Source organism: Mobula birostris, chromosome 2, assembly GCF_030028105.1.
Source record: "Mobula birostris isolate sMobBir1 chromosome 2, sMobBir1.hap1, whole genome shotgun sequence".
Classification (NCBI taxonomy): Eukaryota; Metazoa; Chordata; class Chondrichthyes; order Myliobatiformes; family Myliobatidae; genus Mobula; species Mobula birostris.
The window spans coordinates 118,415,574-118,992,289 of NC_092371.1; the positions used below are offsets into that span (position 1 = coordinate 118,415,574).

Here is a 576,716-nt window from a genome sequence, read left to right on the forward strand (position 1 = left end):
ATTTGTGGAGGCAAAGGAATGGTTGATATTTTCAACCGCATCCCTCTGCCAGAAAAAGTGGGATCTCCCAGTGGCCACCCATTTTAATTCTACTTCCCATTCTGACATGTCAATCCATGGCCTCCTCTACTGCCTCAATGAGGCCACACTCAGGTGGGAGAGCAACACCTTATATTCCATCTGAGTAGCCTCCAACCTGATGGCATGAACATTGATTTTTGAGGCATTGATTGTGTGGATAGCCAGAGACTTTTTCTCCCCATGGCTGGCATGAGGAAGCATAATTTTAAGGTGCTTGGAAGTAGGTACAAGGGGGATGTCAGAGTTAAGTTTTTCACACAGAGCGGTGGGTGCATGGTGTGCACTGCCGGTGGCAGTGGTAGAGGGTCTTTTATAATACAATAGGGTCTTTTAAGAGACTCTTAGATACATGGAGCTTAGCAAGAGGGCTAGGTGGTAGGGAAATTCTAGGCAGTTTCTAGAGTAGGTTACATGGTCGGCACAACATTGTGGGCCAAAGAGCCTGTAGTGTGCTGTAGGTTTCTATGTTCTATATTCTCATTCTACTGGTAATGCCCCCCCTTCACCATTCCCCATTCCCATTTCCCTCTCTCACCTTATCTCCTTACCTGTCCATCACCTCCCACAGATGCTCTTCCCCTTCCCTTTCTTCCATGGCCTTCCATCCTCTCCTTTCAGATTCCACCACCCCCTTCCATAGCCCTTTATCTCTTTCACCAGTCAACCTCCCAGCCCTTTATATCACCTCTCCCCCTCCCAGATTCACCTATCACGTACTAATTTGTATTTCTTCCTCCCCTCCACCCACCTTTTACTCTGATTTCTCATCTTTTTTTTCCCAGTCCTGATGAAGGGTCTCAGCCCAAAACATTGGCTGTTCACCCTGTTGCATAGATGCTGCCTGGCCTGCTGAGTTGCTCCACCACTCTGTGTGTGTTGGTTGATATTTTTGGTCAAGACTCAGCATTGTGACTGAGAGTATTAAGGGAGGACAACCAGTATAAATGGGGGGAGGGGGAGATAGAAGCTGGGAGGTAATAGGTGCAACCATGAAATGGGGAGATGAAGCTCGGTGGGAAAGGGAAGGGTTTAGGGACAGCTGCTGGGTGATAGGTAGAAACATTATTTTATAAAGAAGGAGTTGAAATGATAATGTTGGTGAGACTTGGTGACTGTTTTACAGAGCTTTGTGCACTCTGTTCACAAAGGCCATATTAAGTTTATGGTTGTTTGGTATTTCAACTCCTTCCCAATCTGTTTGTCCTTGGCCTCCACCACTGCCATGTTGAGGCCAAATACAAACTGGAACAGCACCTAATATTAAGCTTCAAAAGCCTACAGCCCAATGGTATGAACTTTGAATTTTCCAATTTCATACCTATCTACCTGGATTTCTTCATCTTTGGTTAGCCTTTGCTATCCACTCCTCACCTGACTTGATCTTCCCATCATCCTTGCCCTATCTGGTTCCAACTGTCACCTACCAGTCGCTATCTCAAAATTTCCCCTCCCTCCTATTCCAACCTGGCTCCAAATTTGGATGTTGCTAGAGGTGATGAATTTAGTCAAGAAGGAAAAGGAAAAGTATGTAAAGCTTAGAAAGCTCGAATCAAACAGAGCCCTTGAGGATTATAAAGAAGCCGGAAAAGAACTCAAGAAGGATATTAGGAAAGCTAGAAGTGGTCGTGAAAAGTCCCTGGCAGTAGGATTAAAACAAATCCAAAGGCATTCTATACATACATTAAGAGCTAGAGGAGGGGTGAGTGGGGAGGGGGGTCTTTGTGGTTTTAACACTTTCGCAGTTACTCATTCTTTGGGGCACTCTTCTATCTTCATGGATGTCTGCGAAGATAAAGAATTTCAGGTTGTATATTGTATGTATTTCTCCGAACTATAACTAGGGAGAGGGTGAGACCACTCAAGGATAAAGGGGGGAACATTTACTTGGATGATGGGGTAAGGCATTTAGTGAGTACTTTACATCAGTGTTTACCAGGGAGAAGGATGTGGAGGAAAAGAGATCAGTGTTGAGCATATTAATATGCTAGGGTATTTCAAAGTCAAGGAGGAAGTGGTGTTGGGTCTCTTAAAGAACAGTAAGGTGGATAAGTCCCCAGGGCCTGTTGGGATATGCCCTAGTTTATTGACAGAGGCAAGACAAGAGATTGCTGGGATCTTGATCAATATCTTTGTATCCTCTCTAGTCACAGGTAAAGTACTGGGGCTCTGGGCAACAGCTAATGTTGTTCCATTGTTTAAGAAGGGAACCAGGGGATAATCCTGGAAATGCTAGACCAGTGAGTCTCATGTCAGTGGTAGGAAAGTTACTGGAGAGAATTCTTAGGAATAGGATTTGGGAGCATTTGGAAAATGGTGGCCTAATTAGGAGAACCAGTGTGGTTTTGTTAGGAGTAAGTCATGTCTTACTAACTTGATTGAGTTTTTTGATGAGGTGACAAGGGTGATTGATGAAGCTAGAGCTGTGGATGTTGTCTACATGGAGTTTAGTAAGGTGTTTGACATGGTCCCTTATGGGAAGCTCACCCAGAAGCTTGAGATGCATGGGAATTAGCCATTTGGATTCAGAACTGGCTTGCACATAGAAGACAGAGGGTAGTGGTCAAAGGGATTTAGTCTAGTTGGAGGTCTGTGATCAGTGGTGTTCCGCAGTGATCTGTACTGGGACATCTGCTGTTTGTAATGTTTATGAATGACCTAGATGAAAATGTAGATGGGTGGGTTAGTAAGTTTGTAGATGATTTGTGGTGTCATGGATAGGGTAGAAGAATAGCAAAAAATACAACAGCATATAGATCAGTTGCCTATGTGGTTGGAGAAATGGCAGATGGAGTTTAACCCAGCCAAATGTGAAGTGTTGCACCGCGGTATAAGAACATAAGAAATAGGAGCAGGAGCGGGCCATCCGGCCCATCGAGCCTACCCCGCCATTCAATAAGATCATGGCTGATCTGTCTGTAAACTCAGCTCCATCTACTTGCCTTATGGCCATAACCCTAAATTCCCTTACTATGTAAAAACCTATCTAACTGTTTCTTCAATATATTTAGTGAGGAAGCCTCAACTGCTTCCCTGGGCAGAGAATTCCACAGTTTCACCTCTCTCTGGGAAAAACAGTTTCTCCTCATCTCTGTCCTAAATCTTTTCCCCTGAATCTTCAGGCAATGTCCCCTAGTTGTTCCAATGGAAACAACTTTCCTACTTCTATCTTTTCTATCCCTTTCAAAATTTTGTATATTTCTATAAGATCCGCTCTCATTCTTCTGAACTCCAGAGAGTATAGTCCCAGGCGATTCAATCTCTCAATTAATTAGTGAATTAATGGATGATATCAGAACTGATGAGTGGTAAAAGTGAGGGCTGTCTATGGTTACAATGGGATGAAGACCAGCTGAGGAAGTGGACCAAGGAATGGCAGGTGTAACGCACTGTAAGGATTCACTGCTAATGTAATGGCTTTTCTGTAATATTTCACTGCTAAGGCTAATGAAATGGCTTCTCTGTAGTGTTCACTGCTGAGGTAACGGTTTCTCTATAGCAGTAATGTTTGGGTTATGGCTGGAGATAACAGGACTATGGTTATGCATGTTAGCCAATCAGGATTTTACTTCTCTGTCTTGTGAATCTGGTAGATTTTTCACGGGCTTTTGGCGGGGAGAGATGAGGAGAGAAGACGTGAATGGAGAGAGTTGGTAGACCGCCGGACAGGGTGGACGGAGCAAGGATCTGAAGGGCAGCGACAATCAGAAGAAGTCGATGGTGGACAATCGACTTATCAGTGAGCTCCAACTTTGTGCAACAGACTGTTTAATAAGATTGGGCCCTTTTTTTATTTACTTTTTTTTTGGTTTCTTTACTGACCATATAGTCAAAGTAAGAATTATAAAGCTTACAACAGGAATTCTGCAGATGCTGGAAATTCAAGCAACACACATCAAAGTTGCTGGTGAACGCAGCAGGCCAGGCAGCATCTCTAGGAAGAGGTGCAGTCGACGTTTCAGGCCGAGACCCTTCGTCAGGACTAACTGAAGGAAGAGTGAGTAAGGGATTTGAAAGTCGGAGGGGGAGGGGGAGATCCAAAATGATAGGAGAAGACAGGAGGGGGAGGGATGGAGCCAAGAGCTGGACAGGTGATTGGCAAAAGGGATGTGAGAGGATCAAGGGACAGGAGGTCCGGGAAGAAAGATGGGGGGGGGGGACCCAGAGGATGGGCAAGGGGTATATTCAGAGGGACAGAGGGAGAAAAAGGAGAGTGAGAGAAAGAATGTGTGCATAAAAATGAGTAACAGATGGGGTACGAGGGGGAGGTGGGGCATTAGCGGAAGTTAGAGAAGTCGATGTTCATGCCATCAGGTTGGAGGCTACCCAGACGGAATATAAGGTGTTGTTCCTCCAACCTGAGTGTGGCCTCATCTTTACAGTAGAGGAGGCCGTGGATAGACATGTCAGAATGGGAATGGGATGTGGAATTAAAATGTGTGGCCACTGGGAGATCCTGCTTTCTCTGGCGGACAGAGCGTAGATGTTCAGCAAAGCAGTCTCCCAGTCTGCGTCGGGTCTCGCCAATATATAAAAGCCCACATCGGGAGCACCGGACGCAGTATATCACCCCAGCCGACTCACAGGTGTAGTGTTGCCTCACTTGGAAGGACTGTTTGGGGCCCTGAATGGTGGTAAGGGAGGAAGTGTAAGGGCATGTGTAGCACTTGTTCCGCTTACACGGATAAGTGCCAGGAGGGAGATCAGTGGGGAGGGATGGGGGGGATGAATGGACAAGGGAGTTGCGTAGGGAGCGATCCCTGCGGAATGCAGAGAGAGGGGGGGAGGGAAAGATGTGCTTAATGGTGGGATCCCGTTGGATGTGGCGGAAGTTACGGAGAATAATATGTTGGACCCGGAGGCTGGTGGGGTTGTAGGTGAGGACCAGGGGAACCCTATTCCTAGTGGGGTGGCGGGAGGATGGAGTGAGAGCAGATGTACGTGAAATGGGGGAGATGTGTTTAAGAGCAGAGTTGATAGTGGAGGAAGGGAAGGTTTCATTATAAAGCTTAATTGTTTAATTGCACATTGTGTACTATCTGTTATTTCGGGGTACTGATTTGTAACAGGGGACACATCATGCAGCATCCACCCAAACGAGATTTCTTAAGTTTGGCTGGGCCGGGGGTTATCACCTCCTATTGTCAAGTCGGATTTCTTTTTGTTCTTTGAACATGTGCAGCTTCCCCACTTGAAAGGGATTGAATGCATCTACCCAAAGGTTTTTTAATTGGATTCCACTCAATGATCAAACAACTTTTCCTTTTTCCTCCTTTTATTTTTTGCAAGTGCGGCAGTTTGATAGTTCCGTTAGTTCCATCAACCATTTGCCATTAGACAAGTTAGCTCTTTTTTTCATGAAACAGTCCCTCAAGTTATTTAAAGTTCAGCATCTTACCGCAGATTCCAAAGCTGCTCCCAGACTGCCGCCGTGATGCTGCCGGGTCCTCCCGATGTTCCGGGCAGAAGCAGCACTCAGGCAGTGGGTTCCATCCGGTCTATCAATGGATTCTTGCTATTACTTTTAAATTTTATTTTCTTTTGCCTCTAGGTCCCAATACTTTCTAGAAACTCTAGTTTGACTTGACACCTCCCACTCGATCTTCCCATGGAAACACTGGGGAGATCGCCAGCTTCAAAGGCAAACTTGGTGGTCCCAGTTTGGTGTTCTTACGATGTATTGTTGACTTGACTTTCCCTCTGTTCCTCAGCAGGTAGTAAGACAACCAGCCGCCTGACATCCCTGTGAAGGATGGTGGCTTGGATCCTGTCTTTTTTCCCATCGGAGATTGGATGCCTTGTTGTTACTTTCAGAGCTTTTGTCACAGAAACGCTGTAGCTTGGGAAGATCTTGACGTTGACGTCCCTCACGATGCCTTTGCTGTCTGGATTAGTAATTGACGACTCTGCCAAGCTTGAAATGTCCTCTCAGTGCATTTTGGTCGCTTAACCAGACGATGTCCCCAACAGTGACGTTCCTCTGTGAAGTACGCCACTTGCTCCTGACGAACAAATTAGGACCAGCGAGTTGGTTCCAGCACCTCCAGAACTTGGTCACCTCTGACTGCATTGCTTGGAGTCTTTTGTAGGTGTAGCTGGAAAAGTCAAAGGTTTTGAAATCCCCGCTTTGAGATGCTCGACCGAGTAAAAGAGTGTTGGGTGTGACATACTGAATACAGTCTTCCCAGCTCTGTACCCTGGCGTCAATTGGGCGCTCATTAGCAAGGTTGGCTGCTATGTGAAGAGTTGTCTGGAACTCGCTGTAACTGAGCCCAGACTCCTTCTCAAGACTCTGGAGTGCTCTCTTTACAATGCCTATGGTAGATCAAATGCAAAGAGACAGTACCCTTAAAGGCAAGATCCTGAACAGTGTTGATGAGCAGAGAGATCTCGGAGTCCAAGTTCATAGCTCCCTAAAAGTGGCTGCACAGGTTGATAGGGTGGTTAAGAAAGCATATGACATGCTTCCCCATATTGGTCAAGGCAGTGAGTTCAAAAGTTAGGAAGTTATTCTGCAGCTTTATAAAACTCTACTTAGGCTGCATCTGGAGTATTGCATACATCTCTGCCATTGTATGTCGAGTCTTTGGAGAAGGTGTAGAACAGGTTTACCAGGATGTTGCCTGGATTAGAGAGCATGTACTACGAGAGGTTGGACAAACTTGAGTTGTTTTCTCTGAAGCAGCAGAGGCTGAGGGGAGATCTGACAGAGGTTCAGAATCAGAATTACGTTTATTATTGCCGGCATGGGATGTGAAATTTGTTAACTTAGCAGCAGCAGTTCAATGCAATACATAACCTAGCAGAGAAAAATAATAATAATAATAATAAATAAAATAATAAATAATCAAGTAAATCAATTACGTATTTTGAATAGGTTTAAAAAATACGTGCAAAAATAAAAATACTGTATATTTTTTAAAAAGTGAGGTAGTGTCCAAAGATTCAATGTCCATTTAGGAATCAGATGGCAGAGGGGAAGAAGCTGTTCTTGAATCGCTGAGTGTGTGCCTTCAGGCTTCTGTATCTCCCACCTGATGGTAACAGTGAGAAAAGGGCATGCCCTGGGTGCTGGAGATCCTTAATAATGGACGCTGCCTTTCTGAGACACTGTTCCCTGAAGATGTCCTGGGTACTTTGTAGGCCAGTACCCAAAATGGAGCTGATTAGATTTACAATCTTCTGCAGTAGCCCCTCCATACCAGACAGTGATGCAGCCTGTCAGAATGCTGGCCACGGTACAACTATAGAAGTTTTTGAGAGTGTATTTGTTGACACACCAAATCTATTCAAACTCCTAATCAAGTATAGCCGCTGTCTTGCCTTCTTTATAACTATATCAATATGTGGGGACCGGGTTAGATCCTCAGGGATCTTGACACCCAGGAACTTGAAGCTGTTCACTCTCTCCACTTCTGATCCCTCTATGAAGATTGGTATGTGTTCCTTCATCTTACCCTTCCCGAAATTCACAATCAGCTCTTTCGTCTTACTGACGTTGAGTGCCAGGTTGTTGCTGTGGCACCACTCCACTAGTCGGCATGTCTCACTCCTGTATGCCCTCTCGTCACCACCTGAGATTCTACTGACAATGGTTGTATCATCAGCAAATTTACATATTTAAGCTACGCCTAGCCACAGTCATGTCTATATAGAGAGTAGAGCAGTGGACTAAGCACACACCCCTGAGGTGCGCCAGAGGTTTATAAGATTATGAGAGGTGTAGATAAATTAGACAGACAATTATCTTTTTGCCAAGGGCTGAGATGCCTAATACCAGAGGGCATGCATTTAAGGTGAGAGGGGGTAATTTTTTTACACAGTGAGTGGTGGTAGAGGCAAAAACGTTTGGGATTTTTAAGAGATATTTAAATAGACACATGAATATGAGGAAAGTAGAAGGATATGGACATTGTGTAGGCAGGAGAGCTTAGTTAGCCATTTGATGACTAATTTAATTGGTTTAACACAATATTGTGGGCCAAAGGCCTGTTTGCTGCACTGTTCTGTGTCCTATCTGTCCATCATCCCCACCTCATCTGGTTCCATCTATCAGCTACTGACCCCTCCCTCTCATCTCTTTAAACTGGCTTACACTCCCTTCCACTCTGAGTTCTGATGCAAGGTTTCATTCTGAAATGTTGACTATCCCTTTGACTCCCACAGATGTTGCCTGACATCCTAAGTTCTTCCAGCAATTGTTTTCTTTTTGCACTGGGTCTGCAGTCACTTCCACATTTGTACTTCTATGCAACTCACATTGCCTTCCAAAGATGATACCAGACCCACTGAATATTTGTAGTATTTTTGTTTTATTTCAGATTTCCAGCATCTGCAAATTTTTTTTTTACTTCTACTGGTGGTGTCTATCAAGTAGCCCACAGCATACATAGAAATCACCGAATCACAATTATCACAGAAAGATTTGGTTTGTCACATCCATGTAAGATTTAGTCCCACAACCCACCACCTTCCCCAATGATCCTAGAAAGTACTCACTCAAAAGCAAAATACTACAGTTACTAGATGCCCAAAAGAGAAAATGTTGGATATACTCAGGCAGTATTTGTGGGGAAAGACAGCCAGAGGCAGAGATAGTGTTTTAAGCCAATGCCCTGTCATTAGTAACTAAGATATCATTTCAAAAATTTCAGGTTAATCTCCTTCATTGTTCTTTCTCCTTGTGCATTACAGATCACTTTCTCTATAATTTGTCATTCGTAGAGTCATAGGAAGATGCAGCACTGAAATAGGCTCTCTATCTCATCCATGAGTGAATGTTCGCAATCAATTTGTCCACTAATCTTCCTCGAACCAATTTTATTCTCTCCAAGTCCTGTCAACTCCTTCCAGATTCAACATCTACACAGCAGAGTAATTACTTCCCCTCGAGTTCTGCAAATTACTTTAACCCTATAAGCTATTTCTGACCTGCTTGCCAGAGGAAACAGTTTATTCCCTCTTGCTTTATTAAACATTTTACAATCTTCAATCTTGTCTATTTTTGTTCTGAGAGGAACAACTGTGGTGAACCTTCTATGACCCCTTCCCTTGACAACCATTAGAGAACTGTGCCTTCATTCTAGAAATGCATTCTAGCCAAGGCCTATACATGACCAGACACTGACCCTAATTACAAAGCAAAGGAACTCATACAATTTCTTGATGCTTTATCATTTTGCCATGTTAAGGTCTGTATATAGTTGTAGGTCTTCCTGCCCTTTTAACCACTATACTCTCTCAGCTGTGTTCTTCACTTTCACTTGAACTATTGAATCATACAGAACTGAAATTACACACACAAAATGCTGGAAAAACTTAGGAGGTCAGGCAGCATGTGTGGAAGAGAGTAAACAGTCAAGATTTTGGGCCGAGACCCTTCATCAGGACTGGAAAGGGAGAGAAGGTCAGAGTAAGAAGGTGGGGGGGGGAGGGGAGGAAGAAGTACAAGGTGGCAGGTGACAGGTGAAACCGGGAGTGGGGGAAGGGTGAAGTAAAGAGCAGGGAGGTTGATTGGTGAAAGAGATAAAGGGCTGGAGAAAGGTGACTCTGGTAGTTCAGGATAGAAGACCGTGGAAGAAAGGGAAGGAGGAGGAGCACCAGAGTGAGGTGATAGGCAGGTAAGGAAATAAGGTGAGAGAGGGAAACAGGAATGGGGAGTGGTGAAGGAGAAGGGAGGGCAATTACTGGAAGTTCAAGAAGTCGATGTTCATGACATCAGGTTGGAGATCAGAAGTTGGTCATTTGGATCGGGACAGCAGAGCGGCGTGGGAGCTGAATTCTGAAGGAAGGCAGTTTTTTTAAAAAAAGTTCTTCGAGTGCAAGAAGGACGAGACTGTGCAGGCGCGTGACATAACAGGACAGCGCGGAGTGTTTAAAAAGGAGACCACCCTATACAGCGAGCAGTGGAGTGAGTGGTAGCAGAGTGTAGGGCTTTGGCTTCAACGGGCTTTGGCGGTAAACGGGAAGAGGCGAGAGTGAGGCACCAACTCTTCCCCTCCCCCCTTTGGCGAATCGGCCCGGACAGATAGGGACAGCAGGGCTCACACAGCTAACGGTACGAGCTAACAGTTAAAAGTTCGTCTGTTTGGCGAGGTAAGTGGGTGAGTAGACTTATTTTTCCTGTTTCATTCCTGTAGAATTAGATAGCATGCCTGCAGGGTTAGTGCTTTGTTCAGGGTGTCAGATGTGGAAATCCTGGGAGACCTCCAGCCTCCCTGATGGCCACATCTGCGCCAGGTGCACCGAGATGCAGCTCCTCAGAGACCGTGTTAGGGATCTGCAGCTGCAGCTTGATGACCTACTGCTTATCAGGGAAAGTGAAGAGGTGATAGACAGGAGCTACAGGGAGGTAGTCATCCTAGGCTACAGGGGTCAGAAAATTGAGTGACTGTCAGGAGAGGGAAGGAAAATGCCCGGATAGTGGAGAGCACACCTGTGGCTGTCCCCCTCAGCAACAAATATCTTGTTCTGAATGCTGTTGAGGGGAATGACCTGACAGGGGACGCCCACGGTGACCGGGCCTCTGGCACTGAGCCTGGTGCTGTTGTGCAGGAGGGGAGGAGGGAGAAGAGGAATGCGGTAATCATAGGGGATTCCATAGTCAGGGGAACGGACAGGAGATTCTGTGAGCCTGATAGAGACACCCGCATGGTGTGTTGCCTCCCAGGTGCCAGGGTACGGGATGTCTCGGATCGGGTCCAGAATATTCTGAAGGGGGAGGGCGAGCAGCCAGTTGTCTTGGTACATGTTGGTACCAATGACATAGATAGGACAAGGGCGGGGTCCTGAAGAGAGATTTCTGGGAGTTAGGAAGGAAGCTGAGAAGCAGGACCTCCAGGGTAGTAATCTCGGCAGTGCTACCTATGCCACGTGCTAGCGAGGGCAAGAATAGTCGGATCAGGCAGATGAATGTGTGGCTGAGAGACTGGTGCAGGGGGCACGGCTTCAGATTCTTGGATAATTGGGATCTCTTCTGGGGGAAGTATGACCTGTTCAAAATGGACAGGTTACACCTGAACCCGAAGGGGACCAATATCCTGGCAGGAAAATTTAATAGAGCTGTTAGGGAGGGTTTACACTAATTTGGCGGGGGGATGGGAACCAGAATGATGGAGCGGAGGAAGGGGAAAACAGAAATAAATCTAAGATAGTGAGCAGCAAAGATGTCAGGAAAAACAGGCAGGTGATGGGGAAAATGTGTAGCCGTTGGGATGAGTTGTAGTGCAATAAAGTTGCAGTGCAATCGAAGCAAAGAGTACCAAATACTGGTCTTAAGGTGTTGTACTTAACTGCACGCAGCTTAAGGAATAAGGTGGATGATCTTGTCGTACAGCTACAGATTGGCAGGTATGATATTGTGGCCATCACTGAGACGTGGCTAAAGGATGCATGTCTCTGGGAGCTGAACGTCCAAGGATACACAGTGTATCGGAAGGATAGGAAGGTAGGCAGAGGGGGAGGCGTGGCTTTATTGATAAGAAATGATATTAAATCATTAGAAAGAGGTGATATAGGATCGGAAGGTACTGAATCTTTATGGGTTGAGCTAAGAAATCGCAGGGGTAAAAGGACCCTGATGGCAGTTAGTTGTAGGCCTCCAGACAGCTGCAGTGATGTGGACTACAAATTACAACAGGAAATAGAAAAGGTTTGTCAGAAGGGCAGTGTTATGATAATTGTGGGGGATTTTAACATGCGAATGGACTGGGAAAATCAGGTTGGCACTGGATCTCAGAGAGAGAATTTGTAGAATGTCTGCAAGATGGCTTTTTAGAACAGCTTGTTGTTGAGCTCACTAGGGGATCGGCTGTACTGGATTGGGTATTGTGTAATGAACCGGAGGTGATTAGAGAGATTGAGGTGAAGGAACTCTTAGGAGACAGTGATCATAACATGATTGAGTTCACTGTGAAATTTGAAGAAGAGAAGCCAAAATCTGATGTGTCAGTATTTCAGTGGAATAAAGGAAATTATAGTGGCATGAGAGAGGAACTAGCCAAAGTTGACAGGAAAGGGACATTGACGGGAAGGACGGCAGAGCAGCAGTGGCTGGAGTTTATGCGAGAAGTGAGAAAGGTGCAAGACAGGTATATTCCAAAAAAGAAGAAATTTTTTAATGGAAAAAGGATGCAACAGTGGCTGACAAGAGAAGTCAAAGCCAAAGATAAAGCAAAGGAGAGGGCATACAAGGAAGCAAAAATTAGTGGGAAGACAGAGGATTGGGAAGTTTTTAAAAGCTTACAGAAGGAAACTAAGAAGGTCATTAAGAGGGAAAAGATGGACTATGAAAGGAATCTAGCAAATAATATCAAAGAAGTTACTAAAAGCTTTTTCAAGTATAGAAAGAGTAAAAGACAAGCGAGAGTAGATATAGGATTGATAGAAAATGATGCTGGAGAAATTGTAATGGGAGATAAGGAGATGGCGGAGGAACTGAACGAGTATTTTGCATCAGTCTTCACTGAGGAAGACATCAGCAGTATACTGGACACTCAAGGGTGGCAGGGAAGAGAAGTGTGCGCAGTCACAATTACGACAGAGAAAGTACTCAGGAAGCTGAATAGTCTAAAGGTAGTTAAATCTCCCGGACCAGATGGAATGCACCCTCGTGTTCTGAAGGAAGTAGCTGTGGAGATTGCGGAGGCATTAGCGATTATCTTTCAAAAGTCGATAGATTCTGGCATGGTTCCGGAGGAATGGAAGATTGCAAATGTCACTCCGCTATTTAAGAAGGGGGCAAGGAAGCAAAAAGGAAGTTATAGACCTGTTAGCTTGACATCCGTGGTTGAGAAGTTGTTAGAGTTGATTGTCAAGGATGAGGTTACGGAGTACCTGGAGGCATATGACAAGATAGGCAGAACTCAGCATGGATTCCTTAAAGGAAAATCCTGCCTGACAAACTTATTACAATTTTTTGAGGAAATTACAAGTAGGCTAGACAAGGGAGACGCAGTGGATGTTGTATATTTGGATTTTCAGAAGGCCATTGACAAGGTGCCATACATGAGGCTACTTAACAAGATAAGGGCCCATGGAATTTCAGGAAAGTTACATACGTGGATAGAGTGTTGGCTGATTGGCAGGAAACAGAGAGTGGGAATAAAGGGATCCTATTCTGGTTGGCTGCCGGTTACCAGTGGTGTTCCACAGGGGTCCGTGTTGGGGCCGCTTCTTTTTACGTTGTACATCAACGATTTGGATTATGGAATAGATGGCTTTGTGGCTAAGTTTGCTGACGATACGAAGATAGGTGGAGGGGCCGGTAGTGCTGAGGAAACAGAGAGTCTGCAGAGAGACTTGGATATATTGGAAGAATGGGCAACGAAGTGGCAAATGAAATACATTGTTGGAAAGTGTATAGTTATGCACTTTGGCAGAAGAAATAGATGGGCAGATTATTATTTAAATGGGGAGAGAATTCAAAGTTCTGAGATGCAACGGGACTTGGGAATCCTCGTACAGGATACCCTTAAGGTTAACCTCCAGGTTGAGTCGGTGGTGAAGAAGGCGAATGCAATGTTGGCATTCATTTCTAGAGGAATGAGTATAGGAGCAGGGATGTGATGTTGAGGTTCTATAAGGCGCTGGTGAGACCTCACTTGGAGTACTGTGGGCAGTTTTGGTCTCCTTATTTAAGAAAGGATGTGCTGACGTTGGAGAGGGTACAGAGAAGATTCACTAGAATGATTCTGGGAATGAGAGGGTTAACATATGAGGAACATTTATCCGCTCTTGGACTGTGTTCCTTGGAGTTTAGAAGAATGAGGGGAGACCTTATAGAAACATTTTGAATGTTGAAAGGCATGGACAGAGTGGATGTGGCAAAGTTGTTTCCCATACAACAGGAATTCTGCAGATGCTGGAAATTCAAGCAACACACATCAAAGTTGCTGGTGAACACAGCAGGCCAGGCAGCATCTGTAGGAAGAGGTCAGTCCTGATGAAGGGTCTCGGCCTGAAACGTTGACTGCACCTCTTCCTACAGATGCTGCCTGGCCTGCTGCGTTCACCAGCAACTTTGATGTGTGTTGCGTAAGTTGTTTCCCATGATGGGCGAGTCTAGTACGAGAGGGCATGACTTAAGGATTGAAGGGCGCCCATTTAGAACAGAAATGGGAAGAAATTTTTTTAGCCAGAAGGTGGCAGATCTATGGAATTTGTTGCCACGGGCGGCAGTGGCGGCCAAGTCATTGGGTGTATTTAAGGCAGAGATTGATAGGTATCTGAGTAGCCAGGGCATCAAAGGTTATGGTGAGAAGGCAGGGGAGTGGGACTAAATGGGAGAATGGATCAACTCATGATGGAATGGTGGAGCGGACTTGATGGGCCGAATGGCCGACTTCTGCCCCTTTGCCTTATGGTCTTATTTGGCCCACCAATTCCGTGCATATGATCAAACACCCATTTTATTTATTTCCACATTAATCTTTTATTCTCCCCAAAATCCTCATCTTTTTCATGTATGTCCCGCTGCCACATTCTGCTACTCCCCTGTACACCAGTGTCAATTAACTTGTGAAAGTGTACATCTTTGGGATGTGGGAGGAAATTGGTGTTCTTTAGGAAACCTACACAGCACCTGGCACCCAGTTGACATTTCACTGAAGGTTTTCTGAAGAGCTAAAATCTTAAATGAGGGTTTTTATAGATTTTTTTAAAAGAAGTATTTAAAGTGACCGTTGGTTCGAGAGCAGGGGTCCCCAACCTTTTTCACACCATGGACCCCACCATTAACCGAGGGGTCTGAGGACACCGGGTTGGAAATCTCTGTTCTAGATTATGCTCAGCATTTGGAGTACCCAGGAGGCTGTGGAGCCAAGTTTTACTTGTGCCTGCTGCTGTGGCTGTCATGCGCTTCTGACAGCCAGATGACATGACATGCTGTTCCCTACAAGGAGCTGTGGCTGTCATAGGGTCACAGAGCATGGAAGTAGAGGTGTATGCCCAACTCATCCATGTTGATGTGTTGCCTAGCACGCTAGTCCCATCTGGTTATTTTTGATCCTTAGCCCCCTTACCTGTGTATTTACCTTAAAGGCTTTTAAATGTTGATAATGTGCCCACCTCAACCACCTCTTTCGGCAGAACATTCCAAATATGCACCACTCTTTGTGCAAAGAAGTTTCCCTGGAACAACCAGATGTCTTGGAGATTCCCACTGTTATGTTATGGAAAATAGGCATTCTGAGTCACTGTGCTGTGTGATGGCCAGTTTTCCTACCCCTTTCCTCTCACATAACTGGGAGCTCCTTCAGCGATGCCACGTTTTCCCAGGTGGCACATGCTCCCCGGAACCATGCATTCAACTGATTCTTTGCAGGTTTCTGACCAAATTGCACATCATTCTGGCTTGAACGTTGATTGCGGCACATTCATTCTATCCCTCAGAGCACCTCCACCAGAGGGACAGCAGATCAGGAAAATGACTCGCCACCAGTTCCTTAAGGCCAATTAGAAATTGACAATGAATTCATATACAGTACTGAAAAAAATGAATATAAATTTTAAAAATTGCAGTGCAAGTGTTTTAAAAAAACACCAATAACGTGAGGAAATAAGTCCTTCTTGGTTATGTAAGCCCCTCAGAATTTAAAGCATCTCAATTGTCTTTCCCCTCAGCTTTCTCTATTCCAAACTAAAGAACCTCAGGCCATCCACCGATCTTCCACCTGGGCATGTTGCTGACTCAATATCAAATTCAACAACTTTAAGTTTCTAAAGCCTCTTTTTACATCGGAACTGGCCAATTCTGATGTTAGTAACCCACCTGTGATATTAGCTCGGTTTTATTCTCTCTACTACCAAGGCCTGATCTACTGGGCATTTCCTAATGTTATACATTTTTCAGATTCTACATATTGATTTGTTTGATCTCTCTTTTTAAGCGTCCTTGTTAACATGATAGCTTCATCAATAGCTGTTCACCATGACAATCCTGACTTCAACCTTTATTTTATATCTCCATCCTCTACCTTTGTGCAACTTGAAAACCAATTTGGTTTCTCTCATTCCTGGCTCTTATGAAAGATCTTCAACTTCAAATGTTAACCTCATTTCACTTTCTACATATGCAGCCTGACCTTTAAGCATTTTTATTTTTATTTCAAATTTATAACATTTGCAGTTTAAAATTTTTTTTCAGTCTATCTTACCTTTCAATTTTGGCAACATCCTTGTAAATCTAATCAGCATCCTTTACAATGCAATTGCATCTTTCCTGTAATGTGGTGATTGGAGCTGTGCAAGTACTCAATCTACTGCCTTGACCAGACTTTGTTTTGAGCCCACCTGTACTAAATTTCCCTTACATCACTGTAATCATGTGCTTGGTTATTTTTACTTTATATTTTTTTCATCATGTCCATTTTCTCATCTACTTTAACATGAAAAAGTTAATGTATAATGATTACTTTTACTCCTGTCTTTTCTCAATGAAACATTCTTGACTTCCTTACCTTATCCTTTAGAACTAGATCCAGCAGTGCAAACCAGTTCATTGGACTGAAAACCTACCAAATGATAAAAAAAAAATCCTGGTTGCATTTTACAAATTTCTCATCCTCTTTGGCCTTTACATGCTTTCTGCTCAATCTATATTCATATAATTGGAATGTCTTAAAATGATTCAGCTACAAAGAAGGTATGACAGTGGCTATATTTCATTTGGAGTTTGAGGAGATTTGGTATGTCACCGAAGACACTCACAAATTTCTACAGATGTACCCTAGAAAGTATTCTAACTGGCTGCATCACCGTCTGTTTTTCTTGGGGTGGGAGGTGGGGAGTGGAGGTTATGGCACAGGATTGAAATAAGCTGTAGAGAGTTGTAAACTTAGTCAGCTTCATCATGTAGTATCCAGGACACCTTCAAGGAGCGATGCCTTATAAAGGTGGCATCATTAAGAATGCCCATCACCCAGGTCATGCCTTGTTCTCATTGCTACCATCAAGAAGGAGGTACAGGAACCTGAAGGCATGCACTCAACAATTCAGGAACAGCTTCTTCCTGATTTCTGAATGGACATTTAACCCATGAACATGACCTCACTACTTTTTTTTTATATTTGCAGTACTTAATTAATGTGACTATTTAATATACTGTACATATACTTACTGTAATTCACAGATCTTTTTCTCTATTATTATGTATTGCATTGTACTGCTGCCACAAAGACAACAAATTTCATGTCATGTGCTGGTGATGTTAAACTTGATTCTGATACTGATACTGCTCCGATTTATTCACATTCACTCTTGGATTTTCTACATGGTTGTTCCACTATATTCTCATGTTTTGCTGGAGTCTATTGCAAATACATATCTAGAAATTTAATAATTTTTTTCAGTTCCTAATCAGATATACTCAATCTTTCTTCCCTTTGGCAAACTGATATGTTGTACATGTTTGGGACCCAACTATTAGACTATGGAAATCAGAGAGAGATGGATTATCAAAGTTTGGAAAAAAGGAAGAATTTTAATTACCTGAAACATAAAGTTATGATACTTTGAAAATATAGTGTTTGAAATATAGTAAGTGGTGTCTTTGACTTCCCAAAACACTCACAGCCATGAGTCAATGCTGATGGAAGAAAAAATCCTATTTGTATTTTACAAGGTTCCCACAATAGCAATTAAATAAATAATTAGAACATCAATTCTGTGTGTTTTCGAGGAGTAAATTATAGCTCAGATGCTGAGAGTATTCCCCTATGCTATTTGTAATCCTACCTGAGATGGAGCATTTGAATAATGTCACCTTAGACAATGCAGAACTCTTTCAATAGTGTTTAATTGTCAGCTTGGGATGGTATTTAACAGGAAATTAGAAGCCTGAACAAGAAAGGTACAATTGTAATCATGCATAACAGTTGAAGAAAGACAAGATGTTTGAAAGCTTGAGGATTTGAGGACTCAAAGGGACCTGATTTGAAAGAGAAACTGAGGCCAGCATAGACCATTCATGATCATACTGATTGGTGGGAAAGGTTGAGGGTCCTGGCCGCCCACTCCTGCTCCTAATTTCTCATGTATTCTTGCATAATCATTACTTTGATATAGACCTAGTTTTTGGCTAATGAAATCAGTAACAAAACGGTGAATAAGGAACTACCGAGTGTATACAGGACGGCTTGCTAGACCATTCAATTGAAGAACCGACTAAATGATGCAGACCTTTCTAGACTGGATATTGTGTAAAAAGAGATAAATAATTTTGTTGTGAAAGTCTCCTTGGAGAGGAGAGAATGCCCATGGAGTCAATGCTGTATTGCAGTCAAGGAAAATTATAACCTTATAGTCTTCTTCCAGTTTCCTTTTGAGAGTGCTGATTAATTCTGGTTAACCAACCATAAAAGTTGCAAATTCCAGATCTGAACAGTATTATGTAAGCAATCCTTGGTGACATAAGGATTACTTAATCATAACTGCACCCCCTAGTTTCCTGACAGACATTCTGTGAAGAGTTCCACTTTAATGGCATCTGGAGGAGACAAAAGAATAGACAGTCATAGTAATGAGGGCAAAATGATACACAAGGACAGAGTGTGAGGGGCAAGATTTAAAGGGAACCAGAGAGGCAAGCTTTTCACACAGAGGGTATATGGAAGGAGCTGCCAGGGGAATGAATGGTAGAGGTGGGTATGATTACAACATTTTAAAGATATTTGGTCAGATGGTGCCTGAGGGAGGAAAGGAATTGGTGACCTTTCTGGTCAAAATCCCACACTGATGCGGGGTGTTGAACTGAAACTTTGACAATTCCTTTCCTCACACAAATGCTGCTTGACCCCCGAGTTTCTCCAGCAGATTGGTAGTTGTTCCAGATTTAGAGGGATATGAGCCAAATGCGGGAAAGTGGGATGAGCACAGAAAGGCACATTGATAAGTGTGGACAAGGGTCTGTTTCCATGATGTATTAACTCTATGGCACGTGACAAACTTAGAGGAGAATATATTTGCTTGTTGCCAAAAGCCTTGTGGAGTTCTGATCAAAGCAAGCATTCTCAGCACTATTGGGGCAGCAGTTTTAAGTTCCTGAGAGTTAGCGTATGGGATGACCTGTTCTCAGTCCGGAACATTGTCGTAATCACATGAAAGGCACACCAGTGTCTTCTCTGTCTTAAAAGTTTAGGGAGGTTCGGCACGTCACTAATACCCAACAAACTTACACAGATGTGCCGATGAAAGTACCCTGAGTGGTTACATTATGGTCAGGTACGGCAATCTGAATGCGAAAGAATTTCGCAAGCTGCAGAGAGGAGAGAACTCAGCCCAATATATCACAGGCACATATCTCCCCGCATTAAACATCTACAGGAGGCGCTGCCTCTCTAAGTCTACACCTATCATGAAAGGTCCCCCACCATCCGGCCCACGCCACCGTCTCGCAGCTACCCTCTGGCAGCCGGTACAGAAGTCCAAAATCCCACACCACCAGGTTCAATAGCACCTGCTTACCTTGAATCATTTGATTCTTGAACCAACCTGCACAACCCTAATCACTACCTCAGTATAGCAACGCCATGACTACAATGGACGTTTTTTTTTGTTCTCGTCTTCTTTCTGGTACAAAATCGGGTATAATTTATATTTAATTTCTTGTTAACGTATATGATGCTATGAGCCTGTGATGCTGCTGCAAAGTTTTCATTGCACCTGCGTATACATGTATTGAATTGACTTTATTTCTTACATCCTTCAAGGTGTAATCTTTACGTTACGTCTGTCTGAATGTGCAAATTATAGTAATTTGTGATAAGTAGTACGTACAGTAAGATATACAACAGAACAGTCAATATAGCTTAGAAATACAATTGTGTCAGCATGGATTATTAGTCTGATGGCCTGGTGGAAGAAGCTATCCGGAGCCTGTTGATCCTGGCTTTTATGCTGCGGTACCGTTTCCCGGATGGTAGCAGCTGGAACGGTTTGTGGCTGGGGTGACTCGGTTCCCCATTGATCCTTCGGGCCCTTTTTACGCACCTGCCTTTGTCAATGTCCTGAACAGAAGGAAGTGGCAAGTTCACATCCCTGTATCGTGCATATGACAATCAACCCGACTTTGACAATTTTTGTTTAAAGAAAACGCTGTTTTCTCGTGCTGTGGCACATGGCATCTGCTGTTTTCCTTGCCAGGGAAAATTTTAGCCGTAGTTGGGCAGCCCATAGCAGGTACCGCAGCCGGAGTTGGGCTTCCACACGCTGCCCCGCCCCCCGCATGCGTGCTGACGCGCCGGGAGCCGCGCGAACCCCGGGTGCGGGAAATGTTACACAGAGTGGGGGAGAAAAGATACATTTTACCCGGAAACGAGGCAGAGAAGTAAAGGGAGTTGGGGGGTAAAACAAGTACGAAATATGCGGGGAGATCATTCTCAGCACCAGCTTCAGGAAGAGGAAGAGGAAGATAATATAATAGAAGAGAGATTGGGCATTAGAGACACTTCGCTGGCCAGGTACCTGGACGGGCAGCATTGGAAGCTGAAGAATCAGCTCCGGCGGCAGACCGCACAGAGCCAACTGTTCCGCCAGCACAGGTAAGCCGGTACTCGGGGTACACAATCCCATATACACCCTGCTATACCCCAAGCCTTTCAAGCCGGCCGCGTCAGCCAGTGGGATCCTTCCTCTTTCCGGGTTACAGTTTATTTAAAATGTTACCTTGAGTGGCGTGTGATGCGGGCTCTCGTCTTCACAGTTTACTGTGTTAATCTGTCTATCCCTCTGGGCGGTCTTGTTTGAATCATTTCTTGATCTGTTATACAGTTACAGTTAGACTTGAAGAAGAGTCTCGGCCCGAAACGTCGACTGTTTATTCATTTCCATAGAGACTGCCTGACCTGCTGAATTCCCCCAGCATTGTGTGTGTGTGTATTGCTTGACATGTATACTGTTTGTTTAATGCTTTTTTTTGAAATATTAAAGCAATTGGCCCCGTGTTGCCCTGCATCTGAACCCTGTAAATGATTTAATACTATTGTAAGCAAATGTATTGACTGACCTTTAAACATAGAATGTCAAGAGTGAAAGATTAAGATTACCTCTGGTAAATGACTCACCATAATACTTCATTCAAATTACATCTGTCAAATAATTTTATTTTAAAAATGATAAACCAGGCAAAATGTGTGGGAGGTTATTCAATTGTAGCATTGATGGCCTGGGAGGGAAACAGTAAATATCTCTGAAGGCATAGAGGATGGACAAGAGTATGAAGGCAAGGAATCTGCAAATTCACTTGGTGCCCCTATCAGCATTGTTTGGATTTCATCAGATACTGCTAGCTAACTGGAATTGTATAGAATCTGTTGTCCAACTCTTAGTGGAAGGCCCCTTTAGCTAACAGATTGTGAAACTCCCATTGTAAACTCCATAATCACTCTACCTTAGACCTCTTTACTTCTTACTAATGTGGTTGGATTTGAATTGTGTCTTTTCTTCGCTGCACCAGTAATGCCTGTAGTTCAGAAAACATGTCCCAGCACACCTCGCAAGAGTGTCAAGCAAAGTTTGACACTGAGTTGCACAATTTATTTCGGCAGGTAATCAGGAATTTGTCCCAAGTGATACGTTTCAAAGAGCAGCTTAACAGTGAATAATTCCCAGCCCTGATGAAGGGTCTCGGCCCAAAATGTTGACTGTTCACTCTTTACCATAGATGCTACCTGACCTGCTGAGTTTCTCCAGCATTTTGTGTGTGTAGTGAAGATGAGGGAGAGTGAAACCCAGAGTAAAGGGTGCGAGGCACATTTCTAAGACTTCGAGTGAAGCCAGAGGAGGAAGATGTGGGGACTGTAAAGGAAGGGACTGGAGGAGAGATCAAGGATAGGTAGCGGTGAAGTCACTTGAAAACAGCTGCAGGAATTTTTACATCAAGACGTTGGTTAACTCAGAGCTAATGCAAATTAGCATCCTGGTTGACTGGGCCAGAGTGTGTTACAACACATCTTGCAGATGTTTGGATCTACCAGACAAGGACAAAGGAAAGGATGCCAGGAGCATCATTGGAATAGTCAAATCTAGAGTTAACAGTGACACAGAGGAAACATTCTGCTGCATATGAGGTGAGTCATTGCAGGGTTAGATGCAAATGCGTTAACTCAGTGGGCCAAAGGGACAATTTCTGTGATCTATAGGTCTGCACTATTCTCTGAAAACACCTTTTCATCATCACCTGACTGGTTTGGACAATTAACCCAGTTTCATTTTCAACATTCCACTCACAGTCACAATAATATGTAGTGCCTTCTCTTTCTGACTCTTCTGACTCCTCACAAGAAATGTAACCATGACAACCATGCTGCCCGTTCGTAAAATCACTCAAACTGACACCATCAATTTCCAAAGCAGCACGCACAAAATTTCGGAGGAACTCAGCAGGCCATGCGGCATCTATGGAAAAGAGTAAACAGTTGACGTTTTGGGCTGAGACCCTGCACTAGCGTGCTGCAGGTTACCCTCACCAGCACTTTCCCTAGATTGAAACGCTGCTTGCCTGACATCCAACAGAGAACAAACAGAAATTTCCTCCAACAGGACAAAACAGCACTATACTTCGAGCCTATCAGAGACTCCATTTCCCCATCAATGGCTTCTTCATTCAGGCCAGAACCAAACCAGATTACTCATTTATTAGAGACACAGAGCGTAATAGGCCCTTCCACCCCTTTGAGCCTCGCCGTCCTGCAACCCCCGATTTAACCCTAGCCTAATCACGGGGCGATTTACAGTGACAATTAAGCTAGGAACCGGAACGTCTTTGGACTGCGGGATCGTTGGCACTTCAGTGTCGCATTTGTTTCCGGAATGACCTTCACAGCAGAAAAATGTAGGTAATTAGAAATGAAGCCAGGTTATTTGCCCTGACCAGCTGGGTAATGATAAAGAGGCATCAGAGGTAGTGTGGTCAACTGTAGAGCCATTGCTTATAGAGATATACAGGATGGAAATGTTCACTTTGGTCCACTGAATACTTGCTGGCCATTAACCATTTATTTACACTCAATCCTACATTAATTCTCTTTTATTCTTCCCACATTCTCACCAACTACTCCTGCATTCTCTTACACATCAAGGACAATTCACAATGGTAGTTACAATACCCCTGCGATGATATATTTCTGAGATGTAGAAAGAATCTAGAGTGCCTGGAGCAACACACATGGTCACAGAGTAAACCTGCAAACTCCATGCAGACAGTATCCAGGATCAGAATTGAGCCTGAGCCTCTGGTGCTGTGAGGCAGCAGCTCTACTAGTTACACAACCTTACTGTCCTCCTCCTCCTCCAGGAAGATAAGGACAAGGGCTGATCTTTGCGTCAATCGCGATTCCCGTCATTGGGATGAATATTTTTCTAATTCACCAGCTTCATAGCACTATTTGTCTTGACCTTCTGCTCAGGCCACCTCTCTGATTTCTAATAATAATGAATGGATTTTGTTTTCTTTTGTAATAAAACCTTCCTTTTCCTTGGCTGTTCTATGAGGTTGAACAAGAGAATACTTTGATTAATCCTGAACCACAGGAATTAGATATAGACCAGACCAAGTAAGGATGGGAATTACTTTCCCTGAAGAATATTTGGGAGGCAGAAGAATTTTTGATCAGAGTCCAGTGTTTTTTTTATTATTACTGCAGATTAATATTTTATTTATTGAAATACAGTGTGGAATAGGTCCTTCTGGCCCTTTGAGCCACGCTGCCCAGCAATCCTACAATTTAATCCTAGCCTCACCACAAGGCAATTTACAATGACCAGTCAACCTACCAACCGGTACATCTTTGGACTGTGGGAGGAAGCTAGAACACCCAGAGGAAAACCACGTGGTTACAGGGAGAACGTACAAACTCCTTACAGGCAGCAGTGGGAATTGAACCCGTGTCTCCTGTACTGTAAAGTGTTGTGCTGATCACTGCACTACTGTGCCACTCCAATAGAATTTATTCTATTTTCAAAGTATTCCAAATTCAAAATTTCCTGTCTGCTACTATGGAAATTGAATTTGTCTGTGAAGCCATAGTTCAGGCCTCTAGTTGTTTGTCCAATAACTTAACTTCCATGTATTTCTGAAGTCCTGTGTATCCCTAATTTTTCTTTGTTGGGTGACTGACTGAGCTTTGGACTGCTGACCACCATTCCTTCCCTTCTCAAATGCTATTAAATGAATGTAAAAAACACAGTCTGGATCTTGTGCTTGTTTCTGCCCATGTTCCTCCTTGTGGCTCAATTTTACCTTGCTGATTCTCTTGCTTGATGCCTTGGAGCATTCTGGTGCATTAAATGCTTGTGTAATTGCAAGTTGTATCATGCAATTTCAGATTGTTGTCAGTTGGAATTTGAGAATAATTGATATTACTGTTGACAATATTGTGTGGCACGTGGCCAAGTGGTTAGGGTGTTGGACTAGCAATCTGAAGGTCGTGGGTTCGAGCCTTAGCCGAGGCAGCGTGTGTGTCCTTGAGCAAGGCACTTAACCACACAATGCTCTAGTCTACCCAGCTGAGAATGCATACCGAATGCTGGGGGTTAATCTCGCGATAGACTGGCGTCCTATCTGGGGGGGGGGGGGGTGGTTGTCTCAGTCTCAGTCACTTCACACCATGGAAACCGGCATAAGCACCGGCCTGATGAGCCACAAGGCCCGTCACAGACTTTAAACTGTTGACAATAATCTGAAGTATTTTACATCCCTAAAGTATGCAAATGCAGAGATACCGAGTTTCTGTTTAATTCTACTTTACCATTTAAATTTCAGTTTTGTAAGGTGATAAATAATTTAACTGAGTGTGTTTTGCGTTGATGAAAGTAGGAGTTGATATAATTGTATTAACAGAAATCTGTTCTTTATAGGTATGACTTGAATCTAGATGAAATGCGTGACCTGTCTTCTGAACGAGTCAAGTATGTTATAAAGTTACCAATGGTTCAACAACAATTGGAAGAACAGGTATTCTTGCAGAATAATTTTCTTGCAAAGAACCAATCCTAATAGTGTCATATATATGTCAATAGAATATATATCAATAGAATTGGGACTTGAGAACATGATCCTGAGTTGACACTTTAAGACAATTCTGAGTTATGTGTACCGTGCCCTGACAAAGTATTTAGCTCCTACAATTATTTTCACATTTTACTGTCTCATTTTCTAAATTTAAAATACATTGAGGTTGGTGTTTTTTAAGCTAATCTATAAAACATTGTGCATAATGTCAAGTCAAAAGAAAAATTTTGAAACTTGTCAACTATTTACTAAAAATTAAAAATCAAAATTGTGAGGCTGAAAAAGTAGTCATTCCCTTTGTAACTGACATTAGCATATTGAATGACCTGTCTTGGGCCCAGCACATAAACTGAGTGGCCACTTTATTAGGTACCTCTAGTACCTAATAAAGTAGTCACTGAGTGTATGTTCCTGGTCTTCTGATGCTGTAGGATTGATGTGCTGTACGTTCGGAGATGCTCTTCTGCACACCACTGTTGCAACGCGTGGTTATTTGAGTTACTGTTGCCTACCTGTCAGCTCGAACCAGTCTGGTTGCTCTCCTCTGACCTCTCTCATTAACAAGGTGTTTTTGCCCAGAGAACCGCTGCTCTCTGGATGTTTTTTTGTTTCTCGCACCATTCTCTGTGAACTCTAGACACTTTCGTGCATGATAATCCCAGAAGGTCAGCAGTTTCTGAGATACTCTGAAGATACTGAGATAACCACACCAGCAGGCACCAACAATCATTCCAAAGTCATCACATTTCTTCCCCATTCTGATGTTTGGACTGAACAACAACTGAACCTTTTGACCATGTCTACATGCTTTTATGCATTGAGTTGCCGCCACATGATTGGCTGATTAGATATTTGCATTAATGAGCAGGTGTACAGGTTACCTAATAAAGTGGCTGTGTGTTGATATAAACATAAGGAAGGCATTGGAGGGTTGGTTTATCACTAAACACTCTACAGATGTACTATTGAATGCGTCCTGACTGGTTGCATCATGGTCTGGTGTTGCAAATTTAACGTGCAGGAATGTAAGAGGCTGTAGGGAGTAGTGAACTCTGTTCAGTAAATCATAGGCACTTCCCTCCCCGTCATTAGTATCTGAAGATGCCGCCTCATGAAGGTAATATCCATCGCCCGGAACATCGTCTCCACACCCCACTGCCCACGGGAGGACTGCAGTGAGGAGGAGTCTGTAACCCACCTCTTCGCACACTGTCAGTTCGCAAAGGGGGTGTGGAGGAGGATGGATGGGCTGGGGTCACGTTTCATCCCCAGCAGCTGCGTAACAGAGGACTCTCTGATCTACGGGCTGTTCCCGGGGACGCACACAGACCAGCATCCGGTGCTGCTGGCAGATCATCAACTTGGTGAAAGACGCTCTTTGGTCGGCCCGAAACTCGATGATCTACCAGCACATGGAGGTGTCCGTGGGAGAATGCTGCCGACTGGCACATTCTCGGCTGCGGGAGTACGTGCTGAGGGACGCACTGAAACTTGGTGCAGCCACCGCAGGGGCCTGGTGGGGAAGGACCACAGTATAGGTTTCTCCACCCGTGGGAGTGGGAGGGGTCGGGTGGCGGGGAGTATACCCCTCAACAATGGTGTGGGAAGGTGAAACAACAGAGTGCCACGTGGGTGGCCAAAAGTGTGGAAATGTATAGACTGTAACGGAAACATCTGTAAAGGATTGACAGTCATTGAATGGTTTATTGTACATAATTTTATTTTTGAATGAAGTATATTTTGAAATTTAAAAAGACATCCATAATCAAAGATCCCCACCATCTGAGCCGTGGAGGAAGAGAAGCCTGAAGTCCCATTGCACCAGGTTCAAGACAGCAACTTCCCTTTAACCACTCAGTTCTTGAACCAGCCTAATCCCTCCACTTCAGCAACACTATGGGCACTTTGGTAACTTTGCACTAAAATAGACTTTTGTTTTAGTTGTGTTCTTTCTTGTAAAATTGTGTATAATTTATGTTTTTCTTATGAATGCTGCTTACATGATGTTATGTGGCTGTGATGCTGCTGCAAGTAAGTTCTTCATTATATCTGCATATACAAATGTAGTTGTGCATATGACTATAAATTTGACTTTGACTTTCACCTTGGGGTGGTATATATTGTGATGGTTAGATAGTCGGAGACTTTTATACAGGATAGGGGGTCTAAAGCAAGAGGGCAGGGGTTCCCAGCATGGGGTCCACAGACCTTCTGCTCAATGGTATTGGTCCATGGCATAATAAAGGTCGGGAACTCCTGGTTTAAGGGGGTGGGGAGAAACCTAACAGAGATCTGAGGAGCAGATTTTTCCAAACACGGGGTGGTCCTTGTATGGAACAAGCTGCTAGGTGAGGCAAAGAGTCAGATATAATGACATTGTTCAAAAGACATTTGGAGAGGTACTAATAGTCCGTGAACCAGGACCCCAAGTTTGGGCCACCGGTACCATCTGGGGGGAATAATTCTTATTAGTGATTTTTGGCAAGGTATACATCCCTAGTGCTAGAAACTATGTGATAGCATTGCTGTGATGGTAGCTTTCTGTGAGGGGGCTGGGAGTTGCACCTCCATGCTGTAAGAACCATGATCCCATGGTGCTTTGCCTATGATAAGATGAATGATGCCAGGTACCCGTCCCCTTACTTTGCTCAGATGATGAACCTCCCAGAGGAGAATCCTTCTGTGTATGAGGCCTTCAAGACAGGCCAATTCTCAGTGCAGCTGTCAAGTAATAACCCCTTTGGGCAGATCCCTGTGGACCAGGCTATTGAAGCCACAGTGAACAAAGACACACAGACTCCTGGAAGCACATCACGGTTCAGCCTGAATGCTGGAGCTATCAAGCATTACTACATAACAGCTGAGCACCGCAGTGCATTCCTGGGACAGATAAGGGAGATGGTCCAAGGCAACAAATCAGAGCTTTGTCGTGCAGAGCTACAGCAGCCAAGAATCCAGAAAGATGAGGAAGCAGTTTCAGCGGTGATTAGCCTCATACATGAATGGGTCAACCCATTTGCAGAGAAGCGGGACCTCATTAGCATTTCTACGGCAAAGGCAGCCCCCACGGACGTTGCCTCCATCCTGATGAAGGCATATGAGATTGATGAGCGATACTATGCAACCTTCAAGGATGAGAGACTAGAGAAAGACCCACCAGCAAAGAAATCCCATGACCCAATGAAAACCAACAAGCTGAAAACATTCAGTGATATGTGTAAGAAGAGAGAAGTGAAATCAAATGGGAGGGCGATCATCTTGAAAGCAGACAGGTCTTTGTTTGGACACATCGTAGTGATGGCACAAGGGCACAGTCTACATGTGGAGGATATCCTTTCTCATCCCCTTGGACCATTGCCCTGGGCCCTGTCCACACCAGAAGGATTGCTGAGAAAAACAAATAAAACTACTTTAGCCACAACCTTGCAGAAAAATGTAGCAGTCGAAGAGCAACTCCCAGGAAACTCTGCTACAGTGGTTGATGGAATGAACTTGGTCCAAAGAGTGAAAGGTGATCAAGTTACTTTCAGAGATGTTGCCACAACAATTCTGGGTATGGCTCTGAGGGAAGGCAGTCAGAGTAGCAGAATAGATGTTGTGTACAGAACAAAACTACAGGAGAAGATTCTGTATGCAACTGTGAATGACAAATGTTACAGAATCACATCTCAAGACGGTGAGGAGGTGTCAGCTCTTCAGTGTCAACAAGAAGAATCAGATGGCTGCCTACTTCTCCATGCTGCCCATCCCACAAGAGAGGGATACCAATCTGTACTGATCTGCTCAGAAGACACAGATGTCGTATCATGTCTTTAGCATTTTGTGACAAGATTGAGGCCCCATTGTTCCAGAAGTGTGACACTAGTACCCGTACAAGGCTTGCAGACATCAGGAAGGTTGCTACCACTGTTGGCATAGAGGTTTGTAGGGCTCTCATCGGGTTGCACGCATATACAGGATGTGTCACTATAAGCGCTTTTGCAGGCAAAGGGAAGACAAGTGCCCTAAAACTTCTGACCAGCAACAGGGAAACTCAGGACACATTCTTAGAGTTGGGTCAGGAATGGGACCTCTCCCCAGAACTGATAGACAAACTGGAGGCATTTACATGTCTCCTGTATGCCCCAAGAGCATCGACCGCCAAGGTCAATGAGCTCAGGTATCACAAAGGTGAAATCGAAAGTCATCAACTTCCACCATGCAAGGATGGCTTAACAAAACATGCACAGCGAGCCAACTACCAGGCTGGTATATGGAGAAGATGTTTGGAGAAGGACCCACAAGTGCCAAGCCCTGTTGGCAGAGGATGGAAGATGGAGAGAGAAGAGGAAGCTGAACAGTTGGTGGTGCACTGGATGGAAGGCCAGCCAGCACCCGATGCTATCCTGGATCTACTGGCCTGTAACTGTCCAAAAAAATGTTCACTCCCAAGATGTATGTGTGTTGCAAATGGCCTCAGATGTACTGACATGTGTAGACTGGCAGACTGTGAGAACCAGGCATCCACCTCCGAGAGTGTGGAAAGTTTAGATGAAGATGTGGAAGACTTGGAAAATTATTATGATTATTAATAGGTTATGAAAGTATGGTATGGAAAGCAGTCTTTGATTAAATATATTCATTTTACAACCAAATGGGGCCTAGGTTATGGCGTGTGGAACCCCACATTTGAATTATTGTACTATATGCTATGACAAAAGCTTAAGATTGTTTTGATTTGATACAACAATATGGAAAATATCATGATATTGATAAAACTCCAGAAATCTCTCCAAATGAGGGTTTTTTTTACCTTTTGGGGTGTGGGGTAACATTTTCTGCTGTACTAATGTTAATATGGAATATATACAAAAAGTGATTACTTATTTGAAGTAATAAAGCTGCCACTGGTGCAATGCTATCACATATTTTCTAACTCTAGAGATGTATACCTTGCCAAAAATCACTATGAGCATTATTCCCGTTAGATGGTACCAACCAACCCTACTGGCTCACGGACTATAAGAAGGCAGTAGAGGGGCTTGGGCTTGATGACGGCAGATGGGGTTAATGTAGAGAGGCATCGTGGTTGGTGTTGATGTGGTGGACCAAAAGGACTGTACTGTTGTACTTCTCTTTGACGCTATGAGTTGTCCCTCAGTGTTGCCTCACAAGAAATAGTTTGGTTGATCAACATCTTGTTTCTGCCTGAGGGGTTTCGCTGCAGTGGTTTGTTTTCTGTGGTTCAGCTGTGTTCAGTTTGGTGCGTGGCTGCTAACGCTGGAGTGAGCCCCTGGGATGAAAAGGGAGAGAGACTGAAAAGTGGCGTTTCAAGAATGGAAAATTGTAAAGAAGGAGATTTTTTTTTTTTAAAAGCGCCTTAAGTGTTATTTGATGGGGTTAGAGATTCAAATGGTAAAAGTTTTACTGATGATTTTCTGTGGGGATGTGTGGATATCATCATCTAATCCTAATCCTAGATGTAAATATATGGGTTGCATTTGGATGAAATCGCTAAGGAAGGCAGTGTTATTGAGTCATACAGTATGGAAATTGGCTCAACCCGTCCACGTCGACTGTCCTCCAGTGTTCTGCTCCCATCTGCCCTTGTTTGGCCCACAGTCCTCTAACCTTTCCCATCCGGTGCAGACTCAGCAACTTCTTCAGGTCAATGGGCAACATGTGGGGATCAACCAAGTGCAGCGTCTGCACCAAGATAAAGCTGTACCAGAGCTGTGTTCTGTGCACACTGTTGTATGAGTCGGAATGATGGCACATTACAGAGAATGACCTTGTCAAACCGCCATCATTCCACTCCATGAGCCTCTGGAAGATCCACCATATTTTCCAGCCAAGAAAAATCTCCAACCACGCCCTACTCCTTCAGTGCCATCAAGAGGACATGGCCACGATCATCACGAGGAAACATTAGAGATGGATTGGGCAAATGATGTGAAGAGAGTCCAACTCCATTATCAAGACAGCACTTCACTGGGTCCCTGAAGGGCGGAGGAAACGTGGGAGTCCAAAGACAACTTGGTGCCTTATCATAGAGGCAGAAATGAGGACCCAGAAGCACCCCAGGGGCACAATAGAGAAGATGGCCAAAGACAGACACAGATGGAGGACCTTCATTGCTGCCCTAAACGCCAGCGCGTAACAGACAGTAACTATTCATGCACCTAATTTAATGACTTTTAAATGTCGCCAATATTCCTGCCTCAACCTCTGTTTCTGGCATTTCATTCCAAATGCGCACCACCCTTTGCGTGAAAAGCTGTATCTAAATATCCTTTCTAAACCTCTTGCCTCTGATCTTAAACCTATGCCCTCTTGTTTTTAGCTCTTCCTCCCAGCGAAAAAGACTGTGTACCTTCAATCTGTCTATGCCACTCTTGATTTTGTATACCTCTGTCAGGTCACCTCAATCTCCCATGTTCCACGGAATAAAACTCTATTCTAACTGTAATTGAGAACCCAATTGTTAGCCTCGGTTACAAGCACAAGTCAAAGTTAAAGTAAAATTCATTATCAGAGTACATACATGTCATCACATACAGCCCTAAGATTCTTTTTCTGCGAGGATACTTAGCAAACCTATAGAACGGTAACTGTAAACAGGATCAATGGACAACAAACTGCGCAAATGCAGATATAAATAAATAGCAATCATTAACATACATGAAATAGTAAGATAAGAGCCCTTAAATGAGTGCAGTTATCCCCTTTTCTAAGAGAGCACTACTATTAAACCAAGCCAACCATTTAAGACCAAAAGACCATAAGATATAGGAGCAGAATAGGTCCATTTGGCCCATCTAGTCCACGCCATTTCTTCATGGCTGATTCATCTTTCTTCTCAGCCCCAATTTCCTGCTTTGGCTAAAAAAACTTCCTCTTCATCTCCTTTCTAAAATAACACCCCTCCAATCCAAGGCAGTTTCCTCTGGTCTTGGACTCTCTCGCGATAGGAAACATCCTCCCCACATTCACTCTGTCAAGGCCCTTCATCATTGGATAGGTTTCAATGAGGTCACCACTCATTCTTCTGAACTCTAATGAATACAGGCCCAGGGCCATCAAATGGTCTTCATGACAATCTATTCAATCCTGGAATCATTTTCGTGAACCTCCTTTGAACCCCCTCTGGTGTCAGCACATCCTTTCTAAGATAAGGGGCCCAAAACTGCTCATAATACTCTAAGTGAGGCCTCACCAGTGCCTTACAAAGTCTTAACATTACATCTTTGCTTTTATATTCTAATCCTCTTGAAATGAATGCTACATCACATTTGCCTTCCTCACTGTAGACTCAATCTGCAAAGTAACCTTTTAGGGAATCCTGCACAAGGACTCCCAAGTCCCCTTGCACCTCAGATTTTTGAATTTTCTTTCCATTTAGAAAATAGCCTTTTATTTCTTCTACCGAAATGTATGACCTTGTACTTCCCAACACTGTATTCCATCTGCTCTTCCTTTGCCCATTCTCCTAATTTGTCTAAAATTCTTCTGTAGCCTCTCTACTTCAAAACTACCTGCCTCTCCACTTACCTTCGTACTGTCTGCAAACTTTGCAACAAAGCCATCAATTCCATCATCAAAATCATTGATAAATAACGCAAAAAGAGTTTCAGTATGTCATTGGAAGAAAGATAGAGGAGGTCCACTGGTGACAATGAAAAGAATGGACCCCTTGGTTAGTGGTAGCGCTCCACAGCCCAAAAAAGGCTGGGAGCCCCTGATCAGAACTGATGCTTCTCCCATGGTCACGACACTAAAAACACATTTTTCCTTCTTGATGGAACATTGCTGTGCATTGGTTGACCAATAGAAAGAAAAGTTGTTACAGGAGCCTTGGACTGTGGTGTTGGACTAGCAGATTTTCCCAACTATTGGACACCACTCCCATTAATAGCCAAACTCACTTGTGTCGCCTTTTACACAATAGTATAATACATTTTTTAGTGAACACGGTTAGCTTAAAGAGAAAGGAAAGTAGAACCCTGAGAGAGGGTGGAAAATAGAGCCTGGTGAGTTCTGTCTTGTAAGTTTCAACTTGCGTGCCTCAGTTTGTCAGCACAAACTGAACTCATAATGGACTCCAGGCCTTGATTTTGGCTGCACATCCAGCATATGCACTGAACCCCTGATTCTCAACTCTGGGCTGATAAGTGAGTCAGAAGCCAAACTGTCAGGGTTTCTGAAGAGTTGGACAGTGGATTATTGAAGTCTTACTGTACTTGTACTGGGGGCATTGGGGAAATATGAAAGGACTTGCATGAGTCCAAATGAGTATTATGGACTATTGTTGGCAGTGACTCCGTAGCATTGTAACCTATCAGGTGCTCTGCTCAAGTACACCTTAAGCTGGGGGACACTTGCCTGCTCAGAGTCCAGATGACGTCTGGTCATCTCCTTATGCCCAGACATCATCCCTTGAATGCTTTGTTAATTAGGTGAACTTAGTCAGTGGCCCAAGTGCTACACCTGCCCATACACTTCCTCCCTCCTCACCTCCACTCAGGGCCCCAGGCAATCCTTCCAGGTGAGGCAGCACATCACCTACGAATCTGCTGCGGTCATCTGTTGTGTCCGGTACTCCCGATGTGGCCTCCTCTACATTGGTGAGACCCGTCGTAAATTTGAGGTCTGCTTCAGCGAACACCTCCACACTATCTGCCACAAGTGGGACTTACTGGTGGTCAAACGTTTTAAGTCTGATTCTCATTCCTGTTTTGACACGTCGGTCTGTGGCCGCCTCCGGTGCCTCAGGGCGGAGGAACAAAATTATATTCTGTCTGGGTAGCCTCCAACCTGATGGCATGAATATCGATTTTACCTTCTAGTAAACAAATCCCTCCCCCCATCCCTTCCCCTGTTCCTGACTCTAACCTTTTACCTCTTCTCACCTGCCTATTACTTCCCCCGCATCCCCTCCTCCTTCCCTTTCTCCTATTAACTACTCTCCTCTCCTCTCAGATTCCTTCCTCTCCAACCCTTGACCTTACCCACCCGCCTAGCTTCATCTATCACCGTCCAGCTAACCTCCTTCCCCTCCTCCAACCTCTTTATTCTGACATATTCCCTCTCCCTCATAGTCCTGAAGAAGGGTGTTGGCCCGAAACGCCGACTGTTCATTCATTTCCATAGAATCTGCCTGACCTGCTGAGTTCCTCCAGCATTTCGTGTTTGTTGCTGATTTGGTGGTTGTTCTTTCTAACAAGGTAAATATGATGTCTCATATTGGCTGTTCTTTTAGATAGAAAAGAAAAAGAACTGCATCAATAAAAGTTTGGCTATTGGAGAAGTACTTTCCACAGCTGACCTTACAACTGGAGTTAAGGTAAGACAAAAGTTGTGTTACCCAGACTTGAGGGGTTGTTTCTGCAATGTAACAGGAACATAGAGTACAATGTGGATTACCTCAGGCAAATTGCATAGTTATACTCAAGGGAAAGCTGGATAAATACCCGAGAGAAATAAATTTAAGGTTATGCTGATAGGGTGAGAAGAGGGGAAATGGAAGGAGGTCCATGATGTGGGCATGGTCGATTTGGGCCAAAGTCCTGTTCCCCTGCTGAATACTCTATGTAATTCCATTCCCTAATCCACAGGCCGCACGATAGTGTAGTGGTGAGCACAACCCTTTACAGTGCCAACGACCCGGGTTCAATTCCCGCTGCTGCCTGTAAGGAGTTTGTAGGTTCTCCCCATGACCGCATGGGATTCCTCCAGGTGCTCTGGTTTCGTCCCACAGTCCAAGTTGGTAGGGTAATTGGTCATTGTAAATTGCCTTGTGATTAGGATAGGGTTAAATCGGGGGTTGCTGGGCAGCGCGGCTCGAAGGGCCAAAAGGGCTTATTCCACACTGCACCCCAATAAATAAACAAATAAACAAGCAGACAAACTGTATTTTGCTGTGGTTGCAGTTCAGCCAGTGATTAGTCTAGCTGTTTCTCTACCTCTCCCTAATCAAGGACTGTATTTTGTTTTGGTAAGATGGGAGGAAAATGTAGGACTAAATACATTTACATCTGCTCACCTTGGAGTCTAAGCTCCTGAAGTCTTTATTAGCCAGATTATAGTTCAGGTGTGGAACATGGTGCCTTTGGCAATACTTCAAATAAATTATGTGCATACAAGAAATAGACATTTCTGCTGATAAGCGAAGGACCATGTGGAACATAGTCACCAGCATGACCAAATAGCTTTTCAATGTGATAAAATTCTATGTTTTGGTATATTTCAAATTGTGCTTGGAAAATTCTACCTCAGTAGAGATGTCTTTGAGCTTTAAAGCCAGTGTGTGGAAATTACAATAAGGGCCGCAGTGTTTCTATTCTTGGGGATGACAGAAGGGGATTAATAGTAATAGCGACAAGGGATGCAGGATGGTTCAGGGGTGCCAGGGAGCAATCTTCAAGTGTAATGAGCAAATGTAAAAATATAATCAGGGTTTTATTTGTCAGTCCTGAGGTGGCTGTGATGAACAGTCCCATAAAGTTGGGAAGAAGTTTGCTATCAAAAGGGAAGGATACTACAGGGACGGAAATCTGGTTCCCCAGGATGGGTGGCCTACTGGAAATCTTAGTGACCAAATGCTTGAATTTTACATAAACCTTGTTATCCAAACTGCGTACTCTTTGTGGTTTAGAGTGACAGTTCTAATGTCAGTTTAAGACTGTTGCTTGCTTAGGTGAGTTTGTTTTATGTTGTATTTTTAAAACGAAGATGCTTGTGTTGTGGTGTATATGTTTCCATTTAGATATTTTTTTAAAAATTAACACTATTTTGACAGATTCATGACTAACCTGTAGACAAACCTCATTGGTTTGCCCTTAATACTAGAGCTAACTGATCTCAGCCCAATGGGAACTAACTCAACTAGGTCCAGTTGGAGCTAGTTATGTTGTGTGTAAACATTCAGGTCTGGCACATGTTGGGTTCAATACCTCAGTCCATCAGATTTAGTGTTAGCGGGTGGGAGCAGGGCAGTGAGTTTTGCATGTTGTTTTCAAATTCTGCTAGCTGTCAGTGGGGGTATGATATCCACCCTAACAGCGGTTGGGGAGGTTTGCCCGCAATCAGAAAGCATTGTTCCAGGCGTTGGCACTAAGTTTGCCGCCTGTACCATGTTGGCTGATGATAGATGTTTATAATGGTGTGGACAAGAATTCAAGGGCGGACAGCTAGAAGCTGGTGGGGTGGGGGGGGGAATCACTGTTGCTAACTGAGCACAGAGCAATCACCTAATGTGTGTTTGGTTTCTCCAGTGTGGAGGAGACCACGATGCAGTGAACACTGAATGCAGGACATGCGACGGGATGGTTGTTCTGCAGAGCACCTGCTTTCAATTTGCAGGAGTGACTCTGAGCTTCTAGTTGCCTGACATTTTAATTAGTCATCCTGTATCTATGGAAGTCATTGCAGACTTGTTATCCATTTCATGTGCACTGCCAAATTAATTGTAGAGCCTTATGCTGAGAATGTATTGAGTTTATTTCTCTTGCTCTCTTAACCTGTAGATGGGTGTGGTCTGCTGGTTGTTTGGTGGGGCAGTTATCAATCTTGGCAGCCAGATACACATTGAAAAGTGGCTTCTGCCTTTAAAGGTATGTATCACCATAATCTAGCCTTGTATACTATACAATTATATATTAATTTCACACAAAAATAGTTATACCTGGATTCTTACTATTATATCAAGTCTTCTTACAAGACTGACGTAGTTCCGTCTTTAAAGATTTTGTTGATCCTGTGTATTTGAAGTGATTTGTTTGACTTGTGGCCTTGCATTTCTAATGTGTGTTGTCCATTGCCGTTCTCAAATTGTGTGACAGTTTTTAAAATACATTTAATCAAAGGGAAGGGCCACTTTATGTTGTTGTAATTTTGACTGATTTTCCTGTTTAGTAATGTTGTGCTGAGCTTTTTGTTCTCCTGCTCCTGATCTGGACGGAGCTTGATTATATTGTGGCAGCTGCTTCCTAAAGTTGCACTACTTTTAAGGTCATTTGCTTCAGCTCAGAAACTAGTCAGATGTGCATTCCTTTTATGGGAGTAGGCTGAGAAAACAAATACAAACACACCACAATCGCTCATCGTGCAGTGGTGTGACACTCACTTTTGCCAGTTCAGTCCAAGGGAGTCTGTTCCTCTTTATTCTGTACCCCTTTCATATTAACATGACAACAGATGATCATTTTTGATCATTATCATCAGATTAACGTTAAATCTGATTATAAACACGAGAAAGTCTGGAGATGCTGGAAAAACAAAGCAAAATGCTGGAGGAACTCAGCAGCTCAAGCAGCATGTATGGAAATGGATAAATAGTTGTTGTTTCGGGCAGAGTCCCTCCTTCCGGACTGGAAAGGAAATGAAGATGCCAGGAGGGGGTGGGGAAGGAGGATAGCAGGAAGCTGATAGGTGAAGCCTGGTTGTTTGGAAAGATAAAAGACTGGAGAGGAAGGAATCTGATAGAGGAGAAAACTGATGATCATTTTTAATAATTATCATCATAATTTTGCCGTTTGCTGTTTTGTGTATCTAACCGTGATGTTCGGATATCAGCTTACTCTAGAGGGAGACAGTGCCCCAGGCCCAGGCCCAGCCCCGGCCCCAGCCCCAACCTCAGCCCTGGCCCTGGCCCCAGCCCGAACCCGAACCCCGACCCCGGCCCCAGCCCGAATCAGAACCAGAACCGTCTTGTTTGGGTGGATGCTGCGTAATGTGTCCCCTGTTACAAATCAGTACCACCAAATAACAAACAGTGCACAATATACGATTAAACGATTGAGCTTTATAATTCTTAATTTTACCATAGGCTTAGTAAAGAAACAGAAAAGAAAAAGGGCCCATTCTCATGAAACAGTCTAATGCGCAATGTTGGAGCTTGTGGTTTTCCCATCCGTTTGTTCTCCATTGATTTTTTTTCCCTCGGGCGTTGATTCCCAATCCCATTCCAAGTCCACTCTGTCCTGCAGACTACGACTTCCCTGTTCTGGCATTTTCTCTCTCCATCTTCCACCAAACAAAAAAACCCCGAAACCTTCTCTCGGGGCCCACAAGAAAGAAACAACATCTCCCCTCATTGGCCAGCTCATATTCCAAAGCCCCTGTTATCGCTAGTCATAACCCAAACACTGCACTACCGAGGAACCATTACATTAGCAGGGGAACCTTTCCCAGGTTGTTACATGTACAAATTGGCTACAGTGTTTGGTACCAAAGTAACTGCCCTTCAAAAGCAGTCCATTGCCTGTAAAGTGTTTGGGACATTCCGCGGTGTTATGGGAGTATGGTGCTTTTGAAATGAAAACTTCCTTTCTTTGTTTCACAAAAGGGATGGAGGACAGATCTGCATTTCAGTGAGTTTTGAGATCCTGATTATTTATTTCTAATCCTTGCCCAATATGCACTGCCAGTGATGGTGGTAGAGGTGGACACAATAGGGTCTTTTAGAGACTCTTGGATAGGCACATGAAGTTTAGAAAAACAGAGGGCTCTGCAGTAGGGAAACTCTCGGCAGTTTCTAGAGTAGGTTACATGGTCAGCACAACATTGTGGGCCGAAGGGCCTGTAATGTGCTGTAGATTTCTATGCTCTATGTTGAGTTTTTTTTCTATTGTATCAAATTTTTAAAGATATTTATTTAATCAATGCATCATGTTCAGAAATAAGCGATGCATTGCTCTGTCTTGCAGCAGCTGTTGGCCAGGAATACTGCAATTCCCAGTTACTCTACTGTCATCCTTGTGGATTACACTGGAGGAAGTGGAGTGTGGAAGATGGAGAGAGGAAACAGATCGGGAATAGAAAAGAGGCTTGGGAGAGGCATTTCTGCGAGAATTGGGGTCATTTTGGAGGCAGGTTGTTACCTGAGGTAGATGTTTGAGGGGTGGGAAGGTGTTGGTGATGGTGTGGTCAGATTAGCGAGAGGTTCTAGACCTGGAAAGGTGGGGAGGACGTGGGGGGGGGGTCTAACAGTTGGGGAGGAGTTTGGTGCTGGTGGTCAGAACTGAACGTGGATCGAGTCCTGGAATAGACAGAAGGGTTGATGACGAAGATGGTGACGATACCCGAAATGGAGAGGGTGGGCGAGCACAGCAGCACTGCCTGTTGCACCAAACAATCTGCTGAAGGGACTCAGCAGGTCGAGCAGCATTTGTGGAGAGCCTGTGTGAAACATCAACAATTTCTTCCCCCCCCCACCACCCACAGATACCTCTCAACCAAGTTTCTCCAGTAGATGGTTTGTTTTTCCAAATTTCCCAGCATCTTGTAAATAATGGAAGAAATGAGCAGATCTCCAGAGAGCAAGGTGCCACACTCTGGTGCCATCTGCAGTTTCTTCAAAGTTCAAAGTAGATTCATTATCAAAGAACGTATGAGTCACCGTATACAACCCTGAGATTGGCTTTCCTGTCTCTCCTCTGACATGAGTCACTGCTTTATAACTTCTTGAGTTTTCTTCATTGCTCTTTTAGTACACATGAGCAAGGAGAAAAATGCTTAAATAAAGGAGAAGTCCTCCCCTGTGGTGAACTTGTCCTTGTAATCTTGACTCCCTCTGCTGCCAGGAGGTGAAGATAAGCCAGTTTGGCATTCCAGTGACGAAGTGGCTGAAGCACCCAGAGCAAACTGCTTAAAATAGGCAGTGTTTACTCAGTGACTCCGCAGCAAAATGTTTAAGTTATTCCCATTCCTGAGGGTTAAAGTATGAGTACCCAGCAGCCGAGTTGTTGCTGCTGGTTCTGCGGTAGGGATGATCTGTGGTAAATGGTAGTGTTTGCTGGGGAGGGGGAGGTACCCAGAAATCTGGAGGGGCGAAGTTCAGAAGGAGTGAAAATTTTAAATCTGCCATTGCAACAGACTGGAAACCCCTGCCACAATGTTATTCCTCTGACAGACTGTGGGTTACATAACCAGGCAAGAAAAGGTTTGGAGGGAAGTCAGCTGCCTTTTATTCATGACTGTTCCCCTCAATCACCTCAGGACTTAAAGTTTACTGGGATGTTTGCGATGACTGAACGTGGACATGGCAGTAATGTGAGAGGCATCCAGACTCGAGCAACGTACGACTCTGTATCCCAGGTAAACAACTGAATGACCTGCGGACCTTTCTTTTTGTAGGAAACTAGCGTATCTGCAATTCTCTCTCAGAGATGCACACTGATGAACAGTACTTATAAATCGGTGAAGGAGTTGCATTGCAGTGATGAAGGATTGAATGAGATTAGCCCATGATTTTGAATGGCTGAGCACACTCAATGGGCTGAATGGCCTACTTCTGCTCCTATATCTTAAGGAGTGTATAAAAGCTAGCTGATTTGTTGGGCAGGATGTGTGAGTGTGGGCGTGTATGTGCCAGCAAGGGCAAGGGAGAGTATCCCTAAAGTCTATGCAACTTGCTGGTCTCCGTCCAAGTCCCAGCCAGGCCTGAGCATGCTTAGCTTCTGAGATTTGGCAGTTTTGATGCCACGTTTATCCACTTGACAGTCCAGTGGTTCCAGTTTTTTATTCACTGTAACTTGCTGCCAGCCACCTTTGCCCCGATACTAAGTCCATCTGTGCCAAGCCCAGGGTTTCTCCACCACCCCTCCCACGATCTCAAGCCCTTGCCCCTGTTGTTCTCAGCTCTGCACCTTGACTGTGTGGACGAAAGGATAGCAGGGGTAAAAAGTGGACTCGCTTTCTACAAAGGTGTTTGCAAACCCCTTCCTGCAGCCGGTCGGTGGAGTTGTGCTCGCGCGAGAGCAGCTGTCGGCTGAAGGGAACGCGTGGACAGTATGGAGGTCGAACCCACGACCTTGGCATTATTAGCAGCATGTTCTGACCAACTGAGCTAACTGTCCTACAAAGGATGCAGCCCCTGGCATTACCAGTCAGTGTCTCACCTAGTAACTAATTACATTGAACTTCCACCATCTGACCATTCAGTTATCTTGATGGATCGGCATCTGGCCCACCGGGTAATGTTTCCAATCACTGGAGCTCCAGTGCTCTTGCCTCCCTTCATTCAGTGCACTCCCTTTTCAATTACCTGACTCACTGGAAATAAATCTAAAAAGGCAATTAAAGTTATGTTAGTGCAACATCCAATGATCTGAGAAATATATTTAATTTTTATAATTTAATATTTCAAGATAAAGTGCAGAATAGGCCCTTCGAACTGCGCTGCCCACAAGCCCCGATTTAACCCTAACTTAATCATGGGACAATTTACAATGATCAATTAACCTACTAACCAGTGCGTCTTTGGACTTGTGGGGTGGGGGGGAACTAGAGCACTTGGAAAAAAGCCCATGCCTTCCACAGGGAGGATATACAGACGCCTTACCGAGGACGCCAAGATCGGGCTCCGAACTCCGACACGGCTAGCAAAGTGATCACCGCTATGCTGCCTTGCATGATCGCATAACAGGGTTTGACTGTACTTAACTGCTTTGAAACATTAACCGGTGCATCAGCAGTCGTGCAAAATCATCCGGAAGGATTAAAGTTTCTTAAAGGAATGACCAAAACCACTTGGCTCTGTAATTTGTCACTATTGTCTGAACCAAGTCGTACCCTCAGAACTGATCACCTCTCTGGGTTGAATTAATGTCTAGATCACTTCGGGAAGAGGAACAAGACATTAGTTTGTAATAGCGGCAGAATAGTGGTTTCGTCCCGAGTACCCATGGTTGCAGATTTACTGAAGTCACTGGCTGTCATTTCAAGAAAATTACAGGCTTATGGAAAATACTGTATTCAGAAGTTCGAAGTTAATTTATTGACAAACTACATGTATGTCACCATATACGACTCTTGAGATTCGTTTCCCTGCGGGCATACTCAGTAAATCTAAGAAACACAATTGAATCAATGAAAGACCGCTCCCAACAGGACAAACAGCCAGTGTGCAGAAGACAACAAACTCTGCAAATACAAAAGAAAAAAATAGAAATAATAACAAATAAATAAGCAATAAATATCAGAACATGAGATGAAGCGTCTATGAAAGTGAGTCCATGGGTTTTGGGAACATTTCAGAGATGAGGCAAGTAAAGTTGAGTGAAGTTGTCCCCTCTGGTTGAAGAGCCTGATAGCTGAGGGGTAATAGCTGTTCCTGAACCTGGTGGTGCGAGTCCTGAGGCTCCTGTACCACCTTCCCGATGGCAGTAGCGAGAAGGGAGCATGACCCTAGGTGGCCTTGCTCTCTGCTTACTGAGGAGAAAATTTACTTGTCTCAATAACTTTATTTTGTGGCCAAAATGCATACTGTGAGGGATATAGACTATCGAACAATGCAGGACAGAAAAAGGCACTTCGGCCCAGCTGGCCCATGGTGACCAAGATTCCTCTCTATGCTAGTCTTATTTGCCCACATTTGGCCCAAATCCCTCCAAAGTTTAGAAGGTTTAAACTTTAAGCCTTTCCTATCCATGTACCTGCCCAAGTACCTTTTATGCCTATGGTGGACGTGATCTCTTTGGCTCACCACGCAGCCTTGGATCACCTGGACAATACAAATACCTTGTGACAGGTTGCTGTTTATTGACTACAGCTCTGCTTTTAACACAATTGTTCCTTCAGTTCTGATTGAAAAGCTCCAGAACCTGGGCCCTTGTACCTCCCTCTGCAACTGGATCCTCGACTTCCGAACAGGAAGACCATAATCTGTACGGATCGGAAATACCATCTCCACCTCGCTGACAATCAACAATGGCGCACCTTAGGGGTGTGTGCTTAGCCCACTGTTCTACCCTCTCTACACCCGTGACTGTGTGGCTAGGCACTGGCTCAAATGCCATCTATAAATTTGCTGACAACCATTGTTGACAGAATTTCAGTTGGTGACGAGAGGGCGTAGAGGAGCAGAATAGATCAGCTGGTTGAGAGGTGTTACAGCAACAACCTTGCACTCAACATCAGTCGGACCAAAGAACTGATTGTGGCCTTCAGAAAGGGTAAGATGAGGGAACACACACCGGTCCTCATAGAGGGATCAGAAGTGGGAAGAGTGAGCAACTTCAAGTTCCTGGGGGTTAATAACTCTCGGGGTCTAACCTGGACCCATCACGTCGATGCTGCTACAAAGAAGGCTTAACTGCGGCTATATTTCATTAGGAGCTTGAGGAAATTGGGTATGTCACCAAGAACACTCGCTGATTTCTACAGCATTCTAACTGGCTGCATCATATCTGTTATGGGGAGGGCAGGGGTGAGCAGTGCTGCCTACTGCACAAGATCAAAATAAGCTGTAGAGAATTATAAACATCATGGGCCTAGCCTCTGTAGTGTCCAGGACATCTTCATGGAATGATGCCTCAAAAAGATGGCATCCATCATTAAGGCCCCCATCACCCAGGATGTACCCTTTTCTCATTGCCACCATCAGGGAGGAGATACAGAAGCCTGAAGACACACACTCAATGATTCAGGAACAGCTTCTTCCCATCTGCTGTCCAATTCCTGAATGGACATTGAACCCATGAACACTTATTTCTATTTACTTCTTTTATTTCTATTTTTGCACTATTAATTTAACTAAAAATATATATTATTACTGTAATTCAGTTCTTTTCCTTATTATAATGTATTTCATTGTACTGCTGTCACAAAGCCAACAAATCTCACGACATATGCTGGTGATATTAAACCTGATTCCGATTTTAAATGTTGTTTGAGTGCCTGTCTCAACCACTTTCCCAGGCAGCTTATTTGACAGGCTGACCAGCCTCTGGGTGAAAATGTTGCCACTCGAGGTTCTTATTAAATCTCTGCCCGCTCATCTTAAAATGACACCCTGTAGTTCAGTAAGTTTGGGATGGAGATGAAGTGGAACTGCGTTTTCCCAACGAGTGGTGAATCTGTGGAATTCACTGCCCAATGAGGCAGTGGAGGCTTCCTGGTAAATATATTTAAGACCAGTTTGGGGAATAGTAGGGGAATTAAGGGTTATGGGGAAAAGGCAGGTAGGTGGAGATGGTCAGGTCAGCCATGATCTTATTGAAGCTCGGCAGGCCAGATTACCCACTCCTGCTCCTGTTTCTTATGTCCTTGGGTGGGGGGGGGGGAAGCTCTGCACATTCACTCTATCTATGTCTCATACACTGTACTTCTGTGCACCTTTAAAGGACAAATGGTGAAATGACCTGTAGGGATGGAATGCAAAAGAAAGCTTTTCTCTGTGCTTTGGTACATATGACTAATAATAAACCATTTATCAATTACACTCCAGTGGGGGGAAAAAGTCCCATGTACAGGCAGATGTGCAATTTAATTTGGTATTATGGTCAGCAGAGACATTATGGGCAGAAGGGCCTGTTCCTGTGCTGTTCTATGTTCTAATATGCAACAGCAATTTTCACGTTGTTGTGAAGTGCTCAATGTACCCCAGTGAATTAATTCCTGAAAGACTGAGCAAGTGCTCCCTGCCGTCTTGAGCTTGGGCAGGAATGGGAGTGATGGTGTTACACTTGGTATCAGCTTTGGCCGGTACTCCCACCCTTGATCCCTGTCCAGTGATTCCTGAAGGATGTCGGTGTATGTGTCTATGGTTAGAGTGTCTTTTGGATGATGCCAATATGTAAATGGTAGCCAGATTAATAAGATGGCGGAGTGTAACCACACTCTTTTTTTAAAAAAAGAGAAAACTGTGAAATTGGCAAAAGAGATGGAAAATAGTAATCAGATAAAAATTTCTTGCACCTTCCAGGAATTTATTATCCACACACCATGTGAAGATGCAGAAAAGATGTACATTGGGAATGCAATGAAGGGGAACTACGCTGCTGTGTTCGCACAGCTGATTGTCAATGAAGAATTGCTAGGTTTGTGAAAATCTTGTTTCTGTATCACATCTACTTTGTAATGGTGGGAAAAAAACAAACTGAGGACCAATTAGATTTTCGTGTTCCGTACGTAGAGCTTATTTCACCTTCAGTTGTCAGTGCATGTGGTGGGAAAGTGACGAGGTTGCAAATCAGTTCCTGCTGTCTGGCCTTTCGTTAATAGGGCCAGAAACCTACGAGGAAACCTATGATGGATGACTAGAAACAGCTCTACGACTGCGTCATCTTTATACTATGTCCAGTGGGACTGCATGCTTGCTCCTAATGTTTTTGTAGTTTTGGATTCAGCACAGGATTCTGGCGGCCTATTTTTAATCCCATCTTAAACTGTTCAAAATTATTATCATGGGAGCTGATGTTATTTGACTTTTCTGAGTACTTTCCACTTCCTTATCCTGTGGTCTCTGCCACATTGCCAAGCAAGTTTTGATTGGTGATATCTGTCCATGATTGATTACTATCAAACGGACAAAATCATATGTCCTGCTATCAAAGCTACTCTAAATATAATGAACAATTTGAATTAAGTACTTACATACTAGGAGTTCATTTTAATTCCCCTTTCTTGGTCAAGTAGCTTTTCTCTAAAACAGCTTTTCATTACTGCATCCTTCAGGAAAGCAGATTGCAGGTCCTTGGCAGGTCTGGGCAACGGTACTGAATAGGCCTTTTGTCCCTGGTGCCTGCTCTGCCATTCAGATAACTGGTGATGTGCCACTGATTGCATTGGATCAATCAAACTGAAAACCCAGACACTTACTTACTGGCACATGATGCTGGAAATCCTTTCCCCCTTCATTGGTGCTGCCTGACTTGCTGAGTTCCTCCAGCATTTTGTCTGAGTTACTTGTATATTAGCACTTGTGAAATACATCCCCCTTTACTGAGCAATAAAGGGGCATTTTAACTTTTAATCGTATTTAAAACTGTTTATCCAACTTTGTATTTTGGAGCCAAGATAACATCACCTGATTATTAGGAGTCTGTTACAAAATATTTTTAAAGCAGGGCCTTATAAGGATGACTGTGAACAATCTTCAGTTTCTGACTTAGAAATTGCAATTGTTCGTTTTATTCAATGACTGCAACTTCCTTCCTCTAGTTAAAGGCAACCCCCAGGCAGAAAGGTTATACTGCAATCCAGTTTAAATCTCGTACTAACCTTCCATTAGGACTTTTTAATGCATCTTTTGAGTGAGTGCTTGAATCCCACGTGCAAGTGTGTGTGTGTGTAATGTGTGACCTCAAAGCAAAGGATATGTTTGGCTGAGGCTTCTATTTATTCTGTGATAGAAACCACATTATCACCTTCTCCCTATTGCAGCTGAACGTTATCTATGAATTTTACTGACATAGATTCACAGAGACATCCAGCATAGAAACAGACCCTTCGGCCTACTATGTGTTAGCTGACCTTTGAACCTATCTATGTTAATCTTGCTTACATGCATCTGGTCCAACGATTTTTATGTCTTGGTATTTTAAGTGCATGCCTAGCTGCTTCTGAATGTTCTGATTGTGATTTTTTTTTTACACTAATATCTTGTTTTGCACAGTTTTTCTCTCCCCTGTTTCCCTGTCCTGTATAATTTATATTGTGTATGTTGTCTGATTGGGTTGCAGGGTGGAGATGTGTCTCTACCAAAGGAGGTGCGAGGCATTCCGTGCCTCCGCTAGCTTGCAGGTCACCCTTGGGCAAGGTGTAGTACCTGTTTACCGCTCCCTCCCCCCCCCACCCCACCCCACCCCCTGGATCAGGGTCGCGTGAAGCCATGGGAGCAGGTGGGGGATGGTCGTATGAGCAGCTGGTGCATGTCACAAGTCCTGGTTCTGCAACTACTGACGCCAAGCAGACGACTGTCTGAAGAGTATTGATAATGGGTGGGGTTACCTGTCTTGTAAAGACACTGCCCAGAAGAAGGCAATGGCAAACCACTTAACCACTTCTGTAGAAAACTTTGCCAAGAACAGTAATGGTCCTGGAAAGACCATGATCGCCCGTGTCGCACGACACAGCACAGAACGATGACGTGTTGTCTGTGATGTTGCTGCAGCAAGGTTTTCATTCTACTTGTCCCTCACTGTGCTAATGCACATTTTGACTCATCTGCTCCCACCACTTCCTCAGGCACCCCGTTCCAGATTCCAGCCACTCTCTGTGTAAAAGATTTCCCTCTTAGAACCCTTAAACCTTCCAGCTCTCGCCTCTTCTAAAAAAAAATCTTTCTATTTTCCCCTCTGTATACCTTTATCACGACATCACTTGCTTCCTCTGTTTTGAGTGATCTGTCCCAGAAATGATTCCAGGCTTCAGTCACTCTTTCAGAAGTGCCTCCTATCACTTGAGACTTCCAACCAGTTGAATTCTTTTCCTTGTTTGCAGCTGTGATTAGTCAGAAAATATTGCTCCCCAAATGCCATTTCTATTCCGTTAGCATTTGATGTAGTTGCCACACATATAAAGGATTATTACAATCGTAAATATCAACATAGATGAGTATTATATAGATATGTATGATTTTAAAATATTTCTATTGTGCACAAATATTTTTCATTCTTAATGAGGATAAATACTTACTTCTAGTTAACACACATACAATGCTGGAGGAACTCAGCAGGTCAGGCCGCATGGAAAAGAGTACAGTTAACCTATCAGGCCGAGACCCTTCATCAGGACTCTTCTGTACTCTTTTTCCATAGATGGTGCCTGGCCTGCTTAGTTCCTCTGGCATTGTGTGTGTGTGTGTGTGTGTGTGTGTGTGTTGCTTGGATTTCCAGCATCTGCAGATCTTCTCTTATGACTTGCTTCTAGTTGTAAAGCTGGTTTGCAGCGCCCTCCGCTGCTCAATAAATGCAATTACCGTGTACCTACGGGAGTTTGGGTGACAAGGAAAGTTGATTTGGAACTGTAAAATACATTTCTCAAGGAAAAACAGTTGTAGTTAGTGAAGGAATAATATTGGTGTTTTGATTATTTTTACTGTGTTCTTAAATTAAAATTCTGTAAAAATAAACAAGGGTTTACTTCATAAGATGTCTGATTGATATATATTTTTGTTTATCAGGGCCTCACTGTTTCATTGTACCTATTCGAGATCATGCAGGCAATATGTATCCGGGAGTCACTGTTATTGACATGATGCACAAGGAAGGTGAGTTGGCTGAAGGTTGTTTCTTACTTTTGTTTTTGCAGCAGGTCTTGGCTCAATACAATGACAATTAACTTTCTGTTAGTGGCTAATGGCACCTTCTGTATTTTAAAATGCTAGAAATACTCAGGTCAGGCAGCATCTGTGCTGAGAATTATGACAGTCATTATGAGAAAATTTAAAAACATTTTCCATTGTTCATTTTATCTGTCATAATCTAGTCATCCTCTTTCTCCTGGAGACACTAGAGCAGGGGTTCCCAACCTTTCTTTTGCCATGGACCAATAGCAAGGGCTCCACGGACCCCAGTTGGGAACTCCTGGTCTAGAGACTGCAGATGCTGGAATCTGGAGCAGCAAGCAATTGGCGAGAGGAACTCAGGAGGTCAGACAGCATCCGTGAAAGAAATTGTCGATGATTCAGGTCAAAGACTTGTATTAACACTACTCCTGATGCAGGGTTTTGACCCGAAACATTGACAATTTCTTTCCTTCCCCGAGTTCCTCCAGCACATTATTTCAGTATTCTTTCTCATACGTTACTTGAATTGTCTTACTGGTGGCAAACAAATCTACTAACTACCCTATTAATCACACTTTTTCTGGACAACGATCACCGCAATCAGTCGCCTCTCAGAGTTGTGCTTTTGAACCGCCTGTATGACCTGGCATTTTTGTGGTGTGAACTAAAGTCTCAGAAGTGCAATATGGTGTGGCGGATATGGGCCGAGTGAAGGTGGCAGGCCCGGGCCCGAGTGCGAGGCGTGAACCAGCGTTCGGCTGATTTAAGTGCCGGGCCAGAGTGCAGAGGTCAAGTAGGGGCCGAATCCAGGTGACGGGGCCTGGGCCTGGGCCTGAGAGCGAGGAACGGACGGATGTAAGTGCCAGTCTGATTGAAAAGGTCAGGGTATCAGGGCCAGAGGCAAGGGATGGGCTAGCTCACTGCTCTGCGAGGCTTACTTGACTCTGTGCTGAACTGAGGCTGTGGCCTGCAACTTACGAGCTCCTGGACCGGCTGCAGTGATGAATGGGCCTTGTGGCTGTGGACTCACTTTCATGAACTTTAGTCCTGAGTGTTATTTGTTTGTACAATTTGTTCTTTTTTTTGTGCTCATTGGGTGTTTGACTGTCTTTACTTTTAATGGGTTCTATTGGGTTTCTGTTTATCCATCCCCCCTCCTTATGTTGTGTACGTACACCTACTGATGCTTCTGGACACATCTTCAGTGATGTTCCTGGAATCATCGGGTGTTTCGGGTCTTTCAACACCATACAGCCTCCTCCAGGTGACCCAGCCGGGGCTGATCAGACCCCAGCTTGTGTCCAGATGGCTAGCTACTTATGACTCCATGGCTCCCCTCTCCTGAGCCACAGCCATCTTGAGGCCCTCTGTGCCGCATCGGTGGTACTGTGGATGGCTCTCCTCTTCCTCTCTCCCTCGATGCCCAAAATGCTGAAGGCTCTAACTAAGGAACGGGCTGCAAATCCCCCACAACCGATAGCTTAAATGGAATACTGGAGATAATTCCCTCAAAATGAGGTCTTTGGGCTTCTACAGCCACAGATCCGCTGAGAGTGGAGAGCACGTCATATCTATCAGAGGCATAAATCTAAAATGTAGTGAGTTAACTTGGAATAACAATATACTCCTTCATAGTGCATTGAACAAGATGGTGGAGGAACTCAACAGGTCAAGCAACATCTGTGGAGGTGAGTGGGCAGTTGATGTTTTGGATAAATGACTTCAACCCAAAATGTCCACTGTCCTGCTGATTTCCTACAGCATTTTGTTTTTTGCTCCATATTCTAGCATCTAGGGAGGAGAAGATGGCGGTGCAACGGCAGCACGCGCGGCCTCTCCGGTGGTGATATCTGTAATCTGTCAAGTAGGGGACCGTGCACAATTCTGATTTGATGGAGACGGACGTGAGAGTACGGAGGAACATCTGGAAAACTTCTGAAATGCCTGCTTCGCTGCCGCTGTTACTGTGTGGTAACAGGAATCTCCGGAGCAGAAGGCCCCAAAATCCTCGGCTTTGCTTGTTTCAGCGGCCAGGGCTAGGTCGAAGGCGCTCGGCAGAGGATGGTGTTCAGGAGGCTGTAACGGAGGCTTGAAGTTTTCGGACGGATAGACTCAGTGTCGGCTGTGGTCGGCTGCTTCCAAGGCATCGGCAAATTCACGGTGCCTGGAGGTTTATGGCAGGGAGTTTCTCCCTTTTGCCGCCTGCTATCGGGGACTCGGGAGTCGATCGACTCGGGGACTCTTGAGACTTTACTTACCGTGCCCATGCTTTGTTCTTCATCAAATTATGGTATTGCTTTGCACGTCTGTAACTATATGTTATAATTATGTGGTTCTGTCAGTGTTAGTCTTTGGTTTGTCCTGTTTTCTGTGATATCACTCCGGAGAAACATTGTATCATTTCTTAATGCATGTATGCATTTCTAAATGACAATAAAAGAGGACTGAGTGTTCTCATAATCTAATCTACAGTTTCTTCATTCTTGCTGAAACTTTAGTCCAGGAGGTCCCAACCTTTTTTATGTCTTGGACCCCTCCCATTAACCAAGTGGTCCCTGGACTCTGGGTTGGAAACCCCTGCTTTAACCCTTGATTTAATTTGTTTGCTAAGTTCACAGCCCACTGTGCAATTGATCAACTGTTAGGATTGCTAAATTACAATTTTTTTTCAATCTATTCCCTTCTCATGCCAGGTCTGAATGGAGTTGATAATGGAATTCTCAGATTTAATAACGTTCGAATTCCAAAAGAAAATCTCCTGGACAGGTTCGTATTTTCCTTATCTCTCCTTTCTCTCTGAGTGAATATTATTTGGTAGCAATATTGTTCAATAGGAAAAGAAAATCCTTTCACAAAACAAACTTCTTAAGGGAAAACCTAAGGTGGTTAACAAGTATGTTAGGATGGGGCGGAAGGTGCTCTTGGCGTAGACATTCAAATGCACCAATATTCTGGCATTAAAACAGCATAGCAATCTCATGAATGCCATTTAAAAAAATATATGCCCTCATTCACTCAAAGTCAGTGTGTTATACAGAATAGAAACAGGCCCTTCGGCCCAACCACACCCTGCTGACCAAGATGCCTATCTAAGCTAGGCTTACTTGGCTGCATTTGAATTGAATTGCCTTGGTTTATTATTGTTAAATGCACCAAAATACAATGGGATAAAAAAAACTAGTGTGGCATTTGTGCAGATCATTTCATTACAACAGTGCATCGGGTAGTACAGAGGAAAATAATAGCTCAGTGCAGAGTCACAGAAAATTTCAGTGCTGGTAGACAATAAATTTCAAGGATACGATGAGATAGATCATGAGGTCATCTTATCGTTCTAGGGGGCTGTTCAATAATTTTATAACAGCGGGATAGAAGCTGACGTGAACATGGTGGTGCCTAGTCTAAGTCCTTCCATGTACCTATTTTAACTGTCATGATTATACGTCTCTGTCAGCTCCCCTGGCAGCATTGTTTATACTCGCCACCCTCGGTAATGCTGCTCTGGTTTCTGTAGCAACGGGTGAATTCTTGGTGTTATGAAAGTGTCCTTGCAGGTTTGAAGTTGGAAAGTACAACTTCAAAGGTTGCACCCCAAACAAGCAGCCACACTAAAAGGGTTTACTGCTAAGAAGTGAGCACATGCTACAGTAACAGGAAAGAATTGGCACGTTTATATTTTAATATATTTTCATAAGACATGAAATCAGACCATTTGGCCCATTGCTGGTTCTCACAGTTGCCCCACTCCCTTTGTAATGTCCAATGTTAGATATGTGGGTTGTGATAAGTTGCTTAGCACTTGAGTGCAAGGGTGCTTATTAGGTGCTTCAACAATCAAACTTAAATAAATTAGTGAAGACAGCGAAAAGAAAACTGCCAATATTTACAACAAGGTATCTACCAAACACCTCAGTAATACACTGGATGAGAATAGTACAGAGCTAAACTCCTGGCAGCCTCTATCTATCTATCTATCTATCTATCTATCTATCTATCTATCTATCTATCTATCTATCTGTCTCTGTCTCTCTCTGTCTCTCTCTGTCTCTCTCTGTCTCTCTCTCTCTCTCTCTCTCTCTCTCTCTCTCTCTCTCTCTCTCCCCCCTCTCCCCCCTCCCCCCTCCCCCCTCCCCCCTCCCCCCTCCCCCTTCCCCCCTCCCCCTTCCCCCCTCCCCCTTCCCCCTTCCCCCCTCCCCCTTCCCCCCTCCCCCTTCCCCCTTCCCCCCTCCCCCTTCCCCCTCCCCCCTCCCCCTCCCCCTCCCCCTCCCCCTCCCCCTCCCCCTCCCCCCTCCCCCCTCCCCCCTCCCCCTCCCCCTCCCCCTCCCCCTCCCCCTCCCCCTCCCCCTCCCCCTCCCCCTCCCCTCCCCCTCCCCTCCCCCTCCCCTCCCCTCCCCCCTTCCCCCCTCTCCCCCCCTCTCCCCCCCTCTCCCCCTCTCCCCCTCTCCCCCTCTCCCCCTCTCCCCCTCTCCCCCTCTCCCCCTCTCCCCCCTCTCCCCCTCTCCCCCTCTCCCCCCTCTCCCCCCTCTCCCCCCTCTCCCCCTCCCCCTCCCTCCCCTCCCTCTCCCTCCTCTCCTCCTCTCCCCTCCTCCTCTCTCCTCTCCCGCCTTCTCTCCCCCTTCTCTCCCCTCTCCTCCCCTTCTCTCCCCTCTCCTCCCCTTCTCTCCCCTCTCTCTCCCCTTCTCTCCTCCCTCTCTCTCATTAAGATATCGTTGAGAACTGAGTTTTCACCCAGCTGAAGATGCCCGCAGCAGCCGTCAAATCCATCCCACAGGTCTCCCAAATGCTCATTGCATGCCTGAGCTCTTCTTAACTTCGGTATTTGTAACTGTAGGTACCTGTACATAAAATTGGTTGCAGAAAATTTTTGTAAAGTTAATGACTTTGCTCCTATTGCACTTACCTTTCAATTTTGGTATGGCAGTCACGGTTGATGTAATTTGAGAAGGGGAGCCCTGGTGTGGGAAGAAGCTGTGACTTTGTGTTCGCCGTTGACTGTTAAACGGGTTCAGCGATGACACCATCAGCAATGTAATATTGATGTTCAGTGGCACAAGGAGAAGGGATGTTGGGCAACCTTTGTCCAAATACTGAACGTGTGATTCCTGAATTCTTTCTGCAGATTTGGTTCGGTATCTCAGGATGGAGTTTATCAGTCACCCATTGAAGACAGAAGTGCTCGGTTTAATGTGATGCTGGCTGCCCTGACACCAACAAGGATTGCCTTAATATTTCAAGCCCTGGGAGCCATGAAGGTAAGTACCAAACACACCAGAAGAGAGGAACTATTAAGCATTGTGCCATGTCCATTGTTCCCCTTATCATTACCCAGTTCCACCATGCCCCCATCCACACACTACAGAGTGCTGTTTCTCCCTCCCCTTCCCCCCACACTGTGGTGTGCTGTAACCCTTCCAACTTACTGCTGGTTTGCCATGATATCCCCCACCCTTCTGCTTGTCAAGCTCATTCTGCTCCCCACCCCCCCAACATGCTCATGCCAAGCTACGTCCTTACCATAAGACCTAGGAGCAGAATTAGGCCATTCAGCCCATCGAGTCTGCTCCACCATTCCATCATGGGTGACCCCGGATCCCATTCAACCCTGTACATCTGCCTTCTCGCCATATCCTTTGATGCCCTGACCGATCAGGAAACGATCAACTTCTGCCTTAAGTATACCCACGGAATTGAACTCCACCACTGTCTGTGGCAGAGCATTCTACAGATTTGCGACTCTTTGGCTAAAAAAAAATTCCTCCTTACCTCTGTTCTAAAAGGTCGGCCCTCAATTTTGAGGCTATGCCCTCTAGTTCTGGATATCCCCACCATAGGAAACGTCCTCTCCACATCCACCCTATCTAGTCTTTTCAACATTCGGTAGGTTTCAATGAGATCCTCATGCATTCATCTAAATTCCAGTGAGTACAGGCCCAAAGCTGCCAATCACTCCTCAAACGCCCTTCATTCCCAGAATCATCTTCGTGAACCTCCTCTGGACTCTTTCCAATGACAACATATCCTTTCTGAGATATGGGGTCCAAAACTGCTCACAATACTCTAAGCGCAGCCTGACTAGCGGCTTATAAAGGCTCAACATTATCTCCTGTTCTATTTCCCTTAAAATAAATGCCAACATTGCATTTTCTTTCTTTATCACAGACTCCACCTGAAAATTAACCTTCTGAGAGTCTTCTTGCAGAAGGACTCCTAAGTCCCTCTGATATTTGAACCTTCGCCCCATTTAGATAATAGTCTGCACTATTGTTCCTTTTACCAAATGCATTATCATACATTTCCCAACACTGTATTCCATCTGCTACTTTTTTGCCCATTCCTCCACTTTGTCTAAGTCCAGCTGCAATCGCATTGATTCCTCAGCATTACCTACCCCTCCACCTATCTTCGTATCATCTGCAAACTTTGCCACAAGGCCATCAATTCCATCTTCACTATGTTCCCACTTACTGATGGTATGTCAGTAAGACCATAAGATGTAGCAGCAGAATTAGGCCATTCAGTCCATTGAGTCTGCTCTGCTATTCAATCATGGCTGATTTATTATCCCTTTCAAACCCATTTCTTCGGCCTTCTCTGCATAGCCTTTGACGCCCTTACCAGTCAAAAACCTATCAACCTCCGTCCCAAATATAGCCTGTGACTTGACATGCACAGCAACAAATTCCACAGATCCACCACGCCCTGGTTAAAGAAATCCCCCCCCCCCATTTCTGATCTAAAGGGACGGCCCACCATTCTGAGGGTCTACTCGCCGATCCCACACTTCCCCACCACAGGAAACATCCTCTCCACACCCACTATAGATTTCAGTGAGGTTGTCCCTCATTCTTTTAAACTCCAGTGAGTACAGGCCCAGAGCCATCAAACACTCCTCGTGTGTTAACCCTTTCATTCCCGAGATAATTTTCGTGAGCCTCTTCTGGTCCCTCTCCAATGCCAGCACATCCTTTCTTCGATGAGGAGCCCAAAACTTCTCACAATACTTCAAGTGCGATCAGTGGGGGAAAAAAAGAGAGCAAGAATAGTGAGGTATTGTTCATGGTTTCATTAACCTCTCAGAAGTCTGATGGAGGAGAAGAACCTGTTTCTAAAATGTTGACTGTGTGTCTTCAGGAATGAACAAAAGCGCGAGTTCCACAACGGTGATCTCAATGAGTCATCAAGATCTGCCATGCCAGAGAGAAAGCAAAATATTTTAACAAATAAGCCCAAGTGGAGTTGTTCCTTAAGCAAAGCTTTCAATGAGTGGAGACACAAATGACTCTAGATGCCGGGATTTGGAACGTGATTTTCAAGTACAAAGTTCAAATTGTAGATTCCAAAATTGACCTGCACTTGATCCCATCCCCTCCAGTGCCCCTTTTACCAGCATCTCTCCCCTTTCCAGTTCCACTCACCACCTTTCTCAGCCAGATTTCACCTTCAGTCCTCCTCCTCCACTCCTTCCTCCCTCACTCTGCTCCATCTGCCCATCAACTCTGCCTCACCCAGACCTGTCTGACCCTGTCTTGCCTCTCTATCTCCCCTTTACACACTGTCCTGTTGCAGGGTCTGGACCACAACTTGGCCTCCACAGATTCTGCCTGACACGACGAGTTCCTCAAGCAGTTTGTTTTTCCTCTGGTTCCCAGCATCAGCAGACGCATCCTTCCTCCCCCAATCTCCCTTACGGATCCCAACTCCTCCCCTACTTGTGCAGTGAAATCTTCCCACGTCCATTACCAGTAATAGGATGTCTCTCTGTCCTTGGTGCTCACCGCACCAGCTCAGTTGTCCATCCAGTAGTTCGAACTGCGCCATGGGCTCGCAGTTCACACTGAAGTGTTTAAACATATTTCCTTGACTTTCTTGTTAACCTGTTGTACAATATCTCTGTGGTTGGCCAGGCCAATTGTTATTGGCATTCCAAGTTGGCTTCGAGAAGCTGGAGTTAAGCCTCCTCCCTGAGTTGCTGTAGTATTGTCTTGAGTACAGAGAATACAGAGCAGTACCGTGTAGCCCTTTCAGCCTACAGTGTTATGCCAATCTAAATAAGCTAAAGTCACCTCATCCATTCTCCCTGCACATGGTCCATCCCTCCATTCTCTGCATATCCCTGCGCCTATTTAAGAGCTTCTTGAATGCCTCTAGTGCATCTACCTTCACCACCGCCCCGTCAGGACATTCCAAGCATTCCCCACTCTGTAAAATTAACTTTCCCGCTTTGCCCATGTCTGGTTATGTATGGACCTTTCACACGGCTCTGGCTAGCTTAGGCCATAAGATGGAGCAGAATTAGGCCATTCTGATCGCCATGGCTGATTCATTATCCCCCTCGACCCCATTTTCCTTCCTTCCTTCCTGTAACCTTTGACTGATTCATCTCTAATTTACGTATACTCAATGACTTGGCCTCTACAGCTTCACAGGGTTTCACAGATCCACCAGAAATTCCTCCATCTCTGTTCTAAATGGACGTCCCTCTAATATGAGGCTTTTCCACTGACCCACTATAGGAAATCTACTCACCACATCCACCTTTCAATATTTGACAGGTATCAGTCGGATCCCCATGCCCCCCACCTCATGCTTCTAAACTGCAGCAAGTACAAGCCCGGAGCCATCAAATGTTCTTCATTAACTCTTCCTTTCCCAAACCCGAAACTGTTCTCTGAAACCTCCTCTAGACACTCTCCAATGCCAGAACATTTTTTTCTTCAGTAAGGGACCAAAAACCACTCCGAATGCTCGAAGAGCGGCTGACCAATGTCTTATGAGGCCTCAGCATTACATCCTTGCACTTATATTCTAGTCCTGTTGAAATGAATGCCAGCATTGAATTGCCTTCTGACCACTGACTCAACCTGTAAGTAAACCCTCAGGGAATCCTGCACAAGGACTCCCAAGTCCCTTTCCACCTCTGATTTTTGAAATTTCTTCACGTTCAGAAAAGAGTCTACGCCTTTATTCCTTCTACCAAAGTACATGACCATACACTTCCTGACACTATATTCCACCTGCCACTTCTTTACCCATTCTCCTAATCTAAGTCCTTCTGCAGACTCCCTGCTTCCTCAACACTACTTTTCCCTTCACCTATCTTTATATCGTCTGCAAACTTGGCTACAAAGCCATCAAATTCATCATTCAAATCATTGACATATAACCTGAAAAGAAGTGGTCCCAATACCGATCCTTAGAGAGCACCACTAGAGCACCAGCCAACCGGGATAGGCCCCTTTGATTCCCACTCTTTGCCTCCTGCCAGTCAGCTCATCTTCTATCCATGCTAATATCTTTCCTCTTGTCTTGTTAGGTAGTCTCATGTGCAGTACCTTGTCAAAAGCCTTCTGAAAATCCAAGTAAACAACATCCACTGACTCTCCTTTGTCTATCCTGTCTGTCATTTCCTCAAAGAATTCTAACAGGTTTGTCAGGCAATATTTCCCCTTAGGGAAACCATGCTGATTTCAGCCTACTTTATCATGTGCCTCCAGGTACTCCAAAACCTCATGCTTAATAATAGTCTCCAACCCTTTACTCCACTATAATACTGATACATCTGTCTTCAGCTTCTCCCTCTCAAACTGCAGGATGAATTCTATCATATTATGGTTGCTGCCTCCTAAGGGTTCCTTTACCTTAAGCTCCCTAATCAAATCTGGTTCAGGCACAGCACCCAATCCAGAATTGCCTTTCCCCTAATGGGTTCAACCATGTGCTGCTCCAAAATGCCATTTCATAGGCATTCTACAAATTCCTTGTCTTGGTAGTCACACCTAGGCTGTCGGAAGCAGGTCGTTGGGTGACAGTCAGAGGGGGGAAAGCGAAGGTGAGCAGACAGGTAGTGCAGGTCACCCCTGTAGCCATTCCCCTGAATAATAAGTTTACCGTCCTGGATACTGTTGGTGGGGACGACTGACCAGATGTGAGCCACGGTGGCAGGGCCTCCGGCACTGAGTCTGACCCCGTGGTGCAGAAGGGTGGGACGGAGAAGAGGAGAGCTGTCGTTATTGGAGACTCCATAGTCAGGAGAGCAGACAGGAGATTTTGTGGACGTGAGAAGGACACCCGCATAGTTTGTTGCCTCTCAGGTGCCAGGGTCCGGGATGTCTCTGACCAGGTGCACAACATCCTGGTACGAGAGGGAAAGCAGCCAGAAGTTGAGATACATGTTGGTACCAATGACATAGGCAGGAAGAGGGATGAGATCCTGACGTATGAGTTTCAGGAACTAGGCAGAAGGCAGAAGAACAGGACCTCAAGGGTGACGTACTCAAGATTGCTGCCAGTGCTACGTGACAGTGATGGTAAGAATTGGAGGAGATGGCAGTTGAATGCGTGGCTGAGGAGTTGGTGCAGGGAGCAGAGTTTTAGATTTTTAGATCATTGGGATCTCTTCTGGGGAAGGTGGGACCTGTACAGATTGGATGGGTTGCACCTGAACTCGAGGGGGAGCAATATCCTTGCAGGTAGGTTTGCTAGCATGATTTGGGACGGTTTAAACTAATTTGCAAGGGGGATGGGACCCAGAGCGATAGAGCAGTGAAAGAAGTGCATGGAGTAAAGCCAGATCTAACATATAGAGAGGCTTTGAGGAAAGAGAAGCAGAATAAACGGTGTAAAGACAGTAAGGTAGAAGGGCTGAAGTGTGTCTACCTCAATGCAAGAAACATCAGGAACAAAGGTGATGAACTGAGAGCTTGGATACATACATGGAATTATGATGTAGTGGCCATTACAGAGACTTGGCTGGCACCAGGGGAGGAATGGATTCTCAATATTCCTGGATTTCAGTGCTTTAAGAGGGATAGAGGGAGTGGAAAAAAGGGGAGGACGGGTGGTATTACTGGTCAGGGATACTATTACAACTACAGAAAGGGTGGGTAATAACCATATAACCATTACAGCACGGAAACAGGCCATCTCGGCCCTTCTAGTCTGTGCCGAACGCTTATTCTCACATAGTCCCATCCACCTGCACTCAGCCCATAACCCTCCACTCCTTTCCTGTGCATATACCTATCCAATTTAACTTTAAATGACAAAATCGAACCTGCCTCTACCACTTCTAATTCTACCCTTGGATGTGACTGTGGATTTCATATGCAGTGGTCCTAAATGGAAATATCTGATCATTCCCTTTAGAGCTGCACACAAAATATTGTTGCTGCTTGACGGCATCATCTTACCTTTAGTTAAGACACAGAGCTAAATAATTTGGACCGATCCTTTGACCCACTATGTCCATTCCAACCAACAAATATCCATCCATTCAAATCCGATTCACCAGCACTTAGTGCATTGCTTTCAATGCCTTGGTGATTCATGTGCCTGTCTATACACACCTCTAAAAGGTTGCGGGAGGACTATCCACACTGGCTGTGTTGCATGTTCCAACCACCCTCAGGGAGAATGTTGTTTCTGATATCTCTTTCTTTCACCCCCAAGCCCTTTACCCTAAACCTATGCCCTATCAGTAGAAGTTTCCCAATATTAATCTGTACTGCCATCTTCAGGGAACATTGAACTTGTACTCTGTTCCCTTTGTTCCCCATACTCTATAGGGTCCTACCATTGTAGCAGAATCCTCTTTTGAATCAGTATGGGTGGAAGTCAGGAACAGGAAGGGAGCAGTTACTCTATTGGGGGTATTCTATAGGTCCCCTGGTAGCAGCAGAGATACAGAGGAGCAGATTGGGAGGCAGATTTTGGAAAGGTGCAAAAATAACAGGGTTGTTATCATGGATGATTTTAACTTCCCTAATATTGATTGGCACCTGATTAGTTCCAAGGGTTTAGATGGGGCAGAGTTCATTACGTGTGTCCAGGACGGATTCCTGTCACAGTATGTGGACAGGCCGACCGGGGGAATGCCATACTAGATCTAGTACTAGGTAATGCACTGGGTCAGGTCGCAGATCTCTCAGTGGGTGAGCATCTGGGGGACAGTGACCACAGCTCCCTGGCCTTTAGCATTATCATGGAAAAGGATAGAATCAGAGAGGACGGGAACATTTTTAATTGGGGAAGGGCAAATTATGAGGCTATCAGGCTAGAACTTGCAGGTGTGAATTGGGATAATGTTTTTGCAGGGAAATGTACTATGGACATGTGGTCGATGTTTAGAGATCTCTTGCAAGATATTAGGGATAAATTTGTCCCGGTGAGGAAGATAAAGAATGGTAGGGTGAAGGAACCATGGGTGACAAATGAGGTGGAAAATCTAGTCAGGTGGAAGAAGGCAGCATACATGAGGTTCAGGAAGCAAGGATCAGATGGGTCTATTGAGGAATATAGGGAAGCAAGAAAGAAGCTTAAGAAGGGGCTGAGAAGAGCAAGAAGGGAGCATGAGAAGGCCTTGGCGAGTAGGGTAAAGGAAAACCCCAAGGCATTCTTCAATTATGTGAAGAACAAAAGGATGACAGGAGTGAAGGTAGGACTGATTAGAGATAAAGGTGGGAAGATGTGCCTGGAGGCTGTGGAAGTGAGCAAGGTCCTCAATTAATACTTCTCTTCGGTATTCACCAATGAGAGGGAACTTGATGATGGTGAGGACAATATGAGTGAGGTTGTTGTTCTGGAGCATGTTGATATTAAGGGAGAGGAGGTGTTGGAGTTGTTAAAATACATTAGGACGGATAAGTCCCCGGGGCCTGACGGAATATTCCCCAGGCTGCTCCATGAGGCGAGGGAAGAGATTGCTGAGCCTCTGGCTAGGATCTTTATGTCCTCGTTGTCCACGGGAATGGTACTGGAGGATTAGGGGGAGGCAAATGTTGTCCCCTTGTTCAAAAAAGGTGGTAGGGATAGTCTGGGTAATTATAGACCAGTGAGCCTTACGTCTGTGGTGGGAAAGCTGTTGGAAAAGATTCTTAGAGATAGGATCTCTGGGCATTTAGAGAATCATGGTCTGATCAGGGACAGTCAGCATGGCTTTGTGAAGGGCAGATCGTGTCTAACAAGCCTGATAGAGTCCTTTGAGGAGGTGACCAGGCATATAGATGAGGGTAGTGCAGTGGATGTGATCTATATGGATTTTAGTAAGGCATTTGACAAGGTTCCACACAGTAGGCTTATTCAGAAAGTTAGAAGGCATGGGATCCAGGGAAGTTTGGCCAGGTGGATTCAGAATTGGCTTGCCTGCAGAAGGCAGAGGGTCGTGGTGAAGGGAGTACATTCAGACTGGAGGATTGTGACTAGTGGTGTCCCACAAGGATCTGTTCTGGGACGTCTACTTTTTGTGATTTTTATTAACGACCTGGATGTGGGGTTAGAAGGGTGGGTTGGCAAGTTTGCAGACGACTCAAACATTGATGGTGTTGTGGATAGTGTAGAGGATTGTCAAAGATTGCAGAGGGACATTGATAGGATGCAGAAATGGGCTGAGAAGTGACAGATGGAGTTCAACCTGGAGAAATGTGAGGTGGTACACTTTGGAAGGACAAACTCCAAGGCAAAGTACAAAGTAAATGGCAGGATACTTGGTAGTGTGGAGGAGCAGAGGGATCTGCAGGTACATGTCCACGGATCCCTGAAAGTTGCCTTACAGGTAGGTAGGGTAGTTAAGAAAGCTTATGGGGTGTTAGCTTTCATAAGTCAAGGGATAGAGTTTAAGAGTAGTGATGTAATGATGCAGCTCTATAAAACTCTGGTTAGGCCACAATTGGAGTACTGTGTCCAGTTCTGGTCACCTCACTATAGGAAGGATGTGGAAGCATTGGAAAGGGTACAGAGGAGATTTACCAAAATGCTGCCTGGTTTAGAGAGTATGCATTATGATCAGAGATTAAGGGAGCTAGGGCTTTACTCTTTGGAGAGAAGGAGGATGAGAGGAGACATGATAGAGGTTTTACAAGATAATAAGAGGAATAGATAGAGTGGATAGCCAGCGCCTCTTCCCCAGGGCACCACTGCTCAATACAAGAGGACATGGCTTTAAGGTAAGGAGTGGGAAGTTCAAGGGGGATATTAGAGGAGGGTTTTTTTACTCAGAGAGTGGTTGGTGTGTGGAATGCACTGCCTGAGTCAGTGGTGGAGGCAGATACACTCTTGAAGTTTAAGAGACTACTAGACAGGTATATGGAGGAATTTAAGTTGGGGTTCTATGGGAGACAGGGTTTGAGGGTCGGCACAACATTGTGGGCCGAAGGGCCTGTAGTGTGCTGTACTATTCTATGTTCTATGTATCCAGCATCAACCTGATTTTCCCAATTTACCTATGTATGGAAATTGCCCATGATTATCGTAACATTGCCATTTTTACATGCCTTTTATATCTGTCATTGTAATTTATAAATTGCATCCTGTCTGCTGTTTGGAGGTCTCTATACAACTCCCATTTTTATACTCTCGCAGTTTCTCAACTCTACCCCTAAGAATCTACATCTTATGGTCTTATGTCACTTCTCTCAAAGGATTTGATTTCATTTTTGTACCAACAGAGCCACCCCACCCCCTCAGCCTACCTGCCTGTCCTTAAAATACAAGGAGTATCCTTGGATGTTAAGAGCCCAATTATGATCTTCTTTCAGGCAGGACTCAGAGATGGTCACGTCATAATTGCCAAACTAACTGAGCTACAAGATCATCTACCTTATTCCATATACTGCATGCATTCAAATTTAAAAACCTTCGGTACTGTATTCATCACCCTTTGCGATTTTGCCCCCCCCCATTACATTTCAATTCGTCCCACTGACTGCAATTTTGCCCCATCTTCCTCACAGTCCCAATACACACTGCATTGACTTGTATACCAACTGCCCCATCCTCAGCCCTTCCCAATGCCCCTGCCAAATTAGTTTAAACGCATCCCCCCCACCAACAACTGCTCATAAGGATATTGGCCCCCTTGGGTTCAGGTGTAACCCGTTCATTTTTCACAGGTCATACTTACCCCAGAGGAGATCTCGAAGATACCCTGCCCCCTGCACAACTTCCTCAGCCAATCATTCATCTGTACTATCATCCTATTCCTGCCCTGCCTAGCACGTGGCACCTTGCGTAACCTAGAGACCTGCCTTGGAGACTCTGTTCTTCACCCTCTATCCTAGCTCCCTTTACTCACTGTGCTACGACATTGGTGCCAATGTGCACCACGACTTCTCACTGCTCACTCTCCCACTTGAGGATATTCTGCAGCTGCTCTGAGGCATCCTTGACCCTAGCACCTGGGGGGCAACACACCGCTCTGGCGTCTTTTTCGCGGCCACAAAATCTCCTGTCTGTCCTCCTAACTATTGAGTCTCCTATCACTATTGCTGTGCTTGACTTTACCCTTCCCTGCTGAGCCTTGGAGCCAGCCACAGTGCCACAGTGCCTGGCTGCTGCTGCCGCCGTGCCCTGATAGGTCATCCCTCCCAGCAGTATCCAGAGGTACTTCTGTAACCAGTACTCCTTCTGATAGAACAGAGAAACTCCATGTGTGCAAAATTAACCCTTGCTTTGCCCACCAGAGTCCACCCATGTGGCCATTCTCTTGTTCAGTTACTGCTTTCCCTCCATACCAAATGAATTAAAGTAGTCAGGGTGCCTTGAGCTGGAGTTTGAATTTTTTCAATCTGTGCAAGTGTTGTCCTAGTGTTATCTACCCCATGGTAACACCTGGCTGCTTTGTAGGATTAGGAACAGGACACTGCAGGATGAGAACTTACCATTGCCTTTGGCAGCTCCACCATTTTAATGAACAGTCCTTCGCTTCAGATGTTTCTAAAGAGGAAGCCAGATTTTTCATTGCATTCATTGAGGCCTTAAACCTAACCTTCAGAAGCATGCAGAGGAAAATGTGAGAACCCTTTGTAATCCCTGGTCAAATCCATTTAGATCAGGAGTTCCTAACCTAGGGTCCATGGGCACCTCAGATAATAGTAGGGGTCCATGGCATAGAAAAAGGTTGGGAACTCGTGGTTTAGATGTAATTCATTTTTCTTAGTCTAACTCCTCTGTAACACAATGTGTTCTCACTACATGCTTATCAACACGTTCTTTAGATTCTTTTGCCATTCATCTGGGTAAAGGAATAATTTATGGTAGCCAATTAATCCACCAGCCCTCCCTTGGGATGTGGGTGGAGGAATTTTGATCCATTCATTCCTGGAGAGGACATACAACCCTGCATTTGAATCGAACCCAGGTCAATGGAGCATTGACATGGTGCTGCCTGTTAGACTAGTTTATTTGCGATATAACTGAAGTAACGCAACCAAGAGATTCTATCCATCAGAAAAGCTTGAACAGGATGGACACTTTTTAGTAAAGAAAACATGTTTAGTCTTTTCAGTTAGGAAAGATGTTTTAGTATCACGTTTCTTTATTTCTCTTCTGGAGAAGACCAAAGCAGGAGGCCATAACCATAAATAGGGAATTTGGGAGAACCCTCATGACTGCAGATAGCTGGAGCATGGAGCTCATTCTTCTAGGTAATGGGTGCATTGAACGAGCACCTGGGAAGAATTGGAGACAAAAGATGAAAACTTTGCATTGAGAAAGTTAGACGTGATAATGTTGGAGAAGGCTCATGTGAAGCAAACTCATTTGGCTCGGACACCATTTATTTATCTTTCCCAACACCAGGCTTTTTTACTTTGCAATAGAGCTTAGATTTATATTAATGGCCCAGGCTGATTTGATTCGCTTGCCCGGAATAGATTAGGTTTGCATGTTAGAGCTTGCAAAACATTAGCTTCAGCTGATTTTATGCCCATTTTCTGGCAATGGAAATATGAACTCTTGGAGCCATTTGCTATTCCTGTTTGGAACAATTGACCAAAGCAAGTTGTTACTCCTGAGCCTGGTCTGTATTGTTCAATTTGTCTATTTCTCTGAAACCATCAAGACATAGGAGCTCATCACAGAAAGATCAACATCCAGTGTTATTTTTAATTAATATAATGGGCAAGTTTAATTGCCATAACCATCCACAAGAGGGCAGTCCTTCCTTTCTACTTCCCCGTACATGGGCTGGTAGCGCACTCTTAGTCTGGCTTCTACCTTTTGACCTATTTGGCATGGGCGACCCCACCATGAGCCAAAGCATAAAGCCCTGACTCCAGCCAAATTGCTGTCTGGGTCATTGACCTGGTCAGAAAAGCCTGATTGAATTCCTCCACTGGGATTCCAAACATTTGATCACAAATGATTTAAAAAGAAAATGCTGGTCAGAGCATTGTAATAAAAAGAAACAGGGTTAATGTTTCATGTTGAAGACACTTCATAGAACTCAGAAGAGGAGGAAAAAAAGCATGTAAAGGTGGTGGAGGGTAAAATCAGGGTGACCCTTGGGATAAACTGTAGTAGTAGTGAGGTCGGAGATGGTATTAAGCAGGAAATTAGAAATGTGTGCAATAAAGGAACAGCAGTTATAATGGGTGACTTCAATCTACATGTAGATTGGGTGAACCAAATTGGTAAAGGTGCTGAGGAAGAGGATTTCTTGGAATGTATGCGGGATGGTTTTTTGAACCAACATGTCGAGGAACCAACTAGAGAGCAGGCTATTCTGGACTGGGTTTTGAGCAATGAGGAAGGGTTAATTAGCAATCTTGTCGTGAGAGGCCCTTTGGGTAAGAGTGCCCATAATATGGTGGAATTCTTCATTAAGATGGAGAGTGGCATAGTTAATTCAGAAACAAAGGTTCTGAACTTAAAGAGGGGTAACTTTGAAGGTATGAGACGTGAATTAGCTAAGATAGACTGGCAAATGACACTTAAAGGATTGACGGTGGATATGCAATGGCAAGCATTTAAAGGTTGCATGGATGAACTACAACAATTGTTCATCCCAGTTTGGCAAAAGAATAAATCAAGGAAGGTAGTGCACCCATGGCTGACAAGAGAAATTAGGGATAGTATCAATTCCAAAGAAGCAGCATACAAATTAGCCAGAGAAAGTGGCTCACCTGAGGACTGGGAGAAATTCAGAGTTCAGCAGAAGAGGACAAAGGGCTTAATTAGGAAGGGGAAAAAAGATTATGAGAGAAAACTGGCAGGGAACATAAAACCTGACTGTAAAAGCTTTTATAGGTATGTAAAAAGGAAAAGACTGGTAAAGACAAATGTAGGTCCCCTACAGACAGAAACAGGTGAATTGATTATGGGGAGCAAGGACATGGCAGACCAATTGAATAATTACTTTGGTTCAGTCTTCACTAAGGAGGACATAAATAATCTTCCAGAAATAGTAGGGGACAGAGGGTCCAGTGAGATGGAGGAACTGAGCGAAATACTTGTTAGTAGGGAAGTGGTGTTAGGTAAATTGAAGGGATTGAAGGCAAGTAAATCCCCAGGGCCAGATGGTCTGCATCCTAGAGTGCTTAAGGAAGTAGCCCAAGAAATAGTGGATGCATTAGTGATAATTTTTCAAAACTCGTTAGATTCTGGACTAGTTCCTGAGGATTGGAGGGTGGCTAATGTAACCCCACTTTTTAAAAAAGGAGGGAGAGAGAAACCGGGGAATTATAGACCGGTTAGCCTAACGTCGGTGGTGGGGAAACTGCTGGAGTCAGTTATCAAAGATGTGATAACAGCACATTTGGAAAGCGGTGAAATCATCGGACAAAGTCAACATGGATTTGTGAAGGGAAAATCATGTCTGACGAATCTCATTGAATTTTTTGAGGATGTAACTAGTAGAGTGGATAGGGGAGAACCAGTGGATGTGGTATATTTGGATTTTCAAAAGGCTTTTGACAAGGTCCCACACAGGAGATTAGTGTGCAAACTTAAAGCACATGGTATTGGGGGTAAGGTATTGATGTGGATGGAGAATTGGTTAGCAGACAGGAAGCAAAGAGTGGGAATAAACGGGACCTTTTCAGAATGGCAGGCAGTGACTAGTGGGGTACCGCAAGGCTCAGTGCTGGGACCCCAGTTGTTTACAATATATATTAATGTCTTGGATGAGGGAATTAAATGCAGCATCTCCAAGTTTGCGGATGACACGAAGCTGGGTGGCAGTGTTAGCTGTGAGGAGGATGCTAAGAGGATGCAGAGTGACTTGGATAGGTTGGGTGAGTGGGCAAATTCATGGCAGATGCAATTTAATGTGGATAAATGTGAAGTTATCCACTTTGGTAGCAAAAATAGGAAAACAGATTATTATCTGAATGGTGGCCGATTAGGAAAAGGGGAGATGCAACGAGACCTGGGTGTCATTATACACCAGTCATTGAAATTGGGCATGCAGGTACAGCAGGCGGTGAAAAAGGCGAATGGTATGCTGGCATTTATAGCGAGAGGATTTGAGTACAGGAGCAGGGAGGTACTACTGCAGTTGTACAAGGCCTTGGTGAGACCACACCTGGGGTATTGTGTGCAGTTTTGGTCCCCTAATCTGAGGAAAGGCATCCTTGCCATAGAGGGAGTACAAAGAAGGTTCACCAGATTGATTCCTGGGATGGCAGGACTTTCATATGAAGAAAGACTGGATGAACTGGGCTTGTACTCGTTGGAATTTAGAAGATTGAGGGGGGATCTGATTGAAACGTATAAAATCCTAAAGGGATTGGACAGTCTAGATGCAGGAAGATTGTTCCCGATGTTGGGGAAGTCCAGAACAAGGGGTCACAGTTTGAGGATAAAGGGGAAGGCTTTTAGGACCGAGATTAGGAAAAACTTCTTCACTCAGAGAGTGGTGAATCTGTGGAATTCTCTGCCACAGGAAGCAGTTGAGGCCAGTACATTGGCTATATTTAAGAGGGAGTTAGATATGGCCCTTGTGGCTATGGGGATCAGGGGGTATGGAGGGAAGGCTGGGGCGGGGTTCTGAGTTGGATGATCAGCCATGATCATAATAAATGGCGGTGCAGGCTCGAAGGGCCGAATGGCCTACTCCTGCACGTATTTTCCATGTTTCTATGTTTCTATGTTTCTAAACTGTAAACAAAGTTCTCTGGTCACTCTGAATGGGAGCAATTAGAATGAAGGCAGGAACGTATGAACAAAATCTTTAGCAAGTTACAGAGCAGCCGGATACACCAGGCCATTCAGGATGGGAATATCTTTCACTTCCCAAAAGAAAAGAAAAGGGGGTGAATAAAAACCAAAAGCTGAGTCAATGTCCCAGGCGGACAGCTGAATCAGACTGTGAATCAAGCTACCTGAAGCTGTGGAATTCAGTATTGAGTCCAGAGGGCTTCATTGTGCCCAGACAGAAGATGAGCTTCTGTTCCTCAAGTTTGCATTGGTCTTCAGTGTGACTGTACAGACTGATGTCAAAGTGAGATTGAGATAAGGAGTTAAAGTGGCTGGTAATGGAAAACTCAGGGTCTCCCCTGTGGACTAAACACAAATAATCTGCAAATCAATCACCTGATTTACGTTTGGTTTCTCCAGTGCTGGGGAGACCACATTAGATTGGAAGAAATGCAGATAAATCGTTGCTGCACCTGGAAGGAATGTTTGGGTCCCTGGGATGGTGGGAAGGGAAGAGGTGAAAGGACAAGTGTTGCATTGCCTGTACGTGCAAGAAAAAGTGCTATAAGCATGGGGGAAGGGGGGGGTATTGGTGGGAATGCGTGAGTAGACCTAGGAATCTTGAATAGACTGGTTCCTGCAGAATGCTGAAAGGGAAGGAGGGAGCGGGATATCTCTGGTGGTGGAATCTCTTTGAAGGTAGTGAAAGTTGCAGAGAATGATCTGCTGAATGACAAGGCTGGTGGCGTGGGAGTGATGATCCAACTTCGTTTTGTCCCACCGGAGAGGGGGTGAGAGCAAAGGCACAGGGAGTGGCTGGAATGAGGGTCAAGGGCTTTGCTAACAATGATAGATGGCATGTCATGGTTCGGAAAGAAAGAAGACATTTTAGAGCAGGGGTTCCCAACCTTTTTTACGCCTTGGACCACTGCCATTAACTGAGAGGTCTGTGGGCCCCAGGTTGGAAACCCCTGTTTTAGAGACACTTGTATGGAAAGTCTCAAAATGGAGCAAAGCAGAGCCCATGGCACTGGGAAAATGGAATTCGGCCCTTCTAGGAGGCCAGGTGGGATGAAAGGTACTCGATAGCTGTGGCAGTCGGTAGGCTCGCACTGGAAAATGGTAATTAGCCCATCTGCTAAGAGACACGGAAAAGAAAGGAAGGAGGAAGAGATCAACCATGTGAAGTTGAGTGCAGGGTAGAAATCCCCAGGGAGAGTGATGAAATTGCCGAGTTCTATGTGCATAGAGGAAGCAGCACAAAGACAGTCATTGATGTACCAGAAAAGAAGTTGTCCTTTTTTTTTAAAAAAACAAACCTTACTCGCAATAAAAATTATTTACAACAATAAACCATTCCATACCTTCCTATTCTTTACACACCGGGTCAGTGCTTTCCATACTGTTCTACCACTACTGCTACTTGTCTGGCATTCGGGGGTTTTATGTTAAGTACTACAGTTGAGGGGCTTCCTCTCCCACCCCCTCCCCAGCCGGCCCCTCCCTGTTCAGTAGCAGAAGAAGCCTACAGCGTGGTCCTTCCCCACCAAGCGCGTGCCTCATCACGTACTCCTGCAGCATGGAATATACCAGAAGGGAAGTTGAGAGAATGAGGCAGGGAAGTTGATGAAGTTTTTTAAAAATATTCAAATTTGATTTAAATATACCTGTCAGTATTTGCGATTGGGAGTCACATTTCACTCTGAGTAGATGAGTATTGTTTGTCACTGTTCTTCTGAGCAAATGCAAGGAATTGTTCATTCTAGTTGATCGTTTGCCAAAATTACCTCTTTGACTCACTGGGCTGGTTCTGTCTGATGCTCTCTCCCTCTCCCCGCCTTTCTCCCGTGCATGTGTGGGTGGGTACTTCCACAGTATAACCAGCCAGCAGCTAAATATCATACTGCAGTGGTACGTATTGGTTGCCGAGGAGCTATCCAAATCATTCACATTCTGGAGTGTTTGACCACGGTTAAATCATGGGAAGCTCACTGGTGTTTAGGTTTGCTTGAGCCCATAGCTGAGTTTCAGACTTCCATGGAGGAATTTTTCCTTGGATGGGTGAGGTGCTCCAGAGCGGTTTATTTCTGTGATCGACAGACTTGCAAAATAAAAAAGCTAATAAACTCTCCTGGAATAGTTCAGTTTCAGTTAAAGGACTTAGAAACACAATTCCTTTTTCTGTAAGTAGGGTAACAGTCATACAATCCTGCTGCCTATCTCTTCCTTGCTGATCTATTTGTCCACCTACAGTAATCCCATTAATCCCACCAGGTCCATATGCCTGTAGCCTTGGCCTGTTCCTGTGCCTGTCTTAGTTCCCTTTAAACAAATTAATTGTTTCTAATTCCACCTTCTCTGGCAGCACGTTCTAGATTTCTAGCAGAAAAAAATACGTAGATCCCTTTTAAACCCTTCCCCCTTGCTTCAAATCTATCCGATTTCTAAATGGCAATTGAACCTTTGAACACTACCTCACTACTTTTTAAATTTCTGTTTATCCTTTGTACTGCTTATTTAAATTTATCAATTTAATAGATATATATGTACTTTTCTTTTCAAATCTTTATTATTATCCAAAATTAACAGTACAATGAAGTAAGCAACACTTACAATGTCTCAAGAAAAAAATTATTACATTAGTACATATATGTACTTACTATAATTCAGTTTATTTCTCTATTCATTTATCACGTATTCCATTGTACTGCTGCCATAAAGTTAATGAATTTCACGACATATGCTAGTGATATTAAACCAGATTCTGATTCAGATTATTTCTCATTCTAAACTGTAATGCGCGGCGGGCTTAGTCTGCTTAATCTCACCTCACTGATAAAACCCTGATTTAGTAAGCCCTCATCGCACTCTCTCCATAACGGTAACTGCTCTGCCAAGACTGCTGGAAGGTGTACAGTGTTGTCATTGCAGCCAGTCCACCATGCAAGCCAGCCTCTCCTCTACGCACTCTGTCTGCACACCTTGCCACCTTGGGAAAGCAGCCAATGTAATCCAAGACCCCTCTGACCCTGGGCACTCTCTCACCTTTCTCCCCCTCTCATGGGGCAGAAGATGCAAGGGCTTGAGAATGTGTACTGTCAGTGTTGATGCGCCTGTCATTCCCACTCCTGAGTGCGCCTCGTAAAAGATAAAAAATGAACTTTTAATCTCTCGATCTACCTCACCTTGGCCCTTGCACTATATTTATTTATTGAGATACAGTGTGGAATAGGCCCTTCAGGCCGTGGCGCCCAATCACAGGACAATTTATAATGACCAATTAACCTACCAACTGGTACATCTTTGGACTGTGGGAGGAAACCGGAGCACCCGGATGAAGTCCACGTGGTCACGGGGAGAATGTACAAACTCTGTACAGGTAGTGGCGGGAATTGAACCCGGGTCGCCCGTACTGTAAAGCGTTGTGCTAACCACTACACTAGCATATCGCCCCTTCGTACCTGCATTGCACTTTCTCTGTAACTGTAACACTATCAGCATTCTGGTTATTTCCTCCTTTTGTACCACCTCAAAGCACCTACTTATGGACTTACCTGTCTGGTTGGCTTGTGCACAGAATATTTTCATTATATCTCAAACAAAAATAAATCAATTACCAAATTATTAGCAATATTGACTCCCCTACCCAGTTTATAACTACAGCAGAAAGAAAGGGTATGTACAAGGAGGAAAGAAAACGGGCTTGCAGATCTGCTGTGCTAAAGGACCGGTTTGTGAGCTGTGTGTTATGAGGAACTGTCATCTGACGTGTGTGGATAAGCATGGGAAACTCGCTGGTGCTTAATGAGAAGCAAGCATACACCCATGCAGTCACACAGTGCTGTACTTGGCTGTTATACAGATGCAACTGTCTAAATTACTAACCATTTCCTATTCCGTGCATTAGCCTGCCCACAACGTTCACTGTGGTTTTTTTATTTGTCTGCACATTAAATTTTTTTTTAAATTGTGATTTTTTTTTTCTATTCCCCCCCTCCCCTTCCCACCCCCTCACTCCCAGTTTGTTTATATATTTATGGGATTTGGATGTCACACCATTTGTTCTCCATCCTGAATTGCCCCTCAGATGGTTGTTGAGGGGCAACCGCACTGTGTGGTCTGGAGAAGGTAATGGGATAATGGTGAAGAGGCTGACAACCATCCCTGAAGCACCCTAGTGAACCAGAGGAAATCCTACCACAACCGTTACTGAGATGAGCTTTTGATTCCATAATTTTGTTTTGTTGCAAGTATTTAAATTTAAATTGCCCAGCTGTTAAGTTGGAATTTAAACACAAATGATCCAGAATTCTAGTTGTTAGTTCAGTAAGTTAACCACCACACTGCCCTTGGAAGGGAGGCATGTGATCCTGAATGTGATAAGGGTGAGCTGTGGCTTATTTCTCTGTCCCTTCAGTATGATGTTATTTATTGTTCATTTCTTGCCTTACTTACTCTTCCCAAGTCTGTTCCCTCTCTTTTCCCCAAACTAAATTCCATCTGCTACTCTCTGTACTTAGCTGAACAGTTTATTCCTTACACACTTCTTGACACCTCCAAAGTTTTTCCACCATCTGAGACCAAGGAAGGAGCATTACGGAATACTATTCACTTCCCTGTATGAGCGTAGCATGAATGATCTCAAGAAACTGGCACTGTCCCAATCAAAGCAACACGCTTCATGACCTCCCATCCACCACCATAAATATTACTTCCCCCTGTCCAATGCGCAGTAACTGCAGTGGGCACGATCTACAAAATGCATTGTAGATGTTCACCCAGACAACTCCAACAGCGTCTCCCAAATCTGAGACCTCTATACCATGAAGGACAAGGACAGCAGGTTCATGGAAACACCCACCACCTGTAGGTACCTCCTCCAAATTACACACCGTTTTGATTTGGAAATGTATCACCATTCCTTCGATGTCTCTGTGTCTCATCTGTGAACTCCACAGCACAATAGTAACAGTTTCACCCAGTTTACAAGGGCAGGCTCCCCACAATAGCCCCAATGTAGTTAGGGATGAAAAATAAATGGAGGCCTTCCCAGTAGCTCCAAGATCCTGAAAAATGCCACCATATGTATTGAAAGAATTCCTGGAGTCGGCAGTTTTCTAATTACCCATCAACTGTATTATCTCTTTCCATTTTGTCTGGCTGTATCATTTAATCCCAGATCTATTTATGCTATGACCAATTCCCCTGTACTGCCCAGATGATTGCACTTCAGTGGAGCTGGGACCAGTGTCTTTGGAGGAACGTGCAGTGGGGTGAGGTTCAAACTAACAGCGGGGGTTTGGACATTGGAGTGCAAGACTGAAATGTTCAAAAGTGCAAAGTGCATTAGCAGAGATAAGTAACCAATGTACGTGGAGATGCAAGATAAGTTAACAGTTCATCCAAATAAATGCAAGAAATGTATTAAACTAGCTATATGCAATCATCTAGAATCTAGATGTGATTATGATATCAGAAATATAAAAAAGTACAGGGGTACAAGATACTAAAGAAAGAAAGGAACAAAAGGTCAGAGCGATGGGACAGCAGTGACATAAAGCCTTGGTGAAACTGCACCTGGAGTATATTGCACAGTTCGAATCTCCTTACCAATGTGATATACTTGTCAAAAAGGGTTTGCACTGAAGACTCCCCAGACTGGTTCCTGGGATGGCAAGTCTGCTTCATTGAGGGGAGATAAAATAAATTTGGCATCCAGTCTCTAGAGCTTGGAAGGATGAGACGTGATCTCATTGAAATTTAGTAAATCCCTACAGAACTTGACAAGCTAGATGCAGTGGGTATGTTTCCTTGTGCTGAGCCAGGGCTTGAAGGTTAGGTCAGGAGTTCCCAACCTGGCGTCCATGGACCCCCTCGGTTAATGGTAGGGCTCCATGGCATAAAAAAATTTGGGACCCCTGGACTAGGCCATTTAAGATGTGATGAGAAGAATCTTCTTCACTGAGGGGGTGCGAAGTTTAGAATCCTCCTCCTTGGAAGTCTGACAGCATTCAAAGTAGAAATGAGTTTAGGTGACATTGAGGCAGGCAGTGAACTGAGGGACGTAGACCGTGTGCAGGCAGATGTGTAATTTGCACTGGCATTACAGTTGGCATGGAGATTGTGACCCAAAAGGCCTGTTCCCGTACTGCATTGCACTGTTTGTGTTTTAGTGATGTTTGAAACCTAGTGAATCTTGGAAATGGGGTAGGGGAGAGAAATGATGTTGAGATAAAAGGTCAGAGGTGATCTAATGCAAGGGTTCGCGACCTTTTTTATGCCATGGACCCCTACTGTTAACCAAGGGGTCTGTGGACCCCAGATTGGGAGCTCCTGATCAAATGAATACTGATGCTAGATCGGTAGGCCAAATGGCCTGCTTTTGCTCCTTGCTTTTATGTTCTTTATGATTAAAGTAAAAATTGCGGTGCTGGAGAGAGAGAGAATGTCTTAGAACATCGAGGACAGCACCTGTTTGGTTGGCATGGTTGTGCAGCATTTAACAGTGCCGTCTCATACAGAGTCTTAATCCTAACCTTGGATGTCATCACTTCGAATTTGTTCAGTCTCCCTGCAACCACGCGAGTTCCCTGTTTTCCCTCACACCTTCCCAAAGGCATGCTGGTAGGTTAAGAAGCTACAGTAAGTTAACACTTAGTTGACGCAGGTAGCAAAAAGAATCAAAGAGGAGTAAGAGATAGGCATGTGAGAGGCAACAAGTCTCCAGGTTGCAGTGAAGCAAGGGATAGGGATGTGACTGGTAAAGCTGTTGGGTCGTGGGCTGGTATGAACCTGATGGGCTGAATGGGGCCTTTCTGTATCATCATAAGTAAGAATTAAAACCAGAAAACGGAACGCACAACACAGAAAAGTACAGCACAAGAGCACGCCCTTTGGCCTATGGTATTGCACCAAACTAATCAAATGATTTGTCAGATGCCCAACCTAACCAACCCCTTCCACCAGCACAATGTCCAAATCCTTCCATTTCCTACACATGTACATACCTAAGAGCCTCTTGAATGCCTGTGTCTTATTTTGCTCCCCATCACTCTTGGCAGCACGTTCTAGACATCCACCATTCTCCATGTAAAAACTCTTGCCCCAAAGATCTGTAGAGTTGGACCCCAAGGTCCCTCTACACATCTGCTTTGTTAGGGTTTTATTTATTTAGAAACATGGCCCTTCTGGCCCAACGAGCAGAGCTGCCCAGCAGTCCATCTTTTAACCCTAGCCTAATCGCAGGACAACTTACAATGAGTAATTAACCTATGGTACTAACCTTTGGAGTGTGGGAGGAAACCCTTGCGGGCATGGAGAAAATGTGCAAACTCCTTAGAGACCAAACGCAAAGTTATCCTAAATCAGAGAAATTGTTTGCCTTTGTTGAAAGTCCCAGTCCGCTACGGACTTAAAACCTTGTTCTGTTAAAACTGAATTTATTGTCATTTGCACAAGCACGTGTAAGCACAGATCCAGTGAGTGGCAGCATTACAGGCCCGTAGGCAGAAGAGCAAAACACTATTAGGGAAAAGTTCTTGGTTAAGCTGTCTCAATGTCTTTTTACATATCCAATTACCAGATTTGTTTTGCTATGATAAAGATGCTGTATAACAGCAAGTTATTGCTACTGAATTGATTTTCCTGATTGCTTTAATCAGTAGATGTGACTTTTCAATGGCCTTTCATTCTGGTAAATCTTCGGTTCACATAATCTTTAGATTTACTTGTAGTACATACTGGATAATTAACTTCAAAGCTGTTCAGCAGCAGGCTGATAGAGTGGATAGGATTCCTACCTTTCCCTCGGAAAGTTGTGAGTTCAATACACACTATACTTGAACACGTAATTTTGATTAACACATTGCATTGCTAAAGCAACAGTGTAAATTGAAAATGCATTCTCTGAATGTGTATTAAATGAAGACCCTGTCAAATGGATGTAATATGTTCCATGGCATTCTTTGGAGAAATGGCTGTTCTTAAAAATATTAATCTCAACCTTTCCTGTCTGATTAATGAAAAAGTTAAAAGCAGCATCTAGATATTCACCTTATTTGCTTCTTGCAGATAGGGTAGAACTTGAGTATCAAAGTAATTTATTGAATCTGTATCAGTTTTAGACGATGTAGATAAGTTCCAGTTCTCTTTTATAATACATTTCCATTTGCATTTCCAGCTTGGATTGACAATCGCCATCCATTACAGTCACAGGTAAATGAAATAAGTTATTTTGAGTCACTGTTCACAAAGTGAAAACTAGATTTCTTAAAGTTGTGGTTGGTGTTCTGGAGATGAAAAGGGAAGTATAAGCTGAGCTCTGCTGACTCACTTCTTCCATGAATTCAGCTTGAGCAGTTACTTGGTATAATGGTCTTCGTTTTTACTGCTAGCAATAAATTTCCATGACAAGGCAAAGTATGTGCCTGCATCTAAAGTTTCTGAAACCACTGAGGCTAATTTCCTGGCATCCCCAGAATCCCCTGACTGAGAGACCGTAGCTCCCCTTACACCTCCACCGTTAACACCTACACAAGAAATGATCCACTTCCTTGTGGGCGTTTTTCTAACTCCACAGAACTGAACTTTGCAGATATTGTGATTGTGTTGCATGTACAGAAAGTACATCATGGCTGCAGCTGAAGCACAAGAAAACGTGTTTTTCTCTAAATATAGATGAAAGGGGATCGTTTAAATCATATGGGATGCAAAGGGTCGATTACTGGTGTTTTCTAAATGTCTTGCTATCTTTTGTTCGTCAAACAGCAAGGTGCAGATGCCAGAAGTAGGCGGTTCATTTTGAGAAATTCACTAACCAGATTCTGCCCATATCTGATATCCATTGTCATAAGAGGGTGAGTGTAGAATGATCAGGAGTAATAATGCTGGCTAGTGTGACATTCTCTCATTAGCAATTTCCTGGCTGAGATTAAACATGGAGCTTTGTCCTCAGAGCCTGGTATTTTGGGCTGCAAGTTTTGTTTTAGCAACATTGTGACTCTGATTAGTAGTTATGTGACTTGGAGGGGAAAAAAAAGTTCAGATTGATGAAGACAGCAATGATAACATCCTGATTGTAGTACTAAGGAGCTGTGTACGAGAACTAGAGCTGTGTGCAGCTTCAGTGGAATCTACCTGATAATGTACAGAATTGTCCAAGTATTATTTCCAAGAAAAAAAAACAAAGGATAAATCTAATCTGACCAGTTGGTAATTCTGCCAGGGCTTCATTGGTACCAGAGACAACAGATAATTACTGTTAAGGGTTGGGAGACAAACCGCTGGTGTCACCCAAAAATAGTGTAAGCAGCCTGTGGATATTTCATTACAAGAAAAGGGACAATATAAATATAAATTATCTTTTGCTTTCTCGCTTCTGCTTTGTAAAGATCAATTATTTCCAACTCCTGCAGCCCTGATATTGCTTCAAAAGCCTTACCGTATTCAGATCCTGAAGCTCAAGTGCCCTGGAAACTGAATTGGACTAGCCACATCCGCCCAGAGCAGCCCTGCTGAGTTTAATTCACCTTCCAACTCTGCAAAACCTCGGTGCCAGCTCCAAGGCTCATCTCAGGAGTATCATACGATAGTCTTCGTTGCCCATATGAGTTCAGCTTTAACAATACTCAAGAAACTTGACTCCCTACCGGGCTTAATAGCCCCCCCCAACCCACAACCGCTTATCACTCCACCCCCAAAGCTCAGTCGCCGCAGATCGTACCATCTACAGGATGCATTGCTGTGACTTGCTGGGATTTCATTAGACATCAGCCCCTTCCAGAACCATGACTTACACCAGCTGGAAGTACAAGGAGGACAGAACATGGGGACATCACCCAGGAAGCTGCCCTACAGCCGCCACACGGTTCTGACTTGGAACTATATTGCCCTTCCTTCCCTGTCGCTGGTTCCATTTCTGGAGCTTTGTCCCTTATAGCATTATGGGGATACCCATACCCGAAGGACTGCGGTGGTTCAAGAAGGTAGCTCACCATCACCTCCTCAAGGGCAATTGGAGATGAGCAATTAAGCGCAGGCTGAGCTTTCAGAGCCCACGTCCCCTCGAATGACTAGGAAAAATAAGCATTCCTAGTTCTGGCATCGCACTTCCGTCTCTATAGCCAGCGCAACATAGTAGCACAGCTACTTGTAGCTCACGACATAGGTTCAGTGCTGACCTCCGAGTCTGTCTGTGTGGAGTTTGCACGACCTTCCTGCGTCCGTGTGTGTTTCCTTCGAGTGCTTGTGTCTCTGGCCATATCCTAGAGATGTGGGTTGGTAGATTAAACACCACTGTAAATTGCCCCTAGGGTGTAGGTAAATGGTGGAATTGGGGAAGGGGGGGCAGAGGTGCATTTGGGTAGCTCAAGGATATATGGGAATGTGGAAAGAACAAAATGGAATTAGTGTAGGATTGGTAAAGTGGGCATTTGGATTTGGTGTGGACTGAAGAGCCTATGTCAGTCTCTATGATTGCATCTCTCTGAATAATTTATCTTTAGATCATACTGGACCATGACTATAATCATAAACTTCCTCAATCTCTCAATCCAATGCTCGGTAAGAAAATATTGGAGTTAAACTCGATTTTGGTAGCTCAGGTCTGCACTCCTTTTCCTTCCCTTTCTTAACCCAAGGGCACCCATTATTTCAGTTCTGTTTCTGCTTTTACCATGAGCAGGGTCATTTTCCTGAGACCCGTCCCTTCTTCCTTGACACCCCGCCTCCTTCCCCAGCAACTTGTGCAGTTGTTGACTACACAATTGTCACTTTCTGCTGACATTGTAAAGAGTTCCCTGTCCACAAGTACAATTTTTCATCTCTTTCGACGTTTCTGTCAACATAGGTCAGCCTTGACCTACCATCTGTTCCTTGTGGCTTCTTATTTATTGTATCCTGGTTACCCACTTTCTGGTCATTATTTGCAAAACTCTCTCAAAGCAGAACCATTAAGTCCATGGAAACCAAGGAAAAGAGTGAAGTTGGATTTGACTAACATGACATTTTGTGGGATCCTGTTGGAGGGGGCGGAAGTTGGATTTGAGCTGGGTTCTCTAGGGGAACAAAAAGGATAATGGTTGGTGGGAGACTTATTGACAGGAAACTATATGGAGTAGAGTTCCTCAGGGCTCTGTAATAGGCACCTTTGCTTTTATGATGAAGACTATGCAGATGATATGAAAAGTGATGGTCTAATTGACAGTGTAGAAGTTGAGAGAAACAACTTTCTTACTCCTTCTGAACAGACAAGAAAGAGGCTAGCCCTGCCACACATCAGGAATATTTCCAAGATGACGGAATGATTCCTCCAACTGCACAGAATAATGATAGCTCACAAAGCCAGCATAACTATCAGAATGCTCGTCATGTGACGCTAAGATCCAGCAGCCCACATGGAGAGAACAAATGTAATATGCCAAATCCAGTGTGGAGACTGCCCTGAACACTATGTAGGACAGATGGGGAGGAAACTACCTATGAAACTACATGGATATCAGCTTGCCAGAAGAAAACACAATTGTCTATCACTCATCTCAGTACATGAAGACCAAGAAGGAAGCATGTTTGCATGTTTGCCGGATAATCCTGGCAGAGGCGCAAAACAAGAAATCAAGAGAATTCTTAGAACCTTGGCTCTCAACAGAAGACTGTTAATAAGCATATTGAATTCGACGGAATTTATGAACCAATGCATCTGTGGGTTCAGGGCTGAGGGGTGACCCACGGACCCTCGAAGAACTAACACTCACAATGATCGATAGCTAGCGGCCATCACTCAGCTATCCGGTTGCCCGGGACCCTGCAGAGACTAGCGGCCAGCACAACAGCCAGCCAATCGGAACAACGAGTTGGACTAATATAACTGCAAGCACTCGGCAGAAACAAAACACAATTGCGCGCTGATGATGTCACTGGTGAGGAAATGTTTGCGACCTAACTTCCAGGCTCAGCGAACAGCCCTACAAGCAAGCAGCCAACTTGAGCTACTAATCTCCTCTTTCACTTCAAAGTGTAGAAGTAAGTTACAAAGTTGGGTATCCATGTCTAAAAGGTGGCAAAGGACAGGCACTCCTGAGGAACATGCAAATAAAAACAAGGAGATAGCCAATAAATGATGAAATACCCAATAATGTAAATGACCAGAAACACTTGGAATGCAGATGGTGCAGTTGAGATGCACGAGATCTGCCACTTGCTGCCTCAAAAGGTTGTGGAAATAAGTCATATTTTATTAGGAGATTGGTTGGGCACTTGGAGGAAACAAGTTTTCAGACTTAAAGAGTACCGAGACTGAGCAGACTGCCCTACAGAATCAGAATGGACTTTGTGACCTTCTCCGTGCCATAAGGATTCTCTGGAAGTGTGACTGAAAAGCTGTGGCTACGAGGCTGCAGAGCCAGAGCTCAGAAGTGGAATGAACTGAAATGGATTTTATTTGGCCCCATGAACACAATGGGCTGAGCTGAGTGGCCTGCTCCCTGCACTGTAAATTTCATGCACCCTTATTTGAATTCATCCCACAACTCCTGAGTTAACTGTTGCATGTACGCTTGGCAACAGTGGCTCTTCTGCGTTCAGTCCGTCAGGCCTCTTTGGCAGTGTTGTGTAACCAGGACCTCTGTCACCTGCTCCAGCTTAGATTCAGCGACTACCCCTCCCTACTCCTTGCATCATCTGTCAAGTGACTCAGGGTAACTTGCTGAGTTGAATAGCTGTTAAGTACAGTTTCTTGGTGCTGGTTTATTTTCATTGCATTTGGATGTAAAAGCAAGATGACAGAAACTCCCTGGCTAAAGCTCCTTTACCAAGTAAAACTGAAGTTTGAATTTCCACTTCATGATAGCAATGTTTTCTCAGTACTTCAAAAGGATGTACCTCAAGAGTGTACTAAAGACTTCTTATTGTGGAAAATATTTTGTGTGGTAATAGGCGGTATAATCCACCTACAGCTTTGTTGCTGGTGTGTTTAAGGTAATTCCCTTAAGAATTATTTTCCGTGCTCAACAAGCTATTTACTAATTCGCAGGTGCATCATGATGAAAAATATCTTGATGTATTGCACCCTGTTCAAAATCTACATTTTTTTCCCCAAGAAAGGTGATCAATTTCAATGACTTAATAAAATGTCAAAATGTCCACATATGCTAGTGTTATCTTACAGTTTTTATGAATTTATACAAGCACTTGTTGTGAATGATGCTACTGTTCCTAATCTGATAAGTTGAATGTTTGCAATTGCCTTTAACACATTTTTAGCAATAACAGAATGACCCCACAGATTCTATTCATAGGTTAAACTTTACCGGGGTGAGAGACTTGTTTATCAAGAGATGCCACAGATAAAGTTAGTTTCAGTAACCTTGGTTCATAATAACTGCTTTGGCTTTCTGGGTTCCAGATGTGTATCTGTCTAGTTCTTTTTGGGAGGATGATCTTTGGACTGGTACATGATCATGTTCTAAAGACTGATTTTTCTTTTAGTCATCTGTCGACATTCAAGCAAGTCTCAAAACAGTTAACTTTCATATCTGAGATTTCCTTGAGGTCTAGATAGGGCACCACAAAGTCACAGTGCACCTTTGGCTGTTCCATCAATAAACATGTGTAAATGAAGGAGAGGAGGCAGAAAAGAAGCATTATTGGGGGCGGACCATACGAGCACAACCAGTTTTGGGAGTGGACTGTCTGCTTCGGGAGTGGACAATGAGTATCGGAAGTGGACCATATAATCACTCTGCCCATCAGTAAGATCTCAGCCAAGGATCAAAGATCAACTTTATTTGCCACATACATTTGCACGTGTTAGGAATTTGCTGAGGTGTGTTGGTCAGGTCATGACATGCAACAAAAAATGTTCAATAATTATAACGAATAAGGTATCTGATATGTTATAAAGCTAGAGGTTGAAGTACGGATTAGAAATAAATACCAGCATGTAGTTGAAATGTAAACAGCATCATGTCCTTCCAATCCAAACATCTTTTCCAGCCTTTGACCATTTGGCAAATTGGTGATGCAACTAGCAGAGCTGCTGATTCAAGCTTTAGCAGTCCAGGTTGGATCCTGACCTCTGCTGCTGTCAATGTGGACTTTACATATTCTCCCTGTAGCTACGTACAGCTTATCCCAAAGATATGTGGATTGGTCACATTGAACTGGTCCAGTTGAGTAGATGATTGTGGGGGGGGGGGAATGGTTGAGGAAACATGTGAAGAACGAAGTGGGTCAAAGTCATAAATACAAGAGAATGGGAAGTGGAATTGAAATGGGTAGCTACCAGGAAATCCTGCATCAGTTTCATTGACGTAGATGAGACCGTACCAGGATCACCATAAACAATAGATGACCTTGACAGACTTGGAAGGTGAAATGTGACCTCAACTGAAAGGACTGTTTGCGGACCTGAAAGGTAGTGAGTGAGGAAGTGTAAGGGCAGGAGTAGCACTTGTCTCGCTTGCAGGGATAAATGCCAGGGGGGAGATCAGTGGGGAGGGACGAATGGACCAAGGAGTTACATAGAGAGTCTTCCTGAAGGAAAGTGGATAGGAGGAGGAGGAGCGAATTAATTGTAGGATTCTGTTGAAGATGTTGGAAGTTACGGAGGATGACGTGCTGGATACAGTGTTTGTGGGGTGGTAGGTAAGACCAAGGGAAAGCCTATCCCTATTATGATGGTGGGAGGATTGGGTAAAGCCTGTAAAGGAGCAAAATAGCCTGAGTGGCCATAGTATTGCTAAACTGAGATAGTGAATAGGGTTGTGCAGGTTGGTTCAATAAATGAATGTTTGAAAAGAAGTAATGTTCTTGAACCTAGTAGTGTAGGACTTAACGCTTCTGTACCTTCTGTCTTATGGTAGCTGTGATAAAATGGCTTGGCCTGGATTGGAGATCCTTGCTGATATACATTGCCTTCTTGAGGCAGTGCCTCGTATTTACAACTGACAGTGGGAAGTGCTTTGCCATGACGAATTAGGAAAATCCACTCCTTTGCAGTTTTTTGTGTTCCTAAGCATTCTTATTGCTGAACCAGACCATGATGTAATTAGTCAGATATTTTCAAGAGCATATCAGTAGAATGAATAAACTCTTCTAGATAGAAGAGTTCTTCTAATTTCCAGCTAGATACAGGTATCAATTTTAACCGATGTTTATATGACAAACTCTGCCATCTTCGTCAGGGATGATTCCTAGGCATGTCTAGTCCAGTGGTATACAGTGGTGTTAAAAAGCTTATGAACCCTGTAGAGTTTTCTCTATTTCTGTATAAATATGACCTAAAATGTGATCAGATCTTCACATAGCCTTAAAACTAGATAAAGAATAGTCTAGTTTTTAACACAAAAAAAATTATACTTGTTTATTTATTTATTGAGAAAAATGATCCAGTATTACAAGTATTTGTTGGAAGAAGTATGTGAACCTCTGGGGTAATGTCTTCTACAAAAGCCATTTGGAGTCAGGTATTCCAATCAATGAGATCAGATCGGAGGTGTAGGTTGTAGAGGGGCCCTGCCCTATTAAAAAGAAAAGACACACAAAGTCAGGTTACTGACAGAGCCTGCTCTTCTCATGAAAGATCTGTTTATGTGCACCATGCCTTGATCAAAACAACTTTCAGGGGACCTTAGAAGAAGAATCGTAGAGATGCATGACTCTGGAAAAGGCTACAAAAGCACTCTGAAGATCTGCGTGTTCATCAGTCCACAGTAAGAGAAATCATCTACAAATGGAGGAAACTCAGTACTGTTGCTACTCTCTCTTGGTGTGGTCATCCTGCAAAGATCACACCAAGAGCACAACCTGGAAGGAGATGAAAAAGAACCCAAGGGTGGCAACAAAAGATATGCAAAAATCTCTGGAACTTGCTAAAGTCTCTGTTCTTGTGTCCACTGTAAGAAAAACACTGAACAGGAATGGTGTTTGTAGAAGGACATCACAGAGAAAACCACTGCTTTCCAAAAAAAAAAACTTTGCTGCACATCTCAAATTTGCAAAAGACTGCTTGGATATTCTACAATGATTCTGGGACAATGTTCTGTTGCCAGATGAGACAAAAGTTGAACTTTAGGACAGAAATGCACATTGCTGTGTTTGGAGGAAAAAGAGTATTGCACACCAACACCGAAACCTCATCCCAACTGTGAAACATGGTGGAAGGAGCATGACGAAGTCCTGACGAAGGGTCTCGGCCTGAAACGTCGACTGCACCTCTTCCTACAGATGCTGCCTGGCCTGCTGCGTTCACCAGCAACTTTGATGTGTGTTGCTTGAATTTCCAGCATCTGCAGAATTCCTGAAGTTTGGAAGGAGCATCATGGTTTGAGGCTGTTTTACTGCATCAGGGCCTGGACAGCTTGCAATCATTGAGGGAACAATGAATTCAAAATTGTATCAAGACATTTTACAGGAGAATGTCAGGGAGCAGTCCGTCACCTAAAGCTTAATAGAAGTTGGAAAATGCAACATGACAGTGATCTGAAAGACCAGAGTAAATCAACAACAGAATGGTTTAAAAAGAAGAAAATTCTTGTTTTGGAGTGGTGGAGTCAAAGTCCTGACTTTAATCCTATAGAAATGTCATGGAGAGACCTGAAGCAAGCAGTTCGTGCAAGGAAGCCTGCCAACATCCCAGAGTTGAAGCAGTTTTGTAAGGAGGAATGGCCTAAAATTCCACTAAGCTGATGTGCAGGACTGATCAACAGTTACTGGAAACATTTGATTTATGTTATTGCCGTACACAGGGGTCACATCAGTTACTTCTCCCAACAAACACGTGTAATATTGGATAATATTTCTCAATAAATAAAGGAACAGGTATAATGTTTGTTGTGTTATTTATTTAATTGCGTCCTGGTTATCTAGTTTTAGGACTGGGGTGAAGATCTGATCACATTTTAAGTCATATTTATGCAGAAATATGACCTCATTGCCCATCCCTCCTGATTGGTTAGTCCTCATCTTTTTCTCTAGGTTTATTTCAATGGCTTCCTTTACCAGGCGGTCCCAAAAGCCACTGGCATGGCACCGTAGTTTTGTGCCGTTGAAGTCAATCCTGTGGCCGTTGCGAATGCAATGTTCTGCTACCGCCAATTTCTCTGGGTAACTCAAACGGATTCAACCTCCTGTGCTCCTTGATGTGGGCCTGACTGGATGCGGACTAACCAATTAGGAGCGAGAGACGACGGGAGTATAAATACCACTGGACTAGGCATGCCTCGGTATCATCCCTGATGAAGATGGCAGAGTTTGTCATCGAAACATCTGTTAAAATCGATATCTGTACCCAGTTAGGAATCCACACAACATTGGGAAATTGAAACCCTGCACAGGTAGCATCCAGGGTCAGGATCATACTCAGGGTCTAGGAATCTCAAGGCAACAGCAGTAACTGCTGTGCCATTATGCAACCCCTCAATAGAAACATAGAAACATAGAAAACCTACAGCACAATACAGGCCCTTCGGCCCACAAAGTTGTGCCGAACATGTCCCTACCTTGGAAATTACTAGGCTTACCTATAGCCCTCTATTTTTCTAAGCTCCATGTACCTATCCAAAAGTCTCTTAAAAGACCCTATCGTATCCGCCTCCACCACCGTTGCCGGCAGCCCATTCCATGCACTCACCACTCTCTGAGTCAAAAACTTACCCCTGACATCTCCTCTATACCTACTCCCCAGCACCTTAAACCTGTGTCCTCGTGTGGCAACCATTTCAGCCCCAGGAAAAAGCCTCTGACTATCCACATGATCAATGCCTCTCATCATCTTATACACCTCTATCAGGTCACCTCTCATCCTCTGTCATTCCAAGCAGAAAAGGCTGAGTTCACTCAACCTATTCTCATAAGGCATGCTCCCCAATGCTGGCAACATCCTTGTAAATCTCCTCTGCACCCTTTCTATGCTTTCCACGTCCTTCCTATAGTGCGGCGACCAGAATCAGTGACAAGATGATGAAGGGGAAGGGTAATTGGGTTTGGGGTATGGAATGTACTCCATTTGTTATTGGGGTTGATCCCATCAAAGTTGATTGTATCCTTTGAAGGTAACACCAGTCTTTACTAAGCCTGGAACTTGTCATCTGGGAGATCAATATTAATGGGCAAAAGTGGGCAATCTCCTCTGCAATCGTGGTCCCGCTCTCTGGACACATTTGGGTGGTAAATTTTGTGATTTCTCTGCTGTAAAAGCAAGAGCTGACCAGTTGATTCACAACATACTTTTCTTGGCTTCTCCAGGATTTTTGGGAACACATACTTCCACTAGATGACCTTTTATTGTAAGCACCTTTGATCATTGGCTTTGCTTGCTCCATTCAAAGGAATACCCACCAGAAAATTTGCTCACCTATTTCATGTGTGTAGAAATTCAGTTGCAAAATGAACTAGCTTTTAGTTGGTAAGGATGTTATATTTTGGGGAAATACTGCGTTTGCCAGTTGTAGCAATGGATGATTTCTCCCACGTTTTTCTCATGCTTGGGTGCAATAGTGCTTTCTACCTTTGTCATATTATAGTTAATTGTGTGACCAAATAAATTAGTTGGTATCCTCAGACTGTCAATCACTTTGCTTCGGAAAGGGCCTCTTTGTGTAGTTGCTTCAACACCTCAAGAAGGCAGGACTTTGAATGCAAGTGGAAGTTGTTGCACCTGAATCAGTGAAATGTTCTCAAGTAAATTTTACTATCATCCAACCGTCCTGAAGATGAGTCTTGGCCTGAAACATGGACTGTTCAATCTTTTCCATAGATGCTGCCTGACCTGCTGAGCTCCTCCAGCATATTATGTATGTTGTTTCTCATCTAACTAAATTTTAACTGGAAAAGCACTTTCGTTCTTCTTCCCCACTCCTTTCTGCTTAGTCAGCGCATTTATCCAGTAAGGAACTGAGCCAATCAAAGAAGAACTATGTCAAAATCAATGACCATCTTTACCTTGGGGCATTAGAGATGTTCACCTCTGCCCAAGCTCCACTGAGTGAAGATGAGAAAGCTTTAACCTTTTAAGTACTCCTTCATGACTACCTCTCCCACCCATGTGGGCAGGTATGAAAATATTGGGTGAGTTTGTGTTACTTAAATAAAACCCAATGCCAATATAGGAACCAGGTTTATTATCACTTTCTTATATGATGCAACGTTTATTGTTTTGTGCCAGCAATACAGTGCATAAATAAGAAAAACTATAAATTACAAAAAAATCATGCAAAATAATGAGTTGGTGTTCATGGACCATTCGAAATCTGTTAGTGAAGGAGAAGAAGGTGCTTCTAAATTATTGAGTGTGTGTTTTCCTTTATGATGGTAGTAATGTGAAGAGGGCATGTACTGAATGACAAGGGTCCTTGGTGATGGATCTGCCTTCTTGAGGCACCGCCCCTTGAAGACGTCCTTGATGGTGGAGATTGTTGTCCCCAAGATGGAGCTGGCCAAGCCTACAACACTCTGCAGCCTTTTCTAATTCTCTGCATTGGCGTCTCCACTCCAGGCTCTGATGCAACCAGTCAAAATGCGCTCCACCGTACATCCATAGAAAACTACATGAGTCTTGGCTGACATGCCAAATCTCCCCAGACTCCTAATGAAATAGAGCCACTGCTGTGCCTTCTTCATGATTGTATCAATGTGTTGGTCTAGGAAAGATCCTCTGAGATATTGGCATCCCGTCATGGTTTAATTTATCCCAATACCCAATAGGAGCGGAAAGATTGGGAAAACTAACTGTATCTAGGTGACACACACAAAATGCTCAAGGAACTCAGCAGGCCTGGCAGCATCCATGGAAAAGAGTACAGTTGAAGCTTTGGGCCAAGACCCTTCAGCAGGACTGCTGAAGAGTCTTGGCCCGAAATGTCACCTGTACACTTTTTCATGGATACTGCCAGGCCTGCTGAGTTCCTCCAACATTTTGTGTGTTTTGCTTGGATTTCCAGCATCTGCAGATTTTCTCTTGTTTATGCCTAGGGATAGGAACTATGTGTGGGAATTTCACAGAAGAGCTAGATATTCTCTTAATGGTCATGAACATTGTAACACCCTGTTTATTTAATTAAAATATATCTAAAGGGTGTGCACTCCTAACTGAAAACCCCCCATAAGTTCAGAACATTTAGTTTCCATGTGGGTACTGTGTGGGTGTTGTGACAAACAAAAGCTGATACAACCTTTGATGTAGATGGTAGGCTTTTGCACCTTCCTTCTATTGCTGGGGAATTTTTTTTTCTTCCATTGATCAACTAATTTTCCCCTCCTTTCTATATTTTCCATAATTATATCTAGTGATTCTCCAAAGTCACTGTTAACTAATCATTTTTAAACAAAATTTGCTCATGCATGTTTTCTTGTTGCACTCCTATAAACTTAAACTTCCAGAAATTTGTTTTAACTATCTTATTATATCATTCTGCTTTAAGCTTCATCATTTTTTGAAGAACTTTTAAAAAGTGGATGATATTTTTATAAAATTTCAAACATTTACTTTGATTTTGTGGCAAAGAGTCTTGCTGTATGTTTACTGGAGTGACTAAGTATGTCTTAGTGCATCTTAAAAAAAAAATGAATCAAGACTTACATTTCTGCTATGCTGAAAAATCTGCATGGAATAGTACCTTTTATGAAGACCTTATGAGCAGCCACTGGTAAACAGTGACTAAAAAAATGGAATTTCAATTTAATTGCATGTCATTCTCTGTTACCATGATTTGATCTAATCAATTTTACTGGTGTGAGCTTACTTTCAGGGACTTGCTATGTGTAGAAGTTCACAGGTCAGAAATTACTGGAAATACTGATGTGTTCCGATGAAGGGTTTCAGCCCGAAACGTCAAACATTTACTCTTTTCTATAGATGCTGCCTGGCCTGCTGAGTTCCTCCAGCATTTTTTGTGTGTATTACTGGAAGTACTAGGCAGATCAGGTAGCATCTATGGAAAGAAAATAACAAAATCCTTTAGATAACCTTTGTCAGAACTTGGAAAGAGACATTAAAAAAATGGTAATTCTCACTTCAACTTAAATTACTTCCTTCCCAGCTTTGCCCCACTCAAGATATAAACTAATTCTTAGTGAATTTTGACTGAAATCCCCGACCCTTCACCATTTGCACTCACCCTTTATATCTTTTCATGACAAATATCCAGATAATAATCATGCTTCTCGGTGCCCTGTGCGGGTCCATCAAACACACCAAAGGTAATTCTAGAGCTGGCCATAACTAACAAGACTCAGCTCGAACATTTCTGCAAAGGACGATTCTCAAGTCAGGAAATCCCAGATCTCTGCCTACCTTATACAATTCCTTCACCATATGGACTACAACAGTTTAAAAAAAAAAAGTGGCTCACGTAGAATCTAGAGGCTATTTGAGCCCACGTAGAGTTCGGTGGATTTGCATGTTCCGACATATCCGTAAAATTAACTTCAAGGGACTATACTGTAAAGTCCTTGATGTTATCTTCATTTATTCCTGCAACTCCTGAGTAATTCAGCCACGCTGCCCTGTAGTGTTTCTGATATTTAGAAACATCCTGAGAAACCTTTTGCTTGCAATCAACCACTTTCCTCCAGTCAGTCTGCATTGGGGCCTGTTCTTCCTTCCACCTCTTAATAGCATCCCAACCGCCTCGTATATTTTGTTTATCGTCTCCCATGTTGCCGTCAACTCTCCAAGTCAATTGACTGATTTGCCGAGAAGACAATATAGTTGCCAAAATTTGGATGCCATCATATGGGTGCAATTTATATATGTTTTTAATGTGTTGAAGTTCAGCCCAGTTCCTTAAACTTTCTTTTTTAGGATGTGAAATTTCTTTGGACTGCTTATCAATCTTTTCAGATCCTATTCAGATCGTTGATGAAAAGCCATCAATCTCCATTTATAGGTTTCATCTTCAGTTCTGTGGGTTTTCACTTCCTTGGTCTTTATTGTAGCAGGCAATGACATTGCTATTGTTTCATCACTGTCATCCTCACTTGAGTTACTTGAGGTCTTTGTAGAGCCCTGGTGACAATTCCTCGGTGTTTGGATGGTGGCGCTGTCCTGGAGGACTGTCCAACTTAGGGGATGTTTCTCAAGGAGCAGCACCACTTGAGGTCCTTACTGGGCTTTCTGATACTACTTCAGTTCACTGCAAAGCTCTGTACAATGCACTTCATTTCCATTACACTTATCAAGTTTTTTCACTCATTCCATTAAAGCAAAGATTTTGTACTGTCTCTGTCATATTGTTCTTGTAATTAATCATAGTTCTCCCTTTTCCACTTGTACAGTTAACTTTTTCACTCATTCCAGCAAGTCATAAATGTTTTCCAACCGACCACGTGTTCACTTAAACACACAGATCCATTTTTAACCCAGCGCACTTCATTAACTGTGGTAAGACTGTTAATAGCCAGCCTGTCTTTTCCCTTCCCAAAGACATCCTCTGGATCTTCTCCCATGCCTCTACAAGATTGTATTGGAGCCACATTTCATTAGATTCAACATTGATGGTATATTTTTATCAGGATTTTTTCTCAAATTGAAATGTTTTATTCAGGTAAGAACTCATCTCTCGGTTATCTATTCGCACATAACAACTGGAAATTCAGCTCACCTTTTTTCTGTAGGTTTCACAACTTTGGCCATTGTCTTAATTTAATCTTGTTTAGCGCATCATTTTATCATGAACTGAAATCGAAATACCATTGAATTGCGTTGTAATATTATTTATTGCAATTGGAATTTTGTAGGATTGCAATCAGAATTAATTTAGGATTGCAACTGGAATTTTCCAGGATAGCACTTGGAATATTGTTTTATAATTGCAATCGGAATATCACTGCTTTGCAAACAACAGATATTTTCTGATTAGATTGCAATCTCAATGTTTATTTTTAACCACTAGGTTACAATTGGAAGGTTTCTTAGGTACTCCTAGGCATGAATGTGATCATAATTGCAAGAATTAAATTATGAGAGCAGATTCCATCGACATGATTTATGTTCATAGGATTTATTTTGTATTTATGCATTTCTTGTGATGTGGGATTTAGTGACAAGACTATATTTATTTCCTTCCCCTAATTGCCCTTCCAGAGGTGGTGAAGAGCTGCCTTCTTGACCATTTGCTCAAGCTGCTGTCTCGGTATTAATGGAAAGGGAGTTCTAGTAACAATAAAGGGCCAGTGTATTCAGGATGGTCAACAACTTAGAGGGGATTCCTGAAGGAGGTGATTGAATTTGAAAGTTAAAGGGCTCTTTTAGCTATATTTATAGAATTTTGAAAGGAATTGGTGGGATAAATTGAAGGAGAATTTTCCCCCGTGCTGCCCTAAATACTAATGGCATAATGGGCAGTAAGTAATTTTTCCACTGGCTGGTCTAGCAAAGGGTCATAGACCAGACTATGCAAAAAGAAATATGTATAGGCAACGCACACAAAATGCTGGGGGAACTCCGCAGGCCTGACAGCATCAGTGATAAAGAGTATAGTCGATGTTTTGGGTCAAGGCCCTTCAGCAGGATTCAAGATGCCAAAGGAACCCAGTCCTGCTGAAGGTCTCGGCCCAAAACGTTGACTGTTTACTCTTTCCTAGATGTTGCCTGGCTTGCCGAGTTCTTCCAGCATTTTGTGTGTGTTGCTTGGATTTCCAGCATCCGCAGATTTTCTCTTGTGAGAAGTATGTGTACAGTGGGTTCCGGTTAATTGGACCATTGGTTAATTGGGTAGCCACATATTTGGGACAACGCTGAAAGAACAAAATCTAATCAAGGAAGTAACCAGGATTCCCTTCATTTATTTGGGACACTATGCCACTTAATTGGGGCAGGAGACTGTTGCTCAACAGTTTCTAACTAGTATCAGTCATGTATGCTTGCATGGTCATTAGACATAACAGCCTGCTTCGAGTGACCATTATAGGAGCAGAATTAGGCCATTTGGTCCATCGAGTATTCTCTGTCATTTTATCAGGGCTGATCCAAATTTCCTCTCAGCCCCAATCTCCTGCCTTCTCCCTGTATCCCTTTATGCCCTGACCAATCAAGAATCTATCAACCTCTGCTTCAAATATACATAACAACTTGGCCTCCACAGCTGCCTGTGGCAACGAATTCCACAGATTCACCACTCTCTGGCTAAAGAAGTGCCTTCTCAGCTCCGTTATAAAAGGACACCCTTCTATTCTAAGGCTGTGTCCTCCGACCTTGGATTCTCCCACCACAGAGAAGGGAGAGGGGTGGGAGTGGGAAACATCTTCTCCACATCCACTCTATCAAGGCCTTTCACTATTCGATATAATGAGGTCATCCCTCAGTCTTCTGAATTCTAGTGAATACAGGCCCACAGCCATCAAACGCTCTTCACATGACAAGCCATTGAATCCTGGAATCATTTTCGTGAACCTCCTTTGAACCCGCTACGGTTTTTAAAGAGCTTCAGTTGTGTATGCTTGTGTTCAGAAAACAGTGATATTTATCACTGACAGTGGCAGGAAATAAACAGACAATTCAGAACTGTTTTGCTCGATGCCATTTCCAAATATTCAGGCTTGGAGATGCCAGAAATGGCTGGGAGTTAAAATGAGGTGAATTCACTACTTCAACAAGTTAGAATATGAAGATATCAACAGTCATCTTGAATGAAAATGAAGATTTGGAGGATACAAATGTCGACAGCATTCTATGAAGGCAGTCCACTGTTTGTACTGGTATCTGCATTGATTTTATTCATTTATAGTCAAAAGAATGTGATGTGGATGAATTCCCCTGTTGATAACTATTAGGAACTAATAGACAGTTTTATTGTACTGCAGTAGTATTGGTTGTGTCCTAATTTGTTTTGTATTTCATTTAAATACATAATTTGTTAGTTTGTCTTTTTATAGCTTTTAAACTATTTCCATGAAACTTTGGCTAATGGGGGCAGCCACTTAATTTGGTCAAAATGACCTGGTCCCAATGTTTCCCAATTAATTGGAATCCACTGTATATTTAATTGTTTCATGTCATTAATAAATTCACTGATGATACCACTGTTGTTGGCAGAATTTGGAGTACTGTGCTCAGTTCTGGTTGCCTCACTACAGGAAGGATGTGGAAACCATAGAAAGGGTACAGGGGAGATTTACAAGGATGTTGCCTGGATTGGGGAGCATGCCTTATGAGAATAGGTTGAGTGAACTCGGCCTTTTCTCCTTGGAGCGACGGAGGATGAGAGGTGACCTGATAGAGGTGTACAAAATGTTGAGGGGCATTGATCGTGTGGATAGTAAGAGGCTTTTTTCCAGGGCTAAAATGGCTAGCACGAGAGGGCGTAGTTTTAAGAGAAGTAGGTACAGAGGAGATGTCAGGGATAAGTTTTTTACGCAGAGAGTGGTGAGTGCGTGGAATGGGCTGCCGGCGGCAGTGGTGGAGGCGGAAATGATAGGGTCTTTTAAGAGACTCCTGGATAAGTACATAGAACTTAGAAAAATAGAGGGCTGTGGGTAAAGCCTGGGTGGTTCTAAGGTAGAGACATGTTCGGCACAGCTTTATGGGCCGAAGGGCCTGTATTGTGCTGTAGGTTTTCTGTGTTTCTAATTTCAGAGGGCAACGAGGAGGTGTATGGTATTGCGATACACCAGCGGGTTAATATATATGTAGTTGTGGGCTGAGTGTGGTAAGGGGGCAGGGAAAGTGAAATTATGTTTGGGAAAATGGGAAGGGAGAGGGGAGGGAGTGGGAAACACCAGAGAGACATTCCTAGTATTCAATAAACCAACTGTTTGGAATCAAGTGACCTTGTCTGGTGTCTCAGAGCTAGCTGGGTGTGTCAACTCCCGTGCCATACCCTACCGCTGGCTCATCTCCTCTGCCACCTGCCCCACACCCCTCCCACAGCACTCCACTCTCCCCAACACCTTTTGCTCCTGCCAGATTTACAAATTAGCCCTCCGCTCCACGCTGTGCGACAGTGGCCGCAGTCATACTGAACGATGAAGCAGTCGTCAGTGGTTGAGTCGTCAGCTTCTGCCATTTATTTATTTTTCTTGTGCAGGACCCGGAAATGAGAAGTAAGATCTGTGTGCATAGCTATTTTGGTGATTGTTGTGCATTGTGCACTTTTTCAGTTGGCTAAATATCCTCTTTGTGATAAATTTCTAATTTCTGTTCACTGTGTATTTTTGTTGTGGAAGGTTAAAATAAAAGTCTGAGTTTGCAGAAGGGGATTTTGCTTGAGAGTAAATATTCATAATTTGAACACCCCTCCTTACCACCCAAGAAGGGTTATACCAGTTGTATAATTATCCAGTTCTTTCACAATTTTGCAATGGTAATAACCAAATACTGAACTCTTGTCACAGGACAACTACCTCAGAGTCCTTAACATTAACAAATTGAAATATATTCGGCTAGGATTTGCTGTCCAGAAATTGCTGTTAAGGTAACAAATACACTGTGGGTAGATACTGTGGTGCCTTCGGATAAACATATCTGAAGTTACTCAATTAAAATTTCTACAAGACTCCCAAAGGTTATAAACATTTATAGTCTGAGTCCGAGGCCTCTGTCGGTCAGAGTTGACCATGGATATTGAGTCCTAGCTGTCTAGATACGCAAGCCGGAGCAGTACGATATGGAGAGCAAGCTGTTGCCCATGTAGCAAGCTCCCCATCTCCACGCATTTGATGAACCCAAAGGAACGGCAGAGACTGATACATTTGGTACCTGCAGCAATGTCGCAGGAGTTGCCAGTCAGCATTGAACTCAATGTAGGACTGCCTTGGGGACTCTGGCTCTGGATTTTTCCTCAGGGTTTACTCCAGAAGCCTTCCCCAATGAGTGGGTATAGCTGTAAGGCAGCAGAGGTTTGAGATTAGAGTCTTCCTTCTCCTAGATGGGCTGCCAACCACGGCTGACAAGCCCCATCTGCCCAAACTGGTTTTAAGGCGCCAGTAACCCGTCTTTGCCCCTTCTCCTGTCAGTAGAAATGGTTCCACTAGGCTTAGTAGCTAAGCCACATGTGAAGGCCAAGAGCTGGACTTGGTATATAGGCACCCCTACATATAAATAAAGATCGATAATATTAAATTCAAAAGTCCAATGTAGTGCATATGTTTGTTTCTATGAAGGGCAGAACTTATTCCACCTCTCACTCAACTATTAGCAATTGTTCTTTAAGCATGGAACAGGAATAAGCCCATTGGCCTACAATGTTGTGTTGAACTAATGTAAATTAGTAATCAAATGTGCAGCTAAACTAGTCCCACCTGCTACATAATGTCCGTATCCTTCCACACCATGCACATTCACATGTTGATCTGGGTGCCTGTTGAACGTCTCTGTCGTATTTGCAGCGTTTTCCAGGCACCCATCATTGTCTGTGCAAATTGACCTGCTCCACACATCTCCTTTGAACCTACCCTCTCTCACCTTCAATGCATGTCCTCTGGTATTAGATAGTTCAACCCTGGGAAAAAGATACTGCCTGTCTACTTTATCTATGCCTCTCATAATCTTATAAACCTCGGTCAGATCAGCTTCCACCCCTCCAGAGAAAACAACCCAGGTTTGTCCACCCTCTCCTTATAGCACATGCCCTCTAATCCAGGCAACATCTCTGCACCCTCTCCAAAGCCTCACCATCCTTCTGAAAATGGGATAAACAGAACTGAAGACAATGCTCCAGTTGTGTCCTAGCCAGAGTTTTATAAAGTTCCAATATAATTTCTCGACTCTTGAAACTCAATTTTTTGACAAATAAAGGTAAGCATGCCTTGTGATGGTATTGGGTTCACTGTCCACAAAACCCTAAACTAAAAACAGCACTGTCTGATAGAGGTATCTACGGGTACCCTCACTATCGGGTGGTTATACTGCATCAAAGACTGGCTTACTTCCCTGTCTAGTCTCTGCGGTGAGGTCTAGCTACCAATACTCGCTATCTGAGTCATGGTCACCCCCCTCAACCAAGTGGGAGGCACTTCCTGCTAACAAAGTAGTTAAACACAAGTTTATTTTATTTTTAATGATAGTTTAAATTTAGACATGGTTCTTAACACATATTTCACGCAGAGGATTTCTGATTTATAAAAGACTTCTGAATTACAAAATATTTATAATCTACAAATGATTTCCAAATGCAGATACAATTCTTATGAACTAAACATACCAAAGTGTTGCAGATGTCATGACTTTGAGTTCTTCTTTCTGTCGGCCCCGTCTTTCTGTCATTCTCCTTGTCACCCCTAGCAATCCCAATGTTTTCCAATACTTACACTGTTTTGCTACTTGTTGACATAATCTGCATGTGATGTTTTTCGGATACCTTTGCATGGACAAAGTAATTTACATAGATGGTCTAAAAACTTCTGGGGACAGGGACCCTAGACACAGAAAAATTAATGCTGTAAGGGCTGACTCTCAGAGTACACAAATATCCCAACTATTGATTGATTAACTATACCCACGACCATGTTTGATGTGCTAAGTGACAAAATCAGTCTGGTCTGCAAGCTTCCTTGAACTCAGTCACAATGATGTAAATAACTTAGCCAGTGTTGTCTATTTTGATGCAGGCCAATTACCATAACCCCATTGTCTTTCATTGGGCTTACAAGACCTCATTTCTTAGAACAAGAAGCTGGCAGGGAATATTGGTTAGAAATTTAACTTTGTCACAAAAAACTCTTGCTTCTTTGGAAAGATGATGCTGCTATGCTAGAAGACTGAGGTTGGCAATAAGCCTCTTGGGCTCTGGAAAGTGAGTATCCGTCACAGGCTTATGATTTCTTTACCATCCAGTCAACCTGTGTCACCAGTTTCAGAGAGTTAAGGACTTAGATCCCAAGATCATTCTGTACATCAACACTGGTACTATCTCTTTACATTTGATGTCCTAAAGTGCAACACTATACACTTGTCCAGGTTAAACTCAATCTGCCATTTCAATAGGTTTCAATGGGTACATTTAATGTCGAGAAATGTATACAATATACGTTTGTACATCCTGAAATTCTTTTTCTTCGCAAACATCCACAAAAACAGAGGAGTGCCCTAAAGAATGAATGACAGTTAAATGTTAGAACCACAAAGCCCCCCCCAGCTCCCCCCTCCCACGCATAAGCAGCAGCAAAGCAATGACCCCCGCTCCCCCACCAGCAAAAAAAGCATCGGCGCCCTCCACTGAGCACTCAGGTGTGCAACAAAGCATCAATAAAGACACAGACTTGCAGTACCCCAAAGACTACTCGACATACCACAGGCTCTGTCTCTCCCCAATATGGGAAAAAGAGGTATCTCCGTTTCACAGTGACAAAACAACTCGCTGATTTATGGTGTTGAAAGTCTGTTGCTTTGCTTTCTGTGAGCTCTGTGCCCAAAGAACTCGGGTCTCTGGGCACACAGCCACCAGCCAGCTCGCCACTGTCGATCTTCCATGTACTCCCGCAACTCACCAAGTGGCGGCGGCACCGGTCTTGTATCCGCCCGCCTCCAGAGCCACAAAAATCTGGCACCCCGAAGGCGTGCTGGTCTTCCAGGCTGCGTCCTTGGCATATCGAAAAGCGGCCGGTCGTGAGACCCTGAGAGCGGGTCCCATTTCCACAACAAACTGAAGTCAGCGTGTAACTCCAGGTCAGGGTCTTCAAAAGAACTCTAAAAAGGAAAAAAAAAAGAGATATTAAAAATAGAAGTAGGGCTGTTTCCGAGGTGCAGGCAAAGGAGTCTCCTCCCATATCTGCAGTTGATCTACAATACTGTGCAAAAGTCCTAGGCACATGTAAAAACATTCTGTAAAGCTTTCAAAAGTAATGAAAGTTTCTAAATATGAGAAGTTTTACTATAAAGTGCAGTAAACAGTAAAAAACGGTAAAATTGAATCAATATTTGGTGTGATCATCCTTTGTCTTTAAAGCTGCATCAGTTCTCTTAGGTACACACACTGTTGTGCAGTTTTATAAGAAAATCGGCTGGTAGATTGTTCCAATCATATTAGAGAATGTACCACAGTTCTGCAGACTTCAGCTGTCTCACTTGCTTCTGTCTCCCCAGATAATCCCAGACAGCCTCAATGATGTTGAGGTCAGGACTCTGTGGGGTCTATATAAACCTCAAGGGCACTGTTTGATTTTAACTAGCTAAACCTTACATAGGTGTCCTTTTTCTTCTTGATTGAATTCACTATCTCTTTTGATATCCAAGGTTCTCTTACCTTGCCATCATTGTCCTTCCTTTTTCCTGGAACATACCTGTCCTGTATTCAGTGCATTTGGTCTTTAAACACGCTCCTTATGTCAGATGTGGACTTTCCCAAAAGACACCTGTTCCCAACTAACTCTTCCTAGTTCCTGCTGGCCTGCCTTGTTGACATATAGAATGTCTGCAAAAATGGAACCCATTCATTATTGAGGTGTGACCTGTATCTACTTTGCTCCCCACTGTTAAGCTTGTGAGCACGACATCTGAAGAGAGAAGCCCCGAATGGTGGGCAATTGCTGTCTTTGTACAGCAGATGTGTTTTATCCTGGCACACATGTTCAGGGATAGTGATTAGTAATATTTGGTATTAATGATGTGATGATTGCTAATTGCTTCCTGTTGATTGCTTGCATTTAAAATTTGCATGCAAGGAGAAGTGTCTCATTACATCTTGACTTTGGTGTTTTGGAGGCAGTTTGGAATTTTGATGAATTTTTGAGGGAATTGCTTTCTCTTATTGAATCTTCTTTTTCTTTCATTGCAGTCTTTGGCTTTCCTTCATTCTTCGGCTTTCCAGTGCTGATTTCATAGTTCTTCATTCTACACTTTTAAGGAGAAGTCCTGTTGTTTGCCCAGTTCCCAGGTGGCGGCTGCTGTCTTTTATCAGTAACTTTGTGGCCTAACATCTGTTGAGTTGAAGGATGCGAGGCTGAGTTCAGCCATTTACAGATGCACTTCATCATCATCATCATTATGTGCCATGTCGTATGACGTGGGCGATCATGGTCTATGACCATGATTGTTCTTGGCAATTTTTTCTGCAGAAGTGGTTTGCCATTGCCACCTTCTAGGCAGTGTCTTTACAAGATGGATGACGTCAGCCATTATCAATACTCTTCAGAGACTGTTTGTCTGGCATCAGTGGTCACATAACCAGGACTTGTGACGTGCACCAGCCGCTCATACGACCATCCACCGCTCGCGCCCGTGGCTTCACATGGCCCTGACTGGGGGCTAAGCAGGTGCTACACCTTGCCCAACGGTGACCTGCAGGCTAGTGGAGGGAAGGAGTGCTTGACACCTCCTTTGGTAGAGAAGTATCTCCACTCCACCACCACCCAACTTGCTGCACTTAACTGTTTAGATAAAATTGCAAAATCGTTTAATTTATTTTACAATTAGATTGTGTCAGCTTTTCTAAGTACAGTAGGCTACTTAGCCACATCTGCATTGAGAGTAAAGCATTGCAACTGTGTGGTACAAGGGTAAATTAGGTTTCCAATGATTGAGGAGTTAACAGTTTCTTCTGCTTAAATCTGAAAGAGAAGTGTTGCTGTCTGTGCTATCGTACAGGTGGAGATCTAGCTTCTCAAACCACAGCATTTTAAATGTTGTATTGTTATGATTAGTTCTACAGTTATTTTCCCTAGTTTGGCTGAAAGTTGGTGCCTCCTTTCTGTAAGAGCTCCTACGTCAACAAGCACCTCGAAACAATAAACAGATTAAATGCAAAGTGGTGTGTCTCCATCACTTCTCTCTCTTTTGCCCGTTATGCTGCTGGTGTTTAGGGTAGCAATGAAGGTCCACCATCTCACGATTTCCTTCATCATGTCAGTATCTTCCTCCATCACTTCAATCACATCCAATCCCCTTTCCCTGATATCCATAGTGAAAATAAGGTAGTCCAGAATCTATATACTTCCATCCTCCATCAGGAAGGCCTTAAGCTCTCTACTTCTTTCTAGACAGCCGACCCAACCAGTTCCCCTCCACCTCCACTACCACCACCCTTCTCCATGTGACAGAACTGGTCCTCACCCTCAGCAGTTTCTCCCTCGGCTCTTCCCACTTTCTCCAAGTCAAAGGTGTAGCCATGGGCATCCACATTGGCCCTATCTATGCCTGCCTTTTCATTGGTTACAAGAACAATCCACGTTCCAGGCCTACACTCCCCCAGATCTCCATACTGTCACAGTATGTTGACAGGCCGACTAGGGGGAATGCCATACTCGATCTAGTACTAGGTAACGAATCAGGTCAGATCACAGATCTCAGTGGGTGAGCATCTGGGGGACAGTGACCACTGCTCCCTAGCCTTTAGCATTATCATGGAAAAGGATAGAATCAGCGAGGACAGGAAAATTTTTAATTGAGGAAAGGCGAATTATGAGGCTATAAGGCTAGAACTTGCAGGTGTGAATTGGGATGATGTCTTTGCAGGCAAATGTACTATGAACATGTGGTCGATGTTTAGGGATCTCTTGCAGGATAAATTTGTCCTGGTGAGGAAGATAAAGAATGGTAGAATGAACGAACCATGGGTGACAAATGAGGTGGAAAATCTAGTCAGGTGGAAGAAGGCAGCATACATGAGGTTTAGGAAGCAAGGATCAGATGGGTCTATTGAGGAATATAGGGTAGCAAGAAAAGAGCTTAAGGGGTTGAGGAGACCAAGAAGGGGGCATGAGAAGGCCTTGGTGAGTAGGGTAAAGGAAAACCCCAAGGCATTCTTCAATTATGTGAAGAACAAAAGGATGACAGGAGTGAAGGTAGGACCGATTAGAGATAAAGGTGGGAAGATGTGCCTGGAGGCTGTGGAAGTGAGCAGGGTCCTCAATGAATACTTCTGTTCAGTATTCACCAATGAGAGGGAACTTGGTGACGGTGAGGACAATATGAGTGAGGTTGATGTTCTGGAGCATGTTGATATTAAGAGAGAGGAGGTGTTGGAGTTGTTAAAATACATTAGGACAGATAAGTCCCTGGCGCCTGACGGAATATTCCCCAGGCTGCTCCATGAGGTGATGGAAGAGATTGCTGAGCCTCTGGCTAGGATCTTTATGTCCTCGTTGTCCACGGGAATGGTACCGGAGGATTGGAGAGAGGCAAATGTTGTCCCCTTGTTCAAAAAAGGTGGTAGGGATAGTCCGGATAACTATAGACCAGTGAGCCTTACGTCTGTGGTGGGAAAGCTGTTGGAAAAGATTCTTAGTGATAGGATCTCTGGGCATTTAGAGAATCATGGTCTGATCAGGGACAGTCAGCATGGGTTTATGAAGGGCAGATCGTGTCTAACAAGCCTGATAGAGTTCTTTGAGGAGGTAACCAGGCATATAGATGAGGATAGTGCAGTGGAGGTGATCAACAAGGATTTTAGTAAGGCATTTGACAAGGTTCCACATGGTAGGCTTATTCTGAAAGTCATCTTCCCCAGGGCACCACTGCTGGATACAAGAGGACATGGCTTTAAGGTAAGAGGTGGGAAGTTCAAGGGGGATATTAGAGGAAGGTTTTTTACTCAGAGAGTGGTTGGTGTGTGGAATGCACTGCCTGAGTCGGTGGTGGAGGCAGATACACTAGTGAAGTTTAAGAGACTACTAGACAGGTATATGGAGGAATTTAAGGTGGGAGTTATATGGGAGGCAGAGTTTAAAGGTCAGCACAACATTGTGGGCTGAAGGGCCTGTACTATGCTGTACTATTCTATGTTCTATGTTCGCCACAACATTGATGACTGCATTGGTGCTGCATTCTGTACCAACTCAATCATTTTTAATCAAATTTAATCAATTTTACCTGCAACTTCCATCTTGCCCTCAAATTTGCTTGGTTCATCTCTCATACCTCTCTTCCCTTTATTGTTCTCTCTAAATTCATCTCCGGAGGCAGACAATCCACCGACCTCTTTTAAGAGCTTTCTGACTTGCACAGTTATCTTGACTATACCTTTTCCAATCTCTCACTGGTAGAAATGCTATTCCTTTCTCTCAGTTCAGCAGTCTTTGCCACATCTGTTCGCAGGATGAGGCTTTCCATTCTAGAGCATCTGAGACATCCTCACTTTTCACAGAATGAGGTTTCCCTTCCACTTCCCTCACCCCATCCTCCCCTTGTCATAACAGGGATAATATTACCCTTGTCAACCCTGCCCGCCCCTCCACCCATCTTTGCATCCTGGCCACAAAGCCGTCAACTTGGCCATCCAAATCATTGAAATATAGCGTGAAAAGAAGCGGTCCCAACAGCGAGGCACCCCTGCAGAACACCCCTGGTCATGGACTGATTAAGAGGGGAGGGCAGTGGACCTTATAAAGCCTCTGCATCCAGCACATTATTCTCTGCAATTTCCGCCATCTCCAACAGAAGCCATCCATTAAGCTCATCCTTTCCTCCTGCCCCCCCCCAACCATTTTCCGCAGGGTTTGCTCTCAATGTGACTCACTTCTCCACTTCTTTTCACTGATCTTTCTCCTGCCACCCATCACTGCAAGTGTTACTAGTGCTACACCTGCCCCTGCTCCTCCTCCCTCATTCAAGGCCCTAAACAATCCTTCCAGGTGAGGCAACACTTCATCTGCAAGTCTGTTGGGGTCATCTATTGTATCTGGTGGTCCTGGAGTGGCCTGCTCTACATCTGGGAGACCGGACGTGGATCAGGGGACAGCTTCATTGAGCACCTTCACTGCGTGCGCCACATCAGGCAGGATCTCTTGGTGGCTACCTGTTTCACTTTCACTTCCCATTCACTTTGTGAAGTGTCTGTCCATGGCTTCCTTTACTGCCACAATGAGACCAAACTCTGTCATTTTCTGTCTGGTTAGCCTCCAATCTGATGGCGTAAACGTCAATTTTTCTAACTTCTGGTAATTTTATCCCCTCACCACCCCTTCTCTCTTTTTCCATTCCCTATACTGATTAACCTCTTGTCCCTTCCCTTCTCCTCACCTGCCCATCCTCCCCTCTGGCTAGCCTTTTCCTTCTCCTGCTTGCATGATCCACTGCCCTCTCCTGTTAATCATCCATGACTGATGGTGTTCTGCAGAGTGTCTCACTATTGGGAACTCTTCTTTTTGCATTATATTTTAATGATTTGGATGACAAAATTGATGGCTTTACGACCCAAGTTTGTGGATGATGTAAAGATGGGTAGAGGGACAGGCAGTGTTGAGGAAACAGGGAGTCTGCACAAGGACTTGGACAGATTAGGAGAATGGGCAAAGAAGTGGCAGATGGATCATAGTGTAGGGAAGTGTATGGCCATGAATTTTGGTAGAAGGAATAAACTTGTAGACTATTTTCTAAATGGAGAGAAAATTCAAATATCAGAGGTACAAAGGGACTTGGGAGTCCTTGATCAAGATTCCCTGAAAGTTATCTCGCAGATTGAGTTGGTAGTAAGGAAGGTAAATACAATGTTAGCATTCATTTCAAGAGGACTAGAATATCAAAGCAAGGACGTAATGCTGAGGCTTTATAGGGCATTAGTCAGACTGCACTCGCAGTTTTGAGCTCCTCATCCAAGAAAAGGTATGCTGGCATTAGAGAGGGTCCAGAGAAGGTTCACAAGAATGATCTTGGTAATAAAAGGGTTAACATATGAGGAATCTCTGGCCTTTACTCACTGGAGTTGAGAGGAATGACAGGGGATCTCAGTGATACCAATCTAAGACTGCAAATTCTAGAGAGATTGGACGTAGAGATGTTTCCTGTAATGGTAGAGTCTTGGACCAGAGGGATGTTCCTTTAGAACAGAGATGAGGAAAAACGTCTTTAGTCTCAGTGTAGTGAATCTGTGGCATTCATTGCCACAGACAGCTGTGGAGGCCAGGTCATTGGGTATATTTAAAGCAGGGGATGATAGATTCTTGAGTAGTAAAGGCTTCAAAGGTTAGGGGAGACGGCAGGAGAATGGGGTTGAGACAGATAACAAATTAGCTATGAAAGAATGGTGGAGCAGACCCAATGGGCTTGATGACCGAGTTCTCCTCCTCCTCCTCCTATGTTTTATGGTTGCATGGTCTTAGATTCATTTTCCTTCAGCCCTTTACCTTTATCCTCTATCACCACCCAGCTTCCACTCCTTCCCCCTCCTCCAACTGCTTATTCTGGCTTTGTCCTTTTCCAGCCCTGAACATCAGTCGTTCATTTCCCTCCATAGATGCTGCCTGACCTGCTGAATTCTTTGACACTTTATGTGTATTGCAATTGATTGGCTGGGTGTGCTTTTGTCATGTGTTACGAGCAAAATGCTGCATTTGCCTATGCAGTGTCAGGCTTTGAACCTGACAGTAACCTATTTTTTATTAATTCATCGATGAAACTAAGATTAGAGAGTACTGTGTTCATATTCTAGGGCATGATTATATTGAGAAGGAGGAAGTGTGTGTCTTGAAAAATACTGAGAGTCCAAGGCCTGGTGGATTCATAGAGCATAGACTGCTTCAGCACAGGAGCATGCCCTTCAACTCCCAGTGTTGTGCTGAATTAATCAAATACACAATTAAAATAATCTCTTCCACCTCCACTTTCCTTCTATCCCAGAATACTGAGGTAGGCAGGGAAGGAGACATCTGGGGTCTGGAGAGTGATCTTTTGAGCTACAACCAAGATCACAGAAGACTAGAGAATTCCCAGTGTTGTCTATTTGTTTAAGAAATGCAGCAGGGGAAAACCAGGAATTCTTAGACAAGTGAGCCATACATCAGTGGTGGGGAAATAAGTGGAGAAAGTTCTTCGGGACTAAACTTACTTGTACTTGAAAAAGCCTGGACACATAGGGGCATGGCCTTTTGCAGGGGAGGTCCTAGTACTATAAATTTGGTAAGAGTTTTTTGAGGAAATAACAAAGATGATTGGTGAGAATAGGGCAATGGAAGTTGTCAAAAGTCCTTTGTGGTTAGATGGTCCAGATGATTAAGGCAATAGTGAGTCGGTAAATTGGATCCACAGTTGGTTTGGTCATAGAAGATGTGGGTGGCCGAGTGTGTGGTGTTGAAGGGGTTTTTCACTGAATGTAAGTCTAGGACCACTGCTAGAAAATAATCCATCAGAGTAGGGATTGGTTAGAAATTTGAATGGGGAAATGGCAGATCCAGACAATTCAGATGTTTTGGTAGGTCAAATGCAAGGGGAAAGCATACAATAAATGTCAAGACTCGTAGGAACAATGATGTATCGCAGGTTCTAGGAATAAAAAGTCCATAGTTGCATGAAAGAGGGAACACAAATATTTAGGATGGTAAAGAAGTCGTACAGTGTATTTGCTGGGACGTTTAGTACACAAATTCGGGAAGTTACGTTGCAGCTGTATAAAACTTTGTTCGTGCTATTTTTGGATTATTGTGTGCAATTTTGGTCTCCGTATCTTAGGACGGATGTGTTTGTTTTTGCCAAGGATGCATCAGTCAGGAGTTCCCAATCTGGGGTCCACGGACCCCTTGATTAATGGTAGGGGCCCATGGCATAAAAAAGGTTGGGGATCCCTGCAGTAGAGGTTTTCCAAGATTTTGCATGGAATGGATAGGAGGTATTAGTTATGAGGCGAGGTTAGACACAATTGGATTATTTTCTCTGGAATAATTCTCGAAAAATAAGGTGGATGGGTGACCTTAAAGATGCATATAAAATTGTGAGAAGTATACTCAGGTAAATAGTCAGAGTCTAGGGAGGAAAGATAAAATATAGAGGACGCATGCCCAAAGTAAGAGGTGGAAAGTTTAAAGGAGATTTGTGAGACAGGGTTTTTTATGTTGTAGGTTCCTGGAGATGCTAACCTTTAAAAGGGATTTAAGTAGACACATGAATGGGCAGTGAATGGAGCTACTGTACGCAGGCCGTGTGAAGGAAGATGGGTTTAGATCAGATTGGCATCATGGTAAGTGCAGACATTGTGTGTGAAGGGCTTGTTCCCGTGGGCTTTGCCAGCCAGGTTGGCATTTGTAACTCACTCCCAGAGCCCTTGAACTGAATGGCTGTTTCAAAAGTCAGTGAAGAATCAACCACATTGCTCGACCTGGAGTTATATATGGGCCAGACCGTTTAAGGACAGCAGATTTTCTTCACCAAAGGGCATCGGTGAGCCAGATCCTTCTCACTCAGTGTCACAAACTGCATTACTGGTTAGCAATTTTTGCCATTTTCTTCTTGCAGGTACTGGAGAGTAGTTGTGCATGTCAAAGTCTAACCAGACACAAATATTCTTTTCAAAATTATGATAGTTACAGTTTAAGGCTTTTATTCCAGTGTAATCAACAAGTATGCCGGGCCACTGATTATTACTCCGCACTGTGGTGACTCGTTCGAAGTAAGTGAAATAAAATTGAGATTGCTGGCACTTTGAACGATGCTTTACTGTGAAATCACTTGTGTACTTGGGCTTTCAAAGAACTTTATCCTTTGTCAAGAAAGGTAAAGTTGTAGCGGAAGTTGCAGGTGCTAGAATCTCGTGGTGTCGAGCTACATTTGTCATTTACCTTACAACTTGCTGACAGCCGCATGTCTTTTTAGTTTTAAGAGCCCTATAAGCAATACAGTAAATAGGAGAGGATGTTTATAACCAAATTTAAGAGTTCAAAGTCATCGCCTGGTTCTTTAGGGATAGATCATGTCATGTAATTTTCCACTGACTTTTATATAATCTCCTACCCCCCAAAAAAATCATTTTAAGATTAAATTTATCATCATGTATAAACTCAGCGGAAGTTGTACAGATTTGCTATATCGAAATGACCGTATTGAAAAGCTGGAAGTACTTTATGCTTTGTTATCACATGTAGGTTTTTAAAATATTTTGATTAATTTAAAGCAGGGGTCCCCAACCTTTTAGTGCAATGGACTCCTACCATTAATCGAGGGGTCTGTGGACCCCAGCTTGGGAACCCCTGATTTAAACGAATATTGCTGAATTACTGTGTGAAAACACAGCAAGGCCCTGGAATGGTTTACTAGAATAGTTCCAGGGAAGAAGGGGTGTTCCCGCTGTAAGGTTAGAGTGGGGAAGCTGAGCTTGTTCTGCTTGGAGCAAAAATGATTGAGAAGAAATTTGACAAGATATACCTGATCGTGACTGGTTTGGAATTGGGTATATAGATAAAAGCTGTTCCCACAGGTTCAAATGCAAGGGCGTAGTTTTAAATATTTGGGTGTAGGATACCATGATTTTTTGAGGGAAACTGCTTTCACTTGGGGAGTAACTATGGTGTGGAATACTTTGCTTGTAGTGAATTCCTCTCTGAATAAAAGAGGCCTCAGGTTGAAAGGTTCATTTTATTGTCAGAGTATATATGTACAATACAACTCTGATATTAGTCTTCTCCAGACAGCCATGAAATACAGAAAAAAAAATCCATGGGAGTCATTGTCTATGAGGGTGAATGATTTCTAGGACTATAAAGAGAAAGTGTGTAGGGATGGGGCTTCTGTCCTAAGAAATGGAGTAGAACTGATGGACTGTAACAAGTCTGAGCGTAAAGGGCCACCCTCACAAATAATTTGCCATCCTGTACTGTAATCCTGTGTTGCTCTATTTTGTGACTTTAGCTGGGTGTATCACAGGACTCTGTGACTGGGCTTGATGTCTCTACAGAGGCTGGGAGGGTGTTGCTGGATGTGTCCCACAGCTTGATGTAGACAATGAAGGGTGCCTGGCCAGACAGAAATGACTACAACCTACTCCCCCCCACAAAAAAGAAAATAAAACTGCTTCTAATGATCTGCAGTGCCGGGTGAATGAGATCTCCACTGTTGCTTCTGGCGTTTAGCAAAGCCACAGTCCCTTGGATTGGGGTTTACTAGGCTTGTTGTAGAGTGAAGACCTTGTCAAGTTGATGTTTTCTGGCTGGCTGTGTTAGGCTGATGAGTCACTGTTGTGAACAGGGCCATATGTGCTGGATGAGGTCCCTGCACACAGGAAAGAAAAGGCCAGATGTTGTTTGAATTGGAGTCCTTTCGTTAGAGGCAGAGATTGGATAGGTTGAAGAGTGTGAATAGTGGTGGGTGACCTGATAGAAGCGTATACGTTAAGCGAGGCACAGATAGACAACATGGTGAAAGTCTTTTTCACACGGTAGGGATATCAAAACCAAGAAAGCATAGATTAAGTATGAGAAGAGAGCAGTTTTAAAGGAGTTCTGAGATGTAATTTATTTTTCACAGGGCGTGGTTAATATCTAGAATTTGCTGCCAGAGCAGGTAGTGCAATCGGGCACAGTTACCACTTTTAAATTCCGGTTAGACAGACCTCAATAGCTGAGGCATAGAATATGAGTTTCAAAGCATAGTGTAGATGTGCTGAACTGTGAGAACTATAAGACTGCCCCGGCTGCTATGCTTTGCGGCGATTTGCCCCGCTAGTGTGATGAACTGTGACCCAGGCTTTGGGCCTGCACCGGCTGCTCCTGTGATTTGAATCTATTGACTCAAATTGGTTCGAAATGCTGTTGCTTGCATGATTTGTGTTTTTTTTCCCCTCTTCCTCGGCGCTTTGGGTGTTGGTCTTTCTTTTTTTCCATTGGGTTCTTTCGAGATTCTTGCTTTGTGGCTGCCTGTAAGCAGATAAATCTCAAGGTTGCATAATTTATGCATGCTTTAATAATAAATGCACTTTGAATCCTTGAAAGGGTGGCATGGAAGTGTTGGGCTGAAGGGGCCATTTCCATGTTGTACAGCTCTTAAGATTGTTATCAGAGATGTTGGGAGAAAGGGTGCTGATTGGTGTTGGGATGAGGTTTTCAGAATGAGTACTGGGTGCCTATGGAGTGGGGAAATGTGGGGATCAGTTATTGTGTTGATTATCCAACTTCCTTTTGAATACTGCAACTGAATGTGCTCCCGCCACACTTCCACCACACTGGACAAGAATAAGTACAGAGCTATTACTGTGTTTTCTTGCAGGTATCTCTTTGTAAATATTGGCATTTTGCATTGATTCCTAATGGCAGAACACAAACCCGTGGCCAGCTTCATTACAACCTGGCAATTAAAGCATCAAGCACGATTAAAATTGAGGAGGGAGGGAGTGGAAAATGAACGGGTGTTGAGTGCCGCCTGCCTGCGTTTGACCAGTCTCCCTCTCGCTCCTGCGGAGGTCAGATGCAGGAGTCTTGGGTCCAATCCTGCAAGGTGCGATCGCCTTGATGGCTCACGGTCGTGGACTCGCTTTCAGCTGCATTTTGATGTTTAATGCCCTCAGCGCTGATCGCAATTACCAGTCGCGTGATTTTATCGAGGCATTTCAGCGCGGAGCTGGATCTGAGGCTGTAGCCTGTCGCTGTCGACGGACGCAGTGTTGAACTGACTGACTCGATGGCTGTGGCCAGGCCGTCGGCTCCCGGACCAGCTTCGCTTCCCTTGACAGCTCATGGCTGTGGACTCACTTTTGGTGACTCTGTGATTTAACGTTTAATGTTCTCTGTGTTAGTTATTTGCTTCTCGTTCTTTGCGTGATTTGTTCTTTTTTTTTGCATGTGTGATGGTTTTGTGTGACATTTTTCTTTAATCAGGTTCTATAGTGTTTCCTTGCTTTGTGGCTGCCCTCAAGCAGGTGAATATCAAGGATGTATACTGTATGCGTATTTGATTAAAAAAATGTACTTTGAACTGAGGCCTACTGAGCTCCTGCAGCATTTTGTGTTTGTTAATATGGAATTTTTTTTTTTACCAAACTTATGGATGGTGTTTAGAATGTACATCTGTTAAAAATGTGGGTTATGACCTTTAATTTTACCAAGGAAAAAAATGGCTGGAGTCACTAAGCAATTTAGTGCAAGGGTGTTTATTAGGTGTGTCGAAAATCAAACAGTGAAAATAATGGCAATACCTACTAAAAGATATCTACGAGAAGTAGAGAAATAACTCTGTAATTATTGTCTATTGTAGTAGGAGCACATAACTTGCAGTATTCAGAAGAAAGCTGGTTAAAGAAAGAATTTTTCATGGTGTGAAGTGAGGACAAGGAGTGGGACTAGCTGGGTTGTTCTTACATAGAGATGTGTGGACTTCATTATTCAAATGGTTTCCTGCCATGATGTAAGCAGTCTGTGATTTTCATTTCTCTCTCTCTCTCCCTCTCTCTCTGCCGATGTTGTCTGACTTGTTCTATTTCTAGCCACTGAAAAGAACATAAGGCATTTCCTCCCAACTTCAAACAGCTTTCACTGTCTGGGAGAATCCAGCCCTCCCTCCTTAAGAAAGAAGCTTGCACTAGTCAGACGGGTTGAGCTGACATGGCTGTTGGCCTTTATTTTTGTGGGATAGCGGAACTGCAAGGTGGATCCTGATGACAGGAAACTGTTTGGCAAGTAAACTTTCTTTTGGTTGCAGAACTCCTCCCTGACATGAAATTTGAAATTCTAAGTTTTAAACTGTGCTGTTTGTGCAGTATGCACAGCAACAGCCTGAGAGATTGAAATATTTCTTCAAAAAATTGAAATAGATTTTCTGGCTTACTTTATCTGCACAAATCTTCTGTCTTGTACATTTCATTTGGGTCCTCTCTCAAGTCGATGACTATGGATCAAAACTGAGAATTCAGAGAAGATAGAGATTTTTTGAAAAGGTTTGCCTTCTGCAATTTATACCTGACCCAGAAATGCCTTTTATTATTCATTAGCTTTTGCCATCCACCTTTCAAGACTGAATCAGCAATTTCCCTGCTCCTGTAAATTATTACTGGAACTCAGAAGTACATTTTTGTGCCAACGATCATTGAGTAATTTGGACTTCCCTGGATATGTTCTATGGACTGAGCTTTCATTGCTGTCGGGTCATTTTTATTCGATAGGTACCTATCCTTTCTTCCTTCACTAGATTTCAGTGAGCGCTGTTTACCATTTGCACTTAACATAGAAACATAGAACATAGAAAATAGGTGCAGGAGTAGGCCATTCGGCCCTTCAAGCCTGCCATTCAGTATGATCATGGCTGATCATCCAACTCAGAACCCTGTACCAGCCTTCCCTCCATACCCCCTGATCCCTTTAGCCACAAGGGTCGTATCTAACTCCCTCTTAAATATAGCCAAGGAACTGGCCTCAACTGTTTCCTGTGGCAGAGAATTCCACAGATTCACCACTCTCTGTGTGAAGAAGTTTTTCCTAATCTCGGTCCTAAAAGGCTTCCCCTTTATCCTCAAACTGTGACCCCTCGTTCTGGACTTCCCTAACATCGGGAACAATCTTCCTGCATCTAGCCTGTTCAATCCCTTTAGAATTTTATACGTTTCAATAAGATCCCCCCTCAATCTTCTAAATTCCAACGAGTGTAAGCCTAGTTCATTCAGTCTTTCATCATATGAAAGTTCTGCCAACCCAGGAATCAATCTGGTGAACCTTCTTTGTACTCCCTCTATGGCAAGGATGTCTTTCCTCAGATTAGGGGACCAAAACTGCACACAATACTCCAGGTGTGGTCTCACCAAGGCCTTGTACAACTGCAGTAGTACCTCCCTGCTCCTGTACTCGAATCCTCTTGCTATGAATGCCAGCATACCATTCGCCTTTTTCACCGCCTGCTGTACCTGCATGCCCACTTTCAATGACTGGTGTATAATGACACCCAGGTCTCGTTGCATCTCCCCTTTTCCTAATCGGCCACCATTCAGATAATAATCTGTTTTCCTATTTTTGCCACCAAAGTGGATAACCTCACATTTATCCACATTAAATTGCATCTGCCATGAATTTGCCCACTCACCTCACCTATCCAAGTCACCCTGCATCTTCTTAGCATCCTCCTCACAGCTAACACTGCTGCCCAGCTTCGTGTTATCCGCAAACTTGGAGATGCTGCATTTAATTCCCTCATCCAAGTCATTAATATATATTGTAAACAACTGGGGTCCCAGCACTGAGCCTTGCGGTACCCCACTAGTCACTGCCTGCCGTTCTGAAAAGGTCCAGTTTATTCCCACTCTTTGCTTCCAGTCTGCCAACCAATTCTCTATCCACATCAATACCTTACCCCCAGTACCGTGTGCTTTAAGTTTGCACACTAATTTCCTGTGTGGGACCTTGTCAAAAGCCTTTTGAAAATCCAAATATACCACATCCACTGGTTCTCCCCTATCCACTCTACTAGTTACATCCTCAAAAAATTCTATGAGATTCGTCAGACATGATTTTCCTTTCACAAATCCATGCTGACTTTGTCCGATGATTTCACCGCTTTCCAAATGTGCTGTTATCACATTTTTGATAACTGACTCTAGCATTTTCCCCACCACCGATGTTAGGCTAACCGGTCTATAATTCCCCGGGTTCTCTCTTCCTCCTTTTTTAAAAAGTGGGGTTACATTAGCCACCCTCCAATCCTCAGGAACTAGTCCAGAATCTAAAGAGTTTTGAAAAATTATCACTAATGCATCCACTATTTCTTGGGCTACTTCCTTAAGCACTCTGGGATGCAGACCATCTGGCCCTGGGGATTTATCTGCCTTTAATCCCTTCAATTTACCTAACACCACTTCCCTACTAACATGTATTTCCCTCAGTTCCTCCATCTCACTGGACCCTCTGTCCCCTACTATTTCCGGAAGATTATTTATGTCCTCCTTAGTGAAGACAGAACCAAAGTAGTTATTCAATTGGTCTGCCATGTCCTTGCTCCCCATAATCAATTCACCTGTTTCTGTCTGTAGGGGACCTACATTTGTCTTTACCGGTCTTTTCCTTTTTACATACCTATAAAAGCTTTTACAGTCAGTTTTTATGTTCCCTGCCAGTCTTCTCTCATAATCTTTTTTCCCTTTCCTAATTAAGCCCTTTGTCCTCCTCTGCTGAACTCTGAATTTCTCCCAGTCCTCAGGTGAGCCACTTTCTCTGGCTAATTTGTATGCTTCTTCTTTGGAATTGATACTATCCCTAATTTCCCTTGTCAGCAACGGGTGCACTACCTTCCTTGATTTATTCTTTTGCCAAACTGGGATGAACAATTGTTGTAGTTCATCCATGCGATCTTTAAATGCTTGCCATTGCATATCCACTGTCAATCCTTTAAGTGTCATTTGCCAGTCTATCTTAGCTAATTCACGTCTCATACCTTGCTTCCTCTTCATCTTGACTGTCTTATCTCCACTCGACTTTGAAAAAAAACCCTTGAGACAAAGTAACCCCTTTTCTTGGAAGCAATGATTCATCATGGGTGCAGTCTGTGGGTGTTTGTAGTCTTCCAGTGCCTTCCCCGGATGGCTGTCCTTCACATTTGAGTGGGCTGTTCCAACAGTGGAGAGTAAGCTGTTCCGAACTTAACCCTGTCTATATTTGATGACCCAGCATGAATTCCCACGCCCCCACCTCATTTCCATTCCTTTATTATTCCCACTTCCTGTCCTTTCATTGGCTTGTTAGTTGAGTGATTAATATTTCTGCATTTGCCTTCGACCTTGTGGCTGATGATTAGACTTTATATAAAGTAGTTAGCCTATGGTGTCATGGTTAAGTTAAAACTAAAAACAGAAAGTGCTCGAAAAAATACAACAGGTCAGGCAGCATCTGTGGAGAGAGAATGAGAGTTTATATTTCAGATCGAATACCCTTTGTCAGGACTGGCAAAAAAAAATGGAATGGTTAACTTACTTTAACAGTAATACAGAGGCCTGAATTAACCATCTAACTCAGTTCCCAGCAGTATGGAGTTTGAATTCAGTTAATTAGCCTAAGTTGGACGTTTGAGAAATCCCAGTCTCAGTTGTGATTATCATGAAGCTGCAAGATTGTTATAAAAATCCTTTTAGGTCGCAAGTGTTCTTAAAAGAAAGTCTTCTTCTCTTACCTGGTCTAATGCATTCGAAGTTCAAAGGTTCATTTTATTATCGAAGTGTGTATGGAGAATACAACTCTGAGATTTGTCTTCTCCAGATAGCCTGAAAATACAGAAAACCATAACAGTAGTTGAAAGAAAAACATCAATCACCCTCCTGCACTCTATTTGTAATCCCCTCACATGAAAAGAGAAAGAAACAAAAGCCCGCAATCTCCAATCCCCCCCAATCCCTCCCTTGCATGAAAACGAACAAGTCACCCACATGAAGAAACAACAGCAAGAACATCAAACCTCAAACCCCCAGCTCACCAATCGGCAACAAGAAAGAATGGGCGAGAATGCGAAGAAAAAATAGAACTGAATAGAGACCAATATGAACTACAGTTAGTTTGAACTATAGTCCAATCTGTAAATCTCAGAATTTCAATAACATCTCCGAAATCATCAGGACCCAGCAGCCCCTCCAGGGGTAATGTTCAAAGTTCAAAGTGCATTTATTATCAAAGTATGTATACATTATACAGCCTTGAGATTTGTCTCCTTGTAGGCAGCCACAAAACAAAAAAAAACCTCAAAAGAACCTGTTAAAAACAGAAGACTGCCAAACACACAATGTGCAGAGACAAAAAAAATTGTGCAAACAATACCAGTAAGCAAATAGCATTCAGAACTGAAGTTTTACGAGAGACACAAAGCCAGGCATCACTGCAGCTGGAGCTGGCCACACCCTCAGTTCATCGCAGAGTCGAGTGCACGTTGCAGAACCGCAGATATGTGACTCCTGGCTTTAACTGTCCTCTGAAGCACAAGCTTTCCCAAACAAGGATCCAGTTTCATCATAACCATTAGGCTGAAACAGCAAGACTGCAGCAGTTCAAGAAAAGTGGTACACTATCCCTTCCCCAGTACAGTTCAGGAAGAGTGAGAAATTCTGGCCTTGCCAGTGACACTCAGAACACGAGGGCTGGGGGGGGGGGGCGGGTGGGCGCGGGTGGAAGAAAGAACACTTGGAAACATTCTGCACTTGGCTGCACCAAAATCTTGTGCTGACGATTTCAGCAGGCGTCATAGGGATCAGGGATGTGGTGGGTGTGGTTCAGTGAAGCTCCAGTAATCTACTGTCCTGAATATTTTGATATCCTGATGGTTCAACATCTGTGGACTTCAGCTTGTATCCTTGTGAAATGCACAGGGGGCCCCGGTTCCCATGGTGTCTCTCACACACTCTGCTCTGGTTCCCAAGTTCCCCTTGAACTCAACTGGCTCCCTTTCCTAAGTTCCTTTTACTGTTTCTGTTTATGTATCTGATGTACCTATTTATAAGTGATCAACTGGGGGAATTGCCATATACAATGTTTATAGCCAATCAGATACTTACGGTGAAGATGGCGCCTGTGTACAACTCTACTTCGGTCAACGTCTTCTGGATAGATCATGAAACCATATATTTCACTTGAATGTGAATCTGGAACTGTTAGGGCCTGTGATTTGCAGTTTGGAGATTGTTTGGGTGTTCCAGTGCTCTGCAGTCTCCCGAGGGGATTCCAGGAGGCAGAGGCAGTGCATGGGAACCTCATGACGAGAAGGCTGTGAGCCGATGTTCAACGCCATTTCACTGATTAAAGTGACCAGGGAGATTGAAACACCAGTTAGGCGGAATCGCTCTGCTGCCAGAGAGGGGAGGTTGCCTTTTTATTGCTGTTGAGGTCGCTTTACTATGGAGAGGGAGAGTGCTGCCCAGTTTTTCTGTGTTTTGGATGTGGACTTGGACTGTGGACTTTTTACAGTCTCATGGTTTTCTTTTGTATTCTGTGCTTTCCTCCTGATCTTTCTCTTTTTTTGTGTGTGGGGAAGGGGGGAACTGGGGGTCAATGTGCCTGTTCAGCTTTTGTTCATTTTTTTGTGTGTGGGGAAGAGGGATTTGGGGGCTGATGATCATGCTGCCATTCTTTTCTTTCTTGGTTTTGTGGCTATCTGGAGAAGAAAAATTTCAGAGTTGTATGCTTGGAACCTCTCAACCTTCTTGAACCTTTTACTAGAGGCCAAAGCTTTAAGATGAAAAGCAGGATGGCATAACTTAAAGATGATATGGGGAAAGTAGAAGAGAGATTTATGAGGCAAGTTTTTAATGAAGAGAGTGGTAGGTATCAGGAATGCACTGCCGGGGAAATGGTGGCAGATATGAGAGCAACGTTTGAGAGGCATTTAGGCAGGTACATGAACAGGCAGGGAATGGATGGATATAGACCATATGCAGGAAGGTGGGTTTAGTTTAAACTGGCCTCATGGTCGCCACTGACATTGTGGACCGAGAGGCCCATTCCTGTGCTGTACTGTTCTGTTTTTAAATAAAATGCAGTATGATTAGAAGCACAAATGCTGGAATTCTGGAGTAAATTATTAGAAATAAAAGTAGATCGAGCAATCACTTGATAGTCATTACCTTTAAAGGTGAACTGTACCTCAGCTCTCCACAAATACTGTCTCACTGGTTTTTATTACAGTAGATTAATCAAGCGGACAAATGAATTAATGTGGTAGCTGTGGATCCCTCCTCTCCATCTCAGTAGCATAACGGTTGGCGCAATGTTTTACAGTAACAGCAACCTGGGTTCAGTTCCCGCCGCTGCTTGTAAGGAGTTTGTATGTTCTGCCCGTGACTGAGTGTTCCGGTTTCCCCCCCACAGTCCAAAGGTGTACCGTTATGGTTAATTAGTCATTGTGAATTGTCCCATGAGTAGGCTAGGGTTAAATCGCGGGTTGCTGGGCAGCGCAGCTCAAAGGGGCAGAAGGGTGTACTCTGTTCTGTATCTCAATAAGTAAATAAAATTCGTGACTGATCTGAAGTAATGAGGAAAGCAGCTGTTACTTATTCGGTGTTCAGACCGCGTTTGGTGGGACCAGACTTTACCAGATTATTACAAACATCTGGCGAGCCTAAAAAGAGACCACTGCTCAGGAACGTTCCCGCCTGACTGATGTAATTTCGACCAAAGAACCACAAAAACTATTGGGAAAGCAATGTCATTTTTCTGGAATTCTTGGGATGCCTCATCCGTCTTTATGCCAGATGAGAGAGATTTCCTGTTCACTTGATTTACAGTTCAGCCTATTATAACTGTTAGGTAAAGAAATTGATTAGTCTTTCAAATTTCCTATCGCCCATCCTTCCTCAGTGAAGGAGACTGCCTTGTCGTGCCATTTATCAGTCACATCTCATCAACTTTACTCAGAACTTACAGCATTATGTTTGAGTATTGGATGGGTGATCTGAAGCTGTTGAAGCTACGATACAATTCTTTGCTTTCTGGCATTGATCTACAACAGTGTTGTAGTTTCAGAGTGGGAGACACAAAGGAAACTCTTCATTAACCTTCAGTTGGAAATCTAAATAACTGATGAAATATAGTATTTGGACAGTTTTGTGTTTTGTTATTATCAGATGCACTTAGTGAAATATACAATAAATGATCCCTTTGTCAGCTTCCAAATCTATCTCTGGCTCTTATTCAACTACATGCTCAAGTTATGAGCTGGCACCAATAATTTTGTTTTGGTGTTTTGAGGTGATTATAATAATAATAATTTATACCTGTTGCGCAAACAGACATTCATTTCAGATGCCTTCTGCGCAATTTGACTTCAATGGGATATGGTACAAGATCAAAGCAATTTCTTATTTTCAGAATTCTGTTCTTTTCAGGTTTCACTGAGTGATACGTTGAGGCAGAAGGTGCCATTCATTGTGTTGTTACCAGTTCTTTGAAAGAACTATCCATAGTAATAAGAGCATACTCCACTGATTTTATTTGTACCCTGCACAAAAGAAGATGGTTATAGTTATTGAAGATCAATCATGAAGCCATAGTCATAAGGTAACATAGCGAGCAAACAGACCCTTTTGACCTAATTCATCCATGCCAACCTAAATGCTCATCTAAGCTAGTTCCATTTGGCCCATATCCCAATTTAAAAATTTTTCATTTACAATAATAAATATCTGCTTTGAATACATTCTAATATTCAGTCCCGCAAAGTTCCCTGTACTGGAGAATTTCAAAGGTTCATGATGTTCTGAGAGGTGAGACTCCTCCTCATCCTTGAATTAAATGGGCAACCCTTTGCTCTGAACCTACACTTCCTGTCTGGTAAAGTTTCCTCCTGGTATCGATCTTGTCAAGAGCCGTCAGAATCTAATGTGTTTCTGTAAGATCATCTAGTCACCTTCTAAACTCCAATGAGTATAGGCATAACCTGTTCCTCTCCACGCCTTGTGGTGCATCGGATGCCAACTTTGCCGACTCTTTAGCATTTTTGCGTGTTTTTTTACAAGGCCGAGTTGCTAGCTCAATGCACAACCCAACAGGGATGGAAAGCGTGCAAGGAGTTGGCCAGATTCAAACCCAGGACCACTCGCCTTGAAGTCCGGTGCAGGTGCCACTGTACCGTCAGCCGGCAATCGGCATAATCTGCTGGTACTTTGCTCTGGTCAGCCTCTTCATCTGTGAAGTGAATCTAGTGAACTTCTCCAAACCACCTCCAAGTGTGGGTCTATCCTTGCTTCAAGAAGGAGGATAAAACCAGTGCACTAATCCAGGTATGCTCCGGGTATCAGTTGCATCAGGACTTTCTCGCTTTTATACACCACCCCCTTTGCCGTAAGCATTCAAAATGTTCAACGCCCTTCCTAGTTACTTACCGTACCTGCTTGCTGACTTTGGGTGTCCTACCCCTCTGTACAGCAGCATTCTATCACACACGCAGAATGCTGGAGGATCTCCTGTACCCCGCATCTGCCTCATTGTGACAGTCCCCTCTGTTTACACCCTCCACGCACTTTGTTTCCACTCACTCTGGTGGCCCTCTCGCCCTTTTTAGAGATACAGCACAGTAACAGGCTCTTCCGACCCAGTGAGTCCATGCTGCCCAGTTACACCCATGTGTCCAGTTAACCTACTAACCCGTACGTCGTAGGAATGTGGGAGGAAACTGAAGCAGCCAGAGAAAGCCTACGCAGGGAGAATATACAAACTCCTTACAGACAGGGGGATAATTGAACCCGGGTCACAGGTGCTGCAATAGCATTACACTAACTGCTGCGATACCGTGCCTTCTCTTCCACTCTCCCACTCTCCCGTCCCCGTGACCAGCTCGACACCTCCCTCTACTTTCCCACCTCCGTCCCATTATTCCGTGGTCTACTGTCGTCTCCTATCAGATTCCTTCCTTAAACTTCCCTCCATAGATGCTGCTTGATCTGCTGAGTTCCCCTCCAGCATTTTGTATGTGTTACTCAAGATTTCTAGCATCTGCAAAATCTCTTATGTCAGCATTCTGTTATATCTGTGCACCTAAATGTTTCCGGCTTTCTGTTCTTCCTGTTCCAAACTGAATAACTTCATATTTCCACACATTATACTCCGAAAGCAAATTGTTTGCCCTCTCAGTTAAAGGGTTAGCAAAATTACATCCTCTTTACTTTCATACCTATCTTTCTGTTGCCAGAAAATTTGTTTGCAGTACTCTCAGTTCTTTAATCTAAGTCTAGTATGGATTGTAGATAGTTGAGCACCAGCACTGATCTCTGTGACACTCCATGGTTACTCACTTGAAAAAAATGCATTTATCTGAACTCTTATTTTTTGCTAACTATGAACACTATAACACTGTGACCTTTTACCTTATGTGGCATTTTATTGAATGCCTTTTTGAAATAAAAACTCTCATAATTTGTCAGATGCATTTTTCCTTTAATAAAATCATGCTTGATTATTTTAACATTCAAGAATAATGAATCATGTTTTTATTAAATGAAAACTGTGATTTTTTTTTTACCTGCTTCAGTCAATAGCAATTTTCCAAATCATCTAAGTACTCTCTTGATAATAGAACCGTGCATTTTCCCAGTGATGGGTTTCAGTTTCAAATAAAAATGAGCCAAGTAACACTCAGCAGGTCAGACAACATCGGAGAAAACATGTCAGCTCTGGAACCCTTTGTTAGAACATTCTTTCCTGAACGCTCCAACCTTTTCTGTATTTTTTTCCAACAACTGCAGGGTTTTAAATATTCGTGTGTTCTGGTTTGCAGTTTCCAGATTTCCCTCTGTTTTTCTTGCATAGAGGAGTTGCATTTTTGTTTTTTCCAAATCCCTCGTACCTTTCTCGATTCCAGGGAATTCCAGAAGATCACAGCCAATAGATCCACCATCTTGGTAGCTATCTAACATCCAAAGAGAAGTTTGCCTAACATGTCGCCCTAGTGATTGTTTGAAGTTACCATTGTCCCCAAATTTTCTGATATTATTGGAAAGTGGGTACCAAATAATTTTTCCAAGACACTACCATTTCCTTATTTTTCACATATAACCTCAGTCTCTTGGAGAATTTATCTTAACTGTTGTCTTTCTTTTGCAAACTTGTACAGGCTAGTTGATTTCCTTGTTCACCTACCCTCATAAGTTTTCTTTTGCTCTTTTTTTCGCAATCCTCTGAGATCTCTACGTTTTCCCAGTCTTCTGGCCTGCCTCTAATCTTCATAACATTATATGTCTCATTTTCCAGTGTGATACCATGCCTAGCTTTTTTCGTTATCGACAGATGAATTATCTTTGTTACTTCTTAAATGGAATAAATCTTCATGAAGAATTTAGGATTTTATCATGATTAAATATTTGCTGCTGCACATCCATCAACTCCTTTTCCAGTCTACTTCAGCCAACTATGCCTTCATATCTTTCTAAATTCCTTTTATTTGCAGATACTACTTTCATCCCTGAGTTTCTTATTCTCACTGGCAAATAAGAAATTCTAGCATGTTCAGCTTTGCAGCGATCTGCCCCGCTAATATGATGAAATGAGGCCCAGGCTTTGGGCCTACTCTGGGGATTCAGATCTAAAGACAGACATCCCACCCTGCAAAAACTCATTTCAGGGAGGTAGCACCCCCACCCCCACCCCCGCAACACCATATCCCCCACCCCCTGCCTGTCGACCTCCAAGGGTACTGTAATACTTTGTTTAGTGATTTTGTCTAATATGTAAACCAAGCTGGGTATATGCAGCAAATGTGACATTAAAATATGTGCTGGAATATAGGTGATAAGTCAATAGCATCATAACATTTTAAGTAACGTTTAGATATTAAACACACAGCGCATATTTTCTCCGTATGAACATATAAAATCATTGCAACACACCAATATCGCTGAATCAGTGGGAGCCCTGGGCTTGTTTTCCTGCAACAAGACGGTCCCATCGAGGGGTGAGGGGAGACAGCGATACTTGAAGGATATCTTATGTCCATTCTATTCTGCAATTTAGTTTTCGTTGCATTCATTGCGGAAAACTCCGCTTCGCAGCGATATGATGTTGGAAATGGAAGCAACGTTTTCAGTGCTTTCATGGCTATCTCGGGATATTTAGCCTTGACTTTGATCCAGAATGCCGGCAGAGATGTTATGTCAAAATTTTTCAGCCCGCCGTCATTTACAAATTCGAGGAGTTGATCTCCTTCCCGCGCTGACATGGATGACGAGCGCGTAATGACCGCGCATGCGTTCATGTTCAACAGTGCGTGACAGGGAATGAGGAAAGGTGCAAATGACTCATATCGTTTCATATCGCCAAATCATATTGTTTCCTCACGGACCGGTGGTTGGGGACCACTCTTAGCATGAAGGGAGACCAATCAGGATGCTCGCCCTCCCTCACCTCCTCAAAAAAATCTATTTCCGGGATATTGTATATAATTTCCGGGCGTCAGGGAGCCACTATTGATATGCGGGAGACTCCCGGATCTTCCGGGAGAGGTGGGATGTCTGTCTAAAGACTCAATTTGGTTCAGAATGATGTGCTCGTTTCTATTGTTTGCATGATTTGTGTTTTTCTCTGCACATCGGCTGTTGGTCTTTTTTTTTAATTGGGTTATTTTGGGTTTCTGACTTAGTGGCTGCCTGTAAGCAGACAAATCTCAAGATTCTATAAATTATCCATTCCTTGATAATAAATGTACTTGAATCTTCTGATTGCTCTTCCCCAGATGGTCCTTAACAATAAGAATGATAATTAACTCTGGCTCATTATATAATAGACAATAGGTGCAGGAGTAGGCCATTCGGCCCATCGAGCCAGCACCGCCATTCACTGTGATCATGGCTGACAGTATCCAGTTCCCGTCTTATCCCCACAACCCCTGATTCCGCTATCTTTAAGAGCTCTATCCCTCTCTTTCTTGAAAGCATCCAGCGACTTGGCCTCCACAGCCTTCTGAGGCAGAACATTCCACAGATCCACAACTCTCTGAGTGAAAAAGTTTTTCCTCAACTCTGTTCTAAATGACCTACCCCTTATTCTTAAACTGCGGCCTCTGGTTCTGGACTCACCCATCAGTGGGAACATGCTTCCTGCCTCCAGTGTGTCCAATCCCTTAATAATCTTATATGTTTCAATCAGATCCCCTCTCATCCTTCTAAATTCCAGTGTATACAAGCCCAGTTGCTTCAATCTTTCAACATATGACAGTCCTGCCATCCCAGGAATTAACCTTGTGAATCTACGCTGCACTCCCTCAATAGCAAGAATGTCCTTCCTCAAATTTGGAGACCAAAACTGCACACAGTACTCCAGGTGTGGTCTCACCAGGGCCCTGTACAACTGCAGAAGGACCTCTTTGCTCCTATACTCAATTCCCCTTGTTATGAAGGCCAGCATGCCATTAGCTTTCTTCACTACCTGCTGTACCTGCATGCTTGCTTCCAGTGACTGATGTACAAGAACACCTAGATCTCATTGTACTTCCCCTTTTCCTAACTTGACTCCATTTAGATAATAATCTGCCTTCCTGTTCTTACCACCAAAGTGGATAACCTCACATTTATCCACATTAATCTGCATCTGCCATGCATCCACCCTCTCACCCAGCCTGTCCAAGTCACCCTGCATTCTCGTAACATCCTCCTCACATTTCACACTGCCACCCAGCTTTGTGTCATCGGCAAATTTGCTAATGTTACTTTTAATCCCTTCATCTAAATCATTAATATATATTGTAAACAGCTACGGTCCCAGCACTAAACCCTGCGGTAACCCACTAGCCACCGCCTGCCATTCCGAAAGGGACCCGTTAATCGCTACTCTTTGTTTCCTGTCAGCCAATTTTCAATCCATGTCAGTACTCTGCCCCCAATACCATGTGCCCTAATTTTGCCCACTAATCTCCTATGTGGGACTTCATCAAAGACTTTCTGAAAGTCCAGGTACACTACATCCACTGGCTCTCCCTTGTCCATTTTCATAGTTACATCCTCAAAAAATTCCAGAAGATTAGTCAAATATGATTTCCCCTTCGTAAATCCATGCAGACTCGGACCTATCCTGTTACTGATATCCAATGTGTCATAATTTCATCTTTTATAATTGACTCCAGCATCTTTCCCACCACTGACGTCAGGCTAACCGGTCTATAATTCCCTGTTTTCTCTCTCCTGCCTTTCTTGAAAAGTGGGACAACATTAGCCACCCTCCAATCCACAGGAACATTGGAACATCTATAGAACATTGGAAAGTGATTACCAATGCGTCCACGATTTCTAAAGCCACCTCCTTAAGTACCCTGGGATGCTGACCATCAGGTCCCGGGGACTTATCAGCCTTCAGACCCAACAGTCTATCCAACACCATTTCCTGCCTAATATAAATTTCCTTCAGTTCATCCATTACCCTAGGTCCTTTGGCCACTATTATATCTGGAGATTGTTTGTGCCTTCTCTAGTGAAGACAGATTCAAAGTACCTGTTCAACTCGTCTGCCATTTCCTTATTCCCCATAATAAATTCACCAGTTTCTGTCTTCAAGGGCCCAATTTTGTTCTTAACTATTTTTTTCCTTTTCACATACCTGAAGAAGCTTTTACTATCCTCCTTTATATTCTTGGCTAGTTTACCTTCGTACCTCATTTTTTCTCCGCACATTGCCTTTATAGTTATCTTCTGTTGCTCTTTAAAAGTTTCCCAATCCTTCAGCTTCCCACTCATCTTTGCTATGTTATACTTCTCTTTTATTTTTATACTGTCCATTACTTCCTTTGTCAGCCACGGCCTCCCCTTACTCCCCTTAGGATCTTTCTTCCTCTTTGGTATGAACTGATCCTGCACCTTCCGCATTATTCCCAGAAACACTTGCTATTGCTGTTCCACTGTCATCCCTGCTAGGGTATTGTTCCATTGAACTTTGGCCAGCTCCTCCCTCATAGCACCATAGTTCCCTTTGTTCAACTGTAATGCTGACACTTCCGATTTTCCCTTCTCCCTCTCAATTTGTAGATTAAAACTTATCATATTATGGCCACTACCTCCTAATGGCTCCTTTGCCTCGAGGTCCCTGATCAAATCCGGTTCATTGCACAACACTAAATCTAGAATTGCGTTCTCTCTGGTAGGCTCCAGTACAAGCTGTTCTAAGAATCCATCTCGGAGGGTCTCCACAAACACCCTTTCTTGGGATCCAGTACCAACCTGATTCTTCCAGTCTACCTGCATGTTAAAATCCCCCATAGCAACTGTAGCATTACCTTTGCGACATGCCAATTCTAACTCTTGATTCAACTTACACCCTACATCCAGACTACTATTTGGAGGCCTGTAGATAACTCCCATTAGGGCCTTTCTACCCTTAGAACTTCTCAGTTCTATCCATACTGATTCTACTGATATATATCCAGAAATATTTGATTGTTTGCTTTGTTCCACAACTTACTGTTCTGTCCCAACTATACTCTATGAACTTTCCCTCAGAGCTGCCTTTATATATTTAATGTTTCTAATCTATGCAAAGATTAAAGTTTCCCAGGATTATTACAATATTTCTTGAAAGCCTTTATTATTTTGATTCATACTCTTGCCTCCCATGTCATCACTGTTAAGGGATGAAAGGCTTGTACTTAGTAATGAATCCTCTCATTTGCTATTTTATCCAGACTGATTCCATGCCGAACCAAGATCATTTTTCACTGCTGCACTGGTCTCATCCTACACTAACAGAGCTACCCTGTTTTTGCCTATCTTTTTGAAATGTCATTGCTGAAATAATATGATTTCAGCCATCACAACTGTCAATTACTTCTCTCCATAACTGGTCAGGTTATTCTGATGGTTCAATTTAATATCAGAGAATGTGTACAGTATGCAACCTGAAATTCTTACTCTTCACAGAGACATCCACGAAACAAAAAACCCCAAAAAATGGATGATAGCAACATCATAGCCCCAAAGATGCCCTCGTTCCTCGTATGTACAAGCAGCAGAAGCCTCGACCACCCCCCCCTTCCCCCACCCCCCCCCTTCCCCCATGCAAGCAATAGCAAAAGCCCCCAAAGAGACCTTGATCTAGAGTCCATCAATAACTGCCGTCCACAATCCAGTACTTTGGTGTCTCAGGCAGGCTCCCTGTCACCAGCGGCGCAGACAGAGATCCCTCCTGCAACAATGAAAGCAGAGGCCAGCAGCTTGCTATTCTGATGTTACAATCTTCTGTGTCGCTTCTCCAAGCCACCTGGCCGGGGACCGACAGGTTCTCACGAGGGAGGGAGGGAGGGAGGGAGGGAGGGAGGGAGAGAGAGAGAGAGAGAGAGAGAGAGAGAGAGAGAGAGAGAGAGAATGAATATATATATATATATATATATATATATATAAAATATCTTGCTTGAGTACAGGGGCCTTCTTCTGACAACAGTGCGCACTGCCTGCTTTCCTGATGTTTCAATCTCCCCCGAAGAAATTGGCAAGGAATCAGGCTCCCTTCCCAGGCAGCTCCTGGAGGTTTTGAAACACCAGACCACACAGCTGGTGCAAAAACCCACCACTTGCAGAGAGCCGTAGTTTGAACTGTCGATCATGGGCTCCAACAGAATCCCAGTCTCCTTGAAAAGAAAGGAAAGACATAGGAAAGGAAAAATAGGCTGTTTCATGGACAATCTGGCAGAAGTTACCAGGGTCTATAAAGACCTCTGGCACCATCTTTCATAGCTCCACCCACTCACCATTAATTGTGTTTATACCAGCAATTCAACTGTTTTTACAAACGCTACATGTAATGCTGTGCTTTGGTAATTTTACACTTCCTTGACTTTTATTTGCAAGTACAACACAAGCTTTGTATGCTCCGTGCCTTCTACTCACACATTAATTACTCTACACTATCAACCTGGTCCTTTCTCTTTTAAGTTTCTAATCTAAACCCTCACAACAACAATCCCTCTCCCATTGCTACCACCACCACCAACACCACAACTTACAAGGTTTTTAATTTAAAACCTTTTCTACAGCTTGGTTATTCAATTCACTCAGACACTGGTCCCAGCCCATTTCAAGTGAAGTTTATCCCAATATCCAGTATTGGGGCCAGTGCCCAGTGAATTTAAATCTACTCCTGCCACATCATATTATGAGACACACATTCAACTTTCTGATATTAATGGTCCCTACATTAGTCTGAATATAACTGAGTTGGTAATCCAGAGATTGTAGCTTTGTTCTGATTTTTCATGTAGACACTAACTGTTCATTCTCCCTCATTGGAACCTTTATCTGAGGCCCAGCTGCATATACAGTATTGTACAAAAGGCTTAGGCACATACATATAACTAGGCTGCCTAAGACTTTGGCACAGCACTGTATTTGTCAATGTGGAGCAGAGAGCAAGTTTTTAAGTCAGTTGGGAGGAAACATTGGTTGGGAATGGCAACACTGGAGTCCCGTGGGAGGAGTGTGGGACAGCTGGCTGAGGAGTGCCGTGATGACGGGGTGGTGCGGATCCAGATGCTGAAACATCAGGCAGGGTCATTTGATTCCAAACAATTGGTGTAGTGATCAGTACAGAATGTCTTTTTGGTGCTTCCTGCTCCCTCCCCTCTCCCTTCCCTTTTTCCCGACCATAATTCCTCTCCCCCTGCCCCCTTCCCACTTTCAGTCCACAACAGACCCATATCAGAATCAGGTTTATCATCACTCACATATGTCATGATTATTTTTTGCAGCAGCAATACAGTGCAATACATAAAATTACTACAGTGTGCAGAAGTTTTAGACACCCCAGATATGATTATGTGTCAAAGACTTTTGCACAGTACAGTAGGTCAGGACCGGCATGTTTCAGTAATGAGGAGTGATCTAGGAAACTATTGGCCGGTGAGCCTCACATCAGTGGCAAGGAAGCTACTGGAGAGGATTCTTAGGGGCAGGGTTTTCTCAACTTTAGAAGAACAGTCAGCATAGCATTGTGTGGGGCGATCAGGTGTTACAATTTTGACTGTGTCTTTTGAGGAGGTGACAAAGGAGACTGACCAGGGCAGGGCAGTGAATGTTGTGTTGATGGGCTTTAGTAAGGCATTTGTGAAGGCCCCCATGGTCGTTTGACCAGGAAGATTAAGAAGCACAGGATCCACGGTGAATTGATGGTTTGGATTCAGCATTGGCTTGCCCATTGAACAGGGGTTCCCATCCTTTGTTATGCCATAGGTCCCCACCATTAACCGAGGGGTCCGTGAACCCCAGGCTAGGAACCCCTGCCACAGAAGAGTAAAGGACAGGGGTGGAAGGGTGTTACATTAGCTGGAGGTTAAAGGCTGGTGGTGTGCCACGAGGATCAGTGCTGGGACCTCTGCTGTTTGTGATATATCTAAAATGCCTCGGACAAAAACATTGACAGGTTGCCTAGTATATTTTGCAGACGACACAAAAACCAGCAGAGCTGTGGACTGTGAAGAAGGCTGCCAAAGGCCACGGCAGGATTTAGATTAGTTTTAGTTATGGATGGAGAAATGGCAGGTGGAGTTTAATCTGGGCAAGCATGAGGTGTTGCACTTTAGCAGAAAGTATATAATTAATGGAAGAACCCTTTGGGGCACTGATATACAGAGGGATGTTGGGGTGCAAGTCCATATCTCCCTGAAGGTGGCAATGCAAGTAGATAGAGTAGCAAGGACGACACAGTATTGGAAGCTTAGATTTCTTGTTCCTCAAACATTTACAGAAGGTGTGGATCATAATGGTCTTCTCTAATCCCCATGAGCTAAAGTGGCATCATGTGACCAACTCTGCTGTGCCTATCATATTTACTTCTGATATAATAATTGTTTTCCAGTGGTTGTTTGCTACTTTTAATAATTTAGTCTAGTTTACTGTCTTTATGGTAGAGTGAAAAGAAGCTACTGTACCCACCAGCCAATTAGTCTACTGCCCTCCTGTGATGGTAGTCTTCAAATCTTCTCCAAGGTTTTTCAAACTCTGATGTGGTTGCTACTGCTTCTGTCTTTTATTAATTCCGTTCTGATGTTTCCTTAAAATAAAAACCCTGCCTCTCTTGCCAACAATCGTTCACTAAAATGCCAGATTCCATTTGTTGTGGGGCTAGACCCTGTACTGCTCTCTTCCCACTGTAAGGGCTCTGTACGAGGTTTAGCTTTGCACCAGCTTTCTCAGCCTGTATCCCGGTGAAAGCCTGAAATAAATGGTTGATCACTGGACGACCTCCTGAGTTTGTCCAAAGCGTCACAATTGCTACCCCTTTGCAGTCTCTGGATCTAATTAAATAAATTTATGTACCAGAGTTCTTCAAGGCACCTCAAATCGGTTCCTTGCTGTACCTCAGGAATATGATTAATTTTGTATGTTCATTTCAATAAATTGGTTGTAGTCTGCTCAATTTAGAATATTCGCAAACTATATTTTCACTCCATGTAGGTCAAAATTTCATTTCTATGATGTAAATTCATGAAATGTCTCATTCTCTTCTTACATCTAACTTTGACAATGATACAAAGTCAGAAACCACATTCAACTCTCACATCTGATATTCTTTTGATGCTAAATACCATTTGTAACAATCAAAACTGTGTAGGTGTACGCAAAGCGAGGGAATCCTGCCAGAAGGAGCGTTGTATCAGATATGACAACTGTTATCTAGATGTTTTTGTTCTGAGGGTTGTAAGGTGGGGTGCCTTTGCTATTTTAAACAAACATGCTTTGCATCCCATTCAGAATTGCATTGTTTGCAAAAAAAAGAACTCTTAGATCTTGAGTAAAAGGGAAAAAAGAGGTAAATTCATAGTTAAATTTATGCAGCAAGTCTTTAGAAGCAGCGCAGAAAACCGTCAAAAGGAAGGAGGTAGGATTTAAAAGAAAACTTTAAATCAATTAGTGGTGAAAGCACTTTGTTTTTTTCTGTGGTTTTTAGGAACGTTCATGGTGTGCTGAGAGCTATCTCCAGGCTCTCAGCCCATCAATCTCGTCTCATATCAGTGTACAAAAATGGTTGTGCTGGACAGTTGTCGTTCTGTTTAAGGGACTTCTAATCCAGACATCATCATTGCTAAAGATCCCACAAAGAAATGCAAGAGATTTTCCAGGTCAGCATTTGTTTCACTCACTACCCACTGGTATGTTCAGCTTAGCACCATATTCTTCATGACACCCACTGCAGGACGACAGGAACTTTACCAACACAAGAGTCACTAACCTTACAACTAATTAGTTCTGTGAAGAGCAATTTGAATAATATGTAAGGTAATATGTATATTTGGCAAATACATGTACTTTGTAATCATGTAATTAATTCAATCCCAAAACATTTATTTGCCAAAGGCGAGACAAGCTGTATCGATTCTTTTTGTCTGCTCACTGTGCATTGCATAAAGTCATTTAGATAAGGAATGCCAGGAAAACATGTCAGTTTATTACAGCAGACTATACACAACTGCTGGAAACTCGGTATACAGTGTTATGATACTTGACTTGCAAGACACTGTGTCTTATGGTAATACCTTCCTTGTAGCAAGACTTGCACTGTGGTCTCCACACTAGGATATATCAGCATGTTCCTCTCAATAAAGAGTGAATAACTATACAACTAGTGAACATGTTGCATGTAAAGTGTGTGTGTGTGTGTGTGTGTGTGTGTGAGATGGGTTTTCTGATTCTCTGAGAACTTCTTAGTATTTCCTGTGCATCTGTTCTGTATGCTGGTGACATCAAACGTTCTCCTTGGGATTTCCCAAAGCTCTCTCGGGTTCTGTGCCTTGACCTCTTCTGCTTTTCAAGGGCGATCTCTGTGTGCTCGTCTCACACCTCATCTCTCTTGACTGGTATCTGCTTTTGTGCTGTTTGACATCTTGGCTTGACACCATGTTGTCTGTGTGAACCGTCCTGTGTTTGCACCCAAACACTTACTGCAGCTTCTTGATGGTTGACTCTCAACTGGAAAACACTTTCTGGTCTCTGAGTTCAACATACTCAAGATGTCTGAGGAACCAAATATGCCAGGCTGCATTTAAGGAGATCCCTCATTCGAGGAAGAAAGGAATAGAACAGAAGCTAGGTGGAGTATGAGGTGTTGTTTCTCTACCCTGAGAGAGGCCTCATCATGGCAGATGAGGAAGCCATTGACCGACATGTAGGAACGGGAAGGAAGATCAAAATTAAAAAGTTTGCAACTGGGAAATTCCGCTGGTGTCGGATGGAGCAGAGGTGCTCGACAAAGCGGTCACCCAGTTTACATCATGCCTCACCAATGTAGAGGAGGCTGCATCAAGAGCACTGGATACAATGGACGATCCCAACAGATTCACAGATGAAGTGTTGCCACACCTGAAAAGACTGTTTGGGGCTCTGAATGGAGGTGTGGGTGGAGGAGAGACACCTCATGTTCTGCCAAGGAAGCCTCCAACCTGATGACGTGAACATTGATCTCTCCTTCTGGTAATTCTTTTTCTTTGTTTTTTCTTTTCCCCTCCCTCTTCCCTCTTCTATTCCCTACTTGGGCCACTTACCTCTTCTGCTCACCTGCCTATCACCTCCCCCGGTGTCCCTCCTTATTCCTTTTCTCCTATAGTCCACTCTCCTCTCCTATCAGATTCCTTCTTTTCCAGCCCTTATCCTTTACCATCCACCTGAGTTCACCTATCACCTTCCAGCTATCGTCCTTCCCCTCCCCTCACCTTTTTACTCTGGCATCTTCCCCCTTCCTTTCTAGACCTGAAGAAGGGTCTCGACCTGAAACATCGACCGCTTATTGATTTTCAAAGATGCCGCCTGACCTGCTGAGTTCCTCCAGTTTTTTTGTGTGTGATGTACTGAACCTTTTTGAACATAGCCTTCCCACAGGTACCGTCCACGAACACTGATGACAACGCAGCATGCAATGCCTTCGAAAGAGACAGCTGATGGCCCCAATTCAAACTGACTTCCAGCGTTTCGTTCGCGCCACCTTCTCCAGAGTGCTCAGCTGTGCTTGCCGGCCCAAAGGCTTGCTGTTCTTTACAGAAATGCATTGGTAATGTTGAATAAGGGTGGCAGGTGGAGATACATCTCTACCCAAGGAGCTGTCAGGCATTCCTTCCCTCTGATAGCCTGTAGGTCACCCTTGGGCAAGGCGTAGCTCCTGTTACCCTCCCCCCAACCGATCAGGGTCACGTGAAGCCGTGGGAGCAGTTGGTGCATATCACAAGTGCTGGATATGCGACCACTGATGCTAGACAGACAATCTCTGAAGATTGTTGATAATGGCTGGGGCCACCCATCTTGTAAAGGCACTGGCCCAGAAGAAGACAATAGCAAACCACTCTGTAGAAAAATTTGCCAGGAACAGTCAACATCATGGAAAGAGCATGATCGCCCATGTCATAGGACACAGCACAGAAAGATGATGAGTAAGTGTAAGTTATTGATGTCTTGCACGGTATGAGAGAAAGTAAAACGTTGCTTATTAAATCATTGCTTTGCACCATGGGCATTACTTTTATTTTATTTAATGATTAAGTTAATTTCTGATCAGCCATAAGGAATAGATTCCTTAAAGTGAAAAGTTCATTTTATCAGCCATTATAGGGATACAAGAGATATCCATTTAAACCCCCCCCCACTGTACGACTTTACCACTTCATTAAGGAGCTATTCAATCTGTCCTACTCTACTGCTTTTCTTTCATTGCCCTTCAAAGATTTATTCACATTCACTGAACCTCACTCCACCACCTTTTCAGGCATTGTACTTCATATCATTGTCACCATCTTGGGGAAAAAGCAATGCCTGCTTTCTCTCTGCAGCAACGTTCAGCTATGGCTGTGGCTGGTGCTATGAGTTGCAGGAATTTTGTACTCCGTTGTTGTTCCTTGCCACGCCTGGTGGCGCATCTGGCGGCAACCTTGCAGCTCTTTGGCACTTCTGTCTTTTTTTTAAAGAGGCTGAATTGCTTGACACTCAGCCCAGCGTGGATGGAAAGCGTGCAAGGGGCCGGCTGGATTCGAACCTGAGAGCACTCGCCTTGAAGTCCAGTGCAATTTCCACTACACCACCATCACTGTCATTGTAATTTAGGTTGCTATGGTTTGAAATCCCTTGCAACATACTCTTCTGCAAATTAAAGTGCAGTATGAGGTTGTAATGACATACTTGGCAGCACCATGTAATGTTGCAAAGATTAGACAGTTTTCGATATAAACATTGAGTCGAAATGAAGGAAGTTGCTGGTATCTGGGGGCAGGAGTGGTGACAGAGCAGGCCACAGAAGAAGGTTACCAAATGCAGAGAGAGGAAATTGATGGTCTGTACTTTACCTTGAGGGGTCCCAGACCCTGTCTACGTGTAACTGTGTGCTTGAAGTAAAGTGACTACATTAACAAAACTCAGTAATGTGGTTAAGATAATTAGCAATAATGCAACTCTGAAATGAACATCTGTCATAATTTCAAAATTTTCAATTGATTCACTGCAGCCTTCTTCAAAATTCTGAAATAAAACTGTCACCTTATTACTCTTTAAAAAAAAATAAGTTACAGTATTACCGAAAAGGAGTGCAAGCAATTCTTGAACGTTATATTTATGCCCACAGTTTTTTTGTTGGAAGCCTTAACTTGCACTTCATAAGACAAAGCCACCAGGTAACCCTAAGGTACAAAGGCTTGAGTGGTCACTGGCAGTGGAGTAGGATGGTTACTTGAAGTACCTGTTGCAACATGTGTAATCGCGGTTTGCAGATGCAAAGATTTTGTTCTTTTTTCAGCCCCAAATCTTTTCCCCCTCCTTACAGTTTCAGATATTTAGCATCAGACTTCCTGGTTTCAACTATCCTGCATTAAAAAGGCGAGACTGTGTTACTTTTCATTTATATTGAGTTGGAAAACCTTGTAGTCCGACAGCACAGAAACACGCCCTTGGGCTCTCCATCTCTATGGCAACCATTCATGGTAATCCTATTTCCCAAAACTGCTTCAAAGTTGGCATACCTTGAAGAGACCTTGCAGTGGAGACACAAGGCACAAGGCATGCTGGTTCCGGAGCAGGAGGCAATCTGCAGGAGCAACTCGACAGGTTGGGTGCATATAGTCAACATTTTGGGCTGAAGAGTCGCATAAAGACCAAACTGCCAAAGGTGGCAACTTCCCTCCCTGAAGGACGTTCATGAGCCAGATGGGTTTTTAAGCTCCAGTATCATTCTTATAAATATATATGTCAAAGATCTCTTTCTTGGGAGTTGCTCCCCATAACTGAGTGCATGACTGTAGGCCAGGGGTTCCCAACCTTCTTCCCACCATTAACTGAGGGGTCGGTGGACCCCAGGTTGGGAACCCCTGCACTACACACAGCCTAACTAAAACTTTGTATGGCCAAAATGTTATTCTACATTTTGACTCTGCAGATAAAGGCCAACACTTAATTTCCCTCTGATTTTTATCTGAATGTTCATTAGCTTTTAGTGGCATACTGTATCTACATTTGTAGTTATTATCATAATCAGAATCAGGTTTACGATTATTGGCATATGTAGTGAAATTCATTGTTATGCAGCAGCAGTACATTGCAATATATAATAATACAACTGTGAATCAGCGATGTTGTGTTCATGGGTTCAATGTCCATTCAGAAATCTAATGACAGAAGGGAAGAAGCTGCTCCCAAATCATTGAAATTGCACCTTCAGGCTCCTGTTCCTCCTCCCTGATGGTAGCAATGAGAAGAGGGCATGCCCGGGGTGATGGGGGTCCTTAATGATGGACTCTGCGAGTCCGGAATGTTAGTGCCTGTGATGGAGCTGACTTGAGTTGATAATTTTCTGCAGCTTATATCAATCCTGTGCAGTGCCCTCCTCCTCCCCCCCCCCACCCTCCACACGAGACTTTGATGTAACCAGTCAGAAGGCTCTCCATGGTGCAGCTCTCTCACCATTAGGAATATTTCCTTTGATTTATCCCCATAATCATGCCAGAAGATAACAAGTTAAATTCTGAAGATAGGTTGCATGAACTTGGTTAATATTCCTTTTTTTCTGTTGCATAGAAACTATAGGGTGGCCATTAAAAAAGGAAATTAGGAAGTCTACGAGAGGTAATGAAAAATCATAGACAGGCTTATGGTAGATCCAAAGTTATATTAAAGGTAAAAACATAACCAGGGAAAATGCAGGCCCACTGGGGACAACATGGGAAATCTGTGCATGGTGCCAGAAAGCATGGGAGAGGTCCTGAATAACTACTTTTCATTGGTATTCACAAAGGAACCAGACCTTGTAGTTAGAGACGTCACTAAGAGAGTGAAAGGTGAAGCTCTCCATAAATAAATAGGACACTCTCAATATCTTACTGGGTTGAAAAATAGAGCTGTTTGGTTATGGGAGAGGCTGGAGAAGCTCAGTTGTTCTTCCTGGGTGGAGAAGGTAAAGAGGGAACATGATTGAGACACAGTGTACTGGAATTGCTTTATTATTGTTATGGGTACTGCGGTTCAGTGAGAAGATTTTGCATACTGTTCATACAGATCAATTCATTACCCAGTGCATTGAAGCTGAAACAATACCAATACATAAAAACTGTCATGGTTACACAGGAGGTGCAGTGCAAGATCATAATGTGGCAGATTGTGAGGTTAAGAGTACATCTTATTGTTAGACAACCTTTCAATGGTCTTATAACAGCAGAGTAGGAGCTGCCCTTGAGTCTGGTGGTATGTGCTTTCAGGCTTTTGTGTCTCTTACCTGATGGGAAAGGGGAATAGAGAATGTCTGGGGTAAGTGGGGTCTTTTCTTCTGCCAGTTTCTTTACCGAGGCAGTGACGAGTATAGATAGAGTCTATGGATGGAATGTTTTGATGAGTATGCAGAGAGTAAATTTTGCCCTATATTAGAGGTAGATAAACTAGAGGACATAGATTTAGGATAAGGAGGAAGGGATTAAGTGTGAATCAGGATCAGGTTTAATATCATCAGCATATCGTATGCCATAATTTTTTTGTTGCAGGAGTACATTGCAATACATAATTTTTTAAAACTATAAATTACAGTAAGAAATGTATGTAAAGATTAAATTAATTAGTGAAAAAAAAGAGCAAAAAATAGTGAGGGACAGTAGTGTTCATGGTTTCATTGTCCATTCAGAAATCTGATGGTAGGGGGAACAAAGCTGTTCCTGAAATGTTGAATGTGTGTCTTCAGGCTCCTGTACCTCCTCCCTCCTGTACACCTCCTCATTCCCATCTGAAATTCTGCCAACTGTAGTTGTGTCATCAGAAAATTTATAGATGGTGTTTGTGCTGTGTCTAGCCACACAGTCATGAGTGTAGAGAGAGTGGAGCAGTGGGCTAAACATGCCTTGTTGATGGTAGCAGTGAGAAGAGGGCATGTCCTAGGTGATGGGCGTCCTTAATGATGGATGTCACCTTCTTGATGCATTGCCTTTCAAAGATGTCCTGAAAGCTGGGAGGCTAATGTCTATGATAAAGCTAGCCGAGTTTATACCTTTTTGCAGCATTTTCTGATCATTTGCAGTGGCCCTTCCTTACCTGATGGCGATTCAACCAGTTAGAATGCCCTCCATGGTACACCTGTAGAAGTTTGCAAGTTTTTTGTGACATACCAAGTCTCCTCAAGCTCCAAGTGAAATATAGCCACTCTCGTCTTTGTAATTGCCTGAAGAATTTGGACATGGGATAGGTTTTCAAAGATGTTGATGCCCAGGAACTTGAAACTGCTCATCCTGTCCACTACTGATCCCTCAGTGAGGACTGGAGTGTGTTCCCTCATCCTCTTCCTGATGTCCACAGTCAATTCCTTGGTCTTGCTGATGTTGAGTGCAACGTTGTTGCAGCACCACTCAACCAACTGATCTTTCTTACTCCTGTACGCCCCCCCATCCCCATCTGAAATTCTGCCAACTGTAGTTGTGTCATCAGCAAATTTATAGCTGGTGGGTTTGAGCTGTGTCTGGCCACACAGTCATAGGTGTAGAAAGAGAAGAGCAGTTGGCTAAGCGTGCATTGTTGAGGTGCAGCAATGTTGATTGTACCAAAGTTATTTCCAATCTGCACAGACTGCCAGCGAGGAAGTCAAAGATCAGTTTCAGAGGGAGGTACAGAATGGGAGCTTGTTGATTAGAACTGAGGGTATGATTGTATTTAGTGCTGAGATGTAATCAATGAACAGTGGCCTGATGTACGTATTGCTATTGTCCAGGTGATCCAAAGCCAAGTGGAGAGCCAGTGATCTGCATCCACTGTAGACCTATTGTGGCGATACAAAAATTACAGTGGATCTAAGTCCTTGCTTCGGGAGGAATTGATTCTGGTCATCACCAACCTCTCAAAGCACTTCATCACAGTAGATGTGAGTGCCACTTGGTGACAGTCACTGAAGTAGCTCACCCTTATCTTGTCGCCCTTTTGAAGCAGGTGGGAAACTCTAACTGCAGCAGTGAGAGATTGAATATGTCCTTGAATGCTCCCACTGGTTAGTTATCACAGATTTTCAGTGCCCTACCAATTATACCATCAGGGCCACGCAATATGCGAGAGCTCACCCTCTTTAAGGACGTGCTGATGTCGGCCTCCAAGACAGAGATCACTGGGTAGTTTTATTCTCCCTTTCAGATCATGCATAAAGGCATTTAGCTCATCTGGGAATGAAGCATCACAACCATTCATGGTGTTAGGTTTTGCCTTGCAGGAAGTGATGGCCTGCAAACCCTGCCAGTGCTTACATGCATTCAATTTCGTCTCTAACCTCAATCGGAATTGTTTTTCCACCCTTAAAATAACCTTCCTTTGGTCACACCTGGATTTCTTGTATAGTTCTAGATCACTGGTCTTGAATACCATTGTACATCTAGCCCTCAGCAGACTATTAATCTCCTGGTTTATCCACAGCATTTGGTTTTGGTATGTCCACTATATTTTCAAAGGTACACACTCATCCACACAGGTTTTAATGAAGTCAGTGACAACTAATGCATACTCATTCGGAATCGAGGATCAGTCCCTGAATATTATCCAGTCCACTGAAACAAAGCAGTTCTGTAGGTGCTCCAACTGCTCCCTTGACCATACCTTCTTGGTCCTCACCACTGGTGCTATGGTCTTTAGTCTCTGTCTGTATGCTGGGAATAGAAGTACAGCTGGGTGATTGGACTTTCCAAAGTGTGGGAAGGCATGGTAAACATTCTTGCTGGTGGTATAACAGTGGCCAAGTGTTTTAGCTCCTTTGGTTCCTCAGGTGATACGTTGGTGATAGTTGTTCAGAGGCTTTTTCAAGCTGGCCTGGTTGAAACCTCCTGCGGTGTAAGGAAGTCATCCGGATGTTCTGTTTCATAACTGCTGATTACGATGCTCAGCTCCTCCAGAGCCTGTCTGACGTTAGCCTGAGGTGGAATGTACACCGCTTTCAAGATGATGGCGGAAAACTACCTCGTCAGATAGAATAGGTGACATTTGACCACTACACAGTCCACATCAGTGAGCAGGACTGAGTCAGAACCATCGTGTCTATGCATCCTGATGAGTTGATCATAAAGTGTACTCAACCTCCTCTACCTTTAAAAGACTCAGCTATGTGGAGAACAGTGAAGTAATCAGGTTGCAGTGCTGTGTGCAAAATGGTGAGGGATAGCCATGTTTCAGTGAAGCAACATACACAGCAGTCCCTGATGTCCCTCTGGTATGGCAATCTTGCTCTCCGGTCTTCAATTTTGTTTTCCAATGAATGTATGTTCACCAGCTGGAGTGGGAACTAAAGCCTCAGCATTTCAATCATATCTGCAGACCGCTCGGTATCCGAACTTCCTTTTTCTTAAAGGGGAATTGTACTCACAAACCTAGTCTGCCATCCAGGATCCATTGATTTTGACGATTGGTAGATTTTTTTCAAAAGTCTTGAAGCGATGTTGCTTACTGAAGTACCCATGGCTGTGTCTGTGAATTTCTGCTGTAGTAGTCTGAAATAGTAACATTTGATGATTCCCATCAGAGTTGCATGCAAAGAGTTGCCACTTATGGGCGCCATCTTGAGTGAATATGAACAGAACTTCTTCGCCCATTGAGTGGTGAGTTCCTGGAATGTACTACCTGAGATGTTAGTTGAAGTTAGCTCAATGACAGTTGATAGGTGAGTGATAGACCAAGTGTTGCGACATGAGATTATAGACATACCACCCTGCAAAAAACTCATTTCAGGGAGGTAGCACCCCTGCCCCCCGCAACCCAATATACCCCCCCCCCCAGTCAACCTCCAAGGGTGTATGTAATTCTTTGTTTAGTGATTTTGTCTAATCTGTAAACTAAGTTGGGCATATGCAGAAAATGTGACATTAAAATATGTACTTATATTATCATGTTTATTCTATTACAACTTTAAGCAAGTCTACAGGGAGTTTGGCCTCATCAAGTAGGACATCAACAGAGTAGCTCCTTAGCAGCTAGCCAGCTAGTTTAAATAATGTTAGCTATGCTAAAGAACAAATGACACCTTTTAAACTCACCTCAACAGGTCTTTTACATTTTAACCCACCATGGGCAATAGAAAAGTCTCTGTTGCAAACAGCGCAGTGAGCAGCACTGTCATTAATTTTGAGGTCGACTGTAAAGCCCGCCCACAAAGAAAACTGATAAGTCTACTTAGCACGAAGAGAGACCAATCAGGATGCTCGCTCTCACTCTCCCTCTCAAAAAAATCGATTTCCGGGATATTGTATACAATTTCCGGGCATCAGGGAGCCGCTATAAATATGCGGGAGACTCCCAGAACTTCCGGAAGAGGTGGAATGTCTGAGATTAGTGCAGAAGGGTGGACACTTGTTAGCAAGGGCTGAGTTTGGCCAAGTGGACTGCATCCATGCTGTATGAAACTTTGACGTTTATTGACAAATACAAACCCCATTTCCAGAAAAGTCGGGATATTTTCCAAAATGCAATAAAAACAAAAATCTGTGATATGTTAATTCACGTGAACCTTTATTTAACTGACAAAAGTACGAAGAAAAGATTTTCAATAGTTTTACTGACCAACTTAATTGTATTTTGTAAATATACACAAATTTAGATTTTGATGGCTGCAACACACTCAACAAAAGTTGGGGACAGATTTAAAATAAGATTGGAAAGTGCACAGAATATTCAAGTAACACTGGTTTGGAAGACTCCACATTAAGCAGGCTAATTGGTAGCAGGTGAGGTATCATGACTGGGTAAAGTAGTGTCCATCAAAGGCTCAGACTTTACAAGCAAGGATGGGTCATGGCTCACCCCTTTGTGCCAAAGTTCGTGAGAGAATTGTTAGTCAGTTCAAAAGGAACATTTCTCAATGCAAGATTGCAGAGAATTTAGGTCTTTCAACATCTACAGTATGTAATATTGTGAAAAGATTCAGAGAATTCAGAGACATCTCAGTGCGTAAAGGGCAAGGTCGGAAACCACTGTTGAATGCGCGTGATCTTCGAGCCCTCAGGCAGCAGTGCCTAAGAAACCGTCATGCTACTGTGACAATTATAGCCACCTGGGCGTGGGAGTACTTTGGAAAACCATTGTCACTCAACACAGTCCGTTGCTGCATCCAGAAATGCAACTTGAAACGGTATTACACAAGGAGGAAGCCATACATCAACTCTATGCAGAAACGCCGGCGAGTTCTCTGGCCCCGAGCTCATCTCAGATGGACCGAAGGACTGTGGAACCGTGTGCTGTGGTCAGATGAGTCCATATTTCAGCTAGCTTTCGGGAAAAAAACGGGCATCAAGTTCTCCGTGCCAAAGATGAAAATGACCATCCAGATTGTTATCAGCGAAAGGTGCAAAAGCCAGCATCTGTGATGGTATGGGGGTGCATCAGTGCCCACGGCATGGGTGAGTTGCATGTATGTGAAGGTACCATTGACTCTGAGGCGTATATTAGGATCTTAGAGAGAGATATATGTTGCCATCAAGGCGACGTCAATTCCCAGGACGTCCATGCTTATTTCAGCAGGACAATGCCAGACCACATTCTGCACGGGCTACAACAGCGTGGCTTTGTAGACACAGAGTGCATGTGCTTGACTGGCCTGCTGCCAGTCCAGATCTATCGTATGGCGCATCATGAAGAGGAGAATCAGACAACGGAGACCACGGACTCTTGAGCAGCTGAAGTCTTATATCAAGCAAGAATGGACAAAATTTCCAATTGCAAATCTGCTACAATTAGTATCCTCAGTTCCAAAACGATTAAAAAGTGTTATTAAAAGGAGAAGTGATGTAACACAATGGTAAACATGCCTCTATCCCAACTTTTGTTGAGTGTGTTGCAGCCATCAAATTCTAAATTTGTGTATGTTTACAAAATACAATTAAGTTGGTCAGTAAAACTATTGAAAATCTTTTCTTTGTACTTTTGTCAGTTAAATAAAGGTTCACGTGAATTAACATATCACAGATTTTTGTTTTTATTGCATTTTGGAAAATATCCCAACTTTTCTGGAAATGGGGTTTGTATAAGGCAGCTGCTTTCTGCATTCGTACAAATCATTTCCCTTTCCTTTCTCAATCTTTTGGTCTCCATCTCAGTCCATAGGATAGCAACAAATATTTGTCACAAGCCAATGGACTCCCACAGTTATCTAGGCGAGGAAGCAGGGAGTCTGCAGAGGGACTTAGACAAGTTAGGAGAATGGGTGAAGATGTGGCAGATGGAACATAGTGTAGGGAACTGTATAGCTATGCACTTTCGTAGAAGCAATAAGGATATTGACTATTTTCTAAACAGTGGGCAAATCTAGTGATCAGAGGTGCAAAGGGATGTGGGAGTCCTTTTGCAGATTTCCCTAAAGATTAACTTGCAGGCCGAGTTGGTGGTAAGGAAGGCAAATGCAATGTTAGCATTCATTTTGAGAGGTTTAGAATATAAAAGCAAGGACGTAATGCTGAGGTTTTTTTAAGGCATTGGCCAGACATCTCTTAGTATTCTGTGAGCAGTTTTGGGTCCCTTATCTATGAAAGGATTTATTGGCATTAGAGCCCGTCCAGAGGAGGTTCATGGGAATGATCCTGGGAATGAAAGGGCTAATTCTTGAGGAGCATTTGATGGCTCTGGGCCTGTACTTACTGAAGTTTAGAAGAATGAAGGAGAATTTATTGAATATTGAAAGGCCTAGCTAGAGTGAAGTGGAGAGGATGTTTCCTAGAAATGGTGCTGGTGAAGCACAATGATAGCTTACTGGTAGCAAACAAATCTCTTAACTACTTTAATAATAACCCTTTTTCCCGGAAACGATCCCTCCATCAATTTGCATGTAACTTCCCCTTCAGAGTTAAGCTTTTGAAGGGCCTGTACGACTTTGCATTTTTGCAGTGTGAATTGAAGTCTCAAAAAGGTGCAGGATGGTGTGGCATGGGGGGTATGGGCTTAACTGAGGCAAGGAATGAGCAAATATTTGGCCATTGCTGGAGCAGACTTGGAGGCATTTCGAAGCAACAGAACTGAGGCAAGGCACAGTCAAGGCAGCGGGATATGTGACCGAGAGTGAGAAACCACCTGCAGTTTGGCCAATTTAAGCGCCAGGACCAGATTGGAAAGTTCGGGGGCAAGTCAAGTTGAGGTGGTGGGATCCTGGTCTGAGAGCAAGGAAAGACCCGAAGTTTGGCTGATTTTAGTGCAGAGCTGGATTGAAAAAGTCAGGGTGTCGGGGCCGAAGGCAAGGGGTGGCCGGTGTTCAGCTCACCGCTCGGTAAGGTTTACTCACCTCTGTGCTGAACTGAGGCTGTGGCCTGCAGCTGATGGGTCTTGGATCGGCAGCAATGATGACTGGGTTCATGGCTGTAGATTCACTTCCGTGAACTTTGGTTCTGAATGTTACGTAGAACTTAGAAATCTACAGCACATTACAGGCCTTTGGCCCACAATGTTGTGCCGACCATGTAACCTACTCTAGAAACTGCCTAGAGTTTCCCTACTGCAGAGCCCCCACTCCACGTACCTATCTAAGAGTCTCTTAAAAGACCCTATTGTATCCGCCTCTACCACCATTGCTGGCAGTGCATTCCACACATCCACCACTCTCTGTGTGAAAATCATACCTCTGAGGTCCCCTTGTACCTACTTCCAAGCACCTTAAAACTGTGCCCCCTCATGTTAGCCATTTCATCCCTGGGGAAAAGCCTCTATTTGCTTATTTTTATTGTTTGCACGACATTTTTTGCTGCATATTGGGTGTTTGACAGTCCAGCTGAAGGGTCTCGGCCCAAAACATCGACTGTACTTTTTTCCACAGATGCTACCTGGCCTGCTGAGTTCCTCCAGTATTTTGTGTGTGTTGTTTGATGGTCTTTTTTTAATAGGTTATATTGGGTTTCTTTTTTTTTTTGTGCGGCTGCCTGTAAGGAGACAAATCTCAAGGTTGTATATAGTATACAGACTTCAATAATAAATATACTTTGAATTTTGAGCATTGCCATAGAATAGAAGTGCGTCCCTTTAGAACGGAGATGAGGAGGAATTTCTTTTGCCAGATGGTGGTGAATTTGCGGAATTCATTGCCACAGATGGCTGTGGAGGCCAAATCTTTTAGTATATTTAAAAACGAAATTGATAGGTTCTTGACAATAAGGGTGTCAAAGGTTATGAGGAAAATAGGGTTGAGAAGATTAGATTGGATTAGATTAGATTATGAGGACATGCAGTTCTCTTTTATTGTCATTTAGTAATGCATGCATTAAGAAATGATACAATGTTCCTCCAGTGTGATATCACAGAAACACAAGACAGACCAAGACTGAAAAGCTAACAAAAGCCACATAATTATAACATATAGTTACAACAGTGCAAGCAATACCGTAATTTGATAAAGAACAGACCATGGGCACGGTAAAAAAAAAGTCTCAAAGTCTCTCGAAAGTCCCATCATCTCATGCAGACGGTAGAAGGAAGAAAACTCTCCCTGCCATGAGCTTCCAGCGCCACAAACTTGCCGATGCAGCATCCTGGAAGCACCCGACCACAGTCCGACTCTGAGTCCATCGGAAAACTTCGAGCCTCCGACCAGCTCTCCAACACCGAGCACTTCGACCCCATCCCCGGCCGCCAGCAACAGGCAAAGCTGAGGATTTGAGGCCTTCCCCTCCAGAGATTCTCGATCGCACAGTAGCAGCAGCAGCGAGGCAGGCATTTCAGAAGTTTCTCCAGATGTTCCTCCATGCTTCTCACGTCTGTCTCCATCAAATCAGAATTGTGCACGGTCCCCTACTTTACAAATACAGATATCATTCAGAGAAGGATAATAAATCAGCCATGATGGAATGGCAGAGCAGACTTGATGGGCCGAGTTTTGTTGAAGGAGGTTGAACCTGAAACATTAACTGTTTTTCTCTCCACAGATGCTGCCTGACCTTTTGAGTGTTTCCACCATTTTCTATTTTTGTTTCAGTTTCCCAGCATCTGCAATTATTTTTTTAAATTTAGGTTTGTACTCCTAATATTTTTGAAGATTGCTGGCTGAATGAACCAAATCATTTAAAAGTAATACAGGGAATCAGTAGGATAGAAGGAAAACTTATACCTGCTAAAATCTTGAACGGGGGCATAATTTGAAACGTATTAAAAGTTCATTTTCTTGTGGGTGTCAGGAATCAGGAAGTACTTTTCGTGGAAATGGAAATCAAAGCTCAGAAGTCCATGGGTGCAAGAATCAATTAAAGAACAGTTGATTTTTTTATTTATTGTGATGCGTTTCAGAGAAGGCCTGTTCAGCCCTTCGAGCAATGCTGCCCAGCAAACCCCTGATTGAATCCTAACCTAATTACAGGATAACTTACAATGACCAATTAACCTACCGACCGGTACATCTTTGGACTGTGGGAGGAAACCAGAGCACCTGGAGGAAACCCATGCAGTCCCAGGGAGAATGTACAAACTCCTTACAGGCATGAACCCAAGTCACCTGCACTTTTAAGTGTTGTGCTAATCACTGCACTACCATACAATGGATTAGAATATATATGGAAGGGCTGGTAAATTGAGTTAAAGTACAAATCAACCATCATTTAATGAAATGAAACCTATAATCTAAATAGCCTAAACCTGTTGAAGATCTGAAACAAGAGAAAGTCTGCAGATGCTGGCAATCTGCATAATTAATCTTTGTGCATGTTGCTGTTGAAGATCTGTTTGTCTTTTCATTAGCCAAACGCAAGATGAAATGAAATTCAGAAACAGTTTTAAATGGTAACGCATGTGGGAGAGGTTGAAGCCAGGGTCGCTCTAGGGATGAGTTGTTAATTGAGACAGTTACGTGGCAGTGGGTTGGAGATATGTCTGTACCAAGGGAGGTATAAGTCCCTCCTTCCCTGTGTTAGCCTGCAGGTCATCCTTGGGCAAGGTGTAGCACCTGCTTAGCCCCTCCCCCAGTCAGTGTCACGTGAGGCCATGGGAGCAGCTGGTGGATGGTCGTATAAGTAGCTGATGCAGATCACAAGTCCTGGTTATGTGACCAGGACTGACACCAGGCAGACAATCTCTGAGGAGTATTTATAATGGCTGTGGCCACCTGTCTTGTAAAGACACTGTCTAGAAGAAGGCAATGGCAAACCACTTATGTAGAAAAATTTGCCGAGAACAATCATGGTTAGGAGTAGAGGAAAGAATAAGAACAACAACAGATGGAAAGACAGATTCAAGTCAGATGGAAGATTATGATCACCCACATCATACGACATGGCACATAGTTAATAGTTTTTTTCCACTGCTTATTTTAACTTAGCTATTTAATAGACATATATATATACTGACTGTAATTCAGTTTGTGTCTGTATATTTATTTATCATGTATTCCATTGTGCTGCTGCTGTGAAGTTAAAGAATATCACGACATATATAAAACCTGATTCTGATGAGATGGTGACAAAAAGGTGTGACTCATTAGAAGAGCTCATCAGACTGGCCCAACAGAGAGGGAAAAGATCTGAGCCAGTGTAACTGATGACCTGCAACAAGAACTACTAGCTTTGATACAGACAGGGAAAGTGAGAGACATGCAATTGCAGAAATAGGTATTGATCCAGAAGGCTGCAACGTACCTAGAGGATGCAGCACTGTTCTTACTGCCCGTGTTGGGCCTTCTGTAGCACTGTAGAAGGTCACAGGCCAATGAGTCAGTGTGGGTGTGGGATGGCAAATTAAAGTGACAGGGAGCCAGAAGCTCAGGGTCACCCCTGTCATTTGAATAAAGATGTTTCACTAAGCCAGGGTTCCCAACCTGACGTCCACGAACCCCTTGGTTATTAGTAGGGGTCCATGGCATAAAAAAGGTTGGAAACCTCTGCACTGAATGATCATCCTCTCTGCCTTTGATTTCCCTTTTGTCGCAGCGACCACATTGAAAACATCCAATCCGGTACTTGGAAGAACTGGATGTGAGTACATTCGAAATGGCTGCTGGACAAGGAGTAATTGGTGGGCAAAGGAGAGTGGACTGAGTTGCAAGGAGAGTGGTTTCATTAAAAATCTAAAAAGGGGAGAGGAAGAGAATGTATGTCTGGTGGTGGAATCCTGTTGGAGCCGATGGAAATTGCGAAGGACTATCCAATGAATGAGCGGATAAAAAATGTACATTCCCCCCTGCATGCAACTTTTTAGAAGGATGAAGACATTAAAGTCGTTCAAGTGCTTTCATTCTGTGATGAGTTTAGGTTCAAAAGAGAGTAAGAGAACAAATGTAGAAACCCGGGGTTTCCAAACTTTTTTCTGCAATGTACCCTTACTATTAACCAAGGGGTCCATAGACCCCAGGTTGGGAACCCCTGGTATAAGCTGAGACTGAAAGAAATAGCTGGTCACTCAGCTTTTCTGGAGATGAAAGAAGAATTAATGTGTCAGGTTGATTGTAGAGAAGGGAGAGGGTTAAGCAAAACAAAAGATCTACTCGTGATTTGGCAGAGAACAAGAGAGACTGAAGGGTATAAATGGTGGTGATGGATTCTGAAGGAGGTAATGTATCTGTAAAAGGAATAAATAGAAAGATGAAAAGGTGACTGAGGATTGGGGCTGAGAGGAAAATTGGATTAACCATGATAAAATATTGTATCATTTCTTAATGCATGCGTTACTAAATGACAATAAAAGAGGACTGAGTGTCTTCATAATCTTCTTCTAAAATGACAGAGCAGACTCGATGGGCCAAATGGCCTAATATGCTCTTGTATCTTATGATCATATGGGTGCAGGAGGCAGAGGAACCATAAATGATGGTAGGATTTTGTGACTTACAGTTGTGCATTTTGGAAAATCTGAACGTTGGAAAATGTTCAACAGGTCTGCATCTGTGGAAAGAGACAAAGCTAATGAGTAGATGGTTCGGATTTAATCATGATTAGTAGTTGTGATAGAATCATTGTAATTCAGTCGTCCCAATTAATGTCTGTGGAAGGAGGGGAGGGGGCAGGGGAAGAGAGGTAACTTCTCATATTAGTGATCATATTTACAGAAGACCATTCAGCCTGCAACATTAACTCTGCTTCTCTCTTCACTTACCTGCTGAGCATGCCTTTTTTTTTTATCTCAGATCACTAGCATCTGCAATATTTCAATTTTATACAATGTTCTTTTGTCCTGGAAAGGAGAATATGTCAGCAAATTTTAGAAGCACAGTTTTTTCAGAAAAAACTCAAGAGACCTAGTGGTATATTGTACATTTTTAAGATTTGTGAAGGACTGGATAGGATATAGTTTCCCCTGCTACAAGCCTATTCAGGTGTTCAAAGATTGGAACATGTGGCTTGCTGAAGTCAATGGTGACAAAGAGTTACGAATAGCAGTGAGTTCAATCACCAGTGGTTGCATCTCCTGATCAGTGCAGGATTACTCCTTTTAGGATCCAACAGACGGTGCTTCCTACTTTTAACTTACTTAACTTGCTTTTATTGTGAAGCATCGTGGTAGCATAGTGGTTAGCACAACGCTTTGCAGTACAGACGACTCGGGTTCAATTCCTGCCTCTGCCTGTAAGGAGTCCTCTGGGTGCAACAGCGTACTGGTTGGTAGGTTAATTGGTCATTTTAAATAATCCTTGACGAGGCTAGGGTTAAATTGCGGATTGCTGGCCAACGTGGCTCGAAGGGCTGCGAGGACCTATTCGTCATTCCATCTCAATAAATAAATAAAGAAACTTGATAAGTTTTCCGTCAGCAACGGGCTGTGCTTCTGCCTCTGGATGCATCTGAAGTGTTGTCATTCTTGTACATCTATCATGGCGCAGGGACGTGGAGAGCACGTGCTACTTTCTGCGAATGTTCTCGACGAGAGGAACGAGAGCGTTGAGATAAGAAATCTCTAGGTGATTAAGAATGTTTGTAAGAAGTCTGGTATTATAAAAGAAGGAGCCTTCATTGTATATCCATATTATTCGGCCTTCTTGCAAGTGATCTGGATACTCTTTGGAACAGAAACCCTCGACTCCTGTTTCTTTCTCCATTCCTTAACCTGCTATACCTGGCTCCTCCACTTCTGGCCACTTAGTCTTTTTCCCTCCATAGATGCCGCCTGACCTGCTGAGTTCCACCTGCGTTTCATGCACTGCTCCAGAATCCAGCATCTTCAGACTTGGTATCGCCAAAATGTTCATTGCCTCATGTCACTCACTATGTAGGCTCTCAACTCTGGGACTCAAACTGACCTCACCACTAACATGCTCCAGATTTTGCATGGGGTGTTGCTGTGTGGGACATTGCTGACATTGAAGTTGCTGTATTCACCCAACTGTTATTGCTGACACTGTAAATTGTGAAATCTAGTTTTCTGCCACACTTGACATCAAGCACCACCACCGGCGCGCACACACAATGTTGGCGAGAATGTTAATTTTGCTTCTAAACCTGCTTGCTGTGAAGTTATCTTCTGCTGCAATCAATTGCCATTTGAAATTGAATGTTTACTTCCTTTTGAGAGCAAAATAGCATTTGTAGCTTTCAGAACACGTTTGTGTTTCCTATTATACAATATCTGCACAATAATTTCCTGCATGTTTCTGATGTAAAAATCAGAGCATAGAAATAGGAGCATATAGAACATTGCTGACCTCCAAGAGAACCGCAACCTCTTATTGCGTTTGGAGGCTCGTGTGCCTCAGTGACCCGGAGAGCCATGCTGGCTGGAGTCAGGGCTTTATGCTTTGGCTCTTGGCAGGGTCACCCATGCCAAACAGGTCAAAGGGTAGAGGACAGACTAAGAATGGTCTGCTGGTCCACCAGGTTTGGCTCATGGCTGGCCACCCTGACAGGTGAAACAAAATTGTTACGAAAACGGCAGTGGAGAATCTTTCTACATCTGAGTGTGACAGTATTCCTGAGTCTCCACCTGGGACTTGTGTGGCTGACAGTAGTGAAAACTGAGGGGAAGCTGCTGATAATGTTGCCAGGATAATCAAGGACACGACCCACCCAGCCAACAGACTTTTCGTCCCTCTTCCCTTCGGGAGAAGGTTCAGGAGCTTGAAGACTCGTACGGCCAGATTTGGGAACAGCTTCTTTCCAACTGTGATAAGACTGCTGAACAGATCCTGACCCAGATCTGGGCCGTACCCTCCAAATATCCGGACCTGCCTCTCGGTTTTTTTGCACTACCTTACTTCCCATTTTTCTATTTTCTATTTATGATTTATAATTTAAATTTTTAATATTTACTAATTTTAACTATTTTTAATATCTTTAATATTTAATATTTGTACTCCAGGGAGTGTGAAGCGCAGAATCAAATATTGCTGTGATGATTGTACGTTCTAGTACCAATTGTTTGGCGACAATAAAGTATAAAGTATATAATGAAGGAAGCCGTGAACACCGCCAGAGGTGGAGGACGCTCATTGCTGCCCTAATTGCCTGCGTGTAACAGGCAGTAAAGGAGCATTGCAGAAGTTGAATAAGTCTGTGAAATATTTTACTCTTGCTTTGTTTCTCAGGTATAGCATCAGGGCTAGTTGAAATGTGGGTTCTTTGACTCAGTAGATGTGATATATCAGTCTGGTTTATTCATAGCATTCTAGCCTCTGAACCAAAGTTTAAAGATTCAAATGCATGTTCTGTGATTGCACCATTCTTTAAGGATTACACAATAAATAAAAACTCTGTTCAAAGGTGTACCGTATAGCCTACAGTATAATAAGGGACTACCTTATGTTTTAGTAACACGTCGTTGAATGCGCTATTAGGCGCATATTCAGCATGCGCTATTAGGCACGTATTGATCTGTATGTGTGTGCCAAGTTCGGTTTCTGCCAGTAAAGAATCATGAACCTTAGCTCCCATCTCCAGCAGTGTTATTAATAGCATTGCTGTGTAACCAGGCCACAAACACAACAAAATGTTATAAGGGGGAAAAATGTGTGCATTTTCAAAGGAGAACAAAGATGTTCTTCCTGGATTCTGGCCACCATTAATCTGTCAATTATTGACGACTTAAAATCAGTTCAACAAATCCTTTGTGACTGCTGTGTTATTTTCAAATTAACAGCTGTGTTTTTCTATAATACAGTTTACCAATCGTATCTACTTATCATATAGGGAATTGATGGTGCAGTAAAGTTACTGGGCTGATTGCTGGATCTCTGTATCATTCTCGTTGACTTCAGGAAGCAGGTTGTATCTGTTGAGCTGAGGTGGAGATGGTTGAGAGCTTCAAGATCCAAGGTGAAAACAATAGCCAACAATGTGTCCTGGTCCAGCCATGTGGATGCTACGGCTAATAAAGCATAACAGTGTGTTTCGTTCCTCAAAAGGCTAAAGAAATTCAGCATATCCCTACTAACTACAGATGCACCATAGAAGGCGTCCTATCCCCATGCATAATAGCTTGGTACGGCAACTGCTCTGCCTAAGACTGAGAAATTGCATAGAGTTGTAAACACAGCTCAGTCCATCACACAAACCAGCCTCTATTCAATCGATTCCATCTAAACTTCTTGCTGCCTTTGGGAAAACAGCCAACATAATCGCCAAGCCTCCTCATTCCAGTCATTCTCTCTTCTCATCTCTCCATCAGGCAGAAGATAAAAAAGCTTGAGAGCACGTACACCAAGGTCAAGGACAGATTCTGTCCCATTGTTGTCAGACTCTTCAGCTGACCTCTCATATGCTAAAATATCTTCCAGCCTACCTCACCACTGGCCTTGCACTTTATTTCTCGACCTGCATTGTACTTTCTTTGTAACCACGGTGTCACCGGGAAGTGTGAGGGGGAGGGGAAGGGTGGCTCGTGCGCTCCCTCCACTGACAGCAGCATGGCGTGGCCTCCAGGCAGGAGTCGATGCTGACCACCCCCCCCCCCCACCATGTTCGCTTGACGGGAGATGGGCTCTATTGTGGTCGACTGCGGATTGATGGCGTGCATTTTAGTCTCTTTTATTGAGTGATTCTGATACCATTTGTGCTTCCTATCTTGTGTGCTTTGTGCTGTGTGTGACTGTTGGTATTGTGTTTTGCACCTTGACCCCAGAGTAACTCTGTTTCGTTTGGTTGTATCCATGAGTATTCATGTATGGTTGAATGACAAGTAAACTTGAAGTGAATTGAGTTTTCTTTTAATGATCTCAATATAATTAATTATGTATGGCATGATCTATGTGGATGGTGTGGAAAGCTATGCTTTACACTGTTTTGTGGTAGATGTAACAATAATAAACCAATACCGATACTAATACCAGAGCTCGAATCCTAGTGTAGTACCTGAGAGAATTGAAAACAAAAAGCTGATCTGAGTAACAGTACCCATGAAACTCTGAAACTACCAGTATGTTATTTTTAAAAAGCATCCAATGTTCTTCAGGGAAATAAATCTGCTGTCCCTATTTAAACCAGCCTACCAGTCAGACTTTCTGAAGGTTCTACTTGGATCTCTTGTATTTCACTCGGTCGCCAGACCTGAATGCCACTTATCTAGCCCTCAGCAGATTGCAGATCTCTTTTTTCATCCAAGGCTTCTGGTTAGGGAAGACTCTGGATGATTTTGATGGGACCCACTCGTCTATGACTAACGTTATAACGTACATGACAACTGTGGCGTATTTGTTCAGATCCTCTGATGAGTCCTTGAATATGTACCAGTCCACCGACACAAAGTAATCCTGTAGCCGCTCCTCTCCTTCCCATGACCACCTCTTTGTTGTCCTCACCTCTGGAGCCTTGCTCTTGCCTCTGCCTATGTGTAGGAAGCAGGAGGACAGCTAGATGAATCAGATTTCCCAAAATGTAGTCTAGGGATCAAATGGTAGGCATTCCTAATAATAGTATAACAATGGTCGAGTGTCTTGGGACCCCTGGTGCTGCAGGTGATATGTTGATGATATCTGGGCCAAGATTTCTTCAAACAAGCCTAATTGAAGACCCCAGCAATGATTTGAAAGTTGTTAGTGTAGTGTAGGCTGTTTTTGTGTTTGCTATTCATGGCACTCAATACATTGAGTGCTTGCTTAACATCGACCTTTGGCGATAGGAAAATTGTGGTCAGGATCACAGAGGAGAACTCTCTTGGTAAGTAAAACAGACAGCACTTAATCATCAGATGTTCCAGGTTGGGAGAACAAGAGTGCAACGAGACCAATGAGTCTGAGCACCACGAAGGGTTTATCATGAGACACAAACCCCCCATCTTTAGCCTTCCCCAAATGTTCTGCAGATCGATCCGTCTAGTAGATCAAGAACCCTTGAGCTGGACCACCATATTCATCATGTCATGAGCGAGCAATGTCTCCATGAAACACAGAACACAGCAATCTCTCATTTCCATCCGCTACAGCAGTCTTGCCCTTCATTCCTCAGTCTTCTCTAGTGACTGTACATTTGCTATTGGGTTGAGGAACTCTTACATCCCAATGTTTTAGTCTGCCTCGGAATCCTCCCCTCCTCCCTGTCTTATGGCCACGGCAATGTTCGCTTAAGGGTGTCGTACCTCCATTCTTGAGATTTAAAACTGCTGATTCCTTCAGAAAATCATGAAATCGCTATTTTGTTTAGATGGTTTCAAAGTACGTTAGTTAAAGGGAAATTACAGACTGCAGATTGCAGGGAGAGTAGTTCAGAAGAAGTACACTTAACAACCTCATATGTGACACCAACTCTCCTTTGTCTATCCTGTCTGTTATTTCTTCAAATAATTCAACAGATTTGTCAGGCAAGATTTTCCCTTAAGGAAACCATGCTGATTTTGGTCTATTTTCTCATGTGAATCCAAGTACCCTGAAGCCATAAGACATAGGAGTAGAATTAGGCCATTTGGCCCATCGAGTCTGCTCCACCATTTCATCATGGCTGATCCATATTTCCTCTCAGCCCCAATCTCCTGTCTTCTCCCTGTATCTCTTCATGCCCTGACCAATCAAGAATCTATCAACCTCTGCCTTAAATATACATAAAGGCTTGGCCTCCATAGCCACCTGTGGCAACAAATTCCACAGATTCACCATTCTGGCTAAAGAAATTCCTCCTCATCTCTATTCTAAAAGAACAACCCTCCGTTCTGAGGCTGTGTCTTCTAGTCCTAGATTCCCCCACCAGAGGAAACATCCTCTCCACATCCACTCTATCGAGGCCTTTCAACACTCAATGGGTTTCAATGAGTTCATCCCTCATGCTTCTAAATTCTAATGAATACAGGCCCAGAGCCATCAAACACTCTTTATGTGGCAAGCCTTTCAATCCTGGAATCATTTTCGTGAAACTCCTTTGAACCCTGTCCAGTGTCAGCACAAGAGAAGGGGCTCAAAACAGCTCACAGTACTCCATGTGAGATCTCACCAGTGCTTTATAAAGTTTCAACATTACATCCTTGGTTTTATATCGTAGTCTTCTTGAAATGAATGCTAACATTGCACTTACCTTCCTCACCACCGACTCAACCTGCAAATTAACCTTTAGGGAATCCTGCACAAGGACTCCCAAATACCTTTGACCTCAGAGATTTGGATTTTCTCTTCATTTAGAAAATAGCCTACCCTTTTATTTCTTCTTTCAAAATGCATGACTATACACTTCCTGATACTGTATTCCACCTGCCACTTCTTTGCCCATTCTCCTAAACTGTCTACGTCTTTCTGTAGCCTCTCTACTTCCTCAAAGCTACCTGCCCCTTCACCTATCTTTGTATCTTCTGCAAACTTTGCAACAAAGCCACCAATTCCATCATCCAAGTCATTGACGTATAATGTAAAAAGAAGTGGTCCCAACAAGTGGAACACCACTTGTTATTGGTAGCCAACCAGAAAAGGCTCCTTGCTTCCTGCCAGTCAGCCACTGCTTTATCCGTGCTAGAATCTTTCCTGTAATATCATGGACTTGTAGTTTGTTAAGCAGCCCCATGTGCGGCACCTTGTCAAAGGCCTTCTGAAAATCCGAGTACACAACATCAACCGATCCCCCTTTGTCTATCCTGCTTGTTATTTCCTCAAAGAATTTCAACAGATTTGCCAGCCAAGGTTTTCCTAGAGGAAACATTACAAAAAAAAACCTATTTTATCATGTGCTTCTAAGTACCCTGAAACCAGGTCCTTTACAATTGAATCTAACATCCTCCCAACCACTGAGATCAGACCCAGCTCACCTATAATTTCTTTTCTTCTGCCTCTCTCCTTCTTGAAAATTGGATTGATGTTTGTAATTTTCCAGTCTTCTGGAACCATTCCAGAATCTAGTGATTCTTGAAAGATCATTGCCAATGCTTCCGCAATCTCTTCAGCCACCTCTTACAGAACCCTGGGGTGTAGCCCATCTGGTCCAGGTGACTTGTCTACCTTCAGACCTATCAGTTTCCCAAGAATCTTCTCCCTGATGATGGCAACTTCATACTCTTCATGACCAATGTTACCTCTAAGGTGTGTGTGTGTGTGTGTGTTTTGCTGCACACACATCTTTTGCTACTAACGCACAAAGGAATTTAAACTACACACAAAATTTTGTCACCCTCTATCTCATTGGCATGTTAAATATATTTCATGATCATACACAATCACATTTCCTTCTCTGGTTTCTGATGCGGACAGTGTTGACAACGTTGAGTTTGCAATGATTTGTCTGCAAATTTTAGAACTTCCTTATTTATACTGTTGTTATTGAAGAAATTCTTCAGTCCACACATGTTCTCTTTTGGCAAAAGATTGCACAGCACAAGATTTTTGTGCACACTGGTCATTGCAAATTAGAGAGAACATTGTTCATGGCCCCTGACACTCTGGAACTTCCACTATACTGTTAGTGTCTTACACAGTAAAAACTGTTACAAAATACTTATTCAGTTCATCCACCATTTCCTTATTCCCCATTACTACCTCTCCAGCTCTGTTTTCCAGCAGTTCAGTATCCATTCTCGCCTCTCTTTTACAGTTTATGTATTTGAAGAAACTTCTGGTATTCCCTTTAATATTATCGGCTAGCCTACTTTTGTATTCCCTCCTTTTCTTCTTAATGACTCTTTTAGTTGCCTTCTGTTGGTTATTTAAAGCTTCCCAATCCTCTAACTTCCCATTAATTTTTGCTCTATTATACACCCTCTCTTTGGCATTTATGTTGGCTTTGTGCCATTTTGCTTTTAGAATACTCCTTCCTGTTTGGGATGTAAATATCCTGTGCCTTCTGATTGCTTGCCCCAGAAATTCCACCCATTGCTACTCTGTCATCATCCCTGTCAGTGTTCTCTTCCAATCAATTTTGCCCAAGTCCTCTCTCTCATGCCTCTGCAATTCCATTTACTCCATTGTAATACTGATAGATCTGACTTTAGTTTCTCCCTCTCAGATTGCAGAGTGAATTCTGTCATACCATGATCACTTTCCCCTCAGGGTTCTTTCATCTTAAACTCTCTAATCAATTCCAGTTCATTTCACAACACCCAACCAGCAGCCTCTCCTTGCTAGGAGTTCCCACCGCCCACCCCCACCCCCGACGAGTTAACTGAACAGCTCTGGCCAACCTGTGCACAAGGATATTGGATGCCCTCGGGTTCAGGTGTAGCCCATCCTTTTTGTACCTTCCCCAGAAGAAATGCCAAAGAGCCATAATTCTGAATTCCTGCCCCCTGCTGCAGAAACCACATCCTTAACAATGGACTGTTTTGGATTCCTTTACCTTAAACTACCTATTCAAATCAAATTCACTACACAACACTGAATCCAGAATTGCCTTTCTGCTAGTGGGCTCAACCACAAGCTGCTTTTAAAAAGGCATCTAATAGGCATTCTACAAACTCCTTCTCGTGGGATCCAGCACCAACTTGGTTTTCCCAATCTACCTGCATGTTTTAATTCCACCTGACGATCATAACATTGCCCTTTTTACATGCCTTTTCTTTCTCAATCTTTTCTATTAAGTTTTGAATTGATAAACGTAACAATGGTGATACGAAGAAATCAGGATTACGTTAACAGTGGTTAACGTATACCAGAAATCCCACCTCTCCCGGAAGATCCGGGAGTCTCCGCATATCGATAGTGGCTCCCTGACACCCGGAAATTATATACAATATCCTGGAAATAGATTTTTTTGAGAGGGAGAGGGAGAGCGAGCATCCTGATTCGTCTCCCTTCGTGCTAAGAGTGGTCCCCAACCACCGGGCCGTGAGGAAACAATATGATTTGGCGATATGAGTCATTTGCACCTTTCCTCATTCCCTGTTACGCCCTATTGAACTTGAACGCACGCGAGGTCATTATACGCATGTCATTCATGTCAGCGCGGGAAGGAGATCAACTCCTTGAGCTTGTAAATGACGGCAGGCTAAAAAGTATGTTTGACATAACATCTCTGCCGGCTTTCTGGATCAAAGACAAGGTTAAATATCCTGAGATAGCCACGAAAGCACTGAAAACATTGCTTCCATTTCCAACATATCTCTGCGAAGCGAGATTTTCTGCAGTGAATGCAACGAAAACTAAATTGCCGGATAGACTGGACATAAGGAACCCCCTTCGAGTATCGCTGTCTCCCATCACCCCTCGATGGACCATCGTGTTGCAGGAAAACAAGCCCAGAGCTCCCACTGATTCAGCGATATTGGTGTGTTGCAATGATTTTATATGTTCATACGGGGAAAATATGTGCTGTGTGTTTAATATCCAAACGTTACTTAAAATGTCATGATGCTATTGACTTATCACCTATATTCTGGTCGTGATTAACACCCACACACACCCGGGTCGGTCGGTCCGCAAGAATATTGTCAATATTAAACTGGTCTGCGGTGCAAAAAATGTTGGGGACCTCTGCTAAGTAGACCCATCAGTTTTCTCTGTGGGCGGGCTTTACAGTCGACCTCAAAAATAATGACAGTGTTGCTCGCTGCACTGTTTGCAACAGAGACTTTTCTATTGCCCATAGTGAGTTAAAATGTAAAAGACATGTTGAGGTGAGTTTAACAGGTGTCATTAAAGCACGGCTAACGTTACTTAAACTAGCTGGCTAGCTGCTAAGGAGTTACTCTATTGATGTCCTACGTGGTGAGACCAAACTCCCTGTAGACTTGCTTAAAGTTGTAATAGAATAAATATGATAATATAATATAATATAAGCACATATTTTAATGTCACATTTGCTGCATATACCCAACTTGGTTTACAGATTAGACAAAATCACTATACAAAGTATTATATACACCCCTGGAGGTCGACGGGAGGTGGGGGGGGGGGTGCTACCTCCCTGAAATGAGTTTTTGCAGGGTGGGGTGTCTGCGTATACAGACACAGACTCCGAGTAACATATGTAATTTAAGCCTCCCAATCTCTTAATAACTGAACATGAAAAGGATTCAAAAAATTTTATACAAAGAGGAAGTCCCCCTACACTAAAAACGAAACAAAGGCTGGGCTGCCATGTTTCGTCGGTTAAGATCATTATTTGTCATTAACTCCGCTCCTCTATACACAAACAAAAAATTATTGAAAAGGATTCAGAAAAGGTCAGCTTACATCATTTGAAAACGTTGAATAAATGGCCTCCAAGTTTCTTCAAATTTAACCGAAGGATCAATAGTACCACTCCTAATTTTTTCCAAGTTTAAGCATGTTATAGTTTGGGAAAGCCATTGAAATGTGAAAGGGGGATTAGAATCTTTCCATTTAAATAAAATGGATCTTCTGGCCTTTTCTATCTCCCGTTGTAATTTATATCTAACATCCTGTTCGGAGATCCGTATCTAACACTCATCAGGGTCTTTTTACCCTTGCAGTTTCTTAAGTCTACCCACGAGGTTCTGAACCTTCTAACCTTATTTCACCTCTTTCTAAGAATTTGATTTCAGTATTTTACTGACAGAGCTAGCCCATCTCCTCTGCCTGCCTGTCATTTCCATACAATGTGTCGAATGTTAAGCTCCCAGCTGTGATTTTTCTTTCAGCCATGGATCAGTGATGCCCACAATATCATACCTACCATTCTTTAACTGAGCTACAAAATTGTCTAGCTTATTCCATATACTACGTACATTTAAACATAACACCTTCTGCCCGATATTCAACCATTTTCGATTTTGTCCCCCCGTTACACTTTAACTCATCCCACTGACTGCAATTTTGTCCTATCATCTGCCTGTCCATCCTCACAGTCTCACTACACACTGCCTCTCAAGATTCAAGATTGTTTCATGTCATTTCCTGTACACAAGTGTAAAGGAAAACAAAATAATTGTCACTCTAGATCCAATGCAGCCCAAAGAAAACACATTATGCCAAAGAATGCAATAATTTAAGAAAACATAATAAATATAAATACATGAGATGGCTTATATACATATTATTAGATTATGAGAACACTCAGTCCTCTTTTATTGTTGTTTAGAAATGCATACATGCATTAAGAAATGATACAATGTTTCTCCGGAGTGATATCACAGAAAACAGGACAAACCAAAGACTAACACTGACAGAACCACATAATTATAACATATAGTTACAGCAGTGCGAAGCAATACCATAATTTGATGAAGAACAAACCATGGGCACAGTAAAATAAGTCTCAAAAGTCCCCGAGTCGATCGACTCCCGAGTCCCCGATAGCAGGCGGCAAAAGGGAGAAACTCCCTGCCATAAACCTCCAGGCACCGTGAATTTGCCGATGCCTTGGAAGCAGCCGACCACAGCCGACACTGAGTCCATCTGTCCGAAAACTTCGAGCTTCTGACCAGCCTCTCTGATACAGCCTCCCGAGTGCTATCCTCCGCTGAGCGCCTTTGACCTCGCCCCGGCCACTGAAACACGCAAAGTCGAGGATTTCGGGGCCTTCTGCTCCGGAGATTCTGGTTACCACGCAGTAGCGGCGGCAGCGAAGCGGGTATTTCAGAAGTTTTCCAGATGTTCCTCCGTACTCTCACGTCCGTCTCCATCAAATCAGAATTGTGCACGGTCCCCTACTTGACAGATTACAGATATCACCACCGAAGTGGCCGCGCGCGCTGCCGTCGCGCCGCTATCTTCTCTTCCTCCTTTATATTTATTGCATGTATATAAAGAGACACTATGTACGGGAGTGTCTGTACATAAGGTGACTGACAGGAAATGATAAAGTGGTGGGGTGGAGGGGTGGGGTTAGTGGGTGGAGGTGTTAATCAGCCTTACTGCTTGGGGAAAGTAACTATTTTTGAGTCTGGTGGTCCTGCTGTGGATGCTATATAGCCTCCTCCCTGATGGGAGTGGGACAAACAATCCATGAGCAACTTAGGGGGTGATCCATAATGATGTCACTGGCCTTTTTCTGGCACCTTTCTGTGTGTATGTCTTTGATGATGGGTAGGCTGGTGCTGGTGATGTGCTGAGCAGTTTTAACTGCCCATTGTAGAGCCTTCCTCTCCGCCACACTGCAGTTTCCGTACTATGCAGTGTTGCAGCCCGCTGGAATGGTCTGTACTGTGCATCTGTAGAAAGTTATGAATATTGATGTGCAAAGTCCAAATGCTCTTTGACAAATCCGCTACTTGTAAAACAACTGCCCCATCCTCAGCCCAGTTCTGTTGAGTTCAGTTGTAACACGTCCTTTTTGGACAGGTCATACCTTTCCCAGGAGAGATTCCAGTTCCTCAGCCATGCAGTCATCCTATTCTTACCCTCGCTGCTGCATGACACAGGTAGCAGTCCAGAGATTACTACCCTGGTGGTCCTGCTTTTCAGCTTTCTGTCTAACTCCCTAAATACTCTCTTCAGGACCTCCTCCCTTTTCTTATCTATGTTGTTGATACCAATGTGTACCATGACTTCTGGTTGTTCACTCTGCCCCTTAGAATGCGGTGGGCCCGATCTGAGATGCCCCTGAGCCTGACTCCTGGGAGGCAATATACTATATGGGTGTCTCATCCACAGAGTCTCCTGCCTGCTTCTCTAACTACGGAATCCCCAATCATTACTGCACTCCTCTTCTCTCTCCTTACCTTCTGAGCCAGACTCAGTGCCAGAGACCAGGTTACTGTGGCTTCCTCCTGGTAGGTCTTCCCCACCCCCACCCCCAACAGTATCCAACGCGGTATACTTGCAATTGAGGGGAACGTTCACAGGGATACTCTGCACCGTCTCACTATTCCCTTTCCCCTTCCTGACAGTCACTCAACTACCTCCCTCGTGCGTCTGCCTCCTGTGTCCTGTGAATAATGACCAGGGGAGTGTTTCATGAACCAAAAAAAATGCACCAATGCTGTCTGCGGCCATTTCTGAGCTATGGCTCCTTCATGTAGTCCCTCTGATGAAATAATATTACTCTCACTTCCCCCCACTGTTATAAAAGGTCCAAAGCATCAATTGATCAATGTGGTTTCTCTGATGCATCAACTTGCGTAATGACCCATATTAGACATCTGGTTTGAGGTTTCAGAAATTGCTCTTTGACAAATACATTTAGCTGATCAATATAAAAAAATTTGTCCTTACACAAATTGTAGTGTCTGTCATTGATATGCACTGATGAGCACAATCAGCAATATTTTGTTAACCGTGTACTTGTAAAGCACCTTCTTGTTCATTTTGCTGGTGAAGTTGCTGTTTCTAAAGAGGTATTTGCCAGTTGTCCAATGAATATTTAGAAAGTATTAGGAGCCTGAAACATGGTACTGCTAGTGGTGGAGGCATTTTGATGGAAACATGAACGGGCAAGGAATAGAGGGACACAGATCATGTGCAGGCAGAGGGATTAGTTTGGGTTGGCATTGTGATCAGCATAGACATAGTGATCCAAAGGGACTTTTCCTGTACTGCGCTGTCCTTTGTTCTATGTTCACTCTTGGTCTTTGCTGACTCAGCAGTGGTGTCTGGAGAGTTCAGCACAACAGCCTTGGTATTCTGGTCCTGCAGTTTATGAGTGCTGCACCTCCTGATGTTGACTGAAAGCCCCGCCTTATCTCACGAGTCCATGGAAAAGTTTCCAGGCTCTGTTCAAAAGGAGATCAAGGGACCCATCCAATATTTATCTGCCAATCAACATTTTGAAACAGCATTATCATTACTTTCTGTGCACAGATTATTCAGTGGGTTTTCTACATAACACCAGGAGCAGTGTTTCAGAAGTACCACTGTGGCTGTTATGCACTTTGCAACTTGAAGGATGCGGTATAAATGCACACTTCTTTCTATATTCTCAGGAATGCAGCATTTTATTGCAGTGCCAAAAAAGGAATTTCAGGCAAGGCTTCTTCCTCCTAATTAGCTTTCTATTTCAGCGACTACTGCTTAAAATTTGAGGACGGTGTTGACCTCAGTTGTGCTGACAGAGTCTGGCAGAATTTAGTTCTTTGAAGTACTCTTAGAGGCTGGAAATTCCCCTGTGAATTGGAGATGGTTTAGAAGTGCTGATAGCTTATGGCTATCACATAGGGACAAGAATAGGGAATTCGGCCCTTTTAGCCTGCTCCACAGTTCCTAAGATTTGATTGATTTGATTTTGACCTCAGCTTCGCTTTCCTACTTGATCTCTGTAACCCGTAATTTCTCGTAGATTCCAATAACTGGTCTACCTCGGCTTTGGATATCCTTCCCAGCCCTTCATGTAAACAGAAAAAATATCCTCCTCATCTTGGTCTTCAGAGGCTGACCTCTAATACTGAGTCTAGTTTTCTGCCCGTGGAAACATTGTCATGCTGCCCTGCCCACCATAACCCTTTCATTCTTCCAAGCTGTTCCATCTTTCTTTAAACTCGAGAGTCTTTACTGCACTGAACAAAAATAAATTGTTATTGTTAGTATCTTAATTTGTGTAGTATTTTGCTTAAATATATCTGTTTGTTTGTCTTTTTTATATACCTTTTTAAATATTTCCAGGAAACTTTGGATAATTGGGCCAAAATGTAGTGGTCCTGGTGTGTCCTAATTAATCGGAATTCACTGTATTGGATGTTGTTCGGAGAGTGTAGAAGTCCAAAATCAGAAGTCAGAATGGGAGTGGGTTGGGGAATTCCAGTAACAGGCAGCCGGAAGCTCAAGGTCTCACTTGCTCACTGACTGGAGGCATTCTGCAAAGTAGTTGTCCAATCTGTGTTTGTTTTCTAATGAAGAGAGTGCGAGAAACCTCAAAGAAAAGACGGAGCTTCTAGGTCCCAGTACAAATAAAGTAAAGTAATATGTCTTGGTAAAGAAATAGCAGTTTTCCACAGTCCCACACAGGAGGCTGTTGATTAGAGTTACAGCTCATGGAATTGCGGGAATGTTCTAGCACAAATGGAGAGAAAGGAAGCAATAAGTGGAATAAGTGTGGACCTTCTTTGGTCAGTATGCTGCTTCTAGTGCCATACCTCAAGGGCTGGTGCTCAATCATCCACAATTTAGCTGAGGCAGTCAAATATAACATATCCAAGTTTGCTGATCAGACAATACCAAGTAGGAACATGAGGACTGATGGGGATGCTAAGAGACGGCAGGAGAATACAGAAAAGCTGAGTGAGTGGACAACAATTTGGAAAATAAAGCATAGTATAATAAAGACATATAAATAAAAGTTACCTAACTGCTTAAGTAGAAAAAAAATTATTGAGTATTTTTGTAGGATGAAAGATTAATGCTCAAAACCAACAGGGTATCCTTCTGCACATCATTTAAAATTAATATGCCAGTGCAGCAGGCTGTTAGGAAGGGAAAATAAATGTTGATTTTTATTTCTGGAGGACCTGAGTGTGAGTGAGATTTATGCAGAGCCGTGGTGAGACCACACTTAAAGTAATATTGACAATTTTGGTCTCCTTTAAAAAGTATATACTGTCCTACAGGGAGTGCAGTGAAGTTTCACAGGGGGTTCCCTAGGTTGACAGATTTGCCTTGAGCTGAGATTGTGCAGGCTATTTAAAGGTGATTTAATTAAAATATAAAAAAAGTCAAAGGGTGTAATAGAATAGATATGTGGAGAATGTTTCTGTTAGATAGGGAATCTTGAACTACGGCTCAGTTTCAGGAAGCTTTGACCAGGTAGGGCAGAGGTGAAGGAAAATTTCTTCACTCAAATAGTGGCTGGATCATTGGAATTTTCCAACCTGGAGGGCTGTGGCAGCTCACTCACTGAGTTCATTCAAAACAAGGATTAATAGATTTCTGAATATATCAAAGGAATCAGTAGATCTGGGAAAAGATTGGGAAAATGACGCTGAGGTAGGAGATCAGCCTCGATCTTATTCAAAGGCAGAAAGGCTTGAAGGGCCGAATGGCCTTTCCCTCTTTTATTTCTAATGTCCTTATGTATACCTATCTATTAACTTTCTCCTTTTTTGCACAGAATCCCCAGATCTTTCTTTAGATAGCAACGTGCAGAAGTCTTACACCATCTAAATACAATTTTGCTTCTCAGCTGTACTTGCCAAGTGGTTAACCTCACGAGTGCCCACATTATGTTCCATTTGCCATCTTTTTGCCCACTCAATCTGCCCAGATCCCTTTGCAGACTTTTTGTGTCCTCCTCTGCTACTGTTGTGTTGTCTGCAAACCTGAATACATAACAAACACCTTTGATCTCTACACAATCACATGTTTAATTTGCCCTTTTCTATGACTCTTAATATTTTATGGTGACCAAAATTCTGCCAGTTTCATGGCTTTAATAATTAACATATCAGTAGTTGCCCTATGTAGAAGGATATTCCAAATTTCTGTGACCCTTTGCTTCATTTTGTAGCTTCATTTCTGAAAAATATGACTCTAGAGTTTTGATCTCTCAACCAGTGGAAATAGTTTTTTCTTCCTGTTTTGTGATCTGTGCTCAAAGTCAGTTCCAGGCAGTTAAAGCAATGTGAGCTCCTTGTTATTAATAAGGGGATTACCCTGTCAGCTCAACATAATTTGCATTTAAATACCATTGTATGATCTCCATTGGTGCATACCAATTTAGGACACAAAAAGAGACATGTGGCCTAGCAGGTTAATGAAATGCCAACATCATATTCCCGCTCTCCTGATTCCCTGTAACTCATCCGACCAATTTTTCTCATTTGCCCTTTCACTTCCCTTTGGCTCTTTTTGCCACTTATCTGTGCTGAGGATTGATTAATCTACCATCTTGCGTTTGGAATGTAGGAGGAAATCAACAGCATCCCCTCAGACTCTGAAATCTTCACACAGGTGACACCACAGAGCTGAGTGCCCTTGCTGAATGCCACTGTGCCACCTCAGAGCAGCAAGAAGTGAAGAGCTAGGATTGTTTTTAAGAAAAGTTTTTTTTTGGTCAGATAGTATGTGGACTATATTTTTCTCAATGTCACCTGGTAGGTGTGCGTCGTCTTTCGGTTGTTTACCTTTTCTGTCGAATTGTTTGTCTTTGCTCTAGCTTTGGCTTTTCTCTTTGCAGTTGTCCCATTTGGGCTCATGGGGATCGCTAAACTCTGTGTACTTATCACTTTTCTCTAATTTGGGATAATTTAATTAGCACGGTAATGTTGATGCAGGGAATTCCTACATGTTCCAGGGTGTATTTCGGGGGGGGGGGGCATGCCAACCCCTCTTTGGTAGGTCGTCGTTGTCAGGTGAAACTCTGACCCGAGTCCTTCTGTGCAACAGGAGTGATTCCACTTCATCAACATTCTGTATAGCTTATTTTTCCAGTTAATTTCTGTAAACTTCCATAGCTGTACGGTGGAGAGCATTCTGACAGGCTGCATCACTGTCTGGTATGGAGGGGCTACTGCACAGGACTGAAAGAAGCTGCAGAGGGTTGTAAATCTAGTCAGCTCCATCTTGGGTACTAGCCTACAAAGTACCCAGGACATCTTTAGGGAGCGGTGTCTCAGAAAGGCAGCGTCCATTATCAAGGACCTCCAGCACCCAGGGCATGCCCTTTTCTCACTGTTACCATCAGGTAGGAGATACAGAAGCCTGAAGGCACACACTCAGCGATTCAGGAACAGCTTCTTCCCCTCTGCCATCCGATTCCTAAATGGACATTAAAGCTTTGGACACTACCTCACTTTTTTTAATATACAGTATTTCTGTTTCTGCATATTTAAAAAAATCTATTCAATATACGTAATTGATTTACTTGTTTATTATTATTATGTTTTTTTCTCTCTACTATATTATGTATTGCATCGAACTGCTGCTAAGTTAACAAATTTCACGTCACATGCCAGTGATAATAAACCTGATTCTGATTCTGATAGTGAATCTTTAGTTTTGTTTTAATTGCCGAAGTCTCTGTGATTCCTGCACTTGAGTTTGCTAGTGACCCTCACACATCCACTGTCTGTTGAGTGTTACGTGGGGGGAGTATGTAATTAATGGCAGGTGCAGGCAAAAGGGATCAGTTTAACTTGCCATCATGTTGTGTTTAGCTACCAGAGCTTCTCTCACATTCTTTGCTAATGAATTTCTCCTACTTCCATTGTTAGCCGCCGGCAGTTTGGACCCAAAGACAAAGAAGAAGTGAAGATCATCGAGCACCAGACCCAGTACCTTCGCCTTATGCCTCACCTTGCTGCCTCCCTCGCTCTCACCTTTACAAGCAGGTAGGGGGACAAAAATCAAGTCCTGACCAGAAACCAGATAGTTCAAATTGTACAGTCCACGTTTCAGGCCGAGACCCTTCGGCAGGACTCTTTCAGGTCTCGGCCCGAACCGTTGACTGTGCATTTTACCATCGATGCTGCCTGGCCTGCTGAGTTTCGCCAGCATTTTGTGTGTGTTGCTCAGATTTCCAGCATCTGCAGATTTTCTCTTATTTGTGGTTAGTCCAAATTGTGGCAGGTGAGCTTTAGGGGTATTTACTAAAATCTGCTGGTGATGCCCCAAGGACCCCTAACAGGTCCTAATATCCCTGGGTCACCCTTGCTATTCCATTAGTTCCTTAGTGGTTGACCGTACTCATTTGGACCCCCTAAAACACTGATGTGATTCCATTTCCCCTGCCAAATTTTGATATTTACTGAGCCACTTACAAATACTAATTTGTGTTGGGCACGTGGCCAAGTGGTTAAGGCATTCGTCTAGTGATCTGAAGGTCGCTAGTTCGAGCCCCAGCTGTGGCAGTGTGTTTGTGTCCTTGAGCAAGGCACTTAACCACACATTACTCGCACAATGTGCGAGGAGTGGCGCCCCACACAGACTTCCAATCTGTGCCTTGTAAGGCATGAAAATGCTCGATGCAGGCCTCTCATGGTCTGAGTCGACGTTCCCTCCCTCCCTCCTACAAATATTAAAATTTCAAGACCCATTGACAGTGTAATATTCTAGTCATAGCAAGACAGATCACGAAACACTCCAATGGGTGATTAGGACTGCTCAGCACCTCATTGGGACTCAACTATCAGACCTGGAGACAATCCACAACTCTCGAAGCCCATGGTGCGCTTGTAACGTCATAAAAGATCCGTCCCATCCTGGACTCTGTCTGTTCAATCTCTTGCCATCTGGTAGGAGATACAGAAACATCTTAGCCAAGGCAGTAAGACTGAAAGGCGGCTTCTTCCCGAGGGCTGTTGTGCAGCTGAGTAATGCTACACCCTGGCTCGCCAATGGCCTTTGAGTGTTATAGATTATCAAAGTCACTTGTCGCATGTAAGTATGGGATTTTTTTAAGAATTAAGCCGTACTGCATGCATTGTAAATATCTGCTTTATGATGCAAACATTGTAAATATTTGCATTGACTGGAGTAACACGAAAATCTCTATTGAGCAATGACAATAGAGTTCTATTTTATTCCATTCTAATAATGCACTTTCAGTCCTCCCTGCTAATGTTAACGTATTTACTGAAGCAAAGGAATATTCATGCATACCACCTTACAACACGAAATGCTGTTAGGTCCACTGGAAATGCAAAGACTTTGTTGAGACTCACTAACCCAAATTATGCTTGAATAAGTAGTGTGAAAAGGGGAAAGTAGTGAGGTAGTGCTCACAGTTTCAATGGCCATTTAGGAATCGGATGGCAGAGGGGAAGAAGCTGTTGCTGAATCACTGAGCGTGTGCCTTCAGCAATGAGAAGAGGGCATGTCCTGGGTGGTGGGGGTCCTTCATGATGGATGCTGCCTTTCTGAGGCACTGGTCCTTGAAGATGCCCTGCATGGCAGGGTCAGTCAATGATCAGATACCTAACGGGTGTTCCCCCATTAAGTGGACCATCAACTCCCTGATGATGGTTTGAAAGCAACATGTTGCATTGCTCCATGAATTATTAAATGTATTAAATAAAAATTATTGGTATTTTTCATAGAATAATGCCGAGGAGGAAGCCTTTCAGCCCATACTGTCTTTGAAGCACTGAATCAATTAAACTTTCCACATAGCCTTGGAATTCCACGCCCCCCCCGCCCCAACTCAAGAATTCCAGGTGATAGGTGTACAGCGTAGAAACAGGGTTTCAGTCTACCATGTCCACAACGACCATCTGTACTGATCCCATTTACCAGAACCTGGTACACAGCCTTCGCTGCCTTAGTAGCTCACCTGCTCAGCTAGGTATTTCTGACAAATTGTGAGAGCTCCTGCCTCGGACAGTGCATTCGATTCCAACTAACCTCTGGGTGAAAAGATTCTTTCTTAGACCCCCCCTCCCAACTAAATCTCTTACTTGTTACTCTAAACTAGGTTGTTACTTGTTCCTCATCTTTTTTTATGCCATGGAGCACACAAGGGGTGTGTGGATCCCAGGGCGGGAACCCCTATTCTAAGCCACTGCCCATTAGTTCATATTGAGCTGATTTCCTTAAACAAAATTCCCCTCGTGACCCCACTGATCCTTGCACTGATCTCCTCTCTCAGTTTAACAACCCTCCTGGTAGTGTTAACTCTTCTTTCTTATTTGTCCCATGAACACACCGCTTACTATATGAGTAATGACTCTGGCTTCACTAGTCTCTCCATGTAACTGGTTCCTCGCCCTTAGGACTAACCCAGTGTACTATATCTACTCACCCTATCTGCTGTCCTTTAAAGGTGGAAATATTACTGTAGGAAAGTGAAGTGCACTTTACATTTTAAACATCGATCTGCTGGCTCCTCAGTTGTTATCTTTCCAGTATCCGGGCCACTCAATATAAATGGTTTCTCATTTCAAAAATAGACTTTATTCAGGATAACAGGTATGCAAAGGAAGAAACAGTGCAAAAAAAAAACCCTTTACATCTGTGGTTGGCGCATTCAGTAGTGTAAAGTTTAAAAGGAGAAGAAGACCGCAAACAAGCATGGCGTCGTTGCCTCTCACTTGGCTTCCTAGGGTAATACATCACTTGATTGTTTGAGGGTCTTCCACCACCCATCTTTGCCCTTCCATGTGTAGTAGTGGAAGGAGCCTATACTCTGGTCCCCGACAGAGTTTTAGTTGCTTTGAGTTTCAGTGCATCCCTCAGCACGCCCTCCTGCAGCCTGGACTGAGTGAGCCTGTAGTGTTCTGGTGCAGGCCTTTCACTGTGCGAGAGGGGCAATTGGTTTCGGATGTCCTTCACCCAGTTGATGACCTCCCAGCAGCACATGATGGGTGTCTCGGAGTCCGCCCCCAGGAACAGCCCGTAGATCAGAGGGTCCTCTGAAGCTGCTGGCAATGAACTTGGACATGAGCCCTCGCGTCCACCTCCACACCCTGTTAGCAAATCCAGTCTGCAGAGAGGTGGATGACTGTCTCTTCCCCCACTGCAGCTCTCCTGAGGATACCGTGTGTTGGGGGGGGGGGGGGGAGGCAGTAATATGTCATCTGCTGAAGAAAGCTCTGGCTGTGAGGGCACCTGCTCAATACAAACGATGCGAGTGGGGCCCAGGGAGCACCTGTTCTGCCACATTTTTGTGATTCACGACCAGTTCAGTCAGGCCCCCTGTGCCCACCTCATAATTGTTCTGAACTGCTTTCGCGTCATGAGAATAACCATCATTGCTTCACCATTTTGAAATCAAACTCACAATTGCCGACGGGTTTTGTGCATGGCCCAGTGGCGTTGCCTGGACATCCCTAAGTTTACTTAGTTTACCTATTTGCAGGTTTGTTTCCCCCATTTCCACATCAAACAACTCATCCACTGTTGCTATCTTCTACCTCCCCCCTTTTTTGTTGCATCCCCCATTATGTATTCTGGGGAATTAAGGGTTGATAGCTGAACAGATTTACCCTTCAATGTCATGAGAAGAACACATAACATTTTGTTATGATTGGTTCTTGTGTAAGGAACTGTGAAGATAGAGTCATGAGTGATTGCAGTGTAAATTCAGAGCCCGGTGTAATAAATGGGTGGTGGGGTGAAGATATGTCTCTACCAAAGGAGGTGCAAGGTGCTCCTTCCCTCTGCTAGCCTGCAGGTCACTCCTGGGCAAGGTGTAGCATCTGCTTAACCCCCCCCCCCCCCCCCCCAGTCCCGATCAGGGTCACGTGAAGCCATTGGAGCAGGTGGAGGATGGTCATATGAGCAGCCGGTGCACATCACGAGTCCTGGTTATGTGACCACCAACACCAGGCAGACAATCTCTGAAGAGTATTGATAATGGCTGGGGTCACCTGTCTTGTAAAGACACTGCCTAGAAGAAGGCAATGGCAAGCTACTTCTTTAGGAAATTTAGCCAAAAACAGTCATGGTCATGGAAAGACCATGATCGCCCACGTCAACGAACAAACTGTAATGCAAATGGATGACTATTAACTGTATTAGACCTATTCTTGATCATCATTACGTCAATCAGTCAGCAAAACAATACTCGGAGGGGAATTGCAATAATATTAGCAAGTGCATATGTTTCCAAAATGGAACAGAGATGTCACGAGGTTTTGCTCTCACGTATACCTGTGATCTCAAGTAAATACAACATATAAAAGACTATGATGGTCAATTGTTCTTTGCAGAGAGCTTAAAATGTAAAACAGAAAGCTATCAAACAGATTTCATTGGTTTGATCTCTTGTCATAGACATTAATAACGTCTGTTCCATATACTACTCTCGGTAAAATGTTTACTAAAAATAGGCATGTGAACCTTTGAAGGAAAGGGGTTGACCACAAACACCTCCCTTTGTTCAGCTGTGTCATGCCACTCCCTCAAGAGTACTGTTCCCTTTCCTTGATGGAGGGGCTCCTGCCGCCTGTTACACCACTTAGCTGGAAGCTTGATGTGTATTTGCAAGATTTTCTTACCAATAATTTTTTCTATAAAGTTGGTGACTTGCTAACCAAAAGGTAGGCTTGCTGTAATAAGAAAATCATTCCTGCTGCATTACTGTTTCCAACTGGCTGCCTCTTTAACTATTAACCTCATAATTAATCTGTTTCGTAGATCATTTACCCTTTGAACTAAAGCCTGACATCAGGCCCTAATTCAAAATTCCTAATCTTTAAACTCTGGGTGGTGGGGTGGAGATGCATCTTCACCGAAGGAGGCGCAAGGCAGTCCTTCCCTCTGCGAGCCTCAAGGTCTCCCTTGGGCAAGGTGTAGCACCTGCTTAGCCTCTCCCCACCCCACCGATCAGGGTCACATAAAGCTATAGGAGCAGCCAGTGCATATCACAAGTCCTGGTTATGTGACCGCTGATGCCAGGCAGACAATCTCTGAAGAGTGCTGATAATGGCTGGGGTCACCCGTCTTGTAAAAGACACTGCCCAGAACAAGGCAATGGCAAACCTCGTCTCTAGAAAAATTTTGCCACGAACAATCATGGTCATGGAAAGATCATGATCGCCCACGTCATATGACTCGGTACATAATGCTGATGATGAATTTTCAAACTACTTTGAACTCCGCTCAATAGTGATTTTTTTTCCACATAGCAGAAAAAAAAGTCGATGCTGTAAATCTAAAATGAAAACAGAAAATGCTGGAACTATTCTGCAGAAGGGAAATAATTGATGTTTTAGGTGGAAGACCCTCCATCAGATCTGAGAAGGAAATAAAAGAAATTAATGAACCTGCAGAGGTTGTCTCTGTTGGGGTAAAACTGGAGTGGACCAAACGTTAAGCTGTAAGCAGGGTCTGGGTAGCCTCTAACCTGATGGTATGAAAATCAATTTTCCTTCTGGTAAAAGCATTCCCCACTCCGACCTCTCACCTCTTCTTACCTAGCTATCACTTCCCTCCTCCTTCTCTTTCTCCCATGGTCCACTCTCCTCTCCTACCAGCTTCCTTCTTATCCAGCCCATTTTCTTTCCCACACTTCTACCTGGCTTCACTTATCACCTTCTAGCTTGTCCTTCCTCCTCTCCCACCCCCCACCCTTTTATTCTGACGTCTTCCCTGTTCCTTTCCAGTCCTAAAGAAGGGTCTTGACCTGAAGTGTCGACTGTCTATTAATCTCCACAGATGCTACTTGACCTGCTGAGTTCCCCCAGCATTTTCTGAACGTAAACAAGGTTATTTGATCAGTGAGCCAATGTCAACGGTTAGGGAGTGAGCAGCAAGGCAAAGGAACATAGGTGATAGAATGCAGAGGTTGTGAAATGCAGAGCAGGAGGACACTCCCAGAGAAAGAGAAAGTAAAAGAAGTGGACGGGGATGGGGGAGCAAAAGGAAACCGTCTGAGCCAATATCACGGACACATGAATCAGAGAGACTGAGAAATCAATTTGCTTCAATATTGAGTCCACCTTGTCTTGGTTAATTTTTGTCGTCACCTCATCATAGCTGAAAAGAGGAGCGCTTCAAATTTTCCTCTTTTCCAAAATAAAACCATATCTCCCAAAGTAATCATTTATTTTATATTAGAATCCAAGTTTCCCACAGCAAGAGCAGTAAACAGCAGGCTCACTGACGTTATTTTTTTCAAATAGTTATTAATCTGACACACTCCAGCCATGTACATTTCCTCATGTTAGCAGAGACGTTTTGAAACAGTTTACCGAGGAATCACTGGTAAAGGTGTTTGTGAACTAGGTATGTTTTCCAAAGGTCCCCTGGTTTTGTAGACCTCATTTGTAAGACTGGCTTTTCTTAAAAATACTCAGATGAAGTGAATTTGCTGCATTTGGAGTTCAGTTCATGGCCATTGAGTCACTGAACCTAGAAAAAGGCCCTTCAGCCTCAAACGTTTGTGCCGACCATCAAAAGGCCACCCATATTGATCCCATTTTTCTTACAGCATCCCCAGCAACAATTTTCATGCCACTGATCTACATCAGGAGACACGAGAGTCTGTGGGTGCTGGAATCTGGAGCAGCAATCGGTTGGAGAAATTCAGTGGGTCAGCAGCGTCTGAGGGAGAAGAGGAATTGCTTTAATCCGAAATGCCGATAGGTCCTTTCCTTCCAGAGCTGCTGCTTGACCCACCTAGTTCCTCCAGCAGATTATATGTTGAATCTGCAAAGAGATATAGATAGGTTAAGTGAGTGGGCAAGGGTGTGGCAGATGGAGTACCATGTTGGGAAATGTGAGGTCATCCACTTGGGAAGGAAAAATGGGAGAGCAGATTATTATTTAAATGGTAAAAAAATTGCAGCATACTGCTATGCAGAGGGACCTGGGGAGTCCTTGTGCATGAATCACAAAAGGTTGGTTTGCAGGTGCAGCAGGCTGTCAAGAAGGCAACTGGGATGTTGGCCTTCATTGCTAGAGCGATTGAATTTAAGAGCAGGGAGATTATGCTGCAACTGGTCAGGGTACTGGTGAGGCCACACCTGGAGTACTGCATGCAGTTCTGGTCTCCTTACTTAAGGAAGGATATACTGGCTTTGGAGGCAGTGCAGACGAGGTTCACCAGGTTGATTCCAGAGATGAGGGGGTCAGACTGTGATGAGGGAATGAGTTGCCTGGGACTGTACTCACTGGAATTCAGAAGGATGAGAGGAGATCTTATCGAAACATATGACATTATGAAAGGGATAGATAAGATAGAGGCAGGCAAGGTTCAGGGGAGTAGATTTAGGAGGAGATGAGGAGAAACAGCTTTTCCCAGAGGATGGTGAATCTGTGGAATCCTCTGCTTAATGAAGCAGTGGAGGCTACCTCAATAAATATGTTTAAGACAAGGTTGGATAGATTTTTGCAAGGTAGGGGAATTAAGGGTTATGGGGAAAAGGCAGGTAGGTGGAGATGAGTCCATGGCCAAATCAGCCATGATCTTATTGAATGGCAGAGCAAGCTCGACGGGCCAGATGGCCGACTCCTGCTCCCATTTCTTATATTCTTATGTAACCTGCCAATTAGCATCACTGCGCCACTTACAGCACTTGTGAATTCAGGCCTCGGGATCACTTGGCGTATGAAATAGAAGCAGGGGCAGGTCGTTCAGTTCCCGCATGCCAGTTCCAATCGGTCATCAAGATCAAGGCCGACTGCTTATCTCTGTGCCACTCTCCTGAGGTAAATCCTAATTCCATAATATTTAAAAATCTATCAATCCCTTCTTTAAATCAAAATCAAAATCAAATCAAGTTTAATTATTATTCAAACCATACATGGATATATCTGAATGAGACAGCATTCCTCTGAGGCCTGGGTGCATAACATACACTCAAAATCAAAATAGCCAGAGAGAGAGAAAAAAACACACATCGTTACGCAAGTAAACACATCTATAGCCCCCAAGACTCTGAGCAACAAGCAAATTGATGGTACAGTTCCTGGCAATCCATCCTGTCGTTCTACCAGTCAGACACTGGAGGGCAGCACTGATGGGAGAGGCCAGACCCCACTGAGCATGGATGACATGCTACACCACCTCCAGTGTCTCCTTACCTGGACTGCAGCGGCAAGGCCAACCTGCAGCTTGAGGCCTAGTCCTCGCTGCAACTGAGGCCACGCCGCTGCCTTGTCACCCGTCTCTCCACCGAACAAAGGAAACAAGCCTGTGGCATCTTACGTCATCAATGTCCAGCTAAATATGCTAAACCTCCCCAGTCCTCATGGGGAGAAAGTTCTAAAGATTCACTACCCTCTGAGTTTTACTTTGAGATTGTGACATAAGCCTTGGAAAACATCAGCTACACATTGGCCCTGTCGGGCCCCTTAAGAATTTTATATACTTTGATGAGATCATCTCTCCTTTTCTAGTCTCAATGTAGGCCCATCCTTAGTGCTTCTGAATTTAACTCTGCTACCATTTGCAAGGGTCATGGTTTCACCTTTTCTCCTGTTGTCCTTTCAGTCACATTCTTGGAATCGAGTTGTGCTGCCTTGCAACAAAGTAAGGGTGGTCCCTAAAGACATGGCTCTAAATTGCTGTGATTTTAAAAGCTCCATAAAACATCAGACAACAGGACGTGAAAGGTTGGGTTCTTCTTAAACGTTTCTATTATGTTTATTGAGAACACTACAGAGGTGATGGAAACTGGAGTTATTAATACTTCCCACAACGATAGTAAACACTAACACAGTTCCTCAAAATACTTGAGCTGTTTTTATTCAACAGTTACTTTTTTAAGACCAAACTTCTCCCAGAAAGTTTCCCATCTCTGAAAGCAGCGTTGCAGGTAGACAGGGTGGTGAAGAAAGCTTTTGGCCCACTTACCTTCATCAGTCAGGGCATTGAATACAGAAGTTGTGATGTTATACTGCTGTTGCACAAAACTTCAATGAGACCCCATTTGGAATATTATGTTCTGTTTTGGTCACCCTGCTGTAAGGAAGGTGCATTTAAGCTGGAAGGGGTACAGAAGAATTTGCAAGGTTGTTGCAGGACTCAAGGGACTGAGCAGTTTTGGTCTTTTTCATTGGAGAGTAAAATGAGGGGAGATCTGATAAAGTTGTCTAAGATCATGAGGAATATAGATTGTGTTCTTTTTCTCAGATTTGGAGACTCAAGAACTAGATGGCATAGGTTTTCTGAAAGGGAGAAAACTTAATAGAAACTGAGAGGCAACTTTTTCATCCAGAAGATGGTCAGTATATGGAAGGAGCTCCCAAGTGAAGTAATTGAGGCACGTACTTTACCAACATTCTAAAGGTCAGGTACAGTACTATGCAAAAGTCCAAGGTACATATATAGAGCAGGGTTTTCAAACCTTTTTTTATGCCCTAGACCCCTACTGTTAACCAAGGGGTCTGTGGACCCCACGTTGGAGCCCTTGATTTAAGGGGACATGGGGCAAATGGATCCAGCTTAGATGGGAATCTTGGTCAGCATAGAGCAGATGGGCCAAAGGGTCCTTTCCATGCTAAATGATTCTATGATAGACTCTTGAGACTCGATTCCAGTTTTTGTGTTTCACTTTCTCGTTGTTGCTTACTTTCTCTTGAATGGTGACTTTCAGATTGCACCTGAACTGCATCAATTGCATTGATCAGGTCTGTCGGCAAGTGGTAGTAAAATTCCTTCTGTATCTTCTGCCCGTCGGGAGAGGGTTGAAGAGAGAATGACCAGGGTGGGAGAGGTACTTGATTATGCTGGCTGCTTTTCCAAGGCAGAAGGAAAAAGAAGGGAGCAACAAACAATTTGCTGGGGGGATTCGGCGGGTCAAGGAGCATCAGTGGGAGGAAAGGAACTGTCGAAGTTTCAGATAGAAACCCTGTATCAGGAGGTGATGTGGGGCTGTTTCTTCTTCAATGAGGAATATTAGAGCTTCCAGCTCATGAATACCTCACATTAATACTTCTTATTATCTTCTCAGTCTTCAATCATTATCATCAGGCCAGTTCTGGTTTTTCTTTGGTAGGGAAGTCAAGGAAGTCGAGCGAACAGGATGCCAACATCGAACAACGATTCCATGGGCAACGTCTTTCAGATAGCAAAACTGTCCAATGATTTCACTTTTTCTGCACCTTCTGCCCGTTCCTTTTGTTTTGTTTGTGTTATGGAAACTGTTGGGAGCCTGTGTGACGTGCAGTTTGAATCTCAATCGAAGGATCCAGCACTGTGCTATATCATGGAGATCAGAGACGGGTGGGGGGGGTGGGGTGCTGACAAGGTCCGAGAACACAAGCTGACTCGTGGAAAAGACCAGGGATGAGGTGCGGAGTCGTGAATGACCTCATCTCGAAGCGGTCAGGAAGATTGCAGCATTGAGGTGAATGCTGCAGGTGTCAGCGATGGCTTGGCGTCTCTGGGCCCTGATCAGCGTTCGGACCTAGTTCGGCGCATTTGGCCCCGAGTGGGCGACGTTCAGCCCTGGATCGTCAGCATTAGGACCCAGGTCGGTGGCCACTCTTTACGGAAGGATTAAGCCCGTGTGGCTGCTCTCCTCGTATGCAGGGAAAAGATGTTTCCCATATTCTGAGATTTATGAGATTATTGGACTGTACTTGATATTGGTTTCCTTCAGTATTTCAGCGTTTGCTTACTTGTGGTCGATTGGCGGGTGGGTGATCTGTTAATTTTTTGTCTGCGTGTGGGGGGGCACGATTGGAGGTTTGGTGCTACTGTTGTTCTTTTCTGCGAGTGAGGGGGTCGGAGTATGTGTAGAGGATCGTTGATTGTTGTTGTCGCTGTTATTTTTGCTGCGGGCGGGAGGAGGGATTTTGGGCTCCTCTTCAAGCTGGTTAGCTGGTTGAGAGGGAGTTGATGTCTTTACTTTCATCAACACCCGTGCTCTTTCGATGTTTGATGGCTATCTAGAGCAGACAAATATCAGAGTTGTATTGTAAACGCATACTTTGACAATAAAATGACCCTTTGAAGGGTCCCTTCACGGCTCACAACAGTTGTGGACTTTAGGATGGGTCATAGGCCACTGATACCCGTAGGCTGGAAAATCTTTCTGTGAGGCACCTTTTGAGAAGAGTCACCTCAGCGGGGTCCTTGAAAGGTTTGGCTTGTATCTCTCTGCTCCTTTCTGGTCCAAGTACTTGTCCAAATGCCTTTTCAAAATTGTCACTGTACCGGCTACGACCACTTTCTCTGACAGCTTGTAACAATCTAGCCACGGTCAGGGTTAAATACTTGCCCCGCGGATCTCCTGTTCTGTGTTACTGTGAGCTGAAGAGTCAGAAATGATTCACAAGTTCAGTGGGTGATTTGCTGAGTCACAGGGCTAGCTCACTCTTGATGGTGAAACTCTGTCTGCACAGACACTGTTCCCTTTCTCAAAGAGTAGTCGAGTTTGTGGAATGGATGGCTGGAGGATTCCGTTAGATATTTTCTTTCTGCTTTGATGCCAATTGATTCTTTTGTTCATGTTTATAGAAAAAGTCAGTCTAATAATTCCATGCGGTTTCTATAAGGCCATAGGGCTCGTTGTGGCTCCACACACAATGGAGTGTGTGGATTTTATTACAGCACTAGTCTGGGACTCCGGAATGAACCCACCATCAGGGTTGGGCAGAGTGGGAAGAGAATGAACTCATTCCAGTACAGATGGCCAAGGGAGTGGGACCATTCAAAATTAATCTGAGAGTGGGAGTGACTGGTGTCGATGGAGAAGGCAGAAAAAGGGGGAGTCTCACAAAAGGGGATGCTTACCGACCCCATTCCGCAACAAGCTGATGGAGAGAGTGAACACACTGTCAGGGAGCTGAGAGACGGTGCGATTGACCCGAATGGAGCAGAGAGAAAGGAGTAATTTCATTCTTAAGGATTTGGCAGACAGAGTGTTTGCGCTGTATGGGAATTGATAGGAGTGATTTTGAACTGAAGGAGCTGATAGAGGAAGTGTTTGGGTTGTGAGGGAGCTGACTGAGGGAGTGCCTCCGCTGGGAAGCGGCTCATTGAGGGAGAGTGTGCACTGTGAGGGAGCTGATTGAGGGTGTTTCCACTGTGAGGGAGCTGACTGAGGGAGTGTTTGCACTGTGAGGGAGCTGATTGAGGGAGTGTTTGCACTGTGAGGGAGCTGATTGAGGGTGTTTGCACTGTGAGGGAATTGATTGAGGGGTTTTAGCACTGTGAGAGAGCTGATCGAGGGAGTGTTTGCACTGTGAGGGAGTTGATTGAGGGAGCGTTTGCACTGTGATGGAGCTGATTGAGGGAGTGCTTGCACTGTGAGGGAGCTGATTGAGGGTGTTTGCACTGTGGGGGAGCTGATTGAGGGAGTGTTTGCACTGTGAGGGAGCTGATTGCAGGAGCGCTTGCACTGTGAGGGAGCTGACTGAGGGAGTGTTTGCACTGTGAGGGAGCTCATTGAGGGAGTGTTTGCACTGTGAGGGAACTGACTGAGGGTGTTTGCACTGTGAGGGAGCTGATTGAGGGAGTGTTTGCACTGTGAGGGAGCTGATTGAGGGTGTTTGCACAGTGAGGGAGCTGACTGAGGGAGTGTTTGCACTGTGAGGGAGCTGATTGAGGGTGTTTGCACTGTGAGGGAGCTGATTGAGGGGTTTTTGCACTGTGAGAGAGCTGATTGAGGGTGTTTGCACTGTGAGGGAGCTGATTGAGGGTGTTTGCACTGAGGGAGCTGACTTGAGGGAGTGTTTGCCCAGTGAGAGAGCTGATTGAGGGAGTATTTGGACTGAGTGGGAGCTGATTGAGGGTGTTTGCACTGTGGGGGAGCTGATTGAGGGAGTGTTTGCACTGTGAGGGAGCTGATTGAGCGTGTTTGCACTGTGAGGGAGCTGATTGAGGGAGTGTTTGCACTGTGATGGAGCTGATTGAGGGAGTGTTTGCACTGTGATGGGGCTGATTGAGGGAGTGTTTGCACTGTGAGGGAGCTGATTGAGGGTGTTTGCACTGTGAGGGAGCTGATTGAGGAAGTGTTTGCACTGTGAGGGAGCTGATTGACGGTGTTTGCACTGTGAGGGAGCTGATTGCAGGAGTGTTTGTATTGTGAGGGAGTTGATTGAGGGTGTTTGCACTGTGAGGGAGCTGATTGAGGGTCTGTTTGCACTGTGAGGAAGCTGATTGAGGGTGTTTGCACTGTCAGGGAGCTGATTGAGGAAGTGTTTGCACTGTGAGGGAGCTGACTGAGGGAGTGTTTGCACTGTGAGAGAGCTGATTGAGGGGTTTTTGCACTGTGAGGGAGCTGATTGGGGGAGTGTTTGCACTGTGAGGGAGCTGATTGAGGAGTGATTACACTGTGAGGGAGCTGATTGAGGGAGTGTTTGCACTGTGAGGGAGCAGATTGACGGTGTTTGCACTGTGAGGGAGCTGATTGAGGGAGTGTTTCCACTGTGAGGGAGCTGATTGAGGGTGTTTGCACTCTGAGGGAGCTGATTGAGGGAGAGTTTACACTGTGACGGAGCTGATTGAGGGAGCGTTTGCACTGTGAGGGAGCTGATTGAGGGGGTGTTTGCACTGTGAGGGAGCTGATTGAGGGTGTTTGCACTGTGAGGGAACTGATTAAGGGAGTGTTTGCACTGTGAGAGATCTGATTGAGGGTGCTTGCGCTATGAGGGAGCGGATTGAGGGAGTGTTTGCACTGTGAGGGAGCTGATTGAGGGAGTGTTTGCACTGTGAGGGAGCTGATTGAGGAGTGATTACACTGTGAGGGAGCTGATTGAGGGAGTGTTTGCACTGTGAGGGAGCTGATTGAGGGTGTTTGCACTGTGAGGGAGCTGATTGAGGGAGTGTTTCCACTGTGAGGGAGCTGATTGAGGGTGTTTGCACTCTGAGGGAGCTGATTGAGGGAGTGTTTGTACTGTGAGGTAGCTGATTGAGGGAGTGTTTGTACTGTGAGGGAGCTGATTGAGGGTGTTTGCACTGTGAGGGAGCTGATTGAGGGAGTGTTTGCACTGTGAGGGAGCTGATTGAGGGTGTTTGCACTGTGAGGGAGCTGATTGAGGGAGTGTTTGCACTGTGATGGAGCTGATTGAGGGAGTGTTTGCACTGTGATGGCGCTGATTGAGGGAGTGTTTGCACTGTGAGGGAGCTGATTGAGGGTGTTTGCACTGTGAGGGAGCTGATTGAGGAAGTGTTTGCACTGTGAGGGAGCTGATTGACGGTGTTTGCACTGTGAGGGAGCTGATTGCAGGAGTGTTTGTATTGTGAGGGAGTTGATTGAGGGTGTTTGCACTGTGAGGGAGCTGATTGAGGGAGTGTTTGCACTGTGAGGGAGCAGATTGACGGTGTTTGCACTGTGAGGGAGCTGATTGAGGGAGTGTTTCCACTGTGAGGGAGCTGATTGAGGGTGTTTGCACTCTGAGGGAGCTGATTGAGGGAGTGTTTGCACTGTGAGGGAGCTGATTGAGGGAGTGTTTGCACTGTGAGGGAGCTGATTGAGGGGGTGTTTGCACTGTGAGAGATCTGATTGAGGGTGCTTGCGCTATGAGGGAGCGGATTGAGGGAGTGTTTACACTGTGAGGGAGGTGATTGAGGGAGTGTTTGCACTGTGAGGGAGCTGATTGAGGAGTGATTACACTGTGAGGGAGCTGATTGGGGGAGTGTTTGCACTGTGAGGGAGCTGATTGAGGGTGTTTGCACTCTGAGGGAGCTGATTGAGGGAGTGTTTGCACTGTGAGGGAGCTGATTGAGGGTGTTTGCACTGTGAGGGAACTGATTAAGGGAGTGTTTGCACTGTGAGAGATCTGATTGAGGGTGCTTGCGCTATGAGGGAGCGGATTGAGAGAGTGTTTGCACTGTGAGGGAGGTGATTGAGGGAGTGTTTGCACTGTGAGGGAGCTGATTGAGGGTGTTTGCACTGTGAGTGAGCTGATTGAGGGAGTGTTTCCACTGTGAGGGAGCTGATTGAGGGTGTTTGCACTCTGAGGGAGCTGATTGAGGGAGTGTTTGCACTGTGAGGGAGCTGAATGAGGGAGTGTTTGCACTGTGAGGGAGCTAATTGAGGGTGTTTGCACTGTGAGGGAGCTGATTGAGGTGTAATTACACTGTGAAGGAGCTGATTGAGGGAGTGTTTGCACTGTGAGAGAGCTGATTGAGGAGTAATTACACTGTGAGAGAGCTGATTGAGGGGTTTTTCCACTGTGAGGGAGCTGATTGGGGGAGTGTTTGCACTGTGAGGGAGCTGATTGAGGAGTGATTACACTGTGAGGGAGCTGATTGAGGGAGTGTTTGCACTGTGAGGGAGCTGATGGTGTTTGCACTGTGAGGGAGCTGATTGAGGGAGTGTTTCCACTGTGAGGGAGCTGATTGAGGGTGTTTGCACTCTGAGGGAGCTGATTGAGGGAGTGTTTGCACTGTGAGGGAGCTGAATGAGGGAGTGTTTGCACTGTGAGGGAGCTGATTGAGGGTGTTTGCACTGTGAGGGAGCTGATTGAGGAGTAATTACACTGTGAGGGAGCTGACTGAGCGGGTGTTTGCACTGTGATGGAGCTGATTGAGGAAGTGTTTGCACTGTGAGGGAGCTGATTGAGGGAGTGTTTGCACTGTGCGGGAGCTGATTGGGGGAGTGTTTGCTCTGTGAGGGAGCTGATTGAGGGTGTTTGCACTGTGAGGGAGCTGATTGAGGGAGTGTTTGCACTGGGAGGGAGCTCATTGAGGAAGATTTACACTGTCAGGGAGCTGATTGAGGGTGTGTTTGCACTTAGAGGGAGCTGATTGAGGGTGTGTGCACCGTGAGGGAGTTGATTGAGGGAGTGTTTGCACTGTGAGGGAACTGATTAAGGGAGTGTTTGCACTGTGAGAGATCTGATTGAGGGTGTTTGCGCTATGAGGGAGCGGATTGAGGGAGTGTATGCACTATGAGGGAGCTGATTGAGGGAGTGTTTGCACTGTGAGGGAGCTGATTGAGGAGTGATTGCACTGTGAGGGAGCTGATTGAGGGAGTGTTTCCACTGTGAGGGAGCAGATTGACGGTGTTTGCACTGTGAGGGAGCTGATTGAGGGAGTGTTTCCACTGTGAAGGAGCTGATTGAGGGTGTTTGCACTCTGAGGGAGCTGATTGAGGGAGTGTTTGCACTGTGAGGGAGCTGATTGAGGGAGTGTTTGCACTTTGAGGGAGCTGATTGAGGGGGTGTTTGCACTGTGAGGGAGCTGATTGAGGGAGTGTTTGCACTTTGAGGGAGCTGATTGAGGGGGTGTTTGCACTGTGAGGGAGCTGATTGAGGGTGTTTGCACTGTGAGGGAACTGATTAAGGGAGTGTTTGCACTGTGAGGGAGCTGATTGAGGGAGTGTTTGCACTGTGAGGGAGCTGATTGAGGAGTGATTACACTGTGAGGGAGCTGATTGAGGGAGTGTTTGCACTGTGAGGGAGCTGATTGAGGATGTTTGCACTGTGAGGGAGCTGATTGAGGGAGTGTTTCCACTGTGAGGGAGCTGATTGAGGGTGTTTGCACTCTGAGGGAGCTGATTGAGGGAGTGTTTGCACTGTGAGGGAGCTGAATGAGGGAGTGTTTGCACTGTGAGGGAGCTGATTGAGGGTGTTTGCACTGTGAGGGAGCTGATTGAGGAGTAATTACACTGTGAGGGAGCTGATTGAGGGAGTGTTTGCACTGTGAGAGACCTGATTGAGGAGTAATTTCACTGTGAGAGAGCTGATTGAGGGGTTTTTCTACTGTGAAGGAGCTGATTGGGGGAGTGTTTGCACTGTGAGGGAGCAGATTGAGGGAGTGTTTGCACTGTGAGAAAGCTGATTGAGGGTGTTTGCACTGTGAGGGAGCTGATTGAGGGAGTGTTTGCACTGTGAGGGAGCTGATTGAGGGTGTTTGCACTGTGAGGGAGCTGATTGGGGGAGTGTTTGCACTGTGAGGGAGCTGATTGAGGGTGTTTGCACTGTGAGGGAGCTGATTGAGCGAGTGTTTGCACTGTGAGGGAGCTGATTGAGGGAGTGTTTGCACTGTGAGGGAGCTGATTGAGGGGGTGTTTGCACTGTGAGGGAGCTGATTGAGGGTGTTTGCACTGTGAGGGAACTGATTAAGGGAGTGTTTGCACTGTGAGAGATCTGATGGTGTTTGCGCTATGAGGGAGCGGATTGAGGGAGTGTTTGCACTGTGAGGGAGCTGATTGAGGGAGTGTTTGCACTGTGAGGGAGCTGATTGAGGAGTGATTACACTGTGAGGGAGCTGATTGAGGGAGTGTTTGCACTGAGAGGGAGCTGACTGAGGGAGTGTTTGCACTGAGATGGAGCTGATTGAGGGAGTCTTTGCATTGTGAGGGAGCTGACTGAGGGAGTGTTTTCACTGTGAGGGAACTGATTGAGGGTGTATGCACTGTGAGGGAGCTGATTCAGGGAGTGTTTGCACTGTGAGGGAGCTTATTGAGGGTGTTTTGCACTGTGAGGGAGCTGATTGAGCGAGTGTTTACACTGTGATGGAGCTGATTGAAGGAGTGTTTGCACTGTGAGAGAGCTGAGTGGCGGACTGTTTGCACTGTGTAGGAGCTGATTGTGGGATTGTTTGCACTGTGAGGGAGCTGAATGAGGGAGTGTTTGCACTGTGAGGGAGCTGGTTCAGGGAGTGTTTGCACTGTGAGGGAGCTGATTGAGGGAGTGTTTGCAGTGTGAGGGAGCTGATTGAGGGTCTTTGCACTCTGAGGGAGCTGTTTGAGGGTTTTTGCTCTGAGGGAGCTGATTGAGGGAGTGTTTGCACTATGATGGAGCTGATTGATGGTGTTTGCACTGTGAGGGAGCTGTTTAAGGGTGTTTGCACTGTGAGGGAGCTGATTGAGGGAGTTTTTGCACTGTGAGTTATCTGATTGAGGGTGTTTGCACTGTGAGGGAGCTGATTGAGTGTGTTTGCACTGTGAGGGAGCTGATTGGGGGAGTGTTTGCACTGTGAGGGAGCGGATTGAGGGAGTGTTTGCACTGTGAGAACGCTGATTGAGGGTGTTTGCACTGTGAGTGAGCTGATTGAGTGAGTGTTTGCTCTGTGAGGGAGCTGATTGAGGGAGTGTCTGCACTGTGAGGGAGCTGATTGAGGGAGTGTGCACTGTGAGGGAGCTGATTCAGGGTGTTTGCACTGTGAAGGAGCTGATTGGGGGAGTGATTGCACTATGAGGGAGCTGATTGATGGTGATTGCACTGTGAGGGAGCTGACTGAGGGAGTGTTTGCACTGTGAGGGAGCTGATTGAGGGAGTGTTTGCACTATGAGGGAGCTGATTGAGGGAGTGTTTGCACTGTGAGAGAACTGATTGAGGGTGTTTGCACTGTCAGGGAGCTGATTGGGGGAGTGTTTGCACTGTGAGGGAGCAGATTGAGGGAGTGTTTGCACTGTGAGAACGCTGATTGAGGGTGTTTGCACTGTGAGTGAGCTGATTGAGTGAGTGTTTGCTCTGTGAGGGAGCTGATTGAGGGAGTGTCTGCACTGTGAGGGAGCTGATTGAGGGAGTGTGCACTGTGAGGGAGCTGATTCAGGGTGTTTGCACTGTGAAGGAGCTGATTGGGGGAGTGTTTGCACTATCAGGGAGCTGATTGATGGTGATTGCACTGTGAGGGAGCTGACTGAGGGAGTGTTTGCACTGTGAGGGAGCTGATTGAGGGAGTGTTTGCACTATGAGGGAGCTGATTGAGGGAGTGTTTGCACTGTGAGGGTGTCGATTGAGGGAGTGTTTGCAATGTGAGGGAGCTGATTGAGGGAGTGTTTGCACTGTGATGGAGCTGATTGAGGGTGTTTGCACTGTGAAGGAGCTGATTGAGGGTGTTTGCACTGTGAGGGAGCAGATTGAGTGTGTTTGCACTGTGAGCGAGCTGGTTCAGGGAGTGTTTGCACTGTGAGGGAGCTGATTGAGGGTGTTTGCACTGTCAGGGAGCTGATTGAGGGAGTGTTTGCACTGTGAGGGAGCTGTTTGAGGGAGTGTTTGTACTGTGAGGGAGCTGTTTGAGGGAGTGTTTGCACTGAGATGGAGCTGATTGAGGGAGTCTTTGCACTGTGAGGGAGCTGACTGAGGGAGTGTTTTCACTGTGAGGGAGCTGATTGAGGGAGTGTTTGCACTGTGAGGGAACTGATTGAGGGTGTATGCACTGTGAGGGAGCTGATTGAGGGAGTGTTTGCACTGTGAGGGAGCTGATTGAGGGTGTTTTGCACTGTGAGGGAGCTGATTCAGGGAGTGTTTGCACTGTGAGGGAGCTGATTGAGGGTGTTTTGCACTGTGAGCGAGCTGATTGAGCGAGTGTTTACACTGTGATCGAGCTGATTGAAGGAGTGTTTGCACTGTGAGAGAGCTGAATGAGGGAGTGTTTGCACTGTGAGGGAGCTGGTTCAGGGAGTGTTTGCACTGTGAGGGAGCTGATTGAGCGAGTGTTTGCACTGTGAGGGAGCTGATTGAGGGTCTTTGCACTCTGAGGGAGCTGATTGAGGGTTTTTGCTCTGAGGGAGCTGATTGAGGGAGTGTTTGCACTATGATGGAGCTGATTGATGGTGTTTGCACTGTGAGGGAGCTGTTTAAGGGTGTTTGTACTGTGAGGGAGCTGATTGAGGGAGTTTTTGCACTGTGAGTTATCTGACTGAGGGTGTTTGCACTGTGAGGGAGCTGATTGAGTGTGTTTGCACAGTGAGGGAGCTGATTGAGGGAGTGTTTGCACAGTGAGGAATCTGATTGAGGGTGTTTGCACTGTGAGGGAGCTGACTGAGGGAGTGTTTGCACTATAAGGGAGCTGATTGAGGGAGTGTTTGCACTGAGGGAGCTGATTGAGGGAGTGTTTGCTCTGTGAGGGAGCTGATTCAGGGTGTTTGCACTGTGTGGCTGACTGAGGGAGTGTTTGCTCTGTGAGGGGGCTGATTGAGAGTGTGTTTACACTGTGAGGGAGCTGATTGAGGGAGTGTTTCCTCTGTGAGGGAGCTGATTGAGGAGTTATTACACTGTGAGGGAGCTGATTGAGGGTGTTTGCACTGTGAGGGAGCTGATTGAGGGAGTGTTCCACTGTGAGGGAGCTGATTGAGGGTGTTTTCACTCTGAGGGAGCTGATTGAGGGAGTGTTTGCACTGTGAGGGAACTGATTGAGGGAGTGTTTGCACTGTGAGAGAACTGATTGAGGGTGTTTGCACTGTCAGGGAGCTGATTGGGGGAGTGTTTGCACTGTGAGGGAGCAGATTGAGGGAGTGTTTGCACTGTGAGAACGCTGATTGAGGGTGTTTGCACTGTGAGTGAGCTGATTGAGTGAGTGTTTGCTCTGTGAGGGAGCTGATTGAGGGAGTGTCTGCACTGTGAGGGAGCTGATTGAGGGAGTGTGCACTGTGAGGGAGCTGATTCAGGGTGTTTGCACTGTGAAGGAGCTGATTGGGGGAGTGTTTGCACTATGAGGGAGCTGATTGATGGTGATTGCACTGTGAGGGAGCTGACTGAGGGAGTGTTTGCACTATGAGGGAGCTGATTGAGGGAGTGTTTGCACTGTGAGGGTGTCGATTGAGGGAGTGTTTGCAATGTGAGGGAGCTGATTGAGGGAGTGTTTGCACTGTGATGGAGCTGATTGAGGGTGTTTGCACTGTGAAGGGGCTGATTGAGGGTGTTTGCACTGTGAGGGAGCAGATTGAGTGTGTTTGCACTGTGAGCGAGCTGGTTCAGGGAGTGTTTGCACTGTGAGGGAGCTGATTGAGGGTGTTTGCACTGTCAGGGAGCTGATTGAGGGAGTGTTTGCACTGTGAGGGAGCTGTTTGAGGGAGTGTTTGCACTGTGAGGGAGCTGGTTCAGGGAGTGTTTGCACTGTGAGGGAGCTGATTGAGCGAGTGTTTGCACTGTGAGGGAGCTGATTGAGGGTCTTTGCACTCTGAGGGAGCTGATTGAGGGTTTTTGCTCTGAGGGAGCTGATTGAGGGAGTGTTTGCACTATGATGGAGCTGATTGATGGTGTTTGCACTGTGAGGGAGCTGTTTAAGGGTGTTTGTACTGTGAGGGAGCTGATTGAGGGAGTTTTTGCACTGTGAGTTATCTGATTGAGGGTGTTTGCACTGTGAGGGAGCTGATTGAGTGTGTTTGCACAGTGAGGGAGCTGATTGAGGGAGTGTTTGCACAGTGAGGAATCTGATTGAGGGTGTTTGCACTGTGAGGGAGCTGACTGAGGGAGTGTTTGCACTATAAGGGAGCTGATTGAGGGAGTGTTTGCACTGAAGGAGCTGATTGAGGGAGTGTTTGCTCTGTGAGGGAGCTGATTCAGGGTGTTTGCACTGTGTGGCTGACTGAGGGAGTGTTTGCTCTGTGAGGGGGCTGATTGAGAGTGTGTTTACACTGTGAGGGAGCTGATTGAGGGAGTGTTTCCTCTGTGAGGGAGCTGATTGAGGAGTTATTACACTGTGAGGGAGCTGATTGAGGGTGTTTGCACTGTGAGGGAGCTGATTGAGGGAGTGTTCCACTGTGAGGGAGCTGATTGAGGGTGTTTTCACTCTGAGGGAGCTGATTGAGGGAGTGTTTGCACTGTGAGGGAACTGATTGAGGGAGTGTTTGCACTGTGAGAGAACTGATTGAGGGTGTTTGCACTGTCAGGGAGCTGATTGGGGGAGTGTTTGCACTGTGAGGGAGCAGATTGAGGGAGTGTTTGCACTGTGAGAACGCTGATTGAGGGTGTTTGCACTGTGAGTGAGCTGATTGAGTGAGTGTTTGCTCTGTGAGGGAGCTGATTGAGGGAGTGTCTGCACTGTGAGGGAGCTGATTGAGGGAGTGTGCACTGTGAGGGAGCTGATTCAGGGTGTTTGCACTGTGAAGGAGCTGATTGGGGGAGTGTTTGCACTATGAGGGAGCTGATTGATGGTGATTGCACTGTGAGGGAGCTGACTGAGGGAGTGTTTGCACTATGAGGGAGCTGATTGAGGGAGTGTTTGCACTGTGAGGGTGTCGATTGAGGGAGTGTTTGCAATGTGAGGGAGCTGATTGAGGGAGTGTTTGCACTGTGATGGAGCTGATTGAGGGTGTTTGCACTGTGAAGGGGCTGATTGAGGGTGTTTGCACTGTGAGGGAGCAGATTGAGTGTGTTTGCACTGTGAGCGAGCTGGTTCAGGGAGTGTTTGCACTGTGAGGGAGCTGATTGAGGGTGTTTGCACTGTCAGGGAGCTGATTGAGGGAGTGTTTGCACTGTGAGGGAGCTGTTTGAGGGAGTGTTTGTACTGTGAGGGAGCTGTTTGAGGGAGTGTTTGCACTGAGAGAGAGCTGACTGAGGGAGTGTTTGCACTGAGATGGAGCTGATTGAGGGAGTCTTTGCACTGTGAGGGAGCTGACTGAGGGAGTGTTTTCACTGTGAGGGAGCTGATTGAGGGAGTGTTTGCACTGTGAGGGAACTGATTGAGGGTGTATGCACTGTGAGGGAGCTGATTGAGGGAGTGTTTGCACTGTGAGGGAGCTGATTGAGGGTGTTTTGCACTGTGAGGGAGCTGATTGAGGGAGTGTTTGCACTGTGAGGGAGCTGATTGAGGGTGTTTTGCACTGTGAGCGAGCTGATTGAGCGAGTGTTTACACTGTGATGGAGCTGATTGAAGGAGTGTTTGCACTGTGAGAGAGCTGAGTGGCGGACTGTTTGCACTGTGAAGGAGCTGATTGTGGGATTGTTTGCACTGTTAGGGAGCTGAATGAGCGAGTGTTTGCACTGTGAGGGAGCTGGTTCAGGGAGTGTTTGCACTGTGAGGGTGCTGATTGAGGGAGTGTTTGCACTGTGAAGGAGCTGATTGAGGGAGTTTGCACTATGAGGGAGCTGATTGAGGGCGTGTTTGCACTGTGAGGGAACTGATTGGGGGAGTGTTTGCACTGTGAGGGAGCAGATTGGGGGAGTGTTTTCACTGTGAGGGAGCTGACTGAGGGAGTGTTTGCACTGTGAGGGAGCTGATTGATGGTCTTTGCACTGTGAGGGAGCTGATTGAGTGGCTGTTTGCACTGTGAGGGAGTTGATTGAGGGAGTGTTTGCACTGTGAGGGAGCTGTTTAAGGGAGTGTTTGCACTGAGAGGGAGCTGACTGAGGCAGTGTTTGCACTGAGATGGAGCTGATTGAGGGTGTTTGCACTGTGAGGGAGCTAATTGCGGGAGTATTTGCACTGTGAGGGAGCTGATTGAGGGAGTGTTTGCACTGTGAGGGAGCTGATTGAGGGAGTGTTTGCACTGAGAGGGAGCTGTTTGAGGGAGTGTTTGCACTGTGAGGGAGCTGATTCAGGGAGTGTTTGCACTGTGAGGGAGCTGATTGCAGGAGTGTTTGCACTGTGAGGGTGTTGATTGAGGGATTGTTTGCACTGTGAGGGATCTGATTGAGGGTGTTTGCACTGTGAGGGAGCTGATTGAGCGAGTGTTTGCACTGTGAGGGAGCCGATTGAGGGTGTTTGAACTGTGAGGGAGCTGTTTAAGGGTGTTTGCACTGTGAGGGAGCTGATTGAGGGAGTTTTTGCACTGTGAGGGATCTGATTGAGGGTGTTTGCACTGTGAGGGAGCTGATTGAGGGTGTTTGCACTGTGAAGGAGCTGTTTAAGGGTGTTTGCACTGTGAGGGAGCTGTTTAAGGGTGTTTGCACTGTGAGGGAGCTGATTGAGGGAGTTTTTGCACTGTGAGGGATCTGATTGAAGGTGTTTGCACTGTGAGGGAGCTGATTGAGGGTGTTTGCACTGTGAGGGAGCTGTTTAAGGGTGTTTGCACTGTGAGGGAGCTGTTTAAGGGTGTTTGCACTGTGAGGGAGCTGATTGAGGGAGTTTTTGCACTGTGAGGGATCTGATTGAGGGTGTTTGCACTGTGAGGGAGCTGATTGAGGGTGTTTGCACTGTGAGGGAGCTGTTTAAGGGTGTTTACACTGTGAGGGAGCTGATTGAGGGAGTTTTTGCACTGTGAGGGAGCTGACTGAGGGAGTGTTTGCACTATAAGGGAGCTGATTGAGGGAGTGTTTGTACTGAGGGAGCTGATTGAGGGAGTGTTTGCACAGTGAGGAAGCTGATTGAGGGTGTTTGCACTGTGAGGGAGCTGACTGAGGGAGTGTTTGCACTATAAGGGAGCTGATTGAGGGAGTGTTTGTACTGAGGGAGCTGATTGAGGGAGTGTTTACACTGTGAGGGAGCTGATTGAGGGTGTTTGCACTGTGTGGCTGAGTGAGGGAGTGTTTGCACTGTGAGGGGGCTGATTGAGGGTGTTTGCACTGTGAGGGAGCTGTTTAAGGGTGTTTGCACTGTGAGGGAGCTGATTGAGGGAGTTTTTGCACTGTGAGGGATCTGATTGAGGGTGTTTGCACTGTGAGAGAGCTCATTGAGGAGTAATTACACAGTGAGGGAGCTGATTGAGGGTGTTAGCACTGTGAGAGAGCTGATTGGGGGAGTGTTTGCACTGTGAGGGAGCTGATTGAGGAGTGATTACACTGTGAGGGAGCTGATTGAGGGAGTGTTTGCACTGTGAGGGAGCAGATTGACGGTGTTTGCACTGTGAGGGAGCTGATTGAGGGTGTTTGCACTCTGAGGGAGCTGATTGAGGGAGTGTTTGCACTGTGAGTGAGCTGATTGAGGGGGTGTTTGCACTGTGAGGGAGCTGATTGAGGGAGTGTTTGCACTGTGAGTGAGCTGTTTAAGGGAGTGTTTGCACTGAGAGGGAGCTGACTGAGGCAGTGTTTGCACTGAGATGGAGCTGATTGAGGGTGTTTGCACTGTGAGGGAGCTAATTGCGGGAGTATTTGCACTGTGAGGGAGCTGATTGAGGGAGTGTTTGCACTGTGAGGGAGCTGATTGAGGGAGTGTTTGCACTGAGAGGGAGCTGTTTGAGGGAGTGTTTGCACTGTGAGGGAGCTGATTCAGGGAGTGTTTGCACTGTGAGGGAGCTGATTGCAGGAGTGTTTGCACTGTGAGGGTGTTGATTGAGGGATTGTTTGCACTGTGAGGGATCTGATTGAGGGTGTTTGCACTGTGAGGGAGCTGATTGAGCGAGTGTTTGCACTGTGAGGGAGCCGATTGAGGGTGTTTGCACTGTGAGGGAGCTGTTTAAGGGTGTTTGCACTGTGAGGGAGCTGATTGAGGGAGTTTTTGCACTGTGAGGGATCTGATTGAGGGTGTTTGCACTGTGAGGGAGCTGATTGAGGGTGTTTGCACTGTGAAGGAGCTGTTTAAGGGTGTTTGCACTGTGAGGGAGCTGTTTAAGGGTGTTTGCACTGTGAGGGAGCTGATTGAGGGAGTTTTTGCACTGTGAGGGATCTGATTGAGGGAGTTTTTGCACTGTGAGGGAGCTGACTGAGGGAGTGTTTGCACTATAAGGGAGCTGATTGAGGGAGTGTTTGTACTGAGGGAGCTGATTGAGGGAGTGTTTGCACAGTGAGGAAGCTGATTGAGGGTGTTTGCACTGTGAGGGAGCTGACTGAGGGAGTGTTTGCACTATAAGGGAGCTGATTGAGGGAGTGTTTGTACTGAGGGAGCTGATTGAGGGAGTGTTTACACTGTGAGGGAGCTGATTGAGGGTGTTTGCACTGTGTGGCTGAGTGAGGGAGTGTTTGCACTGTGAGGGGGCTGATTGAGGGTGTTTGCACTGTGAGGGAGCTGTTTAAGGGTGTTTGCACTGTGAGGGAGCTGATTGAGGGAGTTTTTGCACTGTGAGGGATCTGATTGAGGGTGTTTGCACTGTGAGAGAGCTCATTGAGGAGTAATTACACAGTGAGGGAGCTGATTGAGGGTGTTAGCACTGTGAGAGAGCTGATTGGGGGAGTGTTTGCACTGTGAGGGAGCTGATTGAGGAGTGATTACACTGTGAGGGAGCTGATTGAGGGAGTGTTTGCACTGTGAGGGAGCAGATTGACGGTGTTTGCACTGTGAGGGAGCTGATTGAGGGTGTTTGCACTCTGAGGGAGCTGATTGAGGGAGTGTTTGCACTGTGAGGGAGCTGATTGAGGAGTGATTACACTGTGAGGGAGCTGATTGAGGGAGTGTTTGCACTGTGAGGGAGCAGATTGACGGTGTTTGCACTGTGAGGGAGCTGATTGAGGGTGTTTGCACTCTGAGGGAGCTGATTGAGGGAGTGTTTGCACTGTGAGTGAGCTGATTGAGGGGGTGTTTGCACTGTGAGGGAGCTGATTGAGGGAGTGTTTGCACTGTGAGAGATCTGATTGAGGGTGTTTGCGCTATGAGGGAGCGGATTGAGGGAGTGTTTGCACTGTGAGGGAGCTGATTGAGGGAGTGTTTGCACTGTGAGGAAGCTGATTGAGGAGTGATTACACTGTGAGGGAGCTGATTGAGGGAGTGTTTGCACTGTGAGGGAGCTGATTGAGGGTGTTTGCACTGTGAGGGAGCTGATTGAGGGAGTGTTTCCACTGTGAGGGAGCTGATTGAGGGTGTTTGCACTGTGAGGGAGCTGATTGAGGGAGTGCTTGCACTGTGAGGGAGCTGATTGAGGGTGTTTGCACTGTGAGGGAGCTGATTGAGGAGTAATTACACTGTGAGGGAGCTGATTGAGGGAGTGTTTGCACTGTGAGAGAGCTGATTGAGGAGTAATTACACTGTGAGAGAGCTGATTGAGGGAGTGTTTGCACTGTGAGGGAGTTGATTGAGGAGGTGTTTGCGCTTTGAGGGAGCTGATTGAGGGTGTTTTGCACTGTGAAGTAGCTGATTGAGCGAGTGTTTACACTGTGAGGGAGCTGATTGAGGGAGTGTTTGCACTGTGAGAGAGCTGATTGAGGGGTTTTTGCACTGTGAGGGAGTGTTTGCACTGTGAGGGAGCTGACTGAGGCACTGTTTGCACTGAGATGGAGCTGATTGAGGGTGTTTGCACTGTGAGGGAGCTAATTGCGGGAGTGTTTGCACTGTGAAGGAGCTGATTGAGGGAGTGTTTACACTAAGAGGGAGCTGACTGAGGGAGAGTTTGCACTGTGAGGGAACTGATTGAGGGTATATGCACTGTGAGGGAGCTGATTGAGGGAGTGTTTGCACTGTGAGGGAGCTGATTGAGGGTGTTTGCACTGTGAGGGAGCTGATTGAGCGAGTGTTTACTCTGGGAGGGAGCTGATTGAAGGAGTGTTTCCAGTGTGAGAGAGCTGAGTGGCGGAGTGTTTGCACTGTGGAGGAGCTGATTGTGCGATTGTTTGCACTGTGAGGGAGCTGATTGACGGAGTGTTTGCACTGAGGGAGCTGATTGAAGGAGGGTTTGCACTGTGAGGGAGCTGATTGAGGGAGTGTTTGCACTGTGAGGGAGCTGATTGAGGGAGTGTTTGCACTGCGAGGGAACTGATTGAGGAGTGATTACACTGTGAGGGAGCTGATTGAGGGAGTGTTTGCACTGTGAGGGAGCTGATTGAGGGAGTTTGCACTGTGAGGGAGCTGATTGAGGGAGTGTTTCCACTGTGAGGGAGGTGATTGAGGGTGTTTGCACTGTGAGGGAACTGATTAAGGGAGTGTTTGCACTGTGAGAGATCTGATTGAGGGTGTTTGCGCTATGAGGGAGCGGATTGATGGAGTGTTTGCACTGTGATGGAGCTGATTGAGGGAGTGTTTGCACTGTGAGGGAGCTGATTGAGGAGTGATTACACTGTGAGGGAGCTGATTGAGGGAGTGTTTGCACTGTGAGAGATCTGATTGAGGGTGTTTGCGCTATGAGGGAGCGGATTGAGGGAGTGTTTGCACTGTGAGGGAGCTGATTGAGGGAGTGTTTGCACTGTGAGGGAGCTGATTGAGGAGTGATTACACTGTGAGGGAGCTGATTGAGGGAGTGTTTGCACTGTGAGGGAGCTGATTGAGGGTGTTTGCACTGTGAGGGAGCTGATTGAGGGAGTGTTTCCACTGTGAGGGAGCTGATTGAGGGAGTGTTTGCACTGTGAGGGAGCTGATTGAGGGTGTTTGCACTGTGAGGGAGCTGATTGAGGAGTAATTACACTGTGAGGGAGCTGATTGAGGGAGTGTTTGCACTGTGAGAGAGCTGATTGAGGAGTAATTACACTGTGAGAGAGCTGATTGAGGGGTTTTTCCACTGTGAGGGAGCTGATTGGGGGAGTGTTTGCACTGTGAGGGAGCAGATTGAGGGAGTGTTTGCACTGTGAGAAAGCTGATTGAGGGTGTTTGCACTGTGAGGGAGCTGATTGAGGGAGTGTTTGCACTGTGAGGGAGCTGATTGAGGGTGTTTGCACTGTGAGGGAGCTGATTGGGGGAGTTTTTGCACTGTGAGGGAGCTGATTGAGGGTGTTTTGCACTGTGAGGCAGCTGATTGAGCGAGTGTTTACACTGTGATGGAGCTGATTGAAGGAGTGTTTGCACTGTGAGAGAGCTGAGTGGCGGACTGTTTGCACTGTGAAGGAGCTGATTGTGGGATTGTTTGCACTGTGAGGGAGCTGAATGAGGGAGTGTTTGCACTGTGAGGGAGCTGGTTCAGGGAGTGTTTGCACTGTGAGGGAGCTGATTGAGGGAGTGTTTGCACTGTGAGGGTGTTGATTGAGGGATTGCTTGCACTGTGAGGGATCTGATTCACGGTGTTTGCACTGTGAGGGAGCTGATTGAGCGAGTGTTTGCACTGTGAGGGAGCTGATTGAGGGTGTTTGCTCTGAGGGAGCTGATTGAGGGAGTGTTTGCACTATGATGGAGCTGATTGAGGGTGTTTGCACTGTGAGGGAGCTGTTTAAGGGAGTTTGCACTGTGAGGGAGCTGATTGAGGGAGTTTTTGCACTGTGAGTTATCTGATTGAGGGTGTTTGCACTGTGAGGGAGCTGACTGAGTGTGTTTGCACAGTGAGGGAGCTGATTGAGGGAGTGTTTGCACTGAGGGAGCTGATTGAGGGAGTATTTGCTCTGTGAGGGTGCTGATTGAGGGTGTTTGCACTGTGTGGCTGACTGAGGGAGTGTTTGCACTGTGAGGGGGCTGATTGAGAGTGTGTTTACACTTTGAGGGAGCTGATTGAGGGAGTGTTTCCACTGTGAGGTAGCTGATTGAGGAGTGATTACACTGTGAGGTAGCTGATTGAGGGAGTGTTTGCACTGTGAGGGAGCTGATTGAAGGAGTGTTTGCACTGTGAGAGAGCTGAGTGGCGGACTGTTTGCACTGTTAAGGAGCTGATTATGGGATTGTTCGCACTGTGAGGGAGCTGAATGAGGGAGTGTTTGCACTGTGAGGGAGCTGGTTCAGGGAGTGTTTGCACTGTGAGGGAGCTGATTGAGGGAGTGTTTGCACTGTGAGGGTGTTGATTGAGGGATTCTTTGCACTGTGAGGGATCTGATTGACGGTGTTTGCACTGTGAGGGAGCTGATTGAGCAAGTGTTTGCACTGTGAGGGATCTGATTGAGGGTGTTTGCACTGTGAGAGAGCTGATTGAGGGGTTTTTGCACTGTAAGGGAGCTGATTGAGGAGTGATTACACTGTGAGGGAGCTGATTGAGGGAGTGTTTGCACTGTGAGGGAGCAGATTGACGGTGTTTGCACTGTGAGGGAGCTGATTGAGGGTGTTTGCACTCTGAGGGAGCTGATTGAGGGAGTGTTTGCACTGTGAGGGAGCTGATTGAGGGAGTGTTTGCACTGTGAGTGAGCTGATTGAGGGGGTGTTTGCACTGTGAGGGAGCTGATTGAGGGAGTGTTTGCACTGTGAGAGATCTGATTGAGGGTGTTTGCGCTATGAGGGAGCGGATTGAGGGAGTGTTTGCACTGTGAGGGAGCTGATTAAGGGAGTGTTTGCACTGTGAGGGAGCTGATTGAGGAGTGATTACACTGTGAGGGAGCTGATTGAGGGTGTTTGCACTGTGAGGGAGCTGATTGAGGGAGTGTTTGCACTGTGAGCGAGCTGATTGAGGAGTAATTACACTGTGAGGGAGCTGATTGAGGGAGTGTTTGCACTGTGAGAGAGCTGATTGAGGAGTAATTACACTATGAGAGAGCTGATTGAGAGGTTTTTCCACTGTGAGGGAGCTGATTGGGGGAGTGTTTGCACTGTGAGGGAGCAGATTGAGGGAGTGTTTGCACTGTGAGAAAGCTGATTGAGGGTGTTTGCACTGTGAGGGAGCTGATTGAGGGAGTGTTTGCACTGTGAGGGATCTGATTGAGTGTGATTGCACTGTGAGGGAGCTGATTTAGCGAGTGTTTGCACTGTGAGGGAGCTGATTGAGGGTGTTTGCACTCTGAGGGAGCTGATTGAGGGTGTTTGCTCTGAGGGAGCTGATTGAGGGAGTGTTTGCACTATGATGGAGCTGATTGAGGGTGTTTGCAATGTGAGGGAGCTGTTTAAGGGTGTTTGCACTGTGAGGGAGCTGATTGAGGGAGTTTTTGCACTGTGAGTTATCTAATTGAGGGTGTTTGCACTGTGAGGGAGCTGATTGAGTGTGTTTGCACAGTGAGGGAGCTGATTGAGGGAGTGTTTGCACAGTGAGGAAGCTGATTGAGGGTGTTTGCACTGTGAGGGAGCTGACTGAGGGAGTGTTTGCACTATAAGTTAGCTGATTGAGGGAGTGTTTGCACTGAGGGAGCTGATTGAGGGAGTGTTTGCTCTGTGAGGGAGCTGATTGAGGGTGTTTGCACTGTGTGGCTGACTGAGGGAGTGTTTGCACTGTGAGGGGGCTGATTGAGAGTGTGTTTACACTGTGAGGGAGCTGATTGAGGGAGTGTTTCCACTGTGAGGGAGCTGATTGAGGGGTGATTACACTGTGAGGGAGCTGATTGAGGGTGTTTGCACTGTGAGGGAGCTGATTGAGGGAGTGTTCCACTGTGAGGGAGCTGATTGAGGGTGTTTGCTCTCTGAGGGAGCTGATTGAGGGAGTGTTTGCACTGTGAGGGAGCTGATTGAGGGAGTGTTTGCACTGTGAGGGAGCTGATTGAGGAGATGTTTGCACTTTGAGGGAGCTGATTGAGGGTGTTTTGCACTGTGAGGGAGCTGATTGAGCGAGTGTTTACACTGTGAGGGAGCTGATTGAGGGAGTGTTTGCACTGTGAGAGAGCTGATTGAGGGGTTTTTGCACTGTGAGGGAGCTGACTGAGGCAGTGTTTGCACTGAGATGGAGCTGATTGAGGGTGTTTGCACTGTGAGGGAGCTAATTGCGGGAGTGTTTGCACTGTGAAGGAGCTGATTGAGGGAGTGTTTACACTAAGAGGGAGCTGACTGAGGGAGAGCTTGCACTGTGAGGGAACTGATTGAGGGTATATGCACTGTGAGGGAGCTGATTGAGGGAGTGTTTGCACTGTGAGGGAGCTGATTGAGGGTGTTTGCACTGTGAGGGAGCTGATTGAGCGAGTGTTTACTCTGGGAGGGAGCTGATTGAAGGAGTGTTTCCAGTGTGAGAGAGCTGAGTGGCGGAGTGTTTGCACTGTGAAGGAGCTGATTGTGCGATTGTTTGCACTGTGAGGGAGCTGATTGAGGGAGTGTTTGCACTGTGAGGGAGCTGATTGAGGGAGTGTTTGCACTCTGAGGGAGCTGATTGAGGGTGTTTGCACTGTGAGGGAACTGATTAAGGGAGTGTTTGCACTGTGAGAGATCTGATTGAGGGTGTTTGCGCTATGAGGGAGCGGATTGAGGGAGTGTTTGCACTGTGAGGGAGCTGATTGTGGAGTGATTACACTGTGAGGGAGCTGATTGAGGGAGTGTTTGCACTGTGAGGGAGCTGATTGAGGGTGTTTGCACTGTGAGGGAGCTGATTGAGGGAGTGTTTCCACTGTGAGAGATCTGATTGAGGGTGTTTGCGCTATGAGGGAGCGGATTGAGGGAGTGTTTGCACTGTGAGGGAGCTGATTGAGGGAGTGTTTGCACTCTGAGGGAGCTGATTGAGGGTGTTTGCTCTGAGGGAGCTGATTGAGGGAGTGTTTTCACTGTGAGGGAGCTGATTGAGGGAGTGTTTCCACTGTGAGGGAGCTGATTGAGGGCGTGTTTGCACTATGATGTAGCTGATTGAGGGTGTTTGCACTATCATGGAGCTGATTGAGGGTGTTTGCACTGTGATGGAGCTGTTTAAGGGTGTTTGCACTGTGAGGGAGCTGATTCAGGGAGTGTTTGCACTGTGAGGGATTTGATTGAGGGTGTTTGCACTCTGAGGGAGCTGATTGAGGGAGTGTTTGCACTGTGAGGGAGCTGATTGAGGGAGTGTTTGCACTGTGAGGGAGCTGATTGAGGGTGTTTGCCCTGTGAGGGAGATGATTGAGGAGTAATTACACTGTGAGGGTGCTGATTGATGGAGTGTTTGCACTGTGAGAGAGCTGATTGAGGGGTTTTTGCACTGTGAGGGAGCTGATTGGGGGAGTGTTTGCACTGTGAGGGAGCTGATTGAGGGTGTTTGCACTCGGAGAGAGCTGACTGAGGGAGTGTTTGCACTGTGAGGGAGCAGATTGGGGGAGTGTTTGCACTGTGAGAAAGCTGATTGAGGGTGTTTGCACTGTGAGGGAGCTGTTTGAGGGTGTGTTTGCACTGTGGGGGAGCTGATTGAGGGTGTTTGCACTCTGAGAGAGCTGACTGAGGGAGTGTTTGCACTGTGAGGGAGCTGATTGAGGGTGTTTTTACAGCGTGAGGGAGCTGATTGTAGGTGTTTGCACTGTGAGGGAGCTGATTGGGAGAGTGTTTGCACTGTAAGGGTGTTGATTGAGGGAGTGTTTGCACTGTGAGGGAGCTGATATAGGGAGAGTTTGCACTGTGATGGAGCTGATTGAGGGAGTGTCTGCACTGTGAGAGAGTTGATTGAGGGAGTGTGCACTGTGATGGAGCTGATTCAGGGTGTTTGCACTGTGAGGGAGCTGATTGCAGGAGTGTTTGCACTGTGAGGGTGTTGATTGAGGGAGTGTTTGCACTGTGAGAGAGCTGATTGAGGAAGTGTTTGCACTGTGAGGGAGCAGATTGAGGGTGTTTGCACTGTGAGGGAGCTGATTGAGGGAGTGTTTGCACTGTGAGGGATCTGATTGAGTGTGTTTGCACTGTGAGGGAGCTGATTGAGGGTGTTTTGCACTGTGAGGGAGCTGATTGTGGGAGTGTTTGCACTGTGAGGGAGCTGATTGAGGGTGTTTGCACTGTGAGGGAGCTGACTGAGGGAGTGTTTGCACAGTGAGGGAGTTGATTGAGGGAGTGTTTGCACTGAGGGAGCTGTGTGAGGGAGTGTTTGCTCTGTGAGGGAGCTGATTGAGGGTGTGTTTGCACTGTGAGTGAGCTGATTGAGGGAGTGTTTGCACTGTGAGGGAGCTGATTGAGGATGTTTGCACTGTGAGGGAGCTGATTGAGGGAGTGTTTGCACTGTGAGGGAGCTGATTGAGGGAGTGTTTGCACTGTGAGGGAGCAGATTGAGCGAGTGTTTTTACTGTGAGGGGGCTGATTGAGGGAGTGTTTGCACTGTGAGGTAGCTGATGGACAGAGTGTTTGTACTGTGAGGTAGCTGATTGAGGGAGTGTTTGCACTGTGAGGGAGCTGATTGAGGGTGTTTGCCCTGTGAGAGAGATGATTGAGGGGTTTTTGCACTGTGAGGGAGCTGATTGGGGGAGTGTTTGCACTGTGAGGGAGCTGATTGAGGGTGTTTGCACTCGGAGAGAGCTGACTGAGGGAGTGTTTGCACTGTGAGGGAGCAGATTGGGCGAGTGTTTGCACTGTGAGAAAGCTGATTGAGGGTGTTTGCACTGTGAGGGAGCTGTTTGAGGGTGTGTTTGCACTGTGGGGGAGCTGATTGAGGGTGTTTGCACTCTGAGAGAGCTGACTGAGGGAGTGTTTGCACTGTGAGGGAGCTGATTGAGGGTGTTTTTACAGTGTGAGGGAGCTGATTGTAGGTGTTTGCACTGTGAGGGAGCTGATTGGGAGAGTGTTTGCACTGTAAGGGTGTTGATTGAGGGAGTGTTTGCACTGTGAGGGAGCTGATTGAGGGAGAGTTTGCACTGTGATGGAGCTGATTGAGGGAGTGTCTGCACTGTGAGAGAGTTGATTGAGGGAGTGTGCACTGTGATGGAGCTGATTCAGGGTGTTTGCACTGTGAGGGAGCTGATTGCAGGAGTGTTTGCACTGTGAGGGTGTTGATTGAGGGAGTGTTTGCACTGTGAGAGAGCTGATTGAGGAAGTGTTTGCACTGTGAGGGAGCAGATTGAGGGTGTTTGCACTGTGAGGGAGCTGATTGAGGGAGTGTTTGCACTGTGAGGGATCTGATTGAGGGTGTTTGCACTGTGAGGGAGCTGATTGAGGGTGTTTTGCACTGTGAGGGAGCTGATTGTGGGAGTGTTTGCACTGTGAGGGAGCTGATTGAGGGTGTTTGCACTGTGAGGGAGCTGACTGAGGGAGTGTTTGCACAGTGAGGGAGTTGATTGAGGGAGTGTTTGCACTGAGGGAGCTGTGTGAGGGAGTGTTTGCTCTGTGAGGGAGCTGATTGAGGGTGTGTTTGCACTCTGAGTGAGCTGATTGAGGGAGTGTTTGCACTGTGAGGGAGCTGATTGAGGATGTTTGCACTGTGAGGGAGCTGATTGAGGGAGTGTTTGCACTGAGAGGGAGCTGACTGAGTTAGTGTTTGCACTGAGATGGAGCAGATTGAGCGAGTGTTTTTACTGTGAGGGAGCTGACTGAGGGTCTGTTTGCACTATAAGGGAGCTGATTGAGAGAGTGTTTGCACTGAGGGAGCTGATTGAGGGGGTGTTTGCACTGTGAGGGAGCTGATTGAGGGTGTTTGCACTGTGTGGCTGACTGAGGGAGTGTTTGCACTGTGAGGGAGCTGATTGAGGGTGTGTTTACACTGTGAGGGAGCTGATTGAGGGTTTTTGGACTGTGTTGGAGCTGATTGAGGGAGTTACTGCACTGTGAGGGTGTTGATTGAGGGTGTGTTTGCACTGTGAGGGAACTGATTGAGGGTGTTTGCACTCAGAGAGAGCTAACTGAGGAAGTGTTTGCACTGTGAGGGAGCTGATTGAGGGTGTGTTTACAGTGTGAGGGAGCTGATTGTAGGTGTTTGCACTGTGAGGGAGCTGATTGGGAGAGTGTTTGCACTATAAGGGTGTTGATTGAGGGAGTGTTTGCACTGTGAGGGAGCTGATTGAGGGAGAGTTTGCACTGTGATGGAGCTGATTCAGGGTGTTTGCACTGTGAGGGAGCTGATTGAGGAAGTGTTTGTACTGTGAGGGAGCTGATTGAGGGTGTTTGCACTGTGAGGGAGCTGATTGAGGGAGTGTTTGCACTGTGAGGGATCTGATTGAGGGTGTTTGCACTGTGAGGGAGCTGATTGAGGGTGTTTTGCACTGTGAGGGAGCTGATTGTGGGAGTGTTTGCACTGTGAGGGAGCTGATTGAGGGTGTTTGCACTGTGAGGGAGCTGACTGAGGGAGTGTTTGCACAGTGAGGGAGTTGATTGAGGGAGTGTTTGCACTGAGGGAGCTGAGTGAGGGAGTGTTTGCACTGTGAGGGAGCTGATTGAGGGTGTGTTTGCACTGTGAGTGAGCTGATTGAGGGAGTGTTTGCACTGTGAGGGAGCTGATTGAGGATGTTTGCACTGTGAGGGGGCTGATTGCAGGAGTGTTTGCACTGTGAGGGAGCTGATTGAGGGAGTGTTTGCACTGTGAGGGAGCTGATTGAGGGAGTGTTTGCACTGTGAGGGAGCAGATTGAGCGAGTGTTTTTACTGTGAGGGGGCTGATTGAGGGAGTGTTTGCACTGTGAGGTAGCTGATGGACAGAGTGTTTGTACTGTGAGGTAGCTGATTGAGGGAGTGTTTGTACTGTGAGGGAGCTGATTGAGAGTGTTTGCACTGTGAGGGAGCTGATTGAGGGAGTGTTGGCACTGTGAGGGAACTGATTGAGGGTGTGTTTGCACTGTGAGGGAGCTGATTGAGGGAGCTTTTGCACTGAGAGGGAGGTGACTGAGGGAGTGTTTGCACTGTGATGGAACTGATTGAGGGTGTTTGCACTGTGAGGGAGCTGATTGAGGGTGTTTTCATTGTGAGGGAGCTGATTAAGGGTGTTTGCTCTGTCAGGGAGCTGATTGAGTGAGTGTTTGCACTGTGAGGGATCTGATTGAGGGTGTTTGCACTGTGAGGGAGTTGATTGAGCGAGTGTTTGCACTGTGAGGGAGCTGATTGAGGGTGTTTGCACTGTGAGGTAGCTGACTGAGGGAGTGTTTGCATTGTGAGGGAGCTGATTGAGGGAGTGTTTGCACTGAGAGGGAGGTCACTGAGGGAGTGTTTGCACTGTGATGGAGCTGATTGAGGGTGCTTGCACTGTGCGGGTGCTAATTGCTGGAGTGTTTGCACTGTGAGGGAGCTGATTGAGGGAGTGCTTTCATTGTGAGGGAGCTGATTAAGGGTGTTTGCACTGTGAGGGAGCTGATTGAGTGAGTGTTTGCATTGTGAGGGATCTCATTGAGGGTGTTTGCACTGTGAGGAAGCTGATTGAGGGCGTTTGCACTGTGAGGGAGTTGATTGAGGGAGTGTTTGCACTGTGAGGGAGCTGATTGAGGGTGTTTGCACTGTGAGAGAGCTGATTGAGGGTGTTTGCACTGTGAGGGAGCTGACTGAGGGAGTGTTTGCACTGTGAGGGAGCTGATTCAGGGAGTGTTTGCATTGTGAGGGATCTCATTGAGGGTGTTTGCACTGTGAGGGAGCTGATTGATGGTTTTTGCACTGTGAGGCTGACTGAGGGAGTGTTTGCAATGTGAGGGAGCTGATTGAGGGTGTGTTTGCACTGTGAGGGAGCTGATTGAGGGTGCTTGCACTGTGAGGGAGCTGATTGTGGGAGTGTTTGCACTGTGAGAGTGTTGATTGAGGGAGTGTTTGCACTGTGAGGGATCTGATTGAGGGTGTTTGCACTGTGAGGGAGCTGATTGAGGGAGTGTTTGCACTGTGAGGGAGCTGATTGAGGGTGTTTGCGCTGTGAGGCTGACTGAGGGAGTGTTTGCCCTGTGAGGGAGCTGATTGAGGGTGTTTGCACTGTGAGGGAGCTGATTGAGGGAGTGTTTCCACTGTGAGTGAGCTGATTGAGGGAGTGTTTGCACTGTGAGGGAGCTGATTGTGGGAGTGTTTGCACTGTGAGGGTGTTGATTGAGGGAGTGTTTGCACTGTGAGGGTCTTGATTGAGGGAGTGTTTGCACTGTGAGGGAGCTGATTGAGGGAGTTTGCACTGTGACGGAGCTGATTGAGGGGGTGTTTTCACTGTGAGGGAGCTGATTGAGTGTGTTTGCACTGTGAGCGAGCTGATTGAGGGAGTGTTTGCCCTGTGAGGGAGCTGATAGAGGGTGTTTACACTGTGAGGGAGCTGATTGAGGGAGTGTTTGCACTGTGAGGGAGCTGATTGAGGGAGTTTGCACTGTGAGGGATCTGATTGAGGGAGTGTTTGCACTGTGAGGGAGCTGATTGAGGGAGTGTTTGCACTGTGAAGGAGCTGTTTGAGGGTGTGTTTGCACTGTGAGGGAGCTGATTGGGGAAGTGTTTGCCCTGTGAGGGAGCAGATTGAGGGAGTGTTTTTACTGTGAGGAAGCTGATTGAGGGAGTGTTTGCACTGTGAGGTAGCTGATGGACGGAGTGTTTGTACTGTGAGGTAGCTGATTGAGGGAGTGTTTGAACTGTGAGGGAGCTGATAGAGCGTGTTTGCACTGTGAGGGAGCTGATTGCAGGAGTGTTTGCACTGTGAGGGAGCTGATTGAGGGAGTGTTTGCACTGTGAGGGTGTTGATTGTGGGAGTGTTTGCACTGTGAGGGAGCTGATTGAGTGTCTTTGCACTGTGAAGGAGCTGATTGAGGGTGTTTTCACTGTGAGGGAGCTGATTGAGGGAGTGTTTGCACTGTGAGGGAGCTGATTGAGGGAGTGTTTGCACTGTGAGCGAACTGATTGAGGGAGTTTGCACTGTGAGGGAGCTGATTGAGGGAGTGTTTGCACTGTGAGGGAGCTGATTGGGGAAGTGTTTGCACTGTGAGGGAGCAGATTGAGGGAGTGTTTTTACTGTGAGGGAGCTGATTGAGGGAGTGTTTGCACTGTGAGGTAGCTGATGGACGGAGTGTTTGTACTGTGAGGTAGCTGATTGAGGGAGTGTTTGCACTGTGAGGGAGCTTATTGAGGGTGTTTGCACTGTGAGGGAGCTGATTGAGGGAGTGTTTTCACTGTGAGGGAGCTGATTGAGGGAGTGTTGGCACTGTGAGGGAGCTGATTTAGGGAGTGTTTGCACTGAGAGGGAGCTGACTGAGTTAGTGTTTGCACTGAGATGGAGCTGATTGAGGGTGTTTGCACTGAGGGAACTAATTGCGGGAGTGTTTGCACTGTGAGGGAGCTGATTGAGGGTGTTTGCACTGTGAGGGAGCTGTTTGAGGGTGTTTGCACTGTGAGGGAGCTGATTGAGGGAGTGTTTGCACTGTGATGGAGCTGATTGAGGGAGTGTTTTCATTGTGAGGGAGCTGATTAAGGGTGTTTGCACTCTGAGGGAGCTGATTGAGTGAGTGTTTGCATTGTGTGGGATCTCATTGAGGGTGTTTGCAATGTGAGGGAGCTGATTGAGGGCGTTTGCACTGTGAGGGAGTTGATTGAGGGGGTGTTTGCACTGTGAGGGAACTGATTGAGGGAGTGTTTGCACTGTGAGGGAGCTGATTGAGGGAGTGTTTGCACTGTGAGGGAGCTGACTGAGTGTTTGTACTTGGAGGAGCTCAGGCTGATAGTGTATCTCTACCTTCAGTGCTGGTTGGGCCCAACAGATGAAGTAAATTGTGACCATTTGGATTGACATTCAGCAAGAAGTGTCACAGAAATGATCCATCTCATCTTCCTTCTGAGACCCACCATCACAGAACCCAACCGTCATCAAAATGTGGAGGGAGTACTGGGTCTAGCCAGGGCCATGAGTCTGGGCAACTTTCCAGCTGTAGCACTGAGGACCAGAGCTGTAGAATTCGACAAACAGTTTGAGTATCGTTTGAAACTGTTGCAACTGTACTGAAACAAATTGAAAGCTGTGAGTACCTTTACGTTTCTGGCTGTTGACACATTATAGTCAGAGAGTCATATTGGTTGACATGTTCTGGACTCAGTGAACAGATGCAGTCAGAAGGAAAGTGTTTCAGCAAATTTACTTTCTTCGGAGTGTTTAAGGAGTTTCGGCTCTCACCGATCTCGCTTCACCAACTTCTACAGATGACTGAGTCACATCACGGTCTGGTACGGCAATCGGATTGCTCAGAAATTGTAAGAGGCTGTAGAGAATGCATCACAGGCACGTCCCTCCCAAACACTTGTCGTATCGACAGGAGGTGCTGCCTCAGGAAAGCAACATCCATCATCAAAGGTCCTCACCAGCTGGGCCATGAGTTCAATTCCTGCACTATCTGTAAGGAGTCTCTCTATGTCCTCCCTGTGGAATGCCTGAGTTTCCCTAGGTGCTCCATTTTCCTTCCGCTGTCCAAAGACGTTCCGGGTGGGTTAATTTGTCATCTAAAATAGTCCTGTGATTAGGTTAAGATTTGTTGTGGTTTGCTGGGGTGGCGTGGCTGGGAACCCGGAAGGACCTACCCCGTGCAATATTACTAAAAAATTAAATCAACAAACAGACAAACAGATGGATGAATAATGACGTCATTGAGTATCTGGGGGAAGACACTCCAGCGGTGAAGTCATATCTCATATAGAGGAGACTGTCGATGCTTTAGCAGTTCAATCATCCCAGTCTCGGGACATTATTTTAGGAATTCCTCAGCTGAGGAGCAGGAGTGGGGATATTGGGTGGTAATCGTACCATGTTCAATTCCGTTTGTAACTCTTCAGCAAGTGATGCCATCCATGCCAGCAAAGGAAAGACTTCGATAATATTCAGGCATTGGTTGATAAATGATAACTGTCACAAAAGTGGCAGGCAGTGATCATCTCCAACACAAAAGAGACTAACCACCTATCACTATCCCCCTCTATGCCTGTCCTTGGGGGCCCATCATCGACTGTAACCTCAACTTGACCATTCACATCAATACTGCGGCTACAATGGCAAGTTATTCTACTGTGAGTGCATCCTCTTCTGATCATTCAAGGCCTTCCCAACATCTGCAGGGCACAATTCAGGAGTGTGATGGAATCCTCGGCACTTGCCTGGGTGAGTGCAGTTCTGCGAGATCACAGGAAACTCCAGAGGGCAGCACAGTGGCATAGCGAGTAGAGCCAGTGCCTCAAGACACCAGAGAACTGGGTTCCGTCCTGACCGTGTAGAGATCGCATGTCCTCCTTGTGACCCCAGTGATTCCTCCCTCATCCCAAAGTCACATGGGCTGGTAGGTTAATTTGCCACAGTAAATTATTAATAGTGTGTAGGAGAGCGGTAGAACCTGGGAAGAGTATTGTCAGAATGTAGAGAGGATGGAATTAATGTAGTATTAGTGTAAATAGGAGGTTAATATGTGATGTGGACTTGATGGACGGAAGGTTCTGCTTCTGTCTGTATCTCTGAATGACCCTATGACCATTCAAAATGAAGAACCTACTTGATTGACACCCCACCAGCCATCCTAAACTTTCAATTGCTCCACCTCTTGCAAACAGGCTATTTGTGCCATGTACAAAATGTGGTGCAGTTACTCGCACAGGGCCCTCTGTCAGCAGCCCCCAAACTCAACGTCTGCTCCACCAGGAGAGAATAATCACCAACTCCAGTGCTGCCCCTACCCCCTCCCCCAGCTCCGGGCAGCCACAGATCCAGCTGGAGTGAAAGGCCAATCCCTCATCATGATGGGATCTTACTCCTGGAACTTCACATCAACGCAGTGGAACAGCTGCACTAGAAGAATTGCAGAGGCTTAAGAAGGCAGTTCATCGTCACCCCTCTCAAGGGCAGATAGGCAATAAATGCTAATCTGGCCAGCATACCTGAATTCTGCAAAATGAGTGATTTAAAAAAAAAACTCTGTGCTAATGTTACAGGCGCTTGCATCAAAATACCTTGAGTATGCATGTACTTCGCTTGTTGATATTACCACGTACTTGAGAACGACCGACGGAGAGAGGAGTCTGATTTGCAGTAGGGCGAGTCATGGTTACAGTGCAATTACTAATGAGGCTGTGATGTACAGTATTTCAAAGATCTCTGACTGTATGGCTCAGCTTTCACTGTCTCTCATTTTGGGTAAATATACTGAATTGACATAGAATTTGTTGTAAGCTCTTAGCAAAATTTCCCCTAATTAATTTTCCTGAACTGGCACCCCTATGGAATGTTGGCAGATTAAGGCCTTACAGGCCTGGCAAAATAATGTGACTGTGGTTATTTGGCACAAGGTGAGCTGTTTCAATGCTACACATGGAAATTATAGAAGTGCACTGTGCAGCTGAATAATCACTGAGAACCATTACTGCTGCTATATCACATATGACTTTGGAGTGCAGTTGGACAGCCTAAGGACTTAATTCTGTTTGCGTTGAGCAACTATAATTAGTCATTTTCATTTGCTTCGTCAGTTCTGAAATTAATATGTTGCTATTCCTTACAAGTGGTGAGGAGACTTCAGATTAACTTTTCTATTGAGGCCAACCACTAACCATATGAGGAAGATGCCAAAATCTTAGGCACATATGTATATGAAGCTAGGGGGCCCAAGACTTTTGCACAGTACTGTATATCGTGTCTTTCCATTTACCAAAAAACACTTAATACTACTGAGTTAATACAAAACTAAGTACTCTTATTTCTGATTGCCAACTACCTTCCTATTTTAACCAATATACAGTACTCTGTCTATCTATCTATCTATCTATCAGACTTTTGCTGAGTTCTGTATTTCTTAATGATGAAGGCTTATGGGGAGAAGATGAGAACAGGAGACTGAAGTAGATGGTTGATCGTGATGTGTTGAATGTGATATTTGGAGCAGGTCTGATAAGCTGATTAGCCTCCTCCTCAAAGATTAAAGTAAATTTCAGAGCAAAGAACAGTACCTTTTGGCCTACAATGTTGTGCCGAACCAGCTAAAAAGCAAATCAAGAACACCCAAACACTAATTCCTTCTACATACACCATGTCCATATCCCTCCATCTCCCTCACATTCATGTGCCTATCTAAAAGCCTCGAATGGATTTGCCGCCACCATTTACCAGGCAGCACGTTCCAAGCATCCTCCACTCTCTGAGTAAACAACCTACCCCTCACATCCTCCTTGAACCAGGCAGCATCCTGGATTACCTCTCTAAAGCCTCAATGTCCTTCCTATAGTGGTGCAGCCAGAACTGTAAGCAATACCCCAGATGTGGCCTGACCAGAGTTTTATAAAGCTGCAACATTATTTCCTGACTTTTGAACTCACTGCCTCGACCCTAATAAAAGTAAGCATTCCATTAACCTTCTTAACCACCTTATCGACCTGTGTAGCCACTTTGAAGGAACTTGGACCCCAAGATCTCTCTGCTCAGCAACACTGTTAAGGATCTTGCCTTGAACAGTATACTGTCTCCTTGCATTTGCCCCACCAAGGTGCAACACTGCACATTTATCTGGGTTAAACTCTATCTGTCTTTTGTCTGCCCATATCTGCAATTGGTCTACATCGTGCGGTCTTCTTTGTCAGTCTTCTACACCACCCCTAACTCGACCAATCTTGGTATCATCCGCAAATATACTAACCCCACCCATCTACATTTTTATCCAGGTCATTTATATACATTGCAAGCAGCAGAGGTCCCAGCACAGATCCCTGCAGAACTCCACTAATTACAGACCTCCAGCTGGAAAAACCCCTTCAACCACTACCCGTTGTACAAGCCAGTTCTGAATTCAAACAGCCAGTTTAGACCCATGCATTGTAATGTTCCGGATTAGCCTTCCCTGAGGGGCTTCGTTAAACTCCTTAGTTGATTGTTGTTGTTATTGGCTTTTATTCAAAGTCTGGTGGTTGAGGGGTAGTAACTGTGCTTGAACCTGGTGTTGTGAGTCCTGAGAGGCTTTTGTATCTGCTGCCTGGTGGCAGCAGCAAGAAGGGAGCATGGCCTGGGTGGTGGAGATCCCTGATGATGGATGCTGCTTTCCTACAGCAACGTTTCATGTAGATGTGCTCAATAGTTGGGAGGGCTCACCTACGTCAAATGCTGTCTGACAGGCTGAAAGCCCCTTCTTCCAGTTTCCAATTTTTCATATCAAATCTATGGGCCCATCAAAGCAGTTTACAAATAAAGGAGATTAGTTCAGTTTACAAGGACTGAATAAGAACTGGAAGAACATGCTGAGCTTCTGTTTGAGTGGGGTAGATAAAGGGTTCAAATGCAGGCACACAGAAGGCCTTTGGTCACCAGGAACTTGGTGCTGAAATCAAATTATATAGGTGAAGAAATGGCAGGTTACATACCGAATAACCCATGTCAACCTACACCCCAAACAAACTTATTCTCATTGTCATATGGTTTGGAGGATTTTATTATGCATAAATTTACACAGACCCTCGATTATTCTACAAACCCCATTTCCAGAAAAGTTGGGATATTTTCCAAAATGCAATAAACACAAAAATCTGTGATATGTTAATTCTCGTGAACCTTTATTTAACTGACAAAAGTATAAAAGAAAAGATTTTCAATAGTTTTATTGACCAACTTAATTGTATTTTGTAAGCATACACAAATTTAGAATTTGATGGCTGCAACACACTCAACAAAAGTTGGGACAGAGGCATGTGTACCATTGTGTTACATCACCTCTCCTTTTAATAACACTTTTTAATTGTTTTGGAACTGAGGATACTAATTGTAGTAGATTTGCAATTGGAAATTTTGTCCATTCTTGCTTGATATAAGACTTCAGCTGCTCAACAGTCCGTGGTCTCCGTTGTCTGATTCTCCTCTTCATGATGCGCCATACGATAGATCTGGACTGGCAGCAGGCCAGTCAAGCACACACACTCTGTGTCTACAAAGCCACGCTGTTGTAGCCCATGCAGAATGTGGTCTGGCATTGTCCTGCTGAAATAAGCATGGACGTCCCGGGAAGAGACATCGCCTTGATGGCAACATATATCTCTCTAAAATCCTAATATACGTCTCAGAGTCAATGGTACCTTCACATACATGCAACTCACCCATGCCGTGGGCACTGATGCACCCCCGTACCATCACAGATGCTGGCTTTTGCACCTTTCGCTGATAACAATCTGGATGGTCGTTTTCATCTTTGGCACGGAGAACTTGATGCCCGTTTTTTTCCTGAAAGCTAGCTGAGATGTGGACTCATCTGACCACAGCACACAGTTCCACAGTCCTTCGGTCCATCTGAGATGAGCTCGGGCCCAGAGAACTTGCCGGTGTTTCTGCATAGAGTTGATGTATGGCTTCCTCCTTGCGTAATACCGTTTCAAGTTGCATTTCTGGATGCAGCGACGGACTGTCTTGAGTGACAATGGTTTTCCAAAGTACTCCCGACCCAGGTGGCTATAATTGTCACAGTAGCATGACGGTTTCTTAGGCACTGCTGCCTGAGGGCTCGAAGATCACGCGCATTCAACAGTGGTTTCCGACCTTGCCCTTTACGCACTGAGATGTCTCTGAATTCTCTAAATCTTTTCACAATATTATATACTGTAGATGTTGAAAGACCTAAATTCTCTGCAATCTTGCGTTGAGAAATGTTCCTTTTGAACTGACTAACAATTCTCTCACAAACTGTGGCACAAAGGGGTGAGCCACGACCCATCCTTGCTTGCAAAGACTAAGCATTTGATGGACGCTACTTTTATACCCAGTCATGATACCTCACCTGTTACCAATTAGCCTGCTTAATGTGGAGTCTTCCAAACCAGTGTTACTTGAATATTCTGTGCACTTTTCAATCTTATTTTAACTCTGTCCCAACTTTTGTTGAGTGTGTTGCAGCCATCAAATTCTAAATTTGTGTATATTTACAAAATACAATTAAGTTGGTCAGTAAGACTATTGAAAATCTTTTCTTTGTACTTTTGTCAGTTAAGTAAAGGTTCACGTGAATTAACATATCACAGATTTTTGTTTTCATTGCATTTTGGAAAATATCCCAACTTTTCTAGAAATGGGGTTTGTAGTAACCAGTCTTCAAAAATACTTCATTAGCTGTGTAAAGTGCTCTGGGGCATCCTTGGGTAAACCATAGCATTCTGTTAAGCTTTTCTTCACTTATGGTCTTCAGTGTACCTCTTTTTCATCCCTGGATAACTACTTTTTGTGACACATGTGACACTTTTTTCATTTTCCAGAAGAGATATTTTGTGAACAGATAGAAACTAATTCCCTAAAGAGAGAATTCAAGGCAGTTAAATAACCTTAAAGCTATTGCCAGATAATACCTAGAAATACTTCGTCACAGATAGAACAGTCAAATTCTCCAGTCCTGCTGAAGGGTCTTGGCCCACAATGTCAATTGTACTCTTTTCCATAGGTGTTACCTGGCCTGCTGAGTTCCTCCAGTATTTTCTGTGTGTTGCTTAGTCAAATTCTTGAGCTCTTTCCTTAAAAGGCTGTTATAGCAAGGTGCCATTCAAAATTTTAAAACTGAAGTTAGCTAAATGGGTTAAGGGTGAAAGGTGAAAAGTTTAAGGGGAACATGAGGGGAAACTTCTTCACTCAGAGGGTCGTGAGAGTGTGGAGCGAGCTGTCAGCACAAGTCGTGTATGTGAGCTTGATTTCAATGTTTAAGAGAAGTTTGGAGAGGTACATGGCTGGTAGAGGTATGGAGGACTATGGTCTGGGTGTAGGTCAATGGGACTAGACAGTTTGAATGGTTTGGCACAGACTAGATGGGCTGAAGGGCCCATTTCTGTGCTGTACTTTTCTATGACTCTATGGTAGAATTTAGCTAGTCAAGGGTGTTAAGGATATCAGATCAAAGTCAATGATGGCACCAAACAGTCAAGAACTAATATATTAGGAGAGACCTTGGGGTAAGTAAAGCCCCTTTGTAAGAAATAAGCTTTCAGAAAAGTCCCAGTCTAAAATTGTCTCTTTGTGATGCAGCCCAATATCTTGATCCTGAATGCTGTCCAAAGTTACTTGTGGCAGGAAGTTTAGTGCCTACAGCCAGAGCTGACTTTCAAGATGAGCAGATTTATTAATAACAGAGCAAGAACACCAAAAACCAAACCAGTAACTGGCACAGCACAGATATCAGAAAGTTCCAACACTGGATTTTTAAAAAAATTATTTGAATTTCTGAGAAATGAAAGTAAAACTGTAGTGTGTGTAGAATTCCAGCAGATGACACTTGAAGCCAAACTGGATTTGTGCTTTGGGGTTGCCAGCAAAAAAAAAGCTTGGGACATGCATTTTAAGATGTGAATTGATTTAAAACCTCTAACATATCCTTGATCTGCACCGATGCAGCTGATTACAGCTAGGATAGTACTGGGAAGTGTTTCAACTGGATGCAGGTGAGAGTCTCACTACTGGTAATAGATATTATTGTCTTCACACCTTGAGTTATACTTGCTGCTTTCCCAGCCGACTGAGAGCTTATAATTTGCAAATACATCCCCTCAAGCCTGGTCTAACACTTTAATTCATGGCTGTTTGGTGCTGCCTGTTACCCTGATCTAATGCCCTGAAAATCATGTTAAGGGCACTCGATCAGGGCAGAAGCTCCAGTTCCGCTTTACTATTTTGAATAACCATAATATCCTTTAAGGAAAGAGTTCCAGAGGTTGACTACCCTACTTGTGAAAAAATGTGGCTGAGCATCACCCTGCATTAATTTTGATAGTGACCACATCCACGAGGGATTTTGACGTCCAAGTACGGACTTAGAAGTGGCACTGCAGGTAGATAGAGCGGTAAAGAATGCAGATGGCATAATTGCCTTCATCACCAGGAACATAAAGAGTCAGGAAGTCCTCCTGCAGGCATATAAAACTTTTGTGAGCCTCACTTGGAGTTCCAGTCACCTCATTTGAGAGAGGGTTGAGAAGGGAGTTACCAGCAAGCTGCCTGGATTAGGGGACATTAGCTATCAGGAGAGGATAGACAAACTTGGTTTGTTTTCTCTGGAGCATCAGGGGTTGAGGGAAGTTTATAAAGTTATGAAAGACCTTGGTGTAAAAATGGCGAGGACATGCATTTAAGGTGAGAGGGGGAAAGTTTATTGGGGGTGTGCAGGGCAAATCTTTTTTTTAACAGTGAGTGGTAGGTACTTGGCACCTGCTGCCAAGGGTGGTAGTGGAAGTAGATATGAAAGTGGTGTACAAGGGGTTTTAACGTAGGCACATGAACTGCAGGGAATGGAGGGTATGGACCATGTGCTGGCAAAGGATTAGTTTAATTTGGCATCTTGCCGGCCCGGAGGCCTGCTCCCATTCTGTACTGTTCCACAATTTATGTTCTGAATTTCCCACATTGGGTCTAGTTTCGATCTAGTGTTTGAAGTTCATATATTATTTCCTATTTTTTTTCTGCGACAGATAGAGAGAAACCGAGCAGCTGCTCAAGTCTGTGTGGTCTGTCTGTTGGAGCAGCCATCGTAGACTCACCAGCTCCCTTCTGATTCACCCATCCAACGTGCATGTCTTTGGAATGCGGGGGCCTCTGGGGAGAAGTCCACATTCCGTGCAAACTCCAAGCAGACTGCACTGGCGGTCGGGATCGAAATTCAGTCACAGGAGCTGTGAGGCGACAGCACTGCCTGCTGTGGCACCGTGCTGACCCTTAGTTGTGATCATCCCTTTAGCTTCTCTGATGTGGCCCACCATGAAATGAGATGAATAGAAATTAAAAGCCAGGACCAACGCAGTGCTTGCAGTAAAAGGGAGCTGGAACACTTGCGTCATGTAGCAACAGACGTGCGAGGGCATACTGGGACTTCGCTGCAGGAAACCCAGGCCTGAGAATTAGATGCTGCGGAGTCTAATATGCTTATAATGATGAGAGAGATGACGCGGAGAAGGACTAGTTTAGTTGGGAAGATGATCGAATGTGAATGTGGATCTTGGAATGCTAAGCTCCTATGCTCTGTCCGCCAGAGAAAGCAGGATCTCCCAGTGGCCACACATTTTAATTCCACATCCCATTCCCATTCTGACATGTCTATCCACGGCCTCCTCTACTGTAAAGATGAAGCCACACTCAGGTTGGAGGAACAACACCTTATATGCCGTCTGGGTAGCCTTCAACCTGATGGCATGAACATTGACTTCTCTAACTTCTGCTAATGCCCCACCTCCCCCTTGTACCCCATCTGTTACTTATTTTTATACACACATTCTTTCTCTCGCTCTCCTTTTTCTCCCTCTGTCCCTCTGAATATACTCCTTGCCCATCCTCTGGGTTCCCCCCCCCCCGTCTTTCTTCCCGGACCTCCTGTCCCATGATCCTCTCGTATCCCTTTTGCCTATCACCTGTCCAGCTCTTGGCTCCATCCCTCCCCCTCCTGTCTTCTCCTATCATTTTGGATCTCCCCCTCCCCCTCCAACTTTCAAATCACTTACTCACTCTTCCTTCAGTTAGTCCTGACGAAGGGTCTCGGCCCGAAACGTCGACTGCACCTCTTCCTAGAGATGCTGCCTGGCCTGCTGCGTTCACCAGCAACTTTGATGTGTGATCTTGGAATGCTGTTGGATGTTGTTCTTTTCCATCCTCAGAAGGCCCGAGATTATTTCAGAGAGGGAGTTAGAGACAGTCACCCAAGCAAAAGTTCCTTCCTTGAGGTATATCAATGAATGGACTGGGACTTTACAATTTGATAGTGTCACAATTACTGAAGTTATATACACAAAATACTCTGCAGATGCTGGGGTCAAAGCAACACTCACAACACACTGGAGGAACTCAGCAGGTCGGGCAGCATCCGTGGAAACGATCAGTCAACGTTTCGGGCCGGAACCTCGAAATTATGTGTCTTTTCCATATTCACTAATGCCTTGAATTCAAATTCCCTGACTAACATTGATAGGGTTTCAGTGCACGCTTCTGGGTCTGTAGGCCAGACCTTGAGATACCCGTCCAGTCACTTAATGTTTTCCATTTCAGAATCAGAATCAATGTGAATATATAAATTTATTTATTTATTTAGATACAGCGAGAAGTAGGTCTTTCTGGCCCTTCGAGCCACACCGCCCAGCATTCCCCTGACTTAAGCCTAACCTAATCACGGGTCAATTTACAATGACCAATTAACTTACTGACCAGTACATCTCTAGACGGTGGGAGGAAACTCACGCGGTCACGGGGAGAACGTACAAACTCCTTACAGGCAGTGGCGGGAATTGAAGCTGGGTCACCTGTACTGTAAGGTGCTGTGCCCACCACCACACTGCCGTGCCACCCCAAACGATAACAGTAAGGCAACTTGACCGTTGTATAGGTTAACAATTGGTAGAAGGATGCAATAATTGGAGAAGTGAGTGAAAGAAAACATTGATTCATGCTGTGAGAGGCAGTTTTTACCTTCTTTGCTATCAAGCTTGAAACTGATTTTCACTTTCTTACATTACCCCCATATTCCTTATCATACGTTTCCTTTGCTACCTAAACAGACATTTTTTAAATAAATCAACTTGGCTTAGGTTGGGCTCAGACAAATGATCTACTCAACTCCAAATTATTGGCTGTTGTACTGCTCCTTAGCAGACACCATGGAGTTAAAAGCAGTAACATTAATCTTTGACCTGAATATATGGCAACACATTTGGACCCAACTGGGGTAGAGAAGTACAAAGGTTTATAACCCTTTGAGTGAAGACATTTTTACCTCACCTCTATCCTACTCCTAGACGACCCATCCAAAGCTAATCTCCAACGTCTCTACCAAGCTTCTTAAAAATTGTATGTTTCAGTTCGGTCACCTGTTATCTCAAATAATTCCACAGATCAATAAAATATTGGGGGCAAGGAAAGAGTATTAAAAAGAATGCTACATTCAGCAGAGAGCACAAGAGAGTCCAGATGGAAGCTAGGAGAACAGCCACTGATTGCAATATTAAGTTATCAAAGAACATAACATTTCGAAATAGTCCACAGGCACTCTAAAGATAAAAAGTTGGTGTTGGGATAAGACCATTATTATGAGATAGAATCACAGCCAGAGTGGGAAAGTGGCTGAAGTATGACTAATTGTGTTTAAATATTTAAAAATAAGATGGTGTGAGCTAGAAACATAAATGATACGATCACATTTTTAAAAAATAGCTCTTAATCGACATCAAATCTGGAAGATAATGTCCCCACTCTGAAAATATTGCAACTGCTCAATTTAAAAGGCTGCCCAGAAGAGATAACAAAAGCATGATTGCACATTTAATAATTCATCGGAGATGGATATTGTGCCTGCAGACTGAAGGTGGTAGACCAGGCAGTTTAGGAACAGTAAAAAAGGGAGAATAATGGAATCCCTACTTAAAAAAAAACAAAGAACATCTAGAAATCAGAAAATGATTTTATTTTGTGATAAGGAAAATAAGGTTGTGTTGAATTAACAAAGCAGGAATCTAAATGGCATTGAGAATTAAGGCAACACACATCAAAGTTGCTGGTGAACGTAGCAGGCCAAGCAGCATCTCGAGGAAGAGGTACAGTCGACGTTTCAGGCCGAGACCCTTCGTCGACTGTACCTCTTCCTTGAGATGCTGCCTGGCCTGCTGCATTCACCAGCAACTTTGATGTGTGTTGCTTGAATTTCCAGCATCTGCAGAATTCCTCGTGTTTGAGAATTAAGGCACTGGAGTGTGCAAATGCTCAATGCACACATAAATAAGACAGACCTGAAGAAACCAAACTAGATTTAACATAAGAGTAAAGTGAAAAATAGAGAAATTTGGAGTACTTGGTTCAGCACACCATAAAGGATATAGAGTATTGGTAAAGGTGCCAAAAGAAAACTATAGAGAGGTTGATACTGTAAGGTTGCATACACGACGAGGATTGGGCATGCTGAGTTCCTTTCCTTTTGAAAGGTGAAAGCTGAGATGTGACCTAAAAACAGGCCTTCAAAATTGTGGAAGGTCTTGTTCATGTAGATACAGAGCTTAACCACTTGTGGTAAAGAACAAAACTAGAACTCACCAACATATGATATAAACCAGGCAATCAAATATGCAAATCAGAGAGGAAAAAAAACAATTCTTAATGCAGAGAGTGGTGAGAGTGTGGGATTTATGACCAGAAGGAGAAGTAAAGGCAAATATTTTGATGTTTTAATGGGAAACAATGTAACTATGAGGGAATAGAGCAGTCAGGGTTCCAGTGGTATCTTACATAGGCGATATGAGCAGTAATAGCTATGAGCTCAGGCAAACTTGGATTGTTGAGGACAAACAAGAGGAAAATTGCAGATGCTGGAAATCTGAGCAACAGACACAAAATGCTGGAGGAACTCAGCAGCCAGGCAGCATTTATGATTCTGCTGAAAGGTTTCGGTCTGAAACGTCGACTGCATTATTTTCCATAGATGCTGTCTGGCCTGCTGAGTTCCTCCAGCATTTTGTGAGTGTTGTTTGGATTGTTGAGGGATGACCTGACAGAAGTATTTAAAAGAATGAGAAGCATAGGTAGGATAGATAGTCAGTGTCTTTTTCCCCCGAGTGGAAATACCAGAGGGTGTAGCTTTAAGGTGAGAGGGGGGATGTTTAAGGGAGATTTGCAAAGCAGGTTTTTTGTTACACAGAGATCTGAAGATGCCTGGAATGTACAGCCAAGATAGATGGTGGAAGCAGATACAATAGTAACATTAAGAGGCATGTAGGTAGGCACATGAACAAGAGGGATGTGGACTACATTGGGATTAATTAGATTGACATCATATCACAATTGCTATAGATGTGAGGAGCCTAAGGATTTAAACCAGCAGTGCAGTCTTCTGTATTCAATGACAGTGGAAGACTTGGTAATAATAGCTGGTTAACCGATCTCAAGGTGGGCGTTGATCAAAACTTGCCTTTAGCATCTCATACAGTACTATGCTAAAGTTTTAGGTGCGTATATATAGCTGGGGTGCCGAAGACCTTTGCACAGTACTGTAGTAATTTTATGTATTGTACTGTACTGCAGCCACACAAAAAACAGACAAATTCATGACATATGTGAGTGATGATAAACCTGATTCTGATATGGGTCTCTGTTGTGGACTGAGAGAGGGAAGGTGGCAGGGAGAAGGGAAACTTGGTTCGGGAGAGGGGAGGGATCAGGTAGCACCAGATAGACATTCTGCAATGATTGAAAAACCAATTGTTTGGAATCAAATGGCCTTGCCTGGTGACTCTGGGCTGGGTGTGTCTGCACCCACACCACCCCACACCACTGGCACTCCTCTGCCACCTGTCCCACATCCCTCCTGCAACGCTTCACCCTTGCCATTCCCAACATCCTTTGCTCCCTCCGCTCCACGTTGGCAGGTACAGTACTGTGCAAAAGTCTTAGAGTTAGGGTGCCCAAGACTTTTGCAAAATACTGTACTTGAACTTCATCCAGATCTTCATGCAGGCAAGAACAGCTTCATTTTCTGAGGTTTTAAGGATGGAATTGAGCATTTTTCAGTCATCTGTGATTATTCCCACTTGAGATGGAGGAATGGTGAGTCTACACTTAGCTAAAGAAGATTAGGCTTATTGTCCGGCCCTAAGGAACTCTTGCAATGAAGTTTTGTTTGTATTATTTATTGGGATACAGTGCTGAAGAGGTCCTTTGAGCCATGACACTCAGCAATCCCCCAATTTAATCCTTATGGTGCTGAGATGATTGACTTCCAGCCAAGGCATTACTCTAGTTAGTGGCAGAGTTTCCTTTGATGCCAATTGTCTTCATTTTTACCAGGAACGCTTGATACGACCTTAAGCTGTTCTTCTCCTCTCACCTTTGATGTTCAGTTGTTTGACACATGTCTAAATCGAGGCAGTTTGTGCCGTCAAATCTCAAACTGAGTATTGGGGTGAGAAGGTTACCAGTAAACCCAAGACAGTCTGCAGATGCTGGAAATCCAGAGCAACACACACAAAATGCTGGAGGGACTCAGCAAGTGGGGCAGCATCTATGGAAAAGAGTAAACAGTTGATATTTCAGGCTGAGACCCTTCATCAGGTTTATTGTATGTGTTGCTTAGGTTACCAGGATGAGTTGTCTGGAAGCGTTGTTGATAACATCTTCCATAATTTTGCTGATGATTAAGATCCTTTCCATGAGAAAACATGGGGGATCCTATTTAGATCATTGTTTTTAGCCTACTCAGTCTGGTTACAAGCGTTTTCATTCAGGTAACTTTTGCAACCACAACTTCCATTTCTATCCGGACTTGAATGTGGGGGAAAAGATCTCAAATCCCTTCTCAGGCACGTTATCCAACAAAAGACTGATATGGCCATAGAGAGACCTGAGACAATTTTCACTCAGTTTATCCAACTTGTTAATACTTTTAGCAATAACGATAGAAAAAAATCTTAAAACTTTGTGGTTATTCAACACTTAGAGGTTACTCTGTGTCTTAATTATCAGATCCTTTACACTTCTCTCTCTGTCTCTGCCTTGATATGAATCAGAAAATGTTGATTCCAACAAGATAGTTACACCTACATGCTTTGGTGAGATGCAGTATCTTTCATTTGAGTCAGAGAACTGTGGGTTTAAGACCCACTCCAGAGATGAGTACAAAAATTTAGATGTTGTTCCAAAGGAATTCTGAGGCGCCCGTGTTTGGAGTTTAAAGTCAAACCAAGGCTGGATATATTTTCTCATCTGTCAGAAAGATCCCATGAGCAGTATTTTGAGGTACCCTGTCTAATATTCATCCCTCATGATTATCATCAAAACACATCATCATGTGGTTTATCATGTTGTTGTTTATGAGAGGTGGTTGTATATAGAAACAGCAAATTAAAACAATGACAGCACTTCATCGGCCGTTTTGAAACTTCTGACATTTACAAATCAACGTTTTAGTCTAAGTATGAATGTGTTATCAAGCAGGAGTTTTCATTACAGCCACAAGTGTTTAATGTCAAACTGGATTTTTGTATTTCCTGGGTAATTGAACTCATGAATATATTTGAAACCTGAATTTATGTAGTGTCTCAAGACCTTGGTATATCCATTGAGGCAAGAATGGTACATTCGGTGATAAGACATTGACAGAGTTTTTAATCTCAATCCTTAACTGACAATTTTGGCTTAATTGCTGGAAATGCAAACTGATAAACAGCACAGCAAGGTCAGTGTCTCATCTGATGCCTTTTGAGCACTATCTGGTTAGCCAACGGGATTTAAATGTAAGGAAATAGCTTGAGTGATGGGAATTGAGTTTGCGTCAATTTAGAAAAGCAAAACTGTAGGGGGGAAAGGGTATTCAGATAAAAATGAGGAGGCAGAAAGGAAATAAAGCCTAAAGTGAATAGGTAAGAATATTGTAACCCTATGCTGCATCGATTGTTCCATTTGTCCTTGAGAAGTTAACAAGTGATGAGCAGTTTAAGTGTGTGAAGTATGTACGCTGACATTCTTTTATTTATTGAGGTACAGCGTGGAATAGGCTCTCGTGGCCCTTCGAGCTGCGCCACCCAGCGATCCTCCAATTTTAACCCTTGCCTAATCACAGGACAATTTTACAATGACCAAATAGCCTACCAACTGGTAGGTGTTTGGACTGTGGGAGGAAACTAGAGCACCCAGAGGAAACCCTATGAGGAGGAAACTAGAGCACCCAGAGGAAACCCTATGAGGAGGAAACTAGATCACGCAGAGGAACCCTGTGAGGAGGAAACTAGAGCACCCAGAGGAAACCCATGAGGTCACAGGGAAAAGCACTTTGCAGTCAGGAAGCATGCAAAAAAGATTTCTATAGAAGTCAGGACCCTTGGAGCCATAGCTGACTTTTTACACACAAGATAGTTCCTTTACTAAAACCTGTCACTTTCTTTAAGGACATGCCTTGCTCTTAAAAACTAATGTTTTACTTTGCTCCTGTGATAGTTACTTTTTGGAACGTGGCCTTGTGTGTCTTCATGATAATAATTGAGATAAATTTTTTACATTGAAACATTTAACATGGAGCAGTACAACACAGTATAGGCCCTTTGACCCAAGATGTTATGCTGTCCTTGTAATCTTTAAGATCAATCTAACCCTTCCCTCCCACGTAGCCCTCCAATTTTCCTTCATTCATGTACGTATTTCTTAAATGTCTCTAATGTATCTGCCTCTACTCCCACCCCTGGCAGCGTGTTCCATACAGCTAGCACTTTGTGTAAAAAAAACAGCTTACAAAGAAATGGAACTTTGTAAATCCAGGTTCTGCTGGTTCAATATTCTTGAAATGGTGGCAAACTCTAGTGCTCCAAGGAGGGCAATGTATGCAGGTTGGTTCTGTTCAGCTCCAAGTAAAAGGCCAATGGATCTCCAGAGGAGTTGGGTGTGCCTCCATCTTTCTGATTGAGAGGACGGAGCTCCACTACCGACCAGACTGACGGCTGGAAAGAGGGAATAGCATAGCAACTCCATTCCAATCCTTCTTGGGAATACACTAAGTGAGCATTGGACTAGGGTAAATATGGGTGGTGACAATAGTTGTTTCCAGTAATGGCATGGTAGCCTTGAAAGAATTTAAAGACCACCTTTCATGACTTCGGGATCTTGTAGATCTGCAAGCTAATTCAATTATTTTGAAATGTAGTCTTTGCTACAATATAATGTGGTTGACAGTTTGCCGCAGTAAGGTCCCACAAACAAGACAGCAATAATGAATAAAGTCAGGACATGATGAGACCAGATAAGGCAAAAAAAAGACCCTATGTACTCAACTAAAGATGTTTTATTCTCAGTGTGTGGCAGACTGCCAAAGTATACTAACCTCAGCCAGCAGACACACTATATATTAAAAGTGAGTTTCTTTTTGAACAGATCGCTTGTTGTAATGCAAACAGCTATTCTCGCTTGGCCTCTCCATTTGTAGTTGTTCCCCCAAATGCATTTTCTTTCTTTCTTCCTTCCCCAAATACAGGCATCTTTGTTGATGCTGCACTTTCTTCACTGCCTCGCCCAAAACAGCATATTATAGAAAGGAAGGAGTGGTTCTGAGTTTATAAGAGTCAGAGAATTGTTTAGCTCAGAAACAGACCTTTCAGTCCATCCCTTTCATGTTGGCCATCATGCATATCTATACTAATCCCGTTTGCCTTCATTAATTACATATCCTTTTGTGCTTTTTTGTCAAGTATCCACATCCAGATGCCTCTTAAATGCCGTCCTTGTTCCTGTCTTGATTGCCTCCAGATACCAGTTACTCTTTGTGTGAAAAATCTACCCCTCAAAGGCCCCTTAAGCCTGCTCCCTCTCCCCTTAAACCTATGACACCTTTTACCACGTGGAAGGGACCCTGACTGTCTCCTCTGTCTACCCCTCATAACTTCACAGATTTTTGTCATGTCACCTTTCAGCCTCCTCTGCTTCAGGGGGAGTTGCACGAATTCCCAGTGGAGCACCTGTGCCAGGCTTGTTCCCTGTTGCTTCTTGAAGCCCTGCAAGTTCCCTCACGTGCCTATCCAGTTACCTTTTGTGTAGTCTCTTCGGTCTCCCTTTTTGTAGAAACTGGTTCATCTTTCCAGCACCCTTAAATAGAGTGGATTAGTGGCATGCATTTATACTCTGATGGGATACTCAAATGCTGTGGCTGCCTCTTGTGCCTCCTATTCCACCTGGATAGCCTCCAACCTGATGGCATGAATATGAATTTCTCCTTCCGGTAAAAATATTTTCCCTCACCCTCCACTCCTCTTCTACTCCCCACTCTGGCCTCTTCCCTCATCTCGCCTGCCTATCACCTCCCCGTGGGTCCCCTCCTCCTTCCCTTTCTCCGATCATCCACTCTCCTCTCCTATAAGACCTATAAGATTCCTTCATCTCCAGCCCTTTATTTTTCCTTCCCGCCTGGCTTCACTTGTCAGCTTCTAGCTATCCTCCTTCCCCTCCTCTCCTCCCCTCCCCTGCCCACTTTTTTTTGTTTCTGGCATCTTCCATCTTCCTTTCCAGTCCTGAAGAAGAGTCTCAGCCCGAAATGTCACTGTCTATTCATTTCCATAGATGCTGCCTGACCTCCAGCATTTTGTGTGTGTTACTTCGGATTTCCAGCACCTGCAGACTTCCTAACATTTAAGGTAAAGGTTGGGTTTATTTGTCACACGTACATCGAAACACACGGTGAAATGCGCCGTTTGCGTCAACGGCCAGCACTGTCCCTTGTGCCAACATAGCATGCCCACAATTTACCAACCCTGAAGTCTTTGGAATGCAGGAGAGACGGAGGCATCCGGAGAAAGCTCACGCAGCCATGGCGAGAACGTGCAAACTCCTTGCAGACAGCAGTGGGAATTGAATCCTTATCAGTGGCACTGTAAACCATTGCCCTGACCACTTACACTATCATGCCGCAGTCAAGTCTGTGTGGAGCTGAGTCCTTCCGTGTCAGTGTTTTCTCTCTCTCTAAAGGGGCATTGGTCTACCAGATGGGGTTTGATGACAACCTGGTAATTTTGTGGTTACCATTACAACGTACAGGAGCTTCGCGGCTAAATCTTCCGTTTAAACTACGGGAAGGAGTGAGCAGTAGGGAAGGGGGAGGATATAAAAAAAACACACTGTAAGTCAATGCCTGATTTGAGGTTCGCATAAAGGACAGGAAGTTCATGGAAGATGTAAGTAATTTGCATCAATTATAATTAAGGTACACATGCAGTAGATGAGATGAAAGGATAGAACTGTCACTGTGGAAAAATAGTTATGTTCTTTGAGAATAAGAAAGTAAGTCATTTTCCTGCTGACATTGTCCGTAGTATTAGCACTACACCTCCAGCCAGAAGAATACTGTTCCACAGACATATAGTTGTCATCTTGCATCTTGTAAACAGGGTTTGAGTTCCCCTTTGTTGCCGGAGTAATTCCTATTGTACTTTTGTGGTGACATCATTGGTTACTTAATACCGAAACACGCAATCTGTTCTTAAGGCATCTGGAGTTGTGTGTGTTTTTTACAAATTTGCTGCTGTTTCATTGCGCTTTTAAAGGAAACCACAGTATCTTTTTAAATGCTCTGCCTCGTTAACTGTTGGCTTACCAAGTGCTGATTGCAGGCCTTGGACAATATTAGTTTGTAATAGGATCTTGTAGGGGGTAAAACTAAATGTCATATTCCAATTATAATGTGAATGAAATGAAATATCTTTATTGTCATTGCATAGTACAATTTGTCATGCACCAATACAGTGAAAATGAGTTTGCAACTCTCGTACTCAATGCTATAAAACAACAAATAAAATCAAGTAACCAGCCAGTACAAGCAATGTCCAGCAGTACAATAGCACAACTCAGATGCATGACAGCCATAAAATCAGTATTAAAGTAGTTACTTAACACATTTATGGATGATGCTTGATCGATTGGTTCAGAGCAATTATAGCTCTGGGGAGAAAGCTATTTTTCAGTCTGAAAGCGCTGGCATAGAAAATCTTATAATGTCTGCCAGATGGAAGAAGTTCAGACAGATAATTGCATGGGTGTGTATTGTCCTTACAGATGCTGTAGCTTTTCCTTAGGCAGCGTGAGCTGTAGGTGCCCTCCAGGGCTGGGAGCTGTGTCCCGATGATCTTCTGTGCGCTAGAATCAACCCACTGAAGTGCTTTCCTATCAGCTGCTGTACAACTGAGATACGACACAGAGGTGCAGTATGTTAAGATGCTCTCTATGGTGCAGGGGTAAAAGGTCACCAGCATCTGTTCAGGTAGACCAGCTTTCTTCAGCGTTCTGAGGAAAAACAAGCGTTGCTGTGCTTTCTTAACTATTGTTGTGGTGTTAGTGGACCATGTAAGGTCTTCTGACATATGTATTCCCAGAAACCTGAAACTGGACACTCTCTCCACTATGTCTCCGTTAATGTAGGCTGGAGCGTACTCGTCATTCCGTGACTTTCCAAAATTGATAATTAGCTCTTTAGTCTTTGCTGTATTAAGAGACAAGTTGTTCTCTAAGCACCAGCTCACTAAGTTCTGTACCTCCGTTCTGTACGCTGATTCGTCTCTGTTGGAGATCAACCTGATCACTGTTGTGTCGTCTGCAAATTTGACGATGGTAGTGGTGTTAAATGCCGGTACACAGTTGTAAGTGAAGAGGGAGTAGAGTATGGGACTCAATACACAACCTTGTGGTGTACCAGTGTTGAGGATAGTAGTGGAGGACAGGTGAGGGCCTCGTCTCACTGCCTGTGAACGCTCTGACAAGAAATTCAGCACCCATTTGCAGAGTGATGAGCTGAGGCCCAGCTGGTGGAGTTTGGAGATGAGCTTGCTGGGGATGACAGTAGTAAAAGCAGAGCTATAATCAACAATTAAATTTGTGAAATAGTGAAATTATTTGCCCATTAATTAATTAGTATTGGCCAATGAAAGTATGGTCCAGCACATGGAATTTATGCCTCAGACATAATTTATGCATTGTTGTTCCTCTCCGCACCTTGTGGCACATCAGGCAGCACCCTTTCTGTTTCTTTATGAGGCCGAGTTCCTAACTTGATGCTGAACCCAGCACGGATGGAAAGCGTGCAAGGAGCTGGCCGGATTTGAACCCAGGCCCACTCGCTTCAAAGTCCAGTGCAGATGCCACCACACCACCAGCCAGCTATAGGCATGTGCAGTCAATAACCATAATTCACACCTTACATACCAATGGCAACTTCACATTGTCTAGTCTAATCTTATTTCCATCACCTTTCCTTGTGCACTTCGTCAAGTTGGATGACATTTATAGTTTGGTTAAGATTAAGTAAATATCAATAAGATTTAAAGAGTGCCGAGAAAATTTGCCAAGATGTTGCCAGGACTTGAGGACCTCAGTTCTAGGGAAAGGTTGAACAGGTGAGGGCTTTAATCCTTGGAGTGTAGGAGAATGAGGGAAGTTTGATAGAGGTTTACAAAATTATGAGGGTATAGATAGGGTAGATACAAGCAGAGTTTTTCCTCTGAGGTGGGGTGAGACTGGAACTGCAGGTCATGGATTAAGGGTAAAAAGGTGAAATGTTTAAGAAGAATATGAGGGGGATTCTTCACGCAGAAGATTGTGAGAGTGTGGAATGAGCTGCCAGCAGAAGTGGTAGATGCAGGTTCAATTTCAACATTTACGAGAAGTTTGAACAAGTACTGTACGTGGACCAGAGGGGTACGGAGGCCTGCGGTCCAGTTGCAGGTCAATGGGAACAAGCCAGAACAATAATTTGGCACAGGCTAGATGGGCCGAACAGTCTGCTTCTGTGCTGTAGTGCTCTATGAGTCTAAACATTTTCATCTCTGAGCCAAAGGTTTGTGGATTCAAACTGCACTACAAAGACATATCATGTTGGCATGTTGCACTGTTGAAAGGGCTGTTTTTTGAATGTGTCTTTGCCTGAGGTCCAGATAGCTAGATGCAAAACATTCTGCTCTGCTGTTTCACAGATCAGGTCCTTTTATTGGAGTGCATAGTCAGTGGGTTCCCTGCCTTCCTTGCTACATTACAACAGTGACAAAACTTTGAGAATATGTTGTGAGCTGTAAAAGACATTGGGATTTTCTGATGTCTTGACAAACATCATATAAAAGCAGGTCTTTCCTACACTTAAATGTCTCGAGTGACTTTGGTTAATTGTGGCAATGTGTTTCATTTTTTCTAGTGAAGGTATCCATGAAATAAAACTTAATACTTTGCATACAAATAGTTTCATATTACTTTGAAAGTCATACATTCCACAGTAACAACAGGAAGCAGTCCACTCAAAAATGCAGAAACAAGGAACTTGCCCAAAAATAGAACCTTATTTTGGTCTTGAGAAGTCCCAGTGAACTTCCAATTAATTATCTTTTGAAAAGAAGTCACGCATAAGTTTGCAATGCCTGAAAATTCAATCAGATGAACTTGAGTTTGAAAAGGAAAGGAAGCGTTAGCAATTTTGTTGTAGAAATGATTGCTTGTTTGCCTTGCAAATGTTGTAATTTGGCAACTTTTGATCTATTTATTTATTTAGAGTAGGCCTTTATGGCCCTTCGAGCCTCGTGACCCCAACAACCCCCGACAAACTTGATGAACCTAACCTTATCACAGGACAATTTATAATGACCATTTAGCCTACCTAGTACGTCTTTGGACTGTGGGAGGAAATTGGAGGACCCAGAAAAAGACCCACGCTTTCCACGGGGAGACTCCTTTCAGAATGGTTCCGAAATTGAACTCCAAACTCCGGAACGCCCCGAGCTGAAACGGCGTCACACTAGCTGCTACGCCACCATAGCGCCCATATCTCACTCACATTGTCAACACAAAATAAAACAAGTACTTGTTTGATTATCACCACATTGATGAGTAACCTCATCGATCTAATATCTATTTTACTGAATGTTGGAAATCAATGCCAATAGTGAACATTTTTTGCCCATCCCTCGTTGGCTTTGAGAAGGTGGTTGGTGAGCTATTTTCTCTAACCAAGTTAGTCTTTCTGGCAATGGTGTTTGCAGGGCGCTCTTGGGTAGGAGGTGCCAAAACTGAGACCACGGATGATAAAAGAATGTTGTCAAGTGCACACAAAGGTTATTTTTCCATTTGTTTCAAGCTGTAGACACTGACTATTTAGATTGACAGAGTGGGTGAGTAGAAGAGAAAGGAAGTCAGAATCAAAATTAAGTACAGTAGCAACAAATTTCACGACATGTGCCAATGATATTAAACCTGATTCTGATTCGGACTTCCTTTTCCTTCTACTCATTCACTCTGTCAATCCAAGTAGTGTCACCATGACTTTACATCTTGAAGCAAATGGAAAAATAAGTGAGGGGAAAGTCAGAATTTGGGTCAGGCCAGTATCTAGAGCAGGAGTTCCCAACCCGGGGTCCAAAGACCCTTAGGTTAATGGTAGGGGTCCATGCATAAAAAAGGTTGGGAACCCTTGATCTAGAGCGTTTGGGTGTGTGTGCGGGGTAGTGGAATCAGCTGAAAGGGGCCCACCACCAAAACACTAACAAAAAATCACATCCAATTCCTTTTTGGAGGCTGTAAGGGAGCCTGCCTCAACCACGTCTGCAGAAAATACTGTACCTTCAAGATACCAACCTTGAACTGTGTAGAAATGTTCTTGCTAATGTCTCAGTTAATTCTCTTCCCCTTTATTTTATTCCCCTGACCTCTAATCCTTGACTCTTCTGTCATTGGGAACAAACTACCACCAGCCACTCTTATCAAACTGCTTATCATTATACACGGATCCTCATACCGTATTTTGACTTCCCGTGATAGAGCGAATATGTAATAATATCTGTTATTGATAAGAGTGGCTTCTCTTTAAAGAAAAGTTCCAATTTCTGCAATCTATCCTTTTAATTGTCCGTCATCCCAGGAACCATTCTAATAAATCTCTTCTGGCCCATCTGCAGTGCTTCTCACATACTTCCAATAATGAAACAACCAGACTGACTATTCTGCTTCACTTATAGGTGGATCAGTATTTTACAAGGTTTCAGTAAGAAAATTTTTATATAGTTTTTTTGGAGCGGTTGGGTGGAGACACTGTACATCTCTACCAAAGGAGGTGTAAGGCACATCTTCTCACTGCTAGCCTGCAGGTTACCATTGGGCAAGGAGTAGCACCCGCTTAGCACCCCCCACCCGCCCCACCAATCAGGGTCATGTGAAGCCATGGGAGCAGATGGTGGATGGTTGCATGAGCAGCTGGTGCTTGTCACAAGGTCTGGTTATGTGACCACTGACACCAGGCAGACAGTCTCTGAAGAGTATTCACAATGGCTGAGGTCACCGTCTTGTAAAGACACTGCCCAGAAGGAGGCAATGGCAAACCACTTCTGTAGAAAGATTTGCCAAGAACAGACATAGTCATGAGACCATGATTACCCAAGTCATACAGCACAGCACATAGTAATGATATATATGTCTAATTGTAATTTAGAGTTTTAAAAATTATGTATTGCAATGTACTGCTGCCACAAAACAACAAATTTCACAAAATACGTCAGTGATATTAAACCTGATTCTGATTCTGAGAAACCTATGTGTCATATTAATGATTTTCTCAATCTGCTCTGCTGCTTCAAATGACTATTGCTCCTGTATGACTATTCCTGCCCCACAGAAATGTTGCCAGACGGGGCACTGCTTGACAGACGGAAGTGGTGCACTCTCGACAGAGCGAGGGCGAGAGTTTGTAGGACGGGAGACAATATGGTGAAGTGGGGTTTAAAGACCAGCAAATCCTGTGAGTGTGGCGAAAGGGTGCAGAACATTGAACACGTTCTGTGCAACTGCCCACTCTCACCTGATTTAGCTGACACTGACCTGCTCAACACCAATCAAACAACACTAGAGTGGCTGGCTGTCTGGTGTGACAAGCTATGATGATGGTGCCTCTGCTCATTCTCCCTCACAGTTCTCTGCATTCACATGCCAATCGTCTGCTCATTCTTTGAGCTTTTGTGTCCCCTACTGCAGCTCACCTCTGTACTCTTCACAGCTCACTGTCACCTGCAAATTTAAAACTTGTGGCTTGCACCTTCAATTCGAGGCTATTATTATAAGTGGGGAAAAAAGCAAATACCCTAACACCAATTGCCTCCAGTAGGAAAAGCAACCTTTCACCGTGACCCCCTGCTGTCTATTAGTTAGTCAACTCCATATTTACATATCAGTTCCTATTGGCACCACATGCTTCAAGTTTGCTGATAAACTTGCTATGTGGTATCTTACAAAATAAAATCTTCTGGATAAGTAGAAAGACTCCATAAACCCTGGCTAGGCAACAGTTAGAGTACTATGTGCCATTTTTGCCAATCATTTACTGAGTGCAAATAATATGGATCCAATAGGATAATGCCAAATCCAAAAACAAGTTTACAGTTGTTCTTGAAGTCAGTTAATGGTATTGTTGAATAAATATGGTTAATCAAATGCCAATTGTTACCTGTCAGTTTCAGTACCTTGACATAACTCAGCTTAAGATTCTCTGATGCTTTCATCATATTCCTGCCACTGCCTGTAACGAGTTTGTACATTCTCCCCGTGACCACGTGAGTTTCCTCCGGGTGCTCCAGTTTCCTCCCACAGTCTAATGACGTACTGGTTGGTGGGTTAGTTAGTCATTGTAAATTATCCTATGATTGCTTCTGTTGCTGAAGCCTCCATCGGTCATGGTTGACCATGGTATTGTGTCCTAGCTGACTGGACACGCAAGCCTGGGCAGTACGATATGGAGAGCAAGCTAGTGCTCATGTATCAAGCTACCTGATGAACACAAAGGAACGGCAGACATTGATACAGTTTGGCACCAGCAGCGTCGCAGGAGTTGCCAGTCAGCATTGAACTCAAACCCTTGGTGACTCCAGCTCTGGTCTTTTTCCCTTGGGGTTTACTCCTGAAGCTTTCCCCATGAGTGGGTATGACCGCAGGGCAGCGGAGGTCTGAGCTCAGAGCTTTCTTTCTCCTACAGGAGCTGCCAACCATGACTGATATGCCCCATCTGCCCAAAGCGACTGGTTTTAGGGCTTTGCCTCTTCTCCTGTCAGTACAAAGGGTTCCACCAGGCTTAGTGGCTAAGCCACGTGTGAAGGCCGGGAGCTGGACTTGGTTGTCAGAGGCTATTTGAAGCGCATGCCATTGGGGGCATTTAACGGCTAGTGAGAGCTTGTCCCCGTCACCACCCCCGGCTATAACAACCTTAAGGAGCCATGATTAGTTAAGGGTTGCTGGGCAACATGGCTTGAAAGGCCTATTCTGTGCTCTGTCTATGTATCATAAAGGAAAGAAGAAAGATATATATTTAAATATCCTGTGAACCAGTGCCCCCAAATCTTCCTGCTCATTCACATCACTACGCCTGCTTCTTTTCAGCATGTCACTGCTGTTTTTTCACTAAAAGACATAATTATTTCCCCTGTTTTGATATCATCTGAAAATTTCAATACCACTTCCTCTAGGCCCATATCCAAACCATTGAGGTGCACGAAGAACACACTCAAAATTTATGTCGTGCATCCGTCCTCAATTCATTGTATCTCTCAGGTAAAATGTGGCATGCATTTGTATTGGGAATCTTCTCCTTTTGTCTCTCAAGTGTTCTTTCCTAAGTCTTTGAATTCACATTTAATTAACCGGATGAGTCCTGCCGCAGGGATTGTGACAATTGGTGACTGGTCCTTTCCTCCCACTGATGCCTCTCGACCTGCTGAGTTCCTCCAGCAGATTATTTGTTGCTTTAAATAAGCCCATGTTGGAGAAGGAGCCGAACATCCAAAAAAAAATACCGCAGTTGCTGAAATTCCAGAATAAAAACTAGAACTGCTGAAAGCACTCGACAGGTCAGGCAGCAACCGGGGAAAGAGAAACAAGAGTTGAGGGTTCAGGTCTGAAATGTTAGCTATTTCTCTTCCCGTAGATGCTGCCTGACATGCAGTGTATGTCCAGCATTTTGAGATTTTATTTCTGTGATAATTGGCAATTGTTTGCTGCAAAGTCAGTCTTCAGTGCTGCCTGCCTCGTTGACTGGTCTCATTGGCTTACACAACAGTAGCAGCATATAAGAGGTGGCCTAGAAATTCGGACTCATAGAGAGTTAGTTTTGTGTGCTGCACAGCAGAATTTGTGATGCAAGTCGACCATTTTGGATAAATAGGTCAGCACTTTGGGATCCAGGTCCCTTCTTCGTTTGACGTGGGCAGTGTGGTAGCGTAGTGGTTAGCACGATACTTCACAGAGTAGATGACCCCGGCCCCGCTGCTGCCTGTAAGGAGTTTGTATGTTCTCCCGGGTTTCCTCCGGGTGCTCCGGTTTCCTCCCACAGTCCAAAGACGCACCGGTCGGTAGGTTAATTGGTCATTGTAAATTGCCCTGTGATTAGGCTTGGACTAAACCAAGGGATTGCTGAGCAGTGTGGCACCAAGGGCCAGAAGAGCCTATTCCATGCTGTGTCTCAATAAAAATCAATTATCAATGGAGAACAGACATGGCCCAAACAGCAATATGGAACAGAATTTAACCGTAACTTGCTTGAGTTTGATTCACCAATCCTGAAGCAGCTTACTGCACTGATCTCTACTTCTGCCCAAGTGAGCAGGGAGTGGTCTCCCTGGCCGAGTGTCGGGCAATTCCATTTGCTGCTCTGCCTCCTCTTAAGATTTTACATAATGGTAGCTCGGTACTAGTAACCAGGGTTCGGTCCTAGCCTCAGGTGTCGAGGGTGTGAAGAGTTTCACCTTCTTGTTGTTACTGCGTGGGTTTCCCCAGATTTCCTGGTTTTCTTCCAAGTCCCGAAGACTTGCAGGTGGTAGGGTAATTCCTCCCGGTGTGTAGCTGAGCTTAGTGGAATCTGGGGGGAGCTGATGAGCTTGTGTAGGGAAATTAAAAATGGGGTTGTTGTAGGATTAGTGTAAATGGGTGGTTGATGGATTTGATAGGCTGGTACCTCTCAACAGTTATTTTACACATATCTCAACGCCAACCAGCTCCCCCTTTTCTCCCACTTCCCCCTTTATTGCAGGGCTCTCGGATTTTACACCACCACCCTATGCACCGTCCCTTGTGTTAGCTTAACCCTAATCTCCAGGTTCTGCTTCTGCTCCAATCCCCCAGACTGGTGAATTTTCCCTCCTCCTTCCTACCCCTCCAGCACCCTCACTTCTCCCCCACAACCCCACTAGCCTCTGTCAATCCTGCCTCTACAATCAGCAATCTCTGCCAGCTCCAAAGTGGTGGAGTTCAGCAGAGAAGAGGCCTTTCTGTGGATTTAGCAGTGCACCTTGTGTCGTGCACAAAACATACATCAGCCCACCAGTGATGGGTGGTTTAACACACTTTTGAGGTGTAAAACCATTTCTACATCTTAAAATTGTGTGAAGTTACGCCAAGTTTTGTGTTACTTCTGGATTGCAGATGCTGGCGATTGAACCTACATACAGTTCAATCTTTCCTGGTGTCTGCCCTGCCACAATTCTACCCTTATGTTCTCTCTGTCCCAGCCCCTTTCTCTGAACTTTAAACTTCTCCCGTACTGCTGAAACAGATCTGAAACATCAGCTCTGTTTCTTTCTCTCCATGAATGCTTCCTGAGACACTGAATGTACCCAACATTTTCTGTTTCTATTTTATATTTGTCTCCCTGGGGGGAAAAAATCTAATTAAGCCCTTATTTATAAGAAATAAACAATGTACCACATTCTCCAGATGGAAGCCTTTGAACCGCCCTTTGAAAAATTCAACAATTTTAAGATGAATCAGCTGCTTTACTGTAACTGTAGATAAAGCTTCTGCATTTCTGTTTCATCTCTGTAGTTCCTTAATTTTCTCATATTTTTAAACGTTTTATCAACTGGAAATTCTCAAAAATCTCCCCATCTTATTCCCAGCCTGAACTGACTGGACCTCACTGAATTGTAACTTGTTATGTGTGGTTCTAATCGATTGCTCAGTGAACTTCTCGTTCTTCCAATGCTGGTATTAATTGGTTGGGTCAAGCAGCAACTGGAGAAATATAGACATGAGTTTTGGATTTGCAGTAAAACCGTTGTCTAGTCACAGTGAGGGGGAAGTATATAGTTAGTGGCAGGACCCTTAATAGTAAAGATGGACAGGGGTGTCCATACCATCCTGTGGGTGGAAGCACAAGTTTTCAGGGTGCTAAAGCTGGCATATGGCATTTTTGCTTTCATTACTCGTGGCATAGAAAATATGGGTCAGGAAGCCACGTTGCAGGTGTATTAAACTTCGGTAGGGTGCACTTGGAGTATTGCATGCAGTTCTGGCTTCCCCATTACAGGAAGGATGCAGAGGTTTTGGAGAGCATTCAGAGGAGATTTCCAAGGATGCCACCTGGATTGGAGGGTACTAACTATAAGGAGAGGTTCAAAAACAAAAGGATGTTTTTTCTCTCTTGAGAGGCAGAACGTAAGACTATAAGATATAGGAGCAGCATTAGGCCATTTGGCCCGTCAAGTCTGCTCCCCCATTTCATCATGGCTGATCCATTTTTCTTCTCAGCCCAGGTCTCCTCCCTTCTCCCCATATCCCTTTGTAAATCTATCGGCCTCTGCCTTAAGTATATTGCACATAATGACATGGCCTCCACAGCTGCCTCTGCCACAGATTCACCAACTCTCTGGCTAAAAAAAAAATTCCTCCTCATCTTCATTCTTAAAGGATGTTCCTCTATTCTGAGGCTGTGTCCTCTGGTCCTAGGCTCTCCCACCACAGGAAACATCCTCTCCACACCCACTCTATCCAGACCTTTCATCATTCTCGAGGTTTCAATAGGTCACCCCTCATTCTTCTGAATTCTAGTGAATTCAGACCCAGAGCCATCAAATGCTCTTCGTATGATGAGCCATTCAGTCCTGGAGTCACTTTCGTGAAGATTTATGTGAGAGACAGAGGCTGGGCAGAGACTTGATAGAAGTTTATGAAATTGAGAGAGATATAGAGTGCACAGACAGAATATTTTTCTCGGGTAAGAAGTGTCAAGTACTAGAAATGCATTTGAAGTGAGAGTGGGAAAATTTAAAGGAGATAGTGGGGCAGGATTTTTTTTCTTAACAGAGAGTGATGGGTGCCTAGAATAAGCTACCATGGGTGATAGGGGAAGTAGTATGATAGTGGCATTCAAGAAGTCTTAGTATAGGCAAATGAATATTCAGAGAATGAAGAGATGCAGACCATGTGCAGGCAGAAAGCATTAGTTTAATTTGGCATTATGTTCGGCATGGACATTGTTGGGCCAAAGGGCTTGTTCCTGTGCTGTACTGTTCTATGTTTTCTGAATCAGATCTAGTCTTTATTATGTCCTAAGTCGTGACTCACTACATAGCCGGTTTGAGGCACACGTAAGCAGGTCTTGGGTGGCGGGGTGGAGATGAGTCACTACCAAAGAAGGTGTAAGGTGTTCCTTCCCTCAGCTAGCTTGCGGGTTACTCTTAGGCAAGGTGTTGCTCCTGGTTAGCCTCCCTCACCACCCCTACCATCCCCACCCCCACCCCCACCAGATCAGGATCACGTGAAGCCATGGAAGCAGGTGGGCATAAATGCCTTGTTAATGAGAAAGTTCAGAAGAGGTTGGCCAGATTGGTTCAAGATGACAGGAAGGCGAAAATAACTCAAATAATCACTGGTATTACAACAGTGGTGCACAGAGAGCATCTCTGAATGCACAGCACGTCGAACCTTGAAGTGGATTGGCTACAGCAGCAGAAGACCAGGAACATACACTCAATGGCCACTTTATTAGGTACAGGAGGTGCTTAGTAAAGTGGCTGCTGAGTGTAAGTAATTAGGCAAATCTGGAATTGAAGCTTGTGGGTGTCATGGAAACCATGAAGGTACGGAATTATCGGATTCCTTTGGAGAAGCAAGTCTGTTATCCTTATCCAGTCTGACTCCTATATGAATCCTGACCTTCCAATGTGGTTGATTTTTAACTGCTGCTTCAGTTCAGAGCAATCAGGGGTAGAAAATAAACTGCTGGCATTGTCAGCGACGCCTAAATCCTTTCAATGTATACATTTAAAGCACTAATATTCCTATGGTTGTAAATTAATCAGTCATTTCTCTGGTTCAATTGCACTGAAAACTGAACAGACATGTTTTCAAAGTTCAGAGTAAAATTTATTATCAGAGCACTATACTGAGGTACTTTTTCCTGCAGGCATACTCAACAAATTCTATAGAATAGTAACTGTAAAAAGGATCAACAGAAGAGCAGGAGCATAGAACACCCAAGAAATAAATAGCAATAAATAACGAGAGCTTGAAATAACAAGATAAAGTCCCTAAAGTGAGATCATTGGATGTGAGAACATCTCACTAGATGAGTGTGGTTATCCTCTTTTTGTTCAAGAGCCTGATGGCTGAGGGGTAGTAACTGCTCTTGAACCTGGTGGTGTGAGACCTGAGGCACTTGTACCTTCTACCTGATGGCAGCTGCGAGAAGATAGAGTGGCCTGGGTGGTGAGGATCTCTGATGATAGATGCTGCTTTCCTGCGATGTGCTCAGTGGTTGGGAGGGCTTTACCGGTGATGTACTGGACTGGATCCACTAGCTTTTGTAGAATTTTCTGTTCAAAGGCCGTAAAATGAGTTGCTACTAGATTGGATATTTATCTAGAGCAGGGGCTCCCGACCTATTTTATGCCATGGACCCATACCATTAACCGAGGGGTTCATAGATTTCAGGCTGGGGAACCCTTTTTCTCGAACGTTCATGCTGTTTTAATTTTGTTCACTAATACTATCAATGCCCTTATCTTTACACCATCATCATATGTTTTTTCATTTCCAAACCTTACTTTGCTTTTCCCAGTTATCCGGTCAATCCAGAACTCCTGCCCTATAATTATGGGATTCCTCCAGCAGTAAAGTAGGCCATCTGGCCTGCCGTCTGCATCATAAAAACTTCTTCCTTGCATTCCATGTGAAGGTTTCACTCACCTCTTGAAATTCATGCATTCTTCAATTAATCGGCAAATGGGCATAGCTTCTCTCAAATTCCCTGCATCTAGCATGTGTATTTATGAGCAGGAAAAAAGGCCATTTAAAATTTCCATTTTCACTAGCCTTAAAAGGTTTGGAGATGATGTTATGAATGTTTATAATTTATGAGCAGAAGATTCCAGTGAATCACGCTTTTGACAGAGGATGCAATATGTTGCACATTACAATTTGAAGCTCTCTAGTCTGGCAGTGTGTGGTCCATCATGTCTTGGTTCAATAGTACAGATCAATATTAATTAACTAATTCTAACCAAGATCTCATTAATTTTTATTATCACTGACTGAGAGCTCGTAAACATTGTGAAAATAGTGCGAAGGCGTAAAATTTCTGTAAGTCACTAAATATGTAAATGTAATTGTTTGTTTGTTATGTACCATGTTGATGACGTGGGCAATCATGACTATGATTGTTCTTGGCAAATTTTTCTACAGAAATGGTTTGCCATTGCCTTCTTCTGGGCAGTGCCTTTACAAGGCAGGTGATCCCAGCCATTATCAACACTCTTCAGAGATGGTCTGCCTGGCGTCAGTGGTCGCATAACCGGGACTTGTGATATGCATCAGTTGCTCATACGACCATCCATCACCTGCTCCTGTGGCTTCACATGACTCTGATTGGGGGGCTAAGCAGGCACTACACCTTGCCCAATGGCGGAAGGAAGGAGCGCTTTACACCTCTTTTGGTATAGACATATCTGCATCGCACCATCCAAAACATGTCATCGTCATCAGGTACCATGCCCAGTTTGAGCTTTGACTGCCATGACCCACACACTCCTGTTTTGGGTCAAGTGGATCAATTCATTGGTATTCATTTCCAGTTCTCTGGCTGCTGTCTCCGTCATCATTTGTCTTTGTCTTCCTCTTGCTTTCTTCCCTTCAATCTTTCCCATAATTACCGTGCATTCTAACTCCTCTTTCCTAATCACTTGTCCAATGAAGTTACGCAACACACATCAAAGTTGCTGGTGAACGCAGCAGGCCAGGCAGCATCTCTAGGAAGAGGTACAGTCGACATTTTGGGCCGAGACCCTTCGTCAGGACCAACTGAAGGAAGCGCTAGTAAGAGATTTGAAAGTCCAATGAAGTTACGTTGCCTTTTCATGATCTCATACGTTATTTCTTTTCTTATGTTTGCTCTGTTCATGACATCCTTGTTAGATATTCATTTCGTCCATGATATTCTTTGCATCCTCCTCAAAAACCACATCTCTGCTGCTACAATTTGTTTCTTCATGTTACCGGATATTCTCCAACATTCTAAGCCATATAAGATAACTGGATAAATGTAAAATTTCAGTACTCTGAGACGAGTTGTCATGCCTAGTTTACTATTGGTCAGTATACTCTTCATTCTTGTAAAGGTGCCTTTTTAAAACGTCATACTAAAATCAATTAAATTCAAATTTAACCAGTTTTAGTCCTGATGCAGGATCCTAAAATGTTGACAAATTCTTTCCTCCCGCGGATGCTACTCTACCTGCTGAGTTCCTCCAGCAGATGGTTTGTTGCTTTAGATTCCAGCACCTGCAATCTCTTGCAAATTAAAAATTATCTAATATCTTTTCTAGTCTGTACCGGATTAACCTAGCAGTGCACCTTTTGCCGTCTCAGCTAACAGCGTTTCCAATTTAATGAACTTTTGAGTTACAAATGGTTTTCAGAAATTGAACCCTCAGATGACCTGTGGAGTGCTGTGTACTTTAGAAAGGAACAGATCTCCCGCTCAGAGGAACATGGTTAGGATTTTTGTGGTCTAGCACTGGTTAGGCCCCAAGGGTGCTGAATTAGAGTTTCAACCTGTATTATGTGCGGAATCAGATTTATTCTGTTTTGCCCCCTCACAGGTATGCAGGAGAGATACTGGATGAAGATATGTACCAAGGCCGGAACCTGATCAATAACCGCTCATTGCAGGCATTGGTGGCAGGCCTGAAAGCTTACAGCACCTGGGAAAATCTAGCTTGTTTGCAGGATTGTCGTGAGTGCACTGGTGGTATGGTAAGTATCTATTCTCTTCCAAAGCATATTAACGAAAGAAGGTCAGCTCTTGAAACCTGACCTGCAGAAAGAACATTTCAATCAGCAGGTCAGACAGCGTCTGCTCCCGGAAGAAGGTGCCTGCAGGTGCACGGGTTCTCCTTCCCCCTCTCCCTCCGTCTTCTCCCCTCCCCCTCCCCCTCTCCCTTCATCTTCCTCCCTTCCTGTACTCCCACCAGACGATGGTGCTGGAGTCCTGGGTCTTGGGCAAGGTTCAGTCGATATGGTTTATGGATTGGACTCCGTAGTTCATGTTATGATGTGTTTCTGGTTTCTGCTCGCTCCTTTTTGTGTTGCTATTCTGTGTGATATTTGATCTGGGCAGACCAACTCTGTGGCCTGCAGATAACGGACGAAACAGCGCTAGATTGAGCTGAACTAAATATGCCTGAATTTCCCAGCGTCTTCTGTTTTTATTTCAGATTTCCAGCATTTGCAGTCTTATTTTGATTTTCAAAGTACTTTTCACCACTAGTTTATTTGATGTACTTCATGCCAATAGTCCAAAGATTTGAGCACAATTTCTAGGCTTTACTGTATGTTGAAAGAGATCCATTGTTGAGTATATTATATTTAAACTAAGGCCCTATTCATTATCTTTGGCCAATGTGAAAGATTCCATGATGCTGAAGGAACAAAGCTGGTATCCTCTCTGGTATCCCGAGGCCTCTGAAACAGAGCTGACTGCCAGGAGCCATATGCCCGCTGATAAATGGAAAAGCTATGGGCATGTGCCTTGCTGACCTGCCTAAGTAAACCTGCCAACGTGCTCTTAAATATCAAGCCTCAGCGGATTGGCCCTAGTGTGCCAATGCACTGACACTTGCATGCAGCAGAAAGGATCCCACCCATGGAAAAAGATGATAGAAGCTTAAAGCTGATGAAGCAATCTCCAAGGCTTTGCCAGCTGTCAAAGTGTCGAGAACTGGGAATGTTTCTAATGTCACTGATGTTCAGAAGCATTCATAAGTCTTAAAGATCAAATAAACAGAAAAACTAAATCTTATTTTTAAAAAATTAAATACTAAAAACACTAAGAACACAAAATGTTAAAACAAGCTCAATTAGTTTAAAGAATTAAATTAAGTAAAAAAAAATACCTATAATAATCATTATTCTGGACTTTAATTCAACAGGCAGGTTCTGTGGTGTGACTTCAGGGTCATACTTTGCCCTTGAATCCTGAGCCTTGCCAGTGTGTCTGGGATTTTTGCACTCAAGTGGGATTCCTGTACTTCCTGATGTACTTCTCTTTAGCCAGAGACTGGTGAATCTGTGGAATTCGTTGCCACCGGCAGCTGTGTACATTTAAGGCAGAGGCTGTTAGATCCGTGATTGGTCAGGGCATGCAAGGGTACTGGGGGGAAAGCAGGAGATTGGAGCTGAGAAGGAAATGGATCAGCCATGATGAACTAGTGGAGCAGACTTGATGGGCCAAATGGCCTAATTCTGCTTCTATATCTTATTGTCTTATGTTCACAAAGGTTAAATGCTGGCATAGGAATGCAAGAACTGCCAGCCTTTCTCAGCAGGTTTTGTCCCATTGTGAAGGTTTACTGAAAAGATCCCCAAAAAGGAACAATGTGCTCAAGAGATAGAGATCAGTTCTCTGGTAAAGGCATGAATCTTTGAACCATATGCAGTAATCCCTAACTTCAACAGGCAACACTCAGCTGGTGTGCTGCTGACAGTGAAAATAGGATTTTTTTTTTGCCGTTTGCCTGCGTGTGTGCATGCGAGTCTCTGCGTGTGCGTGCGTGCTTCCAAGATGATGTCTTTTTCATGTCTTTTTCATGGCTTTTACAAGGCGCGGAGCGAGAAAGAGACTGTGTGGTGCGCCACTCCTCACACAGATATTTTTGCAGTATTTTTCCCTTTATTTTACAAGGTTAAGTTGCGATCTCGACACTCCACCCAGCACGGATGGAAAGCATACTTGGGAGCGGACCCGACTGGTTTCGAACCCGGGAACCTCCGCTCCCAGGTCCGGCGCCAATGTCATTGCGCCACCAGCCGGCCCGAAAATTGGATTCTATAGCGAGGATTATAATGCAAGCTGTATAATGAATGAACTACAGGTCTTCCCCAAGTTTATGAATGCCCCAACTTATATGAAGTCAGTATGTTTGAATGAACATTTTGGAGACCAGCATGCCATTAGCTTTCTTCACTGCCTGCTGTACTTGCATGCTTGCTTTCAGTGACTGATGTACAAGAACACCTAGATCTCGTTGTATTCCCCTTTTCCTAACTTGACTCCATTTAGATAATAATCTGCCTTCCGGTTCTTACCACCAAAGTGGATAACCTCACATTTATCCACGTTAAACTGCATCTGCCATGCATCCGCCCACTCACCCAGCCTGTCCAAGTCACCCTGCATTCTCATAACATCCTCCTCACATTTCACACTGCCACCCAGCTTTGTGACATCAGCAAATTTACTAATGTTACTTTTAATTCCCTCATCTAAATCATTAATATATATATTGTGGAGTGCAAAGTGGGGTGGGAAGCTGTGGAGATATCTTGCTGACAACACCTCTATTGACATGGGCAAATAGCAGAGTACAAAAATTTTAAATAGGTGAGAGGAACAAGAGATGTTGCAAGAAGTATCAAGTTGCAAGTGTCATTTCAAAACTGCAGCCCTCTCGTTTGGGCAAGTGGGGGAATGTGAAGTCAGGTGGAGAGGCTTTTCGTTGCCCTGTTAAGACCCTGTCGGTGTAATGATCCTCTATGAGTAAGAGCCTTGTTCGCAAATGATCTGGAGAGTCTAGATCAGGGGTTCCCAACCGGGGTTCCAAGGACCCCCTCGGTTAATGGTAGGGATCCATGGCATAAAAAAGGCTGGGAACCCCTGGTCAAGGGGGAGGCGGCAGTGAAGGTTGATCTGCAGGCTTTGTCCACAGACCATCAGAGCTGAGGAGTCGGACAAGGGGTTTGAGAGGGCAGATTGCAACAGAAGGAGTGATTGTAAGTTGTCAACAACAGGGGAGGGGATGAAGAAGAAAAAGGGATGGAAGTACAGGACAAGGTGTGCGATAGGAAAACATGAGAATGTGTTGTGAGGAAATCTGATTACATAGGCTTGGTTATATAGAATACATTAGCTGTTAAAGATCATGGTAGCACATAGAAATCTACAGTACATTACAGATCCTTCAGCCCACAAAGTCGTGCCGTCTATGTAACCTACTCTAGAAGCTGCCTGGAATTTCCCTACCACATAGCCCTCTACCTTTCTAAACTCCATGTACCTATCTGAGTCTCTTAAAAGACCTTATTGTATCTGCCTCTACCACCTTCACTGGCAGTGCATTCCACGCACCCATCACTCTCTGTGTGAAAAACTTACCTCTGACATGCCCCTCGTACCTACTTCTAAACACCTTAAAACTATGTCCACTCATGTTAGCCATTTCAGCCCTAGGAAAAAGTCCCTGACTATCCACACGATCAATAACTCATCATCCTATACACCTCTATCAGGTCACCTCTCATCCTCTGTTGCTCCAAGGAGAAAAGGCCGAGTTCACTCAACCTATTCTCATAAGTCATGCTCCCCAATCCAGGCAACATCCCTGTAAATCTCCTCTGCACTCTCTATAGCATCCACATTCTTCCTGTATTTGGTAGTAATGGGTATTAGAGGGGAGGTAAGAGGAGGGAAAGTGAGGAGTCCTTTTAAGAGATACAGAAGAAGTGACATCGAACATCTATGCATTGTTGAACTTCAGAGACAAAATACCATGGTGAGTAATGTTTAGAAGCAGTTTGAAGCATTGGAACATGTTTTGTTGGAAACATCTCAGTGAGATTCAAGATCCAGAAACCTCCAGGGACAGATAAAATAGAGTTTTGTTGGAGGTCACATTGAGCTCCAGGAGCTGTGATGAAGTATATTTCAGACCCAGAGTATGATATCCTGACCCAGAATTAGACTGCAGCTAGAGCTGAGATTCCAGAGGACCTGGCAGGTCAGTTACACCAATGTAGAATTAAGTGAGCAGCAGAATAGAGACATAACACTTAAAGCTTGTGGATACAGCTGATTGCAGATGTCTTGATGTCCATGTATTCATAACATGAAATTTTGGGAAAGGATCCAGGACTTTTTGAGTGGGGCCAAGGAGCTCAGATTTAAAGTTTAGGGCAAAAATTACAGGGGACTATGAATAAATAAGTTTGTTGTGCAGTCTCTGTGTTTAATGTGGTGTAAATGGAAATGCTGAGATCCCTCCAAAGAGAATTGGATGGACAGTTTGCAGGGCTATATGGAAGGGGTCAGGATAAAGGCCCCAACTAGACTGCCATACTAGTATCTGGTCCAGGCTTGATGCCAAAGGACTGCAGCAGACGCTAGGTGCACAATAAGCAGCTGAGTGGGGAGTTGACTGCTCAGGAGTCTTTTCTTCTGGCAAAGAACTGTAACAAAAATAGCTGAATGGTTTTATGAGTAATGGCAAAATTCCCAGCTTGTGGAACAAGGGCCAGAGATTTGGGATTTACATTAGGAGTAGGATTCAGTTCAGTTGCAGCTCGAAGAGAGGGCCATGTTTCCATGATGTGGCTGTGTAGGGGGTGGAATAAAAGGGAGGAACCCCTTTTATCACCATGTTCCCAGCAATATTTTTTCACAAAGCATCTACTCATCTGCAAATATTCTACTTAAAAATCGATGTAGAGGTGGGTGTGCAGATAACCTAGGTACACAGTAGTGAGTCACACAGTCTTTAATAAAAAGTAAATGTTCATAAACCAACAAAATTACCTGATAAAGCAATGAGGCAAATCCAGTAGGAGCTTGTTTGGACAACTTGGTGAGGGAGTAAATAGTATGCTGAGAAAACGGCATGTTCTGTTTTATATTAAGGCCTGTGAAATTTTTTACGGGTGCCTGGTTGGATCGCTCCAAGCGCGGAGCTGATTTGGTGAGATCGAGAATGGCTTTGGGCTGTGTCGCTGCGCCAGGGCCCCCGTCCCAGAGCGAGGCACTACCCGGTGCTGGGGCAATTTAAACGCCGGCCCAGATAGACTGGAAAGCCCGTGTGTGGAGGGAAAGGGTCGGGCTGGTTCCTCGTCTCTGCAAGTTTTGTGGTGTTCTTGCCCCACTGAAATGATGAACCCAAGATGGGGTCTTGGGCCTACTCCAGATCTAAGGATTCAATCTGGTTCCAAATGCTAATGTTTCCATCTGTTTTTTTTTGCATGATGTGCCTGTGTGTTTTTCTTCATTCTCTATGCAGTGGTTGTGGTCTTTCTTTTTTTGTTAATCGGGTTCTTTGAGTTTCTTGTTCGGTGGCTGTCTGTAGGCAAACAAATCTCAAGGTTGTTTACTTTATACGTGCTTTAATAATAAATGTACTTTAATTTTGATTTGATTTGAAATAAAAATGTCAGATGAAAGCATTACCAGAGAGTAATTTGAATGATCCGGTTGGACTGTGACTGCAAAGGATTTGTTTGAATTCATACTAAAACTACATAAGACATTAGGTCCCCATTGTGGCATTGTTCTGGCTGGCACACCTCAGGAAGGATGTTATAGCACAAGAGAAGGTGCCGAAGAGCCACCTGAGAATGTTGTCACGCTTGAAGCTTTTTTTCTTTGTAACAGGAGAGATTAAATTGTGTATTAAACTGAGGAGCTTAGATGGAATAAATAGGAACAGCATGATAATGATGGTAAATGGATTTGTTAATGTTTGTTGAGACATAGAGTTATATAGCACTGAAATGCTATATGCTCCTTTGGCCCACCATGTCCATGCTAATTGTTTTGCCTGTCTGCAGTACGTTAGGCCTGTATCCTAACATGCCTTTTCTATTCGGGTGCCTCTTAAACGTATTGATTATGTCTCCACCACCACCTGTAGTAGCAAGTTCCAGATATCAATCACTTGTATGAAAAATTTTCCCTTCAGGTCTCCTCCCTCTTGACTTAAACCTCTTCCCTCTTGTTTTTGATCAGCTACCTTAGGATAAGGGTGGAAGGGTGAAGATACACTTCTACCAAAGGAGGTGTAAGGTGCTCCTTCCCTCCATTAGCCCAGGTCACCCTTTGGCAAGTTAGGCCCCCCGCCCCTTCATAGTTATGTGAAGCCAAGGGAGCAGGTGGAGGACGGTTGGATGAGTCGCTGGTGCACGTCACAAGTCCTGATTATGCAACCACTGATGCCAAGCAGACAATCTTTGAAGAGTATTGATAATGGCTGGGGTCACCCATCTTGTAAAGACACTGCTCAGAAGAAGACAACAGCAAACCACTTCAGTAGAAAGCTTTGCCAAGAACAGTCATGGTCCTGGAAAGATCAGGATCACCTACATCATACAACACGGCACATAAAGAACAAACGAACCATAGGATGAAGACTCTTACTAGCTACCCTATCTATACCTCTCATAATTTTCTCAGACAAACTTCCAGTCTTCTTCACTCCAGGAAAAATCAACCCAGCCAATCCAGTGCCCCTTATAACAAAGCTCCTCCGAACCAGGCAATGTCCTGGTGAATCTCTTCCTCACTCCAATGCAATCCGTGCTTCCTATAATCCAGAATTCTACACAGTACTCCCATGTGTGCCCTCACCGGCAAAGCTGTAACATGATGTCCTGTCTTGTTCTGGTCACGTTCTGCCTTTCGTGGGCAGGACCTACCTGGACCGTTGTTCATGTTGTTGGACTGCAGTCAGTGTTGAAGCTGTTTGATAGAAGTTTGGCTGAAATCAGGTTCCATGGCTGAGAAAGCAATTCTTCAGGACTGCAGCAGCAATGTTCTTCAGTCTTTTGCCTTTTGCTGTATCCAGTGGATTCTACAATTTCTTGATATATTGGAGTAAACTGAATTGATTGTAGATTAGCTTTGTGATGATGAAGACTCCAGACTGGCTCTGCGCCCTACAGTGATAACTTGAACTGAACAAGAGTGAACATTCCTAGACTGTTTCAAGGACTCTGTGGTTTGACGTTTAATATTCTATGTGTTATTCGCTTGTTTTTTGCCGTTTGCACAACTTGTTCTTTTTTTTCGTGCATTGGGTGTTTGTTTTTTTTTTCAAATGGTGTTTCATTGTTCCATGACTGCTTGCACGAGGACGAATTGCTGGTTGTATACTGCATACGTACATTGATAATAAATGTACAGTGAATCTTTAAAGACTGAAATAGATAAATACTTCGATAATTCTGTCGAGAGATTGTTGCAGTCTGGAGAACAGTTTAAGTCTCAGAACTTGCTTTTTCTTCCCCGCTGTGTTTCATTAGTCTTTAGCTTTACTTCCTGTGTGTCTGTTTTTCAAAATGACAATGTCTTGGTGATCTACTGTGATGTTTTAAGTCCCTAAAAAAATGCGAATAATTCATTCATGGCAGACTGAGTAAGGGAACAGAGATCCTGGACGTATAATACCAGAAAGAAGTCATGATGAACCTGTATAAAACACCAGTGTGGCCACAACTGGAGTATTATTGAGAGGAAGCTCCTCACTTACTGTAGTATTTAATAGAAAACCCCAAAGTGCCTTCTGAGTATCAGCAGTGCAAGAACTGTGTGGAAAGCTCTGACCTTGCACGTAAAGAATGGAAAGGAATGGAACTGTTTATTCTTGCAAATTGTGTTTTTATTGTGATTAACTTCTATTTTGTTGGGAAAAAATATGTCCAGTCCCACACTCAACAATTCAGAGATTCAGAAACAGTTGCTTCCCCTCCACCATCAGCTTTTGAAGTGGTCCGTGATCCTGTAAATGCTACCTGGACACTCATTCTTTTAATTTGTATAAGTTATAGTCATTTTATAATTTTGCAATATGTTGCAAAACAACAAATGTGTCATTTGCAATTGTGACTATCAAAAGGGAACTGGAAAATACTTGAAAGGGATGTTACGTGTCCACAGTTTCGTCAAAGAAATTATTCCACCAGAGGGAAGGAATTATTATCACTTATCTTGGCTTTGCAGCATTTTGATGTGTATATTTCCTTGGCTGAATAGCAGAAATAGAAGGTTGCTGAATTGGAGTTTGATTTTGCAAGAGTATGATCTCATGATAACTCATATTGAAGGCAAAGATAATGTGATTGCTGATTGTCTTTCCAGTTGTTAAACTTGCAATGTAACTTTAATATTGGAGAGGAATTCAATGTTTGTATATGCTCCTGCAATATGTTCTATTAGTTTGTAGTGTGCTGTATGATAACCGTATATGTATTGTTTCATATATTGTAGATTGTAGTTGAAATTTTGCCCTTACAGATCTAAATTTTCTCTTCTTGGGGGGAGGTGTTACGTTTCCACAGTTTTGTTTTCCTGGGAGTCCGTAATTTTGTTTACTGTGGGCGTCACCTGTCCCCAGTTTCGTTTTACTGGGAGTCCACAGTTTCATTTACTGTGGGCATCATGTGTCCCCAGTTTCGTTTTACTGGGAGTCCACAGTTTCGTTTCTGTGAGCGTTACCTTATGACATATGCTGACGGTATAAAAGAAATCTGGGCATAGTGCTGGCAAGGAGTCGAAGGAAAGAGAGAGAGAGTGCAGACTTCAAGCTATCTGGGAACAGCTCACATTCGAGAAGGGTAAAGTCTAATGCCTACCCATACCCAAAGGATTGGGTTAATCAGCGGTACACTGTGCATTGTGGAGACGTGTCTGTCCTTCGTATGATCCATGGGTGTGGATTTCATGACAGTTACTTTGTGAAATTGCTCTTCGTGGTCTTCAGAACAGTATTCCTCGGCCGGGATCTTCGGTAACCGTTTCTTCATTCACTAGCCATGGAATCTTTGGAATTTGTCGTGATCACCTTGTCGCTGAATTGTGAATCCACAAGTCTCTCCTCTCATCTATTTCATGAATTACTGGGACTCTCTGAACTGCCACTGTAACGACTGTGTTTGAGTAAGATTTGTTAAGAACAGGTTCTAAGTTTTACTGTAAGGGAGCCATAGGTACATAGCACTGTTAACTTCTGTTTAAGAAAGTTTATTTAATTTTCTATTTTTTTGAGTCGATGTAAATAAATATAGTGGTTTTAATATTAAAACCCGACTCAATTTGTCATCTCTTGCTGCTGGTACGTTATGAAATCGTAACAGGGAAAAGAGTTTTGGGGCTGTGGGAAATGGGATTAGTTGGATTGATCATGCATAGAGCTGATAAGGACTGTGTAGCCTTAGTAGCCTATTTCCATGCCAAGATTTAATTATTTATGATGTTAACCTCCTGTGTTTATTTTATTTCTGCCATTTTCTCGCTTGAATTAGAGCTGCGACTTCACGCAGTGTGAAGCTTTGGCCAGATTTCCTAAGGATTGGCAATGCAATGAGAAAAATACTTACTATCAGGGGTCATCACAGTGCAACATGTGCCACTGACACTCCTTCCAGAAACAATGTAGCAACAATGTAACAATCTGCAATGGCACTGTTACTGTTTCTGTCCTTTATCTCGGTAGTTCTCGTGCTTTGTGAAGCTAACCGTTTTATTTCAGGTGGTGGGGGCCGTTCAGATTTCTCAAAAGGGTAACTGAACTGTTGCAATGTAGCACAGTGTATCAGAGGGGTCAGTATTTTACAACTATAGATGTACTGGTGCCTAGAAAGGCGCCTTTCTTTCTTTTCCTTATTGATTGATTGAGATACAGCGTGAAAGCATGATGCCAAGCAAACTAATGTCTTCTCTCTGCGCCAGATCTATATCCTTCCATTTCCTGTTACAGTATCATCATCATCATCAGGTGCCATGCCCAGTTTGAGCTTTGACTGTCATGGCCCAGACACTCCTGTTTCGGGTCGAGTGGATCAATTCATTAGTATTCATTTCCAGTTCTCTGGCTGCTGTCTCTATCATCATTTGTCTTTGTCTTCCTCTTGCTTTCTTCCCTTCAATATTTCCCATAATTACCATGCATTCTAAGTCCTCTTTCCTAATCACATGTCCAATGAAGTTATGTTGCCTTTTCATGATCTCATACATTATTTCCCTTTTTGTGTTTGCTCTGTTCATGACATCCTTGTTAGATATTTGTTTCATCCATGATATTCTTTGCATCCTCCTCAAAAACCACATCTCTGCTGCTACAATTGGTTTCTTCATGTTACTAGATATTGTCCAACATTCTGAGCCATATAACATAACTGGATAATCGTAACATTTCAGTACTCTGAGGTGGGTTGTCATGCCCAGTTTAGTGTTACAGTATATGTTAATCTAAAAGCCTCTGGAAAGTCACTATTTTCACTACTGAAGTTTCAAGGCAGGAATCCTCTTGCTGCAAGTTCCCACATCTGGGGGGGTGGGGGTGGGGGGAGGGTGGTGGCTGAGCTGTAAGTTTGTGTCTAGCTGCACCAAAGTAAGAAAGAACTTATTTGCAGGTTTGCAAGCTGAGCTGTGCACTGCAGGAGTTAAGGTGGGGTTTAGCTGGAGGGGAAAGGAAGGTCAGTGGAGGATGAGTGGCAGGAGTGCAAGGAAAGGATTTTCCAGAATGAGGTAGTAGTTGGCACTCTTGAAGATCAATTTATACTTCTCAAGGAGCAAGGAAGAGTGTTTGATTTTAAGCCATTGACATGCAGTGGATCCCCATCCCTGTGTGATCGCCCTGAGTACATTTACTGAACTGGAGTCAGTGGTGGAGGATACGAAGATTCACAAATGCAGCGTCATTTGCATGGTGTCTGGTGTGGAGTATTTGGAAGTTCTGGATTCATATTCAGGTGGGGTGATTAGGCTGTTTTATTTAGAGATACAGTGTGGAATAGGTCCTTCTGGTCAAGCTGCCCCAGCAAGATCAACTCTGATTTAACCTTAACGTAATAGCAGTGCAATTCACAATGCCCAATTAACTGACCCGGTAGGTCCTTGGATTGTGTGAGGTGACTGAAGGGCCCGAGGAATGCTCAACTTTCCACGGGGAGTATGTACGGAGACCCCTTCCAGAGGTCATTGGGAGTGAACTCTGAACTGCCACACCCCAAGCTACAATAGTGCTGCCCCAACCACTACCCTGTCGTGGTGCCTACCCATGCTGTTGCAGGGGAATTGACTTCAGCTGCATGTGAAGGGTGATTTTATATTTCTGTAGAAATCCTTAAGATGAGGTGCTGAGTGAAAGATAATTATTAAATGGGGTAGGAGTAACTCTGCTGCCCTTCATAATAGTGCAGATGTTTCCTCAGTCCCACAACTCATCCAGTTGAGAGTGTGGCATCCTGCCACTACTGTATGAGTTAAACACATCAGAAGTTACAAAGTATAAATTTTTGTGCTAAACTTTCAAGAGTGGTAGATGAACCCACAATGTTCTCACTCAGAGGCGAAAGGGCTGCCCATCGAACCACACGAGGACATTTGCTGCAGGTCCTTAGTGCCAAGACAAACGTGAATCATGTGCGTATGAATTAAGTATTTGAAACTAGTTAGCATCTTTTGAAACAATTTCAACAAGGAGGCTAAAAGTATTCCAAAAAGCGCAAGTTTATTACATAATACTGCACTGTAACTCTACCTTTGTCACTTGGAGAGAACAGAAAACATTTAAAAGAAAAATGGTATTGTAACGTGAATTTCAACACAGTTCCCTGTACAGTGGGAATGTAACCTCTGTACGGTAACTTTAGCAAAGAATTTGGAATAAGACATTGTCCACTTTTCCTTGCTAGTCAGTAAAAATGCTTGAATTCAGAGCATTGTATGTAGACTCCTTCAAGATCAGCCCAAGGGATGGCTTGGTTGTCACTTTTGACAAAGCTCATTATCGGTGAGGGACAGAGCAAATGGACTGTGATTGTCTTGGATGTTTCTGCAGGCTAAGCTTTCACCTTAATTCCTGTTCACCTTCTGCTGAAATGTGTGGACTCGATGATCACACAGCAACAAAGTCAAAGAGACAGAGATTAGTGTTGTGGCACTGTGCGGTGCCCTTCACTGCACAGCGGAAGGCTGATAACACGGCTTGATCAGTTTTCAGTCTGAACCACATCAAGCAGGGGAGATGGCTGTTTCAGCCTGTGGTAGGCTCAGTGGAATCAGGAGGAGAGGGAGATGGCGAAGCTGCAGCCAGTTGCCGTGTCCATCATTGCGACAGCCTGGGGATTTTTCTGCATATTCTGTATGAGCCTCGGGGGAGAAAAGGGAGTTGTCTCCTAAATCCCCAGGCAATGAATGTGTTCTGATTTTACAGACATCCGTAAATCAATTTTGTCCCCAAGTTGGAAAGTGCATAAAACTCGCTCACTAAGGTAACCACACCTCCACAGTATTGCAATGAAATCAGTCCTACCATTTATGGGAACAAGTGTATGAGCATGTCTGTCGGACTTTTGAATTAAATAGTATTTTGGGTACTGATTCATAGGTAGGAGTGTTCATAACTTGAGCTTCATAACCTGGGACCAGGGGAAAAGAGAAACTAGTGGGGAGCAATAAACATGCTTGCTCTTATCAACCAGTAAGATCATGGCTGACCTTTAACCTCGGTTTAATTTCCTGCACTAACCCCATGTCCACTGATTCTCCTAATATCTGAAAACCTATCTGCCGTGGCAATGAGCATATTTAACAGGTTAACAGGCCGGGTAGGTGAAGGAGAGTCAGGATGTTGTTTAATTGGATTTTCAGAAGGCATTTGAGAAGGTGCCGCATATGAGCATGATAAACAAGACTAGAACCCGTGGAAAGATACCAGCATGGATAGAAGATTGGCTGACTGGCAGGAGGCAAAGAGTACAAATAAAAGTTGGCTGCTAGTGACTAGTGGTATTCTGTAGGGATCAGTACTGGAACTACTTCTTTCCACGGTATATGTTAATAATCTGGATGACAGAATTGATGGATTTGTGGCCAAGTTTGCAGATGATACGAAGGTGGGTGAAAGATCAGGTAACATCGAGGAATTTGAGTTTGCAGAAGGACATGGACGGATTAGGAGAATGGGCAAAGAAATGACAGATGGAATATTGTGTAGGGAAGTGTATGGCCTTGCACTTTGGTAGAAGGAATAAAGGCATAGTCTATTTTCTAAATGGGGAATGAATTCAGAGGTATAAAGTGACTTAGAAGTATTATTGCAGGATTCCCTAAAAGCTAACTTGCAGATTGAGCCAGTAGTAAGGAAGGTAAATCCGATGTTAGCTGCTAAGGCTTTATAAGGCATTGGTCAGACCACATTTGGAGTATAGTGAGCAATTTTGGACCCCATATCTACAAAAGGATGTGCTGGCATTGGAGAGGGACCAGAGGAGGTTGATGAGAGTGGTCCTGGGAATGAAAGGGTTGATATCTGAGGAGCAATTGATGTCCCTGGGCCTATACTTGCTGGAGTTTTGAAGAATGAGGGAGATCTCATGGAAACCTACCAAATACAGAAAAACCTAGATAGAGTGGTTGTGGAGATGATATTTCCTATTGGGGAGGAGTCTAGAACCAGAGGGCACAGTCTCATAACAGAAGTGTGCCACTTTAGAACAGAGACGAGGAGGAATTTCTTTCTTCAGCCAGAGGGTGGTTAATCTGTGGAATTCGTTGCCACAGACTACTATGGAGGGCCAGGTTATCTGGGTGTGTTTAAAGCTGAGGTTGATCGATTCTTGATGAGGACATCAAAGGTTATGGGGAGAAGGTAGGAGAATGGGTTGAGAGGGAATATAAATCAGCCACGATGGAATGGCAGAGCAGACTAGAAGGGCTGAATGACCTAATTTTTCTCTTATGTCTTATATCTTAGCTTAGCCACCACAGCCAGCATGAGTAGAGTATTCTAAAGTTTTGTCAACTTCCAGTACCCCAGCCAGGAGAAACATCATTACTCCAACAAACACCATAATAATTTTACTTTACAACAGGATCTCCTCTCATTCTTCCAAGCACAGTGTAGAGTATAAACTCAGTGTGCTTACATTTGCCCTTGGGACAAATTTTATGTTTGAAAGGAAGGTATTGGTTCAGCTTATATATTATTGCTAGGTAGAATCAATTGAACTTTTTTTTAGTTCATTTCATACTGCGAAGATAAAAGCAATGACTTGTGGCTTCTGTCCGTAATTCTTGATATTAGCGAAAACTTCAAATTAAAATTTGTTTCCTGCCACTTATGTAACAATGCCATTAATCCGCTCATTTACTATAAGCATTACTTGATTTGTGTAATAAAGCTAATTCACCATGGACAATGCTGATCTATTCCAGTCTTTGGCCATATGTGCCTGCAGAGTAAAAGCAAGTTTACTGACTCAGACTGGAATATGTTCAAAATGAGAGCGAACGAGAGAGAGAGAGAGAGAGAGAGAGAGAGAGAGAGAGAGAGAGAAGATAAATTGTGAGGGTAAAATACAAGAAGAGAGAACAAATGGTTTGTTAAGTACATGAAAACCAAGAGAGAGAATCAAATACTGGTCCACCAGAGAGTTAGGATGGGGAAATCGTTGTGTTGAACAGGGAAATGGCAGAGGAGACATAATATTTTACATTTGTCTTTGCATTCAAAGACTTTACGAGCCCTAAATTAGTAACTTATACAATGAATTCTGGTTAATTGGACAATCAGTTAATCAAGGTAGACACTTAGTTAGGACACCTCTTGAACTAAAACTAATCATGGAAATAGCCAGGATTCCCTTTGTTTATTTGGGACACTATGCCATTTAATTGGGCTGGAGCAGGAGACTGCTGTTGAGCAGCTTCTAACTAGCATCAGATATGTGTGCTTGCATTACCGTTAAATGCTACACCATGCTCAGAGTGAACAGCTTTTAGATAGCATCAGTTGAATATGGTCATGTTTTTATTTAAAATAAGTAATTTTTGTCCCTGATAGTTGGTGAGAAATGAGCAATAAGATGATTCAGAACTGTTTTGCTCACTGCAGTTTCATGCATTCAGGTTTGGAGATGTCAGAAATGGTTGGTAGCAAAAATGGAACTATTTCTCTGCTTCAACAAGTTAAGAACTATGAAGAATTTGAAAGTATTGACAGTTATTTTGAATGTTACAATAAAAATGAAGACTCGGAGGATGCAATTGCCAATAGCATTGTATGAAGGCAATTCATTATCTATATGAGATGTCTACACTGATTTTGTTCATTTAAAGTCAATCTCAAGAACATGTACTCTAAGTGACTTTCTCTGTCACGCAAACACAAGGAAATCTGCAGATGCTGGAAATTTAAGCAACACACATCAAAGTTGCTGGTGAATGCAGCAGGCCAGGCAGCATCTCTAGGAAGAGATACAGTCGACGTTTCGGGCTGAGACCCTTCGTCAGGTCCTGACGAAGGGTCTCAGACCGAAACGTCGACTATCTCTTCCTAGAGATGCTGCCTGGCCTGCTGCATTCACTAGCAACTTTGATGTGTGTTGCTTGACTTTCTCTGTCGATAGCTATTAGGAACTAATACACAGTATTATAGTAGTTTTGATAGTGTTCCAATTTGTTCTATATTTTATTTAAATGGGTAATTTGTTATTCAGTTAAATGGTAGTTTGTCTTTTTTATACCCTTTTAACTATATCCATGAAACTTTGCTTAATTGGGGCAAAATACACTGGTCCCGATGTGTTCCAATTAACCAGGAATCCACCGTATTGTGAATAATTGAGAGTCTACAACTGAACCTCTTGGCAACCCACTGGTAATAAACTGCCATCCAGTAAATGACTGGTTGATTCCTACCTGGGTTTTTTTGTAGATAAATCATTCCCAATGAGAACTTACCAGCAGTTTCATGAGCCCGCTGTTTGTATTACAACTGTTAAAGTCACACCTTACCAAACATCTAAAAATGTAGAGCTACTGCATCCACTTTTTTTCCTTCATTTACTGTTGGTAACATCCTCAAAAACTCGAAGACTCGTTTACTTTTAGAGAATTGTCTCTACCTGACAGTATCTTGATTTCTCTTAAGCTATCACATCCTCATGAAAGCCCCTTGTCCTGCATCTGCCAAACAGAATGGAGGAGGCTGCAGAGATGTGGGTTCTGATTAAGTTTCCATTTATTGTTTGTATCTATTGCTTTACACCCATGGTCTGAATTCAACTGAGTCACTTGGCAGATCAAATTAATAAAGTATGAACTAAAGGTGACCTCAAAGACCAACGCTTCATTGGGGAAACCTTGCAATTACATGGGTCTTATTCATCAATTTGTGTGCGTGCGTGTGTGTGTGTAGGTTAAGGGTGGGAGGTGGTTGATGGTAATGTACGCTAAGATAATTTGTAAAAATGGTTTTACTCATTCGGAAATAATCACATTTGCATTAGAATGCACTACAGATGAACTGGATGCTACAGGTTTGACATCACTGATAATCAATACTCTGTACTAATTTTCCACAATCCACCCTGCCCCCACAACCACATACATTTCTTTCACCTCCAGTACCACGTACTGATTACAGCTTGGAAATAAAACCTGGCCTGTGTCATCCAAGTACCGGCATTGAACGTAAATAACCGCAGTTTCAATGTCTATGGTTTCATCTCAGTATTGCTAATCACAAAAAGAAGTGTTTCATTGGTGTACTGGGGGCGATGAAATCTTGTGTGTGAATTCAGACCCACCAATGTGGGTTCAGTGGTTGAGTTTTAAATACCTCCCCACTTGCACTATTCGTATTGGATCTGAATGGAGGAACAATAAAATCCTATTGGCCACTAGCTTTGACCTTGTGAATGATATCCGACACAATGAAGTTGCTTCCAGCAGAATTAACCCCGTAAATTCTTCCTCACATCTCTTCAAGAACACAAGAAACTGGGAGCAAGCCTGGCCCACCATTATCTTGGGTGAGCTTTCCCAGGCCCCAACTCTTCCTCTGTGCAAGATTCTCAAAGTTCTCAATAATCTGATCATTCAATAAATTATCTTCCTCCACTGAAAATAATTCTTATGATCTACCTTCCCACCTCTCTTGGGCAGAGAGTGCCAGAGGTTTATCCTCTGTAAGAAGAAATGTCTGCAAACCTTGGTTTTAAATGATTATTCACTTGTCTTGAAACAATGTCTCCTCATTGCTAGTACTCTTAACTAGTACAAGTGAAAACTTCTCGACAGCTACCCTAAAGATCTCATATAATTCATATGTCAATCACCTCTCATTCTTCTAAACTCTGCCTAAACCTGTTTAATCTTTCTCATACTTGGGACCAAAATTCTTCACTGTATTCTAGATGTCTGTAGTGTTAGATAAGGGGTTCCCAGCCTTTAGTATGCCATGGACCCCTGCCATTAACCCCTATCGTAAATGGTCCCATGAGTGACTTGTGAAGTTAGCGTAAGACTTACGGATTTTTATAGTCCAACCTCCTCCCTTGAAATACGATGCAACATTCCCTTAACCTTCATAAACAAGAGAAAATCTGCAGATGCTGGAAATCCAAGCAACTCAAACAAAGTACTGGAGGAACTCAGCAGGCCAGGCAGCGTCTATGGAAAAGAGTAAACAGTCGACATTTCAGTCAGGTCCATAGAATCTGCCTGGCCTGCTGAGTTCTTCCAGCACTTGGTGTGTGATGATCCCACTAACCTTCTCTAATACCCACTTGTATGCTAGCTTTCAGTGTTTGATGCAGAAAGACTCTCTGAATCCCTTTGTATTGCAGCTTTCTGCTGTTTTCTCCACTTAAATAGTATTCTTCTGTTCTTTCGTAAGAATGAGCGACTTCAAATTTTCCGTGTTATACTTCATTTTCTACGTTATACTTCATTTTCCACATTATACTTCATTTTCCAACCTTTTAATCACTCACCTATTCTGTCAATGTCTCACTGCAATCTGTACTCTCCTCTCAAACTTCCTCCTCCACTAGTTTGACTAACATACATTTGCTTCCTTCCTCCAGGTCTTTGATATGTACTGTAAAGAGGTTTATGTTCTGTGTTCTATAAGAAATTAGTCTAGTTGGCCATTTGATTGCCATTTAATTGGTCCAGCACAACATTGTGGGCAAAAGGGCCTGTTCCTGTGCTGACTCTTTTATGTTCAATGTAGTCACCTTATTCCCTCCTGTTGTTTTCTGCCCAGTAACCAGTCCTCTATCCATGCCTAGATGTTGCTATGAGTTGTTGTGATTTAATCTTGCATGAGGTGCCTTGTCCAAACTTTCTGGAAGTCCAGTTACAATACATCTATTGGGTCCTTCTCTCCACACTGGCCAAAACTTCCTAAAGTAAAACTGGAATGTTTATCAAATCAGACTTCCCCTTCATGAAGCCTGATTAGATAATGATTTTCTGAATGTGCTGATAATAATCTTTAATAAATTCTAGCATTTTTCCAGCAGTAGATGTCAGGCTATTCAGCTGATAAATAACTCCATTATGATTTCCTCCATTTTTGAATAGGGGTGCCGCTTTGCCATTTTCCAACCCTCTGGCATTTCTCCAACACCTAAGAATTTTTGGAGGATTATAAACCTGCTTCGACAGTGGCCACTTCTTTTAGATCCTAGATGCAATACATCCAGGCGAACAAATTTATCAGCCCCGTTGGTTTGCCAAATACATGCAGGCCCACGGTTAATTTTGGGTCCCTTATCTAAGAAAGGGTGTGCTGACCTTGGAGAGAGTTCAAAGGTTCACGAAATTGATTCTGAGATTGAAAAGCTTGTCATATGAAAAGCATTTGATGGCTGTTGGCCAATACTCACTGGAATCCAGAAGAATGAGGGGTGACCTAATTGAAACCTATTGAATGGTGAAAGGTCTTGATAGAGTGGATGTGGAGAGGATCTTTCCTATGGTGGGAGAGTCTCAGACCAGAAGACACAGCCTCAGAATAGAGGGGCATCCTTTTAGAACAGAAATGAGGAGGAATTTCTTTAGCCAGAGGGTGGTGAATCTGTGCCACAGGCAGCTGTGGAGGCTAAGGCTACGTCCACACTACGCTGGATAAATTTGAAAACGAAGCTTTTTCTCTCCGTTTTGACCTTCTGTCCACACTAAAGTGGCGTTTTCATCCCCTGAAAACGGAGATTTTCAGAAACGGTCTCCAGAGTGAATAAATCTGAAAACACCTAATATCCGTTGCAGTGTGTACGGGGTAACCGGAACTTTTTAAAACCGCTGTCATGACGTGCCAGAACAGATAGCGACAGTGCGGCATTTCATTGTTTTCTTCTTCTTCTTCTTCTTCTTATTATTATTATTATTACTTTACTGTCGCCAAACAATTGATACTAGCGCGTACAATCATCACAGCGAAATTTGATTCTGCGCTTTGCAGAACCTAACAATTTCAGAACAGACGGCAACGAGACTGAAGCCAGAAGAGATAGAAATGTACTCACCAAATACTTTGACCCATAGCTTACTGAATAAATAAGTATACTCACTTTGCCCTGTTTTCTGTCCTTGCTTGTATGAAGGTGGTTTACCTATTTATGCAAGTACTTCTCTGACAATAGATGTGTAACAGCCTAATGTAACATTGTATGGAAATACAAGATAACACTGATGCAGACATGTTTTATACATTTAACAAGGTGCTTTATTAATGCAACAGAGTCAGTTTTTCAATGTTCGTCGTCAGCCGGGTCATACTGTCTGTGAACTCCCTGTCAGTTGCCTCCATACGCTCCAGTATTTGTTTTTTTAAGTTTTAAGTCCTCCTGCGCGAGAGCCAAGAGCAATTCCTTTTCTACTCTGTAACTGGACAAATGCGCACTAAGTATACCGTTTCCTCTTCGCTTGTTTTCTGTGTGTCCTGCGCGTGCCCAGTAGAGATTCGCCCAGATATCCGTGTTAGTGTGGACAGAGATATTTTGAAAAACGCTTAGTGTGTACGCCTGTCGTTTTTACTCAAAACCGGCGTTTTCAAAATTATCCAGCGTGGTGTGGACGTAGCCCAAGTCTTTATGTATATTTAAGGCAGAGGTTGATAGATTCTTGATTAGTCAGGGCATGAAGGGGTACGGGGAGATGGCTGGAGACTGAGGCTGAGAGGAAAATTGGATCAGCCATGATGAAATGGAAGAGCAGACCTGATGGGGCCAAATGGTCTACTTCTGCACCGATATTTTATTGTCTTATATGGACTCCGCTTGGGAACTGTCTATAAGTCAGAAATATTGGTGTATTGCTCTACATACACTTACAGTAGTTTATTGCATATACACCCTAACACCTCCCATATTTAAACTAATGGAATATGCACCTTATCCAATCATTAATTAAATATTTCATTATTATGAGCACTAGCTTGAAAAATGCTGCAGATATATATAGGAGAACTTACATAAATTTTGGTGTTCAATAGTATTCTGGAGGGGAAGCTCAGTACTAGTTCCCTTATCATGTGATGGTACTTAGTCATTCTACATTGTTATTCAGTTTTAGTGGTTTTAAACAAAACAAGGACAAATACGTATTTTGGCTGGCTATGACAAGCTGGCGGCAAAGTGACGAAGGTGAAAGGAATCTGCAAAGGCACTGGGTAAGACTGAACGGCTAGATAATAATGTGGGAACAATTTGGGGAAGTGTGAACTCATTCACTTTGGCACCTACTAAACAAAAAGCAATGTCATAAATGTTTGCAAAAACCCACAAGTTAAAATCCAGATCTGGTTCAAATGTATGATTGCAAAAGTGAAAGTCTGTTGATAACACAAAATCAATGCCAGCACTATGCTAATGTGTGCTGATGTAAAGTTGAAACTGAAAACAAATTGAAATTGGGGGGGGGGGGCACACAGAAATGAAATGTGCCACCACTAAATAGGGTTTTGCATAATCCAAGTCAGTTGGACCAGATTTAAGACTGCCGACACCGAAGTGCAGTTGTTCTTTCTTTCTAAAAGTGGTGGGGGGAGGGGGAGGGGTGGTTGTGGGAGGGAAGAAGGGAACATTGTTTTTGTTTCCAAATGTTCTGCTGATAAGTTCTGATCTGCTCCAAAGGTCTCATTACCTCGTTTTTCAGATCTTTGCTGCACACTGAGATTAATAAAATGACAGTCAGCAAAATCAAATGAATATCCTTTTGTTGGTGGCCAGCTAACTGCTGCAAGGAGCAGTCTGATAAAGGTGGCCTGGGGAGGTGGAATGGAGCTGTGTGCATCATTACGATGCTTGAAGTTTAATTGCCAGCTGGAGAGACGACCTTTTTTTTTGAAATGTATAATCTTGCAGGACCCTTATCAATCAAATCCAAAGATTTGGTTTCCCAATCTTATGTCGAAAGCTTGGCTCCGATTATCAATCTTTTGCTGAACCTGCTGAATTTGTTCTCGTGTGTAAGAGGGTCAGCAGAGATCCTCCACAGGTACAGGCAGCAGAAACTTGTTAGGAATGGTGAATCCTCCTCAAAGTCTCTACGCAGGTTGGGCGCAACATAGCACCAGCTGTGCCAGTGGAACGGTTAGACTCTTAACTTGGTAGATTGGTTTATTACTGCCATATGTACCAAGGTACAATGAAAAGCATGATTTTGCATGTCATCCAGACAGATCATTTCATCATATCAGTACATTGAGATAGCAAAAGAGAAAAGCAATGAAAGAATGCAAAATAGAGTGTTACAGTTACAGGGAAAGTTCGCTGCGGGCAGACAGTAAGGTTAAAGGTCATGATGAGGTGGATCACTGCGAGTTGGCTGAAGAGGCAGAAAAGGGCAGCTTTTGGCCGTGGCTGAGGAGGAAGGACAGAAATTGGGGAACTGACTAACCCCATTGGAAGGTTCAGGGGGTGGCAGGGAGACGTCCCTGCCACTGCTCCGCCACCAGGAGATGTACCAGGGCTAAGGGAGTGAGCGGTGATGAGCGGTGGTCCCTGGCTGATAACCCCTAGCTGACCTAAGGGCACTGTTGGAGGTGCGGCAGCCAGCAATGCCAAGCAAGAAACAGCATCTTCCTGTAAATCTCATTGAGGCCAAGGATCCATCTTATCGTGCTGGTGACTGTTCAAGAGCAGGATAGGGACTGCCCTTGAGCCTAGTGGTATGTGTTTCCAGGTTTTTTTTTATCTTCTGTCCAACGGGAGGAGGGGAGGAGAAGAGAGAAATGTCTGGGTGGGAAGGGTCTTTGATTTTGTTGGCTGCCTTACCAAGGCAGCAAGAATTGTAAATGAAGTTTATGGAAGGGAGGCTGGTTTTCATTCCAAACCAAACTGTACCCACAACTCTGTACAGTTTCTTGCTGTCCCAGGTGGAGCAGTTTCCATACCAAACCGTGAGTCGTCCGTGTAGGATGCTTTCTCTGGTACATCTATTTGGTGAGGTCACACCACATGCCGGTGATAATAAAACTGATTCTGATTCAATGGGGACATGCTAAATTTATTTACCCTTTTGAGGGAATAGAAGCTCTTGTCAGCATGTGCGGTGGAATCCACCTTAGTCGAGCAAAAATGCAGGGAATACTCACCAGATCTATCGAGGCTAATGGAGTAAAATTAGTTTGCTGTCACCAGTGATAAATGCATGCCAGTAGATGCACTTATTACCACACTTTAGAAGGACATAGAACATTATGACACTAGAAAAGGCATTTTGGCCACGCTGTCTCTATTGACCAGATCCCAATCCAAAGTACTCCCATCTGCCTGCACATGCCTTATATCCGTCCATTCCCTGCCCGTTCCTATCTGGTTTCATCAGAGTCAGCAGATTCAGCTACGCAGAGCGGAGTGTGGCTGAGACCAGTACCAGTGTATGCTTTTAACACTGAGAGCCAGTGGCAAGTTTCTACCCCAATGTTTCAGCTCATAGCCTTTTCAAAGTAAGAAACATGTAGAGATCCGGCAGGTTTTAATCAGCAACACAGGCAGAGGAAGGAGTTGGGGGCAATGACAGAGCAGAGTAGAGATTAATTGAAGGCAAAAGGGAAAGTTAAGAAACAACAACTGGACATGGCAGAGCTGCGAATGGCAACAAAGGACCGGTTACGAATAGATCCTGTCTGAAAATGCAGGTGCAATGGCCAGGATGAAATTTACATGAGTTTGTAAACTTCACTTGAGAGCAATAGCTTAATTATGTGATGTACCATCTTGTGAACAATAGTGCAACTGTTGTCCTGCAGTTCTGAAGCTGTGGATAAGAACACTAGCAAATCATAGGCATACGAGGAGCTGCAGATACTGTAAATCTAGAGCAGTACACACAGTGTGCTGGAGGAGCTCAGCAGCTCAGGCAGCATCTACAGAAAAGAGCAAGTGGTCAACCTTTCCAGCCGGGACCCTTCATCAGGGAGGGGAGAAGTCAGAATAAGGAGGTGAGAGGAGGAGAGGAAGAAGTACAAGGTGGCAGGTGATAGGGGAAACCGGGAGAGGGGTAGGAGGGTGAAATAAGGAGCTGAGTTGATTAGTTGAAGAGATCAGTTACCCTGACAGACACTAACCAGCATTTAGAGCATAATGCCTGGTGATCTGTTCAAGACGTGCTGAATGAGTGATCAGAATTCATCAGGACAGTGGAGATAGCAGAATAGGGTTGGAGTTAGGCTTCAACTAAGTACGGAACATCATTGAGAACCGGCCCTTCTGCTCAACTCATCCATGCCAACCAAGATGTCCACCTAATCCCATTTAACTATCTAACCAAACTAATCCCATTTGTCCATATCCTTCTAAAGTCTTTCTATCCATGTACCTGTTCAAGCTTCCTTTAGGTACCGTTATTGTCCCCAACTCAGCCACATCCTCTGACGGTGTGTTTAGTGTATACACCACCCTCTCTATGTGAAGTTCCCTCTCAGGTCTGTTTTAGATCTTTCCCCTCTCATCTTAACTTACGCCCTCTGGTTTTAATAATTCCCTTTCCTTAGAGAAAAGACTCTGCCTTCACCCTATCTATGCCCATCATGATTTTATGTATTTCCATAAAGACCCCCCCCCCCCCAAACCCTCCTCAGTCTCCGGCACTCCAGTGAATAAAGCCTAGCCTGCCTAACTTCACCCTCAGTCAGGCCCTTTGGTCCTGGTAACATTCTCTTTCCAGTTTAATGACTTCTTTACAGGGTAATCAAGACTGTGCCAGGGCTCCCAGCCTGGTGTCCACGGACTCCTCGGTTTATGTTGGGGGTCTGTGGCATAAGAAAAGGTTGGGAACCCCTGCCGTACCTGATACTCCAGGTGCTGTCTTACAACTGCAGCATAGCATCCCAACTTCTGTGCTCAGTGCTTTGATGAAGGCCACACTCCAAGTGCCTTGTTTGCCACTCTGCCTACCTGTGGCACCACTTTCAGGGAATTATGCACCTGCACTCCAAGATCTGTCAGTTCTTCGGTGCTTCCCAGGGTCTGACCATTCACTGTCAAAGGCCTATCCTGGTTTGAAAGTACACCCAAGTGACAGTTTAACCTTTGTCCAAAAGATGGCACCATTCTCAAGAATGCATTCCCTCTTGTATTCAGGCCACCTCAGTTTAACTGACTCATGCACTGGATCTGGGCCAGTACAGCACCTCAGAGACTTAAATATCTTTATTACTTTTGCATTGAGCTATTTAAAAAGTATTATCATTCAATAAAATAAAAGGGTATTTATTTAATTGGAATAACTTGTTTCTTTTGTGAAAGGCCATGCTCTGATAAGAAGATCCATATTTTGTAACATCCTGTGAATAGAGAATTAACCGCACTGAATATGCTTGCAGGTGTCTGATGCCCTCAGTAGTGATGACACACTCTATATGCCCGCTCCTAGGCATTTCTAAAGGTAGCATCCATCAGCACAAGTCAGAAACAGGAGTAATTCTGCAGATGCAACGTACGCAAAATGCTGTAGGAACTCAACAGGTCAGACAGTATCTTTGGAAATGAATAAACTTTTGACATTTTGGGCTGAGACCCTTCTTCAGGACTGGGAAAGGATCTCAACCTGAAGCATTGACTGTTTATTCATTTCGATAGATGCTGCCTGACCTGCTGAGTTCCTCCAGCATTCTGTAGGAGAGGCATCATTCTCTCATGAGTGACTGTAAAGCAGCAAAACGTCAATGACTGGCTGGGTTAATAATTGTTTGTGCTACATTAATCAGACAAATGGTTGGGAGCTGTTTTAAATAACTGAGTGGATGGAGTGAGTAATCTTACAAAAGAGAAGGGCTATGTGGTGGGCCAGGGCCAGAAGTAACTTCACGTTACCTTAACCCATCCTAAGCCCCCTCTCTCCTTCCTGGCATCAATAAATGGATTATCTAAGTATCCTGAAGCTTCTGCAGCTGGCTAAACATAAAGAGTAACTCAATCCTTAGGTTTCCTTTACCTTCAACTCTCAACAAAACTTATAAAATAGGTTTGTCATCCCTTCTCATTCCCATGGGTTATAGCTTAAGCTGCTTTGCTACCATTTTTTTTAATTGATTCCTATCTTCTGCCCTAAATTCTGATAAGCTCGAGCCTATCTGCAGCACTCTTTTCATATGGAAAGGTAATTTGCAGCAACTTTCTTGAAACCAATTGCTAGGGTTGTGTTCAACAAAGTTCTAAGCAACATGCCCTCTAAGATAGGTGTGTGTGTGTGTGTGTGTGTGTGTGTGTGTGTGTGTGTGTGTGTGTGTGTGTGTGCGCGCGCGCGCATGCACACTTATCTTTTGCTACTAGCGCACAAAGGAATCTAACCTGTGCACAAAGTTTGGACATTGGCGGAACCTTCCTTTCATCTAGTGAAAAAAGTTTTAGACTGATGAATCAAATCAAAAACAAATGAGAAACCGTTTAAGTGAGTGTCATTTGGATATGCTGATGAGAATTCAAAGCTAGAAGGAGGATTTATTAGTCTTGGCAGAGATCACAAAGAGTGGTAAACGTCAAAGACAGGAGGGAGAAAAAATGACCAAGCAACTTAAATAGTTCATTAATTTCTTCAACTCTATGTCTCATGTAAATAAGCTCCAAAATTTTTGTTGTATGCAATGATTTCCAAATAAAATACCTATCTGGATACTTTGTCAACTAGCTTTGTAATTTCATAAATTTTATTTGACCACTGAAAACAACTTTGATAACATGTGAAAAGTTTGAGAGAAATAAGCACCATTGATGTGTATTATTTTATTTCTTTTAAACAATGAACAACAAACTGGACTTGGTAGCTAATTATCCTTAGAATGGCTTCGTGTTTACTTCCACTTAAAAATTCATTGTGCATATGTTGTTGTCATTGAGCAAAATATTGCACAGCAGAAGATTTTCTGCACACACTGTTCATTACAAATTAGACGGAGCATTGGTTCGAAGCTATTGCAATTTAATAATTTGATTTCAAAAAAGTGGCAGAAACACTCGGGAAGTCGGACAGCATTTGTTGTGAGATGAATGGAGTTAAATTTTAAGCTAAACTTTCTTGTACTCAGATCCCGTTTGCCTTCCCAATCTGTCTGCTGCATATTAGCTTTCAGTGATTTCTGTCCAAGGCCACTCGAACATTTTGAATTTCAGCTTGCTCAGCAGAATCTACTCTCTCCTTGGCTGCAAAGAAAAGAGCCATCGGGACCGTCACAGCGGCTGCCAAACAGGCTTCCAGAGGGCTATGGGTCAAGGGGAGTGACCCGTGGACCAGTGCTGCTGGGACACAAACCAGGGCCTGAGCAACCCTAGCTGGGTCGCCTCGGTGATGGTGTCTGATGTTGAAAGACCCGTAACACCCTATAACCCCAGGTTACATCACTGATGATGATGTGTCCCAGCGCATCATGGGATTCAAATATTCAAAGTACATTTATTGTCAAAGAATGTATAAGTTATACAACCTCGAGGTTTGTTTGCTTACAGGCAGTTGCAAAGCAAGAAACGCGAAAGAACCCAAAAAAAGACCAACCCCCAGTGCACACAGAGAAAGAGGGGGAGAAAAACAAAACAAATCAAGCCAACGATAGAAATGAGCAACAGCACTCCAGACCAATTTGAGCCCTTAAATCCAATCCCCGGAGGAGCTCAGAGTAGGCCCAAAGCTTCAATAATTAGTGCATCATATTAGCTGGGAAAATCGCAGCAAGGTTTGCAGACATGAAGCACAGCAGCCGGGGGGCAGTCTCGCAGCCTTAGCGTCGCGGAGAGAGGAGCCCCCAGCATACCTGGGCTGGCATTTAAATTGTCCAATCAGCAGGTCATACCTCGCATTATCTCAGCATTCAATCTCTCTGCTTTTAAAGCAATACTCAGAACTTCTGCCAATATGGATAACTTCACATTTTTCCACGCTGTTCTCTATTTGCCATGCGGTTTCCCACTCACTTAACTTGCCTGTATTCTCTTGAAACTCCTTTACATTCTTGTTACTACTCACAGTCCCACTATGTTTTTGGCTGACGAACAAACTTGGAAGTGGTATATTTGGTCCCTCAAACAGATTGTTGATGTAGATTATGAATAGCTGGGATCATAACTGATTGTGGTACCCCACTGGTCACAGCCTGCCGCACAAGAAGAACCTGTTTGTTCCTACTTCTAATTTCTGAGAGATTCTTCCTCGCCTCGGGACCACCCCTTTATCTTGTAATTTTAGGTGCTTGTTTGGTGGGTGGTGAGTGCTTCCTGCTGAAATATAGTAAGCGGAGGAGGGTAGGGCCAATGCTTTGCTGCTGCTGTGCATGGGAGGAGCGAGAGGAGGCTCTGGCGTTCTGGCATTTTTACTGTCGCTCATTCTTTGGGGTTTTCCTCTGTTTTCGTGGATGTCTGCGATGAGTAAGAATTTCAGGTTGTATGAATTAAACATTCTCTGATATTAAATGAAACTATTGAACCATTGAACTATGCCACCTGGTTCTAGACTTCCCCCGTAAGGAGAAACACTCTCAAAGCATCCAGCTTATTAAATCCCCTCAGAACATTGTGTTCAATAGTGATATTGTCTGTCATTTCTGTGACTGAAATTCTGCTTAAATTGGCTTTGAATTAAAAGTGTCAATAATGCAATTTAATATCTTCCCAGATATTAAATTGTGTTATTTTAAAGCATCAACTCTGTTTTTCTTTCCACAGACGCTGACCAACCTGCTGAGTATTTTCATCTTTTTCTGTTTTTATATCAGATTTTCAATATCTGCAGTTTTTTTGGATTTTGAATAGTGAATACTGTGTTTTTAATCAATTTATCCTTCCGCTAAAAAGCGTTTGATGATCTTCCCATTGTCACAGTGTTGTCAATGGGTTCTCAAGTACTCAAACTGTTTGCTACAGTGATCTAGCCACTGAAGTATTTAATTGTTTGTCAAATGGTTTGCAGCATTACACTGCTTTGGAAGATAGTATCGTGAATAATAAATAATTATTTCACTCCCTGTTCTTTGTTAAAGAGTATGACTCCAGTTTGCCCCAAACACTTGCTCTCAGAATAAGAATCAGGTTTAATATCACTGGAATATAGATAGATAATTTATTGATCCCAAAGGAATTATAGTGGCACAATAACATTACAGGTGCACAGATATACAAATATTAGAAGAGAAGTAAAAAAAGAATAAAAAATAAGTTACCTCAAACAGTCTAATAAGAGAGGGTCATCACTTCCCTGGCTGTTTGTTGACTCATTATACAGCCTTGTGGCCGATGGTAAGAATGACCTCATATAGCATGCCACCACGTAGAAGATTGTGCTGGTGACCACAGACTGGTAGAACATGTGAAGGAGAGGCCTGCATATTCCAAAGGACTTCAGTCTCCTCAGGAAGCAGAGCCAACTCTGGCCCTTCTTGTACACAGCCTCTGTTGGTGCTCCACTCACGTCTGTCATCCAGGTGCACCCCCAGGTGCTTGTAGATCCTCACCACATCCACATCCTCAGCATCAATAGTAACAGGGAGCAGTGCAGGCTTAGTCTTCATAAAGTCCATCACCATTTCCTTTGTCTTACTGATGTTGAGCTGCAGGTAATTCAGCTTGCACCATTTGACAAAGTCCTCCGCTAGGGCCCTGTATTCATCCTCCTGTACTCCCTTTGTACACCCAGCTATTGCTGAGTCATCAAAGAATTTCTGCAGATTACATGACTCAGTGTTGAATCTAAAGACCGAGGTATACAGGGTAAACAGGAAGGGAGCCAATACAGACCTCTGTGGGGCCCCAGTGCTGCTTATAGCCATGTCTGGCACAGAACTCTGAAGCTGCACAAACTGTGGTCTGCCAGTCAGGTAGTCCATTATCCAGAATACAATGGAGGTGCCAATCTGCATCGAATGGAGCTTTTCACCCTGCATGGAGGGCTGTATGGTATTGAAGGCACTTAAGAAATCAAAAAATGTGATCCTCACAGTGCTGTCTTGCTAATCCAAATGGGAGTAGGCTCTGTTCAGCAGATAGATGACAACATCATCGATTTCAGCGTGCTCCTGGTAGGCAGACTGCAGGGGATCGAGGGCTGATCTGACCGAGGGTCAGAGGTGAGCCAGGACCAGCCTCTCTGGGGTCTTCATGACATGTGAGGTCAGGACCACTGGACGGTAGTCATTCATGACTTTCCGTTGGCCTTCCTGGGTACTGTTGTGAAACATTGACTTTACAGCAGTAGTACAATGCAATACCTGATGAATATAAAAAAAACTGAATTATTTCAGTAATTATATCTGTGTGTGTGTGTGAGTGTGTGTGGATCCTTAACGATGGACGTCGCCTTCCTGAGGCATTTCTCCTTGGAGGTATCTTGGATATTACAGAGGTTAGTACTCATGATGGAGCTGACTAATTTTACAAGTTCCTGCAGCTTATTTCGATTCTGTGCAGTTGCCCTGCACCCCCCCCCGCCCGCCGCCCCAGTCCAGACAGTGGCGCTGCCTGTCAGGAAGCTCTTCATGGTACATCAGTTGAAGTTTTCACGTATTTTAGACCATAAGACGTAGGAACAGAATTAGGCCATCTGGCCCATCGAGTCTGCTCTGCCATTCAATCATGTCTGATCTTTTTTTCTTATCTCCTCCTGTACCCCAGTTCCCAGCCTTCTCCCCGTAACCTTTGATGCCATGTCCAATGAAGAACCTATCAATCTCTGCCTTAAATACACCCAAAGCTGGTTTGGTGACAAACCAAATCTCCTCGAACACCTAATAAAATATAGCTGCCGCTTTGCCTTCTTCGTAGCTGCATCAATATGTGCTGAAATCTCCTGCAAGGCTTCATCAAAGTGTTAAGTCTTTATCTGAAGTTGAGACCCATGTCAGTATGCTGTAATTCTGTAGATGACTCGAGAAACCAATTACTAATTCTATGATGATTTATCAGGCCCCACAGAATTGGAGAGGAAGTAAGGAATCCTTGATCCCAAGGACAAGAAAGTCTGAAGATGCTGGAAATCTTGAGCAACACGAACAAAATGCAGGAAGAACTCAACAGGTCAGGCAGCATCTATGAAGGGAGATGAACTGTTGATGTTTCAGCCTGAGACCCTTGTCTTGATGAAGGATCTTGGCCTGAAACGGCATATGTTTATTCCATCCAAAGATGTTGTTTGATCTGCTGAGTCCCTCCAGCATTTAGTGTATCTGCCCGTTCATCCCTCACATCCAGCAGGGGCCAGTAGACATCCATCTTCACTGCTGCAGAGATCAACTCGTCTAAAATGAATAGCCCAGAGATCGAACCAAGATTTAGTTTGATACTGATCATTGGACAAGCTGATTCTGCTATTAAGAAAGTTCCCAATTTGAGTTAGTTGGGGACACAAGAGATTGCATTTGCTGGAATCTGGAGCAATTAACAAAAGCGGGTCAGAAATCATCTATAGAGGGAAATGGACAGTTGAAGTTTGGGTCCAGTAACTTTGCCCTCAGAGCTGCTCCCATTTTGATCTGGGAGCACAAGTGACTGCAGGTGGTGGAATGAGGAGGAAGAAGCAAAATGCTGAAGGAACTCAGTGGTTTTGGGCTTCAGTCCAGTTGAAGGTTCTTCACCCAAAACATTGACTACCCATTTCTCCCTCACCTCTATTCAGGGCTTCAGATAGTCCTCCCAAGTAAGCAACACTTCACCTGCTAATCTGCTGGGGTCATCCATTGTGTCCGGTACTACAAATGCGGCCTCCTCTATGTTGGTGAGACCTGTCGCAGATTAGGGGACCGCTCCCATCGAGTACCTTCACTCCATCTGGCAAAAGTGGAATTTCCCATGGCCCAATATTTTAATTCCAATTCCCATTCCCGTTATGACATGCCAGTCCATGGCCTCCTCTTGTGGCAAGATGAGGTCACCCTCAGTGAGGAGGAGCAACACCTTATATTTCATCTGGGTAGCCTCCAACCTGTTGGCATGAATATCGATTTCTCCTTCCTGTTTAAAAAAAAATTCCCTCCCACTTCCCACTTCTTTTATTCCCCTCTCTGGCCTCTTCTCTTTTCTCTCCTGCCTATCACCTCCTCTGGGTCCCCTCCTCCTTCCCTTTCTCCCATGGTCCACCTCTCTAATCCTACCTCTCCTGTCCTTTACCTTTCCTACCCACCTGGCTTCACCTATCGCCTTCTAACTAGTCCTCCATGCCCTCCCTCTCACCCTTTTAGTTTGCCATTTTCCCCCTTCCTTTCCAGTCCTGAAGAAGGGTCTTGGCCCGAAACGTCGACTATCTATTCATTAACATAATTGCTGCCTGGCCTGCTGAGTTCCTCCAGCATTCTGTGTGTGTTCCCTCCATAGATGCTGGCTCACTCAGGAAGTTCCTCCATCCCTTTGTGTGTTGCTCCAGATTCGAGCATCTGCAGTCTCTTATGAATCCATAGATGTGACTCAATGTCTTTTTCAGGCTTTGGCCATGTTATTTATGCTAGAGGAGTCTTATGTTATCCACAGAACAGACTTCACTTAGTGCAGTAGAGATTTTCCAAAGTGTTACGTTATGCGAAAGGATTTAACTTCAGTGAGAAATGGGGCAAATTTCCTCAGGAGGTTAAGGAGAGATAACATTGAGGAGCTTAATTTTTTTCATTTAAATATGGCATATTCTGCCAATTAAATCGAACCCCTTTAAGCTGGGGATCTGAAGCATTTAATTGTTTTCCCTCCTTTTAATCTCTTTATCAGTTCTGACAAGGATGTTTAACCTGAAACTTTCACATATTTCCTTTATCATGTATGCTACCTAACCGGCTGAATGTTCCTAGAGTTTTGTTTTGGATTTCCAGTGTCTGCAGTGTTTTGCAGGATCTACAGTGCTGTGGGATAAAAACTGTATAAGCCTGAGTATTAGTCACAAAGTTTCCCTTCTTTTGCCAAAGCAATATCTAGAGCTCATTCATGTCAACTTGCGAGGGACGCCGGATGCTTGGTTCGGCTTTCAATCAGAGAAAGGCTCCTCTAGCAATCAGCACGCCTTCAGGGCTGAGCTTTCCTTTGAGGTTTTCTGCTCAGACCTCTGGAGTGGGACTTCAGAAGTGACTGTACTGCCGGTGAGCGACAGCAAGGAGTCATGGACAGGATGAGCCAACCCAACCTCAGCATCCTCTCCTCAGACAAGCCGCATTGATAGACTGAGCTCTGTCAGGTAGGGCAGAGGAAATTAGACCATAAGACATAGGAGCAGAATTAGGCCATTCAGCCCATCAAGTCTTCTCCACCATTCCATCATGGCTGATCCTGGATCCCACTCAACCCCATACACCTGCCTTCTTGCCATATACCTTGATGCCCTGACCAATCAGGAAACTATCAACTTCTGCCTTAAGTTCCACCCACGGACTTGGCCTCCACCACAGTCTGTGGCAGAACATTCCACAGATTCACTACTCTCTGGCTAAAATAATTCCTCCTTACTTCTGTTCTAAAGGGTCACCCCTCAATTTTGAGGCTGTGCTCTCTCGTTCTGGATACCCCCAAAACAGGGAACATCCTCTCTACAGCCACCTTATCTAGTCCTTTCAACATTTGGCAGGTTTCAATGAGATCCCCTCCCACCCCCGCACTCTTTGTAAAAATCCAGTGAGTACAGGACCCAAGCTGCCAAATGCTCCTCATATGTTAACCCCTTCATTCCCGGAATCATCCTCGTGTGACTCCTCTGAACCCTCCCCAATGACAACACATCCTTTCTGAGATATGGTGCCCAAAACTGTTGACAGTACTTCAATAAGTAAAAGATCTTTTTGCCTAATTGTTACATTGAGAACATGTAATATCTCCATTGACTTTAGGGAATCCCCAGTCCAATGCTGCCCAGAATGAACAAAAATAAATTTGCTCCAGGAAAGGCCAAACTTTAAGGAAGATCTAATCAAATAGGGCAACAAAAATGCCCTGTACTTCAGAGCCCCTCCCCCAATTCCCTATCATATCCCTTTGTGCATCCACAGTACATCTACACTATCACCTATAATGGCTACCTATGAGAATCATTCTCATGAACCTCCTATGGGCCGTCTCCAATACCAGCACATCTTTTCTTATATTAGGGGCCCAAAACCACACACAATACTCCCAAGTGCAGTCTCGTCAATGCCTTATAGATCTTCAACATTATATCCTTGCTTTTATATTCTAGTTCTCTTGAAATGAATGCTAACATTGCATCTACCATCCTTAGCACTGACTCAAATTGTAAATTAAACTTGCGGAATCCTTCATGAGGACTCTCAAGTCCCTTTGCACCACTGATTCCTGAGTTTTCTCCCCGTTTGGAAAATAGTCTACCCTTCTCTTCCTTCTAGCAAAGTGCATGACCGTACACTTTACCACACTGCATTCCATCTGCCACTTCTTTGTCTATTCTCTAAATCTGTCTAAGTTCTTCTCCTTCCTTAAAATTACCTGCCCCTTCACCTTTCTTTGTATCACCCACCATCTTAGCCGCAAAGCCATCAATCCCTTCGTCCACATCATTGACATAGAATCTGAATAGAATCAGTCTCAAAATCAGATTCCACAGAACTCCTTTCATCGCTGGCAGCCCACCAGCAAAGGCAAAAGGGTTGTTGCTGAAATTATTATTTGCTCTAAAATCTAACTCCAGAATATGCCCCAACAGTCCCTCCTCTTGGCCCTCCTGGGCAAAAGGAGTGTGTGGGATGGCATGGAGAATTTTGAACCTGTTCGTAGGAGCATGTGGAAGTCTAACTGAAGGAAAGAACCATCTCCCAGCGTAACCACCAATTTGCCCCATCAAACACCACGTGTCCCAGCATCTCGGGGTTCCACATTGACATGAGCAGCTACCGCACAGCCCAGAGAACTGGAGACGAAGTAAGTCAGCCTCAATTCCAAGGGACTGCCTAAAAGGAAGAGGAAGAGGAGCTAGTTTGCCTACCAGGAGCACATTGGAGTCAACGATCCTGTTATCTACCTGTTGACAGTGCCTACCCTCTGGGCAGCACTGTTTTTTTTATTTCTCAAGTGCTGTCAATACCATACAGCCCTCATTACTGGGGGATAAGCTCCGTTCAATGCAGTGTGACACTTCCATTGTATCCTGGATAATGGACTACCTGACTGAAAGGCCACAGTTTATGTGGCTTCAGAGCTGTGTTTCAGACATGGCTATAAGCAGCACTAGGGCCCCACTGGAGACTGTATTCATTGGCTCCCTTCCTGTTTACCATGTATACCTCGGACGTTAGATACAACACTGAGTCACGTCATCTGCAGAAATTCTCTGATGACTCAGCAACAGTTGTCTGTGCAAAGGGAGGACAGGAGGATGAATACAGGGCCCTGGTGGAGGACCTTGTCAAATGTTGCAAGCTTGAATCATCTGCAGCTCAATATCAGTAAGACAAAGGAGATGGTGATGAGCTTTAGGAAGACTAAACCTGCATTGCTCCCTGTTACCATTGATGATGAGGACCTACAAGTACCTGGTGGTGCACTTGGATGACAGAGCTCAGTGGAGCACCAACGCAGAGGCTGTGTACAAGAAGGGCTAGAAGCACCTCTACTTCCTGAGGAGACTGAGGTCCTTTGGAGTGTGCAGGCCTCTCCTTCACATGTTCTGCCAGTCTGTTGATGCCAGTACAGTCCTTCTGTGCGGTGGAATTCTGAGGCAATGCATCAACAAGGGAGATGCCAACAAGCTCAGTAAACTGATTAGAAAGGCTGGCTCTGTTATAGCAGTTAAACTGGACACACTGGAGGCTGAGGTTGGACAAAGAACACCCCAGAAAATCCTGACGATTCTGGACAAAGTTTCTCACCCTCTGCATACCACCTTTGCTGAACAGAGGAGCACTTTTAGTAGTAGATTAAGACAACTGTTCTGCTCCAAAGAGCGCGATATGAGGTCATTCTTTGGCCATTATAATGAGTCAATCTATAGCCGGGGGAAGTGATGACCCCCTCCTGTTAGATTGTTTGAGGTAGCTTATTTTTTAAAATTCTTTCTTACTTCTAATATTTGTATATCTGTGCACTTGTAATGTTACTGTGACACTGTAATTTGCTTTGGGATCAATGAAATATCTATCTATCTATAATGTAGCTGTGCAGTTGGTTGTAATGATTTTTTTCATCAAAGTAGTTTACATGGGAAGTGTAATCCATTTACAATAATTGTGCAGCTTTGGTATAAACGTCAGGTTCAAAACATTCATTGTACTTTTTCCCTGCACAAAGGTCATGGCTTCTGTGCATCTGCTGCTGTAAAACATAGCATCATATTAAATCATTAAGTGGCCTTGTGACTCTGACTCATTCTTCTGTGAGTGATAAAAATTGTCTGCTGTCTTAGGCTGCACTTTTCAACTTGTCACCAGCCCCCTGTAAAACACAGTAAAAGTAATTGATCCCAGATAGGGTGATTTTCTTTGGCCTGAAAATCACACTCTGCAAAGTTTAGTTTGCAGAGGTGGTAATATGTTAAATCCCTTTTCCAGCTTTAATTAACATAATTGTTAAATAGTTTTAACGCTGTCATAAAAAAGGAGCCATTTAGGAGCTCACTTAAGGGAGGTGATTGTTGCTGGGAGTGTCTTTGAAATTCCCCATATCAGTAAATATTGTTGCACCGGTGATAGTGCACATCATTTACAAGAGCCTGATGCCTCTTGACTTCAGGCAGTTAAGGATGGACAGTGATTTGCCTGCTACTTCTATGCTTTCTGATGAAATAGTAAAAAAGGTCATTTTGGCCCAGCTGGGTGCTGGATCACACCGAGAAATTCAGGAATCTTGTGGCGGAGTGCTGCTGGCCCATTATCATCACAGCCTCTCAAAGCACTTGAAAGACGAGTTGTCTACCCAGGAGCTGCCCATCAACCACGAAAGCCTCATCACACTGGCGCTCCATATTGACAAGCATCTTATGGAACGAACCTTCAGAGCATCAGCCAGACCCCCGCAGCTCTATTTCAGGCTGCAGGACCCTCCTCAGTAATACCTCCATAACCCATGCAGTTAGAGGGAGCTCCTTTAACCCCCACCCTGAGCAGGAGTGTTGGTGGAGAAACAACTTGTGGGTGGACTGAGGCACAGCCGACCACCAACGCGTGAAATGCCCTCTACATCCAGGAAACGGCACCACCAGGTAGAGACGAAGGGCCTTCCCTCTGGTTAACTGCCCCCGGCCTCTCATTCCAGCACCATAGCCCGACTACCTCTCTCTGTCCTCCTCTGCACCCCAACAGCTCTCTGCGCTTGGGAGGCTCTGGTGGATTCTGGCGCAGCAGGCAATTTTCTGCACCGGACTCTGTGTGTGCAGCTTGGACTCTCTACTGAGCTTATCCCTCACCCCTTCTGCATTATAATCATGGACAGGTGTCCCGTGGGGCCTGGCATGGTCAGAGTACGCACACAGCCTGTGCATATAACCATCAGGGAGCATCGTGAGTCCATCCACTTCTTCCTGATCGACTCACCCAACGTGCCTCTCATCTCAGGTTACCCCTGGCTCTCCGCCTCACTTCGCCTGATCATCCAGTTCACTGCTGTGTTGGGGACCCACCTGCCTGCAACCTCGGCTGACTTCCTGGTAAATCCGTGGAGATGGAGGAAACCCTTGCCCTCACCGAGCTCCCACGGGAATGCCATGTCCTTGCCATTGCCTTCAGTAAGAGAGAAGCCAGCACCCTGTGGCCTCACAGACTGCGCAACTGCGCGATCGACCTTCTCCCGGGCACTACCCCTCCCAAGTTCGTCTATTCTCCCTCTCCCCTCCTGAGACCCAAGTCATGGGCGACTACATCACTGAAGCTTTACAGCACCTCTTTATTCGACCATCTCCCAGTGAACAACATCCACTGACCCTCCTTTGTCTATCCTGCTTGTTATTTCCACCAAGAATTCTAACAGATTTGTCAGGCCAGATTTTCTCTTAGGAAACCATGCTGACTATGGTCTATTTTATCATGTGCCTCCAAGTACCCTGAAACCTCATTCTTAACAATCAACTCCAGCACCTTCCCAACCACTGAATCCAGGCTAACTGGCCTATGATTTCTGCCTCCCTCCCTTCCTAAAGAATGGAGTGACATTTGCAATTTTACTGACTTACGGAACCATTACAGAATCTAGTGATTCTTGAAAGATCATTGCTGATGCCTCCCTAATCTCTACAGCTACCTCTTTCACAACCCTAGGGTGTAGTCCATGTGGACCAGGTGACACATCTGCCTTCTCACCTTTCAGCTTTCCAAGCATATCCTTCTTAGTAATAGCAAGTACCTTCACTTCTGCCTTCTGATATGCTTGAATTTCTGGCATACTGCTAGTGCCTTCCACAGAGAAGACTGATGCGCAATACTTAATAAATTAATCTGCCATTTCTTTGTCCCCCATTACTACCTGCCCAGTGTCATTTTCCAGTGATCCATTATCCACTCTCAACTCTCCATTATTCTTTTTGTCTGAAAAACCTTTGTATCCTCCTTTATATTATTGGCTAGCTCACCTTCATATTTCATAGCTCCTTATGGCTTCTTAGTTGCCCATTGTTGATTTTTAAAAGCTTCTCATGAATTTTTGCTAAATTCGAGAGCTCAGGGCATAGACAGCTGAAGGCATAGCCTGCTGCTTTGGAAGAGAAGCAAACTGATAAAATGCCAGAAGCCAGAGTGGTTGTAACTTTGAAATCTCCGAGAATGGGGAGCTGACTGAGGTTACAGAAATGAGGACCATTTGTTTGTCCAATTGAAAAGTCATTACATTTTGCTTTTGCTCAATCAACAATGTTGAGAATGTTAAGTTGGACACTAACAAATGTAGCCTCTTTACTTAAAAAGAGGGGGGTGTTCACAGGACAGCAGGGAGCAGACAGAGGGGGTGGATATAAAGACAGAAATAAGAATTTAAAATTGAGGCCTGACGGACTTGGAGCCTATATACAGTGCTGAGCAGAGAAGCAATAGGTGAGCACTGTACTCAGACAATGGATATGATACCTCACTACTGATTACGTTAACAAAAGCATAGCCAGTTTTCTTAGCTAAACTCTACTCCCATCTATTCTAAACAATCCTTTTTGTTTTTTTTCTAACATCTTAAAATTGATTGGGTAGAAATTCACCCATGGCCATCTTTGTTATACCAATGATATTACTAGTCAATACAAGTTGTATTCTATTTCCAAATACTGGCATCTTCTCCTCCGATGCACGTGCAGCAGAGGCATCCAAGCACGCACTTCAAGCCCACTTGTGATCAAAGGTCATTGACCTGAAATGTCACTTATTTTACTTCCTCACCAGACTGAACCTGGCCTGCTGGGTATTTGTAGCATTTCTAACTTTTATTACACATTGTTATAGCACTTTTCATTTGTTCAGGACCAGTGACCTAGATCAATGATCCAGAAACATGTCCAGATCCATAGCAGTTGGCAAATTGAAGTTCAGTTTATTACGTATCTGGCATAAGTCTGGCCATATAAACAATAAAATCACGATTTTGTCTTTTAGGGAAGGAAATCTGTTACCTTCACCTGGTGATGTGATTCCAGTCCAAAAGTAATGTGGTTGAGTCTTAATTGCCTCTTAAGATAATCTAACAAGCAACACTTTTGTACCAGGACATTTAGCGGAAGATAGTGGCCCACCTTTATGAAGGGATATGGGTGGAGCAGCTTGGTGGTTACTTTGCCCGACCAGAAATGTGAGTTTGAATCCCACCCTCCCAGCGCAGGAAGTCAAATCAAGCAAGTTAACAGATCTGGAATATTTAAGGAAAGAAATCTTGCCTGAGTAACGATAACAGATTGTCATAAAACTTATTGGTGTTCTTCCAGGATCCTTAGATTGCCCTACATGTGACTCAGACACACTAGTGTGACCGTCTGTTAAGACTGCCTTAATTCAGGGCTACAGGGATAAACCCTGAATGCCAATGTCACCAATGTTATCAGCATCATGTCATAACTAAATAGACGTCCATCCAGGCCAGGTATTCTTCTGACTGCTGTCATCAGGAAGAAGGTACAGGAGCCTCAGGATCTACACCACCAGGTTCAGAAACAGTTATTACCTCTCAACCATCAGGCTCTTGAACCAGAGGGAACAACTTCACTCAGCTTCACTTACCCCATCACTGAATTGTTTCCACAATCCATGGACTCACTTTCAAGTATTCTTCATCTCATGTTCTCGATATTTATTGTTTTTTTTTTCTCAGCTCCAACTGGTAAAATCTGATGTACAGGTATAGCTAAACAAGCTCATTTCTCAATTCCTAGGAACTTTTGGACTACTCTAGGGTATTTAGTATTGAGGTTTTCTGAAGATTTACACAGATACTACTGTGTATGCCCAATTGTTTAATGCTATTGTGTAGTGCCTTTGGGACAATACCAGTCATAGATATTATTATTGGGACAGTGTATACCCTAATCATGTTCCAAAATCTTTCAATTTCCTCTTTTAATTCAGCATATTTCTGGTGTTTTTCACTTACTGATTTCTCTAAGTTGTGTGTGTTTGGAATGGCTGTATCTATTAAATAAGTTGTTCTTGCTTATTTATCCTGTATTATTATATCCAGACAGTTATTATGGATTGTTCTATCTTTAAGAACGGATTGGTCGTAATGTAACTTGTAGTATTCTGACTCTAAAACTGGATCAGGCTTGTATTTAAAGTAATGTGCGATTTCATTTATCAGTTTGTATTTTAAAGCAAGCTTTTGATGAATGATGTTTGTTATTATTTTTTTCTCAGCTCAAGCTGGTAAAACCTGAGGTACAGGTGTAGCCAAGCACGCTCATTTGTCAATTGCTGGGATCTTTTGGCCTTTCTAGTTGTGTTTAGTATTGTGGCTTTCTGGAGATTTACGTAGATATTACTGTTTAGCCCTAATTGTTTAATGCTATTGTTTATTATTATTATTTTCTCTTTTTTGTTTGTATTTGCACAATTTGTTTATTTTTGCACATTGGTTGTTATCCATTCTGTTACATGTGGTCTTTCATTGATTTGGATGTGCTTCTTGTATTTACTGTGATTCCTCACATAAAATAAACCTCAGGATTGTATATGGTGACATGTATGTACTTTGATAAAAATTTACTTTGAACTTTGAAATTTGAACTTTAAGGATATACTGTACTCTGCGGAATTCTGAATGAACTCAAGTTTGTGTAGGTTGGATTCAGTCTCAAATGTTTTGGAATAATCAAGATGAGAGGGAGCAGAGATATGGATGAGGGTTTCTGGAGAAGGTATACTGTGGTAGTGGTGTAAATTAAGTGATGTTATAGAGTTGGAAGAAGAACCTTTTCATGATGTTGCATTCATTGGATCTGATGTAACAACAGAACTGAACTAGTTCAGCTTCAGACAAAGAAATGCTGAGTAACTAAGCAGTGAAACTTCTGAAGAAAATAGCTTTGCTCTTCTTAACATTTACCTGGAGGGGCTGAATGGCTTATTACCATTCCTCGTCTTTATGGTCTTTGGAAGAATTGGAGGAACTTTCTGTTTGTTTTTTGGATTTTTGTATGAGTGCTATCACAGACTAGAAGCAATATCTGAAGCAGAATGATGGAAACATCATCGGATCAGATGTGTGTGGAAACAAAAGCAATTTTAGTCTATAGCACCTCATCTTAATTCCCAGGTTAGATCACGCTTGCTCTTATTTCCTTTGAAATTGGGCCTCAGGGGTATTTGACACAGGATCTTCCATCCATGATTCGCTTTATCACTGCTGGAGTTTCCCCGGCATTGCTCTTGATCCTGATGGAGTCATTGGTTGTGCAGCAAATATGTTCTTGATTGCCAACTGGAACTAGAGTTTTGAAGGAGATTTTCAACCTTATAACAATACAGAAGGAAATCATTGAGCCCGTTGCTTCCATGGCACGGTCACTTTCTTCATGACTCCTGGTCCGCTCATCTCTCCACCACCCCCACATCCCCAACCCCTGCAACTGCAGGATGTTTAATGTCTGTCCCTTTGCTCATCCATCCCCTCCCCCCAAAAAAAACACTATCCAATGCCTAAACAGCCATTCCAGACGAGACAAGTTCAACTGCACCTCTTCCAATCTGGTCTACTGCATTCGATGCTCACAACGTGACCTTTGTGGAGTGCTTGTTCTTTGTCCACAACAACTGGTCTGGAGTCTCTGGTTGCATGTCACTTTAACTCCCCTTCTCACTCCGACACTGACCTACTGTCCCTCGTCTCCTCTACCGATGCAAAGGGGCCAAACTCAAACTGGAAGAATATCATCTCATATTTCCACTTGGATAGTTCACAACCCAGTGGTGTGCATGTCACATTTTCCAATATTAGGTGACCCACACCCTCAGTGTTTTCCCACACTCTCCCATTCTCCAAGTTTTCTTCTCCCTTTGTTCATCTTTCCTAATCGTTGCCTGCGCCTGATTCCATCTGCCCGTATCCCCTCTCTGTCTGTTCCACCAACACATGCAGCCATACACTGGTAATCCTTCCTGTTCCTCTCAGTCCTGATCTCTTGACACGAATCATCAACGTATGCCTTGTGCCTCCACAGACGCTGCTTGACCAGCTTAGTTTGTCCAATGATCTGTTTTTAAACCCATAAAACCCAACCACCTCTCCTTATTTCCCTCAATCCCAGCAGCATTCTCTTTTGACTTTGTTATGCCATTAAAGGGTAATCTGCAATGGCATGAACTATCCAGCTCACCTTTGGCATGACTGGACAATCTGATAGGAATCTACATTTTCTGTAATGTAGGATTCAGGAATGAGATGAAAAATTATGGGACGGCATTGTCACTGTCAATCTCTGAAGAGTATTGATAATGACCGGGGTCACCTGTCTTGTAAAGACAGCGCCCAGAAGGCAATGACAAACCACAGTGGTGCATCACTGGAGTTCGGTTGGAGGTGGGGAGAGCACTCCCTCTCTCTCTCTCTCTCACACACACACAAACACACACACAGGAGACTGCACATCACCAGCTGCATTCTGAACTGGACTGCAGCTGTCATCAGGAACACTCTTTAAGCAGTAGCTTGCTTTCCAGCAGTCAACACTGTGGGTAGTGCAGGCAGCTCTCACATGGCCCTGACTTATTGCATAAATCACTACTGCTTTTAATAATTTTGGTCAAATTAGCTAATGTTGAGTCGGCAACAGTGCACCATGGCAACAATCTCACAACCTAAAGAGGTGAAGCCTCAAATTCTAGACAATAATATTGTTTAAAAATGCAATATTTAAGGGGAATCTTTTATTCAAATTTGGAAACATTCTACATTTCCTTACATTGGCCACCACATGGGTGTAGTCTCGAAAAATGCAAATGAATCAGATATTTCATGAGAGGAATATTGCTGCTTTTACATATTTTTACAATGCCCTTTCACAGTTGCAAAAATAGAAAAATTGAAGCTTTGGTTTCAATGCACATCTTAGTTAAATGTCAAACCATCATCTCCTCATTAAGAAGATGGGTTTTCTGCTTCTAAATTGGTCCTTACCTCATTTGAATTATTTGCTTAGCTATTTGATCATGGGACCCATTCAGTGCATAAGTTCGTACTGGCACCTCATCAGAATGACAGAGATGTACAGTCAGCTACTGTCTGTCTGGTTGTGGGCGAGGGAGAAGTGGGGTGTAGTAACCATGTGTGCGTCAAGTGCTGTGCTACAGGTGCTGTATAAATCGAAATTGTTGTCACATCTGCAGAGGTTTCTGTGCAGGAAAAAGATGCTTCAAGATTGAAATCAAAAAGACAAATCTATGTCAATAAATTTTTGGATTTCTGTTTTTTTTGGTCCAAATCCAAAATGGCTGCTTTCTTTTTTTTAACAAAAGACAAGGAGGTTTCTATAAATTTTGTTTGTCATTACATTCATTATTTTTCTTATTGAATCAGATAGAAATGTAACTGTTTTCCTCTTTGCCACCATGAGCTTAAAGGTGGTAACTCATTTTTTGAAGTTTTGTTTCAGGGTTACTTTGAATGTCCGTGCTAGTGTTTTTTTTGTTCATGTTGTGATTGGTCCATTGAGTGACAGAGCTTATTTTATCATGAAAGGGAAAAGGGGAGGCGATGGACAACCAAGGCATATCTGGTCCCCAGTTGAGGTGCATATTGAACAAGTGATATATACACAAATATTAGACAATTTTCCTTTTCTCCCCTCCCTCAAGTTAGGAATTGGAAGCATGTAGAGGGCCTGTCAAACCAGTTTCACCATTCAGCGCAATATTGACTGATCTTCAAAGTTCAAAGTAAATGTATTATCCAAGTACATATATGTCACCAAATACAACCCCGAGATTCATTTTCCTGCAGACTCACTCAATAAATCCAAAATAGAATAATAACCATAATAGAATTAATGAAAGACGCTCCAACTTGGGTCTTCAGCCAGTGTGCAAAAGACAACAAACTGTGCAAATACAAAAAGAATGAAGAAATAATAGTAGTCAATAAATAAGCAATAAATATCGAGAACATGAGATGAAGAGTCCTTGAAAGTGAGTCCATAGGTTGTGGGAACATTTCAATGATGGGGCAAGTGAAGTTGAGTGAATTTGTCCCTTTCGGTTCAAGAGCCTGATGGTTGAGGGGTATTAACTGTTTCTGAGCCTGGTGGTGTGGGTTCTGACGCTCCTGTACCTCCTTCCTGACGGCAGCAGTGAGAGGGGAGCATGAGGGTCCCTGATGACAGATGCTGCTTTCCTGCGACAGTGTGTAATGTAGATGTGCTCGATGGTGGGGAGGGCTTTACCCATGACGGACTGGGCCATATCTACTGCTTTTTATAGGATTTTCCGTTGAAGAGAAGTATTGTATGTAGCCTGTAGAATGTTGTTGTGGTTCACCGGCTTGACCGTGTAGCTTCCACTGCATTTTTCTGTCTGGAACTAAGTGATACTGGTTAATTCAAAGCATTCCATGCCGTGTCTTTATAAGACTGGATAGGCAACAGCTTTTTTCCTGGAGAATAGAAAGCTGAGGGGTGACCTTAGGAACTTAGAAAAAATAATGAGAATAGAAAAGGCAGAGAAAAGTAAACAGCCTTTTTTTTGCCCCCCAGAGTAGGTGATCTCAAAGTAGAGACCTAAGGCGAGAGGGTACAATTTAAAGGGATCTGAGGGCCAACTGTTTCATACAAAGGGCTGTGGGTGTATGGAACAAGCTGCCAGAGGAAGTTGTCAAGGCAGATACAATTCAGTTCAAAAGATATTTGTTCAGGTACATGAATAGGAAAGGTTTAGAACAGGGGTTCCCAACCTGGAGTCCTTGCTTAATGGTATTGGTCCATGGCACAGAAAAAGGTTGGATATTGGCCAAACACAGGCAAATGACACTAGCTCAGGTACGAAACCTGGTTGCCTTGGACAAGTTTCATTGTCCAATACTAGCTCAGGTAGGAAACTTAGTCATTTTGGACAAGTTGGACCAGAGGGCTCTAGCACTCCGTGAAGTCTATGCAGACACTGTCACTCTGTGATTTCATGACCCAATGAATCAAAGAGTGAAAGGGTCTTCTGCTGTTGAATCACATTCAGTTTGTTGGTAGATGATTTACCACTGCTATGCAGTGAAGAATTAATAGCTTTCAGGAGAAGGAGTTCTGTGGAACAATGGATCTTTAAAAGACGATAGACGTTTCAGAGATTGTTCAGAAGTTACAATCCTGTGAACTGCATAACCCCCATCAAAGCCATGTGCAGATTGGGCTCAGCTGCACTTCCTCTTTTCCTTTAGCAACCACCCTTACACTTTATGCGTGGTTTGCCTTTGATTTATTTGTGTTCTTGCTGGCATTAAACTTCATTAGGAAATATCGATTGAGTCACGCTTTGCAGCATATCTCATGGAAAAATCCCGCTGCTAATCTGTCAAGATATCTGTTCTAGCACAAGGTCTAAGAAGTTAATAACCAGGGCATTGCTCCAACTGAATGGGTATCACAATGGTTTCCTGGAAGTTGCTCATGTTTCAGTAGAACTTAACGTGACCTTTGAGCAGATACTCTGAGTCAAAGATGTTCTCTTCTGGGAAAAAAAAGTCATAACTCGTGGTTCTTGAGGATGGTAGAATACGTGTGGCTGTTTGAAGTCTTAACCTTGCCAATCAGGTTTCACTGGGAAATGATAAAGACACACCAAACACAAATAGATTTTTTCACAAAATCTGTACAATGTATTGCAGATTTTTGTTGAGTAGAGTGATCTCTCCCCATGCAGTTTACTTTTTTTTACTGTGATACTGTCCATGATCAGAACCAAGAAAAATGACTGGAGTAAATAATTCCGAACGATTCAGTGTAAACAGCACACACACAAAATGCTGGAGGAACTCAGCAGGCCAGGCAGCATCTATGGAAAAGAGAAAACAGTCAACATTTGGGGCTGAAACCTAAACTCTTTTCCATAGATGCTGCCTGACCTGTTGATTTCTTCCAGCATTTTGTGTGTGTTACTTGGATTTCCAGCCTCTGCAGATTTTCTCTTGTTCGTGATTCGATGCAAATATTGCCCAGCTCCTTCTTATCAATATTTTACACTCTTTTGTTACCCCAAAACCTGACAGGAGGTGGACTGAAGTTGATGAATCACCATCCAGTCTGAGATGACCCTAAACAATTGCATGTAATTTTTATTCCCATTTCAACCAGACAATTTCAGTGTTTGGGGGCTTGCAGGACCCTCTGATGCTCAGAAAGTACTGAAAGTAACATTTTTAACTGTCAAGGGACTTTCACTTTATTGTCACCAAACAATTGATACTAGAGCGTAAATCATCACAGCGATATTTGATTCTGCGCTTTGCGCTCCCTGGAGTGCAAATCAATAGTAAATATTAAAAATTTTAATTATAAATCATAAATAGAAAATAGAAAAGGGAAAGTAAGGTAATGCAAAAAAACTGAGAGGCAGGTCTGGATATTTGGAGGGTATGGCCCAGATCCGGGTCAGGATCCGTTCAGCAGTCTTATCACAGTTGGAAAGAAGCTGTTCCCAAATCTGGCCGTATGAGTCTTTAAGCTCCGGAGGGAAGAAGGACAAAAAGTGTGTTGGCTGGGTGGGTTGTGTCCTTGATTATCCTGGCAGCACTGCTCCGAAGGCGTGTGGTGTAAAGTGAGTCCAAGGACGGAAGATTGGTTTGTGTGACATGCTGGGCTGTGTTCACAATCTCTGGACGTGGGCTTTTGGGGGGAAAGTACATCTGATCAAACTTGACCTCACTGAATGATGAAGTGTAGACTTCCAGAATTTCCTACCTAGGTGACCCACCTGCATTCAACACCTGCTCTATGTCCAAGTTTATATTCTATTGATCCCCTGGTGAAAGCATCCTGCAAAGTGCTCCATTCTTCAATGGCAATATTTCAACACTGATGAAGCAATGGTTATAAGAAACAGAGGTTGAATAAATAGAGTTTATTTTCCTCGGAGGAGAGGAGGCTAAGGGGGGCGGGAGACGCTGATTACATTTATGAGAGCCATAGATTGCATGGATGGTACGAAACATTTCCCCATTGCAGAGGTGTCGAAGACAAGAAGGCAAAAGGTTAAATTGTGGAGTAAGAGGTTTGAAGAGGGTCTAAGGAAGAAATCGTTTCACTCAGAGGGTGATTGGGATCTGGAGCACATGGCCTGAGAAAGTGGTTAAGGCAGATACTCCGACAGCATTTAAGAACTACCTGGATGAACACTGAGTTCACAAGGCACAATAGGCCATGGAACAAGTATTGGGACATTACATTAGTATAGAGAGGCATTTATGATCAGCATAGACTTGGTGGGCTGCAGGACCTTTGCTGAGCTGAATGAATCTTTGACTAAACAGGAATAGACCATTCAGTTCTTCATGCTTGTTCTGTCATTCAATAAGACATAAATGATTATTTCACTTCAGTGCCACTTTCCTGGAACAACCATTTATCCATTGATTCCCTTAAAAACCAAAAATTTATCTCACTCTGTCTTGAACATGCATACTCAGTGACTGATGCTTCACGATCCTCTTAGCTCGTGAACTACAAAGATCCAGTAACCTCAGAACTTCCTTCTCAAATCTGATTGGCCAAGCCCTTGTTTTTAGCTCTAGTTTCCCATCCAGGGAAAACATGAATTTTGTAAACCTTCAATGTGATCATCTCTCATTCTTCTAAACTCAAGAGCAATCTTTCCTCTAAGGTGCCTTTTGCTACTAGCACACAAAAGGAATTTAAATTGCGCACAGAACATTGGCATCCTCTACTTGGTTTTCATGTTAGGTGTATTTCGCACTCATGCACAATCTCATTTCCTTTTCCACTTTCTGATTCAGACAGTGTTGACTACGTGGAGTCTGTGATGATTTCTCTGCAGATTTTAGAACTGGCTTGTTTATACTGTTTTTATTGAAGAAATTATTCAGTGCACACTTGTCACTGGGCAAAAAAATTGCACAGAACAAGATTTTTGCGCACACTGGTCATTGTAAATTAAAGGGAACATTGCTTTCAAGAGGTTACAGGCCAAGTCAGCTGAATCATATGAAAGGTCCACGCTCTTCGTAATCAGTCCCGTGAGTGTCCACTGCACTCCTTCAACTACAAGTAGATCCTTCTTTGGATAGGCAGAGGAGAACGTACAGTTGTAATTCCACCAAGGCGTGGAGCAAACCAGCACAAGCCTTACAATCTGTGAGCCATGGAGAGATGAGGCACTGAAGCAGGTCCTGTGGCCTTCCGAGTCTGAGCCGAACATTCACCACCCATTTACACTAATCCTACCTTAATCCCATTTCTTTATTTTCTCTGAATTCCCGTTGTATCTTCTACCCACTCACGTATGTGATTGGGGTAATTTACTCCGGCCACCGACTGGCAACTCTCTGGAACATGGAAGGAAACCGGAGAAGGTGGTGAAAACGCCGTGGAGGTGGGGAGAACATCCACTGGATATGCCCCTGTCTCCAGCACTTTTAGGCAGAAGCTCTACTGAATGCATCACCATTCCAACTCTATTTTTTAACAATAAAAACAAACATAGTGCTGGCTTCCAAGTTACTTACTGAACTTGCATATTACCATCAAGTGATATTGCTATATAAGGTCACTGATGTCCCTCTAAACCCTAACACCTTTTAGTCTCTCATCTATAAAAAATAGTCCACTTTTCTTTTCTGGCTGATTGTGATAAACCCTGGTGTCACATCTGCCAAAATATCTGATATTCAGAAACAATAAATGACTAAGTGGGGAGCAAATTCAGAAATCTGAGGTGCAAGGGGGACCTGGGAGTCCTAGTGCAGGATTCCCTAAAGGTTAACTTGCAGTTTGAGTTGGTAGTGAGAAAGGCAAATGCAATGATAGCATTCATTTTGAGGTCTAGAATATAAAAACAAGGAACAAGAAATATCGACCGTTTACTCTTTTCCATACATCTTTCACCTACCACCTTGTACCTCCCCCTCCCCCTCACCTTCTTACTCTGACTTCTCATCTTCTTTCTCCAGTCCTGCTGAAGGGTCTCGGCCCGAAACATCAACTGTTTAGTCTTTTCCATAGATGCTGCCTGGCCTGCTGAGTTCTTCCAGCATTTTGTGTGTGTTGCGATAAAAGCAAGGAGGTAGTGCTGAGATGTTTTAAGACATTGGGCAGACCACGCTTGGAGTATTGTGAGCGGTTTTGGGCCCCATCTGTAAGTAAAGATGGGTGGGCATTGTTGAGGATCCAGAGGAGGTTCATGAGAATGATTCTGGGAATGAAAGGTTTGATGTACGAGGAGCGTTTGATGGTTCTGGGCTTATATTCACTGGAATTTAGAAGAATAGGGGAGGAGGGATCTCATTGAAACTTACTGAATATTGAAAGGCTTAGATATAGTCAATGCAGGGAGGATGTTTCCAAAAGTAGGAGTCTCTATGAACAGAGGGCATAGACTCAGAATGGAAGGACATCCCTTTAGAACAGATATAAGAAGGAATTCCTTTAACCAGAGGGCAATGAATCTGTGGAATTCATTGCCAGACAGCTGTGGAAGACAAGACCATTGGGTATGTTTAAAATGGAGGCTGACAGGTTCTTGATTAGTAAAGTATTGGGGAGAAGGCTTGAGAATGGGGTTGAGGAAAAATAAATCAGCCATGATGGAATGGCAGAGCAGACTTCGGGGGTCACATGATCTAATTCTGCTCCCATGTCTTGTGGTCTTAAAAATCATTCCATGTGCTATAAAATGTAAATATTATATAAAAACTAAAGCACAACGTACAATTGGTTCAAAAGTAGTCAAGTTACTCAATACCCTCTGTCCTTTTGATTGGAAAGGCTCAAGTTCTGCAGGATTTGCTTGTGGAGTTCTTAATGAAGATACTGGGAAATGTTTCCGGAATAGAACCGGAAAAAGGCTGTGGATAAACAGTCAGCAAGATTCCTACTTCTGTGTTCACCTATGAGAATCTGGAATTTGGAGGCATTGGTGGGAGAGATGCGTGCATTCCTTTAGTGAACTCCTGGATTTCCCCTCAATGTCGGAACCACTGATTTCGACAATTTCAATCAATGATTAGCAAAATAATTTTTTTTAAAACCGGAATTCTACAGGTGTGCACATTTCTAATCACCAAACTATAGGAAGAAAGTGATTGCACTGGAGAGGTTGCAAAGGAAATTCACAAGGGTGTCTCAAACAAAAATAAGCAATGATAGAAATATTAAAGGTCAGGTTGCATCTGTGGGAAGAGAAACTGAATCTGTGCTTCAGGAGAGACACGAGTACTTGTAAAGCAGCAGGGAGGACAGGGGAGGGGAGTTACCCAGGTTTTACCCTCACAGAGACATACCCTCGCCCACTCTTTACCAGCTTCTTTTGTCTCCTTTACAGTTCTGATGAGGGGGAACTCCAACCTGAAACACTGACTCTATTCCTCTCCACAGAGATGCCGCCTGACCTGCTGAGTATTTCCTAGATTATCTATCTTTGTTTTAGATTTCCTGCATCTGCAGTTTTTGTTTTAAATTTCAGTCAGATATTGCCTGGAATTGAGTGCTTTGTTAATGAGGAGAACCTGAATAGGCTGGGTGCTTTCCCTGGATTAGAGGAGCTCAGGGTGCAGCTAAAAGAGGGACAAAAGCAGGTGAGATAAATAATAAACACAATAGATTCTGCAGATGCTGGAAATTCCAGAGCAACACACAAAATGCCAGAGGACCTCGGCAAGTGAGGTAGCGTCTTTGGAGAAGAATAAACAGTCAACATTTCGGGCCAAGACGCTCCATCAGAACTGGAAATGAAAGGGGAAGAAGGCAGAATAAGAAGAGGGGAAGAGGTACAAGTTGGCAGATGATAGGTAAAGCCTGGTGAGAGGGAAGTTGAGAGGGTTGAGGAGGGGGGAATAGGTGGAAAAGGCAACGGGCTAAAAAAGAGTGAATCTGATAGAGGAGGAGGGTGGACCATAGGAGAAGGGAAAGGAGGAGGGGCATCAGAGGGGGTGAAAGGCAGGTGAGTTGAAGAGAAGGAATAAGAGGGGAAGCAGCTGAGCAATGGAAAAATTGGAAAAAGGGAAGGGGGGAGAAATTACCAGAAATTAGAGAAATTGATATGCATTCCATCAGGTTGGAGACTACCCAGACGGAATATGATGTGTTTTTCCTCCAACTTGATAGTGGCTTCATCACGGCAGTAGAGGAGGCCTCATTATTCACTGCGAGTTCCGGAGGTTCATTAAATTGCATGTAATTTATCAATCAATACGTATCAATTTATTTATTCTAAGACTGCATTTTATTGAACTGAATGCCAGCCAATGTATGAGTTTCAAGATCTCCTTAAGCATGGAAAATTGGCATTGGAGTGTTGTCATCCTCTCTTTTGGGAACTAATTCTTAATCAAGCGTCCACAGTACATTTGGCAACAACATTTCGGCAACAAGAAAATAAATATAAGTAGCTTTCTTTGAATTAAACCTTATTTTCCTAGTTAACAGAAGATACTATGTTGTTCTGAGGGAATTGCTGATGCACGATGACTCAGGTAGATAATGGTCAATGCAGGGAAAGAGCTGGTGAAATTTCCAAGACAGAGTAGGTGGGGCTGAAGGTGGTGTTGGTAATTATAGTTCTTATGGTCACAAGAAGGAAGTTCACCAGAAATGGTTCACACAATCCTGAGTCGCTTGTTTAGGCTTTTTAGGGAGTTTATGTAACTCACTGTACACATTTTCAACTTAATAAGTTGGTATACATCCTCTCTCCCTAAATTTGTGCTTACATTACGTTCTGTCTAGTTATGTTTGGATTGATGGAAAATCATGCTCTGTTCTGTCTACTGTATAATTAACTCCATGATCACAGAATTTGCATGCTGTCTGTCTCACCTCTGCTCTGGAATCAAAACCAAAAAGTGTGGGATTACTCAACCTAGGCAACTTTTGTGGAGAGAGAAATAGTTTTAATGTCTCTGGTTAACAACCTTACATCAGAACTGAAACAAGTTGACAATATAACAGGTTCTCCACAAGTTACTGAGCTCTGTCAAAAATGCAACTGTTTAATTGTGCCCCTAGGAAAATTCTGCTCCCAGTGTACTTTGTATTGCACTTTAAGGACTTGATTGTCTAGATTTCAATTGGCCATTCACCATTGCTTTTCTGTTCAAACTAATTCTCAGAAAAGCCTCTGACGTCCTACCAAGGCCTTTGCTCTCTATCACACCTGTCTCTAACCAACCCTGACCCAAAGAACTGCAGCCTTGAATATAGAAAAGGTGTTCCTCAGCCACAGGTATCCTGTAAGGGCAAACTTCTGTTAACCACAGACTATCTCCTCAAAATACCCTGTTGTTTAATTCCTCTGCTCTTTTTAAAATTTTGTCCAGATACAGGACTCACACCACCAGCTTCAGGAACAGTTATTACCCCTCAACTAAAAGGGGATAATTTCTCTCAACTTCACTTGCCCCATCATTGGTATGTTCCCACAACCTATGGACTCACATTAAAGGACTGTTCATCTCATGTTCTCGATATTTATTGTTTATTTATTTATTATTATTATTTATTTATTTTTGTATTTAGATAGATTAGGGTTGTCATCATTATCATCATTATGTATCATGTCGCATGATGTGGGCGTTCATAGTCTGTGGTTTTCCCCAGGGTAGGGGAGGCCAATCCTAGAGGTATAAGTTTAATGGGAAAGTGGAATGAATTAAGAGGAACCTGAGGAAGAACCTGATCACAGAGATGTTGGTGAGCTTATGGAACAAGCCACCTGAGGAAGAACCTGATCACAGAGATGTTGGTGAGCTTATGGAACAAGCCACCTGAGGAAGAACCTGATCACAGAGATGTTGGTGAGCTTATGGAACAAGCCACCTGAGGAAGAACTTGAGGCAGGTCCATTTGTGCCATTTGAAAAACATTTGCACAGAAAGTGTTAAGTGGGGTACGGGGCAAACACAGGCAAATGAAGTCAGCTCAGTTAGGCGAATTGAACAGCATTAACAAGTTGGGCTGAAGGGCCTTATTCCATGCTGTGTAGGTGTATGACTCAATGACTGACAGTGCAGGAGCTTGATCACTACCCTGCAGTATTCCAGTGACAAAGTGAGGAAGTCATGGAGACGGTTGTCATAAAGATCACTGTTGTTTGCTGTAGGTTCTCCACTGTTTCTCCCTTCTCCTTGCTCAATTGGTTGAACTTCTCTCTAAGAAATGACATGACTGCCTGTTGGACACAATTCAGAAGATGTGTAGTTTGGGTGGCCGATGGCTGGGTTGAGCTGATCTCCAATCTTGGCAATTTACTTGCAAGCGTTCCATCACCAGGTGAGGGGATGGCATCAGTGCACTGCTGATTGTGGTATGTCCTCAGAAAGGCGCACTGGCGATGTCTCCTCGCGTGGTGATGAAACGTTTGCAAGTAAATTGCCAAGATCAGAGAACAACTCAACCCACCCATGACTACCTGTGAATATGTTGTGTAATACAGTAGTAAGTTTTATGAATCAAGTAAATTTTTAGAAAGAAATTAAGCAAAATGGAGACTTAAAGTAAAAAAAATAAATTTTCATTTCGGTACCTGGGTTCCTCCTTGACAAAAGTTTACTTTTTGAGATTTTTAGATTCATAAAAATACCTAGCATTTTGATTTTGTGTTTTCCAGTAAGATTAGATTATTTATGATAAATGGCCATTGTTTACTGTTATAAACTCCTGTTGTTATTTTCAGGGATATATGATGGAGAATCGAATTCCTGGACTAAAGTGCGACTCAGATGTTTTTGTAACCTTTGAGGGAGACAATGTCGTCATGCTACAGGTATTTGAACTATTCCTCTACATGAAAAGAAATTGGATTGTACCTCCTTTGCACTGATAAGATATCAGGTTTCCCAGAAAGATGACAAAACTGGTTAAAAACTATGGTGTTAGTGTGTCTTCAATCTCAAGAGCTTCATTGAACAGTGATCTGTATTGTACACAATGAAAATGCAGACTGTAGTTTTGTCACTTTGATCCAGCAGTCAGAAGGGATTGTCAGCACTTAAAAGCACAATCCACAAAGTAATTACATGACTTTTATTTCCACACATAGAAAGGTACCATTTCAGCACATCAAATCTGTGCCAGATCACAGAGCAATCCCATTTCTTCCTGCTTATAACCTATTCTCCCCATGTTCCCATCAACTACCTCCAGATTCTACCACTCATCGATACTCTGGAGCAGAGGTTCCCATTCTGGGGTCCATGGACTCCTTGCTTAATAGCATTGGTCCATGGCGTAAAAAACACTGGGAACCCCTGGTCTCAAGGTTAATTAACCTATCAATCTGCACATTTTCTGAGTCCAGGAGGAAACTGGAAAACTCGACAGAAACCCACGTTGTCAGAGGGAGAACTTGTAAACTCTCTGTAGACCGCATTCAAGGACAGCTTCCTCATTTCCACCCACCCATTCCTCTGAGCCCTCACCTTCCTCCCACCCCACTTTCCCTGAACACCTCAACACTCCTCTCTCCTCGGACCCTTCCAGCCATCTGTCTTCCTCTGAATCCAACTCCACTCCTCCTTGTCTTTACCATCTCCCCTTTGAGGTGGAGTGTTCTCTCCGCAGCAAAGGCCTTACTTTCGTCTCCCTACGCCCACAGCTCGGTGAGTTCTGTGCTCACCATGAAGCTGAGCTGTTCTTCTGTCATTTCCATCTTCAAGCCTACTGCTTTGGCCAAGATTCCTCATCCCCACCGGTGACCCCTTCTCCACCCTTTGACTCTCCTCCTCTTCTTTGACACCTCTCTTGGCCTTCTGCCCACTGTGGACCTTTTCGTCTCTAACTTGAGACATCAACCATCTCAGCTACCTCTCTCCTATTCAAACCTCATCCCATGTGAATGCATTCCCCTATACTCTCTCCACACCAATCCCAACCTCACCATCAAACCCACTGACAAGAGTAGTGCTGATGTAGGCTGGCTGACTGTCTTCTACCTGATAGGCCAGATAAATAAATAAATAATAAATGTAGGGAAGAAGGGAATGAACCAAGGAGGACAAAATGGAGTGGAGTTATGTGGACAGAAGTTTGGTATGGCAGGAGCAGATAGAAACAATACGTCTACTGGGTTTGGTAGGAGATGGAAATGGGCAGAGCGGGGTATGGGAAGTATGATGGGAGATTTCCAGAGTTGGTGAGGTTGGTGTTAGTTCGGGAGACAATGGCCTTAGCGGGGTCCTGTACAAAGGATAAGTAAGAGAAGGTGTCTGAGACTTGACTTGATTTGGTGTGTGTAGCACATGGGCTGTTGTGGGGGAAGAGAGGGTCCTGCAGGAAAGAGGATTTTGCAGTTCTGTGTTTGTGAGCGTCCTTGCTTCAAGCCAGCTGCTTTCCCAGAATGACTTGCCATGCAGCCCCAGACGTTTGCTAGCTGGGGGATCATTACTGAGCCATGTGTAATATCTACATCCTTCAGAACGCACTTGTTAGACTGAGCACTTCAAAATATGTCTCAGCATCTTCAGTGAGTAATGGCGCTGGCTTGTGTCAGCAGAGTGACCCTGTAAATGGCACTAAACTGAAGAACGTGTGCTGTGCTCCCTATGATTTCCTGTGGCTGTTAAACAAGTTTGTTTCAGCTCTAACCTATACTGCAAGAAGGTAAACATGCATAGCGCAGGAGATGAACTCTGTAAGTGCGTTTCTGTTTCTTAGGAAACATTAGATGTGCTAACATATATTGTTCAACAAATGCGAGCTCAACTTTTTAATTTGTGTGATTTCATCAAGAAGCAATCACTAACATTGCTTTGGACTGTGTGAAACTAACAGGAGCAGTGTTTCCTGATCCATTTTCTAACCACAAGCATTTAGTGCAATAAAGCTCCAGTTTTGATTTCTAGAAAGAGATAAATCACAGCAAATATTCTTACTAGTGCTGCTGAGTGCTGGTTTAAGTAACTTCTGCTCTTGTCTGAAAAACTTTTCTCTTGCCCCTGTTCTGGGGTTGCTGTTGGGTTTAAGATGACAGTAGCCCATGCTTCAGCTAACCACTCCAGCCTCCTTTGATCCTCTCGCAACTGTGGCTGATTGTGTAAACCACAGTGGGCAGTTAAATCATTTGTGGTGAGGATTGTTGCTGTGAAAGTCAATACATTTTCCAAAGCATTTTCCCGACAGAGAAGCCATTCGTCCATGAACCATTGTATTGTGTTTCAAATAGGTGCTTTTTAATCAAACAAATATTTTCAATAATTACAAATATGGACGCACATAATCTACCGATGCCGGATGGGTGCTGGATTTCATTAATGCCACAGTTGCAGTACTAATTTTCTGTCATCTTTCTTTTATCCATTTCTGTCAGCCAGTGACTGGGTCACTGCAGAATTACTGTATCCTAATTTGCAGGTCAGGATGTTGGTGTACATTAAAGCACGTCGAAGAATTCATCTCTTTTTTATTTTGGCAACTTGCTTCTCAATGCCCGCCATGTTGGTGTGAAATTTGTAAATGTTGATCTTCGGAGACGTTTGGGAGGCAGTTGCCACGAGCAGTTAAGGAGGCAAATTGCTTGCTGGCCTTTTTTTGCAACGAAGTCTAGATTATTGAAAATCCTGCAGCAACTGTAGAGGAATTTTTTAGTGTAGTGTTATCTGTTGAGCGGAAGGACACACAGTAGATGCCTTAAAAGTAGTGTAGCCTAGCTTGATTCCTAGGCGGGAGGAATACTCATTAAAAATAGTGAATATTCACTATTCACTACCATGGGTGACGAGGTGGAGATACATCTCTATCAAAGGGGGTGTAATGCGCTCCTTCCCTCCGCTAACCTGCAAGTCTCCCCTGGGAAAGGTGTTGCACCTGCTTAGCACCCCCCCCCCCGCCGATCAGGGTCACATGAAGCCATGGGAGCAGGTGGTGGATGGTCATATGAGCTGCTGGTGCATATCACAAGTCCTGGTAATGTGACCACAGATACCAGGCAGACAGTCTCTGAAGAGTATTAATAATGGCTGGGGTCTTTCGTCCTGTAAAGACACTGCCCAGAAGAAAGCAATGGCAAACCACTTCTGTGGAGAAATTTGCCAGGAACAATCATGGTCAAGAGACCATGATCGCCCACATTATGACATAGGACTCGATCATGATGATTATATTCGCTGCCAGTTGGAAGGACAAGAGAGGTTTCTTGAAAGCATTTCAGACTCTGAAAGGGATTGAAGCAGAATCTCCAGTGATCAGCTCTCTCCTATGGCTTGAAATTCCTGGGCAAGAATACAATGGACCAATATTTAGGCTGCTGATCTTCAAAATTCTTTACCTCAGTTGACCATGCTTACTCGTTTAGCAGGATAATTCAAAGAAATTAGTAAATTCAACAAGAGCTCTCAGGACCAACATATTCCTGTTTGATTAAACGGCCCGGCTAACCAGATTAGGGAACTCTGGTTGATGAGGGACGTTGAAGCTCTGGTCAGGAAAAGGGCGGCATATATCAGGTTGAGGCAGCTGGGATCAAGTGAATCCCTCGAGGAGTATATTGGATTCGAGGGCATTTAAGAACGAATTCAGGAGGAGATGAAAGAGAACATGAGAAATTCTTAGGGCAGGGTTCCCCAACCTTTTTAGCACTGCGGACCGGTTTAATATTGACAATATTCTTGCAGACCGGCCAAGCCCGGGGGGGGGGGGGGGGGGGGCGGGGGCGGGGGGGGGGGGGTTGCCAATGGATAAGAGTAGCAGTCAAATACGTTGTTTTTACCCAGAGTAAGACTACAATGACCATGAAGCCTTGCACGGTACCAGTGCGCATACATGTACGTGCCAATTTTTCTCTACAAACCGTTTTTGGCAGTTCTGTTCGGGGGTGGTTGTTAATCATGAACGGTGATAAGTGGCTAATACACTCAATTTCATTTCTAAAAGGGATTATCTAACGAATTTAATATTAAACACACAGCGCATATTTTCCTCGCATGAATGTAGTGATAAGTCAATTACCAGCAGAGGACAGGGGAGCTTGAAGTAGGTGTTGAATGAACTTCCAGTAGAAGTGATAGAGGCAGGTTTGATATTATCATTTAAAGAAAAATTGGATAGGTATATGGACAGGAAGGGAATGGAGGGTTATGGGCTGAGTGCAGGTCGGTGGGACTAGGTGAGAGTAGCGTTCGGCACAGACTAGAAGGGCAGAGATGGCCTGTTTCCATGCTGTAATTGTTATATGGTTATATCAGTCACTTATAAGTCAGTAGCATCATAACATTTTAAGCAATGTTTGGATATTAAACACACAACACATATTTTCCCCGTATGAACATATAAAATCATTGCAACACACCAATATCGGTGAATCAGTGGGAGCTCTGGGCTTGTTTTCCTGCAACAAGATGGTCCATCGAGGGGGGGTGGGAGACAGCGATACTCGAAGGGGGTTCCTTATGTCCAGTCTATTTCGCAATTTGGTTTTCGTTGCACTCATTGCAGAGATATGTTGGAAATGGAAGCAACGTTTTTAGTGCTTTTGTGGCTGTCTCAGGATATTTAGCCTTGACTTTGATCCAGAATGCCGGCAGAGATGTGATGTCAAACATACTTTTCAGTCCGTCATCATTTGCAAGCTCGAAGAGTTGATCTTCTTCCCGCGCTGACATGGATGACGCGCGGGTAATGACCTCGCGTGCGTTCAAGCTCAACAGTGGGCGTGACAGGGAATGAGGAAAAGTGCGGCTGACTCATATCGCCCAATCATATCGTTCCCCCGTGGCCCGGTAGCGCATGCTTTGCGGCCCGGTACCGGTCTGCAGCCCGGTGGTTGGGGACCACTGCCTTAGGGGATGAGGTAAAGGAGAATTCTAGAGGATTCTATAAGTACATTAAGGCAAAAGAGTAACTAGTGAGAGGATAAGTTCCCTTAAGGATCAGTGTAGTTATCTCTATGTGGAGCTGCAGAAGATAGTTGAGGTCTTAAATGAATGCTTCTCATCTGTATTACCATTGAGAAATTCATGGAAGCTTGAAAGTTCAGAAGAGAATAGTGTATTGGCATTATGAAACAAGAGGTGTACCAGTCTACAAGCACATACAGTACTGTGGAAAAGTCTGAGATGTACACACACACACACAAACACACACACACACAAACACACACACACACACACACACACACACACACACACACACAAACACACACACACAAACACACACACACACACACACACACACACACACATATACATATATGTTTATATATATATATACACACACACTGTTAAAAGAGGATAAGTCCATGCAGCCTGACCAATTGTATCCTAAGACATTGTGGGAAGGAAGGGAGAAAATTGCTTGAGGTTAGTCTTCCTATCTTCCTCATTTACTTAAGAAGGACTGCGAGGACAAGAATGGAAGTATGGGCCAGTGTTCCTAATGTCAGTTGTGGGGAAGTTCTGAGAGACAGGATCTATCTGCATTTGGAAACACAAGGACTGATTTGGGATAGTTAGCACTGTGCATAGGAAATCACGTCTCATGAATTTGATCAACACACACAAAATGCTGGAGGAACTCAGCAGGCCAGGCAGCATCTATTGAAAAAAGTAGCCGATGTTCTGGGCCGAAACCCTTCGGCAGGACTGGCTCGTGAACTTGGTTAAGCTTTTTGAAGAGGAAACCAAGATGATTGATGAGGGCAGGGTAATAGACATTATCGACAAAGATTTTAAAAAGGCTCTGCTTGACAGTCTAGTCCGGAAGATGAGATCGCTTGTTGGATACAAAAGTTGGCTTGTTGGAAGTGATTAGAATGTGATAGCAGAGGGTTGTTCTTCAGCCTTGGAGGCTTTTGACCAGCAGTGTGTTGCAGGGGCTATTGTTGTTTGTCACATACACTCAATGGCCACTTTACTAGGTACAGCAATACATCTGTACACCTGTTTGTTAATGAAAGCATCTTATCAGTCTATCATGTAGCAGTAGTCCAACACATAAAATCATACAGACATGGTCAAGGAGTTTAGTTATTGTTCAGACTAAACATCAGAATGGGGAAGAAATGTGATTTAAGTGACTTTGACCGTGGAATGATCATTGGTGCCAGATAGGGTGGTTTGAGTATCTCAGAAACTGCTCATCTCCTGGGATTTTCACAAACAGTCTCTACAGTTTACAGAGAATGGTGCAAAAAACACTTAAAAAAAAATCCAGTGAGTGGCAGTTCTGTGGGCAAGAATGCCTTGTTAATGAGCAACGTCAGAGAAGAACGGGCAGTCTGATTCAAGCTGAGAGGAAGGCAACAGTAACTGGAATAACCATGCATTGCAACAGTGGTGTGCAGAAGAGCACCTCTGAACTCACAACATGCCAAGGCTTGAAGTGGATTGGCTACAGCAGCAGAAGACCGTAAACATATACTCAGTTGCTATTTTATTGGGTACAGGAGGTACCTAATAAAGTGGCCATTGAGTGTATATTCACAATTTGGACGAAAATGTAGGTGGAATGGTTGGATGTGGATGACATCAGAATCGACGGTATCAGGGAGAATAAAGGAGGTTCCCTAGGGTTACAACAAGATTTAGATCAAAAGGGAAGGTGGGCAAGGGAATGGCAGAGGAATTTCACTCAGACAAATGCAAAGCAATGAAGTTAACCTACAGCAGTATACACACAGTGAATGTTAAGGTTCTGGAGTGCGTTGTAGAACAGACCTGAATGAGGCAAAGTGCTGGTGAAGAGGCCATATTTCATTGATGGAGGCACTGAGTACAAGAGTTAGTGTGTCCTCTCGCATTAGGCCACACTTCAAGTATTATTGCTACAGGAAAGCTGCCAATAAACAAGAGAAAATGAAGTGAAGATTCACAATGAACCTGCCTGGATTGGAGGGATTTGATAACTCAGTCTGCTTTCCCTGGACCAATGCAGGCTGACATGTGACATGATTGTTTGTTCATTATGTGCCATGTCATATTACATGGGCAATCATGGTCTTCCATGACCATGATTTTTTTTTGGTATTTTTCTTCCACAGCAGTAGTTTGCCATTACCCTCTTCTGGACAGTGTCTTTTCAAGACGGGTGACCCCCGCCATTATCAATACTCTTCAGGGATTGTCTCTCTGGCATCTGTGGTTGCATACCCAGGACTTGTGATATGCACCAGCTGCTCATACGACCATCTGCCACCTGCTCCCGTGGCTTCGTATGACCCTGATCAGGAGGGGGCAGGGGTAAGCAGGTGCTACACCTTGCCCAAGGGTGGCGTACAGGCTAGCAGAGCGCAGGGGCACCTTACACCTCCTTTGGTAGAGATGTATCTCCACCCTGCACCCAGTGGAATAATAGAGGTCCATAAAATTATGAAGGAACGGAAAGGAGAGGTAGACTTAACCTGTTTTCCATGGGGCCCAGGCAATGTCATGAAACAATCTTGAATCGTGAATGAGCAGGGGAAAGAGGGACATGGATTAATGTAGGAAAGTGCGATTAGTACCAAGTCCCCACCATAAACATCCTCAATGTTCAAAGTAAATTTATTATGAAAGAAAATATATGTCACCATAGACAACCCTCAGATTCATTTTCTATAATAGAATAATAGCCATAATAGAATCAATGAAGGACTTGTGCAAACACAAAAATAAAGAAATAGTAATAATAAATAAGTCAACAATAGATATTGTCAACACGAGATGAAGAGTCCTTGAAAGTGGGTCCATAGGTTATGGGAACAACCTGTGGGGCAAGTGAAGTTATCCCCTTTGGTTCAAGAGCCTGATGGTTGAGGGGTAGTAACTGTTCTTGAACCTGGTGGTGTGAGTCCTGAGGCTTTTATACCTTCTTCCTGATGGCAGCAGCGAGAAGAGAGCATGTTCTGGGTGGTGGGGTCCCTGATGGATGGATGCTGCTTTTCTGTGACAATGCAAATGCCATCATTAACCAGTAATTTGGTGAATCAACCACATGAATATAGTGACTGCAAAACAGGGCAGAGGATGTTGAAGGCAATAAAATATATGCCCAAGCTATTTTCTGTTTACACCATCTCAAACATGCAAATTACAAATATTTCTTATGTCAATGACTGAATTATATTCCTACATTTCAAAAGTTTATCATTACTTGCAATGCCTGGCATCATTAATACTGTATATTTTTTTTCACTAACATGCTTTATCAGTGTAGTACCCAGATAATTAATTATGGTTTGTCACAAGTCTTAAATTATTGCATGCCATTGGAATTCTATTCCATACATTTGTCTTACAGTAACAGCAAATTTATCATTATGTGTAACAAATCCAATTCTCCACCATGACAGTAACAAATGAGATTTATTTTTTAAAAGCAGATTAGTATGAACATGGATTAGACTTCTGTCAGTTACCGGTGCTTTGATTAATGTCTTCAGTAAAAGAGCCAACTGACTATCTGATGTTGGACAGGTTTGCACTGATTTTCTGTTTGTCCAATTATCTTTCCTCCCACTAAATATGTGGCCATTTTGATTCTGCATTATGTTTACACAACCATGCAGCAAATCTTGCCACACTTTGGATGCCATGTTAAACTCCAGGGCTACCCACTATGAATTTAGTGGGATGGAGTTCCGGCATTTGGGAAAGCATATGGAGAATTGGGACATGGAGGCTTGTTGCACCTCCATTCATCCATGGATCTATTGACATTGACCACTCGAATTCCTGGAATTCTCCTGGCAGGGAGCCAAGGGGAGAGGGTTAGCTGAAACTAGTGGAGGATCAGCAGCAATCTTAATGAATGATTGAACAGACTTGATGTGCCAAATGACTTTCTACTCCTTAGTTGTGTTTGTGTATCCAACAAGGAAACCATTGTGCAATCATTTTATTGAACTGGCCTTCAAAATGTTTTAATTTTAGCTGTTTAATTTTGAATCTTTCCCCATTGGATTTCTCGTTTGTGTATTAGTAATGACCTGCTTCTTGAAATAGAAGTATTTTAAAACACAAGTTCAACAGGACTTCAATCTGCATGATATCAGTGTCTAGGGTAGAGAAGTGAACTTTGTAACATCAGATTAGTTTCCTGAGTTCTTGCTTGATTTCCTAGAAGCCCAGGACAAAATAGGAACAGCCTATTCACTGGCTAATAATATTGAGTAACTTGACAATGGTAAAATTAGCATCTGGTCAGTTAGGAGGAACAGAGCTACTAAATGACCTTATTTCATTCTGTACTTTCGCCAGTCCTTAAGGGTTACTTGGAATTCACACATTTTCACAACCCCTCTTATATCCCTGTCTCCTCTTCGCTTAACCCTCTACTTGAAGGCTCTTTGATAGTGTCCAGCTTTAAGTGCTCTTGTAATAATCTGATAATATGCAGGCATTGACCACCACAGGACACTTATTCCCCTCCCACTCATAGTACCAGGCTCCTCAAGGAACCAACCACAAAATTCATCCATCGAGGCCCTGGAGATAGTATTGACAAAGCAAGAAAGAAGGGTAATACACTGAGACCCGAGCCAGAATCCTGTCAATAGTTCAAAGTTCCATTTCATATCAGAGAATGTTCAAAGGTTCATTTTATTATCAAAGTATATATGCAGAATACAACTCTGAGATTTATCTTCTCCAGATAGCCTGAAAATACAGAAATCATAGAAGTAGTTGGAAGAAAGACATCAAGCACTCCCCCGTGCAAAAAAAAGATAAGCAAAAACTCACCAAGCCCAAACCCCACCAACCCCTCCAATACACAAAAACTAGCAGATCATCCAAACCTCAGCCTGCCAGTCAGCAACAAGAAAGAAAAAGCAAGAACACAAAAAAAAGAACTGAAAGTGGCCAATATGAGCTTCAGTTAGTTTGAACTACAGTCCAATCCACAAATCTCAGAATTTCGGGAACATCTCTGAGGGCATCGGGACCTAGTGGCCCTGCCAAGGGCAGTGATTTGAACCAGCAGCCCCTCTGTGGGAAGCGACTCGAACCAGCGGCTCCTCCTGAGAACATCAGGACACAGCCGCCTCTCCGAGGGAATTTATACAATATACAACCTGAAATTCTTGTTCTTCACAGCCATGCACAAAAACAGAGGAGTGCCCCAGAGAATGAGTGACAGTAAAAACGTGAGAACCCCCAAAGCCCCCTTTTCCCCCTCCCACACACAAGGAGCAGTGAAACATCAACCCTCCCCCTTCCCCACTTATTTCAGCAAAAAGCATCAGCAGCCACCACCCAAAGCCCCCAGGAGAAACCATGATCTGCAGTACAAAAAAACTAATCGTTCACCCAACAATTCGGCATGCCTCGGGCGCTCTCGCTAATAAAAGGGCAGAGGGGTAAGGGTGAGACCAGCAACTTGCCGATTATGATGTTAAAGTCTGCCTCGTCACCGTTTGCATATGACATACAGAGCCAGTGTAACAAAGGGAAGAATGGTGGCAGTGAATCCCATATGATTTTGTGACATAGCAGTAGGTATTACCATCCTACATCCCCACAAGTACTTCATTAGAGGTACAATATTCTGACCTTCCCACCTTCAGCTCCAAGAGAACAGCGAGTTGATAGGTGAGGTGTCTCAGCCCATTCCTCTTTTCATTTGGCATCAAAACACAATCACTGAATTGCAGAAATAGAACATCGCACCAAGGTAACATCGCAACAATTCCCCCCCCCCCCGCCCCCCCGGCATGGTTAATGCTTTTCCTTCATTTCCCACACATCTGCTCTGAGTCTCGTCCCCAGAAAGAAGAATAATAGGTAGGCCCTCACCTTTCACCCTCCATCCTCCACATCCAGCACATCACGCTTGCCATTTATGCCAGCTGCAGCATGATTCCACCAGCAGACATATCCTTCCTCTTGTCTCCCCCTCCCTAACTTTCTGCTTTCTGTAGGATCACCCTCTTTGTGACTCCTTTGTCCTCTCTAATCTTCCCACTCACTCCTGACCATCCTCCAGCACTTTACCCTGGAGCCCGAGGAGGTGTAATACTTGCCCCTTCACCTCCTCCCATCCAGTGACAGAAACAGCCCGCTAGGTGAGACGGAGATTTACCAACACGGTCTACTGCATTCAGTACCTGTAATGTTGCTTCCTCTACATTGATGAAACCAATGTAGACTGAGCGGCCATTTTGTGAAGCACCAGTCCTTTGCTTCAACTGCAGTGGTCATATCGAGCTTCTGTTTGCATGCCTTTTTAACTGTCTTCCCCAATGCCACGCCACCTGGCTGCTGTTGCTACAGAGAGCCCAATATAAATTGTAAAAATAACACCCCATTCTGGAATGGGGATGAATATTGAATTGTCCAATTTCCGATCATCTCCAGCTGCTCTTCCTTCACACACACTTTGCTATTCACTTCTTCTTCTACCCTTGCTTGTGTTGTCCTCTCCCCATCTGTCGTTTGCTATCTACTAGCCTCTCTGTCTCTATCTGCTTGAGATCCCCTCCTTATCCAGTTCCACTGATCGCTCTCCAGCCTCTATCACATTCCCCTCCCCTCACCCTCATGCCCCCATGTCGCAATATACTGGCAGTCTTTCCTCTTCCCTTTCAGCTCTGATTCAAGGTCTTCAAGATCAAGTTCAAGTTCAATTGTCATTCAGTCCATGAACACAGCCAAATAAAAGAGAGTTACTCTGGGGCCGAGGTGCAAAGCAGAGTACCAACAATAATACAAAGCACAAGGTATATATACGATAGCAATAAAATACAGTCATACACAAAAAAGTTCAGACCAAGTCACTGAGTCCATGAATGTTGCAGCAGTCTGCAGTCGAACATAATACCACTTGTATTCCGCCGAGCGAATGCTGGAGCGCAGCATGGATGCCACGCTGCACCGCCTCAGGCACTGACTGTTGCCTCTCTCCTAGGTGGCTGCAAACAGGTAACACCCAGATTGAGGTTTAGTCTACGGCTGAGCAAACACTGGATGGCAGCACTGATGCTTGAATGAATGACACACCACACCACCTCTAGCACTGACTCCAGCACCTATTTCCTGGACGGCTGCAAACAGGCGGCATCATGGCTCAAGGCCTAGTCCTCTACACAACTGAGGTCACACAGCTCTCCTGCCGTTGGTCCCGCCAATAAACCAGACATGCAGAATTCCACATTTCCAATGTCCAACAGGGTCTTGTGAAAACAAGAAAAAAGAGATTAAGGCAATCACACTAGGTTGCACACTGCCTTCGCACACCAACTCTGATGCCTCTCCATAGCAGACAGCAACATGGTCCACACCAAGTCCAGCTCCTTCGGTTTCTCCACTAAAGAGCAACTTGTTGATGGGGTAGACCTGCAGTACTTAAGTTTTTAATGTCCAGTAGGGTCCTGCGATCATAAAAAACACATTTAAAAAAGACAATAACACCTTCGGTTGGTCCCGTAGAAACCGCTGCATCTGAGCATGCCATCTTACTGGAAGATGCTTTGGGTCTTGACCAAAGATGCTGACTAACACTTTTTGCTTTCACAGACGATGTTTTAATACTAAGTTCTTGCATTTTCCTATATTCCAGCATCTGCTGTTTCCTTTGCGTTGCCATATTAGGTGGTGTCCACCATCTCCTGAAAGAGCAGCATGAATTCTGCTTACAATAACCTGTTGTACTAAAATTATGCAGCTCCAATCTTCATTGCTAGTTTGCGCACGAGGAGTCTAAGAGAATCTCTTTCTTCGGAATATGTTCTCACTACTTATTACGCTAAACCTTTGACATCCATGATATTCTCCTAGTGAACATCGAGGAGAAATAGGCATGAAAAATCTCTGTACGCACATTGGGGTGTACTTGATCAACAAACTGACTGGTTGAACCTCTCCTGGGATTTTATCTTCACTGAATGAAAATAACTATTTTAAAAAGTTCTGCAGATGCTAGAAATCCAAAATTAAAATTAGAAACAAAAAATTTGGAAGTGCTCAGCCAGCATGTCAGGCATCATCTGTGGGAAGAGAGACAAGTAATGCTAATGACTCTTTATTCTTATTTTTGAGATTAGGACATCTCTGGCAAGACTTGCATTCATTGCAAGGAAAGGTGTTATATTTGCAAGTTAGGCTGGTGTATGGCTTGATGAAAATAGAGTACAGGAAGGAGACAGAGAACCTTTTGGCATGGTGTCATGACAACAACCTTTCCCTCAGCGTCAGCAAAATAACAAAGCTGGTCATTGTGGAAGAAAGTAGAGCGGTGCACAAACTCATCTTTACGTCACCAAGATGTAGGCGCAATTTAGCACATCATGAAAACCGGCCTTCTCTCTCTCCATGGACTCTGTCGACTCTCCTTGCTGCTTCATAAAAGCAGCTGATATAATCAGATACACTACCCAGCCTGGATATTCTCTCTTTTCCCCACCCACCCTACAAAAAACCGAATGCACATACCCCCATGCTGAAAGGAAAAGCTGCTGTCCCACTGCTGTGAGACAATTGAACAGTCGCCTTGTCTAGTAAAATGGACTGTTAACCTCACAAACTTCTCACGGTCTTGCACCTAAGTGCCTGCCTGCAGTGCACTTCCTCTAGCAGTGACACTTCATTCTGCTTGTCCCTTGGAATACCTTGAAGTCTTGAGGCGTTGAAATGATCTATATGGATGGCTAGCAAAACACAGTGTTTCACTGTACTTCAGTACATGTGACAGTAACAAACCAACTAGCAGCCAGTGTTCAAACTCCTCGTTTTATGAAAGTACATCATACACCTTGGAGGTAGTGTGTGTAGGTGCCCTCGAGCTCAAGGATCAACATACAAGCTGTGGTAGGGTAGTACGTACCACATTGTATTCCATTACATTTACATTTTGTTTTCAACTGCCTGGGGCAATGGAATCAGCTGTCAACAATCCTGGAGACGCAGAAGACTACAGATGCTGGAATCTGGATCCAAAAAAATGACAAACTGCTGGAGAACCTCAGTGGGTGGAGCAGCGTCTGATAGGGAAAGGAACTGCCGATGTTTTGGGTCAAGGTCCTGCATCCAAACAGGTCCTCACTCAAAATGTCGACAACCAGCTTGTTTAGTGCTCTCAGCAGAGCAACCATGCAAGTCCCATTAGCCTGCTCAGTGAGATCCTCCCTCAGGTCGTTTCTTGCTCTAGATTCAAGATTCTATAATCTTTTATTTGGTCTATTAACCTGTTTTCTCCATATTCCTACAAAATATAATCTAACATGAGTCTTTCCAAATTCCCCTTATGAAGGCACTGACTCTGTTCCAAGATGTTTACAGGAATCCCAGATTCCCGCTACTCTCCGAGTGAAAACTGCTCTCGCAATTCCTCCGTCTCCGCCACATCTGCTCTCAGGATGAGGCTTTTCATTCTAGGACGAGGGAGATGTCCTCCTTTTTTAAAGAAAGGGGCTTCCCTTCCTCCACTATCAACTCTGCTCTTAAACGCATCTCCCCCATTTCACGTACATCTGCTCTCACTCCATCCTCCCGCCACCCCACTAGGAATAGGATTCCCCTGGCCCTCACCTACCACCCCACCAGCCTCCGGGTCCAACATATTATTCTCCGTAACTTCCGCCACCTCCAACGGGATCCCACCACTAAGCACATCTTTCCCTCCCCCCCCTGCTTTCCGCAGGGATCGCTCCCTACGTGACTCCCTTGTCCATTCATCCCTCCCATCCCTCCCCACTGATCTCCCTCCTGGCACTTATCCGTGTAAGCGGAACAAGTGCTACACATGCCCTTACACTTCCTCCCTTACCACCATTCAGGGCCCCAAACAGTCCTTCCAGGTGAGGCGACACTTCACCTGTGAGTCGGCTGGGGTGATATACTGCGTCCGGTGCTCCCGATGTGACCTTCTATATATTGGCGAGACCCGACGCAGACTGGGAGACTGCTTTGCTGAACATCTACGCTCTGTCTGCCAGAGAAAGCAGGATCTCCCAGTGGCCACACATTTTAATTCCACATCCCATTCCCATTCTGACATGTCTATCCACGGCCTCCTCTACTGTAAAGATGAAGCCACACTCAGGTTGGAGGAACAACACCTTATATTCCGTCTGGGTAGCCTCCAACCTGATGGCATGAACATCGACTTCTCTAACTTACGCTAATGCCCTACCTCCCTCTTGTACCCCATCTGTTATTTATTTTTATACACACATTCTTTCTCTCACTCTCCTTTTTCTCCCTCTGTCCCTCTGAATATACCCCTTGCCCATCCTCTGGGTCCCCCCCCCCCGGCTTTCTTCCTGGACCTCCTGTCCCACGATCCTCTCGTATCCCTTCTGTCAATTACCTGTCCAGCTCTTGGCTCCATCCCTCCCCCTCCTGTCTTCTCCTATCATTTTGGATCTCCTCCTCCCCCTCCAACTTTCAAATCTCTTACTCACTCTTCCTTCAGTTAGTCCTGACGAAGGGTCTCGGCCTGAAACGTCGACTGTACCTCTTCCTAGAGATGCTGCCTGGCCTGCTGCGTGAACCAGCAACTTTGATGTGTGTTGCTTGAATTTTCAGCATCTGCAGAATTCCTGTTGTCTGCATCACCTTTGTGTCTTCTGTCTAAAATTTTAAATGCTGAGCCCTGATCCTTGAATAATCTCTGATGGAACTTTCCCCCCACCCTCTATTTACCCATTTTAAATCAGTCATAATCCTGTCTGCCCCTTCCATATCTCTCAATTTTCTTTGCTTATCGCATAGTAACCAGAGCATCTTCAAACGAGCCTTTTAGCTGAAATTATCATGGAAAAGCTTGAATTAGCAGCAAACATTGCTGGACAATTGCCCTCTGTTGCAACTAAATTGCTGCTTTTGTTCGTGTGCCTGCTTCATTCATATTCACTGAACTCCAGTATATCTGAAGTAGCAGTTCACACCTTTTGCGAGGATTCTGTTTAAATCTGTGAAGTTTTGAACTTTGGGTTTAATGATTTGCATGCACTGTCACAGAGGGGAGGGAAAAGCCATTGAATATGCAAAACTATAAACCAGAAGAATGCTGTTAAACCACTTCTTAGCTGTATTTAAGCATTATTGTTAGTGTTTTACATTACCTTAGAATTTTGAACATTTCTAAAAAAACTATAAGCAAAAGTAGAACACCAGCATTTAATTTCCTTCAAACTCGCAAAGGGAATAATCCCAGTTTTTCTACTCTCTCCACATCACCAGTTGCTTATTCTCATACCTTTGCAAACTTTATCAAAAACAGCAACTATAGCTGGTTTATATTGCTCTTCTAGCAGACTCCTTCCTGCATGTGGTCTGTGAACTTCTACTCGAAACATGGTGCCTCCAGAGACACAGTAGATGTGACCTTCACCTGTGATCGACCTTGAGAGAAATAGGGTTAGTGCAGAAAGGCAAAAAAGGTCAGCACGCACATGATGGGCTGAAGGGCCCCTTTCTGTGTTGTACGACTCTGACTCCGTGAAATGCACCAACAACTACACATTGGCCTCTAATGGAGTCAATGGGGAGCAGCTGCAGTTTGAGGAGATTTGGTTTGTCATTTAAAACACTTGAAAACTTCTGCAGACATACCATGGAGAGCATTCTGACGGATTGCATCACTGTCTAATATGGGGTTGGGGAGCTACTGCACAGGATCGAAAGAAGCTACAGAAAGTTGTAAAATTAGTCAGCTCCATAATGGCTACTAGCCTCTGTAGTATCCAGGACATATTCAAGGAGGGGTGCCTCAGAAAGGTGACATCCATTATTAAGGACCCCCCCATCTCCCAGGACATGCTTTTTTCTCATGGGGGGGGGAGACTTATTGTGCTGGTGGTGCACGTTGCGAGTGATTGTGTTGGACGTTTTTATTATGATTGCAAGTCCCTCTTTGACATTGGTAACGTAGAATACTGCAGGTTTGGTTCACTGGTTCATCGGTGAGACCGACAGCGGGGGAGCCGCATTGCCTCGGTTGTGGCAAGGACTAGGTCCTCATACCGCGGGGTTGCCTGTTGCAGCCGCTCAGGGTAGGAGTTGTCGGAGGCGGTGTGGGAGAGAGCAGGGGCCTCTGTGGGCACGTTGGAATCTGTACTGAGTTGTGGACTGCCCCCCTCCCATCAGTGCTGCCCTCTGGTGTTTCCTTGATGCTGCACTCCAGTGTTCGCTTGGTAGAAGAACAAGCTGGACCACTTACCATCAGTCTATAGGCTGTGCTACTCAGGGACTTGGGCTGTGCTGTTTCTTTCTTCTTTGTGACTGTTGTAACACATGTGCTATGTACATTGTGCTGTGTGCTGTTGGTAATGTGTTTTACACCTTGGCCCCAGAGGAACAATTTTGCTTGGCTATATACACTTATGGTTGAATGAGCCACTTCTCAGTCCAGCTCTGCATCCTGGCAATGTCTCGTTGTAACATACAACAACCAACTACACAATTCATAATTCCACCAACATTCATGTCATTGTGAACTGATCCTTCCACTTCCTCATCCAAGCCATTTCCCAGAACAGATCCCTGCGGTACACCACTGGTCACTGGCTCCATATACACTCCAGATAGAATTATGCTCCATCTATGACTGGCCTCTGCCTTCTGTGGGTAAGCCAATTTTGAATCTACACAGTCAAGTTTCCCTGGATCTCATGTCTCCTGACTTTCTGAATGAGCCTATCATGGGAATCTTATCAAGTACCTTACTAATATCTATATACACTACATCCATTGCTCTGCCTCATTCAGTGTGCTTTGTCACATCCTCAGCAAATTCAATCAGGCTCATGAAGCATGACCTGCCCCTCAAAAAACCATACTGACTATCCCTAATATGGCTATGCTTCTTCAAATGCTTGTAAATTTCGTCTCAAAGAATCTTCTGTAATAATTTTCCCATCACTGAAGTAAGATTCCCTGGTCTATAGTTCCCAGGATTATCCCTACTTCCTTTCTTGAACAAAGGAATGACATTTTCCACCCTATCATCTGGTATGACTCCTGTGGCCGGTGAAGATGCAAAGATCATTGCCAAAGATACAGAAATCTCTTCCCTTGCTTCCCACAGTAACCTGGGTATATTCCACCTGGCCCCGGAGACTTACCTATCCTTATGTTTTTCAAATGTTTCAGCACATCCTCTATCTTAACATTGACATATTCCAGCATATCAGCCTGTTTTACACTGTCCTCACAAATGTCACTGGCCAATACTAAAGCAAAGTATTCCACTATCTCCTCCCATTCCAGGCACGTTTCTTGATCAGTGCTACCCTCACTCTCGTCATACTCCTATTCTTCACATGCAAGTAGAATGCCCAGGGATTTTGCTTAATCATGCTTGACACAATCTCATGCCCCCTTCTAGCTCTTTTAAGGCCATTTTTCAGCTCCTTCCTGGCTGTCTTGTAATTCTCTAGAGCCCTGTTTAATCCTTGCTTTCCAAACCTTAAGTAAGTTTCTTTCTTCCTCTTGACCAGATGTTCCTCATCTCTTGTCAGCCGTGGTTCCTTCACCCTACCATCTTTTTCTGCCTCAATGGGACAAACTTACCCAGGACCCCATGCAAGTGCTCCCAAAGCAGCATCCATATTTCTCTTTCACATTTCTCTAGGAACAATCCATTCCCAGTTTATGTTCCTAAATTCCTGCATGATAGCATGATAATTCCCCCTCCCCCATAAAGTATTTTTCCATATGATCTGTTCCTGTCCTTCTCCGAGGCCATGGTAAAGGCCACACTGGAAATTAGATAAGGCACTCTGCTCCAAATTTTGTCATGGCTAGAGGTTAGCGTGAACACAAGAAATTCTGCAGATGCTGGAAATCTACAGCAACATACACAGAACGCTGGAGGAACTCAGCAGGTCAGGCAGCATCCATGGCAATGAACAGTCAACATATTGGGCTGAGACCCTTCTTCAGGACTGGGAAGGAAGGTTGGGTGGGGGGGGGCGGGGAGATTTAGAATGAAAAGGTCTTAGGAAGGAAAGGAGGGTAGCTAGAAGGTGATTGGTGAAGCCAGGCAGGTGGGAAAGGGCTGGAGATGAAGGAATCTGATTGCAGAAAGGGAAGGATAGAGGCACCAGGGGGAGGTGATTGGCAGGTAAGAAGTAAGAGGCCAGAGTGGGGAATAGAGGAAGAGGGGACAGGGAGGGGAAGGGAATTTTTTTTACCAGAAGGAGAAATCGATATTCATGCCATCACTTTGGAGGCTGCCCAGACGGAATATAAGGTGTTGCTCCTACGCCCTGAGGCACAAGAGGAGGCCATGGATTGACATGTCAGGAATGAGAAATGGAATTAAATTGGAATTTGGCAGGTTGTCAGAGGAACTGATGCAAGGATCTTTTTGAAACCTTCTTAAATAGTGTAATATCTGCACCAAATCATGGGAAGGTGAAGAAGACTGTCAGTCCCTTTTACTGGAAAAACTCAGAATCCCAGCATGCCTAATAAAAGAAGTGTCTGATTTCAAAAACTATCCATCCTCCTACCACTCCTGGCACCTTCTAACAAACCTGCAGCATCGTACATGGGTTACAACTTGGCCTGATCAGCCACTCCAGAAGCAATGGAACTGGAGATGTGATAACAAGTCATGAAAGATGGTACCAGGAGGATAGGAAGAAGAATCTTTTCAATCTCCACTCCTCACCCCAACCAACATATATCTTATTCCCTCTTAGTTCAAAAAGCAGAAGCAATGATCTGTTAACAAATGAAATTGAGCTGGTGGTTCTGTCGGCAAATTTTCTGCTTCATCTCACTCAGTAAATGGAGGGGAGCGGCTGAATTCTGAGAACAGTGCAAAAAAGCCGTAAGACATCTGATATCATTCACCATTCTTGGTTTATCTTCCCTAGTTGCCTCTGCTCTTCATGCGCATCAATGCATATGCCCTCCCCCCTGCAGTCACCAAAACCAGCACTAAACGTATTCCATTTCCCACTTTTACACCCTGAACAAGTCCCTATCCCTCTCAAGTACCTGGTCTCCCTCGTGTCCCTTGACCTCAGTTGACATGGCTTCTTACCAACCATCCTGTTCCCAGTGGAACTGATATTATAAAATAACCTTCCCTTCTGAGTCATAATTCCCCTTCCCTTTCAAAACTACTATCAACATTCCCTCCTTGAAAAACTCCACCTTCCGTTTAGAAGCAGGCTGGAACCACTCGGTAGGCCAGGAGACACCTATGGAAAGAGAAAAAGAGTTTGTGTTTCGGGTTGAAGACTCTTCGTCATATGCTTTGCAACATGTGCATTTTTTTTTTGCATTTTGGATTTTCTCCTTTCTCTATATAACTACAATCTCACTCAACAACTTCCCTTTCTTGAATATGTTGCCACTGTTCAAACTTCTGACTGCCTCACTCAGCTTTCTGTTGGAATCCTCCAGTCAGGTTTCTGCCCCATCCTGAGCACAGCAACAGGCCTGACAGGAACCAAGGATTTTCTTCATCGTTACCATGACACATTACTCTACTTCATCATTTCACAAGTTTTTTCCATGACTTTATGGCGTTCCAAGGGTCTCATCACCAGCGAAATGTTGTTACTCTTTCCTCATTTCTAAATCAACCTCATAAAGGGTCTTGGCTGTTGTTTCCCTCCAAAGATGCTGCCTGACTTGCTGAGTTCCTCCTGCATTTTGTGCCCGTTAATACTCTTTAATGTAGGGAATCGTTTGTCTAATTTATGTGCAGTAGAGTCCCACAACCACAAAACAAACAATTGTATACACATCAGTTTCAATTCTTTTTGGTGAAGGATAGCTCTTGGGTAGGGGAAGGCTCCCTCACTTTGTTAGGTTACTGATACGTTACACTTGATAGCACTAATATTGATATCTTCCATCAGTTTTTTCCTAATTGATAGTCTGCTGACTCAAATCAGTTGCAGTATTAAGTGAGGTACAGTAGCATTGATTTTATGGTGTTGAAATAAACTGGGGAAACGTATTTTATTGGGTAAATGTTGATGCTGTATTTCTGCTGGAATAGTATAACTGGTGTCTGTTCTAGCGACTTCCCCCTTCCTCTCAGTCCTGAAGCAGGGTCTTGGCTGAAAATGTCAACTGTTTAATTTCCATAGACGCAGTCTGACTTGCTGAGGTCCTCCAGCATTTTGTGTACGCTGCTTTAGTGTAGCTAGAGATGTGATTTGTCTGGGTCATGTGCACACAGTGCAGCCACACGGTTGTCAGAGCCCACAGCAATTACCGAAACCAGTCTCACATTTGCTTTTAGCTATTGTACATTTGGAACATTATCTTCTGTGATAGAGGGATCTTCACAGGGAAGGCAATAGATTAATCAATTGGCAATTCCAACTGAAGACAATTGCTATCACTTCAGCCTAGTAGTCTTTTGTAGAGTTTAAAAGGATGGGGGGTGGTGGGTTTAATTGAAATCTACTGAATACTAAAAGGCTAAAGTAGAGTGGACGTGGGGTGGATGTTTCCTATAGTGGGAGAGTCTAGGACCAGAGGACACAGTCTCGGATAAAAGGACATCCCTTTAGAACAGAGATGAGGAGGAACTTCTTTAGCCAAAGGGTAGTGAATCTGTGGAATTCATTGTCACAGACCCCCGTGGAGGCTGTCACTGGGTATACTTAAATTGAGGTTGCTAGTTTCCTAATTAGTAAGAGCATCAAAGTTTATGGGGAAAAGGCAGGAGAATGGCGTTGGGAGGGAAAATAAATCAGCCATGATGAAATGGAGGAGAAGACCAATGGGCTGAATGGCCTAATTCTGCTCCTATGTCTTATAGTCAAAAGTGACAATGATCATGGAGCTTCCTTCTGTCACTGGTTGTTTAATTGTACAATGCTATTCATGACTGGATGTGGGAGGACTGCAGACAATGGCCAGCCAGGGATGGCTTTGCTCCATTAACAGCATGTTGAACTAGAGCAGGTAATAGCTTCGTCCCGATGACATCTGATATCCCAGACCTGTCACAGCCATCACTGCAAGGAGCAGTCAAAACAGCAAGGGAAATATGCCCATGGAGGATGACTGGAGGTTATTGTGGGTGATGTCTGCCCAAACCAATTGGGAGCTCCAGGACGTGGGGTTGGAAGAGGCAAGGCAGTGAAGGGTTGTCTCCAACTCGAGAGGCTGGCTGTGGCTCCTGCAAGAGAGTAGAAAGCCTTCCAAAAGTGGGAAATTGACTGTAGTCCACGATCAGGCACCATGTCTTGAGGGAAGCCATGGAGACTGAACACATGTTGAACCATGAGTGTAGCAGTCTCATGAGCCAACGGGAGCTTAGGGAGGGCAATGAAGGGGGCAGCCTTGGAAAATTGAGCCACAGCAACCAAAATGGTGGTGTTTCTATTAGATGGGGGCAGCTCAATGATGAAATCTATTGAGAGATGAGACCCAGGGTGGTGGCACAAAGGCAGTGGACATAGGCAGAACCACAAGACACTGGTGTAATGTCTTCTTCTGAGCACAGGTGAGACAGGCAGATACGAATTCATGGACATCCTGGGACATAGGTGGTCACCAAAACTGTCTCTTAATAAACTCATGGGTCCGTTGAATTCCCGGATGTCCAGCACGATGGGAGGAGTGACCCCACTCCTACATTTTGGAGTACACTGCAGCAGGGACAAGTAGCTGGTTGGAATGTTCTCCATTCCCCACCCCCAACCCCAGGCCTGGGTCGGACTGTTGGGCAGCCCTCACCTCCACTCCCTAGATCACCGGAGCAGCAATACACGAGCGAAGAAGAATGGGCTGTGGATCGGCATTGCCTTCAGATCTGTCAAACTGACGGGAGAGAGTGTCAGCCTTGGTTTTCTTGCTGCTGGGACAATAGGTGAGGTTGAAATTAAACCATGTGAAGAAGCGAGCCCACTGGGAATGATGAGAGTTGAGTCTTTTTGCATCCTAAATGTAGGAGAGGTTCTTATGATCTATCCAGACCAAGAAAGGATGCTCTGCCCCCTCCAGGGCCTATTGACAACTAGAAGTTCCCGGTTCCCAACATCGTAGTTCCTCTTGGCCGGAGTCAAGCGACGGGAAAGAAAGGCACAAGGGTACAGCCGGCTCTCTGCAGAAGAGCACTGAGAGAGAACAACTCCAGCGCCCACATCGGATGCATCCACCTCGATAATGAATGGCTGTGATGGGTCTGGGTGTCAGTTGCTGTAAGTTGGAGACGGGAAATGGATTGGCTTGTGGAACTCAATAGGTTGAGCAGCATCTGTGGAAGGAAAGGAATTGTCAACACTCTGGGGTGAGATCAAGTCCTGTGACCACTATGAGCAGTTTTGGGTCCCATATCCAAGAAAGGATGTGCTGGCCTTGAAGAGGTTCCAGAATAAGGATCCTGGAAATGAAAGGCTTAACATATCGGGAGAGTTTGATGTCTCTGGGCCTGTACTAGATGGAGCTCTGAAGGATGAATGTAGATCTCAGTGAAAGGACTGGATAGAGCAGACATGGAGATGATGTTTCTATTAGTAGGAGAGCCTAGGATCCAAGGACAGAGCCTTGGAATGAAGCAAAGTCCCTTTAAAACAGGGGTTCCTAACCTGGGGTCCACGGACTCCTCAGTTAATGGTCCGATTCATTGGCATAAAAAGAGGTTAGGAATCCCTGCTTTAAATCCTAGATGAGGAGGACTTTTTTTCCAGCTAGAAAACGGTGACTCTATGGAATTTGCTACCACAAAGAGCAGTGGAGGCCTAGTCATTGGGTGTTTTTAAGGCAGAGCTTGATAGGTTCTTGATTGGTAAGGTGTGAAGGTGAGAGAATAGGATTTTTTTTAAATCAGCCATGATTGAATGAGGAAGCATAATTAATGTGTTAAAAGGCCTAATTTTGCTCTGATATTTTATGGTCTTATTCCGAGTATAGGTCTTTTGCAAATGAAAATCACAGTGAGGTCAGCCTTTGCTGACCAGTAGCTCCCTTCTATTAATGGTCATGGGCAGATCTGCTGATGGACCAGAGTATCTCATGGAAGTATAGTTTTGAACTGCCAATCCTGTCTAAGTCTACTGCTTCTTATAAAAGCGGATACCAAAGTCTTTTTTTCAGATTTTTAAAAAGTAAAAGAAAGGCGGGAGTAGATATTGGCCTGCTGGAAAATGACACTGGAGAGGTAGTAATGGGGGACAAAGAAATATTTTTGCATTAGTCTTCACAGAAAAACACTGGCAGTATGCCAGAGCAACACATACAAGATGCTGGATGAACTCAGCAGGTCAGGCAGCAACAATAGAAATAAATAAACTGTTGACATTTGGCCGAGACCCTTCATCAGGACTGGAAAGTAATGGGAAGATGCCAGGGCAAGCTGGAAGCAGTATGTCAGAAATTCAAGTGTCAAGGAGCAGAATAAGTGTAATTATGATTATTTAGGAGAAAGTCTTCGGGAAGCTGAAAAGTCTGAGGGTGAATAACTAACCTAGACCAGATGGACTACATGCCAGGGTTCTGAAAATATTGTGGCGGTATCAGTATGATCTTTCAAGAATCAATAAATTCAGGTATAGTTCTGGAGGAGTGGAAAATTGCAAATGTCACTCCATTCTTTAAGAAAGGAGGGAGACAAAAGAAAGGAAATTATAAGTCATTTATCCTGACTATAGTGGTTGGGAAGATGTTTGAGTCCATTAGTAAGGATGAGGTTTCAGGGTACTTGGAGGTACATGATAAAATGGTCCAAAGTTAGTATGGTTTCCTTAAGAGGAAATTTTGCCGATAAATCTGTTGAAATTCTTTGAGGAAATAACAGGAGGGATCAGAGGGATAGGAAGGTAGGCAGAGGGGTTGGTGTGGCTCTGCTATGTATGTGACATAGAATCAGAAGATGTTGAATTCTTGTGGATTGAGTTAAGAAACTGCAAGGGTAAAAGGGCCCTGGTGATACTTGTATTCAGGCCTCCAAATGGTAGCTGGGATGTGGACTACAGATTACAATGGGAAATAGCTTGAAGTCTCTTCAGGTTGAAGAGCTTCCCATCCACTCTACTTGAGGCTGATTCCAGCATCACTGTCCTGGAAGGCATCAATCAGCATGGCAGAAAACATCATGCTGAACAGTGTGGGTGCGAGCACACAGCCCTGTTTGACACCACTGGTGACTGGGAATGCCTCAGAGGATTCTCCGCCATCCAGCACTCTGACCGTCATGCCATCATGGAACTGGTGTACCATCTGAATGAATTTGGCGGGGCAGCCAAATCCTCCACAGGCCTTGTCGGCAGACAGTGTCGAAGGCTTTCGTGAGGTCAACAAAAGTTGTGTAGAGTTCACGATTCTGCTCCTGACACTTCTCCTGAAATTGGCACGCAGCAAAAATCATGTCAACAGTCCCACGACCTTTGCGAAAGCCACACTGTGACTCTGGCAGCAGGCCCAGCTCTGGATGAGTGACCAGACGATTTAGTAGGATTCTTGCAAGGGTTTTTCGTGCCATAGAGTGCTATTACCAAAGTGAAGGAGACTGTTCTGAGAGACTTCCTCTTTGCCGATGACTGCGCCCTGTATGCTGGCTCGGAACCAGAGATGCAAGTCAATATGAACAAATTCTCCATGGCTTGTGACAACTTTGGACTCACCATCAACATCAAAAAGACCAAAGTCATGCACCAGCCTGCCCCTCATGCACCGTACACAGAACCAAAAATCACAGTCAAAGGACAGAAACTACAGGCAGTGGACCAGTTTACTTACCTTGGCAGCACCCTCTCCCGAGCAGAGACTATTGATACAGAAGTTAACTGCAGCATAGCGAAGGCAAGTTCTGCTTTTGGTAGATTGTGCTCCACTGCATGGGAACGCTGAGGAATCAGTCCAGCAACAAAACTGAAGGTCTACAGAGCCGTGGTACTCACTACCCTCCTGTATGCCTGTGAAACGTCGACTGTGTATCGAAGGCATGCAAGACAGCTCAACCATTTCCACATGACTTGTCTTCGCAGAATATTAGGCATCAGATGGCTAGATAAAGTACCAGACACTGAAGTTCTCTCTAGAGCAAGTCTACCATCAGTCCACACACTGCTGATGAGAGCACAGACCCGGTGGGCAGGTCATGTCATCCGCATGCCGGACGAGCGCATACCCAAGCAGCTCCTTTCTGGGGAACTCTCTGCTGGAAGACGCTCGTGTGGAGGGCAGAAGAAACATTACAAAGACACACTAAATGCCTCCCTGAAGTCATTTGACATAGACACGACCTCCTGGGAAATGCTGGCACAAAACCGCCCTACCTGGCGCAGCCTCATCCACGAGGGCTGTCAAGCTTACGAAGCAAGGCGCATTGCTGAAGCACAACATAAGCACGAGCTGCGCAAGTCCAGAGTCACCAGCGCAACAACTGCAGTGCCTACACATGTCTGCCCAACATGTGCCAGGACATTTCGTGCCCGAATTGGCCTGACCAGTCATCTTTGGACACACCGCATCCGGTCTCAAAGTGATTAATGGTGTCGAGGTCTTCATCGATGACGATGGACGAACCACCACAATGGGAAATAGAAAAGGGGCAATGTTATGATAGTCATGGGAGATATTAACATGCGGGTAGATTGGGAAAATCAGGTTACCAAGAGAATAAATTTGTTGAATGCTTATGAGGTGGCTTTTTAGGGCAGTTTGTCATTGAGCCTACTAGGGGATCAACTATACTGGATTGGGTGTTATGTAATGAACCAGAGGCGATGAGGGAGCTTAAGGTAAAGGAACCCATAAGATACAGTGATCACAATATGATAGAATTCAACTTGAAATTAGATAGGGAGAAAGTAAAGTCTGGCATAGCAGTATTTCAGTGGAGTAAAATAAATCACAGTAGGATGAGCGAGGAGTTGGCCAAAGTAAATTAGAAGGATTTGCTGGCAGGGATGATAGCAGAGCAGCAATGGCTTGAGTTTCTGGAAAAAATGAGGAAGGTCCAGAATAGATGTATTCCAAAAATAAAGAAATACTCAAATGGCAAAATAGTATAGCCATGGCTGACAAGAGAAGTCAAAGCGAATGTAAAAACAAAAAGAGAGGGCATACAACAAGGCAAAAATTAGAAAGAAGATAGAGGATTGGGATGCTTTTAAAAACCTACAGAAAGCAACTAAAAGAATCATTAGGAGGGAAAAGATAAATATGAAAGCAAGCTAGCAAACAATATCAAGGTGGATAGAAAAAGCTTTCTCAAGTATATAAAAACTAAAAGGGAGATGAATGTGGATATAGGACTGCTATAAAATGCAGCTGGAGAATAACGGGAGACAAGGAGATGACAGATGAACTAAATAAGTATTTTGCATCAGTCATTACTGTGGAAGACACTAGCAGTGTGCCAGATGTTGTAGTGTGTAAAGAAAGAGAAGTGAGTGTAGTTATTATTACAAGGGAGAAGGTGCTCAAAAAGCTGAAAGACCTAAAGGTGTATAAGTCACCCGGACCAGATGAACTGCACCCTAGGGTTCTGAAAGAGGTAATGGTAGAGATTGTGGAGGCATTAGGAATGATCTTTCTAGAATCATTGGACTTTGGTATGGTTCCAGAGGACTGGAAAATTGCAAATGTCACTCCACTCTTTAAGAAAGGAGGAAGGCAGCAGAAAGGAAAGTATAGACCAGTTAGACTGACCTCAGTGGTTGGGAAGATCTTGGAGTCGATTGTTAAGGATGAACTTATCTACTACTTAGTAACACAAGACAAGATAAGACATAAGCAGCATGGTTTTCTTAAGGGAAAATCTTGCCTGACAAACCTATTGGAATTCTTTGAGGAGATTACAAGTAGGATAGATAAAGGGAAAGTAGTGGATGTTGTATATTTGGATTTTTAGAATGTATTTAACAAGGTGCCACACATGAGGCTGCTTACCAAGTTAAGAGCCCATGGTGTTACTGGAAAGTCACTAGCATGGTTAGAGCATTGGCTAATTGGTAGGAGACAGTGAGTGGGAATAAAAGGATCATTTTGTGGCTGGCTGCCAGTGATTAGAGATGTTCTGCAGGGGTCGGTGTTGGGACCACTTCTTTTTATGCTGTATATTAATGGTTTATATGATGGAATAGATGGCTTTGTTACCAAGTTTGCAGATGATACGAAGATTGGTGGAGGGGCAGGTAGTTTTGTGGAAACAGGTAGGCTGCAAAAGGACTTGGACAGATTAGGAGAATGGGCAAGAAAGTGGCAAATGAAATAAAATGTTGCAAGATGTATTGCACTTTGGTAAATTTTCTAAACAGTGAGAAAATCCAAAAATCGGAGATGTAAAGGGACTTGGGAGTCCTTGTGCAGAACATCCTAAAGGTTAACTGGCAGGTAGAGTCAGTGATGAGGAAAGCAAATGCAATGTTAGCATTGATTTTAAGAGGTCTAGAATACAAGAACAGAGATGTGATGCTGAGGCTTTATAAGGTAATGGTGAGGTCTCACCTTGAGTATTGTGAACAGTTTTGGGCTCCTCATCTAAGAAAAGATGTGATGGCATTGGAGAGTACTCAGAGGAGGTTCACAAGGATGGTTCCAGGAATGAAAGGGTTATCATATGAGGAGCATTTGATAGCTCTGGGTTTGTACTCGCTGGAATTTAGAAAGATGAGGGGGAATCACACTGAAACCTTTCAAATGTTGAAAGGCTTGGGCAGAGTAGAGGTGGAAAGGATGTTCCCCATGATGGGGGAGTCTAGGACAAGAGGGCACAGTCCCAGCATAGAGAGGCATCCATTTAAAACACAGATGCAGAGAAATTTCTTTAGCCAGAGGGTGGTGAATTTGTGGAATTAATAAGCACAAGCAGCTGTAGAGGCCAGGTAGTTGCATGTATGTAAGGCAGAGAATCATAGGTTCTTGATTGGCCACGACATTAAAGTTTATGGAGAGAAGGCCCAGGGAGTGGGGTTGAGGAGAGAAAAAAAAGGATCAGCCGAGATTGAATGGTGGAGCAGCCTTGATGGGCCAAATGACCTAATTCTGCTCCTATGTCTGATGGTATTATGGACCAGAGGGCACAGCCTCCAAGTAGAAGGATATCCCTTTAGAACAAAGATGAAGAGGAATTTCTATAGGCAGAGGGTGATGAATTTGTGGAATTCATTGCCACAGATAGCTGTGGAGGCCCAAGTTCTTAGGTGTATTCAAAGTGGAGGTTGATAAGGTTCTTAATTAGTAAGGGTGTCAAAGGTTCCAGGGATAAGGCAAGAGAATGGGGTTAGAGTGATAATAAATCAGCCATGATGAAATGGCAGAGCAGAATTGATTGGCCAAATGACCTAATTTTGTTCCTCTTATGGTCTTATCAAAGAAAGTTCATGATAGTGCAAGAGGTGGTCCATTGCTGAGGTAGGATTAAGCTTGTGGATTTTTAATGTGAAACCAGGAATTTGTTTCCACGAGGTTTTGGACAGATGTGTCTTCTGCAGGTGGATTGGGGAGGTATATTCCTCACCCATTACCTGCTGCAGAGCCACGTTGGTAGCTATAACCTAGCAGGTGCCACCAGGCCTTTTGTGATGGATAGACCTTGAAATCCTCCACCTTGAGTAATGAGTTATGGAGTCATACAGAAAGAAGCCGTTCAGCCCACTTGGACCATGGTGACCAAGATGCACCTTCCAAGCTCATCTATGCGCCAGCATTTGGCCCATAACTATGGAATAATCTCTTGTGCGCCATGGTAGGGTAGCGGTTAGCACGAAGCTATCGCAGCTCAGGACATGGGTGTTTGGATTTCAATTTCAATATCATCTGTAAGGAGCTTGTACGTCTTCTGCATGAATGTGCGGGTTTCCTCTGGGGTGCACTGGTTTCCTCACACAAACCAAAGACCTGCCAACTGGCAGGTTAATTGTTCATTGTAAATTTTCCTGTGATTAGGCTCGGATTAACTCGGTTGATTGCTGGGTGGCATGACTCGAAGGGCTTGGGATGGTTTATTCTGCGCTGTATCTCAATAAAGAAATAAATAAATAAGTAGATAGCTAAATTAGGCCAGGGTTAAATCAGTAGGTCGCTGGCAGCACAGCTCAAAGGGCCGGAAGGGCCTATTCTGCACTGTATCTGAAAATGAAAATAAATAGCCCTTCTTACATAACGTTCCACATATAAAGTTACGTTTTGAGCCACTACTAATTCTAGAGCTTCTTTCTTTCACTAATGAAGAGCAAGAGAAAATTTTAAATCTTTACTGTTGGAGAAAAGAACACTACGTGATTGCCAACAATCGCATAAATCAGTTTTAACAAACCTTATCAGGCGTCAATGTTGTAAATAGCATAATGTCATTTAAGGTAATTGACAATTTGATTGCTTTTTTGTTTGTATTGCCTTTTTTTTACAAATCTCCCCTCCCTCCCCCAATAGGTGTAAATTGCTGAAATGCAAATTTACTCTTACATCTGAATAGGTGAGCAGTTTAAAGCAAAAGATATAAGCACTTCAAATAGTGACACTTCTTGCACATCAATGGTAATGAATCTCTTCCATCTTGTATTCTGTGCCTGGCTGTCAAACACCACAAAATAGATTGAAGATCTCCTGATTATAAATTGTGAGCTTGAGTTTCCCCAACAACTAAATTAATTTAACCAAACAGGGAGATATTTGGGCTGCTAGACTGGTATCCAGAGGAAATATAAAACCAAATGTCTAGATTGACAATGTCAAAGCAGAGGCTGATATCAGAACAACATTCGGGAGGGTGGACTTTGGCAAGGCACCAGGCCACACATTTTGTACCTGGCCAGGTATGAAAATGCAAGAAATTCTGCAGATGCTGGAAATCCAGCACAAGATGCTGGAGGAACTCAGCAGGTCAGGCAGCAACTATGCAGATGAATTAAACAGTCGATGTTTCAAGCCTTCTTCAGGCTAACCTGTGCTGACAGAAGTACAGAAAGACATCTTCAATCCCTCTTGCCTGTGGTCTGTGGTTCAAGATTCAAGATTGTTTAACGTCATTTCCAGTATACAAGTGTAAAGGAGAATAAACTAATTGTTACTCTGGATCCGATGCCACGCAAAAAAAGCACAATAAGATAAATAACACAATTATTTTAAAAAAAACAATAAAAAAACTAAGTACATAAGATAGCTTATATGCATATAATTTATTGAATGTATGTCCATCGTGCAGTAGGCACAGGAATGCCTGTACATATGGTGATTCTGACAAGAACTACTAAAATAGTGGTGGTGGGGGGTGTGGAGGGGTGGGTTAGTAGGTGAAGGTGTTGGATCTTGGGGAAAGTATCTATATTTGAGTCTGGTATTCCAGCCGTGAATGCTACATAAACTCGTCTATGATGAGAGTTAGATAGACAGGGTGGATGGGATCTTTCATGATGTTACAGGTCCTTTTCCAGCATCCTTCTGAATGTCCATCCACATTTCTGGGAGTGTGCCTAATGGATGATGCCACCTGCTCTCTCAACTTCATCCCTTTGGTCAAGAAAGCACAGCAGCATTTCCTCTTCCTGAGGAAATTGAAGCAAGTGAGGCTCCTCCCCCCCCCAACCCCATTCAAACCAATTTTTACAGTACCACCATCAAGATGTCCTCAGCAGCTGGATCAGTATCAGGCATGGGAATTGTAAGTTATCTGACCACAAGTCCCTACAAAGCATTGCAGGAATTACTGAGAGCATCATCATCTTCCATCCAGCGGCGATATTCATCAGGAGCACTGCGTATGCAGGGCCCTTAGCATTGTCAAAGATCTTTCCCATCGTCCAACAATCTCTTTGACCTCCCACCATCAGGCAGGAGGTACAGCATTTTTACGGCAAGAAGTGTTGGGATGGGAAACAGCTTCTTCCCCAAGCGGTTGGACGTTTGAACTCTCTGCCACCACCCGAGGCTCATCATGCATGAAGCGCCAGACATGCTAAATGTTTACTTTTTAACTTGTGTCACAAATGCTCCTTATTATTTGTAATAATACTTTATGTGTTATGTGTTGGAAATACTGTGTTGTGCACCTTGTTCTGTTTGGCGGTATAGATATGTACAATTGAATGGCAGTAAACTTGAACTTGATGGCGGGTAGGCTGGCGCCAGGGATGCATTGGGCAGTTTTGACTGCCCATTGTGGAGCCTTCATGTCTGCTGCAGTGCACTTCCTATACTGAGCAGTGATGCAGCTTGTTAGGAGGGTCTCTATTGTGCATAGAGAGTGGAATGACATCTTCGGTAGAATGACGTGAGTATGGATGTGCATAGTCCAGTTCTCTTCAGCCTCCTCAGAAAGTAGAGGCAGTGTTGAGCTTTCCTTATAGTGTAGAATGTCATCTGGGACAATGAGAGGTTGGGCGAGATGTGTTCTTTCCTGCTTCAAATGAGCAGCTTTTATTCCAGTGCTCAGGAAGAGCAGGGTGAGCTGTATCTGACTATCACTCAGCAGCATTCACATCTACCATAATGAAGTGCTTCGAGAGATTGGGTGTGGCAGGGTTAACCTAGGCCCCCTGCAGTTTGTCTACCGGCACAACAGGAATACAGCGGGTGCAATCTCTCTGGCTCTCCACTCTGCTTTGGAGCACCTAGATAGCAGTAAGACATACATCAACACACACAAAATGCTGGAGGAACTCAGTAGGCCAGGCAGCATCTATGGAAAAGAGTAAACAGTCAATGTTTCGGGCCGAGGAGTCCTGATGAAAGGTTTTGGTCCAAAATGCCGACTGTTTACTCTTTTCCATAGATGCTGCCTGGCCTGCTGAGCTCCTCCAGCATTCTGTGTATATGTTGCTTGGATTTCTAGCATCTGCAGATTTTCTCCTGTTTGTGATAAGACGTACATTGGTCCACCTTTCATTGATTATAGCTTGTCTTTCAACACCAGTATTCCCTCAGTGCTCTGAACCAAGCTCCAACGCCCAGGTATCTGTATCTCCCTCGTCAATTGGACCCTCAACTTCCACACTGGGAGACCACAGTCAGTGGAGATCGGTAATATCATCAACTTATCATTGGCAAGATGGACGCACTTCAAGGACGTGTGCCTAGCCTGCTGATCAACTCTCTCTACCTCATGAATGTGTAGCTAGGTACAGATCAAATGGGATCTATAAATGGCAGAATCTCAGATGGCAATGAGGAGGCATACAGGAGAAGGATAAATCTATTTATCTATTTGTGTATTGTTATTTAATTTTCTTTTTGTATTTGCACAGTTTTATTGTACACATTGGCTGTTTATCAATCTTGTTTTTAATTGATTCTATATTGTACTTCTTTGTTCTACGGCAAATGCCTGCACAAAATGAATCTCAGGGTAGTAGGTGGTGTATACTTTTGATAGTAAATTTACTTTGAACTAAAATCTGGATGAGGTGTTTATTTTTCCTCATCGAAAAGGAATCTGCTTCAGACCATGAGCATTACGCATTGATTATTCACATTATGCAATGCTGAATGTCCCAAAGGATGAAAGGAAGTTGGTGAACATTTATAGCATCACATCAGGCAAATCATATTTCAGCTGTGTGATTAGGGGCAGGAACTGACCAAACTCTAGACACTTCAACAACAAGGGCGGACGGGTGACTCAACCCAAGCTGTTCCCACAAATGATTCCCAGCATTGGATTAAAGAGGGTTTGTGGGAAAACCAGAAAAAGCTGAAGTTTCTTTTTCCTGTAATCTTTGCTTAAAATTACTTCTGAATTCTCATATAGATTGACCTACTTTACTGGGTGAACCTCAGAAGTTACATTATCCTTTAGTAGATAGAAGCATAGAAGTTTAAAGCGTGGATCCAGGGTGAGCTAAACAATTGGAGACATGATTAGTTTGGTGGAAGGGGAGCTGCTTTTAAGATTGGGGGCCTCAGCGGTGAGCCTCAGGGATTGGTGCTTGTTCCAGAGTTGTTTTTCATATATGTAGTATTATCAATTTGGATGAGTGGCATGACTAGTAAGTTTGCAGAGAACATTAAAGTTGGTGGTATACTGGACAGTAAAAAAAGGTTGTCCAAGGTTGCCTCATACTGACATAGGGACTCAACCCAAAATGTCAGCCATCTGTTTGCCCCCTCAGATGTTGCCTGGCTCACTGAGTTCCTCCAACAGTTTGGTTGTGTTTTGCTCAGAACATTTGAATATTCAGTCTCTTCAGAATAGCAATGAGGAACTTCTGTACCAGCAGATATACTGTATAGGTATCTACTTGCTCAGATGGACATTGAAGATTGAGTTGCACAAATTGAAATGAGAAGATATATGACTTTCCTCTCCAAGTCAGTGAATCAGGAAGTTTCAGCTTTGTAACATTTCTTAGATGCCTCTCAGCCCTTGAGGCCATTCAACCCTTCAAGTGTATTCTACCATTTATTGCATTCTTGTTTCAGTATTATACTGCTGCCCTCACCCTTTACCCTTTGTTGACTTTTGTGTCTGAGAATATATATTTCTCTTTCTTCAATATACAAGGGGTCATTGATAAGTTCATGGCCTAAGGTAGAAGTAGTCAATTTTAGAAAACCTAGCACAGTTATTTTTCAACATAGTCCCCTCCTACATTTGCACACTTTGTCCAGCAGTTGTGGAATATATGGATCCCTTCTTTGTAGAAGTCGGTGTCTTGGAGCTCCAGAAAGTGGTCCACAGCAGGGGTGATTGATAGGTTCGTGGCCTAAGGTAGAAGGAGATGAGTTATACAGCTCTCGTTACATCCACGTGCAGCCCAACTCTTTGAGTGATTATGCAGAAAGTTTGAAGTTAATAACTCATCTCCTTCTACCTTAGGCCACAAACTTATCAATCACCCCTGCTGTGGACCACTTTCTGGAGGTCCAAGACGCCGACTTCTACAAAGAAGGGATCCATATGCTCCACGACCGCTGGATTAAGTGTGGAAATGTGGGAGGAGACTATGTTGAAAAATAAATGTGCTAGGTTTTCTAAAATTGACTCCTTCTACCTTAGGCCACAAACTTATCAATCACCCCTTGTGTTCAGTGATGTGGTATTTGTAATAGAGAGCTTCAGGATTCAGTAACTGTTCAGTGAGGCCATTCCTCCTCATCACAGTCCTGAATAAATTGAAGGATCCTGAGATTGGTCTACCAGCTTATCCCCATCCTACTCCAATCCAGGAAAAATATTCAGCCTCATTAACCCTTTCAGCATTTTGTATATTCCATTGAAATGTATTTATTGATTGGGATATAGCGTGAATAGGCCCTTCTGGCCCTTCGTGCCGCTCTGTGCAGCAATCTCCCAATTTAACCCTGGCCTAATCACAGGGCAATTTACAATGACCAATTAACCTACCAACCAGTATGTCTTTGGACTGTAGGAGGAAACTGGAGCACCCACTGCATCCAATGGTATCCCCTTTTCATTTCTATGGTTGCATTCTCAACGAGCTCCAGAAAATATGTCAAAAATGATTTCTCTTGCTTAAAGGCATGTCCACTCAATTAACTGATATTTTCTGAAACAGCACGTTCCTCTCTGCAGTGAAACCCAAGTGGTCAGTAACAGGCTGGGGGCGTTTTCAGGAAGGAGGGCAGAGGAAGATTGCTAGTATTTTGGGGACATTTCCAGCTCTATTCAGTTAGTAAGAAGTATTGTGCTTACGACCCAACCCTGGATCAGCTGAAACCCAGGTCTCTTTTAATGTAAGAAACACATTCAAAAATTCTTTACATCTAATTTTCCCACAAGGGTCGAGCTTTCTGTTCTTATTTGGGCCCAGATGTTTTTAGTAGGGACTTTCCTGTATTGTCTGTCCTTGAAGACTGCAAACTAAAAAAAAATCCTTTGTCCCCCTTCGTGTTTCACCTGCTGGAGCAGTGAGGAGCTGAGTCATACAGTCAGGGAAATTCCCTCCATTCTCTCTTGGCCATTCTGAATCACCAGCAAGATACTTCAATGGGCCAAGGGCTATCCTTGGGATAAGGCAGGGAAAAGCAACCAGTGATCCTGCCATATTCAAGGCAATCAATTTCATGAATATTTATAATGCTCCAAGTTCAAAGTACATTTATTATCAAAATGTGTATAGATTTTGCAACCTTAAGATTCATCTCCTTGCAGGCAGCCAGAAAACAAACCCAAAAGAACCCTTAAAAAAGGAAGAGCGGCAAATACTCTAATGACCAGAAATTAAATAGCAAATAGCATTCAGAACAAAGATGAGTCCATAGATACGAGGCTTGGAGTAGACCACAGCATCAGCGTCAGTTCAACGCAGAGCCGAATAAAGTTTGTGGAACAGCGAGCAAAACCAGCCCACCCTTGCCCCTAGTCCCAATACCCTGCCTTTTCAATCTAACTGGCATTTAAATCATCTAAACATCGGGCTGTTCCTTGCACTAGGACCCGGGACCTGTTGCATCGATGCGCTGTGGGCCTAGACCACGCCGCCACGTTTTGGCCTGTCCCCACCTTTCCAAATCAGCCTGGCACTTAGATCAATCAAACTTCAATATCAGTTTAGGCGGACAGGCCTCGAACCTGCCTCTTCGTGCTCCAACTTTCCTCTACTCCACTCCACTGCCCTAACTTCGCCTTTAATGTGCCTAATATTCCATTGTTAGCAGTGATCGCTCCCCATAAACTCTATAGGAAAAACTGTTATTAACAAAGTATTTAGTTGTTTTCTTTGCTTTGTTTGCCACCAAAAAATAGTGTCTGGATTTCACCAGCGCCGTCTTACACCGGGAAAAAAAAGTGGACCCTGCATTTTTTCACAGGCTTGGGGAACTGAATTCCACAGCTCATTATTCTGAGTTGGCTGATTAGGTTAAATTTTCATTGGGTTATGGGATCCACCATTTGTTTACAATGAATGTATCAAATCACATGTCATGGAAGCTGCACTGATAAATTCACATTTGCATTTATTGACCGAGAACGGTTTTCAGATGGCAAACAGGCAGAATCTGTGAAAAGTGAAACAGAGTTAACATTTCATGTCAATGATTTGAAATGATTATTGTTTCAGATGAGTGGTTTCAATTGCTGAACCCAATGTCATGGAATTCACAGACCAAATCTCTTTGACTTCAGCCTCTTTTTTTAAAGACAGTACTGGATTTATGACCAGGCTTTGTGCAGCTTAGTGTCAGATTTTCATGTACTTTTGGCCATCTTAAGACTTTAATGTTACTACAAAAGACAAACTGCTATTTTGAGCAGATACAATTTGCTATTGTATTTGTTTACAGTGACTTTATCAGTGTTGAACGTAGATTTATTTCATTTTTAAGCGAATCTGTGATGTCCTGCAACCTCACATTATGTGTTGGAATGATTCACTATGAAGGTTATGGCAATGGCCAGTCTTAGTGTCCCAGCCTCAGGATTATTTCAGGGTATTGATACTGACCCCTGCCACCTTACAATTTGCTGCTCACTGCTGCAGTACAGAAGTAACCAAGCCTCCACGTTCAAGGAGATGATGATGATGATGATGATGACGTTGACTCAGGCCTGAGAGGCCAGCGTTGGGGATTTTCATGCCTTACAAGGCGTGGATCGGAAGGCGTGTGTGGGGCGCCACTCCTCGCACAGACATTTTGCAGTATTTTTCTTTATTTTACGAGGTCAAGTTGCAAGCTCAACACTCAACCCGGCACGGATGGAAAGCATACTCGGGAGCGGCCTGTCTGGATTCAAACCCGGGAACTTCTGTTCCGGAGTTCGGCACTGATGTCACTGTGCCACCAGCCAGCGTTCAAGGAGCAATAACCTTTTCTTCAGCCAAATGGAGCAGATGATACAACCATGGGCAATTACAGTGCTATGCAAAAATTTGAGGCACTTACATACATGGCTAGGGTGCCTAAGCCTCTTGCACAGTGCCGTACTTGTCAACGCAGAGCGGACGGTGAGTTTGTAAATCTTGAGGGAGCAAAGGATGTCAAGAATGTTGAGGGTGGAGTGCCAGGGGCGGGCGTTTTGCGCAGTTGCAGACACACCCAGCCCTGAGACACCAGGCAAAGTAATTTGATTACAAACAATAGGTTTTTGGTTTTTTGTTTGTTGCCTTTTGCACATTGGATGTTTGTCTTAGATCTATTCCCTCTGGTTGTAGACTCCCCAGTCCTGGGAAAAGACTATGAGCATTCATTATACCTCCATAAGAGCAGTTCTTCAGCTATTCCACTCCAGGGGAAAAAAGTCCCTTCCTCCCCAGTCTTTCCTCGTAACTCAAGCTCTCCAGTCCCAATAGCAGTTAAAAGAAGGAAACCAAGTATGGTGCCAGCTTACAGCAGTTCATACGTATCCCTGTAGGTCATGGCTCCTGAAGCTTCCCCATTTTTATGGGGTGCTGAAGGGTTTTGTCTAGACCATCCTTTGAAGTAGTGAATCCCAGACCCTCTGCCATATTCTAAGTGAAGGAAACCTTTCTTCATCTCTCCTTTAATCCTCCTACAATCACATTAAACATGATCCCTGATGTGTTCTGCTTCTGGCACGTCACGTCTCAACCTATCAGATAGGCCTTACCAAAATCTGGAACTCTCACTCCATTTTTATCTTTACTCTTATCTATCAACAATGGTGAATGAATTACAAGCGATAAAGCATATTTGTTCTCCCAGCGACGCAACTTTTACTTGCCCAGCTTTATTTACTAACACTATATTCAGAATTGCACACCATATTGTTGAGCTAGCTGTGTACTGGCTGATAAGCGTCCTCCTTTGGAGGAAATCTGCACTCGCTATGCCAACTATATCCCAGTTAATGTAAGGTCACTGATATCCCCCAATATTCCTATTCCAGTTTTTTTTTTGGTTCAGCAAACATTTTCCTGCATCTTGCTCTTATACTACCTTAGAAAGTCTACAGTTTGGAATTGGAATTGATTTACTATTGTCACATGTACTGAGATACAGTGAAAAGCTTGTCTTGTGTGCTGTTCATGCCTTTCCCTCCCACCTGCCTCCACCTCTGTTGGGATCATCTACTGTATCTGGTGTTCAGTGAGATCTGATGGAGATTGGGAGACCACTTCGCCAAGCACCTTCACTCCATCTGCCACAAAAAGCAGGATCTCCCAGTAGCTGCCCATTTCAATTCCACTTCCCATTCCCATTCTGATATGCCAATCTATGGCCTCCTCTACTTCCATGATGAAGCCACGCTCAGGTTGGTGGAGCAACACCTTGCGTTCCATCTGGGTATCCTCCAATCTGATGGCGTGAACATTGATTTCATGAACTTCTGGTCATTGCCCTTGCCCTCCCCCACGACCCCTTTACCATTCCCCATTCCTGTTTCCCTTTCTCACTGTATCTCCTCACCTGCCCATCACCTCCATTTGGTGCTCCTCCCACTTCCCTTTCTGCCATGGCCTTCTGTCCTCTCCTATCAGATTCCCCCTTCTCCAGCCCTTTATCTCTATCACCAATAGACTTCCCAGCTCATTACTTCACTCCTCCCCATCACTCCAGCAGCTTCCACCTAGTACCTCTTCCTCCCCTCCCCCATCTTCTTATTCTGACTTCCCCTCTTCCTTTCCAGTCCTGATGAAGGGTCTTGACCTGAAACGTTGACTGTTAACTCCTTTCCATGGATGCTGCCTGACCTGCTGAGTTCCTTCAGCATTTTGTGCATGTTGCTCTAGATTTCCAGCATCTGCAGAATTTCTTGTGTTTGTTATTAGTTAAACTGCTGCATTTTATTAAGAGTATAGCGGATCCCAATCTGTGTACCAAAGAACAAATTTGAGCTTTAAGTAGTATTGTAGGAGCGCCTTATAAAACATAGCTTCTCAACTCCACTTCACTTCTCAGATCCTGTTAGTCAACGCCATTTAGTTTAAAGCCTGAGAGGACAAAACATTTGACCTGAGAACCTTGGACTCTCAGTCCCCTGCCAAAGCCTCCATCAAACCAGATGCTGGCAATGCAGTAAAAATGTTAGAGAGAGCACACATCTTGTCTGCTCTGTGTGCACATGTGGGCAGTTTTACCACTGTGACTAGGCAGCGCCCGATGCTCTTGGGCACTGCACCTCAAGCCTCTATCTTTCAGACCAACAGAAACGTATTGACTCATCTTGGGTCGCCATCTTTCCTCCCGCCTTTCTGTGCTCCATAACACCATTTCTGCATCTCTTCGCCCATCACCCTGTAGTGTTTGAATAGAACCGGAAGGTGATAACTCAAATTCTGATGTGTGAATTTTCTGACAAATACAATATGTCAGAGGACCTTAAGATGGAAGACTTTTTTAACACTTTACCAGTGTTTTAGAAGTTTCTGGTGAGCCTAATTAAAGACCCTGCAGAATAATCCAAAACCGCATGAATCACAAACCTAAACTCTGGGATAAGGGCAGGTTCTCACTAGTTTCCCCGGAGTCATTACTGAAAAGGTGATACCAGCATGGAGGGCTTGAGTTATAAAGAGAGACTGGATAGGGATGGGACTATTTCTCCTGGACTGTAGGACATTGAGAGGTGACCTTATCGAACTTTATAAAATCGTGAGGAATGTGGATAAGTTGGGTTGTTACTGTCTATTTCCCTAGGTGGAAGAATATAAAACTAGAGGGGATAGGATTAAGGTGAGAGGGAATGATTTGAAAGAGAGCTGAAGGGCAAGCTCTTCACACAGAAGGTGGTGGGTATGTGGAGTGAGTTGCCAGAGGAAGTAGAGGGATATGGACCAAACAGGGTCAGTTCATAAAAAATGGACAAGAGGGGCTTTTCTTCATGCTGTATAATTCTATGACATTAGTTTCATACCTGTGGAATTTTTGGCTGGCACAGTAGCATAGTGATTAGCACAATGCTTTATGGAACAGGCGACCCAGGTTCAATTCCTGCCACTGCCTGTATGAACCTTTGTGACCACGTGGGTTTCCTCCGGGTGCTCCGATTTCCTCCCACAGTCCAAAGACATACTGATTGGTAAGTTAATTGGTCATTATAAATTATCCCATTATCAGACTCAGATCAAATTGAAGGATTGCTGGGCAGTACGACTTGAAGGGATTGAAGGGCCTATTCGTGCTGTGTCTCAAAATATATAAAAAGGAGATTAGTGCCGGTCACTCTGCACCTGGAGACGCTGTGCAAGCCACAGGCACTGGCCTTGTGTTTAGCACTGCTTCATTTTAAGGTTATTTCATTACCCCAAGATGAGATAATTTAACCTAATTTGCAAGTAAAAATGTTGGCATTTCATCCATAGGTGGTGGTCCGTGAACTTTTAGCTCAATATGCAAGACAGTACGAAGAAAGACCGGTTACTGGATTGCTGAGAAACTGGATTGCAGCCACAACTGATAGCTTACGGACCAGGTACCGTTCTATTTAATTACAGGAAAGGAAAGAGATTCATTTTATCTGTATTAGATTTCTATTTAAGTTAAGAAGGGTCTGTTTCAATCGGTATCCAACTGGACATTTTCCTTATGTGCTTCATACTTGATTTGAATTTTCAAGAGTAACAAGACCATAAGGTATAGGAGCAGAATTAGACCATTTGGCTCATCAAACCTGCTTTGCCAGGGAGTGCTCATGACCACAGTTCACTAATGCTATCTATGTGGACTTTGATGAGGTGCTTGACAGTCCCCCGTAGGACAAGCTGATAGGTGACATCCATTATTAAGGACCCCCTTCACCCAGCACGTGCCCTGTTCTCATTGCTACTATCAATGCTACCATTGCCTGAAGACTCCTGTTTCAAGACCAGCTTTTCCCCCTGTATCATCAGAACTCTGAATGGATAATGAACCATGAGCACAACCTCACTATTTTTGGCACTACTGATTTAATTTATTTTTTTATATATACCTCTTGCTGTAATGTAAAGTTTTTATTTTAAGTATGCAATGTTCTGCTGCTGTGAAACAGCAAATTTCATGACATAAGCCGGTGATATTAATTCTGATTCTGATTTTGAAAGTAAAACCCTGTGGGATCTAAAAATAGTGACTGAGCACAAGAACATTTGCCTTGTGTGTTGTACAAAAGGTGTGGATTCTGGGACTAAAGCAGGTCATTGGAAGAGCTCAACTTTTACCTCCACAGATGCTGCTTGACCCACTGACTGACACCTTTTGCCTCCAGAGATGCCGTCGAGCACCTGTGCACCATCCGCCAAAAGCAGCACTCCCCAGTGGCCAAGCATTTTAATTCCCATTCCCATTCCCATCCCAACATGTTGGTCCTTGGCTTCCTCTTATGTGACAATGAAGTCATCGTCAGGGTGGAGGAGTAGCACCTCATATTCCGTCTGCATAACCTCGAAATTGATGGCATGAATATTGATTTCTCCTTCTGGTAAAAAAAGATTACCTCTCCCTCCCCTCTTCTTCTACCCACTCTGGCCTCTTCCCTCTTCTCACTTCCCTATCACCTCCCCCTGGTACCCCTCATCTTTCCCATTCTCCTATGGTCCACTCTCCTCTCTTATCAGTACTTCTTCTCCAGCCCTTTATCTTTCCAACCCACCTGGCTTCACCTATCACCTTCCAGCTATCCTTGTTTCCCTCCTCCCACCTTTCTATTCTGGCATCTTCCCCCTTCTTTTCCAGTCCTGAAGAAGCGTTTCAGCCTGAAACATTGACTACAAATGCTGTCTGACTTGCTGAGTTCCAGCAGCATTTTGTGTGAATGTGTGTTGCTGAAGGAATATTGAATCCAAATGTAAAATTATGAGGAGGCAGCACAACAGCATAGCGGTTAGCATAACACTAATACAGTACAGGCGACCCAGGTTCAATTCTGCTGCTGTCTGTAAGGAGTTTGTACGTTCTCCCTGTGACTGCGTGTGTATCCTCTGGGTGCTTGGGATTCCTTCCACATTCCTACAATGTATGGATTAGTAGGTTAATTGGCCACGTGTGTAGTTGGACAGCACGGGCTCACTGGGCCAGAGGGGCCTGTTACCATGCTGTGTCTCCAAGCAAATAAACTAAGGTAAAATAGAAATTGGACTAGGAGTAAGCTGTTCATTCTGTAGTGCTTGCTCTGCTATTCAATAACTCTGTAGCTGATCTTTTCACTCTAGTTTTGCTTTCCTGCACTAATCCATTAACTCCCTTGGTTAGCAAAAATCATTTGAAAATACTCAAGTGCTTGAATACTCAAGTGCCCGCATGGGTAGAGAGTTCCATAAACTGACAACTCACTGTTCAGGTTATTCTTGAGCGGTAGGTTCCTCCGTTTGAGAATGTGATCCGAGTTCTCGATCCCACTGCCAGGGAGGATTTCAACCCAATGTCGGGCTCTTCGATCCCCAATAGAATGTTACCCGTTTCATTGAGGTCAGATTAAGCAGGGAGGCCTGTGATAAAGGGACCAGTATCCAGCAGGCACAGATTTAAGGAGACTCTTCAAAGGATCGGAGAAGAACTGAGGGAAAACAATTTTCATCCATTGATGAGAAGTTGAATGAAGGTGGAGACAGGAATTCTCATCTAAAGAGTACCTGGTTTGGCACTGTAACACATTAAACTATACTTCAAGATGGCATTCAGAAAAACTCTGAAGATTCCAAACAATTATTTATCTTGTCTGGTGCAGACAGGGTGGGATAAATAAACTTTTCCAGTGCCATAAAATACCCATGATTTTACAATCAAATTTTGAACAAGAAAGCAATCAGTAATTGAATCGAGGGTACCACGTAATTGTTCTTCATTCTGTCCTCAACTAATGCTCACTTGCTCAAGGTAGTTGTTTGACTTGAGACATAAGAGGCTTCAGTTGCTTGAATCTGGAATCTGAAGCAAAAACTCATTTGGTTCACCTTTCCCCTCCCGTGGTTCCATCTGACAATCATCCTTCCCCTTATCAGGTTCCACCTATCATCTGGTAGCTTCTACCTTACATTCAGCCACCCAGTTCCATCTATCTATCCTTTTCCCTTCTCTGTTCTTCCACCTATCACCAACGAGCCTCAGTCTGAAATCACCCCTCTACTACTTCCTCTGCCCATTATCACTCCACAACCCCAAAACCTCCACCTCATCTGGTTCCCCCTATCACCTACCTGTCTCCGCCTCACACCTCCCTCTCTCTTCTATATATTGGATACCTTCCCTCTACATTCTCAGAGTAATGATTTTCTCATTCACTTTGTGGTTAGTGAACATTTCTGCCAAGGCTAGCATTCATTGTCCTCCCCTAGTTGCCCTTCAGAAGATGCGGGTGAACTGCTGGTGAAGGTGCTTGCTGCTGAGTGGGAAGGTTTTAGACCCCAAGGCTACGAAGGACAAGCAATACATTCCTGATCAAGGTGGTCTGCGACTCAGTGGGGAACCTGCTCTTGCTTCTCTCGGTGGAAGAGGTTGCATGCTTATGAGATGCTGCTAGGGTAGTCTGGGTGAGTAAATGAGGTGCCTTTTGTAGATGGTGTAAAATGAAGCCACACTGAGCAAGTAGTGAAGAGAATGAATGTTCTCTGGTTTCGGATTGATGCCAGTTGAGATGTCTGCTTTGTCCTGTCTGTATTAAGCTTCTTGAGGTTTGTTGGAGGTGTGTTAAACAACTGCTAGGTGTACATTTTGCCCCATCTTCAGCATTCTTTCCCTTATTTCTCATATTCTCTTATAGCACAGAAGGAGGCCATTTGGCCTATCTAATCTCTGCTGACTCTCAGAGCATTTCCATCATTCCCATTTCCGCATGGGTCTCCCACCACCCACCTGCACCAGGTGCAACTTACAGAGCCCCCAGAGGAAAACAACATAGTTATAGAGGGGCTTGCTAAATCCACACAGATAACGCCTTTCGTCAGGGTTGAACCTGCGTCAGTGGAGTTCTGAGGCAGCAGCACTTAACTCTAGCAGTTCACTCCAAATATACACCACCCTTTGTGTGAAGAAGTTGCCCTTTTAAATCTCTCGCCTCTGGTTGAGAGTGGGAAGGGGACAGTGAGAGGGGAATCATAGTTGGGAAAAGGGAAAGGAAGTGGGGAGGGAGTGGGAAGCACCAGAGAGACATTCTGTAATGATCAATAAACCAATTCTTTGGAATCAAATGACCTTGCCTGGTGCCTCAGGGATGGATGTGTCTGCACCCACATCACCCTCCACTCCTGGCACTCATTCTCTGCCACCCTGTCCCATGGCGCTCCACTCTTGCTATTTCCAACATCCTTTGCTCCCGCCAGATTTACAAACTCACTCTCCACTCCACATTGACAAACATAGTACTGTGTAAAGGTTTCAGGGCACCCCAGCTATAAATAAGACTTTTGCACAGTACTGTACCTCTCTCTGATCACCCACGTTCTAGTCTATGCAATCTCTCCTTGAAAATCAGGCGCCCAAGTCCAGGCAACATCCTGGAAGGTATTTTCTGCACTCTTTCTATGTTAAATTTAGGGCGGAATCCCACAGAATAACTAGATATTTTAAAAACCAAGTCAGTTGCACAATATTAGTGATATATTTATACTTCTGAGGTGTGGGGCAGCCTTTTACAGTCAGATCCAAGAGTTAGAAAACACTTCCCAACACGGAAGCCAATTCTGGCAAACTTTTTGAAGTTGATTTGCTGGAATTCAGATTGCTGCTGCTTGTCAGGAACCCTACAAGTGTATGTTTACCAGAAGACAAGTCTATCTAAATCCGGGTGTTTGCATACAGAACAAGAAACCGGGTAATGATGGGAAACAGACGGAAGAACTGTGATATTTGTGTGTCACCACAAAAGATCAAAAGTTGAGGATTATCTTTGAAGTGATCTTGGAAGGAGCTAGTTTAGCTAGTTTTCCATAGAACCTTAAACACACAAGTTAAATGTGCTCTGTCCTGATGCCAAGGCAGCAGGAGAACTTCCATACTTCATGGAATCTTCACTCACACCCCAACAGCTTGAATGCCAGATTTACCATCTGGCTTGTGTTTTGCCATAGCAGCCAACCAATCTATGTGTGTGCTTCCATGCTTTTGTTAGATGCAGATCAGATTGTTCCAAGTGGCTGACCACTCCCATTCCATCCTCAGTCTCATAAAGCAGCTTCCCATTTCCCATGGAAACCAAACTGCCCTCCATGGACTCTGTCTAAGCTATTCACTACCTCTGTAAAGCAACCAGCATAATCAAAGATCCCACCCACACCAAACATTTTCCCTTCTCACCCCCACCATCGGACAGAAAATACAAAAGCCTGAAAGCACATGCCATCTCTCCTCCCTCACTTCTAATGCATTGTGAAATGTCGATAATTCCTCTCCCCACCCCGCACCTGCTCAACCCACTGAGTTCCCCTAACAGATAGCTTGTTGCTTCAGATTCCAGCAGTCTACTGTGTCTCCATTGCTAGACTGTGGGGCTGTGGCGGGCTAATAAAGGGAGGAAGTGTGGGACTGTAAAGTTTGGATGTTTTAAAACTGAAGAACTGCTTCAGTGGGAGACACGTAAGTGAGTACCACAGTGGAGAGAGAGATTGATGGTAAATCGGCAAGTTAATTTATTATTGTCACGTGCAGGTAATTTTATTACAACAGTACGTTAAGGTGGTGGGGTGGAGATATGTCTCTACCAAAGGAGGTGTAGGGCACTCCTTCCCTCCACTAGCCTGCAGGTCACCCTTGGGCCAGGTGTAGCACCTGTTTAGTGCCCCCCCCCCATCCCGATCAGGGTCTCGAGAAGCCACGGGAGCAGGTGGTGAACGGTTACATGAGCTGCTGGTGCACATCACAAGTCCTGATTATGCGACCACTGACACCAGGCAATCTCTGAAGAGTATTGATAATGGCCGGGGTCACCTGCCTTGTAAAGGCACTGTTCAGAAGAAGGCAATGGCAAACCACTTCTGTAGAAAAAATTGCCAAGAACAATCATGGTCATGGATAGGGAAAAGAATAAGAACGAAAGATAGAAAGACAGATTGATGACCATGATCATCATGTCATATGACATGACACATAATGATGATGGTAATGTTGAAATAGTACAAGGGAAAAGTGATAACAGAGTGCAGAATGAAGTAAAACAGTTACAGAGAACGTGCACTGCAGGCAGACAATTAGGTGTAAGGCCATAACGAGGTAGATTGTGAGGCTGCCTTTGAGTCTTCCATCTTATTGTCTGCCTGCACTGCATTTTCCTCTGTTCTTTCCCTATTGCCCCACCCATTTCTCTGCTTCTGTATGTATCCAGATGTCTTTTAATAGTTGCGATTGAACCTACTTTCACTGCTCATTCAGACAGCACAAACCAGATCATCATAGTTCATTGAAAAGAAAAGCACTCCCTTTTTCCCCTACATCACCAAAAAACAATCTCGTTAGATCAGGGAAATGATGACACACTGACGAGTGTTTCCACTTTGAAGGGTTGAGAATATACCTGCAGGGAGGCCAAATCTCTCACCATCAGCTGGATTAGCGTTAAACAGTAACTTCAGTACACCCACATTCACAGCAGAGAGTTCAGTATAGCTGTTACAGGAAGGGATGGTCTCCCTAAATGTCTGAGAAAACTGATTTTTGGCAGAGATATTTGAGGCACATTAAGATACAAGCATGTTATATATATATTGCTTTGCAGTCTCTCATTGGTAGTTTGATTATGTTGCCTCCTTTCTACTGCAGATATTCTCTCTTCTACCCCCTCAGTGGGCAGAATATACAAAAGCCTGAAAGCATCAAGGACAGCTTCTGTCTGGCTGTTATAAGACAATTGAGCAGCCCTCTTGTATGATAAAACAGACACTTGAACTCATAATCCACCTTGCCATGGCCGTGTACTTTGTTATCTCCCCGTACTATACTTTCACTGTAACTTCTACATTCTGTACTGCTGTTCCCTTGTACTACCTTGATGCACTGTTGTAATGGAATGATCCACTTGGATGGCATGCAAAACGGTCTTTCGCCGTACTCCGATACATGTGACAATAATAAAACCAATTAACCAATTTAACCAGTGTTCCATACGCATGGCTGACTTTAAGTGTGCAGACTCCTGTATGCCCTTCTTGACATTCTGAGAACAGTTCGGTGGTCAACCACTTGTGGTGCAGTCTCCAGTATCCTGTATGCAGCAATGTCGCATAAAACACTACAAAACAGAAGCAGGCTTAGGCTGTTTAATCCCTCACGTCTGCTCCACGTTTCGATAAAATCACGGCTGTTCTTTTTCCTTAGTGTCACTTTATTGAAATAACAGGAGTACCACTTGTTCACCAGACAAAAGGGATTACACTTCAGAACTGATTTAGGACCTTAGGACGTCCCAGATAGTGAAGGGTGCTTAAACATGCAATCCATTCTTTCTTTAAGGATCATTGTATCCAAGATCATTGATCCTTCAATAATTGAGGTGTTGGTGCATAGTCAGGAACACTAAGTATGTATCCGTATACAAACCAACTGATCTAGAATTGGCCATTTGGCTCCTAAAAACTGCTCCACCATTTAGTAAGATTGTAGCTAAACTGATCACGACTTCAGATCTACTGTATATTCTGTCCAACAACAGGAATTCTGCAGATGCTGGAAATTCAAGCAACACACATCAAAGTTGCTGGTGAACGCAGCAGGCCAGGCAGCATCTCTAGGAAGAGATGCAGTCGACGTTTCAGGTCGAGACCCTTCGTCAGGACTAACTGAAGGAAGAGTGAGTAAGGGATTTGAAAGTTGGCCACACATTTTAATTCCACATCCCATTCCCATTCTGACATGTCTATCCACGGCCTCCTCTACTGTAAAGATGAGACCACACTCAGGTTGGAGGAACAACACCTTATATTCCGTCTGGGTAGCCTCCAACCTGATGGCATGAACATCGACTTCTCTAACTTCCGCTAGGCCCCACCTCCCCCTCGTACCCCATCTGTTACTTATTTTTATGCACACATTCTTTCTCTCACTCTCCTTTTTCTCCCTCTGTCCCTCTGAATATACCTCTTGCCCATCCTCTGGGTCCCCTCCCGCTTGTCTTTCTTCCCGGACCTCCTGTCCCATGATCCTCTCATATCCCCTTTTGCCAATCACCTGTCCAGCTCTTGGCTCCATCCCTCCCCCTCCTGTCTTCTTCTATCATTTTGGATCTCCCCCTCCAACTTTCAAATCCCTTACTCACTCTTCCTTCAGTTAGTCCTGACGAAGGGTCTCGGCCTGAAACGTCGACTGTACCTCTTCCTAGAGATGCTGCTTGGCCTGCTGTGTTCACCAGCAACTTTGATGTGTATATTCTGTCCGCCTTGATCCTTGATAAACCACCTTGTTTATCAAGGATCTATCTACCCGTACCTTACAGGTTTCTGTTTCTGTTTTTGTCTCCAGAAGTCACAACTTCTCCACCTCCATTCTGTGAAGATTTCTCAGAATCTATTATAATCAAGTTCTCTCTCAATCTTCTAAACAGAAGTGGATATAATATGAAATTGTGTACTTTTTTCTAATAAGACATCTGACTCATTCCAGATATTATTCTACTAAAACTTCCCTCAGTTTATAGGAGCTTAGTTTGACAAAAATGTACAGAACAGTGAGAGGTAGAAAATAATTACACCAACAGCGTTAGAATGAAGCAGTAGATTTTTTTTGGAGATACAACATGGAACAGGCCCCGCTAGCCCTTTGAATCACACCACCAGCAAGCCGCTAACTTAACCCTTGCCTAATTATGGGACAATTTTCGATGTCTAATTAACTACTAATGGGTGTCATTGGGCAATGGAGGAAACCACTGGAAACCAGGTGGAAGAAATGTATACAATTGCTCACAGAAGATGTCAGAATTCAACTCTAAAGTCCGACACCCCAAGCTGTCATAGCGTCACGCTACCATGGCAGCAACCCAAGTAAATTTAAGTAGATAGATCCATAATAAGAAAGGTTGTTGTTGGTAGTTAGGACTGTGAAACTCTTAATTCGAATGTCATATAGACCCATCATGTACTTCTTCTAAACCTCAAGATATTTTCTTCATTGCCGAAATCCCCAGAAGTGATGATTTTCTGTGCACCTGTCTCTGCAACTCGGCTTTTACCTTGCATCTCGTGGAATAAAGTTATTTACACTTTTTTGAATATTTCTACACTTACTAGTCTGTGAGACTGAACCTCGCCCAATTCCCTTAATTTTCTGCTCGGAGGTCTGAGGAAAATTGAGCATGAGTATGGAAGGGAACTAAAGATCACATTGGCAATGGGCAGCTACCTGCTACCCCAGTGGGTTGCCTGACAACAGCATGGAGAGCCTGGTGTGTAGATTCCACTGAAATTGAGTCTCTAGTAAAGAGAATAAATGGAATGTCAGTGAATCATTTTCATTAAACTTTATTGACTTCTGGAACTGCATACATTGAAGCATAGAAATATGAGCTAGCTATTTGAATGCCATTATTGAAATACAGAGCAGTGCATTCTGGAAGTGGCTAATATTTGTAGATCATATTTGCAATTCATTAAACTTTGGAACTGGCCAGATGGACTTCTGTGGATGCTTTTAGACTTTTAGTACTGTGTAGACACACGTTAATTCAGTCAAATTGTTGTTTTGATTTCTTAACTCTTAAAACAAGCAGTGTTACTATTGTTTCAAATGTTGAGACACATTTCACCGTCCATTAATTTCCCAATAGTGTCTTCGCGTTCAATACAGACACAGTGGGCAGCCTGAGCTTCTTGCTGAAAGCCCTGAATTATCGGGAGAGAGTGCTTCAACGCAGCTTGGCAGCTAGACTCTACAGCAAGGTAAAGCCAGAATCCAGTGAGATCATTGGTTGATAATTTTATTGTTACTCATAAACTCATTAGCCTATTTCCAGATCAAGCTGAAATTCAAGGTTATTGTCATCGTAGGCACACATAAACGGGGCATAAATGCCATGAAAATGAGCTTCTTGTAGCAGCAGCAGAAAACATTGCAAATATAATTTAACATAAACTTAAATTCAAATAAATTATACATAACTTGCACATGATAACCACAAAAAAAATCGAAACCAGTAGATTGGAGACTAGTTGAAAAGTAATCTTGAAATAAGATGTGCTCTTGAATGGGAAAGTGAATTCCTCTTGTCTGCTTTCTTGAGACCACTTATGGAAATGCATGGTAATATGCTCAGTAGCAAGCTTAGCATGCTCCTCGTTGAACAGAAAACGGTGCTGATCTGATCTGGAGGGAGGGGACCTAAATCGAAGGAGAGAAAAATGTCAGAGTAATTTCAGTCACCGTGTAGTTAAACAGAATAGTAGAACAGTTTGACTCCATGGATAATGCACACCGCATTAAAATGCATTGAAGGTGTTATGCAATTCTATGGGCTCTTAAAATACTCATCATTACTTAAGAAATAGTAGCAGGAAAAGGTCATTTGGCCCATCATGCCTGCTCTGCCTTTCAGAAAAATGTGACTGATATTTTAACTTGGTGTGACTTTCCTGCACTAACCCCAAATCCATTGATTCCCTTGATATCTAAAGATCCATCATTTTCCAAATTAACCAACCACACCCCTTCAAAAATCCTTAATCTTCTGCATGAAGAAATTTCTTCTCACCTCTATCCGGCCACTTATTTTGAGACCATGACCCCTTGGTTATGGAAACACCAGCCAGGAGAGATCCAACTTTTCTGTCCACTTTGTCAAACCCTATTCTTACATTTCAAAGAGATTATTATTCTTCTAAATGAAAAAAAAACATTAGACCCAAATTGTTTAATCTCTGAGTATGCAATCCCAGGTACCAATGTAGTGTACCTTTGCCAAACCCCTCTATCACAAGCATAGCCTTTCATACATAGAGAGATCAGACCCCTGTATATTTAGAGCAAGACATCTTCACTCTCATCCTCAAATCCTCTTGTAATAAAGGAAGCCATACCATCTGTCTTGCTGCACCGGCATGTGCATTTGTTTGAAAATTGTTTTACAGTGCTAGTTTCTTAATCTTCACAAAGACTCCAAGTTTCTTTTCAATGGTCAAAGCCACTTATTTCCTTTTGCAGAGGTTCACAAATATATTTGGAGTCATACTAACTCAATTATTTTCTCTCCACAGACACTAAGTTATCTGCTAGCTATCTTCAGTATTCTCCTTTTGGGTTCAGGTTTTGACATCAGTCCTGACATGTTTTTCACAGTTTTAATCTATCCTTTTTGTGTACTCTTATCTATAACATTAATATGACTCTTGAATGTCACCCGAACAATCGCAACATCACCCTATCAGAGGAATTCCCTTTGTCCTATCCATCCCCCCACGATTCCAATTTACAACAGGCTTGTTTTTCCACTTCCCCAATTCTGATGAAGGGCCCTCAACATACAATGTAAACTTTGTTTCTCTTTCCAGCATTTTTATATTTCTAGTACGGTTTGACATTCAAATATGTTGTACAACCTAATATAAAAGCTAGAATGGTTTAATTCTCTTGAAGAAGGGTCTCAGCCTGAAGTGTCAAGTATTTATTCATTTCCATAGATGCTGCCTGACCTGCTGAGTTCCTCCAGCATTCTGTGTGTGTTGCTTTGGATTTCCAGCATTTAGAGAATTTCTCATGTTTATGGTTTAACTGTTTTTTTTACTGTGATTTAACTGTAGTTACTACACTTCCACTGAAAACTTACTGTGGTTATTAACCTTAATTGGTTAATGCATTATTACTGAATTCTTATTGTAGTTAGTATATCTATTCTATATTCTGCATATGTTTATTAATCCTGGAATTGCCATTATGGACTTGTGAAACCTCAAACACTTAACCCCTCCAAACCTCTAAGTCAGTTGTTAGTTAACTGATGGACCACTGTAGAGAGAAGAGCTGCATTATTTTTAAAGTAATTGTGACTCACAGATCCATGTTTCAAAACTACTTACTGTGTTTCTGAACACCACCAGTTTTTTCTTCTCCTTCCTAGGCAATCCCTCAGCATTGAGGATGACCCCAGTATCTTGAGGAGTACAAGTCTGCTGGGTGTGATTTTTGTTAATAGGGGAATGATCCTTATGGACTTGACTGCCACTAAGGCTTGACAGAACACAGTCTTGATCTAATGGCAAGCAGGCAATAGCAAAGAGAATCAATCTCCATAGGCCAAATTTACCTTGCATCACAGTGTTCCATGCGTGTTATAGACACCAAAATCATTATAAAATAAAACTTCTCAAACTGCTGTCTGTTTGTATCCGGTCATAATGAACCAGCTTTACAAAGACATTTTAATAGCTCCCATACTTCAGATTCCAGACAGGGGCCTTCCACCCAGGAACACAAGTTATCCAGTTTATGTCGGTAGAATTGCATCCATAGTCGCCAGGGGATGGGGTGAATAGTCCTGATAACTTGAGACACCAGAGACTTGTTTAAATTTGGAGCAAAACAAATTTGCTGCAAGAACTCAGTGGATGGTGCAGCATTTCATGTCAAAAAATCTGTTCGCAGTCCGAAATATCAACCACTCCTGCAAGTGCTGCTTGATCCGCAGATTTCTTCTAACAGGCTGTCTGTTAGTCCTGATGACTAATCTTAAATCTTCCCTGTCCATTGTCAACTCTGGCTCTAGTTTCTGTGAGTCAAAGGGAATTACACACAAGCATTTCCACTGACAATTTCACACAGTGATGAAGAAGTGCTACATTGTTAGATGGCTCATTCTTCATGGGAAATGTTAAATCAAGCTTCGTTTGGTCTTTAAGGATGGAAACATCATTTTATTAAAAAAAATAGCGAGAATCCCAAGGTTCCTGGCTAATATTTATCCCTCTTCACTAAAACAGATTGAATGGTAAACCTATAGATGCTGGAGATCCAAAACTGTTGCTTTAATGGTCATTATCACATTGTTGATGTCTCGTTAACATGCACGACCTGGCTACTGCATTTCCTTCATCAGAGAAGCGTCTCTAAAAGTCAAAACTCTGAAGTATTTTAAATACTCTGATCGCAAAAGATGTTAAATAAATAAAAGTCCTTTGTTATTATTGAATCAATGGAGAATTGGAGAATTATGTTAATAAGAAGTTTGAATTTGTAATTTGCATGACTTCAGATGCTGATATTATTCAATCCTAAATGTAGGTATTAAAGCAGTCAGTAATTCCTGACTGTGGGGTATTGCACGTTCTCCCTCTTTTCATCAGGTACTAGGTTAATTGCCTGTCGTAAATGACCCCTAGTGTAGGTAAGAGAATTTGAGATGGAACTCCTGGTTGTCGCCTCCCTTCACATTCTGCATTCCCCCTATCTCCTTATCCACTCGTCACCTCCCACTGGTGCTCCACCTCTTCCCTTTCTTTGGTGGTCTTCAGTCCTCCCCTATCAGATTCCGCTTTCTCCTGTCCTTTATCTCTTTCGCCAATCAACTTCCCAGTTACTGCACCCTCCCCGCCCCCAGTTTCACCTATCACCTGCCACTTTGTACTTCTACCTTCCTTCACACCACCTTCTTACTCTGACTTCTCATCTTTTTTATCCAGTCCTGATAGAAACATAGAAAATAGGTGCAGGAGTAGGCCATTCGGCCCTTCGAGCCTGCACTGCCATTCAGTATGATCATGGCTGATCATTCAGCTCAGAACCCTGGACCAGCCTTCCCTCCGTACCCCCTGATCCCTTTAGCCACAAGAGCCATATGAAGGGCCTCGGCCCGAAACATTGACTGTTTACTCATTTCCATAGATGCGGTCTGGCCTGCTGAGTTCCTCCTGCATTTTGTGTGCGTTGCTTGGATTTTCTCGTCTTTGAGGTGGAATTGTTGGGTATGGGAGCAAGTAGGTTACATATGATGGGTGGGGTAAGGCATTCATGGGATTGTTTTGTGCGGTGGCATGGATATTGTTTCAAACTGCTTTATAGTCATTTATGTATTTTAAAGTACAGGTATGGGTACAAATTGGCAACCAGTTTTCCCATTGCAAGTTTACATGTACAACAATATGATAATGAGTGGATAGTCTTTTTTAATAATTATGCATAAAGAATAAGTTTTGGTCAGTACATGAGAAATAATCCCTTCTTCAACTCTTCCATGATCTCAGATCCCAAAGGTCGCTGACTAGATCTCTCCCAGCACCCCCCACCCTCCTTTGCTCATCTACTCCCCTCTCCCAACAATGGCTGAGTCACACACAAGATCACCTATTGCCATGATCCCTGACTCACTGGTCCTTATGCACCTCAAGATCTTGATCGTCCCTAACTTCTTCATGCTCTCCCCTGGTCTCTGTTCTCCCCTGGTCCCCGCTCTCCCCTGGTCCCCGCTCTCCCCTGGTCCCCGCTCTCCCCGTGTCCCCGCTCTCCCCGTGTCCCCGCTCTCCCTGGGTCCCTACTCTCTCCAAGGCTAGAGTTACGAGAATATGTTAATGCCAACGGCCCTGAAAGTAATGGACAGAGAACATTTTGTTTTCAAGCAATTTACATTTAATTTTTTTGGTTCATTTTTTGATTGTTTATGTGCTTCTTTTCCTAGGTAGTGAAAAATAAAGAGGAATCCTTCAGTGCCTGGAACTCATGCCTCCACCATGTTACCTGCCTTGCCCTGGCACACATTCATCGAGGTCAGTGTGAAGATCTGTTACATTGACATAATTGTTTCTCATCCTTTGATTTTCAGGCATTTCACCACCCCGGCACACAAACTGCTCAGGGAACTCTAACATCAGGCAACAGAAGATATGTGGGCCTAACCCTGTTTAATCATTTGCCTGAATCTCTGATTCACTCTTTCCATTCCTGAAATATTTTACAGCTCAAGTTAAATGTGAGCCGTACTTATGACACAGGGTGTGATATCACTGGATCAGAGTCTCAGAGCTATGCCCAGTGTTTACAGTCAAACCCAGACTGATCCCTTGCCCCACCAAACTCAGATATCACAGCATTCAAATTCAGATCCCGACTAAGGTTAGTATATTGTCACATGAAATTCCTCGCTCACTTGAAGCTCGTGGAGTAAATGGTATACATGGGAATACAGTGATAGGCACAAAACAACAGAACAGGCAGAGGGTAACAGTACAAACTGTTAATAATGGAAGAATGATGGCTTTGAGAGTGACACAGCTCAACTGGGAAGGGGATGTTTGGTTCTCAAGTCTGACAGCAGTGGGAGAGAAACTCTTCCGAGTCGTCTGGGCTTTCAAGCTCCTGTGTTTCCACTGCATATGTTCATATGTCACCATATACAATCCCAAGATTCATTGTCTTGTGCGCATGCTCAATAAATCCATAATAGAATCAACGAAAGACCACGCCAACTTGGGCGTTCAACCACTGTGCAAAAGACAACAAACTGCACAAATACAAAAAAGAAAGAAAGAATAACAATACGTAAATAAGCAATAACTATTGAGAACATAAGAGGAAGAGTCTTTGAAAGTGAGTCCATAGGAACAACCTATGGGGCAAGTGATGTTATCCCCTTTGGTTGAAGAGCCTGATGGTTGAGGGGTAATAACTGTTCCTGAACCCGGTGGTGTGAGTCCTAAGGCTCCTGTGCCTTCTTCCTGATGGCAGCAGCGAGAAGAGAGCATGTGCTGGGTGATGGGGTGGCAGGTCCCTGATGACGGATGTTGCTTTCCTGCAACAACACTCCATGTAATTTTGCTCAGTGGTGGGGAGGGCTTTACCTGTGATGGACTGGGCTGTATCCACTACTTTTTGTAGAATTTTCCATTCAAGAACATTGGTGTTTCCAGACCAGGCTGTGATGCAGCCAGTCAATATACTCTTGACTACGCATCATAGAAGTTTGCCAGAGATATCATACCAAATCTTCACAAATTCCTGAAGAAGTAGAGGCATTGCCATGCTTTCTTTGTTATCGCACTTACCTGCTGGGCACAGGACAGATCCTCCAAAATAATAAATCCCTTCTTTCTACTGATTCTCTCTCCCCTCCTGTCATCCTAAATGACATTCCAACAGGAGGTGAACCTTGTTGCTACTGCAGCACAATGGTTCTCAGGACTGTGCACTCAGGGAGTAGGGTGCTCAGCAGGAGGGAAGTTCACCCTAGTTCCTGCTGGTGCACTTGCTGATAACTCGTGTTGGCATCTGGCTTTGACTATTTGCTTGGGAATAACTCTGTTTCTGCTGACCCCTAAGGAATCTGAGCACATTCATTCACAACCATCTGTTCATCTAATTGCCTGATTTGCAACAGGACAGAACATTTGATTCATTTTCTATCTTCTTGAGTCATTATGTAGGCCAATGTCCTGAAGACTATTTGCTTGTTTGTTTAATTTCTAAGTCTTGAAATATGGTGCTCCATTATAGTCCACAATCTGTGCAAAGGCATGCAATTATGCTCAGAATGCATTATCGTTGCAAAGCAATTCCACATGCTGTGCTGTGTGTTTTCAAAGCGATGTTGCATAAAACTTTAATGCCAAGGCTTGAAGGAGTGTATTTAGGGTTAGTCATGTCCCACTGTCTTCACATATCTGCAACAATTAGGAAGCTATGTCAAAGCTTTATTGAAGTCGAAATGAACAAATTTTCAGATTGAGAATCAGATTTAATATCACCAGCATGTGTCGTGGAACTTGTTACCTTTACAGCAGCTGTACAATGAAATACATATTAAATAAATATAGAGGAAAAAAATGAGGTATATAAGTCTATATATGTCTATTAAATAGTCAAAATAATAGTGCAAAAAAACAGAAATAAAAAAATAGTGAGGTAGTGTTCATGGGGTCGATGTCCATTTAGGAATCGGATGGCAGAGGGGAAGAAGCTGTTCCCGAATTGCTGAATATTTGTCTTCAGGTTTCTGTACCTCCTTCCCAAAGGTAACAGAGTGAAGAGAGCATGTCCTGGGTGGTGAGGATTATTAATGGTGGGCATTGCCTTCCTAAGGCACCGCTCCTTGAAGATATCTTGGATATTGCAGAGTCTAGATGGAGCTGACTAACTTTACAACTTACTTCGATTTCATGCAGTAGCCCCCCTCCTCCATACCAGATGGTGATGCAGCCAGTCAGAATGTTGTCCACAGTACATTTGTAGAAGTTTTTAAGTGTTTTATTAGACAAACCAAATCTCCTCAAACTCCTAATGAAATACAGTTGCTGTTTAGCCTTCTTTATAGTTGCACTGATATGTTGGGAGCAGGTTAGGTGCACAGAGGTATTGACATCCAGGAACTTGAAATTGCTCATTCTCTCCACTTTCTGATCCCTCTATGAGGATTGGTTTGTGTTCCCTCTTCTTACCCTTCCTGAAGACCACAATCAGCTCTTTGGTTTTGCTGACGTTGAGTGCCAGGTTGTTGCTGCGACACCACTCCACTAACTGGTATATTTTGCTCCTGTACACCCTTTCATCACCATCTGAAATTCTGCCAACAGTGGCTGTATCATCAGCAAGTTTATAGATGGCATTTGAGCTGTGCCTAGCCACACAGTCACGGGTGTCAAGAGAATAGAGCAGTGGGCTAAGCACACATCCCTGAGGTGCACCAGAATTGATTGTCAGCGAGGTGAAGATGTTAATTCCAATCTCCACAGGTTGTGGTCTTCCAGTTAGGAAGTCAAGGATCCAGTTGCAGAGAGAGTTACAGAGACCTGGGTTCTGTAGCTTTTTGATCAGGACTGTAGGAATGATGGTGTTAAATGCTGAGCTATAGTCAATGAACAGCATTCTGACATAGGTATTTGTATTGTTCCTGATGATCCTGAGCAAACTGAGAGAAAAAACTCTCAATTATGCTTAGGTACGTGGAACAGGAGGAATCCTGGCCTTTGTTAAAATGGCAAATCTCCTCCATCCCCAGCAGTGGGTTCAATGGTCTCGGTACTTCAGGAAAACAAATCAAAAAATGTCTAGAGTACGCATTTTTCCTTTGAAGAAATTGGGTGTGATTGGATGAGTGTTGGTGCAAAAAAAATGCTATCTTCAAAAAGCACAGCAGCGTTTATCATTTTAGGTAAAGACCCCACCCCCTCCCACCTCCCACTCTAGGGAGCTTATCTCATGAAAGAATCAGTCTTCAAAATGAAAGAGTCCAGGGAAAAGAACCTTGAGATAAAAAGGCCACCCATCAGCATTAATGCACAAAAGCTGTGGTAATGTTTCAGCTTCTTTTAAGTCTTCATTATCTTGCCAATGCCCATGCTATATTCTGATTTATGAGTGCTTCTGTTTGTAGAATCAGTATTAGTGGACTTCCTCAGGCAGATCCACGTTTGGGTGAATCGTTAATGAATTTAGTTTTCACAAGCAAAAATCTTACTCCTTAGTTGGTGGCCCTGTATTTTTTTTTGCTTTGTTTTTCTCAGTAGTTTCCGTTACTGCTCATTCTTTGAAGTTGCTGTGATATGGTACTTATTGCAACTCTTGCAACTCACCCACACTTGTCAGCCAACAATTGCAGTGTATTGTATAGCATCTTTAACAAAGCAATATGTCCCAAGGTGATTCAAAGTACATTTATTATCGAAGTATGTATACTATATACAACCTTGAGATTCATCTCCTTACAGGCAGCCACACAAAACAAAGAAACTCAATAGTACACATTAAAAAAGACCATCAAACACCCAATGTGCAGAGAAGAAAACAAATTGTGCGAACAATAAATGTAAGCAAATAACATCCAGAACTGTAGTTCACAAAAGTGAGCCCACAACTCCAAAGCCTGTCATCACTGCAGCCGATCCAGGAGCCCGTTATTTGCAGACCACGGCCTCAGTTCAGCACAGAGACGAGTAAGCCTCGCGGAGCAGCGAGCTGAACACCGGCCCATCCCTCACCTCTGGCCCTGACAGCCCGATCTTTACAATCTGGCCTGGCGCTTAAATCAGCCAAACCACATCAGCAAATTGTTGACACCAAGCTGCACCAGACGGTGTTAAGGTTAGGCACCACATACACAATCAAAGATCTAGCTTTCAAGGAGAATGTTTAGGGAGGATTGAAGGTAGAGAGGCATTGAGAGGTTAAGAGTCCAGGACTTTTGTAGCAGATGATCGTCTTGCACGTGGTGGATCGGTTAAGTCTGAAAATGGTCAGAGGCCAGTGGTTCAGAAGAGCAGGGCTGAACATCTGGAAAAATTCGCAACATTAGTGAAGAGAGGGGATATGGAGAAATTGGAAAACAAAATGAGAACTGTTAGCACAAGGTGTTGCATACTGGATTTCCAGAGTCAGAGGCTACAGGCATGATGTGTTAATAGGTTTTGAATGCAAACTACCCTTAATTATATTCCTCCCTGCTTAACCTGCAACATCCAGCCATCAAACTGTGAAACATTTTAATGATGGTGCAAGGTTCAAGGTTCATCTTTGTTGAAAACGTCACTGTGGTTAGCAGCAGTGTGGTTTCAGCTGCAGAGAGTGGCCAGGGAAAAGGAAAGAGTGGGTTGCAAGGGGAGCAGAATTTGTTGCGGTGTCTGGAGATTTAGGGGATATTTCCCACTATCTACCCATCTATGCCCCTCATAATCTCATGCATTTCTATCGAATCAGCTGTTTAATCACCTTCTCTTCAAGGAAAACAAACACAGGCAAGCCCGTCTCTGCTGATAACTGAAACTTTCCACACCAGTCAACATCCTGTGAATCTCCTCTGCACTCTCTCTGGTGTAATATTTACATGCTATCCAGAACTGCACACAATGCTCGAACCCAAACAATATTACAGAAAGTTGTTCTACAACTCCCTTAATCTTACCTACACTCTGGCGAATGAAGGCATATATCCTCTATGCACCCTCAGCACCTTTTCTATCTGTGCCAACACCTTTGCAAAGCCATTTTTCCCGAATACTCTTAACATTATTTGTCTATGTTCTAGTTACTTTAGTCCATCTCAGTGCAACATTTCACACTTGTCAGGACTAACTTCCATTTTTCATTGCTGTGGTCCTCTTTTACCAACTCATCAAGGTCACCCTGTAGGTACAACCATCCCCCTCATGATCAACAACTCCTGCAACTGTGTTGAACTAATGGTATCTGTTATGTTCACATTAGTCCTGGGTATGACTCTAAACTGCAACCAGTGATGAGGCTGTGATTGCGACTTTCAGAGCTTTGGGGAAAGTGGAGTTACCCCTTAGTCATTCATTGCTCTCAGGGCCGCTCTGACCCGGAATGGTAGCACCTGCAAGGGTTCCTGCTCAGGATACGAGCGAAGGCCAACGGTTGATCCGGCAGGTTCAGTAACTGAACTTATGACGGAGAAGGCGGATGAAGCTACGACCTCAAATGTCAATGGCTATAGTACAGGCGGATGAACAGTTGGGAAGAAAAATGGCGATTTCCTTAGTTCGCCCAACAGTTTTTTTTTGTCTGTTGTATTGACTACACAAAAGCATTTGATAAAGTGAAGCACGATAATATTACAGGAAACTCTAGATCTAGATTCGAAAGACCTCCACCTAATCAGAAATCTCTACTGGGAACAAACTGCTGCTGTAAGAATAGATGGAGAAGTGAGTCAGTTTACGAAAATCAAGAGAAGCGTTAGACAAGGGTGTGTTTTCTCCCCTGATTTGTTTAATGTGTACAGTGAAACAATATTACTAAAAACAAGAGACATCTTGGGAATCAAAGTTAGCGGTGAAAACATCAATAATTTTAGATATGCGGATGACACTGTGTTAATTACAAATTCGGAGGAAGAACTACAAAACTTAATTGATATAGAAAGTGCAAAAAGGGGTCTATCTATCAATTGCAAAAAGACAGAATGTATGGTGATATCCAAAAAGAAGGAGAATCCTATCTGCGGGCTGAGAATAAACGGGGAAGACATAAAACAAGTCCAGAACTTTTGCTACTTGGGAAGCTGGGTGACATCAGATGGCAGGTGTGACATGGACATCAAAAGAAGAATAGGGATGGCAAAAGACACCTTTACTAGAATGAAGAGTATACTGACCAATACTAAACTAGGCATGACAATCTGCCTCAAAGTACTGAAATGTTACGTTTATCCAGTTATGTTATATGGCTCAGAATGTTGGACAATATCTAGTAAGATGAAGAAACCAATTGTAGCAGCAGAGATGTGGTTTTTGAGGAGGATGCAAAGAATATCATGGACAAAACGAATATCTAATGAGGCTGTCATGAACAGAGCAAACACAAAAAGAGAAATAAGGTATGAGATCATGAAAAGGCAACGTGACTTCATTGGACATGTGATTAGGAAAGAGGAGTTAGAATGCACGGTAATTATGGGAAAGATTGAAGGGAAGAAAGCAAGAGGAAGACAAAGACAAATGATGATGGAGACAGCAGCCAGAGAACTGGAAATGAATACCAATGAATTGATCCACTTGACCCGAAACAGGAGTGTGTGGGCCATGGCAGTCAAAGCACAAACTGGGCATGGCACCTGATGATGATGATGATGATATGTTCACATCCAAATAGTTAATATACAGAGGAAACAGTAGCAGCCCTAGCAACAATCTCCATGATACATTGCTCATCAGAGGCTTCCAATAACAAAAAAATAACAGGATCACTACCCTTTGTCTCCTATTAACCAAACAATGTTGGATACGGTTTGCCAACTTGTCCTAAATCCCATGGCCTCCAATCTTTTTAAACAGTCTCCCATGTGGGAACTTGTCAGTGACCTTATTGAAGACCTTCTTTAATACACACAGTTATCTTTTCAAAAAATTCAAATTGGTGACATGGGATCTTTCGCCCAACAAAGCCATGCTGACTACCTCCGACTAATCTCTTCCTTTTATTAATCTTTGCCCCAAAATATCCTCCCTTGTCTTCCATTTAGGCTGGGATGCACCACATCAGGTCAAAGTTCAAAGTACATTTATTATCATAGTATGCATACTACATACAATCTTTCCTCAGAGGCAGACACAAGACAAAGAAACCCAATATAACCCACTAAAAATGACTGTCAAGCACACAACATGCAGAAAAAAAAGCAAATCGTGCAAACAATAAAAGTAAGCAAGTAACATTCAGAACTGAAGTTTATGAAAGTCAGTTCAAAGCCATGAAGCCAGTCACTGCAGCCGGTCCAAGAACCCGATAGTTGCAGGCCACAGACTCAGTTCAGTGCGGAGATGAGTAAACCTTGCGGAGCAGCAAGCTGAAGACCAGCCATTCCTCGCCTCAGGCCCTGACACCCTGACCTTTCCAATCTGGCCTAGTGCTTAATTTGACCAGACCTCGGGTCATTTCTCACTCTTGAAATTGGGCCTTGCCACTTCGATTTGGCCCATACCCGATCTTTCCAATTGGGCCCAGCACTTAAATCAGTCAAGCCTCAGGTCTTTCTTCACTCTCAGGCCCAGGCCCGGGCTCCACCACTTTGAATTCCCAGGGATGTATCCACTTTTAGTCATAGTCATACTTTATTGATCCAGGGGGAAATTGGTTTTTGTTACAGTTGCACCATAAATAATTAAATAGTAATAAAACCATAAATAATTAAATAGTAATATGTAAATTATGCCAGGAAGTAAGTCCAGGACCTGCCTATCGGCTCAGGGTGTCTGACCCTCCAAGGGAGGAGTTGTGAAGTTTGATGGCCACAGGCAGGAATGACTTCCTATGACGCTCTGTGCTGCATCTCGGTGGAATAAGTCTCTGGCTGAATGTACTCCTGTGCCCAACCAGTATATTATGTAGTGGATGGGTGACATTGTCCAAGATGGCATGCAACTTGGACAGCATCTTCTTTTCAGACACCACCGTCAGAGAGTCCACAAAGCCCATAAAGATATCCACAGTGCCCACACCCACTGACCTATCCACTGTGTTTTCTCGCAACACACACAAAATGGTGGAGGAACTCAACAGGTTAGGCAGCATCTATGGAAAGGGATAGCAGTCGACATTTTGGGCCGAGAGCCTTTTTGTTCTCCCATTGTTGACCGTTCCCATCCCCCTCCCCCACCTGGTTCCATCTGCCCATTATCCCTTCCCCATCTGATTCCACTTGTCACCTACCAGCCTCTGCTCCACCCCTCATACTGCTGATGCAGGGTCTTGAGCCAAAACATAGGCTAACATGTTTTCCCTCTGCAGATGCTGTTTGTCCACTGAGTTCTTCCAGCTAATCGTTGTTTTGTATCCCATAGTCCTTCCTTCTTACTGGCTCCCTTCTATAAATTCTGTCAATGCATGAAACTTCTTCTTAGTGGGTACAGATGAGATTCATTATTGATAGCAGAAATGGAAGTGTTCCAACATCAGAATCAGAATCCTTTATTATCGCTAAGTATGTGGACACATACAGGGAATTTGATGCCGGTTTCCCTGAGCTCTCGCTGTACAGAATCAAAAAGCAAACAAAACAATAGTGCAAATAATCGTGAACTATATACAATGAGGTATACCTGTGTATGTACAGGTGGACTTGGTTTATAATAGACTAAAATTCAAGTGTTCATAAGACTGATGGCATACGGAAAGAAACTGTTCTTGTACCTATTTGTCCTGGCATACAGTGATCTAAAGCGCCTACCAGAAGGAAGGAGTTGGAACAGGTGATGTCCAGGGCGTGATGGCTCTACAATGATGCTGCTTGCTCACTTTCTGACTGTAGATGCATATAAGTCCTGGATCGAGGGCAGCTTCACACATGGAAGGAAACCATTCAGTCCATAGTGTCTGTACTGGTAGAGAAAGAGCCCAATCCCAGATTCTGATGGTGGGTCCATAATCCTATAAATTACAACTCTTCAAGTTCCTGTGTTGTCAATATCTCTGAGGCTGTAACATGGACCTAACATATCAATGCAGCTACAAAGAAGTCGAGATGTTGGCTATATTTCATTAGGAGTTTGAGGAGATTTGGTTTGTCACCAAAGACACTCACCAATTTCCACTGATGTACCGTGGAGAGCATTCTAGCTGGCTGCATCACCATTTAGTTGTGGCCTGGTGGGTTGGGGGAGGGGGAGGGAGTCACTGCACAAACATAGAAACATAGAAAAATAGGTGCAGGAGTAGGCCATTCGGCCCTTCGAGCCTGCACCGCCATTCAGTATGATCATGGCTGATCATCCAACTCAGAACCCTGTACCAGCCTTCCCCCCATACCCCCTGATCCCTTTAGCCACAAGGGCCTTATCTAACTCCCTCTTAAATATAGCCAATGAACTGGCCTCAACTGTTTCCTGTGGCAGAGAATTCCACAGATTCACCACTCTCTGTGTGAAGAAGTTTTTCCTAATCTCGGTCCTAAAAGGCTTCCCCTTTATCCTCAAACTGTGACCCCTCGATCTGGAGATTGAAATAAACTGCAGAAAGTTGTAAACTTAGTCAGCTCCATCATGGATACTAGCCTCCATAGTATCCAGGAATCTTCAAGGAGGAATGCCTCAAAATCACGGCATCCATCATTAAGGACCCCCATCACCCAGCCATGCCCTGTTCTCATTGCTACCATCAGGAAGGAGATACAGAGGCCTGAAGACACACACTCAACGATTCAGGAACAATTTCTTTCCTCTCTGCCATCCAATTTCAGAATGGACATTGAACCCATGAACACTACCTCTACTTTTTATTGCTATTTTTGTACCACTTGTTTAATTTAACTAGTTAACATATATTTACTGCAATTCATGGTTTTTTCCTATTATGTATTGCATGTCCTGTTGCTGCAAAGACAAACAAATTTCACTGCATATGCTGGTGGAATTAAACCTGATTTTGATTCTGAGCCACATAACCAAGTACTTCTTAGTTATGGTGTGGCTTTCTGCTTCTGCCACACTTTTAGCCAATGGGTTTAAAACTCTAACCCCTAATTAATGGTAATTAGTTTAATCTTGTCACATGTCCAGTGAAAAGGTTTGTTTGCTGACCATCAAACAAATTATTCTGTGTTAAGTATGTTGAGATAATATGAAAAGAAAATCAGTAACAGAATGCAGAATATAGTCTATTTCTGCATCTCCCCTCTAAACCTTCTGCCAATTACTTCAAATGTGTGACCTTGCTTCTACAGCAAAGAGGTCCTTCCTATGTACTCTGTCTAAACTCTTCACATTTATACTCCTCAGTGATCCTCCCCTTAGCCTCCTTGGTTTCAGAGCAGGATATCACAAATAACAACTCAGCAGCAACCGTGGGAAGACAAATAGACCTAATGCTTCAGGTGAATGACCCATCATCTGAACTGGGGAAGTGAGAAAAGAAGCTTGCTGAATTTTCAAGATGTTGAAATTTACAGATATTTCCATGAGTTCAATGCCAAGAGCTTGCGGTAGTATACCAACACAGGGACATGTAATGTATTCATCAGATGCTCCTTCCTCCTTCAGCACTGAAGCAGGTTTTAATCTTTTTGTTGAATGAATAGCACCAATCATTTACAACATTTCATTTACCCAGGGACTTTCAATGGGGATTTTACACGAGAGCTTAGCCCTGGGTATGCATCTTTTCAACAATCACTCACATGTGCCATTTAAATGTCGATGAAGTATACAAACCAACAAAAGGCTCTTTGGCCCACTGAGTCTATGCTGACCATCAAGTATGCGTTTACAATCATGCAATACTAATCTCATTTTATTCTCCCTAGATTCCCATCAGCTCCCTCGAGATTCTATCAGTAGGGGCAATTCAGAGTGGCCAATTCAACCTGCCAACCCGCATGCTTTTGCAAAGTGGGAGGAAATCAGTGCATTCAGAGGAAACCGGTGCGGCCGCAGGGAGATTGTGCAAACTCCACAAAGGCAGCACCAGGGAGCAGGGTTAAACCCTGGGTCTGCTTTCCAAAAGTTCATTTATGAGTTGTAGATGTGCCAACATTTATTGTCTACCCTTGAGTTCCCCTGAATGGAGGTGAGAGAGGAGGGTGAATTACATTGGTAATTGTGGAGTTGTGCACCCCAGACTGGGTAGAAGAGCAGATTTCTGTTGGTTTATTTATTTACTGAGACACAGCGCAGAGCAGGCTCTTCTGGCCCTTTGAGCCGCGCCGCCACCCAGCAACCCCTGCTTTAACCCTGGCCTAATCACAGGACAGCTTACAATGACCAATTAACCTACCAACCAGTACGACTTTGGACTGTGGGAGGAAACCGGAGCACCCAGAGGAAACCCACACGGTTACGGGGAGAACATAATAAAGCATGATAAAGAATCATTAATGAGCAAAGGAGAGTCTGAAGCAGATTTCAAGATTATTGTTTTTATATGAAAAGAAGAAACAGAAACAGGAATTGACCATTCAGCCCATTGCCTCTGCTTTACCATTCATTGACCCTGTGGCTGGTTCTTCAGTTTAATACTACTTCCTAGTGCTAACTCCACATCTCTTGATTACTTAAAATCTAAAAGATCCATCGATGTCCACTTTGAATATACTCAGCAGTTAAACCTCTACAGCCCTGGGCTGGGTGGAGAATTCCAAAGACTCTCCACCCTCATATGGGGAAAGAAATTCTTCTCCTTTGAAAGCCCTATGGTGGACTGCTTATGAAAATGTGAGATCAAAAGGAATAGCAAGGGTCAAGTTAGTAGACACCCTCGTGTCAGCTCAGCGTTTATAGAGTCATAGAAAAATACAGCACAGAAACAGGCTCTTGGGCCCATCTAGTTTGTGCCAAGCCATTTAAACTGCTTACTCCCTTCAAACTATATCGGGACCATAGCCCTCCATATCCCTGCCATCCATGTACCTATCCAAACTTCTCTGAAATGTTGAAATCGAGCTTGTATGCACCATTTGCACAGGCAGTTCGTATATCCTCTGAGTAAGGAAGTTTCCCGACATTTTCCCTTTAAACTTTTCATCTCTCATCCTTAACCCTTAACCCATGACCTCTGGTTGTAGTCTCACCCAACCTCAGTGGAAAACAGATAAAGTCATACACCATGGAAACAGGCGTTTTGGCCCAGTTCCTGCATGCTGACCCAAGTGTCCCAAAGAAGGGTCTTGGCCCAAAAAGTCGACTGTTTATTCATTTCCATAGATGCTGCTTGACTTGCTGAGTTCCTCTAATATTTTGAGAGTGTTGCTCTGGATTTCCAGCATCTGCAGACTTTTTTATGTTTACTACCTAAACCAGTGCTGTTTACCTGCATTTGGCCCATATCCTTCTATATCTTTTCTATCCATATACTTATTCAAATGTCTCAAATGTTGTTATTGTACCTGCCTCAACTGCTAGAGAAAGCAGTTGAGGCAGGTACAATAACAACATTTGAGACATTTGAATAAGTATATGGATAGAAAAGATATAGAAGGATATACACATCGCCTTCTGTGTGAAGAAGTTGCTCCTTGGGTTCCGCTTAAATCTTTCCCTCCTTGGGTACTGTTAAAATCTTTCCCCTCTCACCTTAGTCGAATGTGCTGTAGTTTTTGGTTCCCTTTCCCGGGGTAAAAAGCCTGCACGATCCTCCAATCTTTGCTGCTCCTGATGTCACACCTCAAAAAAGTCTCTTACGCTCCAAGGAATAAGGCTGTAGCCTGCCAGCCTCTCCCTATAACTCAGGCCCTCGAATCCTGGCAACTTTCCCATAAATAAGCTTATATTATTTGGATGGCAACCACTCTCTTCTATGCCAGCTCAGATACAGAACAAGGAGAGAAAAGATTGGAAAGGGAGTTGAAAAAGGCAACGAATAATAAAATATTTTAACTCCCCACAATAATTAAAATGGAAGGGAATGAGACTGCAATTTAAAAGATAATTTGAAGGCTATTTGCTAATAATTACATTTGAAATTGGACTCCCCCAACCTCATCTGTGAAGTTTAAGCTGTATCTGTGAGATAGGTTTGGTATACTATTCACTGTGTTTCAGTGGTGACTCTGTCAGTGAACCACAGAATCAAAGAAAGGAGGTAGCACATAGGAAGGTTACTCAGGTCATTGAGTCCATTTCAGTTCAATGCAAGAGCAAATCTGCTAGTCCTACTTCCACAGCTTCTCCCCGCACGCCTGGATCTGTTTTCCCTATTGAGTGCTTTCCCAGTTCTGTGAATGAATGTGTCGTCATTACCACAGCAACAGCTGACCTACTACCAGCCCCACCCTCCCCAATTCCCAGCAGTGCATTTCAAATCCTAGCTACTTACTGTGTTAAAATTTCAGCCACATACCACCTTGGTTCTCCCTCCCCCCCATAAGATACTACTATTGCAAGCCTTTTGAATAGTAGGGTATTTCACACACCAGCTCCCTGGTTTCTGAATATCAGAATCAGGTTTAATATCACTGGCATATGTAGTGAAATTATTTATGAGGCAATATATAATAGTAAAAACTGTGAATTACAGTGAGAAAAAATGTATAAAGTTAAATTACATAGGTAGTGCAAAAAAAAAGTAGAGGTGGTGTTCAGGGGTTCAATGTCCATTCATGTTTCTGATGGCAGAGGGGAAGAAACTGTTTCCGAATTGCTGAGTGTGTGTCTTCAGGCTCCTGTACCTCCTTCCTGATGGTAGCAATGAAAAGAGGGCATCTAGGTGATGGGGTCCTTAATGATGGATGTCACCTTTTTGAGGCATCACTCCTTGTCCGGGATGCTGGGGAGGCTAGTGCTCATGATGGGGCTAACTGAATTCATAACTTTCTGCATTTTATTTCAATCCTGTGCAGTGCCCCTCCCCACCATACCAGATGGTGATGCAGCCAGTTGGAAAGCTTTCCATGGTACATCTGTAGAAATTTGTGAGTGTCTTTGGTGACATACCATTTCTCCTCAAACTCCCAAGGAAATATAGGTGTGAATATACAGTAGCATGGTAGCCTAGTGGTTAGCACAACGCCTTACAGTACAGGCAGACTGGGGTTCAATTCCCACTGCCGCCTGCAAGGAGTTTGTACGTTCTCCTTGTGACCGCGTGGGTTTCCTCCAGGTGCTCCGGTTTCCTCCCGCAGTCCAGTTGATAGGTTAATTGGTCATTGTAAATTGTCCCATGATCAGAGATTCCTGGGTGGTGTGGCTCTAAGGGCTGGAAGGGACTATTCCACACTGTGTCTCCATAAATAATTTTCCGGGGCGCCCTTAAGAAGGCGACTCATGCGAGCAACTGCGACGTAACACTGTACGTGCGAGTCATAGAGTGTAAAAGCATGGAACCACTGAGTCCATGCTGACCATCAGACACCCCAACATATACAAATACTGCTCTAGACCGTCTTATTCTCCACACATTCCCTTCAAAGACTGCACCCTGCACCGCCCCCTCCCGTATTCTACCACTCATCCACACAAGAGGACAAACTTACAGTAGTCAGTTAACCTCCCAATACACACACACACACACACACACACATCGTGGGTTTCCTCCAGTCTCTTCACTTTCCTCCCACATCCCAAAGATGTGCAAGTTGGTTGGTTAATCGGCCAGTATAAGTTGCCCACCCGGATGTGCAGGCGAGCAGTAGAAACTGAGGGAAGTTGATAAATGTTTGGGAAGGATTAAAAAAAAAAGTAGATTTGATGTAGGATTAGTGTAAGTGGGTGCTTGATGGTGGGTGTCGATTCAGTAGGCCGAAGGGCCGGTTCCTGTGCGGTATCTCACTATGAAACCAGAGCACGTACAGGAAACCCACACAGTCACGCAGGAGAATGTGCACACTCCACACAGACAGCACCACAGGATAGGATTAACCATGGATTGCTGAAACCCTACGGCAGCAGCTTTTCTAGTTGCACCATACTGGAATGTTGAAATGGATGTTTGATTTCCATGTGAATTACAATGCAAGTTATTAACTTCATTGTTATTTCATCACCTTTAGCAGTTTCGATGCAAGCTGCTCTCTGCAAATCTACTGATAAACATTCATAGTTAATTAAAAACTACAGCACAGAAATAGTCTATTCAGCCCATCTAGTCTGTGCCAAATCATTTAAACTGCCTAGTCTCATAACTTCCATTATAAATATTCTCCTTTAAATCTAAATTCTGTGTCTCTAAGAATTACTAATTATGTTATTTTCACTGTATTTTCTCTGTAACACTTTATTCTGCATTTTGTTATTGCTTTTCCCTCTCTGCATGTAACATTAATACATGATTTAACTATGCAAGTTAACACCAGCATTACCTCCCACTCCACCTTGTCAAATAGACTCAAGGATGATATCATCTGAGCATGGTTAATATTCAGTCTGCATAATCAAAGATAGAGAAATATTGTGAAAGTAATCATCTGAAAGTAATCAGTTCTTACTTTCAGATGTTAATCAAGTTAAATTCCTTTCCAAAGGTAACACAGAGACAACTGGTGAAAATTTAAATTTAAAGAATTAATTCCATAGATGGTTATTTAAGGTGTTGTACAATATATTAAGCTCCTGCTTACATAGATCAAAGTAAAAGATCCCCAGCAGAAAAGAATAATTTTGTCTTCAAAGGTCCTGTTACATTTTCAAAAGTACTGAAGAGCATTCTACACTACGTTTCAAAATTGCCGTCAGGCGGGGAACCACAGGCATTGATGCAAATGTCAGTGATGCAACGTACAGTGCATGACAATATAATAATAATGTTTTCCAAAAACAGTGCTACATTTTGGACCTTTGATCATCTTCATTCACAATACCAAGCAAACCAATACATTTATTTACAATACATCCAAGTGTCCATTAAACATTGTATTTGTGAAAAGTTTGAGAAGCTGTTACTCTGCCTCATTTCTTCTGTGTCCAGTGCCAGCAAGAATACAGAATGTTTGTTGCCTTTGCAAAGGTGACACTGAGTTTCATTGCATTATTCACCATGTAACCCCGAGCTTTGGATTTTTTCTTCTAATTGGCAGCAATCACTTGCTGGCATCTTCACTTGCAGACCAACCATTTCAGGCAGATCAAAGTGCGACTTTCACCGCATTTGTGACCCTCCAGCAGCAGTGTGTGTCCTCAGGAGCCACTCAGATCGGAGTCTCGTGTTACACAGTTGCTCTGGATGAACCTTAAATACCACTGCATCTCTTTCCAGACCATCGTGGCAAACACACAGTCCACAAGGAGGTGGTGACCATTTCATCCACACCACAGCCACTTAGAAGGCAGTGTGTGGTGGGACTAAGACTTTGGCTCCTCAAGAAAGATCCGACAGAGAGGGCCATTCTGACCGCTACCCCAAGTGAGGTCAGGGTGCTTATTTTAGAATGCTCCAGATGGGACATTCTGCCAAATGACTGATGGAACTATCCCACAAGAGCCAACAAGGCCTCCAGGACATTTGGTGCAAGCCTGTCCTACTGACTTGTGCTCAAAAGTGTTTCACCACAAAGTTTTTAAAGTAAGTGGATAGCTGGTACAGCACCATCCAATATAAGGATATTGTCACTACCTTAGGCTTACTCAATATATGTTCATTGTAAGCACTATCCAATCTACAGTGGGTTGATCTGTGAGTGCTAAAATCATTTTAAAAAAGCATGAACAGCTTACATTAAGTTCCTAACAAATTTAAATGATGTGGGTCAGACAGTATTGTCTGTCACAATTTTCTGTAGGTAGCAGATAACCTTTTCTCTCCTTTTAGCCACCCACACAAGTAAAAAAAAGCTTTAAAAATGTGCATTTGCATGCAACAGTAGTTCTGCTTTTCTTTCAAATTTAGTATAAACATAAATGTTTGCATACAATAAAATGTCAGATATTTAGATTTCAGAATTTTAGATTTTGTGTAATAGTGCTTGGATTAAAAATTAAACTTTTCCATGGGATTAATCAATTGCAGCTAAATAGGACAATGCACATGTTCAAGAGCTGGGTGTAATTCTGCTTCAGCCTGCTAATTCAATGTTGGGTGTAACTTCAGTGAAGTTCAGCAACCAGTTTGTGATTGCTGTGTATTTTTTTTATATCCCAAACTGCGTAACTTTATTCCACAAAACATTGGCAAAGTTCGTCCAGCCAATCATTGTCATTAAAAAATTCAACAAAATGGGAAATACATTTCAGCGGAAACACTCCTGAGCATTGACATCCAGAAGAATCTCAACTGTGCTGTTAACTTTCCATCCTAACTAGAACAGAACAAAAAAATCAATAACCTACTTTTAGATATTGCTTCATGATAACTGACATGCCAAAACACTTCACAGCTATTCAAGTGTTCTCAAGTGCAGCAACTGTTGCAATGTAGGAAAGTATGGCACCAACTTATGTACACAGCAAAGTCCCACAGAGAACAGTGAGATAATTATCTGCTTGGCATTTTTGCAGTGACATTGGTAAACAAGCTCATTATTGAACAGAGACTTGCTTACTTCTTTCCTGTCCACCTGAAAGGACAGATGGGGCCATTTCGGTGCAGTGCTGAGAGTGTGCTGCACAACTGGAGCTCCCTCTTTCCAAGGTGCCTTCCTCATCCTCTGAAAGTTAAGTTTATTGTCATTTAATGATATACATATATATTGCATTTAACCATATGATGTATATAGAAACAAGACATTTCTTTGGATCAGGGTGTAAAGCACAGTAGTACACATAACACACGATAACATAGGAAGGTAAGGATAAAATCTACAGATGATTCACACATAAATAACAAACTTAAGTGCACTAATGTTAAATATTGTAAGGTACGGTACAGATTAACCAGTGATATTTCGAATGCGATGTGGCAGGGAGTTCAGAAGTCTAATGGCCTGGGGGAAGAAACTGTTTCTCATCCTGACTGTTTTTGCTTTTATACAACATAGTCTCCTGCCTAATGGTAGGAAGTCAATGAAGAGGCTGATTGGATGGTTGGGATCCGTAGTACATAATTCTAAGTGCCCTGTGTATGCCGCCCTCCTGACAAATATCCCCGATGGATGGTAGGGATAGTAGATAACATACATAAAATACAAGGAGAAGAATATCTCCCGAAGAACTGGGGAGAGGGGAAGTGGAAATAGAGAAGATCGGAAATAGAAAGGATTGGATTTCTTTATGCTGTGAGGAAGTTTAGGCAGGTAATTGAAAGTGTTAGAGAGAGAGGCTTGAGTGAAGTTTACAGCTAGACCAGGCTGCAAACACCGTCAATTACAGGATCTCGGGGAAAAAAAAAGAAAAAAAAAATCCCAAAGATATGAAACTCTTTCATCTTTTTTTTGCTTGGTTGCAGTGACATTAGACCAGTTCTGGAAAGCAGTGGAAGAATGTCCAGACCCTGAAGACCAAGCTTTACTGAAGAAGGTGAGATTATAAATTGAAATCTTCCCCCACCCCCTCTCCCTCCAGTGGTACATTGGATGCAATGTGCTTATCACTGCTGTCCATTACTCATCTTTTCAGCTGCTTATAACTGAGCAGGGAGGGACACAAATATCATCACTGAGTAGGTGGGCTGCATAATATCAACCACCCTTGCTGCCACTTGGCTAAGAGCTGGAACCTATTTGCAAGGCTGACAGGAAAGTGGGTGTTGAGTGTTAGTTGGAATTTATTTCAGTTTTAAATAGAATTCAATTAGCTCAACTCAACCCTATCTATCAACAGCACTTATTTAAGCAAACTTATCTGAGCTGGTTTGCTGAGGGGATGCCTAATTACTGAGCAAACCTGGCTTATCAGGATTGAAGCACAAGAGAAGTTAAAGCTGCACTTGTTTTATGCCAGAATTTGTTGGCTGAGACAAAATAAACCGTGCTTGCTCAGCAATGCAAAGTATTCTCTCTTCAGGCCCCTCTCCCCTCACCCCCAGCCCGAGCCTCCAGCTCCCCACCTGGCTCCCGTAGAGGTTTGACGGAACGTAGATGGGTAACCATTAGACAGTGGTCACCATCAGATAGGGTGGCAGGATGAAATGAGACATGGGGCCGGAGAGGAGCTATAAGGAGAAACTGGACAGGCTGGGGTCCTTTTTCCTGAGCATAGGAGGCTGAGTGGGGACCTTACAGAAATTTATAGCATGATGAGGGGTGTAGATTAGGTGGATGGTCACAGTCTTTTTCCCCGTTTAGGACAGTCTAAAACTAGAGGACATAGATTTTAAAGTGAGAGGAGGACGGTTTAAAGAGAGGATACTTTCAGTTTAAGATGGTGCTGCTGAAGCCAAGTGACAGCTCACTGGTAGTTCAAAAGGCAAGAAATGTGACTAAAAACATTATTAATGGCACCTTTTCTGAAGTAAATTGAGGTAAGCTATCACCGCAAACAATGAAGGAGTGAGCGAAGGTGAAGTGAATTCGAGGGATGAGCCATGCTGGTGCATTGAAAAATCGGTCGCAGGTGGAGTTGGAGTGGGTGATTCGGAGAGGAGAGTCGAGGCAGAGGAGTTTTGATGCCCGTCCAGCAACTAACCCGGGTGCAAGGTTGGACGGCTCTCAGCGCTGGGCCGATTTGGAGAGGCGACGAGGTTTAGGCCCAGAGTGGGTCGCTGAGTGGCATGGTCCAGGCCAGGAGCAGTCCTAATGCACGGTGTGATCCGCTGTTTGGACAAGTTAAACACCGGTCCAGGTAGCCTGGAAAGGCACGGTGTCAAGATTAGAGGCGAGAATCGTGTCGATTTCGCTCACTCTCCTGCAATGTTTACTCCTCACTCTGAGATGCCGAGGCTGCCACAATTCGTGCCTGTGAGCTCGCGGCAATTTACCGCACTAATATAATGAACTGAGACTGAGGCTTGGGCCTGCTCCGTGGATTCCGATCTAAGGGCTCAATTTGGTTCGGAATGTTGTTGCTTGCTTCTATTGTTTTGGCATGATATGTGTTTTTTTCCTCTTTCTCTGCGCGTTGGGTGTTGGTTTTTATTTTTTTTAAATTGGGTTCTTTCGGGTTTCTTGCTTTGTGGCTGCCTGTAAGCAGACACATCTCAAGGTTGTATAATTTATACGTTCTTTGATGATAAATATAGTTGGATTGATTTAAAAGGGAGCCGAGGGGCAAGATTCTCACACAGAGCATGGTGGGTATCTGGAACAAGCTGCCAGAGGAAGTGATAGAGGCAGGTACAATTGTAGTACTTAAGAGACACTTACTTGGAAAGTACAAGGACAGAGTAGGTTTAGAGGGATATGGGCCAAATGCAGGCAAGTGGGATTAGCTCGGTTGGCGTGGAGGTGTTTGGGCCAAAAGGCCTGTTTCCATGCAGCAGAATTTGATGACTCCACATCCATCTGCATTTTCTCCTCATTATCTTGACTTGGCGATGTTCCTTCAATCTCAGCAACGGAGAAGAATTTCCACCAAAAGGTGACTCAGTACCAGCTTGAGAATTAAATGGCAGCTTGCCATTTAATGAGTATTTCCCCATCAGATACTGGAACGATTGGTGCACAATGTTCTAAAGGCAAGTCCCACCTAATTGTTTCACAGAAGCTGGTAGTGTGGGAAGACTTCAATGCAACACATACAAATAGTATACCCAACATTAACCCCCTGAGGGTTCAATTCTGCCACTGTCTGTAAGGAGTTTGTACGATCTCCCTGTGACTGTGTAGGTTTCCTCGGGCACTTTGGTTTCCTCCCATATTCCAAAGATGTGCAAGTTAGTTGGTTAACTGGTCACATGGGTTTGGCAGCATGGGCTCATGGGTTGGAAGAGATGCAGTACTGTATCTCTAAATAAGAGAAGCAAAGTAGGATGCTTGATTTCAATGAGTGGATTTCACTATTGCCATGAACATAGTTTGATTGTGGGAAAAGAGGAAAGGAAGGAAAATGACATCAGATTTACATTTATTGCAGAGTTTTGTACTGTTAACGCATTTGCTGTCTGTTCTAGACTCCAGCTAATATCTGCAGGCTGCATTATAACTGTTCGGCTTTCCCTCACGGTCGCTATTGAGAATGTGGACAGATTTTGAAATTGACTGAGTGAACTTGAAAGCCTAATTTGCCTTTGGTGTTAAAATTCTTGTTGGTCAATTTCAAACTCTCTTGAACGGTTAGCTTCTTGTCAGCACGATGAAAGCTGGTTAAGATTTCCATTTAAAACTTTAGTTTCATGGAAGAACTGTGAATGCAGGAAACGGGATTGTGCCACAGAGAATTTGTTTCACTGATTTCCATTCAGTGCTAATCTTTGCTGTGGAATGAGAGGTTGCCATTTTCTTTATTCCCATTATACTGTACTCCTGTTGCTAAATTCCACTTCAAGCCATTCTTTTAAATTTAGTCATTTAGATTATTAAACGTGGGTGGCAAACTGGAGATATGAATCTACTAAAAGAGGTGTAAGGCACGCCTTCCCTCCGCTAGCCTGCAGGTCACCCTTGGGCAAGGTGTAGCACCTGCTTAGCCTCACGCTCAGGGTCACGTAAAGCCATGGAAGCAGGTGGTGGATGGTCGTATGAGCAGCTGGTACATATCACAAATCCTGGTTAACCAACCACTGATGCCCCGCAGACAGTCTCTGAAGAGTATTGATAATGGCCGGGATTGTCCGTCTTGTAAGACACTGCCTAGAAGAAGCCAATGGCAAACTACTGCTGTCAAAAAAAATTGCCAAGAACAACCATGGTCAAAAGACCATGATCGCCCATGTCATACAGCATGGCACATAATGATGATGACAAATTTAGATAAACTGATAGTTGGGAATTTGGCAAATGTTGGAAAATAGGACTTTAAAAAGTAGTGAGGTCACAAGATTTGGCAGTCTGTTTGTCCTGACCAATAGCAGACAGGAATTGATAAGGGCCCGATTTCCGAATTTCCCGATCCCTGTAGTGTTTAAAAGATGTTTTAGTTTCAGCATTGAAAAGTCCCAACAGCTGAAAGCAGCAATCCCTGGAAAAGAAGAGTTACAATCCCTTGTCTGAAGAAATATCTCCTTTCTGAGCCCCAACTGGCTGACCTGATATCCAATGTATGAAACCTCCTGATTCCATCCAGTGAGGTAACCTCAAAGTCAGTTGCTCTAAAGCATCGTACATTTCCAAGAGCCAGTCCTTCATCTTACCACATGGTAGAAGGGGCCTAGGTTGGTAAAAAAAAATCTTTAATGGAGTTTGTTTTTTTGTTGCCCTGTTTTGCACAAAGTGCATTACATATCACATTTACATTACAAGAAAGTTGGAATAAGACTACTAAATGCTGGGGATTGCTTAGCAATTTAGCATCTGTGGTGGGGGGGAAGCAAAGTTAAGCTGTTCAGGTTAATGGCCTTTTGTTATAACTCAAGATAAAGGTCATTGGACCAGAAATATTAACTGTTTATCTGCCCACAGATGCAGCTGACCTTCATACATGTGCACCCAGTTTTCATTTTATACTTGCACTTTGCTTTTGTATTGCTAGGAAGGACAGATAAGCATAGTCTGCACTATTTCCTTTTTCTTTTGAAGCAGTCCCTTGGGATCAAGCAGCACACACAAAATGCTGGAGGCCCTCAGCAACCCAGGCAGCATCTATGGAAGAGAGTAAACAATCCTGTGGGGGTGGGGGAACACGGCTATGCTGAGGATATACTTCCCTTGTGCCAAGAATGTGTTGCCAAGCCTTGTGGTGGAGGCAAATATGATGAGGCATTGAAGAGGCTCCTGGATGGGCACAGGAATGTGCATGAAATGGCAGGACGTGGATTGTGTGGAGAGATGAGATTGGATTAGTCAGCACCCAGCAAACTATATCTTGATGTTTCCCTGTGCACATTTTCCTGTGTTTTAGAGTGATGCCTGCTCACTAAGACCTGTGCGGGGCATCAATCAAAGTCGAGTTTATTGTCAAATGCACAGGTGCAATGAAAAACTTAGCATCGCAGGCACAAAGCATCAGATAAGCAGCATCCGTAAGAAAAACTAAAACAAACAATATATTACACAAAATCTTCATAAGAACACAATCAGAACAAAAATAGTCCATCGTGGTGGTTATAGTAGGAGTTTATAGTGTTGCTATACTGAGTTAGTGATGAGGGTTGTGCAGGTTGGTTCAAGAATTGAATGGTTGAAGGGAAGTAGCTGTTCTTGAACCTGATGATGTGGGACTTCAGCATTCTGTGTTTACTGCTCAATGGTAACTGTGAGTAGGTGGTTCGGGCTGTGTGGTGGGGATTTTTGATGGTAGATGCTGCCTTCCTGAGGCAGCACCTCAAGTAGATGCCTTCGAAGGTGGGAGGGATGTGCCCGTGTTCTCAAAACCACTTGCTTCCAGAACTCGTCAATGTCTGCTCTAAATTTGCTGAAATGTGAGATTCATCTCACATCAAGGCAGAATGTGATCAGATGCAGCATCAGAGAGCCGTGGTGATATATGGGTGTAATCTCCAATACTGAGCTCCAGCTGTGCTGGCATTGGTGAGGGTCCATGGGACATTCAAGTCCAGGTTCAGCTTCAAGTTTAATTCTCATTCAACCATACAAATGAATACAGACAAACAAAACATCATTCCTCTAGGGCCAAGATGCAAAACAAGAAGTACCAACTGTCATACAGCACGTAAAGTTACATAAACAAAATAAAGCACATAATGAAAAATATACAGTTACAAAAAGAATTAAACTAGTAATTTAGTCTGAATCCCTGAGTGTCATGGCCTGTAGATTGATGTCCTGGAGCCATGTTTCTGCAAGAACAAGCCTGCAGCAGTTCCTCATCTCATGCAAATGCAGCCACAGATGAACGCAATCCATCTTGTCTTTCACCGCGTGAATGCTAAAGGGCAGCACTGCTGGGGGAGGCCAGGCCCCAACTCAGTGCGGAATCCATCAGCACACAGCCAGTTCCGGCATCTCCTTCCCTGGGCGGCCGCAGCAGGCGACCACGCGGCATGAGGGCCGTGTCCACGCGACAATGGAGGCCATGCAGCTCTCTCATTGTCGGTCTCACAAACGAACCAGTGAATCAAACTCGCAGTATTCTACATTACCAATGTCCAACAGGGTCTAGAAATCATAAAAAAGACATAAAGGTTGAACAATTACACCTTTGTTTGGACCCAGAGTAGACACTGTGAGCAAGCACAGCGCCATCTTACTGAATGAGACTGATCCCTGGAATGACTCGGTTAATTAATGTTTGAGGAGCATTTGACAGCTCCAGGCCTGTATTTGCTGGAGTTTAGAAGAATGAGGGGGGAATGTTATTGAAACCTTAGCAAATATTAAAAAGTCTAGGTAGAGTAGACGTAGAGAGAATGTTTCCTAGAGTGAGGAAGTCTAGGATCAGAGGGCACAGCCTCAGAATATCCCTTTAGAACAGAGATAAGAAGGAATTTCTTTAGTCAGAGGTTTGTGAATCTGTGGAATTCATTGCCACTGACAGCTGTGGTGGCTGTGTCATTGGATGTATTTAAAGCAGAGGCTGGTAGGTTCTTAATTAGTCAGGGTGTCAAAGGTTATGGGAGAAGGCAGGAGAATGGGGTTGAGAGGGGTCATTAGTCAGCCACAAAGGAATGGCAGAGCAGATTCGATGGGCCAAATAGCCTAATTCTGCTTATGGTCTAGTTGGCGTTTCGGGCCAAGACCAAGATCAGGGCTGGAAAGGAAGGGGAGGGGAAAAGAAGGTGGTGAGAGCGATGCCTACCCCGAAGAAGTTTAAATCTTCCCTTCCACAGGAGTTCAGTGAAACTGATGCACTATCAATTACTCCAAAAGACTGGAAGTAGAGTAAATACTGAAAGGCTTTTATTAACAGTAAAATGGACCCACGTCCATGCTGAATATCTGTCCTGGACTGAGGGAGGAGCAGTGACACAATCGCCTTTATTCAGGGGTCTGTGGGAGGAGCCACAGGAGCAGTCAGCGGAGGGGCTTGTCCAGGCATGTCCAGACAGGTAACTCAGTTACAACTTATATACATGGTTTACCACAGAAACCCTCTCTCATTGCTCCCTTTCTCTGACCTCTGCTGCCCTCTGACACCCCCTCCCCTTACCTTCTTACTCTGATTTTCCCCCTTCCTTTCTAGTCCTGATGAGAGGTCTCGGCCTGAAAAATTGACTGTTTATTCTTCCCCATAGATGCTGCCCAGCCTGTGGAGTTCCTCCAGCATTTTGTGTGTGTTCCTTTGGATTTCCTTTCTCGTTCTTGGTTTCAAGGATCCCTTTCTTTCTCTCCAATTCTCTGGAGCCTAATCAGTCATCACAAAATTGGTAGTTGGTTTATGATTGTTGCATGTACTGGAGTACAGTGACAAGTTTTTGTTTTGCATGCTATTTAGACAGATCATTCCATACATAAGTACAAAAGGAAAAAGAAATGCAGAATGCAGAACTTAAGTGTTGCAGTTCAGAGAACATATAGTGGAGATAGGCGGATAGGGTATAAGGGTGATGACAATGTAAATTGAGAGGTGAAGAGTTTAGTGCATAAGAAGTCCGTTCAAATGTCTGATTATGCAGTGGAAAAGAGCCTGACCTTCAGCCTGGTGATGCGTGACCTCTGTCTTCTGTATCTTCTGCCCAACTTCTGGAGTGGGAGGAGTCTTTAATTATGTTGGCTGCATTCCCAAGTCAGCGGGAAGTGTCATTTTGGGGGGGGGGGGCGGGGATGCTGGTTTGCATTATGTACTGAGCTGTGTCTGCAACTGTCTACAGTTTCCTGTGGTCTTGGGTAGGGCTGTTGCCATACCATATACCGTACTGTGAAAATCTGGGTAGGATGCTTTCTATGGTGCATCTATGAAAATTGGTATGAGTCATCAGGGACAAGCTGAATTTCCTTGGCCTACTGAGGAATTTGAAGTGCTGGTGTGCTTTTCTGGCTGCAGCGTCCAAGTGGCTGGACCAGGACAATTAATTGGTGATATTTACCCTTGGGAACTGAACTGGGGCTGAGGTGGCTGCTGGAGTGGGTGGCTGTGTAGTTTGTGTGCTGGTGCTCTCCTTCCACTGTTTGTGCTGGGCATCTGTGCATGACCTCGAGGTATGTCAGTATCGTCCCCAATTTCCTCCATTGGGTTTGTTGGAGGTGAGGTAAAAAAGGCTAAAAAAAATGTTGGGTTAATGACACAGATTTTCTGGACTCTGGTCTTCACTGAGATTGGCTCTGCTTTAGACCCAGTGGTTAGTATCATGGCTTGCATGCCAACTCTGGTTAGACCTTCACCACCTTCTTCACAGTGCACCAGTCCCATCTCAATCTGCTTCCCTCTTTACCCCTAACCAACGTTTAGCATCTGTTGCTCTTTAACATAGTCAAGATATGTTTGTTTGTATACAACTGCTAAAAAGTCAAAGTCAAGTTCCAGTCTGTTGTAAATGCGAATGTACGTGTATGCACAGGTGCTATGAAAAATTGGAAGCAGTGTCACATACACACACAGCATCATATAAGTTGCATTCGCAAGAGCAAACATTAATTGTACGCGTTTTTCATAATTTCATGCTGAGCAAAACAGAATCAGTTTTCCAATACTGAGAAGTTTAGCAGGTACAATCATAGGAGTAGTCAGCACAAGAGGTGGCCATTTGTCCAATGTGTTTTTGCTGCCCTTGTAACAAACTATCCTATTAACCCATCTCTTTCCCCACCATTTTTCCACAGTCCCGCAAGTATTTTCTTTTTCATACATGATTCACTTTTAAGAGTTCAATTTTAAATCTGTTTTCACCGTAACATATTGCTTCAAGGATATAAGAGGTTAATTACCTAGACTTTGGTTGCCGTTTTCTTTTGACTGGTTTGCTTTTATGAGCTTGCCTTTCAAAGGTTAAATTGCATAGAACTTGATACTGCCACTGACCACAAGCCTGACATCAAATAGTCTCTGAAGTGACTGGTGACTGTGACTCATTCATTGCTGCAACTCATTGTCAGATGCAGCTTGATGCTGCCAGAACAAGGTAACATTAATTTTATACACAGCTGTAGAAAGAGACGGCATAGGCAGCCACATGATAAAAGACCATTCGATCTACAAGGAGATACAATAAAGTTCATCTTGATGCAGTGGTAACATGGGATGTAAGCTGCAACAGGGAACATATAATAGGATAGAGAAACTAAATCTGAAACAGTGCTTCCAGGTGTGGTAGAATGCCAGGATAATAATGTTCAGGGAACTAACAATCCAGATAGTAGGAGGTATTCCCTTAAAGGATGACTGGTATTGAGAATATTATTGGAAATTTCAGAGTTTGAGGAGATTTGGTATGTCACCTAAAACACTCAAAAATTTCTACATTTGTACTGTGCAGAGCATTCTAAGTGACTGCATCACCGTCTGGTATGGGGGTGAGTGGGGGCTACTGCACAGGATCAAAGTTAGCTGCAGAGAGTGATAAAATAAGTCTGCTCCATCATGGATACTAGCCTCTATAGTTTCCAAGACATCTTCAAGGAGCGGTGCCTCAAAAATGCGGCGTCCATTATTAAGGACCCCCACCACCCAGGACATGTCCTCTTCTCACTGTTACCACAATAAGGAGGTACAGAAGCCTGAAGGCACACACTCAGTGACTCAGGAGCAGCTTCTTCACCTCTGCCATCCGATATATTTACTGCAATTCACTTTTTTTTTCTATTTTATCATGTACTGCATTGTACTGTTGCTGCAAAGTTAACGAATTTCACAACATAGGCCGGTGATATTAAACCTGATTCTGATTCTGATTAATAAAGTAAAGTTTCTCAAGAGTGTCAGTTTATCACCAGACCGTGAGATGGTAGGGTAACTGAGCTAAAGGTAGTTGGTTAAAGGAATAGATCTTTAAAAATGTCTTTGAGTAGAAAGTTGGTGACAAAATTGAAATGCACTGATTTCTTGGATGGTGGAGAATATTACAGGGCTAGGAAGGAGTGGTGACACGTTGGAATGTGAACTCAAGGATTAGACTCCGAAGAAGAAATAAGGAAGATTTGACTTTCACGAGGTGAGGATACCTAAGCAATCTATGATTACTAGAACGCATTCGAAGTGTAGTTACTGTTCCAAAGTAGCAAACACAATTTGCATACAGCAAGATACCTCAAATGTGATTCAAATGAATCATGTAATCTGTTTTATTTGTACATTGAGGGTTAGCAGTTTGTCAGGGCATATTTGAAATAATGCCATGGTGCTTGTTATGTTTGCCTGAGAAGGCACTCGAAGAGGAGTAACTCCAACAAGGCAGAATTCCCTCAGAATTTTGGAAGGATAGGTGAAAGAAGGAGGCTGTTGATATCTAATGTGATTATTCAGCAATGAGGAATGATATTAGCTCAGCAGTTGAAGATGCGGAATCAGTGCGGTTGCAGAAAAGGAATAGGAATGATGCAAGGTTACCAGTTGGTGTAGTAGCTCTAACAGTGGCTACTCTGTAGGACAGAATATAAAACAAGAAACATTAGTGGCATTTGTGAAAAGTGCTGTAATAATCTTGGGCAATTTTTATCATGCCATAGATTAAGACAAATCAAGTTGGCAAGGAATAAGAATCAGGGTTAATATCACTGACATATATCATGAAATTTAATTTCAAAGTTTCAAAGTTTCAAAGTTTTACAGCAGCAGTACATAAAATACTATAAATTACAATAAGAAACATTAAAAATAAATAAGTAATGCAAAAAAGGAGAAAAAATAGTGGGATAGCGTTCATGGGCCAGTTCATGGTCCTTTCAGAAATCTGATGGCAGATTTGGAAGCAGCTGTTCCTAAAACATTGATAAAACATTGACTATGTTTCTTTAGACTTCTGATGGTTGGGGAGCTCGTGCCCATGATAGAGCTGGCTGAGTTTGCAACCCTCTGCAGCTTTTCCTGATCCTGTGCAGTGGCCCGTCCAAACCAGTCAGTGATATAACCAGTTAGAATTCTCTGCTCAGTACATCTGTAGAAATTTTCCAGTGTCTTTGGTGACAGACCAGATCTCCTCATACTCCTAATAACTGCTGGCGAGCCTTCTTCCATCAATATTCTGGACCCAGGAGAGATCTTCAGAGATGCTGACAACTAGTTCATACAGTGTATTTTGGATGGTTTCAGAGCAAAACATCACGGAGCCAACCAGGGAGCAGGCTATTTAGATCTGGTTTACTATAATAAGAAAAGATTAATTAAAGATTTCAAGGTAAAGGATCCCCTAGGAAAGAGTGGTTGTTGGAATTTAGTGTGGGTGGGAGTCTGAAATCAGAGTCCTAAACTAAAAGGAAATCACAATGATAAATTAGCTAAAAAGGGCTGGGGAAATATAAGTGTAAAGTGGTAGATCAACAGTGACATATAAATTGAGAGAGATATTTCATAAATCTCAGGAAAGTTATATTTGAGTGAACTCTACTAGAGATGCACCATCCATAACTAACTAAAGGATGGTATTAAATTGAAAGAAAAGGCATATTGTGTTACTAAGTGATAGCCCAGAGGGTTGGGAAATTTTTAAAAGCATGACAAAAGAAATTACAAAGAAGGAGAAAAGAACAAGGAGTAGAACAACGAGTACACAGCAGAGGCACGGCCATTGGGTCCATTCAAAGAGATCAATAAATTTCTAAGATTTTTAAGCAGTTGAAGGAGCATGGAAATGGTGCTGAGGTAATGATACAGCCTTCCCTTTCAGAGGCTAGATTTCTTCCAACTGAGCTGCAGCTGGCAGGAATTTACAGATAGGCCGTCACCAGACTGAAAGCCAATGGCTCGTAAGCAAACTGACAATGGTGGAAATACAGGACTTGTGAGTAGGATCTGCAGAGTTTTGGTTGAGCCCCAAGTTGTGTAGTGTGGAGTATAAAAGATCAGCAGAATTCTGTAGACGCTGGAACTCCAAACTGAAGTCAGATAGCACTGGAAACTAGCCCAATGATAGTTTATCATCCAGAAATTTTGGTGTTCTCCCCCCCCTCCCCCCGCAATTTTCTTTCTAATAAAATAAGACATAGGTTGAGGCTGGGATATTTGAGTAACATTTGGGTCCTGTAGGAGAGAGACAAAGGGTTTGTACCTTGGAAAAATTACATTAAATATATAATTATGTACAGCTGAAATCTTACAAAATCATACAGCATAGAAATAGGCCATAGGAGTATAGATATAGAGCAGAATTAGACAATTCTGCCTATGGAGCCTTCCCCACCATTAAATCATGTCTGATCTTTTTCAGCCCCATTCTTCTACCTTTTCCCCATAACCCTTAATCCTCCTACCAATTAAGATCCTATCAATCTCTGCTTTAACGTCATGGTGTTTACAGCAACGAATTTCACATATTCACCACCCTTTGGATGAAGAAATTCCTTCTCATTTCAGTTCCAAAGGGAATCCCCTTTATTGTGAGGCAGTGCCCTTGGATCCTAGCCTGTGCTACAGGGTTTTGCTTCCAGATGAGCTCAGTGCTTTCTTTGCTCACTTTAACCATCACAAACACCCACAGTCCCCTATGATCCTGAGTCCAACATGCGAGCAGCCTTCAGGAGGGTGAAACCATGAAAAGCCTTTGACCCAGACGCGCTACCTGGCCAAGTACTAAAGACCTGTGCTGACAACTGGCTGGAATGTTCAATAGGACTTGCATCCACAGTGATGAAGTGTTGTGAGAGGATGGTAATGAAACATATCAACTCTTGCCTGAGGAGTGACTTGGATCCGCTCCAGTTTGCCTACCACACCAAAAGGTCCACAGCAAATGTGATCTCACTGGCTCTTTACTCAACCCTGGAACATCTAGACAGTAAAGCTGCATACATCAGGATGTTCTTTATCGACTATAGCTCAACATTCAATACCAACGTCTCCTCAAAACTAATCAATAAGCTTCAATACTTCCTTGTGCTATAGGATCCTCAACTTCCTCACTTGCAGACCCCGTCAGTTCGGATTGGCAACAACATCTTTTCCATGATATCCATTAGCACAGGTGCACCACAAGGCTGCATGCTTATCCCCCTGTTCTACTCGCTTTACACTTATGACTATGTGTCTAAGCACAGCTTCAATGCCATATTCAAATTTGCTGACGACACCATTGTCGTAGACCGAATCAAAGGTGGTGATGAATCATATAGGAGGGAGATTGAAAATCTGGCTGAGTGGTGCCACAACAATAACCTCTTACTCAATGATCCTGAGCATGGACCGAGGAACTGATTATTGACTTCAGGAGGAGGAAACCAGAGTCCAGGAGCCAGTCGTCATCAGAGAATCAGAGGCGGCGAGGGCCAGCAACTTTAAATTTGTCAATGTTGTTATTCCTCAGTGTTACCAATGCCCTTGAATGGAAAATCTTCCAAAAAACGTAGTGGATATGACCCATTCCATCACAGGTAAAGGCCTCCCCACCACTGAGCACATCTGCACGAAGTGTTGTCACAGGAAAGCAGCATCCATCATCAAGGACCCCCACTTCTCAGGACGTGCTCTTGCTGCTGCCATCAGGAAGAAGCTACAGGAGCCTCAGGACCCACGTCACCAGGTTCAGGAACAGTTAATCATCAGGCTCTTGAACCAAAGGGGGTAACTTCACTCAACATCACTTGCTCAATCATTGGTATGTTCCCACAACCTACGGACTCACCTTCAAGGATTCTTCATCTTATGTTCTCGATATTTGTTGCTTATTTATTTATTTATTTTTGCTTTCTTTTTGTATTTGCCCAGTTTGTTGTTTTTTTTGCACACTGGCTGAATGCCCAAGTTGGAGCAGTCTTTCATTGATTCTATTGTGGGTATTATTCTATTATGGATTTATTGAGTATGTCGGCAAGAAAATGAATCTGAGGATTATATGGGGTGACATATATGTACTTTGATAATAAATTTACTTTGAATTTTGGAGTGATAATTATCACCGTAAGTGACAGGCAATAATAATAAGAAGTGATGAAAAAGGGAATTACCTTTTGAACTTTTTTTCCTGAGATTTTCTGAAGTAAGTCATTGGAAAGCCAAGTTCTGAAGCTGCTGTCCACTGTAAAATTGCTCTCAATTTGGAATCAACACATTCAAGGCGTAGGTCAAAGTTCAGCACAAGAAGATCCATAAGGCAGTTGATCATGCCAATTGCAATCTGCAATATATTTTCTGGAAAAAAAACAAGATTCGATATGTATACAGGTTGATAGAATGTGTTGTTCTGTCACTGAAAAAACTATAATGAAAACATCCTCTCCATATCCAATCCATCCAGGCCCTTCAATATCTGATAGGTTTCAATTCCAACCACCGTTATCCTTCTAAACTCCATTGAGTACTGGCACAGAGACATCAAATATTCTTCATGTTGAGCCTTTCATTCTTAGTATCAGTCTTATGTTAAAGTCAAAAGATGTTTATTATCAAAGTATGTATATGTCACCTTGAGATTCATTTTCTCGCAGGCATTTATAATTTCCTTGAAATTGAGTCTGTAGGTTCTCATATCAGTTGCGGAGAGTGTAGTTGGTCACACCAGTTCAAGAGCCTGATGCTTGTAGGGTAATACCTGTTCTTGAATCCGGTGCAGTAGAACCTAAGGCACCTGTGCCTCCCCGATGATTGTAGTGAAAGGCGGGCATAGCCTGGGTGGTGGATGCTGCTTTCTTGTGGCAGTGCTCTTTGTAAATATGCTCAATGGTGGGGACAGTTTTGCCTGTGATGGACAGGGCTGTATTCACCACTTGCTGTAGACTTGAACGTTCCGAGGACCCCCAACCCCAAGACCCTGTCCGGATCCAGCACACCCTTCCTTAGATTGGGCCCAAAATTACCAATAATATTCTAAATACAGTCTAACTGATGTCTTATAAAGCCTCAGCAGCCCATCCTTGGCGTACCAAATCTGTGCCAATTATTGAATACCTATTTACACTAATCCTTCACCAATCCCATTAATTATCTCTACATTCCCATGAGCTGCCAACCTCCAATTCCATCCACTTGCCTAAACTCTGGGCAATTTTCAGTGTCCATTTAACCTCCTAACTCATTCACCTTCAGGATGTGGGAGGAACCCAGAGCACCCAGAGGAAGCCTGCACGGTCACAGTGAAGTCAGGATTGAGCCCAGTTATCTGAAGCTGTGAAGCAGCAACATTACTGGTCGCACACTGTGCAGTCTGTTGTGTACAATGGCAGTCAAATCCTGCGGTAGAGAGAAGGAGGGATTTGTATTTTGGAAAAGTGTTTCAAAGTGTGTCAGAATACTCTAAACCTGTGATCTAGTATGTACACCATCATCTGAGCTGAGTTTAGGGAAGTGCTGGAAAACCAAACTGGTTTATAGACAATAGGTGCAGGAGTAGGCCATTCAGCCCTTCAAGCCAGCACCGCCATTCACTGTGATCATGGCTGATCATCCACAATCAGTATCCAGTTCCTGCCTTATCCCCATAACCTTTGATTCCACTAACTTTAAGGGCTCTATCCATCTCTTTCTTGAAAGCATCCAGAGACTTGGCCTCCACAGCCTTCTGGGGCAGAGCATTCCACATATCCACCACTCTCTGGGTGAAAAAGTTTTTCCTCAATCCTGTTCTAAATGGCCTACCCCTTATTCCTAAACTGTGGCCTCTGGTTCTGGACTCACCCATCAGCAGGAATATGCTTCCTGCTTCCAGCATGTCCAATCCCTTGATAATCTTATATGTTTCAATCAGATCCCCTCTCATCCTTCTAAATTCCAGTGTATACAAGCCCAGTCACCCCAATCTTTCAACATATGACAGTCCCACAATCCCGGGAATTAACCTTGTGAATCTACACTGCACTCCCTCAATAGCAAGAATGTCCTTCCACAAATTTGGAGACCAAAACTACATACAATACTCCAGGTGTGGTCTCACCAGGGCCCTGTACAGCTGCAGAAGGACCTCTTTGCTCCTATACTCAATTCTCCTTGTTATGAAGGCCAGCATGCCATCAGCTTTCTTCACTGCCTGCTGTACCTCCATGCTGATACACCTAGATCTCGTTGTACTTCCCTTTTTCCTAACTTGACTCTATTTAGATAATAATCTGCCTTCCTGTTCTTACCACCAAAGTGGATAACCTCACATTTATCCACATTAAACTGCATCTGCCATGCATCCACCCACTCACCCAGCCTGTCCAAGTCACCCTGCATTCTCATAACATCCTCCTCACATTTCACACTGCCACCCAACTTTGTGTCATCTGCAAATTTTCTAATTTTACTTTTAATCCCTTCATCTAAATAATTAATGTATATTGTAAACAGCTGCAGTCCCAGCACTGAACCCTGCGGTACCCCACTGGTCACCGCCTGCCATTCCGAAAGGGACCAGTTAATCGCTACTCTTTGTTTCCTGTCAACCGGACAATTTTCAATCCATGTCGGTACTCTGCCCCCAATACCATGTGCCCTAATTTTGCCCACTAATCTCCTATGTGGGACTTTAACAAAGGCTTTCTGAAAGTCCAGGTACACTACATCCGCTGGCTCTCCCTTGTCCATTATTCGAAACTACATTGAGAAATTTGCAGAGCTTACTTTTAACATTAGAAGGATAGAAATAATTACATTTGAAAGTATTTTTTGTGTCCTTTTCAGAACATCCCAAACCATGTCACAGCCATGGAGCACTCTGAATTGTAGTCACATTTGAAACCTAACAATCATAATGTTGTGATGTAGCAAATGCAGGAAAGTCAGAAAGTCTGGTCTGGTTGGTTGGCATCCGTCTGTCTCAAAGAACAATGGGTCGATGATAATCAACATCACAAGCCTGGGCAGAAGGTATGGAGATCCTGAGATGCCCAGTCATCAAGATCTATCTCTCGGCCTCACCGGAGCATTCCAAAGGAAAGCTTATGAAGCAAAAAGTTTGGCACCAGCATGGCTGCAGGAGCTGCCGGAAGGATGTTCAATGATGTCCAGCTGCCTTAGGGGCTCCACTCCGGACTTACTGTCTCGGTTTACTCCCGTAGCCTTCGTCTATCTCGAGGCTGCCCACAAGGCAGTGGGACTATTTACCCATAGCTGGAGATCTGGGTCACGATCACCAGGGCATGTCCACACACTGGTGGGCCTGGGTGCTGCGTCAGCAGGGGCCAGACCTCTTCCCCGTCCTCCGTAGTTCAACCTGAGTCCGAAAGGAGTTCAGTTTATGTGTGTCGCCAGCGAGGAGGCACAACATGAGGCTTGTTATTGCTGTGTACCAGCAGGGAGAGACTTACACACACTTTTTGCAACACTGCTAGCCAGCGGTGGAAGCTGAAAGTGAGAGCAACAAGCACTACCCACTACGTTAGAAAGTAATAATGTGGTAAACTTGTATTCAAGTAGGTGGGGCCCAGATTGCCACCTTCTTTCTTGCCACACATTTTGTTCTCAATTTCCTGGCACAGCCTTGCCCTTTATTTGGATGGTGGTGTGCGAATGGAGGATTCTGAGCTTCCTACCCAGTGGTAGAAGTGAGAAGAGGGAATGGCCTGAATGGGGGGGGGGGTTGTTCTTTGACGATTGATGCTGCTTTCTTGTGGCAGTGCTCCATGTAAATGTACTCAATGGTGGGGAGGGCTTTGTCTGTAAAGGACTGGACTATGTCCACCACTTTCTGTAGCCTTTTCTATCCATGGGCACTGGTGTCTCCATACCAGTCAGGATACTCTACATTTTGCATCTACAGAAGTTTATAAGTTTTTGGTGACATGCTGAATCCACACAAACTTTTAACAAAGTAGAGGTGCTGCCGTTCCTTCTTTGTAATGGCACTTAGAAGCTCGTCCCAGGACAGATCCTCTGATACGTTAATACCAAGGAACTTAAAGCTATTGACCCTCTCTACCTCCGATCCTCTATTAAGGACTCACTCAAGGACCTCCAGCTTCTTCCTACTATAGACGATCATCAGCCCTTTGGTTTTGCTGACATTGAGTAAGATGTTATTTCTGTGACACCGCTCAATCAGATTTTCAGTCGCTTCTTATATTCCAATTCATCACCACCTTTGATTCAGCCAACAACAATGGTGTTGTCAGCAGATTTAAGTATGATATTGGAGCTGTACTTAGTATGTTATAAGTATAAAATGAGTAGAGCAGGGGGCTAAGCATGCAGCGCTGTTCTGCACTTGTGATATGGTGAGTTTGGAGAAGATGGTGTTGCCAGTCCACACAAACTGGGGTTGACCAGTGATGAAACTGAAGATCCATTTCACAGGAAGGTACTGAGGACCAGGCCCTGGAGCTTATTGATGACTTGTGAGGGAATGATAGTATTGAATGCCGATTTGTAGTCAATGAAAAGCATCTTGATGTGTATGCATCTTCATTGTCGAGGTGTTTCAGAGCTGAGTGAAGAGCCAATGAAATGGCCTTGCTGTTGTTGGACTTGTGATGGTAAGGAAATTGGAATGGAACCCGGTTGTCCTATAAGGCAGAAGTTGATATGCTTCACGACCAGCCTCTCAAAGCACTTCATTACGGTGGATGTAATATAATAGTCATTGAAGCAGATTATCACGTTCTTCGTGGCCACCAGTGTGACTGATGCCTGCTTGAAGCAGGTGTGTACCTCAGACTACTGAAGGGAGATGTTGATCATGTCGGTACACACTCAAGCCAGTGGATTAGCATGCCTTCAGTCAGGTATGCTGTCTAGGCCAGATGCCTTCTGTGGATTCACCCTCCTGAAGGATGCTGTCACATGGTCTCAGAGACTGAAATCACAGGTTTGTCGGGGGCTGTGGGGTTTGTGAAGGTGCCTCCATGCTCTGTCAGACAAAATGAGCATAAAAGACATTGAGCTCATCTGGGAGCAAAACCTCATTGCCATTTACACTCGGTGGCCACTTTATTAGGTTGTGCTCGTTAACGCAAATATCGAATCAGCCAATCATGTGGCAGCAACTCAGTGCATAAAAGCACGCAGGCATGGGCAAAAGGTTCAGTTGTTGTTCAGGCCAAACGTCAGAAGGGGGAAGAAATGTGATCTAAGTGACTTTGACCGTGGAATGATTGTTGGTGCCAGATGGTGTGTTTGAGTATCTCAGAAATTGCTGGTCTCCTGGGATTTTCATGCACAACGGTCTCTAGGGTTTACAGAGAATGGTGCGAGAAACAAAAAAACCCATGCAGTGAATGGCAGTTCTGTGGGCAAAAACACCTTGTTACTGAGAAAGGTCGGGGGGTATTGGCCGCACTGGTTTAAGATGACAGGAAGGCAACAGTAAATGAAATAACCTTGTGTTACAACAGTGGTGTGTGAGAGCATCTCTGAATGCACAACACGTCAAAGCTTGATGTGTATGATCTACAGCAGCAGAAGACCACAAACATACACTCAGCGGCCACTTTATTAGGTACTTCCTGTGCCTAATAAAGTGGCCACTGCGTGTTTGTTATTTGGTTTTTCATCGTGGGAGGTGATGACGTTCAAACCCTGCCACAGATGTTGAGCATCTCTCTGTGATTTGTTTAGTCTGGAATTGCTGCTCTGCATGTGAGATGGACTTCTGACGATCGTTTCTGAACCTCTTCTACTTCCCTGGACAGTAAGTCCTAAACACTAGTGCTCTAGCCCAAAGCAGATGGTTCATAAGACCAGAAGACACTGGAGCAGAATTAGGCCATTCAGCCCATCAAGTCTGCCCCACTATTCATAGAACAGTACAGCACAGGGACAGGCCCGCTGGCCCACAATTCAATCATGACTCATTTACTTTCTCTTTCAACCCAATCCTCCTGCCTTCTCCCTGTAACCTTTGACATTCTTTCTAATCAATCTCCACTTCAAGTATACTCAATGACTTTCCTCCACATTTGTCTGTGGTAATGAATTCCATAGATTCACCACTCTCTGGCTAAAGAAATTCCTCCTCACCAACACCCTCTGACTAAAGAAATTTTTCCTCATCTCTGCTCTAAAGGGACACCTTCAATTCTGAGGCTGTGCCCTCTGGTCCTACTCTGTCCCATTATTGGAAACATTCTCTCCACATCCATTCTGTCAAGGCCTTTTAATGTTTGGTTGGTTTCAGTGAGATCTCTCTCTTTCTTCTAACCTCCAGTGAGTACAGGCCCAGAGCCACATGTGACCCCGAGGCACACGAGCCTAGTTCATGCTGAGGCCACACAGCCCCACCCATCACCTGACTTTGCCATTGGTTTCACCAATGAAACAGTGAATGCAGTATTCTACATTACCAACGTCCAACAAGGTTTTGTGATCACGATAAGAACGACTAAGCCAATCAATTCCACCATTTTGTTGGATTGCACACTGCCTCTGATGCCCTGGGTGCTTGAAACAGGCTTCATCACGGTGTGCAACAAGTCCAGCTTCACTGCTATCAAGCAACATGCTAGTGGGGTACACCTACAGTACTTGATAACCAGCAGTGCCTGGCAATTGTGAAAAAGGTGTAAAGGATGAACAATTACATCTTTCTTTGTGTCCGAGTGCACTGCCACCTCACTACAGTGCTAACCTTTTAATTTTTGTCAACTTCCTTGGGACCCTTTCTTATCCAGGGCTTCATGTCGGCAAAGACTCTTGTACTTTCCTTAAAATAAGTCTTAAAAGCTACTGATCTAGCTGTCAGCAGATGGTGAATCTCTTTGTTCATAAGACCATAAGTCTGTGACGACTATGGCATATTCACTCAGGTTCCCTTATGAGTCCTTTAGCAAGGCCCAGTCCACCAACTCAAAGCAGCTCTGTAGCCGTTCTTGTCATCGCTCTTTGTTGCCCTTACCCCTGATGCCTTGCTCCTTAGTCTCTATGTATGTGGGAGGAGGACAGCCAGATGCTCAGATTTCACAAAGTGCAGTTCACGGATGAAATGGTAAGCATTGTTAATGGGACTGTAGCACTGGTTGATTGCGTTGAGTACTCTGGTACTGCAGGTATTGTGCTAGTGGTACTAAGCAGAGATTTCTTCAAGCTAGCCTGATTGAAGTCCCCAGCAAGGATGTGAATAGTTTACAGGTAGGCCATTTCTCGTTTGTTAATCATGGTACTTAGTACATTGAGGGCCGGCTTGACATCTGCCAAGATGCTTGACAAGACCGTGACGAGTTCATCATGAAGAAGACGCTGTGGCCTCTGCCTCCTCCTGATGCCACTGTTTGAACCGTCTGGTGGATTGAGAATCTCAGGGTGGACTGCAATGTCCAGAGATTTAAAACCATGATGAACCTTTTACTTTACTCCAAATTTACTATTTTTGTAGTAGGTTTCAAAAGGTAATGTAGATAACCACTCTTCAAATGGCAATATTTCTCTAGTGCAGTGGTTATTACGTTCGCCTGAGACACTGAAGTTCCCTAGTTCAAAACCAACCAGAAACATTCGAAATCCTTTGAGGGCAGCACAGTAATGCAGCTGTCAGCATAACATCTTACATTGCCAGCGATGGGAAAATCGGGATTTCAATTCCCGCTGCTGTACACTCTCCCCGTAACCACATGGGCTTCCTGTGGGCTCTCCCGCATTCCAAAGATGTACAGGATAGGATTAGCAAGTTGTGCTAATGCTACGTTGGCAGCAGGAACTTGGCAACACTTATGCGCTGCCCCCACCCCCCACTACATCCCTGGACTGCGTTAGTTGTCGATGCAAATTGCGCATTTTACTGTATGTTTCAATTTTTTGATATACATGTGACAAATAAAGCTCATCTCTAAATTCCTATGTATCTAAATCGTGAAAGTTTGCTGCACCTTTTCAGAGAACGATTATTAGTGTGTAATTATCAGTCATGAGCAAGAACTGTGATGACTTGTTTCTTTTTCACCAATGTTCTTACTCACGCTGGCCTGTAATCGTGCCATTGATGTATTTCGGTTACATATTAATGTTACCAGCTGAGCCAGCGTTGGGAGGCTAGTTGAACTCTTGAAACTTTTTCACAACAGAAACCTGACCATAAAATTTAGGTTGTTACAACAAGGCACAAAAAGAACAAAAGAGCTGATCATTAACTTGAGGAAGCTGGGACAGCTTACACGCACCCATTTATATCAACAGTGCTAAAAACGAGAAGGTTGAAAGCTTCAAGTTCCTAGGTGTGGATATCAGAAATGGCCTGTCCTGGTCTGAGCACATAGACGTCATGCACAAGAAAGCTCTTCAGTGCCTCTAGTTCCTCAGGAGGCTAAAGAAATTTGACCTGCCGTCATCAACCCTCACCAATTTTTATTGATGCACCATAGAAAGCATCCTGTCCAGATACATTATGGCAACGGCTTTGTCCATGATGGCAAGAATCTGCAGGGAGTTGTGGACAGAACTCAGCACATCATGGAAAGCACACATTCCTCTCAGTGCCTTAACAAAGCATCCAACATAATCAAAGACCCCACCCACCCCCAGACATTCTCTCTTCTTCCTCCTCCCATCACATAAAAGATACAAAAGGCTGAAAGTATATGCCACCTGGGTCAAGGAGAGCTTTTATCCCACTGTAGTAAGACTACTGAAAGGTCCTCTAGTATGCCTGGTTGCTTATTTTAATTATTTATTTATCTATCTATCTATTTATTGAGCGAGTTACATTGTGGATTAGGCCCTTCTAGCCCTGTGAGCCCAGCAACCCCCAATTTAACCTTAGGCTAATCAATGGACAATTTACAATGACAGATTAACCTACCAACCAAGTAGCCTTTGGACTATAGGAGAAAACCCAAGTGGTCATGGGGAAAACATACAAACAGCGGCAGGAATTGAACCTGGGCTGCTTATACTGTAAAGCTAACCACTCTGTTACCGTGACTCTTGATCTCACAATCTCCCTTGTTATGGCCTTGCGCCTTATTCTGTGCCTGCACTGCATTTTCCATGCAACTGTAACACTTTGACCTACAGTCTGTAACTTTTTTTCCCTTGTACTACCACGGTGTAATGTAATGATCTGTATGTACAGCATGCAAACCAGTTCTTTACTGTACCTCGGTACACGTGACAGTGATAAACCTGTTTACCAACCTGAAGAATGAGACTACATCTAACTGGAAATCTGCAACAACACACAAAGGAACTAGAGGAACTCAGCAGGACCTATTGACTACGGAGCAAAATGGATAATTGAACCGAAACGTCAGCTACCCATTTTCCTCTGGAGATCCTGTCTGAACCGCTAAGTTCCTCCAGCTCCTTTTTGTGTTGAAGAAACTATCAAGGTGTCCTGATCCGGTTGTTTTGAATCAGCCCTGATGCAGAATCTCAAACCAAAACACTGACTCCACCTTTGCCCCATAGATTAAGCTTGACCTTCTGAGTTCTTCAAACTGTTTGTTCTTTTTTCTTAAACAACTGAAGAAGTATTGCACTGTAAGAGCTGCTATTTTATAGATAAAGTATTAAACTGAGTAAACTCCCTTTGATATACAGGATCCCTCGCCCTCTAAGGAGCAACAGAGTTCTCAGTGTAATCATGTAACAATCAACATAACTAAGGATTGCGTAGAGTGGGGAATCAGTATGCTGGAAGTGAGATGTAATTACTGGAAATCTAAGCTAAAAGAGAAGGCATTGGAACTCCTGTGTGCAAATTGATAACCACAATTCCCACATGACAACTGTTACTCTACAAAGGTACTTGTTGGCTTTAAACTGTTTTATAAAAACGTAATATAAACCAGAAAAGCCCAAATGTGGGACAAGTAAGCTCATCAAATAACATGAAAAAAGCCTAAAATATACTGAAATATTTTCAAATTAACATGACTTTTGAAAGAGTACGCATGTTCAACAATGCAGAATGACATAATTTGTTTGTCGTATTGCCTATTTTGGCACTGCAGTAGACTGTAATACAGGATTAGCTTCAAAACAGTACCAATTAAACACAGAGAACAAAATATTGATTGGGTTCCTGTGTCTTCATATTAGTCAGAGTTTGACCAAAGTGGTGCAGCAAATGATGTGGGTTCGAGATTCAGTTCATCTCTCAAAATGACAAAGTTTTTTGCTATTTAATGCTTTTCTTTGTGTTTGGATTATTTACCAAAAAGAGCATTACCTCAAAGCCATAAAAGACTGTTTCCAAGAGACGAATTTGTATTTATTTATTTGTTCTTTTTCAGTTTTGCCTTTTACATGGAACTAGTCTCCTTTACCAGGAACGAGCCTGGTATCTGGAACACAGATACCTGACGCCAGCAACAAGTGTGCAGATAAGGAACCAGGTGAGCCTAATCCTGGTGGAGTGTGGGGGGTGGGGAGTGCCATTCACAGCAGATAGCCCAGCAACGCTCTTTCAAAACATTTAAAATGCACAGAAAAATGAAGGGGAAAAAAAAATCTGAGTCAGTCCAGAAATCGGCTGGTTAGACTACTCTATTAACTCTGCAATAATCTATGTATGTTTTCTGTTAAATCTTCTAGACACCTTAACACCTTCACAAATAGGAAGGCCTTTATATTGAATAGACTAGATTGCTGCGAAGCACTTTTTACTGGCCTTCCAAAGCAATCTATTGGCAAACTTTAACTCATTCAGAATACCGCTGCTAGACTTATAACCACAACCAGGATGAGGGAACTCCTGTACGAGATACTCTGCATTGGCTTCTTGTATATTTTAGAATTGATTTTAACATTCTCTTACTTGTTTTTAAAACTCTTAATGGTCTGGGACTGGAGTACATCACAGAATTATTTTAATTTTATAATCCCGCTCAAACTCTCAGATTTTCTTCTGCCAGTCTCTTAATTTAAGCAACCTCCTTCGAAAGATAATTGTCAGGTCAGCTTTCTTGAACTATGTTCCTAAATTGTGGAACTCAATACCTAAAACTATAAGACTCAGCCGACACCTTTAAACATCAGCTCAACATCTATTTATTTAACCTTGCTTTTAACTAACATCTTTTTGTCTTTTATTTTCATGTTAATTTTTATTTTTACTTTTTTATTTTTGTATTTGTATTTTTATCCCATTGTAAAACATTTTGAAATACATCAACTGTATGAAAAGTGCTCCATAAATAAAGTTATTATTATTATTGTGAACCCACACTAATGACATTTGCAATCCAACTGCAATACAATGAGCTACTGGATTTTAGGGGGAAGTGTGGTCATGAGGGAAAAAGAGGAGGTCTCCTACAGTAAATCAAACTTTTAGTTAAAGCAGTTAGAAAGAGTCTCTAATTCTTCAAGGAAAGTCTAGACCTCAGCTGTCTGGCCCCATATCTCTCCCTTCAGGCAATCCCTACTCAGCCTGTTGATTTACTGTTATACTGGCAATGCACTTCAGTTTAGTCCTACTCAATCCCTGCCAACTGCCTCTTCCTATCGCTGCTTATTTTAGGTAGACAGCTGGCCAGTGGTACGTAGACAGAGCCCAGGACTTAAAATAGCTTAGGCAGCATTTAGAACACAGAACGTAGAACAGCACAGTGCAGTACAGGCCCTTCAGCCCATGATGTTGTGCCGACTCTTTAATCTATTCTTTGATCAATCTAACCCTTCCCTCCCACATAGCCCTTCATTTTTCTTTCATCCATTTGCTTATCTAAGAGTTTTTTGAAAGTCTCTAATGTATCTGCCTCTACCACCACCCTTGTTCCATGCATCTGTCACTCTCTGTGTAAAAAATCTACCTCTGACATCCCCCTTTATTCTTTCCTTCAAACATCTTGAAATCACCCCCCCCCCCCAATATTTGACCTGGGCTATATCCACCCTGGGGAAAAAAGGTCTCTAGCTAACCACTCTGTCTTTCACGTTTTACAGCAAGTTGTGTTTAGGTGAGTGGCTAGACTATGGAAGGAGCTGATGGAAGTTTAGGAAGAATAAAATGAAATTATTATAGGGATGTAGGAATAAAACAGTATTAGTGTAATTAGGCATTTGATGGTCAGTGTGCACTTGGTGGGTAAAGGCCTGTTTTTGTGTCATCCAACTTCCTGAAGATTGGGTGGGAATCAAGGTTTTCTAGGTGACACAATTTGCTTTACCGCCTTCAAAGAGAGAGTGATAAATTACAGCAAAGCAGCCTGGAGAAGTAGAGAGAAAAGATTCAAAGTGCATTTATTATCAAAGTATGCATACAGAATACAACTCTGTGATCTGTCCTCCCACAGGCAGCCACAAAACAAAGCAACACCATGGAACCTGTTCAAGAAAACATCAAACACCCCCAACACATGAAAAAAAAATAAAATGCAAAAAGCAAGCGAACAGCACATGGAATATCAAACATCCAGCCAGGAGTCCAGTAGCATTCAGTTTAGTTCAGTTCAGCATAGCGCTGTTAGCCCATTGCAGGACAAAGCATCCTTCACAGCGCTTGCCCCAATCAAACCGCACAGAAACAGTAAAATAAAAGCGAGTAACCAGAATCCAGAAGCACATGTAACATGAGCCTCAAAGTCTATCCAAAACGAGGAAACGTGGAACAGAGAGAGGCAGTATGCAGCAGTTGCTGGCATTCTGAAATAATGCTGGAAATACCCCACAGATCAGGAGGAGAGAAAAAAGCAATTTTCATATTCTTAAAGATACGTTTGATTCACATCCAAGAAAGATTAGACTTGTTAAGGATAATCATTATGACTTTGTGCAGGGGAAGTTAGTTCTTACAAATGGCTGAATTTTTTGAGGAGGTGACAATAATTTTTGATGAGGTAGGGCAGTGGATGCTGTATAAATGGACTTCAGTAATGCTTTTGACAAGGTCCCTCATGATCCAAAAGATTAAGGCACGTGGGATCCATGAAGACTTGCTACATTGGATTCAAAATTGGCTTGACCATTGAAAACAGTGGCAGAGGCCGTTGAGATGCAGTATTCCACAAGGGTTAGTGCTCGGCTCTCTTTTGTGATTTGGACTGATTAGACCATAAACCCTACGATATAGGAGCAGAATTAGGCCATTTAGCTCATCGAATCTGCTCTGCCATTTCATCATGGCTAATCCACTTTTTCTCTCATCTCCAGTCTCCTGCCTTCTTCCTGTATCCCTTCATGCCCTGACCAATCAAGAATCTATCAACCTCTGCCTTAAATATACATGAAGACTTGGCCTCCTCAGCTGCCTATGGCAAAGAATTCCACAGATTCAACACTCTCTGGCTAAAGAAATTCCTCCTCATCTCCATTCTAAAAGGATACTCTTCTGTTTTGAGGCTCTGCCCTCTGGTCTTAGACACTCCCTCCATAGGAAAGATCCTTTCCACATCCACTCTATGAAGGCCTTTCACCGTTCAATGTTTCAATTAGGTCACCCCTAAATTACCGTGAATACAGGCCCTGGTTACTGATCACTAAATTTGCAGTAAGTTTCCTCAGTGGATAGTGAAAAAGGTTGCCAGAGGATTTATGAGATTATAGACCCGCTGGAAATGTAGGCAGTGAAATGGTAGATGGAACTTAATCCAGACCTGTGAGGTGGTGCACTTTGGGAGGTCAAATTTAAGAGAACCATATACAGCAAATGACAGGACTCTTTGTAATATTGATATACAGAGCAATCTTGGGGTACATGTAGATTGCTTTCTGATAATGGGAACACAGGTTGATTGGGTGGTAAGGAAGGTGAATGGCATACTTAGCTTAAGTATAAAAGTCAGGAAATAATATTGTAGGGGCAGAAAACATTTGGAGTACTGTTTACAGTTCGAGCCACTGCATTACAGGAAGGATTGTATTGGGTGTAGAAGACGTTCACTGGGATATTGTGTGAAGTAAAGAATATCAGTCATAAGATGAAGATGGACAAGCTTGGATTTTTTTGGAGCAGTAGAGGCTGATGGGAGGGGTAGGGGCAACATAATCGAAGTATATAAATGATGAGAGCCACAGGTAGGTTAAGCAGTCAGAATCTTTGTCCTAAGATACTCAAGGGCAGAGATTTACGGTGAGATGAGGAAAGTGTAAAGGAGATTTACATGGGAAAATTTTACCCAGAGAGTGTTAGGTGTCTGGAATACATTGCCAGGAGAGGTGAGGGAGAGAGATAGGACATTAACATTCAGTAGCGTTCAGGCAAACACATGAACAAGCAGGGATTTAAGGATTATGTACCACTTTCAAGCATATATATCCATTTTAAATTAACATCATGGCCAGCACAGACCTTGTGGGCCAAACGACCTCTTCCTGTGCTGTGCTGTTCTAAATTTTATATATGTCTATGGGTTATTGAATGACATATTGCTGCAACAGATGTTGGTGTTATTTTTGACAGCAAATGCTTTCCTATCTCACAAGATTCTCTTTAGTATTGAATTAAGGGTACAGCTCTTGTGTTCTACTGTATTTTTAAGCCCCTTTAATTCGGTTGATATACTAGACTCTTAAGGGTTCCCAACCTGGGGACTGTGGACCACTGGGTTAATGGTAGGGGGTCCAGGGCACAAAAAAGGTTGGGAACCACAGTAGAGCAATCAGCAATGTGCTGGTTGACTCTGAAAGGCATCACTTCTGAATCTAATACCATCGTAATGCTGTTTCGACCTGACATCCACACAAGCATGCTTTCATTCAAGGATATTTCTGTAGTCCATCTGAATAATTACCTGGACCCATTATCATCACACTAAATCAACAACACTAACTCTGATTGCAACATGTCGAGTACCAGACTAAACCAGCCAATGCCAGCCAGGGAGCAGAGCAGTGCAAAGTTCATTAACACCAACAGCACAATGTATTCACCCATTAGGATGTTTCCCTGAAATTCTGTCAGAACTAAATATGCTGCTGAAATTGAAAAGAGGTACTGACAACAGTTTGAAAACAAGTTGTGGTCAGTGACTACGCAGCTTTAATTTCTGAGTAATATCGAAGCTTTGCTTGTTTCTGTTTCCTGAAATATATCTCTGAAAATGATGTATATTTGTGTGTCTGTTTGCCTGTGTGTAAATGTGTTTCTCTTCTCCCTCATTTTTTATAGCACACACAGTTGTGTATGTATTCATGAAACTCACTCTGCAAATGGGCTTACATATGTTCTGATTAATTATATCAAAAATGTTTTGTGCACAGCACTTCTACTTAACGTATTCCTTTGCATGTTGTGTTACTTGTTTCTTGCATTAGGTGTAATTTTTGACCTTGTATAACTGATGGGCGACCACTGAAAATTTGCTTCACATTGCACATGTTTCTGGTCATTTAGGTGAAAAGTTGACTTTCTGATTTATGCTACTAATAGACCAGCCTTCTGTCTAAGAGCTTAAGGTAGTTTAATTACAAGTAAAGATTTGGCTTCAAACATTTAAACAAGCAAAATAGCCATTGGTAAACCATTCAAAAATTAGTTGGCAATGTACCAGATAATCCCCTGGACCAGTGGCCATAAGAGTAGACAAATTTTGGACACCAAGGCGGCTGTAGAGGTTCTCAATGTTTCTTTCCATCAAGTTTGACAAAGAGGGGAATGGGTGTCCAGCTACTAACCATATTCCACTGGCATCCTACTCTGTGAAGATAAAAGTTTGTTTGTAGTGAGTGACAGGATTATGCCAAGTCATTTCTCCACTTCTTCTCAATTGAATCCTATCTGAATTCACTCCAGGATGATGCACCTGCCAGTTGTGGAGCTAGACCACCATAGCAATATGACATTGGCGCAGAACCAGGCCATTCAGCCCATCAATTCTGCTTTATTACTCCATCATGGCTGATTTATCATCCCTCTAATTTGGCATCAATGGAGAAATGGAGGAGGGAAATTTAGCAAGGATTATATTTTATAACAATAGTGCTTTTCATTAGCTGTTTACTAGGCACATATTACCTTGATAAAGCTGATGTACAACTTCTTTTGATACATCTTATAACCAAGCAAAGATAGTAATCAGAACTTTTATTCTTCAAAATGTAAAAATGAGACATCCCCAAGTTTGAAAAGCCCTCAGTTCACTCTGTCTTTGTTTAGAAAATACCTGTTTTAATTAAGTGTTTTGTTCTAGCTAGGGGCAATGAAACAGGAGCTGCAGTTACCTTATCTCATTAACTTATTAAAACTTTCATTCCTCATCTACCCCCCTCTTTTACCACCCTTTTGAGAGGAGTGAGATCATAGTGCAGGCTCTTGCTCCAGAGCACCTTCTGAAACTCATTATTGCAAGGTTCATGTGTGTTGATAGGACTAGGTTCTCTTCTGAGGCAGTCCCTTTGTGACTCGCTTCTACAGAGTGAATAATGACTGGCTCTGAATTCTGTGAACATGAGGTGGCCACTGTTGGAAGGTCTAATAACATTGTTTTTTAAGGTTCACACATGACAAACAATGATGTCTTGTATCAGTTGTCTATGTTATGTCTTCACGTGAAATCTCTTGGGGAAACTAAGAGAATACAGAATAGAACTGGGGGGCAAGAGGGGAAAGATTTACTAGGGGAAACTTTTGATGCAGAGGTTGGTGAGTATATGGGATGACTTGCCAGAGGAAGTGGTTGAGGCAAGTACAATAATATCACTTAAGAAGCATTTGGATAGGTACATAGAGGGGAGGGGCTTGGTGGGATATGGGCTGACCATAGGAAATTGGGACTAGCTGGGTGGGCACTGCGGCTGGGCCAAAGGACCTGCATCTGTTCTGTATTCCTTCATGCTCTCTATAACTCTGTAATGCTGTTGTAATATACATGCCATTTGACAAATATTTCGACTTGAAATTGAGGCATCGTGGGAGATCAGAACATTGGGACAGCTGTTGGAGCCCTCTGCACTTGAGGTATCTCTCTCTCTCTTGATGGAATGTGAACTAGTTTTTGTTGGACTCTAGATCATGGACTCTGGGTGTTTTGCTGTGCTTGTATGGTGGGCGGTGGTGCTGATGCTCTTTGCTGAGATAAGTGGGGCGGGGGAGGGTTGATGCTTTTGCTGCTGACAGTACGTGGGAGGAAGGCGGGGGAGCTCTGGGGTTCTCAAGTTTTTTCTATAATTCGTTCTTTGAGGTTTTCTTCTGTTTTGTGCATGTCTGCAGAGAGTAAGAATTTCAAGTTGTATATTGTATACATTCTCTGATACTAAATGGAGCCATTGAACTTAATACTGGTTCCATTTATCACCTATTTAGTTTTTATTATTATGTATTGCAATGTACTGCTGCCGCAACACAAAAAAATTCATGACATATGCCAGTGATAATTAAACCTGCTTCTGATTCTACCAGCTTCTATTCCCCTCCCACCCGGCCTTCCTGTACTGCTATACACTGACAGTCTTTCTTCTTCTCTCTCAGTCCTGCTGCAGTTTCTCAACCTGAAACATCATCACAGGCATTTTGCCTCCACAGATGCTGCTTGTCTCACTGGGTTCTCCCAAGGTTCTGTTTTCTGTTCCCGATCACAGTATCTGCAGTCTCTTATTGTCTTCGTAATGTAATAACATCACCTTCTCCAGTGTGAGGGGTGTAGATAGGGGGTAGATAGCAGATAACTTTCCCCATGAAATTTGTTCGTTATGCGCTGTGTCATATGATGTGGGTGATCATGGTCTTTCCATGATCATGACTGCTCTTGGCAAATTTTTCCGTGGATGTGGTTTTCCATTGCTTTCTTCTTTACAAGACAGGTGACCCCAGGCATTATCAATATACTTCAGAGATTGTCTGCCTGGCGTCACTGCTCACATAACCAGGACCGGTGCTCGTACGACCATCCACTGCCTGCTCCCATGGCTTCACGTGACCTTGATCGGGGGGGCGGCTGAGCAGGTGCCACACCTTACTCGAGGGTGACCTGCAGGCTAGCAGATGGAAGGAGCGCCTTACACCTCCTTTGAGTAGAGATGTATCTCTACCTGCCACCCACACCCCATATCAGATGTGTGTAAAATCAGAGAGCATAGGTTTAAGGTAACAGGTAGGAGGTTTCGAGGTGATCTGATTTGTTTTTCGTCTGGAGGGTGGTTGAAATCTGAAACACACCGCTAAGTGGGAGGTGGAGGCAAGTGCTCACATATTTAAAGAATACTTGAATCATGAAGGCATAAAAGCCTCTTCTGACCATTGTGGTTCAGAAGATGTACTGAAAAATGGGATTAGTATAGATGATTACTTGACAGTTGGCATGGGTATGGTGGGCCAAGGACCCTGTTTCTGTGATCAGTGACTCTGAACTGCACTCTGGCGTGTATGAGATGAAGCAAGCCACACCAGTTACTAGGTCACGGCTAGCGTTTTTATTATATAGGTATATCCCTCTTGGAATTGCCCTTTGCTCGTGCCTTTTTACTGACAAAACTCCTTGAAACTAATAAATATTTGTTCACTGGCCAACTTAGTGCCAGAGTTTAAAGGTTAAAAGTTGTACAAAGTTATTTTTTTCCTGTGCTACAAAACCTTTCACAAGTGCTCTGCAGTTGTCTGAGGGAGATAACCTCTTCTGATCATTGTGGTTCACCATCCTATGCAGCATAATCCTGCACACATTCAGTCAGATTTCATGAATTTTACACAGAAACCCATGACGTTTCTGAAACCTGACCTGCTAAACCTCAAATGGCAAAATTTTAGATTGCAGTGTGATGGTACAGTATCACAAGTAACATCTTCATAAAGCAGGATAAACATACCTATACATACATATCCCAAGCAGTAAAGAAGAGTCAGTGTGTAATGGAAGGTGGGAGACGAGGGGTGGGGTAGAGTGAAAGGATAGGACATGAGGTGGGGAAGCAAGACATGTTTATACAAACTATTTTCAATCAATTTATAGACCTATATAAGGATTAGCAATTCACAGATTAATCTTTGCACTGCATCAATTAACGAGATAAAAATTAAAAGTGAAGTGGGAAGTATTTACTTGAGAACGGAATCCCTAAGCCACTACTACAGAAACTGATCGTTCAGGTGATATCGCAGAGTGGAGTCAATTCTCATTGGTTTGGTTCCAACACCAAAGGCCAGGTATGTGTTGCAACAGATCAAGCACTTGCTGTTCTTTCTTACCCCTTCACAATAATGCACATCACTAGGCTGTGAAGTCCTTTGGAATGTCGTGAGGTCGTGAAAGGCAGGTTTTACCTCTGTGTTGCTTAAGTAAAACATGGTGCCAAAACTAATAACTGTGATCATTTTGGAACTGAAGATAGATAGATAGATACTTCATTGATCCCAAAAGAAATTACTGTGTCACAGTAGCATTACAAGTGTACAGATATAAATATTAGAAGAGAAGTAAAAAGAATAAAAAATTGGTACCATAAACAGTCTCACAGGAGGGGTCATCACTTCCCCAGCTATAGATTGACTCATTATAGAGCCTAATGGTCGAAGGTAAGAATGACCTCATATAGCGCTCTTTGGAGCAGCACAGTTGTCTTTGTCTATTACTAAAAGTGCTCCTCTGTTCAGCCAAAGTGGCATGCAGAGGGTGAGAAACATTATCCAGAATTGCCAGGATTTTCCGTAGGGTCCTTCGTTCCACCACAGCCTCCAGGGTGTCCAGTTTGACTCCTTTAACAGAACCAGCCTTTCTAATCTGTTTATTGAGCCTGTTGGCATCACCCGTTTTGATGCCATTGCCCCAGCACACCACTGCGTAGGAAATTGTAATTTGTACTGGCAACAACAGACTGATAGAACATGTGAAGGAGAGGCCTGCATACTCCAAAGGACCTCAGTCTCCTCAAAAAGTAGATGCGACTCTGGCTCTTCTTGTACACAGCCTCTGTGTTGGTGTTTCATTCAAGTCTGTCATCCAGGTGCACCCCCAGGTACTTGTAGGTCTCCACCACATCCATGCCCTCACCACCAATAGTGCTGCATTGTCAGAATTGTAGAGTGATCAAGCATAGAAACAGGCCATTTGACCCAGCATTACCAATTAGCACCCATAATACACTAATCCCATTTAATTCTTCCCACATTTCCATCAAACTCCTAGATCCTCACCTACAGACTAGGGACAATTTACAGTGGCCAATTAAGCTACTTTGGACTTTGGGATGAAACCAGAGAGCCTGGAAGAAACACAGGGAGAACATGTAAACTCCACACAGACAGCACCTGAGGTCAGGATTAAATCCAGTTTGCTACAGCTGTTTGGCAGTAACTTTACTAGCTGTACCTCTGTGCTACCTGGAGGTTGCACATCCTTTTGAATATAAGTGCAGTCTTTGGTGGATGTAAAACACTGTATTTTGATGAGCAGAAATATCCTCCATCTTAAACCAGTCCATACATCAAAATTACTCAAGCAAATTTATTCCTCCGGCAGTGACCAGAGCCCATTGGTGCTGGTCTGCATGTCTTCCATTTCCCATAATCACCATGGAAAATGGAGAAGAGGAGAATCTCAAACACGAGAAAATCTGCAGATGCTGGAAATACAAAGCGACTCACACAAAACGCTGAAGGAAATCAGCAGGTCAGGCAACATCTATGGAAGAGAGTAAAGAGTCAATGTTTCAGGATGAGACACTTCTTCAGCACCCCCACCCATGCATATATACAGTCCTCCAAACCCAGGAGAGGCAGTCTTCGACCTCCAGCCTCTAGTGGACTTGGACTCGGACTCAAACTTGCAGGTGTTGGGCCTTCCAGCTTTCCCAGAGGACTCACAAAGATTCACATACTTGGGCTCCAGCCAAATGATCCTCAACTTTCAGACTTCTGATTCGAGCTTTCGGCCTCAGTCGTCAACACTCACCCCAGGACCTGCCAATTACCAAACACTAGACATCAATTCCAGACTCCCCGATTACAGGACCCCAAACACTAGGCTTTGAACTCTGGTCTCACCGATTTGTGAACCCAGAGGGTGATTGGACATTGTTCCATCTGCCAACATAGAACTCCGACACCAGAACCCACAACTCGTTCACCAGCCTTTGTCTGCACTGATCTGCTTGCCCAACAAGCAACTACAACGTCCCACGTCTCTGGCCTTCAAACACAGCGTGGAGGCTTAAATTCTGGCCTGATCTCTAATTCCTCCTATATCCCTGTCCCTGTAGCCTAATCTAACTCCTAATTCCCCTCTCTGTCCCCCCCCGAAAACCCTGCGTAACTAAAAAAAACAACTAACAGACACAGAATGCTGGAGGAACTCAGCAGGCCAGGCAGCATCTATGGAAAGGAGACTGTTTTCTCTTTTCCATAGATGCTGCCTGGCCTGCTGAGTTCCTCCAGCATTTTGTGTGTGTTGCTTGGATTTCCAACATCTGCAGATTTTCTTGTGTTTGTGAAAAAACAGCTAAATCTGAACCACAACTTTGTGATATAGATTGCAGCTCCGCGCCACCTTACAGCACACTAGAGCTCCTTCTGGTTTAAGATGGCATTACTGAGGTCGGGTGACAGTTTACTGGCGGTTCATAAAGCAAGAAATATAACTACGTTACTAATGGCACTTTTTCTGTGGCAACTTGTGGTAACCGATCACTGCAAACAATGAAGAGGTGAGCGAAGGTGAGGTCGGCGTGAAGGTCAAGGCGTGTGAGTGCAATGCAAAATCAGAGCATGGTCGAGATGGAGTTGGGGGTGCGAAGTCAGAGCAGAGGAGTTTTGGAGCCTCTCCACCTAAACCAAGAGCGTGGTTGGATAGATCCAAGCACTGTGTCACATTGAAAAGTTTGGATACGGGCTGGAACTCGCAGCAGGGTCTGAACCCAGAGTGTATCACTGCGACACAAGGCCCAAGGAGTGATCTGATGTTTGGACAATTTAAACACTGGACTGGATGGATTGAGAAGGCTGGGGGTGTTGCTGTGTGATGAACTGAGGCAGAGGCTGTGAGCCTGCTCTGCGTTTTGTGCCTACGGACTCACTTTGGTCCTGAATGCTGTTGCTTGTGTTTATTGTTCGCACGATTTGTGTTCTTTCTCTCTCTTTGCGCATTGGGTGTTTATTAGTCTTTTTTTAATGGTTTCTTTTGGGTTCCTTGTTTTGTGGCTGCCTGTAAGGAAGCCAATCTCCAGGTTGTATAATTTATACATACCTTGATAATAAATCAGAATCAGGTTTAATATCACTGGCATATGTCATGAAATTTGTTAACTTTGCAGCAGCTGTACAATGCAGTACATGATAAATATAGAAAAGTCAAATAAATAAGTAAATCAATTGCAGTAAGTATATATATATATATATATATATATATATATATATATGTATATTAAGTAGTTAGATTTAAAATAGTAAAAAAAACAGAAATAATAAAAACATGAGGTAGTGTTCACAGTTTCAATGGCCATTTAGGAATCGGATGGCAGAGAGGAAGAAGCTGTTGCTGAATCACTGAGCGTGTGCCTTCAGCAATGAGAAGAGGGCATGTCCTGGGTGGTGGGGGTCCTTCATGATGGATGCTGCCTTTCTGAGGCACTGGTCCTTGAAGATGCCCTGCATGGTAGGGTCAGTCAATGATCAGATACCTAATGGGTATTCCCCCATTAAGTGGACCATCAACTCCCTGATGATGGTTTGAAAGCAACATGTTGCATTGCTCCATGAATTATTAAATGTATTAAATAAAAATTATTGGTATTTTTCATAGAATAATGCCGAGGAGGAAGCCTTTCAGCCCATACTGTCTTTGAAGCACTGAATCAATTAAGCTTTCCACATAGCCTTGGAATTCCACGCCCCACTGCCCCAACTCAAGAATTCCAGGTGATAGGTGTACAGCGTAGAAACAGGGTTTCAGTCTACCATGTCCACAATGACCACCTGTACTGATCCCATTTACCAGAACCTGGTACACAGCCTTCGCTGCCTTATTAGCTCACCTGCTCAGCTAGGTATTTCTGACAAATTGTGAGAGCTCCTGCCTCGGACAGTGCATTTGATTCCAACTAACCTCTGGGTGAAAAGATTCTTTCTTAGACCCCCCCCCCCCAACTGAATCTCTTACTTGTTACTCTAAACTAGGTTGTTACTTGTTCCTCATCTTTTTTTATGCCATGGAGCTTCTGTACCTCCTTCCTGATGGTAATAGTGAGAAATGTACTTCGAATTTTAAACTTCGATGAGCTGCCCCACGACAAATACACCTGTACAATATGGGACTACCAGTTTGATGAGGGATTATCACATGGTTGCAATTTGTGTTCAAAATCAGCAGCGCATTTCCTGCGTTACAAAGATTACCACATTTCCAAAAGAGAGTACTTTATTGGCTGTAGAGCGGTTTAGGGAATCCTGAGGTTGTGGTTGGTGCCAAGCAAATTCAAACCTTTCCAACCATCTTTGTAGTCATTCACTGCTTGAACACGTGGAATACAAAGTGCTAACAAAGGTGCTAAATTATACAAACTAATCCCATTAATCTGCACATGGTCCTTACCTTCCATTCTCAGACCATTCATGTACCTATCTAAGTGTTACTTGAACCTACTTATTATATCTTCTTCCAAGCACTGCCTCTTTCTGTGTAAAAAGCTTGCCTGGCATATCTCCTTGAAATATCCACATCTCACCTAAACCTTTGCCCTCTACTATTGGATATTTCCACCCTAGGGGAAAAATGTCTCTGTCCACCTATGCCTCTCATATTTTTATATACTTCTAACAGGTTGTCCCTTAACCTCCAAGGCTCCATAGAAAACAATCCAGGTTTGTCCAAACTCTTCTTGTGGCTAATAGTCTCCAATCCAGGCAAAATCCCATTGAGTCTTTACCATGCCCTCTCCAAAATCCCCACATTCTGCACACAGTACTCCGAATGTGGCCTGTCCAAATTTTTTGTACAACTGCTGCCTGACTTCCTGACCTTTATATTCGACACCCTGACTGCTGAAAACAAATCGTTTTCCAGGTAAATGTTATAAAATTTGTTCAGGTGGATGTAAAGAGATATGAGACCACTTAAAAATAACAGGGGTGTTCTCCCAACAGCACACACAAAATGCTGGAGGAACTCAGCAGGCCAGGCAGCATCTATGGACAAGAGTACAGTAAGACCCTTCAGCAGGACCCTTCCTCCAGTCCTGCTGAATGGGGCCTCGGCCCGAAATGTCAACCGTACTCTTTTCTATAGATACGTGGTTTTCGGAACTTATTGACAATTAACCATACACAACTTTGGCATTAGGATGCAGAAAATGTTTTCAGCATCATATGTTTTTTTTTCAAAAAACAAGCTTGTGAATACCTTTGCAATAAAATAACCCACTGATATTTGTTCTCTAAACTGCCCCGATACAAAATACTTGGAATTATATATTGTAGAGCAGAGGTTCCCAACCTGGGGTCTATAGTCCCCTCGGTTAATGATAGGGGTTCATGACACAGAAAAGGCTGGGAGCCCCTGTTGTCAAGCTTCAGCTTGCTGCTACTGATGGGGCTTGTAGGGGTTGCAGAGGGAAGATTACAGGCTCCTTTCAAACAAAGATGTACATTTGGAACTCTCTTCTACAACGGCTATTGATGCTTGGTCAATTGTTCATTTTAGGTCTGAGGCTGAGAGATTTTGTTAAATATAAGCTATTAGGACAATAGGACAAAGGCAGCATATGGAGTTGGATCACAAGTCAGCTGTGAGCTTATTAAGTGGAAGAACAGGGCTGAGAGCCTAATTCCTTTTCCCGAATACTTCAAATGCAGTATATCTGTAAACCACCATTCATAGGATTGTAGTTATTTTGTACAGTCATGGAACACTGGAGTGCCTTGTTTCACACAAAATTAACTTTACATCAGAAAGACATAAATTATTTCCTGCAACGTATTCCATGGCAAAAAGCCTGTAGATATTTTTCCACACGTCCCAGCACTTCATTGTCACTGACGAGAGGACCATAAACTGTGACCACTCCAAGCTTGATGGACTTTATGGCGTGATCTTTTTTAAGGTTATTTTTAACCTAAGAGCACTGTAAAGAAGGGGAAATTTTCACACTACAGTTATGTAAGAGTAAAAACATTCGTACACAAAATGGTTGAAATGATTCAATTTATTATTGCAATTAGTTCAGTGACTGACTTGCAGTTTACCCTAATTGGTGCCCTTGAGAATATTGTTTTTTTAGAGTTCTGTATCATTTAATTAACTACTGCCATCAAGTAAACTTGCATGTTCCTGCTACCCAATAAGCTCCTATTGACAGCATATAGTTTGCAATCTGTGAATCACTGAAGACTCATTAACCAAGTGGACATTTCTTCATCATGAATTGCCACTGCAGCCTCTTACTTTGCACCCAGCCAGAGTGAAACCACATTATCTGTATGCTATACAAAGAAAATGTGTCTCCTTCCACCAGTGAAGCCAGTGCTGTTTAGAAGTAAAGGTTTTAACAGCTGTTCACAACTGGGTGTCACAAAACAATTATTTAACAAGTAATGGTTGTTGACTCATTAAACAGTGTATCTTGTTTTTTACATATTTATGCACTCGAAACAGAATCCCAAATAGAGGATTGATGGATGCAGGTGGCTCACTAAACTTCTGTATGTTTGTTTTTAACTTCTCCCACTGGTTTTGGCCTCTGACCTAGTCTAGTTTCAAATCCCATTTTACTGCCTAAGAGGTGAATAGGATTTTCTGGGCAATAAACTTGTTGGTGATGAGAATGTGTCAGCTGTTCACTGTATTTCTCAGTAAAGTTGATGCACACTGATAAACTAAACCTGAATCTGGAGAACAAAACCTTCTCAATAATTGCACTTGCTTCCGGGGTTATAATAATGGCATTTTTGGAACACGGTGACTCATCCAACTGTGTTATCAAAAAAAATTCAAAGCAAGCCTGACCAAAGATATTTTAAGGAGAACTTTTAAAATTGGAGAAGGCTCAGGACCTAGTCACCTGAAACAGAGCACTGCTGATAGTGCAGTGGAAACTGGGGGGGGTGAGATGCATGAAAGACCTGAATTGGAAGAATGCCACTCTAATTACACAGAAGTTCATTGCAACTGCAGTCAGCAAAGCATAGATCTGATATAAATCAGTGCTTTGGAGAAATCTGGCGAACAGTCCTTCCGATGGGTTGATGGTGTTATTTCTCTTTATTCCTTAGCTTAAGCGAAAGAATGGAAAGAGAGCAGAAAATAAGGGTATAACTGCAGTTGTTTAAGAGCTGTAATTAGCCAGCGCAGAGAAAGAAGAGAGTTTTAAAAAAATTGTCTGAATAAAATTGACCTTCTGGGAACCAGAGCGTGTGGGGAAGATGGTCACATTATCTAGAACTGTAACAGGAGTTTCTTCCAATTAATTCTCTGTTCCAACATCAGCCTAGAGTTAGCAGAGCCCCCAAGAAATGAATGAACACATTTTAATGCCCTTTCTCCAGCAGGAATTTAAGTAAACAACGCCCCCTTTTTAAACATTTCTGCACTGCTTGGATTCAATGTTCAACATAACTGTAGTGACAAGGAGCCGTTTTGCATCGTAAACTGAGCTTAGTAAAATACAAAAATAATATTTCTATGTCTCAGTTGCTTCCTCACTCTCTCACCTTATTAGGTAAATATTTTTTAATACTTCAAAAATAAACTTTATTCATCATAGAAATATACACTATATACAATGCAAGAAACTACAAAACATATTAGCTCCTTAGCACATCATAAATACTGTGTGCCTAACTCAGTCATGCCCCATCAAAAGTTGCAAGGCACTAGAAATAAACACCATCTTCCATAGGTTGCCTTTCTTTTTATCAAAGTTCAAAGTAAATTTTATTACTGGAGTACATATACAGTATGTCACCATGTACAAACCTGAGATTCTTTTTCTTGCGGGCATACTCAGCAAATCTATAGAATAATAGCTATAACAGGATCAATAATGAGAGCATGAAATAACAAGATAAAAGTCCTTAAATTGAGATAATTAGTTATGGGAACATCTCTTTTGTTCAAGAGCCTGATAGTTGAGGGGTAGTAATTGTTCTTGAACCTGGTGGTGTGAGTCCTGAGGCTCTTGTACTTTCTAGCTGATGGCAGTAGCGAGAAAAGGGCATGGGCTTATGCGAATGTTCTGTACTTGAAGCCATTTGCGCACAAATTTTGGAAGTAACAAGTGAACATCATAAGATATATAAGATGCTCATTATTAACAGAAGTTTAGGATCAGTTCATGCAAATTGTTGAAGCTGCAGCTTTCTAGATGCCTTTGTTTCCAGGATCTGACTTTTGATGGGAGGTTTAGCAAGTGGTGCCCCCTTCCCATTTCCATCGTAGTGCCAAGTCCATGCTCTTCTCACCGTAGAAACTGGACAGCAGTGAACAAGTTCTGGAATTTGACAAGTGCCACCATCTTCTTTTTTTCTGCAGAATGTACTAGGAAAAATAAATCAAGGAGAAAAATATAATCACAGTTCCAATTTTCTAATCTTCTGTTCCCAAATCCCTTGTCCTTGCAAACATCCAGCAATCTCTTTGCCTTTCCACATCCTTCTCAAAGTATGGTGATCAAGCTGGACTCAATGTAATCTAATAAATGTTTCATAAAGATTTAGCATCAATTCTCTAGTTTCAACCATCACTTGCCAGCTTGTACTCTTTCTCTTCTCCCCGCCTTCTTATTCTGGCTCCCGCCCCTTTCTTTATAGTCCTGATGAAGGGTTTCAGCCTGAAACATCAACTGTTTATTCCCCTCCAAAGTTTCTCCCTCATTTGCTGAATTCCTCCAGCATTTTGCCTGTTGCTCAAGATCTCCAGCACCTGCGGGATCTCCTGTGCTTATAACTTCTCTTTATTTGTTCTTTATTCTTCTGTTTATATCTCACAGAATTACATTTGCTTTGCTGGATTCTCTCTCAGCATGTCTGGTCACTTTCAAAGATCCATTCTGGTGTCTCTGTCTGTCTTGAAAGCTCCAATTGAACTTCCATCTACAGCTTTTGGGAGAAGTGAATTTCCGTTTTGTTCACATTTCAAGATTATCTAGAGCACTACATTTTTAAACATTGGATGGTAAGTAGACCACACATTAACTATACACATTGGGGAAGATCTTCCGGAGACACAAGATGGCTGCAGATGCTGGAATCTGAAACAATGAACAATCTGCTGGAGGAACTCAGCAGGTCGAGCAGCATCTGTGGGGGGAAAGGAATTGTTGACATTTTTAGGTCAAAACTGTCCTGCTGTAAGGATTTGATCCAAAACATTAACAGTTCCCGCCCCTCCACTGAAGCTGCTTGGCCCTCTGAGTTTCTCCGGCAGATTGTTTATTGCTTGGGGAATGATTTTCTGCCTGGCATCATCCCCTCTCCTGGGACATGCACATCCCTCTACATTAGTTCGGTTGCCAGGAACTAGCTTGGGTATAAGTCAGCAGCAGCATTTTCCATGCTTCCAACTATCCTAGAGATACACAAATGTACTCTTCATGGAGTTCAACAGCCCAGTGCACAGACTTCCCAATTCTGAGGCATGAAATCGGTCCACATAGCCTGGGATCGTACAGCAGTAGCATTGAAACAAAGTAGATTGTCGGGCTGTTTAAAGAACAGTAAGTAGAACTTTTTTATTTCATTTCATTAAGAGTTTAAATGCTTTTTAATGAATTTGAGGTGTGTGTTTCATTTCTTCTAAATTTTCTTAACATTATTCTGACTTTTTAATGGCTTCCAGAAGTTTCAGAAATTTTGTTAATGTTAAATATTTTGGAATTTCAGTAGCAGCCTTAACACTGGTTAGGGAGGGTGAACTGGGCCTCGTGAGCTATGACCCCTCCTGGTGGGTGCCACTGGATGCTTGCACTGTGAGCAGGGTCATGCTAGAAGCAATAGCCTACAACAAATCTGGCAACATTGGAGGACAGGAAGATCCTCCCCAGAAAATATGCACCATAGTTGATATGTAACATCAAACCAATTGTCAAATAAAATCATTTATCTATAGTGTCCTTATATTGATTACAGAACAGGGTTTTTTCTCGCAGCCTTAATTTTCCTCAGGCTACCATTGGATAGCAACGAAAATTGGCACATTTTCTTCAACAGGTGGCCATTATTTTTATTGGCCTTTTGTCCTATAGGACGGAGAATACAGCCTGTGCCTTATCTTTGGGGAATTGAAACAAACCTCCTGCCCTGTCACTGGCATGTGTATTTTAAACACTTTAGCATACACCTGTTGTTTCATGATGATTTCATTGCATAATGGACTAATGTCATGAGGCAAATCTATTGTGCCTGAGCAGCAGCCAATTTATTGGCACTCACTTCCTTCCAACGGCCAAGACCTTGCATGTGAGTACCAGGAACCTTTATTAATGTAAGCTGAGTATGTTAGCAGAGTACATAGGAAGCAGATGAAGTAAATATTGTTCACAATACTGCAAGATTATAAAACTGGTTGTAATAGACTTTTCCAACAAGAAAACAAATCTTACTATTTTCTTTTACGGCCTTAGTCCAAGACAAGGCAGCCAGCAAAGTAGCTTTGCTATAATCATCTGTAATGCATAGAATCAACAGACGAAGAATTATTATAGTCACTTTATAAAGCAGATTGTGAAGCTTGCTATTTGAAGGATACACCATGGGATCTTTTCAAAGCTCAAAGTAAATTTTATTATTAAAGTACATAAATGTCACCATATACAACCCTGAGATTCATTTTCCTGTGGGCATACTCAGCAAATCTATAGAATAGTAACTATAACAGGAGCAATGAAAGATCAACCAGAGTGCAGAGACAACAAATTGTGCGAATACAAATACGTATAAATAAACAGCATAAATAACAAGAACATGAAATAACAAAATAAAGAGTCCTTAAAATGAGTTTATTGGTTGTGGGAACATGTCAATGATGGGGCAAGTGAGTGTAGTTATCCCCTTTGTTCAAGAGCCTGATGATAACTGTTCTCAAACTTGGCGGCACGAGTCTTGAGGGTCTTGTACCTTCTACCTGATGGTAGCAGCAAGAAAAGAGCGTGGCCTGGGTGGTGGGGATCTCTGAAGATGGATGCTGCTTTCCTATGACAGCATTTCATGTAGATGTGCTCAATGGATGGGAGGGTTTTCCCATGAAGTACTGGGCCAAATCCGCTACCTTTTGTAGGATTTTCTGTTCAAAGGCATTGGTGTTTCAATAACAGGCTGAGATACAGCCAGTGAATACACTGTCCACTGCACATCTATAGAAGTTTCTAAAAATTTTATATGTCATGCTGGATCTCTGAGTAAGTTTGTGGAGTACGTCCACAGACTTACTCAAAACATTAAGCATGGAAATAAATGTCACAAATCTAAAGGAACTTACTTGTGTACTCTCTCCCAAATTTTATATGGAAGCATTGAGGTTTATTGAATAGTTTAATAAAACAAATCTTCTGTGACAGTTGTCATCCTGATTTCGAAGAATTTTATTGCTTTTTTTCTGGTTACTTGCATAATTGGTCTGTTCTGAGATAAGGGAGCCCGCAAGCTACTCTCCGAGCCCCATTTCTGTAATTATTAGCTTGTCTACTTCTGGCCCTATTAAGGTAAGTGTATCTCTGGAGACGTCATGCTGAGTGTATGGACCGAGCAAGTCTGTGTGCTTGAGGCCTCTGGGGCCTGATCAGATAAAGGCACCTCTCCCAAAGGTCTGGTTACACAACAAAGCAGTCTGCTTCATAGGCAAATGTGTGCGAATTTTCTCAGTGTGGTTACAGTCCATCACAGTCACATTGCCATTGTGCTGCGCAGTTTCTCATTCCAGTTTTCAATATTAGCACCAGAAGTTACTTTTGGATGTATTGGGACTGCAAAGGCAGATGGATGAGTCAGTCTGTATAGTGGAAAGTTAAAACAACTGTACCTTTGAAGCTGGGTGACTGAGATGAAGAAACCCTCTGATCATGTGAGAAAAGCAATGACTAACAAACAGAAGAGTGTATTTAAGACAAGGTAGATCATTGCGAGAGGAGAGATTCATTCTAATGGTTCCTGACCTTCTGTAGCCTGAGTTGTTTGGCAAAGTCCTTTGAAGTTTAATGGAGCACTGCATTTGTTTTACTGGTGTATTTTAGTTTTCTAAAATAACTGTGCTTCACTCTGTCAGAAACATAACCAAATGATGTCTCAGTTCAAATCACAGGGTGAAAGAAAGGCAATTCACTATTATGACCACAAATATTAGAGCAAGAAGACAGCAATATTATATAATATCTGAAATGCATAACAAGTCACTGGTTTCTTTAAAAATACTATTTCAGATAAAGCTTTTCCCAATTGTAATGAAGGTGAGAAGGTTTTTTATTACAATGCAGTGAAATCATTAACAGATCATTTATAAAATAGTCTTAATTTTATTGTACTTCCTGTGTGTAAATAAACCCCAAAGAGCATCAATCTTTTATTCCAGGAAGAAGCAGAGGCACATTTTCACTTCCAAGGGACATTTTAGATAATTATTCTCATTTGCAATTGATATTGTTTATCAAGAATCAGAATCAGATTTAATATCATCGGCATATATCGTGAAATTTGTTAAATTTGTGGCAGTAGTACAATGTGATACATGATAAATATAGAAAAAACTGAATTACAGTAAGTGTGTGTATATATATATATATATATATATATATATATATATTAGTTAAGCTAAAATTAGAGCAAAAACAGAAATTTTAGTAAGAGTGAAGTAGTGTTCATGGGTTCAATGTCCATTTAGAAATCAGGTGGCAGAAGGGAAGAAGCTGTTCCTGAATCGCTGAGTGCGTACCTTCAGAATTCTGTAACTCCTTCATGATGGCACCAATGAGAAGAGGGCATGTCCTGGGTGCTGGGGGTCCTTAATGATGGACGCTGCCTTCCTGAGTCACCACTCAGATGTTTTGGATACTACGGAGGCTAGTATCCATGATGGAGCTGACTAATATTACAACTTTCTGGAACTTACTTCAATCTTGTACAGTAGCCCCCCTCCCCCATACCAAGCAGTGACACAGTCAGTCAGAATGCTCTCCATGGTATATCTATAGAAGTTTTTGAATGTTTCGGGTGACATATCAAATCTCCTCAAACCCCTAATGAAATATTGCCACTGTCTGGCCTTCTTTATAGCTGCATCGATATGTTGGGACCAGGTTAGGTCCTCAGAGATCTTGACACCTGGGAACTTAAATTGCTCACTCTCTCCACTTCTGATCCCTCTGTGAGGATAGATTTGTTTTCCCTTCTCTTAACCTTTTTGAAGTCCACAATCTGTTCTTTAGTCTTGCTTACATGGAGTGCAAGGTTATTGCCATGACACCACCCAACTAGCTAGTATATCTCACTCCAATACACCCTCTCAACACCATCTGAGATTCTGCCAACAATGTTTGTCTCATAAAGTATCATCAAGTTGTGTCATAATATAATGGTTGTATTAAGGTGCCTCACACAACATTTTATGGGCTCCAACTTCATAGTTCCCCTACCCTGTAATGCCCATTGCTACCTCCTCCCCAAGATTGACAAGCCTAACTGCCTCAGTAGGCCCATAATTTCTGCCTGCTCCGGCCACACTGAACTTGTGTGCAGTTATCTCAGTTTGATTTTGTTCCCCACTTCTCAGCTACATCTCTGACACTTAGCATGCTCTTCATCACTTCAAGAATTTTTCGTTCCCTGACCTGACCATTTTGTTTTCACCATGATCATGCAGTACTTGTACACTTCTGCCACCCATCGGGAAGGCATTTATGCTGTCTGTTTCTTTCTTGACAACAGGCTTGACCGATTTCCCTCTGCCACCACCCTCCCCTGTCTGGCAGAACTGGTACTTGCCCTCAGCAACTTCTTTTTCAGTTCCTCCCATTTTCTCCAAACCAAAGGTGTAACCATGGCACTCACTTGGGCCCCAGCTATACCTGCATTTTTGTCAGCTACATGGAACACTGCCGAAGTCTTCCTACGCTACGTCAACAACTGCATTGGTGCTGCTTCCTGCACCCACACTGAACATGTCAAAATTTTATTAACCTTGCCTCCTACTTCCACATTGCCCTTAAATTTACTTGATCCATCTATAACACCTCATTCCTTTCTTGATCGCTCTATCTCCAACTCTGGAGACAGATTATCTACCAACATCTTTTGCAAACCCACTGACTCCCACATTTACCTTGATTACATTTCTTCGCACCCCATCACTTGTAAGAATGTTTTTCCCTTATCTCAGTTCCTACACCTTTACCACATCTGTTCTCAGTATGAGGCTTTCCACTCCAGGATATCTATCCTCTTATTTTCAGAAAATGGGGTTTCCCTTCCACCATTGTCAATGCTACCCTCACCCATATATCTCTTCCATTTCCCACCCCAGCATTGTTCTCATCTACCATCCCACAAGCCTCTGCAATCAACACATCATTTTTTCTCAATTTCTGCCACCTTCAATGGGATCTTACCACCAAGCACATCTTATCCTCTCCAACTCTGGTTTCTGCAGGGTCACTCTCCGTGACTCTCTTCTCTACTCGTCCCTCCTCAATAAGGTCCCTCTTGGCACTTATCCCTGCAAGAAGGATGTGGTACACCTCCTCTCTCACCATCATTTAAGGCACCAAACAAGTGAGGTAGCACTTCACATGCGAATTTATCAGCATCATCTATTGCATCCCGTGCTCATGGTGCAGCCTTCTCTACATTGGTGAAACCTGATGCAGATTGGGAGACCGCTTCATTGTGCACTTTCACTCCATCTGCCACAACGGGCAAGATCTCAATTCCACTTACCGTTCCCCCACCGACAAATCTGTCCACAGCCTCCTCAAGTGCCATGTTATGCCGGTTGGAGAAGAAACATGTCATAGTCTATCTTAGTATCTCCAACCAATCAGCATCAATATCAAATTCTCTAATTTCCAGTAGCTGCTTTCCCCACTTTGTTTTCCCTCATTCCAGTGGCCCTCTCACCCCTTCTCTTCTTCTCCCTTGCTCCTTCCAACTTGCCTATTGCCACCCTCTAGTTCCTCCCCTCCTTCCCTTTATTCCTTGGGCTGTTGTCTTCTCCTATCATATTAGTCTTCTTCAGCCCTTTGCCTCTTCCACCTTTCACCTCCCATCCCTTTCACCATACCCACCCCCCACCTATCTTCTCCTCTCACCTAGACCAAATCTATTCCCTGAATTTTTATTCTGGCTTCTGCCCTGTTCCTTTCCAATCCTGATGAGGGGTCTTGGCCCAAAATGTCGATTGTTCATTTCCCTCCATAGATGCTGCCTGGCCTGTGGAGTTCCTCCTGTGTGTCATTCATAAGCTGTGACAAGTTTCAATGTTGACTATGTGGTGTATAGTATAGTCTTGCTTGATACCAACCTGCACTGAGACTGGGAACAGGGAAACTAGAGACTGCAGATGGTGGATGCTGAAATTGTGAATTGTGAATATTGGTTGAATCATGGCTTCTATGTCATCATGTGGCAAAAATTTGTTGAGGGCAAATTTCTGTAGGTAGCCAAATTTGAGCAGGGTCCTTCATAACATGGTCTGAATGGTTCATACTTGTCCTTTTTTTTTGTCTCGCAAACACTTTTGACTCTTTAGCAGATTCAAAAAATATGACTATTTATACTGATTGGTTTTGCTCTCTGCAGTTCACATGTTATTCCTCTGGGTGGATGCTGAACCACAGGGTGGTTCTGCAGCTCACATGCATGTCTGTTGTTGCTCTGGGTGGATGCTGAACCACAGGGTGGTTCTGCAGACATTGAGAGGAGGAAGTTGAGGGGAGTTTACTATGACTTTTCCTGCACTTCTGTAGGTTCCCCACCTGGATTTATGTTGTTTTGTGAAGATCTGTTGCCCCCTGTCACACTCTCCTCTTCCCACCCAGGCATACTCACACTCCACTCATTCACTTCTTCCTGCTGGGGTCACAGAAGGTGATGCGAAGAGCGACCCTCACTAATTTCTCTCCCGTCTAGCCATTGTGGTGGCTTTCAGTATCATTTTCAGTGAAGCTACTTATCTCATTGGTGAGCAACACACATCAAAGTTGCTGGTGAACGCAGCAGGCCAGGCAGCATCTCTAGGAAGAGGTACAGTCGACGTTTCAGGCCAAGACCCTTCATCAGGACTAACTGAAAGAAGAGCTAGTAAGAGATTTGAAAGTGGGAGGGGGAGATCCAAAATGATAGGAGAAGGCAGGAGGTGGAGGGATGGAGCCAAGAGCTGGACAGGTGACTGGCAAAAGGGATATGAGAGGATCATGGGACAGGAGGTCCGGGAAGAAAGACAAGAGGGGAGGGGAAATAATTATCAATAGCATAATATATGTTTGAATATTATGATTAATTCACAGTCTCATTTTGCATTCTCAGGCAATTATTTTCCCTCTTTATTTACAGTGGCTATTTTGAAGTGTGATTATGCTTCAAGTTACTGCAGCTTTTAACCCACACTGGTTGGGCTCAGATACAATTGGTCCAAGTAAAGATGACAGAATCGTTCAAACCTGGGCTACCTCAGACCAAGAGATTGTGTACTAAACTGCTTCCTGGGATCCCCATTGCTATCTTCCATCCAAACATTTGGGCTTGAACCAATACTTTGTTCAATAAACAAGCTAAATTTAGATTCTGTTATGTTCCCTTGAGATAAGTGGAACATTTCAATACATTTACATTTGTCATCAGTAAACACTCAAGCGTTATGACTAAATTAATGTGGCAGAAGTAGATATGCAGATCTTATACAGTAACACACACAAAATGCCAGAGGAACTCAGCAGGTCAGGCAGCGTCTATGGGAATGAATAAACAGCCGACGTTTGGATCCAAGACCCTTCTTCAGGACTGGAAAGGAAGAGTGTAGCACTAGAAACTGTTTGCACATCTTTAGACCGATCCATGTTTTTCTTCAATATTAAGTTGATAGGATTTCACAAATCCTGGCCCATTTTATCTTCAGCTAGGAATAGAAATCAGGCAAAGTTTCTGCTGCTTGTAGTCAATAAACTGTGCTGAAAGTATATATTGCTGTGGGACATTGAGCAAGGACTGGTAGGGCGCAGTAACAATTGGCTTGCACCTGCAGTCAAATAAGCCATTATATTGATCATAGTTAGAGTGTCACTGAGTTCAGCGACCAACCATTGAATATGATCTCAGCACAGAGTCAATAACCAGTGATATTGGTGAGGAATAAATGTTTGTCACATTGTCTACTCTCCTGGAAAAACAAGAAATTCAGAAACTGTCAAAACACCTCTACAAACCCTTCCGAGAATTTCTCAGAGACAAAAATACCTTTTAACTCCTAAATAGCTGAGCCTAGATAAAGCGTAACTTTATTTGTTCGTCTGTGTAAACAGTTCCTTCCCCGCTCCCTCCCCCCAACTTTATGGAAATCAACAGAATTACCTAACTGCAACTATTTGTAACAAAGAAGAGCACTAATAGAAAAGTAGCGAGCCTATCATGTAGGAGAAAATAATGGCCGATCGAAAATTATTCTTTCTCCACAATGCAGTAAATAGCTACGTTTCTTAAATCATTTCAATGCAATATTTGGAGAACAATCTTATAAAAATTATCAGCATTGTTTTTTCTCTGTGGACCTACCCACCCCCCCCCCCCCCCAAGGTACAGGATTCTGTCTTTCCGTTTTCTATGTTCTTTGTTCCTATTTTACCGCCTTCCTAAGATTTTTTAAAAATCATATATCCGCAAAACGCATTCTAGCCCAATACAGTATTTATCAATTTGCTGGGAACCAATTCCCTCCTTTTGCTTGGGTTTGGATTTTGGTACTGTCGTGGTTTTGAAACAGTTTACTGGTGCAAATTGTAGAAGAAAAACCTTGCATCTCTTAAGATACATCAGAGCATAGATTACTTTGAAGTGTATTCACTGCACTGCCTGCACATTTATCAGAAGTAGTGATTCGTGTTTGTTTTTTTTAAACCGAAGCAAGAGACAAACGATACTCAAAACGCTTCCTTTCACGCAAACCAGTTACACAGAAAATGCTCACTATATGAATAATCTTTAGTAACTAGAGTGCATTCATTAGATAGCGCATGGTTATTGTATGCATCCACAAATATAGTAGTTAACGCTGTAGATATAAGTCTTGTTTTTATTTATTTCGATAGCATTCTTTCGAAATCTTATATAGAAAAGTTGCGTTTTGTTGCTCTTTATAGGGGAAATCAAAGCCTCAAAATAGGTGAATAATTTGATTTATTTTAACTTTGAAAGCAGCAGCCCGACTGAAACAGTTTTGTGTCATTTTTTTAAAAAATGCCGACCGGCTGTGGATATTTAGCGGGGTGATAAATGGTGCTTTGCGGCTCAGTTTTAAAGGCTTGTCTAGTCTATATTTGGATGGTATTTTATTGTATTACTGACTGGCTCAGATATCCGAAAGGCTTCCATACATCACATTTATACACCATGAATTATCGGACCTATTTCACAAGCCCGCGGTTTATAAACTGTTCGGCGGTTTTTAAACCCAAGGCGAATCTGGCCGCGTCCTGACCAGGAAGAAAACTAAATTCAACTTGATTTTTTAAAAAAAAGAATAGCCTTTCATAAATGATAGCTAGAGTTCAGGAACGATACAAATGAAATTTGATGCAACCACAACCTGAATCATTTCGAAACAATCTGCCTACACTGTCGATATAAGGCTAAACGTAGTGCAACTTCTATACACACGAATAACACCGGAGAGTAATTGACATCTCTCTGCGGGGATGGACGGGCGCCGGGACTTTGCTGGATGTTTTGAGCGGAGATGTTTATTCTGAGGCTTTCGGTAAACTTTTAAGTTCGCACCGATATCAAGTTGCACCTTCAGTTCTGGGTTACGCAGAGGCCGAGTGAAAAGGATAATAACAATACAAGGTATATTTAACGAGTCGGAGTGCATCGCGAGTTTAATCATTCTCCCGGGGACACTTAGTCAACTGTTGCGGATACCTTATGAGAATTTTAGGGGGAAGGAGAAGCAACCTGTTTAAATCTTTTATTAAGGCAAGGAAATTACTTCACAACTGGAAGGGACACGTTCAGCTCTTTTAGGATGAAGTGTCTTAATGCAACTTGTAACCTTCGCTTGCAGTTCACATTTATTAGCACTACGCTAGCGGGGCTGATCCGCCAGGAGTTAGGAGAACTTCGGCTCGCAGTACCGTTTCGAGCGGGTGTCTAGTATTTTTTTTATTTTGCTAATAATATCCCAGTTTCGCTCTTCATCTGATATAACCGTTTGTTTGTTTCAGCTAACCGAGCTGTGCAGGTCGGTGAAGGACGACGCCCTGACAGTGCTTTCGGCTTTCAACATCCCCTCGGTGACAGTCCACGCTCCGATAGCCGGAATAGCCAACCCCCGGGCAACCTGGGCTTTCTATCCCAAACCTCACTTGGATCGCCCCGGCTTCGTCAAAGCCCGCGCCAAACTATAAATCCTGCCGCAGTTGCAGGACCGTGTTAACCATGGCGTTTAATCTATGCTACTTCAAGATCACGGAACCAATAACTACTATCGTTTTGTGTTGGGCAAAGTAGCATGAAATTTATTGAATTTCACGGAAACGGACATTACATTACCGAAAAAATCGATATATATTGGGAATGAATATATAGATATATATATGTATATATACATATCAAAATAAAGACATTTTCATTCCAAACGGGTCAGTTGTATTTTTTGTTCCCTACTCTTGTTGTCGTGCGGGTTTTGACTTGGCTGGCTCGTGTGGGTGGACAGCGCTACTTTCTCAGTTGATAACTATCTCTTTCAGACCGAAAGTCTCTCTTGAATATAAACCAAAAAAAAAACACCTCCTCTGCGCAAGAACCGATCTACAGACAAGCATTCAGAAGGAAAGACTTTATAGGAATGAGCAGAAGGCTTCAAATAGTTTTTTTAAATTCTCTTTTTGAAAATGAAACTTGCGGTTTTGTTCAAATGTATCGATATTTTTTCTTCTTTCGGTGTCTACAAAATTTCAAGGCATCTCGTATGATTGCTATAGACACGGTATTATATTCGTTTAGTGATTTGTTGTTGTTGGTCAGTTCCCTGCTGAGGTCCGACTCGCAAGCCATTTCACTGTACCGCATATTGGAAGTAAAAAGGCGTTTATACGTAAGTACTAACCACAGTGCTGGAATTACCGAGTTAAACAGGAGCACAACGAAATGTCGCTATTAATTTTATGTACACAAATATTCTCCACAATAACTAACTTCAATTGTATTGAGTAATTTCCACCGCGCGAATTCTGAGTGGTATACTTCGTATACAAAGAAATAAAGCATAATCGCAAACCGTCGTTTCCTACAAATATAATAAACAGAATCCCATTCTCTCTTCCAGGGATGAGGGCTTAAAAACAGTGTAGGATTTTCATACATGGTAATTGCTAAATGTACTAACTTTAAATAACTATATTCATTTAGCATTTTCTGTCTTTTTGTTCTATTGCACTTTTTAAAATATATTGCTCAGATTTCCATCCATGGTCAATGTTTCACATCAGGAGTGTCCGCCGCTCTCAGTTTAAAGGGTTATTTGTGAAAAGATTCTAGTCGAGGGGGAAGATTAGCGGCGGCATTTTGGCTCTCTAGAAATACTTGTGAGTTGACTCGTCGGATCTAATACCTTGCCTTCAAAATTCCGATAATGACCAGCATCCTATCTAAAATTCCCCCACCTAAAAAGCCATTTTTCAATTTTAACTTGGCGATGACAAAGTAATGGAAGAAATCCTCCCACCCGATCAACCTACGGGCCATTGCTATTTGATTAATTGCAAACATCCTATGAAGCCAAAGAGCGCATCTTTATTGACATGACAAAGCGCTGATTTCTCCACTGTATTAATCATTAATGTTCCCCGCCTGGTTTCAGTCCTATTCGTTTTTTTTCCCTGAGATCAATTTGCCGGAGCTCACCTCAATTAATAACTCCCGATCGATTTAAATTTAATCGTGTCTCGTGAAAGTACCGATCCACGCACCAAACCCAAGGGTCTCCTTAAGTTTCAAATGTCTGAGCTTCCTTGCACCCTTCCCCTTAGACCGGGTTGTGCCTTCTTTTTGACCCTCTCTCCACATTCAAGGTTAAAGGCGTTACTTTTTTTTTGTTTAGGAAACGAGTCTCAGTTTAAGTCTTTGGGTTTATTAACCACCCACCCACTCCAAGATCCCCCGCTACCGTACACTGCCTAGAATTCTTCTGAACTTTTTTTTATTACTACGAGTAGTGTTCTGCTATCAAACTCATCTCCTGGAGGTGTCCTGAACCCATCTACTGTATTTTCCCATGCGCACGGAAACTACTGGCTCCCTGCTGCGCTATACAATAGTTCAGAAATATCAACGCTAAAATCAAAAAAAAGTTCATAAAATTATATATACATCGATCGTTTCCTGGACTTGTCTCCGTAGGTGGGTGTTCAGTTCCTCAACTGACAGCCTTTCCATATCTCCACCAACAACCCTGCCCCCTTCCACCCAACCCTCCGACATAAATAAATCCAAAACGTCTAGCTATCCAAAATCTGTCCTGACCTGTCCCCTTCTTAAAGGCGCAGCTTGGTTTTAAGTATTATATAAATTAGTGCGTACAAGCATATGTGTGTATTATGTTCAGCCTCTCACTGGGCGTGACCGGGGGGGTGGGTGGGGGGGGGGAGGCGGCAGAGGAAGGAGGAGAGTCGGCTCATTGGAGCATTGCTGATACCCGAGGCGATCAGTGCCGCACTCGCACACACATACACGCACACGCACACACCCGCGGCAGTCGCTGTAAAGTGATCTCAAGTCTACGAGCCTTCGTGAGTTTGAAAACAAAGACGAATGAGAAACTCAAACTAGCAGGTGAGCCAACTTGCTGCCAGGAGCAGCCGGGTACTTTTATCTATGCATTCGCTTCAGACTGGCGGGGTGAGAAAGAAAATCATTTTCGGTAAAAAAAATACGACGCCGTACAGAAATAGGATTGTGTGAAAACTGCTGTTAGAATTTATTCGGATGCCTTTCATCCTTTGCGGACTTTGATCATTTAAAAAATAGGGTAATGTTTTGATTGGCGTAATGAGTGCAGCTTTTGGAGAGGGATGGGGGCGGACTTGTGCCTGTTTATTGTCCAGCGACTGCAAAATTCGCTGTACGGCAGAATAACAAAACCACATGCGGTTTACGTAGGCGACAGACCAAAAGTTGGAGAGTCGGGACTCTTTCTTCACACGCACCTATAAGTCTATGTCCACACTGCTAGATATAATTTAATAACACTTGCATAAAGCCGCTGTAGGCGCAATAACGCCTTGTGACTTTTTAATTGTCTTTTGAACTCACAGTGCGTTTAAACTCTGAATCACTCCCGCTTCAAGTAAAATTATTTTAAGCCTAACTTCCCCGTTTGCTTTTGAACTGCGATTGAAATATTGTCACTAAAACCATTTGTTTGTGTTTGGTTAATTGCGGTGTCCAAGTATGCGCGTTAACAATGCACACTGAAAAATCAGGATTTACGTTGTCATTCCCAGCGTCGTTATTGCCTGGATGAGAGAGAAGTGAGAAAAGGAAATCTGAATTTGGTGTTTTAAGAACTTTATTAAAATATTGGAAATTGACGAATTTTGATTAGATTGAAGCGAGGATGGATTTAGTATAACAATGCGTATCATGTATAGTCATGTTGAATGCCGGGTTATGGGCGTTGACGCTGTTTGGAGTAAACTCGCTGCAGTTAGGCAGCGCCGCAAACTGACTTTCTCTCTCTCGCGCTCTCTCTCTCTCTTTCTCTCGTTTCGTTGTGTGCGCCCCATGACCCCGTGAGTCCCGCGAGCTCGTTTTGCGCATGTGACAGAGCGTAGTGTGTAAACAAGCAACAAAAAAAAAGGAATGCGTGCGGCCAATGGCGAGCGCCAGCATCACGCCCCCGGGGCTCGCGCTGCCGGCCGGTTTGTGCGGCGCGCCGGGCCGGGCGCTGATTGGTCCGCCAGCGCCCGCCGCCGTCCCAGACCTGTCAATCAAACGCCGCTCTCGGGGAGAGCAGCGCTGGCCCCAGCGTGCTGTTTTGGAGAGATTGCGGTCTCTCCGGAGGCGTCTGAAACTCGCAGACCAGACGACTGACGTGTACTGATCTCTGGGATCAGAGTGTCTTACGTTAGTTTGAATCGTTACCCCTTCCCCTCAAAATCAAGCCTCTAACAATGTGCACAGAACGCCGAACTAATCTCTACTGTAATAGGACTGGAAGAGGTTGTTACAGTTGCGACGTTATGCGTTACAGAAGGTAGGTTTAAGAACAGATTTTTCGAGGGGCGTGAAGGAGGAACGTTGTTGCATTGCTCGGTTTGAATGTTCGGGGACATTTGAGCATCGGAGTGCTGTGGCAGCGCGGGGTCAGAGAGCGGCGCACAGGCCGTGTTTGTTGACAGTGTGGAAGCTTGTGACGCATTTGCTGGAGCCGCTGCCAGTTCCCGAAAACGCTGAGCTCAGCGCTTTGGCGAGAACAATGGGATCCGTAGTAAGGAAAAGCACCCGCTGCGGGTGCTCCCTCGCATCTATTGCGCTGAGATTTCATCAGCACAGCGGGACAGGCAATGTTCCTGCCGGAGGAAGAGATTTCGCTTCAAAATTTCTTGAATTGCAGAAAGCGAACAGTCCCCCCACCCCACCCCATGGCCTGCGACAGTCAACACTGAGTTTTGAAGTTAGTTAAATTAATTAAAAGGTAATAAATACCACTTTGAAAAGTAACGTTACTTAACGCATGTTGCAAATTAGCAGGGAATGGACTATTGCTGCAGATGTGGACGTGCCTTGTAACTCCTTAACCACAACAGCTAGGATTTATATTTCATTCCGTTTTAACTCAAGTTCAGCTTTTCATTTGTTGTGATTTGTGATCCGGTCTGATCCGCGAAGAGTCATTTGCGTCAAACGCAGAATAACATACATAGATCTCCATCGTGCATTTTTTCGGAAACTAATGTTTATGTAGGGATAATGTTGCCGGACGCGAGTGGAAGGGAATTCTGCAGATTTATATTCTGCGAGAAAGTTAATTCGACCGGAGGGACCATTATGTAAACATGGCGAATGATACTGAGGACACGGCTTGTCAGGAGCGGGACATCATATTCTCTTTAACTGTAGACAACGTCTATATTTGTGCAACACACATCAAAGTTGCTGGTGAACGCAGCAGGCCAGGCAGCATCTGTCCTGACGAAGGGTCTCGGCCTGAAACGTCGACTGTACCTCTTCCTAGAGATGCTGCCTGGCCTGCTGCGTTCACCAGCAACTTTGATGTGTGTTGCTTGAATTTCCAGCATCTGCAGAATTCCTGTTGTTTGCGTCTATATTTGTGGATGTTTTCAACTTTTATTTGGATCTTGCTGACTTTTATTAAGTCTGGAATACTTTTAATACATTTTCTTCATTTCTGGCCTATTTCTGAAGGGCCTGTTCCGGTGCTCCACGTTTTTAAAAAAAAATTTAAAAACCTTAAAAGTTATTGGGAATAATTATGTAATAATAAAACTACAAGAAACAACACAACATAAATACTTAAAACCACGGAGATCGAGTAAGCGGAGAAACCAGGGAAGAGTAGTGGAGCAGGACACTTCAGAAGAGATGGACAACTTCCGAGGCTATCATGTTCCGATCTGTAAATCACTAAGTTGTTCAATAGGTGGGTGTTTTCACTCTAAAACCAGGTGGTGCTGGCTGTTAAAGATTTGTGTTTGCCAAGCAACTTTTGAGACCTTATGGTTAAAATACTTTGGGCATCCGTTAGTCTTGCCTGGAATGTCTTCACTCTCCAGGAGGCCTGGGCAAGGTTGTATGGAAGACTAGCAGTTGCCTATGCTGGCAAGTCTCCCCTCTCCACCACACGGATGTTGCCCAAAGGAAGGGCATTAGGACCCATACAGCTTGGCACCAGTGTTGTAGCAGAGTAATGTGTGATTAAGTGCCTTGCTCAAGGACACAACACATGTTGCCTCTGCTGGGGCTCGAACTCACGACCTTCAGGTCGCTAGTCCAATGCCTTAACCACTTGGCCACGTGCCCACTGTTAAAATATAGTTTAATGAAAAATAGTTAAATGGCAATTCCCCAAAACTTAAGTTTAAGTTTGACCAAACTAACAAATCAGTGGCCTAAGGCATTCATTTGAAGCAATCTTGGCAAGTGTATACATTAAACTTGGCATCAGAATCAGCTGTAAATTAGTGCAGGAGCAGCTCTGATTTTCTCCCACCTGCTATCACTCTAATCCTAGCATGTTTAATCCTACCATTCTTTAACCTATGTGTAACGTCATTACCTAACCTGTTATGTTGACTCTGGTGTCCGTGTTAACTACAATTAATGGCTTCTGAAATAAAATGAGAATATGTCTTTTCCAAAAAAAAAGGGAATGGATGATATTTGTAATGCTGCACCTGTTCACAGACCAGAATATTTGAAAACTTCTGATCATAACTGTATGTGATATTTGTGGGTTTTGAAACAAAAATTGAAAAAATTATTCTGAATTGTCAAGTTGCTCAGAGAAATTAAGTTGACGGTTCTTCTCTCTTAATGTGTGTGTGTCTCTTAGTGGAATCAAAAATAGCCCATTCCAGTCCAAAAGATTTAAGATTGTTTAGTATCATAAACAACAGGAATTCTGCAGATGCTGGAAATTCAAGCAACACACATCAAAGTTGCTGGTGAACACAGCAGGCCAAGCAGCATCTGTAGGAAGAGGTGCAGTCGACGTTTCAGGCCGAGACCCTTCGTCAGGACTAACTGAAGGAGCAGTGAGTAAGGGATTTGAAAGTTGGAGGGGGAGGGGGAGATCCAAAATGATAGGAGAAGACAGGAGGGGGAGGGATAGAGCCAAGAGCTGGACAGGTGATAGGCAAAAGGGGATACGAGAGGATCATGGGACAGGAGGTCCGGGAAGAAAGAAAGACTCTGGTGACCCAGAGGATGGGCAAGAGGTATATTCAGAGGGACAGAGGGAGAAAAAGGAGAGTGAGAGAAAGAATGTGTGCATAAAAATGAGTAACAGATGGGGTACGAGGGGGAGGTGGGGCCTTAGCGGAAGTTAGAGAAGTCGATGTTCATGCCATCAGGTTGGAGGCTACCCAGACTGAATATAAGGTGTTGTTCCTCCAACCTGAGTGTGGCTTCATCTTTACAGTAGAGGAGGCCGTGGATAGACATGTCAGAATGGGAATGGGATGTGGAATTAAAATGTGTGGCCACTGGGAGATCCTGCTTTCTCTGGCGGACAGAGCGTAGATGTTCAGCAAAGCGGTCTCCCAGTCTGCGTCGGGTCTCACCAATATATAAAAAGGGCCACATCGGGAGCACCGGACGCAGTATATCACCCCAGTCGACTCACAGGTGAAGTGTTGCCTCACCTGGAAGGACTGTCTGGGGCCCTGAATGGTGGTAAAGGAGGACGTGTAAGGGCACCCCACTAGGAATAGGGTTCCCCTGGTCCTCACCTCCCACCCCACCAGCCTCCGGGTCCAACATATTATTCACCCCACTAGGAATCGGGTTCCCCTGGTCCTCACCTACCACCCCACCAGCCTCCGGGTCCAACATATTATTCTCCGTAACTTCCACCACCTCCAACGGGATCCCACCACTAAACACATCTTTCCCTCCCCCCCCTCTCTCTGCATTCCACAGGGATCGCTCCCTACACAACTCCCTTGTCCGTTCGTCCCCCCCCATCCCTCCCCACTGATCTCCCTCCTGGCACTTATCCGTGTAAGCGGAACAAGTGCTACACATGCCCTTACACTTCCTCCCTTACCACCATTCAGGGCCCCAAACAGTCCTTCCAGGTGAGGCAACACTTCACCTGTGAGTCGACTGGGGTGATATACTGCGTCCGGTGCTCCCGATGTGGCCTTTTTTATATATTGGCGAGACCCGACGCAGACTGGGAGACCGCTTTGCTGAACATCTACGCTCTGTCTGCCAGAGAAAGCAGGATCTCCCAGTGGCCACACATTTTAATTCCACATCCCATTCCCATTCTGACATGTCTATCCACGGCCTCCTCTACTGTAAAGATGAAGCCACACTCAGGTTGGAGGAACAACACCTTATATTCCGTCTGGGTAGCCTCCAACCTGACGGCATGAACATCGACTTCTCTAACTTCTGCTAAGGCCCAACCTCCCTCTCGTACCCCATCTGTTACTCATTTTTATGCACACATTCTTTCTCTCACTCTCCTTTTTCTCCCTCTGTCCCTCTGAATATACCTCTTGCCCATCCTCTGGGTCCCCCCCCCCCCTTGTCTTTCTTCCCGGACCTCCTGTCCCATGATCCTCTCGTATTCCTTTTGCCTATCACCTGTCCAGCTCTTGGCTCCATCCCTCCCCCTCCTGTCTTCTCCTATCATTTTGGATCTTCCCCTCCCCCTCCAACTTTCAAATCCCTTACTCACTCTTCCTTCAGTCAGTCCTGACGAAGGGTCTCAGCCTGAAACGTCGACTGCACCTCTTCCTACAGATGCTGCCTGGCCTGCTGTGTTCACCAGCAACTTTGATGTGTGTTGCTTGTTTAATATCATTTTCAGTACACAAGTGTAAAGGAGAACAAAACTCGGGATCTGATGTGTACAAAACAACACAATATTATAAAGTACACAATTTAAAAAACAGTAAATGTAAAACATAGTTTATATATGTAGACTGATTAAAGTGATAGTGTCTGTACATAAGGTGACACACAGGAAATGAAGTATTGTGGTTAGGGGTGCGGAGGGGTGGGTTACTGGGTAGAGGTGTTAAACAGCCTTACTGCGTGGGGAAAGTAACTGTTTTTGAGTCTGGTGGTCCTGGTGTGGATGCTGTGTAGCCTCCTCCCTGATGGGAGTGGGACAAACAGTTCCTGAGCAGGCTGGGTGGGGTCCTTCGTCATGTTCGGCCGCTTTCTGGATATACACTATATGCCCTTGATGGTGGGTAGGCTGGTGTCGTGATGTGGTGGCCAGATTCGACTACCTGTTATAGAGCCTTCCTGTCCACCACAGTGCAGTTTCTGCACTGTGGAATGATGCAGCTTGGTAGGATGCTCTCTACTGCGTAAGTATTAATTCTTGCTTTCTTTCCTAAAACAGGGGAAGATGCAACCGTGTTCCGAGAAGTGAATGTGCATCCGACTGTGCCCAAACAACATTCACATTCCAAATTTAGCATGTCAAGAGGTGAGCTTTCTGATCAAGGGAATACCCCTACTAGCACACAGTGTGGAAGTGTTGAGTTCTCTTCAAACTTTGTTATGACGTGTCCACTCTTTAATACAAATATTTTGCGTGGACCACATTCCTCTGTTGCCCCATCACTACGATACTCCAGTAGGTTGTCCAGTGGATGCTATTCTGTTGACGCGGACACCGGACTGATGACCAAGCCCATGGGCTGTGACAAGTCCACGCAGACTCCAAGCCCGGCTTGCCAAGCCATCCACCATGCGCAGGTCGCCTTGGCACAGCTACAGCATTTGCAGAATTGTGGTAAGAGATTACTTATTTGGTCTTGCACAGAGAGGCAGGCAGAAATTCTGCTGAACTTAAAATCAGTGTTCAGATGAATGTCGCTGTTATTTCAAAATATCCTTTGTATTTACAGTGCTGTGTTCCTGAAATAATTTCTTGCAGCAGTTAGTGTCCGATTTGACTGACGTAATCTAAGTGGATGTTCATTTATAAAACAGGCACTGTAAAATAATCTGGTCTTTAAAAGTATACCCAACTAAATTATAGCTACTTATAAAGTTTAGTCATTGTTTTCAGCTAGAGAGGTGGTTGAGGTTTCAGTGTAGAACTTGGGCACAAGTAATAACTTATCAATTTGTTAGTATCTATGGAAAAGAGTAAACAGTTGACGTGCATTTTTGATCTTTACATCAATGGGACAATGAAAAAAAGATTTCAGTGTAGTCAAAATCAAAAGCAACACACACGAAACGCTGGAGGAATTCAGCAGGTCAGGCAGCACCTATGTTGTGGGCTGAGACCCTTCATCAGAACCTTTGTTTTTCCAGTGAGTGACTGTCAAACAGTGGAAAGAAAGATTGCAGTGAAGTCAAAATCAAGGTGAGGACTGTTTGTGCCATCTCATTCATTCATCTGCACTGCCTGTACCTTTGGCTGTTTTTGTCAGTAATTCCTCTGTTGTTGTAGATGATTAGACTTGATCTGTAATTAACGTTTGCAGTTTTTCAACTGTAATTGCAAAGGGAATAGATAATAAAGTACTTTGTTTACATAATTGGTTTGCAATTATAAAACATTGTTAAATTATAAATGAGTTGGATAAGTTGAAGGAAATGTCTTCAGGGCAACAATGATTAAATGATAGTAAATAAAGGGTTGGCTGGTTGTAAAGGTCTACCTTTGATTTTAAAAAAAGTGTCTGAATAATGCCATGTGTGTTTTGTAGGGTCTTAGTTTATTTCGCACAGATCATTTTTACTGGTCACTGCGCTCCCTTCAAATTACTGCTTGAGGCTTTTAATTGTTCATTCCCAACCGACACATTGGTTGTACACACCTGTTCTGCATTTCCATTATGGCTATATTGTAATGTTGATGCCCGAGGACAAATTTAAAGACAATCCTTGAAGTTGTCCAGACTGTTTGGAGTCACTGTTGGAATCACAGCCAATTTCATCAGTAATGAATTTGTCTATTAAAAGACAGAGGCTGGAAGTACATTGAATCTATTTTGCAGGACACTGAATACTCTTGCGTACTTAAAAGTTTGCTTAATGCAGACATCTATATGATTGATGAAATGTGAATGATAGTTTGTTATTATGACATCAACTGAATAAAGCACTGGACTAAAATGTGCAACTTCTTGCTGAACGGAAACACACTCATCTTTCACCCAGTTATTGAGAAGCATATAGAGCTTTGTTGCATCATTCTTTGGCTAGAATGAAGATGAGCCTAAAACAACTGACATGCAGGACTAATTTTATCCTGAAGCATGCCTTTTTGGCAATTGGTAAAGGCTGATGCTTTCTGAAATCATTTATACCCTGCCAATGCCAAATATTTTTGGCTGTTTGCATTTAATGTACTATGTGGCAAAAAAAGCACAACAGCGCTTCTTCCACCTCAGGCAACTGAAGAAGTTTGGCACGAGCCCCCAAATCCTCAAGATCTTCTATAGGGACACCATTGAGAGCATCCTCACTGGCTGTATCACAGCCTGGTACAGGAACTGCACCAACCTTGATCGCTGTGCACTGCAGAGAGTGGTACAGCCCAGTGCATCTGTGGACATGAACTTCCCTCCATTGAGAATATTCACAGCAGCACGTGCAGAAAGAAGGCCTGGAAGATCAGCAGGGATACCAGTCACCCAAACCAGGACTCAGCTGCTTCCACCTGGCAAACGGTATCGCAGCATTAAAGCCAGAGCCAACAGGCTACGGGACAGCTTCTTTCTGCAAGCCATCTGACTTATAAATTTACATGTTCGTACGTTGCGATGGAGTCATAACACAAACGATTTGGACTTCCTCACATTGTGGGATGGATGTAAGATTTAAATAATTCAGTTGAAATTGCATGTTTTGTATTATTTACTTGTGTCACAGTGATTTCTGTAACTGTAGTCAGCAAACAGTAAACTAATCACTTTAATGGTGATGAAGGCAAGTGATGAAGCCTTTCTTCAATTGAATTAATTAGTTTTTACTTTGAGACCCCTTCTTCAGGCTATCTGATATTTTTGTCTGGAGATTTATGGATAATATTACTTAGGGCTTTTTAAAATTCATCTTCAATATAAGTATTTTTGACCTCTGGAAACTCCATTAAGTTGTATTAATTAGTCAATAATGAAATATGTCTCTGACCACTAATCCTGGGCATGAGCTATAATAGAGTTGATGCTTAAGAAACTGCAGTTAAAGTCATTTTAACTGGGTTGCCTTACTGGGTTTCTCTGTTGTTCCTTTCAGTGCCTTTTGGTGCATCAGGTGACAGCCTTGCTGTTTCTTTAGCGTTTTATCTTTTTTAACAAGGCAAAGTTGCTAGCTCGACGCTCAACCCAGCATGGATGGAAAGCGTGCAGGGTGCAGGCGGGAGACAAACCTGGCACCACTCACCCTAGAGTCCGGTGCAGATGCTGCTACACCACCGGCTGGCTACTGAGTTTCTATGGACAAAACTAAAGAGAAAGGAGCAGAATATTTGATGGTCTTTTTTTTTAGCCTCAGGTGTTGTCTGTGTGGAGTTAGCACATTTTTTTTCTGTGATCATCTGTTTCCTCCAGGCGCTCCAGATTCCTCTCATATCCCCAAGACCTGCTGGTTGGTGCTGTCCAACGGTAAATGAGCCCTTGGTGTAGTTTAATGGCAGAGAGAGGGGAAAGAAAGGAAAGGGAGTTGATGTTCATGTGTGAGAAAGAATACGTTGTGAGTGAAATAAGGATGGGGAATAGTGATCAATAGCCGTCAGATCAAGTAGCCTCCATTATATGACGGATAGGTGGAAGGAAAACAAACCATTGTGTCAAGGGGTATCATTATTGGCCATGCCTCATATTATAATTTAGTAGAGATCCTTATCTTGTCCTGTCAGCAGACATATATTTAAAAGTATCATGATAAGAAAGCGAAAGAGTGAGTTTTCTACACTGTATGAGATAATGCAGTTTTCTTAACAACTTATGTGTGTATATTTCATCTCTTTCCTGGCATGAGGATAAACTTGTACAACATGTCAACATGTTGCACCATCACAAATTAAGTGAGTGCGTGTGTGAGTATGTTTTACTAATTCAGTTCGGATTCCACCAAGAAAAGTTTTTCTACTTTAGTAATAGTTGCTGCCACAGAAAGACCTATCTGAAAGCCCCAGATTAATTTCACTATTAACCACTTAACCACAGTATTAATTTCTTGAATTACTGAATCTTTATGATTAAGAAGTTAGCAGGGGCTGGAAAACTGTTAGCATAAGTGCATGGATCAAGTGATAAAGTTTAACTTCGTTCTGCTAGTCGCATTACCTGGTTTCAGCCACAGCTTGTGCTGTTTGGGTTCTTTCTGCTTTATTTTGATTGTCTAGAGCTAGCCTGCTAACCATAATCTGGATTGCTCACCTGAATCTGAATCTGTCTGCAACAGTCTTCCTTAAAGCAGCTTTCTTGCAAACAGTGGTTCTCATCTTGGGGCCAAAGGACCCCTCGGTTCATGGTAAGGGTTCATAGCATTTGAAAAGAAAAGTTAGGAACCCCTGCTTTGATAGGCTAGCTGTGTTCAAGCGAAAATGAATTTGTAAACCAAACTCAAGCCTTTTGCTAAATTGTTTAGAAAGATAACCAGTCTTTGCTTGCGGAGACTGTGCCAGCATTCACCTGCTTTGAGTCAAAGTTCTGAACTGAGCACACCCTTTCGTCACAGCCGACCACCATAGTGCAATTCAAGTTCCTCTTGTAGTGCACCACAGCAATCTTCTTTATGTGTATCATCAGCATGAAACATAACTACTTTTGGTTTGTTTCACTGTGTGCATTTTTTTCACCACTAGATACCTCATTCTGACACTTTGAACTATGCCCTATGGGTTACCGCCCCAGCCATTATAGCTAATGCAGTGCTATAGCTGTCTCTGCGGAAAACAGTTGGTAATCTTATGCATTCACATAAAATAAAAGATGTTTGGGCTGCTGTGAATGTGCAGTAGAGAGCTATATGCTCAGGATAAGTGTAAAGGAGGCTCAGTAGACAAGAGGTGGGATGATTTAATCAGTGGGACTTTTTTTGTGTGGTTGAGCTTTTACCTATCTGATAGTCTGTATACTTGTTCCTGTTTATCATTACAAAACAGATGTGGTTTATTTATCCAAGGCAAACTAAAAGGATTTTAGGATTTTGCTACTTATTGATTGATTGGTTGGGATACAGTGCTGAGCAGGTCCTGCAGGCCTTTTGAGCCGCACCGCCCAGCAATCCCCTGATTTGATCCTAACCTAGTCGCGGGACAATTTACAATGCCCAATTAACCTACCAACTCATACGTCTTTGGATTGTGGGAGGAAACCCACGGAAAGAACGGATAAACTCCTTACAGACAGCGGTGGAAAATGAACACGGGTAACTGGTACTTTAAAGCGTTGTGCTAACCACTTTGCTATCATGACACCCTTGGTGATTTGCCATTTTCTACCACACCTTGTAAACTTCATTAAAAAGGTTATGAATACAAGAAACATGCCAAAGTAACTATTTTCACAAAACATATCTTTGAAAGCACTTGCTTGTCTTTTGTGCCACATAAATTAATAGCAACCACTGTGGCATTATGTAAGTAAGCAGAATTTGTGCTTGCATTCTCTTTTAATCACTCAGCAGTATCATGTTTGCAATGGTACTAAGTGATCGCATGCTGAAATTGCATCAATATGAGCTGCATACTGTTACATAGTTGAATTTTCAGCTGGTGTTTTATTTATTAGCACCTAGGTGACCACTTCCCAGTTGGTAAAGAAGGACTATTAACTTGTCAAAATGGCCCTAGGCAGTTAGCAGAAGTTTAATGAGATGAAAAACTGTTTTTAAGCCAAGAAAGGAGATTAGCACAGGTGAATAAAGTTGATGAATTAGATTTTAGGAAGAATTTTAAAAGAGAAGGACAAAGAATACTGGGGAAGGAGTTCCAGAGTCCTTAGCGGTGCTTAATAGTAAGTGTGAGAAGGAGGAATCAAACAAAAGTTCAGTTTTGAAGGGACACATTACAAGGACACTACAAAAGTACCAAATTCACAAGCCCATAGGGGGAGTATGTACATGAGAGTGAAAATTTTAAAATTAGAGCTGTGCGAGGCAATATACACTTCAACACACCCAAAATGCTGGCCAGGCAGCATCCGTGGAAAAGAGTATAGTCGACGTTTTGGGCAGAGACCTTTCTTCAGGACCTTAGTCACTGTTTACTTTTTGCCATAGATGTGCTTGGCCTGCTGAGTTCCTCCAGCTTTTCGTGTGTGTTGCTTTACATGTCCAGAATCTGCAGATTTTTGAATGTTTGCAATATATACACTGCAGTGCAGGCTGTCACCCTGCAAAGATTAACATGGGGAGGACTGACACTCGGTGTCAATTTCAGCACCAATTTACAGTATAACAGTGTATGTTTTTACCAGGGACATGTATTGGAATCTGTAATTGGGAATAAATCAAGGGCTTGATTTTACTTCAGAAAGCATCGGTTTGAGATAATGCATGATGAGCTGGAAAAATCTGACGAAAGGGGATACTTTTCAACAGAGAATTAATGGTCAGAGATTCACACAAAATGGAAAAGGTACCTTCGGTCCACTGAATCTACAGCAGTCACTTATCACGCATTCATAGTAGTCTCACTACTCTTTTATGCTTCCTATGTTCCCATCAACTCCCCACCCTCTCCAGATTCTACCACTCACTACACCAGGAGCAATTTAAAGTGGCCAGTTAACTTACCATGTCTCTGGGATGTAGGAGAAAAAAGAGTACTTGGAGGAAACCCATAAGCCCACATGGAGAACAGGCAAACTCCACACAGGCAGCATTGCTGGTCAGGGTTGAGTCCAGGCAAAGCTCTATTGTCACCAGGTCACCCAAAAGTAGACACTTTAAACCACTTTTCCAGGATTATAATGTGCAGTTACTGGTCGGAATTTTCCTATGGGGAGCTGTGCTTTAACTCTGCAATTAGAGTCCGATATCGCACAGGAGGTCCAGTAGTGAAGCATTCATTTTTTGCAGTGTTTAGCAAGTTGGGAAAGCTTCTGGCTGAACCTGCTTCGGGGCTGAGCTGAAGCACAAGAGGCTCAAGGCACATCAGGTTGACCTGATGCGGGTTCAGCTACCTCATTCCTTTCAATAGAGGGAAAGAGTTGAGAGGCAAACATGTTTTGGGTAAATTCTTTTTTTCTAGAAAAATTTCAAACTTTTAGTCTTTAGTGATTTGTGTTTCTACTTAATATCTTTTTTTATTAAAGAAATTAACTTCTGAGCTTTTGAAGGTTCATGAGTCACATTTACTCACAGTACTGAAAGGTTGTGGATGTGTCGAGAGTTCCTTTAATAGGAGAATGTAAGATCTGAGGGCATAGCCTCAGGATAAAGGTGAGGTAATTACTTCAGCCAGGGGTGGTAAATTGTGGAATTAATTGCCACAGAGGGCTGTGGAGGACAAGTCCTAGGGTATATGATAGTTTCTTGATTGTTGACGGGATTAACATTATGAGGAGCATACCATCAAAAGTAAAGTCGGCCATGATTGAACAGCAGAGCAGATTTAATGGGTGAAGTTCTGCTCCCAAATCTCATGATATTCACAGGCAACCAAGGAGAAGAGGCTTTACTGGCTCTCAAAACATTACTCTGGTTTTGCAATTGCAAGGCCCTGCATGGATAGGGCCTTTTTGATTAGAGTCAGTATTAGCGCACTTGTAGAAATTCTTGGAAGGTAATGCACTCATGATTCGGATTAGATTTTTGTGTGGGTGAGCTATTAGTTGTTTTACGGTGATTCCAGTTCAACTTCTTGGTAGTGCTTCTTTGATGGAAATAAAAGCAGTTCAGAAGATGCATTATATCAAACTTTGATTTCTGAAATGTTAGTATGGCTACTTGTACAATTGATGTGATGTTAGAAAGCTTAACACTGTTTTTACTGGATCAAGTAATATTTTAATTCAAAGCTTTCTCTCAAAAATTTGATTGTTCTTTATTCAGATGCTGATTTGCACACTTTGGCTGATGAAATTTTAAATTACTGTTATCTTTGTTGCAGGGCGGATGGAAATCCATGAAATATCTCAACCTGCGGCGATGGACGTTGCACCTGAGGTATTGATCGGTCGAGAGTTGAGGAGGATCGCAGACGAATTCAATCTTGTTTACCAGGTAATTGATCTAGTAAGAACTTCCAGTGTTCTTTGTAGCTATCTAGTCATATAGCTAAGTATTACTCTTGAGCGAAGCTTCATCGATATGAGCTTATGGACTTACTGACATAGGGAGTACTCAGTGAACCACATTAATTCCTGTTTGGTAAAATTAAATATAATTGCATTGGAGTATTGTACTTTGCCTCTAAATTTCATTCCAATGCCTTGTAGTTATATCCTTGCAGGGCGTTTACATTACTATGGAGCCTAGTCGTTACTGTGATGCAGAAAATCTGATAGTCACGTTGTTCAAAGCAAACTTTCACTAATGACAACAGTGATTGTGACCAGATAATTTATTTTTGGGATGCTCTGTGAGAGCTTAACATCGACCAGGACAATTACTAACAAACCCATCAGCTTGCAACAAGGGAATAACTGATTCTTCTACTCTGATGCTGTGTGACCGTGGTAAATGACTGTTACCAAAAGTATTCATTATCTTTGGCTGGAGCTCTGATCTAGCCATGACATCAGACCAGCATCCCTTTCAGTGCCTTTTTCTTTGATTCAACTAAAAATAAAGATAGACTGTGCTCACCATAGAGGAGTGGATAGGCCGTACTGGATAGAATTGCGGAGTACAACTGCAATGTTATGTTTATATTGTAAGGGGAATATTATGGCGTCTCCTGTACTATCTTAGAATACCATAGGACATGGCAGTGCACTTTACAACCAGCGAATTAATTTTGAAGTGCATTCATCTGTGCAACATTGTAAATATAGTGGTCTATGTACAAACAGGAAGGCGATAGCCATCAGATAGTCTGCTTTTGTGCTGATTAAGTATTAACCAAGATAGCAGGGACAATTCCTTTTGCTTTTTGTCGAGGGATTTTAGAAACTCCCTGGACTGCCCAAGCTAACAAATACTCCTCCGAGCTGGCTGGTCACCAGACTTGGAGGCGAGTGGTCCTGGGTTGAATCTGGTTGGCTCTTTGCACGCTTTCCATCCGTACTGGTTGAGTGTCAAGCTGGCAACTTGGCCTCGTTTAAAAAAAAGAGCAGGTAAAAATTGCTAAAGAAGCTGCCTGATGCGCCACATGGCACAGAGAGGAGCAACAACACTTCCTCACTGGGGTGTCATTTTAGATGTGTGTTAAGTTCTCTAGAGTGGGACAAAATTGCTTTCAGTAGCACACAGTGGACTTGTTCAGTTCAGATTTGATGATAACATCATGATTTTGATCACATTCATTCTGCTTATTCATTTTTTTGGGATGTGGGCATTGCTGATCAGAACAGCATTTATTGCCACCCCTAATTGCCCCTAATGAGTGGAGAGTGATTTGTTGAATTACTGCCATCCTTCCGTGAAGCTACAGCAGAGGCATTGTTAGGTGGTGGGGTGGGGTCCAGCATTTGGACTCTATAACAATGAAGGTCCAACAACAAATTTCCAAATCTTTGTGGTGTGTAACTCTGCAATCTTAGGGCAACCTGCAAGTTTTCCCTTTGTCTGGTGCCTTAAAAATCCTGCTGCTAAATGCTACAAACAGTGAGTGTGCTGGAACACCAGGGTTCAAGCAGTATCTGTGGGAGGAATGGAATTGTCGATGTTTCACATTAATTCCTCCAGATTCCTGCATATTCGGTCTGTTGTGTCTCCTTGCTGATAAATGCCATGAGTAAGGAAGGTGCCATGGAAATAGCTTGCATGAGTCACTGTAAATGGCACACATCGCAGGCAAAGTGCATTCTGCATGTGGTCACCTCTAAAGTAACATAAATGATTGGTTGCCTGTCGTATCCGATGATGACAGAAGGACCTGTGCAGGAGAGGTTTTACAGTGGAAAAGCCATTGCACTGGGCCAGTTCCACTCCCTTGACCTCAGAGGTCCAGTTTCAGAGGTGTGAGTAGTCATCACAGTTGGGGTCTTCCTTGGTTGCAGTGGATGACCATGACTACTTCTATGCCTTGTCGTGCCCTTTACGCTGCACAAAGCGTTGCCGCACACCTTCCTGGCCGTTGGATCTCATCCACCCAGTCCACTGCAGCTGTCTTCGCATGCTAGGACAGGCATGTCCCTATCGCACCAGAGTATAAGGCTGCCAGTTACCCTCACCTGCTTTAGCCCGCCTGTCAAAGTAATGTACCGGGCTGCTGTCGCATGCAAACATAAATACTGCTTTTTAAAAATGTAATTATCTAAAGGATAGGTTTTCTTTTAACTTCTTTCATAATAAGGACTTTCTCCTCTACTCGAGATGATTTCATTTTAGGCTTCATAATATAGTAGGTCAGAAGCTTGTCTCATGGCTTTTATGTACTATTGAGACTTGAATGCTCAGCATATGTAGGCACCACAGATAAGAGTGTCTGAAGAGTTGAGTCCTTTATTAATAATCAGCAAACACATAATAATGCTGAGCTAATGTTCAATAATGCTTAATTATATGTTTACCAATAGGTAATGAAGGATCCAGATAAAGAATTCAGCTCTTTGGAACAATTATTTCATTGGAGCTGAGGGTGCATCATGCAAGTATAACAGCTCTGTGGCGGTCGCAAGCTAGTGGCAATTGTTCCGTTTTGATTTTGGATTAGTTTTGTCACTACAGGTTGGATGTTATAATACTCTGTACGGTAGAAATTATGGGGCTTAAGATAAAGGGCTGTCCATTTCAGGCTATTAAGAGGGAGGTGCTTATTTGTGTCTGGTAAATCTTTGGTATTCTCTGGATTTTGAGTAATTAAGTACATTCAGGGGGCTGTCACAGTATCACAGCAGTTAGGGCGATGTAATTACTGCTCGAGGCATCAAAGTTTCAAGTTCAATTCCGGGTCCTCTTTAAGGAATCTCTGTACGTCTTCCCTGTGGATGTGTGGGTTTTTACCCGGGTGCTCCGGTCTCGTACCATCGTTCAAAGACGTACTGGGAAGGTTAATTGATATTGCAAATTGTCATGTGGTTAGGTTAGGGTTAAATCGGGATTGTTGCGGGTTGCTAGGGTGGAGAGGCTCAAAGGGCCAGAAGGGCCTACCTACTCCGTGCTGAATCTCTAATTAAATAAATAAGATTTTCAGATTATAGGGAATATCAAGAGTTATGGGGATTGAGCAGGAAAAAAGAATGGAATTGCCATGAAATTTAAGATTGGCCATGATCTCATGAAATGGCACAGCAGACTTGACGAGAGGGGCTGACTGGCCTTCTGCTGTCTTTTTATTTTCTGTCATGGAACTAAATTATCCAGAACAGAAACTGATAGTGTGCACCATTGAGTTATCTTGAAGTGAACCATCTTTTCATGATAGTTTACTGTAAATTGCATTTTGTTGTGGTTTAGCCTTATGAACAAAGTAAAGGTTTCTTTTTCCCCCACAGTTGGCTTCAGGAACATAATTTAGCAGAGTGGGTTAGTATTGGTGTCTTTTTGTCCAAATCTACCACTCCTTATTGGACAAAGTAAATGTTTGAAAATCAGCTGGTATGGTCAAATGAGCTGCAAGTTTTCTGAAATTAGAGTCAAGTAGAACATAAACAGGCCCTTCAGTCAACTGGAGCTGTGCACTCCTATTTCCACGTCCCATTTGTTCTACCTATATTGAAAAGTTCATTTAATATCAGTACGTGTACATCATACAACCTGAAATTCATATTCTTCACAGACATCCAGCAAACAAGAAACCCCATAGAACGACTGATAGAAAATCAATGCTCCAAAGCACCCCTTCCCTTCGCACAAGCAGCACCAAATGCGTAAACCTCCTCCTACCCCCCACCCCCCAAGCCCCAATATTTGCACTTAAACCTACACCAGTTTATAGTGGCCAGTTAACCCACAGTATGTATAGACATCTTCAGGGTGTAGGAGGAAAATGGAACATCTAGAGGGACAGCGTGCAAACTGGAGGTCAGGATTGAACACAGTGTGCTTGAGTTATGAGACTGATGTGCTAGAATTATAAGGTTGATCTGAAGAGCAAGCACTTAGGAACATGCTTTTGGAATTGCTTTGTTGAACAAGTGTTAACAAATTGGATGTAAAGTTCAATCATTCCATCTTTCAATGAAATTTAACATTAAATAATAAGCAAATCATAAAAAATTGTAGGTGGCTCTGAAATAAAGACATATATCACATAAAGGAATTATTTTACCCTCACTGTTTACAAGAATCACTAAACACCATGAATTAATTATTTTATGCAGTTTTGAAATTGGATATCCCCTTATTCGTAAATAGTGTTCTGATTCGGTCATGAATTTCTGTGAACTGATGCGATTTCTCCATACGCAAGTATATGTTGGTTAACCACATGGGTTGTCCAGCTGTTGTCATTTTACAGTTTGCTTGCAATTTGACAGTGGCTCTGCAACTGGGGAGGGGAGCCTTTAAACCATGGAACAGTTTAAACAAGCAGCAAGCCTGTCAAAGTTCGGACACCTGATTGGACAGTTTAGATTTGCATAGCCAATTGTACGGTTAGATATTTTCACTCTCAGAGGGAAGTTTTGTGATGTTAGTATAAGAAGTCACAGTGTTTAAGAAATTGTTGAAAATTGTCCATGGTAGGGGATGTGGAGTTGGCATTGCTGCAGACAAACAGAGCATGAAGGGAAAGCAGAAGTATAAATGTTAAGACGAGGGTGAAAAAATAGATTTAAATAAAACAAGGAACATATTTCTTAAAAAGTTAACAAAAGCAAGCAAGATGTATTTTAGAGGTTCTATACTTTGTTGTCTTTTCCTACCCACTAAGTTCTTATTACCTGTAGAAATGCATATCATACAGTATTAGTAATTAATTCTTGAATAATTGTAGCACTGACCTGCCCAAGCTCAGGTCCATGCGGGCCATAGACATGACAATGCCTTTCAGTTATATTTGGTTTAGTGACATATAAAATACTTTGGCTTCATTGCCTTAGAACATAATGACTTTGCGCTGCAATTTATTTATGTAGTCGGTTTGGTAACATTTGTACCAGGGATTAGCTGGCGATCTTATGATCAAGGATTTGTAACCCAGGTTTGTTTAAGTTTCTAATGGTAATAGATGGCATTCACAAGGAAAATAACCTCAGCTGCAATCTCTTGTATTGTTAGAGAGGAGGGAGCAAGTCATTTAACTTTGCTCTTAGCCATGGAGCGATGAAGCACAGCCCGATTTAAGTTGTTTCCGGAGGGTGTGGCAAAATTGCACCCTACATCAAAACAACAGAGGCAGTATGTAAGCAAGCAAGTGCACTATTGTACTTCACTTCCAAATCCAAATCTTGGATCTCAAGGATTTCCCTTCGTGGACTTCCAGCTAGTAGGAAAGGCCAACCTCAAATCTCAAAGGGCACTTGGAGAATCAGATAACTCAGCTGTTTGCTCAGAAGGCTCCAATTTTGGAATAGTTTGCCTGCCAAGCCTCTAGATCAGAGAAGGCTGAAATGGAGACAGCCTAAATTTAAAAAAAAGTGCTATGAGTGATTGAGCAAAAACTCATTTTAAAAAGAAATAATGACCGACACAGTTCAGAACCAACCACATCTGGGCACGTATTCGTTAATGCCTTTGTCATTACTTCCGGCTTAAGATGGCGCTGGTGAAGCACAGAGACGACTTGCTGGCAGCAGACAAAACTAGTAACTACTTTATTCATCAAACTTTTTGTTGGAAATGATCACTGCAATCAGTAGTCTGTAACTTCCCTTTTGGAGTTGAGCTTTTAAACCGCCTACATGACCTGGCATTTTCGTGGTGTGAACGGAAGTCTTGAAGGTGCAGGACGGTTGCTGCCTGGCAGGCCCGAGAGCCAAGAATCAGTCAATGTGCTGCAGACTTGGAGGCGATTCAAAGCAGCAGAATAGAGGCGAGGCAGGGCTGGGCCTGACAGTGAAGAACACGCCAATGTTTGATCGATTTAAGCGCTGGTCTTGCTTCGTTAGGTCGTGTACAGGCTGAATCAGGGTGCAGGCCTGCGAGCATATTGAAGTGGCAGGGCCCAGGTCTGAAAATGAGGAAGGATCTACTGTTTGGCTGATTTAAGCACTGGGCCAGATTGGAAAGGGGCTTAATCGATGTGCCGGGGCCTGGGCTCAAGAGTGTATTGAAGAAGCAGGGTCAGCGTCCAAGAGCAAGTTTGGCCGATTTAAGCACCAGGCCGGGTTGCAAAGATCGGGTGTTGGAGTTGGAGGTGAAGAACAGGCCTGTGTCAGCTTGCTTCTCTGCGAGGTTTACTTGACTGTGTGCTGAACTGAGGATGTGGCCTGCAACTAACAGGTTCCCGGACCGGCTGCAGTGATGACTGGCTTCATGGCTGGGAACTTCAGTTCTGAATGTTATTTGCTTACTTCTATTGTTTGCACAATTTGTGTTTTTTTTCCCCTGCACTTTAGATGTTTGATGGTCCTGTTTTAATGGGTTTTATTGGGCTTCTTTGCTTTGTGGCTGTCTATATGGAAACAGATCTCAAGGCTGTATATAGTATACATATTTTGATGTACTTGAACTTAAATCTGCACTGAAAGTTGGAATAGTGGAGAATCATTACACTAGTAATGACATTGATGACCCAGTTTAGGGAATGACCCACATTTTAAGTCTTGTCTTAGATTACCAGTAACACCTACTTCCTAAAGTTGAATCGCTTCAAACTGTTCTTGCCTTGATTTAAAGAGGAATTAATACCATTTTTTAAAACAGATTTAAAGAAACTTTAAGCAAATTGAATATACATATTTTAAACTATACAAGGCAGAAGAGCATCACAATTTTGAATTGCTGAACAACATTCAGCAATCTGGCAATTCCTGTCATGCTCATTGCTCACCTTGTTAACAAGCGCTCCGGTCAGTTTTTCAAACTCTTTTCTTTTTGTTACATGTACTGAACAAAACCCCACAAGATGCTGGATTAAGAGCATTTCAGCCAGTGTTACAGTTAACTTCAGCCTCCTGGAGAACCTTTCAAAAAGGCGTATGGTATATTAATAATGGTACTGTCTTCTGTGTGTAACCTGTATCTGTCATTAGTATTACACAGTAAGACAATTAACTTGTCATGCTATCATCTCCTGTATGAGTGGTGATTTGTGCTTAAAAGGACCATTATTATAATTTGGTATTGCCAGTGATCAGATTTTCAAGAGCCATAATGACAGTTTCTTCCTAAGTATAGAACTATGCTTTTGTCTTTTTACCCAATAACACTTTTTTGTGAATTTTAGCCGATCTGTGGGATAAAAACAGCATGTTAATGATGCAGTTTTGTGATGGGAATGTCCTTGGTAAAATTTTATTACTACACCATATTCAAGGTAGACTAATACCTTGTTATTTGATATAGCTCAACATTTTTTAACATTTTAAAATGTTGATGTACGTATTTTGTCATGAGTCTTTACAATAAGGTATGACAATTGAGAATGGCAAACCTGAGATTTGGGCAGAGGGTTAGGGGAGAGAATCTTTTTCTTTCAAAATAATATTTTTACCAAAGATATCTTCCTTTGTGGTGATACTAGGGAGTAGTTTCAGGCCAGTGATAAAATGTGATGTGTGTGTGTGTGTGGGAGGGGGGCGGAAGCATGAGGTATTGTAGCTTCAAGGTGGTGACAGGATTATGAAAAAGTTATTTTGTATGTCTGGTGGAGGCATTTGGTGTTTGGCTTGCGAAATGGCAGAGGAGAGCAAGATGTGCCGATGGAGTTTGGGACGACAGGCAGGGGTTCGTGGTGAGGGGCTTGTGGGCTATTTATTTGTGATTGAATTTCCCTAAAGTAACCTGGGAAGATTCTCTGTGACCTCTGCATGAGTGGCTTGTATGCACAGAGATGCTGGAAGCAATATTGCAAACTTCATGATTGATACAAGGTACCGTTGTAATAACTGATATTGTGAAGCTCACAGAAATGATTCACTATGCAACAGAATTTCTGGTTGTTGACCTTTAGGTAAGAACTACCACTAAAATTGGGGAGGGGAGGATGAGAGATATGCATATAGAAGAATTGGAAAAGAAGATCAAAGCTAGTGAACAAATAGTTAAAAACTATTAGCAATGTAGGGTTATAGGGTATTTGTTTTCCTTTGTTGATTTTCCCAGTTCTTTGAACAGACTTCTGTCCATCAAAGTTTTACTGTACTTGTCATTACTTGTGTTTCAGTCTTGCTGGTGAACAGCAGTTGGCGTTTGACTTTGTGGGGCATCAGAACTGAGCCCAACACAAAATATAGAGGTAGCAGAACCTTAGCCAGTTTCCCTCTCTTCAGAGGTGTTAAGGCCTATAAACGTGCCTCTAAACCTGCTGTTTCTTGTATTGGTTAGCTAAGTCAGTATATGGGTGGTGGGGTGGAGATGTAAGGCACTCTTTCGCTTCAGTAGCCTGAAGGTCACCTTTGAGCAAGGTGTAGCACCTGCTTAGCCCCCCCTCCCCCCGATTAGGATCACATGAAGCCATGAGAGCCGGTGGCGGATGGTCGTATGAGTCACACGTCCTGATTATGAGCCCACTGTCGCCAGGCAGGCAATCTCTGAAGAGTATTGATAATGGCTGAGGTCACCCCTATGGTAAAGGCACTGCCCAGAAGGCAGCAATGACATACTGCTTCTGTAGAAAATTTGCCAAGAACAATTATGGTTATGGAAAGAAAAAAGAATGGGAACTTCAGCAAGAGGGAGGTCTTCCCCTCAGTCAGTGTTCCCGCGCAGATTGGGGGCATATGGAAGACCATGATCACCTACGTCTTACGACCTGGCACGGCACATGATGATAATGAAGTCAGTACAGTCAATACCACAAGCTGTAAACTAATACCACGTAGAGTAAACATTCAGATCACTGGTTTCTCTTTTCTATAAAGTAGGAATTCACCTGGGGAAATTGAATCCAGTGCAGTTCCTGAACCTCCGTTTTCATTCCTGCTATTGAGCAAAAGGAAATTGGCTCAATTGTGTCAGCGTAATTTTGAGTCACATTGCCAGTAATCTCAGGTTATACAAACCTAGTCCCTCATTCTTGCCAGGTGTAATTGTAATCAGTATGTGTTTGAAATTAGATAAAGCAATGTTCAGAATTAGATAACACCAGAGAACAGCGGATCATTTTGAAAGAGAATCCTAGAACAGAACATTGATAATGGAAGACTATTGGAAATCATGATATCATGGTTTATAATCCTGCTTTCTTTTGCAGTGTTAACATGAGGGGAGAAATGTTATTCTAGTTTCATAGGTGTTTACAATTGGAGCCATTGAAAAACCAGTCCTACTTCCCAAACATCTTTTCTCTTAAAATGGTAGTGGTATTTGCCAACATCAATTCACACTGCAAAATATTGTATCTTGTCTCAGTCGTAATATTCCACATTGCTGACTTGACTACTTTTCCTATTTACCCTGTTAAGAAGCTCGATTGAATCTGCCCATCAGGATCTGGTTTAATATCACCAGATGTTGTGAAATTTGTTAACTTTGCGGAAGCTGTACAGTGCAATACATGATAAATGTACAAAATAAAACTATTACAGTAAGATATATAATGTGTGTTAAACAGTTAAGTTAAAATGAGAAGTGCAGAAACAGAAATAAATTTTAAAAAGTGAGGTTAAAAAGTAGTGTTCATGGGTTCAGTGTCCATTTAGAAATCAGATGGTAAAACTGCATACTCCTGTTTCTAGCAAATCTCCGCTGTGGCCTTTCCATGGCATCAGTGGAAGGCATCCAAGTAGGTATTCTATGATCCAAAAATGCACCCATGTTCCTAACAATTCATTATATCACTTCAAAGCAATTAGCAGTTGACTCTGTACATCCACATATTTCTGTTGTTAATTTCCTCCTATGTTTTTCCTACTAAAATGTATTATCTTGCTCAAATTCATACTGAATTGCCTGATCATTCAAAGCTCTCTCCTGTTTGTAAATCACTTACTTTTACATTAGTGGTGTATTTATAGGAAAACCTAATTCAGAATTAGATTTAGGTATGTTACGACTGACATATGTCATGAAATTTGTTGTTTTGTGCAAAACTTCAAAATAAAAACTGTACAGTAAATAACTGCAAAAGAGGAATGCTAAGGTGGAGGAAGAGAAAATTTGATGTATGCAAACAACAATTAATCTGTAAAATGGACTAGGATTCAGGACAGGAGAGCCAGGAACTGTGAGAGTGTCAAGGGGGAGAAGTGAGTGTAGTTGTTATTACTAAGGAGAATGTGCTTGGGAAACTGGAAGATATGAAGATAGATAAGTCACTTGAACCAGATGGACTGCACCTGAAAGGGGTCACTGAAGAGATTGTGGAGGCATGAGCAATGATCTTTCAAGAATCGGGAGTCCTTGTGCTTTACAGAAGTAAGGGTTAATTTGCAGGTTCAGTTGATGCTAAGGAAGGCTAATACAACGTTAGCATTTGTTTCCAGTGGACAAGAATATAAGAGCAAGAATGTAATGCTGTAGCTCTACTGAGGCTTTATAAGGTATTGGTCAGATAACACTAGGAGCATTGTGAGTAGTTTTGGGTCTCTTATCTAAGAAAAGATGTGTCTGCATTGAAAAGGTTCCAGAGGAGGTTCACAAGAATAATTCCAGGAATGAAAGGGTTAACGTATGAGTGAGGCACCCCTTTGTATAGGTTTAGATCGCTCCTAAGTGGACATACTTCATTTGGAGCAGGTATGAAAGCAGACTCCTGGGATCTCTCACGAACTGGGAATGATACTGAGCTGTTCAGATGAAAGAGCCAAGATTGCCCATTTTGGCTGCTTTCCAACAACTTAACTGAAGGTCAGCATTCTTGTCTCTATCTGGTGTTCAAACCCCAGTTCCTTGGGTACAACCCCTGACAGAAAGGTGAATTATGTGCATTTTCTTTACTCTTAGGTGATGGTGGGTAAATATTGGGATTTTTATATTATGATCCCTACACATCCCTTCTTCACCAGGCCTCCTTTTGTAGTCTAAGAAACAAAAATCAGTGAAAATACTGGCAACACTTGGGTGTTTCAGCAACCTTTTGTGGCGGGAGAATGAGCTGCTGAACATTTCCAGTCATTTCAGATTTCCAGCATCTGTAATATTTTTGCTTTTTCAATATTTTTATTGATATTATATAAATTACGTGAATACAAATACACAATTCATAAGGATACAAGTAAACAATATGATCACAGTAATATGATCAAAGTACCCCATATTCCAAATCAATCATGTATTTAAAAAAAGATTGAATTATGAAATGAAATAGCATAAAATAATTGTATTTTATTAAAAAAATCTACCCCCACTACTAAAAAGAGCTGGTTGGTAAAAAAAAAGAAAATTGCTTTGTAATTTTAAGTTTGGCAAGATTTTTTTGTTTTATAATACTTGCATGTTAGTTCCTTCTTTGATATTTGAAGCCTGCAGCATAAGGAAGCTTCAGAGGGTGCTTGTGTTTTCTAAACAGTGTTTTAAGTTTTTTTTTGATGTGGTCTTTACTATTTTTCTTCTTGCACAACCATACACACGCACACTTGCATACACATGCATATGCACGACATAACGCGCACACACAGACTGCCCACCACTATCTCCCTTAGTCATCATGACAGGATGACTAATGTTTGTTGATGTTCCTTGTATAACAATTCCTCTTTTTGTTTTGTGTAGTTAGCATTTAATATTGGTCATGATGTTTTACAGTAGGGTATCAGAGGATCTATATCCCATGAAACCTATTATTAAATCTGCAATAGCAAGTAAGACTTCTTCAAATGGGGAAACAGCTGGCCCTGGTAAAAGGAATCATAGTGTTGATGGTTGGTGCCAAACCCAACCAGTTTACTTGTGGTCTTTTATTGAAGGGAACTAGCTGTCCTATTCAGACTAGTTCATGTGATGTGTTTCAAGATGATATAACAGTTTAACGAAGTAGATTAGGACAAGGTAACTGTACTTGGGAGACAAGAACAAATGACAAAGAACAAAAAGAAAAAAATATAAGGCAGTCTCAAGTAAATCCAACAGGGAATTCAGAAAGAACTTTCTTAACTAAGCGAATGCTGTAAATGGCGAGCTCCTTGACTACAAGTGGCAAATGTGGATAGGATTATTATTGCACACAGTCAAAGAAACAAGCTTTTTGGTCCAGTATGTCCATGCCAGCCATCAAGTACCTTTCCATGTTAATCTCATTTACCAAGCACTTCATCGATAGCCTCACAGTTCTTGGCAATTCACATACTTGTCAAGGTGCTTCCAAAATATAAGAGTACTTCAAGAGATGAATCATAGAAATGTAAACCAGAGCATGCCGGCCATTTCAGTCTAATTTCATCCTCTTATAATTCTGCATCACAGCTCTTGTTCCATAGGTTATGATGCATGAAGGAGAAAGGAATAGTTTCTGTTAAAAGTTGGGAAGCACTGCAGATGCTGGAAACACTGAGAAGGTCTGAACATATCTAAGGAAAGAGAAATGATGTTTCAAACTAGGATTTTTTTTGTCAGAAGTGGGAAAAGGAGAAGCAAGTTGGTCTTTTGACGTAGGCCTTGACTAGTTCAGAATCTTAACTCATTTCTCTATGTTTTAGGCTGACTAGCCTGATTCTGCATAATTATGAAAGCTAGGTAATACTGTTCACATGCAGTATAATACCACGTGTGTCATCAGCCTCTTCATCTCAAAGATGTTTTTTTCCTTTTTGTTTATAATGTAATATTTTTCACTGAATAACAATGGCCCTGGAATTTATGATAGGTTGCCTTAAAAAAAATGTAAGCACAGTGCTAGCAAAGGGCTACTTCCAGGAAGTAGTAATTTGTTTAAAACATAGAGAGCTTTAGAGCTTCAAATTGCATTCTTAAATGAATGATAACAGAAGCACTGGGGGAGTTTTCATTTGAACTTTCCCGTTCTTTGTTGTAGAAATGGAATATCTTCCTAAATTGTGGCGATCAATGGAAATCACCTTGGTATTGTACGTCTGTTCTTCCTTCACTGCCAAGTTGGCATTATGGAGTGTGTACCATTGCTGGTAACTGCATCTCATGTTTGGTGACAGTTAATTATTTTCCCCTGTGCCCAGTTGATTTCTTTTTGGCTTTTGTACTTTTCAGGTTTTCTATCTGCATGGATTTGTAAAAATAAAATCTAGAATAGCTTTGCTTAATGTTGCAATACATTTGTTGGGAGTTTGAGTGATTGGAGTTACGTGGAAGAGAGAGGATGGGGGTGCATTTAGTTTGAACAAAAGCCACAGACACTAAAGATTTTTTGCTTTAAAACAGTAATTTTATATGTTATAACTAATTTTATGTTACAAATTTATTTAAGATGGTCTAATGATGTGGTGGAATGTAATTATAAATAAATGCAGATTCATAGGTAGTTGACTAGGAATGTAAATAGTTGAAAGGTTTAACCAAAATAAAGAGGAACTTGAAGAGTTAATACTTCGATATATGTGTGTGTGTGTGTGTGTGTGTGTGTGTGTTTGTTTGTTTTACATGTTTGGAAAAGCACCTTGTCTCCAGTGACAGGATGTATCTTCCCTGGTCATGAGCCAAAACATTCCCAAAAATGAAATAAAACCCAAGGAAGTCTGCTTTTTTTTTGTAACGAAAATTAAATGGAAGTTTTTCTTTTGATTCTCAACAAAAGTCTGTAACTGCTACCCTGTGTGCCTGCTGGGTTAGTCTGCATATTCACAGAATTGCTCAGGTTTAATAACCACTTTGATTTAATGGGATCCACCCTGACTCAGATAATGTAACCAGTACCCTGTACTGTTATTCTGCAAGTGAGTCACTTGGATTCCACATTTCTGGCCTCAGGCATTATCTTTACTGAGACAAGATATTAACATCCATACTCTAAGGTTTGAATTATCAGTACCTTCATAGCTTGAGGCTATATCAACGTGCTGTTTGCCTAATTTATGTTAGTAAGGTGAACACTTCCACAACTCTGGAAGCACAAGAAGCTGCTATAGTTCCATTACAACAAGCACTTTCTTGTAAATTTTGCTTGTGGTTTATTTCTGAATCTGTAGCTGAAGAGGAAACCTTTTTAGAGCCACCCAGTGTCTTGTAGGGCTGTACATTACAAGGAAAATGATTTAGCTGACTGCTGTTGATTAGGTACAGAGGCAACAGGAGAGCAGGAAAATCAACCAGCATTCCTAATTCTACATTCTGTGCTGTGGGTCCACATGGAAATGTACCACTTTACAGGTGTCAAGTTTTGAATATGGATGTTCATCTCTCCTCACCTTCCCTGTCCAAGTAAACTGCCAGAAATCTTCCAAGCCAACACCAATCACTTGGATAGTAAAGTATTGCTGGTTTATATTTGAAGCTGTGAGAAGAAAATTTATATATCTATACATTTGAATGAAATGGGGGGGGTGGGCGTGATGACTCAAAAAGAAATTCTTCAAGCTCAATTCATCCCCAGTTGCCTGGTTTAGTGTCTTCATTTATTGATGAATACAACAAATTTTTATAGATGCACCGTAGAAAGCATTCTTCTAGGGTGCATCACAACCTGGTATGGAAGTTGTCCTGTCCAAAACCGGAAGAAGCTGCAGAAGATCGTGAACATGGCGCAGCACATCACACAAGCCAATCTTCCGTCCTTGGACTCACTTTACACCGCACGCTGTTGGAGCAGTGCTGCCAGGATAATCAAGGACACGACCCCCCCAGGCAACACACTTTTCATCCCTCTTCCCTCTGGGAGAAGGCTCAGGAGCTTGAAGACTCGTACGGCCAGATTTGGGAACAGCTTCTTTCCAACTGTGATAAGACTGCTGAACGGATCCTGACCCAGATCTGGGCCGTACCCTCCAAATATCCAGGCCTGCCTGTCTGTTTTTTGCACTACCTTACTTTCCATTTTCTATTTTCTATTTATGATTTATAATTTAAACTTTTAATATTACTAATTTTTACTATTTTTAATATTTAATATTTGTAATCCAGGGAGCGGGAAGCACAGAATCAAATATCGCTGTGATGATTGTACGTTCCAGTATCAATTGTTTGGCGACAATAAAGTATAAAGTAAAATAACTTATTTACAAGTTGTAAAAAATTTATTAACAATGTTTCAATACTATTGATCATTATGCATAATAGTAAAGGTATGTGCATATGCTAGTAGAACTAAATCATCGACAAAGGCAATATATTTGCCAATCATTGGTTCTGTTTGTTTTGAATATTAACAACCTGTGTACGTACAGAAAATGCACAAACTATCATTAAATCAGGAAGTTGCACTTGTGTTTTTTATATAACATTGTAATGCTTCTGAAATATTTTGGTAATTTCCATAACTTGGCAAAATATTTGACAGCTGGAACAGGTGTAATCCAGTCTCAGACTATGAGACATATCCGTGAATATAAATAGATAACAAGCTGGCTGAGACCCAAAGGTCTGACACAACCACACTGCCACCCCCTGTTCTGGAATGGAGAATATGACTCATCTGTACAGACGTTTAGTACTCATAAATAAACATGAGGAATGGTAGACAATGGTGAACATGTTAATTATTTGTTACTGGAGCAATTAGTTCATTCAGGCATCTTCCCCTTCTTTCTGTCCTGAAGAAGGGTTTCAGTTTGAAATGTTGTCTGTTTATTCATTTCTGTAGATTCTGCCTGAGCTGCTGAGTTCCTCCAGCATTTTCTTTGTGTTGCTCTGGATTTCCAGGATCTGCAGAATCTCATGTTTGCAATTGTAGAGGTTTTTTTCCCTCTCTGGTTTCTGTTGATCTGTCCTTTGTTTGCCTCCTCCTGTTTCTCAGTAGGGAAAGGAAACAATTCTGAATGCCATGACATGGGAAAATGTACCAAATAGTTATATTTCTCATATACTTTGCTGCCTTTCCTTCCAATAGAAGCCAGCCAACTTTGTCCAGTGGCATTGAAACCACTTGGTTATCTTGAAAGCAATTGGATTTAAACAATGCCTTCCATTCTTTGTGTACCCCAGAGTCAGGTTTGATATCACTGGCATACATCATGCAGTTTGTTAACTTTGTGGTAGTAGTACAATGCAATGCATGATACATATAGGAAAAAATGATTTGTAGTGGCGCACTTCAGGGGTGTGTGCTTAGACCACGGCTCTTCTCTCTGTACACAAGACTGTGTGGCTAGGCATAGCTCAAATACCATCTATAGATTTGCTTACGATACAACCATTGTTGGTAGAATCTCAGGTGGTGACAAGAGGGTGTACAGGAGTGAGATATGCCAACTAGTGGAATGGTGCCACAGCAACAACCTGGCACTCAATGTCAGTAAGATGAAAGAGCTGATTGTGGACTTCAGGAAGGGTAAGACAAAGGAACACATACCAATCCTCATAGAGGGATCAGAAGTGGAGAGAGTGAGCAGCTTCAAGTTCCTGGGTGTCAAGATCTCTGAGGATCTAACCTGGTCCCAACATATTGATGCAGTTATAAAGAAGGCAAGACAGCGGCTATACTTTATTAGGAATTTGAAGAGATTTGGCATGTCAACAAATACACTCAAAAACTTCTATAGTTGTACCGTGGAGAGCATTCTGACAGGCTGCATCGCTGTCTGTATGGAGGGGCTACTGCACAGGACCGAAAGAAGCTGCAGAAGGTTGTAAGTTTAGTCAGCTCCATCTTGGGTACTAGCCTACAAGGTACCCAGGACATCTTCAGGGAGCAGTGTCTCAGAAAGGCAGTGTCCATTATTAAGGGCCTCCAGCACCCAAGGCATGCCTTTTTCTCACTGTTACCATCAGGTAGGAGGTACACTCAGTGACTCATGAATGGTTTCTTCCTCTCTGCCATCCGATTCCTAAATGGATATTGAATCTTTGGACACTACCTCACTTTTAAAAAAAATATGCAGTATTTCTGTTTTTGCACATTTTAAAAAATCTATTCATTATATGTAATTGATTTACTATTATTTATTATTTTTTTAATTTTATTTATTATTATTTTTCTCTGCTAGATTATGTATTGCATTGAACTGCTGCTGCTAAGTTGACAAATTTCACGTCACATGCCGGTGATAATAAACCTGATTCTGATTCAGTAAGAGTGAGTGTGTGTGTGTGTGTGTGTGTGTGTGTGTGTGTGTGTGTGTGTGTGTGTGTGTGTGTGTGTGTGTAAGATATGTAGAGCAAATCAGAATTTTTTTTTAAATGTAGTGAGGTAATGTTCAAAGGTTCAATGTCCATTCAGAAATCCGATGGCAGAGGGGAAGAAGCTGTTCCTGAATTGCTGAGTGTGTGCCTTCAGGCTTCTGTACTTCCTTCCTAATGGTAACAACGAGAAGAAGGCATGTCCTGAGTGGGGATCCGTAATGATGGACGCCACTTTTCTGAGGCACAGCTCCTTGAAGCTGTGTTGGATACTATCAAAGCTGGTACCCACGATGGAGCTGACTAATTTTATAACTCTCTGCAATGACCAATGAGTAAACATTTGACTAGCTTGGTTTCAGATTTCTGATGGAATCTTGTATGTTGAGTGTTTGCTCTGGATACGAAGAGAATAATTGGAGTAGTTCCTTATTTACTCTGGTTTAGGCTTAACTTTGTCTCTGACCATGTGTGTTTCTCTTGCAGTCTGTCACAAAATCAGGAAGGTGAATAAATTTGTAATAGGAATATTTTTTTCAAGACCGAACATAGTGTGCAGAAGGCAGAATTGTCAGTACCTTTAATTTAAAATTGATATGCTGAGAAGAAAAATTGTTGAAAAGATTTTTATTTTCTTTGAGGTAATATTTCCTCTTTCACTGTACCATAGTAGAATTGCCTGGACTGATTTGTAATTGATGATGTACTGGTAGAGAAACCACAAGACTCATGCTCTTGAGATACAGCAGTTTAATAGTTTTGTTTCTGGTCTACAATTCCAGAGGGATGAATTAAGTGATGTGGAAATGTGAGATCAAATCCAGCAGCAACTGGGAATTTAAATATTCAATTAAATCCAGAGTAAAAGGTTGTATTAGAGAGGATGACTATAAAACTAATGGGCTATTAATGAAAATTTGACTCTCTGATGATCTGTAAAGAAGGAAATCTACATTGCTTGTCTTATCTGTCCAAAATATGACTCTGGATTGATATGAAATAGTATACTATATTTAAAGGCAATCAAAAATGGGCGGTAGTACTGGCCTAGTCAGTGACACCCACATACGCTGTGTGAATAAAAACAAAATTGTTGATGTTACTCGCTGATTGTTAGTTCAGAAATAATTGTTTCTTTTCAGTGAGGTTGGAGGTGGTGGTGGGTTTGGTCAGTGACCCACAAAAGGCTTGTGGACCTGTTTCAAGTGCCATGAGACTGAATAATAAAACTGTTGTTGAAAATGGGGAGTTCAGGGTCATAAATAAACAGACTTCCTTAGTCCTTGTTCCCAGGACAGATAAAGGACTTTAACAATGGATTGTTTTGTTGCTGTCACTTTGCCGTCAGTCCTTTGTTGGAAGCAGACAAGAATGAAACATCTGAGAGCCTGAAACTTTTAGTCGAAAACCTTCTGATTTTTGTGGTGAATGAGATATTTGTTTTACTCATTTCCTGTACGTCCCATTCAAATTCAGGCAGTGAGTTTATATCTGTAAGTTACAAGTTAAACCTGCCAGCAATATTTTCTGGCTCTCTGGCAAGGAAGTGATGGGCTAAATGGCTTCCTTCAGTGCTATAAAATTCTAAAGTGTGGTGTTTGATTTAAGGCTGTGCTTTACACCGTGTCTCTGAACAAACTACTTCACTCTAATTTTTATCAGTTGATAGGAGGAATGGTACTGTTGACTTGCATCCTGTGGCATTTGCATTGCCTCCTGCATCACCAGAGTAAATTTACCAGGAATGCACTTCAATTGTAAGAGGATTCTTCTTGACCACCAACTTTGTTGCTGCAGCAAGTGCCAAACCTTGCCTTTTGCTTTGCCCCATATCTGTTCTAATCCCAATATACATTTCCAATGCTTCTTGTTCTGCCGAAGTCCTGCTCTTTGTTGAAACACCGGTCCCGATCTGTGGTGGTATTCTCCCTCCTTCACACTTCCTCATTAAGAGCTGGATAATTGATTTTAGTCATGCCAGTCAGAACAGCTTGCAGCCGCTGACAGATTCAAGATTGTTTTATGCCCTTTCCGGTACATAAGCGTAAAGGAGAAAGAAATAATTGCTAACCTGGATTTGATGCAGCACCAAAAAAATCCACAAAAGATACTGGACACAATAATAAAAAACAATAAATATAGATGCATAAGATAATTTATATACATTGATTGTTTGTCCTTATAGTGAGACTAGACTCTACATAAGGTGACTGATGGAGTGGTGGAGTTATTGGATGTTGCTGCTTGAGAAAAGTAACCGTTTTTGAGTCTGGTGGTCCTGGCATGCATGCCTCCTTCCAGATGGGAGTGGGACAAACAGTCTATGAGAAGGGTGAGTGGGATCCTTCATGATGCTATTGGCCCTTTTCCGCCACCTTTCTGTATGCATGTCCCTGATGGAGACTAGGCTGGTGCCAGTGATGCGTTGGGCAGGTTTGACTATCCATAGTAGAGCCTTCCTGTCTGTCGCAGTGCAATTTCCATACCAAACAGTGATACATTTTGTCAGGATCCTCTCTATGCATATCTGTAGAATGACATAAGTATGGATGTGCATCCTCCAGCTCTCTCTCGTGACTGTGTAGGATGCCTTCTGTGAGCATGAGAGCTTGTGTGTGATGTACACTCCCAGGAGTTTGAAACTGAAACTGCTTGCAGTTTCCACTACTGTGTCGCTGATATAAACTGGGGATGTAGCTGTTGTGAGTTTTCCTTAAGTCAATAACTATCTCCTTTGTCTTGTTGGCATTGAGGAAGGGGTTAATTGCCTGGCACCAGGCCTCAAGCTCTTCCACCTCCTCTCCGTGGGCCATCTCGTCATTGTTGGTGATGAGCCCCACTATTGTCGTGTCATCAGTGAACTTGATGTGATTGCTCAGGTGTTTGGCTGTGTAATCAAGTGTGAGCAGAGATGGGGGTCAGGAAAATATTTGCCCACTTAATCCACTCAATCCAAGACAGATCTAGGGGATAGAACGCTAACAATTAAGAAGTACAACTGCACAATATGAAGAGAATCAAACAGTTTACTCTCAGTGGTAGTAAAATAGAATTTTACCTTTAGATTTTTTGTTCATAAATTATGAATAGATAAGAATTTAATTTACAATTTAAACAATACCATTAAAAGCAAAGCTTCTCAATTGAGTGAACTGTGCAATATTTCCCCCAACAAGGTGTAAGTATAATTTAAAAGCTTGTTTTACACCTCATATCCTTGCTGAGCTGGATTTAATGCTGAAGATAGTCATTCAGTTATTTGGCTCATGAGTTCAAAGCAAATTGTCATGTTTGACATTTTCATTGGTTTTTGTATATATTGAAATGTTAATAACTGCCTTAACACCCCAGTGTACAGGTATTTTATCAGTATGAGCTACAGTTCAGTTGCTCTTCGCTAGAGTTGACCATATTGACCAAACACCTGATTTTGGATGATATGTTAAAATGAGGTTTCATCGTTTCTTCCAAGTGGATGCAAGATGTGCAAGGCAAAGGTTAAAGAGCACAGGTGCTCCCTGGGTTACAGACACCTGACTCACGTTCCCCTGTGCATATGAAGGAGTATTTGGGAGACCAGATGAATGGGGACGGATTTGCCAGCTGCTACGGCACTGCAGTCATCTTCTGCCGAGTTGGAATGTGAGACTTCTGCGTATCCCCCACCCTGAAAGCCATAACAACTGTGGGCTGGGTCAAGCCGAGTAGAGCTGGGAGCACGCAGCAGATTCACTCTGAGTCAGTGAGGCTGGCTGATGGTCACTCTTCCTGCACCTGCTCGCTTGCTGTCCCGGCTCCCGTCACAGCTGTTAATGTGATCCTCTCCCACACACTGTTTTTGTTCTCATGACGTATGAGCAGTCCTTAGGAATGCATCCCTGCCATAACCTGAGGACTGCCCGCAGTAGAACTAATCCCAGTCAATTGACCAATATTTGCTCCTTCGCCAGTCTTGTGTTAAAAATATATCATTATCAGGTGCTTACTGTTTCCTACCCAACACAGTAAAGTGTAGTTCAAAAGCACTTGATTGACTGTAATCTGCTGTGAAAGATCTTGAAATTGTGGAACGTGCCATAGGATATGCAGTTCTTCCAGTTTCTTCGTGTATTTTTTTCTGTTTACTGTGGATATGTAACTGGAGCCTCACATGAGAATTAGAAAGGCCAGGCAATTTTTAGAGTTGTAAGTGCGGTAAAGAAAGAAATACATAAAATTGTAAAATGTTTATTATTTCCTATGGTAGGAAATCTGAATGATCTTTGTTTAAGTACCCTCATTTATTGCTTTGTTTCGCTGCTGTTTAATCTGCTTGGCACTTAAAGTTCAAAAGGCAGCCTGGTGTAGTGTGATATTGCCACCTTTGAAAATGAGAACACAAAATGGAAAGCAAATAACCTGTCAACAGTCGAACGATTTGCTTAAATTCTGATGGTAAGTGGGCCTGTCACAACAATTATAGGAGTCTTGGTTTCTAGATCCTCGGCATCCTGATAGTAACACATTGCAGTAGCTGGTAGAACTACTGCCTCAGCTCCAGTGACCCAGTCCAAATGGCGTTTACCCTGTAATGTGGGTTTCCTCCGGGCAGTCCAAAGATTAATTGACCACAGTAAATTGCCCCCTTTAGTGATAGAACCTGGAAGGACCTGATGGGACTATGGGGTGAAAAGAGTGCAAACCAGAGGACTCAGTTGGCTGGAAGACTTGATTCGTGCTATGGAACTCCATAGGTCCAGTATAAATGTGCTGAAATAAGTGACAAAATAAAATATTTAACATAGAAGCCAGTTGCCTTTTTAAACATCACAGGACGGGATCGTGTTTGGATCATATTGGGCAACAATATATTCTTGGGTTTAGTTGGGTTTGGATTGCCTGTTCTTCATTTGAGTTTTAATTAAAGTTTAAAGGATTAACGATTAGCTTTATTTGTCACAACGAAACATACAGTGACTTGCATTGTTTGCGTTAATGACCAACACAGTCTGAGGAATGTGCTGGGGGAAGCTCACAGGTGTCAACATGCTTCCACTGCTAATCTGGGTGCCCACAACTTACTAACCCGTACACCTTTGAAACGTGGAAAGAAATGGGAGCGCCTGGAGGAGACCCGCGCGGTTACGGGAATTGAACCCCCAGCGCTGGTGCTGTTAAGCGTAATGCTGACCGCTACACTACTGTGCCGCCTAATTTTATACCCTGTTATATTCCTAATGTGGAACAAATAATTAGAACTTTAGCAATCACTGGCTACTTTCCAGCTGGTATATTTCTGGCCATGGCGCCTCAGGAAGAAAAGGACACCAAAACTTAACAGAATAATGGTGGAATTTGATAAAAAGTGGAGAGGCTGGTGTTGTTTTTCTCAGTGCAAATGGCTAAGGAGACATTTAAGACATTGTTCAGGTCTGAGAGCTGCTTATTGATTGGATAGAGAGGAATTGGCAATGGTATTTATCATGACAGATTTAAAATAATTGGCAAAAAAAGTTGGGGAGAGCTACCCTTTAACCTACAATCTAGAATTCATTTTCCAAAAGGGTGGTTAAGGAATAACGGCAAAATAACATTGGATAATTACTTAAGTAAATTTACAGCTCTTTCTTTTTAGTGTCCATTATGCTGCTGGCGATTAGGGCTGCAATGAAGGTCCTCCATCTCTGTCCATACCATCACACACAGATAAAGCACAGATGTAGAAGGATTCTTCATTGCTGTTTCTGTTACAATTGTTTTTTGACCAGTCAAGATTGTTAGCTCTGAGCTGAACCCCCGAACCTGGAGGACCTATGGACCACTCTTAGTCTGGCCTCTACCCTTTGACTGTTTGGCATGGGTGACCCTACCAAGAGCCAAAGTACAAGTCTCTGACTCCAGCCAACATAGCTCTCCGGGTCATTGAGGCATGCAAGCCTCCAAACCCTACGGCAAGGTTGTGGTCCTCTTGGAGGTTAGAGTGAGGTTAGAGTGCTGTGGAGGTGGTGTAGTTGGTGGCTCAGTTAGGGAACTAGAACAGGCATAGGGGCTGAATAGTCCACTTCTCTGCAAGAAACGATAGAGCGTATTTAAAGTATACTTTACAGCTGCACCACACTAACAAATCATATCAATATGTCTGCTGTGGATTTAGTTGGAAGGTACTTGGAGAAAGAACAATGCCAAACTTTTTAAACATTAATGTATTATTTAAAGAGATAAAAATCTGCCATTGTGGTTGGACTGCACATAACTGCTTCCACAGGAATCACGCACACAGAGTACGTTTCCCCTCTGCTTCTGCAGGGGAAAAGCCCAGTTGTTATCACAATCCCTTTGTGCCAAACAATCTTGCTCAAAGCCAATACCACAGAGCCACAAACACCAGCTGCTGTTGCACTCCATGGCGAGAGAGAGAAGCTGTCTGTTCCTTCCCCTCCCCCACACTGTGATTGCTGAGTTGGCTTTGCAAGATATAATCACATGAAATGGGTAGGTATCATAAGACACAGATATATATTTTAGGATATTGTTATAGAATGTAGTTGGTTAGCGCCAATTCTGAAACAAACTGCTTTAGGATGATTGGATCTCAAGTTCAGTCTATAATTACATAAATTAAGGTTAACAGAATCGAATAGGATTTTGGCCAAAGGTTTAGGATTACAAAATAGGATTTGTAACTCTTGTCTTTCCCTCACCTGAAGTACTATGCACTTCTAATATCTGTGCCAAATGAATGATATACTTGGAGGTGGTTTAGAGTACTTTTCTTATGAGAAGAACTTAATTAGTGGAAGGATAGAATTTTACTTGCTGAGTTTAGAACAAAGAAATCTCATTGAAACCCTACAAGACTCTTAAGGGGCAGTGAGTAGGGTAGATGTTGAGGTTTTTGTTTTAAACCCTGTTCAGAGACGAGAATTAAGCTCACAAAGTATGACTAAAATGAGAATATTTTTGTTTGCACAGATGGTTGTGGGCCTTGTCATTAGGATGCTTGTTGTGTCATTTCAAGGCTGAGATGAACAGATATTTGGAAATCAGGAGATGCTGAGAGTGAGCTGGATTGTTGTATTGCACCATGCATGATCTTATTGAACACAGAAATAAGGACAATCTCCTCCTGCCCCTGCTTTGCTTATGCTTATAGCTACTCTCTCGACACCCTCCACCTCAATACAACAGTAGCCTTCAGAGCTATTTAAATTTTATCCTATATAACTTCCATGGCTCTTCTGAGATTAGCAGCATTTTCTTAAAAAAGACTTTCAGTATATTGCATTGCTGGGATTTATTGCCAATTCCTTGTTCGAGTAGGTGGTGAGCCACTTTTAACTGCTGCATGTCATGAGGCTTTTTGATAGGGAATTCACAATGGAGAGCATTCCAACTGGTATGGAGGTGCCACAGTACATGATCGGAAAAAGCTGCAGAAAGTTGTAAACTCGACCAGTTGTGTCATGGGCACTAGCCACCCCAGCATCGAGGACATCTTCAGAAGGTGCTGTCCCAAAAAGACAGCGTCTATCAGTAAGGACCTCCATCACCCAGGGCATGACCTCTTCTCATTGCTGCCTTCAGGGAGGAAGTACAGGAGCCTGAAGAGACACTATATTTTAGGAACAGCTTCTTTCCTTCTGCCATCAGATTACTGAATGGACAATGAACCAACACATGAACACTATCTCAATATTTTTTGCTCTCTTTTTGCACTACATATTTATTTTTTAATATACAAATTTCACAGAATATGCCAGTGATATTAAACCTGATTCTGATGCTGAACAATTTCTGAATGAGGAGGATGGGAAGAGAACCCACGGGTCATATTGTTTTAACAGCACACAAGTGCTGCTCGTCCTTCTGGGTGGTAGAGATGGTGGGTTTGGGATGTGCTGGGTGAGTAGCCCTATTTTCTTAATATTGTTCCACTGGTGAAAGAAAGGATTTTTTTTTAGAGTGGCAATGGGATATCTATCTAACAGGCTGTTCTGTCCTGGATTTTATTTAAGACCTTGAGTGTTACCAGTGATGGGGGGTAAAAAATGGTTAGCATGAACATGGTGGGCAGAAGGGCCTCCTTTCGTGCTGCTTCTATTCCACTATACTTGTGACTTGTGAATGCTAGCAGGGAGATGGGGTGTGAGGACAAGAGTCACTCAACGCACAATATTGTGAATTCAACACTCAAGTTCCTACAGATGCACCATGGAGTGCATTCTAACTGGCTGCATCACCATCTGGTATGGGGCAGGGGGATCTGCACAGGATTGAAGTAAGCTACAGGAAGTTATAAAGATGGTCACCATCGTGAGCACAAGCCTCCGTATTAACCAGGACATCTTCAAAGAGTGATGCACCATTAAGGACTGCTATCACCCAGGTCAAGTCCTCTTCTCATTGCTACAATCAAGGAGGAGGTACAGGAGCTGGAAGGCACACACTCAGTGATTCAGGAGTATCATCTTCCCCTCTATTATCCAGTTACCAAATAGACATTGAACCCATGAACACTACTTCACTACTTTTATTTCTGTTTTTGCACTAATTTAAATTAACTATTATACATGTATTTACTAACATTCAGTTTTATTTCTCTATTGTTATGTATTGTATTGTGCTGCTGCCTCAAAGTCAACAAATTTCATGACGTATGCCGGTGATATTAAACCTGATTCTGATTCTGACTTGTTCCTGTAGACAGAGCACTTGTGTGTGGCTGTCCGGTCAATGGTGACCATACCCCTCACCAGGAAGTTGGTGGTGAGAGATTTGCCAGTGGTAGTGCCATTTAATATTAAGGGTAGGTGGTAAAACTTGGCTTGCTTTGGAGTTAGTAGTTAGTTCTGAGATGCGAGTGTTACTTGTTGCTCACCAGTCCTTGCCAGAAAGTTGTTGAGATGTTGCAGTGTGCGGGCATGGACTGTCTTCGTATCCTGAGAACTGAGGAATGGAATTGACCATGGTACAATCATCAATAAATATCCCTCCTGACTGTAACTCATTGATAAAGTAGCTGATGGTAGTTGGGTCTCAGACCGTCGTCATCCGTTTCATGCAATGGTGTCCAGTGGTTGGGATGATGAGCTCCGACAGCCATGGTGCTTATGGTTGAGAATCGAGCTACAGGCAGCACGGTTCTGGATATATTGGCTTCTAGAGGATAGAAGCACTGCATGAAGAATGTTTGAATTATTGAGTCTGGAGGTGGCATTGGTCACGCAAGTTGATGCTTCAATTATCACAGCACAGGAGCACAATCATTTACCAAATCCATGTCTGTCTGGTCTTTCATTTAGCAATACTTATTGTCAATGTTGACTCTTAGCTGCTGGTAGGGGATTGATGTTATAGTCCACCTGATCTAATTTATTTCATGATCAGAATATTACTGGCGACTAATGATATTTTTTCGTTCATTTCCCTTGTATTCTCTTCTCTCTCACATGCCTATCAATTTTTCCCCCAATTTTCCTGCCACCCATCTACGTTAGGGACAATTCATGCATGTCCAGTTAGCCTATCAGCCAGCTTGTCATCGGGATGTGGAGAGGGAATAGGAGCACCTGAGTGGAGGCCATGTTGTCATACAGAGAGCACTGCAGCTGTGCTGCCAAACAAAATAAGCTTTCTGTAATTAAATCTATTTATTGTCCTCCTTCAAATTGCAACAATGGAAAATATTGCAAACTAGCTATGCAGAAGAATCTTAGAATAATAAAGGTCGTATGTTACCATCCTGCCCAGTTAGTTTCTCTCACCACAATCCTGCACATGTCAGCTTTCTTCAATACTGTTTTTAAGTGAGGGAATTATTAATTTTGCCTTTTGTTCTTTGACAATTATGGTAAATGTGCCTCTGATTAAAACTGTCCATTTTGCCCAATCCCTTTCTTTTAATCGATTGCCAATTGAAAGATATTATTGAATCCCTTCCATTGCCCGTCAGGAAGCGTGTTGCTGATTGTAAGATTATACTGCACCAGACATTTATTTCCTCAACTCTGCTCAACTATTTTGCATTCGTCTGAAATCTCTTTGTTTTGGTTACAAGCTTTGCATGCATATAGTTTCCCCTTATTTTGCTTTATTGATAGCTAACATAATCTTATACATCTATGTGGAATCTCCCCTTCATCTCTACTGATCAGTCCAAGCATCCTTGATACCATTCTGGTAAATCACTTCTGTACCCTCTTAAGCATTTGTCATTGTTCCTGTAGTGCGTATGTGACACCAGGACAAACAAGAGCTTTTATTCAACAAAAACACAGAAGCACAACTTATTGATTTATACTGCTTCAGTCTCTAAAGCCAAGGATTCCTTATCACTTAGGCTTCTGAATTTGCCCTGCTGTCTTCAAAGATTTAACATAAATCCCAAGTCTCTGATCCTGCAGCTACTTTAAAACTATACCTTTTAGGTGATCACGTTGCTGAAAGAGAGAGGGAGGACTAGATTGATGTTAGTGTAGTTTACAAGGTGGGTTGAATAAAGGACCTGTTCTTTACTGTACCGTTCCATATTCTTTCAGGTAAATCGTACTTCGCTGTGTTAACTACTTTCACTGTACGTCACCAGAGTGAAGTCCTATGCTCTGCTCTGTATACTATATTGTTAAGTTTAGTGTCTTCAGCATAATTTGAAATATATCCCCATTCCTAATAGACTCCTGGCAACCCAACTAAATACGATAGAGCTGTTTTGTACACATTATTGTGGGCCATTCAGTGTCAATGGCAGAGTTTATTGTCAAGCCCTACGCTGGAGTTTAACTTGATGTGCTGGTGCTTACTGTTAACTCGGCAATTCCTTTGAATGTAGTACTTAAGATGAAGTTCTCTCTGTTCTTAAAGATTCTCTAATGCTGGGAATAACAGTTTTTTTCTGGCAGACATTTAACCCAACATATTTTTTAAATGGACATCAATTACTCTCCCCACCCTCCCACCCCCGTAGAAGTTGTGTACAAGATAGTTGCTATATTCACCTTAATGGATGTGAGCATATGAATAATTTATTTTGCATGCAGAGTCCTTGAGCTTGTAAATGGTGCAGGTATAGAGGCCAGCAGCTTCAGTACTACTCTTAAATGACCATTGGCTCCATTATGTTGCCTGTCTCGGTATAACCTTCCTGCCCCAGGGAGGGCTGTCTGTTTTTACACAATTGAACTCTTAATGTAACACTCATCATACCACATGCAAGAAAGAACCCCTACCTCCTCCGTAACTTTTTTTTCAGGAGACAGGCCAGCCCCCTCACACCAGAATTACTTTTAACCTGAGCATTACAACAAAGTGAAAACTAAAATTAAATTAAACTGAGTAGAACCTGAAAGAATGATACAATTTGCAAGGGACTTCTGTATAACAAAAAACATAGTGCCCTGATAGCCAAAAATGGTGAGCTGGAAAGTCAAAGTCGAGTTTATTATGTTAACAAGTTTATGTATGTACAAGTGTAATGAAAAACTTTCTTGAAGCAGCACATCACAGGAACATAATGTCCTTTAAGCAGGAAAGGGATGAGGTGGTGTTGGTGAGCAAGGTTTGGATTGTGAAGGAGGAAAATTAGATACTTTCTCTGTGATTGGGGAGAGTGAAGTGGGAGGGTGGGGTTGAATTCCTATGGGCTCTGTCTGAAATGGAGACCCCAGCTTGATGTAAACATTGATCAGTGGGTATGGGGTCAGGTTTTGTGCTGTGCTGAGATAACCTTGAAGTAAAAAAGATGAGCTATGCCTTTAGCATAGTGGGATCTCATGCTGCATTTTGAAAATGCGGTGGCCCTGGAAATGCCTAGCAGTGAAGCCTCAGGAGTTTGCACTACACACTCTGTGCTCGACCAGACAAGAAATCATGTTCTGATTATGACAAGTGCTAAGTTGTATTTTTGAGTTGGGGTTGGGGTAGATATTGATGTTCAGAAGTGTGTCACACACCAGAAATTCTGTACCATTTATTCCTCGTTTGCTTTTTCCTAGTAGTGTATGATTTATAATCAAGGTTTAAAGAAGTTGCCTAAACTATCTTCCCCCCAGTTCAGAAATTTGCCTGACACATGCCCTTGAGATGTATTTTGACATAGTTTGCATGTTAAACGCATGTATCTGTCATTTCTCAAGTATTTTAGAACAGTAGTACTTCGATATCAGGGTGAAAAGGGAATGAATGCATTTTAAAGGCGGCATGTTCAAAGAAAACCTGAACTCCGTGTTCGCTGACCAAACATTAGCAATGAAAATTATCACTTTTATGAGAAAGGGTCTGCGAAAAACACAGCTGGAAACTGCTGTGCTGAAATTATTGGATTGGTGTCTCAAAGGGAAATTGGTTGTACAACATTGTTGGGGAGAAAGTAGTAGGATTGTTCATGATTATTTTCCAGAATTGTTGCCCCAATGCCCAGCTACCAACTTCAACCCAACCTCCTGTGACATTGAGAGATACAATAAATACCTATACCAGGCTCATCTGACAAAACCTTAATCTTAGTTATAAAACAAGCTGACTTCAAAAGAAGTCAAATAAGATGTAAACAAATCCAGTAAACTAATTCCCCCCATCGTCTATTCCCCACTTTGAACTTTTACCCTCTTCTCACCTGCCTCTGGGACCCACCCTCCTTACCTTTCTCCTATCAGATTCCTCCTTTTCCAGCTCTTGACATTTTCCATCTATCTGGTTTCACCTATCACTTAACAATTAGTCTCCTTCCCCTTTTTATTCTGGTATCTTCCTCCCTTCCTTCTTAGTCCTGAAGAAGGGTCTCAGCATGAAGCATTAACTGTCTATTCATTTCCATTAATACTGCCTGACCTGTTGTTTCTCCACCATTTTGTGTATGTTGCTATGTAAGATGTAAATTATTTTATATCATTGCTGTATTTTTATGCATATACATTGTTTGGTATTTGATTTGTATTCACTGTTCTTAGTTTTCACAAAGGCTCTGGGCCTGTACTCACTGAAATTCAGAAGAACAAGGGGTGACCTCATTGAAATTTACGGAATGTTAAGGGCCTTAGTGAGGGAGTCCAAGATCAGAGGACACAGCCTCAGATTAAAAGGGCACTCTTTTCAAACAGATGAGGAGGAGGAATTTCTTTAGCCAGAGAGTAGTAATTCTGTGGGATTCGGCACCACAGATGGCTTTGGAGGCCAAGTCATTGGGTACAATTAAGGCAGAGGTTGATAGATTCTGATTAGTCAGGGCATGAAGGGATATGGGGAGAAGGCAGGAGACTGGGGCTAAGAGGGAAAATAGATCAGCTATGTTGAAATGGTGGAGCAGACTCGATGGGCTGAATGAAGTAATTCTTCTTTATCTTATGATCTAAAACAGCATGGCAAGAGTTACTTAAATGCTTTATGTGCTGGTGTCTCTAGTAAAATAATCTTTCAGCTTGGGTCATCCTTGTGTTTGAACCAGCCTATTTCAGGGACTGAACACATAATTTGTGTTGAAACTAATGGTCCAAAGAGAGGGCTCTACATTGTTTGAAGTGCTGTTGAGTGGGTGTTTTAAATCAACCCACTTGATCTGTTGAGGTGGACATGAAAAGTTAAATTGCTTTGCTCATTAACGTTTAGTCATCCTCAAACCACATGACTAAGAATGGGTCAGTCTGTATTCTCCTGCCTGTAGTATTTACCATGCTGTACACTAATTGAAAATTGTTTTTGCCTTCATGACAAGGATTCCATGCCAGCAGTAAGCTAATTAGCGCTGAATTTTAGGACATCTGATTTGTGTGAAAAGCACTGCATGAAAGCAAATTAAGTCTCTAATTTACAACTTTTGAATTAATGGTTCAAAGATTTATTTACAACCTGAAAACCGCGCTCTTCAGACATCCACAAAACAAACCTCAAAGAATGAATGATAGAAACATCAAAGCCCTGAAGCCCCCCTCCCCTACACTTCGCACAAGCGGCAACAAATCATCAAACCTCCCCCCACCAACTCGAGGCGGCAGGAGCCCTACCTCACCAAAGAGACCTTGATCAAGAGTCTATCCAAGCTGCAGTCCAGAAGGAAGGCTAATCTCAGGGTTGTAAACTACATACATACTTAATAAATGTACTTTGAATCTTTGAGATAATTAAAATGCATCAGGTCAAAATTAAACCACAATTGGTTTAGGACGTCGTTGAATATGCCCATTAGAAAGCTCCTTCTGAGGTCTCATTGAAACGTGGAATTGTGAAATGGAGGGACAGGGTAGATTCTACAATTTGGTTGTTCTGCTGGGATCTCTAGAGCCAGGGAATGAATTACTTTGAATTACTTTACTTTATTGTCGCCAAACAATTGATACAAGAGCATACAATCATCACAGCGATATTTGATTCTGCGCTTCGCGGAATGTGGGTTTGGAAGTCTGTTTATTCAGAAATTAAATAATGAGATATCTTTACTGGGAGTTGAAATTCTCCCAACTTGTACATCTGTACATTGGGTATTTCACTGGGTATATTCTAAACTGACATCAACAGATTTTTGCTGAATAAGGGAACTGGTGGTTATGAGAGCAGTGACATTACCGAATGGTTCACATAGCCATTCAACGTACTATTGTTTTAATTTCTTGTAAATACACTTTCAAAATGCTTAAGTAAACTTGATGACTATAAACTGGTAATATTTTAAAGAACTGGGAATACTTGAACGAAGAACAGGTTGACTGTTCCTTTGGGGAGAGGGTGGAGAAATTGCAGTGGCTGAGGCGTCTTTTCAAAAGTTTAATATTAAAACTTTGACTCCCTTGTGATTGCAGGCACCTAATCGCAGACGTGCAAGGGCCCATCGACCACCTAATAACCAGATCACAAGTTTCCGGCACTGGATAACTATATTGTTCAGGCGGTTGATGAACAGCGTATGAAGTACACCAGCTTTATTGCTCAAAAACAGACATTTTTTGATAATTTCAATCTTTGCTTTTTCACTTTGGACAACAAAGCTTTCTTTCTTGCGTACATACTGGCATCAAATTGCGGTATTCTGATGAGAGAGACATAAACTCAGTGGCTCTAACAGCACGTCATTTTACCGCACTGGAAGGCATCAACCTTTTCATCGTGACGTTGTCAGAAGGTGGTGGATTAATTTTGAGCACACGCATTGTGTAAAACACAAATGTTTCCTGCAATTATTGGAACCTGAGCCAACAAATATCAAGAACATCCGTACGTTTCCCCCAAAACAATCAAATACAATCCGAATTGTTTTTATAACTCGCCCTTTTTTTTAATGTAACTGAAAATGATCCAGCCTTGAGATGCCTAGAAATGTATTGGTTGTAAGTTATTTTGAACTATTTATTAGACGTAGAGCATCTTGTGTTTATCTGCTTTGTTTCCCCATTCCCTCTTTTCTCCACCATTTTTCTACTGCACCACTTCTGCATTTAGTTACCAGACTGAGCCAGAACGCACTCTGGCTGCAGTTTTTTTATTTTCATAGTGTTTTAATTCTGCTTATTATTTAATTTCTTGTATTTCCATACGTTATGTTGGATGACCCAGTGTAAATGTAGCAAAATGTTAAACAATTCCCTACCCCCTGGCTTTTACCCATCCTTCAACCTGCTAAAACATACTTGTTTTTTTTGCCCTGCATTTTAATTTTATTTTCCTTCCTTGCACTGATGACTTGCCAAATATCTGAGGGGAATTAACATTTTTAACTGTGCAATAATGTTGTACATACCTGCATCCTTGGAAAATATGTTTAAATATGAAGTCGGTTTTTCTTGTATTAAATCTGAAGTTTCGATATAGCTTTGCATTTAATCCTCTGTAGTTTTATTAGCATCGGACACTGGTGTGAACAATACTAGCAAAGGCAGCAAAGTTCAGGGCCTCCAGTACTCATTTGAACTAAGCTTAGCTAAGGCACTGTACAGGGTGGGGAAAATGTATGAATGGACCAAGAACAACTATCAATAATAATATGATTCTAATTTCTGTTTTGGATCAAAAAGCTTCTGTTTTCAGCTACAGATCAGCCACAGAGAAAAAAAATATTTTCATTTCCCACATTCTAAAAATTTTATCCTGCAACAAGAGTAATAATCCAAAAGCAGAAAGTTTGCAGATGCTAAAAAGCTAAAATAGAAACATTTTGGAAACACTCAGAAAATCAGGCAGCATCTGCCAAGAGGGGGAAGAACAAGACTGCTGTCTCTGGTTGACCTTTCATCAGATGTGATACATGCCATTTGCACACACTGCTGTTTAATTAATGACTAAATGCCCCAGCACTTCTGTTTTTTCCCCCTAAGCCCATAAAACATAGGAACAAAGTCAGCCAATTTGGCCCATTGAGTCTGCTTTATCTTTCCATCATGGCTGCTTTATTATCCCTCTCAACTCCATTCGCCTGCCTTATCCCCTTAACCTTTCATGCCCTGACTTACCAGGAATCTATCAACCTCTGCCTTTAAGTATATCCAATGACCTGGCCTTCACAGCTGCCTGTGGCAACACATCCCACAGATTCACTACCCTCTGTCTAAAGAAATTTCTCCTTACCTCTGTTTTAAATGGATGTCCCCCTATTCTGAGGTTATGCCCTCTAGTCCTAGATTCATAATTCTTACCAATCTCATTTGCACTTGTAGGGAGAGACTAGCCAATTCTGCTACCAAAAGAGGTTCCTAGATTCCCATTTGGCTGTATTTTTCATTTATACTCTCCTATTCTCGCAGCAGACAATGCAGTTTCTTTGCGTTAGCCTCACCAACACTTTTTAAACATATCCTGCCCATTCCTCAACCTTTGGTCCTCAACTCATTTGTCTTAATACAAGCCAGTAAGCTTATAGAAGCTTTAAAGCACACGTGCAAGGCAGTCACATCCATTGTGCAGTGTCAGTACTGTTTCTGACCATAACACGGACCCTTCAATCTTCCAGCCTTTTGGAATTCCAACAGCCTCACAGATCAACCTACTTGCATCCTGTCCACAGATTTTCTGACTGCAGTTCCTAATTTCATCTCACTTTAGAAAATATACCTTATTGTCTGCCTGTACTGCACTTTCTCTAACTGTAACATTTAACTGTAACTGTAACTACTGCTATGCATTGGTGCAATGGAATTTTTTATATGGATGGCATACAAAACAAATATAATGTTAAATCAATTTACCAATTTACATACACACACATTGTTCAGAGATCTTAATGTTAAACTTTGATTTAATTTTCTATATTATTGAGCACTTGTTCGATATGTAATTGTGGCAATATTAATTTCCTGTTCCATCTCAATCAGTGGTCCCTATAAACTTGGCTGAACTGCCCTCGTCTTTCGTGGTGGGTGTTGAAGGTCCAGAACCAATCCCTAGACATAGTACTTATTACTTCCGAGCACAGTACTTTCTTTATTTTCAATCAAGCTCTTCTGTTGCAGTCAAACACCAAACCCTTGCTGAGCACCACTACCCATTCTGTGCAGAATCATGTTTACTATTAATGTCTTATATGAGACTTAGTTTCGCTTCTCCAGGAATTGCACTCAGATTTTGGTAAGATAACTTTGTGGACAAGTAGCTGTTCCTAGGTCTTAACCATCACTGGATTACATATGACACATTAGCTATCTAATAGATTTATAGAACAGTACAGCACAGGAACAGGCCCTTTGATCCGCAATGTGGGGCTGAACCAGCTAAAAAGTAAATCGAAAATGAATATCCCCCCCCTTACAAAATGTCCATATCCTTCCATCTTCCTCCCATTCATGTGCCTATCTAAACACCTCTTAAAAGCCTCACTGTATCTGCCTCCACCACCATATCATCTGAAGAAGAGAGGATTTCAGGAAGGACATTTACTTCTGAAAGATGATGAATGTGTTGATAGCTCTAGATCAGGGGTTCCCAACCTGGGGTCTTTCGACCCCCTGGATAATGGTAGGGGTCCATGGCATAAAGAAAAAGGTTAGGATCCCCTGCTCTTGAGTATGTTTTTCTATTCATGGTCAATTGTTCCAAGTGGAATACTGTCATCCACTTATTATTTACTTGAAAGTGGGTTTCAATGTATTTTTGAACAAAACCATTATTCACTAAAAGCTTTAAAGTTAAGTTGGGAACTGAATAATTGTGCACAACTTGTGACCAAATGTACTTTTTTATTGCAGACATCATGTGAGTCTTATTTCTCTGTTTATTTTAAGGTGCATAACCTTTAATATCTTAGATTGTCTATACAAAAACTATTTTAAACTGCAAAGGGAAACAAAAATATGACAGCTTGAAACTGAATTGGGTTAAATTTCATCCGAGTGGGTGGAAAGTACTTTCAGTTCCAAATCAATGTTTTTGAATGCATTACATTATGGTTGTACTAAAGAATGCAATAAGGATTTGAAATATGGATTTACTCCCAAGTATTCAGTGATGCATTTATTATAATAGTGTCTTGTTAAATGTAGATTGTGTACTGTTGCACTTGCACAACCAACAAAGTTGGTATTTTGATAGTTCCCTAGAGGAAAAAGTTCAGAATAAATTTCGATAAGAATAATGCACCTCACTGAGGGTGTATTTAGAGTACTGCAATCTCAAGTTATTGATCTGCTGAATAAATCCCCAGCTATGTGTTGAGTTTTCATGATCACATAGATATCACCCATCAAAAATCAAAACTATAGTTCATTTTGGGTTTATTTTGTCCTAATGACGTGTACTCAGGCTATGTGTACCTTGAGAAACCTGCATAAAAATGTCTCTGGAGTCCTCTTGGAGATAATATTGTCCTGATGAAAGGAAGTGTGTTTCTCCATAAATGTTGCTTGACCTATTACAGATTTTCAGCATTTTATGATTTATGACATCTGGCTTTAATGACTCAGCTCCAATTCAGAAGTAGGCAAGACTTCATTTTTTGATACTGGCCTTAAAACAAAATCCCAAGCTTAGTTGCCCAATTCTTGGTACCTGTAGACAGAAGTTTAGCTTTCTGAATCCATATTCCAAAAAGTCTCATTCACGTCCACCTTGCATAAGAGATTAACCTATTTCCTTCTGTACCTTCTTTTGACGGCAATGTAATTTTATCACAAATATCAGTTCTGTGTCATTTTAAGTCAGAATCTGCCATTTCTATATTGATGCAGAGTCTACAGAGTTGAAATTGAGGTCAGAGTTGCCTATTTGCTCTTGAGAAAACAATCATGGCGTAAAGACCTGGGAATTTGATTGGTTAAAGAGATACAGGGCTGGAGAAGGGGAAGTCTGATACAAGAGAACAGAAGGCCCTGAAAGATAGGGAGGAGCACAAGTGGGAGATGAGAGGTGGGCAAGGAGACAAGGTGAGAGAGGGAAAAGGTGGTGGGGGAGGGGGCATTACCAGAAGTCTGAGAAATCGATGTTCATGTCATCAGGTTGGAGACTACCCAGACGGAATACAAGGTGTTGCTCCTCCAACCTAAGTGTAGCCTCATCATGACAGTGGAGGAAGCCATGGATAGACATACTCGAATGGGAATAGGAAGTGGAATTAAAATGGGTGGCCACACGAAAATTCTGCTTTTTCTGGCAGTAGGTGCTCAGCGAAGCGGTCTCCCAATCTATGTTAGGTCTCACTGACATACAGGAGGCCACACCGAGCGCACCGGACACAGTTTATGACCCCAACTGACTCACGGGTGAAGTGTTGCCTGGAAAGACTGTTTGGGGTCCTGAATGGTAGAGAGGGTGGAGTTATAGGGGCAGGTGTAGCACTTGTTCCACTTGCAAGGATAAGATCAGTGGGGAAGGATAAATGGACAAGAGAATTGAGTAGGGAGCGATCCCTGCGGTAAGTGGAATCGGTGGGGTATGGGGAGGGAAAGATGTGCTTGGTGGTGGGATCCTGTTAGAGATGGCAGAAGTTGCGGAGAATTATGTGCTGGACGTGGAGGCTGGAGGGGTGGTAGGTGAGGGCGAGATGAGCCCTATTTATGGTAGGGTGGCAGGAGGATAGGGTAAACCCAGGCACGCATGAAATGGAAGAGATAGAGTTGAGGGCAGCCTTGATGGTAGAGGAAGGGAAGACCCGTTCTTTGAAGAAGGAAGACATCTTTGTTCTGGAATGAAAAGCCTCAACCTGGCAGTAGATGCAGCAGAGACGTAGGAACGTAAGTTACAGCCTGCAGGAAGAACACAGTTCCATTTGTTGCTCCAGATTCCAGCATCTGCAGTCTTTGTGTCTCCATAAATGCAAGTTATTCTTGGTCAGGGAAGCCTGAACAACTGACACTACTCATTACAAGAACATCACAACAAAACAGTTCTAACTTAACCTATGATTTACCCTCCCAATCAAGGAAAGGGCAACTTGCTTCAATGTTTCTCATCTCCAAATGCCAGTTGGAACTTTGCGGTCAGTAGCAGGGTTTACATATCCAAGCTCAACTGTCAACCGAATGTAGGCTGTAATAATCTTGACAATTTGACTGTTTTATGGAGAACTTCATTGACTGGATAACTTGTGAGAATCTCAAATGAAACTCTATAATAGGTTGGGTGGGGGAGGGGTGGTTGAACCAGTTGCAGATGTCAAAACTTTGGCTTATGGTCTCTGGGCTCGAACAGACATCAATATTCCTCTGGATTTGGCCCATACAACAGTAGAATTTCCACTGCTATCTCCAACACTCCACTGAGGAGGAGAAGCTGGGAGGTGATAGGTGGAAAAGGTAAAAAGCTGAAAAAGAAATCTAATAGATGTGGACTATGGGAGAAAGGGAAGGAAGAGGGACATAAGAGAGTGGTGACAGGCAGGTGAGGAGAAGAGGTAAGAGAGAATGGGGAATGGAAGTAGATGGGGGAGAAGTTACTGGACGCTAGGGAAATCAATATTCATGCTGTCAGATTGGAGGCTACCCAGATGACATAAGGAGGTGTGGCTCCTCCAACTTGAGAGTGGCCTCATTGTGGCTGACATGTAAGAATGGAAAAAGGTAGTGTAATTAAAGTTGTTGAAATCGTGCTCATTGCGGATGGAGCAAAGGTGCTCAACAAAACGGTCCCCCAATCTATGTCGGGCCCACTGATATAGAGGAGACTGTACTGGGAGCACCAGGTAAAGTAGATGACCCTGACAGACCCACAGGTGAAGTATTCACTCATGTGGAAGGACTGTTTGGGGTCCTGAATGGAGGTGAGGGAGGAGGTGCATGGGCAGGGGTAGCATGACTTCCGCTTGTAAGGATAAGTACCAGAAGGGAGATCAGTGGGGAGGGAGCAATCCCTGTGAAAAGCCGTGAGTATGGAGGTGGGGGAAGTAAAGACATGTTTGATGGTAGGATCCCTTTGAAGATGAGAAGATAGAGGCAAAAAAATAAAGAAAGGGGAGAGAAGTGTCATAAATGGATAAGTGAATTTACGGCAGGGTGGAAGTTGGAGACTAAGTTGATTAAATTGACAGGCTCAGCATGGGTGCATGAAGCAGCACCAATGCAGAAAAATGTAGTGCAGGAGGAGTTGGGAGTGTTGGATCATTAATCTTTTCACATAGCCAACGAGAAGGCAGGGATAGCTGGGGTCCATGTCAATGCCCATGGCTGCAGTTTAGCTTTGGAGAAAGTGGGAGAGGCTGAAAGAAATCGTCGTGTGAGGACCAGTTTTGCCAATGGAGGAACGTGTAGAGGTGGAGGGGAACTGGTTAAGTGTTGTCTAGAAAGAAGCAGAGAGTTTTAAGACTGTTTGATGGGGTATAGATGTGTATAGGGACTGGACATCTAGCGTGAAAATGAGATGATCAGGGACCTGGGCAAGTTGAAGAGATAGAGAGCACATGAAGTGTCATGGATGCAGGTGGGAAGAGGGAGTTGAGGTATACGGATACATCAGTGGGACAGGAGCAGGCAGAAACAATGGGGTACCTGGACAGTCAGATTTGTGAATCTTGGGTAGGAGGTAGAAAGTAGCAGTGTGGGGTAAGGGAACTATGAGGTTGATGGCTGTGAATTGGAGATCTTAAGAGTTGATGAGGTTGGTGATGGTGTGGGATGCAATGGCTTGATTGTCCTGTGTGGGGTTCTCTTCAAGGAGTAAGTAAGAGGAGGTATCTGAGAGCTGCTGCCTGGCCTCAGCAAGACAGAGGTCAAACCACCAGACTATAGGAGCACCCTCCTTATCTGCAGGTATGATGGTGAGGTTAGGATTAGTGTGGAGAGAGTGGAGTGCAGTGCATTCAAAGAGACATCAGCAGTTTCAACTTCAACACTCCTCTCTCCTACTTGAACCTTACCCCCCACCTCCATTCAGATCCCCAAACAGTTCTTCCAGGTGAGACAACACTTCACCTGTGAGTCTGTCAGGGTCACGTACTGTACCTGTGTGCTGCCAGTTCAGTGAGACCCGATATAGATTGGGGAACTGCCTTGTCAAACACCTTCACTCCATCCACAACAAGCAGGATTTCCCAATGACCAACCAATTTTAATTCTAATCCCTGTTTCCACTCTGGACATGTCATAGAACAAATAGGCCCTTCAACCCATCTAGTCATCCATGGCCTCTTCTACTGCCACAATGAGGCCACTCTCAGGTTGGAGGAGCAACACCTCCTATTCCATCTGGTTAGCTTCCCACCTGATAGCATCAACATCGATTTCTCTAACTTCTGGCAATTGCTCCTCCCTTCCCTTCTCTCTTCTTCCTTTCCCCATTGTCTGTCTATCTTCTTACCTCTTCTCCTATCATCTCCCTCTGATACCCCACCATGGTCCACTCTCCTCTCCTATCAGATTTCTTCTTCTCTAGTCCTTTACCTTTTCCACCCATCACCTCTCAGCTTCTCACTTCAGCCCCCCTCCTCTACCCACCTACCTCGCCCCTCACAGAGTAACACACACAAAATACTGGAGGAACTCAAGCAGGTCATGCAGCATCTATGGAAAGGAACAACGAGTAGACTACAATGCCAAGACTCTTCATCAGGTCCTTGCCTGTCTTCACCTATCACTTTCTAGCTTATACTCCTTCCCTTCCCCCCATTCTTATTTTGGCTTGTGCCCCCCTTCCTTTGCAATCTATTAAAGGGTTTTGGCCCAAAACATCAACTCTTTGTTCATTTCTATGGATGCTGCCTGGCTTGCTGAGTTCCTCCAACATTTTGTATGTATTCCTGAATTCTGAACATTATCTTTATTTTCAACGTACATCTCTACCTCTGCACGTCATCATTAGTTTTAAAGCTGAGGAAGTACTGAGTAAGGTTACCAATACAGTATAGTGGAAGCATAGAGAGAGTTATTTGCTGGTGTAACTTTAGGTTAGACATTAGTGGGTGGGAACGCTCAGCTCTCTTAGAAACTTTAATTTTCTGTGCGAAGATAGTGACAGGATCCCACGGGTTCTACATGTAGAAAAGCTCCACAATTAAGAGGAGAAATCAAGTGAATGGAGCCGAGAATGCTGCAACCTCCATAAAGTCTGCAAGTTCTTTGGTATTACATTTGGTAGTTCATAAAGTTCGTCTTTTTGTCTATTGTGCATTCTCACAAACATGTTAGCAGGCAAATAAAAAGTTAGAATTCAAGTTTTTTTTTGTTACATTTTAGGGACATGTCATCACTAGTAAGGCTAACATTTATTGCCAAACTGATTTCTCTTGAGAAAGTATTCTCTTGAGACACTATTTAAAAGCTGTTGGCTTTAAGCATGCTGTCGCGTCTAACGGTCGCACAAATGTGCGCGGCTGATGATAGAGCCTGTTTAGCAACAGTCTCCTGTCCCAATTAAGCAGCATGGTGTCCCAAATAAATGAAGGAAATCCGGAAAGTTTCTTGATTGGTTTTTGTACTTTAAGATGTGTTCCAAATAAGTGGCTGCCCCAGTTAACCAATGGTCCAGTTAACCAGAATTCTACCGTATTTGTTGTTCAAAACTGATAAAAGCTTCACTATAAGAATTACTAATAGTTTTTAAATGCAACTTTTAAGACTTCTGAAAATGGTCCCAGCCAAAATTTTGGATAATGATTTTGAAATTGTTATTGCTCTTCACTTCCAGTAATAATGAATAGAATCAAATAGATAATGTTAGGTGCTTTGAGAGGGTATAGTTTCCTGATTAGTCAGGACATCAAAGGATATGGCAAGCAGGCAGGTGTATGGGGTTGATTGGGATCCAGGATCAGCCATGATGGAATGGTGGAGCAGACTCGATAGGCTGAATGGTCTAATTCTGCTCCTATATCTTATGCTCCAGCGGTGTCCCAGATAATGCAAAGCCTTTAACACAAAGGCAAGTCCCAACTTGGTCAAGTCTTCATCGGACATTAATACCAAGCAAATATCTCAAACCAACAGTGTTGTCTGCTTGTTGTTACTAAATTTTTGTAGTTTTCCTGCATAAGTACATTACGTAGATGGAAATGCTGGCCAGAATTTCATCTATTTTCTGTTTGGATGTGTTCCTCAAAGTCCAATGATTTAGATATGCGTAATCCACTGTGAGATAGCATGGTGGAAAGTGTGCTGACTGGCTGCATTACGGCCTGATACGGGAACACCAATGCCTTCGAGTGGAAAATCCTACAAAAGGTAAAGGATTTGGCCCAGTATATAACCCTCCCAACCATTGAGACGTTACGGTAGAAAAGCATTTAAGGACTCTTCTATCTCGTTACTTCATGTTTGTAATTTATTGCTATTTATTATCTGTACTTGCACAGTTAGTTTGCAGTTTACAGTTCCTGATGTTTACAGTTACTGTTATATAGATTTGCTTAGTATGCGCACAGAAAAAGAATCTTGGGGTTATATCCAGATATCTCTTAAAACATTGAAATCAAAATTGCGTCCGTCATTTGCACTGGCAGCTCATTCCACACTCTCACCACCCTCTGAGTGAAGAGGTTTCCTCTCATGTTCCCCTTAAATATTTCACCCTTCACCCTTAACCTATAACCTCCAGTTTCACCCAGCCTCAGTGGAAAAAGCCTGCTTGCATGTATCCTATCTATACCTCTCATAACTTTGTATACCTCTATTCAAATCTCCCCTCAATCTTCTACATTCTAGGGGATAAAGTTTAATTTATTCAACCTTTCCTTATAACTTAGGCCCTCCAGTGCCGGCAGGATAACGCAGGAACTGGATACTGATTGTGGATGATCAGCCATGATCACAGTGAATGGTGGTGCTGGCTCGAAGGGCTGAATGGCCTACTCCTGCACCTATTGTCTATTGGCAACATCCTTGTAACTTTTCTCTGTACTCTTTCAATATTATTCATATCCTTCCTGCAGGTAGGTGACCAAAACTGCACACAATACTACAAATTAGTCCTCAGCAACGTCTTTGGCTGTTTCTAATTTCTAACAATAGCTTCTATGGAAGAGGAGCAGGGTGAACCTTTATTTTTGCTTTAAACTTTGAGCTACTGTAGTAATTTAAGTTGTTGCTAACTCAGGATTTCCTAGTCATCATCCTTAAAATCTCATAGCTTGAATCGCTTTGGGCAAGCTGTCAACACAAGGACAATGATGATCCAGTGTGGTCCACCACCAACTCTGAACCAAACCACCAGTGTCAAATCCAATATTTTCTACTCGATTTCATTATTAGTTCCTGTTATTTAGTTTTGCAATACATTCTAACAATAGGCTTGACATTTGAAATTGCTACATAAATTAGTGGAGTTTCATGTAATAATTAGTCTTCTCTACTCACATGCTTGGTGGAAGCTAATATTTATAATTCATCTGCACCCCAGTTAAGATCTTGACATCTTCAAGTACCTAGGTAAGATACTATGTTCCACCTGGTGTCTCACAAGTGCTTTGGAGATATTTAGTACAACTCAATAGTGGCAGAGTGGTGCAGCTGCCTCACAGTTCCATTCACTTGGGTTCAATCCTTACCTCTGTTTATGAATGAGGAATTTGGGTACTCTTGTAACCCCATGAATTTTGCCCATGTGCTCTGCTGTTGCCCCACATGCTAAAAACATATTGGTTGGTAGGTTAATTGGCAAATACTAGGACATGTTGAATATCCCTTATCTGAAATTCCAAAATCAGTAAACCTCCAAAATTCAAAATGTCGTTGAGCGCTGATGTGACACCACAAATTGAAAATTCCTGGGAAGGTTCCCAGGCGACGTGCAGGTCTCTGTGCATCACAGAAAGTTCTCAGAAGTGACCTCACATACATAATGAAGAGAAGTTAATGAAAAATAGAAAAACTCTGCAAAATTGAAAAATAGAAAAAAAGATTGAAAATAAATTTTAAAAATCTGAAAAAAAATCCAAAAACTGAAATATTTCTGGGCTCAAGCATTCTGGAAAAGGGGTACTTAACCTGTATAAGCAAATATAAGTGCGCATGTGTGGGTGTGTGTATGTGGGTGTGTGTGTGGGTGGATGTGGGGGTGGGTGTGTAGGTGTGAGGATGGGTGGGTGGGTGTGTGTATGTGTGTGGGGGTGGGTGTTTGTGTGTGGGGGTTGGGGGTGGGTGTGGGGGTGGGTGGGTATGAGTGTGGGTGTGTGTGTAAGTGGGTGTGGGGGTGGGTGGGTGTGTGTGTAAGTGGGTGTGGGGGTGGGTGGGTGTGTGTGTATGTGGGTGTGGGGGTGGGTGGGTGTGTATGTGGGGGTGTGGGGGTGGGTGTGTATGTGGGTGTGGGGGTGGGTGTGTATGTGGGTGTGGGGGTGGGTGGGTGGGTGTGTGTGTACGTGGGTGTGGGGGTGGGTGGGTGGGTGTGTGTGTATGTGGGTGTGGGGGTGGGTGGGTGGGTGTGTGTGTACGTGGGTGTGGGGGTGGGTGGGTGGGTGTGTGTGTACGTGGGTGTGGGGGTGGGTGGGTGGGTGTGTGTGTACGTGGGTGTGGGGGTGGGTGGGTGGGTGTGTGTGTACGTGGGTGTGGGGGTGGGTGGGTGGGTGTGTGTGTACGTGGGTGTGGGGGTGGGTGGGTGGGTGTGTGTGTACGTGGGTGTGGGGGTGGGTGGGTGGGTGTGTGTGTACGTGGGTGTGGGGGTGGGTGGGTGGGTGTGTGTGTACGTGGGTGTGGGGGTGGGTGAGTGGGTGTGTGTGTACGTGGGTGTGGGGGTGGGTGGGTGGGTGTGTGTGTACGTGGGTGTGGGGGTGGGTGGGTGGGTGTGTGTGTACGTGGGTGTGGGGGTGGGTGTGTGTGTATGTGGGGGTGGGTGTGTGTGTACGTGGGTGGGGGGGTGGGTGTGTGTGTACGTGGGTGTGGGGGTGGGTGGGTGGGTGGGTGTGTATGTGGGTGTGGGGGTGGGTGGGTGGGTGGGTGTGTATGTGGGTGTGGGTGTGGGGGTGGGTGTGTATGTGGGTGTGGGGGTGGGTGGGGGGGTGGGTGTGTATGTGGGTGTGGGGGTGGGTGGGTGTGTATGTGGGTGTGGGGGTGGGTGGGTGGGTGGGTGGGTGGGTGTGTATGTGGGTGTGGGGGTGGGTGGGTGTGTATGTGGGTGTGGGGGTGGGTGGGTGGGTGGGTGTGTATGTGGGTGTGGGGGTGGGTGGGTGGGTGGGTGTGTATGTGGGTGTGGGGGTGGGTGGGTGGGTGGGTGTGTATGTGGGTGTGGGGGTGGGTGGGTGGGTGGGTGTGTATGTGGGTGTGGGGGTGGGTGGGTGTGTGTGTATGTGGGTGTGGGGATGGGTGTGTGTGTGGGGGGTGGGGGGTGTGTATGTGGGTGTGGGGGTGGGTGGGTGTGTGTGTATGTGGGTGTGGGGGTGGGTGGGTGTGTGTGTATGTGGGTGTGTGGGTGGGTGGGTGTGGGGGTGTGTGTGGGTGGGTGTATGTGGGTGTGTGTGTGCGCACAGTTGATTGCCATGTGGAAGAGAATAGGTTGTAGCAAAATAAGTGGAGGTATTGAATTTTGATCTCTTCCCTCAAATTTCATTTTGAAGCACAGCTGTCCCAAGGAGAACATTTGAAATGGGAAAGATTGAAATAATTAAATCTTTTTAGCCTAAGTAGCTGTAGAATGAGAGAATGAAGTGTACAGAATCACTAAAGGTACGAGTAAGGTGTATGCCTGCTGATACTTCAAAATTAATCCAGCAGTGAGGAGGACCCGGGGTCATAGGTGGAGACTAGTTAAAGGGAGATTTCAGACTAACATCAGGAAGCATTTCTTTACACAGCGAGTTGTGGACACATGGAACTAACTATCTAGTTGTGCAGTTGACAGTAGTACCTTAGAGACTTTCAAATCTAAACTCAATAGTTATTTCAACACACTATGTGAATAGGAATTTGGCAAAGTTTGTTGAGCCCAATGGCCTGTTCTTGTCAAAAACTTTCTAATGTTTTAATGTTCTCTGAGAGTCAGCATAGACTAGATGGGCTAAAAGACCACATGGAGTGAGAAGCATAAGATAACATTGAAAGTTCCTTGCTTCTGTATTCTGCCAAGGACCCCAATATTCTTCATCATAATATTCTTATGAATAGTTCTAGAAGAAAGACTATACAACACAGACAGAATGGTATGACTCTCGAGGCACAAGACTAAAAGTTTAATATTGAGCGAATAATTACAACAAAGAACAGAGGGGATGAAAGGAAATTGTGCTCAAATTTTTTAAAAAGCATTCATTACAGCCCAGTCAGAGCAAATTTTGGGCAGCCAGATGACAGAAGTAATAGAGTCTGCATCAGACAGCCCAATCCTGTCAGGGCAGTTTACATGTTTTCCCTATGATACCTGGGTTTCCCAAGTTGCTCCGCTTTCCTCCCACATTCCAAACACTGGCAGGTTGGTAGGTTAATTTAGCCACTAGAAATTATCTATAGTGTATATGTGAGTGTAGAATCTAGCAGAGAGGTAATGGAAATGGGAGGAAAATAATCCACAGGTAAAGTTACGCAGTGAGGCAAAATGGCCTTCTATATTGTAAGGAAAAATTGAATTTCTAAGCAGCACAGTTTAGGGAGGATAACAAGGCCTTAGAGAAAATACAAATGTGCAAGATACTAGAGTGGTATCAGAACAAGAAGTGGAGAGACTGGTTATTCCCCTTGGAGCAGCTGTGCTTAGGAAAACATTTGAAATGGGAGCTCAAAATCAAAAGGGTATGAGAATAAATATTATATTAGGAAATGCTTAATCTGATGGATGAAGTAAACACAGTCAACTGTACTTCTTCCTATAGATGTTGCCTGGCCTGCTGCATTCCACCAGCATTTTGTGTGTGTCTTGATCATCCCAAACTCTTTTGCCATAACTTGGTGTCTATTAAAATGTTTCAATAGAATATAGGTGCAAGAGTAGGTCATTCGGCCCTTCGAGCCAGCACCGCCATTCACTGTGATCATGGCTGATCATCCATAATCAGTACCCTGTTCCTGCCTTCTCCCCATATCCCTTGACTCCACTATCTTTAAGAGCTCTATCTAACTCTTTCTTGAAAGCATCCAGAGAATTGGCCTCCATTGTCCTCTGCGGCAGACCATTCCACAGATCCACAACTCTGTGTGGAAAAAGTTTTTTCTCAACTCCATTCTAAAAGGCCTACCCCTTATTCTTAAACTGTGGCCTCTGGTTCTGGACTCCCCCAACATCAGGAACATGTTTCCTGCCTCTATCGTGTCCAATCCCTTAATAATCTTCTATGTTTCAATCAGATCTCCTCTCATCCTTCTAAATTCCAGTGTATACAAGCCCAGTCACTCCAATCTTTCAACATATGACAGTCCTGCCATCCCGGGAATTACCCCCGTGAACCTACGCTGCACTCCCTCAATAGCAAAAATGTCCTTCCTCAAATTTGGAGACCAAAACTGCACACAATACTCCAGGTGTGATCTCACCAGGGCTCTGTACAATTGCAGAAGGACCTCTTTGCTCCTATACTCAATTCCCCTTGTTATGAAGGCCAACATGCCATCAGTTTTCTTCACTGCCTGTTGTACCTGCATGCTTACTTTCAGTGACTGATGAACAAGGACGCCTAGATCTCGTTGTACTTCCCCTTTTCCTAACAACACCATTCAGATAGTAATCTGCCTTCCTGTTCTTGCCACCAAAGTGGATAACCTCACATTTATCCACATTAAACTGCATCTGCCATGCATCTGCCCACTCACCCAACCTGTCCAAGTCACCCTGCATTCTCATAACATCCTCCTCACATTTCACACTGCCACCCAGCTTTGTGTCATCTGCAAATGTGCTAATGTTACTTTTAATCCCTACACCTAAATCATTAATGTATATTGTAAATAGCTGCAGTCCCAGCACCAAGCCTTGCGGTACCCCACTAGTCACTGCCTGCCATTCTAAAAGGGACCCGTTAATCCCTACTCTTTGTTTCCTGTGTGCCAACCAATTTTCTATCCATGTCGGTACTGTACCCCCAATACCATGTGCTCTAATTTTGCCCACTAATCTCCTATGTGGAACCTTATCAAAGGCTTTCTGAAAGTCCAGGTACACTACATCCACTGCCTCTCCCTTGTCCATTTTCACAGTTACATCCTCAAAAAATTCCAGAAGAATTTCCCCTTCGTAAATCCATGCTGACTCGGACCGATCCTGTTACTGTTATCCAAATGTGCTGCTATTTCATCTTTTATAATTGACTCCAGCATCTTCCCCACCACTGGTGTCAGGCTAACTGGTCTATAATTCCCTGCTTTCTCTCTCCCTCCTTTCTTAGCTACCCTCCAATCTGCAGGAACTGATCCTGAATCTATAGAACATTGGAAAATGATTACCAATGCATCCACGATCTCTAGAGCCACCTCCTTAAGTACCCTGGGATGCAGACCATCAGGCCCTGGGGATTTATTAGCCTTCAGTCCCATCAGTCTACCCAACACCATTTTCTGCCTAATGTGAATTTCCTTCAGTTCCTCCATTACCCTAGGTCCTCTGGCCACTATTACATCTGGGAGATTGTTTGTGTCTTCCCTAGTGAAGACAGATCCCGGCTGCCTCCCTGATCCCAGGGAATGCTGCTTGCGTAAACAGGGTGGCTGGAGCAGGCAATACATAACGTGAACGCAGCCTTACAATAAGTAAGGAGTCATCCTACAGCATAAAGAGGAAGAGGAAGATTTGCCACGAAATTGGACCTTTTTTTTCCAGGTTTCTTTTAATGTGCACTTTAATGTGTAGTCTTTCATTGATTCTGTTATGGTTATTATTCTATAGATCTATTAAGTGTGGGCACGTGGCCAAGTGGTTAAGGCATTGGACTAGCGATCTGAAGGTTGTGAGTGTGTTGTGTCCTTGAGCAAGGCACTTAACCACACAATGCTCTGCGATGACACTGGTGCCAAGCTGTATTGGCCCTTGCCCTTCCCTTGGACAACATTGGTGTCGTGGAGAGGGGAGACTTGCAGCATGGGCAACTGCTGGTCTTCCATACAACTTTGCCCAGGCCCAGGATGCCTTTATTATTTATTGAGTATGCACACAAGAAAATGAATCAGGGTTGTATATGGTGAAATATATGTACTTTTATAATAAATTTACTTGGAACTTTGAGCATAAAAGCAATTTCCACTGGTTTGATCATGCTGGTGATCCTTTCCAGGATAAGTAGAATCCATTGAGAAACTGGCTGGGGGCTTCTGCACTGAAACCCACTTAGAGCAAGTGATGTTTTCCCAGCACCTTTTGTACAGATAACACTGTCATCACCAGCACAATAGCCCTCCATGATTATCAGAATTAACTGGTGCATTAAAGTACCAGCTACAACTTTCATTTAATGAAATGCACAGAAAATAAAAACAAGGAGCAAATCTGCAGCAGATCAGCAAAGAGACATGAACTAAAGGATGCCATTATGTGATACTAACTTAATATCTTCTGGACTTGCTTCACACATGATCAGAAACATTACTACCTGTTCCCTTCAGGGGTTCCAAACTTTTTTTTCATACCATTAAGCAAGAGGTCCACGGAGCCCAGGTTGGAAATCCCCAGATGGTCTATGATATCTGTATTATGCTCCTTAGTCCAAGGTGCCACAATGTCCGTCGGGCTCAAACTCTCAATCTACCCCATCACGGTCCTTGCACTTTGTCTACCTGCACAGCACCTTTTCCCGGAACTGTAGCACTGCATTCTGCATATTACATAGAAACATAGAAACCTATAGCACACTACAGGCCCTTCGGCCCACAATGTAGTGCCTACTTTATGTCACCTACTCTAGAAACTGCCTAGAATTACCCTACCACATAGCCTTCTATTTTTCTAAGCAACATGTACCTATCTAAGAGTCTATTGTATCTGCCTCCACCACTATCGCCAGCAGTGCATTCCATGCACTCATCACTCTCTGTATGAAAAACTTACTTCTGACATCCCCTTGGTACCCATTTCCAAGCACCTTAAAACTATGCCCCCTTGTGTTAGCCATTTCAGCCCTGGGGAAAAGCCTCTGGCTATCCACAAGATCAATGCCTCAAATTGTTTTGTTTTTATTACCTTGATGTACTTAGTACGTGATGGCATGATCTTCCTGGGTGACATGCAAATAAAAGCTTAACATTGTATTTCAGTATACATGTCAATAATACAAACCAACCCAGATGACTGATCAGTCTGTGCCTGACAATGGTGTGGGATCACTCACGGTCCACTGGCACTACATTGCATGCAAACACTGGAAATTACTCTTTGACACCCTCCTCCAAGAACGGTAATAGTGATAAACCTGGGAATTATACATCAGTGAACCTTATGTCAATGGTGGGAAAACTAGAGAAAGGACTTATGGAGAAGCATAGTCTATTATGGATAGTCAACATGGCTTTGAAAGGAGTAGGCCATGCTTCAAAAGCATGTTTGAATTCTTTCAGGAAGCAACAAAGCACATTGATGCAGGTAGAGTGGTGAATATAGTAAATGGATTTTAGTAAGGCGCTTAACATGGTTCCCCACAGTAGGATCATTCAGAATGTCAGGAGGCCTGGGATCCACGGATACTTGGCTGTGTGGATTCAGAATTGGCTTGCCCACAGAAGGCAGAGGCAAGTAGTAGATGGAGAGCATTCCAAATGGAGGATGGTGACCAGTGGTGTTCCACAGGAATATGTTCTGTGACCCCTCCTCTTTGTGATTTTTATAAATGACTTAGATGAGGAAGTAGAAAGGTGGGCTTGTTGTGGGACTATTGTGGATAGTGCAGAAGACTGTCACATGTTACAACAGAACATTGATAGCTGCAGAGCTGGGCTGAGAAGTGGCAGATGGAGTACAACCCTGAAAAGAGTGAAATTATTCACTTTGGAAGGATAAACTTGAAGACAGAATACAGGATTAAAAGCAGGATTCTTAACAGTATGGAGGAACAGAGAGATCTTAGAGTTCACGTCAAGAGATCATTCAAGGTTACAGCACAAGTAGATAGGCTGGTTAAGGAGTACAGTATTTTGGTCTTCATTAGTTGGGAACTTAAGAGCCATGAGGCAACGTTCCAGCTCTATAAAACTCTGGTTCGATCACGCTTGGAGTATTGTGTTCAGTTCTGCTCATTATCAGAAAGATATGGAAGCTTTAGAGAGGGTGCAGAGGAGATTTGCCAGGATGATGGCTAGATTAGAAAGCAGATCATATGAAGATAGGTTGAGTGAGCTAGAGTTTTTTTCTTTGGAGAAAAGGAGGATGAGAAAAAAAGACAATAATTGTGTAACAAATACAAAATGCTGGAGGAATTCAGCAGACCAGACAGCATCTATGGAAAAAAGTACAGGTGACGTTTTGGGCCAAAACCCTTCGGCAGGACTGGAGTAGATTTTAAAGGTGGGGAAAGGGAGAGAGAAACACCAGGCGATAGGTGAAACCTGGTGGGGGAGGAGCACCAGAGGGAGGCGATGGGAAAAGGCAAGAGAGAGAAAAGGGGATGGGGAATGGTGAAGGGGGGGTGGCATCATGGGAAGTTTGAGAAATTGATGTTCATGCTATCAGGTTGGAGGCTACCCAAACAGAATATAAGGTGTTGTTCCTCCACCTTAAATGTGGCCTCATCACGACAGTGAAGGAGGCTAGATGTGTACAAGATTATAAGAGGCATGGATCAAGTGAACAGCCGGAGACTTTTTCTAGGGTGGAAGTGCAGATGATATGATGACATACGAGGCGGAATAACTTTAAGGTGTTGGAGGAAGGTATAAAAGAGGTGTCTGAGGTGGTTTTTTTTACACACAGAGTGGTAGGTGCATGCAATGCACTGCCAGGGGTGGTGGTAGAGGCAGAGACATTTGGGACATTTAAGAGACTCTTAGATAAGCACATGGATGAAAGAAAACTGGAGGGCAATGTGGGAGGGAAGGGTAGATTGATCTTGAAATTAAAGGGTTGGCACAACATTATGGGTCAAAGGAAATGTACTGTGTGGTACTGTTCTATGCTCCACATTTTCTTCTCAGTTCTGCAGCAAGCTTTTCAGCATTTGCTCTGTGCTACCAGGGGAAGGGTCTTTAAGGTCTGAAAATCGAGATCTAGATGATGATCAACACAGCAGATGAAAACCGTATAGAAACTCTCAGCGGAAACTGCATTGTCCCTTTTCAAAACGCCACTAAGCACCTATAGATAGCTCTAGTTTTATAATTTTTTTTCCAGGAAAATTCATGCAGATCAGAAAAATTGGTGTTTGATGCTTCAATTCCAATGCAATACTGTATTCATTAATTTAATATGAAATCAAAAGAATGGTGCGCTGCTCTACATTTTTTCACTATGCTGCATTTCCCTCCCTAACTTCAGCTGTTATATGGGACTTAGTTTCCCCTTGACTGTCCATGTAAATGCAGGACAGAGAGTGAGTTAAATATTATCTCTGTGCATATATCTACTTCAGATCTAAAGTAGAAGTCGCAAGTTTCTATTTTCACTTATGCACATCTCATTTCACCTCATTATTCCCCAATGTAATGTTCATCCTTCTTTGACAAGTATCATTAGAGTGTTTGGGTATATACCAAATATAAATTTCACCAGCAACTAATCTTCAGACCTGCATGTGGATTGTAGATTGAATTTAAGATGCAGCCCTGAACAATAGTGCACTGGAGCTGCAGACTGTTAATTGCAAACCAAACAATGCTGATTAACATTCATTTTGGGTGTCTAGAGTGTGGGTACGAAGGAGCAGGAGGTATATGAAAACTATATGTAATTCAAAGGAGGTATTGTAGATACACTGTCCCGCTGTTACTGTTGACCTTTACATATAAAATGTCGTGTAATATTGGGTTGAGCGGGCCCTTTCTTACAAGAGTGTTTCAATATGATCCCCACTGGTCTTTTTGTCGAACAAAACATTTCTATATACACGAGATTCAACGTCTCTCCAGTGAGTTCACTCATGCTACAAACAGATTGTCTCTAGTCTGTTTTACCTCTCTGCTTATTACTTGTTTATTGCTTACATTACTGTGGAATAATTTTATGTTCCCTTTTTATTTTTGCTGCTAACCATTCCTGTCACTCTCTTTGCTCTACATATTTCTACTTTTTTAAGCCTCTCTCTGAACTTTCTAAAAATACACATTTCTCAGTTGCGTTGACACCTTACAATTAACACATGTCCCTTTTCTGCTTTTGTGGACTATCTCTAGCCAGCTAGAGAACACTAGCTTTGATTTCCCTATCTTTTTCTTTTGTGGGGAGAAACAGCAGGACGATAACTGAAACAGGCAGTTCTTGGGCCTCCTATTATTCAATGACAGATTAGAACATTGAACACAGAACATAGAACAGTACAGCAATGGGTAGGACTACAACTAGAGTTCATAGGTTAAAGGTGAAAGGTGGACAGTTTAAGGGGAACATGAGGGGAAACTTCACTCAGAGGGTGATGAGAGTATGGCATGAACTGCCAACGCAAGTGGTGCATGCAAGCTGGATTTCAATGTTTAAAAGAAGTTTGGATATGTACGTGGGTGGTAGGGGTATGGAGGGCTGTGATCTCGGAGTAGTCAATTTAAATGGCTTGGCATGGACTAGATGGGCTGAAGAGCCTGTTTCTGTACTGTACTTTTTTTATGACTCTATGATACTGTGCCAAACAAAACTAGTAATTAAATGCCTATCTAAACTAATCAATTCTTCCATATCCTTCTCCAGATATTTTGCCTTTTAACTGCCTCTGTTGACTTTGCCCTGGCACCCACCACTGTGTAAAAAGCTTGACCTGCACAACCCTTTTGAAATATCCCTATGAATCTTTGATTCCAATTTATCAAAGCAAAATTTGTTCTTATCATAACGAAATTGGCTTCACCCTTGATGATTATTTTTACTGTCGTACACAGCTTCATATGGCTAACTATTTAACCCATACTTTCTAAACACTTTCTTTGTCTGGAATGATTTAAACGATTTTCTTGCTCAAGTATTACCCATTCCTCCTGATCTTTTTTGACCTTTTTCAGTACCTTGCTCATCCCCTTTCCAAATTAGTTTAAACCTCTCCTCTCTCACTATTCTCAACAGCATAGAAACTTTCCCTCAGGGAGATTTATCCAAACTCTATTGAAATGCAGGAATAAAAACAAAACATGCTGGAAACACCTATCAGGTCAGCCAGCCTCTGTGGCAAAGTTAATGTTCCTGAAAGATGAACTATTTCTCCTTTCATGGTTTCTGCCTGACCTACTGAGCATTTCCAGCATTTTCTCCTTTCACTTAAAATTTTACCATCTGCAGTGTCTTGATTTCCATTGAAATGCAATTCATCTGGTGTGAACAAGTCTCACCTCCCTTGGGAGTGCTTCCAATGCCTCAGGGATCTAAAGTCCTCCTGCTCCATCTATCCAGCCACACATTTATTTGCACTATTCTCCTATTTCTTTGCTTGCTAGTGATGATACTAACATTGGAGGGATTTGGGTATTCATGCCTTAGTGATTTTACTTTTTAATGTTTACAGGACCACACACATTTCTCTATTATTTGTGCCAAAATATACTACAGCTATTGATTCACTCCCCATTTACAAAAATACTTTGAACTCTTTTTCAGTGAGATTGCTTATCCAGCCACTGAAGAAACAATACACTATAGGCACTCTTAATGACAATGACAGAAAAGCCTAAGCTATGTCCTGCTCTGCGTGCTTTCAACATGCTGCTCCCACAACCCTTCCAAAATTTCAACAACAGATTTGACAGCGGCACACTCACTCTGAATGTTCCCGCTTTGCCTCCCTTGTAGTCAGTCAACCTAGTGTCTGAATGGAGGTCTCTTGCTGAAATGTTCAGTGTGTGGGAGAGGGTGCAGAGAAGATTGGCCAGGATGTTCCTTGGGATGGCATGTTGCAGTTATGCGGAGAGGTTGGATGGGATCTTAATGGAAACAAAGAGACTGAGGGGTGGGCACGGGGGATGGGAGTGGAATCTGATGAGGGTGCACAAAATTGAAGGGCACAGATAGGGTAGATGGAAACCTCCCTCATCTCAGAGTTGTCTTGCCTAGTCAGCACATTTATGTCTGGAGGGGATCTGAAGAAAAAAATTCTCACAAGGTGGTCAAAATCTGGAACAATCTGCCTGAGAGTTGGTAGATGCAGGTATTCGTGGAACATTTAGAAATATCTAGATAAGTACTTGATTCAACAATGAATAAAAAGCTACATACAGATCAATTGCTGATAAATGGGATTAATAAATGAGTTCTTGATGGTTAGCATGGACATGGTGGGCCAAAGGGCCTGTTTCTTCACCATATGACTATTTTGCAAGGTGCACTTTAGGCAGCCCAGTGAAAAAAATACCCCCAGCAACTGAACTCTCGCCTAGAAGAACCACTGTGAAGTATAAATATCATCATGTCACTTTGCCTACAACAAATATTTGTTGGGACCCCTCTAGCCACCAACATTTGTTTGATATAGTGAACAGTCTAGCTTGCCAACCGTTAGGGTAAGTAGTCAATTAACTTGCTGTTCCATCAATGACAGCTATTCTCTGATAGCTCACACAGTTAGGCATCCGTTCCTAGCTCTGAAGATGCATATATGTGGACTTTTCAGAAGGATCTCATTCCATGGCAATTGAAGCCAATTTTTTTTTCCATACTTAAAAAATAAGAACACACTTCCAAGTACCGTTAGAAACGGGCATGAGTGCTGACCCTACCATGAGTAAGTAATGAAGTCCATCCTTTGCCTTCAGTTGCCAGATATACTACTTGTATTTGGTTTTGGATAGGTTTCTCCCATTGTGGCAGGAGAAGGATGATAGAGTGAAGGAACCATGGTTGACAAGAGATACAGAATATTTAGTCAGAAGGAAGAAAGAAGCTGACCTAAGGTTTAGGAAGCAAGGATCAGACAGGGCTCTAGAGAATTACAAGGTAGCCAGGGATGGAGCTGAAGAATTTACTTAAGAGAGCTGGAAGGGGGGCATGAGAAGGTCTTGGTGAGTAGGATTACAGAAAACTCCAAGGCTTTCTACACATATGCGAAGAAAAGGAGGGTGACTAGCGTGAAAGTAGGACTGATCACGAATGGAAGAGGAATTGTGCCTGGAGTTGGAGGAAGTAGGAGAGGTGCATAATAGTTTGCTTCAATATTCACCAGTGAGAGGGATTTTGATGTTTATGAGGGCAACATAAAACAAGCTGACATGCCAGAACATGTTGACATTGAGAAAGAGAATGTGTTTTTGAAAAACATTAGGATAGATAAGTCCCTGTGGCTGGATGGGTTATATCCTAGGTTACTATAGAAAGTGAGGGAAGAGATCCTTATTCCATTGATGATGACCTTTACATCCTCATTGGATACAGGAGTTGTACCAGATGATTGAAGGATGGTAAATGTTATTCCTTTGTTCAAGAAAGAGAGTAGAGATAACCTGGGAATTAAGAGACCAGTGAGTTTTACTTCAGTGGTGGGTAAATTATTGGAGTGGATTCTTAGAGATGGGATTTATGAAAATTTGGAGAAGCATAGTCCGATTAGGGATAGTCAGCACGGCTTTGTGAGGGGCAGATCATGCCTCATGAGCTTGACTGAATTCTTTGAGGATGTGACAAAGCACATTGATGAAGGTAGAGTAGTTGATGTGGTGTATATGGATTTTAGAAAAGTATTTGACAAAGTTCCCAGTGGTAGGCTCATTCAGAAAGTTGGGAGGGATGGGATGCAGGGAAACTTGGCTGCATGGATTCAGAACTGGCTTGCTCATAGAAGACAGAAGGTGGTTGAACAGGGAGTATATTTTGTGTAGAGATTGGTGATCAGTGGTGTTCTTCAGGGATCTGATCTGGGACTCCTGCTCTTCGTGTGATTTTAATAAATGACTTGGATGTGAATGTAGAAGGGTGGGTTAGTAAGTTTGCAGCTGACATGAAGGTTGTTGGTGTTGTGGATAGTGTAGAAGATTGTACATTACAATGGGATATTGACATGATACAGAGTTGGGCTGAGAAGTGGCAAATGGAGTTCAACCCAGAAAAGTGTGAATGATTCACTCTGGAAGTTCGAATTTGAAGGGAGAATACAGAGTTACTGGCAGGGTTCTTAGCAGCGTGGAGGAGCAGAGGATCTTGGGGTCTATATCCATAGATCTCTCAAAGCTGTCTTACAAATTGGCAGCTTTGCAACCTTCTGTTAAGGTGTATGGTGTGTTGGCCTTCACTAGTTCGGGATTAGTTTCAAGAGCCACAAGGTAATATTGCAGCTCTATGTGACTCTGGTTAGACCACACTAGGAATATTGTGTTGAGGTCTGGTCACCTCATTATAGGAAAGGTGTGGAAGCTTTAGAGAGGATGAAAAGGAAATTTATCAAGATGCTGCCTGGAACAGAAAGCATGTCTTATGAGGATAAGCTGAATAAACTAGGGCTTTCCTTTTTGGAGTGGAGGAGGATGAGTGATATCCTGATAGAAATATACAAGATGATAAAAAGCATGGAATCAAGTGAATAGCTAGCCTTTTTCCCAAGGCGGTAGCAGCTAACATAAGGAGGCATAATTTTAAAGTGATTAAAGGAAAATATGGGGGGATTTCAGAGGCAAGTTTTTTTTTTAAACACAGAGTGGTGGGTATGTGGAACACCCTGCCAGGGTGGTAGAAGAGGGGCCTTTTAGAAGCTTTCAGATAGGCACATGGATGATAGGAAGATGGAGGGCTATGTAGGAATAAAGATTAGATTGATCTTAAAGTAGGTTAAAAGGTTGGCACAACATTATGAGAGCCTGTATTGCACTCTAGTGCTCTATGCTCTATATTCTATGTCAGCTCAAACAACAGATGCTTTGCCACAGTCATCTTTGACCCTCCTCGGTTAGACGACAGCATTCATTCAGAAATCCAACTCAGAACCCTGTCCAGTTACCCCTGTTGGCAGAAGATACTTTTTGGAAATGGTTTCGGGGCAAGGGCGGCTTTGATACGTTGCCTCCTCACCATTCCTGTGATTTAGTCACTGCCTAGCATGTTGACAAATATTAGAAACCTGGTAAGTTATTGCACCTCAATTAAAAAGAGGAAGAAAACAATATTGGCTAAGGATTCTGGAGCTGTGACCAGCTTACCAAACATGATGTAAGGGAATCAAACAAAGGTGAGTGTGTCAGCAAATCACTGCTATCAAAATCTGTTTCTATTTAACTGTGTAAAGATTGCTTTAAATAGCCACTTCCTAATTTGCACTCAGCCTTACTCATTGAAATACTACTATTCTGACTGGGAGGACTGTCTACATTGATGATATCCTGATAAAATGTACTGTAAAAAACCATCACTGGACAAATCCCTGTCAACGTCTCACACAGTCTTGCATATTTGACCTTCACTTCCGCAAACAGAAGACAGCAGATATGGAAATCTCTCAGACATTTGGTTATTTTCACAAGAAACACCTCCACTTTCCTTCATCTTTTTCAACTTCAAACCACATTATAGAAAAGAAACTACAGAGTTGCTAATAAATTCACCTATAAAGGGAGACAGAGGCCAACATAATGGATGTTTCCAATCAGCTCATAATTTCTGCACCATTGGAGTACAAAGGATCTGTTACCATCCAATTTTTTTTAACCAACTTCCATCCGACCTTGAGAAAACATTCTTTCTCATTTTCCTATTCTCTTCTGTTGAAGATGTTGGCATATTCTTGGGTACAATATGTTACTCCAGTTGCTATAATTTGCAAGCATGCTAGAAAGCCGAGGGAAGAAGGGTTTTGGAGGACACTAGCCCTGCTATCAACCTATTCTAAGTACACATAGGGATGACTGGCTACTGTCATGAAGTGGACTTCCACAAGTACGCCATTGGGTAACTGGGAAAGGCTAAAGCCGTTTGCAGCAAAGCAACTACTGTATTAGCTGACACCTACCACTCAGCACAGAAGGTGGACCTCATTGATAATTTATTCATAGGATGTGATTTGCTAATAAGGCCATTATTTATTGCCCTTAGGAATTGCCTTCCCCACCATTGAGTTACAAGGAGAGCTGTCGCAGGAGAGTAGATTCCATCATCAAGGACCCTCCACCACCAGGTTCAGGAATCAGTATTACCCCTCAACCCAGAGGGGAGAACTTCACACTCCCCAACAGTGAACTGATTCCACAATCTATGGACTCACTTTTAAGGACTCTAGAACTCATGTTCTTCATATTTATTTATTATTATTTCTTCTTTTGTACTAGCACAGTTCGTTGCCTTTTGCACACTGCTTGTTTGGCTCTCTTTGTCATGTGCAGCTTTCCACTGATCCTATTGTGTTTCTTTCTATTTACTGTGAATGCCCGCAAGAAAATGGATCTCAGGGTAGTGAATGTTGATATATATGTTCTTTGGTAATAAATTTACTTAGAACTTTGAATGTTTTCCATCTTCCTTGAACTGATGTTGTTTTCATTCTGGAGGTATTTCCCCCAACAACATTGGATCGTGGTTTAAGTGGACAGCAGTGAGCTGCTGATGAATGCTCAAGTGAGGATGTTGGGGGAACTGGCAAATTGTGTTGTTCACAGAAACCTGGCACTCTTATTGTTCTGGTGGTTTTGGGAAGGCTGTCACAGAAGCCTCACTGAGTTTCATGCAATGCATCCTTTCAACACCCAGTCTACAAAATATCTGAGCTATGTATAACTTAATGTTCATTTAAGTTTATGTTAATTTATGTTTCAAATGTATCATGCTCCTGCAGCAGAATGCTTATTTTCATTTGCATTTACATCCTGGATATGCGTAAGCAATGACAACAAACTTAAACCTGAACCAGTAAATATTTAAAAAAATACTGCAGATGCTGGAAATCTGAAATAAAAACAGAAAACACTGGAAACACTCAACAGCAAGACAAACAGTTAACATTTCAGGTACTAGTGAACTACTTCTTTTTCCACAGATGCTGCCTGATCTGCTGAACATTTCCTCTACTTTGTTTTTATTTGTCAACAGCCCATTACAGTAAAGCAACAATGAAAATTAACAATGGGTTCTCTCCTTGCATTCAGCGTGACCCATCTGCTTCAGTGCACAGTGATGAAATCAACCATCTTAAATATACTTATTCACCACCCTCCTTCTAAACCTCAGCAAAGAACACTGCACAATAGCTGGCCAATTAAATTTGCCAGCTGCTGCAGGCATAATAACTGCAGATTAGGCCAAGAAACATATTGTCACTGGCTGTCAAGGTGAACATGGCAACATACTTTCATACATTAGACTCCTGGAGCAATCAAGCAAGATGGCTTACATAGTGACGTAGTCCACAAAACCCGAGTGACCCAGGTTCAATCTGAGCTCTGTTGGATTCCAGCTTCCTCCTACACCCCGAAGAAGTGTGGGCTCGCAAGCTGATTTACCACTGTAAGCACCCTGGCTGTGGCCTTTGAACTTTCTCATCTTCCAGTACCTCGGTTTCTCTGTAACTGTAATGCTATGTTCTGCATTTTGCTTTCTATTTTTATGACCTCAATGCATACCAAACATTTCCTCATACCCACCCCACCAAATGTGCAAAACAAAAAAAAAGTGTTCATGTAACATTTAGAAACAGAAAATGCTGGAAATACTAAGCAAGACAGGTGGCATCTGTGGCAAAGGAAGCATTTCAAGCTGATGACCTTTCACCGGAACAAGGAAGTGATAGAAAACAAACGTGTTTTGAATTGGCGAAGGGCGTGGTGGAAGGTGTCAACAACAAAGAGGATCTCCGTGGCAGGGCAAGGACTGGGAGAAATTGATCAACTGACACGATTGGTGGTGATGCCTGCTGAGAGAGACTGATGTGAGAATCATAATCAGGTTTAATATCACTGACATATGTCTTAAAATCTGCAGTCTTTGCAGCAGCAGTTCAATGCAAAACATAATAATTTTAAAAAAAGAGCCATGAATTATAGTAAGTATATATATTAAATAATTATATATATATATGTGTGTGTGTGTGTGTGTGTGTGTGTGTGTGTGTGTGTGTATATATATATAAAATAATTAAATTAAATAAGTAGTGCATAAATAAAAAATGATGAGGTGGTGTTCATGGGTTCAATGTCCATTCAGAATTCGAATGGCAGAGAGGAAGAAGCTGTTCTTGAATTATTGAGTGTGTGTCTTCAGGCTTCTGTACCTCCTCCCTGATGGTAACAGTGAGAACAAGGCATGTCCTGGGTGTTGGGCGTCCTTATTGCTGATCTGTCTTGATGAGATGCAAGTGAATGTGAAGCAAGGGGAGCAGAAAGAACATTGATGCTGGAACTATGAGATACTGAACACTAAAGGTGCTGGAAAACAGACTTCTTGTTAGACACAAGGATGATTGAAGATAGACATTAAGATAGAAGGTAAGCATTTCTAGATGTGTAGTTCTTTGCCTTATTGCAGGAGTGTTCTGCTGATGAATTTCTTGGCCTAAAGTAGACCCATAATTTATTTTCCATGTTTTTTAATGGAACAGAAAGAGGCATTTTGGCCCATTAAATCAATGCTGGTTCTCAGAGCAATCCCAGTACCCCAACTTATTTCTCTGTAATGTATTTTCTCTCACACCCCATCATCACCGCTTAGATTTCCCTGCTACCCACCTTCAGTGGCAATATTCCCATTTCTTTAAAGGTGCTGTCAAGGCACACAGAAACACAAGTGTGGGCTATGGACTCCTTGAGTCTGATCCCGCTCCTTGTCCACTTTCCCATCCAACCACCATACTCCAGGTCCCCTAGCAACACAACACACATAGTGGGGTACGCAGCATCCATGGGAAGAAAGGAATTGTCAATGTTTTGAGTCGAACCTCTCCCGTGGGGCTGGTGATTGTGTGCTGCTCCAAATTCCAGTATCTGCAGTCTCCCCAATTCTCTAAATGCTCACAACCTATTATCTCAGCATTGCAAATACTCAATGACATGTGCATCTGCAGTCCACTGAAGTAGAGAAGTCCACACAGCTACAATCTTCTTACTTACTTACTGCCCATTATGTCGCTGGTGTTTATGGCAGCAATGAAGATCTTCCGTTGATAAAAGGATTCTTCATTGCTGTTTCTGAACATTTTTCTTTGACTGTCAGGGTTGTTGGCCCTGAGCTGAACCCTTGGACCTGGAGGACCAGTGAACCACTCTTAGTCTAGACTCTACCATTTGACCTGTGAAGAGCCAAAGCATAAAGCCCTGACTCTCCAGGTCATTGAGCTTCCAAACTATGACAAAGTTGTGGTTCTCTTGGAGGTACAGCCTTCTGCATATTGAAAATTCTTCACAACATAGTCCTGGCTAATCCCTTATTAACAGCCAAAGCACCCCTACTTCTACATTATTCTGCTTGCTCCCAGCATATGGCTTTGGGTTTCTCAAAAGCATCCCAAATGCTCCTCAACAATTTGAATGGTCATGTCCAGAGATCCCCAGGAGTCTGTGAGGATGCTTTTGCTCATCCTCAGTCTGTCTGGTAATTTTGTCCCTTGACAGGTCAGAATAAGGCATCACGTTCAGAAGTGTGACATCCTAGACTACCAAGAGCTGGCATTTCAGGACACTGCAAAAATACCACCAATATCTTGTCAAAATCCCCCAAATCCTCAAAAACAATTGCTTTCTTTATCCACTGAGGGGTAATTCAATCTCACTCACTATATTTCCAGAATGATATTCAGAAATTGAGGAAACTAGGGGAATATGTGGTTAATGCAGGAAAATTGGGGTGACAGGGTAGAGATACCCTGTAGGTCACCCTTGAGCAATGGTAGCATCTGCTTAGCACACCACCCCCACCCAATCAGGGTCACATGAAGCCATGGGAGCAGGTGGTGGATGGTTGTATGAGCAGTTTGGTGCATATCACAAGTCCTGGTTATGTGACCACTGATGCCAGGCAGACAATGTCTGGACAGTATTGATAATAGCTGGGGTCACCTGTCTTGTAAAGACACTGCCCAGAAGAAGGCAATGGCACACCACTTCTGTAGAAAAATTTCCCAAGACCAATCATGGTCATGGAAAGACCATGGTTGTCCACTTCACACGATAGAGCACATAACGAACAAACAGGAGGAAAACTGCATTGAGATAAAAGATTAGTCATGTGCAAAGGTCAAATGGCCTACTCCAGCTTCAGATGCATACTTTGCAACATCCCTGTGAAAACAGATGGAGATAGATAGAGATAGAGACAGACAGACAGACACACACGCACACACACACACATACACAGGCCAGAGCACATACATCTTAATCTTAAGAGCCAGAGTCCTGAGGATCTATATGCACTGATTACTTATTACATTTCTATCTGACTTTAACCATCCATCCCAGATCGCAGCATCATTTACCACAAATTCTGTGTGGTAACATTTTCCTAAAGTTGTTGTCACAGGATACAAAATGTCATGCATCCCACCTTCAGTACAACTTAATGAATTCAACCCCTCTATGTTGGAACGTTTCATATTCCAATATATGAAGAGGACTTGTTTTTGCTATTTTACTGGGGCCTGGGTTTGATTCTGACCTCTGCTGTTGCATATGAGACGTTTACATTTCTTCTCTGACTACGTAGGTAACCTTTCACATCTCAAAGACGTGTTCGTAAATTAATTGGCTGCTATAACAGACAGACAGACATAAATTATTCCATGATGTAATACCACAAAAGTTAAAGTGGACTGTTTAATGCATGTGTGAGAGAGTTCAAGATCCAGGAGTACTTGAAAGTAAGGAGAGGGTGGTGGGACTACTCCTCCAAGAGGACCACAACCTAGTCGTGGTTTGGAGGCTTGCGTGCCTCAATGACTCAGACAGCTATGTTGGCTGGAGCCAGGTCTTTATGCTTTAGCTCTTGGCGAGGTCTCCCATGCCAAACAGGTCCAAGGGTAGAGGCTGGACTAAGAGTGGTCCACTGTGTCTCCAGTTTCAGGGGTTTAGCTTAGGGCTAACAACCCTGACTGGTAAAATAAAATAGTTACAGAAACAGCAATGAAGAATCCTTCTATATTTGAGCGAAACAGTATTCCTGCCACCTGGAACTTGAGTGAATGACAGTAGTGAAAGCCAAGGAACTACACGATGAAGGAAACCCTGAACACCATCAGAGATGTAGGACCTTCATTACTGCCCCAAACACCAATGGTATAGTGGGTAGTAGGTAGGGCGGGACTATTCCTAATGGCATTGCTGGACCATGTGTCGTTATAACGATAAGTAATGAGGTTTAATTTATACGGCACTCCTCAATCACCCAAGATCCCCTAAAGCAATTAACAGACAATTTAATTTGTTTGGAAAGATGTCATTATTTATATCTAAATGAAGCACAGCAAATTCCCACAAAGTGCTAGTAAATAAATCTATTTTGATTACATTGTTTCAGGAATAAATACTGGGTCAGGGTAACTCCCTTGTTTGACTTTGAGTGTAGCTGTGAAATTTGTCTCCTTCTCTTGAATAGGTCAACAAGATTTTGGCTTATACGATAGGGTATTTTTAGAGACTCCTGGGTAGGTACATGGACCTTAGAAAAAATAGAGGTCTATGGGTAACCCTAGGCAATTTCTGAAGTACATGTTCAGCACAGCATAGTGGGCCGAAGGGCCTGTATTGTGCTGTAGGTTTTCTATGTTTCTAATCTCTCATCTAAAGGAAGAGGCCTGTGATATTGTTGCATCCCTCTCCGTCAAAGAGTGCAGCATTCATTCGTGCCAACTAGTATCAGTCCCCCTCTGCAACTTTTTCTTCTCTTCAAGTCTACAGCAATTTGAAAATTATCTCTGAAGCTACCTTTGCCACCCTCTCAAGGCAGCACATTCCACATCACAAAATACCCCGATGGGTTTCAAAGACTACCTGTCGTGTTTGAAGTGAGGGCATCAACTGGCCAACATGAGAATATGTACTGTACCACCAGGTTCAAGGAGAGCTTCTATCTGCTGCTATAGGTCTCTTGAATGGATTTCTTGTACAACAAAGACAAACTCCTGAACTCTCAAACTACCTTGCCATGGCCCTTGCTGCTTATATGCCTACCTGCAATATACCTTTCTCTGTAAATGGAAGAGTGTGTTTTGCATTCTGTTATTCTTTTCCCTTTGTACTACAGCGGATTTTGGTTAATTAGGCCATCAGTTAATTGGGGTAGCCCCATATTTGAGACAACTCTTAAAGAACAAAAATTAATCCAGAAAACAACCAGGATTCCCTTGGTCTATTTGGGACTCTATGCCACTTAATCGGGAGGAGAAACTTGCCAAACAATTTCTAACTAGCGTCAGTCACGTGCATTTGTGTGCCTGTTAAACACTACACCGACCTTACAGCAAACAGCTTTTAAATAGTGTCGGTTATGTGTTTTTGTGTTCAATAAGCAAGGATTTTTGTCACTGATAGTTGGTGAGAAATAAACTGTAATTCAGAACTGTTTTGCTCACTGCGGTTTCAAGCACTCAGGCTTGGAGATGCCAGAAACAGCCAGGAGTGAGAATAAAGCAATTTCACTCCTTCAAGAAATTAGGACCTACAAAGAATTTGAAGGTATCGACAATCATCTTGAATGTTACAATGCAAATGAAGATTTGGAGGATACAACCATTGACAGCATTGTTTGAAGGCAGTCCATTGTCTGCATTATGCACCTGTGCCAATTTTGTTCATTTACAATAAAAAAAACACATCAGCGTACATTGGATGAATTCCTCCGTTGATAACTATTAGGAGCTAATACTCAGTTTTATAGTACTGTAGTAGTATTGGTCATTTTCTAATTTGTTCTGTATTTCATTTAAATACATAATTTGTTACTCAGTTATGTAAACGGTATTTTGTCTTCTTTCATATACCTTTTTAACTATTTCCATGAAACTTCTGCTAATCGAGGCTGCCTGATTAATTGAGCCAAATTGTACTGGTTCCAATGTGTCCACTGAACTTTGATGTAATAACCATATAACAATTACAGCATGGAAACTTAGATATGGAACGATCTGTCTGGATGGCATGGAAAGAACAAAAGAGGCATATGGCATGCCTGCAAGGCACAAGCTAAAGAGTCAGGAAGTTAAGCTGCAGCTTTATAAAACTCTCGTCTTGCTTGATCTGGAGTATTATATTCAAATGTGGTTACCCCATTGTAGGAAGGATGTGGAGGTTTTGGAGAGAGAACAAAAGAGGTTTCCTAAAATGGTGCCTGGACTAAAGGGCATGTGCTACATGGAGAGGTTGGACAAACTTGGGTTGTTTTCCTTAGTGTGGTGGAGGCAGAGGGGAGACCTGGTAGAAGTTTACAAAATTATGAGGTGCAAAGATAGAGAAGACACCCTCTGTCTACTATCTGCAGTTTTTTGAAAACTTTCTGCAGCTTTTCCCCCTATCCTGTGCAGTGACCCTTCCATACCAGACGGTGATGCAACCGGTTAGAATGCTCTCCACGGTACATCTGCAGAAATTTGCAAGTGTCTTTGGTGACATACCAAATTTCCTCAAACTCCTAGAGAAATATAGGAATCAGTTGACTTGCTTTTAGACATTTGCCTGCTTTTCAAAGTTATGCCATGGCATATTTTGCATTCACCTAAAAGAGCAAACAGGGTTTTGATTAAGATGGAAATGTAGCATTCCCTCTGTACTGCACCAGAGTGTCAGCCTAGATTTTGATGCTCAAATTTCTGGAAAGGATCTTTGGAGTAAAATAACATAATTGCTGATTGATGACAAAGAGGCTGAGTTGAGGTAGGGTACGTTAAGTTGACCTGAATACACTTAAGCTTAAAAGTGTTACAGGTCAATGAGGAGACTTTTTCTTTTTAAAAAGAGCTCTGGTGCCTACTCTCAGGCTGTTACAAGTGAGGCTATTTTATTCAATGCACCTTGTTTACATGCCTGCAAATAAAAACAGGCTTTGTCACCGAGGGGGTTAATCATTGCTGTACCTAGCAACCACACCCAGGAATAAATGAGTTCATGATGCATTAGTCACTATACCCGTACTACCAGTTGTTTCAGACGCAGTATAAATACAAACTGTATGCAGCAAACATATTCAAGTATCAGATATTCATCACAGGTAAAAGACATGCATTTTGTGTACACAGTTCACCGAACAGTCTAGACGGCTCATTCATTATATTGTACCATTTATCATTGGTACATGTGATCTTTGCCAAAAGGCGCACGTGGTATTTCCGATTTCAAGACAACATTTAACCAGTGGCTCTCAAAACATTTTGCCCAGAAATCAACCAGAGATTATCAAAAGCAACACACACACAAAATGCTGGAGGAAATCAGCAGGTCAGGCAGCATCTATGGAAATGAACGAACATTCGACGTTTCGGGCCGAGACCCTTCTTCAGGGCTGGAAAGGAAGGGGGGAGACTCCAGAATGAAAAGGTGGGGGAGGGGAAAGCTAGAAGGTGGGTGGGAAAGGTAAAGGGCTGGAGAGAAGGGAATCAAATAGGAGAGGAGAGAGGACCAGAGGAGAATGGGAAGGAGGAGGTGATAGGCAGGCGAGAAGAGGTCAGAGGCTAGAGTGGGGAATAGAAGAGAAGGGGAGGGGGAGGGACTCCTCTTGTGTCACAGTGAGGCCACCTTCAGGGTGGAGGAGCAGCACCTGATGTATTCCATCCGGGTAGCCTCCAACCTGATGGCATGAATATCCATTTCTCCTTCCAGTAAAATAAAAATTCTTCCCCCTCCCCTTGCAACAGCAGCACAAACAATAAACAAAGTCAATCACTCTTAATTGCCTTTCTCCCCTCCGCTCTTATATAATAGTTGCTATAGATTGGAACACACTGGAATTCAGGAAAGCTGAAATTTAAAATAAAATGCAAGAAATACTCAGTTTCTGTGGAGAGAGAAGCAGAGTTAACATTTCAAGTCAATACCTTTCTTCAGAATTGGGAATTGTTAGAGACACAAAGGCTTTTAACTGAGCAGTGACTGAGAAACAGGTAGAACAGAGGCAGAACAGACATTGGTGGTGGGGAAAATGCTAGAGTCAGTTATCAAAGGTATGATAACAGCACATTTGGAAAGCGGTGAAATCATCGGACAAAGTCAGCATGGATTTGTGAAAGGAAAATCACGTCTGACGAATCTCATAGAATTTTTTGAGGATGTAACTAGTAGAGTGGATAGTGGAGAACCAGTGGATGTGGTATATTTGGATTTTCAAAAGGCTTTTGACAAGGTCCCACACAGGAGATTAGTATGCAAATTTAATGCACATGGTATTGATGTGGATAGGGAATTGGTTGGCAGACAGGAAGCAAAGAGTGGGAATAAACGGGACCTTTTCAGAATGGCAGACAGTGACTAGTGGGGTACCGCAAGGCTCAGTGCTGGGAACCCAGTTGTTTACAATATATATTAATGACTTAGACAAGGGAATTAAATGCAGCATCTCCAAGCTGGCGGATGACACGAAGCTGGGCGGCAGTGTTAGCTGTGAGGAGGATGCTAAGAAGATGCAGGGTGACTTGAATAGGTTAGGTGAGTGGGCAAATTCATGGCAGATGCAATTTTATGTGGATAAATATGAGGTTATCCACTTTGGGGGCAAGAACAGGAAAACAGACTATTATCTGAATGGTGGCCAATTAGAAAAAGGGGAGGTGCAACGAGACCTGGGTGTCATTGTACACCAGTCATTGAAAGTGGGCATGCAGGTACAGCAGGTGGTGAAAAAGGCAAATGGTATGCTGGCATTCATAGCAAGAGGATTCGAGTACAGGAGCAGGGAGGTACTACTGCAGTTGTACAGGGCCTTGGTGAGAACATACCTGGAGAATTGTGTGCAGTTTTGGTCCCCTAATCTGAAGAAAGACATTCTTGCCATAGAGGGAGTACAAAGAAGGTTCACCAGATTGATTCCTGGGATGTCAGGACTTTCATATGATGAAAGACTGGATCGACTAGGCTTATACTCATTGGAATTTAGAAGATTGAGGGGGGATCTTATTGAAACATATAAAATTCTAAAGGGATTGGACAGGCTATATGCAGGAAGATTGTTCCCGATGTTGGGGAAGTCCAGAAGGAGGGGTCACAGTCTGAGGATAAAAGGGAAGCCTTTTAGGACCGAGATGCGGAAAAACTTTTTCACACAGAGAGTGGTGAATCTGTGGAATTCTCTGCTACAGGAAACAGTTGAGGCCAGTTTATTGGCTATATTTAAGAGGGAGTTAGATAAGGCCCTTGTGGCTAAAGGGATCAGGGGGTATGGAGAGAAGGCAGGTACAGGGTTTTCAGTTGGATAATCAGCCATGATCATGCTGAATGGCGGTGCAGGCTCGAAGGGCCAAATGGCCTACTCCTGCACCTATTTTCTATGTTTCTATGCAGAAACAAAAATAGAGGTCTGTGACAGGATGTATGGAGAAACATGTCAATGACCAGCTCTCCATTTGTCTCGGATTCACTTGCCGCCAAAGACCTTGCTCTGCTGGTACCATTCCGTAGCTGAAGTGAAATGAGCACCCCATATTTAAAAAAAATAAAGTACAGGCATCTTCCACTCTTCAATTTGAAGTTTGGCACCTGTAACATCAGGGTTCTTATGGTCAGCCCCAATAGCAACCGACCTCTATTCCTCCGTGATCATAGCCCAGGAATTGTGACTGTCACATCACTGAGATCACTTTTTGAAAGGCCAGGTTGGAAGAGAAACACCATCTTCACAAGGTGAGCTTTGCCATGAAAAATATGCTATTGTGACACTTCCACTGGAGTAGGAGAATGATTCTCCTGCTCTTTCTAATGTGGAACAATCACATTGTGTTATTGGCGGACACTCCCCAATTCTGTGAGCTGCAGATGAAGCCAAGGAAGAATTTTATTCTGACCTTGAACAATCCCTAGCTTGAGAGTGTGACCAACTTGTAACATGACAAGTGCTGGTGACCATAGTCAGATCCGTTTGGGCACTCCCATCACCTTGTTTCTAAATTCTGATAGGAAAGTACATTTTGCACACCACAATACTAGATCTCCTATTAGGGAACAAGACAGGATAGGTGTCAGAAGGTTGTGTAGGGGAACACATTGCATCTAGTGGTCATAATGCCATCAGTTCCAAGGCAGTTATGGAAAAGGGTAGGTCTGGTCCTTGGTTTGAGATTCTAAATTGGAGAGAGGCCAACTTTGATGGTTTCAGAAAGGAACCAGCAAGTGTGGATTGGGTCAAGTTGTTTTCTGGCAAAGGTGTACTTGGGAGGCTTTCAAAATTGAAATTCTGAGAGTACAGAGTTTGTATGTTCCAGTCAGAATAAAAGGCATAGCAGGTTCAAGTAACCTTGGTTTTCGAGAGATATTGAAGCCCTGGTTAAGGAAAAGGAAGAGTTCCATAGCAGGAATAGGCGGGCAGGAACAAATGAGGTACTTGAGGAGTACGAGAAATGTAAAAAACAATTAAGAGTGAAATCAGGAGGTCCAAAAGAAGGCAGACAACGTGAAGGAGAATCCTAAGGGCTTTTACAGATATGTTAAGAGCAAAAGGATTGGAAGAAACAAAATTGGTCCTCTGGAAGACCATAGTAGTAATCTATGTGTGAAGCCAAAACACATGGGGGAGATCTTAAATGGACTTTTTGAACCTTTATTTACTCGGGAAACTGACACAGAGTCTATAAAAATGAGGCAAAGCAGCAGCGAGGTCCTGGACCCTATACAGATTACAGAGGTGGAGGTGTTTGCTGTCTTGAGGCAAATTAGGGTGGACAAATCCCCAGGGCCTTACAATGCATTAAAACATTTTTCTTTCTTGCTGGCGGTTTGATGTTTATTTTTAGAAGCTGTTTGTATGACGCATGGCTCCGGGGTTGTACACCGAATGGGGTTTTCTCCCCCACTTTTTCTGCTCAGTAGGGGTTTTTTATTACCAGAAAATTTTTCAATCCATAAAATAATGTTTTTTTTCCTTGAGATATTGTAAGTGTTGTTACTTCGATGTACTTGTGTTATTTTTTTTGAATAATATAATAATAAAAAGATTTGAAAAGAAAGAAAAAAAAGAAAACATCTTTTGTCACAGGATAGCTAATGTTGCTCTGTTGTTTAAGAAAGGATCTAAGAATAAGCCAGAAAATTATAAACCGAAGAGCCTGTCATCAATAGTGGAAAAGTTATTCTAAAGGCCTGGATATTTCACCAGACAGGGACTAATTTGGGATCAGCAACATGGCTTTGTGAATGGTAGGTCATGTCTAACCAATCTCATAGAGTTGATAGCTGATGAAGGCAAGATGGTGGATATTACCTACAAGGACTTTAGCAAGGCATTTGACAAAGTCTTACATGGGATATTGGTCAAGAAGGTTCAGACGCTTGGCATTCAAGCTGAGGTGGTAAATTGGATTAGGTACTGGCTTTGCGGAAAATGCCAGAGAATGGTTGCATATGGTTGCCTCTCTGACTTGGGGGCCTGTGACTAGTGGTGTGCCACAGGGATCGGTGTTTGGTCCATTATTGTTTGTCATCTATATCAGTGATCTGGATGATTATTTGGTAAACTGAATGAACAAATCTGCGGATAACACCAAGACTGAGGGGTGTAGTGGACTGTGAGCAGAATTTCGACCAACTGGAAAACGGGGCTGCAAAGTGACAGATGGAATTTAATGCAGACAAGTGTGAGGACTGATCAGGGCAAGTCTTACATCGTGCACGAAAGAGAACTGAGGAGTGCTCAGGATAGGGATCTGGGAATACGGATCCATAATTCCTTGAAAGTGGTATCACAGGTAGATAGGGTCAAATTCTTCAGAAATATCAAGACCACCCACAGCCCAAATACCCAAGGGACAATCTCTCTCAGATCCAAGGAAGATGAGGGCTTCTGAAGGATAAACAGCAGTGAGAACACACAAGATGAAGAACTTCGAATACCTCCATAACCACTACCATGTATACCGTCTTAACTTGCTTACATCTTCAAAGAAGGATCATATATTAACTGGAAATGAAGGAGACCTCTGGAGCTTCTTAATCCAAAGGAGCTCACAATGTGAGTTGGTAACAGTTTTGTACTTCCCATTCAGTGCCCTCAACACCCATCTCCTGCTTCTTTACTTGTTGTTTACAATTACTCTTTTGTCCTCTATTCTTTTCTTTGTTAAATCACCTGTTCTGATCTACCTTCTGCTTTACCACATTTCTTTGCTTTGTACCACCTTAAAACTGTTAACTATTTAATTTCTTTTAGCTTTGATTAAAGATCAATGACTTGAAACACTAATTTCATTTCTCTCTCCACAGTTGCTGCTTGTCTTGCTTAGTATTTGAAGCATTTTCATTTTTTATTGTCAAGCAATCAATTTGATCAAAATAACTTGATGCCACTTAAATCTGTTGGCAAAGGGGATTATGCTTTTTTTAAAAAAAAAGAAAAGCTTAACAATAAACTCTTCTAAAAATTACTTATTTCAATAGTTTTGCAATTCCTTTGAATCTCACTACTGGCAAGATATGACCTTGATAAACATTAACAACCCTTCGTAAACAAAACAACATCAACATCAATGTTTGGAAAGTAAAAAACTGAGTATGGTGTTTTACAAAAAAACAGCTTCCAGATAAAATACAACACTGCTCTCAGAGTGTTCAGATTCGAACTGTACAACCACATCCAAGCCAGAGACCCTGTATTCAGATCCAATGCTACACAACACACTTCAACTGCACTCTCCAGATTATGAATTACCAATCTACAGGTTAGGCAGCAAGTCACATTTACATCACAAATCAACCACATACTCAAACTGATTTTCTCTTAAATCTTTACAATTCTTTTTAAATAAAATGAAATTTAGCATATATGAAGTAAAATATGAAATAACTGGAATGCAGTGCACTTCAATGACAAACTCTAAATGTACACTTTCTGAATATTTTCCTATGTTGTTTTATTAGACATTCATGGAATAAACCTCAAAAGCATGAATACCATTGCAACAATATTTGGGCAACATTAACAATCATTCTCCTCACCTTAGAACTTTCACTTCACAATCTTGATTCCAGGCCCACTTGGCACATCTTTGGCCAAATCTGTAAAAGCAAATTGAAATTATGATGTCAGTGTGAAACACCTGAGAGAAGACTTTATTTTCTCTTTCTGTGCATAACACCATAAGACACAGGAGCAAATTAGCCTTTCAGCAAATTGAGCCTGCTCCACCATTCCATCATGGCTTATTTATTATCCCTCTCAACACTGTCCTGATTTTTCCCTGTAACTTTTGACACCCTTACTAATTAAGAACCTATCAAACTCTGCTTTAAATATACCCAATAACTTGGCCTCCACAGAAATCTGTTGCAATTAATCCCACAGATTCACCACGCTCTGGCTAAAGAAATTCCTCCTCACTCCTGTTCTAAATTGACATCCTTGCATTCTGAGGCTGTGCCCTCTGATCCTAGACTCATCCACTACAGAGAACATCCTCTCCACATCCGCTCTATCTAGGCCTTTCAATATCGGAAAGGTTTCAATGAGATCCCCCCTTATTCCGTCTTGTCGTATAAATCACGCAGCATTACTTATCTACAGTACTGTACTTGATTTGGAAAAGCAGATACATAGATTGATAACAGAAAGGGATGTTTAATTCCAAATGTTAATTGATTTAAACGTTGTCTTTTTAAGCACAGAGAGGGCAATATTTCAGAAGTGTTTAATCTTGTACACAGAAGTGACAACATTTTCCTTTAAGTATTTATTTTCTGTAAGATGAAAGAACTGTGCCACAACAATGCAGTTGAATCTTAAATAGTATCTGAAGTGATCTAGCGAACCACCGGGGTTTGCAGAGATGATACTTGTTCTTTGTTGTATTAAATGAGTAGCAATGCCTGCATGTGGATCTCAATGAGGTCAATGGAAACAAACCTCAGAAGCTGAGTTCATATTATGGAGAACGCCATAGATTTAGAACTGCGAAGTAGCAAATAATGTCAACTCAAAGAGTAATTTCAAAAAGACTCATCAGCACCTCCTCAGAATGATGATGGATGAACGATAAATGATAGCCTTACAACAAGGGTAAAGACCAAGCAGAAACTAGATAGCCCTGCAAAATGGGTCAATTTACGTAGCTGGCCTGTGTATGTTGACTGGTGCCCTTACAGTTCATGTTCTCGCCTCAATATTGTGATAGTGATGTACAGCCATCAACGACCATGCTGCTCGTTGCATGAACACATTTTCAGTTTCATGAGTGGCCAGCACTGACTAAAGCCACACCGACATCACTGAAAGGCCATCTGCTTATCACGTGACAGATGGTGAAAGTCATCCCATCCAAAGGTTGGGTGGATGACTACAAGTTATTGCATGAAATCCTTAATTTTCAGACCTGCCTCTCAAGTACTTGCTTAACGCAGACAGCAGGCACTGTAAATCATTCACCACAGGGAAGCAGGCCATCTTAGAAAGACCCCATTGGCTGCTTTGACCAGTTCTGTACTCGGGGTGGACTGCTCTCTACCTGCATTGTGCAGGTAAATGACAAAAACAGAGACATCAGAGACACAAGAGTTTGCAGATGACATTATAGTCTACAGAGGCATTACATACTTGTGGATGATGTAGCAAAGAAAATTGAACCCTCATCATGAACTTGACTTGACAGTGTGTAGCAGTTATTATGATAGCATCCCAAAGAATGGTCTCTGTAGGTGTTGTTCTTTGAAAATAAGACTGGCTCTCCTAACCATAGCCTATCTTTCTTTCACTCACTCTTACAATAGTTTGACTTGGTTTTTTTAGCCTTATCCTCCTGGTCACACGATAGTCTCCACAGAACAGCGGAACAGTCACAAGCCTTTTTACTTGTAAGCACCACTGTGGTTCACCTCAAGTCCACCTGTGGTTTTACATGTCAAGCACAGTGGTGGGTGCAGCAGGTAGAGATGCTGCCCCACAACTCCAGTGCCTGGATTTGATCCTGACTTCAGGTGCTGTCTGTGTTGCCCTCAGTGCACACTGGTAAATTAACTGGGCCACTGTAAATCGCCCTTAGTGCGTAGATAATTGGCAGAATCAAAGGAATGTTAAGAATGCAGGGCCTTCACTCAAAATATCAACAGTTTCTTGCTCCCAGTTTCTTATTCTTCTAGCAGTTTGTTTTTGCTCCAGATTACAACATTGGATTGGTGTAGAATTACTGTAAATGGGAGTTTGATGGTTGGCACAGACACAGTGGATTGAAAGCCTTGCTTCAATGTTGTATAACTCAATGACTCAACACAGTTCTGTAAAGGCCACCAACTTGTAAACACAAAAGGAGAGACTGGAAGGGAGGTGGAGTGAGGTAGAGAGGGTGAAGGAGGTGGTGAAATGGTTAGAGGGGGTGGAGGAGGGTGGTAGAGGGTGGTAGATGGGGGTAGAGATGTAGAGGGCAGAGGGGTTGGGAGGGGGATGGAATGTGAGTGTCAGCATGAGTGAGAGTTCATTCCTGAACTGGAAGACCATGTTTACTGCGCCTCTAAATCAAATCAGTGTTGCATTAGGTTTGACATCACCAACCGCTTACTCAACATTATTTTTCGGTATCCAAAGATACGTAATTATGGAACACAAACAATGTTGGAATTATGTTTTTATATTTCACAAATGATTTTTTTTTTGCAAAAAGGCACCTGCAATTCATGGATGTTAATCAGGCACCTCTGTGTTATGAGCAAACTCCCAAACCCTCATGGCATGTTAAAATTATATGACCCAGAGTTACTACAAATAGGGAAATGATTTTTTAAAAGCAGATCATATAACAAAAACAAGTTGTTTGATGCTTGAAACATGACTCAAGATCTGTATTTCCTCTGCTGCTCCTTTCCTGTTTTGAACAAATGGGAACTCCAAATTCTTTGACGTTTTGAGGACTAATACAAAATTACATTAAACATTATGATTTTCAACCAGTGTCATCAATTACACTCCCACTAACTACTAAATGCTCCCAATGGCATGCATCTTAAATAGCCTCTGACAACCAAGTCCAGCTCCTGGTCATCACATAATAGCTTAGCTACTAAGCCCAGCAGAAGCATTTCTTCTGTCAGGGGAAGGGGCAAAGGCAGGTCACTGGCACCTTAACACTAGTTGTTCTGGGCAGATAGGGCTCATCGCCAGGTGGTAGTGCACCCAGAAGAAAAACTCTGATCTCAAACCTCTGCTGCCTTGTGTCTATACCCACTTCAAGGGGAAGGCATTGGGAGTAAATCCAGTGAAAATTGTGGAGCTGGAGTCCCTAACGTCGCTGAGTTCAGCCCGACTGGCAATTCCTGCAACACCACTGGTACCAAACTATATCAGTCTCAGCTGTTCCTTTGGCTTCATCAGTTGTGTGGAGAGGTGGAGCTTGCTGCATGGGCAACAACTTGCTCTCCATATCGTACTGCCTTGACTTGTATATCTTCTGACACTGCTGCCACTACTTATTAAATGCTCCCAATTCAGTTAGATGACTTAGATTTTTCTTTTGCAATGGTCTCCATTCCAGTTTCCTTTGAACGTGCCCCCACTATGTTACGTTTCAGCAAGTACCTTCTGAAATGCCTCCATTACTTTCCCTACTCCCCCAATTACTTCAGCAAGAACAAGTAATGCTATCCATTCATTTCTGGCTCCCATCTGTCCAAGGAGGAAGATTACCATCAGGGATGTCAACTGAAATCGGTGCATTCTGATAATCGAGCACCTTCAGGACTATGACGATGATGCTGATCAGGCAGACTTACCAGTCAAGTCCATAAGACCATCAGGTTCAGGAGCCGAATTAGACCAATCAGATAAGTAAATTCTATCACAGGGGTAATGGTTTCTTAGTTGTCTCTAACGTACCATATCTGCCTCTACCACCAGCCCTGGTAGGGTGTTCCAAGCACTGTCCACTCTCTATATAAAATGCTTAACTCAGACATTCCCCCCATTCTTTTCTCTAATCACCTTAAAATTATGCCCCTTTGTATTAACCATTTATACCTTGGGAGAAGTCCATTTGACCTGTGTCTCTTATCATATTGTATACCTCTATCATCACCTCACATCCCCCTCAGCTCCTTAGCTCCAAAGGGAAAAACCTTAGCTTGGTCAACCTGTCCTCATAAGACATTGTCTCTAAAACCTCCTCTGTACCCTCTTTAAAGCTTCCATATACCTCCTATAATGAGGCCACCAGAAATGAACACAGTATTTCAAGCGTGTTCTAACAGGGTTCTGTAGAGCTGCAACATTACCTTGTGAAGGCCAATACATCATTTGCCTTCTCAACAACCCTATCAGCTTTTTTATTTACTTATTGAGATACAACATGGAAAAGGCCCTTCTGGCTCTTTGAGCCACGCCATTCAACAATCCTTAATTTAACCTGAACCTAATCACGGGAAAATTTACAATGACCTATTAACCTACCAACCGGTAAGTCTTTGGACTGTGGAGGAAATGCATGCTGTCATGAGAGGAATGTATAAACTCCTTACAGGGAGCAATGGGAATTGAAACCAGGTCATCTGTATGGTAAAGCATTGTGCAAACCACTGCACTACCATGTTATGTATGCTGTACCTTGTGCAGCAACTTTGAGGAATCCGTGAACGTGTACCTCCAGAATCCCTCATTCCTCCACACTGTTAAGAATCCTGCTGTAAACCCTGAATTCTGTCTTCAAATTTGACCTTCCAAAGTGAATCATTTCACACTTTCTAGGCCGAACTGCATCCACCACTTCTCAGGCCAGCTCTGCATCCTATCAATGTCCCATTGTTACCAACAACAAAAGGTTCCCAACCTTTTTTATGCCCTGGACCAATACCATTACGCAAAGGGTCTGTGGACCCAGGATGGGAAACCGATTCTACACTAACCACAATGCCACCGACCTTCATGTCATCTGCAGACTTACTAATCCACCCTTTCAGTTCCTCATCCAATTCATTTATATATTTAAAAAAATCATGAGGTACCTATTAAAGTTATCACCCACCCAGAGTCGCTACTGGAGAGGATTCGGCAGAAGTCGTGGCAGTTAGTGGGGCGAGGACGCTCCACTCGAACCAGAGTGTCAAACTACAAGGAAAAGCTGCAAATATTCAGACGCAAATGTACAGAGAATACAGATTAATTAAGAGAAATGACTGAAAAGAGTAAATCAGACTTAAAGGTAAAATGAAAACTGGTAACTGAAAATAAACTAGGCGGAATAACTTGAATGATAGCAATATGGTCGAGACATAAATAGGAGAAAATTCTTTATGATTATTCAAACGGCTGAGGGCCCTCTAACACAGGGTGAAGATAGAGGTTATCCCTCTGAACTGAGGCGGGTCGGTGCTCAGGCCTCACTGTGGGAAGTCAGGAAAAATTTTCAAATGTTACACATTCAAAAATGTCTAGGGTGTGGTTATATGTCTTGGTTTACTGTTGAGAAGGGATTGCTTACTGTTTGGTTAGAAAAGGAGAGTGTTTTTCTTCTACTAGAGAAAAATGCAAACTGAATTGGTAAAAATAATTTCCTATAATGTTAGTGGGGTTTTGAATCCAATTAAAAGAAATAAGATTATGTCTAAATTGAAAAAAGAGAGGGCACGAATAGCTTTCCTCCAGGAAACACATATGAGCCAATCTGAACATGGAAAATTAAAAAGAATGGGCTTTAAGCATGTATTTTATTCATCATATAACTTGAGTCACAAAAGAGGGGTAGCTACTTTAATATCAAGTACTCTTAACTATGAACATATTTCAGAGACTAAAGACAAAGAAGGACAGTTTGTAAAAATCACAGGAAGAATAGAAGGTACAGAAATAACATTGCTGAATGTTTATGCTCCTCCAGGTTGTGAATGGTCATTTTATAGACACATTTTTGACCTAATGGTCAGTTCTCAAGGGGTAGTAATTTGTGGAGGGGATTTTAATATTAGATTAAATCCTGTATTAGATTCTTCAAGAATAGTTACTCAGAATAAACCTCTGACTCGGAAAATGAATTCATTGATGGAGGAGTTGGGAATTATAGATGTCTGGAGGGAATTACACCCTACTAGTAAAGATTATACACATTACTCTTTCCCTCATTCAGCCTATTCAAGGATAGACTATTTCTTTATCTTTAATACAGATAGACTCAGGATAAAAAACTGTAATATTGCAACAATTGATCTGTCAGATCATAGCCCAGTTTCTATGTCTCTAATCCTGGAAAGGAAAATGAGGAAAACACTATGGAGGCTAAACTCACATATACTCAATAACCCGAAAGTAATGGAGAGATTAAGGGGAGAAATCAAAGAATATCTAGACCTTAATGACACGGGAGAAACATCACCAGTGATCTTATGGGATACATTGAAAGCTGCACTGAGAGGGAAAATTACTTCCATTACCACTCACATGAAAAAAATCAATGCACAAAAATTAGCAGACCTCAAGGAAAATTAAAACAACTTCAAGTTGTAGATAGCAACAAAAGTAATTCAAATCGAAAACAGGAAATTAGGAAATTGCAAAGTGAAATTGACGATATTTATACATTGGAAACTCAAAGAAATTTTCTTTATCTGAGACAAAAGAATTATGAAGTAGGAGGTAAATCAGCTAGATTATTAGCATATAAATTACGAAAACAACAAGCAGACAATACAATTCATAAAATAAAGAATCCAAAGACAAAGCTTGTGGAGAGTACAATAGGGAAAATTCAAGAGAGTTTTGAAACATATTATCGAGAGCTGTACTCCCAACCCCGGGCCCCCAATGAGCCCTATGTAGACAGTGTATTGAATTTTTTAGATCTACCTAAACTTACAGATTTACAAAATGAAAGTTTATTAGAACCAGTAACTGTCAAAGAACTGAACGTGGCCATCTCTAGGTTAAAGGCTGGAAAGTCCCCGGGTTCTGATGGGTTTACCTCAGAGTGGTACAAGTGCCTGAAGACACAGTTAGCCCCATTACTAAACACCTTTAATTGGACCTTGCAGACAGGAGAAACTCCACCTTCCTGGAGGGAAGCGATTATTTCAGTTATTCCTAAAGAGGGTGAAGATAAACTAGAATGTGGCAATTATCGGCCAATTAGTGTTCTTAATTTAGATTACAAACTATTTACATCTATATTAGCGCGCAGATTGGAAAAGCTTTTACCTGGCCTAATCCACTTAGACCAGACTGGATTTATTCAACAAAGACAAACACAGGACAACATAAGGAGAACTCTGCACATACTAGAACAGGTTAATAAGAACGAGACAGAGACAATGGTAGTAGGATTGGACGCTGAGAAAGCTTTTGATTCAGTTAGTTGGGCATTCCTATACAGAGTGTTAGGAAGATTCGGCTTTCAAGAAAAGTTTATTAAAGTAATTCAGACTCTATATGACAGCCCTACAGCCCGAATTAAGATAAATGGGGGCCTCTCTGGTTCCTTCATCTTAGAGAGAGGCACTAGACAGGGTGCCCAATTTCTCCTCTCCTTTTTGCGCTATATATTGAACCGCTTGCCCAACTAATAAGACAGAGCGAAATCGTAAAAGGTATCAAGGTGGCAGGGATTGAACAGAAAGTGGCGTTATTCGCAGATGATGTTTTGGTCTATCTGAGTGAACCAGAAAAATCATTTATAGGATTGTTTACACTGTTGGATGACTTTGGGAAAATATCAGGTTATAAAATAAATGTAAAGAAAACGCAGGTTATGTCCCTAAATTATACACCATCCAAAAAATTGCAGGATACATATGATCTTAAGTGGGCAGCTAAATCATTAAAATATTTAGGAATAACCCTGCCGAAGGATCTTTCAACACTGTCACAGGTAAATTATGGGCCATTAATCTCAGAGATAAAAGCAGATATGCATAGATGGAACCTTATCCCCTTTTTAAGTTTAAATTCAAGGATAAATACTATAAAAATGAATATTCTTCCTCGGTTATTGTATTTTTTCCGTACTTTACCGGTGGAGGTGGATGATAATCAATTCAGGGAATGGGACAAATGGATTTCCCGCTTCATTTGGCAAGGAAAGAAACCTAGAATTCGATATAACACCTTACAGTTAGGAAAGGAAGGAGGTATGGTTCTTCCTTGCCTGAGAAATTATTTTTATGCCTCACAGATAACCCCTCTGCTATGTTGGTGTAATAGGGAATATAAGGCTAGATGGAAGGAAATAGAATTTGGATTAGTTGACAGTTTTCCTCTACAGGCCTCAATAGCTGACAAAGGATTGATGGCCCAGTTGGAAAAATTTAAAAACAGTTGGATAAATCTTACATTAAAAGTATGGCAGAAGGTGGTTAATTCATGTGGAATTAATAACATGTTAAAACTCTTTAGATGGTGTGCATATGATACCGAACTCCTTCCCAACAGAGGAGATAAAAGTTTTGAGCTATGGATAAAGAAAGGTCTTACAACCTACCTCTCATTTATAGATAAAAGAGTATTACAAAGTTTCCAAATCCTGCAGGACAAACATGGCCTAGAACACAATGACTTTTTTAGGTACCTTCAAGTACGAAACTATGTTAACCAGAGTTGTAGATATACAGACCTATCAACAGTAGAATTAGAATTTTTCAAGATTCTGAATTCGGCTTGCAGTTCAATACCTAGTAAATCAGTTTCTCGATTATATAATACACTCTCCCATGCTAAAAATGTAAATACACTGTATATTAAAGAGAAGTGGGAGAAAGAAGCGGGGTTGGTACTTACAGAGGAGGCTTGGGGGAAAATCTGCAGCTTTCAATGGTCCTCGACTAATTCTTTGACTTGGAGAGAACATTGTTGGAAAAACATTATAAGATACTTCAAGACCCCATATCAGGAAAAATATAAAGATACAAACATGACGTGTTGAAGAAGGTGTGGCTCCAAGGAGGCAAATCATTTTCATATTTTCTGGGATTGCCCTAAATTAAGTCTATATTGGGAAGGTATTCATAGCACATTAGTTAAGGTATTTAAGACCCAGCTACCTCTGAGCTTTGAGACGCTCTATTTGGGGCATGTATTGTTTCTTGAACAGAAAGAAGATATAAAGTTGCTGCAGGCCCTCTTAGCGGCAAGTAAGAAATTAATCACTAGAAAGTGGCTAAATCCAATACCACCCACATTAGAAGATTGGCATGAAATTATCTTGGAAATATTTAAAATGGAAAAGTTGACTTACTCCCTGAGAATTCAAAAAGAAAAATTTTATCAAATCTGGAATAAATGGATTGAATATATAACCCCAATGCGAGCAGACTTTAGATGACTCTCCTAATGATTTATACTGCTCTTCTCATCAACACAGTAATATTGCTAACGTAAGCACCCCTAGTCTAAATGTCTTTTTTTTTGTTTTCTTTTGGAAAATAGAGAATTAACACAAGTAAAGGGAAAGATTTGGGAAAGGGATAAAAAATGAAAAAATTAAGTAAATAAGTACATAGGGATTGGATAATTATGTCTGCGGGCAGGAGCAAGCATGAACAAATTAGGATATAAACACCTACAATGGTTGTTACATAGGCTTATATACAACATTTTGGGCCAGTGGAAATGGTCCAGAAGAGTTATATGGAAACTATTATTACTATTTTTCTTAACAACTAATACCATTACTTAGCCTAATAGATTAGAATTACCACAGTACATAATTATCTATTTAAGTGTCTAATTTCCTTTTATATCATCTCAATGTGTACTTAAGAATGTATAAATAATTATAGTTTTATACATATAAAAAATGAGAAAGGTTATACGTGTGAAAAAAGTACATGATACTAGTGAATTCCTTATCCAAATAAAAATAAAATTTAAAAAAAAATCATGAGGAATAGGATCCCAGAAATTATCTTTGTGGAACACCGCTGGTCACCAACCTCCAGGCAGAATATGATGCGTCTACAACCACCCTCTGCCTTCTGAGGGCAAGCAAATTTTGAATCCACATAGCCTGGAGCCATGCCTCCTGACTTTCTCAATGAGCTTACCATGGGGAATCTTATCAAACACCTTAATAAAATCCATCTACACCAGATCCACTACTCTACCTTCATCAACGTGCTTTGTCACATTCTCAAAGAATTCAGTCAGGCTTGTGAAGCATGGTGTGCCCCTTGCAAAGCCTTGCTAACTACTTGCTTTCTTTACAATCAACTCAACCTGCAAGTTAACCTTAAGGAAATCCTGAATGTGGGCTTCCAAGTCCCTTTGCACCACAATTATCTGAATCCTTTCCCCATTTAGAAAGTAGCCTGTGCCTTTATTCTTCCTACCAAAGTGCATACCATCACACTTCCCTATGCTATATTCCATCAGCCACTTCTTTATCCACTCTCCCAACCTGCCCAAGTCCATCTGCAGATCCTCTCCCTCTGAGGCACTTATATGTCCTTCCACTTAATCAGCTGTCTGCAGATTTGCTCACAATGCCATCAGTTTGTTCATCCAGATCATTGACGTATAAAGCAAAAAGTTGCCGTTCCAATGCCAACTCGTGCGGAACAGCACTGTCAACAGCAGCTAACCTGAAACCTGCCAACAGTCAATTTTCTATTCATTGTAGAGCCTTGCCTTTAGCACCACAGGTTTGACCAAGGCATGTTTATTGTCAAGTGCATAAGTTTGGTGAAGTACAGGTCCATTGCACCAACATCACAGACATATAGAATAAAATATAGAATATCAAGAGAGAATAAAAATTATATATAAATTATACAACAGTGAAGAAAAAGGCTCCCATAAAGTAATTAAACAGCATAATTAATTAACTATGTAACAGATAATCTATTAACTATATAATGTAGCTACTAACTAAAACATCAGCTGTTTTAATTAATAGAGTAGTCCATTAATGTTTCATTAACAATACTAGAGCAGTATAAATTAGCAGAATAGAAAACAAAGAGTTGAACAAAGCTTCAAGTCTTACTAGCAACATACTACACAAATCAAGAAGCTTAATATTCTTGTATGTCATATCTATTACATCTTATTCTCTTTGTTCTACACATTCCTCTTAACCTAAGTAACACACACAAAATTCTGCAGGAACTTAGTGGTTTAGGTTCAATCTGAAGAGAGGAGTTAACAGTTGACATTTTTGGCTGAGACTTTTCATCATGAGGAATGCCTATGCTGAAGAAGTTGCAATCACCTCTTTGATGGGAGTTTTGTAAAGTCCGCTTTTACTGCCCATACCACCCCCCATTCCGTGATCTCTGCTGCTCTCTGACACTTTCTCCTTAAGTCCTAATGAAAGATCTCAGCCCAAAACATCGACTTATAATTCCCCTCCTTGGATGCTGCCTGACCTGCTGAGTTCCTCCAGCAATTTTCTCATTCTCAGTTCTGAGAAAGGGTTGCAGAACTAAAACGTTGACTGTCTCTTCCTCCAGAGATGCTGCCTGACTTGTTGACTTTAACCAGCATTTTCTGCATTTTCAGATTTCTATCTGCGGTTTTGATTTTCAGTATTTTTTATTTCAGCTTCCTCAACCAAGCCAAATGGTTGCATTGCCGGACACCTGCTTCAGTTTGTGCATATAATTTGTACACAGGCATCCTTCAATCATTGCTCAACACCACCTTCTCAAGGACAAATAAGTATAGAAATAAATTCTGGGTTTGCCAGTACATGTGTATCATACAAAATTAATTTTAAATTAAGCCATCAATCAATTAGGAGGGCCCTTTATTCCAAGAGTTTAAGTGTAACACTAGAGATATTTGCTCCAAAAATGGGATTCAGGTGATACCTCACTTAGAATACAGGTCAAATCTCCCTACCTAAGAAAGAATATGCCTTGAATATGTCAAAGAGAATTGAGCAAAGGTCCTGCAGATTGAGTTATTTGATGGTGTATTTGTTTTAATGGCAGGAATGATACATTCTTCTGAGTTTATAAGAATGAGGTGTCAGCTTAATGAAATTAATCAAATAGTTAAAGGGCAGCTGCAGGAAAGAAACTTTCCCTAAACAATTTTAGAACTGAAGGTACAGTTTGAGAATAAGAGATAGATAGCTGTTTAATGAAGAAGTTAGAAGAAATTTCTTTAGTAAATGAAAACCAATATGAAGTGATTTCTTCACACAGAGGGTAGTAAATCTCCGACATTATGTGCCAAAGAGGACTTTGACGGCTCAGTTGATTATATATGTAATATGGAGATCAATTGATTTTTAAGTTATTAAGATAATCAAGGGATGTGGGATTAGTACAGAAAGATAGTACTGAGGAAGGGAGTCAGCCAGGGTAGGTAAGAGGGCCAGTGGTACAACTCTTGTTTCACCATTCAGTCTAATTACCTGACCAGCCTCTCTCTCCCTCTCACTTGCTGCTACCAGAGGAAGGTATCTGCTTTTGACCCATCTCTTTTTTGCCCTTGCTGCCGGATGAAGGTGCCCGTGTTTGACTGATCTCTCTCTCTCTCTCCCTCTTGCTTGATGTTGCTGGACAATGGTGCAATACTCTTGGGTCTTGGCCAAGGTTTAATTGATATAGTTTCTGTATTGCACTCTAGTTAAGGTTATGATGGGTTTCTGGTTTTTGGCTACTCCTTTTTTTAAATTGCTATTTTGTGCAATTTTGATTGGTTTACGGCCAACAAACAACAGAATGCTAAAGTGAACTGAACTAAATCGAACATTCCTAGATTGTTTCAATAACATTGTGGTTTGATGTTTTATATTTTGTGCTTTTCACTCGTTTTCTGCCGTTTGCGTGATTTGTTCTTTTTTGTGCATCGGGTGTTTGATGTTTTTAATGAACAGGTTCCATGGTGTTTCTTTGTTTTCTGGCTTGTCTGTGGGGAGGATGAATCTTAGGGTTGTATACTGCACACATACTTTGATAATAAAGGTACATAGAACATAGAAATTTACTTTGATTCTTTGCAGGGAAACTAGTGACAATAATGTGGCACAAAATTTTTTGACTTTTGAGAGATACGAGTAAATAAAAGAAAGCCTGCAAGTATTTCTTTGAGCAGGGTAGGTCAGGTTTGTTAATGTAGTTGGGTTGATGTTGTATTTATGGACTGCCAAACCAATTTGACGAAGTATTTAGATATCAATGTGGGAAACATTAAAATCCATGCACTGAAGGAAACAAAGTATATTAGAGAATTGCTATTTCTTGGACAGTGCAGTATCTACTGGCATTTCACAAGGTATGGTATGAGGCTCATTATTGTTTGTAATATAGATAAGTCAACAAGATGGGATAAGTTGAAGGTCTTTTGGCTTTTACAAAATTTAATAATCTGAACAACAAAAAGGATAAACAACAGAATAATTGGTAAATTAGGCAGAGGAAATTTAACCTAGAGGTTCAAAATCACACACTTTGGTATGCAATTTAATTAACTGGAGAGACATTATAAACCAAACTGTGCATATCTGAAGTTCACAGAATTAGGGTTACAGGCAAAAAAAAAGAGACAACATAGAATTTTTTTAATGAGTTGCTTGTAATCCAGAATGCACTTCCTGAAGAAAATTCAATAGAAGTATTCAAGCAAGACATAAATGTGAGGAAAATTGATGAGGCCTCTGTCAGTCAGAGACAACCATGGATGTTGTGTCTTAGCTGTCTATGTGATATGCAAGCCTAGGCAGTATAATATGGAGAGCAAGCTGTTACCCATGGAAGCTCCTCCTCTCCACTCATCTGATGAACCCAAACGAACAGCAGAGATCAATACAGCAGCGTCACAGGAGTTGCCAGTCAATGTTGAACTCAACATAGGACTGCCTTAGGGACTCCAGCTCTGGAACTGTCCCTCAGGGGTTTCTCCCGAAGCCTTCCAGATGAGTGGGTATGGCTGCAAGGCAGTGGAGATTTGAGATCAGAATTTTCCTTCTCCTAGATGAGCTGCCAAGCACGGCTGATGAGCCCCTTCCGCCTGAAGTGACTGGTTTTAAGGCAACAGTAACCCACCTTTGCCCCTTCTCCTGTCAAGAGAAACTGTTCCACTGGGCTTAGTTGCTAAGCCACACGTGCTGGCCAGGAGCTGGACTTGGCTGCCAGAGGGTATTTGAAGCGCACGTCATAGGGGGCATTTAATAGATAGTGGGAGCTTGTCCCTATTACCAGCCCTGGTTATAACAACCATAAGGAACCAGGAAAAAAATTATCTCTAACAAAGAGCATGTACAGAAATGACGGACCAAGTGGCCTCCTACTGTGCTGTACCTTGGGCACTGCTCTAAGATGTTTTGTCTGAAGTCAAGCTCGAAACCTGTGAGAGGCAGTTTCTACTTGTTGTGACATTTGTGGGACTGACAGCTGATGTACTGAAAAAAAATCAATAACATAAACATACCACATCAAACGTAGCAGAGCTGAAAGCTTACTCAAAGCTAGCACTCTCTGTACTTTTTGACAGATCAAGGGCTTTATGTTTATTCTTATCGTCACATTCTCACTTCTCTACCTCCAATGGCCCAACTTTCCAATCAGGTAAATCTGTTCCAATCAAGGTTGTGGTGTTTTACCAGGCATAACGAAAAATAAACGTACCAAGACTGCGCATCACTATCTAAATTAAAAAGAGAATAAATGCTGAAAATCCTTAGTAGGACAGACAGCACCTGTAATTTTAAGGTTCTGAGAAATTGGGGAAGTGGAGAACAGAAGGTTAAATGCAAGAGATTCTGCAGCTGCTGAAATTCAAAGCAACACACAAAACGCTGGAGTAACTCAGCGAGTTAGGCAGCATCTATGGAGAGGAATAAACAGTCGATGCTTCAGAGAACTTCCTTCAGGATGGGAAAGGAAGGGGGAAGTGTTGTGTATTTCATATTTCAGTAGTGTTTGAGTAATATTGTAAATATATTGCTTGAGTCAAACAATATTGTTTGGGTGCTTAGTGGGTGGTGGGCACTGATGCTTTTTGCCGAAATGGATGGGGTGAGGGGGAGGTTGATGCTTTGCTGCTGTTTGCGCTGGGGAGGCGAGAGAGGGGGCTTTGGGGTTTTAATCTTTTTCTCTTGTTCATCTTTTGGTGATCTGTTTTTTCGCAGATGTTCACGAAGACTAAAATTTTCAGGTTGTATACTGTATACATTCTCTGATAATAAACAGCCATTTGAACCATTTGAGTAAGTATTCTTGTTCTTTAATTAACTGTGCGATCGAGAATCTCTGGAGGGGAAGGCCCCAAATCCTCGGCTTTGCCTATTGCCTGTTGCCGGGGTTGAAGCGCTTGGCAGAGATGGTGCTTGGTGCTCGGTGTCGGAGGCTCAAAGTTTTCGGACGGACTCAAGAGTCGGCTATGGTCGGATGCTTCCAAGGTGCTGCATTGGCAAGTTTGCGGCGCTGGAGGTTCATGGCAGGAAGAGTTTCTCTTCCTTCTACTGTCTGTGTGAGATGATGAGACTTTCAAGAGGCTTTGAGACTTTTCTTTTACCGTGTCCATGGTCTGGTCTTTATCAAACTACAGTATTGCTTTGCACTGTTGTAACTATATGTTATAATTATGTGGTTTTTGTCAGTTTTTTAGTCTTGGTTTGTTTTGTGTTTCTGTGATATCATTCTGGAGGAACATTGTATCATTTCTTAATGCATGCATTACTAAATGACAATAAAAGAGGACTGCGTGTCCTCATAATCTAATCTAATAATCTAATCCAATTCAGAACGTTATATGTATAAATACGTGAATTGCATGCATCATCATGTTACCTTGTGATATGTGCGCACTTCGCTTAAAGTAAAGAATAAAGTTAGACTCACACATTTTGGACTCCTGTGTCTTCCTTTGAATTAGCTTAATGTTTTGAAGTTACAAAACAAAACAAAACAAAACAAAACAAAACATGAAGGAGCCAGAATAAGAAGGTTGGTGGGGGGGGGAAGGAGTATAAGCTGGCAGGTGATAGGTGAAACCAGGTGAGGAGGAAGTTGGATGGGTGAGGGAATGGGGATGAAGTGAGAAGCTTGGGAGGTGATAGGTAGAAGGGGAAGAGGCTGAGAATAAGGAATATGATAAAAGAGAAGAGTGGACCATGGGGAAAAAGTTAAGGAGGAGGGGCACCAGTGGTAGGTGATGGGCAGGTGAGGAGAAGAGAGGGGGTAAAAGGGGATCAGAATGGGGAATGCAGAAAGGAGAAGGGGACTGGGAGAAATTACCGTAAGTTAGAGAAATCAATGTTCTTATCATCAGGTTGGAAGCTACCCAGCAGGAAACTAAAGTGTTGCTTCTCCAGCCTGAGAGTGGCCTCATCATGGCAATAGAGGAGGCCATGAAGTGACATGACAGAATAGGAATGAGAAATAGAATTAAAATGGGAAAGATAAGGTTTGTGATAGGGTGGAGACTGAGCAAGACGTAATTAAACATGGCAAAAGTCAGTAAAAGTGGGACAAGCAAATTGGTCCAGAGGAGATATAAATGGGATAAGCAAAATTGTTAGGGGAAATTCCTGAACAATGAGGGAGAACCTTCAAGTTGGAGTTTTCAGTGTTTTGTCAATTTAAACTTGCCTTTCGTCTTTATGAATGTCTATGGTATCTCTCCTGCATTTACAGATCAGTTCTTTCCTTATTATCAGGAAGAACTTTTAATTTGGTTAAATATCCTTATCAAGGCACAATCTGAAAGGAAAAATCTAAGAGAGGCTTAAGACATTAAACTACTTGACTTAGAGAACACAGAGAAAAAAATACATTTGTGTGGATTTTGTTCCTGCAGGACAAATTGCCTAGATTCTCAGCTGAAAGAAAGTCTTCACTTTATTGGACTCTGGCAGCATTTAGTCAGGTGACTTGATAGCAATGAGCAGCAAGAGATACCAGACATTTATACTGACTGATGGAAAACTGTATTCCTGGGTTATAAATGAGAGAAAAAAAAAAACATTTTACTGTCATGAAAGGCCATTGTTTCCTCCAAAGATTTTCCTAGCCTGTTAGTTCAAGTTTCATGAAGTATTGCTTTGAGGTGCACAATTGGACTCAAAGGTTCGTGAATGAGGGGAAAATTGTCTGGCAGTCTTGGCCCATACTACAGTCTCTTTTCTGCCCATTCATCCAAAATAGGATCAATATGCCTAATGTATGCATCAGGAATTGTTAAATTATACAAATCAAATTTATTTCTCTGACTTCTTGATAGTTGCCTCTTACAATAACAACTGAATTAACCAAAGCAGTAATCACTACCAGTTTGTCAATAATTCTACCAGGTATTTCATGAGAGATGGTGAAGAGATTTGGGAAACAAATGTTTAGAACTGCATTTCTCTCAAAAGTTCACACCCTCTGAGTGCAACAAGAGTTCCTTATCTAGTCTTGTCAGTTTCCCATGAAGCAGGTTAACATCACCCCACAGAAAATGTTGGAGGAACTCAGCAGGTCATGCAACATCTATGGAGAGGAATAAACAGTTGACATTTTGGGTTGAGACCCTTCATTAGGACTGGAAAGGAAGAGGGAAGAAGCTGTGGAGGAGGGAAAGGAGTGCAAGTTGGAAGACTGCATTGCTGTCCACTTACTTGAGAGCCTTCGCTCTGTCTATAACAGGCAGGATTTCCTGATAGACACCATTTTAATTGCACTCTCCATTCCCATTCTGACATGTAGGTTCATGGGCTCCTCTACTGCTATGATGAGACCACTCTCGGGTTGGAGATGCAACACCTCATATTCCATCTATGTAGGCTCTAACCTGATGGCATCACCATTGATTTCTCAAACTCTCTCCCTTTCTTTCCTTTTCCATTCCCCATTCTGGTTCCCCTCTTATACTTTCTCTTCTCTTCTCCCCTTGGTGTCTCTCTTCCTTCCCTTTCTCCTATGGTCCACTCTCCTCTCCTATCAGATTCCTTCTTCTTTAGCCCTTTACCTTTTCTACCCATCACCTCCCAGCTTCTCATTTCATCCTACTTCCCCCATCCCTCAACTGGTTCAGCTTTTACCTTCCGGCTCTTACTCATTCCCTTCCCCCCACCTTCTTACAGTGGCTTCTTCCCCCTTCCTTTCCAGTCCTCTCCATAGATGTTGCCTGACCTGCTGAGTTCCACCAGTATTTTGTGTATGTTACTCTGGATTTCCAGCATCTTTAGAATCCCTTGTGTTTAACATCACCCCAGTAGCCAACAAAGCTGCCTACTTCTGGGCATGAGGGGATTCTGATGATGGCTGGTTCTTGTACAGCAATATCAAAGACTAGTGAAGGAAGATTTTGAAACTACCCCCCCCCCCCCCCCACCAAAGAGCCAAAAATTGTAAGGGGTGGAGGTTTGGAATAGAAGAGGTGCAAGTCAAAGGAAGAGCAAATTTCTAAAACTCAAAACTGTAATGCTCAACATTTGTGTCAACAAACAACATTCCTTCATATGGTGTTATTCCCCATATTTTCTCAATGAAGTGATGTCCTACACTATGGCCTTGTGAGAATAGTGTAAAAATAAACAGGTCAACCAGCATACATAAACAACTATATAGGGTTTAAAATTCTATACATAGAAGTTAATAGGAAACTATATACAGAAATTGGCCACTTACATCCAAGCCTGTTCTGTTTTCTTAACTGGAACTGTCTATTTATGAATGTTAGAGCTGAAATTGCAAAATAAATCTACATCAATCAGAACAGAGAGCACACTTTACCAAAGTGATTAAGGAAATTATTGAAAGTGCTTAAAGCGGAGTGGGTGGCTGTGCCAAATAGAAGACAATAGTCAAGGGATGTTACTAGACTAACAATCTAATTGTCTAGTTTGATAATCCTGAGAGCATAAATTGTAACATTGTTCAGGCAACTCTGACCGAATTTGTTGAGGTAGAGGCCTAAGACTAGCTCAACCACCCACTCTCGGCACCAAATAGATCAGTGGAACAAGTAAAGAGACAAAAAGTTAAATCACTCTTCAAATGTAACAGCCCTTTTCCTTCTCCCTAACCCAAGGACATTCACGTGAATTGTACAACTGTAATTGCTGCTCTGGTGAAGTTAGCTGATACTGATGCCACTCTGTATGCCTTAATCATCCATCACATTTCATCCACCTAACCAATGGAACAACCCCAGTAGAGCCTTCACAATGCGCATTTAAGATCTTCAGATAGACATCATTTCCATAAAACAAGGTTATTCTAATCCTTGGTTAGATCCAAATTCTAAAATCACTATAACATGCTTAGCTGTAAATGGAAACCATGACTGGCTTGGGGCATGGCATGGCAGAATGGTAAAATAGCAGTGATCTATCCTATCAATTACCTACCTCAAATCTTCAAGCAGACACTTGAATCTTCTGTTTCTTCCTGGGGTAGGGTGATGGTATTGGGGGAGTGCATTTGTGGAGTTGGTTGGGATTATAGGCAGGTGTGTTGCGGCAAGGGCAGAAACAAAATATAAGAATGGAGTACTCTGGACACTGTTGACGCTACAACCTGGACCAAAAATAAAACAACCTCCTGAAAGTCCTGATGCAGCGATTTGACACAAAATGTGAACTAACCCTCTGTCTCCACAGACACTGCTCGTCCTGCAGTTTTAAAAAAAATATATAAATTCCATTGTTCCAGCTGAATCTTACATGCTCCTAGAGTAGGGGTTCCCAATTTGGGTTCCAAGGACCCTTTGGTTAATGGTAGGGGGTCCATGGCATAAAAAGATTGGGAACCCCTGTCCTAGAGACTACACGATGATCAACTCTTGCAAAACCTTGGAGCAGTTTGCAAGCTGGAGCTCTCCAGACCATAGAATATATTCTCGGTTGGCGTCTACATCCAGTGATAATGGAAATCCCTGGAGCTGAGGTATTGGTATTGGCTTATTATTGCCTCATGCACCAAGATACAGTGAAAAGTTTTTGACATCCAGGCAGATCATGCAAGACATAATTGCATTGAAATAGTAAAAAAGAAAACAGAATGCAGAATATAAGGAGACAATGTGAAAGTGCAATGTAGGTAGTCAAGTGATGTGCAAAGGCCACAGCAAAGTATATTGGGAGATTAAGGGATTAAGGGTTCATTTTTCAGTGTAGGAGAGGTCATTCAAGCACCTGATAACAATGAGACAAAAGCTGTCCGCGAGTCGGTGATACGTGTTCTCAGGCTTCTGTGTCTTTTGCCTGATGGGTAAGGGGGAAAGAGGGATTGACCAGCATGCAAGTGGTTCTTGATTATGTTGGCTGTTTATTCAAGGCAATCGGAAGTGTAGACAGAATCGATGGAGGGAATGTGCATTTGTGTGATAGACTAGACTGTGATCACAACTGCAAGAAATTGTAGAGAATAACCACAAAGTCTACTGAATATTGGAAGGATAAAATGATGCACTTTTTCACAAGACCCTAAATAAAGCTCTCAAGGAGAAGTTCTAGATCAGAGGACAGAGGATCAAATAACACAAAACAATACACGAAAACATACACAATCAATAAACATAGTCTTTCCCAAGTTTAGGTGTTGCAAAACCGAGGCACCAAATTTACATGGATATCATTACAAATTTCAGCAAGATCAGTAAACAAAACAACCAATATAGTCAAAGATTGACAGAACTTGGCCTCTATTTGGCTCTCACAGCCCTTATTTTACCCAATTCCTATCTTCAAAAATAAACAAAATTTGCTGTTATCCCTCGCAGTTAAATATAAACTTGAACCAGCCAGCTACACAATTGTATTTCATTTCCCTTTTGTTGTGTGAGTCATCAGGTCAGCCGATTCCAATCCAACAAGACTCGATAATGATCTTCAGGAAACAAGACAAGTTTCAGGCACCAGACAGAAAGCAGTTGTTTTATAGCAACATACCTATGAAATTCACAGCAGAATGTCATCTTTACCTTAACTAATTCTTTATCTCACACTTAAAGTCTTCATTAGGTTTAAAAATATTAATTGCATCAAGTGTATATGTATGCTACAAATTTGGAAAATAAGTTTTTTTGGTATATTCACCACCATACTATCATTCATTTGTTATTTGCCATATCCTATGACGTGGGTGATCACAGTCTTTCCGTGACCATGATTGTTCTTGGCAAATTTTTTTTTACAGTAGTGGTTTGCTATTGCCTTCTTCTGGACAGTGTCTTTACAAGACAGATGACCCCAGCCATTATCGATACTTTGCAGAGTTTGTCCGCCTGGTGTCAGTGCTTACATAACCAGGACCTGTGATATGCACCAGCTGCTCATACGACTATCCACCACTTGCTCCCATGATTTGGGGGGGGTGGGTGCTAAGCAGGTGCTACACCTTGCCCAAGGGTGACTTGCAGGCTAGTGGAGGGAAGTTGTGCTTTATACCTCCTTTGGTAGAGATATATCACCTCCCACCATGGTATAACCATATTAAATAATAGTTCAATAGGTGGGCTGATAACTGCTTTGATGGTCTCATGCAAGTGCATGGCATAACAATCTCCCAGTGGGGAGTCTTTTCACCGAGGCAGGACATTGGCACAGCACTAGTGATCCAGATTCAGTCCTAATCTTCAATATCTTTTGTGTCTCCTTGTTATCGCATGTGTTTCCCTGGGTGCTCTGGGTTCCCAAAGAGGTGCAGTTCGATAGGTTAATTGATTGCTGTATGTTGTGCCTAGTGTGTAAGTAAGTGGTAGAGCACTGGGGAGAGTTGATGTGAATGTGGAAAGAAAAAATGAGTTAGGATAGCATTCATATAAAAGAAAATGATGGTTGACAGTTGCTGCAAATGTGGTGGACCTGGCTCCTGCATTGTATCTCTTGATGACTCAATGCTTCCTCTTTATAGTAGCATTAATGTCACCAGGTCCTTTACCATAAACAACTGGGAGTAACCAATGACCAGAATCTCCATGGACACAGTCAGAAAAGTATGCAACATAAGCAATAATAAGCCAGCCGGTGGTGTAGTGGCATCACCACCAGACTTCGAGGCAAATGGTCCCAAGTACGAATCTGGCTGGCCTTGCAGGGTTGAGCATCAAGCTAGCAACTCAGCCGTGTAAATAGTCTGTCAAATACTACAGAAATGGCAAAAATGCCACCCGATGTGCCATAAGGTGCAAAAAAGAACAACAGTAAGCAACAATAAGAGGTCAGAAGCTGTGTATCTTCCTCTTTGTGCTATACTTCCCAACCCTCCACTTTTTACTACTTATAAGACAACAGTGTGATAGATTCTCTGTACTTGCATGGATGAGTGCAGCTCCAACAATACTAAAGGATTTGGCACTAACCCAAAGCAACTCCTGACTGATTCTCATTCACACCCACCACCACTTATTCAACATGGCTGCAATCTGTAACTTTCATTAAAATGCACTGAGGCAATGCACCAAAGGCAAGTGTTAAGAATTGTCTTAAGGAGAGGTAGAGAGGTTCAGCTCCTAGAGGGCCAAAGCAGTGACAGGATAGTTTGGTGAGACAAGGAGGAGTGAAAGGAAGAAAGCAGAATGGACAAAGTTGGGCAAGATAGAGCTCCTAGACCAGGGGTCCACAATCTATTTTTTATGCCATGGACCCCTACCATTAACCAAGGGGTCCATGGACCCCAGGTTGGAATCCCTATCCTCGACCATGAGAGAATTGGAGGAGATAAGAAGGGAAGATGCCATGGACAAAACTTAACAGCAGGTCAAGAGTGCTGAAACTCTAAATTGATTCTACTGTGTAGGTGAGTGGTAGAATCTGGGGGAGGAGAGTTGACAAGACTGCAGCGAAAATAAAAATGGAATTAAGGTAGGATTAATGTAAATGGGTGATTGATGGTCATCATGGACTAGATCAGGGTTCCCCAACCTTTTTTGCACTGTGGACTGGCCGACCGGGTGGGGGGGGGGTAGGTTTGCCAACGGACAAGAGGAGCAGTCAAATACTTTTTGTTTACCCCAAGAAAGACTACAATTACCATGAAGCCTTGCGCGGCACCTGTGTGCACATGCGTGTATGTGTCGATGTTTTTCTACAAGTCATTTTTGCTGATTCTGTTGGGGGAGGGGGGACTGTTCATCACGACTGGAATATAGATGATGTGACTAATACACTCAATTTCGTTTCTAAGAGGGTTTATCTAACGAATTTAATATTAAACACACAGTGCATATTTTCCTCGCATGAATATCGTGATAAGTCAATTATCAGGGGAGGACAGGGGAGCTTGAAGTAAGTGTTGAACGAACTTCCAGTAGAAGTGGTAGAGGCAGGTTCGATATTATCATTTAAAGAAAAATTGGATAGGTATATGGACAGGAAAGGAATGGAGGGTTATGGGCTGAGTGCAGGTCGGTGGAACTAGGTGAGAGTAAGCATTCGGCACGGACTAGAAGGGCCGAGATCACCTGTTTCCGTGCTGTAATTGTTATATGGTTATATAAGTCACTTATAAGTCAATAGCTTCATAACATTTTAAGTAAAGTTTGGATATTAAACACACAGCACATACTTTCCCCGTATGAACATATAAAATCATTGCAACACACCAATATCGCTGAATCAGTGGGAGCCCTGGGCTTGTTTCCCTGCAACAAGACGGTGCCGTCGAGGGGTGATGGGAGACAGCGATACTCGAAGGGGGTTCCTTATGTCCAGTCTATTCTGCAATTTAGTTTTCGTTGCATTCATTGCAGAGATATGTTGGAAATGGAAGCATCGTTTTCAGTGCTTTCATGGCTATCTCGGGATATTTAGCCTTGTCTTTGATCCAGAATGCCGGCAGAGATGTTACGTCAAACATACTTTTCTGCCCGCCGTCATTTGCAAGCTCAAGGAGTTGATCTCCTTCCCGCACTGACATGGATGACACGCGGGTAATGACCTTGCCAAATCATATCGTTTCCTTGTGGCCCAGTGGTTGGAGACTGCTGGACTAGATGGCTCCAAGGGTCTGTTTCCATGCTGTATCTCTCTATAAAATGCCCAAGGCTGGTAAACAATGTAGCATAATCAGCATAGGGAGAATGGCAAGTCCACCTTCTCCAACGTAAAAATTAGGTATTTGTTAACTATTGTATTTATTTATGTTAATTATGTATTTAATTTTTCTGTAATATTGTAAGTATATTGTTTGTTCATTGAAATAATTCATTGCAGGTTATATAAAAGTAATTGAATGACATACATCACCATGCCACCATGCCATATGAATACACCTTGTTAAAGTATAAAACAAAACAAAGACATGCATTCTGGACTCCCCATGTTTTTCTTTAAAGTAGTTTTATGTTTTGGAGTTACAAAACAGTGGCGACCATGAAGTTTTAAATGAACCTGAGATTGCTACCTTCCTGTTGAAGTGCAGCAAGACGTTTAAGTTTTTTAAAAAAAAGCACACAATGTTTTCTACTCAAGAGGAGTAGATTCTCGAGTTTTTAAAAAAAAGACAGGAAATGGACAAAATTCAAGGGTTCATGAACAGTGAGAACTGGTGATTATTATGATTATATAATAATCATAAATTTTAAAAAAGCAGAAATGGCTGGCCACATCAGAAAAATAGATGCATTTGATTGCACAATGGATTACTGGCTCTTGCACAGTATACTCTATACAGTATGCCTAGTATTTTAAAGCAAATGAAATAGCCAATGAGAAATCAGTGCCAGTTTTGCTGAGTGCATTGGGATTCAAGGCATACAGTTTGCTTAGAAGTTTAACTGCTCCAATCAAATCAGCTGAAATAAGCTTTGCTGATATTATGAAAGTAATGCAGAAACATTTAGAACCAAAACTATTTCTGTGGGAATGACATTCATAACAATGAGATACAACAACCAACAAGCAACAGTAGATTTGTATGTGGTAGAAACAGGAAGGCCAGCATTGTGGGGTCATAATTGGCTGAGACAACTACAACTTGAATGGAGATCCAGCCACCATTTACATGCCACATCCTCTGCAATAGTGTCAACTGAAAGCGAATTTAAAAAGATACTGGACAATGCCACAGCAGTGTTCAAGGGTGGCATTGGAAAACTTGAACATATCAAGTGTAAAATAGTGTTAAATGAAAATGCCACGCCCATGGTTTGCAAAACCTGTCTGGTTCCTTATACCATCTGGGATAATGTAGCCAGTGAGCTAGATCGTATGGAGGCTAAAGCAATTCCTTCCAAGTTTGAGTGGAGCCCAGAGATAATGCCAATTTGTGTCAGTAGCCAAGCAGAAGGGGTCTGTCAGGATCTGTGGTGATATTAAGGTCACCATCAACCCAGCACTGCTCAAGATAGAGGATATCTTTGCAAATCTTTCTGGAGGAAAACACTTCAGCAATGTGGACTTAGCTGAGACCTACCTACCGATGGAGATGGAAGAAGAGTCCAAAGTGTTTCTCACCAGCAACACTCACAAAGGGTGAGTGTCACTGTAAAAATGTTACTTTTGGAGTGGCATCTGCACCTGCACTCTGGCAGAAAGCCATGGACCATGTGCTGCAAGGCTCTACAGGCACTCAGTGTTAACCTGGACGACATCATCGTTACTGGTGAGGATACAAAAAACATCTCCAGAATCTTAAGCCAGTACTAAAAAGATCAGAAGGTTATAGGCTCAGAGCACAACATGACAAATGTGAATTCTTTAAACAAGCATCACTTACTGTAGTTACAGCATTGATGCACAACGATCACACAAGTGCGTTGAGAAAATTCAAGCGGTGGATGCCCCAAGACCAAAGGACATGGCACAGTTGTGGTCCTTTTTAGGATTTGTCAATTGCTACAACAGGTTACTGTCAAACCTGGCTACTATGCTCCACCCCTTGAATTCATTACTGCGGACCAGGAAGAAATGGCAATGGACAAAGCAGTGTGAAGTGACTTTCGAAAAGACAAAGGAAATGGTGACATCAGACACTGTGATCACAAATTATGATCCACACTGTCCAGTGAAGCTTGCCTGAAATACCTTGCCTTTTGGTGTAGGTGCTATCATGTCACATGTTATGAGTCATGGAAGTGAATGCCCCATAGCCTTTGCATCATGTCCCTTACTGCTGCAGAGAAAAGCTACACACAGGTTAACAGAGAGACCTTGAGTCTGGTTTGAGGTGTAAAATGTTTCAACCAGTTCTTGTATGGGAGAAGGTTTACCTTCTTTACTGATCATCAACCATTCGTATCCATTTTCAATCCACAGAATGATTTCCACTAATAGCAGCAGCATAAATGCAGAGATGGGCTCTGTTTCTTGGAAGACATAAGTATAAGATTAAGCTCAAGAGGATGAATAACCATGGGAATGCTGATGGATTGTCCCATTTACCCTTGGAAAAGGAAATACCTGAAAAATTTACAAAGAAGAACCGAATTGGACCACTCTCCTACACAGAAGAGATTGCGTCTGATATCATCTGGAGATGGCATATTGATCCGTAGAGGACAGCAGGGTCAATTGTTAGAGACAAAGAGCTGTCAGAGTCCTAGAGTCAACTCCTACAAGCACCATGGAGGAGGCCCCAGAACCTGAGATTGTTTCACAGCCATAAGGCTCACCTACCAAGCAGAGTGACTCCCCTTGTCAGGAAAGACTATTCCACAAAAGTAAGAAACTCTTCACAAAGATTAAACCTTTAGGTCTGAATGGAACAATTTAAAATTTGCAATGCTGTCAATGTCTACATAGTAGTTGTATTATATCGTATACTGTGTATACCTATATATTATACAAGTGGGATGCATTCTATATTGCACTGGAGTTTATAACTAAGCACAGTATTTAATATTTCAGTAATACTTGAGTGATATTGTAAATAAATTGTTTGATTAAGCGTTCTTTTTCATTTAACTAATTCATGTAAAAATACATGAATGGCATATGTATTCACCCCACCACATCACCTGCGCGTGCCTTGCTCAAGTAAAAAACAAAAATAAGAAGCACATTCTGGACTTTCTGTATGTTTGTGTTTCTTTAAGTTAGTGTTATGATTTGGAGGTACAAACCATTACTTATCAACCAGTCAAAATGTGATTGTGAAGCAACAGAAGACTAGATTTCCCCTTCCACCCCTCCTCTCAACGGTATCATTTCCACTAAGCACTCCCAGAAAACAACTAACTGAAATGCACTCTCTGTTTATGAAGTCAATTGGAAACTGGACATGTTGGCTTCCCACCTGCCTGCTTGCAGTTTGCATAACTTTGACAAAAGACATAGTCAAAGCAGAAGGACAATAATGAAAAACAATACAATTGGCTTATGTCACCATGGCGGTAAATACTCTGGTACCAATCCAGGGAAGTTGGAATTATTAAAATATGCAGGCTTTATTTAATTAGTTTGCAAATAACAAGCTGCATCGTCAGTGAGGTGATGAATTTCCGTGTATCTTTAACACTCGCATCTCAACTCAGACAGCAGGCACTGAATGCCAGCAAAGCTCACAGACAGACAATGCACTTGAAATGAAGCACCAATGGTTACTATGTAAGCAGGATTCTGTCTGTTCATAAATATTTTCATCACTATGAGCACAGCCATTTCTCCCTGCCGTTGCACACTGCTCAGTGGGATTTGTTGACCTTTGTTCGGCTACTTTGGAAATACGTCTTTTTAAAATAGTTCCTTTCCTGCTGCTGCTCACAAACACATCTTCCTTCTATTTACTTCTTCAGAGTATGTTATTTGCTGCTTACCATTTCAAATTCTAAACCAATCATTCTACCTTTGCTCTGTAGGGGTGTCGGAGCAGTGAGAAATACCAGCATTTTATTATTCATGCAATATGCTCTAGAATAAGAAGTAAGTGAATCATACTTCTATATTTCCTTCTGGGAAATGAGCAAATTCACTCACGGGATTTCTCACCTCAGTTTGATGTTTCAACATGCGTCAGAGTTAAGCCTAGACGTGATCTTGCCTGATATCTGCGTATTATCAACTGGAAACCTCCCACGTTAGCTGGCCTCCACACATTCAAAATTAATATGAGAAATGTATAGGAAAACCAATAAAACAACTGGGGGGAATACTTCAGGATGGATTGATGAAATGAAGACACAAAGTGATAGCAGAAATCAGAGGTTATGATAGGTTTTATGTATGAATTATGTTCATTTAAGTTGATGCAATTTATGTTTTCATGTTAGTAACGTACTGTGCTGTTGCAGCAAATAACAAACTTTCATGATTTTCATACCCTGGATATGTATGCCCATGACAATAAACTTGAAATTGAACCTGAGCAGGCAGCAATTGTTTTTGTTTTGCCAGGGAACTAATAATTGGGTATGCAAATTTAAATAATGAATACAAAAATAATTGTTTTATGGACTGAGTTATAGAGCTGTGTTGAAGGGATAGTGGAAGGAGAGGCAGTTGTAAGTTCACTCAGGTTAAGGCTTGAAGGGGGAATACTTCAGAGTTACTGGGAATGGGGAAGAAACAAATAGGTCAAAGCTTTCAAAGACACAGCACAAACTATTTTCTTTTCTGTGGTATATGATTTTCTCACGGGGGATACCCCAGTATCAAAAGACTTCTCTAGTTCCAGGGGAAATAAAAAAAAAATGAACAGTGTTAACCTTCCAGAGAACCATAATGATCCACTCACAGCAGTGTGATTTTCAAGATTTTTGGCTCATTCGCATCATGTTGCTCAGTTTTAAAATTTCATTCTTCCCCACTGACCACACTCTTTTAGAAATGCTTCACTCATTGGATCAATGGAAAGGGGAATGAGGAAAGAAAATGAACTTGTTTAACGTGATCTTCCTGAATAGTGGGGATGACATATCCCTCACCATCATCAAAAGTACCTACAAAAGGTGCTGCCTCAAGATGGCAACATGCATCATCAAAGATCCCCACCACCCAGGCAATGCCATCTTTGTACAGCTACCACAGGGCAGGAGGCACAGAAGCCTGAAGTTCTTAGCTGTATGAACAGCTACTATTTTGTTCATGAATCAGCTGACACAACCTAATCATTACACTATGACCCACTTTGCACTAACATGAACTTTGCTTTCTCTATTCTAATTGCGTTCTTTCTTGAAAAATTGTGTATAATTTATGTTTTTCTTGAGAATGATGTTTTTATGATGCCAAGTGATACTGCAGTGAGAAGGTTTATCATAGCATCTGTGCATACACGTACTTGTGAATATGAAAATAAGCTCATCTTTGACTTTGAAAGACAGCTCAGGTGTGAAGGCCCATGTGATCTACTACCACTCCTACATTATCCATTAAGGGAGACTTTGGAAGAAAAGTTACTGAATGCCCCTTTATTTTTTAAAGCTATGGTGTAGGAAGAACAAAAAAGGTGATTTAAAGTAATTTACCTAAATGCTAAATGCTTATCTCCCTCTGTGGATGCTCCCTGACCTTCTGAGTATTCTTATCAGTTGTCTCCTTTACTTCAGGACTCCAGTATGCACTTTTGAACTAAAACTCTGGTTATACTTTCAAAATTAATTTCAAAATGTTACTAGCATTTCTGGTACATTCATAAAACGACTATTTTAAGATCCATCAATTTTAAGTTGCATTACAGAATTTCAGTACTAGATACAAAAACAGTTTTGAGTCTGATCTTATTTTAGAAATAAAATTTTAAGATGGTTTTCGTCGGTAATGTACAGATTCTGAAAGGTAACTAAAGATTTTTATACATTTGCTATTATAGTTCCTTTTTGTGTAACTAACATCATTTCAAAGCCACACAAGCATTCAACATTTTCAGGGAAATCACTGATCCTCTCAACAAACTCATTAAAATATTAGACATTAAAGAAAACTAGCTAATCTGTTCTTCTCTGAAGTTTAGAAACTATTTCATTATGTCACTTCCAATGTTTTACACACTTCCAAGAGGACTACAACTTTGTCGTGGTTTGGAGGTTTGCATGCCTCAATGAACCATAGATCTACGTTGGCTAGACTCAAGGCTTTATGCTTTGGCTCTTGGTAGGGTCACCCATGCCTAACAAGTTAAAGAGCAGAGGACAGACTAAGAGTGGTCCACTGGTTCTGCAGGTTCAGGACACCAGTTCAGAGCTAACAACCTTGACTGGTAAAACACAATTGTTGCAGAAACAGCAATGAAGAACCTTTCTATATCTGAGTGCAATGGTATTCCTGAGTCTCCACCTGGGACTTGCACAACTGAAAGTGGTGGAAACTGAGAGGAAGCTATTGACATGATGAAGGATGTCCTGAACACCACCAGAGATGGAGGACCTTCATTGCTGCACTAAACGCCAGGCAGTAAGTAATATTTTACACAATGTAGTATATAATTCCAACTTGAATATTTATTCCTACAATTATTTTTAGCCCTTAAGCTCTGCTTGAGGGAGTTCAACATTGCCCAATGATAGCTGGTGAACTGCCAATGTACACAATCATTTTCCATATGGACTATTACACAAATTGACTTAATCTAGTGACCCAAAACATGACAGCAAATTAAAAACTGCAGGAGAATAAAAAGAACCATCATTTTAGAAAAACACCCCAGTACAATTAGTAAACAGCACAAATTAAAACATTCCTAAAGTGAACTCAATGTTGCTCAAAAGATATTCTTTGTTCATTAGAATATTTTTTTTTCATCAGTATGGTTTAAAGTAAAACTTAAAAAAAAACTTTGCATACCAAAGAACCTGCAAGTAATGCAGATTTAGACTTGAGAGATAATGCTCACTAATCACTAGTTCAAAACCAGATTTCTACTTTCAGAAATTACGATATAATTACAACTAGACTGCACTCTGGTTCAACACACACACAAAAAAGCATCTTCAAAAATCCTGTGCCAAATAGTCCTACTCTGACTTAATGAAGACATCTAGAATACTTGCAGCATGGAGATCAGGTTGCAAGGCCTCCAGGATTTTCACTGGGGATCACTTCCTATGACATACCCTTGTTCAGATGTTCCCCCAGTTAATAGCTGCCCTGGACCTCAGCTCTGAAAGTCCCTCTTCTGCTCCTCCACTAAGATCTAGTTCATTTGTTCTTTGGCTTGGTACCAAATTCAGTTTAGTTGGGTACCAATGAAGCACCTTGTGATGTTTAGTCACATTAAACTGGTAATAAAAATGCACATGGGTTTGCACTGGATATTTCCTTCAGATGCACATTGCCAAACTTCAATATGAGCATGATAGGAATGTAGAATTTGTCAAAGAGTCAACTATTTTTTGCAATATTTTGCTCCCAAAATTTTTCTCCCAACCACTTTCACCCAACATTGTCATTAGGTTCTTTTAATCTAGGGGCTCCCAACCCATCTTATGGCATGGACCCCTAACATTAACCCAGTTTTTCTTCCACTTCCATGGTACACCAATGCATCTTTGCCTCGACCATTCCACCTGTTAGCAATTTTCTCTCCTGATGCAGAGTTTTGACCTGAAATGTCAACAATTCCTTCCCGTGGCCCCCCACCCCCGACAGCGGCTGCTTGACTGCTGTGTTCCTCCAGCAGATTGTTCGTTGCTCCAGATTCCAGCACCTGCCGTCTTCTGTCTCTTCACCCTTCATTTTACAATTTTTTCTTACATTCTTTGTCAGCTCATTACTTCATATTCATTAGATTGGGTTATATTTGTTACCAGTTAACAACCCCTAACTTTGCATACCCTAACAATAGAAACATTTTCTCTGCTACTACTCATCAAAGCTGTTCAGTTCCCCACCCCCCCAGTGGAAACACCTGTCATTAGTTTTTCCTATAGATTCTTGGAAGATGTATTTTAAAATTAGGCCACAATATAGAGCAGAATTAGGCCATTTTGTCCTTCGACCTGCTCCGCCATTTGATCATGGCAGATTTATTTTCCCTCTCAACCCCATTTTCCTGCCATCTCCCTGTAACTTTTGATGCCCTTACTAATCAAGAATGTATCAACTTTTGCTTTACATATACCCAATAACCTGGCCGCCACAGCCATCTGTGACAGTACATTCATCGGGTACACCACCCTCTGGCTAAAGAAATTCCTCCATCTCTCAGTTTTAAAGAGATCACCTGTTATTCGGAGGCTGTGTCCTCAGGTCCTAGACTCTCCCACTATCGGACAAATCCTCTCCGTGTCCACTCTATCAAAGCCTTTCAATATTTGGTAGATTTTAATGAGACCCCTCTCATTCTTCGCCAGTGTGTCTATATTCTTTTTGTAATAGACCTACAATGTGCACAATACTTCTAGCAGGGTCTGCACCATTGTAACACAACTTCTCTATTCTTTAATTCCAATTCACTGGAAATGAACCTAATTTTTTTGTTTGCTTCTGTTATTAAACTGCCTAACAATTTTTAATGGACTGTGCTCTCAGATGGATAATTGCAGTAAAGTATATAAAGCAATGCCTGGGTATTTTCCCCACTGATTATCTCTAACTAAAGTAGTTCCTCAAAGGTTAACAGTATTAAGCAAAACATAATTCAAAGTGGTTGCATAATCCTGGCCTCTTAACCTTTTAAAAAAGGGCCGCATCACTGTTGATATTTGTTTACAATTCTGTAACTAGTGCCAGATATGACAAAATCTTTCACAGCTTTCTGTTGGCCGTGAGCATTAAGAGTCAGCATTTGTGTGCGTGGTTGGTATCATAAACACACAAAAGTTGGTGCACGGCAATACATTTTTGAAGAACTGTGATAATAGGTTTACACTTTCGGCCAGGGGTTACCAACATTTATTAAGCCACAGACCCCTACCGTTAACTGAGGGGTCCGTGGATCCAAGGTTGGGAACCCCTGCTTTAGGCAAAAGAGACTATAGATGCTGGAATCTGAAACAATGGCATGAACACTGAATTTTCCAATTTTAATTAACCCTTATTTCCTGTGTTCCCCTCTCATTCCCTTCCAATCCATCTCAGGTCCTCCCACTTTCATTCCCTTCCCCATTCCACCCTCCTCTAGCCCTATCACCCAATGTCATCTCTTAGCTCTCCCCTGGTTCTATACACGTACAAATCACACACTTTACCCACCAGACCCATCTGGCCTTCACCTCTCCCCTAATGTTTCCCATGATCACTTTCACTTTCCTAACTTGTCACATTCCAACACTAGTAGCCTTTGCATCCTTCAGCAGCCATCTCCACATTTGCCCTCCACTTCACCTCAGCCCCCACCTGCTTCCTTCTACCTATCACCCACCTGACTCTGTCTCTCAGCTCCACCCCTCCCTCTACCCCCACCTCATTTCTATCTGCTTATTCTTCACCCCTTCTTGGTCTACTACGCCAACAGGCTCCTGCTTCACCCCTTCTTCTCTCCTCTTTATACTGGCTATCTTCCTTCTCTACTCTCTGTGCTGATGCAGGGGTTTCGACCTGAAACTTTCACACTTTCTACCCCTCCCCACCCCCCACCAACGGACACTGCTCAACCCAGTGAGTTCCACCAGCAGTTTTTTTTGTTGTCGGGTTTACCTAAAAGTTCAAAAGTTCAAACTAAATGTTATTATTGAAGTACATATATGTCACCGCATACAACCCTGAGATTCGTTTTCCTGTGGGCATACTCAGCAAATCTACAGAATAGTAACTATAACAGGACCAATGAAAAATCAGACAGAGTGCAGAAGACAACAAACTGTGCAAATGCAAATATAAATAAATAGCAATAAATAATGAGGACATGAGATAATGAGATAAAAAGTCCTTAAAGTGAGATCATTGGTTGTGGAAACATCTCAATGATGGGGCAAGTGAGTGTAGTTGTCTATTTTTATTCAAGAGCTTGATAGTTGAGGGGTAGTAACTGTTCTTGAACCTGGTGGTTCGAGTCCTGAGGCTCTTGTACCTTCTATCTGATGGCAGCAGCAAGAAAAGAGCATGGCCTGGGTGGTGGGGATCTCTGACAATGGATGCTGCTTTCCTAAGACAGCATTTTATATAGATATGGTCAGTAGTTGGGAGGGCTTTACCCGTGATGCACTGGGCTTTTATAGGATTTTTCATTCAAAGGCATTGGTGTTTCCATACCAGGCCATGACGCAGCCAGTAAACACATTCTCCACTACACACCTATAGAAGTATGTCAAAGTTTTAGATGTCACACCGAATCTCCGCAGATTCCTGAGAAAGTAGAGGCACTGCATGATTTCTTCACAATTCCTGCACTTAAAAGTCCAGCAATGAATTCAGTTTGAATCATAGACCAGTCTTAAACCCAGTACTACAAATGTCCAAACTATAGCTGTATGAACCAGTGCGGTTACAAATTTACAGTGCTAACTGTCACAAGCAGGTACTTAACTGGCATAGCTTTGGCAACAGGAAATGGTAGAATGACAGCTGAAAATATCACCACGCTGCTCAAAGCTGGGTCAGAGTAAGGGGTACGTTGTTTTGCATCCTGCCCACACTTTATGATTGAAGCAAGACTGAAGGAAAACTAACAGATTGGGTTAATGGTCTTTCATAGTGAAAGCTCATCAGCCCAAAACTTTGGTTCAACTGAGCTGACCATCAGCAGTAAGTAGGCTTCAGGAGTACCACCAGGGAGGCCTTATCTTTCTATTCCCAGTGCCTTAGACAGGAAGCAAGGTAATGGCTAGAGCCACATGCCCTCAGAGCTGTCAAGGTTTTGTAAAGTACCTTATATATCATTGTGTACTGTTAAGATTGCAGCATGTAAGAAATACAATCTAAGTAACTTAGAAATCAATTAGGCATATAAAAAAATTTGAAATGTTAAAACAAGCTAAGTAAATAAATTAATCATCATTTTCTTCAGGCCAGCAAAACCCATTCAAGTGAAGTGGAGCTCTGATGTAATGCAGAGGAATGCTGGGCGATCTCTGTCCGGTCGGTCATGGTCACTGGATTCCAAATAGAGTCCAGCAACAGACAATGCGAGTCAGCTTGTCCCAGACTTACACTGCGCCTGAGTACGTCCAAGGCATATTTACCTGGTACTGTGCCTTTGGATCTTGTCTTCTACTGTAGAGTGTAGCATAGCTCATACTGGCTTGGAATATCAACACGTCTGTTTATTGTGGCAATCAACACTCAGTTCAAAGCATGGTACACACACTCCTGCATTAGCTAACCAAACGGCAATGTGCCTTAAGGGGATAGCAACTCTACCAACCTTCAAGCAAAATTTACATTTTACAGTATCATGTACATATCACACTTGGGAGCAGCTGAACTTGCAGACAGCATAACTAAATCAATTAACACAGGCTGTTTTCCAGGCTTCTCTTTTTTTTATTTCAGATTTACTTCATCTGCAGCAGTTAAGCTTTAATTTCATATGATGAATACAGCTGGCAAAAAGCAATACGTTTTATAGTCTGGATGGACATCTCCCTTTTGAATGAATACAAGATGCATCTTATCAGCAGGGTTTAAAGCAACACACATAAAAGTTGCTGGTGAACGCAGCAGGCCAGGCAGCATCTCTAGGAAGAGGTGCAGTTGACGTTTCAGGCCGAGATCCTTTGTCAGGACGAAGGGTCTCGGCCTGAAATGTCGACTGCACCTCTTCCTAGAGATGCTGCCTGGCCTGCTGCGTTCACCAGCAACTTTTATGTGTGTTGCTTGAATTTCCAGCATCTGCTGAATTCCTGTTGTTAGCAGGGTTTAAATCTCTTTTTACTGTTTGTCCAAAGGAAGTCTCCTTCACAGCTAAATAATTGGTTATTGCAGTCAGACATCTTGGGGACAGGTTCCTGAGCAACATGCACTTATTGTTCCTTTCCAAGCTAAAAGGGAGAAAACAACTTTTTCTCAGGAATGGAAACCTTACATCGTGTTGGGACTGCCTGTACTTTGCAATACCTCCACAAGGTATTGAAGCTTATGTCAATTGTGTATTACTTTCAGACAGCTTTAATTAGCACCAAGTAACTTCTCACTAAAGCAAGATACTGTGGATGTGAGAAATGCAAAGTATAAGCAGAAAAATCCTGGAAATAGTCACCAAATCAGACAACACCCGTGATGAGAAGAAACAGAATTCTGATCCGGAACCGTTCTGATGCAAGGTCAAATACCCCAAACAATACCTTGATTCATTGTTGCTCTCGACCTGCTGACTCCTTCAACGCGAGCCCTCCACTGGTTGAGGCTGATCATTGATGTTGCGTTCTAGTGGTCTACATGATACGCAAGCCAGAGCAATGTGATCTGGAGAGCAAGCTGTTGCTCACGCGACAGGCTCCCCTTCTCCACACGGAAACGATAGAGTCCTGACGAAGGGTCTCGGCCTGAAACGTCGACTGCACCTCTTCCTACAGATGCTGCCTGGCCTGCTGCGTTCACCAGCAACTTTGATGTGTGTTGCTTGAATTTCCAGCATCTGCAGAATTCCTGTTGTTAACGATAGAGACTGATACAGTTTGGGCGGTGTCGCAGTTGTCAGTCAGCATTGAACTCAATGCAGGACTGCCTTCGGGACTCCAGCTCTGGACTTCTCCTCGGGGTTTACTCCTGAAGCCTTCCTCATGAGTGGGCGTAGCTGCAAGGCAGTGGAGGCTTGAGATCTGAGTTTTACTCCTCCCAGATGAGCTGTCAACCACAGCTGACGTGCCCCATCCGTCTGAAAGAGTTCTTCAGTAATTTCTGCTTTAAGTTCATCAAGTTCTTCCCTACTGTTGAATTCCTCATAGAAACTGCTGAGAACGGTGTGAATAATGCAGAAAAAATGAAGTGGAAGAAAGTGAGGAGGAATGAAAGAGAAAAGAGAAAAAGAAAGAAAGAAAAAGAGTGAAGGAAGAATAGAAAATGAAAAAAGGTGCAGTTAATGAGTGGCGCAAAAATTGTCACCTCATCATGCTGATGCAGCAATTGAAGTTATTTTGAACTGCAGCCACTATTGCAATGACTATGAAAGGGTGACAATAAGGTCATGAACGAAAAAGAAACGTTCAAAGGCTCTTTTCAAGGGAGAGAAACCACAAAATAGAAACACCAAATGCAAAAATAGTATTCTTCATTATATGACTATCTTGCACACAGCATCCACATCAGCTCATTATTAGAATCCTTACCAGAGAAAGCGCCACTGGAAGTTTGAGCACAAATTTAGGCTGAGACTCATGTAGCAACACACACAGAATGCTGGAGGAACTCAGCAGGTCAGGCAGTATCTATGGAAATGAATAAACAGTTGACGTTTCAGGCCTACAGCCTTCTTCAGGACTGGAAAAGAAGAGGAGAGATGCCAGAATTAAAAGATGCAGGGGAGAGAAGGACAGCGAGAAGGTGAGTGGAAAAGTTAAAGGGCTGGACAGGGAGGAATCTGATAAGGCAGTGGACCATAGGAGAAAGGGAAGGAGGAGGGGCACCAGGGGAAGGTGATAGGCAGGTGAGAAGAGGCAAGAGGCCAGAGTGGGGAATAGAAGAAGGTGGGGGGGAGGGTGGTGAGGGAAAACTTTTTTTTTTACCAGAAGGAGAAATCGATATTCATGCCACCAAGATGGAGGCTAACCAGACGGAATATAAGATGTTGTTCCTCCACCCTGAGTGTGGCCTCATAGCGGCACAAGAGGAGGCCATGGACCAAATGACATGTTGGAACAGAAATGGGAATTAAAATGTTTGAACACTGGGAAGTTCTGCTTTAGATGGATGGAGTGGAGGTGCTCGATGAAGTGCTCCTCCAGTTTACCACAGGTCTCACCAATGTGGAGGAGGCCCTATCGGGATCACTGGACACAATAGATGATCCCAGCAGATTTGCAGGTGAAGGGTTGCCTCACTTAAAGGGACTATTCAGGGCCCTGAATGGAGGTGAGGAAGGAGGTGAATGGGGCCACTTGCAGAGACTCTTGTACAATGCTTTTGAGGATTAGAGATCCCTTAGAATACTTGCCATTATTGACTATAGGACATAGAACCTAGAAATGTATGAATCAACAGTTATGCCACAGCTTGATAGCACCATATACTGGTCTGCAAGCTCCACTCAATGCACTGGGGAGGGTGCAGAGGAGATTACAAGGTTACTAGGACTGAATGATTATATTTATAGGTCAACAGCAGATGCCATTGCGTCTCAACTCTGGAATATTTGGAGAGTGGAGATGCATATATCAGGATGTTCTTCAGTGACTCTATCTTTGCACTCAATTCCATCATCCCCTCAACACTAAACAATAAGCTCCAAGTCCTAGGCCTCAATACCTCCTTGGGCAAATGGATCCTTGATTTCCTCACTCACAGATCCTAGTATGTATGGATTGGCAACAACATCTCCTCCACAATCTCCATCAACACAGGTGCACCAGGAGGCTGTGTCCTTAGCCCTCTGCTCTACTCACTTTATACTTATGATTGTGAGGCTAAGTACAGCTCCAATGCTACATTTAAGTTTGCTGACGACACCACTGTCATTGGCTGAAACTATGGTGGTGACGAATCAGCATATAGGAGGGAGATTTAAAGTCTGGCTGAGTGATGCCATAACAACAACCTCTTACTCAATCTCAGTAAGAGCAAAGAGCTGATTATTGACTTCAGGAGGAGGAAACCGGAGATTATTGAGCCAGTCCCCATCAGGGGATCAAAAGTGGAGAGGGTCAGTAACTTTAAATTCCTCAGTGTTAACATTACAGAGGACCTATCCTGGGTCCAGTATGCAACTGTCATTGCAAAGAAGGTACAACAGCAGCTCTACTTTCTTAAAAGTTTCTGCAGATTCCACACGTTATTGAAAACTCTGATGAACTTCTATAGATGTGCAGTGGAGAGTACACTGACTGGTATGGGGCCACTAATGCATTTGAGTGGGAAAAACATATAAAAACTAGTGGATAGAGCCCAGTCCATCAGAGGGAAAGCCCTCCCCACCACTGAGCACATTTACAAGGAGCGTTGTCCCAAGAAAGCAGCATCCATCATCAAAGACCCCCACCATCCATGTCATGTTTTCTTCTCGTTGCTACCAAGAGGAAGGAACTACAGGAGCTTCAAGTTACCACCAGGTTCAAGAACAGTTATTACCCATCAACTACAGTATAAGGCTCTTGAACCTGAGGGGAAACTTCACTCATCCCAACATTGAACTGATTCCAAAATCTATGGACAAACAAGAGAAAATCTGCGGATGCCGGAAATTGGAGCAACACGCACAAAATATTGGAGAAACTCAGCAGGCCAGGTAGCATTTACGGAAAAAAGTACAGTTGACGTTTTGGGCCAAAACCCTTTGGCAGGAAGGGTCTCAGCCCAAAACATCGACTGTACTTTTTTCCATTGATTCTGTCTGGCCTGCTGAGTTCCTCCAGCATTTTGTGTGTGTTACTCACAATCTATGGACTCACTCATAAGGATTCTAAAATATTCTAAAAATAGTTATTGTTTATTTATTACTTTTTTCTTCCTTAATATTTACACAGTCTGTGGTCTTTTGCACATTGGTTGTTTGTCTGTCTTTGATGTGCAGTTTTTCTCTGATTCTATTGCGTTTCTTTGCACCTATTGTGAATGCCTGCAAAAATATGAATCTTAGGGTTGTATATGGTGACATATACATTACGTACTTTGATAATAAATTTACTTTCTACTTTGAACTTAGTTATGTGGAGGCATTATTAGAGTGGGATGGTTTTCTTTGAAAAAAGAGAGGCTGACAGGAGATAGTCATAGTCATAGTCATACTTTATTGATCCAGGGGGAAATTGGTTTTCGCTACAGTTGCACCATAAATAATAAATAGTAATAGAACCATAAATAGTTAAATAGTAATATGTAAATTATGCCAGGAAATAAGTCCAGGACCAGCCTTATTGGCACAGGGTGTCTGACCCTCCAAGGGAGGAGTTGTAAAGTTTGATGGCCACAGGCAGGAACGACTTCCTATGACGCTCTGTGTTGCCTCTCGGAAGAATGAGTCTCTGGCTGAATGTACTCCTGTGCCGAACCAGTACATTATGTAGTGGATGGGAGACATTGACCAAGATGGAATGCAACTTAGACAGCATCCTCTTTTCAGACACCACCGTCACAGAGTCCAGTTCCATCCCCACAACATCACTGGCCTTACGAATGAGTTTGTTGATTCTGTTGGTGTCTACTACCCTCAGCCTGCTGCCCCAGCACACAACAGCAAACATGATAGCACTGGCCACCACAGACTCGTAGAACATCCTCAGCATCGTCCAGCAGATGTTAAAGGCCCTCAGTCTCCTCAGGAAATAGAGACGGCTCTGACCCTTCTTGTAGACAGCCTCAGTGTTCTTTGACCAGTCCAGTTTGTTGTCAATTCATATCCCCAGGTATTTGTAATCCTCCACCATGTCCACACTGACCCCCTGGATGGAAACAGGGGTCATCGGTACCTTAGCTCTCCTCAGGTCTACCACCAGCTCCTTAGTCCTTTTCACATTAAGCTACAGATAATTCTGCTCACACCATGTGACAAAGTTTCCTGCCGTAGCCCTGTACTCAGCCTCATCTCCCTTGCTGATGTCTCCAACTATGGCAGAGTCATCAGAAAACTTCTGAAGATGACAAGACTCTGTGCAGTATTTGAAGTCCGAGGTGTAAATGGTGAAGAGAAAGGGAGACAAGACAGTCCCCTGTGGAGCCCCAGTACTGCTGATCACTCTGTCGGACACACAGTGTTGCAAGCACACGTACTGTGGTCTGTCAGTCAGGTAATCAAGAATCCATGATACCAGGGAAGCATCCACCTGCATCGCTGTCAGCTTCTCCCCCAGCAGAGCAGGGCGGATGGTGTTGAAAGCACTGGAGAAGTCAAAAAACATGACCCTCACAGTGCTCGCTGGATTGTCCAGGTGGGCGTAGACACGGTTCAGCAGGTAGACGATGGCATCCTCAACTCCTAGTCAGGGCTGGTAGGCGAACTGGAGGGGATCTAAGTGTGGCCTGACCATAGGCCAGAGCAGCTCCAGAACAAGTCTCTCCAGGGTCTTCATGATGTGGGAGGTCAATGCCACCGGTCTATAGTCATTGAGGCCACTGGGGCGCGGCGTCTTTGGCACAGGGACGAGGCAGGACGTCTTCCACAGTACAGGAACCCTCCGGAGCCTCAGGCTCAGGTTGAATACATGGCGAAGTACTCCACATAGCTGAGGGGCACAGGCTTTGAGCACCCTGGTACTGACACCAGCCGGTCCTGCAGCTTTGCTTGGGTTGAGATGTGAGTGAGTTGTATAAAATGACGAGATATCATGGCAGGATGAACCAAGTGAAGGCTATTTCACTTAGTAGAGTTATTGGAAGACAGGAGTGCTGGATTAATTCATTAAAAGAAGAACAAAAAGTGGATCTGAGAAACTCTTTCTAATGAGTAGTGATGGGATTGAGTTCAATGCATGAGTGGGTGGTGTCCCTCACCACAACAAGCACTTGGAATTGCTGTATTCTGCAGCTTGTGTATAAGGATAGCCTGATAGCAGGTTAGCTCGACGCTATTACAGCTCAGGGCGTCGGAGTTCAAGAGTTCAACTCTGATGTCATCTCTAAGGAGTCTCTATGTCCAGCCTGTAGAACACGTGGGTTTTCTCCGGGTGCTCCGGTTTCCTCCCACAGTACAAAACATACCATTTAAAAAGGTAATTGGTCATTATAAATTGTCCTGAAATTTGTCTGGGTTTAAATTAGAGGTAGCTGGGCGGCGTGGCTCAAAGTGCCAGAGGGGCCTATTCTGCACTGTAACTCAATAAATATACATTAAATAAATAGCATTTTTGCCCAACATAGATATAATAATTCACTTTCTATGATTTAAACGTCAATTATTTCTATGATCTGCCCTCTCAGTGCAGATAAAAGTTCACATGGCTTTCAAAGAAAAGCAGGGGATCTATTAATTATGCTGGGACTCCATTTTTTCCTCAAACAATGAACCTGATTATATGTTATAATTTATACCCATTTTTGGGATTGAATTGCAAACAAATTTTCTACAGTACAACAGTGACCAGAAGTAATTTATTTAGTAAGAACTTTAAGATCTTAAAGAATCAGAGTGACTTATGAAATAGAGAATGACCATTCGATCCATTGTGCTCATGCTGGCTATTAGAGGACTATTTAGGCTCACTGATCAAATCTCCTTCTGTTTGTTTTACCCGGATTTTGGTAGATTGATGCTTCTTACAGCCTTAAACCAACTTCAAACCAACTTTGAAAGAAATGATCAAAAGGTTGGTGGGTTTTTAAGTAGGGCCAAAGGAATCATGGGAAACAAAATGGAGGAGGTCTTGCTGAAAAAAACACACAGATCACTGGGTATGAACAGCAGATGGCATGGCTTCCAAATATTAGTAATTAGTAACCAGTTTATTATCATATGTAACCAGATACAGAGAAAAGCTTTTTTTTCAATGCCATCCAGATAGATCATTCTGAAGTCAAATTTGAGTTTTTTGACCTATGCGCAAAGAGATTTAAGTATGGCTGCAATGAAAAATTTACTTGCAGAAGCATCTCAGGCAGATTGCATTACAGATACATTTCCAGGAAAAAAAACCATATTTAACTATACAAAATATACATCAAAGGACACAATTCAAACAAACAAAATTCCAGTGTGGTCATAATGTTGGTATACTGAGGTAGTGATTAAGGTTGTGCAGGTTAGTCCAAGAACCAGGTGGTTGAAGGGAAGTAGCTATTCTTGAACCCGGTGTGTGAGACTTCAGACTTCCGTATAATGGAAGCTGTGACATCGAAGTAGTAAAAATGAAAGACAATAATGTAAAAGTGAACATAATGTTACAGTTTCATGGAAAGTGCAGTGCAGGTAGACAGATAAGATCTCAGGGCCATAATAATACAGTAGATTGGGAGATCAAGAGTTCATTTTTATTTAACAAGACAGTTACGACAGTGGAACAAAAAGAAGGGTAAAAGCACGACGTGCAGAATGAGATGATGGAGGATCTGAAAGAGAGAAAGCTGAAGGTGACAGGGTGGGGTGGGGGGTGCAAAGGTTAAGTAAAAAAGCAATATGAAGACTTTTAAACACAAGGATGGAGATTTTTAGGGAGAAGAAGGAGAAGAGGGAAAGCAGGCTTGTTTGTTATACTGTATATATTCTCTACGAAATATGTATTGGTTAACATTTTCCTCCATTCCTAATTGCTTCTTAAACTCAGTGACTTCTAGACCATTTCAGAGAAAAACTGAAATTATCAGGCACCTGAGCTCATAATGATTAGAGTGGATGAAGGCGGTGATACCTCTTTCAGAAAAAGCCATCACTATACTAGTTGGATTTTACTAACAATTAGTCAATTAATTAGTTTTACAATCATATAATTTCCCAACTGCCACAATGGAGGTTGAACTTGTGATGTCAAATCAAATGCCTACAGGCTATCAGCACAACAGTATTTCCTCACAAGGTTGGCATTTTGGGTGATAAAGGAGCAAACTGCATTGGTGGAAGTGAGATAAGGCTTAAAACAACTGAAAATGTTAAATTAGCTAATGATCTAAGAAGTACCAAATTAGCAAGCAAACCTCTTTACAAAATCCTAGCTAGCCTGCCACACTATAGAAAGCATATGGTTGTGCTGGAGAGAGTTCAGAGGAGAGTCACCAGGAGGTTGCCTGGGTTGGAGGATATTAGTTATGGGGAAAGATTGGATAGAGTGGCCATGCATTCCCTGGAGAAAAGGATAGAAGTATGCAAATTTGTGAAAGGTATCGATAGCATGGCTAGTCAAAATTTTATCGCCATGGAAGGGGTATCTGTTATGTTTTGTAACTTCAAAACATTAAACTAATTCAAAGGGCAACATGGGAGATCGAATTATGGGTCTAACTTCATTTTTACTTTAAGTGAGGCGCACACATATGATGTGGTACTGTGATGACTTATGCAATTCAGGTATTTCTACTTATAACCCTTAATGAATTATTTAAACAAACAAGTCTGCATTATCAAGCCATATATATATAAACAAGATTACTCAAATATTACTGTAATATTAAATACACGACAGTATCAAAAACATGAGGGCATAGGTATGAGATGAGAGGAAAATGTTTGAAAGGAGATCTATGAAGTAATTTTTTTGTGTGCACAGAAAGTGCTTGATATCTGGAATGGATTGCCAGAGAAGGTGTTTGCATCAGATACATTTGCTATGCTTAAGGGACATTTAATCAGTTACTGAAAAAGGCATAGAAGGATAAGACATAATGTAGGCAAATGGAATTAGTGTAGATGCGTATAGGTTGGCAATGCACCGGGGAGAAATCGCGATTCAGGCTGTACAATTCTATGACTCTGTAAGGGTTTCTGAACCAATGCTACTCCCTAAGAATCAATCAAAGAAGAGCCATAAATCTGTCCTGAGTATCAGCTGAGGAAAAGCTATACACATTTGGACTATTCAGCCAGGCAAAGGGTATCTGGGAAAAGTTGATAAAGCTACAGTACACAATGATGGAGAAGGTTATTTGGAATGCCAGTTCAATGAGGCTAAAAACTGATGGGAAAATTTGTTAAAGATAAGTTTTGGATAGACATGAAAAAATTCTTTTTTTTCCTCAAGATGGTTATCTCATGGAATAGGAGCTCATGCAGAGTATAAAAGATAGAAAATGAAGATTTTATATAAAGTAGTGGTGTGGAATGGGATGGAGTGGGGAAATACTGTGTTACAATAGAATTAACTTTTTAAAATATTTACTTATTGGAAACAGTGTGAAATAGACCCTTCCAGCCTTTTGAGTCACACTGCCCAGCAACCCTCGAATTAACCCTAGCCCTAGTCACAGGACAATTTACTATGACCAATCAATCTACCAACCGGTAGTCTTTGGACTGTGGGAGGTAACTGGGGCACCCAGAGGAAACCCATGGGGTCACAGGGGGAACGTATAAACTCCTTACAGGTAGCGGTGGGAATTGAACCCCGGTCCCTGTACTGTAAAGTGTTGTGCTAACCAGTGAGTAATGGGTTAAAATAAAATTTCAAAGTTCAAAGTAAAATATATTATCAGAATACATACATGGCACCACATACAACCTGGAGATTCTTTTTTTATGGGCATGCTTAGCAAATCTATAGAACAGTAACTGTAAACAGGATCTGTAAACTGTAAACATCTGGAACTGTAAAATGTAAACAAATTGTGCAAATGCAGATCATAAATAAATAGCAATAAATAATGAGCATGAAATAACAAGATAAAAAGAGTCTGTAACTGTGTAGTTATCCCATTTTTTTCAAGAGCCTGATGGGTTGAGTGGTGGTGACTGTTTCTTCTACCTAATGACAGCAGCAAGAAAAAAGCATAGCCAGGGTGGTGGGGATCTTTAATGGTGGATGCTGCTTTCTATGGCAACAATTCATGTAGATGTGCTCAGTGGTTGGGAGGGCTTTACCCATGATGAACTGGGCTGAATCCACTACCTTTTGTAGGATTGCCCACTCAAAGGCATTGGTGTTTCCATACCAGGCTGTGATGCAGCCAATTAGCACACTTTCCACCACATATCTATAGAAGTTTGCCAAGGTTTTTGATAACATGCCAAATCTCCACAGACTCCAGAGGATGTAGAGGCATTGTTGTGCTTTCTTTGCAATTATATTTATATGATGGGTCCAGATCAGGTCCTCTGAGTTAGTGACAACCAGGAATTTAAAATTACTGACCCTATCCTACCTCTGATCCTCCGATGATTACTGCTCATAGACCTCTGGTTTCCCTCTTCTGAAGTCTACAATTAGTTCCTCAGTCTTATTGACATTGATTGAGAGGTTGTTGTTATTACACTACTCAGTCAAATTTTCAATCTCCCTCCTGTATGCTGAATCAGCAAACTTATATATGGTTTTGGAGCTGTACTTATCCACACAGATCAAATTAGGTTAAAATAGGTTGAATTTGTCAGCATCCAAGCACCAGGTTAATCTAGCAGAAGTATTTTTCATTTATTGGCATTCCACTTGTTTTTTTTCTTCCTCCATTCTCAGCATTTTCAGTGCTCTTTGCAAGCCTAAGATAGACAGTGGCTTTGTCAGGATCTGCCCAAATCATTTTGCAACGATTAAACATCCAGAAATGTTATGTAATCTTTGAAGAAAATGAGAATGAAAAGGTTCCTTACACATACATTCTTAAAAGCTTAATTAAAGTGACCAAGAAGTGCTTTACCTTCAATCTCTTGTCAGTAGACAGAAGGCACTTCTACCCACTGAGTGGAGCTGAATGCAGATGAAAGTGTTCTTTCACTGTGTCTCCATTGGTGACTCAACAATAACCCCCCCAAACCCAGTCCCCATGACTACTATCCCCCCTTTCTTCAAAAATTATAGAAAATCTCTAAATGTTTAATTTATTTCTGTCCAGGTTGTTTTAAGCCCCTCTCCTACTGATGGAATTCACATCCATTTCAGGGAAAAGCAAATGAAACATTAGCAGCTGTGTTTATGAGTGCTGAACCTTTTTGAGGACACTTTAAAAAGACTTGCTTCACTTGTTTGGAGGCAGCCAAAAGCCACATCCTCTCTGCTACCCACCCGCTGTTTCCACCTCTGGAGGGTGGAAATGTGCCTTTATCAATACAGTATGGACAATAATGAGGTCATCCAGCAGCATAGCGTATTGGAATCTTTAGACATCCCTTATTTTGAGTTACATCTAAAAGTAATTTTCTACCAGTCCACTGTAATGTGTCCCTTTGGTAGCAGGCTAGGGATATGAATCTAGAATATCATGGTGTGGTAATATTGTAATGGGACACTTCATTTCACCAGTAAACAGTGCTCAAGTGTATTCTATCACCATTGCTCTATCGCACCCAAATCCAATTTTGAGCCTCTCTCAATTTAATTGTGCACCTTATTCAGGAAAAAAGGAAAAACATTTTGAGGTGTTATGACATTCCTATAATGGCAGCAACCGCAACACCAGGAGCAGGCAGAGAGGCTAATACACAGAAACAATTGATAGGGCGCCAGATTATATTCCTGTCCCAACACATTGTGGGTCACATTACACTCATTGTGATTTATAATTTGTCTCAAAAAGTGAAACTTTAGCAATGGTTCCTTGTGTGGGGCAGCTGCAAATGAGCATAAATCTAATTGTGTGTCAATCATTTTGTAAGTTAATCGCTTGATAAATGTAAGTTATTGCTTTGGGCTTTGGGACAATTAATCAGAAAAGCAGCATGTGCATTTCTTATTAAAATGACTTTTCTCTCAGATTAACTAGCTCTTCCATTGAAGGGATAAGTTTCAAAAATCCCAAAGTCAGGAAATTCATCCACAAACTTGGAAGAGGTGTGCCAAGCACTCTCCAGCGGGATGATACTGGATGGCCAACAAGAAGCAACAGCAAATCAAATTTTGAAACCGCCTCCAGTCCAGAGACACTGTAACATCCTCAATGTGGTTTCAACTGAGATTAAACATTGAACCGAATGTTAATGACTCAAAGTTGCCTCATAGAGTAATCACAGGAATTTATTGTTAAAGATGAAGTACTTTCTACACAGCCTTCACTTGGTTCCCCATAACACATAATAACAAATATGAATAAGACTATAAGTTAAGTGACTTTCTGATTGACCGTCATTTTGGACTACTTCCACCAACACTGAACTAAAGGCAATGTCTCTTAAGGTACAATGCCACAATAGTTAATTTCATCCCTTATTTGTCTGTTCCAGTCAGTCCAGCCCAATGAAATCCAATTCCCCCTATCTGAGAACTAGTGAGTCAAAAGGGAGACCCTAGTGTCTGTTAAGGTGTATTCTGGAGTTAGGGTATATGGCAAATATTAATTTCACCAGCAACTAATCTTCAGATTGCAGATTGGATTTAAAACACAGCACCGAACAATTACACCTCAGATGCCGGCATATGCATGAATGCAGCCTAGAGTCAACGGAGATTAACATTTATTTTGATTTTCTGGAATGTGGGTGTGGAGAAGGAGGTGTTTATGTAACTCTAAGGAAGCACTGAAGATACGTTGTAACAATAAAATTGTCCTGTTATTACCTTTGACCTTTAGCATCACCAAATGTCTTATAACATTGGGTTGAGCAGGCCTCTTCTTCCAAAAGTGTCTCAATATGATGCCTGTGGCTTGTTTTTGTTGAATAAACACTTATTTCCACTAGCTTCAGTGTCTCTCTGGTGACACAGTTACTACAATGTCCACCAGCTATCTGAAGACTATCAATGTCCACCAGCTATCTGAAGACTATCTGAAGAATTGAAGACACATTCCACTGCCCAACAGCCTATGACAAAGGAGGAGAAGAAGAATAAGGAGGAGGAGGAGGAGAAGGAGGAGGGGGAAGAAGAAGAAGAATAAGGCCCTTAACTCCAAGTGGAGTCATCGGGACGCCGTCATGACGGTGTTTTTTTTTAGCAGGCTTTCTTATTTTTACAAGGCCGAGTTGCTAGCTCGACATTCAACCCAGCACAGATAGAAAGCGTATAAGGGAGCCAGCTAGATTCGAACTCGGGAGCCTTCGCTCCGACGTCCAGCACTGACGCCATTACACCACCAGCCGGCTGATGACAGTTAACAGTCAATACCAAATTGAGTTTGATTCAGCCAGCAGCATGGAGTCACCACCTGCAATCTCCACTACATTCACTTTCATGCGAGATGGAACTAGAGGACCAAGCTCCTTGTCCCTCCGCACTCTGGGCAGGCAGTAAAATCTTAGTAGCAATTAGGTCTGAGACGGTGTACTACAGAGGTCTCATCCATGACAGAAAATGAAACTGGACAAGGAGCTTTGTCTTTCAGCAAACAGTCAAGGAATTTAGCATTTTGTAAGTGATCTTAAAAGTCATTAACATTGAAATAATCAACAGTTAACCCAATAGTTAACCCAAAGCACTTAATTTCATGCAGAAACAATAAAAAATTAACTATAGTCAAAGCATTACAATTTTAAATTTTGCCTCCTATTTTCCTGACATGGAATCCAAATTGAAATCAATTGGGTTTCTAATCCTCCTTCAGTTCTGACCTGGAATAAAATTAAAGGGACAAGTTCCAGCAGGGTCAGGTTCTGATACTGGACTTCACACTGTGACAGGTTTAGCACCATCTGTCACTTAACAAGTCATGGATTTCTGCATTCAATGGTACATGTACACAAGGCTGAGATATCCTGAAATTCAAAGCCTCACCCCATTGATGCCTATTAACAAACTGACATAGGAAGCAAATTGCAAAACACAGCCACACTAAACAACTTCAAATACATTTTTCTTTTTGGTTTGGTCAAGAATAATATGTGCAGAATTTAGCTCTCTTTTAAATGGAAACTAATTTAATATATTTACGAATTAGATTTATTGGCTATGTCTATAGATATTTCATCATCTGACCACATAGTTGCAACAAAGAACTTTCCTTTAGCAGCAGTTCAATAGTGTAGCATCAACTTTGCACAGCTCTTCTGATAGCACCTTATTTTGCATGGGTCCAGCAGACAAAAATATTAAAAGATATTTTAGCAGTGTTACCAACTTTCCATGACAAGTCAATTTAGGAAGTTCTAAAACTGCTGAGTTAACAGCTCCATTAGTACACAACTCATTTAACATTAAGCTTTGTGCAGGCAAAACAAAAGGCATCCAAATGTGGCAATGCAGAGATGACTAGTATTCCTGGTTTAGTTTCAGGTTTCCAGCATCTGCAGCATAGTATTACTTGTTTCTTTTATACCTGCAATATAGTAAGAGGCACATCCAGGCCCCTCTCCTCTGCCTAAACATTTATAACTTAAAAATTTTGGGCGTTGAGAAAAGACATTATATGAAAAGAAAAATGGCTACAGAGCCAAGCACAGTCTCCCCTGATAAAAATGTCAAGAGCTTATGTTGCAACTTTATAAAACTCTGGTTAGGTCACATCTGGACTATTGCATACAGTTCTGTTTGCTCCACTCCTGGAAGGATGTTGAAGCTCTGGAGAGGGTGCAGAAGAGGATGCAGCCTGGTTTAGAGGGCATGTGCTGTCATGAGAGGTTGGACAAACTTGGATTGTTTTCTGTGGAGCAGCAGAGGCTGATGGGAGATCTGAGAGAGGCTTATAGTTATGAGGTATAGATGGAGTAGCCAGGAAGTATCTTTCTCCCAGGGTAGAAATGTCTAATACTAGAGGGCATACATTGAAGGAGAGAGAGCAACAGCATAATTTGAGCCATGGTATCTGTAACATTGCCTGCCTTGGTTTCTGCCAGAGCTTCTCTGCTGCTGACACCCTCTCATTACTTCCAGGTTCCACTGGTCAAGGCACTAAAATTACCCTTAGCATGCAGTTGAGTGGTAGCATCTGGGAAGAGCTACTGGGAATATACGGAGAAATAAATAGAGTAACTGGGTGCTCAATGGTGAGCATAGGCACGTAGGCCGAAGGCTATCTTCAATGCTGTTTAATTCTAAATTTCCATCCTTATTTTCCATAATTAGTATAAAGTTTGGCTCACCCATTAATGCTGCATTTTCAGATTTACACTGGTTCACGTTAAGTATTGGCCCCATGGTTAAAATTGTCATCCTCGTTTTTCCTCCTCCATGGGGCCTCTTCCAACCCACATGCTAACTTTGGCCTAATTTTAACTGCTTCACCGTTGGCTGCTTGACTGAGGCTACACACACCCTCAAAACAAAACAAACATACAGACACTAAAAATCTGGAATAAAGATGGAAAATGCTGGTGATACTCAGGTAGCATCCATAGAGAGTGACAATGAGTTAACACTTCAGGTCAAATAAATGGCATTTATGTAGTTGACATGGCTCTGTTTCTCTTTCCAAGCTTCAGAATTTGCTCATTAAACTGCTTCATTTCTTTCTACCTCACTCCTCCTTTAAGATGACCCTTAAAAAGTAGCACTGTGAACATGGATCACTTTCCCTCATATAGCCATAAACAGTTGTTTCAAATTATGTTTGATAATACCACTGTAAAGAGGCATGTGGCATTTCATTGCATTAAATGCACAAGCTGCACTTGTTAATGCATATTATAATCTGCACTTACTGTCATTTTACCCTCTTACATTAACTACTGAGGAAGGAAAGGAAATGAGGTTGCCTACATACAAAAAAAATCACACTCTGCTCTTGAATAAATTATGTCTACCCACTTGAAGTTCTGAATTTGAATGGTTTCCACTTTTTCCAACTTCCAAATATACAGAACTATGACTTGCTAAAATTAAATACTATAACTTAACTTTGAGAGGTATAAAAAAACTTCAAAGTTCAATGTAAATTTGTTATCAAAGGACAGATATGTTACCATATATTACAAACCTGTACTTTGACAGTCATTTTCTCGCAGGTATTTACAGGGTAAAAAAAGAAATACAATAGATTAAAAAAAGAACTATCCATAGCAGACCAAGACTGACAAACCACCAATGTGCAAAAGAAGACAAACTGTGCAAATAATTACCAAGACCATGAGTCATAAAGAATCTTTGAAAGTGAGTCTGTAAGTCATAGAATCAGTTCACAGTAGTGAGGACAGAAGTTACCCACACCGGATCAGTAGCCTGATGGTTGAAGGGTAGTAACTACTCTTGAACCTGATGGAGTGAGACTTAAGGCTTCTGTACCTTCTGTCTGATGGCAGCAACGAGAAGAAGGCATGGCCTGGATGATGAGGGTCTTTGATTACAGATATTGCTTTCTTGTATCAGTGCTCCATGTAAATATACTCAATGGTGGGGAGTGCTTTGCATGTGTTGGACTAGGAAAGGGGTGTGCACCACTTTCTGTAGCCTTATCCATTCTTGGGCATCGGTGTTTCCATACCAGGCAGTGTTGCAACCGGTTATAATACTCTCTCCTGTGCATCAACACATCACCTGTGAAACCAGAGCAGCCAATACACTCGACCACTATTATATCATCATCAAGAACACTTACTATTGCCATTCCATGCCTGCACTTTGGAAATTCCAGCCACCTGGCTGTACTTCTACAGTAGTGTACAAGCAAAGACCAAAAAGGTACAGTCAGGGGAGGTGGAGGCGCACCTACAGAACTGCTTTGAATTGGTGGAAAACATTCAGGGATTTATCTTAGATTCAGGGATTTATCAAAGTTGTCACCAAAATCACCAAGACCTGCATGGATGAGTGTGTGCCTTCGAGAACATACTGGACATTCCCAAACCAAAATCCGCGAATGAACCATGAGGTTTGTAGTCTGCTGAGGGCTATATCTGTGGCATTCAAGATTGGTGATCCAGAACTATACAAGACATCCAGACACCTTATAGTCCGTCTGGGTAGCCTCCAACCTAATGGTATGAACATCAGTTTCTCCAACTTCCGATAATGGCCTCCCCCCACTTCACTATTCCCCATTTCCTTTTCCCTCTCTCTCACCTTATCTCCCAACCTGCCCATCACCTCCCTCTGCTGCTTCTCCCCCTTTCTTTCTTCTATGGCCTTCTGTGATCAGATTCCCCCTTTTCTAGCCCTTTATCTCTTTCACCAATCAACATCCCAGCTCTTTACTTCATCCTGCCCCGCCCCCACCTTCTAACTCTGACTGCTCTTCTATTTTTCTCCTGTCCAAAACATTGACTATACTCTTTTCCATAGACGTTGTCTGGCCTGCTAAGTTCCTCCAGCATTTTGGGTGTGTTGCTTGGATTTCCAGCATCTGCAGATTTTCTCTTGTTTGTGATTGGACTACCTTTTATGCCTGTTCTGAAAGGGAGAATAACACCACACCTGTGCGAATCCCTGCAGAATCCGGTGACCCTGTGATCTTTGTCTTGGAGGCTGACATTAGAACATCTTTCATGAGGGTGAAGCCACACAAGGTGTCAAAACCTGCCGATGTACCTGGCAGGGCTCTGAAAATGTGTGCCAATCAATTGGCAGGAGTGTTCAAGGACAGCTTCCATCTCCCTGCTGCAATTGAAGGTCCCCACCTGCTTCAAAAGGGTGGCAATCATATCAGTGCCCAAGAAGAGCAGGGTGAACTGCCTCAGTGACTATTACCCAATTACACTCACATCTACTGTGATGAAGTGTTTTGAGAGGTTGGTCATGGCCAGAATCAACTCCTAGCTAAGCAAGGACATGGACCCACTGCAATCTGCATATCTGCAGCGGATGCTATCTCACTAGCATTTAAACACCTGGACAATAGATTAGATCACCTATATCAGGCTGCTGTTTATTGATCACAACACAGTGTTCAACATAATCATACCCTCAATACTAATCAACAAGCTCCAAAACTTATGCCTCAGTACCTCCCTCTGCAACTGGATCCTTGACTTCCTCACTAGGTGACCACAGTCAGTGTGGATCAGAAATTACACCTTTTCCTTGTGGACAATCAATATGGACTCACGTCAATGGTGGGTGCTTAGCCCACTGCTCTACTCTCTGTACTCCCATGACCATGTAGCTGGGTACAGTTCAAAAGCCATCTATAAATTTGCCAATGACACAACAGTTGTGGCAGAATTTCAGATAGCGACAAGGAGGAGAATAGAAGTGAGACTGATCAGTTGGCTGAATGGTGTCAGAACAACCTTGCACTTAATGTCAGTAAGACCAAGAAAGTGATTGTGGACTTCAGGAAGGGGAAGTTGAGGGAACACACACCAGTCTACATCGAGGGACCAGCAGTGGAAAGACTGAGCAGTTTCAAGTTCTTGGGTGTCTACATCTCTGAGGATCTATCTTAGGCCCAACATATTGATGCAGTTACAAAGAAGACACAACAATGGCTATATTTCATTAGGAGTTTGAGGAGACCTGGTATGTTGCCAAAGACTCTTGCAAATTTCTTCAGATGTACTGTAGAGAGCAGTGTAACTGGTCATATCACCATCTGGTACAAAGGGGCCACTGCACAGGATCAGATAAAGCTGCAGAAAATTGCAAACTCGGCCAGTTCCACTATGGGCACTAGCCTCCCCACCACTGAGGACATCTTCAAAAAGATGAAAACCCACACATTCCATGGAGAGGAGGTAGATACTTTACCAGTGACATCAGAATTAAATTGCAAACTCTGATGCACTGATCCTATGATACTGAAATATATATATATACACACACACACACACACACACACATATACATATACACACATATATATATATATACACACACACATACATATATACACACACACACACACACACACATATATATATACACACACACACACACACACACACATATATATATATATATACACACACACACACACACATACATGCACGCACATTATACTTATAGTATGTGTGTGTGCGCACAGAGATATAGGGCATGGTTTGAGTATCTCTGAAACTGTTGATCTCCTGGGATTTTCATGCACAAAAGTCCTTAAGATTTACAGAGAATGGTGAACCCCCCCCCCAAAAATACATCCAGTGATCGGTAGTCCTGTGAGCAAAAACACCTTGTTAATGAGAAGGGTCAGACTGGTTCAAGCTGATAGGAAGGCGACATTAACTCAAATAACCTCACGTTACAACAGTGGTGTGCAGAAGAGCATCTCTGAGTGCACAACACATTGAACCTTGAAGCGGATGGACAATGCAGTGGAAGACTACAAACATACACTCAGTGGGCCTTTCTTAATTAGAGAAGGTACCTAATAAAGTGGCCACTGAGTGTGGTGTATAACATGTAGGGTATGGGGAACAGAGTCTGCTTAAGGTTTAACTATAATAAAATTCTGGTTAAGAGGTTATCATAACCTCATATTAATTTTGTGCATTAAGTAAACATATGAATTAGATCACAGCTGCAGTCATTGACTCCCTCAGATCTTGTCTTTGACCTGAAACATTCATTTTCATTCTCCTCCCACAGATGGGCTTCACCTGTTGAGTATTTACAGCATTTTTTGACTTTCTTTTAGATATCCCGTATATGAGGGATTTAAAAAAAAATCCATTTTTAGATCTTGGTTACCATGTGTATAAAACGCTTCTAAATTTACTGGTACAGAAACACAACTATTTATTTATTGTTTTTCCTTCAACCCTCTTTCACTTAAACACGAAGCACATTCTGGGTTTACTGTGAGGGTACAGTCCACTGTATGAAAGCACTCACTAAATATCCCCACTAATGTACTTTTCTATGATTTTCTGATGATTTTATAATCTGGGTAGTTGTAACTGGGTATGGGGGTGGAGGGGAAATCAGTGGAAGCAAAAGCAAGTACAAATTAAAATTGAGAAGGGAACCATAGTGGAAGCAGAAGAATTACACTGGTGGATACACAGCAGAACACATGGGAATCAATAGATCAGAATGACAGACAGCAAGGCTCAAGGGATCAGGTTTTTGATTGTAAAATTTGGTAACCAGAGAACTAAAACTGATTCCTCAGGTCACATGGAATGAAGAATGGCAGTTTGAGAACCAGGTGGCGTGACTCAACTACATTCACCAGAATTATTGATGTTAGAAGATGCCAACTTTCCCATTACGATAGGGTAATGCTGAGAGATGGGTGGAGAAGTAGAAATAGGTCTCTACCAAGGAGCTATAAGGTGCCCCTTCCCTCTGCTAGCTTGCAGGTTACCCTTGGGCAAGATGTAGCACCTGCTCAGCACCCCCTCCCCCCCACCCGATCAGGGTCACGTGAAGATGCGAAGCCATGGGAGCAGGTGGTGGTGGTCGTTTGAGCAGCCGGTGCATATTACAAGCCCTGGTTATGCGACCACTGACACCAGGCAGACAATCTCTGAAGAGTATCGATAATGGCTGGGGTCACCCGTCTTGTAAAGACACTGCCAGAAGAAGGCAATGGCAAACCACTTCTGTAGAAAAATTTGCTAGAACAATCATGATCAGGAAAGACCACGATCGCCCACATCATATGACACGGCACAGCACAGCACATAACAAATGAATCAACACTGAGAGTACGAGATTTGGACAGGACTATCCACTGTGTCCATGCAAAGGCAGTGACAGCTCAATCCACAGGGCTCTGCAGATACATGGGGAAAGTGGTTATATTTTCCCTCATAATTATAGAAACAAAATGGTTTGGTGGCTGAAGTAGCCTTGGGTAGAATGAAGTCACATGGTGCAGCAAATTGAAATTTCAGTCCCTGATCTATATTGAGCTGGTTAGGAGTGGTCTATTATAATCAGTCACATTACTTTTTGCTATTAATTGGCCAGCAATGTGGTATTAATATACATTCTAATATATCTGGTCTGAAGTTTCTTGGTTCCTACACTTAAGCTCTATGAATAAGTTCCCTGTTCAGTGCAGAACATGAAATTTCTTTGCTTCACTCATCCCTCCACCACTTTATACTGGTTATCTTCCCTCTTTCTTTCAGTCCAGATGAAGGGTCTCAACCTGAAATGTTGACTGTCCATTTCCCTTCATAGATGTTGCCTTAACCACTGAGTTCCTCCAGCATATCATGTGTTGACGTAGATTCCACTATCCGCAGCCTTTTGTGTCTCCCTTAGATCTGCAGAGAATCTGTTAAACTTTGTACACTTGGTTTCAGCTCCCTTTAGTTCACTATCGTTACTGTGTGCCGTGTCGTATGACATGGGTGATTATGGTCTTTGACCACTACTGTTCTTGGCAAATTTTTCTACAAAAGAGCTTTGCCATTGCCATCTTCAGGGCAGTGTCTTTAGAAATCAGGTGACCCAGCTATTGTCAATACTCTTCAGAGACTGTCTGCTTGGCGTCAATGGTCGCATAACCAGAACTTGTGATATGCGCCAGCGGGTCATATGACCATCCACCACCTGTTCCCAAGGCTTCACATGACCCAGATTGGGGTTTGGTGGGGGGGGGGGAGTGGGGGGTTGGCTAAGCAGGTGCTACACCTTACCCAAGGGTGTCCTGCAGGCTAGTGGCCAGTTCCTTTGGTAGAGAAATATCTCCACCCTGCCACCCAGTTAAACAGGGAAAATGAACCATAGTTGTCCATCTTCAGAGATCCATAAGTACATACATACACATAACAGAATAAGAATGCAGGAATAGCAGTAGGCCAACTCGGTCCCTGAAGTCTGCCCCTGCATTCAATAGGATCACAACTATTATTTCCCAGTCCACATCTGCTCCCCATACACTTTGATTGCTTGTTCTTTCAAAAACGTATCCACTCTCTTCAATACTCTATTACCCAGCCTCTTCATTCCTTTGGGTTAGAAAATTCCAGAGATGCATCACAGTAAATAAGAAGGCTTCAGTTTTAAATAACCACCTCCTAATCTGGTAACTATGTCCCCTCATTCAAGATTTTTCCATTAGTGGAAATATCTCAACACCTATCACATCATGCCACTTAATGTTTCAATAAGAAACATTCTTCTAAACCCCAAAGAAAAGAGAGGGATTGCTCAATACAGATACTGCAGCACAAGGAGACAAAAACAAAAAGACAGACTGTAAAAGGCTTCACAGACACATAGGGTAGAAATCCCGAGACATGACATTATGAGAGGTACATACTCAGAATGGAGAGAGCACTCAGTAGAAACTGCTGCAAGGTACAGAGAAACAGAAACACCTGGAGATTCAAATCCATAATCCCTTTTTCGTGTAAACACAGTCAGATAAAAGGAAATTGTAAATTGTTCTAAGTATGTCATGTTCAAAAAATGAATTGGAGTAATTTCATCCGCCCTGATACTTTAACAGGCAATGATTCCAAGAAGTTTGAATTGTTAAGCAAGATCTTATGGAAGAAGTAGGGACAGGGAGTTCAAGCCCAGACTGAGGTCAAAGAATCAAGTTCAAATTTGGGCATTTCCACTGTTGGAGACTAGAAGATTCACAATGACAGCAACCAGTGGAAAACTGAACTCGGGAAGAGAAAGTTGAGAGACCATCTTTGAGACAAACAAGGTTAGATTTAATAGAAGATCATTAAGGGTTTAATAATTGAAAATATCATACCTCTTTCAAACTATGATAGTGACTCAGAGGGTGGATGCACTGTCACCGAATGACACTCCACCCTGGGGGAAAAAGACAATCAAACAAACCACTCCATTATCCCTCCCTCACCTGCCTTCCTCCTTTGGGGAGACATACTGTTTAGTAAATATTTAATCATGATTTAGAAGCAAGTACACAATGATAACTACAGCTAAAGTAAGGAAGAAACAATGTAAAAATAATGATTAAAATTACAAACTGTGGGATATGTCACATGCTGAAGATTCATGTTTAAATAACAAAGCTAACAAATTGTGAATATAAATAATTCTAAAAACAACTGAATCATGGGTTCCCAACCTTTTTTTGGACTGTGGACTAGTACCATTAAGCAAGCGGTCCTTGGACCCCAGATTGGGAACCCCTGTTTTAAATGACTACTCTCAAAAACACAAGAAAATAGGTGCCCCTCAAGCCAGCCCCCTTCACTGAATGATTTTGGCTTATTTACTCCATGCCTCAAATTTTCTATCCCTGATCCCCATAATCCTTAATCCCCCAATCTATCACAAATGTAAGCTACCTCTACGGTTAATACTTCGATGCGCTACTTTCTGGGCAAGAAACCACCACAGATCAATCAGACTCTGCATTAAGAATTTATATATACTTCACTCTTAAACGATCTGTGCCTTGATCTCGAAACTATATCCACCCATTCAAAACTCTCTTATCAATGTTAACAACTTTGTGTCCACCTTGTCATGCTCCCTTAGGCTCTTATATGTTTCAACAATAATATCACCCCTCATCCTTGTAATTTTCAAAGAATACAGACTCATCGGACATGATAGGATTAAAGTAGAACACAAGAGGAGGCCCTCAGGTCAATGTCAGCTCCCAGTAATGCAATCCCATTGTTACTTTCCTGAGACATTGTAATTTGCTAACCGATCCTCTGTTGGTTCCTTAGACATTGACACCAGCCAATCAGATCTTGCTGAAGATGGGACAGGAACCCGGAGTTCCTGGGATGGGGGTGGTGGTGGGGCACCGATGCAGTCACAAGGAGAACATCCAAACTCCACAAAGTCAGCGTTAAGGCCAAGACTAAACCTTGGATGCAGGAGCTATGAAACCCAGTACTATCCACCCTGCATTCTGTTCAGTCTGTGGAAAAGTTATGGGAGATGACTTTGTTATATAGATGCTACATTTATAATTACACAATTACTTATGACTATAATGCTTAATTTATTCAGTGATAGATTAGACATTGAAATTAAATAAACATTTATCAAGCTGTACTATTGTTTGATGATTGGGATCTCAGATGAGTACAGATTCCAAACTAACAATAACAAAAAAATAATGTAATGTGGTAAATGTAGTGTATTATTTCCACTGCACAAAGAAAAGATAGAATCAAAAGTTCTGTAAGTGCAATAGAAAATATGCCTGAAGTATATGCCGACGTTCACAGCTTACAAGCATGTTACAATGATGAAGACTTCAGATGTCATAGGAAATGAAAACAACTTGAAATCCAAGTCCCTGTCAACAAAAGACATTCAACGTACATTATACACACGTAAGATATCTGCTTCACTTTTACAAAAGAACCCCACTTGTTTTCCCTGCCTCACGGTAAAATATCTGTCCTCTACCTGCTGTCACTGCCCATGATCCCACGCAGAACGTTCACAATTTGAATCAGAATCAGGTTTAATATCACTGGCATATATTGGGAAATTTGTTGACTTTGTGGCAGCAGTAAAATGCAATATATATAATAGAAAAAACTAAACTACTTTAAGTATATCTATTAAATAGTTAAATTAAATAATTAGTGCAAAAATAGAAATAAAAAAGTAGTGTGGTAGTGTTCATGGGTTTAATGTCCATTTAGAAATCGGATGGTAGAGGGTAGAGCTGTTCCTGAATCGCTGAGTGTATGCCTTCAGGCTCCTGTACCTCCTTCCTAATGGTAGCATGAGAAGAAGGCATAATGGGGGTCCCTAATGATGGACACCACCTTTATGAGGCATCGCTCCTTGAAGGTGTGGATACTACAGAAGCTAGTGCCCATGATGGAGCTAAGTTTACAACTTCCTGCAGCTCACTTCGATCCTGTGCAGTCGCTTCTCACATCCTCCCCCACCCCCACCCCACCCCACCATACCAGACGGTGAAACAACCAGGAAGAATGTTCTCCACGGTACATCTCTGAACTCATTATTTAATGAATTGAGTACAGTGGCCTGTGGATCATCATCCCAAACCACGGTAAACAGACAGCTGCAATGCTCACTTTTAGCAATGAAAGCTGTGAAGCAAAGATACTCTCAGTGCACCTTGTTCTATCACCAGCAAAGATTACGGAGAAAATAACTAAATGGTGTAAAGCTGTTTTGCTCATGAAACAAGAGTTGTCTGCCCAATAAGAATAAATTCTTAGGAGCAAAGTGAAAGTCAATATGGGCCTTACCACATGAAAAACACAGAATTTTTATGATAGCTTTTGGGACCCTCAGGATATTGTTCTTTGCAGGCACTGTTGCAAGATAAAATACAATACTGTAGCTAATTTATGTGCAGCATGGTCCCACAAACAGAATTAAGATAATGACTAGATAATTTGTTTTAATGATGCTGACTGAGGATAAATGGTAGACACAAGAAATCCCCAGGCATGAGATTTTTACAATTACTTGAGAGGCAGCCAAGGCAGTTTGAAATAAACCCCAGAGAGAAGATATGAGTCTTGTAGACAACAAAATCAGATGACGGATCATGAACTTCAACTACATTGCAGAAAATTCTGCTCATTCTCTGGTTATTTTGCTACACCTAGTATCAGGGAAACACACAAGATGATAAATTAATTGATACTTTGGATAAAGTGAGGCCATGGCACTTATCAGAGAAAATACGACTAATCTTAATTAAATATTTAAGTTCACATGGGATTCAGCATTATTGAAATCTTATAATGGCGTGACAGCAATCTTCAATTATACAGCACATTTAACGGAAATAAAGTGTTTCAGGGATATCTTAAAAAAAAGGAGACTGATGTCAAGTCACCTGTGATATGAATTAACTACAGGTTTTGCCAAAGATATTGGTTGCAAAGTGTCCTAAAGGAAGGAGAGCTAGTGAAGTGGGCAGGTTCAGAGAGGAAATTTCAGAACCAAGGATTAAATTAGAGAACATATAATTTACTTAATTATTGAGATACAGAGCAGAATCATTCCTTCTAGCCCTTAAAGCCACGCCATCCAGCAATCCCCCTGATTTAATCTTAGCCTAATCACAGGACAGTTTACAATAACCAATTAACCTACCAACCAGTAGGTCTTTGGACTGTGGGAGGAAACTGGAGCAATCAGAGGAAACCCACGCAGTCAGGTGGAGAATGTACAAACTCCTTATTGGTTGCACTGGGGATTGAACCCGGGTCACTGATAATGTACAGTGTTGTACTAACCACTATGCTACCATGCCACCATAATGGTCCTGTATTAATAGTACTGATATTCTGGCGATTAATAGGGTGTGAGAAGGATGTTCATTTGGAGAGTAGAATGCTGGGGAAGGATCTATAAACAATGATGGGAATATTAAACGCATAGCATAATTTTGCAGGACCAGTTTAAGGCAGTAAGCAAAAGAGTGGTGGGTACATGGGATCGGATATGAGTTAGAACATAGATGAACTTGACCTTTCAGAGCAAAGCGAGATAGGCTGAAGGGGTGGAGGAGAGCTTCAACCGAAATGAACAAAGGGTGGCCTCATCACAGAGGTGGCCCAGTCAGAAACTCAACACAAGGTCAAATAACATCAAGCTTGCAAGCCATCTGGTTTAGTTTCAGGGAGCTGTCAGGGAGAGGGATGGATGAATGGAAGGAGAATGGAGCTTGTGACGAGGCTCCAACCTTTGCCTTTGGTATTCTCTGTTTTTAATTACAGGACATTTCCAGTTATTTGATCCTGGACGTTGACCAATGGTCTGATTGCTTAGTGACAAAGGAGGGGTCATAAGAGGGATGGTTGAGAAAAAAGCACTTCTTTGGAAACTGATGGTATGTTTTTGAATTGTTGTCATTGTATGGCATGAAGCAGGTGAGATGTCAAGGCAAGCTTCTTGGGGGATATCACAGGTAACACTGTAGGCACAAGAAATGACCCGACTATTGGTAATCAGAAACTCTATCCAAAGCACAGTACTTCAAAAAGGAAAGGTGGGTGACCAGCTTACATACACACAACTTCAGGGAGAATGTATGTAATTATATGAAAACAGATATTATCAGCTATAGCAACAAATTGCTGGAGGATCTCACTTTGTCAGGCAGCTTCTGTGGAGGGAAATGGGCTGTTGACTTTTTTCAGCTCTAGAGACCCTTCACCCGGACAGAATTAAGGGTCCAAGACAATTATCAGGCTATTTTTAGTCCTGTATTTTATTGTGTACAAATTGGTAGCCATGTTTCAAAAGCACTTGATGGTTGTAAAGCTCTTGGGGATACCGTGAAAGGGATGACAAAGGCTCTATACAAATGAAACTCTTCCCTTTAGACAATGCAGGGGAGATGCAAGTAGAACGTAGCTACAGATAAGATGGAAATTGCGATCGATAGAGGCTACTGGCAGTTTTTCTTGGGGGGGAGAGGAAAAAACAGTAAGTGAGAATTGGCATTTTTCAAAGCATTCAATCTGCTTTTGGTCTTGCAGCAAATGTGCTATAAGACTGGCAACAAATATCAGTTACACTTTGTATATGTTCAAAGGAAACTACAGATGATCAGCAAATTTTGATTGTGCCAACAATACTCATATGCTGTGCGCAAGTAATGGAAAGTCATCAAAGAATTAATCAGGATTGTCTACTGTCCTGTTTTTAAACCAGGAACAAAGCATAATTAGACTTAAAGTAAATGTAGTTAGACTTTTTAAAAAACATTCTTTGATAACTAATGTTGGCTTCAACTTGACTTTTGCTTGAGGGAGCAATAAAAGGAGAGATAGTGAAATTGGTAGCCATGCTACAATATACTTCAATAGTTGTAAAACTCTTTGGGATACGATGAACAGGAAGCTGAAGCCCTGTAAAAATGCAAGTCATCTTCTTTACTCACTGGAATTCAGAAGAATGAGGAATGACGTCATTGAAATCTACCAAATGTTGAAAGGGCTTGATAGAGTGGTTGTGGATGTTTCCTATACTGGAGGATTCTAACACCAGAGGGCACAGCCTCAGAAAAGAGGATCCTCTTTTTAGAACAGAGATGAGGAGGAATTGCTTCAGTCAGAGAGTGGTGGATATGTGGAATTTGTTGCCACAGGCTCCTGCGCAGGCCAAGTCATTGGGTATATTTAAGGCAGAGGTTGGTAGATTATTGATTAGTCAGGACACAAAGGGATAAGGAGCGAAGGCAGGAGATTGGGGCTAAGAGAGAAAATGGATCACCATGATGAAATGGCAGAACAGACTCCATGGGCTAAATGGCCTAATTCTGCCCCTATACCTTACGGTCTTACTTAAACCAGGCAGCCCAACAGCATAACTTGTATTCACAGCTGAGTGACCTGGGCTCATTACCTTGTGTCCCATCTGTGTGGAATTTGCACATTCTTTCTATGACTGCATGAGTTTCCAGTGAGTGCGCCAGCTTCCTTTCAAAGCAACATGCACTGGTAGGTTATTTGACCATCATAAATTGCCCTTCATGTGTAGGTGAGTGGGAAAACCTGGGGCTAGTTCCATGGAATTGTGGACAGAATAAAATGGGTATCTTTTGGAAGCTTAAAGGACCTGTTCCTATTTCATCATGGCTGTATGAGAAGGAACAGACTATACAGGATATCAGGAGAGATGGTGATGTATATTTGCTACAAAGAGGAAAACTGCAGCTTTCTGGATAGGAGAGAGAGAGAGAGAGAGATAGAGAGATAGAGAGATAGAGATAGAGAGAGAGAGAGAGAGAGAGAGAGAGAGAGACCTGTAAACATGAACAACTGAGTGATGCATTTGATTTTTCAAAACTTTTGTAAGATCCTGTGCACCACTCTATTTCTCAATCTATTATTACAACCACACACCAACAAGTAATGAAATCAGTTTCCTTAAATAAAATATAGGAGAAAAGCAACCCAAAACCACAGAATTGAAACAAAAGAATTACCCCACACTTTAGTAAATGGGAAAAATTGAACATGAGCATACTGGCCTGTTGGGAACAGACAGATTAAACTTGATGATGCATTAGAGAAAAAAAAACACCCAAGTAAGAAATAAAGGGAGTGAGTGGAGAATAAGTACATTGCAACATTTCTAATATTTGTTTACTGATCATATAGCTGAACTTAATGCTAAGGTTGGAAGTATTCAGCTGACTTAAATTGGCAGATAATCTGAGAAGTTCAGATGCTTTGCACCTCTGTCCCCAGAAGTTTTTGGCAGCTTACAGAGTTAAGAGGAACCAGATGTGCGTGATTCAAAGCCCGTCTGAGAGATGAATCTCCTGACTAGACTGGAGGACACAGGGGGATAACCAGATTGGTAAGAACTAGCTTCAGAGTCAAATTGATTAAAACATCCAGCCAAGCAGCAGAACCACACAAGACTGCCATTGTGTGGATACTTACCTGCATCAGCAAAAAATGGACCAGAAGACGAGTGGAAGCCCAATAAAGATGAAAGGAAAAATTTATACTTATGTGGTACATTTCTTGATCTCAAAACAATTTCTGATCAATATCTTACTTCTTTATAATTGTTGGTATCTCAACACTGCTGGTAAGGTCAGCATTTACTGTGCATCCCTAATTTCCAAGGTGAACCACCTTGTTGCAGTCTTTCTAGTGAAGAAATTTCCACACTGCTGTTAGGTTAGAGAGTTCAGCATTTAGGCCCGGTGATCATGAAGGGACAGCAATATATTTCCAAATCAACTTGGAAGACAGCCTTACTGGTGGTGAAAATTGAGAGTTGGGCATATGATATCAGAGGGTCTTGATCTGAAATGTCGACTGTTTATTCATTTCCATGGATGCTGCTTGACTTAAGTTCCTCCAGCATTTTGTGTGTATTGCTATGGATTTCCAGTATCTGCAGGCTTTCTTGTATTTATGCTGTCAGAGTAGTCTGGGTGTACAACCATGGGGCATTTTGCCTTCGATACCATGCTGACCCTGATCTGTCAAGGTGTGGTGACTGCCTGTGCATCAGCCTCCCCATGTTAAACGAAGTCACACACTAAGGGAATAACCCCTCAGGAGAACATTTCACTCAGCTCAAGATCGCACTACAACCACACACTGTAGCCACTATGTGTTGGAGGTGGAGAAAAAGAATGTAGAGTGTGATGGATGCTGTGATATCAGAAACACTGTCGTCAAGTAATACACAATAAATTTTTCATTAATATTAATATAATGATGACAAGAAAATCTATTTTTAGATGTTGGTTGAGGAATAAATATTGGTCTATACAGCAGTGAGATCTACCTTATTCTTCTTTGAAATTGGACCAGAGGGTCTTTTGTATCCACCTGACAGGTCATTGATTTACTGTCTCACCTGAAACTGATACTGTGCAGAGCTCCCTCAGCGCTGTGCTAGAGCATCAGTCTAAATTGTGAGAAGTCCGAAGAATGGAATTTGATGTAGCAACTATTCAGAACCAGAGATAAAGGTTCTAACACGAGTACCGATTTTAGTACATACAGAGAATGTTAATGGTAGAGAGACTTTGTACTGGACATTACCATGATCAGAGTGCATAGAAAATTATGGTACTGTATAGGTTAAGTCGTAAATTCATGGAGTAAATTAGCATAGAAATAGGCACTTCAGCTCACCTTGCAGTGTTCCTCTAGCAGATTGTTTGTTACTACATGATAGAGGTTGCCCGATGTGTCCAACGATGACAGGAAGCCTGTGTGGGAGAGTTTTTAAAGTGTAAAAGATATTACACTGGGGCAGTTCCACTCTCTTGACCTCAGAAGTCCGAGTCCAGTGGTACCAACAGCGTCACAAACTGGGCTCTTCCTTGGTTGCAATGGATGACTATGATGTCTTCTGTGCCTTGTCACATGCTTCACTCTCCACAGAAAGTTGCAGTATCAGCTTCCTGGCCATTGGATCTCACTGTTGATCTCATCTGTGCAGTCTGCCAGAGTTGGCTGTACATCAGGGGTTTCCAACCTGGGTTCCACAGACCTCTCGGTTAATGGTGGAGTCCAAGGTATAAAAAAGGTCGGGAACCCCTACTCCACATCATAAATTAGTTCAAGTGGCAGTTTTAATTAACCAGCCTCATATTACACCATAACCTTACTCAGGTTCCTTTTACATTACAGATGCTAAAGATCTGCAACTTGGCTAAGAGATGAAAGGAGACAGGAGACAATAGAAAGGAGAATAGAAAGGAAGATAGAAAGGAGACAGTGATGATGAAGAAACCACATCATTCATCCTCAGAGCAAAGCAATGGACACAATTCAGAGATTAATGTACAGTCCGAACAACTTGCTCGGAGACACATGGCATGGGTGGCTGCAGACATGGCAGGATGCCAAAACAGTGCAGTATTCTGCTCAAATTTTGATGAGTAGACTTCAGCAGAACTGAGACAGAAAATAACCCTAACAAACACACTGTTTTCCAAAGAAGATTCACTGATGTCTGGGAGCAGGGAAGTCTAGACATCAGGAACAATTCTTTCAGCACTGTTAAAACTTGAGACAACTATAAACACTTAGAGAGTCACAACAGCAGCCAAAGAAAAATCCACTGTGGTGTTAAAGAAGAAGTGGTTAATGGTCCTTTTAAACAGCACTGACAGTGGGTGCTTTGCTGTGGCTGACTGCGAGGCTGGAAGGGTTGCTGAACAGGTTCACGTAGAATGTCGAACTTCTCACCTGGATCAAGATATCAACCTGAGATATCGAATATCCATTTCTCTCTGCAAATACGGCCAGACCAACCATACTATTGCTACAGATTCCAGCATCTGCAGCCTTGTGTCTTCACCAAGATGTCACGTGTATTACAGTAAACAATGCACTGCTAGAGGCTGAAGGGAAACTCGATGGAGGTTTATAAGATTATCAGAGTAGACCAGGGGTTTCCAACCTGTGGTCCACAGACCCCTTGCTTAATGGTATTGGTCCATGGCATGAAAAAGATTGGAAAACCCTGGATTGGACAGTATGAAGCATCTGTAAAAATCTCTCGTCTTTATAGTCTGAATCTTTTTTCCGCAATGTTGAAATATCTAACACCACAGAGCTTGCATTTGAGGTGAGAAAGGGATCGTTTGAAGGAGTTGTGTGCGGCAAATTTATTTTTACACAGAGGGTGGTGGGTGGTTTGCTATGGATGGTGGTGGAGGGAGATATGACAGAGGTGTTTAAGACACTCTTAGAAAAGCACACAAATACGTAGGGAATAGAGGAATTATGCATCATGGGCTGGCAGAGGAATTAGTTTAGTTAGATATCAATTGCTAAATATTAGTTAGGCACAACATGGTGAACTGAAAGGCCTGCTCCTGTGCTGTATGCTTCATTATTCTGTCAACACAGCAGGTCAAGCAGCATCTGGGGAAGCAGAAGGATGATCAACATTTCAGGTTGAGACGCTGTTCTCAGCAATCTTGCACAGACAAAGAAGCCTGAAGGGACCGTTTCTATGCTGTTCTATTTTCAACTTGGACATTAAAAAACAAACAATTGCAGATACTGGAAATCTGAATCTTAAAACAGAAAAAAAAGCTGATCCAAAAGCTGCGCAGTTATTACCTCCGATAATTTCTTCTTATTAAAATTATGCCCTTTTGGGCACACTATCTACTAATGCCGAGTCAGTCAACAGGATTATAATGTATTTTGACTTCGTCTCCTTTTTCAGCTCCTTCTCATGCTGCATTTAATTCTTCCTATTTTAAAATGCTTTGATATGTTTTTCCCCCCACAGAAAAAGCCTGTAAATAATGTAATACTCGTTCAAATTTGGCATTGTTGAGATTCCAGTAGCCATGGTCATTCTTGTCATCACCAAATCAGTGGGCATTTTCAATTTTTTACTTGCAGTTCTACTCACACTGTTGCTTTATTGAGTTACATTTCAAGAATGCTTTGCAGTTGCTAATTTTGACAAGTTCCAGTTGCTTTACTTCACAAGGCAATACAATGGCAGTGTGTCCTTCAAATGCAAGCTAGATGATAATTATGACCAGACCTAAATTATCCAGTGGCTGTTCTTCACAATCTTCTATGACTTCAAAGAACACAAGGTAGACCAAGAAGCATCTGTTGCCTAAAGTCAAAACAAGATCACAATATCTCAGAGACAATTTAGTGATACATGTCATTAGGAAGCTTCAGGTTTTCAGAGGACTCATTGTGTGGCAATTAACCCTATTAGGCTGTAACAGTGACCATAATTTTTATGTTACGACTAGTTAATAATTGTTGACTCTCATCTGGTTAAAGAGGGAAGGCTGTTTGACTCCTTGATCACCCTATGTTTTGACCTAGTTGCTATTCCCAGAGACACATAGTCAGGATAAATAACCCTGAAAGATTACCAATGAGTTTCCAAGAATTTATGGTTACTCTCCAGGACACTGCATTGAGAAATTTAGGAGATAAATGACACTTCTCTACCTTTGTTGAATGTTTTCATTGGTTGTAAAAATACTTGAGGTGGAAATATCTGATAGACCACTAACAATCCAGAATCACATAGCTGAACAACAAAAAGCCAATTGGTTTTCAGTTGCTGTTTGTGAAGGCAGTGTCCTGCAGAGTAATCATAAATCCTTGGAAACCCATTGCAACCAAAAGCAGGGGCTGTGGGTCAGGCGAACGGTCATTTGACAAACCATCCAGAAATATGCCCAGGGATATGGCAAAAGTTCTATTTACTTGACTTGATATTCAAATTAGAAGGAATATGATAGCAGTTCGAGACTCCAAGATTCTTTTCTAGAGAGTGTACTGTGACATTAATTACACCTTTGTCATCCATAATGCCAAAATCGAGCAGTTACTGCCTCCTAGTCTCTGAAAACGGCTGATCAAACTGATACTTGCACATTGGGTCATCTGATCAACCATGCAGATTAAGATCTACATCTCTCCAGTCATTCCAATGTTGCAATGGCAATCTCCGATTAAAAACAGGGAAGCCTTACAAAGATACCATTTCCTTGTGCCAAAATACAGGCACTATCTAACTTATTAGAAGCTAGTCCATAAAATAATTGGAGTGTTAGCTCAGCAATAAATCTCTCTTTCTGTAAATGGGAATAAATATCACAAATTACAATGTTATTTTTGGAGATGACTGCACATGACTGCAAATGTTATTAAAACTATCAGAAACATAGCAACAATAGCACAGTGTTTAGCACAACACTTTACAGTATCAGCGACCCAGGTTCAATTCCTGCTGCTGCCTCCATGGAGTTTGTACGTTCTCCCCATTACCATGTGGGCTTCCTCCAGGTGCTCCAGTTTCCTTCCGCAGTCTAAGGACCTACCAGTTGGTAGGTTGATCGGTTATTGCAAATGGTCCCATGATTAGGCTAGGATGAAACCAGGGTATTGCTGGGTGGCACTGCAGGAAGGGTGGGAAGGGCCTGTTCTGTGCTGCAGCTCAGTCAATTAAAAATTAAATGGTCATTCGGACTCTTGTAGCTGTTTCACTCATCAATGAGATATGGCCTCTTCTGTGCATTAACACCCAATTGCCTAAGATTTGTTTCGCATGTTCTCCTTAGTTACTAGAAATGTACCAACCTTGTGACTTAAAAATTAATAGCCCAGGTGTTTATGTTTTAGAACCACAGAGATATGACAGCATAGAAAAAAAGCCCTTCAGCTCTTCAAGTCTGGGCCATTCATCAGCCATGTACTTTTACTAATTCTACATTAATCCTCTTTAGTATTCTCCTCACTTTCTCATTACTCCCTCCCATCATGCTCTATGATTCTCCTATCATAGATTCAGCTACACACAAGAAACAATTTATAGTGACCAATAAGCCCACCAACCCACAAGTATTTGGAATATGGTTGGAAACCGGAACACCCGGAGGAAATCCATGCAGCTAGACAGTAAAAATATGGAAACTCTTCACAAAGGCAGCCCTGGAGGGCAGGACTGAAACTGGGATAGAAGTAACATGTGGCTGCAGCTTTACCAGTTGGGCCATTTTGGTGCTGCAAGGGAGTGGTTCTACCAGCTGCACCACTGTGCTACCAAGAGGAGCACTCGTAGCACTCTTAATTTGAAGAGGTCTGATGTTGTTCTGTCTTCTAGTTCTGAACTCACTCATCAATAGAAAATATTTCTCTGTTTACCCAAATATTTCCCCTTTCAACATCCTAAAAATTTCAACGAAATTAACTTTTAAATTCCTTTGAATAAAGGTTTAGTTTATATAATCACTCCTTGTAATTTAACTCAGGGAGCCCAGGAAACATTTTAACAGATCTCAATTACATTCCTTTCAAAGGATCCTTTCTAAAGCAACACACAGAAAATGCAAGAGGTACTCAAAAGGTCAGGCAGGATCGATGAAAGGAGTAAACAGTCGACATTTCAGGCTGAGACCCTTCATCAGGATTTCCAGTATCTGCAGATTTTCTCAGGTTAAGGATCCTTTCCACATTGCACTGCCCGATCTGTGCACAGCACCCCGGATGTGGTCTGACAAGGTGTTCCACAGCTGCAGCCAACTTCATTCTTCCCGGTTTTGGTCACCAAAAGAAAGTACTGGTCCCTTTCTGAGATTCAAAATTGATTATCCCAGCATTAGAAATATATTGTCCATAGTTTGTCCACTCATCTCTAGCAATTTATATTCTATCTTCTATATCAAAATACTAACCTTTCCCTAAAGTAGGTGTTCCCAATCATTTTTATGCCATGGACCCCTACCATTAACCGAGGAGTTGGGAACCTCTGCTGTAGAGAGTATTCACTGAGATGAGTGCTATCTTTTGTGTGGAAGGTGGGAAACCAATTTACTTCAATAATGAAGGTTGTTTAACATGTAGAAGTAACAAACCACAACTTCAATAATTTATTTTTGCAAAAGAAGTCCTGTGAGTGTTGACTAATCAGTGGTAAAATACTGTACAGGCATAAAATCAGTTTGTCACTGGCAGCAGTGAGGTCACTAAGCTTGATTGATGGCAGAACTAGGCATTGTCATTGGATACAACCTTTATCTGTAATACGCCATTGGGTGTTAGTGATTTTACAAGGACTTTTCACTCTTTATGGTCCTGCACTCTTCCCCAGGTTTTTGTCACAGGAACAAAATCCTCATT

At 43.0% G+C, this 576,716-nt stretch overlaps 2 protein-coding genes across 3 annotated transcripts; both read left to right on the forward strand.

Annotated features, from left to right (window-relative positions):
- Window positions 1-20,306: 20,306 nt before the first annotated feature.
- acoxl (acyl-CoA oxidase-like) lies at window positions 20,307-416,845 on the forward strand. Of its 2 annotated transcripts, none has more exons than XM_072246892.1 (19): window positions 20,307-20,615; window positions 24,931-25,027; window positions 34,323-34,406; window positions 36,589-36,675; window positions 40,061-40,159; window positions 44,769-44,883; window positions 47,970-48,056; window positions 50,768-50,840; window positions 53,194-53,326; window positions 76,165-76,199; window positions 164,759-164,875; window positions 237,054-237,207; window positions 290,691-290,780; window positions 332,013-332,122; window positions 341,375-341,486; window positions 346,208-346,295; window positions 364,777-364,847; window positions 388,481-388,582; window positions 416,463-416,845. In XM_072246892.1, exons 1-19 carry the CDS (start codon window positions 20,437-20,439, stop codon window positions 416,643-416,645), a joined length of 2,016 nt encoding a protein of 671 aa, XP_072102993.1. In that variant the 5' UTR covers window positions 20,307-20,436; the 3' UTR covers window positions 416,646-416,845. The 2 variants fall into 2 exon arrangements, with proteins under 2 accessions (XP_072102993.1, XP_072103000.1); XM_072246899.1 differs by lacking the exon at window positions 416,463-416,845 and adding an exon at window positions 387,786-387,989 and having other exon boundaries at window positions 388,481-388,567.
- A 2,086-nt stretch (window positions 416,846-418,931) lies between these two features.
- On the forward strand, window positions 418,932-466,019 carry bcl2l11 (BCL2 like 11). Its single transcript, XM_072246912.1, has 4 exons — window positions 418,932-419,070; window positions 425,345-425,740; window positions 433,028-433,140; window positions 465,015-466,019. The coding sequence occupies exons 2-4, from the start codon at window positions 425,422-425,424 to the stop codon at window positions 465,120-465,122; spliced, it is 540 nt and encodes a 179-aa protein (XP_072103013.1). The 5' UTR covers window positions 418,932-419,070; window positions 425,345-425,421; the 3' UTR covers window positions 465,123-466,019.
- The last annotated feature ends 110,697 nt before the right edge of the window (window positions 466,020-576,716 follow it).

Excerpts from the sequence above, each read along its gene's own strand:
- bcl2l11 (XM_072246912.1), top strand. The coding sequence starts at position 425,422 with ATGTCAAGAGGTGAGCTTTCTGATCAAGGGAATACCCCTACTAGCACA. Across the intron at positions 425,741-433,027 it reads ACAGCATTTGCAGAATTGTG|GGCGGATGGAAATCCATGAA; the intron begins GTAAGAGATTAC and ends TCTTTGTTGCAG. Across the intron at positions 433,141-465,014 it reads AATTCAATCTTGTTTACCAG|GCACCTAATCGCAGACGTGC; the intron begins GTAATTGATCTA and ends TTGTGATTGCAG.
- acoxl (XM_072246892.1), top strand. The coding sequence starts at position 20,437 with ATGCGGGGAGATCATTCTCAGCACCAGCTTCAGGAAGAGGAAGAGGAA. Across the intron at positions 48,057-50,767 it reads TGACATGATGCACAAGGAAG|GTCTGAATGGAGTTGATAAT; the intron begins GTGAGTTGGCTG and ends TTCTCATGCCAG. Across the intron at positions 53,327-76,164 it reads AAGCCCTGGGAGCCATGAAG|CTTGGATTGACAATCGCCAT; the intron begins GTAAGTACCAAA and ends TTGCATTTCCAG.